At 34.7% G+C, this 576,716-nt stretch overlaps 3 protein-coding genes and 1 pseudogene across 4 annotated transcripts; 3 read left to right on the forward strand and 1 right to left on the reverse strand.

Moving 5' to 3' along the window:
* The first annotated feature begins 57,641 nt into the window (after positions 1-57,641).
* MGAT4C (MGAT4 family member C) lies at positions 57,642-331,581 on the forward strand. Of its 2 annotated transcripts, XM_057742029.1 has the most exons (6): positions 57,642-57,708; positions 287,613-287,663; positions 319,417-319,569; positions 325,039-325,186; positions 329,630-329,919; positions 330,265-331,581. In XM_057742029.1, the coding sequence occupies exons 3-6, from the start codon at positions 319,423-319,425 to the stop codon at positions 330,769-330,771; spliced, it is 1,092 nt and encodes a 363-aa protein (XP_057598012.1). In that variant the 5' UTR covers positions 57,642-57,708; positions 287,613-287,663; positions 319,417-319,422; the 3' UTR covers positions 330,772-331,581. The 2 variants fall into 2 exon arrangements, with proteins under 2 accessions (XP_057598012.1, XP_057598011.1); XM_057742028.1 differs by having other exon boundaries at positions 329,630-331,581.
* A 77,005-nt stretch (positions 331,582-408,586) lies between these two features.
* On the reverse strand, positions 408,587-419,617 carry NTS (neurotensin). Its single transcript, XM_057743054.1, has 4 exons — positions 419,438-419,617; positions 417,653-417,714; positions 411,604-411,828; positions 408,587-409,352 (listed from the first exon to the last, which is right to left on the reverse strand). The coding sequence occupies exons 1-4, from the start codon at positions 419,508-419,510 to the stop codon at positions 409,200-409,202; spliced, it is 513 nt and encodes a 170-aa protein (XP_057599037.1). The 5' UTR covers positions 419,511-419,617; the 3' UTR covers positions 408,587-409,199.
* Positions 419,618-448,872: 29,255 nt separating this feature from the next.
* On the forward strand, positions 448,873-480,055 carry RASSF9 (Ras association domain family member 9). The gene is made up of 2 exons (XM_057743516.1): positions 448,873-449,202; positions 475,276-480,055. Exons 1-2 carry the CDS (start codon positions 449,156-449,158, stop codon positions 476,534-476,536), a joined length of 1,308 nt encoding a protein of 435 aa, XP_057599499.1. The 5' UTR covers positions 448,873-449,155; the 3' UTR covers positions 476,537-480,055.
* A 95,636-nt stretch (positions 480,056-575,691) lies between these two features.
* LOC130857247 (E3 ubiquitin-protein ligase RNF114-like) lies at positions 575,692-576,414 on the forward strand (annotated as a pseudogene).
* Positions 576,415-576,716: the final 302 nt, after the last annotated feature.

The following is a 576,716-nucleotide window of genomic DNA, read 5'->3' on the forward strand; positions in this document are numbered from 1 at the left end:
GCCTCTTTCTGAGTGCTACAATTCTATAACTGGATGGGTAGAATATCTGAAAGAAAAGTGTCTTGAATGTAAAAATATTAAACTTGAGAAGTCTGAGAGTTAAATTTTAAACCTGCAGTTGGTTTTCTTCCTTAACTGTGAATGAAGGAAAGGGCAATCAGTAAACAGTGAAGCCCTTTACCAAATATGGCATTAATGACCGCAGGCAATACCCAGCATCCCACTGGGAAGCACATTGGTAGTCACTGGAGACTGCTGTGCCTTGGTGAGATATTCTCTGAGGCTAAAACCAATCCGCTGCCAGGCTATTCTATACCCCGTGAAGCCCAAGTGTGGTTTCCAGGGGTAACCTCTTTGAGAGCACATTTGAATAATCTAATTTGGAGTTTTAGAAGTGGGGGAAATGGTGAAAAAATCACAGGCTAACTGTCACCATTCCTTAAATTGCACTAGAAGGATTCTCACATCTGAAATAGTTTATGATGCATGTTTTAAACAAAATCAATATTGCATAAACTGGTATTGTACACATACAAAATTCATTTTCAGTGCTCTGCTCTTTTCACTGAAGGTGAGGTTACTTCTTTCCTGAGGACTTGAAAGGTCATCCTCTCTTTTTGAAAATAATTAAGGGGGTGGCTATGTTATCCTTAGCATTCAAGAGATTTCAGAAATTAAATGACTGAAAATTTACAAATTCTCATACATTTATTATGTTAGGAGCTGGCTGTTTCTATTTGTGTAAAAAATATTTATCAAACACATATTAGGTGCTACATATTGTGCCTAATAAGTGTTGGTCTTATGCCTCATAGAGCACATACAATTTTCTTCAAAAGGATTGATAAAGTAGTCATGCTGAAACCTTTAACAGAGCGAAGGAGGATTCATCCTTGAAAGGGGAAAAGTGAGCAAAATGTGTATGCTATGTGAACCTGTTCAAGCTATTGAATTGCCTATTGAAAGATGAGTGCTTTTTTGAACTAATACATGCTCAAATAAATGCTTTGAAATGAAGTACTACAGCATAAATACTTAACCTTCTAGAAAAGTAGAATTCAGGAAACTAAAGGGTACAACAAATAAGGTATTATTTAGCTCACTGAGCTTCCTGAAAGAGTCAGAGCTCTTTCTAAAAGCATACTATTTATCCATAGGCAACGTATTTATTTCTAAGAAACACATAGTATATCTTTGATTTATCATTAATGATATAAGAACTTGAACAGGGGCACATCTACTGGAAAAGAGGTGGGACAGAAACAAGAGACTATGCAGGTCCTGAGGCTTACAAGAGACTATCAAAAATAGGACAGAATAGAAAAATAATCTAGATTATTAGGTAAAAATGAGAGTTTGTTGCTAATACCAGGGATTAAAAGGGTTTAGGTTTCAGGACAGATATCTAGAGTTAAAAAAACAATGGAGATAGAACACCAATAATCAGTTCTAAAGAAAAGGCTCTATTTCAGTAGACAGCTATGTAGCTCAACACATATTCCAAAAATAATGCTAGGCGTTGTGTGCAAAGAGAAAAACTAAAATAAATATACATGATCTTTAAGTGGAAGAGTCTGCCATAGAAGCATACCAAAAGAACCAAGTTACTGGACCTAAAAGGCAGGGTGGTGGAATGATAACAGATAACACAATCAATGATGGGCTTTAGGACTGAGGTACCATTTAAGAGAAGGTTGACAGTACAACTGACTTTGATACTGAGGTAATTAGTGATTTTCTCATCGTCCTTAAATCTTCTTCTAAAGGAAGATGATTTTTACCTGATATCGGAGGAAGTCTGATGTCTGGCAATATGCATTAAATAGGCAAGAGACTCATTGCCAAAGTGTGTATTACCTTACCTATCACGTCCTCAGGGGAAAGGAGAAGGTGGACTGGCCGCACTAGTGCTCGTGCATCTCACTAATAATAGTATGATCTTCAGGTACAGAAAATTGCTATCTGTCCAAATAGAACAATGGCATTTATCCTCAAAGTAGATGTTATTCAACTGCACACAAACTTCATGAGGGGAGGCATTCCTCACTAAACACATACTCTAGAATTGAAAATGGCACTTTATGGAGCCAAGTGCAAGTTGGTGTATCTAATGCACTTGTCCCTTTGGATCATGATCAAGCCTAGCAAACCAAAGAAGGAGAAGCAAAACAATTTGTTTCCTATTCTAACACTGGTCTGCTTGTCTCTGTCAAACTGGAAGAGAGTCTTGTCTTTTACTTTGAACTTGCTTTTAGTATTAATTAATGTTGCTCACATTGCTTTGATGTAATAGCTTCAATTATTAACCGTCAAAAGCAGAATCACAAGTTAGTAAAGACTTAGGTGGGTAGTAAAAAAGGAAAATAAATATATGAATAAAAAGCCTGAAGGATGGACCAAAGTCTTAAATCTCTGAGAGTATCTTAGAGATGAGGGATGGATGATTTATGACTGTATTTCTCTAAGAATTATGAACATACTTCCCACAGTAATACTTATGTTTTGTTTAATTTTTGTATAAGTTTAAGTTATTGATGAAATTAATTTCCTACCAGTCATCAGCAAAATGAAGAACAGTTTAATACCAACAGGATGCAGAATAATTGTATTTTCAACAAACTTTCTAAGCTAAAGAGAAGTTACATTTTAATACTGTGTATTCTTATTTGGCATAAATACCTAGAAAGAAACAGAAGATAATGTTTAAATCTGTCTTTGAGCATTTATATTTCCTAGAAAGGCAAATATTATATATAATAGGATTATTAAATACTTAAAGATATAAGATTTCCTGTTTCTGAGAAATGGCATGAATTGTACTATCAGTACAATGAAGTCACCTCTGTTATAAATTAATGATTATTTTATTGGCCATGCATTCTTCAGGCTGACACTATAATTACATCATTCACAATAGTAATCTTGCTTTATTTATTTATTTATTTATTTATTTATTTATTTATTTAGCTACCATAATAGATAGAGCACTACATGTATATGTAGTCTTACTGTTGTCTTAGATTATAGATGTGATTGTTTCTTGTGCTACCAGTACATCTTTGTCACACTTTTGGGGGTGGCTCTGCTGTATACTTCTTTGCAAGAAACATCCTTATATAATACATTGGGATGGAATTTCCAAAAGCACAGAGTTCTTAATATTTTGCTTCTTAACACTTAGGATTTTCTCCAGTATCACTTAGAGACAAAAAGCCGAAATCATCTTTTTTTTTTTTTTTTTTTTTTTTTTTTTTTTTTTATTATTTTATTTTATTTTTTTTGGGGGGTACACCAGGTTCAATCAATTGTTTTTTTTACACATATCCCCATATTCCCTCCCTTCCTTGACGCCCCCCCCTCGATTCCCCCCCACCCTCCCTGCCCCAGTCCTCTAAGGCATCTTCCATCCTCGAGTTGGACTCCCTTTGTTATACAACAACTTCCCACTGACTATTTTACAGGTGGTAGTATATATATGTCTGTACTACTCTCCTGCTTCTTCTCAGTTTCCCCTTCACCCCCCGCCCCCTCCCATACCTCGAGTTCTCCAGTCCATTCTCTGTATCTGCTTCCCTGTTCTTGTCACTGAGTTCATCAGTACCATTTTTATATTCCGTATATGTGAGTTAGCATACAATATTTGTCTTTCTCTTTCTGACTTACTTCACTCTGTATGACAGATTGTAGTTCTATCCACCTCATTACATATAGCTCCATCTCATCCCTTTTTATAGCTGAGTAATATTCCATTGTATATATATGCCACATCTTCTGTATCCATTCATTTGTTGATGGGCATTTAGGTTGCTTCCATGTCCTGGCTATTGTAAAGAGTGCTGCAATAAACATGATGGTACAAGTTTCTTTTGGGATTATGGTTTTCTTTGGGTATATGCCCAGGAGTGGGATGACTGGATCATATGGTAGTTCTATTTGTAGTTTTTTAAGGAACCTCCAAATTGTTTTCCATAGTGGCTGTACCAACTTACAGTCCCACCAACAGTGCAGGAGAGTTCCCTTTTCTCCACACCCTCTCCAACATTTGTTGTTTCCAGACTTTGTGATGATGGCCATTCTGATTGGTGTGAGGTGATACCTCATTGTGGCTTTGACTTGCATTTCTCTGATGATGAGTGATGTGGAGCATCTTTTCATGTGTTTGTTGGCCATCTGTATGTCTTCTTTGGAGAAATGTCTATTTAGGTCTTCTGCCCATTTGTGGATTGGGTTATTTGCTTTTTTGGTATGAAGCTGCATGAGCTGCTTGTATATTTTGGAGGTTAATCCTTTGTCCGTTGTTTCATAGGCAATTATTTTTTCCCATTCTGAGGGTTGCCTTTTAGTCTTGTTTATGGTTTCTTTTGCTGTGCAAAAGCTTTTAAGTTTCATGAGGTCCCATTCGTTTATTCTTGATTTTATTTCCATGATTCTAGGAGGTGGGTCAAAAAGGATGGCGCTTTGATGTATGTCAAAGAGTGTTCTGCCTATGTTTTCCTCTAGGAGTTTGATAGTGTCTGGCCTTACATGTAGGTCTTTAATCCATTTGGAGTTTATTTTTGTGTATGGTGTTAGGAAGTGTTCTAATTTCATTCTTTTACATGTTGCTGTCCAATTTTCCCAGCACCACTTATTGAAGAGGCTGTCTTTTTTCCATTGTATACTCGTGCCTCCTTTGTCAAAGATAAGGTGCCCATATGTGTTTGGGCTTACTTCTGAGTTCTCTATTCTGTTCCATTGATCTTCCTTTCTATTTTTGTGCCAGTACCATACTGTCTTGATCACTATGGCCTTGTAGTATAGTTTGAAGTCAGGAAGCCTGATTCCACCAACTCCATTTTTCCTTCTCAAGATTGCTTTGGCTATTCGGGGTCTTTTGCGTTTCCATACAAATCGTAAGATTTCTTGCTCTAGTTCTGTGAAAAATGCCATTGGTAATCTGATCGGGATTGCATTAAATCTGTAAATTGCTTTGGGTAGTACAGTCATTTTCACGATGTTGATTCTTCCAATCCAGGAACATGGTATATCCCTCCATCTGTTTATGTCATCTTTGATTTCTTTCATCAATGTCTTAAAGTTTTCTGCATACAGATCTTTTGCCTCCTTAGGCAGGTTTATTCCTAGGTATTTTATTCTTTTGGTTGCAATGGTGAATGGGAGAGTTTCCTTAATTTCTCTTTCTGCTCTTCCGTTGTTCGTGTATAGGAATGCAAGAGATTTCTGTGCATTAATTTTGTATCCTGCTACTTTACTAAACTCATCAATGAGTGCTAGCAGTTTTCTGGTAGAGTCTTTAGGGTTTTCTATATATAGTATCATGTCATCTGCAAAGAGTGATAATTTTACTTCTTCTTTTCCAATTTGGATTCCTTTAATTTCTTTTTCTTCTCTGATTGCTGTGGCTAACACTTCCAAAACTATGTTGAATAACAGTGGTGAGAGTGGACACCCTTGTCTTGTTCCTGTTCTTAGAGGGAATTCTTCCAGTTTTTCTCCATTGAGAACAATGTTGGCTTTTGGTTTGTCATATATGGCTTTTATGATGTTGAGGTAATTTCCTTCTATGCCCATTTTCTGGAGAGCTTTTATCATAAATGGATGTTGAACTTTGTCAAAAGCTTTTTCTGCATCTATTGAAATGATCATATGGTTTTTATCCTTCAATTTGTTGATATGATGTATCACGTTGATTGATTTGCGTATATTGAAGAATCCTTGCATCCCAGGGATAAACCCCACTTGATCGTGGTGTATGATTTTTTTAATGTGCTGTTGCAGTCTGTTAGCTAGTATTTTGTTGAGGATTTTTGCATCTATATTCATCAGTGATATTGGTCTGTAGTTTTCTTTTTTTGTGACATCTTTGCCTGGTTTTGGTATCAGGGTGATGGTAGCCTCATAGAATGAGTTTGGGAGTGCTCCGCCTTCTGCAATATTTTGGAAGAGTTTGAGAAGGATAGGTGTTAACTCTTCTCGAAATGTTTGATAGAATTCGCCCGTGAATCCATCTGGTCCTGGGCTTTTGTGTGTTGGGAGATTTTTAATCACTGCCTCAATTTCTGTACTTGTGATTGGTCTGTTCATGGTTTCTATTTCTTCCTGGTTCAGTCTTGGAAGATTGTATTTTTCTAAGAATGTATCCATTTCTTCCAGGTTATCCAATTGATTGGCATATAGTTGCTTGTAGTAGTCTCTCATGATGTTTTGTATTTCTGAGGTGTCCGTTGTGACTTCTCCTTTTTCATTTCTAATTCTGTTGATTTGCATCTTCTCCCTTTTTTTCTTGATGAGTCTGGCTAATGGTTTATCAATTTTGTTAATCTTCTCAAAGAACCAGCTTTTAGTTTTATTGATTTTTCTTATGGTTTCTTTCCTTTCTTTTTCATTTATTTCTGCTCTGATCTTTATGATTTCTTTCCTTCTGCTCATTTTGGGGTTTCTTTGTTCTTCTTTCTCTAGTTGTTTGAGGTGTAAGGTTAGGTTGTTTATTCGATCATTTTCTTGTTTCTTAAGGTAGGACTGTATTGCTATAAACTTCCCTCTTAGAACTGCTTTTGCTGCGTCCCATAGGTTTTGGGTTGTTGTGTTTTCGTTGTCATTTGTTTCTAGATACTTTTTGATTTCCTCTTTGATTTCTGTAGTGATTCCTTGGTTGTTTAATAGTGAATTGTTTAGCCTCCATGTGTTTGTATTTTTTGCAGTTTTTTTCCTGTAATTGATATCTAGTCTCATGGCATTGTGGTCTGAGAAGATGCTTGATATGATTTCAATTTTCTTGAATTTGCTGAGGTTTGATTTGTGACCCAGGATGTGATCTATCCTGGAAAATGTTCCGTGTGCACTTGAGAAGAAAGTGTAGTCTGTCGTTTTTGGATGGAATGTCCTATAAATATCAATTAAGTCGAGATGGTGTAATGTGTCATTTAAAGCTTGTGTGTCTTTATTTATTTTCTGTTTGGATGATCTGTCCATTGATGTAAGTGGGGTGTTCAAGTCTCCCACTATAATTGTGTTACTGTCGATGTCCCCTTTTATAGCTGTTAGCATTTGCCTTATGTATTGAGGTGCTCCTATATTGGGGGCATAGATATTTACCATTGTGATATGTTCTTCTTGGATGGATCCCTTGATCATTATGTAGTGTCCTTCCTTGTCTCTTTTAATAGTCTTTACTTTCAAGTCTAATTTGTCTGATATGAGTATTGCTACTCCAGCTTTCTTTTGACTTCCATTTGCATGGAATATCTTTTTCCATCCCTTCACTTTCAGTCTATATGTATCCCTTGGTCTGAAGTGGGTTTCTTGTAGGCAGCATATAGAAGGGTCTTGTTTTTGTATCCATTCAGCCACTCTGTGTCTTTTGGTTGGAGCATTTAATCCATTTACATTTAAAGTGATTATTGACATGTGTGTTCCAATTACCATTTTCTTAATTGTTTTGGGTTTGTATTTGTAGGTGTTTTCCTTTTCTTGTGTTTCCTACTTAGAGAAGTTCCTTTAGCACTTGTTGTAAGGCTGGTTTGGTGGTGCTGAATTCTCTTAACTTTTGCTTGTCTGGAAAGCTTTTGATTTCTCCCTCAAATCTGAATGAGATTCTTGCTGGGTAAAGTATTCTTGGCTGTAGGTTTCTCTCTTTCAGGACTTTCAGGATATCCTGCCATTCCCTTCTGGCCTGCAGAGTTTCTGTAGAAAGGTCAGCTGTTATCCTGATGGGTTTTCCCTTATATGTTGTTTGTTGCTTTTCTCTTGCTGCTTTTAATATTTTTTCTTTGTGTTGAATTGTCGTTAGTTTGATTAATATGTGTCTTGGTGTATTTCTCCTTGGGTTTATTCTGTATGGGACTCTCTGTGCTTCTTGGACTTGGTTCATTATTTCCTTTCCCATGTTGGGGAAGTTTTCCACTAGAACCTCTTCAAATATTTTCACAGACCCTTTCTTGTTTTCTTCTTCTTCTGGGATGCCTATAATTCGAATGTTGGTACGTTTAAGGTTATCACTGAGGTCTCTGAGGCTGTCTTCTAGTCTTTTTATTTTTTTATCTTTTTCCTGCTCTGTGGCGTTTATTTCTTCCATTCTATCTTCCAACTCACTTATTCGTTCTTCTGCCTCAGTCATTCTGCTGGTTAGAGCATCTAGAGTATTTTTAATTTCGGTTATTTTGTTATCCATTGCTGTTTGTTTTTCTGAGTTCTTATGAACTGTTTCTTGTACTTTCTCTAATTTGTTATCGAGATTTTGTATCATTTTTACTATCATTACTCTAAATTCTTTTTCAGGCATTTTTCCTATTTCCTCCTCATTTATTTGGTCTTGTGGGTTTTTTTCCTGCTCCTTTGCCTGCATGGTGTTTCTTTGTTTCCTCATGGTTGTCCAAGCTTTTGGGGTTGCTTGTCCTGGTGATAGAGGTGTTTATAGAAGACTGTCCAAGCCTCAGACTAATGTCCAAGTATTGGATTAGACGAATATTCAGTAGAGAAATGAGTCACGCCACTTTTCTCTCCAGGTCATATGTCTAGTTTTTAAAGTAATTGCCAAACTGACTTCCAGACAGCCTGTACCGTTTTACATTCCCACCACCAACGTATGAACGACTAGTTTTGCTCTATATTCACCAGCATTTGATTCTGTCACTGTTTTTCATTTTAGCCATTCTAAATAGGAGTGTATAATATAATTTGCATTTCTCATTGCTAATGACGTTGAGTATCTTTTTATGTGCTTATTTGCCATTTGTGTATAAACTTCAGTGAAATGTCTCAATGTCTTTGGCTCATGTTTTAATTGGATTGCTTGCTTTTTTAGTGCTGAGTTTTGAGAGTTCTTTTAACATATTTTAGATACTACCCCTTTGTCAGGTAAGTGGTTTGCACATATTTTCTTTCACTTTCAAACTTCTCTTCCTCTTAATAGGTAATTTCACAGAGCAAAAGTTTTAAATTTGGGTTAAGTCCAGTTTATCAATATTTTATTTAATGGACCATCCTTTTAGTGTCAAATCTAAGAACTTTTTGACTAGTCCTAGATTCCAAATATGTTCACCTGTATTTTATTTTTTCTAAAAGTTTTATATAGTATCATGTTTTACCTTTAAGTCTATGATCCATTTAGAGTTAATTTTTGTTTAAGATATAAGACTTAAGTCAGAGTTAATCTTTTTTTTGGGCGGGGGGGGGACACTGGTATGTCCAATTGTTCAACCATTTGTTGAAAAGCAGTCTTTCCTCCATTGAATTGTTTTTGCAACTTTGTAAAAAATTGGTAGAATATATCTATGTGGATTATTTCTGGGCTCTCTATACTGTTCCATTGATCTATTGTCTGTCCCTCAGCCAGTACACCACAGCTTTGATTACTGTACATATATATTAAATCTTGGAATCAGTGAACCGGTTTTTTCCACCTAACTGTTCTTTTTCAAAATTGTTTTAGGCATTCTTGCTCTTTTGCCTTTCCTAATCAATTTTAAAATAGTATTATATTATAGTACATCTTTCTACTTTTTTACATCTTTTTTCATTTCTTTCAACAGTCTTGTATACTTTTTACTATATAAATTCTGTGCACATCTTGTTGCACTTATACCTAAATATTTTTGAACAAGTATAAGTGGGTTTTTTTTCTTGTAATTAAAGACTTTTTTTTAGAAAAATTTAAGGCTCAACTAAATTGACTGGACGGTATAAAGATTTCCCATATATCTATTGTTCCCACACATGCATAACCTCCCCTATTATCAATTGTGTTATATTTTTAACTTTAGTGTCCACATGCTAGTATATAGAAATACAATTTATTTCTTTATGTTTATCTTGCATCATCTGAACTCATTTTTTATTTCTATGCGAATTTTGTAGATTTCTTGGTATTTTCTACATAAACAATCATATCATCTACAAATATAATTTTATTTCATCCTTTATCTGCTTGCTAGTAGAAATAAAATAGGCACTAGATATAGGGATTAGTTTGACTTGGTCCACGGGCTGCTTTATGAACTTTTAATCTGTGAGTCATTATCCAGGGGGGAAATCCAAGAGAGAAGTGGGTATGAGGCAAAAGCATATAAACTGGGGAAAATAGCGAATATAAAGATAGTTTAAAACAGAATTCTGGATGCGAACATATTGAGTTATTTTTTGAGCTTAAATGAGCACAAAGGTGATTGTTTTATTGAGTCATTCCTTTGTTTGGTACATGTATATTAATATGAACAAAGTACCGTGCTAGTTACTGGGGATATAGAGGAAAGAGCCCATATCCTGCTCCCCATGAAATTCTTCCGTATTTTGAATAAGTTGAGTAGAATATGGAAAGTGCTATAATGAGTAAAGTAGGAGTGACAGTAGGCAATTTGATACTGCTAAGGTAAATAGTGTATTAAAAGATTAATAAGTATAATAATCAATATAATAATAATAATTTTAAAACAGCCATCAATCCTTGGGGATTTTTATTCATTATGTCTAACTGAATCTTTGAAATACATAGGTTTTGGTAGTTTGGGTACAAGTGGTCTTCAAACTGCACTTTGAAAAATGCTTCGTTAGAGCAAGTTAATGAGTACATGCCAATGAACATCTGTGCGTAAAAAAAAAAAAAAGAGAGAGAGAGAGGAAAGACTAGCCAGAAATGACACAAAGAAGTAGGCAAAGATACTGCTGGAAAAACCACAGAATACAGTGTCACAGTGATATTTTTATTATAATAGTGAAGGCTGGTATAAATTGCTAAAGATATACCTTAATCTTTCATGAGTGGAGCCAATTAATTCTAGTTTCTTTTACACTAAAGGGATAATTACATAGTAGCAAAGTATGTAGCATGGTATTGTAGCTTTGTCTCTCCCTGCCCCATCTGCCACTTCTTGCTTTTGTGCATGCTACCTACCTCCTCTAATGAAACAAACTGCTATGGTGTTTTCTTTTGAGAAAAAGATGCTTGAAATATGGATAACCTTCTTCCACAGAAATGTGAGTGTGAGCTAAATAATGGGTGGACATCTAGATAATTGCCAATAGAGCTAATTTCCTGCTGGTGGTCAAATGCAACAGTGTCCTTTCACCAAAGTATGCAATGGAAAATCAGTCTTTTAAGATGTGTGAACCTTGATAATCTTCAAGTCTTTTATGATACAAATTCTTTGAATCTAAGCATTTATTTGTATAAGTGAATGATTATAAATGAATAGGTTTTTGGTCAAAGGTTCTCAATTTGGCAATGCATAAGAATCAACTGGAATGCTTTTAAAAAGTAATAATAGAAATGCTTCATTCTGGAACAATTAATTAGAATTTTTTGGAATGGGAGCTAGGCATCAATATTCCCAAATGAGTCTAAAATGTATCCATTTTTTAGATCCAAGAATTGAAAATAAAGATTTACATTTTACTGTTTTATTCTTTTACTCATTTTACATTTACTCTTCATTTTACTATATCATCTTCATAGAATCTAAAACATTGTTTAATACTAGTTCTTATCTGCAGAAATTATTCTATAGAAAAATATAGCAAAATAAACAAATAAACACAACCCAATAATTTACTTTACATTTAAATCTGGGCTGAGAAAATTAGTAAAGAGGAAATTATACTAACTAAATAAGAGTCCAGCTTAGACTATTTAAAGTTACAATTAGACTACATTTCTACATAATATTTTTCTGTAGCATTTTTGGTTAACTATTTACTCATGATACCAATTTATTTTTGTGAAACTTTGGGACATATTGTTAGCACACTCCACAATCATATATCAGTACCAACAAGCACACAGATGGGTCTGTGTTGTGAAGGCATTCACTTTAAAACTATGTTGTACATTTCAAGAGAAAGAAAATCCAGGACTTATTATGGAATTACAGTTACTGTGCACTGAATTGTAAATCCAAAAGGCCCCTGCACTTTTAAAATACAAGAGCTCAGTGCTACTTTGGTTGACTATGCATAACAAGGCACAAATTTTACTGGAGGAATTTTCCTTGAATGTAGTTTTGGAGTATGTAACCTAAGCTTAATAATTCAGCTCAGTGCTCTCTTATTGTTGGGCAATATACGGTTCTTAGGTGCATAGAGCAATTTCCATTTTTCTGTGTTTACTTTAAAGTATGATTTTAAAATGTGTTGAATGTGCATTGGTTTAACTGTTAAGACATTTTTCCTTATGAATGCTTAAATTGATTGGGAAAGATAAGTAAACCATGAACTATATGATAGTAATAAAAATATTGTTAAAATAAGCCAAAATGATTTTTTTTCAGCTCTAAAATTTAGCAAGATATTCTTATATGTGAGAAAGAAACTGGTTAGGACTCAAATTATAAATCTTTATTATCTAGATTAGTTGGATTCTCTGTTTTCTGGAAGCCATTTATTATGTTCTATTTTTTTTAATCTTACATCACTTTACTAAATTCCTTAATGTCCCTATTTATCATACAAAGAGTATATTTTTTATTTCTTTTTTGAAGCTCTTAGATGTATTGTTTCTTGGCAAGAGAACATTGATAAAAGCAAGGAGGGGGACTCATGAATACTCCCACATTATCCTTTAAATAGTGATATAATATTTTCTCTTGTCACATATAATATTCCTTAAAAAATAAAATAATACAATCGATATCTAATAACATTTAAGAGCCAGGAAAATATTCAGTGGTCTGATCTCAATGAAGTACACAGCTTCTTTAAAACAAACAATAACATTATAATGGCTTAATAATAGCTTTCCAAACACCAGATTTATCCAAGATATCTATTGTATCAGCACACCTTGAAGAGCAAATGACAGATACCATGACCAACAGTATATAACCAAATGGCTATGTATTGTTTGTTAATTGAGAAGTATGAAGGTATGCATTCCCTGCATTGATTCAGTGACTTTTTTTCCTTTTCTGCCATCCTGTTACTTTCATTATTACGTTAGTGACCTCATCATCAGATGGTGGCTGCTCAGCTCCACCTGCTGAATCCTGTAAGGAGAGTGCACACAGCAGTGAGGAAGAGTCCAAGAGCAAAGACGAGTTCTCTTTACAGGACTATCTCTTTCTTTATTCAGGGAGAAAAATCACTAAAATCTACAACAGACCTCATTTTATGTTTCATTTGGCCTGAACTGGGTAACATGACACCCATCCCTACGCTCATTCCTGGCACAGAGGGACAAGATCACCATGATTAGTTTAGCCATTGTTTCCAACTGGCAACACTGGCATTTTGGATGAGGCAATTCTTTATAGTGTAAGACCGTCCCAGGATCCCTAAGCACTAAATGCTTGTAACTAATCATGACAGCCAACATCATTTTTCATACTTCCTGGAAGAACATTACTGCCATCTGTTGTGAACCAGTAATTAGAACATCCATGATTTATTCTCTTGTTGCCAAGAGAATAAATTCATTTATTGTTCATCATGAGAAAGGGAAATTTGGTCTTGGGTAGGTGACCAACAGTGTCTGCCATAACCTGGAAGGAAATAAGTTAATGATTAAATCATATTTATTCATGTATTTCCCCTTTAACATATAACACAGGAGAAGAAAATACATTAGTTCCAACTTCTTTTCGCTAATTGTGTTTTATTGTTTCATCTCTCCGAACTTTAATTTTCTCATCTCTGAAATGATGATTTTGGACTGCATGATCTCCAGCATTGCTTCCAATCCTAAAGAACCTCAGGTGCTAGATATATTGTAATTGAGAGGTGATGCATATAATAATTAAGAGTTTTTCTATGAGTTTCTGTAGCTTTCCACAAAAGGACACTTGGCAAAGCAATCTTTGAAGAGTAAATAAGAACATATATTTATCCATTTGTACCAAACAAATTTAGAAAATACTTACTACATAATTGTAATTACATGAAAAACAAAATTAAATAAATGCTTTTTGGTTAATTTTCCAAAAAGCTGGAAAGATAATAATGCTTTACCTGGGAAATTTGACCTTATAAGTTTTGTTAAATTCAGTGTTTGTGTATATATGTGAATACTTTAAATAAGCTAATATATTTCTCAGTTAATTGTAGATTGAAATACTTCACAATAGCAGTGAAACTTTACAAACAAATCAGCTATGTTTCAAATTTATTTAGATTTCTAGTATTAAAATTATTTATACTATACAGGTTGTTTTCCCAACAATGATAATTTTCTTCCAACAATTATCATAGGAAAAAGAAATTTTGTCAACAGGTAAAATGTTCATTCAATCATTCATTCACATATTTATCATATATTTATTATAGTTATTTATTTTTTAAGAACTTTTATTGAGATATAATTGACATAAACTGCATATATTTAAAGTGTACAATGTACAATTTGAGATTTTTTTCTTATTAATAATGTGTATATGGCAATCCCAATCTCCCAATTCATCCCACCCAAACCCCCCTGCCCCCTGCCCCACTTTTCCCCCCTTGGTGTCCATATATTTGTTCTCTACATCTGTGTTTCTATTTCTGCCTTGCAAACCAGTTGATCTGTACCATTTTTCCAAATTCCGCATACATGCATTAATATACAATATTTGTTTTTCTCTTTCTGACTCACTTCATTCTGTATGACAGTCTTTAGGTTTATCCATGTCTCTACAAATGTCCCAATTTTATTCCTTTTTATGGCTGAGTAATATTCCATTGTATATATGTACCACATCTTCTTTATCCATTCATCTGTTGATGGACATTTAGGTTGCTTCCATGACCTGCCTATTGTAAATTATACTGCAGTGAACATTGGGGTGCATGTGTCTTTTTGAATTATGGAGTTCTCTGGGTATATGCCCAGTAGTGGGGTTGCTGGGTCACGTGGTAATTCCATTTTTAGTTTTTTAAGGAACCTCCATACTGTTCTCCATAGTGGCTGTATCAATTTACATTCCCACCAACAGTGCAAGAGCGTTCCCTTTTCTCCACACCCTCTCCAGCATTTACTGTTTGTAGATTTTCTGATGATACCCATTCCAGCTGGTGTGAGGTGATACCTCATTGTAGTTTTGATTTGCATTTCTCTAGTAACTAGATGTTGAGCAGCTTTTCATGTGCCTCCTGGCCATCTGTATGTCTTCTTTGGAGAAATGCCTATTTAGGTCTTCTACCCATTTTTTGATTAGGTTGTTTGTTTTTTTATATATATTTATTATATTTAAATTCATAATATATTTATCAATCAAACATTTACTGAATACTTAGTGCATATGCCAGACTGTGAGCCATTTGACGTCCCAATATCAACAATTTTGCTTGTCTAGCTACTATATACATTCTTTAAGATTCAGGCAAAGTATCATTTGCTCCAAAAGCCTTCCCTCAATAACTTACCTTTATTAAATATTCTCCATTATGGTTTTTGTTGCACTCTCTGCTGCTTAGGCTGTTAGGGTATTTACCATTTACTGAAATTACCTAATTACTTGCTTTTCCTGCATAAGACCACAACTTTTGTCATGGTATCTCCAGTACCAAACCCTGTGCTTACCTTTTAGATATATCTTATTTAATAATCACCACACTCCTATTATCCTCACTTTATTGGTAAGAAAACCAGGATATAAAGAGAATAGATAACTTATTCATTATACACTGCTAATATGTAGCAGAACCTAGACTAGAATCCAAATCAGCTTTGTTCCACAGCTACTTTATAAATGCCAACTTTTTGATTGGATAAACTAAGCTACCAACTTGCTCAGTGAATATTATTACTAGACCTTATCAGCCACAATCACAACTTTCTTTCCTACAGAAATCAATAGTATTTCTTCTCTCTAAAGAGATTAGCATATTTATATACGCATTTGCCCATTATTGCTGTGTGCATTCACTACCTTTTCACACTTTGGTTAAACACTTACTGTTAAACAGCAAGAAAACCTTGGCATGATTATTGTCTTGAGTTTCATGCTCAGTACCAATAAGATAAGCAGCAAATTTTTACTCTACAAATAAAAGACTATTGGTGGTTTCTCATATGTTGAGATTTCTTTCTTTGGATTGAAATATTTTCAGACTGTAGTTATTTCACCCTCTTCAGCTGTCTTTTGTGTCATCCAAAAAGGCTCTTAAATAAAGCTCCTGAAAACTCAAGATCATCTTTGCTGACAGTTGCCCAATTATAAGAAATTTTACAGAGAAAACAAATTTTGAACATCCTGTCTCATAAAATGAGAAAGAAGAAAAAAATTGTGACTTAGCAACCCCACATTCTGTAACTTCTAAATTATTTCTTGAAAAGAGATATGCTTATTTATAAAAAAAAAATAATTCCATGTGGTTAGTGCATGGGTAGTACCTCTTTGTTTTACCATGTGAAAGTTCTACATCTTTGTGTCTGATGTCAGTCTTTATAAGCTTCATTTTCTTATATGAAGTTGTAATCTCTTGTTCTATAACTAATTTCTGTTACTTATAACTAAACTTTTAATACAGAACTGGGTTCATTTAGCTCTTTATCAATTAAGAAATGCATATTGAGCAGTGATTTAAAGTTTGGGTTGAAACTGGCATTCCAAAACTTTTGTTATTTCTGTATTGAAGCAATCTTAAGTGTGTCCTCAAATGCATTATTCTTTGCAGACTGAATTGATAAAATGCACATATATGGTTATCTTATTTAGAAATGTGAAATGAATTTTATACATCACCTTATGAAGCATTTCTGCAATTGTTATTTATATCCCGTAAATATTTGCCTAAATTAGACTATAATTACTAGCCCACTACCCACAATAAAATATAAAATACTAGACCTTAGACATATGAATTTAATTAACTTAAAAATAACTCTGTTTCTTGACTATAGTACTTAAGGAAATGTAAAAGTTTCTTAACAATAATATCCCAGAAACTCATATATGTATTTCTAAACTATACAACAATAATGCTGTATTTAAAAAACCAAAAAACAAAACAAAAAAATTCTGGCTTACAATAAAACTCACAAATCTATGAGTCAACTGTGGCTCTGCTGGATTCTGCTGGTATTAATTCAGTGATTCTACATCAGTCTGTGGTTCAGCTGAGCATGGTTCTGGGATCTCAATTGTTGCCCAAGTCTGTTTCATTGAGTCTACTTCATGAGTCTGGAGCTAGGTGGAATGTCCAAATGTAAATGGAGTGAAAGCTCTATCACAGAGGATCTCAGGAGGACAGAAGCCAAATCAGATTGCAAAAGCACATTGAAGACTTCTGTACTCTTGTGTTCTTCCACGTGGCCAAAGCAAGTCATGGCCATTGTTATGGGGAGGTATACTGTACCTTAAGAGAGAAGAGAGAGGGCTTCCCTGGTGGTGCAGTGGTTAAGAATCCGCCTGCCAATGCAGGGAACACGGGTTCGAGCCCTTGTCTGGGAAGATCCCACATGCCACGGAGCTACTAAGCCCCGTGTGTCACAACTATAGAGCCCATGTGCTGCAACTACTGAAGCCCGTGTGCCTAGAGCCCATGCTCTGCAACAAGAGAAGCCACCGCAATGAGAAGCCTGTGCACCACAATGAAGAGTAGCCCCTGCTCTCCGGAACTAGAGAAAGTCCTCACGCAGCAATGAGGACCCAAAATAGCCAATAAATAAATTAATTTAAAAAAAAAACCTTTAAAATAAAAAGAGAGAGAAGAGAAAAAGTGAACATTTACTGAATAATAATCCAATCTCATACAACATTCATTTGGAAATAATATAGAATTTTGACAACCATAAAAAACTCTCAGCAATAAACATAAGTTGTGAAATATAATCATTTTATATTTAGATTCAGTAGCTTCAGTGAGATTCACCTTATAAGTTTCATGTTCTTTGTACATACTAGAGGGAAAAAATAAATAAATCTTATGTTTAGAAATGAAGCCAAGGAGGTTATTAGTCATCACATTTCAGTGATGGACAGTGTGTTTCAATGGAAAGATCTCTTAATTGGGAAGCAGTTCTTATTTAATTTCTATTACTCTTCTCCGATAAATCTAGGAGGCCCGTATGTAAAGTAAGTTTCATGATTTGATGTCTAGGAACTGCTTTAAAAAATTATACCCATGCTTTAAAATATTGCTTCATTGCCACCAATATTGCTTTTCATATGAAAAGGAAGAATCTAATGAGCTAACTTCTCATTCCAAATCTTTAAAAAATATATGCAAAATTAAGTAATTGTTCTCATGTTGGAAATCATAGTACATTTCCTTTCCTAGAAGGATGATAAAATTAAAAATTATGCAGCAGGTATTGGTTTCTTTAACACATTTATATTTTCTCCCCCCAAAATATATTCAAATCTAATTAAATATAAACTCATAAATAACATGGTGAAAGCTCGTGATTTTTTCACATTTTTCTGATAGAATAAGAACTCTAATATTTTAATAATATATTATTATTACAGTCTTCCTGCTGCATTTATAAAAATGCTTTGCAGAAATCATTTAAGATAGATGTCTTGAATATTTATATTACTGAAGGAGAAAGAAATTTCAGCAGCTGTGTCTGAATTATAAGCATCTATTCTGTCTTGCATATAAGTGCCTTAGCATTAATATCTTGAAACTAAACTCTTACTGAATTTGATAATACTAGTTCATGTTCTTGCTTCATCAAACAATAGGGCATTTTGTTATAGTGCATTTACAATATATACATTCATCAAATTATGATTAGCTAAGGTCAAGCTTGCAGCTACAAATAACATCCACAGTATTTGATAAATAATGCAACAAAATATCATTATCTGCTCAATGTAATGGATGATCTACCTCTTTCCCCTTCTCTTGCTCAGCTATAATCTTTTGGGCTGCAGAAGTCACACTACAGCTGCAGTAATAATTGGCTTTTATTGAATCCATTAACTTAATATTTTCCCATTTTATTGCACATTTTAGATAAAATAACCAATTTACAAATTTATAAATAATGTCATTGAACTTTTGTTAAATAGATTTTACTATGCTTCCTCAGTTGCTCTTTGTATGTAGCTCATGGATTTATTTGTAAATATAAATAATTATAAATGCCTAATATAAATATATAAATACATAACTTAAACATATTTTCACAATTCCTTGAACTGAAAAAATCAACATGTGTTTATAAATATTATATATTCCATTCTAAATTGATAATAATAGTATAGATATTACACATATGTGAACTATATGTATATTTCTAACTACTATTGCAATCCATATGTGAGCATGCATATATATATATATATACACACACACACATATATGTATATAGTAATATATATCTGTACACATTCACACATGGATTGCAATATTAACTTTTGTGAAACCTGAATTCAAAAGATGCACAATCATTAACTTTGTGGAGTTTAGGACTAGTAAGTAAGTAGGCAGTAAAATTTTTATTGCTATGGACTCACAATCATTTGGAAATTCATCAAGACACAAAAGAATTAATTCAGACAACTATTTATATGTTGTTTTTGGAAAGAGTCTGTTAGAAGGGAGAGAAGTTCATTATAGTGCCTGAAATATTGACATTAGATATGTAATATTAATAAAATTGTACCAATATTTAAGCCAATTTATACAAAATGAGGAACAAATGTGACAAATTATATCCATGCAACTTGCTTAAAATTTTAATAATTTGGTAGTTTAGACTTCTGAACGGAAAGTTATGTAAAATGATATGTTTAATTAGCCAGCAATGAAGACACAATACCTAAATTGAGCATTGCATAAATATATTTGTACTACGTATTTAAAAATTCAAGTAGAGAAAGAGAGAATTCCTATCAACACTGATATACAATGATGAAATCCAAGTTTTAGTCATATTTTACTGAGGTCCACTGAGATCTTTTAACAATTATCAACTTTATTCCATAGCGATTTTTTCCTTTGAGAATGGTAGTCCAAAATGTTAAGTTGTTTGAATTTAAGCAATTTCTTGATAATTTTTTGCCTTTAGTCACCACATGAAACAAACTGAAATAAGCAGAAATAATGTAATTGCAAAGGAGAAAAATAAGCTATGTATATAATTCTGTTTCACAATGTGCACCTGAGGTAATCTTTCAAAATAAAATATGTTTCACTGTGATGGTGAAGTCCTGAGACTGAACAGAGACTTTCCCACACCGGGCCAGGAATTTCCTTGATCAGTGAGCACTATCTCTGTATGCAAGTCACTAGGAACATAGGGATCAAAGGCAGGTCCCATATCTTCAGGATTTCACTGCATAGTGGAAGAAATAGGCAAATACAATACACTTCCCAGCAACAGTCTGTTCTGTGAGGACAGGCCATGCAGCTATCTGTTTTGTTTTCCACTGTATCCCTTGCATTTCCTGGAACTAGCACAATACTTTGTAAATAGATGATTCTCCAAAATAAGTATTGATGGATAAGAGTGATGATGTTGTTAGTACACGATTGAGAGAGAGCACATAGGATGCACACCTAGGCCATAGTGGAAGATAGAAAAAGATACTGTGGGGAAGTGCCATCTAGATTTAATTTTCAGCCACGTGGAGGAACTAGCCAAGTGAACGAAAGGACCCAGGCAAGACAAGTGGAGTAGAGAGGACAGGCAGGAGGAGCAGTACATGAACAGGTCCAACCCCACAAAGTTCATGGTGCAGTTACAAAAATGTCCTGTGGCTGGAGTGGACTGTGCCTAGTGGTGAGTGGCAAGATGTGAGACGTGCAATACGTGATGGCTCTGATCACGAAAGGTCATACATGGCATGCATGAACCATTTGATTTTAACTTAGAGATGATGAGGAACCCATGGAAGACTTTAAGGAAGAGAGCTTCAAAATAATATCCTCTTTTTATAAAATCACCCTGGTATCCAGTTGGAGGGGAGGAACTGAGAGAAGCAAGTAGTTAGGAGTCTATTGTACTAATTGTGACATGAACATGACGTGACAAGAACAAGGTTCACAATAAAGGACAGATAATAAGAGAGGAGTAAATAGATTTGAAAGTTATAATTTAAGAGGTGGAAGGAATAAGGTTTACTCTCAAGTAAAACATTTCAGTATGAAAAAGGCCCAAATGAACTGAAATGCATATATTACTTTGTTGTTTATTATTAATTATTTCATTTCATTCTTGTTTTAATGTTTTAGATCATCATGCCAGTCACCAGTTAAAAATTATGTAACTTTCTGCCAGATCCATTGGTTCAGCACCTACTGTGTAAGAGAGATTAGCATGGGCGTGCTTGGGGAAAAGGACAGGAGGTTAGGAGAAATTAAGTGGATAAAAAACTGATAAAAATTGACAGTACAAATCAACCATCTAAAAGAGAGCAGATTACTGAATAGAGCCATTGACAGGTATCCCCATACCTGCAGGGAAGCAGGGGAGCCCGTTGTGAGAAGCAGCAAGGAAGAAGCCATAGAAAAAGGACGTAGTGGCTATACATTTACACAGAGGCTGAAATTCTGTCCTACCCAGAATGCTGGTCATTAAACAGGAAGCTAGTTCTATGTTAATCTGATTAAGGTGGCCAACCTTTTGATTATGCTGATATAGAAAGGAAATGAGAATTCGTAAATATTTTGTTGCACATCAGTGTAAATTGGATAAAGGAGAGCAATTAAGTAAATCTTATTCTCTTAAAGGTAGAATATTTTCGCAATTTATATTTGATTTCTTGCCCCTTCACATATTGGTTTGTAAATTTGGGCAAGATCTTTGATCTCCTTTAAGCTTCATCATAACATAATAATGATAGGGCAGACCTTATTTTGCTTTCTTGAGGATTAAATGAAATAATACATAAAAGTGGCTTATCACTTAGTATTTGATATAATGTTTAGGTTTAGTCTCATCATGATTTTTCATCCACTTATCATTTTAGGTGCTGAAGAGACAGTCCTGATTAAGACAAAAATCTATGCCCTCACAGAACTTACATTCTGCTGAATACAATCATCATAATCATTACCTTAGGTTAGCATTCATAATGTTTTTCATCTCTGAAATTCTATATGCAGTATTACAAAGTATATAGAATTATTGGCAATAATTCCACAAAGCAGCACAGTTCTGTTCTTTCTGTTAAAAACTATTAAGAGATTAAGTCTTTTTAGCTAAGAGAAAGGAAAGCTAGATAAAACAGCATTTCAGAAAATTGGTGAATTTCTTCAATTTTTACAATGCATCCAGTATCAGTGAACCCTTCTGTAGTGGCTCTATTTCTTAGAATTTTGTACTTTACAGGAAGAATGTGAATTGTGATGTAGATCAAGAATTATTAAGAGGAACAGACAAACATATTCTAGTGTTACAGCAGATTAGTCAGTGTTATCACAAAAAAGGAAGAAAAATGACTCATGTAAGAAATAATTGTACTAGGTCTATTCATTTCTAGTCTTTGGCACACTCAACGATATCTAGGAAACCAGCACATTTAGAAGTCACTGAGTAAAAGATTAGAATAATACTTAACTGTACTATTCCCTTCTACAAAATGCCCACTATAAGTCCCCACATATATTTCCATGCAATGAATCAGTCATTTGTTTATGAATTTACCTTGGGATGTTAAAGGAGTATATTTAATAAGAACCCCTTATGCTAAGTCAGGGAAAATGAAGTCACTGGAAATTATAGTAGGAATGAGCAAGCTTCATGCTGGTTGAAAGTATAATTTTAATTAATTTTATCTATTCTAAACAAAAGAAAGTCCATTATTTCATATAGATTATATAGGTTACCCCTAGAATGCTTAAAGCAAACAATTTTTTCATCCCTTTATTCAGCAAATCTTTATTTAATGCTAACTATGTGCTATGCACCATTCTAAGCAATCTTGCTTTTGAGTCATGAGACACATGCTGATATTATTTATTACCATTTATGTTAAAATAATGGGAGGATACACCCAGTAAGCATATAGATATCTAAAAACAGTAAATTATGTTTATTGTTTCTTTTAACAAAAAGAATTACACATTCATTGTAGAAAAATCTGAAAATAAAGGCTAAGAGCAGAGGGAAATATAGAAATTCTACCAGTGAGAGTACATTAAGGTTATATCCCTCCCTCCAGTGTCTCTCTAAGTAGATAGATAGATGATAGATTGAAACACACAATTATCTATCTGTATATGCACACAATTATACATATATACACACACACACAATTATGTATAGGTATAATGAGATCATATGGAAGTTGTATGTAATTTGCTTTTTCACTTAAAGGTAGATATTACAGCTAATCCATGCTGAATGCAAATATTCATGCAACTCTATTTAGGCAAATGCACCAAAACATGTTAATTCTCTAATTTAAGCAACATCTGCATTTTAAGGTCATAAGGTTTTTCCAGGTTTTCTGAAATTTTAACAGCACAACGATGAATATTCTTCTAGATAAAGCTTTGCTCAAATTCTTAGCCTCTCAGGATGTTCACTTAGAAATAGAATGAATGAGTCAAATGGTATACACACATTTAAGAAATTGGTTCATATTGTTAATTTATATCCAAAAGATAAAATATAAATAAAAAAGAGTATCTATTTCTCAGAAATTTTTCAATATTGTAAAGTACCATTGTCAATCTGAGGGTGAAAATGATCTTGGTCATGTGTACTAATTTGCAAATTTTGAATCACTCTCAATATAGATCATTCTTTCATATTTTATTGGATTAGTATCTCTCACTGTCTGAAATACCTGTATGTGTGAGCAGCAGATAGATAATCACATTAACTATTCATGTCCTATTTATCCTTTTCCTAGTGGGTTAGTAATGAGTTTCTTAGAGACTCATAACCTATCTTATAATTCTAAATTTGTGGTTATTTCCCCCAATTTTATGACTCATTTTTGTTTCTATTTACTATAGTACAGCCTCTCCCATTTCATCATTCTACAAATATTTATTTAGACCTTCGTATATTTTGCAAATTTTTCTAGGCACAGGGAAATATGGCAGTGTACAGAAATGTCTTTTTTCTAACTCAAAAATTACATTAATATGCAATACAATTTTGATTTATTTTTTAATTATGCAAATTTAGGGGTAGGGGAATAGTGTAATATGGAGATATAATTTTACTTTTTGAAATAATTACATAGTCATCTCAAAAAAATTTCCTTTAACTTTAAATTTATTTGCAGTCAGTCATTTAATGAAAACTTTAAAATAAATGAGGGTGTTCATTTACTTTTCATATTTTCCATTGATCTGCATTTATATCTCTCACTTCAAAATATCATACATTTTGTCTTTTTTTTAAGTAATGCTGTTAGAAGTATATTTATTGTTCTATCAGTAGAACATATTCCAGAAATTTTAACATGCAAGGTTATTGTCGTTAATGTCAATTGTGATTTTCTTTTTATTTCAAGGTTTATGTGAGATTGTTGCTCTTTTCTCCAGTTGTATTATTTAGCTAAAATTTTAAAAAATAAAATTTGAGAATAGAAATGTAAATAACTATATAAAGTTATACAAATATTCTGATTCTGTAGAGTGCGAAAATGATAGATTTGCAGAAATCTGTCAAATGTTAACATATGTTTGTGCAAATTTCTCTTCCTTCTCTGAAATTCTAAAACTTAGGAAACAGATTTACCAAGTTAACTATAAAGAAAAAAGAAAAACCAAGTTGGACTATTAAGACCAATTATAGTCAACCTAATACCAGTAGGCACCACACCTATTCAAATCTTGTTTTTCTGTCATGTTTTTATATTATTGAGGTGGTATAAAAAAGGAGTTTCCCTGCAGCTCAGTAAATGACAAAACTGAGCATTTTTAGCATAGAATCTCCATGAAATTTCCCCATTCTGTCTCTATTATTAACTCTAGTAGTGAATCAAACACACTGGGCACACTAGTCTTTTGTATTTCCTATTTTTGTGTCTCCATATGCAAGGCACTTGAAAAGGGGCTTAGAATTATTAGTTTATTCTCTGAAATAAGACAGCACTCACTCTATTCCTTATAATACTCATGAGAAATCATAATTGAATGACCAAAACAACACTTTAAAGAATTTATTTTAGCTGTAAGGGAAATATTTTTCAGTAGGGAATTCTAAACATAGGAAAGTATTGTCAAGATAAGTGGATTATAATTCCTAGCACCAAAAAATAAAATTGTTTTCCCCTTAGTTATCATGTCCTAGAGATAGTTGCTCACAAGGTAGAGTGCATCCTTCTGAAAGTCTTAGTTCAAGGTGTTACTACACATAATAGCAACAATGTCTTTGAATATCTATGCTTATGCAAATATCTTATGTATATATCTTTTGTGTGTCTTTATTTATGAATGCTTTTATATAAGTGAAAAGAATGACAGTAATGATACAAGAGGTGAGATGGAGGAACTGGGATTATTTTGTTATTATAAGATACTCATACTACCCATGAATGGAATAGTTTAGAAATGGTTATTTAAAAGTGAACTTGGATGAGCTATAAATGTATATTGCAAACTCTAAGGCAACTACTTAAAAAAAAAGTAAGAAATAGATGCATAGCCAATTAGCTAAGAAAGGAATAGAATCATACAAAATGCTTAGCTAGAATCACAAAAGGCAGAAAGAAAGTGGAAGACAAAAATAGGAACAAAGACAAGGGCAAAATTTGTAACGAATATCGTAGATGCTAATCCAAGTATATCACTAATCACTTCAGTCAATAGTCTAAATTCACCAATTAAAAGACCAAGATTGTCAGAATGAATCAAAAATAAGACCCAACCATATGTTGTCAATAAGAAATTCACTTTAAATATAAAGGCAAATATAATTTAAAAGTAAAAGTGAGCAGAAGAAAAGAAATCAAAAAGATCAGATCAGAAATAAATGAAAAAGAAATGAGGGAAACAATAGAAAAGATCAATGAAACTAAAAGCTGGTTCTTTGAGAAGATTAACAAAATTGATAAACCATTAGCCAGACTCATCAGGAAAAAAAGGGAGAAGAGGCAAATCAATAGAATGAATGAAAAAGGAGAAGTAACAGTGGACACCACAGAAATACAAAAGATCATGAGAGACTACTACAAGCAACTATATGCCAATAAATTACATAACCTGGAAGAATGATAAATTCTTAAAAAAGCACAGTCTTCCAAGACTGAACCAGGAAGAAATAGAAAATGTGAACAGACCAATCACAAGTACGGAAATTGAGACTGTGATTAAAAATCTCCCAACAAACAAAAGTCCAGGGCCAGATGGCTTCACAGGCAAATTCTATCAAACATTTAGAAAAGAGCTAACACCTGTCCTTCCCAAACTCTTCCAAAATATAGCAGAAGGAAGAACACTCCCAAACTCATTCTACGAGGCCACCATCACCCTGATACCAAAACCAGGCAAAGATGTCACAAAAAAAAGAAAATTACAGGCCAATATCACTGATGAATATACATGCAAAAATCCTCAACAAAATACTAATTAACAGAATCCAACAGCACATTAGAAAGATCATACACCATTATCAAGTGGGGTTTATCCCTGGAATGCAAGGATTCTTCAACATACACAAATCAAACAATGTGATATACCATATCAACAAATTGAAGGATAAAAACCATATGATCATCTCAATAGATGCAGAAAAAGCTTTTGACAAAATTCAACATCCATTTATGATAAAAACTCTCCAGAAAATGGGCATAGAAGTAAGTTAGCTCAACATAGTAAAAGCCATATATGAGAAACCAACAGCCAACATCGTTCTAAATGGTGAAAAACTGAAAGAATTCCCTCTAAGAACAGGAACAAGACAAGGGTGCCCACTCTCACCATTATTATTCCACAGAGTTTTGTAAGTTTTAGCCACAGCAATCAGAGAAGAAAAAGAAATTAAAGGAATCCAAATTGGAAAAGAAGTAAAATTGTCACTCTTTGCAGATGACATGATATTATATATAGAAAACCCTAAAGATTCTACCAGAAAACTGTTAGCACTAATCGATTAATTTAGTAAAGTAGCAGGATACATAATTAATGTACACAAATCTCTTGCATTCCTATACACTAACAAGGACAAAGCAGAAAGAGAAATTAAGGAAACTCTCCCATTTACCATTGCAACAAAAAGAATAAAATACCTAGAAATAAACCTGCCTAAGGGGGCAAAAGATCTGTATGCAGAAATCTATAACACCCTGATGAAAGAAATCAAAGATGACACAAACAGATGGAGGGACATACCATGTTCTGGGATTGAAAGAATCAACATTGTGAAAATGACTGTACTACCTAAAGCAATTTACAGATTCAACACAATCCCTATCAAATTACCAATGGCATTTTTCACAGAGCTAGCTCAAGAAATCTTATGATTTGTATGGAAATGCAGAAGACCCTGAATAGCCAAAGCAGTCTTGAGAAGGAAAGATGGAGTTGGTGGAATTAGGCTTCCTGGCTTCAAATTATACTACAAGGCCACAGTGATCAAGGCAGTATGGTACTGGCACAGAATTAGAAAGGAAGATTGACAGAACAGAATAGAGAACCCAGAGGTAAACCCAAGCACATATGGGCACCTTATCTTTGATAAAGGAGGCAAGAATATACAATGGAAAAAAGACAACCTATTCAATACGTGGTGCTGGGAAAATTGGACAGCTACATGTAAAAAAATGAAATTAGAACACGTCCTAACACCATACACAAAATTAAACTCAGAATGAATTAAAGACCTAAATGTAAGGCCAAACACTATAAAAATCCTAGAGGAAAACATAGGCAGAACACTCTATGACATCCATCAAAGCAAGATCCTTTTTGTCCCAGCACCTAGAATAATGGAAATAAAATCAAGAATAACCAAATGGGACCTAATGAAACTTAAAAGCTTTTGCACAGCAAAAGAAACCATAAACAAGACAAGGAGACAAGCCTCAGAATGGGAGAAAATACTTGCCAATGAAGCAAGGGACAAAGGATTAATCTCCAAAATATACAAGCAGCTCATGCAGCTTCATACCAAAAAAGCAAATAACCCAATCCACAAATGGGCAGAAGACCTAAATAGACATTTCTCCAGAGAAGACATGCAGATGGCCAACAAACACATGAAAAGATGCTCAACATCACTAATCATTAGAGAAATGTAAGTCAAAGCCACAATGAGGTATCACCTCACACCGGTCAATATGGCCATCATCATAAAATCTAGAAACAATACATGTTGGAGAGGGTGCGGAGGAAAGGGAACTCTCCTGCACTGTTGGTGGGAATGTAAGTTGGTACAGCCACTATGGAAAACAGTTTGGAGGTTCCTTAAAAAACTACAAATAGAACTACCATATGATCCAGTAATCCCACTACTGGGCATATACCCAGAGACCACCATAATCCAAACAGAAACATGTGCCACACTGTTCATTACACCAGTATTTACAATAACCAGGACATGGAAGCAACCTAAATGCCCATCAACAGATGAATGGATAAAGAAGATGTGGCACATATATACAATGGAATATTACTCAGCCATAAAAAGGAATGAAATGGAGCTATATGTAATGAGGTGGATAGACCTAGAGTCTGTCATACAAATTGAAGTAAGCCAGAAAGAGAAAAACAAATACTGTATGCTAACACATATATATGGATTCTAAAAAAAAAGAAAAAAAAAAAGGTACTTATGAACCCAGTGATAGGGCAAGAATAAGGATGCAGGCACAGAGAATGGGCTGTAGTACACAGGTTTGGGGGGCGGGCAGCAAAGGGGAAGCTGGGATGAAGTGAAGAGAGTCGCATAGACATATATACACTAACTACTGTAAAATAGAGAGCTAATAGGAAGTTGCTGTATAACAAAGGGAGATCAACTCAATGATGGGTGATGCCTTAGAGGGCCAGGACAGGGAGGGTGGGTGGGAGTCATGGGAAAGAGGGGATATGGGGATATATGTATAAATACAGCTGATTCACTTTGGTGTACCTCAAAAGCTGGTACAGGAGTGTAAAGCAATTATATTCCAATAAAGAGCTTAAAAAAGAAAAGAACAAAACAAAGCAAAAAAGGAAATGCTAAAGCTTGCTTCTGGGAAAAAAAAAAAGTAAGTGAGTAGAGAAATTATACTATCACTAAAAAACTAATCAAAGGAAAATAGAAGTAGCTAAATTAATTTCAGACATAACAGACTTCAAAGAAAATAAAGTTATTAGGGAAGAAAGGGTACTATGTTATGAATAAAGGTCTCAATTCTCCAGAAAGGCATAAAAATCCTTAATATGTGGGCCTAACAACACGGCACCAAACTCTGTAAGAAAAACACTACTAGAATTGCAAAGAGAAATAGATGACTTGGATCTCAAGAGTTGAAGATTCAATACTCCTGTATCAGAAATGGACAAATGCAGCAGTCAGAAAATCAGTAAGGACATTTATTGATGGTGTTGTTGGGTTGTTGTAAACCCAAAAACACCATCAATAAATTAGATATATTTACCATCTATAGACAACTTCATCCAAAAACAGAAGGATACACATCCTTCTCAAGCTCACGTGGAGCATTCACCAAGATAGACCATATTCTAGGCCATGATATACACTTTAACAAATTTAAAGGACTAGAAGTCATACAATGTCTGCTCTCAGACCACAGTGGAATTAAACTAGAAATCAGTAACAGAAAGAGAACTGGAAAAATCCCCAAAAACAAGGAGATTAAATAACACACTTTTAACATATGGGTCAAAGAAGAAATCTTAAGATAAATTTTAAAATATTTTGAACTAAATGAAAATGAAAACACAGCATCAAAATTTCTGTGATACAGTGCTTAGACAAAAGCAGTGCTTAGAAAAAAATGTTAGCATTGATTGAACATTAGAAAAAAATATCTAAACTCAATAATCTAAGTTTCCACTTTAGGAAACTAGAAAAAGAAGACCAAAGAAAATCCAAAGTAAGCAGAAGGAAAGAAATAATAACAATTAGAGCAGAAATCAATAAAATTGAAAACAGAAAATCAATAGAGAAAAATCAATGAAACCAAAAGCTGATTCTTTGAAAAGATCAGTAAAAGTGATAAGCTTCCAGCCAGGCTAACTAAAAAATAAAGAGAAAACATAAATTACTAATATCAAAAATGAGATAGGGAATATCACTACAGATCCCATGGAAATTAAAAGGATAGCAAAGAAATTCTATCAACAACTCTATGGCCACAAATTTTATAACCTAAATGAAATGGTTCAATTTTTTGAAAGGTGCAATCCACCAAAATTCACACAAGAAGAAATAGACAGTTGGAATAGGCCTATACCTAATAAAGACACTGAATCAATAATTGATAACCTTCCAAAACAGAAAGCACCAGGCATAGATGGGTTATCTAGTGAATTCTGCTGAACATTTAAGGAAGAAATTATATCAATTCTCTATGCTCTCTTTTAGAGGTCAGAAGCAGAAGGAGGTAAGCTCAAGACAAAGACATTACCAAAAAAATAGCAAAACATGTCAAAGACATAACTAAGAAATAAAAATAAAACAATTAAATGCCAATATCTCTCATAAATGTAGATGAAAAATATTCAGCAAAATATTAGCAAGTTAAGTCCAGCAATATATAAAAGGAATTATGCAGTGCAACTAAGTGGGATTTAACCCAGGTATATGGTTGGTTCAACATTTAAAACTTAAATAATGTAATCTATCACATCAACAGACTAAAAAAAGAAAATCACCTGACAATATCAATAGATGCATAAAAAGCATTTGACTAGTTCCAACACCAATTCATAAGAAAAATATTTAGTAAACTAGGAATAGAAGAGAACATTCTCAAAATTGATAAAGAATAGCCACAAAAAATCCACAGCTAACATCATACTTTTTGGTAAGAAACTCAAACCTTTCCCACTAAGATCAGGTACAAGGCAAAGATACTCCCTCGCACCATTCCCTTTCAACATAATAGTGGGAGTTCTAGTGAGAAAGGAAAAGAGGAGAAGAGAGGAGAGGAAGGGAAGGGAGGAGAGAAGAGAAGAGGAGAGGAGAGGAGAAAAGAGAAGAGAAGAGAAGAGAAGAAAAAGGAGAGGGGAGAAAAGAATACAGGAAGAAATAAAACTGATTTGTTCAGAGATGACATGATTATCTATGTAGAATATCTAAAAAAAAAGTCAATTAAAAAAAAACTCCTGGAACTAATAAATGATTTTAGCAAAGTTATAATATACAAGGTCAATCAGCACCACCAAACCAGCCCTACAACAAATGCTAAAGGAACTTCTCTGAGTGGGAAACACAAGAGAAGAAAAGGACATACAAAAACAAACCCAAAACAATTAAGAAAATGGTAATAGGAACATACATATTGGTAATTACCTTAAATGTAAATGGACTAAATGCACCAACCAAAAGACGCAGATTGGCCAAATGGATACAAAAACAAGACCCATATATATGCTGTCTCCAAGAGACCCACTTCAGACCTAGAGACACATACAGACTGAAAGTGAAGGGATGGAAAAAGATACTCCATGCAAATGGAAATCAAAAGAAAGCTGGAGTAGTGATGCTCATATCAGATAAAATAGAGTTTAAAATAAAAAATGTTACAAGAGACAAGACAGGACACTACATAATGATCAAGGGATCAATCCAAGAAGAGTAGATAATGATTATACATATATATGCACCCAATATAGGAGCACCTCAATACATAAGGCAAATACTAACAACTATAAAACAGGGAATCAACAGTAACACAATAATAGTGGGGGAATGTAACACTCCACTTACACCAATGGACAGATCATCCACACAGAAAATTAATAAGGAAACACAAGCTTTAAATGACACAATAAACTAGCTTGATTTAATAGATATTGATAGGACATTACATCCAAAAACAACAGATTACACTTTCTGCTCAAGTGCACACAGATCATTCTCCAGCATAGATCACCTTTTGGGTCACAAATCAAGCCTTGGCAAATTTAAGAAACTTGAAATCATATCAAGCATATTTTCTAACCACAATGCTATGAGATTAGAAATCAATTACAGGAAGAAAATGGTAAAAAAAACACAAACACATGGAGGACAAACAATACACTACTAAATAACCAAGAGATCACTGAAGAAATCAAAGAGGAAATCAAAAAATACCTAGAGACAAATGACAATGAAAACACAACAATCCAAAACTTATGGGATGCAGCAAAGGCAGTTCTAAGAGGGAAGTTTATAGCAATACAATATTACCTCAAGAAACAAGAAAAATCCCAAATACACAATCTAACCTTACACCTAAAGAAACTAGAGAAAGAAGAGCAAACAAAACCCAAAGTTAGTAGAAGGAGAGAAAGCATAAAGATCAGAGCAGAAATAAATGAAATAGAAACAAAGAAAACAATAGCAAAAAATCAATAAAACTAAAAGCTGGTTCTTTGAGGAGATAAATAAAAGTGAAAAACCTCTAGGAAGACTTATCAAGAAAAAGAGGGAGAGGACTCAAATCAATAAAATCAGAAAGGAAACAGGAGAAGTTACAATGGACACCACAGAAATAAAAAGCACCGTAAGAGACTACTACAAGCAACTATATGCCAATAAAATGGACAACCTGGATGAAACGGACATATTCTTAGAAAGGTATAACCTTGCAAGACTGAATCAGGAAGAAATTAGAAAATATAAACAGACCAATCACAAGTAATGAAATTGAAACTATGATTAAAAATCTCCCAACAAACCAAAGTCCAGGACCAGATGGCTTCACAGGTGAATTTTATCAAACATTTAGAGAAGAGCTAACACCCATCCTTCTCAAACTCTTCCAAAACATTGCAGAGGAAGGAACACTCCCAAACTCAATCTATGAGACCACCATCACCCTGATACCAAAACCAGGCAAAGATACTACAAAGAAAGACAATTACAGAACAGTATCACTGATGAATTTACATGCAAAAACTCCTCAACAAAATACTAGCCAACAGAATCCAACAACACATTAAAAGGATCATACACCATGATCAAGTGGAGTTTATTCCTGGAATGCAAGGATCTTCAATATATGCAAATCAATCAATGTGATACACCGTATTAACAAATTGAAAGATAAAAACCACATGATCTTCTCAATAGATGCAGAAAAAGCTATTGACAAAATTCAACACCCATTTATGATAAAAACTCTCCAGAAGGTGGGCATAGAGGGAACCTACCTCAACATAATAAAGGCCATATATGACAAACCCACAGCCAACATCATTCTCAATGGTGAAAAACTCCAAGCATTCCCTCTAAGATCAGGAACAAGAGAAGGATGTCCACTCTCCCCAAAATACTGTTCAACATAGTTTTGGAAGTCTTTGCCACAGCAATCAGAGAAGAAAAAGAAATAAAAGGAATCCAAATTGGAAAAGAAGAGGTAAAACTGTCATTGTTTGCAGATGACATGATACTATACATAGGAAATCCTAAAGATGCCACCAGAAAACTATTTGAACTAATCAATGAATTTCATAAAGTTGCAGGATACAAAATTAATACACAGAAATCTCTTGCTTTTCTATACACTAACAAATGAAAGATCATAAAGAGAAATTAAGGAAACAATCCCATTCACCATTGCAACAAAAAGAATAAAATACCTAGGAATATACCTAATTAAGAAGGTAAAAGACCTGTACTCAGAAAACTATAAGACACTAATGAAAGAAATTAAATACAACACAAACAGATAGAGAGATATACCATGTTCTTGGATTGGAAGAATCAACATATTGAAAATGATTATACTACCCAAAGCAATCTACAGATTCAATGCAATCCCTATCAAATTACCAATGGCATTTTTCACAGAGTTAGAACAAAACATCCTAATATTTGTATGGAGACACAAAAGACCCCAAATAGCCAAAGCAATCTTGAGGGAAAAAAAAGGAGCTGGAGGAATCAGACCCCCTGACTTCAAACTATACTACAAAGCTACAGTAATCAGGACAATATGGTACTGGCACAAAAACAGAAATGTAGATCAATGGAACAGGATAGAAATCCCAGAGATAAACTATGGTCAACCAATCTATGACAGAGGAGCCAAGGATATACAATAGAGAAATTCAATAAGTGGTGCTGGGAAAACTGGACAGCTACATGTAAAAGAATTAAATTAGAACTCTCCCTAACACAAAACAAATTCAAAGTGGATTAAAGACCTACATGTAAGGCCAAACACTATAAAACTCCTAGAGGAAAACATAGGAAAATCACTCTTTTATATAAATCACAGCAAGATCTTTTTTGACCCACCTCCCAGAGTAATGGCAGTAAAAAATAAATAAGTGGGACCTAATGAACCTTAAAAGCTTCTGCACAGCAAAGGAAACGATAAGCAAGATGAAAAGAAAACCCTCAGAATGGGAGAAAATATTTGCAAATGAATCAACAGACAAAGGATTAATATCCAAAATATATAAACATTTCATACACCTCAATATCAAAAAAACAAACAACCCATTCAAAACATGGGTAGAAGACCTAAATAGGCATTTCTCCAAAGAAGACATACAGATGGCCAAGAGGCATATGAAAAGCTGCTCAGCATCACTAATTATTAGAGAAATGCAAATCAAAACTACAATGAGGTATCACCTCACACTGGTTAAAACTGGCATCATAAGAAAATCTACAAACAGTAAATGCTGGAGAGGGTGTGGAGAAAAAGGAACCCTCTGGCACTGTTGGTGGGAATGTAAATTGATACAGCCACTATGGAGAACAGTATGGAGGTTCCTTGCAAAACTAAAAATAGAGTTGCCATGTGACCCAGCAATCCCACTGCTGGGCATATACCCAGAGAAAACCATAATTAAAAAAGACAGATGCACCCCAATGTTCATTGCAGCACATTTATAATAGCCAGGACATGGAAGCAACCTAAATGTCCATCAACAGAGGATTGGATAAAGATGTGGTACATATATACAGCGGAATATTACTCAGCCATAAAAAGGAAGGAAACTGGGACATTTGTAGAGACATGGATGGACCTAGAGACTGTCATACAGAGTGAAGTGAGTCAGAAAGAGAAAAACAAATATCGCATATTAACACATATATGAGGAATATAGAAAAATGGTACAAATCAAGTGGTTTACAGGGCAGAAATAGAGGCACAGATGTATAAAACAAACATATGGACACCAAGTGGGGAAAGTGGTGATGGGGGGGGAGGTGAGAGGGATGAATTGGGGGATTGGGATTGCCATATATACCTTACTAATAAGAAAAAAAATTCAAATTGTACACTTTAAATATATGCAGTTTATTGTATGTCAATTTTATCTCAATAAAAAGGTCTTAAACAAAAAAGATACAAGGTCAATAAAAAGAAAAAGTCAACCACTTTTGTATATACCAGCAATTAACAGGTGAGATTTGAGATTAAAAACAGTATCATTTATATTAGTACCAAAAATAAAAATAAGTAAATATGTACATACTCAGGTGTAAATCTAACAAAATATGTACAACATCTATATGAGGAAAACTATAAAACTCAGGTAAAACAAAATCGAAGGAGTAAGTAAGTGGAGAGATATTTTATGTTCACAGCTAGGAAGACAATATTTTTAAGATTTCAGTTCTGTCCAACTTGATCTATAGATTCAATGTAACCTCAGTCAAAATCCTAGCAAATTATTAAGTGGATATTGATAAACTTATTTTAAAGTTTATATGGAGAGGTAAAAGACCCGGAATAGACAACACAGTATTGTTGGAGAAGAACAAAGTTGGAGAATTGACACTGCCTGACTTCAAGACTCAGTGAAAATAACATTAAACAATACACGGTAGTGTTGGCAAAAGAATAGACAAATAGATCAATGGAACAGAATAGGGAACCCAGAAAATAGATCTACCTAAATGTAGATCTATTTTCAACTGATCTTTGACAAAGGAAAAAAGATAATACAATGGAGCAAAGATAGCCTTTTCATAAATGGTGCTGGAACTGGACATCTATTCAGGAGAAAAATCTAGATATACTTGAGTATGGTGATGACTTTTTAGACACAACACCAATGACGCCATCCATAAAATTATTAATTGATAATTTGGAATTATTAAAAGCAAAATTTCTGCTCTACAAAAGACAATATCAAGACAATAAGAAAAGCCACAGACTGGGAGAAAATATTTGTAAAAGACACATCTAATAAAGGACTGAAGTATAAAGAACTCTTAAAACTCAAATAAGAAAATAAGCAAGCTGATTAAGGGATGGGCCAAAGACCTTAACAAACACCTCATCAAAGAAGATATGCCTAGACAGATAAAAATAGGAAAAGATACTCCACATCATATCTCCCCAAGAAAATGCAAATTAAAATGAGATAGCTTATGGATATATAGGCATGCCATGGTTTTTGCACTTTGAAGATATTGGGGGGGTTTTATTGTTTTGTTTTGTTTTCAAATTGAAGGTTCATGGCAACTCTGTGTTGAGCAAGTCTATCAATACCATTTTGCCAACAGCACGTGTTCACTTTGTGTCTCTATGTCACATTTTGGTAATTCTCGCAATATTTCAAACTTTTTCATTACTGTTATATTTGTTATGGTGATTTGTGATCAGTGATCTTTGATGTTACTATTATAATTGTCCTGTCATATATTAGCAATAAAATATTTTTAAAGTACATACATTCATTGTTTGTTATACTTAATTCTATTGGGCATTTAATAGGCTACATTATAGTATAAACATAACATTTCTATGCACTGGAAAACCCCAAAATTCGTATCACTCACTTTATTGCAATATTTGCTTTATTGTGGTGGTCTGCAATTGAACCCATAATATCCCTGAGGTATAATTGTACACAATTATTGGAATGGCCAAAATCTAGAACACTGACAACACCAAATGCTAACAAGGATGTGAAGGAATAGGAGCACTCATTCATTGCTGGTGGGGATGTAAAATGGTAGAGTCACTTTGGAAGACTGTCTGGTGGCTGTTTACAAAAATAAGCATACTCTTGCCATGCAATCTAGCAAATACCCAGTAAATACTCCTTGGTATTTACTCAAACGAGCTGAAAATTTATGTTCACACAAAAGCATGCACGTGAATGTTTATAGCAGCTTTATGCACACTTGTCAAAAACTTTGAAGCAACCCAGTTGTCCTTCAGTAGATGAATGATAAATAAACTGTAGTACATCCAGACAATAGAATACTATTCAGCACTAAAAAGAAATGAGATATCAAGCCATGAAAAGACATAGAGGAATCTTAAATGCATATTACTAAGTGAAAGAACATAATCTGAAAGAATTACATACTGTATGATTTCAACCATTGACACTGTGGAAAAGGCAAAATTATGGAGACAGTAAAAGATTAGTGGTTGTCAGGAACTGGGATGATGAGGAATTAATAGGCAAAGTACAGAGGATTTGGGGGGCAATGAAAATACTCTGTACGATACCATAACGATAGATATGTATCTACAATATACCTATCAACAGCAAGAGTGAATCCCAATAAACTATGGACTTGGATGATGAAATGTGTCAGTATAAGTTCATCAATTGTAGCAAACATATCACTCTGGTCAAGGATCTTGATAATAGGGGAGGCTATAAATGTATGGGGGCAGGAGGCATATGGGAAATCTCTGTACCTCCCCCTCAGTTTTGCTATGAACCCCCAAATGCCTTAAAACAATAGTCTTAACTTTTAAAATGTTATCACATCTACAATGCAGGCTTTATTAATTCATGCCTATAATACTAAATTAGTTTTATTTTTAATATCCTTAATAATTATAGTTTCTACTGTTATGAGTAGTAACTTCACTAGTGTACCATAAAACAGAAAACTCCACAAAATCTGTAGGTGTGCTCCATTCCTTTCTTGAAGGGCATGTGTATGGTGAAAAAGGAGCTGTAGAGCCAGTAATGCCTTATATCTAATCTCAGCTTGGTAACTTGCTTAACTGGGGTTAATTTCCTGATTTATAAAAATGGAATAAATAGTAAGATATCTGTAAAGAATGTTATCCATATAAAGCCAACCAAATATCTTCTTGCCAATAGTAAGTATTTAATAAATGGCAACTGCTGTTGTTGCTGCTCATTTAAAAATCATCAAAGAATATAATCCCCTTGAAGTGACTGTAGAGTCTCTGTTCTCTTTATAGCGCTGTGGCTGGCACCTATTGGATATACAATAAAGTCATCTGAGTGTTAGATATTGTATATTATGTGTGGTTATAAAATTATTCTTACCACATCATCATTTTCAGCACACTTTTCCAGATATCAAGTTCCTTCATCTGTGAGTTAAATTCAAATTCTTTGCATGAAATTCAAACACTCTGTAATCTGGCTTCAACACACTGTTTATTCATACTTCACACAACTGAAACCTGCACTAGATCTGAATGCATCTGTCATTTTTTTTAATATGTATTCTTTGCTGTATCTTTTCCACCTATTCCACAAAAAGCAGAATAATCTTGACATAGTTCCTCAATGGTAGGGTGATAGAGTTTTTTATTTTTATGTCATCACAACCTAACACAACATTTGGAACCTACTAAAAACTCAAACTATATTTGTTGAATGCATGAATAAAATTTACAGCTATATAAACCAGTAGTTGTCAATGTGAAGACTTCACTGAGTAAATTAATAACAAGATGTTAAAAAGAAGATCAGTGGAAGTGGGGCAGAAGGGATGCAGAATAAGTAACTTTTGTAGCTTTGATGTTGTTCAATAGTTATTATCCATAAAAGAAGCTTAGTTCATGCCTCATTTATTGACTCCCTCACTGTGATTTTTCTCAGCTATTCAAATCTACTCTACTATAGTTCATTAACTCCACGTACGATAGAGAACTCTGACTTCCAAAAATACTATTTTCTTTTGATAGCATTTCAACATATAATCAATATTTTGTTTGAAAATACACAGAAATATTATACACTTGTTCTTTGATCTATATGCAGGGAAGAAATAAAACAGAAAAAACTCAACATGGAGTATATATAATAAGAATGGTATAGATTTAGTCTGGTCTGTTACACTTTTATGGTCTCTCGCACTTTGTAATCATGATAAATGTTCACAATAGGATCAGTCCCAGACTGATGTTCGAATCCTTAAAGGTAAGTCAGTTTTGTTAAACAAAGTTTAAAGAGTTGAACACATTTAGCTTAGAAATGTTACAGTGAAAATAAGAATGGTTGTAATCACACACATTCCAGATCTGCTTCCCCGTCAATCTTAGCACTATTAGTTACTAATGCGAACAATGTTCTTAATATCTCTTGGCCTCAGATTTCTCATCATTTATAAAGGTATAATAAGGCTCAGTGTTTAGTTTTACTTTGAAAATTAAATGAGATAACATATGAAAATACTGTTGACACGAAGTTATATAAATGATCATTGCCTTCTCTTGCCTTTTATGGTAATTTTATTATGATAATTGGTTACTCATATTACATATGTGTGTGTATTTATGTGCATTTAATTTCATTTATAATTCAATAACTTCCAAAATGGCATATGAGGTTGTTTAGTAACATTGCTGTTCCATCATTTAAACTGCATGTTTGTTGAACATCTACAATATGCAAATTAATGTGTTGAGTGTGATAAATCTAGTAACAGAAGAAATATTTGGTACTAGACACAAGGCAGAGGAAAAGCGATAAGAAGAAATTTCAGTTAATACAAGCTATTGTAATTGAATGTAAAATTCTCTGAAATACATGGCAACTCACAGTTTATCAGATATATGTAATTGAAGGCAACACACCATTGTCTAATTCCTTTGTTTTGGATTGCCGCTATGTAAGGAATTACCATGTATAAATACAAAATACTTCACGTAGACTTGGACTGTCTATCCATAGAAACTTTTAGAGCAGAAATATGTCCTATTCTTTCAGTAGATGGACTGCATAATTCATCATTTCTCTAACAATATCCTAATAAGAAACTGCCATTGTTTTTTATTTATACCCTGTATATAATAGGTGAGAATACAATATGTGATTTTAAAGTATTAGTTTTGTTAGAGATTAATTGCCTTTTTTCCTTTAAGAAGAAGTAGGAGACATATTATAGGATTAAGATACTCCAGGGTGTGTTTTATTGATCCATTAATACATGATTTGGGTGGTTAAAGCACTTAGCCTTTAGGTTTGTAGCTCATAATGTACCCTATGCATGAATAAATGGAATAACAAAATGTACCCTGGAGTGTCTTGATGTCATATTAAAAATAATAAAACACATGAACTGATATATTCTGAATTCAAATAAAGAAAAGGTTAGCTGTGCAAACATTCAGTACTCTGAACTGAATTAAATTGACACTGTGCAAAAGCCTAATAATATGTTATTGTTCATAAAATTTTATTTTACTCATTATATTTTTGTTAAATTTGTTTTCTAAAAATCATTTAATGGACTTGAAAAAAAAACCCAACACATTTAACTTTGAAAAGCCCAAAGACAAATGTTGAATACTTAAGTGCAGAGGTATTCTACAGAAACATTCTTAACATCTCTGCTTTCCAAAAGAATGTTTCTTTCATGATTTATTATATTATTTAACTTCTAGGTCTTGTTCTCTACTCTGGGTTAATTTATTTTTATTTAATTCACTTTAAACTGTATTGCATACTTTCAACATGACAAACTAGGCCAGGAACCATGCCAAGTACCTAGGACGCAAAGATGAATAAAATACATCCCCCACCTTTAATTATTCACAGTCAAGTAGAGAAAAACAACATGTAAGTAATTTCATACAAAGAGAAAAGTGCTATAATTCAGAGTCCTGTCTAATTCTACCTTCAGAATAGAGAGGTGGGCTTTATGAGCAACACATTTTTAAAAAAACAGATTTAAAGGATTTAAAAGTAGGGGAAAGGCAGCAGCAGTGCTGACAGGTGAGTCACCACCACCGAGTGCGAAATGTTCTGTGACCTGCTCAGAGTTTTGGACTTCTCCCTAAAGGCAACAGAAGACTACCAAATGCTTCTGTTGTTGTTTTATTTATTTTTTTTACCAAGGGAATCATAAGAGCAAATTTATCTTTTGGAAAGCTCCTTCTAGTAGCAGTATGGAAGATTGATTGTCCTGGAGTGAGGTAATTACTAAAGTTTAAGTGAGAGATGGTGAGGGACCAGAGAGAGTGGGAAGGAAATGAAAAGCAGAATTTGAGAGAAACATCTGAGTTAAAGCTTTCCCCCTTCATAATGACACGAGTGGACAGCAAGTCTTAGTGACTATAAAGATTTAGGATGTGGAGGTAAAGGGCAGGAAGGAAACGAAGAAGATTTTTGGAATATTTACTCCTCTTTAACTGGAGCAGTAACTAATACTAGCCCAAGGGGAGTAAGCACCTTTCGAAATTTTATTAATCTTGCAAGTCTCAGTGTAAGTTTTATTTCCTACAAGAAATATTTCCTAAGGCAGCTGCTCTAAGATTCTAGCCTCTCTCTCTCTCTCTCTCTCTCTCTCTCTCTGTGTGTCACACACACACACAACTCTGCATGATTTTGTGAAGGCAGTTTGACACCCTATTGAAAGGAACTGTCCTCTCCCAATAAAGTAGTAAACTTTGAGAAAACAAAAAACCTGTCTTGTTTAACTTAGTATTTCTAGGACTTACATAGGATATATAGTCAATCAATACTAGTGAAATAAATGTACCTGGGGAATTATACATGCATATTGACTGAGAGAACTTTTGGAGATTAAACAGAAACAAACAAACAAACAAGCAGAGATAGGATTAAGATGGCGGAGTAGGAGGACTTGCGCTCACTCCCTCTTGCAAGAGCATCAGAATTACAACTAACTACTGAACAATCATTGACAGAAAGACACTGGAACTCACCAAAAAAGACACCCCACATCCAGAGACAAAGGAGAAGCTGCAATGAGACGGTAGGAGGGGCGCAATCGCGTTAAAATCAAATCCCATAAATGCTGGGTGGGTGACTCACAAACAGGAGAACAGTTATACTGCAGAAGTCCACCTGTTAAAGTGAGGGTTCTGAGCCCCACATCAGGCTTCCCAACCTGGGAGTCCAGCAACAGGAGGAGGAATCCCCAGAAAATCAGATGCTGAAAGCCAGCGGGATTTGATTGCAGGACAGGACTGGGGGAAACAGAGACTCCACTCTTGGAGGGCACACAAAAAAATGTGCTCACCAGGACCCAGGGGGAAGGAGCAGTGACCCCATAGGAGACTGAATCAGACCTACCTGCTGGTGTTGGAGGGTTGCCTGCAGAGGTGGGGGGGCAGCTGTGGCTCACCAAGGAGGCAGGGGCACTGGCAGCAGGGGTTTTGGGAAGTGCTTATTGCCGTGAGCCCTCCCAGAGTCCACCATTAGCCCCACCAAAGAGCCTGTGGGCTCCAGTGCTAGGTGGCCTCAGGCCAAACAACCAACAAGGTGTGAACACAGCCCCACCCATTAGCAGACAAGCAGATTAAAGTTTTACTGAGCTCTGTCCACCAAATTGGATTAAAGCTTTACTAAGCTCCACCCACCCAGCCCTACCCACCATCAGTCCCTCCCATCAGGAAGCACACAGGAGGCTCCTAGATAGCTTCCTCCACAAGAGGGCAGACAGCAGTATCAAGCAGTATCAGCAGTATTTCATCTTGTGGAACTGAAAACCACAGCCACAGAAAGATAGAGAAAATGAAAAAGCAGAGGACTTTGTACCAGGTGAAGGGACAGGATAAAGCCCCAGAAAAACAGCTAAATGAAGAGGAGATAGGCACACTTCCAGAAAAAGAATTCAGAATAATGATAGTGAAGATGATCCAGGACTTTGAAAAAAGACTGGATGCAAAGATCAAAAAGTTTACCAAAAACCTAGAAGAATTAAAGAGCAAACAAACAGAGATATGCAACACAATAACGGAGATGAAGAATACACTAGAAGGAACCAATAGCAGATTAACTGAGGCAGAAGGGCGAATAAGTGACCTGGAAGACAGAATGGTGATCATCACTGATGCAGAAAAGAATAAAGAAAAAAGAATGGAAAGAACTGAAGACAGCCTTAGAGACCTCTGGGACAATGTTAAATGTGCCAACATTTGCATTATAGGGGTCCCAGAAGGAGACGAGAGAGAGAAAGGACCTGAGGAAATACTGGAAGAGATTATAGTTGAAAACTTCCCTAACATGGGAAAGGAAATAGCTACCCAAGTCCAGGAAGTGTAGAGAGTCCCAGGCAGGATAAATCCAAGGAGAACCATGCCAAGATATATATTAGTCAAGTTGACAAAAATTAAAGACAGAGAAATGTTATTAAAAGCAACAAGGGAAAAACAACAAATAACATAGAAGGGAACTTCCATAAGGTTAACAGCTGATTTCTCAGCAGAAACTCTGCAGGACAGAAGGGAGTGGCATGATATCTTTCAAGTGATGAAAGGGAAGAACCTACAACCAAGAATACTCTACCCAGCAAGGATCTCATTCAGATTCAATGGAGAAATCAAAAGCTTTACAGACAAGCAACAGCTAAGATAATTCAGCACCACCAAACCAGCCCTACAACAAATGCTAAAGGAACTTCTCTAAGCAGGAAACATAAGAGAAGAAAAGGACCTACAAAAACAACAACAAAACAATTAAGAAAATGGTAATAGGAACATACATATCGACAATTATCTTGAATGTAAATGGACTAAATGCACCAAGCAGAAGACACAGACTGGCTGAATGGATACAAAAACAAGACCCATATATATGCTGTCTACAAGAGACCCACTTCAGCCCTAGGGACACATACAGACTGAAAGTGAGGGGATGGAAAAAGATATTCCATGCAAATGAAAATCAAAAGAAAGCTGGAGTAGCAATACTAAATAGAGTTTAAAATAAAAAATGTTACAAGAGACAAGACAGGACACTACATAAAGATCAAGGGATCCATCCAAGAAGAGGAGATAACAATTATAAATATATATGCACCCAGTATAGGAGCACCTCAATACATAAGGCAAATGCTAACAACTATGAAAGAGGAAATGCAAGGCAGAAATAGAGACACAGATGTAGAGAACAAACACATGGACACCAAGTGGGGAAAGCAGGGAGGGTTGGAGGGGAATGAATTGGGAGATTGGGACACCAAATTGTACACTCTAAATATATGCTGTTTATTGTCTGTTAACTGTATCTCAATAAAAGTTCTTTAAAAAAATAAAAAATAAACAAGCAGAAAAACAAATACTGAAGAGCAACAGAGTTCCTTTACTGAGTGATGAGAAGCATTTATAGACATTTTGCACTCACAGTGATCTTTCAACTCTGTATATCTAGTCAGTTCCTTTGTAGCACCCATCTATTCATTTCCATTACTTTCTAAAGGAGATTCAACTCCCTTAGTAGAAACAGTCATTCAAGACTTGGTAACTGCTTACATCTGGAAGCTCATTGAAACTCATTGCTAGGCAAGTTTTCACATATAACATATGGTTTAATTATACTGAATGCTTGCATTTTTCTTACCCATCATGTTTACTCAGTCCTTGATATTTTGCACATGTTGCTTTCTCAAGCTGAAAATTTCTATTTATCTTTCAAGTCTGAGTTCAAGTATCACCCCCTGGTGGAAGACTTCCCTGTCACTACCTGTCTGAATGAGATGTCCTGATTTTTGTTCCTATAATGTGTCATTATTCTAAATCTAATACACTGTATCATTACCACTTAACTTTTGACTGTAAAGTGCACCTCACTTTTAGCTCAGTAAATGTTACAAAGTTGACACTCACTAATCACTTTTGAATAAATGGGAAACAGTTTCTTATTGATGCCCTGATTCAACAAATTTCTAATAAAGCAGTAATTTATGTAATTTATGCTACTCCTGTTTTCTAAAAAAGAAAGAGTAAATACAAAAGAATAGTGCACTAAAAAATTTGAGTTAGGACACAAAACTTAGAAAAGGAAGAAGCAGCTATTAAGAATCCAGAATAATACCAATTAGCAATCTAGTCCAGTCAAGAGCAGAGAAAATAGTACTAAATCTGTGTTCACAAAGTGAATTAAATACCATAAAAGAATCTAAAAGATGAATAGTCCATTGAAGTTTAGAAAGAGATAGCTTTTTAAATTCAACAGCAGGCATTTTGTATTTATTTTTCAAATCAGCAAGAAAAAATGCATTACATAAGATACGACTACAGAAATGCATTAAACATTCTGTTTTATATTTTATCAATGTTTCTGGAAATGGGTAATATGTAACATAATTTTATATAAGGTGAATTCCAAAGGAACATGGAAATCATCAACTTATAATCATAGCAGAAAGGAGAAAGGAAAGGTATGTTCTTAGAACCGTACATAATTCTTGTCCTGTCAACAAGATGCTCTGGCCCAATATGTATTGTACCTCCTGCTGTTACCACAAACACTTGACAATATTGGACAAACTACCTTAAACTAAATAGTAAATAGTTGAATGCAAAAGGAGAAATGAAAGGGAAATTCCCAGGTGTCACAAACAGAGAAGGAACTTGTGGCTAGAGCAGTAACCTTTTGAACAGATACAGTTGAAGCTGGCAGCCAGGTATGAAACCAGAGACAGACATACTTTCTGAATGAGCTGGACTTTTAAAGTCCAGAATAGAATGGGGAAATGAGCTTGTGATGGAGAGGACCTTGCATGTGTACTGAAGGAAAGAAGCAAGACAGATATGCTGTGAAAACCTGACAACAAAAGTTTACAATATTTTATGGGCACAGAGTTCTAATTTATATTATATACACTTATATGTAAATTACACACATATATATATATAGTAGCCAACAGATTGACAGTAAAAATAACAACAACAAAATGAATAACAGCAATGACAAACTGGTCTTCATTTAGTGAAACCCCTGAAATTCAGGAGAGAAACAAATGCAAAATGAATCTGAAGAGGACCACTCCTGTATCCCTCAGGTTCATGCAACTATATAATGCCATGAAAGATTCACAACAAAAATGTCCAAATCAAAAGACAGAATGACCTTAAAGTATAAATGAAGAAGGACTATACCCTCTAAAATCATAGACCAGTTTGGAAGAGAATATGAAATCAGGAAACATAAAGTGGTTAAAAGAATAAAAGGAAAACTAAAACCCACATATAATGACAGAACAATTTGGTTTGGAGAGAAAAGAACACAGCTGAAAAACAATCAAGTAGAACTTTTAGCAACATATATAGTCAATAAAATAAAACCTTAATTGATAGGTTGAACAGCAGATTAGACACATCTAAATAGAAAGATTGTTTAAGTGTAATTCAGATTTTAGAGAACTTAAAAGAGTCAGCATAGAGGACTGAATATATGGGGGGAAATATAGAAAATGGATTTACAAGTGCCAACATATAAGTAAAGGAATTTCCAGAAAGAGATAATGTGTGAGAAGCAATATTTAAAGTTGTAATTGCCAAGAGTTGGATGGATAGAAGTCATAAACTCTCAGGCTGAAGAATTAAATATTGCCCTGACCAGAAAATAAGAACAATAGAGCCACTTCTAAACATATTATAATAAAATGGAAAAACATATAAAATAAGAGAAAATTAAAGAGAAATTGTATATTATTTTAAAAGGTATTAGAATTTTAACAACTGCTGACTTCTCATGAAATAAAATTCTTAAAATCCAGTATCTCCAAATGTCTGAAGGACTATCAATGACTATCAATCAATGACTATCAATCTGGAATTCTGTATGAAGGAGGCAATGGAGAGGAGAGAAGTTTGCTTCCCTTTGGTAGTTTACTGACTAGTGAGAGGGTGTTAAGAGCACAAAACATTCTTCCCGGCCAAAGCTAAGCTCAGTGAAGAGAAGGCATATATTTGTCTATTTTTGTGCCCTTGTATCCACTGCAAGCCCTGGAACTAACACGTGCCTTATTGGTAGTCGATTCTCAGAAATAAGTATTTAAGAGAAGAAGAAGGGCAGAAGAGGAAAAAAGAAGAGAGTGAGGGCAAAATAAAGATATTTTCAAAAAAGGTCTAAAACATATAACAAGATTCTTATTCAAAAGCCATATAAATTTGTAGTTTAGTTGGAAATAATTCACCCAGAAAGACAAAGATGAACACAAAGCAATGGTAAGCACATAAATTAATAAACACTTTGCCTACAAAATAAGAAAAAAAGCAACAACCAAAACAACCATACTAATTAGTAGCAGGACATTTATAAGCAAGGTATCACTTTAATATCAACCTATATGAAAGATGTGGTTCTTTTGGTTCTTTGGTTCTTGGAATGTGCTAAAGCAGGGAGTGAGACTGAAGTAACTTTAGATTTAGTTGAATATAATTTGCAAATTGCAATTTACTAATCACTAAAGTAATAGAGAATGTATAATTCCCAAGTTAATAGAAGGAAAACAAAATGTGGAGGTGCAGGATGGTGACTATATGCTGACTACACCTAAGAAGACCCCAGACTGGCTGGGACCAGAAGGTTGAGATTCTGGAGATATCACCCTGATACCTCACCACCAACCAATCGGAAGAATGTCACAAATCCTGCAGCCCACAAGCCCTCACCCCAGATTTTGCTTTTAAAACCCTTCCCTGGAAACCATCAAGGAGCTTGGGTCTTTTGAGCATGAGCTGCCCTTTTTCCTTGCTTAATGTCCTGCAATAAACCTTTCTTTGCCCCAAACTCTGATGTTTCAGTTTGTTTGTCCTCACTGTGTGTCAGGCACACAAACTTGGGTTTGACAAAAAGATGGTTATTATCAAAAAGTCAAAAGATAATAAGCATTGGCAAGATAAGGAAAAAAGGAAACCTTTGTACACTGTTAAAGAAAATGTAAATCGGTATAGCCATTATGAAAAACAGCATGAAAATTCCTTAAGAAATTAAAAATAGAACTAGCATATGACTCAGAAATTCTACTTCTGAGTATATATCCCAAAGGTACAAAATCATTATCTTGAAAAGATACCTATACTTCCATGTTGACTGTAGTGCTATTCACAATAGCCAGTACATGGAAACAATCTGTGTCCATCAACAAATGAATAAAGAAAATGTGATGTGTGTGCATGTGTGCATGTCTGCACGTACACACACGATGAAATGGGACATAATATATAATAAAATATTATTCAGCCTTAAAAAGTAAGAAATCCTGTCATTTGCAATAACATATGTAAACCTGGAGAATATTTTGACAAGTGAAATAGGCTAGGCACAAAAAGACAAATACTGTATAATTTCACTTATATATGGAAGATAAAAATATCAAACTCATACAAGTAGAGAGTAGAATGGTAGTTACCAGGAAATGGGGACCACAGGGAGATATTAGTGAAATGGTACAAATTTTCCATAAAGCAGCATTAATAAGTTCTGGAGATCTAATGTACCAAGTTGTAACCACAGTTAACAATACTGTTTTTGTTTACCTAAAATTTGCTAAGAGAGTAGGTCTTAAATGTTCTCATCACAAAAAGAAAAAATAACTATGTGAGTTTTTGGATACATTAGTTAGCTTGATTTTGGTAGTCATTTAACATGTGTATGTGTATCAAAATACACATTGTAAACCTTAAATATATGCTATTTTTCTCAATTATACCTCAGTAGGGCTGGGGGGGGGGGAACTTAAGGTCAGTCACAATTCTATGAAAGATGTTCTTACATTTTTTAAAATGAGTATATTACATTACCTTGAATGTATATGTGAGAATTATATTAGTATGTCTGAAATATTTTGTGTTAAAATTTTCAAAAGAAAAAATGAATGCCTAAGATTATGATGCATAAGTAATGGAATATTTCTTCAATGATTTCATTAGTATTCTCCTTAGGAATTTTTATAGGACATAGACAAGCTGAAAGAGATGTATGCACCTGTAAATGGTTATGCCAACAGTCACAAACTAAATAGAAGCAAGCTGTTATTTGATAGCCAAAGATGTCACATAATTAATCTAATGGGCAGCAGCCTTCTCTTGGGAAATCTTATGTTTTGTACTTTAGAAGTCATCCCACCATCACCCTACACAGATACACACACAGAGGAAAGAGACATCTTTATTGCTGGCTATTTAACACTTAAAAGAGGTGACATTTTTCTCAATCAAGTCTTCTGTATTTTAGGGATTTTTAAACACACCTGTATAGAGTCTAGTCAAGGTGTATAAAGTATAATCAACTGGAACTTGTCTGGTACTTCTAAAGTGCTAACAAGAAATAGTAGAGAAAAAGAATTCAATTTTATTTAACTCTGTATCTTAACATTTGTCAAAAATTTTTAAAGTGCTATTTTCAGAAGTCAGTTCATTTTGGGGGAGTGGGGACAGGCACAGGTAAGCTTTATTTCTTTGGAATAGCAGAACTGTCAAGGAGTAAAAAAAAAAAACAAAAAAAAACAAAAAAAACTAATCTTTTAGTTCTTCAGGGCCTTACCTAATCAATTCCCTTAAGAAAATAAAAATAAGTTTAAAATAAAACTCTAAAATAACTTTACAAGTAGAGTACACATATAATTTCATTTCAAATTACGGTCACTTCTATTCTTTGAACAGAACAACTTCTCAAGCCTAGTGAGAGAACCCACAGCCATCTTAAATGGTTGTTTCTTTCACTTTTTTACCCTATTTATTTGATTTTCATGAAGAGATTATCTTTGATATTCAGGCTGTCTTTGGGGAAAAGAGGCAATAGAGCATAAATTAGAGAACCTGAAATCCTCATTTTATTCTGGCAGATAATTCAGTTTTCAGTGTAGAGCAAGTAACAGGAAAGTTTAGCAAAGAAGCAGAATAAAGAAACAGTAGAGATGCCAAACTCCTCCCAATTCAGGTCGTCACTGTATGGGTTCAATGTTTGATGTAAAAAGAATAGGACATATGGAAGGTGGGGGGGAGGAGGGGAAGGTGGGACGAATTGGGAGATTAGGACTGACATATATACACTACCGCGTGTAAAATAGATAGCTAGTGGGAACCTGCTCTATAGCACAGGGAGTTCAGCTCAGTGCTCTATGATGACTAGATGGGTGGGATGGTGGGGGGGGAGTGGGAGGGAGACCCAAGAGGGAGGGGATATATGTATATACATAGCTGATTCACTTCATTGTACAGCAGAAACTAACCCAACATTCTAAAGCAACTATACTCCAATTAAAAAAAGAAAAAGAAAGAAAGAATAGCCAAAACAGCAAGCATTCAACTCAAATGTAAGTACACAGACACATAAAAAATGCATTCAAAAGAAAAAGAAGAATGCCTTTCTTCAGCTATGGTTTAGCTTCAGTAGCTTTAGTATTAAGAAATTAACATTAAGAAATAGAGACAGAGATGTAGAGAACAAACCTATGGATACCAAGGGGGGAAAGTGGGGCATGGGGGAAAAATTGGGAGATTGGGATTGATATATATATGCTAATATGTATAAAATATACAACTACTAAGAACCTGTTGTATAGCACAGGGAACTCCACTTCACTATACAGCAGAAAGTAACACAGTATTGTAAAACAACTCTACCTCAATAAAAACTAAAAAAAATTTAATTAGAAAAAAGAAATGATGGAATGAAGCTTCATTAGAGTTGAAAAGAAGGTAGTCAGGGACTGGAGATAGAGAAGGTGTTGAAGTTTCATTAGGTTGCTGGTGGAGATGTATTTGAAAATAGATACTTTAAGAGATAATCTTGCATCTTCATGTATATATCTGGAAGGCACTTGAAGTTTGTCTTTGTGCTTGCCATTATAAATTCACAGTTCTGATATTTCAAATCATGAGTTCAGTTTTAATCCGGAGGTTCCCTTGTTTAGTGTTTTGGCACGGAAAGCTTAAAAGGAAAATATCTAATAAAAATGATTTTGCCAAGACTTATTTCCTTCAGTAAAAACAAACCAGGTGGAGAAAAGGGAACTCTCCTGCACTGTTGGTGGGCATGTAAGTTGGTACAGCCACTATGGAAAACAGTTTGGAGGTTCCTTACAAAACTAAGAATAGAACTACCATATGATCCAGTAATCCCGCTACTGGGCATACACCCAGAGAAAACCATAATCCCAAAAGAAACATGTACTGTAATGTTTATTGCAGCACTATTTACAATAGCCAGGACATGGAAGCACCCTAAATGCCCATCAACAAATGAATGGATAAAGAAGATGTGACATATAAATACAATGGAATATTACTCAGCTATAAAAAGGAATGAGATGGAGCTATATGTAATGAGGTGGATAGACCTAGAGTCTGTCATACAGAGTGAAGTAAGTCAGAAAGAGAAAGACAAATATTGTATGCTAACTCATATATATGGAATCTAAAAATGGTACTGATGAACTCAGTGACAAGACATGAATAAGGATGCAGATGTAGAGAATGGACTGGAGATCTCGAGGTTTGGGGGGGGCAGGGGGTGAAGGGGAAGCTGAGATGAAGTGAGAGAGTAGCATAGACATATATATACTACCAACTGTAAAATAGATAGCCAGTGGGAAGTTGCTGTATAACAAAGGGAGTTCAACTCGAGGATGAATGATGCCTTAGAGGACTGGGATGGGGAGGGTGGGGGGGAGTCGAGGGAGGGAGGGGATATGGAGATATGTGTATAAATACAGATGATTGACCTTGGTGTACCTCAAAAACTGGTACAAGAGTGTAAAGCAATTATATTCCAATAAAAAATTAAATTAAATTAAAGAAATAAAATAAAATAAATGTATATATAGGCCTTAGTTTCCCATAAAAAAAAAAACACAGTTTTATGATGCAAAAATGCTTAAAAAGTTAAAAATGGATATTTTTCATAAGAGAAAAGAAAAATTATTTGTATTTCTTCCATTTACCTTGCTGATGGATCATTTCATTGTTTAAGGTGGCAATAGCATTATCTAAATATCCACATTTCAGTTTCAGTTCTGAAAGGTGTTTACAATAAGATATAAGCTGAAGTTACAGATCAGTTTCTAGAATAACTCTTTTTAAGAGTCCTGCTAAAGTTAGCATATATGTCTTTTTGCATTCTTCCCTTCCTATTTTCTGCTTCCTAAAACCTGTAAAGGCTGAAATTGAAGTAACAATATTCCAAATGCCTTAAAGATGGAAGCCATTTACTTAGAGTGGAAAATCAGAAGGTCTCCTGGGTCTTTGATGACCACAAATCTGCCAAAGCAGCCCTGGACTTCTTATCTCAATCTCATTTGATCCAGCTATCTACCTATCTATCATCTATCTATCTATCATCTATCTATCTATCTATCATCTATCTATCTATCATCTATCTATATCTATCATCTATCTATCTACATATCTATCTATTATCTACAATCTGTCTGTCTATATCTGTTGTTATTATTATTTGTGTTGTTTGCATTTGGACCTCATGCAACTTCTGGAAGCAGTCATGATGATGAGGACAGCACTGAACATAGTACGCTCTGTTTGCATCAACCTTTCTTTGGTAATTTTAATTGATAGTTTTCATTTGCTGATTCCTATGAATCACTCCAAGTGCATGGTTTCCTGCCAATTCCACATCATTTATTCACCAAATATTTATTGAGTCTGGCATTGCTTTAGGTGCTGGGGATAGTAGCAGAAGGAAAAACTTTCCCTCTACCCTCTAAGGTGTAGTACTGGGACTTTTGAATTAAACTGACAAAAAACAGATTAAAAGGATAAAAGGCATGTGTTCATTTATTTTATTTTTACATGCATGAAGACTCTATAGAAAAGGAGGCCCTCCCAAAAAAGGCTCCCAAGAAGTGGTTAGACTTGGAAGCCTATATACATATATATATATATATATATATATAAAATCTTTCACATGTATTTTATTTTTCTTTAGATCTTTACTGGAGTATAATTGCTTTACAATGTTGTGCCAGTTTCTGCTGTACAACAAAGTGAATCAGCTGTATTTATACATATATCCCCATATCCCCTCCCCCTTGAGCCTCCCTCCCACCCTCCCTATCTCCTCCCGCCCCCTTCTAGGTCATCCCCAATCATCGAGTTGATCTCCCTGTGCTATGTAACAGCTTCCCACTAGCCCGTCTATTTTACATTTGGTAGTATATATATGTCAATGCTACTCTCTCACTTCGTCCCAGCTTCCCCTTCACCCCATATGCTGAAGTTTGTTCTCTACATCAGCATCTTTATTCTTGCCCTGCCACTGGGTTCATCAGTACCATTTTTTTAGATTCCATATATATATATGTTAGCATACGGTATTTGTTTTTCTCTTTCTGACTTACTTCACTCTGTATGACAGACTTTAGGTCCATCCAACTCACTACAAATAACTCAATTTCATTCTTTTTTTATGGCTGAGTAATACTCCATTTTATATATGTGCCACATCTTTATCCATTCATCTGTTGATGGACATATAGGTTGGGAAGATTATATTTTTAACAAAGAACAATACACTGTGGACTAGACAAAGAAAGGGGAATTTGGGCTTCTGGGAGGGTGAATATATGGGGAAACCAATGGAAAATAAAGGCTGTTTTAGTAGGTTTTCTTGTTTGTTTTATGGATTTTGTCATTTTGTTTTGTTTTTTGTTTTTGGTGAGGACTTAGTGTTGATTCTCCATCTTCTTCATGGCCATAAAAATCTACCAGAGAAAGGATTTAGGGAAGTCCTCATTTCTCTGAAGTTTCTGCTTTTAGTCACATAAAGGAAGTTCTGAGAAGGCTTCTTTCTGAATCTGTTGATTCTCAGTTACCTTCAGATCAAAGTAATCCACATTCAAAAGTGGCATATGTTGGGGTGGTGTTCTGATTTCCTGCAGGATATATTATAATATAAAAATGAATAGGGCCTCTATCCCTTGTGGGACCTAAAACTGGTAATAATTTTGTCAATAATAATAGAAACACATGTAAAATGAAATCTGTGACACTTGCTAGAAAAGAGAGATACTCATTACTACCAGATAGTATTAAAGGTGGTGGGCAGTGCAGCAGGGCCAGGAGTGAGACAGCAGGTACAGTTCTCTCAACCAGAAAAGAAATGTCTTTAACAAAGAATAATTATCATCCCTAAAAATAGGCACCTTATATCTCTTAAAGTATATTCTAAAATGAGGTAGAAAGTAGACAAAGAAACATGTGAGATAGATCTGGTAATGTAAGATTTGGGTGAAGACTATACCAGCAAAGAAAGAGTGGAAGCCTTGTGTGTTTGAGGAAAACAAAAACTATTATGCCAGGAGTATCTTGGATATTGACATGTACTATGCATGCGGATGTGTCTGTGTATATATGTGTGCGTGTACTCAACAGGAAAGAATATAATCAGAAAGGCCATGGGAAGCAGTCTGAATTTTAGATTTTTATTTAAGTATAATAAAAATCCACCAGAATGTTGCTGATTGCAGGTTTATTTGAGATGGATAAGCATATTTTTATATATGTTTAGCAAATACAAGGGTATTTAGGAAATGGAGTAATCATATCTAGTTAATCATATCTAGTTGGGAGGATAGTGAAAAATAAATACCATTACATAGTAAGGTAGACTATGAGACTATGTTTGGTTTTCAAGGAGACAAATATCCTGCTCATTCTTTAATATCTACCTGAAATATCCTTCCCTTTTTAAAGTTACTGTAAGTTTATCTTCTTTGTGCTTTCTATGATGTTAAAATAGTTTTGTTCTCCTATTGCCCCAAAGTCCTTTGATTCCTTAACATCCTCTTAGATTATACTAGCCCTCTCTAAGCTCCAGATACTCTAAAAACTACTCTCTTATAGCACTTTTCACACAGGTGCTAAGGGTACAACTTTTGGATCCAGACTATCTGGTTTGAACCTGTGCCCCTCCATGTGCTGTGTGAGTTGGGCAAATTACTGAACTCCTATATGCTCCAATTTTTTCATGTGGAAAATGAGAATAACAATGCTATCTATAAGGCTGTTGTTAGGATTAAATGAGTTATACATGTAAGTAGCAAAAAGCAGTGTCTGACAAATAAATATGCTAAAATACACATTACCTTTTTCTCTTATGATTACTGTTGTCATTCAACTGATTTGTGTGATTAAACAAAACTCCCCTTATAAAACATACCAACTGATGATCGCAAAGACATCTACCATGTAGTGTATTATCCAAACAGCGATTACAGTATTCACTTTTCAACCTTAAAAACATTCTCTGAACTAATCATAATGCTACTTCAAAACATAAACTCAATAATAGTTCTCCATTTAAAAATGCTTCAACAGTTTCTCTTTTCTTCAAAAAGTTCACTGTGACCCTTATGTGGCCCTCATCATCAATTACTTTCTATCATTGTCTCCATCATCATCATCACCACCACCATCAATCATTTTCATGTCCTAAGGCATGTGCTGAATATTTTACGTGGAATTTTCATTTTAATCCTCACAAAACCTCATGAAGTGAGTATTTTTATCATCCTCATTTATGAGATGGGGAAACTGAGGCTAAGAGAGTTTAGACTACTTGCCTAAAATCATACAACTTGTGAGAGATAGAGCCAGATTTCAAAGCCTGAGAGTCTGATACCAGAGCCCTTGGCACTGAATTTAAGTTGTATCACCTCCCCTATAAACTTGTTGATTAAAAGAAAAGTGAACAACTATATGATTGAGTAAGTACCTCTTCTGATCCCCTTTCTATTACATCTCAGCCTCATTTCCTGCCAGTACCCACATCGCTATGTACAATCCAGCCATTTCGATCTTATTTTCTTTGCACTGAAATGTTTATTTTGTCTCTGAGCTTTCACACATGCTGGAGCCTCTTCCTGGTACAGTTTCCCTTGTCCAGTTTCCCTGGATAATACTTCATCATGTGAAGTGATAGATTCAGTGACACTTATTCTATTATACTTTTATCATCTATTCCACTTTTATTTGCTGCCCCATTCTGTTCTTACAGTCATAGTAGCGATCACATTCTATTTTAAATGTCAATTTACATGTCTCAGTCTCCCAACTAGATTGTAGGTTCTATTAAGGCAAGTACAGTTTGTAATTGAGAGCTCATTTCAGAAGCAGAAGACAAAAAATATTAAAGCAAGGAAAAATGTTACTGAAAAAAAAAAAGGCAAGTACCAAGTCTACCTTCTCTACCACTGAATTACTAGTGTGTTGGCACATAAATAATGCTTGAGAACATAAAGGAAAACTTGCATCAGATGGAGTTAAACAGGAGGAAGACTTTATTCAAGACTATTGCAAAAGGGGGGAGATATTGAATTTAACTCTGCTGAAATACACAGTGGGAAATTTTTAAGAGCTAAGAGGAACTGGTCAAAAAATACTAGAAGATGTTAGGGGGAGGTTAGTCACCGTGATGAGGTCATTTGTGCTTGTTAATAGTGCTTATTATTAGGCTTGTATCCTCACATAGAGACTAGGAGGTAGAGACACTATCTGTCTTGATGATTTCATCTCAAAAGGGTGGCTCCCAAGTCCTTGAGGAAGACATTCCTGGGCTGTAAAACTGGCAAGAGTTTGGGAAAAGATTTATATTTCAAAAGGCCAGAAAAATAATTCACAATTGCAGGTTTCAAGTAAATGCTCTGAGAAAAGGGAGGTCAGGGGCCTAAAATCAGGAAGAAACCTATGTAAAGTTCAGTCAAGCCTAGGGAAATTGTAAGGCCATCTTAGTCAAGATCTATTTGTTAAATAAATGGATAATTAACCAGAAAATTTGAGCAGTCCATTATACAGTAAAAAAAAGTTTGACATGTAGTAATTAAGGACTTTTACATGACTTTGCATTTATAGAATTTAAATACACACATGACATTTGGCTTCTTAAATGTTCAAACTAATTGTTCCGATTCCATTTTCATATTTTTCTAATTCATAAAAATAAACTAACATTATTATGGTGTGGTACTTCACAAGTAGATTAATGTTTTAATTGAACACTTTAGTTCTCAAATACTGATGCTTCTAAGAAATTATTGATGATGTTAAATTGCATTCTAAATAAATAACTCAATATAAACATAGTGACTGGATAGAGTAAAAATAATTTTATTGTATGCTAACTGAATTTCTTGCATATTTTAAATGGTGCTTAATATTGCTTACATTATTGTGGCTGTAAAGGACACACATCTCATCTAATTAAACCTGTGCAATTTCAAAGAAGGTAAACTTCTTTGGTAGCTGCATTAATATTACATTAATATTCCCCAAAGTGTCATTGAATATGATATTGGTAATGTTTTCAAAGTATTTTTGCTTTCATTTTTTGTACATTAAGAATTTTTGAATCACCTCAAATATAGGACAGCAGTTAATTTAGCTAAATCTATCATAAGAATTTATCATTCTTTAAACTATATGGTTTCCTTTTCTTCCTTTCCAGCATCACCCTTGTCTCCCCCAGTTCCAGAAGCCCAACCATGTGCATGATTTTGGAGGATAATCCCAGACCTGAATTTCATTAACTGACCATAGCCATAGTTGAGTTTCTACAGTAATGAGTTCATTGGGCAGAAATTTTGCACAGATATGGGGGAAGGGGAGGGGTACACATTATCTGCATTTGAAAGGACCAAATTTACAAATCAGTACTCTTTAATGCAATTTTTTTCTCCTTGACTAACTGGGAATTTATTTGCATGCATTCTAAGTGGCTGTGCATGGGAAACTAAGATTTTTTGTCATTTTGGTTTAACACAGACTCACCCAGAAAGCACAGCCCTGATTTTGCATGAGAAGGACCATCAGCAGAACCTAAAATGTGAGTCCTATTGATTTTGTGCTATTGAATTCTACTATGCTGTATAACTGACCTTGTGATAAGACATGGCCTTTATTAAGATATATAATAAAAGTCTTGATTAAGTGTAAGTCTAGACTCTAAGAAGTGCAGAAAGTAAGAATCAATGTCTGTTTTATTGTTCAGGTTAAAGAATTCTAATAATTAGTAGACACAACTTTGAAGAAGATAATATGTATGTGGTATTCCTTGATACCTAGTTTAAAGCAGATAGCTTTATATAGCTTTGATATTCCAATTTATTTATGGTTGATAAAATATATAAAAATAATCCCTTACAGATAAACATTTTTCATGCTATTTTGTGCATAATTTATATTTTATTTTCTATGATATTGATCATATATTTATTGTCAGTTTTTCCTCTGAGTTTTTTTCAAATGGAATAAGTGGTCGGTTAAAGATAAAAGATTGGTGCACCTTTCTGCCTTGTTCTGTCACAGATCTGTCTTTCTGTTACTTACTAATTGTTGGCCTCTCTTCTCCCTGTTTGGCTTCTGATAAGCTGTCTTTGATAACCTGCTGTTTTGTTCTTGAATTTTGCCATGACTACGACTCTGGGGTATCAGAACTGTCAAAAATAAGAGTAAAAGAGCAAGAGGACAGAGCTTATGAAAGTTAGAGAAGACATAAGGCCTGGTATCGGCTGATGAATTTTCCACTGGCAGGTAGTTTTCACTTTATCCTATTCGCTGTCACACAGTAGCTGAAATAATAAGGGAATTTTTTCCCCTAATAATGGACGATGGGGGCTGTTTGCTTTGTGAGAATCTGCCAAAGCAACATGCCATGTGGCTTTATCTTTGAAAGTGAGGGTGAAACAAGCTTACCTGGCTGCAGATAAGCGACTTAGAAGGAATCCTATTCAGATGTACCTGTCACTAATTTATCTGAAGGTTTTGTGATTCATACACACTGCTTTGTGTGCGATGAAGCATTAAATTGGTTTCCTCTGGGAGCAGGTCACATTCAGGGGTCGTCAGACCTATGCTATAGGATGGTGCATGCTTGATTCATATAGCCTCTCACTGCTGAATTTTTATCTATTAGAGGGCTGGTAATGTAAACATATGTTAGGTGATCTCTTGGAACATTTCAACAGCAAAGGGATTGACAAAAACTTATCTAACATGCAGGTGTTTGTAACAAAAAGTTAATCAATCTTTGTGCTGTTAGTACAGTCATTTATTCCAATAATTAAGTAGTTATAGATATGTTTCCCAGTAACGGCCTAGCTCTTGATAAATGCATTTCCATGGCTCCTTCATTTATTGAAACCAAGGGATATGTGTTTAAATGAAGTATTTAATAGTGGAAAAAATGCAGAGTTGATTTGAAACGGGTCTCATGGAAAACAAAAAAACTTTAGAAAACGAAGAGTTTTCCCATTTATAATATGGTTTTCTACTGTGGCAATTCTACTTTATTACTCTATATATTTTGAAATAAAATGGCATACCTTGGAAAATGAGACAGATACTGGTTCAAATTTGAAAGGAACATAAAAGAAAGATGCTTATTTATGTGTTAACATTGTGCTGAGAGACTTTTTTACAGATTTTTTTTTGATGTGGGATATTTAACAAACGCAAAAATAAAAATAAAAAACACCCATTCTTCATTTTATTATTTCCATGATGGGGTATATAAAACTAAAACCTAATATATTCCCTTGGGTTTTTAACTGTGCTCCATTTTGTGTAAAATTAAGCCAATAAATGGCAAAGAGGTAATTAAATGAAAGCAATCAGTGAAATCTTTCCAACGTGTTTTTAGCATGCATGACAGCAGTCTTAACTGCGGGTAAATTAGCAGTATAAACGGATAGGCTTTGCCTATTTTTTTAATTTAAAATTGTTTCTTATATTCCGTATTGCAATGCAAAACAAACTTAATCATTTCATGAAGTAGCCAAATGAAAACTCTTACAACTGGAAGAAAATGACGACTTTATGCTGCGTTTCTATATGGTATTAATCTTTAAATTTTGTTGTAGGTGTGAAAATGTGGAACATTTAACATAAACTGGAATTTTCCTATTAATGAGTTAAAGCATACTTAGGGCACTACTGTAGGAACCTACTAGGTTATTTATGCATGATTCACAATATTTAAGTAAGATATTCTTCACATTTCACAATCTTTAAAATAAACTGCGATCTTAAAACCTTGCAAGGCATCCTAATAGACAGGAGTGTGAAATAAATATATTTAATAATGTTATTTTAAGATTTAAAAATATTCCAGTAAGCATTTTTCTGGGGGGAAAAAAAAGAAAAGAAAGAAAAGCATTTCATGAAAATAGGAAAAAAATTCTATTATACCATATGCGAAGTACACATGATTAGGCATATTTCTGCCCTCTTCTCTCCATACCAAATTTTGGGTTGTTTCTATAGACAATAAAAATAGTGTAAACTTTGAATTTTCCATATCTTTTAAAAAACCTATTATATACCTCACTATGAGTTATTTTCTTAATTTCTTTTTTTAACAAAAATCTTTTAAAAATACAGACTAAATTCATATTATTTTCAGAGTAATTAGAATGAACCATTTTGTAAGAGACATTTAAAGGATTTAACAAGTATTTTGTTGCTTAGATGATAATGGTATTTTATATCTATCATGAGTTTTTTATATCTATCATGAGTTTTTCCTGTGTTCTTTTATAAGTTTCAGGTGTACAGCATTATAATTTAACATCTGTATACACTACAGAGAGATCACCACCACAAGCCAAATTACCATCCAACTCCCTACGGTTGACACCCTTCACTTATTTTGCCCACTTCTGAATCCCTTCTCCTTAGGTAATCACTATTCTTATCTCTGTAGCTATAAGTTTATTTTTATTTGTTTGTTTTGTTATTTTAGATTTTACATATGAATGAAATCATAAGGTGTTTGTATTTTTCCATCTGACTTATTTCACTTAGCATTATTCCTTTAAGGTCCATCCATGTTGCACAAATGGCAGCATTTCATTCTTTATGGCTGAGTAGCATTCCATTGCACTTGTATACCACATATTTATCCATTCTTTTGTTGATGGACACTTAGGTTGTTTCCACATCTTGGCTATTGTAAATAATGCTGCAGTGAACATATATCTTTTTGTATTAGTATTTTCATGTTCTTCAGATAAATACCCAGAAGTAGAATAGCTGGATCATATTGTAGTTCTATTCATAATTTTTTTGAGGAATCTCCATAACTATTTTCCATAGTGGCTACACCATTTCACAGTCCTAACAATAGTGTATGAGGGTTCCCTTTTTGCACATCCTCTCCAATATTTGTTTCTTGTCTTTTCAGTAACAGCCATTCTTTTTCTCTGTTCATTACATGGTGAGTAACTCCCCACATTTCAGACTCTGCTTAATAGCTTAAATATCACCTCTTCAAAAAAGTATTTTCTAATTGCCTCATCTAGTCTTGATCTCTTACTTGAGACCTCTTTGATCTCATAGCATTTGCCATAATATATAAGTATTTTACCTATATCTTATAAATATAAATGATATAAATAATATATATATAGAAAATATTATTTACCTGTTTATATTTTGTCTCTTCTACAAAACTTAAGCACAATTTCAGTGCCTACCATAGTGCCTAGAATATAATAAATAATCACTAAAATTTGTTGAGTGAATGAAAATCAGATAATGAAAACCAAATAATTCCATAAATAAGAATATAAGAAATATAATGTATAAATTAAATACATAGTACAAAAAGGTATATAATTACTGGTTTATTTAACAAAATAATTACAAATGCATATTATATACAAACAGAGAAGTCAGCAAGCTTCCCACAGTACCTTCTCCACAACACAACTGAAGCCTACTGAACAGAATCCATAACTAGTATTGTCTTAGAGTAATTATGAAATTTTCCATGGATATCTTTAGTTTAAAGAAAGACAAAACTATCTATGATTTTTTTAAAAATCCATTTATTTTACAAGTGTTTATTAAGAGTTGACTATGTAGAAAACCATGTGCAAAAGTCCATAGGAGCTTTATTATTGTAAATTGTTAACTCTCACCACATGAGATCAAATATAGTAAGAAAATTCAATATATACTTTTAAAAATACAGTAGAGCTTTAACTAGGGAGCAGAAGTTGAAAATGTTAATGGCAGTTAGCAGAAGTAGAGTTCAGTTTCTCTGAGGGAAATAGCAACAGCATATTGCAGAGGTTAATTTGACACTAATCTTTGAAGAAAGCTGAAGGAATTCTTGGCACAGGAAATAGCATAAGAAAAGGCATGAAGAAGGTTTTTAGTAAGAATTAGTTGCTCATTTCAACAGGTATATCAAATAAATGTAGGAGGATATATTATGTTATGGTTGACAGCTGCTTTGGATGGAAGTTATATTTGAAAATAGATTAGGACAAGACTGTGGAAGATTTAATTCTAGTTTAATAAATTAGGATTTTGTTGGCATGTAGCTACGTCCCTAGAGTGTGTTCAATCTCTTATTATTTTAGAAGCATAAAAAAGAATGTGGTTATTTTGAATGATAGTTTACACAGAAAAATCTGGCGTTAGGTATTATAAGATCTCCCTTTTGTATGTGCTAATTGCATACATGCATACATGCCTGTGCACACACATCTCACACACACACACACACACACACACACGTGTGTGTCAGGGTGTGTGTGTCAGGGTGTGTGTGTGTGTGTGCATGTGTGCATAGATAAATGTGTATCACTTAATCTGGCTTTATTTTACAAAATAGTTTAGAGGAGGAGTCACTGTCATTATGTGTAGAAACAACTAATGACTTCAGCAAATACTCAATAAACTGATAAAGCAAGGAGGCATGAAATAAAATATCAGTAATGAAGGGCATATCTTTCAGAGATGCACAGTAGGTCCTTAGTAGTTATCTATTTTATATATAGTAGTGTGTATATGTCAATCCCAATCTCTCAATTTATCCCTCTGGCTCCCTTACCCCCTGGTAACCACAAGTTTATTTTCCACATTTGTGACTCTACTTCTGTTTTGTAAATAAGTTCATTTGTACAAAAAAAAGTTTAATTAGACCTTGATGACCAAAAAAACCAAGATCTGTAACCTATTCCCCAAACATATTCCTTATAGCACATACAATGCAAGATGTGAATAGGAATTTTGTGATAATTTATTTTGTAATTGATAATTTCAAAGATATTTGGGAAATATTATATCAAATACCTGTTTTAGAAATGAAAAAACACAATAACTATTAAAAGTATGAAGAATTCTTACACTAATAAATTTGTTGCTGTTTAACCCAGTATTTACCAAACTAATTTAAGTAGGTAACCCTTATTTCAAGGCCATGATCTTTCCATGATTCTTTGTTGCCTCGATCCAGATTTACAGTATCATTTTCTGAAAGCATTTATACTAAGAAAAATAAATGCAAACTTTAATGTTTGGTATTTTATGAACTGTTTAAGAATCTTGGCATATTTCAAGATCGCAAAGTTATTCTCCTATATTTTCTTCTAGAATCATTTTACCTCTAGCTTTACACTTTGTTCTATGAACCAGCTAAATAATTTTTGTGTATTGACAAAGTAGGGATCAACAATAATTTTTCAATACAAATGTCCATTTAATTCCAGCATCATTTTGTAAATACTTTTCTTCCCATTGAGTTAACTCATGCCTAATGGTTCCAAAATTAATTGAAAATATCTGTATGAGATTTTTATTTTTCTACTGATCTTTTCATGTATTATTAAGTTCTTAAAGTATGCTATTGAGATATCTGTCTATTGCTGCAGATTCAGAGCAAGTTTTGAAATAAGTTAGTGTAACTCTACCAAATGTTTTCATTTTCAAGATTATTTTGACTATTCCAGATCCTTTTCTGTTTCATCTTAGAATTAGATAATATTCTTATGATATTTTGACTGAAGTTGTATTAAAGCTAACAAATCAGGAAAAATTGGCATCTTAAAAATATTGTCTTCTCATTTATAAAGTATAGCTCTCCTTTTTCTTAGGTCTTATTTTATTTCTCTCTGAAGCAATTCATAGTTTTCATAATAGAGATTCCACACATATTTTGTTAGATTTATTCCTGTTTAATGTTTGTTGATGCTGTCATCAATGGAAACATTTTAAAATGTTCATTTCTCATTGTTAGTATATAGAAATACAGTTTTTATACTGATCTTTTATCCTGTGAGCTTGCTAAATTTATTGTACTTATTACTCTAAATAGATTCCATAGGCTTTTCTATATATAGAGGCATATTATCTGATATTAAGGTTTTCATGCCAACATTTGTATTTCATTTCTCTTTGTCCAGTTTCATTAGCTTGGACTTCCATTACAATGTTGAGTAGAAATGGTGAGAACTGATCCTCTTGTAATATTCTCAATGGTAGGCGAGAAACACTGAAAGTGTAATTTTAGTTTTCACATATATTCTTAATGGGATTGAGAGAGTTCAACTCTATTCCTAGGATTTTAAAAGTCTTTATCATGAATGAGTGCTGGATTTCAATTTTTTTTTCTACATTTTTTAGGATGATCTTGTTATTCTTCTGTATAATATCCATACGGCAATAGCATTAATTTCTGAATGCTAAACCAACCACGCATTCCTGGAATATATTTCAATTGATTATCATGTAGCATCTTTCATATATGTGATTGGATATGGTTTGCTAATATTGTCTTAAAAATTTTTGTGTTTATGTTTATGAGAAATATTGGACCATAATTTTCTTTCATTACAGGTCTTTACGTCATTTGGTGTCAAGACATAAAATAAGCTTTGAAAGGATTTCTTTCCTCTGTTTTCTAAGTTTGTGTCTTATTTCTTCTTCGAGTAATTGATAAGATTCACTAGAATGGCTACTTAAAGAGCTATCTTAATAGCTCTCTAAATAGGCTGGAATTTTATGAAAAAGTTTTGAATTGTAAATATAATTTCCTCAATATATAAAGGGATATTTAGTTTAACTTTATTACCTTATGTCAGTTATGGCAATGTATGTTGTTCAGAAGATTTGTCCATTGTTTCTAAATTATTTTATCTACTAACATAAAATTATTCGTAAAATACTATTATGAAATATCATGAAATTTTATTGTTGGTTGGATTTGTAGTATAGTTCACTTCATTCTTGATGTTGGTATTTTGAATTTACCTTTTTTGTTTTCCACAGATGTGGCTAAGGATATAATAATTTTATTAATCTTTTCAATTTTTAAAAGATTTTGTTGATTTTTAGAATTTTTTATTTTCAAATATATTGATATTATTAATTTTCCTTTCTTCTAATCCTTTTCAATTTTAAATAGATTTTTATTTTCCATCTTCTAAGGGTAGGAAATTAGATTATTATTTTGTACTTCACTTCTTCAACAATGGAATAATTTAAACTTGTCAGATTTTTTCCATGTGCTGCTTAAACTGCTGCACAATTTTTGGCCTAGTCTGCTTTCATTATTGCATGGTTTGAAATAACATCCAAATTCCTTTGTGTTTTCTTCTTTAAACTGTGGATTATTTACAAGTTTAATATTTAATTTCTAATTACTTGGAGATTTCTACCTATTTTTCAAATGGTTCCTAATTAATAGCTTTCTGGTAAAATAGTACACTGTACATTATTTAATTAATTAAAATTTATTGGGAGTTTTTTATAGCACATTATATGGTGAATGCTCTATGTACTGAAAAGAATATGTATCCCACAGTTTTGGAAATAGTACTCTGTGTCAATTAGTTAATGTAAATTGATAATTTTGTTCATTGATTTTTTTGGGGGGGGGGCTTCTTGCTTTCAATTACCAAAGCAGTGTTAAAATCTCCATGCAAAAGTGTAGCTTCTTTTCTTCAATTCTGCCAATTCTTGTCTTATGTATTTCAAAATTCTGCTCTTAGTTACATATATAATTAGGTTTGTTGTGTCTTCTCAATGGATTGACCCCTTTCATCACTGGGAAATATTTCTTTGATGCCTGATAATACTCTTTGTCTTGATATCTACTTTGTCTACATTTTTTATCTTATTAAGTAAATATTAAATAATCATGCCATTAACAAACTGAATTAGTATTATAACAAATAATAAATATAAATTAATATATTTATTAAAATGTTTCTCAAGTAATTGAATAAAAAATACTGCTCATACATTTATTTTATGTAGAAAGGAGTCTGAAAGCTTACAAGATAAAAATTAAATCAGGATATGCATATAATACTGAAATGAGAGACATTAAGGCCTGAGCAAATAATTAAAAGCCAAATGTAAAAATTTGTGGCTAATAGGGACATTAGTGGTCAATGTTCCATTTTACATATCGAAAAATTAATACTGTAGGAAGCCAAAAACTAGGCCCAAAACACAAATATTGTTAAGGTCTCGAATATCAATGCTCTTTGCTCCTCAAACTTGTAGAGATATCCAAAACTGAAAGAAAGAAATAAAGGTTTCAAAAATTTACTGCTAGTAGGAAAATGGAAAATATCAATGCAATAGTATCCTTAACCACCTTCCTAAATCTTCAAACCCATCATCTTTTCAGTTATAAAAATGATCATAATACATAATGGAAAAATACGTATCTTTGTGTTTTCTTCTACCTTGGGGGAAAAAAAAGATTAGTTTCAATTTGGGTGTCACACTGCCTCATGAATAAAATATTCTCAAGAGTAAATGAATGTTTACTTGTATAATGGAAAAGTGGGAAGAGAATAGCCTGAATAAATGCCATTCATGGTAAAGTAAACACCAAAATATTCTTATGGGAGAATAGACTTATTTCTATGATTATATACAGAGAAAGAGAAATAACTACTTAGACAATGTCCTTGTTCTTGCTTGTGTACTCCCAATGCAATTATACTTACCTTGAGTACCTTAGACTATGACTCCCATGACCTTTAATTTAAAAAGTGCATCTCAAAAACTTCATCATATTAATTGTTTTAATAGGACAGGGAAGGGTTAATTAATCACCAATACACAAATGAAGACAGGCAAGGGACAGTTTCTTAGCAGAAAACAATTAGGTTGAAATGCCATTTTTAGCAGTGCCATTAGGATTGTAGCAATTAAGGTACAGTTAAGCCCTTTAGAAATATGAGTTCTTACTCATTTTGTTTTCTAACAATAAGTAACAGAGACAAAGTATTAGTACCTGAGCATAAATATGCTTTTTTAATTTTCTGAAACACCATGACTTTTTAAAAAATTAAATTTGCTGCTAATTCCTTTTGTTGACTGTATTTTCCATGATGATAAATTAGAAGTTCTGAGAGATGCTCTCATGGAATGAAAGGTAACATCAGTTTGTGAAAAAGCTTTGTCAAGATTCTAACCTTAGTTTCTTAATGGAAGGTCAAGAATCAACTGACGCGCCCAGTATTTTTTTCTAACACAATTATGTATCTTACTATCAGTTCCACAAAAAAAGTAAAATAGAGTTTCCTTTGGCATATGTTTGCTTGTCATGTTTTCTTCATGAGTTGCATAATTTTAAGTTTCTTACATCTAGAGTGTATATTATAAATATTATTCTCTCCCCAAATAAACCTAAAAGCCAAACATACTGCTTGGCAGATCAAGTAGTAAATTTATCCATTTAAATCTTGTTTACACTACTGTTGTCAAAATATAGTGTTCTAGTTCCATAAGGACATTGTTAATAAAGTTAAAAATAGATGACATCCTTTTGAGGCAGTGACAGTTCTCAGGCCTTGTTGCCTTTCATATCTTGCTCTAAATATGCTGAGTGAACTATTTGAGGCTTCCCTCATTGCCATGTTCTCTTATCTTTCCACAATTTCACATACATTACTGTTATATTTAGCTGAAGCTATCCCTCTCCTATTCCTTGTCATCTTTCATTACTTTGTTTTTATTTTTTTTTAATGATACAACTTAGATGTCATCTTTTCTGGAGTTTCCATGAGCTAACAAGCTATGGTCAAACTTCCTTCTGGTTGTACCATAGTACCTTGAGATTTTTCTCCAATACTACACATTTCAGACATAAACAATGTCTGTTGATATGTCTATATTCCCCAAAATATTGTGTACTCAATAAAGAGTATAGCCCCTGGTACATAGAAGATGCTGAAGACTCTCTGCTAAAAAGTGAATATGTTTTGCACATTTTAAGTCTCATTGCACAAATTTTGACTCATTTCATTCTATTTTTGTGTTGGTAATGGTTATAGTAGCCTATAAACTCAATAAACGTTTAAGGAGCCAAATTTTATTTTATTTTATTTTATTATTTTATTTATTTTAGATATAGAATTTATTTTAATTAACTTTTAGAAAATACAAATATGTCATTTTTTGACATAAACTCCTTGCTTTAAGGAGCCAAATTTTAGATAAAGATGGTACCTGAACACTTACCTCTGCTTTCTCTCCATCCGCAAACTCCAATGAAGTGATGGTAAAAGGTAATTTGTTTTCAATTTCAAGACACAAACTTTCAAGTTGGGGAGATTGGGAGTTGAGAGCAATGCAACAATGTTTTGCAAGCTGGGAAGTCTCTGGGTAAGAAGTAAGTAACAAACACATGAGAAAAATAAACCCTAAGCTATCAGTGGGGAAAGACAAGAAAAAATATAATTGACTTCACACTGCAAAATTCCCCAAAGTCTTAGTTATTTGCAGCACAAGATACCTCTGATTCTGGGGATAAATCATGGGGTAGGATAGAAGCAAAAAAATAGATTATTAAAAATGAAAAACTGTTAGTTCTCTGGATAGTCTGTGTTTTGAAAATAGCACCCAGTTCTTGGTGGCAATATCTTCATATATTTCTAATTAAGTCAGAATTTTTGTTTATTTTGAAATCTTATTTTACTAAGTATATCAATTTCCTCCAATTTTTGTTTTCATATTTTTTAAAGTCTGATTTTTTAATTGCAATTCTGCTATACAAGCCATAGTGTCCTTGGTTTGGATTAACAACTCAATGCATGAAACACAAAAGGCTTCAACCAGCACCAGGTTTAATTTGCTCTGAGAAAGAATACACATCAGCTAACATTAAGCAGGGTTGAGACTAGGGTGAATCAAATGAGGCTCTGAGTGTAAAATGTAAGGATACAACAAGTCAGTAATCCAAATAAATTGTATTCTAATAAAATATTTTTAAATTAATGCATAAATCTCAAATGAACAAAATAATTTTAAAAATAGACAATATCAGTATTAGTGACTTTTTCTTTTGCTTCAGCTGTGCTGTGACTCAGCATAGGACTACCATACAGTGTTGGAAGGTAAATGAGAACAGTTCCCAGGAAGCAAAGCAAAGAGACAAAAAGATGAAAAAGAGGAGAGAAAAAACTAAGCAAATTAGTGTATTCATCTAGGAGTCCCAATATCTGAATTATAGACTTTCAAAAAAAAAAAAGAGAGAGAAATAAAATGGGAAAAAGCATCAATGAAATAATTCAGTACAGGTTTCAAAAACTGAAAAACAATTTTCCACATTGCAAGTGTCCACTAAGTATTCAGTACAGTGGATAAAAATAAAAGTGAGTCTAGTCATGGTAAACTTTTAGGAGTATGGAAGTTTATGCAAACATTTAGGAATGAGGCAAGACAATAAATATATCAGATGCAAAACACCAAAAACCAGGAGGGATTGGAATTTTTGAACAGCACTTGTTTTCTACCAAATTCACATGTTTTCACAAACCACAGCCTTTAAAGGCAAAGATATCAACAGATACCTACAGAAATTTATCTACAGGTGGTAAATGTTAATGAAGGAAAGAACAGAATAGTTAATGAATAAGACCTAGGGAGGGCCCAGCTGTGCAAGTATCAAGATGTTGTATGAAACCAAAGATTAATTTGGTTAAAGCCAAGTATTATGGGTGCAGGTTGCCCAGCCTGGGAAGCCCAATGTTGGGTTCAGAGGCTTTGCTCCTCAAGGAGGACCTCTAAGACTGTGGTATCTTACCCACACACACTGGGAGTGTGAGTCCTGTCCAGATTGTGTCTTTGCCCATCCTATCCATCTCAGTGTGGCTTTTCTTTTTATCTTTAGTTGTGGAATATTTTTTCTGCTAGTTATCAGGTCATTCTCAGAGATAGTTTCTCTATGTGAAGTTGTCATTTTGGTATGTGCATGGGAGCAGGCAAGCCTGAGATCTTTCTACTCCACCAAGTTGTTCTACCTTCCTACCCAGTCTAGAATTCTATGTCCAAAGTATCAGTCAAATGTGGCCATAGATTAAATACCTTATTAGACATTCAAGGTGTCAAAGCATTAGTTTTCATGCATCATTTCTCAGAAATCTACTAAAGGATGTCTTCCACAAAAACAGGAGAGCAGACCAAGAAAGAAATACACACACACACACACACACACACACACACACAAGAAATGAGAGGTTTAAATAATAAGAAAGGCAACAGACACCTCCAGGATAATAACGTAGGGGAAACAAAGAAAACAGCTGTGTGCTAGACACAGGACAGCCGAATTTGAGCATAGCAGAAGTCTCTGTGAAAAATTTCTCCAAAAAGAGAAAACTTATAAAATACCTACTGTGTCTGATCATTTTGAGAGGAGATTTAGATAGTTGGGGGAGCATTTCAGATGAATAAGTAATAATAACAACAAAAATAGTAGATAGAAGTCTAAGCAAACTTGCTGTCAGGAAAAACTGAAAGGGTTATGTAAAATATGAAACAAACCATCATTCATTATGTAACTGTCATGTGACTAGCATTCACATGGTCAAATTGGGATTATTTAGCCTATATTAAAATTAAATTAAATTAGGAGGAAGAAGTTGTAGGAAGGTTGCGTGTGGTTGTCAGGGTAATCAAGGAAAGAGTGCTAGGTTCTTCATTGTCCTGGTGAGGTGTTGATCAATGGTGCCTAAAATTGAAAACAAAACAAGAAGTAGCATGAAGAGAGCAGCTACAAAAGTTAAAAGCGGTTTCAGGGGGAAAATGAGGAAAGAGGGTGACTGGTATTTCTATTAGTAAAACAAAAAGTACAAACTAATTCAAAGCCAATACTTAAAAAACTATTTTGATTACTGCTGTAATCAGAACATGTTGGACTAATTATTAACATGTCATTTCAATATGCTTTACAGAGTCATGGAAAAAATGAACACAAACCCAAATGCATAAACACTTATACATACAATTGAGCCTAATTGAAATGTTTTCTAACTGTTCTTCTTTAACCAATAATGTTTATGTATTCTTTAGCTGATTTTTATGTACATGTATGTAGATAGATAATCGATAGATATATTGATTTAGTAATAATGATAAACATGGAGAATGACATATAAATAAATATGATATGACTAGTATTAAAGGCAATACTAAAATATTTTACTCAAACACCAACAAGTTTAGACACTATAGGATAAAATAATAGTAATGGTAATAATAATAATAGTAATAATAATAATAATAAGGCTAGTTTCATTGAGCTTTTTTATGTGCCAGTCATCTTCCAGTTCTTTTGTATAGGTTATCTCTTTTAATCCTCAGAGTAATTTTGAGTATACGTGGTATTTTTCCTTATGTTGAAGATAATGAAACATAAGTACTTTCAAGGTGGTAACCTCTCTGCAGATATAAGCATTTCTGATAAATATTATCTGCTTAGTCCCTATCTTATCTCACAAAGTTTCTAATGACAGTATAAAAGATATGAAATCTGTCTTAGGAAAAATACAGTGTCTATGGAAGTGGCTGGCATGACAATATTTTAGAGAGTGGTTAAATAGAAACTGACTTAGAAAGGCTTTCAAATAAATAAGTCTTTTCTAATGTAGAATTCATTGTATGCAATATGTTATATGTAATACTGTAGACTGTCTTTTTAGGCCCTCTTATAGTACAGTTAACTTTATCATCTGGGGGTATTTTAAAAGTGCATCATTTAGAGTATTAGAATATACTGCTCATTTAAAATAAATGTAGGGGGGTGAAGGGGAAGCTGAGACGAAGCGAGAGAGTAGCACAGACATATATATACGACCAACTGTAAAATAGTCAGTGGGAAGCTGTTGTATAATAAAGGGAGTCCAACTCAAGGATGGAAGATGCCTTAGAGGACTGGGGCGGGGAGGGTGAGGGGGACTCGAGGGAGGGTGGGGGGGAGTCAAGGGAGGGAGGGAATATGGGGATATGTGTATAAAAACAGATGATTGAACTTGGTGTACCCCCCAAAAAATAATAAATAAATAAATAAAATTAAAAAAATAAAAAATAAAATAAAATAAAATAAATGTAAATGTTCACACACAGTTTCATACACACACACTTTCTCCTAAGTTCCAGAGAAATGTCAGTAACCCTGTTACGACATAAAATTGTACCTAGAAGTTTCTCAGTAAAAATCTCCAGAAATATCTCCAGAGAAAGTGAAGACTTTTTAGAACTTTTCTGTTGATAAAGACTCCAAATTCAATCTGATTTTTCTGAATCCTGGCACTTACAGCTCGTTCCAAATGTGTTCTTTGAAGTGGTGAGCATTACTGTCTTATGGGATTTTCGTAGATTTTCTTGATCTTTAAGTTTCAAAAGAGCAGCATGGAGATCAAGAATTTTAAAAGAAGTTGAGGGGAATTTCCTAGTGATCCAGTGGTTAGGACTCTGTGCTCTCACTGCCCAGAGCCCAGGTTCAATCCCTGGTCAAGGAACTAGGATCCCACAAGTCTTGTGGTGTGGCAATGAATAAATAAATAAATAAAAAGTTGAGGCACTGGCTAGAATAGCCTCAGCACAAATATAAGCAGGGTTCAAGAAAGATCTTGCTATTACAGCCCTCATTAAATGAATGTAGGAAATAATATAAATAAACAAATACTTCCAAACATTATCCACAACTCCCACCTGCAGGACCTCCCATAGACATTAGAATCTTGGGGAAAATTCCCTGTTCTCACCTTCCCACCTGTCCCTACCATAGCACCGTGCCCTAATTTGTAGATGACCAAAAGCAGAAATATCTTTAATTTCAACATGCTGATGGAAGCAGGTAGAAAATAGAGAACTTACAGAAAAAGAACCTTGTCCTTCTAATCCTTTCATTTCCATGATGACAACATTTTGTTGACATTTTACAATGTGGTGCGTCCCTCAAGGTGATGGTGAAATGATACTGTTTTATTGTGAAAAGGATAGTAAAGTATTAGAAGATATTTGGTCCTGTTTAAAAGGTCCATGAGACATTTGGTCCATAGGACATCTGGTCCATGCCAAAATGTCCTTGAAATTTGGTCCTATCTAAAACATCTGTGAGCACATTTAGTCTATGCCAAATCGTTTTGGACAGGACCAAATATAAAGGACCTTTTGGTGTGGACCTAATGTCTTATGGATCAAATGTCTCATGGATGTTTCAGACAGGACAAAATATCCTGCAAGGATCTTAGTGTACTTACATGACCGATTATGATCATTTTAATGATATGGTCCTATTTATTTTAAGGAAATTTTTAAGAAAAGGAATCTAACCCATCCAAGCAGTGTTCTGATATTTGAGGCAGTCATATAAAAACCTTCCTGACATTAAAATACAGCTTGTCTAAATTATCTTCCTCAACTACCTTACTACCTTATTTTTGCTGTTGTTATTTAAGGAGGAGTAAGACAAGGCACTTTTAGAGTGACTGTTGTTAGCTAAAATGTTTTGGCTTTAATTTTTAACTGCTTTAATTTCTCATTGTTCATATTCTCTTAAATATGTTTTTGTTTAGAGAAAGAAAACTGATAATATATTTGCACACTTCCAGAAATGTGAAAGTTCAAGTGGTTTTCTTAATTTTTTTAAATGATTAGATAAATTGGTTCAACAAACATTAACAATTTCTGTCTATGACATAAAATATTACACATGTGTAATTACAAATTTAAAAAGTTACTTATTCTTTAGTAATTTAATCTACTTTTTTGGAAAACAAATTTACCATTTTATTAGAAAGTCTAACGAACTTAAGGCTTTATAATTCTTCTGTTGAATGATTGGGTAGGGAATAAAACTAACTTACTTACTATGAAAAAAATATGGTTTATCTCATTTATTCCTCCAGAAATATTATGTAAAAGAAAATATGATCCTCATTTTTATAAATAATGAACAGACTTATATTGGTAATATAATTTGCTCAAAGGCACACAACCAAGTAGCAGATTTTTGTAAAGCCTACATCACAAAGCTACAGTAATTTTGCAATAAATACTAACTGTTTTGTATCTAAGTATGTAATTATTAATGAGAATTTCATATGGAAACACTTGAAAAAGATCAATATATGACTACATGAAGGGAGAACAACTTTTTATAATTCTCACTATTAGCAGTCACTATGAACTAACATATTAAAGATAATCAGATCTATAGTATCAAAAAATAAATGTCTCTGTATATTCATCTACCTACTGCAAATAAATATGCATGGTATTGATCTGGTAGCTTCAAATTGTTGTTCATACTTGTGTGAGGCATTAGTGAAGTAGGCAACTTTTATATCAAAATAATTGATCTGCTTCTAAACATCTACTATAGGTCAGAGAAATTGACATTTATCCTATAACACATATTGGAATAGCTGAAATAATTAAAAAACTCTCATCTGGGACTGAACATGTCATTTTAATACTGCAGAGCTGAATAAAAATCATCAGGAAGTGGTTCTTTTGGAAAAACAAACAATTGTCATTAGATTTCTAAGACTTCCATGCAAGTGGCTCTAATAACCCACATCTCTTGAGAATGATACAGACCAAGTAAACATCTAGACATAAATCTGGGGCAGAGAGCAAATGTTACTGGAAAAGAAATATTGACTGTTTTCCTAATTTGTTTTGCACACGCAGGAAAAAAACTCATTTCTTTATGCACACATTACCAAAGTATTTGTATTCTTACCACATTACCTCCTAATACAACATTTGAATTTCTAAATGGTACAATTACTATGTTGTTCAAATAATTTTCCCTTTAGAATTCACATTTAATAAAGTGGCATATTGGAAACATGCTCTAATTACTCCTGGGTTCAAATCACGTGTTTAGCTACAAGTAATTAAAAGCAAAAATGAAATAAACATATCAAAATCTAACAAAAAATAAAATGAATATAAAATAAATTTTAATCAATAAGTAACTAAAATGCACAGAAAGGATGAAAGAGATGTAAAAATATAGAAATATGTATCAGAAACCATTTCATGATGACACCAGGCACACTTACATTTCCTAATATAATAAGTGTTTTCATAATATGCAGTTTAATCACATAGAAATATCAACTATTATTTTACCACCCATGAGAATCTGCAGAAATTTGAGAGATAGATAGCTAAAATAAAGTAGCAACATGTAAGCAACCTTAGAAGAGAAATCTGTATTTTGTTGTTAACAGTGGAGATTAAACTTACTAGTTAAGAGGAGATCATTGAGTTTGTGACGATATGCTTAATTTGCATTATTGTATTAAGTTGAAAGGAAAGAAATTCTGCTTCTAGTGATAAATCAACTAAAGAATAAAATTAATTGAAGTCTATTTTCATTCCTAGTTTTTTTTGTTAGTAAAGGCTTACATAAGAAATTTTAACATAGTCTGCATTCAACTACAATATTTTGTCTTCTCCTAATTTCTACATTTTATAACCTTGAATGATTCCTGGGATTTAAAGCTCATTGATTCATTTAGACTAATGGGTAAGATTTAATATTCTTTTGTAGTCTTTGATTTTAAATATCATATTGATATGAAAGGGATTATGGAAAGCATCAACAATTTTTTGTAATATTTTTCAGTCAGAAAGCAAAAAGCATGAATATTTATTTTAAATGATTTTAATGAGTAATACAGAAAAAAAAGATATACTGTGAATTTACTAGTATAATTATTTCCTTAATTTCTGTAAAATTCCTTTAAGTAATGACTTGAAATACAACACCTATAGGACAATATTATGCTTTTCTTAAACTACATTAATTGTATTATCATTTTTTTTATTAACTTATTTTTGGCTGCATTGGGTCTTTGTTGCGTGGGCTTTCTCTAGGTGCAGTGAGCAGGGGCTCTTGGTTGTGGTACTTCTCATTGTGGTGGCTTTTCTTTTTGTGGAGAATGGGCTCTAGGCCTGTGGGCTTCAGTAGTTGTGGCACACGGGCTCAATAGTTGTGGCTTGTGGGCTGCAGAGCACAGGCTCAGTAGTTGTGACACATGGGCTTAGTTGCTCCATGGCATGTAGGATCTTCCTGGACCAGGGCTCAAACCAGTGTCCCCTACATTGGCAGGTAGATTCTTAACCACTGTGCCACCAGAGAAGCCCCATTATTTTACATACTTAAATTTTTCTTTGCCTACAGCATATTGACAACTACCTAAATTATTTTATGATCCTAAAAAACTATTGGTTCATTTCATATTGCCATTCCTTTAATCTTATTTTAGAAAATAAAGATTAAATATACTAAAACTATACCAAATTTACCATTAATAGATTAATAAAAATTAAAAGTAAAACAAAGTAAAACATTGAAATATAAATTATGATAATTTACTCTAAATTCTGTAACTTTAGGCAAGTTATCATATGGCCTGTATACATTTTATTCTTATGCTTTATCATTCTCTGATACAAACTAAAAAAACAATATGACAATAAGATATATTTCCTTATTTTACATGATTCTTCATCCACCATACCTAGGAACAAAATGTTTAGACCTAAAGAAACGTTTGATATTTTAAAATGTGCTTCATATTTATGTTTCATGCAATTAAAATAAAAAGTGTAGTCTTGTTTCAAATGTATTCACAATGATGATATTCACAAATAGTATCTATAATTAATTAACTTTTCAAATCTTTCATGCTCTTAAATTATGGTGGTCTTAGAATGAAAATCTTTCTTATTTAAAAGGAATAAATTAACTCAAACAAAATTATTATAAAAAGCCATATTTCTTTAGCTGATAAGAAGTTAAATTACTTAAAATCTAGAAAATTATGACTGTGATTAATATGCATGTAAACGTAAGCATATTTATTTATCTGCTCATAAATAATAATTAACATATAAGTATACATAATTAATTAGGATTTGATTACAAGATACTCAAGCAATTTATCTCAATGACATAAATATTACATAATATAATTTTTCATATAGATAATTATTTCATATACATACATATATAATATATGTATAATGCATATATACAATACAGAATCTTTCTGAAGTAGATTTGAATTTTTTGCCTAGGAACTTTGGTATAAAAGAGATGTCACAAATATTACTTAGGATCATGGAATAAATTTTTTTCACACTCACCTTTGCCTGATTTTAATCATCATTTTTCATTTGCATTCCTGATCTGCATGACTGCTGTGGTGGGTTGAATAATGACCCTCAACGATATCCAAGTCATAACCTTGGTACTTGATTACTTTACATGACACAAATGAACTGTATGGATGAAACTTAATCATCTTGAAAGGTTATCCTGGATTACTTGAGTGGGCCCTAATTTAATCACACATGTCCCTAAAAAAGGCAGATTTGACTGAAGGGGAAGATGATGTAAAGAGTGAAGCAAGATGTTGACCTGGGAGGGGCCAGAAGCCAAGGAATGTAAAAAATGCAGCTCTTGGAGCTGAAAAAGGCAAGGAAAAAGATTCTCGCTGAGAACTATCAGAGGGAAGACCCTGCTGACCATTGATTTCAACCCAGTGAAACTTATCTTAAACTTCCAGCCTCCAAAATTGTAAGATAATATATCTGTTATTTGTTACATTTGTGATAATTTGTTACAGCAGCAATAGGAAACTAATACTTATGCCATATACAGGTTTCCATCTATCTTAAAGCTGTCACAAGGCTGTTCCCTCTGTCCAGATGCAGTTTACTTAGCTATTTGCATGGCTAAGTTCCTTGCATCATCAAAGTTTTTGCTTAAATGATGAAGACCTTCCTGACCACCAATGAAAATAAAAATTTCATATCATTCCACTTTTGATTCCCTTAGTTTGTTCTACTTTTCCATACTATTAAATATTTTCTACTAATGTATTATATATTTACTTATTCTTGGTTTTAACTTGTTTCTTCCATTAGAATATAAATCCTATGAAAATAAGAATTTTTATTTGATTTGACTTTTGACAGATATTACAAACACTTGGAGTTATGTTTGAAAAAATATACATTTGCTGAATGAATTAGTTAATAATCTGACATTAAAAACAGATTACTAAGGATTGAAATGCATGTACTAGGGATTAGAATGAATGTACTACGGATTTAAGTAAGTGATGAATCTGGGTGAGGAAAGAACTGAATACTGTATATTTTTTGTAAGTCTTTTTGTTCTAATCCTAAGGAAAAAGGAATGAGAGATACTGAGAATAGGAGGAACAAAGGGAATAGAAGGGGGGTGTATATTTAAAACTTTGTCAGACACTTTTTGTTGAATAATTTTGTTTAATAAGAACATTTTGTAAACTACCATCTTTCCTTAAATGCTATCACTGTCTACTTATCTATCTATAATTGAACTTTCTAAGAAAAAACACATACTATTTTTGAAGATTTAATAATTTATAAAATGAGGAGGGTTAAAAGTCCCATCAGTTTTATTATTTTTTTAAATTTTTACTTTAATTTTTTATAAACAATTTTAATATTATATCCATTTTATTTAGGGTTTCATTGAGATATTTTAAAATTTCACACATTATTTCCTTTCTTTTTTGTTTCCTGTCAATGTGTATGCATACGACTAAATGGTATTATGTAGTAGTTAAAAGACAACTTCCATGCGAATATTTCTATGGGCTTTATTGTCTTTCAAATTCCTCTAAAATTATACTACCTATGGAACCTCATGTGTTGCTGAATTTTACAATAGCATTTTAAACTCTGAGGCACGGCCAATAAAAATGAACAATGTTTGTGAAGAGCTTGTAATATTTTAAATAATAACTTTAATAATAAATAAAATTTGGAATTAACTTCCCTCCCCCTTTTCAGCAATAAACTTGACTATGCACACAGAGACTGAAGCAGGCATTATTATAAATTTGATATAGTTACAATCTAAATCTAAAGTACCTTATCTCATGCAACAGCAATTTTGCAGTCTTAAAAATGGATGCTCAATGACTCATAAATAAGCACATTCCTGAGCTACCAAAAATGACAGGAGGTAGTGTCTGGGGAATATGCTTTGTGATTTCAAGTCAAAGCAACTGAACTGTCCTTCTTACTGATCACATCCACTGAATTTCAACAAAGCAGCAATACTGACAGCTCTAACAGCAGGAGCTTTAATAAAAATAAATTAAAAAGAACCTCTAACTTCCTTTTTTCTAAACAAATTCAATATAATACTGATCTTGCTTCCATCTCTTAAAAAAAACAAGAAAAAGATAAAAGCTGTTGGTAAGATTATGACTCTAAAAAAGGAATAGTAACCATGTTAGTTCAATGTTTAAAACAGTGATTTAGAATAGAGAAACATGTAAAGAGCTATCTGATCTCAAAAGTACAAATTAATAATATTTTTCAAAAGTACATAATGGTACTTGAATAAATATAATTTATAAAAGCCATTTCCAGCATTTCATTAAAATATTCATCTAGTATTGTTTCAGTGATGTCTCCCAATTTTCTCCTTAACTTTCATAATTAAAAAAAATTTCCAAACTGTCAAGCTACTTCTTAAAACTTTATAAAAGACAAAAAGTTTCATTTAGTCTGGAAAATAAAATTTAAAAAAATCTTATATATGTACTCAAGAGTAAATTATGTATTTTATGGCATACCAAATTCCAAATTAAATCAAAATGAGGAGCTGGAAGAGCAAGAATATGAATGTTGTATTTTAGATACAAGATATTAAAGTCTTTAGAAAGTACACTTTAGATAACTAGGTATTCAAATAGTTTGATTGATTTGATATTAGCTATTTGTTAGGTATTTAATTGCAAAATGATGAATGACTGAGCTCCATCCCCTAGAAAAGCATATTTGAACTCTTGATATTAACCATAATCAGAGTTAAATCATATTGTAAGCAATTGAAATAACCCATGCAAGTAGAAACTACACCTTAGATCAAAATGTTTGCTGATTAAACTGAAATGACCTTGTATTTTAAAAACTATCACATTATTTTATTTATTCTCTTAATTGTCAAACTTTTAAAACAATTTTTTTGCACAAAGGTATTAGAGAATGTTGAAAAGCAAAACATAAAGATAGATACCTTAAGACCCTTTTATGCTAAAAAAAAATATATACTACATTTGCGGAAATTTAAAAGCATATAGACCTAATATTAAAATTTATCTAGATTTTTGAAATTTCTATCAAAAATCTTGACTTAAAACAAACTTCCAGATATTTTTCCAGCAAAGATGGGTTTATTCGAGATCAGCAGAGGATTATAATTTGGGGTCTGCGACCATGGTGAGCCCCGTGCAAGTCCCCTGAACATCAAGGGAAAGAGAACACTTTACTGTAGAGAGGAAAGGGAAGCTGAGAGGGCTGTAGTAAACAAGTTGTGCATGACTTTTCATTGGCTGAGTCCTTGTCAGGAAAGAAGAGGACTCCTTCTTCTTCCAGTTGGGCTCTGCTGTCATAGCGGGGCATGAGAACTTCTTCTTCTTGTCTCCTGACTCTTTTTAGTTGTTGTCTCTGTTTATTATTATTATTTTTTACATTTTCCCCTTATGATTAAGATCATTCTCAGAAAGCATCATTGATCAAAAGTCAGGTTTTCCAGTTTTAGTGCCTTTTTTCCCCTCAATGCCAGGAGGGACCTTTCCTGGGTGTAGTGTTTCATGTCAAAGGAAAACTGCACAGATTGGAAACTTACTGGGTCACATGTAAGTAACCGTGAAGGGTAGGAGAAAGAGCTTTCAGCACTTTTTATCTAAACTCATTCTGTTAGACATTGAAGATCATGTGAAGTGTTGTCATCATCAAAATTTTGAGGGCAAATATCCAACAGGCCTGCACTGGACAACTTGGGAAAGCTGTCTCCTCCGACGTTATCTGCTCCAGTTCTGAGAAATCTTTACTTTCAGGTCACCAGGTGGTGTATGGGTCTAGTCAGTGTTCACACTTTTTTCAGGTGTGTCACATAAATCCAAGAGTCTGTTTCCTGGCCTTTGGTGGCACAAGGGTTGCTTAGCAATTTACTTGATAGGGGCCTTTCTAGTGAGGTTGAAAAGAGTTCTTCTGGAGGTGTCTTTTCCAATAGGTAACATCTCCAGGTTGCAAGGTGTGATGCTTAAAGTCTTCACCTCCCAAGAGTGTACTTTGAAAAGATTTCTCTACCAGAACCTAGTTATTTTTAATAATAATAATTTTTAACACAAGCAATTATGCCTTTGCAATACTGAAGTATCTCTCCTTTTATCAATTTTGGATAAAAAGAAGCAGGATCCAAGTGCACTTAGTATCTTGTGACTATCTCAAAGGGTGAGAGTTTGTGAGTTCTGAAAGGGTTGGATGTGAGATTTAGAAGGATCAACAGTGATGCTTTTAACCAAAGTATCTAAAGGACCTCTACAAATTTTTCCAACTGAGTCTTAATAATGCCATTACTGTGTTTGACTTAAACCAGAGGATAGTGAGTGCAGTGAAAGTATTGTCAACAGCCAAACAGTGCAGATTTCTCAGATGCAGTCCCCAGATAGGGGTAATATTTTCCAAAAGGGCTTTAACAACAGAAGAGGGAGTAGCCTGTCTGCAATGGAAGGCTTCAGTCTAGTGTGAAAACATAAAGACCATGACTAAAATATATTTTATCTACGAGATGAAGTAAGTTGTATGAAATCCATTTACCAGAACTCCAGTGGTCTATTAGGCAGTTTAATGTCCAGGAGAGGTGCAAATAGGCTTCTTTGTGTTGTATTTCTGACAAATGGGACAAGTAAAGTAGGCACTTTTTACAGTCTTGTAAATGTTTTCCCACCAATATTGATTTGTGAATGTTATCATTTTGTTAGTAGACCAATGATTTAGTGCATCTACAATAGAGAGGAGTGGGGATTTTAGAGTCTCCATTAGAACTAAGTGGTTAGTTGGTCCAAACCAGAGCTTTCTCTTTTTATTAGACCAACACTTATTGCATTTCCAATCTTGTTTTTCTTTTCTGAGGCCAATTGTTGAGTTTTTAGTTATCATTTGGGAAAATATACCTTTGGACCATAAGGGAGGTTTGGCTGTTGTTAGTTTCTTTAAGGGCAGCATTTCTTGCAGAAATACAGCAACATGGTCCCTTAACTTCCACATAGTCAAGTTTATAATGCCCCAGAATCTTAAAAATAGCTAAAGTGGCAGGTAAAAGTGTTGCATCCAATAATTACTGAATATAGGGGCCATATTTAATTTATTTATTACTGATAGTAAGGAAGCCATGTTTCTTCCACAACATTCCAAAATCATGAGCCACTCCAAAAGCATATCTACTATCGGTATAAATACTGACAGTTTTGTGCTTGGCTAAAGTACAAGCCTATGTAAGAGTGTATAATTCAGCTTCTTGGGCTGAAGTAGACATAGGTAAAGATGCAGCCTCAATAACATCATAGAAGGCAGCATTACCCAAAGGAATTTCCTACAGATCATCACAAGGAGTCAAGAGGTAGTCTGTCGGCATTAAACAGTCATGAGAGACTTCATTGGTGAGAGAGAGGAGAAGAGTAGCAGGATTAAGGTCATTACAATGTGAAAGAGTTATGTGAGGGGCAGTTAAGAAAAGGACCTCATAGGAGATAAGGTAGTTGACTGAGAAATATTGAGTGTAATGAGGATTCAGGATAGCTTCTACTGTATGAGATACCAAAAGGGTTAAAGGGGATCCCACAATGATTTTCTTAGCAGTCTTAACCAAAAAGGCAGTGGCCATAATGGCTCTAAGGCAAAGGGAATATCCCCATGCCACAGTTGCTGGCTATAATACCCTGTGGGTTCATGGTGGTCCCTGTGTTCTTGGGTGAGTACCCTAAGGGAATACTCTTTCTTCTCATATGCAAGAAGGAAAAAGGGAATCTGATAATTGGGATGCCCAAGGGCAGGTGAGTTCATCAAACTCTCCTTAAGCCTTGAAATCTATATCATCTAGTTCTTCCCATAAAATTATCTTGGGGTTATTATTATTTAGTAAAACATAGATTTGGCCATAAGAGAAAATTTGGAATCTAATTTCAGCAATAATCGACTAGGCTAAGAAAACATCATAGTCAGTGCTTTGTTTGGGGTTTTGGGAAATTTAGGACACTATGAAATCTATCTGGACCTAGGTGTAGCCTTCGTTTTAATATCAGATGCCCTAAGTATCACACCTGAGTTTGGGAAAATTGTAATTTTTCTTTGGGGATCTTCTGTCCCTTCAAAGCTAAAAGCAAGTGGATGCTGTCAGATCATCCACATATTGCAACAAAGTAGAACCTCTAGGGAACTTTATGTCACCCAGATCAGCTTTCAGGATTTGTAGGAAGTGAGAAGAACTCTCAAAAAAAACTCTGAAGCATTAAGGTCCAGGTGAACTGTGTTTCCTCCCAAGTGAAGGCAAAAGGCATTGGTTAGCTTTATCAACTGGAATACTAAAGAATGCACTGCATAAATTAATTACAGTAAAGAATTTATTTCCTGTGGTAATGAATGTTAGTAAGGTTTCAGGGTTAGGAACAATAAGGTGTCAAGGGACAGCAATGTTTTTTATTGTTCGGAGGTCCTGGGCAAACTTCCACCCTCAGCCCTTAGGTTTTCTCACTGGTAAAATGCGGGTGTTACAGGGACAAGTACAAAGGATAATGAGCCTTTGACATTTATAATCTTTTATTATGGGCTTTATGCCTTGAAAGTCTTCTTATACAAGAATGAGTAATTCTGGGAAGAGGTTTCAAGGGGTCTATTTAAATCTTGGTGGGAGATATGCAATGAATTTTGCCAATATGAGAGATTTTGCCCATAAGGAAAGTGGTTGCTGATTCAATAGAAGTAAGGCCAAAGGCTTTTTCAGCCAGTTTCCAGAGAACAGTCCTTTTTCCAAAGGCTGAACTGGCACCGTTTCAGTGAAGCAGCCCCTGTTTTTGAAGGAATTAGACAAAGGCGAGTCTTGAAGGAATTAGACAAAGGCTACTTCAATTAAAACAGTCATATCTCAAAATTAGACCAAAGTGCCAAACAAGTACTTGCATACAGAACAAAGCATTAACCAGGAAGAACAAAACCTTAAAATAGATCCTGAATAAAGCCTGGAGAACTTCAAATGCAAAGAAAGTGTAAGGAGAAAGGTGTACCTTCAAACCCCAGGTTCAACAAGAAAAGCAGTGAGGGGAAATGGGCTCAGTTATCAGTACTGCATCTGTTTGCTGACCAGCCCTGGAACCTTTGGGGGTCTTTTCTGGTCCTCACATAGACCACCAAAATGTTGATCTAAAACAGGTTTCCAGATATTTCTCCAGCAAAGATGGGTTTATTCAGGATCATCAGAGAATTGCAGTTTGAGGTCTGCAAACTTAGTGAACCATGTGCAAGTCCCCACCATGGCAAGGGAAGGAGAACACTTTTAGAGAGGGGAAAAGGAAGTTGGGAGGGCTATAGTAAACAAAGGTTCATGGCTTTTCATTGGGTGAGTCCCTGCCAGGAAAGAAGAGAAGTCTTCCTTCTTCCTGTTGGGTTCTGCTATCATCACATGACATGGGAGCTCCCCCTTCTGGTCTCTCAATTCTATTTACCTGAGATTTCTGTTTATCATTTTTTGACAGAATATTTACACAAACTTTTAGAATTGCAAATAGAAGCGGGTTTTTTGGTTTTTTTGTTTGTTTTGTTTTGTTTTAGTCTTTGGGATTCTTATTTGATTTTACTTATCTTAGTTGAGTAACAAAAATACAATTATATGATGCATATTATTTATGTGATAGATTTTGATCCAGTAAGGAAAATTATGTGGTAATACTTAGAACTAAATAAAAATATAAATTGCACTTTATGATGTCATGACTTTTCTATTATTCACATAGAAGGGACTTTACCACCTTTTAGGGCTGTAAGTAGGGGATTTATGCATAAGTTTTAATGAAAGATTAGACATAACCCAATTCTAAACTTTTTTTGTGTGTGTGAGGGGCTATAGAACATTAAAGTTTTGGAATCATACTGAAAAAAAAAAAGTAAGTCTTAGCACCACCACCGACCAACAGTGAGACATTAGGTATGCTACTTAACTTCTTTAAGCTTACTTTTCTACCTGTAAATTTGGGATAAAAAATGATTTCCTATAGTATCAATACTATTATGCAGGCAAAAAGAGTGCGTGAAAAGCATAGTGTTTGGTACATGCTAAGTTTTTTCAATAAGGTTTACTTATCATCATTATTTTTGTTACCATGAAAACACTGACTATTAAGAAACTAATAATATTCAAAGGAAGTGTGTTTTAGTAAATTTTTTTCCTTAGATTGGTTAATCTAGATCATCTTTATGCAGAGTCTTTTTATACAGTATACTTTGAGGAAGGAAGATAACATCTCTCCTTACTAGAATTCAGACCAAATTCTTGAGTTATTTACTCATTCCTTTGAGTTAATAGTTGTTGTTTAAAACAAATACAAACCTCTGAAAAAGACATTAACATTTCTGTTCAAGTAGAATCATCAGATTAGTTTCCTTCACCAAGATGGGAGTAAGGGAAAGAGACACAAGAGTAAGTGGATTTAGAGGAAGATGTGATGAAGGACAGCTTGTAGTGACAGAAAGGAGAGCTGGGTGAGAGGTTTCCAGTGTAGAGCTGCACATGTTGGTCTGTGTTTCCTGAGGTTTACAGTATTCCATGGCCAAAAGAGAAGCATTACGGACCATGAAGCAGGCTTTCCGTAAATCTAAATTCATGCAACATTTTGTGAAGTTATGTCCTTACTACTTTATGGGAATTGAAATTGCATTTCTTTTTTGAAATTATAGTGGATAATTTTGTTTTAAAATTTATGACTCATTGAATCCTAAAATATTGGGCACTTTTGGAGAGAAGACCATTGAGTCTCTTCCAGTTTTCAGATACTTGATGTGAAGAAGGGGAAGTACAAGTTGTTGACTCAGTAATGATTTTCCTAGATAAATAACAAACATATTCATTCATTCATGAAATAAACATTCACTCATTCGCTCATTTAAAAAACAGATACTGTTTTATGTGTTAGGAAGAGAGCAGGAAATAAGAAAAAATTCCTACTATCATTAAATTTGGAAGATGTGCCATTATGATGTGATGGATGTTAAGAAGAAATGTATTGCATGTTACATATAATATAATTTACTATGCTATACTACAATATAATATAGTCAATAATGTTTTGTTGCTGCCTTAGATCTAGAAGCTCTCACTTAATCCAATTATATAGTAAACTCATGGTACTAAAGTACATCATAATAGTAGAAAGAAAAACCATATGCTTAATTTATACAGTCTAGAAATTGGGCTCAGTAGGAGGAAATATGTTTCAACAATTCCAGTGGTCCAAGAGTGAAGTGGGCTGGCTGGTCCAGAGAGCCAGCTTGCATACTAGATGCTATGAGATAACAGGGGCAGTGATGGTTCATCCAGCTGTGTCATGGCTGCTCCCTTAAGCACAGATTAGTACCAATATTTCATTCTGTGACAAGTATTGGGAAAAAAAGTTCAGGCTAACAAGGAAGAATCAACATTGTCTTTTTCTCTGAGGGGTGAATTTGAACTGAGTCTGGACAATAAGAAAATTCTCATAAAATACATTATATATTTCATATTACCTAGAGAAAGCTAAACCAAATAAATCTATCCTCACAGAACCAATTTCTCCTTCGTAACTTGTTTATGTAGTTCTAGCTTCTTTTTCCTGTGATTCCTATAAGAGATTTTCAGCAAAAGTATCTTCAATGGAAATTTAATATAAGGCTTTATTTTGCCTTCAGTTAAGTTAAATTTGCTGTTTTATTTCTAAAAGCTGAACATAAGATGTGCATGGAGAAGGAAAAGGAGAATTATGAGACTTCTTATTGCAAAAATGCAGTTAAATATTATATTTCTAAAAAATAATTTGGTTTTGGCATTTAGTAGGAGTTATTTGAAAATATTTCTGTTAAAAGGCACATTAAGCCATAAAATGTCAGATGGAAATGACTCTTACATGCATGAAACATCCCTCAGTTTTAGAAAACTCACTCCTTTACAAGGTGGTTTGTTCCAATGTTATTCATAAGAGAAGAGTTCCAGTTTTCAGCCAAGAATGATTCATATCCCACCCACAATCCAAATTCTCATATCCTAATTCCTCAGGAAAAAAAAAGTTTGTACTGTTATCAACATAATATATGCCTAACATCAAAACTAGCATCCCCAAACACTTCCCTCCCATTCTCAATCCCATTGCCCAGAAGAAAACACTCTGCCTAACACTCGTGCTTTTTTTTTTTTCTGACATATTCAAGTCCTTTAATAAAATGCTTATATTATATCTTTATTTATCATCTTTTAGACAACACCTGCCAGAAATGTAAGAAAATAAATTTCTGTTCTTTAAACCACTTAGTCTATGGGATATTATTATGGCATTCTGAGCTAATGCAGTAATGGTATCTTATTGTGGTTTTAATTTGCATTTCTCTATTTTTTAATCAAATTTTCATGTATGTTTGTGTTTAATTGGAAATGCATTGAATCTATAGATCCACTTCAGATGACTAGACATCTTTATAATATTGTGCCTTCCTAATCTCATGAACATGGGATTTTTAAAATTTTTATATAGATCTTCTATAATTTGTTTCAGTAATATTTTATATTTATCTGAGCACGTTTTATACCTCTTTGTTAACTAATTATGGATACCTTATAATTTTTTGGTTGCTATTTTAAATGGAGTTTGCTAAATGGGTTTAATATTTTTAAAAAAATGTTTTGAGGTCAACTCAGAAATTTTTTCTTGAGAGTTTTCCAGTCATCTTTCCTTATCATTTCTTTTAAAGTATTATTCAGTGGTATCAATGAAATGCTTATATTTTATTGGAATGTTTGAAAACTGCCTTCTTAAATATTGAAGTCTGATGCTATTTAAGCTGCCTTCTTGACTATCATGGATTCTAGAAGTCAAAGCTTATCTTTCTCAAACTTTTTCAAACATTTAAATCTCATCATTTCTCTGTTGAATATTTACCTTATAATTCCCAAGGATATCACATCATTATTGGATAGCACATGTTGCTGGTGGGAGAAGTGAGAGTAAGGAGAGAAGAAATTTTAAGGTATTAGGTAATATTCTTTATAAACCAAAGCCCTGAAAACAAAGTAAGATAACTATATGTTTTCTTATTTTTTAAATCAGGCAGATTTTAGAAGATTTTGTGAATTCAAACACAATGGTTTTCGCATAATAGAGGTAAAATGACTTTAGATTCAGTATTTTGCTTTGATTTCACCTGCAGTTTTCAGTGATATTTCTTACTCTATTTCTTATCTGTCTCTCCTCTCTATTTTCTATTTTTATCACCTGTGCTCTGTGTTGTTAAAACATCCTACAAACTTCATTCTATCATGCTAAGCTTTTAATGATCTCTACAAGAAAGTGGAGAGTAAATGGAGTCAAAAGATAGAAAAAGATATGTGAGAAGTCTGAGCAGGTGAGAGCTTATTGCTTCCTGAAATAATAAATATAGGAAATATTTGTCCATTTCCAGTGAGTACAGAGCAAGAAAACATAGTCCTAAATTAGAGCAAATATGGTTTGGTTTAATTCATTGAAGTAGAAGTGATTTATTTAGTTTCTTCAACTGGAATTAATTCCAACTACTACTTTGGTCCCTATAATTTCAACGATGATTTAAACTTGTTTCACATTTGTGCATCCCATTTCACGGTGCTAGCTCTCCTTCCATAGATATTGTGGATCATTTGGAAAATGTTTTGAGAAATGCATAAGCTTTCACCATTTGTTTCTAGTATTTATCAACAACCAAATTATTATTTCTAATAATCTTGGTAATTAGAGCCTAGTTATCTGTATCATATTAGTTTCCTTGCAAAGGTATAATTTAGTTAACCTAGTCACATGCAAATATTGAGTAAATTATATTAAAAAAACCATTTTGTCCCATCTTTCTAAATAAGCTCTGTTCTTTATTGATTGCATAGTTTTTTATAAGCTCATGAGAGAGTAATTAAAAATTTTTCTCCTGGCTTTTCTCATTTGTAAGAATGTGATTTGTTCTGCTTTTAGTTAACTGCCTTAGAGGTCTTTTGCTGCCTTCTATTAATCATTACTTGTCTATACTTGAGTGAGAGTATATACTGCACCTATTATAAACTGATTTACACAATATCTTTTAGTAAGCAGGTTGCATTACTTAAGGCTAAAGGCACAGATTTCATGATCTTGAAAAGAGGACAATAAAATTCTAGTAGCAGTAAATTTGTCTCTGCACAACATGTTTTTCCCCAGCTCTGACCTAAGTTGTCCATTGTAAGACTAAAGGAATTAGATGCTACATCTGTCAATACCCTCCATAATTTATCAGAGACTATTTAAAGCAACCCAGTAAGAAATTAAAACTTATTTGGAACCTAATTTTATTATATTTCAAGCTGCTGTAATTTCACAAATATTGTTTACTGTATAATAAAACTGAAGAAACTATCCAGCTTTATGTTTTTATTAACTGTGGATTATCATAGACATTAGCCATTACTCTAACTCTATTAAAGCATGCCGATTGACTTAACATAGAACCACACTCTCACATATCAAAACAACAAGGAAATTCTCAATATCTAAAAAAATATATATATATATTTTGGCATGTGAAAGACTCCGAACACTTTGCTTAGGGCCAAGGGATTCTAAAGCCCTTGAATTATCTTTAAGCTTGCCACTGAAGGACACTCTTTGCCATCTCAACTCTTCCACATAATGACTGAACCTGGCTTATCCAGTTTCAGTGGACACAGCTTTAGAAACCCTGTATAATGACTTGTGATTGTTTCACCTAAAATTACAGGTTCTTTGTATTTCACACAAAATGTGTTTACCATGTATGAGTTGAAATAGTAAAATATAAAATATTCTTTAAATTGTATATGTATATTTTTTAGAAGAATGTGCCTGTACCACAAAAACAACAATGTATTTGTTTCACGTTACACCATTCAACCAGAACCATACCGTAAGGCCATTATTGTAGTCATTTTAAAGAAGAGTTTATAACTTGCCCAAGTGGCAGAATTGGAATTTGAATGCGTACATTACAGCTCTGCTTTATACACTCTATTTGCGTGAGAAAACTAAAATGAACAAGCAAGTATGTTAAAAAAAAAAAAAAGTGATAGAATTAAACAGGCACTTGCTTTTCACACTCTCCAGATTTAGGATGTAGATTCATGCCTTTTTCTAAAAGGAGTTGCCTCCCGCTTCTCTTCACTCAACTTTTTTAAATGCTCAGGTTTTGCTGGACTTTTCTGTTTGATATTACATGTTTTCGGAAGAGGGGGAGAGGTTTGTAAGGTGCAAGAGAAAGAGTAGGGAAGCAGCAATAAAATATCTTTGTAATAAAATATGCAGAACTGGCTACATAATTTGTAGGGCCAAGTATAAAATGGAAATGTGGAACTTGTTCAAAAGGCAGAAAAAAGTCTTTTTTTTTTTTCCTTTGGTGATTTCTCTTGAATTGTCATAGAGCTTTTTACTTTCTACTTAATGCCATGTCCCTCAAGCAAGGGGATACTTTCAGGGTGATCATAGTGCCTGACAGGTACTTGGAGTCAGCCTCCTGATGAGGCCCTAGGATTCACATGACTAACCCTAACTCTCACCGTGTCTGTGTCCAGGCCCCTGCTGGCATGGGGGGTGGTGGAGATAACTGGACAGGAGTAGAGGCATTGCCAGCCAAGAGCCAATTCTGGGAGGGAGGGCCATGAGGGGAGGCAGAGAAAGACAGGATGGCATGTGAGCAGAGGCTCAAAGCCCCTGACTCATGATCCAGTGTCCCATTAAACTTCACTTACAAAGCACATGTCCAAACAAAAAATTATTAATAATTTCAAGACTGCAGCCAAAGAGCATGCACTAAACCCTACATCACCTTCTGAGTGGAGAACCCTCTGCAACTCTTGTGACTGCAGAGCCATGAAAGTAGCTGCTTGTGGGACATATTCCTTGAACTAGACTACAGCTGCCCTGGTTCTTTCAGCTCACTTTGCTTCGTCTTAGATAATAGATGACAACAAATAAGCCAGAATTGGATGCTGTGAGGCTCCAGTTAAAAAAAGAAAAAAAAAAAAAAAACGAATTTAGACTAAAGCAAAAGGCTAAACCTCTTTTGGAAACCAAATAATTGATGAAAGAAGAAAACGGGTGATACCATGAGCTACCCCTTATAAACTGTGCATAGAGAACTCTGCATTAATCTCACAAATAGGACAGTGATCTAAAGAAGAGCACAGTGAACAGCAGAGTCCATCAGGCTTTAAGAATACCTGGAGGCAAATCCTCCCCTGCCCCTTATCTTTTTACTAGTAAGCATACAATCAGGTATACCTGGGCCAAATCTCCCAACCGGTAGAGGTGGAGTTGGTAAGGAGTGATGAGAGTGTCCACATAGGTTTAAACATTTTTTGGATGAGTTGCCGATATTTCAGATTCTTCATACAAATTGCATTTCAGCTTATCCTTGAAAATCAGGAGTTTTGTCAATATTGGCCACAGTCAGAGTACCTATCGCCACACTATTCCCTATTCTGAGAGCTGAGTGTGACGTTGTTCTTAATCACCGCATTCCACTGCTTTTTTAAAAAGAGAAATATTTATTTTTATTCCTCCATCAAATGTGGGGAGAAAAAAAAGTCATAAAAAAAGGAACATGATTTTCTTACAACCCCTCCAATTTGCTTATTTACATTACCTCTCTGGCCTCAGAACAGAAAATTGAGTTTGAGACATTGGCTTTGCCCTTCATCTGCCTCATTTTACCCCTTGCTCATATGTTCTCTTCTTCATACTGTCCTTTATCCTTTTTCTGCTCTTTTCCTGTTATATTTATTCTTCTAACTGAGCCTTCTTCTTCCTCTCTCTGTTCCTATACCCTTTCTTCCTGTTCTCTTCCCATTTTCTCACCCATTCCTCTTCCTTGAAGACCTTATACTACCTCATTTATATATATATAGATAGAGAAGATAGATATAGCTATCGATATTATATATATTTATATATGTGCATATTTATGTGTATATATATATATATACGTGTGTGTTATATATATATATATATTAAATCAAGCTGTGTAGCTGTGTGAGAGAAAGTGTGAGAAAGGTAAAACTACTCTTAAAATTTTGGCATCTTCTGGAGTCGATTGGAATCTGGGCAGTTTACTGAAGAACAATAAAATCATCAATAAAAAAGATAAACAACATAGTCATTTCTTAATATTTTTGTCCCTAGGTTTTATTGCTTCCAAGAAAGTTTCAAGTACTGTAGCCACTGATTTAGAAAACTCTCTTTTTTCATTTACTAACTTGTACCTAGAGGTTGAGTTACTGAGTACCAGTCAGCTAGCTGAGTATGCTTCACTGATGCAGGTTGTTTTTCAATCCTGCACACATTAGCAGATCCACACCATAAATAAAGGTCAAAATACTTATTTGATTCTATTTTAGATCAGCAGGCAATTTAAAGATTAGAGGATTGGGATAATGTGGTAGTTGTCTGATTACTATGCTAAGAGCTGACTAATGAGAACTTTTTAATAGTATTGGATCTAATAGTATTATAGAAGCACAATGGGTATTAATATATAATAGATTTCACTTTTTTATTAAGTCAAATACTAACACTAAAGAGTCTCTTCAAAAGAATATAGCATTCTAGTTACAGATAATCAGTTCAAAATTCCTCTATGACTTTAGGTAAGTTCTTTCTCCTTGAAGGCCTCTTTAAAAACAAAAATTATAAAATGAGGATAAGAATCCAGTATCACAAAGTTATTATGAACAGCAAATAAAATAATGACTATAAAAACACTTAGCACAGTGTATCAACAGTAATAGGTTCATACTAAACATTAATACAAAATAAAATAGAGTGTCATTATCCCCCAAAGACATCTGCATTTGATTGAGGCAGGAAAAATAAATGCCTCTGTGTTTACTTCTCAGATTTTTTGTATATTGCCATCTTTTTTTTCTTTTTTAAATGGTTTGTTTATTGAAATCACTACCATCATCGTTAGGCTGTTACATGACCAAGCAAGCAATCAAGCTTTTCTTAAAACAGCAAGCAAATACTTGCATAAGTCCTTATGTGATTTTTCTTTTTGGCCCAAAAAAAAAAAAAATTCCTTTTTATTCCTCTTCCCCAGATCTGTAAGTAAAAGTGAAGTTGCTCTTAGTCTCATAAGCTTTTAGAAATTGCTATAGGTTCAAAGTTTTCAGCAATTATGTTTAGAGAGAAATTAGATATGAAAACTCTGAACACAATAAGGGTAAATTTGCTATTTTATTTATATTTTTCTAATATGTGTCTGGCACTAAAATAGGAATTCAGACATTTTTTGAATCAATAAAATAAACGATTAAGAAAATGTATATTAAAAAGTAAGTTATCTGAGTAAAAAAGTGTCCAAAGGCCCTGTGTATGCATTACCTGTGTGTGTGTGTGTGTGTGTGTGTGTGTGTGTGTACACATACACATATCTTTCAAATGCCTTTTTAAGTATCACTTATTAAAAAAAATACCCAAGCAAGTAGCTGAAAATATTGCCTTTAAAATATCTCAAAACAAAATAAGTGTGGGCAAAATTTCCCTACAGGGGGAAAACAAACAAAAAACCTGTGTGCTCCCTTTATTTCATGTAAAATTATTACTGAAAAGCAGCTGTCTAGCATCATTCCCCAACACCATCTGCATCTAGATGGAAATTTTTCACTAATTCTAGCTGACAGCTAAATGTCAATGGTTCTTATTATCATTTTGGTGGGTTTTGGTTTTGTTTTTGGGTTTTTTTTGGCCACACAGCATGTGGGATTGGATCTTAGTTCCCCAACCAGGGATTGAACCCATGCCCCCTGCAGTGGAAGCTTGGAGTCCTAACCGCTAGACGGCTGGGAAATTCTCTCTTATTATCATTTTGAATGGAATGCATTTATCCATTCTTTCCTTCCACAAACATTTATTTAAAATCCACTGTGTGGATTATTATTATTATTATTATTATTATTATTATTATTATTACCTCCTAGGATATTAAATAAGATTATGCAGCACAGAAATATGTAATTTGTCTTATGCAATATACCCCACTGCCTCCAGTTAATAACTGCAAATGTACTACAATAATGTATTAATTTCTTATGATCATTATGAGACAACTGTAAATGTAAAGCATTGTATCAATAGTATGTAACATACAGTTCTTGTGATAAATACAGACATCTTAGGAAAATCTGTTAGTGACAATATTTTGTCTCAGGTGATAGTTTTCTGTTTCCTAAAAACTTTAACATGTATATAATCACCTAAAGGTCAATATTTCTTTACAATTTATTTTAAAATAAAATGTCCATATAATAAACTGCACAAATCTTAAGTGTATTACTTCATGAATTTTTACAACTGTATACACTTGTGCAATCCAAACACCTATCAAGGTTAAGGACATTACCATCACACAAGAAAAGCCCTCATGCCTTTTTATAGTCAATCTTCTCCCCTATCAAACCGCAGATGCAATCACAATCCTGATTAATTTCACCTCTTTTAGAACTCCATATAAATGAAACCACACTACAGGTACTCTTTTGTGTAACCTTCTTTTATTTAGCATGATTTCTTGAGATTTATACATGCTATTGTGTTTATTGATAATATCTTCATTTTTATTGCTGAACAGTTTTCCATCATATAAATATGCCTTACTTTATTAATCCATCTATTGATGGCAACTTGGGAAGGTTTCAGTTTTTACCAATTTTGCTTAAATCTGCTATGACCTTTCTTGACAGTTGGTGCAGACATATGTTTTTACTGCTCTTGGGTAAATACCTAGAATTGCAATCGTGATGTCATATGACAGAGTTTATCTTTAGGATCATAAGACACTGCCAGATCTTTTTCTCAAAATAGTTGTAATTTCTAGTTTTATTTTCTTGTTAGGTTCTAATTTAGCAATTAGAGTTTCCTACTCATTCACTGGTAAAGGAAAGGTCCACAGTAAAAGTAAGACATTACACAGCAGGATGACTCTGGCAGTAAAGCCGGTCCTTTTAAAGATGCACAAAGACTGAAAGCAAACACCTGATACAAAAGTAAGTACATGTTATTTTTAAGAGGCACTTAATTTCAAATCACTAGAATCTTATTCCTATAAAGACAAATAATCAAAGCATAACAGTATTTCTTTAATTACATTTACTTAAGTGTTGGACACCATTATGTACTCTTTTAAACCAAACCTAATTTAAATGATAATTAAAATGAAATTTATTTTTAACATAGACCCAATGGCATGTTATCAGTTTCCTAAGGTTGCTGTACCAAACTTCTAGATACTGTGTAACTTAAAGCAATAGAAATGTATCATCTCACGGTTCTGAAGGCTTAGAAATCCGAAATCAACATGATGGCAAGACCATGATGTTTCCAAAACCTGTAGGGGATAATTCTTCCCAGCCTCTCTCCTACTTTCTGATGGTTTGCCAACAATCCTCAGCATCCCTTGGCTTGCAGCTTTAGCACTTCCATCTCTGTCCTCATTTCACGACAGTCTCTCCTAACATGTCCACGTCTCTTCTCCTCTTAAGAACACCAGTCCTGTAGTATTATGGCTCACCCTAATGACTTCTTCTTAACTTGATTACATCTGCAAAAACTTTATTTCAAAATAAGGTCACTTTCATGGGTGCTAGTGGTTAGCAAACTTCGTATCTGTTTAGCAGTTACAGTTCACCTCATAACATAGATCATATGATATTTGATTTATTTACCATTGTGAATAGGTATGATATGGTGACATTTAAATTTTAGGCATTTCTTTATTAAATATCTCAGGATGTTTGATGATGCAGAAATGATTTGACTGTTGGAATAAGTATATGTTTTCGACTTTGCTAGAAGATTTTTTATCTTCTTTGTCTAATAGCTTTAGAAACAATCATATAGAAAGTAGATTATAGAAATGATTGTTTCCTTCAAATTCTTACATAAAAACTCCAAAACCAATAACAACTCATTTCACAAAATCAGCAAAACATTATTCACTGTAAAATATCAGCTTAAAGAGTGAACTTGTACAACTCTGCATCAAGAAAACCTATTTGCTAACAAAAAACTTTTGGGATAGCTGAAAAATGACTTCTATTTTTTTTTTTAATGTGATACACTCAAAGATTGTGCTTATTAGCTATAGTTCTAGCAAAGCCATTCATTTTCTCTCTCACTTTAGACTAATGGAAGTTTCACATCAAGAAGATGTGAAAGCTGCTAAAAGTACTTAAATTCCATAAGGAAAAAGAACTTCCTCACCTTGTGTCATTTTGAGACATTAACCTATTATCAACTCAAGTTTTATTTGCAATGCTCACCGTCTATTCTAGTAGATAGAAAAAACATCACAGACATATAGAAATCAAGAGAGAAAGGGAAAGAAAGAAGATATTGGTTTCAAGCAATGTAACAAAGTATAAACTACAAAATCCTTAGGTAATTTATTCTTTGAATGTAAATGTATTCTAGTAAAAGTCAAAAAAATGTGCTAATTACCTATGAATTTTGGGCAACATTGTAAGTTCCAGACAGAATATATATTTTATGTCTGTGTACAGAAGGTAAAAATGTATTAGCCTGCATTACAATATGCAGAAACTGAGGGTTAGAGCTATCTAAGGTGACATAGCCAGTAAGGCCAGAGACATGAATTGGATTGATTTATTTTAAAACTCTGAAGGTTAGTAATTTTACTTAAAAAAAAATCTTACTTTAACCATTCTCCAGAGTTTATCTACAAAGTTTGGTTTTAAAGTCCCAGCTGTATAAAAGACTGAGTCAAGGTAGAAAGAAATATTAATAATATCTTTAAATGCAATTATATCATAAGATTCTAATTTTATCTCTTCCTATGGGCACAATGCAGCTAATGGTATCCTTTAAAGAATTAACGGTTTATAAGTGTGTGTAAGTAATTTCATTAGATTCTAAGTCTTTTATTTCAATTAGGAAATTCAGAGAAGCTAGCATGGTTTGGGGGCTGAAAGGTCAGAATACAGACATAGTCAATAAATAATAATGTTAGAACATTTACCTTAAAAGACATGTATGTATGTTTAAATTAAACCATAAATTCTCCTGCCTTCATTTCTTATTAGAACAATATAACTGAAATTGGTTCCACAAAGCAAGAGAATTAAAATGTTAGGAGTTACAATGAGCATACTGGAAAATGATGTGAGCAAAAAAAAAAGGAAGTAAAATTATTACCAGAAAACTAAGGGAATAAAAGTTTGAAGCTCTGCTCTATGAGCTGATGGCAAAAGCTTGCACCTTCACAAAGTGAGAGGAGTTAAGCCCTCAACTCCTTTCCTCAGAGTAGAACTTGTCATTGCTTCTCGGAATCTTGATCTCTTAGCTTTCATTCTCCATACCACCATCCCTCAATCCAAACACAGGTAGCAAAACTGTGTCAGTTTCTGAGATCACTGCTTGATTTGGAGTCTCCGGATTTCCTAATCTTCTTAAGGCAGAGAATAGATCAAGTTAGAAAAATAGGTAGCTAAACAAACAAACAAACAAAAAAGACTGCAGCTGTTGCCTCCATCTCATTGGCAGCTTCCTACAAAACATAGATACAGCAGAGGCAATCAAATTCTCCTAAAGTTTATTTACAACTTGACTTTTTTAAAAAACATTCAACTGTTTATTTAATCATATGTGTCAAAGCTTATATTTATTTGAAGCATTTTAGAAAACCTGTATTTATTAACTTATTTCTATCACCAGAAAGTTTGAATCCATGTGTATTTACACATTGGAACAAAATATTGATTCAAGAAAGAATAATTACAATGAATATTAATGGTACATTGGGATTGAGACAAGCCACAGTTTTTATTCAGATATGGATTAACGGTAAAGTTTCACAAGTGAATAAAAAACGTTAATTATAATAATACAGAGCATAAATCATTTTCTCTTTGGAAGTTGACAGGAGTTCATGTAGCTTATTCACCTATTGGTAAATAGGTATATATTCTTATAAATACTGTATTTTTAATCAATTCTAAGATTCCATCAATCCTAAGGTATACTATAAACCCTTGATAGTACATTTTGTTTGGAAAGTTGCACCAATGCACACAGCAAGTTAGAATGAGGCTTGATTGGAGAAATATTAAAATGAGAAAACTTATTTTGACAAGAAAAGATATATGATGTGACATTTTAGAATACATTTCTTTATTTTTTCTTTATTAAAGTAGAAACACTTTGCAGCAGGATGGTACAGTCATCCTGTGGTATAGAAATTCATCCATCAATATAGAAAAAGCAGATGAAATTTGAGAAGATTATATATTTCAAAAAATTGAAAGAAACAGCAATGCAAATCCTATGCCATACATTTAGTGAGAGAGTACACAAATGTAAAACAAAAAAACTTCTGTACGGAGAAACACATCACTCATTAAGTACAATGTATCCTAAAGTGGTATTAATTTGTAATTCATAATAATCACAGTGTGCTGACTGGAACTTACTTTCTACACTCCAAAAGATTAAAAAAGGGTTTTCCAAGCAAGTTGCTAATGTAAGCAAGGAAATCATTTATTCTACTTAAGAGTGAGGGTCAGCAAACTTTTCAAGTTTTGGCAACAGTATTGTTAAAAAATAAATGAGCTCATGATAAATGATTCCTATCTTAAAAAGTACTGACACGACTTCCTGAGATACAAAGGACAGCTTAACATGACCTGTTTCCTTCGTTAATGCTTTGAGATGGTCAGACTTCTCACTGTTAGTGAGGCCCTGAGTGTGGATGAGTTAATGAGGACCCAACATTGAGCTACTGCTTGATAAAATGTAAAGGGCTGAGGAGTAGAATTAAAAAGAGTTACTGTCTCTCAATGACCTCATCGGATTAGATCTGGTGTCTTTCTCTGAGTCCCAGTATCACACAGCACATATTTCATTTAAAGCAATTGGCCCACTGTTTTGAATTGATTTAATTGTTCTCAGTGCGCTCTTTTTAGCTGTAAACGTCTCTATTTTAAGATCATGTTTAATACAATTATTATATCTCAGTGGCTAGTGACTGCCTAGAATATTGTGGGTGCTTAAAAAGTGTTAAAATGACGTGTTATTTTGGATTATTTATGAAAATATGCTTCACGGGGAGTTTTGGGTGGATTTTGGCAAAAAAAAAAAAACAGGTGCCTTTCATTTGAGGTTCATGCTAGTATTACTAGCATTAAAGTAATTTCAAATTATGAAATAAAATGAACAGAGAATAGTAATACTTTTAAATATCAGGTCTTTTTCTTGATTTGGAAGAATACATTAAATTTTATATTATTAAAACAATATATGTGATTTAAAATAACACAAAATTTTTATCTACTTCTGTCTTTCTCATATAGAAACAGATAATAGTTCTGTTCTCCATGTCCAGTCCTGGGCATGGAGGGGAGGTAAATTCTTCTGCATGCTGCATCTATATTCCTCTGCTTGAAATTTCCAACTTTGCCTAGAAGGACCTCAAATATCATTTGTTTTGGGGTTTTACTGAGATCTCAGTATTATGGATGCAGGTAGTATAATCTTCCACTTGATTTGATAGTGTTATGCAGTGCAACTTTATTTTATACTCAATCCATGAAATGCAAGTACAACTGAGTTTTCACAGGAATTCAGAGAGGGAGAGATAGAGGGCAAGTGCTCCATGGCAGGTAATACTAAATAAAACCATAAAATGCAAGCTAATGGTTTTCAATAACAAGATGTTGACAAGCTGACTATATATGAAATTTGAGGATGCTCCGTAGTTCTATCACTCCTTGTGTAAAACAATCGCTTCAAATCTGTTCTTACCATAAAAGAACAACTCTTTTCTGTCTTTCACACCTCATTTCTAAATTCACACGTTGTATATTTAGGCAGGTTTTGATCAATTTCTGGTCAATTTGTTTAAATAGCCATGTTCAATTTCATTATTTTAATTTAAGAGATGATGGAGTTTCTAAAATATATGTGTTTTAAAATCTCAGGACCATGTCTTGATGGCCAGAAGCAGACAACTTGTTTCTGCTATAATTTACTTTCTAATAGAATACAGTATGTTTTCCTTCCATGATAGGTATTCTTGATGACTTTCATCTCAGTGTGAAGCTCCTGTCAATTCTTAACTAACAACAAAAGAAAAGAATAGGAAAAAAAAAAAAAGAATGCACAGGAAGTAAAATGCCATTTCACACTGGGTGCTTTGTAAATGTGAGCCAACTCACACAAATCCTTTAGGCATCAGTAGAAATGGAGCAGAGCCAGAATAGAAGAAAACATGTCCAAATAGAGAAAGTTTGCTCAGCAAATTGAAATTCAAGCCTGAAATTGAAAAGTTTGAATTAAACCTACTGCAAAGGGCACATTTCATCCTTTACTCATTTTTTCCCTAAAATGCAAAGTTTATTAAATATTGATTTTTGTTACAGAGTCTTTGCATATTTTCAGTCTCTCCTTCCACTTAATCTTCTGACATAGTAATTATCACTCAGGTAAATGGGAATAAAAACAATGCTAAATATTTGAACAATTTCATCTATTTGCACACAGAAGTAGTAAAATATACTCTTCTGTGTAATCACAGCTCAATATGGGAAAATATAATTTGGCCTTATTGTCCCAAGCAAAAACCTTTTATATTATTGCATAATATGTTTAATGAAAAACAGTTTAGGTATAATTTGGAAAACTTTTACATTAACTACTGTGTGATTTCATCATTTGAGCTATGAGTATCAAGCTCATGAATGTGAAAGTATTTTGCAGTCTGAAAGTTAGATTTGATATAGGAGGAAAGATTAAATTTTATCAAAAAGGAGAAGTAGAGTTAGTAATACATTAAAAATTATTTGTCTCTTCTTACCCAACTTGAAGCCTAAATACAGCTCTCTTCATTTTTAAATTTTGACTGACATTGTCATCTACTAACATTGGGGAGATACTTTTTCAGGAAGAACTTTACTGGCAAAACTCAGCATACTCTGTGTAGGCGTATGTTTTTATCTCTCTATTATATTTCTGTTCTTCATGGCTAATTAAGTGGAATATTTTATGGTTAGTAACCATTTGGATTTTCACTCTTGTCTCACCGAAAGTCAGCTATAGTGATTTTTAGACTTTGCACTTTGAAACCAAACCTCATCAGGCTACACACTAACTAGTAATGTATGAAAATCCCATTTCTTCACACCCTCACAATATTTGATTCTATTGAACTTTCTAATACCAGTGAGTTTGCCTTCAAACTTACTTCTTTGGATTTCTTTTTTATAGCCTTTGTCTATTTTCATCAGTTTCTTCCTCTTTTTCTGCCTCATTTACTAGAGGTAATCTAATGTTCTAGATATTAAGTTCTTATCAGCTTTTGTGTTGCAAATGTGTCTTTACATAATTTTGTCCCTCAGTGAATAGAAATCATTGTTTTGAAATAGTTACCCTCATCTGTTTGTCTTGAATATTTCTCACTCTTTGGGGCTCTGTAAAGCTTTTCTCCAAACCAAGACCATAAACACGCTGCCCTGCATTCTCTTCTATTAGTTGTATTATGTATTTATATATTTATGCATGCATATATCTATTTATCTATAACTTACATCATTTATCTATCTTTACCTTTATATTTTTCTCCACATAGTGAACCATTGTTTCCTAACATCATTTACTTTATTTTTTTTAATTTATTTATTATTTTTTTGGGGGGGTACACCAAGTTCAATCATCTGTATTTATACACATATCCCCGTATTCCCTCCCACCCTCCCTCGAGTCCCCCCCCACCCTCCCCGCCCCAGTCCTCTGAGGCATCTTCCATCCTCCAGTTGATCTCCCTTTGTTATACAACAACTTCCCACTGACTATCTATTTTACAGTTGGTAGTATATATATGTCTGTGCTACTCTCTCGCTTCATCTCAGCTTCCCCTTCACCCCCCGCCCCCTCCCAAACCTCGAGTTCTCCAGTCCATTCTCTGTTGAATTTTGGTGCTACATTTATCATATATCAAGTGCTTATATTTACATGATCTCCCTCTCTATTCTGTTTCATTTATCTGCATTAGTAACAATGTTTGTATTAATATGGCTATATAGTAGGTCTAAAAATATAGGTTGAGCAATCTCAACTCTTTATTCTTCTTTTCTCAAAGTTGAGTTAGATTTTCCAAATCTCCTAAGTTGAAAAACATAATCGAAGGAAAAGCACACTCGCAAATCTCTTCAGGATCAATTCTGTCTTTTAAAAATAGACCCTTTTTCTGGTTTCTGAGTGATTTTCTATAGAAATCTCATCAGTCCCACACAAATAGGTAGCATTATCGGCCAGAGATTTGGAAGAAGTTTACACTCAGGCTTTCGTTTTTAACCCTTCTGCAGCTAACTTGATTCCACAATTTTCCCCTGAGTAATATTCACAGATTCAAATGTAGTTTAAATAAAACATCAGTAGGTAGATGGAATAAAATTCTAAATAAAATTCATTTTAAAAAATTTCTTTTGATAAAGTTTTGTATATATATGTATGTATGTAGATATATATGTATACACATATTTCCTATCAACTGAAAAATTGCAATATTACTGTGCTTCAGAGATTGAGCTATATATACCCCTACTTACTCTTTTTTACAGGAATAAACTGCAGGACACAATCATCACAATTATTAAATATTCAGAAGGTAATGTCATCACTCTTATGTATTGATAACTCAGAGATTTTGTGAAGTATTCAAAAGCCCAGGTCACCTTGTCAATGGTGAAAAGAGAGTATTACTTTGCATCCCTGTGGATATCTTTTCTATTCATTTCACTGGGGTTATACCTTCTGTCAAGTTTTTCACTGTAGATTTAACCTTTCTTTTTTTCACTTGGGAAATATTTTCTTTTTCGCAGAAAACAGAAATCTACGATTTCAATTCGTCTTCATCTGGCTTCTTTACAAGAAAATATTTTAATCCTTGACTTATACTTTCATAAAATTGTACAAAATAAAAGTTTGAAATATCTTTATAATTTTAGAAATTGAGTTTTAAAAGACTATTCAGGTTAGGAAAAAAAGGTCCATGTATCATAGTGAAATTTATATATATAGATATAAATTATAAATTATAATTATTCTTCAGGGAACTGTAGTACCTTGAGGATGGCTAGATCTTTGAAATTAAGGAAGAGAGATAAGCAGAATGAAAGCATGGATAGCAAGTAGCTAAAGAATTTTGTATAAGGTTGGTATTATAGGATCCTATCATGTTTTCAAAGGGTCCTTCTAACAATGTGGTGAGTTGGTTAGAAATAAGCAAGGCCAACTGAGCAATTTTGAAATGCTGTAGGAAGAAATTTTGTGACAAATGTTGTAGGGGGAATGAGATTGATAAGTGAACAAAGATATCTAGGAAGTGTCAATGATAGCACTCATGGTTGATTTAGTGTTGGGAGGGATGGGTGAGAAAGAAGTAGGAATAAGTGATGGAAGACTCACAAGTTTGGGGCTTAGGCAGCAAAGTGCTTTGGGCTTCCATGTTCTAAGATAGGGAAGATAGAAAGCAGCACGTTTAGGTGTTAAGATGGTAAATTCAGTTTCTGACTCTTTGACTTCATCTGAATACTATTCAAATGAGATAGCCACTAAGGAGTTGGAAATGTGAGTCAGAAAGTAAGTCTGGCATAAAGCTAGAAATATTTGGGAAGTAAAATCACCATTGCTCCTTACTTAGAGTTCTGTAAAAACCTCCATGATCTAACATCTGTCTAGATCTCTTACATCATCTCATGTTGTTCTTACTTTCTGTCTCTAGAATCAAACTACTCCAGGTTTTTTTGTTTTGGTTTTTTTTGGTTTTGGATTTTTGTTTTTTTGCCTAAGAATATATCACGCTTTTATCTGTCTCAGAGTTTTTGCCCAAGCTGCTCCTTCAGTATAGACCTTCCTTATAGAAGATAATTTCTGCCTCTCTTCCTAGGCATTTCACCGCTTATATTTACTATAGTTTGTTTACGTCGTATCACTAGTGATTAGAGAAGTAACCTGGACCCAATACATATTTGTTAAATGAAAGAATCTACATCTGGATGTAGAATGGACAAGATTAACTAGGGAATGTTGTCAGAGGAAAGAAGTGGGCTCCAGGTAGAACCATGAATAAACTTTCTATTGGTAGATAGGCAGAAGAAAAGCTTCGGAAAAATTGAAAAGAAGAACCCTAAAGGAAGGAGAAAACCCACAAATAGGAAAAAAATCTAAGTTGAAATATGGATATATATTAATCTTATAAAAATTTATCATATGAGAGGAAATGAGAGAAACTTCCCTGGCAGTCCATTGGTTAAGACTCCATGCTTCGGGGCTTCCTAGGTGGCGCAGTGGTTAAGAATCCACCTGCCAATGCAGGGGACACGGGTTCAAGCCCTGCTCCAGGAAGATCCCACATGCCGCGGAGCAACTAAGCCCGGGCACCAAGAAAAAAAAAAAAAAAGACTCCAAGAAAAAAAAAAAAGACTCCGTGCTTCCAGTGCAGGGGAAGACAGTTCTATCCCTGGCTGGAGAACTAAGATCCCACATGCCACATGGTGCGGCCCCCAAAATTAAATAAATAAATAAATAACAATAAAAATAAAATAAAATGATGTTTGAAACAACCACAAAAAAAGAAAGGAAATATGAGGTAAAAATGTGATCTCTGGGGAGAGGTTTCTCTTTGTTTGCTTGCTTGTTTTACTTATTTTTTGTTTGTTTTAAATACAGCACAGGCTAGAGTTGATTAAAATTCTGCCCGGTATGAATTGGTAGACTAGGGAGAGATAAGGAGTCTAAGTCCATGTGTAAAAATTTACTTTAGTCTTGAGAAAATATAGTTGTATCTTCCATTGTAATAGAAAAGGAGGAGAAAAGAGTGGGAGAAGATACAGGTAAATTTGCAATCCTGGGGGTAATAAGTCAAGGGAGGTCTTATAAATATTATTTATCTGTATTTTTTTATCTGTAAAATAGCAATCAAAATGTTCTGCTCAGAATGATACAAAAGGTGAAAGAGTCATAACCTTTAGAAAAGTGGATAATAGAAAGTATTAACCAGTGTTTTCCCAACATGTGGTTAACTGTAAACCAGAGATAGTGAAACTTTACTAAAATATTTCCCATTTCCTTACAAAGACTAATGCATTCAGATCATCCCAGGGTCCCCTGAAGCCACTTTTTACACTCAAGATATTATATATATCTTTTGGGGTTGGGGAGGGTCTTTAGGTTCTTCTTTCAGTCCCATACTGGGCCTGTTCCTTAGCTACCCTAACGCAACAGAAATATTTTAAGTAAAAATTTGAGAATTTGTCCTAGTGTAGTAAAGAAAGGAATGAGTTAAAACACTTTTGAGCCTAGGAAATGATTAGCATGGTGATGTAAACAGATGTGAGGGGAAAGTTATATCTATATTTTGGAAATATGTCATCTATGGAAAGGACAATTGAATTAGAAATTGGTAACATGTCCCAAATGTTCTGATCAGAGAACAGAAATGATATATGTTTTGAAGTATACTTACTTGAATCCCAAATAATCCACGAGTTCTTGGCAACAGGAATATAAAATTAGAAGTGTAATAGCAAAAGACCAAAACAGTGTTTTCTGAGATCAAAGTGAAATGCAGGAAAGAAGAGCCACCAAGGAGGACATAGGGGAGAAAAAAAAAATTAGGACAAAAAAAAGGGTAATGAATCAAGATAGGACATGCCTATAAAGTGAGAGTGGGTTTCAATAAGTACATTAAAAAAAGAAAACGATCTCTCAAATCCAGTAGGATGTCTTACAAAGTGAGAATACAGAAATGACCATGGGATTTTATAATTAGAAAATCACTTAATCACAAGGGCAATTTCATCACAGTGATGGGTTTGAAAGTCAGTATACATAGTTGAGCAAAGAAGCAGTAGAAATAATATGGTGGACCTGGTTGCTAAGTATTCCACATAAAGATTTTGTATCATTGCACAAAGGAGAAAAACAGATTGGGAGGAAATACAGTAGGATAAATTTAAATTAAATACCTTTTGCTCCTTTGGTTTTGTTTTTCAGAATATTCAAGCCCTGTGAATATTTGCAGGCAAAGTAGAATGAGTTCAGTTGAAGAGGTAGGTTGTGCTAGACAGGAAGAGAATAATTTGGAAGCAAAATCCTGGAATGGGAAAATGATAAAAACAAGATTTAGGAAGAAAAAGCAGTTTTAATGAGTGAGAACAACAGGTTTTTTTCACTTATGATAAAGGGAAGAAGATAGGAAAGTACAAACCAAACTTCATTAGATTTGAATTAGAGAAAGCCAGGGGAGGGGTGGGACAGGATGCCCAAGGAAAATATCACTTATAGTAGGGATTTGACTTGCTATTGGTTAGCAAAGTAAAAGAGCTTCCAGAAGAGTCTCAGATACAGTTTGGCTGCATAGTAATTTGTTTTTATTTATTTTTATTTTTTAGTTTCTGAAGAACTACATGCCAGGTACACTCCTGGTCCTAGAGTATTTGTCTTGGCTTCTGTTTACCACTACCTGGTGGGAGATGCTATTACCAGGAATTAGAGCCAAAGAATTAAAGAAGAAAAGTGAGACAATCCTGGGGTGTAGATTGCTTACCCTTTTTTGCACTGAACTACAAATAGTGGAACGTGACCCAACTGTTAAAATTTTGGTTTAGACAGTAAGACTGTTTCCCAAATAAATAAAGTAATAAAAACCAAAGAAACAAGGAATAGGAAATGCCACAGAATCCAGAATTCAAAATTCCTCAGTGGAAAGACAAAGTAAACATTCCTCAACTCCCAAAGAAAGTAAAAATCCTGAGTTCTAGAGTTTCTATAATTGCAATGAACATGGCAAAGAATGGTAATAAAGGTGAAAGGCACAGTGCTTTTTTAGACTAACCAGCTTATTATCTCACAATAATGAAATATTAAATACTAAGTTAGTGATATCTATTTTCTTTTCAGCATCCATCTTCCCGTGTCCCCCACTCACATACACTTGAACAACCCATTCAAATCCATGAGAATTGAAGTAGTCACATTTATAACCAAGATCATTTTCAGTCTTTACCTCAAACTAAACATTCAAATAATACGAATTCAACAGTTTTTCATAAAAATCTTGTTTACTAGGGGTTGCACTAATGTTTAGAATGTTTTCAAAGATCCTCTTCTTCTTGGATCATTTGTGTGTATCTCTAACCTGTACCCAGCTAATTTTCTCATCTTTTTCTTTATGTTAAATTTCACACCAATTAGCTTTCATTGATTGTTTGGAAATTAGCCCAAATTCTTTAAAACCATTGATAAATTGCCAGTTATGATCTAGAAGTCCTGAAGTCCCAGGTTAAAATAGCAAACGGTCATTTATTTTACCTTTCTGTCTCCCCAGTAATAACAGATAACTCACAGCAGCTATTTTATTTTCTTCTGTCAGGAAAGCTGTACCTACATGATTAAAATTGCACTCCAAGCTCTAACTGTTATCAATTATACCAATTAAGGTCAAATAGAATGGAACAGCAGTCTTTGGGGAAAACTACGCACAATATAAACCTGTTAATTTAAAGACATCATATGTACCAATGACAGCTTCTTCCAAAGTCATCATTAATTATTTCTAGACAGTCACCTATAATCACATGTCCAAAATCCACATGTTATTATTGTGTGTTCCTTGAATTGTGGGGAAAATTAGGCCCCAGTGAAAATCAGTGTTTGCCAAGTGGACTCTCTCATGATGTCTTTGCTGAAACAGGAGCAGTAGTAGTTGTTGTTGTTTAAGTAATAGACAGTTAATAATTATGAATGTTGATATCTTGCCAAAAAAATTATCAAGGTTTAATCTCTTTGTACAGTAAGTTAAAATAATTGTTATATTTATATGTCCTATATAAATATTTAATATTTATATTGTTATATTTGTATATCTAAAATGTACTATATATTTTTCTTTAAAATAATATTGGAATTTTGTCATAAGATGAAATTCTTTTTGCTAAAAAGTGCCTCTGTAGTCAGGTTCATTAATGCTAACTTATGCAACAACAACAAAACGACAACAGTAATCGAGAAGTCCCAGTGGCTTAATGCAGTTAAAGTTTATCTATTGCTCATCCCTTCTCGAGTCGTTTGCCTATAAACAGTCTCCTATCATCTTTTAATGTCTCCATCTTCATTTCATCTTAAAGAAGTGAGTAAGTGTGAAGGATCAGGCAGGAGATTTTATGGACCAAAGTGAGTCATAAGATCCCAAACTAATTGAAATGCAGACTGAAAACGTCGCTTTAGCTATGCATCCAGGATAAAACGGAAACAGTTTGATAATTATATAGCAGTATCTTTTTCAACAATCTACCCTCCTGATCACCAAATATTCCTTTTACACTATCTTGCATATTCTAAACTTCCCCAAATGAATAACCTCAAATCTCATCCAGTCACAGCATCTGGTTTATGTTCTCGGATCTCTGAATGATGACACTTGTTTTCATCAGGTCCATGTATAGCACCACGAATGTGGTTCTGAAATCTGAAAATTAAAAGCTCATGCTTTCTGCCCCCTGATCCTCCAGGTATGCCTACTAGCAGACAGAGACAAAATTATCTCAACAATACTTATTTGGAAAATGGGAGAATAGAAGGTACAGAGAAGTTATTGATCTATGGCATTTGTGGAATACAACTAGGCAGATATTATAAAGTCCCACTTCCTGGAGAAAAAAGAAAGATCCTTAGTTAGGCCCGATTATCTTCCCTGGGAAGAACTCCTGTGTTAAGAAAACCAAATTCAGTGCAAGTTTTTATGCCTTACCTTCGTGGCCATATCTGAAGTGGGTATGGAAGAATATGTCTTTCTTGACTGCCCAACATACAGAACCCACTTCATGCTCATGGAAATATGGGTGTCTAAAAGTTGTTTTAAGGATTGCAGAGTCAAAGACTTTTTAATATGGACTTGTGGCTATTTGGCAATATAATTATTTTAAAAACTTGCAAACTAGTTGCTTCCAGTTAGTACAAGAAGCCAAAATGGCCAGACTTTGTTCTCAAATATATTTCATTTCTTTGCTGCCTTGCTGTCATCCCTCTCTCTGTCTCAACTTAAAGCCAGATAATCTTGAGGCTGTCAAGCTTGAGTTGGCAGAACATGTCCTTCATTTGATCTTTGGCACAAATCTGAGACACTCTGTGTAGCTGAGAAATCTCACTGAATCTTGGTTCTTCAAAGTCTTTCAAATACCATCTCTTACTTCTTTTTCTAAACTTTTCTGTTCCCTTTCAATTCTACTTTAAACCTGCCAATTATTTTCTCACTTTTTATCTTTCTTGTAATACTTTGCTGAAACCATCAATAATAATAATAAATACTAGTAAGTCTCTATTTTCCAAGCATCTCTAAAACTACAAACTCAGTAAACTTTGGACTGCCTTCCAAGCTACCATAGGTGACAGTTTTTAAATGCCTTTTCATTGTAGTCACTAATTAAACAGCCTGCTTTGTTCTAGTACTGAATAGAGCTGCCCACTCCTAAGCTAATGTTACATTTCTAATTTTTGTTATATCAGCATCTCACTTCAAGGTACTGGTTTTGTCCTAGCTGGTGTAATTAATGCTAGCTGCTGCAGTTAAGTAATCTCAGTCCCTTTGTGTTCTTCTCACTCATGCAAAGTCCAGTGTGAATGTTCCTGAATGCACAGTTTTTCTGAAAAGTTCTTATACAAAGTGATTTAGAGATTCATCATCCTTGAATTTAGTAATCCCATCATATTTAAACATGTCCTACAATGATTCCTTTTAAAGAGGAAAAAAAAAATAATAGAGAAATTGCTACAGAATGTTTATAAGTGGGCCTGGAAGCTACCTGTCATTTTCCAGTCATATGTTCTCAGTATAAATGCAGAGAAGGCTATAAAATATGGGTTAGGTATGAACCCAGGAAAACAAATACCTTAACAGTTAATACCTTAAATAAAAAACAGTACAGCAAAGAAAACTTTAATAATCCAGTGGAAAACATTCTTATTTTATTTCTCTGTAATTTAACTTCCTTTGGGAAAATTTGCTTTCCAGTTGGACGCTATTGTCAAACTGTCACTACTAGTTAGTTTGTGAGGTATTCATGCCTAATAAATATTCAGTTTACTGCCTCATTTTCAAAACGCACATGCTTGTTACAGTACAGAATTTTGACCCATTAGTTGTATTATTTTCCACATTCCAGTTCTTGTTTCCCAAACAAGAACAACTACGTGCCAATTTTGAAAAACACTTTCATGGAAAGCTTAATGTGGAAATAGTACATGGCCACGTACTGCTAAAGATGGAGGTTTAATTAGGGCATCTCTAATGTTCTTTTTACTGCTACCGTCTTATCCAATGTGACACCCTTGAATTTAAGCAAAAGTCACGCTAGGCTAGCATTTTGATGTGTACGGAACTTCACAGCCTCTCTCCAACTCAGGGATGATATTTTGAAAGAACAAAAAAACTGATACAGGAATTAAACTGAAAAGGCTTTTAGGTTAATCTTTGTCCTGATTTGTAAACCATATGCTTATTACAGAAAAAGATAAGAAATAAAAGTAAGAATAAAAAAGAAAACAAAAATTTCCAAAGACCTTATCACCCCCCAAATAGATTATGTTCTTTTACTTTGTTGTTTCTTCTCTGTGTGTGTATGTTTTATAATAAACATGATTTTCTAAATATAGTTTTCCATTTCTATTAAGTAATTCCATTACATTAAATAGTTAAAAATACATGATTTAACTGCTTGCATAATATTTCATCATATATATGTCACATTATTTACTTAATCTTCCATTAGATATTTAGGCAATTTGTAATTTTTTGTGGACATGACTACATCTGTAAAAAATATCTCAATACATAAATCTTCATCTACATCAAGCGTCCCCAACCCCCAGGCCGTGGACCGGTACCAGTCCATGGCCTGTTAGGAACAAGGCCAGACAGCTGGAGGTGAGTAGTGGGCGAGCTAGCGAAGCTTCATCTGGCACTCCCCATCACTCCCCATTGCTCACATTACTGCCTGAAACAACGCCCCACCCCCACCTCCGCCACATCCATGAACAAATTGACTTACACAAAACCAGTCCCTGGTACCAAAAAGGTTGGGGACTGCTGATATATGTCTTTGACGAATTTAGGATACATTAATGTTTTTGAGGCTTTTAAGAACAAATTATAAAATTGTGTCCTCTGAATCAATGTATCAATCTATATTTCTTCCGACAATGTACAAGAGTTCTTATTCCATCATTCTTGTTTCAATTATTACTATCATTTTCTATATTGTCAATTTAATAGTTGGATAATTTTTAAAATGGTTATTTGATTTCCTGTGATGTTGGGTATTTTGTGTGTTGTCTGCATTCTGTGTGTAGATGTGTTGTATAAATGGCTTGTTTGATCATGGCTTTTCTTCATGAAACCTAGGCTGATTTTTTTGCTAGTTACAAGGCACAGTACTACATACTGGAGGTGCAATGGTGAACAGACAGACAAGGTTCCTACCCTCGTAAAGCTTACAATTAACAGGATAAATGACATTAAATATGTTTCCAAAAAACTATCTCAACACACCTCCACGTAAATGACTCTCCAACTTAATCAACACCTACATCCCTTCAGCAAAAGATAGAAACATATATATATAGGAGACTGAACACTTGTGGTTAGGAGGCTAGTGTCTGGCAACAATGTACATTTCTGCTCTCTTCACTTGAGTTATATGCCTACCAAGACGCAAGTGAGTGTGATCACAAATTTGTTTTACCAAGATGTTCTGGTTATTGTAATTTTGTATTTTCATGAGTATATTTAGACTAATAAAATATAAAATATGAGTACAAAAAATATGGTTTTGCTTCTATGAAATTTTGGTCCAATATTTAGAAAAACTTAAAACAATTGCTAAAATTATTAATATTACATTATGTGAAAATGATTTTAAAATAGTGAATGTTTAGAAAGCATATACACTTGTGATTTTCTGATTAAATTTTCTTTCACTTAAAATGAAAACTGGAAGTTATAGTATGTTCACAATGTATGTTTTTAGTTGGTAGAGACTGTATAGAACTCTAATCAGCAAAGTGTTGCCAAAAGAAAAAGCCTTAGCTATAAACTGAAGAAAAAGAAAAAACTATAATGTACATTTATATGGTTTATTTGGAAATAAATGCCTAATACATACATATATGATTATTTATACTTTTGTCTTTTTCTACTGTTTACTTGTAACTAATCAAAGTGTTCGATAATAGGAAGATTTCTATTGTAATTCAGCAATGATAAGCATGAGAGAATAGAGAGAATTATGAAATATTTTCACCTGGGAAATACGATTTGTTTTCTGGTATGATTTTGGCAGTTTTCCTCAGACAAGTTTAAACTTCAGCCTCTAATAAATAGGAGATTCTGGACTAGATTTTAGAAATAGGTGAAATCCCTACTACTTAAGCAAGCACCTCTAGAGAAGCTTGGCAAGGACCACATTAATTCTTTTTAACTTCTCTAAGCTAAGAGAAATATATATATATGTGTGTATATATTGTGTATGTTTCCAAATCAGGAAACTAACAGGCATTTTTATGTTTAATTATTATTTATCTCTCTCCTATATTTTTAAAAGAGTTTTTATAAAGAACAATCTATTGTATAATTATTGGTTTGTTTCCCAATCCTTGATAATGTATTTGTATATATTTATGTTGTATTTTCTCTATTCATATAAACATTTTTTGGCCCTTAGTCACAACACTTTGCTTAGATGATACAAATGCATTAATATTTAAGCCCACTTAAGAAAACTTTGTGTTTACCTTTAATTCAACAATACAGTTCAGTGCAACATGTAATGTTTGTTATAGTAGAGTCAGTAGGTACAGAGAAGATCAAATTGTAAACATTTTGAAGCAGCAATGCCTTAGCACAAAGTGTTGAACATGCTTTGAATTCCATACACTGATATAGTGTATCTCTATAGAATTGTCAGGATGAAGAAAAGGAGTATTGCAACAGTTATAAACATATCACATACAGGCATTTATTCAGACAAATAGAGATGTAGCTAGGTGTCATTTTAAAGCTCAACTATTTATGTTTTTGGCAGATAGTTGAAAACAGAATGCATTTGTAGCTTGGAAATGTAAAAACAACCAACTGTACATTGCTAATGGTCAGTGTATCAGTATTAGCATAAGCATGTGAAGTACTAATAGTTCTCATTTTTTAATTTTGTATTTAATAATTATTCATAAAAGCTAGAGCAGCTAAGAAGAAACTAAGCTTGTTTCATTGTGAAGGGTTTTTTTTAAATCTTTTTTTTATTCTCTCATTTTCTCTCTTATTCTTGTAGGAAATATAACCATCTTTTTAACTGCCAAATTTGCACAGTGTGTTTCAGAGAAGGAAGAATAATAATTTCCAAAGAGGATAACAGAAATTGACTACATATATTTATATTTATGTATACAATCAATATATCATAAATATATATATATATGTGAGAACTGTGAGAAACACAGTGATGAACTTCACAGTAGTGTCAGTTTTGTGCCTGGAGTAACTTTCCTGATTCTGGAACAGAATAGGCAGGCAAAGTCCAAGTAAAGTATGATGACATCTCCTTGCTGAAGAGGCAGAGACAAGAGTTTGACACTGATAAGTTGGTTGGAATTGGTCTTGCAGGCTACAGAAACAAAAAATTCCAGGACTTTGCCTGAGGGTTCTAATTATGTCTTTTGCCAAAGACCGGGCTGTTCTGCACCTGCCCCGGGTAATATTCTGCAAAGTTCTGCCTAGAAAAAAAGAAAAGAAAAGAAAAAGAACAGCTGGAGAACACACCAGGTATAATAAACCAGATTTCATCTGAACACCCCAATCATTTCTTTGAGAATCCAGAAAAAACACACAATCCAGAATAGCTTTTGCAAAAAGGTTCCTATTATCCAGAATAAAGGTTACTCATTCTAGAATAAAGGTTACTTATTTTAGAACCACATTTTTAAAAGCTGAAATACAAGAATGGAGATAATCACAGTCATGTATCAATAGGTTAACTGCTTGCCAGAGCAACACTCAATACATTAAAGGAACACAAAAAAATCAGATTTTCAACAATACAGTATTCACAATATGCAATGCAAAATAAATACTAGAAATCTGAAAACACAGGAAAATGTGATTCAAAACTAAACAAGAAAAAGAAGGCGAAGCTGGGACGAAGTGAGAGAGTAGCATAGACATATTTACACTACCAACTGTAAAATAGATAGCTAGTGGGAAGTTACTCTATAACAAAAGGAGATCAACTTGATGGGAGATGCCTTAGAGGGCCAGGACAGGAAGGGGGAGAGGGAGTTGCGGGAGGGAGGGGATATGGGGATATATATATAAATACAGCTGATTCACTTTGGTGTACCTCAAAAACTGGTACAAGAGTGTAAAGCAAATATATTCCAATAAAGAGCTTTAAAAAAAACAAAAACAAAACACAGAGATGACAGGTCAGAATTAGCTGCTTCAGTATCTTAGATTGCTATTATAAAGGAAGATGTAGAGAAAATTTTAAATATAATTATAGAATAGAAGAAAAGTCTCAGCAGAGAAATGATAACTATGGGAAAAAAAAAGAGCTAAATAAAAATCCTAAAACTGAAAACTATGATATATCCAAAAGGGGGCAAAAAAACCAAAAAAAAGTAAGCACTGGATGTACTGAACAAAAGACAAGATATTGTAAAATATGAGTCATCTAGAAGAGAGGAAAATAGAAATCATTGAAACCAATACACATAGAAAATAATTTTTTTTAAATTTAGGAGAGAGTCAGCGACGTGTGGGGCAATATCAAGCTGTCTAATATAGGTGTCATTGGAATCCCAGAAAGGGAAGGAAAGTATATGGGGCAAATAAATAAATAGTGGCTGAGCATTTTTTTGAGTTGAAAAAGAACATCAATCTGTACATTAAAGAATTTCAACAAACCCCAAGCAAGTTAAAGTTACAAAAAAGAAAAAAAAGAAGCCACACGTAAGTACAATAGAGTCAAACTGCTGAAAGCCAAATATAAAGAATATTTTAAAAGCAGACAGAAGGGAAAAACATACTGCCTACTTGGGGAACAATGATAACTAGGCCTCATACCTTTCATTTAAAAAAAAGAAGAAGAAAGAAAAGAAAACCCAACAATGAAATAAAATCATCAAGGCTAAAGAATAAAAATAAATAAATAAAATATAATTCAAATTCCAGAAATGTGTCCTTCAAATATTATCCAAAAACAAAGGCAACATAAAGATATTTTCTCATGAACAAAAGCTGAGAGAATTTATCCCTAGCAGATGTGCACTATATGAATGTTGGAGCAGGTTAGCTAGGCTAAATGATAATGATACCAGATAGAAATTAGAATCTTATATAAAAAAAGGAGGGAGAGGGCTGAATATGGTAGACATGTGGCAAGTATAAAAATCTTTTTTAAGTCAACATTTGAATTTCCCCAAAAGATAATTGATTGGGTAAAATAACGATAATCTGTGAGGCATTATCAATAGATGATAGGTAGATAGGTAGGTAGGTAGATAGATAGATAAATAATAGATAGATAGATAGATAGATAGATAGATAGATAGATAGATAGATAGAGGGATAGATAGAGGGACTGGCAGGAGGAGGGAATGAAATGTATAACAACAATTGCATAAAGGACTAGAAGGAAAATTGAAGTGCACCAATGTAAATTCCTTAAATTGTGCATAAAATAGCCTTCAAGATAGACTACATTTTAAATAGAAGATGCACACTGTAATTCATATAAAAACAACAAAAAGCATGGAAGGACAGAATGAAAAAAACAGAGGACAAGATAAAATGGAATAAAAACATGTACTCAACCCAAATGAAGACATGAAAGGAAGAAAAAAAAAGAAACAAAGATAAATAGTGAGGTAGTGGACATAAAACAATATCAATGGTTATGTTAAATGTAATGAACAAAATAATCTAATTAAAAGACAAAGATTTCCATAGTGGTTAAACAAAAGATGACCCAACCATATGCTGTTTATAAGAGACACACATTAAATACAAAGGCATAGAAAAGTTAAAAGTAATGATATGGAAAAAGATGTATTTTGTAAACACAAACCATAACAAAGCTTGAGTGGCTTTAATAATTTAAGACAAAGTTAACTCCACAATTACTTTATTGTAACTCTAAAATAAACAGTATTAACAAAGATTTATTAAAAGTCTTTTCACAATGATAAAGGGTCAATGTATCAGAAAGGCTTAGAAATCCCAAGCGTGTGAACTAATAGCAGAGGCTTAAAACATAAGTAGCAGTAGTAGACAAAATAACAAGAGAGAAATAGACAAATGTATATAACAAAGTCTAAAAGCTATATGATATCACATATGTGGAATCTAAAATATGGCATAAATGAACCTATCTATCGGGTTGGCCGAAAAGTTCATTGGGGTTTTTCTGTAAGATGTTCAGAAAAACCCCAATGAACTTTTCGGCCAACCCATATAAAACAGAAACAAACTCAGACATAGAGATCAGACTTGTGGTTGCCAGTGGGGAGGTAGGGAGGGAGAGGCATGGACTGAGAATTTGGGGTTCGTAGACGCAAACTATTACATTTAGAATGGATAAACAACAAGGCCCTACTGTATAGCACAGGGAACTATATCCAACCTTCTGGGATAAACCATAATGGAAAAGAATATTTTAAAAAAGAAAGTATATATGTGTAAAACTGAGTCACTTTGCTATACAGCAGAGAGTGGCATAATACTGTGAATCAACTACACTGCCATAAAAAGATTAAATTTTTTTAATTTAAAAAATAAAAAAATAAAAGCCATAAATTGGGAAAAATGGCTCTAAATATTTTTATATAAAAACATTTTTGAAGAGACATATAGGAATCTGTTAATAAACCTTTATTTCTGGAATGGAGGCCATGGGTCCTGAATGGAAAGAACAGTTTTAATTTTCATTATATATAATTTTATATTTTTCAAATATTTTATAATATACAGGGTTTTTTTTGTAATATATAGTTAAAAATAAAAATAATTTCTTCCCCTAAAAAAAATAGATCCCTTATCTAATATAGCACTGGCCATGTTTTTCTTTCTTTTTTTTTATTTTTTAATAATAGTATCAGCTGATATTTATTATAGAATAATTAAGTACTGCTGTATTTGTTTCCTATTGCTGTCTGAGTTGAAAGATCTCCTCTTCAACCTTTCAAGTTTTTAAGTTTCCTCACAAATTTAATGGCTTAAAACAACACATATTTATTATTCTATGGTTCTTTACGTCAGAAGTTTAAAATAGGTCAGTACAGCTATTTTTCTTCTGGAGATCCTAGGGGAGAACCCCTGCCTTTCCTAGCTTCCAGAGGTTGCCTCATTGCTAACCGCCCTACATTACTTCAACCTCTGCTTCCGTCCTGACGGTGACCCTTGTCCATTCCTCTTCTCAGCACTTTTGTCATTACCTTGGGCCAATCAAGAGAATCCAGGATAATCTCTCCATTTCAAGAACCTTGATTTAATCACATTTTCAAAGTTCCTTTTTCCACGTAAGGTAACATTCACAGGTTCCAGCAATTAGGACATAGAAGTCTTTAGGGGCCATGATCTGACCCGTGCTGCTAAACATTGTATTAATTGCTTTGCATTCTTTATTTCATTTAATCCTTATACAGTTTTACCAGCTGGGCTGTATTCAATCAAGGACACAATTTTAGGGAGATGAAACAGCTCTCATGGGGTTGCACAGAGATTGAGTCGAGAAACTGGAAAATGGAAACTTTACCTGAATGGCTCCAGAATCTTTACTCTTAACCATTATACAATATTCTCTCATTAATATCATCATATTGCTTTTAGGCATATATAATTTTTATAGTAGCTGTTGACTATCATTTTAATTTCCAAGTGACACATTACTTGTTCTGAATAATACATGTGACATTATATTAAGCTAAGCCGAGATGGATGAATTGTTGACCATAGGTTAGCTTTGTCTTCCTTGAACAATCTTATCAACTCCTTGAAACAGCTTCAATTCCCCAAGATCCAAGTGGCCATATCAGAATGTCTGTGAGCCCCTTGCCATGTTAAGCTACACTTCAGCCAGTCTTTGCTATCTGATGACCCAAGAATTTTCTGTTAAGAGGAATTCTTATAATTCTGTAACAGTTCACTCTTCTCACGTTTTTCTTTCCAGAGAATGGTGTTAACTCTTAGGCAGAGATTGATTTTCAAGCCCACTTATATATTCTGCCCTGGCATGTTTGGAGGCAAACAGCTGACTCCAATGTTATTTCTCACCTTAATGTAATAAGATGACTCCAGCATGGCTGGCTGTATAATATGGACAAGATGGCTAAGCATTCTTATGTAAATATAGGTTTTGCTTCTCATTCAGTCCCTGAAAACTCACTTTTGGAATACGCCATTTGTAAATCTGCCAGGGAACTCTTACTTATAATTGGGTAGACTTTTTAATCATTAATTTTTGTAAAACCTCAGTAGCCAGAAAGCTTTCAAGAATTAATCTACGGCATTGATGTGGGCTCGAGGGAGAAGGATATGGAGAAATATTGTTAATGGGTACAGAGTTTGGGAAGATGAACAAATTCTGGAGAGAGATTATGGTGATGGTTTTATAACAATGGGAGTGTCCTTAATGCAACTGAACTGTTTAATAAAAAATGGTTAAAATAATAAATTTCATGTTATGTGTATTTTACCACAGTAAAAACAACACAATTCTTATGGAACTATAAGAATAGTTGAATAACACTTTCAAGAAGGATGGAAACAAAAGAGCTTCAAAAACATGAACAGCAGAACTTTATTGACTTTCAGTGCAGTCCTTTTCCCATCAATATAATCTAGATCCCATCATCTCTTATTTCAAATATTCAAATATTCACCTGGAGGCAATGAGTTTTCCAGAAGGTGAGGTCATTTAGTATGAAGGAGGTAGAGCCATGTGCAAAACAGTTTCTCTGAGAAATGAGAGGGATAAGCAAAACTTAATGGAGAGCTCTAATACAATTGGCAATCAGGCCAGAAAAAAAAATGAATGGAGAGTTTATAACTGACTTAATACTGAGAAACTGCCTTTGTCCTAAGTAGCACTGACTAAAATGCCCTAACAGTTACATTTTATGATTGTACTTAATAGGGACTTTTTTGACTACTGGCAAGAAACGTCACTTGACCTCAGGGAGCAGAGCTAAACATAAGTGACCATCAGGAAAAAATTAAGAGTAAATCTTATTTAAATATTTTTTTGGAAGTAAATGTAAATAAATCCTATATCTCAATATTAAAATAAAGACAAATATGCAGATTAGATAAGATATATTCAAAGATATTTTAAGTTACTTAATGATATAAAAATATTATTAATGTTCTTTCCAGATAAAGTATAAGAACTTTGTTCTCTTCTTTACAATTCTTTTAAGTAATCTTTTTAAGAGCTCATGATTATCTGCTAAAGGCTCACAACAATTAAATAAAATCGCATGGAGTGAATAAAAACAGCATCGTGTGAAAATGAAAAAACATGTATATATACATATATGACAGAATATATTCCCAAGGCAAGTGTGGTGTGTATGTGTGTGCGAAGTTGTGGTTAAGTGGGGGCCATAGTGTTTCCTCCACTTGTATAGGCAGAACAAACACACACACTTACAAAACTTGCTTTTTGTTTTCACTGTGTAGGTGTATATACATATAGTGTATATATATATTTATATATATATTTGAAATACAATAAGTAAGGCATTTTAGCAAATGTTATAAATATATTAATATGGTTTATCTTTCTTTTAATTCTGACGTAAGGTGGAAATTACTTCCCCAGAAAATTACAGAATGGAAATTATATAGAAAATTAGGAAATTAAATATAAATAGATACATCATGCCAAGGACTTTAATCTTATATGTATATTCGTTTAGTATACTGAAATGGCTAGATGTTTGTTTACAAAATCATATTGAATATCTAACCTAGTAAGCAAAAGCAGACAGATGGTCTTTTTTCAAGGACCTTATATTCCAGTGGAAGATACACACATTTAAAAAGTCAGAGAAATAAATCTATTTATTGCAATGATAAATGCAGTGAAAGAAAAGTGCTTGGAATCAGAGCATATAATAAGGATTTGACTTAAGGAGGTCAGGGAAGATGTCTTTAAACAGGGGATGGCTGACTGGGATGCATAGAGACAGCTAGATAAAGAGGGAGTTAGGGTGGATAGAGAGTATTTAGACAGAATACAAAGGATGTGTAAAGACCTAAAGTCAAGATATGTAACATGATTATGAGTGAATAACAGAAGGTTCAAATTGCATTTAGCATGATAACAAGGAGTAATATTTAAAGAAGAATGCGTAAAGGGCATTTCAGTCAGAAGAAACTGTCTGGGTTTACAAGCAGGTCCTGTAGCATAAGGGATTATGGCAAGAAATTGGACTAAAATCTATCATTTGACATGGTGAAGAAAGAGAACAAGAGTGAGGTCAAGAAGGCTGGTAGCAGGTAAGGCTAGAGAGATTGGGGCCAGATCAGACAGGACATTGTAAATCATCCTAGGAATAGTCCCCTTACTTTTTATTTTAAGAATAGCAAGAATGCCTGAAGGGTTTTAAACAAGGCATGTTGGTTGTAGGAGTGGGAAGTTAAGGGTTTGATGCATTGACACTACACGTCCCACTCACCGTCGTTCTTACTTCCCTCCAGCGCAGATCCAACACTAAAATACAACACACTTTTAGTATGCCTCTCAGTTAATCATAAACTCTATTACATCTAATCAATCCAAAATGATTCAGAAGGTGCTTGAGTGTCTTGATAAGCTTCTTGGTCTTGGTTGTACGTATTGAAAATCAATACAGTACTGTAGATACAGATTGCAAAATATAGCTCTTAATCAGTCATAACATTGTTATATGTCTTAAAAGTTGCTCTTCTCAAGAAATTGCTTCTAATAGCTTACTAATTTTTTTGTTTTTTGTTTTGTATCTGCTGTTGTTTTTCGTTTTTTCTTTAATACAAGTACAAAACAGTTGTTGACAGTTCAGACTTCTAGGCAAACATGCTTATCTTAACTGAGCAATAAGAAAATTAGTGTGCTATATTTTATTTAATCTTTCAAACTCTCACTTGACCGAGAGTTCCTTGAGACCAAAGTATGGATCATATTCATGTTTGTATCATAGCAATTCACACAATGTCAGGCCATCAGTATTTGTTGATTGAATGAATGGAAAGGAAGTTGATACGATGTTTTCTATACATAATCTCCTACAATATTTCACTAATTCCTAAAATGTCAAATCAATTCAACAAATATTTAATGCGTGTGTACTCTACCCAAGAAAGTGTTAGGCAAGTTTTAACAAGGTCCTTACAAACTGTTTTCAGCTATTTCTTCTGTAGATAGTTTTGTTGAGAACTATCATTGTATTAACACATGCCCCACTGACCCTCCTGGTTCTGTTGAATATTCATGAGTATTTATAAATGCTGTTTAATGAATAAGCTTTCCTCTTTAATAAAAACAGAAAAATATATAGTTTTCTCTTGAAAAGCATGGGTTTGAATTGCATGGGTCCATTTATACATGGAATTTTTTCAATACTGAATACTACAAACTATAAGATCTGAGGTTGGTTAAATCCAAAGATAGAGAGGAATCACATATATGGAGTGCTGATTATAAATTATATGCAGATTTTTAATTGTGCCAAGTGTTACAACACCGAGCAGTTCGAAGGTCAACTGTGTATACGTATGAGGTCTATAATTTTTTTCTGTTTGAAGGATAATTTATTATATGAAAATATAATGTGATCTGGAGTAAAAAACTATCTCTTCCTTGAACAATAGCAAGTTCTAAGTAATGGCCTGAATAATTTACAAAACCTATTTCTCCTTTTAATAAGTTTAAAAATCTTTTGAGATAAATTACAATTATGACTTCATCTTAGAGTAAGTTAGAAAATACTGTTCAGAGAAGGTAAATAACTTGCTGCTTTCCAAGATGATATAATTATTAAGTATAAAACCAGTAATTGAACCCAAGAATCTCTGATTTACACTCTGTACTCTAATATGATTCTATAATTGGATGAGAACCAGGGAAAGTAAGTAGATCATAGCTAAGTCTACTTTGTCATTTCCTACGGAAACACACACTACTATAAAAATCATTTGTGAGTCAGATATTTCCATCAGGAAATTGGCACTTTGTGGATTATTGAATGCTAGGTTTTATACTATTTTTTAAAGTAGTGGGTGTCATGCTATTCGGGTATGGTCATTCCTGTTTTAAATTGCAGTTTAAAAGGCCCTAATCAGCCACACAGCAGTTGGAGAGGAATAAGTTGAGAGACTAGCTAGAATTAAGGCAGGATTTTAAGAGATGCGTACATTCTTAGCCTCAGTGGAAGGCTTAGGACCTGGGGTAATGGCAGCAAGAGGGTGAACCAATAAAGGATGAAATGGGAGTAAGCTGCCAGGAATGGGCCTCTTCTCACAAACATATTTTCTCTCTTTCTCTTTCTATGTTTTCAATTGTGTTACTGCTGCCTCCCTCAAACATAAATTTATGAGGTTTTCAACATAAATTTTAATTTTAAATTCAACTCATCCTTCCACTACTTTAATGAAGACATTTTTTAAGGCAGTTTTAGGTTTACAACAAAACTAAGAAGATGCAGAGTTCCCATATACAGTCCTCCCCATTGTCAACATCACTCACCAAAATGGTACATTTTTTTTGCCAAGGATGAACCTGCATTGACACATCATAATCATCCAAATTTCATAGTTTATCTTACAGGCCATTCTTGGTGTTACATATTCTATGGGTTTAGACAAATGTATAATGACATACATCCATCAGTATAGTATCATATTGAGTATTTTCACTGCCTTAAAAATCCTCTGTGTTCTATTCGTCTCTCCCTCCCTGCACTCAATATGAAAAAAAACCGGGAAAACACTATAAATTTCTCTCTAAGCACTGCTTTCACTGCATTCCACAAATTTTGATAAGTTGTGTTTTCATTTTTATTTGGTTCAAAATATTATTTTATTTTTCTTGAGATTTCTTCTTTAACCCGTGTGTTTTTCAGCAGTGTGTTGTTTACTCTCTGTGTATTTGGGGATTTTTCAGCTATCTTTCTGCTTTTGATTTCTAGTTTAATTTTACTGTGTTCTGAGAGCAAACATTAAATGATTTCTATGATTTTGAATTTGTAAGGTGTGCTTTATGGACCAGAATGTGGTCTGTCTTGGTGAATGTTCCATGTGAGCTTGAGAAGAAATGTGTTCTGCTGTTGTTGGATGAAGTAGTCTGTAGATGCCAATTATATCCAGTTGATTGATGATGTTTTTTGAGTTCAACTATGTCCTTGCTGATTTTCTGCCTGTTGGATTCATTTCTGAGAGGGGGGGTGTTGATTTCTCCAACTATGATAGTGGATTCATCTATTTGTCCACGAAGATCTTTTAGTTTTTCCTCACACATTTGGATGCTCTGATATTAGGCACATATCATCAAAGACTGTTACATCTTCCTGGTGAATTCTCCCCTTTATTATTATGCAATGCCTTTGTTTATCCCTGATAACTTTTTTTGCTTTAAAGTCTGCCCTGTCGGAAATAATATAACGAATCTCACTTCTTTCATTTCTTGTTAGTGTGGTATATCTTTCTCTGTCCCTTTACTTTAAATTTATATGTGTCTTTATTTTTAAAGTGCATTTCCTGTAGACAACATATAGTATGCTCTTGTTTTTTAATGCACTCTGATAATCTCTGTCTTTTAATTGGTACATTTTGACCATTAACATTCAAAGTGATTATTGACATATTTGGATTAATCTACCGTATTTGTTGTTGTTTTACCTGTGTTGTCCTTTTTCTTTGTTTCTATTTTTGTCTGCTACTTTTTTTCCTGTGTTTTGTGGTTAACTGAGCACTTTATAGTTCACTTTTTCTCCTTTCTTAGCATATCAGTTACTTTTTTATTCTTTTTAGTCATTGCCCTCGAGTTTACAATATACATGTACAATTAATCCAAGCCCACTTTCAGATAACATTATACAACTTCATAGATAGTGTAAGTGCTTTATAATAACAAAAATTATAATCCTAAAACCTTCCTCTCATCCTTTGTATTGTTGCTGTCATTCATTTCACTTATACATAAGTATACATATTCTACATGTACATCTATCACATATATATGAGCGTACATAATCAGATACATTATTATTTTGAACTACTATCTGTTAGATCAGTTAAGAATAAGACAAGTAAAAGTTTTTACCTTCATTTATTCCTTCTCCAGTGCTTTTCTTTCTTAATGTAGATTTGAGTTTCTGAACTATATTATTTTCCTTCTCTCCAAAGAATTAGCTTTAACATTTCTTGCAAGGAAGGTCTACTGGCAACAAATTCCCTTAATTTTTGTTTGTCTGAGCATGTCTTTATTTCTCCTTCACTTTTGAAGGATAATTGCACAGGGCATAGAATTCTAGGTGGTTTTTTTGTTTTTTCCCTAGCACCTCACAATTCTTATCTTTGTTCCTTTATAGTTAAGTTTCCCTCTAGCTTCTTATAGGACTTTTTCTTTATTTTTGATTTTCTGTAGTTTGAAAATGATACCTAGATGTTGGCGGGGGGATGGGGGGGGCGGGGGCGGGGGGTGGCATTCATCTTGCTTGGTGTTCTCTGACATTCCTGGACCTGTGATTTGGTATGTGACATTAATTTGGGGGAAATTCTCAGTTATTATTGCTTCAAATGTTTTTTTCTGTCTCTCTCTTTCTTCTCCTTCTGGCATTCCCATCATGCATATGCTTATGTAATTGCCCCACAGTTCTTAGATATTCTATGCCTTCTTTTTTTTTTTTTTATTCCTTTTTTTCTGTTTGCTTTTCCCTCTTGGAGATTTCTATTGAAAGAGCCTCAAGTTCAGAGGGTCTTTCCTCAGCCACATCCAGTCTAATACTAAGTCCATCAAAGACATTTTTTTATTTCTGTTGCAGTGTTTTTTATTTCTTTTTGGTTCTTTCTTAGAATTATCAATTCTTTGCTAGTATTATCATCTGTTCTTGCATGCTGTCTACTTATCCATTAGAGCCTTTAGTGTATTAATCATAGTTAATTTAAATTCCTGGTCTGATAATTCCAACATCCCTGCTATATCTGAGTCTGGTTTTGATGCTTGCTCTGCCTTTTCAAAATGTGGAGTTTTTAAAATTTTTATTTATTTATTTATTTACTTACCTTTTAGTATACCTTATAATTTTTCTTGAAAGCCAGACATAATATATTAGGTAAAAAGAACTGCTATAAATAATCCTTTAGTAATGTGACTGTATGGTATGTAGGCAAGGGAACCACTCTATAATCTTATAATTTAAGTCTCAGACTTTTAGTGAGCCTATGCCTCTTGACCGTGACCTTCGCATGTGTGTCTCAGTCCTGACCCACCCCGACCCCCACTCCCTGTCAGTGGGATGGCTAGAGGGCGCTGGAGCTGAGTATTTCCCTTCCCCCAGATCAGTTAGGCTCTGATAAAATCACTGCAGGCTGGGTTCTGGTGTAACTGTTTTCTCCAGAAGGCTGACCTTGTTAAGAAGAACAGAACGTTCTGATTTTTTTCAGGATGGTTACTTTTCCCTTCCCCCTGCCAGAAATACAAGCAAAAAACTTTTTCTGATATTCACTGTGAGAACCTGGCAGAACTCCAGGAAGTTAAAAGTCACAAAAGTGTATCATCCCCCCCCCCCACCATCAGTGACAGCGTCCTACTGTGGTTTTTGTCCCTCAGACTTGTCCATGCTGAGCCTCTGGCAATTCCTCAGTTACAGTTCAGGCTTTCCTACCCTGGCACTGATTCCCGTGGTTGTGTCAGTTTGTGGATTTCTGCTCTGGTAAGTTGTGAGTCTCTGTACCCGCCTATCAGTCTCTCCAATTTTGGAGGCAGCAGTTGGTCTTAAGACCTCACTTTTCTGATGGATCTAAGAAGGGTTGATTTTTCAGTTTGTTTGGCTTTTCACTTGTTGAGATAGAGGGACTACTTCCAAGGTTCTTATAGGCTGGACAGGAAACCAGATGTTCTGTTAGTTATTTTTCAAACCTGTACGCAGTATTTTTGCCTTTGGTGTTTGCTACCATTCCAGTATAGTTGTATTACACTTAAAACTTAAGATTTGTATTATATATTAGTAGAAGAGGAGGAGGGGTAAATTCCCTTCCTTTAAATAACTTTTAGTTTTCCTTGCCTTTTTTTTTTCAAGCTCTATATTGGAAAATAATTGCTTTACACTCTTGTACCAGCTTTTGAGGTACACCAAAATGAATCAGCTATATTTATACGTATATCCCCATATCGCCTCCCTCCAGCGACTCCCTTCCACACTCCCTGTCCTGGCCTTCTAAGGCATCACCCATCATCGAGTTGATCTCCCTTTGTTATACAGCAGATTCCTTTTAAGTGCCTCATTTCCCGTTGATGTCCTTAGTTTTCTATTACTTTTCTTTAATTTGGACTTAAGCTCTCTCAGAAAAATACACCTCTTTCGATATATTAAAACAAATTAAATACTCTTTTAGTTTTCTTTCTTTGTAGTTGCTTTTTATTAAAATATCCTTCCTGGAGATTGCTGTCTTTCTTTTCTAATTTGTAAATAGTTAGTCTATGCCTGCTATCTAGCTGTCATCCTAAGATTACTTTTCATCATCATCAACTGGAAAATTCTCATGACCTCAAGTGTCAGATCACCTATTTCCTGAACTCAGATTTTTCTCTTTCTTGCTTTACCCATTGCTTTGATGGAGCACATCCTGCAGTAGCTTCCTGAGAAAGGGTGTGGAAGGTAACATTTTTGTAAGTTTGTGTATCTGAAGATGTCCTGACTTACTGCCTCAGACTTAATTGGTTATGTTGAAGTGTATAAATTTGTGTTGAAAATCACTTAGCAACATCTACTGTTCCATTGTTTCCTTTCTCAGTTTGATTGTAGAGAAGTCTGGTGCTTGTCTGATTCCTGAATTTTTTGATGTGACTAGTTTTTTTCTCACTTTAGACTTGGAAGATCTCTTTAGCTGCAGTGGTTTTAAATTTCATGACAATGTGTTTGATGTGGGTCTTTTTCATTCATTTTGTCGGGGCCCCCATAAGTCCTTTCAATATAGAAATATGTGTTCTTCCAGGACATTCACTCCATTAATGACATAAGGCAGAAAGAATGACTCTGTCACCATTTTGGAAGAATCATTGTGGAGGGACCTGGACTACCAAGGTGGGGTTTTTTTGCAAGTTTTTTGCCAAAACTCCCCAAATAGGTAGTTTGGTCTTCTGCTAGTCACAGCCAAAAACAAATGTACTAGGAGCAGGTAGACTCTGGCAGAAAAAAAAAACAATTTCTTGTTATCTTCTATAATTTCACACTGTCCACTTAGTGATTTTTTTTCTTTCTGATTTAATGTGAAAAGAGTTAATATGGAATTTCGCTGGTGGTCCAGTGGTTAGGACTCTGTAGTCCCAGTGCAGAGGGCATGGGCTCGATCACTGGTCAGAGAACTTGGATCCCGCATACCACATGGTATGGCCAAAGGTAAAAAGAAGAGTTAATATGTTTTCCAGGTCTACAATTTCAAAGGTGGACTGACCGACATGATAGATAAATATTGCAGTTATATCACAGATGCTGAAGTCACAACAAGGTGTCATTTATCTTGACAAAGCTTAAGATTCCTATAGCCTTTATAGAGATCATTTACCTTTGGTGAGTTCATGGATTAAGTTGAATAATGAGCTCCTGGACAATGATCAACCAAGATTTGGTCGAAGGTCATTAATTCACATTGCTTCTGTACAATGTACTGAAACAATGGCTGTAATTTAACCACTTGAAAAAAAATGGCTAGAAAGAACACCCTGGCATTTCCTATTGTGTTGACTACAGTTGTATGAGTACACTGTTACTGAATCACTTCAGGTAAAGTGTAGTGGACAATACATTTGCTAATAGTAGCTAATAGCAAGAACAGTAAAAAGTACATGAATACAAAGGAGTTATTTAACAAAGCTTGAGAAAATAACAAATCTAAAGGAAGTTATTTTAGTCCTGCACTGCTGAAGACAAGAAAGCTCTGAAAAAAGCCTGAAGTAATGTCACATTTATATGAATAGTTGAAAAATAACTGCTGCTTACAGATCATTATGAAACAAAGAGAATTGATTTTAAAATGTGTGTATTGTAATAACTGCAAATGTAAGGAGAAAGAAACTCATTATATTACATATATGTATATATGTATATATATACACATAGTACTCAATTAGACTTAAAATAATCTTTAAAATTCTTTAGAGTGTCTATAAGTAGTTACCTACTAACTGTCAAAGAATTATTTAAAACTTTTTATTACATTTACTTAATTGTATACACAGGGAGAGAAATATATGCACTTCATTATAGAGACTATAATAAAGGATACTATTCTCACTTGTATTTTTAGAAATATATTATAATCCAGCTTTATTACAGATGGCACTTAATGATTAATTCTGAAAATGTGAGTTCTGCTGTACATTTGAGCATGAATAATTAAAATAATGCATATCTCAGACACAAAGCTTGGTTTATGAATATAATTCAATGAAATCATAGAGAGCTATAGAAAAATTAGTCAATTTTTGCATCATAGGTTTGGTTTTCACAGAATCTGTTCCTTCCTAAACACAGATACTGCGATTTTCCCATTCCACACAACCACTATCCATTTAGGTACCATCTTGAATCAGTGGGCTTGTATGCCTCCTGGATCTTTGAAAAAGAAAGTATCAATATAGGACATTTAGTGTGAGGCTCAGTATTGTCTTGTGTCAAGAGAGGACATCACTTATGCCAAATTATATACCGAAGAAATCCTATCTCAGCAGAGCACTGGTCTGTAGGTGTCCTGGCAGATCAGGGCACTTTAGGACTAGTTTCCAATGTTGCTGGGCAGTCTCTGAAGGCTGAATCCACTCCTCTTCCCATCACTCCCCTACTTCTTATCCTTTTATCTTCCTCAGCTATCACTGATCATGCTCTATGTCAGTTTCTTCCTCAGACTTACCAGACAGGTGTTCATCTCTTTAGCTTGGTAATGCAGAGTAATCTGGATTTTTCCCTATTCATTGTCCAAAGTATTGCTTGACATGTAAGCTATGCCCTGTTTCCTTCAAGACTTCACTTTGAATTTTTAGAACACTTTTTACTTATTTCAGTTAAATCTGATATTATATATTAAAACCTTTGAGTCATATATGCAAAGGTTTTGACAATGATGTTTAAGCCTGGTGACAGAGACAGTCATTTAGGGAGGAACATACACTAGTGCTTCCTACCCCCTGTACTTAGAGATTGTCATGCAAGTAGTTTAGTTGGGGCTTGTCTTAGTCTGTTTGGGCTGCTATAATGAAATACCATAAACTAGGCATCTTATAAACAGCACAAATGTATGTTTCACAGTTCTGGAGTCAAGGAAGACCAAGATCAAGACACCAGCAGATTCAGCATCTTATGAGAACAAGCTTCCTGGTTCATAGATGACCTCACATGGCAGAAAGAACTAGGTAGCTCTTTGGGGGTCTTTCTTACTTTTAGGACACTAATCCCACTCATGAGGCTCTACCCTCATAACCTAATTACCTCCCAAAGCCCCTGCCTCCAAATACCATCGCATTGGGCATTAGGTTTCAACATACCAGTTGGGGGAGGCACAAATATTCACTTCATAGTAGGGCCCTATATTTTGGCATTTCCCAGTTGAGATTGAAACAAGCAGCTTTGATGAAAAGTACTGGCTTATGGTGTACATTTAAGAGCCGTTTTGAAAGTTTTTACATAATCCTTTCTTGGGGACCTGTTTCAGAAAACAAAACGAAAGAACAAATTAGATAATCAATGTAAGATGTTTAGTACAGTGTCTAGCACAAACCAAGCACTCAAATCAGTGATGATGATGATATTTTTCTATCTTTTACTATTACAATAATCCTAATCCTCCTTGTAGTAATGTGGATTCCTCTGCATGATTTGAAGAGTCTCTACCACAAAGTTACAGCATGATAAAATACTGTACAATGATTAGTAATCTGTTTCCCATTATCTTTCATATGTAAACATCCATATGTGTGAACCAGTGTTTTGAGCACAATGGGTTCTACATAAAAAACCCCTTTCTCAAACATAAGGTGGTTGTATTCAAATGCTTCTCATCAAGACCTAAATTCAGTTCTCAGTTTCTATGAGATTAATGTTGTTCTATATTTGTCAAGATAGAGGTAAAAGGCCTTGATTTGACCTAATTTGGGTAACATAGACAAAAGGCAAGGAAGTTGAGATGAGAGGAAGAAAATCACGAGTGAAATTGTGAGATTTTAAATCAGGAACAAAGCAAAATATGTTTATAAGAAAGCAAGTGAAGTATCCTTAATTGAGTAGAATGAAAAAAGAGAAAATATGGTTATTCAGAGAACATGATAAAAAACAAATCCTTTTGCCCACTGATTTTTAGGTCTCTTATAGAAATTAATTATGATGTTCAAAGGAAATTTGGAAAAATAAATTAGAGTATGTATTCAATCTAGGTATCTTCCATAAGTTAATGTTTTCAGTTTGCATTTAAAAAGTGTTCTGAATCACTAAATCAGCATGGGCTTCTCATCTTCATGTCTAAGAATTCACATTTCTTTAACATACAAGAGCGGAGACCTTTCTTTATTTTTATTTAGTCATTTTCTTCTCTAGAGACAAAATTTACTGACACATAAACATAGTTAGACATCTTGGGTATATTTATTCTCAGAAGAGAATGTGAGATGGCCTAATAATTCTAAATATTTTCAAAATTGTATCTACTCAGGAAACAGAAATAAAGATAATGCACTAAAGCTGCCACATAATAGATTTATGGCAGACATAAAGAAAAAAAATGACAGTTAAGATGACAAAGTATAAAAAAGGAATACAATCAAGGTCAATAAATAGGTATTCTTATCAGATTTGGTTATGCCTAGAATTTAGTAGATGGAAAAATATAATTCTCAGATATCTCTTACTGTACCGCTAAGTTATCATCGATTCACAATGTTATTTTGAACATTGTTTGCATTTTTTAAAAGTGATATAGAAGTCTTTGTGAAACAAAATAAAACTATTTTTTTATAATTAGATTAACCTCTGAGATATGTTTGGGATGGAGCATTTGGGCATTGTGTTAGCACAAAGTTGTGTTTTGAAGTGACACATTTTAAGATGATTTAAATAATTCCTGCTTTTTAGTTGGTTTTAACAAATACCCTTAACCACTCATTCCTCTTAGACTGAAAAGTTATCTAATATAAGCATTCACACATGTTTTTTATGTACTTTACATATTATATTTCTCTGAATAATAACAACAACAATAAGATGAACTAGTGTATTGAGTGTTAGTGGCCACATAAACAGAGCTGCCATCTTGTGGATAACTCAGCAATGGGCCTTTCATTGATGCTGTAAGATATAGTAAAATGCTATACGCTAATATTCCTAACTGCTTAGAGTAAGTAATGATGTTCACAAGAGTTTAAAACCTGTTTAAATTTCTAAGTCCTGCGAGTAAAATGATCACCTGAAGGACATGTTCATTTCTTCTAATGTCAGCATTAACCTAAACCTTATTAATGCGTAGGTTGGGAAACATTGGAGGATGGTTTCTCCAGTTTAATTAGCCTCTAGTGCTGATTTGTTTTGATAATGTAAATAATTAGTTTAACCACAAAATTGATGTAGCAGAAATAATTGTCAGGCAATTAAATACTGAAATGATTTCAACTCCTGGGAAATATATACTAGTATGTAAGTATAGTAATAAAATTGAAATATACTTGGGCTGAAGTATAAAACATAATTTACTTGATTGATCACAACTATTTTTATAGATTCCATGTTCTGGATGGTGTATATATTAGAAAACATTCACTAATATAAATTTAATCAAAATAAAGCCTAGATTAGTTCTTGTGTGTGTGTTTTTTTCCCCCTTATGTTAAGGTTTTACATGGTTGTTAATGATAAAATAACTGTTTTCTGAAACTCAAATGTGTTAGCAGGCCACTTTAGTGGGAGGAAACTAATAAATAATGAAACAATGTTGGTAAATGCAATATAAAAGGTAGTGTTCGTTATTTTCTCTTTTTATGAAATTGGAGATTTTTTTTTAATTCTGGAAAAGGTGTATTTTACTTTTCTACATGTGTATAATAAATAGTATGTTCAAAAAATGACACCATTGTTTTTTCCTTTTCTTTCTTTTTTTTTTTGCAGGCCCTTAGTGTATTAACATTTTTATGTTTAGAATTTTTGTTTTATTCTGTTTTTAATTTTATTTATTTATTTATTTATTTAATTTCTTGGCTTTTTGGATCTTCATTGCTGCGTGCGGGCTTTCTGTAGTTGCAGGGAGCGGGGGCTACTCTTCATTGCAGTGTGCAGGCTTCTTACTGCGGTGGCTTATCTTGTTGCAGTGCACGGGCTCTAGGTGTGCGGGCTTCAGTAGTTGCAGTGCATGGGCTCAGTAGTTGTTGCTCACAGGCTCTAGAGCACAGGTTCAGTAGTTGTGGTGCACGGGCTTAGTTGCTCCGTGGCATAGGGGATCTTCCCGGACCAGGGCTCGAACTCGTGTCCCCTGCATTGGCTGGTGGATTCTTAACCACTGTGCCACCAGGGAAGCCCTAGGGTGTTTTTAAATTATGTAATCAGATTATATTTTTTATTAATACTATTTTATGATAGTAGTAAGAAGTTTTATGTCTTATCAATGTTCACATTACATATTCACTATCTTATTTTTGTCTTTAACCCAGATGTATGTGCAGAATGATGTTCAAGTATTTTAGAATTTCTAAAAGGACATAATGCAAATAAATCACTGAAAGGCCCTGATCTTTAATATCTCTGCTTTTCCTAAAGAAACACTATCAGAGAATTACTAAAAACTTCATAATTTCCACTCATCATTAATTTCAGATGATTACTGCCTACCATGAGGAAATATACTCTTTCTGTTCTTATGTGTAAAATACTATACTAGAGTAATGTCACTGATTTCCATATATGATATATCATATTCTATATTTATCTGAAACTTCTTTGAGCGTAGATATAATTATTTGAAACTAAAATATAAATTCTGTCCTAATGAATGGCAATAAAATTTAAAATTGACTTAATGTATGGGGTAAAGATTCATTCATTATTGTAAGCCAGCATTATTTTAAAATATTTCTGCTACATTTTATCTCCTATTCATTCTCCAAGGGATTAAATTATATCCCATTCATTTTTCTATTTTGTACAAGATTCAGACATTTATGCTTTCACATTTAATAAGTGAACTCCCTTAAAATTTCACTGATGCATCAGTCTTGATCTTTTGTAATATGTAAGCACAGAAATCTATATTCTTATAAATCTTATTTTAATAACGCAAAACTAGGGCCCTTTACCAAGGAGTTAACTTATCAATGAGTCATGTGAAGGATGTGGGTATTTGATACAAAGTGTTTTCAAAGCACTAGGAGTACGTCTATGTCTCTGTCTTCATCGTGTCCTATGTCTATGTGACATGGCAGCACTCTAAAAAATGCAAAACAAAATAAGAAACATTATAATCTGAGTTTATTCAAATCACTAGAATATACATTTATATTAAAAATTAACTGGATGGTGTATATATCAGCATGCTTTCTATGTGCAACAAGATATAATCTAATTTTGCTAGTTATTCATCTCTGCCATTAAATATTTATACCATTAAAATTTTATATAATGTATAAAATAGAGGAGCATATTTTATTTCATAAATAATTATTTTCTCCATGACATGTCTTCCTAGCAGTTACAGTGTCTTAGTGTTATCATTTGTCTACCAGAAATACAGTTGACATTCCCATTGTCCAAATTCATCTTTCTGATCTGTAATTCAATTTTATGTCACTTTGCATGGCAATGAATCTTTTTTTATACACATTTCTATCTAAACGCCCATGTTTTGGGGCAGAAATAAATGAACAGTGTCTTTCACATTGGCCCAAAGTACAGTTTGACAAATCATCTTCTTGAATCTAGGTTCTTGCACTTGACTAATATGATTAAATTCTGAAAAATACCAGGAGGGGCAACAAGTTCAAAAAGAGACCACTGAGTGAATCAGTGTTATAAATCAAGTTAATTTGCAACATTATTTTCTAGTTGAAATTTTAAGAGTTTAGGATAATCATATTTCCTCCTTAATTATTTTGAAAGTACTGACGTATCTTCATTTTAAATTATGCAAATACTTTTAAAATGAACACATTTGACCTTTTGCATAACAACAATAATATTAATTGCATCTTTTAAAAAATATTTAATTTTATTAATTTGTTCATTATTTATTATTTATTTATTTACTTTTTGGCTGCATCGGGTCTTAGTTACAGCACACAGGATCTTTGTTGAGACGTGAGATCTCTTGTGGAGGCTTTTGGGCTCCTCTCTAGTTGTGGCATGTGGGTTTTCTCTTTTCTAGTTGTGGTACACAGGCTCCATGGCGCATGGGCTCTGCAGTTGTGGCGAGCAGATTCCAGAGCACGTGGGCTCTGTAGTTTGCAGCATACAGGCTCTTAGTTGAGGTGTGCGAGCTCAGTAGTTGTGGCACATGGGCTTAGTTGTCCCCTGGCATGTGGGATCTTAGGTCCCTGACCAGGGATCGAATCTATGTCCCCTGCATTGGAAGGTGGATTCTTTACCACTGGACCACCAGGGAAATCCTTAATTGTATCTTATATTTATGTAATAGTTTTTAGTTTACGTAATATGTTTCATACATTACCTCATTTAAACCTACATCAACTTTTTTTGGTATAATTAGCATTGTCATTCTCATACTATACATGAAATTTATTACTTTTCCGATAGTAGGTGATAGAGCAAGGATTGGAGACTGGGTCTTTTGAACCCAAATCTAAAACTCTTACTCATGTATCACATACTAACTTGCTACTAAGAGTAATTAAATAATCAAGCCAATGGTCATGAAAATCAGGACTTGGAAGGCAATTTTGAATGTGTGGCCTATGAAAATGTCTTTTCACATATTTTCAACTTTTAGAGCTCTCATTGTGCCATACAATAAAAATAATTTTCTGTCATTGGAAATGTGGAGGGATTATAACAACTATTTGCCCTGAATCCATTATTCAGAAGGACATGAACCAGCATAATGGCACACAAGGGCACCGTTGGTGACCTTCCTTTCCCTAAACACAGGGGTGGATGTAGAGAATTTCTCTCACTCTCTCTCCAGGTGGGTGTACTGTTTGCATGCTGAGCTGCACAGCTTTCAAAGGGCTTGCCCTGGGATATGACTGGGCTAGATTTAGAAGGAGCTGGTCATTGAATAGCTCTGGTAATTCTTGCATCTCACAGTTATGCGGCTGACAGCTCCTTTTGGTGGGGAAAGCTTGGATATATTTCAAGGTGATTGTAGTTTTGTCCCTCTGGCAGCAAGCTGCTGCAACCAGCTTAGCCCATTATCCTCCTCTCCCACTGGATTTAAGCCTGGGGAGAATTCTGGGGCTTTTGTCAGGATAGAGGGTAAGAGATAGATAATTATTCCCCATTTGTGCTCAAAGAGAACAGCACTATATTATAAAGTAGCCTTCAATTACTAAAATGGGCTTGTCTACAGTTCCAATGACTTATAAATTACTCTTTGTAAAAACCCAAATTTCACGTTATTATTTTAGTGATGTTATGCTTTTACTATATTATACTTTAACCTTTATTACACAAAACTTTGGGGATACTATTCAACATTCAGAGAGTAAAATGCATTTTCATTTTTTAATTTTTATTAGACTTTACAATACATGTGGCTTCTGTGACCAAGCTGATTAAAGGCTCCACTGAACATTGTAATTTTTCTCAACTCCACTTTCTTAATCTCTGGGGTAGTTATATAAAATCAATGCAAAGTAATTAGAAAATTTTAAATTCCAGATGTTGTATTTATATTAATCTTTTCCTTTAATATCCATTCTGTGGAATACCTTTTATAAATACTATTATTTAATAAACGTATCTGGAAAATAAAATTCCCATAAATGCTGATTAATTAATTACATAAATTTGTCTTTGCATATTTGGGGGAACGAACTTTCAGTTTTCTATCCTCCGGTAGCTCAGCATCACTTTCACTCCACTTCTCAGCAAAAATTATAGTCAGAGATGAGCACTTCAATTTGCAGCTGACAGTTTAGGGTTAAGATATGATTCCAGGTAACAGAAGCCAATGAGAGTACACCCAGTTGATGTTTGTGACATCATCTTCCAGTCGGAGTACATAGAGGAGCTGAGGTAGCGTTCAGTTTCAGCCCCAGTGCCATTATGATGGATGTTTACATCTCTTCATTGAGAGCCAATTATCTCGCTTTTGTGTGAGGCCCAAGGATCACTCATGCTGCCAGGCTGCACAGAGCACTGTTGGATGTAGCTGAACGAATTGTTTTCCCTGTCTCTGGTAAGAGCCTCTTCTGTTTTACCTTCTCTTTCAAAATAAAGATAGATGTGTCTAACAGGGGAAACAGTATAAGAAACTGGTGTCAGGGTTGAACAGGATTACTACTTGGTAAGCTTTTAATCAGAGCAGTGTTTAGCAGTATTGAAAGGAAGTGTGGCTTTAGCAAAATGAATTTAAAAAGAGCACGCTAACGTGTACCTAGCAAACTAATTTGCAGTAGAAAATGAATGGCAGGTGAATTCAGCTTTTATTTAGGAAAAAGAAAGTAACTTCTATTATGAGATCATTATTTTGAATGTGTCTTTAAATATGTATACACTCTGCTCCATTTCTTTACAATTTACTGTTAGTAGCAAAGAGTAGAAGTAGAAATGGTCAAGCAGGTAGTGTTGCTATAAATTTAAAATGAGTCAAAGTTTCTAATTGTTAAATGATAGTTCTTTGGGACAGTTTTCCAAAGTTGTATCTATATGGGAAAACAGAATTTACCAAGTAAGCAAAGGCTTTAGCTTCTGAAATGAAGTTGTAGTACTTTGTATTCATACTTATTATTTTTAACAAAAGGAAATAATAATAGCAAATAGTTTTAAAGAATAGTGTGGTTTTTTTTCTGCAATTGAGAGATGTTAGAATCATTTATCGCATTAAGTGCTTTTGAGTGCATAACAAAATTCTGTGTTTTATGTATCTGCAGAATATTTAAGCCCTGATATTAAAGCTTTCAGTTATTTAATCATGTATTAGTAGTGATACTTACACCTGAGGATCCTTACAGTATTGTAGCAAAACAAATGTATTTATAGCTGTTGAATTACTGTGGACATAGGTGATTAAATCTGACAGGAATCCTGAAAAATCAGATACAATAAAAGCTTTTAATTGAGAATGTTCACATGCTACAAATGAAGAATTCAAAAACACTTTTAACTCCTCAAATATTGTTTATTGTCACAGTAAAAAGCAGCAGACTATTGTTATCTCAAAGTTGAATGCAGATATTTTTGAAATGAAGAGAGAAAAGTGTAAATAGCTGTTATTTAATGGGACATGTTTTCTTAATTTAATAGCATCTCCACCTCTTCTAGGCTAATAAAACTTTTGAATAATGACTTGTCCATCGGGCTGTGATGTGCTCATACTTTTCAGATTTATTTTCACTCTGCTTTAACATAGACTATTTCTGCCTGTGCAAACCAGTAATTTGGATAATTAGAAATCAGGGTTTGGAGGCACTCAAGTTGTCTTCAGAGACAGCAGAGGCTTCTCAGCTATGTCACACTTCTCTGTCTTCTACCAGCCCAGTCCTGTTTGGCAGTGCTTGTCATTACTGTTGTTCGATTTGCCTCCTTTGGTCAATTCAGGTCTGAACAAAACTGAGTTTATAGAAAGTGTCAGATGTGTATTAATGGAATCTAAAGAACAGAGCTTGTTGTCTCAGCCAAGATAATATATAATCAACCGAACCTCAAAAGCTTACAAACATGTTTCTGGGGTTAATTTTTTACTGAGAGATTTATGTTGGCGTATTCTGTAAATTTTAAAAATCTAAAAGTGGGAATCCAAAAGTTCTGATAATGTGAACTTGAAAGTATATGATCCATGGCTTTGAAATGATTTTTCTTCCATTACGTACTTCAAAGTGGAGTTGAAGAACCTAAAGGTATTGACTTTCATTTTCACAGGTGATCCATCTTGACCAAGAGAAAGCATTTGTTTCCTAACAATTAATTCTCTAAAAATCTATTTATATCATTCTGTCAACAATGAAGAAAATCTTACCCAGCCAATTAAGAGTCTAAACATTTAAAATTGTATTTTCTGCTGTGTATACATGCTTTTCTCAGTATTACAGTCTCTAATCACAAATGCACTGCTTTGGTAGTGATTACAGTGTTAAAATTGTTTATCTCCTGTTTTCCTTTGAACAACTTTGTACAACATAAATGTATGTGATATGATAGTGGACTTCATTGAGAGAATGTTTTTGCTTTTAATTTTATTTTTTTAAAAGAGAGGACATTAATGGCATCGTAGCAATTTTCCATGCCACAAAGTCCCTAGGAAGAATGCTTAGTGCAGGGCACCATAGGTGAAAGATGCATGATGCTACAGGTATTGCTATGTTACTTGCCTCCTTTCTAATACATATGTCCTTTGTCTGAGTTGTCATCACCATCTTTTTTTTTTTTTTTTTTTTTGGCATTTTCCTTCTCTATATTATCTAACTAACTCTTTGTAACTAGGGTACCAAGTTAATGTTACTAAGTGACAGATTTTACCGGTCTTAAGAAGAGATGGAAAAAATACACAGAGATAAAAAGATTCCTGTTATTTCTTCTGAAGTCCTTTGCATTTCCCACAGGCTGAGGGTGATAAATTGTTTTCTTTTGAAAATTGTTTTTCATATTAGGTTATTACTTATTCCAAAATAACACTCTTTTTTCCCTCTTAGGTGTCTTAATCTTCTCCTAGAACTTAGTTTCTGTGAGCACCTTCATTAGCATAATTACTGTATTGAATGCATGATGCCATTTAGTTTTCTACTTTCTCAGCTGAAGTATTTGGATGTGTGATGAATTCAAGGCTTGCCTTAACAATGTGAAATTCTGGACTTGCATGGCCAACTTTTCAGTTAAGCCCGTAGTATAGTAACCACACCATCTTCGCATAGGCTTATATCAGGATATGAACGCGTGGATATTCAGGTGTATATATTATGTGCATAAACATAATGCTTATAAGTACTTTAAAATTTTAACAGTTGTTTTCATAGACATAATACCATTCATTCTTAACATCTGATATGTGTTAAGGTAATGGATATTATGCTGCTAAGAAAACAGAGACTAACATGCTTTGTTGCCAAAGATCACCCAGTCAGTAAATCAGTAAGTGGAGAAGACTCAGAAATAGGTTTTCAGTTTGTAATGCCCCCAATCAATCAACATCTTTCCCTCCCCTTCTCTCTCCCCCTCCTCTGTATATCTGGCTATCTAACCAGTCTACTACTAGTTTTATTTTATTGTCTACTCTGTGTCATGTGCTCACTCTTTAGGTGCTTGGGATTTATTTATAACTGAACAATATAAAAGATCCTTGCTCTTGTGCATGTTATATGTTTTTCTATCTGAAAAGCTTTCCTCTTTTAAATTACTAAAAATATAGAGTGTATTTCAAGGTGTGGCTGAATAAGACAGAGAACTTGCTAGGAAACAGGAAACATGAATTAAGGGATAGACTTATCTGCATTTCTTGTGTTTCTGTGTATCTTTAAGTTCTCAGGTATGTTCTACTCTAATATAGATTTGTAAAACTTTACATTTGGGTATTGTGAAAATATCTATGAGTTATTTCATAACATATTTTATTCCGAATGTGATCAATGCAACTTTACAAAACTAAAATACTTAAATTACAATAGATTTTAAAAAAAGGCATTTTTGGACAAAGTTACCTTGTATCATAGAGTACATTCACGCAATCTAGCTTTATATTTATCCTCTATAATAAAGTTCCTGATGGTCATAATGCATTGAGTCTTACAGTTGTTTGGCTTGATAGAGTTTAGATCATATAAATAGGAGAGTGAGAAATTGATGAATTTTGTCTTTCTTTTAATTAAAAAAAAGTTAATATCTTCCAAATGATAGTAGTCTGTGTTTGAAGAGAGTAAAGTAGAGATAATCTGAAATTTAACACCCATTTTTCAGTAGTTTGGCATATATTAATACTAGTTCCTAGGACAGTTGAACTGAAAGTGAGTTTTACAACCCATTGAATTTTTCAGATGCCCAGTGATTTAAAAGAAAAAAAAAGAAGCCTGAAATCTAACCTCCTCAGAGAAAATCAATCTGTACACAGAACCTATCAGTTGAAGATAAACCATTTTTAGATGGTATCATTTAATTAGCCACTGGATAGTCTATCCAGTGACACACACATAAGTTGTACCATGGCTCAAAGGTGCCTGCACGAACTTGATTTAGCACAAAGTATTTTACTCTTGTTAATATTGGATTATAATAAAATGTATTATATATAATAAAATATATAATAAAATTATATCCCTTTTGTTAATGTGCATTTGAAATGGGCAGATTGAGGGAGTAAAATTAGAATGTAATAATTAAGAATACAAATTAGTTAAATTCAATAGAGATTAACCTGTGGATGTTTTTCCAAAAAGTTTTACAAGACACTACCATTACTAGGCCTTGAATTTAGCTAATTTTGCCTACTAATATTCCAGAATTAATTTTGATAATGTTTATGATAAAAAAATATAAACTGACATCAAAGTGGGTATTTTAAGCGTAAGGTTCTACTAAAAGCAGAAGATTGTTTTGTAATACTGATTTTAGCGGCAAGGAACTGAGTATAAGGAAGTCTTGGTCACAGTCTTCATTCAGAAGTGACCCTCTGCCCTTATGCTGTGGCATGCTGTAACTCTCAGAGGTGTACCTTAGCATTTGAAAAATGTATTTTTGCTAAAACAGAGTATACATATTGGTACTGCCAAGTCAGAATTGGGTGAAATTTATAATGTAAGGCATGATAAAATCTACTCTGATTGATCAAGAGGCATGATGGAAGGTTCAGTTTCAGCAACTGTTCTCAATTTTAAGTGCGTGAGAGACTATGAGTGAGCAAATAGCTCTGCTCAGCAGAGCAACAAATAGCAGGTGCTTTCAAAGACAACTTTTGTTTGCCTCTTTATTGGTTTTGTATGCACTGTGGTGAGAGTATGGTTTCTGGGACCAGACTACCTGAGTACAATGTCTTGCTTCACCCCTTTCAGGCCTTGATTTCTTCATATAAAAACTGGGAGAAATAAAAGGACGTACCTCATAGGATTTTTGAGAAAATTCTGTGAGCAAATCTTATGAACACTGGAACAGTATCTGGCATATAGTTTGTGTTCAATAGATGTTGCCTCCTTTTAGGATTTTTATTGTTACTGACTTGCTAAGTATTGTCTGTGTGTGTGTGTATGTGTCTGTGTTTTAATTAATTCAGGAGTTTCATTAGAAACCAATTTTACAAATGCTAAAATTCTGGATTAGCACAAACACAAAAACTTTGGGAACTGATCATACTAATGATTCTTTAAAACTTGATACTGGGGCTTCCCTGGTGGCACAGTGGTTAAGTATCCGCCTGCCAATGCAGCATACATGGGTGAGACCCCTGGGCCGGAAAGATCCCACATGCTGCGGAGCAACTAAGCCCTTGCGCCATGACTACTGAGCCTGCACTCCAGAGCCCGTGAGCCACAACTACTGAAGCCCGCGCACCTAGAGCCCCTGCTGCAAAACAGGAGAAACCACGGCAATGAGAATCCTGTGCACTGCAACGATGAGTAGCCCCCGCTCGTTGCAACTAGAGAAAGCCAGTGCGCAGCAACAAAGACCCAACACAGCCAAAAAATAAATAAATAAATCTTAAAAAATAAAAAATACAGATTTCAGGAGGTTTTAGTACTAGATATAGCCTTATCACCTACTGTAATACATATAAGATTTCTAATATGTCTTAGATTTCACATTTTTAATGTAAAAATGAATTAAATAAAAATGCATTAAATAACTTTTAGGAGCTTTTTCTAGCTTTAAAATTACATAATATAGGACATTGTGTGTGCGTGTGAGTGTGTACACACACATATATATCTATAAACATACCTATATGTGTATAACACAAATGGAAAATCCTATAGATTTACCTTTTACATTTTACTCTATTTTACTCTATTTACCTTTGTTATTCCATTATTTGCTGTGAGTTGATTAGAGTTCAAAACTTGTAGTTATAAAAGGTTTTATTTATTCTGATAATAAATAAATTTATTTCCTACTTTACAACAGCTCATCCTCTCACATAGGTGATTAAGTGGTGATAGAATTAGGCTAACATCCTTTTCTAACTCATGCTATTCTGAATCCCTAACACACCCTGAAAGGCAAAATAAGTGTGTTTTGATTTTTAAAATCTGTGTGTGTGTTTTATGTGTGTGTAGTTTGTTTTGCTTTGTTTTAGTGGAGTGTGTACCGTGTGCCTAAACTTACATTGAGAGATACAAATAGAAAAGGATAAAAATAATAATTTCCCCACAGTTTACAATCTTGTAGAATCAAGGTGTTAATATATGTGTCAAACATTTAAAAATCCAGTCATTTTTCTAAGGTATTATTTTTCCTTTACTTCTAAATGCTCTGACTCATTTCACAAGTTCTTTAAAGCATAGGCACACAGTGATTGAGCACCTATGACATGCCAACAATGACCCAATCACTACCACTGCTCTCAAAGTCATGGGCGAAAGGTCAACACACAGTTGAATCTAAATAATTATAGTATATTGTGATAAGTGTTATATTAGAGGTATGCACAGAGTGCTGAGGGAACATAGACGAGAAGTGACTTATTCTACCTGGAAAAATCAGAAAAGTTTTCCTAAAGAAGCTATCATTTACCTGACTTTTTAAAAATGAGTAAAGAATTTTCAAGGTGGAGATCATCAAAGGCTACTTCAGACAGAGGGGCCTCCAGTAAGGGCAGCAGCACAGTGGGAGGAAAAAGCACAGCGTGTTCAGATAAGGACCAGTGCTTAGCATGACTGGAGGCAGGGGCAAGAGGAAGCTAATTAGCAACTAATTATCGGAACAAATGCTGGTTGTAAAAAAACCCGTAAGGACAACCTGGTCATAATTGCATAAATATAAGCCTTGGCTGGAAGGTTAAATTGAGTTTTTCTAAATTTAAATACTACAGAAAATCTGTGATGAGATAGATGGCTGTGGTTTTGAGTCAATGTGGAATGCTTTCTTTTTTTTTTTTAACTTTTCTTTCTCTTTTTAACATTTATTTTATGTATTTATTTATCTTTGGCTGTGTTAGGTCTTCGTTTCTGTACACAGGCTTTCTCTAGTTGCAGAGAGCAGGGGGCTACTCTTCGTTGTGGTACACAGGCTTCTCAGTGTGGTGGCTTCTCTTGTTGCAGAGCACAGGCTCCAGGCTCATGGGCTTCAGTAGTTGCAGCACGTGGGCTCAATAGTTGTGCCTCTCGGGCTCTAGAGCACAGACAGTTGTTGTGGCACACGGGCTTAGTTGCTCAGCGGCATGTGGGATCTTCCCAGACCAGGGATAGAACCTGTGTCTCCTGCATTGGCAGGCAGATTCTTAACCACTGTGCCACCAGGGAAGTCCCTAGAATGCTTTCTAAAAAAGACTGGAATTAAGATTACCTTGGGATTATTTACAGCAGTCTGACCCTTCAAAGAAGGCCAAGACAATCTACTTCATTAAGTTTCAGGTAGCGTTATGATTCCCCATTCTATTAATTTATTTTAAAGTATGGGTGATATCCAGTAGGTTGACTAATTATTCAGGAATACTAAGGAGGGTCACACATAACACTGAGGAGAGAGTATCAGAGTTTGGGAAATTCCCTGAGTTACTATTGATGACCTTTATCAGACATCAGTTAAAGATGGGAAATGTCTGATCTTCAAAGACCCAATGTTTCCATAATTGGCTAGGGTCAGCCTGAAGATCCAGGGGAATGGGCTCCCCTCTTACAACTCAATTCACTGTAGTTATTTTTTAAATTACTTAAACAACATTACATAAAAGCTATTTACTTTTTAATTATTTTAAAAGAAAAATGAAGCACTACTTCATTCCCTTCTTGCTACAATTTAGGTGGCATGTAATTTATGGTAAACACAAATTAGTACTGCGAGACGAGGGAGAGAAAGAGGTACTAAGCATTAGAGAAGTCCGTATACTAGTTTCATAGTTGTCTCATAAGACTGTTCCCAAAACTGTTATTCTAAGTTTATTCACTTATACAGTAATGGTGACTTTCCAATATGGAGAAAGAGACAGCATCCAATGGGAGCATGATCAATTAGGCTTTGTCTGTAGCCTTCCATACCTACAATGGTATAAGCATTCTGCTCTGTGGTGGAGATACAGAGATAAGTGCGGTGTTGACATTGCATCAAGAATCTGGGAGTTGGGACTTTCCTGACAGTCCAGTGGTTAAGACTCCACGCTTCCAGTGCAGGGGGCATGGGTTCAATCCCTAGTCCGGCAACTAAGATCCCACATACCACGTGGCCAAAAAATTAAAAATTAAAAAAAAAAGAATGTGGGTGTCATGGTGAGACACAAGAGACAATAAGACAGGTCACTTCAGGAAATGCAAGGCAATTGCCTGCCTGTTTCTTCAGAGCTCCTCAAGTAATGACTTTAGATTAGGAAAGAGAAATAGTCTTGAGGGTAGGAAATGAAGGGGAACTATGAAGCATTGGAGAGGTCGTGATCCAGGAAAGAAAATACTTTAGGGAAAGTGAAAAAAGAAAATGTATAACAGAAACATCCACTAGCATACAGAATTGTGATAGTTAATCACAGGGAATAGGATAACTGAATACAGAGAATATTTTGTTCCCTTAAAGTCAAGGATTCCACCTAATTCTTCTTTGAATACCCATGGCCTGGAGAAGGGTTTAGTAGATTTTTGTTAAATGAATGCTTGACCACCTGAGCGGACGATAGAAACTGGTTTTCTTTCTCTTTGTGTACTTTGGATTTGCTATGTTTGAGTTGCCTGTTCAAAATATACAAATATACCTTTGTAGCTATTGGATGTACACAACTGGAGTTGAGATATTTAATAACCGTCTTCAAATTATTGACATGGAAAACCAATGTGACAAAAGGTATCAACTAGAGAGGAACCTTTAGGGAATTCTACTGTTTAGAGGTTGTGAAGAGGAGGCCAAACAAACTAAGGAGACTCAGAATGAAAGGCCTTTGATTCAGAGAAAGAAATAAATCTAAACTATTAGAACAGCCTCCTAACTTTAGATCAGGAAGGAGAAGATGGTACTTAGGGTAGGGAATCCACACAAACCTCTAGGCAGGAAAAATAAATCTGAACATGATATTGCTTTATCCCCGCTCTTCCCAGAGCCTCTCTTCAGCCCCTTGTCACCTAAAATGCTTTGATTGCTTTTCATTACTTGCAGGATAATGACAAAACTAATATAGTTTACAAGGTCTAGTATGGTTGCTCCACCACCATTTGCCTTCTTTTTGCTTCTCGTATAATCTCCTCTCTGCCCCACCACTGAGACTTAGCTCACGCCAGTCCTTCTGGTTAGCAGGTTCCTCTTCACATACTGAGTTCCTACTGTCATTCAAATCTAAGTTCAAGAAGTGCACCCTTAAGGTAGTCCTCCTTGAGTTCCTTGATCAGGTCAAATTTTCCTATTATAGGCTTTTAGAACAATATTTAACACTTGCAAGAGTTGCAGTGGCAGGACTTTTTGGTTAATAAAAACATTTAATTCCAATCTTCCCAACTAGACTTTAATTTTCATGAAAATAACGGCCGAGTCTATATTGAGTCATCACTGAATCTCCAGCATCTGGCATAATGTCTAGGGTAAGGATAGCAGCTAAATAAACAGTATAGGCACTTAGAAGCTGGCCAGAAAAAATGTATTTTCCCCAGAGAAAAACAAAGGCACTGGGATGTTAGTGAATCTTAATTATAAAAAGGAAGTTTGAATGGAGTTTCCTAGAGGATTCAAATACTTGCCCATCTAAGTCGCCTCCTTGTCACTAATATGTGGATGACTCATAGGAGTTACATGCCAAGCAACAAAAAATGCTATCAATATCTGCTTGTAAATTTTGATATAAATATAGCGAAGGTCCTCTGGAATACACAGATATTTGACAGATATGAAGGAGTGTAGACCCTGCAAAGGGTATAGAAAGTGAGTAACCATATGTACAACTTGTACCAGGTATAACTGGTGTTAGTGAAACTGGAAAAAATTGTCATTGAGGATGTGATGGTCAACCATATGAAAGGCAGCAGAAAGGCTCGAAATATAGAAAAAAAAGGGAAACTGTACTTTAAATTGAAGAGAAGGTCACTGGTGGCCTTAAAGAAAGTAGTTTGAGATGCTAGACATCAAGGAATCCAGCAAGAAATTGATTGTTAGGAGTTGAAGTCATGTTTAGGCAATTTAGAACTGAAGAGGAACTGAACAGAACTGTCAAATAATGACTCCTTCATAAATGGAAAGACTTTATTCCATGGATGGATGTGTGAAATATTAAGTAACATTTACTCTTTTAAATTGGTCTTCATAACTTGTACCAGACATATCCAAAATAAGTAACTAGATATTGTACATCTAGTTATTATGTTTAAAACATCATCATGGTTAAAAAAAGGACACATTGCAAAAGTTGCACTGGCAGGACTTTTTGGATAATAAAAACCTTTAATTCCAATCTTCCCAACTATATATCCAAAAATATGGAAAATTGTGGGGATTATTTACTCAGCAGTTAATTTATTCTCATAAAAAGTATTGTCTCGAAGCTTTTTATAAGCATCTTTATAGGCAATAAGCAGCTCTTGCTTTGTAAGCAAATAGACAAATAAACCCCCTGACATTAAGACTTGGGCCCTCCAGAAGGTCAAAAAATATTCAAAAAGAAGCAATGCTGTACCAGGAAATATCCACAGCCTGCTACATAGACGATTGCCCATACCTTAAGAGGTTGGAGAAATTAGCTGAAACCTAAAGAGAGAAAATATGCAGTGGATATGGGTTAAAAATCTGTATGATTAGAGAGAATACTATACTACAATATGCAAATATGAGTGTAAAATAAATGTATATACATATAAAATTATGTATCTTTACATAGGCACAAATATACATTTAGTGTTAGAAAATTTCAAAGTTGGCTACACATTGAGCTATTTATTCTGGTAGCTCTACAATAATTATAGAATTCTTCTTAAGAGATTTCTGATTTGCCTAGAAAAAAAACTGCTTTGCTTAATTTACTTGGTCTTATGGTTTTGGGAAAGGGCAGGGTGTCTTTAAATATTCTAGTTAAGAAAGATAAATGATATCTTTCCTCTTTCTAAAACAGTCTAAAAAACAAACCAACAGAATTTGACTGCCAACTCTAGCAACCTACAGGGAAAGAGGAGTATGATACACCATAGATTCAGAGAACAGTGAGGTCAAAAGGGGGTTTTGCAATTAGAAAAGTTGTCCACAGTACTGTGCCTAGGGAAATCCTTGGCCACCTCAATGAAATAAAGATGTTCTTTCAGTGATGTTTTGTAGTCAGACTATACTGAGGAAGACTAGACTCCAAAGAACCTAAAAGCAATCTGAGGATACTCATGAAATCAAAAATAGGAAAAGCACCCAAAAAAAGAGGTAAAGCATGGTGTCTGAGGTCTAAGAAGTGGGAATCTATGCAAAGGTGACTGAATGCAGAGACAAGATTCTAATTTTCAAAATGTCTAAGGAAGCTGGGCCTCAGTATGGAAACCTGGCTTGCTAAGAAGGGACCTGATAGCTGGGAGAGGGCTGACTTGTCCCCACTTATGAGCAAGAACTCATGGACCGGACAAGATTCTGAGGTCAGAGAAGTTCCAGAATCTGAGGTGGATTTGGACCTATAGGTTGGGTTGGTGGCTCCATTAGTGAAGAATAGAGGCCTGACCTGAAACCCCATCATTTGTTTTATTCGTTTGAGCTGCAAGCTGAGATATGAGAGTTGGGGGTTAAGGCTGTGGACTATGAAGCCAGTCAGCTGCACATTAATTCCTGGTGAACATTTACCAGTGTACCATCATGGGAAAAGCACGTAACCTCTCTTCATCTCAGTTATCTCATCTGGGGGATGCTATGAAGATCAAATGAGATGATATATACAGTTCGTCTAGCACAACAGTGGTATCCACTACATGCTGGAAAACTGCTGTACCTTATTATCATGACTCACCTGCAAACTCTGTGCTTCAGTTCCACTGCTCCGCAAACTCACCTCTGGGTTAGTTACACATTCCCTTTTCTGGGAGCACCCTGTGTTGTCAGTTCCTCTTCATCCTTCACGTCTCGGTTCAGATGTCATTGCTAGTGGAGTGTAGGGATTTCTTACGACCATTTTGCAGCGGGGAGGTGTTCCTCTTTTGTGCTCAGATAGCACCTGTACTTTTCCTATCATATATTTTAATTGTCTTTTCCTTCTCTATATCTCCCATTAGTCTCAAAACTCCATATGTTTTGGGAGTTCATATGTTTTATCCACTGCTATATCAGCAGTGCTGGCATAGAGTAGAAGATCATTAAATGGTGATTAAATGAATAGATGGTGAGAGACCCCAGACTTAGACCCCTTTGGAGAGCCATAATCTGAAAGGATTTTTCTGTTACAGCTTAATTTGGGGGCTGATAATTGGAGAGCAGAACTAGAAGACTTGAGGTCCTTCAGAGGGTGGCAGTGGGACTCACTCCTCTGTGAATCCCTGTCCCTCTTCTGTCACCACAACACTGGTAGGAACAGCTTTCATTTTGAGGTACTGTGCACAGCCCGAAAGCTGCTGTGTCAGTCACCATCTTTCCCTTTTTCGTTGATGTAAACATGCCTGAAGACCGCTCAGTGAAGGACAGCCCAGCATCAGGCAAAGCAAAGCATTCTGGGAGGTAGCGTATGGGCACTTCTGCTTGTGGGCGTGTGGGCACGCCTTATGCAACCCACTGCTCTTCTGAATATTCAGAAGTTCTTCTCTTACATTTCTTTTATTTTTATTGACTTACTTGTCTTTGTGAAAAAAAAAAAAAAAAACAACACACGATAAATAAACTCCACTAGCAGTGCTACCTGCTGGAAACAGTTTGGGAACCTGAAGAATGCAGGGGCCTGAAGAGCTGCAAATAGAAGTCACAAAGGCTAATCTAGACTATGGTCCCTCTTTTCCTCCTTGGGAGATATTCTTACTGCCCTGCAGAACGTATTAGTTTTCTATTGCTGTGTGACAAATTACCACAAACTTAGATACCTAAAACAATAGACATTACTGCACCGTTCCAATGGGTCAGTGATACAGGCACTGCTTAGATAGATCTTTTCCTCAGAGTCTCAGGAGGCTGCAGTAAAGGTGTAGCCATATGCCTTTCTGAAGTTTGGGGTCTCTTTCAGGCCCAGGTGGTTGTTGGCAGAATTCTGTTCCTTGTAGCTGTAGAACTGAGGTCCCTGTTTTCTTGTTGGATGTCCGTTGGGGGCTGCTCTCAGCTCTAGAGCTGCCTCAGTTCCTTGCCAGGGGGCTCTCTCAACGTGGCCGCTTACTTTTCCAAAGCTGACAGGGGAGTCTTTGCTCGAGTCTGCTAAGATGGAGTCTTAGGTAACAATATAATCGTGGGAATAACTTCCCATCACTTTTGCCATATTCTATTGGCTATGAGTCGGCCACAGGTAATGCCCACACTCAAGGGGAGGGAAATTATACAAGGGTGTACCTCACTGAGGGCTGTGTCTTCCACAGGGAGCAATCACAGAATATTCTGAGAACTCTATGGGACTGTCAGCTGCCACTGCCTAACCATTTGTAGAGACTTTCTACAAAACTCTAAACTTGCAAGTGGCAAAGCTCACAGGGAAGAGCTAATTTTGAGTGAAGACGGTGGATCAGTAACCAAGAGAAAGTGATCATTGGAGCTAGAAATATGTCCAGTTGCCTCTTCCCAACCTCTCAACAAGGAAAAGTTGTAGCTACATGTACTTATTGTGGGTCTGGGGAGCTGGGGCAAGGGCTGTGGTGTTTGACTATCATGAGACATTTTGGATTAGGGACTGCTATTTTCAACCTATGATCAAGAAGAAGGCAATTGAAAGTCACATTGCAGATATCATCACTTGGGGCCACCACTGTTGTTCTGCTTAATAAGGCAAAATACCTGAGAGTCTTACTGCTCCTGGGCTCCTTTAGCAGCTAGAGTCATTACCCTCCAACCTTGCATCGCTGAAAGCTCTGAGGGGCCAGCAAAACCCCTAAGGAGCTGGGAAGTGTGTGTGTGTGTGTGTGTGTGGCAGTGGTGAATGGGGGTTACTGCCTTTCACAAGCCATTGCTAAGGAGCTGTATACAGATGGGGTTTGTTGCCATGGCTAGACTTTCAGCAGCCCCCTCCCCCACTTTTCCTCCTCGTCAATCCTTTCTATAGACCTCGAAATACCCAAATATTTTTTTCTAAAGTACTTTCCCTACCAGCCAAACCAAATCAGTAAAGGCTCTTGAAACTTCTAATCCAAAGTCAAGTGTCCTGATATACAGAAACTACAGGATTAAAAGAGAAGTCAGTACATGTGGAACATGCAGGAGGAGAAACAGTGAAAAAGATACCAACATTTGAGAATCTGAGAGGACCATGAGGGCTTCATGGAATCGTTTAGATAAAAGAAGTGTTGCAAATTTAAGTTAAAGAGAGATTGAGCCTGAAGCAGCATCCGTGGTCGGCAAAGATAGCTTTTGGGCCAGTGAGCTGAAAGGCAGTGCTGTGCTTCTTTGCATTTGTCTTTCAGGCTCCTGCAACTAGGCGGTTTTTGCCACATGTTCTCTGAAATTCAACTGAATGGGTGAATTGCTGTGACCACCTTGGACTGTTCACAGCATAAGAGGGAACAGGCCTAATTGCAGCTTAGGCCCTGGGGAAAACTCAAGTGTCACTCAGTGGCCCTTAAATGCTCTTTCTAGGGTCTCAGGAAGCTGTAAAAGACTCAGTCAAAAAGAGACCTGAGCTATTTGATGGGCGAGTAAAAAAGAAGAGGGTGGGTAGTAGAGTGGGGATAACTTCTGAGACATTGGGAGGCCACCATCAGTTTCCTCCTGTCCCTCAATCTCAGATGATATGGGAAATGGGTGGACCAAGCAGGTTCAGGTAGGACCAAGCCAGACAATTAGTCAGAAGCAAAAGGCTTTTCAGCACTGTCAGAACAGGCCGGTTGGCCATGTGATGAGCCACCTGCAGTTAGGATTGGAGAAGGTTCACTAGGCACGTGGGTGACACTTTGTGGAGCACTTTCTCACATACAGCAATTAAGCAGGCCTAGGATCTGAGGCTAGCCCTGGCTCAGCTGCCACTGAAGCTTCGTTGGCTGATTTTGGCTGCCTTTTCCTCTTGGGAAGGACATCTCTGCCCTTGAGGGGGTGGAGGGGGGGTGGTCTTCCTAGGCTTTCAAGAGTAAAATCTTGACTCAATCTGGGAAAATGTGAGGACCAAGATTCTAAGCACTGTAATGAATTACAAGCTATTGAACAAAGTAAGAATTCATGAGACCGTATCAATAATAGAGAATAAATAAATAAATGGGGGAGAAGGTATAGCCCTTATTTACATTGGAATGCAGAGGACCAACTAGTAAATGGAGAGAGAAAGTGGAAGTTTTTAAAATTGTCATTTTGCTTCCAAAATAGTAAAGATTGGATCAGGTAAATCACAAATAGATGCTACATCTGGGGGGAATTTTTGATGTGGAGCAGGATATCTGTATAATTGTAAATGGCTCCTAGAGACTGCTTATTATTTGCAAGGGAGAACAAAAAGAATCATTACCGTGGAAAATCTGGCAACACCTTGACTGTTGTTTTAATTTTCAAAATTAACATCGCCAGTGAAAGACAGATGGCTATTAGGCATCCCCAGATTTGATTCCTAAAGAAGAACAAATTTACCTATGTATTATTTTTGCCTGGGATCATTAATCTAAAACTAATCAGGAAAAAACAGACAAATCCAAAATGAGGAACATTTAATTAAAGAAGGGACAAGGAGGTTTTTATTCCTCAAAATTACTAATGTCACTGAAGTCAAAGAAAGGCTCTGATATGACTCAGATTAAGAGAGGCTGAAGAGATATAATAACTAGATGCAATACCTCATCCTAGACTTGGTGCTATGTTACAGAAGTAAAAATTCTCTAAAGAATATTTTTTGGTCAAGGGACAAAGTTGGAATGTGTACACGTACTATTTTAAAGCATTATATCAGTATTAAATTTCCTTAATTTGAGAATTTTACTGTGGTTATGTGAGAGAATATCATTATTCTTAGGAATTAAAAGATCAACATATTTAGCAGTAAAAGGCCATGGTATGTGCAACCTCCTTCAAATGATAAGAGGGAGAGAGGGAGAGAGAGAGAAAGAGTGAGAGAAAGACAGATTAAATGATTGATAATCAGGGTAGAATGTTAATAATATTTGAATTTAGGTTAGGAGTGTATCGATGTTCTTTATACTATTTTAATTCTTGCTACTTTTTAAAAATATAAATTTGAAGTGATTTCCAAATGAAAAGTTTACAGAAAGAGTTATCCAGGATATATTAAGTTAAAGAAAAATCTAGTATGGTGTATTTATTTGCTGTCTCACTTGTACAAAAATGAATACAAACACTAAGACACACACACATTCATTAACATGCATGAAAGTGTCTGGAAAGATACATACGACAAGAAATTGTTATTGGCATTTGCCTCTGGATCAGGGACTGTGTATCTGGATGGGAGAGATCTACTTTTTACTGTATAGCCCTTTAGTAATGTTTGAATTAAAAAAATGCATGTACCTTTAAAATGAAAAACAATGATAGTTTAATTCAGTGTAATAATACTAATCGCTATGTACATGAGTCTGGACCCTAGAAAAATAATGGAAAAGCTGTATTCTGAATCTCATGCCCTCAAGTAACTCATGTTCTACTCGGAGAGAGAGGGACAAGGTCTTTTAATCAATGAAGAAAGGCGAGAGAACTAAGATGCTATTATTAAAATGAAATAAGGGGGAAAGTAGGAAAGCTTAGTTGTACATCTGGATCTCCCACTGTTTTAATTGCACCTCACCTGAAGCATTTATACTTTATTTTTCTCACTTTGTAAGAGATTAAGTAACATTTTCCCCACTGCTTTCCACATAAGGGTGTTCTACAGATTAATGAGATCATTTCTGTGGAAATCCCTGAACTTCAATTGGAGAGGGTATGAAATAAATACAAACAGATAGTATTACTAACATCAGTTGTAAAACACTTCTTTGAAACATGCTCAAGTGCGGAAGGAAAGAAGGAAGGAAGGAAAGAAAAAGGAAAGAAAAGACATATAAGCCTTCTTATATTAACTTCTTAAGACTTTCACCTGTTCTCTGAAGTTTCTGTGTAATTTGGCATTTTACAGCAAAAATAGTCATGTTCCTTCCTCCACAGGCTCCCAAGAAGCCAAATTTTCATGTTATCACGGCTAGATTTATTGAGACATCCAGAAAGTGATGACTTTGGGACAATTACCTTGCACTTATTCCACTGAGAGTGAATCAAAGTTTGCCATGGTCTCTCACAACTCTTTTGGAACATGTCCAGTTTTAATAACACAGTTACTGTGGAATATTTCCTAAAGGAAAAAGACAAGCACATCAGCAGAATAGCACTATATAAAGACAAAGTTAAAAGATTGTGTTTAGAAAGGATGTTAAGGGTCAACCTTTAAGATCACAAAAGCAATAAATTCCAAGTTTGAAGTTGAAATCTGGGACTTAGTTTCCCATGGTACCATATATTACTGCCTGTATTGAACAATTTTTAATGTTATCCTGATAGCCCCAGAATGCATGAGGTCTGCTAGAAATGAACATTTTAGATTTTTAATATTAATACTATGTTTGCATAATATTTTATCTTTTTTCAAAGGCTTTCACATTTATTATCTTATTTGAGAGCCTTTGCTGATTGTTCAATGGCCTTTTCATTAAATCACCTCACCTCTCCGGTAACCTTTTCATTCCTTTTATAACTGAAAAGTACACCTTAATTGTAACCATAAATAATTCTATGATTTATTATTGTGCTGGATGGAATATTGATTATTGAGTATAAAGCCTTAACAATTTGAGGATGGCATACAATACAAATTTAGATCTGCTACAAAGCTATGCCTATGCTGCCGAGGTTTTCTGGCACAATTAGAACTGTCCCTTCAGCAACAGCTTTGTAACTACTGACCCTGAAACTATGTAAGCTGAATTCATGTAAACTCAATAACAGTGTAGAAAGCATGTGCCCACATTTGCATGGGAATGCCTTTTTTTATGTTTTGGTAAAATTGAAGATTATAATAGAAAACATCAAATATTGTAACAAAATAAACAAAGAAATTTTGAAAATGTATAAAACAGAGCAAGGCAACACTCAAAACAATGAAAATACTTTCAATCGTGGGTTATTCTTCAAATTGCTCAAATCATCTCCTATGTGTTCTGACTTTTGTGTTACTTAACTATACAAGGCATTGGCAGAAGACCATCTCAAATTCAGCTTGAAAGAATGTGAACGTTGATTGCCAGAAGGAACAGAAGTGGGCAGTTTAGTAAGAGCAAATCCATTCTGTAACCATGAGTCTAAGAACCTCTGATTATCCTGATAAACAATTGCTAGAGATGGTTTCCCAACTAAGGAGTTTGCTTGTCTTCTGCCAGTATATTGTATAGTTCAGTGACAGAGGCTGGGAGCAAGGGGTCAGGAGAAAAGTGAGGCTGGAGAAGTTGGCAAGGAGGAGAGGAACTATTACGAAAATGAATCTTGTAAAGCCTTGTGTGAACTTTGTGTTCTTACCCGTATGAAGAAGGAAGTCACTGGAGAGTTTCAGTTTTATTAAAGGAGTGATAGACAAAAAAATCATGGTTGATTTTCTGTTGATGAAATGGAAGTAGACAACTTTAGAACAGAGATGTCAGTCTAGTGTATGTTGAGGAAATAGATGATATGGCCTGAACCTCTGTGGCATGTGGCTTGTGGCGTGGGGAAGAAGAAAAGTAGATGAATTTGAGCAAGGAGGGTCGAAAGAATATGCGTTATTCAAGTGAACTGAAGTTCATGAGAAAGAGCTGTCCTGGGAATCACAAGGATATAAATAAACCTATGGAAATGGATGAAATACCACAGCAATGTGGGAAGAGGCTTTTCTTTTAAGGAGAAAAGAACTAAGGACTGGTCTTTGAAAAATATCGACACAGAAAAGGCAGAAGGAAATAGCCCAAATAAGAAGACAAAAAGCTAAGAGAAAAGTAATATAAAAGGAGTTAAGAGAAAGAAAAATATTTCATGAAGGTGGGGGGAGGCAATAGTGTCAATATAGTACCAGTTCATGTGAGGGAAAAAATAACAAATAAACTGGGAAGTGTCCATCCGTTTTAGCAAAAAGCAGGTCATTGGTGACCTTGGGAATAGCAGACTCAGGGGAGCAGTGTGGGAAGAATACAAACTAGCATGGGTTTAGGAATGAATTGGAAGTAAATTAGGGGAGACAAAACTCGAGCAACTAATGTGAAGGGAGAAAGAGAGGGCATTAAGTAAAGGGGACAACTGGTGTCGGCTCTGGGCTGATGTATGTGTTGTCAAGAATTCTGACTTATGTACCCAAGAACTGTCAGTGCAAACTGGGACTCATGCTTACATACACTGTTTACCAGACACAGACTGGTACCTATTTTGCATTTAGAATGATACTTAAACCATAACAGCATGCTGACTCAGCAGAGTGATTCATACTTGATGGAACGTTGCCCTCAAGTATGCATGCAAAGTGCAGTGTTAGGCATGCAGTCATTCTTCAATAAACATCCACGTGACGCAGTTAGAGGACTGGGTCTATTCATCTTGGGTTGCCTATCACTTTGTGAAAATCAATTCACATCCTTTATTTTCTTTGCTTGTAATTTTTTTCCCCAAAATGATGTTTCTGTATCCGTGTAAGTATTGGCTTGTAAATTGGCCCTCGTACACAGAGGGCAAGGAGAGAATGAAGAAAGAGGCAGACCCCTCCAGATTGCAGGTGGCAGCTTGAATAAGCGAGGGAATTTACTTACAAGGCAGGTCTTGGGCAGCCATCAGACGAGTAGATCTCCGCACCCATCTGTTAATATCTTAAAAGTTTATATAGAAGGCTTAACTGGGTTCAGTCACGTGTACCGTCCAAATGGTCTCAGCACCACAGTACTCTCAAGGCTGTGTCTTGGGCAGCTTCTAGTGTGGGGAAGGAAAGTGCACACTCCAAGGCCATGGGTGAGGACGAGGAGCCTCTGATTGCCTGGGTCCAGTTTGAGAGTCGACTGGCAGTCACGTCCTCTTGATTACTTCCTCCAACACTTTACCCCTCGTGACCAGCTTTGACAATTTTATATGGCCCCCTTGTCTATAATGTGCCCTGAGCTGTCAGCCAGGGGTCTGCTAGCATAGAGGTGGCTCATCTGGGGCAGCTATCTGGCTGTATTGGAGGCAGATGCCACAGCAACAGTGTAGACACATGTAAGAGAAAAGACATTAAGATAATGATTTTCAAAATAAGTAACAATTTTATTTTACTTTTTTACCAAGAGCCCCATGACCCAAACCACTGATTTATGAAGTCCCTTAGGTGGCAGTCAGATCACTCAGGGCATGTACTCGTGTATTTATGTGATTTAATAAAGATGGCACATTGGGCGACTTATTAGGTATGAACACACAGCGTTCTCTTAGGATAATGGCACGGGTGCCTTCTTGTGGGGTGGTAATAATGTCCAAGACCATTTTATTTTGGAGGAAAGCTTTTTTCATTAAAGACATTTTAGTATTCAGTGTGGACAGGCTCTGTTGGCTATCACTTGAGGCTTGTTGGTAGAATTTAGTAAAGGCTCCCATGTGTGCTGTAATGTCTTCCAGGCCAATGGAGGGAACAAAGATAATGGCCAAATGATTGCACCAGTGGAAAACAGAACGTGTCCACCTGGCCTTGAAGAAAAGGAGGTTGGCAGCTTTAGGAATAACTGGTTACAGGTTATTCATGTTGGCCGGTAGAGGCAGTGCTGTTGCTGGGAGATGATGGACTAGGGGTGGGATATGCCACACCAGCACCCCCATTTTCTCCCCTCCTTCAATAGCACATGTTCCATGTCAAGTATAATGCACTGTAACAGGTCTGACTTGCAACAATGGATATTGAGTAGTTTCCTCTCACCCAGGGGTGCGAAGTAACTCACCTATCTGGGTGGGACATCTCATAGTCAATTTCAGTGGATAACATCTCTCTCAGGCATGATGGGGCTTGGTGTTGTCAATAACATAACATGTTGATCCATGATAAGAGTCAGGGCAGTGGCTGTTTTTTTGTGATTTCTATACCTTTATGACATTGGATGTTTCAGCTGGGGTCCCCAGTCTAGTATATGGGACAATAGGTCCACTGGTTGATCATTCAAATGTATTAAGCCTGGGGCAGTACTTTAGTCCACCCAGCCAAGGTGGTTTTACCTGTTAGTAATTGAATCTGCTGCTTTAAAATTTCATTTTTCTTTCCATTAAGCCTGCTGCTTGTGAATTATAGGGGAGATGGAACCTCCATGTCATGTTCTCCTGCCCAGTTTTGCATATTATGACCTTTGAAATGTGACCCCAGATTACTGTCTATTTGATGAAGCTTTCTGTACATGGTGCTCAGCTCTTCTAGTCTCCTAATGGTGGTAGCCTGGTTTGTGTGGCAATGAGGGTAAGTTTGGGTTAGGCTAGATACAGTGTCCACACAAACCAGGTCATATTTAGAACACCCAGAGGAAAGAGGCCAATATATTCAACTTGCCAATCTCTCATCAGTTGGGAACTCCAGTGGATGGCACCAGACTCCTTTGGCAGTTATCTTGGGTGGTATTTAGAACACACAGGACATGATGTTACTACATTAACCAAGATACTGCATCTTAAGGGCACTCTGGCATTCTTGGCAATACACCATCTTATGGAGGCACTACAGTGAGTGCTCCTCCTATGCTCTCAATCTGCTGTAACTGCTGACGTGTCAGTTGCTAGAGTTCATACCCAAGCTAGGACATCAGCTTCCTGCTTGCCAGGGGATGTCAGTGCTTTATGAGCCAGAGTATGGAAGACAGTGAGGACTGCCTCAGGCTCTTACAGGTGAACCCAAATGTCTTTCCGCATATCTCGACCCCACAAGAGCTTATTCATGATCATCCAGCCCTCAGCTTTCCATTATCTAAGTCATAGGGTTAACCCTTTTAGAACAGCTCAACTGTCAGTACAAAGGGTTAACGGCCAGGGCTCATGAGTGATTACCAGCCAAACTGCTCTGAGTTCAGCCCATTGGCTGTGGTGGTTCCTTTTTTCCCAGGCATCGATATATCAGGCATCAGTGGGAATTTCCCTCACTCCCTCTCTGGAGGCCGCAGGGGCTGGAATAGGAGTGAGAGCATTTGGAGGATCTACGTACTCTTCAGGGCCTAGTAGCACCTGAAGTTTTAGAGACAGTGAGCTGGTAGACAAAGTGCTCCTGTGCTGCAAGTAGGCCCCTTGGTCAATGTGGTAGTTTGAGCCACAGCAGAGGTGAGTCAGTAGAACATATTCTTAACCCACCCCTTGATAGGAAGGAAAGTTCTTACCATGCTAGGCTGTTCCTTTGTGAGAGACTCTATGGGAGGAATTGCTGTTCCAATGCTAGAAGCTGTTGCTCTACAGGAGTATTTTGGAGTTTTCTCCCCTACCAGAGCTGAGACCAAAATCTTAGGGGTACTTACTTCTTTTGTTGTCTCTGCTGCAGTGTCCAACCCATACCATCTGGAGTCACAGACACATCTAATTCAAATGGTAGTCCTGCATGGGGGATGCTCAGAGCTTCACTAGGATTTTTGCCTTCTCAGAGGCCCCCAGTTCCTTATGTGCCCTTTCTTTACAAGGTGGTATAAGGAATGGAGGCACTGTGCCAAGTCAGAAATAAAATTCTCTCAAAACCCCCAAATCTCTACAAAGTCTTGTTACCTCTTTCACATTTTTAGGGGCTGGATAGATTTGTATCTTATCAATTACAGATTCTGGGACATAGTGTGTCTTATCCAACTAAACAACTCCCAAAACATTTTTGGCTATGCCTGGGCCTTGAATTTTCTGTGGGTTCATTACCCATCCTCTCCCTCACAGATGTTTTAGCGAAGTCTACAAAGTGACCTGCAGCAGAGGCAAGTCTTCACTTGTTAGCATTATATCATCAACGTAATGGGCCTATTTTATTGATGTGGGGAGGGGAACAGGGACAGAGCTTGGGTTACCACCCCACCACATATTGTAGGTAGCCTTGGGGAAGCCATTGAAAGGTCCATTGTTGCCCCTTTCACATGATCTTAGTTTTTAGAAACTTATCAGTGTTTTGCGTGAATATTCTCAAAGACGAAGCACATTTGTAGCAACATATTATCAGAGTATAACAATAACTGTCTGTAAATGATAAAAGACTTGAAAATGGCCATGGTTAAAGAGCTCATGAGAGTTCATTATAATGCAATTGACAAGGAAATTTGGTTATTTCTATGGCCTACACTTTAAAATTATGACTGATAACATTATGCCAGAACATACCAGATATTTTGAATTTCCTATAAATATATTCTAAAAGTTTAGCATTATTCTTATTTGACAATGTTCACCATGTAATTTAACATATTAAATAAGCCTACTTAGTTTGATAGCTCTCTTTTATAAGGAGAGAGAACACATCTTCTGAGTTGCTCCAGGGGCCTGCTACAAAGTCCCAAAGTTAATTCAAGGTCAATACGACTTCATTTAGAATTTGATTTTGGAGAAGTTTGTTAAAAATATCAAAAGGTTTAAAACACTTGATTAAATAGGATTATAGATTATTAGGAAACAATATTTAGTTATCCATTTAACCAAAAAGACAATCAAAGACTTTAAAGGCAAATGTAGACTTACATAGTTGTAAAAAATACTTAGCTCTTTTACTAGAGAAGACTCTGTTTTCTTAAGTAATCAAAGACCTGATAAAGACAACACGAAACATAGGAAATTATTTTGATAAAACACAGAATCTTATAACAGTCTGTGTTTTAAAAAACCCATCCCCCCCATTTTTTTCAGTCTCCAGCAATTGCAGGCAGTGTTTACAATTCACAGATTGATGAGATTTACAAATTCAAAGGACAGAGAAAGAATGCAACTCTTCTCATAGGAGTTTTGGGGTACATTTTTTTCTATTATCAGAAATCTAGGATAATCACTGTTTTAAATTTTCCTTTGTATTAAGGGTTGGATGCAATGGGCCATTCTGTTTATTTCATTATCAATCACCTCAAGCTCTTCCCCTTCACTCTCCTCACTTCCCCAGGGATTCTACATCTTAATATCCTAGTTTGTTCATAAATTCTTAAATCTTAATCTTCAGCAGTATGTAAATTTCTAAGTCTCCAGCTTGTTATTCTCTCCTATCTCATCCGCCATCCCTGAAGCTAACAGAGTAGAAGACACCAGCACATCCTTCTATAACTGTAGCTCTTATTCCAACTTTCCAGTTCTAGCTTCATTCTCTAGTTACGCATTGATGGCTGGCCAGACTGCCCTCAGTAGAGGAGGCCAGCCCCCTGCAACAGTTATTTGTTTTCCTTTTTGCCACAGTGCACAATGAGCAGTTGCTCAAGCAAGCACATTAAAGCAGCAAGAGTTTTGGGGGCATCCTGTACTTATGCAGTGGTCCACAAGCATCTAATATATGGGCCACCCCCCACCACATAGAGGTCAATAGTCAAGATTTCCCCCATGGCTGCCTCTTCCCCAAGATGTATTTCTTTGTTCTCCTTGGTGGCTTGTTAATTGCTGATACACAAATTGCCCCTGTACAGAGAGGACAGGGAGACACTGAAGAAAGAGGAAAACAATTCTAGATTGGTAGGTGGCAGTTTTAGTAAGCAAGGGAATTTACTTTCAAGGTTTGTCTTGGGCAGCCCCGAGATGAATAGATCTCCACACCCACCCACAAGAATGTGAGAAGTTTATATAGAGGCCCTGACTGGGTTCAGTCATGTATACCATCCAGGTGGTCTCAGAACCACATTACAATCTCAAGGCTGTGTCCTTGGGCAGCATCTAGTATAGGGAATGTAAGAAGAACACACATTCCGGGGACAGGGATTGGGGTGAGGAACCTCTGATTGTCTGGGTCCCGCTCATGGGTGACCCAGCAGAAACGTCCTCTTCATTACCTACTCTAACAGTAGGATGAGGTTATATCACTTTCTATTTGAAATAATTCTATTTAAATATATTATTTTCAGATGCTCTTTGGAATTCATATTATACATATATGTACATATTTCATAGGTAAATAATTCATAAATGTAAATCTTTTTTATAACAAAATAAAGTAGATGACTTTCCAAAGTGAATTGTATGCACTAAATAAGAAATTTTTGTCTTAGTTGACTTTCATGCCTTTTTATTGCTTTTGCTATTCCTACCCTAATGACATACTATTTTTAATACAGCAAATAAATGATTAAGTATCAAGTGACTGTAGCATATCCAGCTTCAGATAAGAACACTTAATCAATTACAAAATACTTCTGATAAACCTATATATATTAGAAAATAAATTATAAACTCTTGAAGCCATAATGGAATAGAAAGAACATAGCTGAATTGTCTTTAGCTAATTTTGGTAGTTAAAAAATGCTAAAAATATAATTTACTAGAATTTCATTTCACAGAAAAAACTTGTTATGAAAGACTATATATAGTTCCAAAGGAAAAAAAATCAGTTCTTTTCTTGAGTTATTTAAACAAAATTTAAGAATATTGTTAGATGCTCATACCATACAAGCTTAGAAAGGGAATTCCTAATCATAATAAAAAGAAAAAGCTATAAAATAAATGAAATTGTAATTCTTCCTCTTTGCCATTATCAAGGATGCTTAATTCACCCTTCGCTCTAGTCATAGCAGAAAGAAATTGTCCCAGAATTCACCAACAAACCTTCAAGGCCGTGGTGATACAACTGTGAAACCTAACAACTCAGAGGGAGATTAAAGGTTCCACTCCTTGAAACACAGCAAGACTGTCACCTATCAAAGGCTGCACCTTTGGAGTCCTTGTAATAAAAGTCTGAGGAGTAATCTAATGTGCCATTAACATCAAAGTGTCTGCCAGCCTACAATATTGGTTTCGCTTTAAACATGTTGAGTACTAACCGCCTGGCTTGCTTCCAGATTCCTAGTTGCTTACGGGCTAAGCACTGAAACTTTATCAGAGAAACTTAGCTTTTTGAAAACAGACTTGCATATGAGCAGCTTACGGAGGAAACTGTTTTCTGCAACATATTGCTTTCTTTCTAAAACATGTTTAATTCACATTGAGCATCGAAGGCATTCATTTGCGAAATTCCCAAGATTACACCACATATGATACAACAGAATAAATCTAGATCTAAAAATCTAAAAGAGAATAACTGAGATGCCTCAGTTGTATCACTGAGTCCCTACTCCACTGCTGGCAGATTGCATCTGTTTTTCTGGAGTTTATTAGATTCTTATCCAGCATTATAGGTAATGCCACATATTGATTGCTGTGTAGCATCAGGGAGTGTTTCTCTACAAAACATCAAAGAACATCTCACAGGGGTCAGTTATAGGTGTTCTGTATTAGTGAATGGTGACATTCCAAAAAGAATTCTCACCTTCTCACATTGAAATACATTGTCTCCTCTTATCCAGCTGCCAATTATTTATTTTGTTTTCCTCCTTGATAGACATACATATGTACACACATGTTCACTGACTGAATACCATAAGTAGGGGACTACTCTTTATTTGGCGTTTCTTTTCACAAGATTAAAATATCAAAGGGATAGGCACTCTTCTAAAATTTGTACCTGTTTTACTACATTCATTCCATCACAGCCCCCAGAAGTAGGTGTAATTTTTATCATCTGAAAAAAAAACTGAAGAGCAGAGAAAATAAATAGTCCAAGAACATACGATCAGTAGCCTAGTCAGAGTTCAAACCAAGACACAGACTCTGTGCACTCAAATACTCTGCCTTACTGCCTTTCTTTCCAGATCTGACCATGGGTAAGGCATTTGGTGATACATCTTATATTGTCTTATGTTTAATGTATCTGAGAAGAAATTTCTTGAACCTATTTGTGAATTTTCTCTTAGTCAAGCACCAAAAAAGAATGAATATTGAACTAATACTAATTTGTTAAATAAACATGTAGAATTCTTAACTTTAAGTTTTTCCTCAAAGAGAAATGATCAGAGAAGTGGGACCATCTTGTTGAAATTGGAAAACTTTAGCAAGTCACTTACTCCCTTTAAGCTTTAATTTCCTAACTTCTTATAACTTTTGTCTTTGTTAGAAGGTTTTTGTTTGGGATTAAATAATATATCTGATGTGCATATTCACTGTCAACTAAAAATTCCCACAAATGCAAAATAGTACTATTACAATGTTACTAGTATGAAAATGAGAAATTCTACAGTTTATGTGAGTTGGGAAAATCTAATAGAATTTTAAATAAGAAATACATAAATACTCTTTTAATCATGTATCACATGTTCAGAAGTCAAATATATAGATTCTGAGGTTTTTCAGTCAGTAACTTAGTAACATAAAGGCATTATTTATTAGCATTTAGATTATTATGATTCTACTACACATGTGATTTCCAGAACTAGATTCTTCTTTAATTAAAAGTCTGCTTCACAACAACCTAGTTCCCTTCTAAGTATTACATAGGTAATTAGGCAGATGATTAGAAAGGCAAACTGTAACCCACCAGTTAGGTACACATATATAATAACAAAGCAAAAGTTTTGCATATACTCCAACTATTTGAGAATTCACACACACACACACACACACACACACACATCAAAATATTTTAATGGCTCTTGCCTAAGGTTAACTCTTTTAGCTTAAAAATTGCTTAGAGCCACAAACATTCTCTTTTCAACTATGTGGAAAATATCATTTGTCATTTATTATGCAAATAATTTGCTTAAAGGGGATTTTTAGAAAATTTCTATTAGAAAATTTCCATTAGTGGGAAAAATCTGATTTATATCTCTTTAGATTTCTAACACATCATATCTGATCACCAGAACCATCAATGATACTACATTTCAGGCATAAATTTTTAGATGGAGTTTTCTTTCTATTTGAGCAGGTCCTTCTACCCCCTCAACTACAGTAGGCATCCATTACTGCTCAGGATTGTGTTGACCCTGAGAAAATGCAATAAGGGAGGAGATGACCACTTCCTCATGTAGTGGAAATTACTTTTCCTGTTTGGCACATAAATTAGGAAGAAAGTAAGAAAAGGAGAGGTCTGTTAAAGTTCAAATTTCCAGAGGCATCTTGCTACAAATCTGGGGAAAAAAATTCTTCAAAATCCTTTGCTGCATCCTGTAGATGGCAAAGGTGAAATTCCTCTGTGTTGCTCAGATTTTTTTTCTTTTGGAGTGTTCACAAATAAACACATGAAAGAGCAACTTTTGTTTTCAAGTCTTTTCCTGATGAAACTAGCAATATGCTGGCATCATCAGCTTCTCCTTTGTGACAAATTCTTATTTTCTACTGAGTAATTAGATCAGTTACACTGGATACATTTTGTTTTCTCCCAAAGATAACTAGTTCAACTGAAATTCATTTATACAATCATTGTAGTTTAAGTCTAATAATGCCTTTGTGTTAAAGGATGGATGAAATTGAAAAGGTCAAAACCTATTTGACTTCCTTTAAATGTTTGATAGCTTGTTTACTTAAATTTATTCTATTTGAAATGCCAAGACATTTGCCCTTTTCATGTAGCTTGTGGGGCTCTTCATTAATATTTTTTTCTGACATCCAATCATTCCAAAACATTAAACATTTCTCAGCATATCTATATGTTTATAAAAGTCAATTCAGAAGTATTTCCCACCTTCAAAGAGCACACAGTCTGATAGATGTAAGCACCCATTTAAAAATGCATCATAGCCACCATTGTTAGTGCCTTTTCATTCATTCAATACATACTTATAAGCACCTGTTATATACCAGGCACTGTTCTAGGGTTTAAACACATATCAATAAATACAACCTACAAAAATCCCTACCCTCACAAGGAGCTTTCATTCTAATGGGAAGCAATTAAAATGTTTTACATTCTGCTCAATAAGATTAACATCTCTCCCCATGGGAACTTGCCAGTGCGTGGATAGGCAGAGATGGAGGTAAAAGAGTGGAAATATTCTCTCCTCTCTTTGATAAGGACAATATTTTGTATCGCTTATCTTGAAAATACTTCTATACAGCCATATTATGCTTTTTTAATACTATGCTTTCTTACAAATTATATTTAAGTTGATAATTTGCTTATAGAAATTGTCTAATACTATTTACTCCGCTCTACCCTGAAAAACTCAACTCTTTTTAAAAATCTCTTTTATGATGCTCATTTGGTTTTACTTTTGCAGTCAGCCTTCCTATCCTCAGTTTCAATATCCTCTGCAGATGCAATGAACTACAGATCAAAAATATTTGGAAAAAAATTACAGAAAGTTCCAAAAAACAAAATTTGGATTTGCCATTCACCAGCAAATATTTACATAGCATTTATATTGTATTAGGTATTCTTAGTGATCTAGAGATGATTTAAAGTATACAGGAGGATGCGTGCAACTCATACAAATACTACACCATTTTATATCATTTTATATAAAGGATTTTTGGCAGGTTTTGGTATCTCTGGGGGTGGGATGGGGGGGGTTGTACCTGTAAACAGTCCCCTCAGATACTGGACGCCCAGAGATGACCATGTATGATTATATGCTTCCTTGTACCATTACTAGATTGCAAGCTACTCACAGGCAAAAACTATGTGGTAGTCATTCCATTATCTCTGAGACCTAACCCAGGTCATGGCTCCTACTGAAAAACATTTGCTGTATTAATTTGAAATATAACCAACCTAAATTAAGAATTAGAACAAAGAACACACACATGCACACATGGTAGTAACCACTCTTAGCTTCTAATTCCCAATTTGAATTTTGATGTAATTTTGAATTACATATGTTTGCTCCCACCTAAACATCTCCATTCTCCCCATATCTTCCCAATATGTTAGGCACAAAACTATAATTTCTGATTTCTATAACTGAGCTATTTTCCCTAAGAAGAAAAAGTACCTAATTAAAATACATTATTTTTTATATTAACATAAATAATATTTGTTCTTACTCATTATTCTAATTCGTTTTCAGACATATGCATTTCTAGTGTCATCTAGATTGTGTTTTGTGAACACATGTACTTATATCATTATGTGAGAAGTTACAACTATAATATAATTAATTATTCAATATTTATAACTTTACTTTTCAATTGCTTTCTAATATATTTGAACATCTATGGTCATTAATATTCAGGTTACTCATTGGTTTATAGATAATACTAGTTATACTGTATGAAGCAAAATTAGGGAAAGCATCAACTAATTATTTTCTCTTTCCAAACCTTTATACATCTCATGATCCCTCTGGACATAAGAAAGCACAAGTTCACATTGTCTTGACAATGGTTTTGATAATCCCTGATAACATTCACTAGCTAGTGGGGATTGCTTCCCTGAGGAGTTAGTCAGTTGACAGGCTCTGTTTGTTTAGTTTGACTTTACTGATCTTAACAAGAATTAATTCTCCAGGCTGTGGTGAATATATGTATTTTAATGACATATATCTAACTGCTTCTTGCTGAGTAAATTTTTTTTGTCGTTTTAAATGGAGTCTTACATACATAAACAGAAAACATTAGGATTTATTGGCATGAGGAATCAGCGTCAAAAATGCAAATTCTTATTCCTTCTGTTTCAAAGGGGAAATTCAGTATTTCCTCTATTAGAGTGCAGAAATATCCCATGAATGTGAGCTTACTCTTGTCTCCCCCCCACCCAGCCTTCACCAATATTAACTTTAAATGCTTCCCCTCATTAATACAAAGCTCTAGAAATTCTCTTTGGGAGTTCAAAGTGCTCTTCTTACATCAGGCCAAAGATATGTATTCCATTGGTCTATTGGTCTAAATAAATATTTTTACAAAAAGCATTTATTGCATGCATTTTATATTTTGTATAAAATAGATGGAAAAAGGTATCATAAATTAAAATCATCTATTGATAAATAGTGGTGCACTCAGGTAAAATTTTAAGCTATTGATCTTTTTTGATCTTCCTGTTTTTTCTATTCAAATGAGTTTCCCTGAGGAATATTTAATTGATTCCCTCTGGTTTTATTCTCTTTTTCTATTAGATTTTTTTCCTTCTCTGCACAAAAGTCGATAGATACAAGTGATGGATGTGGATATCCAGTTTCCAGAGAAAACAAGCCATGTCGCTCAGAGCAGGGACCCTACCTTATTGTTCCCGCAACATCTAACACAGTGCTTGACACATAATGTAGTTCAATAAATATTTGCTGAAGTGAACAAACTGTACAACGAGGTCATGCGTAAGATCTACTGAAACAACATGTTATTGTACTTGAAGAGCGAGGTACATGGAGAACATTAAAGTCATGAGTCAGAAACTTAGAACAGAACTTAGAACATAATCTAGTCTAATATTAAGGAAAGGGAAGAGTCTGGCTCATGTTTCTACCTATACCACTACATCATTTAACTCCATTATGGACTAGAAATGCCAAAACATTTATTACTTTATTTCTTTTCCTCTACCATACACACAAAATAATGTTAACATGCTAGGAGAAAGGATTATTTGAATCAGATAGCCTTTTCTTTTGCACTGAATTCTCTCAAACACATATAGGAGATACTAAACTATAAAAATTACGAACACTACGTTAAAATACAGACTCATGAAAGATGCTAATTCAGTAATGCTAAGTAAAAACAATCAGGATAATACACTATGATCATAACCATGTTTAACAAGGACCTAAATTTGAAAATTTATTCTACATACACATTAAAATATTGAAATCTGATGCATGATAACAGAACTGCCATATTGGAACTATCAAGAGCTCATTTACATGAGGGGCTAAGTACAATAATTATTTTATCCTGAGGAAACTTGTGCCTGAGTCCAAATGGATCGATGCTATTTTAAAGCAGAAATATTTATGAAAACTTCTAATGAGGCCTTGGGAGCATAGGACACGCTAACATTTAGAAAAGTGTGGCAGCAGTGGTGATGACAAGGACATTACATCTCTACCTAGAGTTACTATTGGTGCTCATGGGAATATGAAATAGACACTGTCTGAGCTGTGAGAAGGAATTGTTCCTGTGGGGTGTGTATTTAGAGGACATCACAGCAGCATCTCAGCTTTATTAGTGCCTAAGGCAGGCTTCAGAAGCCATGGAATGAAAAGAACAGTGGCATAGGCAGTCTTAGAAGGTATCAAAGTTATGAGCCAATATTGATGAGGAAGAAAATGATAGAAGCAAAATGGAAGCAAGAAGACTATTTCATACACACACTTGATACACTTCCTGGGGAAAGCAGAACAAGATGGGAAGGGATTTAGGGAGACTAGAGGTCCTAAATAACGAGGCAGAAGTGTTCCATAGAAAAGCATTTTGATATATTATTCTGACATTAGCATGATAAGAAGAAACATAAATGATACATACTTTTAAAATGCATGGGAAATAAAGAAAATTTAGAATTACCCTAAAACAATAACAATATTTACATCATGATGCTAAATTTATACTTGTATTTTTTTCTATTTTGCAAACTTTCTGTATAGTAGTTGATTGGTTTTGTCATTAAAAAAATGCATGTACTTGCTTTATTATATTTTTTAAAGAAACCAATGAAGGTAGTCAAAACTACCCTGGTCCAAATAATTTATGTTCTGACTACTTCCGCATCTCGTTTCTATTTATTTGGGTCCCTATCCCATTATCCAAAGTCTTAAAGGATGTTTCCTGAGCATATGATGGCTTTGAAATTCTAAGTGTGAACTTTGGAACAGATTCAAGATATGAAGTATAATTTCATTTTCTTGATTGATGGTAGGGAAATGATCACTGTCAGGTATCAAGTTTCTATCCAAAAACTAAATATGTGGTGGGCTGCAGTCAGAACATAGACATCTCCCTTCTTTGAACTCTCCCTTGCCCCCTCTGCATGTTAGTGGCAACCCTGTTTGGGCCTAAAAAAGAATGGATTTAGTTTTTAATATTTGTACTGAGTTTGCTCACTCCAACTTTAATTTTAAAATGTAAGGTCTGAAATAATTTGACTTGTTTTAAAGCACATGAAGTTATGCAACTGACCCTTTCTTGTAATACAAAGGAAGCAGTGCTTGTCTGGCGAAGGTAAAGATTCAGGAGATTTAACATGAGTGCATAAATCTTGTAATCAACTTATTCAGAACATTTTTAAACAACTATCTGTGTGTATATCAGAAGGGTGAGATGTGTATTTGGGAGAGGGGAAATGATGTGGATTTAGGCAAACAGGTATTGAAGATGTTACACTGTATGTCTAAAACACTTTATCATCAGGAATGTATTTTCAAAAATAGAAAAGTCCCATCTGCCATCCCTACCAAAGCTGAAGACAAACTCAGTTTGCCAAAAGAAAAATAAGTAAATTCAAAATAGTTTTTAAAGACTATGAAATTTTAAATACATTATTAGACTCTCAACATATTAAACTCAACTGCATGCAAAAGGCTGTTTCATTCTCAGTTTTATTTTCTGTTTTCCCCCACCTCTTTCAGAGTACCAAATTATCTTCCCCTCCCCTAGGTCACATTTTGTGAGACTTAGATGATAATTTAATAAGACATTTTCAGTGGCAACTCTATTCTAGGCAGAATTCTAATCGCCAGGGATGTAGCATAAAACCAATACCAAGACTGTTCTTTTGGTGCTTTGCAATCTAGTGAATATAGTTGGAAAATAACAAACAAATAATTACATCAAGTCATAACAACTGCTAGAAAGAAAATAAAGCAGGATAAGGGGAGGGGAGGGAAATTGTCATTTTAGGTAATATATTATATTATAATCTCTCTAGTATGGTGACTTTTGATCAGAGATGTGAAAGAAGTTATATCCAAGCACCAAGGTAAGAATATTCTAGGCACAGAGAGCTAATGCCTGGAAGTAGGCACATGATGAAACACAAGAAGGCCATTGTGGATATAGTGAAAAGAGCAAGGGCAAAAGTGAGAGGTGATGGTGGCTTGGACTAAGACTGTAGAAATGGAAGTGATGTGAAGGACTTGAATTCCAGGTGTAGTTTGTAGGTACAGATTCTAGCTGAAGACTCCATACTGGGCCACTCCATAATTTGGAGGTTGGAAAAATGAGGAAGAACCAGGTAAAGAGCCTAAACGGTAGTATTCATTGAGAAAGCAAGAAAATGAAGAAAATAATATCTTTGATGCTCAGTAAAGAAAACAAAAAGAAGATAGTGATCAGATGTATCAAAAGCTGAAGAGCTTATTAAGGACTGGAAAAAGAAGACCATTGGATTTGGCTACATGGAATTCATTAATGGCTTTGACAAAAGAATTTTCACAGAGTAATGACAGCAAAGCTTATGTTGGGAGAACTATTAAAAAGAGTGGGAGAAGATGAAGCGAAGTAATGAATATAGACCACCCTTGACGTGATGTATGTGTGTGTGTGTCTATGGTGTGTGTCTGTAAATGGGATCACACAAATGGAGCACTACCAGTTAGAGTGGATTGTGGAGTCAGAGAGGTTCTTTTTTGAGGTGGGAGACATTACATAATATTTATAATCTGATGTGAACAGTACAGTAGAGAAGAAAAATAAAAGTCACCACGACAGAGAGAGAGTGAAGCCAACTGCAGAATGGATGTCCAGGAGTATGCATAAGGGGCTGAAACCCAGCCCATTAAGTAGAAGAATTGGTCTTAGGCTCTCGATCCTTCCATTTTAACAGGAGGAAGGACAGATACATGGTTGACTATATAGGCAGCTTAGTTGACTTGGTGATCTGTGTTGCAGTGGGAGGGCAGTAATCTAAAAAGTTCTCATCTGGTTTCTCCTATTTTCTCAATGAAATAAAGGACAAGGATATCAGGTGAGTGTGAGAGGAAAGAGGAAATGTTGGAGGCTTAAGTAGATAAGAGAGAAAACTTTTATACCAGAATTGAGTTATTTCCAGGTATTAGGAAGTATTGGAAATGAGCAAAGGAGTTGATAGAGTTCCTTACCAATAAATACAGATCCCCAGAAAGCCCTCGTCATACACTGTATTCTAGCCATACAGAATTTCTTTTTAACTGTTCAAATATATCTTACATCTGAGGCCTTTGAAAGTTCGGTTATTCTGATATGAGAACTATGTAACTTTTAATCATTCTTTTTTAAACCTCAATTTAAATTCCAGGAAGTCCTCCTTGTACAAACCCTAAACTTGCTCCTACCATAGCACTTATCATATATTGCACACATTTCTTTCCTTTCTGCCAACAGACTGTGTATTCCTCATATGATGGTATTACATCTCCAGTAGCTATGGGGAAAATATTGCACATTATAAAATTACATAGATCTGTTATTACATGCAGGTGATTTTGTTTCATTTTGTTTTGTTTTCTCCCTCCTACCAAAATTTAATTCAGTGATTACCTATAAATTTGCATAGTAAATTTGTATTTCGAATTATATGTTGTATTTAAAATTGGAAACTATTAGGAGCACTTTTATTTCGACTTCATGGTAACATCTGCACAAAGGAGAGTGCAAGCTGAAATAGCTATTTCAAGAATGCAGATCTCCACTGTGGTCTGCATAAACTTTAGAAACCAATAACAACAATAATAACAACAGAAACTAGCAACTGAGAAAGGAATAATAATGATAATATAATTCCAAAATCTTAAAAGTTTATTTTGGGTTTAATTATTTCTGAAGAGATTAAAATTAAGTACAATTCATCTTCTAGCTAGCTGAGATTTTTTTTATAGTGTTCCATGATTAACTCAAACATGTTATTCAAAATTTGACTTCCATACAAACATAAAGGTATAATTTAGATGGATAGAAACAGGCTTTGCAATAAAACAATGTGACAATAAAAGCCTTTTTTTTTCTTATTTTATTCAATGTCAGGAAAATATAATAGAAAAATCTGTCACTTTTGATGAAGAACAGTGTAATTAAATTTAGTCCTACTTGAGAACTTTGTTTCAATTTGATTTGCAGTTAACCAAAGCTCATTGTTTAGTTTAAAAGCTTATAAATTTGGTTGTCTTATCTGCACAAAAGGATACATTTGAAGTACCACATCTGATTTTTAAATATATTTTTAGTTCTCTAGGATCTGCATTGCAGTTTTACTAAAATTAAAGCTGATTCTCTTTTAAAAAGGAGAAATGTGTTTCAGATTTCTTATTTTCCTTTCTCAGACAGCTTGTATTTTTGGTTTTTATACTATGGATTATACCTGGGTGATGTGTACAAAAGCAGAGTTTCTTTGAAAATTCCTGTTTCTAACTTACATGTGTGTATGTGTATGTTGTTGAACAAGATGGAGGATGCAAATATATTCCATTTATTGTTGAAGGATCTTGCTTTTTTCATTATGATACAACCATAGAAAGTGCCAGAGGTTAATTTAAAAAAAAAACCCAGAAATTAAGTCATACAAACTTAAACATACAAAATGCACAGCTTGTGGGAAAAGGAATGCCAGGAATGGCACCTTATATCTACCCTTAATTTGAAATATACTTATACCCTAACTTACTCCCAAATGCATTGTAGGGTGGGAGCTTATAAATAATAGCATTCTCATAGAAAACAATCCCTACGTCCTAATAAAATCTAGTGTGGAGTTCTTCCAGGCTTAGGAAATAAAGGTAAATCATGAAGACCCTTTGAGGTCACAGAATCTGAGAACAGAAACCACAAGAAACTGATATTGAAACCCCTCAGTGGTGTTTCAGGGGCTTCAAGGAGCTCCAGTTTTTTAATGTCTCAGCACTGAAAAGAATTCAGCGACAAGCAAAGTGATAGATAAGAAATGATTTATTAGATTAGGACGCTTATGAAGCTTACAAGTGGGCAGGCGAGTGTTGTGCTGCCCCAGGTACTTAGTGGGTTACATTTTTATAATCAAAGGAAAAGAGGGAAGAGGGAGAACTCCACCTTCTTCCTCATTTTTCCAGTCTTGCATCATTAACTCCTCCTACATGTCAGGCAGGGGAGTTTTTGACCCTATGTGGTGCATCCGGGACTGTCATGGCACTATGAAAAAAATTATTTCAGGTCTCAGTATAATGAAGATCTTTCACTTTGAAACGTCACCTTTCCCTAAATTATTGTTTCTGTGTGTGCCGAGAGCATGTCCCAGGGGTCATTAATTTGTTGACATCACTGGGCAGGATGTAGGCCTTATTTTTCCACTTATTGTTTTATTGTCTTGAGGCATGACTTGTGGTTCCATTGCATGGTTTTGTTGCTAAGCAAGGTAGCTTGGTTTTGTTATTAGGCAAGCCTGTCTGGCTTTCATGCTAAGTGACTTGCCCTGCTTTATGAGTCAAGCAAGCTTCGACTTGCCCTGCTTTATGAGTCAAGCAAGCTTTTCTCCACATTGTTTCAGGATTTTCCCATTGCTTTCTTGAGTGATCATTAACTTACTGCAGTTTCCCAAAGTCCCTTAAACTTCCCTCTCTATCTACAATCCCCTAGTGGAATTTCTGAGCTAACTTTTTGATTATCCTACTCTACCCCTATCAATATGGTGCAATTTGACCTAACTTTAGAATCAGACTATTGGGTCCAAATGAAAGAAACTTACATTTATCATTCAGCAAATATTTATTGTGCATATACTATGTTTCAAATATTGCTCTAGACACTGGGAATAAAGCAATGAATAAGACAGACAAGGTTTCTACCCTCATGAAACATTCAAAAGGTGGGTGGAGATGGACCAGAAATAAAAATCAGAGAGTGACAAGTATCCCGAAGAAGATAAAAGGGGTAATATGACAATATGATAAGAACTGATTAACCTAGGGGACTTAAATGAGGGTTGCTGGCAGAAGGCCTCTGTGATTTCATTTTAACAGAGAATGACAGAATCCAGAAGGGAAAGGGTCTATGGCAAAGAATACAGGAAATGCAAAGACACATAAATGAGAGAGAGCTTGAACAGTTGCAGAAACAGACAGAAATTCAGTATATCTGAACTACAAAGAGTAATTGGAAGAGTAGTCAGAAATGTCATCACGGAGGTGGGGCCAATAGAAGATGATGTAGAGCTGGGAGACCATGAAGAGTGGGATACTCTGCAGAATGCCACTGGAACTTAAGAAGGGATGCAACATAGCCTGATTAATTTTTGCAGAGATCACTCAGACCTCCAGGAGGGGAATGGATTACATGGGCACATAATGAAAGCAGAAAAAATACTTAGAGTAGTTCCGTAAAGGCGTGATGGAGATTTGATTTTAGGCAGTCACATAGAGATGAAGCAACTTGAAACTTGCTCTTAAAATTTTCTTTATTGTCACATAATCTTATTTCTCTCATTTTCAAATTGCTTCTGTAGGTCTATCACCTTCACTTTTAACTATGGTTTAGATGGGCAAAAGCCCTTGTTAAGCACATACTATGCAGTCTAATTCCATATATGGAATATATGAATATTGGATGCATATAATTTTTGAATAAAAAATGGTTAGTGTCTCGGTGCATTTTAAGATTGATATGCTAATTTCTTTTAATTAATCTGTGCTGGAGAGCCATTAAACATACACTCTTATGATGGTTGTTCTTTTGAGTTTGGAGAAGATGACATAACTATTACAAATAATAGTGAAATAACACAGTGTGGGATTATTCACTATTTCTACTCACTGTGAGATTTAAAACTATTTTATTAAATGACAAAAGAGGTATTTATTTCCTTGACTTGCCATATGGTAGTGGCATGACTTTACCACTAAGCAGTCATCTTGCCCCATGTCTGAACCCATCAGTCTATTGCAATTTCCAGTGGGGGTGGCCCTGAATACACAGAGCGGTGGCAGCTCTTGGGAAGCAGCATTAGGTCTCAGACTTACTTTTGGAAAGAACCCGACAAGTGCATGTTTCTGCCCTCAACTGATCTGTCAATTTATATCACTGATGCCAAAAACCAGAAGGGCAAAGTTATCAGAAAATCTCAAGTAAATTAGAAAGATATCCTCCAGCCACAAATTCTCTTATCCTTCAGCACACAAAGCTAATGTTCCCGGAGTTTAGCTATTGAGCTGGTAAAGGAGATGTCACACCCTGAAGTCCATGGGGAGCCATGTCAAGCTGAATCCATGCAACACATTATTTAGTGCTTACTTTTCAAGACACAGTCCATGAGAGGAACTTTTGTTGAAATTTATAAAAACAATAATCTCACTAACAAGCAATAAGTGCCTTTCTTTTTCTTTATTTGTAACTATTTAAAGCTTTCATATAACTATCTGCGATATGTTGATAATAAATACAAAATATCAATTAAGTGATGAAATTAAAAGCCAACAAGCAAATACAATCATTCAAATTTCTACTGTCCCCGTTTTTTAAAATCTCTGGTTCTGATATAATGTCATGGTGATTTTTCTCTCCTGTCAGAGAATGGCTATATTTGCTTTTCGATGTTTCTGTTTTGTTCAAACATATTCATTCTCTGTATTAAAAAACTGTGATAACAAAAGAACTATTTTATAAGAAAATTAATATAATATCCTCTACCCTTGGGTAGAGTACATTAGAATGTTTGTACAGTTGTTTCATAGGCAGTTTGATGAAACAGTATTTCTTTAGAGGAAAATCTATACTTATCAGAAAAGGATGATTCAGTGGGTATGCAAATGAGATGGCTCTTCTTCCTTTCATTTTTCTCACCTCCACACTAGGCATAAAGGAATGAGAATTCTAGGGCTACAATCTTTAAATTTATAAAGGCAGTTAACATCTTTCTTTGATGGAAATGTTAGAAGGTAGCATAAGATTTTTTCCTCTTTCGAGGAGACCAAACCTCTGAAAAGGTACCTGGATTATTAGCACCTAAGTCACACTGCAGCTCAAAAGTTCAAGGACTAAATATGGATCTGGAGATAATCCCTGAAAGAATTTCACCTTGGTAGACAAAGAAAATGGCTGAGATCACATCAACAGGACTCCCTTTAACAGATGCAAAAACAGAGACATGCAAGAGGAGAAGAAACTCTTGTCTTGTCTGGGTCAGCTCCTCTGGAGGGAGGATATGAATAGCAAAAGAAACTAGTAGAAGGAGTGGGAAAAACACTGAAGAGACAAGCAGTTAAAGACCAAGTTAAGATCAGCCATAGCTACCAAACTTTTTCTTATAAAGACAATGGAAGCAAAGCGGCATATTGCCACATGTTAATCTCAGTCTCTCGGCTCATTGAGCTGTGTCTGTTCTCTGTGTTCTATTAAAGCTATGTTGATATACTTATCACTACACATCGTATTATTGGCTTACCTCCCTCTCCAGTCACATTAGGAGCAAACTGAAAGCAACAGGAAATCTCTTATTTCTTTATCCTCAGTGCCTAGCACGAGATCTAGAATGTATTGTTGATCAACCATCTGCCAGATGAATGAGCCAGGTTCAACACTATATGATCTTGAGAGAGACAAAGTAATCAAATAAACATCCAAAACCAAAATAAGTATTACTCTAGAGTAAAATCTGAGACAATATGAAAGTACACACAATTGATGTAATTCCAATTAAACGCAAAGACATTTGACACTGTTTAGCCTATATGTAAATGATGCTTTACAGAGCAGTGATAATTTTACATTAGGTATTTTGAAATATTGGAAATAGTTCATTAATGCTTCTAGGTAACTTTATTGATTCCTAGTTGGATGCTAGTGAGCTAGAACTCAAGAAATATATGAGATCCAAGGTCTGGAGTGTTCCTGGATCTGAACTAAAGCTGAATTTACAAGTGAGTGTCAGAGGATACCACTCTCAGGATAGGAAAGCTGCCAATATTGGGCAACAAGACAGAGCCTGACTTCTCACATTACAGTTCTTTATAGTTAACTGATTTATTACCGACAGTTCTGTTTACTGTGGTTCTGCACTGTGTTGCCAGGGAAAGCACTGAGAGTTGCGGAACATTGCACCTGCAAATCAGTGTTTGCCTCAAGATGAATCCAGACGTTTAAAAGAGACTTACATTGAAGGTAAAGATTAACATCACAGCTTTAATAGGAAATATTCATTGAAGAATAAGTAGAGACACCTAAGTTAAGCCAACTACGATACTTATCTGAATGTATTTCTCTGTGTATAAAATCCTTGATTCAGATAGAATATTCCAAAATGTATAGGACATGGTGATTAATGGGCAGGTAAGTGGAGAGCAAAAAGAGTTTCAAGAAAAAGGAAAGGGAGAAAATTGAACCTAAGTTTTCAGGCTTCACCTTTGAGAGAATAACATATCATGATCTGTTTTACTATTAAAAGGAAAGATAGAAGGCAGATGAGTGAGAGTATTAGAATTTTCATCTTAGCACAGAAATGATATCCTAAAACTGTTACCCAAGAGGATTTTTGTGTTGTTTATAAAATAATAAAGCTGTTTCTCACCGTCATCTTTGGTGACTGTGGGATAGAGAGCTGAGAAGTGATGGGAGCTATGGAACATGAAAAAGAAAATTCATCTTCTTATTTGCGTCAAGCTAGATTCCTGATTCTCATGCCTCTCTCCCTGCTGCTATCTAGTCTTTTGAGCCATCTGTCAATAGGCAAATGAAAAATATAGACCGTTTTTATTACAATCAAATTAAGAAATAAAGATTGATTTGCTTAAGATCAATTAAATTAAACATGAGGTTGGGAAGAATTTCACGTGTCCTAAAACCTGATGCTGATGCTAAGTATATTAAGAATGTAGAAAGTTGCTAAAATTATTGCAATTCAGAATTAAGTATAACAGTCATGTGAAAAATAAACTGTCAGAAGTTATAATATCTTTTAATCAATATTTTCCTTAGCAGAAAATAATTTCAAAGGATAAGGAATATGATAAGATTATGGCTTTGACAGAATTACTAATAATAAATAACGATGTAGATTGCTCTTCATTAAGCTTCACAGGTTTGCTTTTTTCTGAAGGATACCTGACCTTAACACACTATAATTTTTAACTATATAATTCTTGCAACTTCCATTAAATGTTATCTATATTCAGAGAAAAAATAATATATATGCTGTTAATATTGTACAATGTTGGGGGATATGAAATATTAACTCATCTAAGAATTACATGCACAGAATGTCATCAGCTTTTGTTAAGCTATATTTTCTTTAATTATACATAGAGCCTACTAAAAAATCTATTCATGCAAAGTTTTTATGCATACTGATAGTAATATTCTCATTGGAATAATGTAATGTCATTTTAATGCACGATTTAGATAAAAAGGTATCTACAAATGAAAAATGGAAAGTAATTTTTGAGGTTAATATCTCAAGTTGTTAAAGAAGCAAGTAGTGCATTTATAGGTTCTTACCAAGTTTATCTTCTATTTGCATAGCATCTTATTAGCCACTTGAATAGACCTTGTTTGGTGATAATCAATCTACTACTTAAGAGCATTAACTACATAGTTGAAATTTGGATTTTGGATTAAATTGAATATACAGGTTTACTCTCCAAAATACTGTCTTCAGAGTTTGAGGGATTATAATTATGCCAAAGCAAAAATTGCACTGGGTAAAGTTAAATAGGTAAGGAAGACTTTATTCCAGGCTATTACAATGGGGGATAGAATTCAGAATGCAGTCTGAATTCAACTCTGCTGAAATAAAAGGCTAGAAAGATGTAAAGGATAAAGGCCAACTGTGTTTTGTAATTGACCCTTCCCTAATGAAAAGTAAACTTTTTCCTGTCTTAATGACAGAAGGTAGTTTTACATTTTGGCATGAGGCTCTGGCCTACTGAAGTGCATTCAGCTCTTACCTTCCCAGAGACTGGGGATTTGGTTAAGAGCCCATCTTGTTGATGATTCCATATCAAAGGGAGGCCTCTCAGGTCCTTGAGAAATCAATCGTAGGGTATAAACTTGACAAGAGCCTTTGAGATGTAAAAAAAGATTTTCATCTCCAAAGGGTGGAGAATGACTTTTTAACTAGAAGATCTCTGTTTAGGTCACCTGATTCTGTTAGGGTGGGAGAGAGGGAGAGAGAAAGACAGACAGAGAGAGAGAGAGAGAGAGAGAGAGAGGCAAAAAGAAGGCTTTTGAAAACTTCAATCAAACTGAAAGAAACATTATGGTCATCTTGGTCAATTTGTAGGAAAAACTCAGAATGAATTACATCATTGATTTGATTCTAGGTACTTCAATTTTTTTAAAGTATCAATTGAGAATATACATCATCAACCTGAATACTATGATTCTTACCATGCACAGGTTTTTTTGTAATTCCATATAAATATTGTATCATCAATATTTATTTAAATTTATTCACATATCACTCCCTTTAGTCATTCTTCATTCAGTTTTTCTTCTCTCTCAGCCATTCCAGTAAAATTTTCCATCTGACTAAATATCTCATATCAAAATTTCCTGTAGTGAGGGTCTGCTGGTGGAAAAATCTCTCAATTTTTGTTTGTTTGGACATTTTTTATTTGAATCTATTTCTTGAAATATATTTTCGTTTAGAAGTATGCTACTATGTCTTGGTCTTTTCAATTGTTTGTCTCTCTGTCTTTTTGATTCTAAGATCTTTATCTCTGTTAGTCTGGAGGTTAACTATAATGCATTAAGGAATTTGTTTATATGTATTCCTTCTATTTTGAACAATAATCTTGAAAGAAGTAAACTAAAGGCAAATTCCTCATTCAACCCAGCATTCTCCCTGACAACTGGTTTGCAAACATGTTGAGGCAGAAATCAGGGTTTGGAACTGCTGAAGCAGCTAGAATTTGATAGTAGAGGGGACATAACTCTTCAAAGAAAGGACACCAAAATTCTGCCTAGAGGTGTTTGATAGTCTTCAACTGAGAACTGGGCTTCATATGTTCATGGTGATTCTCTGCTAGACCTAGAAAAGAATAGCTGCTGATCAGCTCAGATCTGAAAGGAAATACTAGAGGTCATACAGTACTGATGTCACTTGAGTTCCAGCTTAGTCTTAGGAACTCGCTGGAGAACCCAGAATGTTCTGTTGGAATGAGGACATCACTTTTAATCAAAACATAACCCTTGAATTAAAGAGACAACAGAAATAGATCCATCCTAACTAAGCATAGATTGTGGTGATGGTTTCATAGATGTGTATTTATCTCCAAACTCATCAAGTTGTATACATTAAACATGTATAGCTTTTTGTATGTCAATCATACCTCAATAAAGTGGTTTTTAAAAAAAAACAAAAAAACCTAACAGTGTCAGGAAGATCTGCCAAAAATCTGCCTATCAGAGAAGAAAAATCAGTGCCATTAAAAGAAAAAAAAATACAATCTCTCCATTCAAAGTAACATTCACAATATACAGCACTAAAGAAAAATTCTAGCTGTGTAAGAAAACAGAAACTTGAGTTACATAGTCAGCACCAAAAGCAGTGAGTAAACAGGTTACTAGATGAGCTAGGTTTTGAATTAGTAAAAGTGATTTTAATACAACTATTAAAATATGTTTAAGGAATTAAAATATAGATATATTAAGGAACAATTGATGCAACTGCAAAGAAATAGATATTTAAAAAACAAACAAATACTAAAACAGAATATGAAGAAAATTCATTAGATGGCTAAATGTCATTTTAGACATGGGAGAAGAAAGAATCAGTAAAATTAATGACAGATCAACAGAAATTATCTAAATTGAAGATTTAAAAAATTTAAAAAGTTAAATGGAGATTCAGTGATATGTGGGAAAATATCAGGAAAGATAACTGAGTGATTGCAGTTCTTGAAGGAGAGGAGAGAAAAAAACAGGGCAAAAAATATTCAAAGCAAAAAATGGATCAGAATTCGCCAACTTTTGTGAAATATATTAACCTATATATCTAGAAATTAAGTGAAACAGGCAAATATTTTTAAAACTTTAAAAAGTTGTTAGCAAATTGAATCCAGTAATAAATAAAAAGCATAATTAACCATGACTAATTGGACCTTATCCATGGAATGCAGGATTGGTTTAACATTTAAAGAGCAATTAATCTAAGTTGCAACATTAATATAGGAAAAAATCATATGAATACAATCTTTATGAATATATCACTTGGCAATCTTTAATATCTATGTAATAAATATTAATAACTCACAATAAAATAAGAAGAGATGAAAAACTCCTCAATCTGAGAAGTATATTTCTGGAAATCCTATAGCTAACATCATACTTAATGACAAAATATTGATGCTTTTCCTCTAAGATTTGAAACACAACATTGATTGAGCTCTCATCATTTTATTTAACATTGTACTAGAGGTCTTGCCAGTGTGATCAGGCAAGAATATGAAGGGGAAATTCAATACAATAACTGAAAAGAAAGGAGTAAAACATTCTTTATTCACACAGGCAGGATTGGATATGTGAAAAATCCTGATTTATAAAAAATATGATAAATATTTAAAATTCACAGGATACACAGTCAGTATATTCCAAAGCAATTGTATGTAATAGTAAACAGCAATTGGAATATTAAAATAAAACAAAATACCATCTTCAATAACATTAAAATCATGAAGGCTTATGAATAAACTTAGTGGGAAACATACAATATCTCTGCACTGAAAATTAAACTATTTCTGGGAGAAATTAAGGAAAATCTATGGCAAAATAAATCACATTCATGGTTTGGAAGATCATTAAATGTTAAAATGTTTGTTTTTCTGAAATTATTCTATAGATTCAAAGTAACCCCTATAAAAATCCCAACAGCCACTTTGATACAAATTGACTGACCGATTCTCAAATTACTCCAGAATTGGAAAGGACCTAGAATAGTTAGAACAATACTAAAAGCAATCATAAATTTGGATGACATACACTATCTGATTTCAAGATTTTTATATGCCTTCATTAATCAAGATAGCATGTTACTGACATAAGCACTAGCAAATAAAACAATGGAACAGAGTACAGTCTACACATAGTAGACTATACTAGATACATACATATATAGTCAATTTTTTTCAACAAAGATTCCAAGACAGTTCAATGGGACACATAAATTCTTACTTCAAATACAAAAATTATTTTAAGATGAATTATATGTAAATTTAAAGCTTTTAAAATTATAAAGTTTTTAGGGGAAAAAACATAGAAAAAAATAACTTTACCTCCTTGAATATACAAGCCACAGCCTAGGAGAAAATATTTGATATGCATCTCTCTGACAAATAGGATCATGTCTAAAATTCATAAAGAAATGTCAAATGCAGTGAACATGGGTAAATTATACAGAAATATTGAATAAGAACATGGAAAGATGCTTAACTTTATCAGTCAGCAGAAAATACAAATTGAAATTACAATGAGATATGACTTTATGTCTACCAGAATATCTAAAATTAAAATGACTGACAACAGGCAAAATTGTGGGTAGAAACTCTCATAATTTATTGGTGGCATATAAAATTTTCAAGCATTTCAGAAAATTATTTAGTAGTTTCTTATGAAGTAAACCATACACCTGCATCATGATGTAGCTAGATTTTCACCAAGGAGAAATGAAAAAGATGTCTATAAATTTACTTGTGTGAGGATGAGTCAAAAATTATCCACACTCTGACTGTAGAATTTATTTTAATTAACTTTTAGAAAAGATAAATACATCATTTTTCAACATATCTCCTTGCTTTTCAATACACTTTGTCCATCAACAAGCTTTTATAATCCCTCATTAAAAATGTTTTAGGCTGAGCTGCGAGCAACAAATGCACCACTGTCTTCACTTCTTCAACAGAAGTGAATCTTCATCCTCATAGGGCTGCTTTCAGGGAACCAAACAGGTGAAAGTCTGATGGAGCAAGACAGGACTATAGGGAGGATGCTTTAATACCTCAAATCAAAGTTTTTGCAGAGTGTCCAGAGTGTGGGCAGAAGTGTGTGGATGTGCATTGTCATGCAAGATCACAACACCCTTAGATAGCAGTCCTCTGCTTTTAATCCAAAGTTTAGGCTTCAACTCTTCAATATGCATCTCACTGTAATGAGCACTGTAAATTGTTGAACATTTTCCTGATAATGTTCCAATACTTGCCCTTGAGAATCCCAGAAAACTGTAAGCATCAATTTTCCAGCTAATGGTTGACTTTTGAACTTTTTCTTGGTTGGAGATTGAGGAGGTTTCCATTCCATACTGTGCCATGTACTCGCAGGCTTGTAGTGATGAATCCATGTCTCATCACCAGTAATGATTCTTTTTAAGAAACTTTCACCTTCCTTAGAGTATTCGTCCAAATTGTGTTTGTAGACATCCAAATGCTTCTGTTTATGCTCCTCCGTGAGTTGTTTTGGTACCAATCTCACACAAACTTTTTGAAGCCTAAATCTGTTGTGGATTACTTCATTTTGAGGTGTTAAAACATCCTCCCTATAGTCTTTTTTTTTGGGGGGGGGCACACCAAGTTCAATCATCTGTTTTTATGCACATATCCCTGTATTCCCTCCCTTCCTTGACTCCCCCCTCCTCAAGTCCCCCCCCGCCCCAGTCCTCTATGGCATCTTCCATCCTCGAGTTGGACTCCCTTTGTTATACAACAACTTCCCACTGACTATCTATTTTACAGTTGGTAGTATATATATGTCTGTGCTACTCTCTCACTTCATCTCAGCTTCCCCTTCACCCCCTGCCCCCTCCCAAACCTCGAGTTCTCCAGTCCATTCTCGGTGATGTGGCATATATATACAATGGAATATTACTCAGCTATAGAAAGGGATGAGATGGAGCTATATGTAATGAGGTGGATAGAACTCCCTATAGTCTTAATCTTGCTCCATCGGACTTTCACCTGTTTGGTTCCCTGAAAGCAGCCCTACAAGGACAAAGTTTCACTTCTGTTGAAGTGAAGACAACAGTTGCATTCATGGCTTGCAGCTCAGCCTAAAACATTTTTTAATGAGGGAATATGAAAGCTTGTTGACAGATGGACAAAGTATATTGAAAAGCAAGGAGATTATGTCAAAAAATGATGTTTGTCTTTTCTGAAAGTTAATTAAAATAAATTCTACAGTCAGAATGTGGATAATTTTTGACTCATATTCATGCAAGGATGTTTAGAGAGCTTTATATTTAATAACCAAAGACTGGAAACTACCAAATGCCCATCAATAGAATAATTGATAAATTGTAATATATTCATGAAATTTAACACCGTAGTACATGTAGCAATGACCTAATGGATACGTTGAGAGCATGAGTGGATCTCAATAATATTGCAGTGAGCATAGGAAGCCAGACACAAAAAAGTATATGTTATATAATACCATTTTTATGAGGCTAAGAAACAGGCCAGATTGATTTATGAGATAGAAATAAAAACATAGATTGCCTATGCAGAGAAGAGTTTGATAGGAAGGGGTCATAAGGAAACTCTCTGGTGATGGAAATTTTCTACATCCTGATTTGGTGATTAGTTGCGTGGTGTATACATGGGCCAAAATGCATCTTAATAAACATTTAAGAGCTATGCATTTTATTGTAAATAAAATTTTTACTGAATGATTCTTTAAATTCTATAGTGCTTTATGATTTTCAAAAGTTTCACACACACATGAATTCATATAATCCCATAATATCTCTTTTTTCCCCCTACCCCTATACTGTGCCTCCCCCTTCCCTCTCCCCACTGGTAACCACTAGTTTGTCCTCTATATATGTAACTCTGCCTCTTTTTTTGTTTTATTTACTAATTTGCTGTAATTTTTAGATTCTACATGTAAGTGATATCATACAGTATTTGTCTTTCTCTGACTTCTTTCACCGAGCATAGTGCTCTCCAAGTTCATCCATATTGCTATAATGGCAAAATTTCATTCTTTCTTATGGCTGAGTAGTATACCATTGTGTGTGTGGAGGGGGGGGGCTGTATACATACAGTGTCATTGGTTGATGGACACTTAGGTTGCCTCCATACTTTGGCAATTGTAAATAATGCTGCTATGAACACTGGGATACATGTATCTTTTCAAGAGTGTCTTGAGGGTTTTCTTGGATATATGCCCAGGAGTGGAATTGCTGGGTCATTTAGTAGTTCTATTTTTAGTTTTTTGAGAAACCTTCCTACTGTTTTCCACAGTGTCTGCACCAATTTATATTCCTACCAACAGTGGATGAGGGTTCCCTTTTCTCTATATCTGCTATTGTATGTAAATTTTTACTTCAGTTTTAAAACATTTCTTAAAATATTAAGTGGAAAGTTTTATCAGGTGGTTTTGTGTTTGTTTGTTGCTTTATGATGTAGTACTAATGGTATCTATTCTCCAAAAAATAATGTTACATGTATTTAGATATTAACAATTGCATGTTTTGCACTTTACTTAGTATTTTGCATGCATCATATTAGTAATTATGACAAATCTGATACCTACTCTATCACATGCCAATTTTACAGACCAGAAATGCAAACTCCATAAAGATATTTTTAAAAAATACATTTTGTTTTTACCAATGTATCTCCAATGTCTACAACAGACCCAGGTGATATAATATTTAAGTACACATTAACTATATACTGAATGAATGACAATGAGTGATGAAATGAAATACAACTTGGAAAATTGTTTTAAAAGAACCTTTTTACAAAATTATAGTGGCTTCTACACTGAATTCAGAGTATGCAGCTTATTCAGAGTAAAATTCCACCTTCCTCTCCTATATTGTCTCTTAACACCATCATCTCTACGACTGATCCTTCCTTTTTGTCTGCTTCCACTGCCTGCTGCCTCTGTCATAAGCCTTGATGCTCTAACTGGTACTCACTGCTCCTTTATCCTTGAGGTTCTCATGAGCGTTCAAGGATAAACGTATGTTAATGATACAGTTTGTATTGGCATATCAAAAGTAATAGCCACATGAAGAAAAATCTGGAAATGTAGCAACAGCAGTAGTCTATCAGGATGTTTTAAGCCTGAGTAAATTTTGGAACAGATCAATTTGGAATGATCATTAAGATATAACCATTACGAATTATGCTATTAAATCCTTCAATAGTGCTTTATTTCACACAGATGGCATTTATTCTTAAGTCCCAGTGAAGTAAAATGAGCAGATTCTGGTACAGAATTGAGAATTTGCTACATGTTTGTGATAGCCAAGCTTACAAAAGTCCAACATTCTTTGTGGCATACTCTGTAGTATACCCTTGATACCCTGGAAACAGGAAATTTCAACCTGAGAATGGAGATGTGCTGGAGCTTGAGCATTACAGAGGGACAAATGGGTGGAGTTAAAGCTAATATTCACAGAAATGCTCTCAAATCATAACTATAAGTGCATCATGAAAGCATCAGTCCATTATGAACCACCATTCATAGTCAAAGAATAAATTCTACCCACAAGTGTCACAATTGATAGAAAGAAAAGTTTATAAACTACTACTCAAACTGACTGTAAAATATCACAGTAAAATGAGAAAAATTGATAGAATAGGAAGAAACATCTGTGCACATGAACAATGAAAATGTGAGAAAACTACATCACACAAATTCATCAAAATAATTTTCATAATAAACTCATCGAAAAAGATGTAATGCTTTACAGCTGTAGAGAAGGTTATAGAACAATAACAACAACAAAAAAGACAAGTCAGAAAGTCAAGCACCATAATCATTGTAAACATAATTAGATCATGGAAATATTCATTTGGGGTTTTGTAATAAAAGATATCCCAATGGCCTTGAGACCCTACTGCCAAAAGGAAATAATTTTGGTTGCAGAATTTTGTGATTAGTTAAGTATTTATATATACCCACTTAGACTGTATAATCCAATTAAATGTTTGCTGATTGGTTTTGAATGTATCACAATGATAACATGTTGGAAACTTCTTGTTTAAAAATATTTTACTAACCCTAATTGTTTTAGCTAGTGTTTTGAATATGAGTCATTTGAAACATAGTTTCCCATAAATTTCTGATTCTATTTGAATGAAACATGGATCCATGCTCTGAGCCTCACAATTCCCATTTACTGAGCTGCTTATTCTAACAATATTTAAATTTACATATTTTTGGCCTTTGTTTCTGGTCAACTGTCAAGCAATAAAAAGTGTATATTTCTCAATAAATTATGTTTAATGTTCATCAGATTTCACTCTTACACTTAGACATTTCAATGGATACAGCAAGGAGTCCTGTCTACACTTAACAGTAATTCTAAGACTACATCATCTTTTGTTAGTCAAAATAGATTATAGTATTGCCACTTAAAAATGTAGTATCATCTATTTTTCTGTCTGTCATCTCTACTTTAAAAAAACAGAAGGACCAAAAATCCCATCCAAAATATATTTTATATTTACATAGCTATTGTGAAAATATACACATTAAATATTCTTGGGAAAGAAAACCACGATTGCCCTTTGCAAAGAAAAGAGTTGTAAATTAGTAACAGTACAACTACTGTATACAAGTACAGTATAATTATCCCTGTGTAGTATACACATATTTGAGCAATCAATTAAAAATATGGGTTGCTTTTTATGAGTGTGTGTCTGTGCGTATATTTGTGTGTGATACATAGAATACTGTATTTCAGAATAATTTGGCTGACTTCACATAAAACTTTGTTACCAAAAAAAAAAAGATTATTGTCATTATTGGTGAAAGGTACAAGTCACAACTTTAAAATTTAGAAAAAAAACCCACAAAACTTTGTCTCATTCTTTAGGTCCTAGATCGTGTTAATAACTGAATTAAACACACTGGATTTTCAGTGTAATAGATTTTGTTTCAAGTTATATCAGTTTACAGTGGTTTAAATGATGACAGCATTAATAATTGACAATTTTCTTAATTTAAACAGCATTTTGTGTTAGCAAAACTCTTTAGAGCTGCTTTATTGAAGGTTTTGATAGGATAGCGTATTCAAATCATCATTTATTATTTTGCTTTTTACTAAACATTCATGTGTACAAAAGTGCTAAAGTTTGGACATTTTGAATCATTATGCTAAAAATCAACTGAAAGTTCAAGAAATTGAAATAATTAGAAACAATTACATGGATAGAACAACTAATTTATCAGAAACTGTCCATAATCTGTCAGACAATTTGCCTAATAAAATAATTGGTAGACTTTGTCACTGCACTTTTCACTGAATTGTGTATAACTTAGTCAAAATGTTAACTTCAGATTTCTTCCAATTCTTATGTTAGACAAGATCATGGTCAGTAAAGATATATGATCAGATTTGCATTCCAAAACTATTTATTTAAACACCTAAAACTATTTTGGTATCTTCCTGAAAGCTCATATATTTGATAATGTTATGTATTTCCAAATATATTTTTAGAATTTCATTTTTATCTTTTGAATTCCCTGAGCTTATACAATATTTTAGGTCATAGAAGTAGAGTTAACAATAAAATCATTTAAATAATATGAAATTAGGGTGCTTGATGATACAGGTAAAATCAACATACAATATCAAAAAACAGAATATAAGAACCTGGCACTAGGGACTTCCCTCGTGGCACAGTGGTTGAGAATCTGCCTGCCAATGCAGGGGACGTGGGTTTGAGCCCTGGTCCAGGAAGATCCCACATGCCACCGAGCAGCACCACAGCTACTGAGCCTGCACTCTAGAGCCCATGAGCCACAACTACTGAGCCTGTGTGCCACAACTACTGAAGCCCATGTGCCTAGAGCCTGTGCTCCACAACAAGAGAAGCCACCACAATGAGAAGCCCGTGCTCCACAACAATGAGTAGCCCTTGCTCACCACAACTAGAGAAAGCCCGCACACAGCAACGAAGACCCAATGCAGCCAGAAGTAAAATTAATTAGTTAATTAATTAAAAAAAAGAACTTGGCATTAGGCCCTCAAAGAAAAATTCCTCAAATTAAGCAGGAAAAAACAGGCAATATTGGCTCGAGGGGCCATTTCAAAAATGTTCTTTATTGAGATGAAAAAGCTTGTGGCTAGCTACTGCATTTTATCCTTTATATGCTTCTTGTTGGTATGTGTATGTGTGTATTTGTGTGTGTGTGTGTAGTTAGTATACACATACACATGCCATTGTTATATGGGTGTTTGCATGTGTGTATGTGTATATACATAGACAGAGATACAGAGATGAGTGAGAGATAGGAGACAGGTGAAACAGAAAAAGAGTTGCACCTAGTTATAGTAAAATAGCTTTCCAATTCCTGTAAGCATTAGACAAAAATCACAGCATTTTCAGATATTTTTCTGTTATTTTTGTCAACTCATATATCAATGAAGACAGATACCTGTATCTATATATGATAGAATAGATATCCTTCCAGAAGATAGAACCAATAAATCTTAAATATTTTAGTATTTTCACTTTTTTATTCTCATATTGCAAGATGATTATTGAGCTAAGAACTGAAATATATTAACTCCTAAGAAATTACTCAAAAGTTTCATTTATAATTTATAGTGTCCAATATTACCTTATAAAACACTTTGCTTTATAAATATCCTAATACAATCATTATTATATAATAAAGAAAAATTATCTTATAGGAGAATAGATTCTGAAGAACAACTATGAAAGGTAATTTTTTAAAAATGCTTAAATCTATTTTAAAAGTTTGGAGAACTAGCACTTAAACTAAGATCCTGCAGAGAAGGGAACTGTTACGAGCAGAGACCAAATTCTTGTGCCACTTTTTCATTACTGATTTGTACAAAAATCAAGATGCTGAGAAACTGATCAAAGCTTTGGACAGTCTCTTGAGACTAGTAAAGTGAAAATCAGGGTTGATGTCTCTCAGGATTGATCTTGAACTTAAGGTACCAAGATCACAGGAAGAAAGAGGAGTACAGAGAGGGGAGCCTAATACTTGGCACCTTGCTAAGCATTTGCTGATTTTTAAAACTTTAGCCAAAATGTGAGGAAGCTCAAGAGAGCTTTTGCTAATTTCACAAGCAGGGGACACAAGCATTTAGCTCAGGATCTGCCAAAAAAGATGGGCTCTGGTAAAACTTCAGCTTCAACTGGGAGTCAGAGCAAACCCAAATAAATCCTCTCCTAAAGGTGGAAAACCAGCTTTGAATCAGTTCTATCCCAGACTGATTAAACTGATCTGCCCCTACCATACTGCCAGTCAGAAATTTTAAAAAATTAAAAAAAAAAATTCTGTCTGACTGAAAATAACCACATGCAGAGCTTCAAACTACCTGCATAATTTTGTGTACACAGTGTTCAACATTCTATCAAAAATTAGCAGATCTATAGGAAGCAGAACTAAATATTGAAAACCAAGAGATTAAATGGCAATCATCACTGAAATTATTACATGTGGGTATTTAAATAAAAATGATTAATATGCACAAGAATATATTACAAAGTAGATAATGTCAGCAGAAAATTGGAATTTATAAAATGAATCTTTTTCTAAAACTAACATTAAGAACACAGTTTAAGATACAGCTAGAGTAGGGGTTAATGAATAGGAAGACAGGTCATTAGGAAATCAACTGAACCACAGAGAGAAAGATATATTGAAAATATAGTAAAGAACATATAAGATGCATATATAATGAAAAATTTTAGCATATCTTCTAGATTCTCAGAATGAAAGGAGAGAGAGGGAGAAAAAGGAGGTAAGAAAATGTAAGGTCAGGTGAGGTGAAATGAGGCAATATGAGGGAAGAGAAGAGAAGAAAAGAAACAAACAAACAAAAGCTACAATGACTGAGAATTTCCCCCAAATAAATGAGAGAAAAGAAACTCCAGAGTTAAGAAAAGCTATGTACCGCAAGTAGAATATATACAAATAAAACCTCAAATTGCTGAAAACCAAAGAATGTCTCAATTTTAAAAAGATGTAGGATTTACATGTTTGCATATGAAGGTGTTTTGAGGCATGAAGAGTTTTCAAGAAATAAAAAATTATTCATTTGGCAGGAGCACTTAGGAAAGACTTCTTTTTAATAAGAAATCAGTGACTTTAATTTCTACTTAAGCTAAGAAGTGCTAAAAGAGGAAAATCTTTAAATAAAAAAAAAACATAATATTTTTGAGCGTCTTTTGATTTCTTGTTTTTCCTAATATTCCTTGTTCAATAATACAAACTTCTCTTTGTCCTTTTTGTACACCTTATTGTGATTTTTTTTTCAGGTGGGTGGCTACTGTAATATGTTATTACTGCATATGAAAATCTGCAGGTTGGAAATAAATATATTACACTCCTGGAAATCTCCAGTTTAACTTAATAAACTATTTACATTTAAAATACATTTAATGAGATTCCAACAGTAACAAAATATAAAAAATAATTTTATGAGACATAAACAATTTTGCCATACCTATTCTCCTCGCTAAAATGGGTTGAAAAGTTGAAAATTCTCTTTGGAGTGATATTTTCTAAATAGAAAAGACAGCTAAAATCACCCCTAATTCTAGAAATAGAAGGATATCATTCTTAATCAAAAAGGGAAAAAACTGGAATCATTATTGGACTCAAGTTTAAAGAGTAAATTACTGTTTTATAAAATATGTTCCTCTAGCTCCACATAAAACCTATCAAATCCAGTCCAGTCATCCTAACTTAACTTCTTTTAAGTCATATTCTTTAAAATTTACTTAAAAGCTACTATTTATGTATAAATTTACTTATTTATGTTATTTAAAATTTAGAATATAATAACTATTATGACATTCAACATTCATTAAATAATTTCATTATAATGAAGCCTTAGAGACTTTTTTTTTCATTCAGTAAATTCAAGTGAATGTAAAGTCTCAGTGTCCCTTGCTCTTTTACACTGGCAGTGGGATTTTAAAATTACATTAGTTAATTAATTCCCCATAGGACATAACTATAAACTACAATGCACAAACCAATTCTTTCAAACTTCCCAAATGCAGTATCTACAACAAATTGTGGAGAGAATTAGTTTTCCTTCTGTGTAGAACTAGAGGTTACATAGTTTCTTATTTCTTTTGAACTTTCAGATTCTTCTGGGGATATTCCTCTAAACCATGTATGTTTGTGCCTCCTAAATCTATCTCCAGCTTGTCTAGAGTGGGAATAGTGCCTAAGAATCTACAGACTAAATTGGGATCAAAAAGAGGAAATAAGCAAGTTTCTCCTGTTTGGCAGTTTTTCCTCATATTGTGTGTATGTTCCATATGCTATGTCCTGGTGCCCATAGACAAGGAAGATACAATGTTTATACTCCGGAGGGAATTTTAAATGCTGTTGTAAAGAATTTCTTTTGTATTTTGCCAGCAAAATATCACAACCTATGCAATTTCCAGTCCTCTTTTTCCCACTAGAAAATCATCACTATGCTTGAGAGGCCAACATAAACTCCATTCCCCGAAAATCACTGGAATTTTCAATCATTTCTCATCATCATTCTGTTCAGCTGTTTCATGCTCCTCTTTGAAAAATACGTTTCCAGCATAATTTGAACAGAAAAGTTGCAGCAGAAGAGAGAAATCCAATCTCTGTTCACTGGAAGAAATGTACTTTAAGACAGGCAAAGGCCCAACAGGTCCTTATCTCAGCAGGGCATAGGCCTCATCTTCAATTGCAGTGCACTTTGGATGTGAATACATTGGTTATCTCATTTGAGAACCATCGAATAAAATTGCCATTTGATTTGTCAGGGTACTTTTTCTCCTAATTCAAGAATATCTTTGGATTTCTGGAGATCCTCCATTCTCAAGTTGTGTAAGATATTCTTACTGAGGTGCAACTTAGATAAATAACTCCACTTTTAATATCTTCAAGCCTGGAGCCCTGAGAAATAACATTTTCTTTTCAGTTGGAAGGCAGGAAGACACAATGTCTAGGGTCAAAGTAGACTGTGGTTCAGCATGGGTAACTGAAACCGAGAAAATGGAAACCATGGGTAAGGGGGGACTACTGTAGTCTAATGTGCTAATTGATTGCTTATCTGTTGAATTTTGTCCACGCATTGTCATTCCTCATCACAAAGTATTACCATAACTCTATGTCTCCTTCAAATCTTATATTGATATCAGTATCAATGCCAGAATTGGGTAGCTACTGCTGCTGACGTAGGATAAGTTTTAAGTGACTGTCAATACAGCCTTCAGTTTAGAAGCAAGTGTAATCCTAGGATGTGAAAAATACTGGATGAGAAAAGACAAGTAACAAGGAAACAGGTGGGACTAAGGGTTCAGGAGAAAAATCAGAAAGCAAGATCATAACAGAGGTTGGATCACAAAAGCCAGAGCAGAATTCAGTGGTATTGGTCAGGAATAAATAGGTATCTATGTATGAGTCAAGATTAATTTAGGCATTGTTGAGAGATAATCTGGCTGTTTAAAAAAAAAAAAAGAGCTCAGAACATGACTAACAATGAAATGACAAGCTAGTCTCAATATTAATGTAAGCATCTTATTACATTAATGATTTTGAGACAAGAGCTTTACATGTGTTTCTCTCTGGGTCCAGATCTAGTGAAAGGTAGCAATTGTCTAAACTAATCACCACAATGAAAATGAATAAGCATTTCTGATTAAGGGAGAGCAGTCTGGGATGGAAATTTCTGCCCAAATTGTTTAACTATAAACAAAAACAGTAACAATAAAAATGTGATGAATAAACAAGACATGGTAGGGCAAGAAATATCATTTTAATCTTCTGAGAATAGTAAAAGCAAGAAGGAGAAAAAAGTCAATATTCTGCTTTTAATTAAATTCTCAGTATAACTGTGACCATCCATGCAACTCCTCAAAGGAATACTGAGATTGCAAATGCTCTACCCAGCCAGTATGCTCTGTGCAAATTGTCAAGTTATTCTTCTTTCCATCAACATATTTATTATATTTACATTTTATTTTCATATTCTCAAATCATCTTAAATATTCAATGATGAATATAAGCAAACTGCCTTCTACATTATTAGTGGCAACTGAGTATATTTTAAATATGACTGCTCCTATTAGGCTAAAATTCTTTATTCAATATTATAAAAATTATAAATCTCTAGTGGATTCATCACAATGTAATAAAACTCTGTTCTTATAAGCATAAAAATGGAAGGTTAAGAATCAGATAAAAATGATTAGTAGAACAAGACATATTCCAAATTATTAATGTATTGTATTAGACAGTATAATCACAGGATCTTTTCTGTAAATCATTTTGCAGTATATTCATTGTTTTATAAATAATACTTTCCTTTTTCTCAAAGAAGTCCTTTTTACATATGTATTTGTTAAATATTAGGGTGTTGGTGACATAATGGAGAAATTATTTTTTGAATTTTGAATATATAGTTTATGCCCCGCCTATATTTATTAGATATTTGAGAAAATCTAATAATCATTAAGATAATTTGGTTCTAGTCTGCAAGTGTACTTGAAAGAATTTCTCTGCATGTTTTTAAATGGGTCCTTTTTCAACTTTTTATAACACACACATTGAAAAATTTTCTCATTCTTTTATTAAAAGTTTTATGTATCAATTCTGTTTAAATGAAAAACCTATTAATTTTTAGAAATATCAAAAGCTTGTACACTGTTTTGAGGAATATAAATTGGAAAACAGTATGGATTTTCCTCAAAAAATTAAAAATAAAACCACCATGTGATCCAGCAATCCCACTTCTGACTATATATCTGTAAGGGAATGAAATAACGTGTTGAAGTGATAGCTGCACTCCCGTGTTCATTGCAGCATTATTCACAATAGCCAAGATATGAAACAACCTAAGTGTCATCAATGGATGAGTGGACCAAAAAATGTGATGTGCATATATTATTAAAAATTATTCAGCCTTAAAAAATAAATTCTGCCATTTACAAAAACATGGATGATACTGAGGGGCATTAACCTGTATGAAATAAGCCAAACAAAAACAAATGCTGTATGATCTCATTTATATGTGGAATATAAAAAAGTTGAACTCATGGTAACAAACAGTAGAATGGTGGTTACTAGGAGCTACGGTTGGGGGAAATAGGGAAATGTCAGTCAAAGGGTACAAACTTTCAGTTATAAGATGAATAAGTTCCAGGGATCTAATGCACAGCATGGTGACTATGGTTAACAATACTGTACTGTATACTTGAAATTCACTAAGACAATAGATCTTAGGTGTTATCACTACACACAGAGAAAAAGGTAAATACGTAAGCTGATGGGTGTTATAATTAAGTTGATTATACTAATCATTCCACAATGTGTATATTATATCAAATCATCACATTACACACTTTAAATACACACAATTTTTATTTGGCAATTATACATCAATAAAACTGGGGAATAAAAAGAAAACTCATATATGAGTCTCAGAGAATATCCCAAGGAAGGTAATTCTGCCATAATATCTATCATTATTCTGAATATGATGGTTACTTTTCTAATTAGGCTGCCCAATTGTATCTTCCATTCTACCTCCAACTTCTGCTCCATTGATGAGAATTCTTCAGTAGCTTCATCCCCTGGCTAGAACCTACACTTGACACAAATATATCTTGGAAGAGCTGCAGGTCAGTTTTATTGAATAGTAAGCTGATATTTTCACACAATTTTAAACAACCATGTTACATGGACTGAAGAAGAAATGACGGAATAGTAGATGGGTCAGACAAACTGAACTGCTGCTTAGCTGTTTACTGTTATCTCTGAGTTTTGGGAAATTTCATAAATTAGAACAGTGTTTGCTACATAGTAGGCTCTCAATACATGTTCCTTAATTTAATGAAATAGTGAACAATCAATATATTATAAACATCTCACCTTACCACTTGAATACATTCTAGATAAAGAAAATAAAAAATGTGATTCATTCTTTCGAAAGGATTATATAGAATACAATATATAATTTTACCAATATTTTATGTAATTGTTAAAATTCACAGTACACAGTAAATTATTTTTACTTATAAAATAATAACCTTAAAGGAACTTTAAAAGAGAAAGCCAAGAATACTATTAACCTAATAGACATACTTTTTATTTGTTGTTTTTCATATTCTTTGCCAAAGATTGGCATGTGCATTTTTCACATTATGGAAAACACTGATGGAGCTAAAATGTCGGACATGTTTCTGTATGTATAGAGAAATAGGATGAGGAGCTCACAAGAATAGTATGCAAAAGAGAAAAAACAATTGCTAATTACATGTTGGTGAGTTTATTGGAAAGGAATGCAAAGGTACTACCTGACATATGGGTTCCATCTGACTTATGCAAGAAAAGAGCTTGGGGATGCTTCCCACCCAAAATTATACTTGAGCTGAATCTTGAATGTGATCATCAGGAAGCCAAATAAATAAGGTTTCAGAAAAATGGATTAGTGACATAAAGAATGTTCCAGAAAGAATGGGCATATGATCCTGTACGGAAATGTAGGAGAGCCCACAGTATTTAGGTCTATATGGAATATAAGTGTTTGAGAATATGGTGAGAGACCTGGTTTAAGAATGAAGTAAATGACGTTATGGAGAACATTTTAGGTCATATTAAGATTCCCAAAGTATGGTCCCAAGGTCCGCTATATCAGCATCATCTAAAAATTTGTTAGTGTTGTGAATCATCAAGGCCCACTCAAAACTGCTAAATCAGAAACTCTGAGGTCCTGGGAAACTTATTTTGAACAAGCTCTTCAGGTAATCCCGATGTACTTTAGAGTTTGAGAACCACTGCACTGAACTGTTTGCTAATAGTCTGGCATTACAAAGCCATGCACTTACAAAAGTGAGAGGGAAGTCTGGATAAGTACTTTAGAATAATCCCCTGGTAGAGTCATTGGAAGGAGACATGAATGAAAACAAGAAGATGAGTTCAATAACATTTTGGCATGTCAGGTAACAACTGAGGAGATTCTGAAATAAATACTAAATATGGTGAAATAGAAGATGAAGCAGATTTAAGAGAAATTTGAGGTGTGAAACAGATTTGATGAACAAGAGCATATAGATGCATAAGGTAAAGGGATGAGTTTTGATTGATTTCTAGTTTTCTAGCTCTGTAAACTAAGTAAACCGATCATATTATTTATCCAGTTATTTAATAAGCTGCCAAGTATTGTTTGTATGTTATCAGTTCACAAGATCTTTCTTTAAAAGCTTGATTATACTCTATCTAAATTTTTGTACGTTCTTTGTTTTAAGTCAAATGCATCTACAAAAATTTAAGTGACAACTGAGTTTTCTCTTTATAGGAACTTATACTATATATAGTAAATTCTACTTAGCCTATATACCTTGGAATCATTTTTTGTGGAAATGTGAAAGTAGTTATTAATATGTTACTAATTCCAAATACCGAGTAGCCTACTATTAATATGTATTTAAAGTAACTGTACTAATGTGGATTCCAAGCTTATTACAGAAAATGTAAATAAGGGTTAGAACCAGGCAATGTACTTTCCTTTCCTTCATTTTTTATCTCTATAATAATAAATTCATTGGTGCTTCTCAACCTTTTAAAATCAATAATATCATTTTTATCCTAAAATGGAGCTTTATAAACCTTATTTTTATATCACTTCATCAGGAATACTTAGGTTGTAAGAATTGCTCAATAAGTGGAGCCATGTACTTGAGCCATAGAAATGGAAGAGAGTAATGAAGGAAAAAATCTTAAGGAAATCTTGGTTTTCAACAGCAGAAGGAGAGTCACAAGTCAATGATAATATGAGGGTGAGTCAAAAAACATCTGCACTCCAGGTATATTAAAACTTCTGTTGGCCGCACTGTCTTATCAGTGCTTTCTTTCAAGGCTACTGTCTCCCTAGTCACTGCTGTGCAGGTGTGAACATATTACATCAGTTCATTTGTAACTGCGGTGTGAGCAAAAATGGATGCCCCGCTTGTGATTTGCATGAAAGAAGAACAGCATGCAGTGATTCGTTTCTTGTAGTCTGAGGGTGTGCACATCTGCACACTTCTGCCCACACTGTGGATACTCTGCAGAAACTTCATTTTGAAGTGTTAAAATAGGCTCCATATAGACCTGATCTTGCTCCATAGGACTTTCACCTGTTTGGTCCCCTGAAAGCAGCCCTATGAGGACAAAAATTCACTTCTGATGAAGAAATGAAGATAGCAGTGCATTTGTGGCTTGCAGCTCAGCCTAAAACATTTTTTAATGATGGAATATGAAATCTTGCTGACACATGGACAAAGTGTATTGAAAAGCAAGGAGATTATGTTGAAAAAAGATGTATTTATCTTTTCTAAAAGTTAATTAAATTCTACAGCCAGAGTGCAGATAATTTTTGACTCACCCTCGTACATATATCTAGTGATATCTTCTGCCAAGTATGATACAAATGTCATATGCATTACCTCATTTAACCTTCCAGTGAACTACCAATTAGGAGACAATATCTAAATTTTGCAGATAAAAATTAAAATTTAAGTAACTTAATTCATAGAACTGGTAAAATAAAAATGACAGAATTTATATCCAGCTGTGTCTTCTTCTGAGTCCTTAACAACTATGCTTCACCTCCATGTAAAAAAGAAGATGGAAAAGAATTGACAAAGAAAGTACATAAAGACCAAGGTAATTATGAAAACAAAGAAACAGAAATATCCAAAATGAAGATGAGCTTATTCAGTTTGTGTGTGTGTGTGTGTGTGTGTGTGTTATTTGGTGAGAATAACCAACTTCTAATTTTATTGTAAAAAACATAGATCATGGCATTGGAATGTCTATTAAATACTGTACTACTGGCTATTTTTCTTTCCATATTTGAATGTGACAGTATTTCTCTAGCTGAACATGCAATGACAACATTGTTTGTTGGAGGCCAAAAAAAATTAAATCACAATACAAGCAAGCATAAACACAAAAAGGGAGGAAGGGGAAAGACTAATTCAATATTGTAGATCATAAAACACAATGCAACCTTCAAAAATAAAATGTAAAGAAGTCATAAATAGGAAAAAGACACAAATAAGAAATATCAAAGAAATCCCACTCCCCCCCTTTTTGCTTTTTCTCAGGCTGACTATATTTGAGCAAGACGTATCCTAGTATACATATCTTCCCTTTCACCTTTATGTAAAATATCATTAAATTATATATTAATTTTTCTTTACCAAATGACACTGTTTAGAAATAACACTATGGAAGATCAAACTAAGTATTGGATTACTATTTTGAGTAAAAATGTGTTGAGAGATGCAAATAAATGTAATATGCTCATAATTGTGTAAAATACTGTACCTCATTGTGACCAATTTCTGCTGATCTGATGCATATTGTTTTTAAAAAGAACAATAACATTTTGAACAAAAAATAAGGTAGCTAATTAAAATATCCTTAAATAATTGTTCTATTGTGGACATTACTGCTTGAGGTATGATAATAATTACAAAACTCACATCAGCATTTCTAAAAATATATCCTTCTAGTGTAGTAAATTGTTGAGAAAGTTATATTGTTTTAGTGATCTGCAGAATATATAAATGTTCACCTATAATAAATTTAGTTGCCCAATGTGAAAGTTGCTGATACAGAATTAAGCTAAATGTTCCTAGTAATAAAAATCACTATTAAGTGAGGGGTAACAGGAAGCTCTTCTAAGAAATATGTGGAATCCTGTTTAGGTTATTCTCTCCCTTATACTAAGCAACCACCATGATCACAATTTATCCCAGCCTAAACTGGAAGTCTCCCGCAGAACATTAATGCTTGCATTAATGTAGATTTTGCTAGCTAACATTTTTCTCTGTGGCAGTTTCATATTCAAAATTGTATATGCATGGCCTTCTATGCATATAATTTTATGATTATGTTTTAAAATGTAATGACTCTATAATTTTATACCTGGAAAAGTCATCAATGATGCTAATAACTTTAATAAATTGAATCATTAATATTAATTATTAAAAGATAGTAGGATACATTGAGTCAGAACACCTGGGTTTAGAATTCTGTCAGCTTCATTAGAGATGATCTCATTTTCATTTGCTTTATCACCACTAATCTAAGAAAAAAATCAAATAAACCCTAATCATTAAAAAAATATGATCTGTAGGATATACAGAGGGTGATCTTTTTTGCCCAGAGCTAAAAATCTAAGGCATGCCCTTAGCAAACTTAAAAGATGTACAGACAACTGACAAGCTCCATAAATCAAAACTTAAGTGAATAGTAAATTATGAGTTGTAGATATTAGCTCTAACTGGGTGGTCTAGCTGAATTTGGGTTCGCTATAGGTAATTACACATTTGTAAAATAATTTATTATGTCTCTATCCACTATTAAAATATCAGAAAACAATAATTTTACCTGTTATAAAAACTATTCCATCCTCAGAGACTAGCAAAGGGCCTGATACACTATAGTTACTCAATATTTATTAAGTAAAATGAAATTTTAAAATATATAAATTTTATTGGGCAATTATATTGTGTTAAATACTGTTTTCAAGATGTTAATTTGAAAATATGATCCAATATTACAGATGAAAAAAATTGAGCTTAGTGATATAAAACAAAATTTCCAAGGTCAAATAAGTGGCTGAGCCTGTATTCAATCAAAATTTTCTGAGTAAAATAACAATAATAAGCAATACTGTGAAAATAATAGTAGTGAAAACATACAATGCTTACTGAGTACCAGACCCTTTTCTAAGCCCTTACTCATATCAACTCATTTAATCCATATAACACCTTCTGAGATAGGTAGGCTATAACTATTTTACCAGAGGGGAAAACAAGGCATGGAGAGCAGTTATGATAAGTAACCTCCACATAGAGACTCAGTTAGGGAGTTGAAAACATTTTGGTTTATTCAGAGCAAGTGGTTCAAAACATAGAATAGGATAAGGGGAAAGGTAAGACTTAACCAGAAATTAAGCTAGAAATTAGGCAGGAACAAGACTATGAAGACTAAGGACATGGACAGCATTACTCTCTTCTCTGTCTTCATCTTTATTATGTTTATCTGTTTATCCATTTGTGGTCTTCAGGTTTAAAATTTGAGTGGAAATAACAGAAGAAAGTGATACGTTGTTTTTTCTATCGTCACTAAAAATCAATAAGTATGACACTCACATAGTAAAAAATAGTGAAAACTGCTGGCAGCTGTATTTACCTTTGACTAGTGTATTTCTTAATCTTTTCATATCTTTTCACAATCTGACCTACATCATATGTATAATCTAAGCAGCATCTAGAATGCCTCAACTCAGGGTCTTTGGAAAGACTTTTTTCTATTTTGCTTTATTTTTGTTAATTTTATGATGTATGATAAATATAATTTTAATTCAAAATGGGAAAAAGTTAAATCAATTATTTAATAATTATATATGTTTGCCAAAGATGTTTGATATTTCAAATTACCTGACTTTTATTTTGCGCTCTTAATTAATATGAGAATTGGTTATCTTTTCTTGAATTATTCTTTTAAATGTTTGATTTATTTATTGAGTAGTTCTTCTTGTATATTATATAATACATGCTGCTACACTATGAAAGAGGGGAAGGTAAGGGTTACTTAGATTTCCAAATATTGTTACAGCATGTTAACTAAGGACATAACAGTAGTTTAAGGCTCCTTAATAGTCAAATTTTATTCCAAATACAGAGTTGTTTTTTTTCCCTTCAAAAATAAAATTCATCCTTGAAAGTGCTATCTCATGTTTGTATTTAATTTGCATTTTATTACTTTAATAATTTTGAAAATGGTTTGCAGCCTGTCAAATGATATACTTATCCTCAGCTGAGTACCTAATCCATTATCGTTGACTGTAATTCTATGTCTATGTGCCCTTGCTTCTCAACCTACAATACATTTAGACAATTTTGGCTGTGGTACAAAGGTAATAAAAATAAGGATGTTGCAGACAGCAAAGCAGCATACAGGTTCTTTAAGCATATTATTTTCCCTTGTGCGTACAGTGCATCTTCAAATTTAAGTGTATAACTTTGATAATACTTAATTTTAAAAATTACTAATTTTGACATATGAAATAATCTGTAAGCACCTAGCTTAGTTGTTTCAAACCCTGATATTGATGAGGCCAGAATCAACTCTATGATGACCAATATCAGACAGTTAGAAAAATAGATGAAGCAATGTATATGAGTTATCATTACTTTTTGTAATTAATAGTATTTTTGGTATCAAAATGAGTTTATAAAATGAAATATTAAAAAGGTGCAAATGTCCTGGATTTGTATCACAATCTCAATTTGATTTGAATCAAAATCCCAGAGGGAATTTTATAGTACTTGATGATATGATTCTAAAATTTTAAAGGTGATTAAGCAGCTTAAGAAAACAAAATATTTTCAGGAGAAATAATGAAAAAAGAATTGCCCCACCACATAAATACAAACATTGTGAAGCTTCAATTAAACAGTTCACTTAGTGAAATAATATACAATAAGAAATATTTTTAAAGGAGCAAAATGTTTGGTCTTTTGGTACAGATAGTCTTTGGTTTTTAGTCCATTTCATATTCATTTACTATAGGCTAATAGGTCAACAAAAAATACATGAAAAAAATTGTTCTAAAATTATTCTTAGATTATATGTAATAAAAAACACATAACTCAATCTATGAATCCGCAGCATTGTTAATTTTTTAAAGTATATTTAACTATGTGTAATTTGTGATACTGTCAATAAATGTATTCTTTATATTTATATTTAAATCTTTAATATATAGAGACATTAAGATATATAATTATACACATAAAATTGAGATATGTATGTATTAAGTATATCGTATATAGCTGTTATAATGAATGAAGCTGTCATTCACCTAGTTTGTCTAAAAATCTCGTCATAATTAAAATCTTTTTTGTCTCTCACTTTCAATAGCCAGGCTGGCTAAATTTTATTCTAAATATCCCTTAAATCTACCCTTTTTCTCCTATCTACCAAGTTATCATAATCCCAAATTTAATATTTCTGCCTACTCATGTTAGTGGCCACATGTTCCAGCCATCCAATGTGCTCTTCCCATATACTAGCCTAATTGAACTGTTTTAAGTTCAATGTCAATCTTCTATTAACATTCTTCAATGACTCACTACCATTGCTCTTTTTAAATACAATGCCATTAAAAGGTTCTAAACAGCCCTGCTTCATCTAGTACCTGCCTCTCTAACTGCGTGGCTTACTTATTTTATTCCCTCCCTCTCTGCTACACTAGCATTCTTTCAAATCTTCAAATGTACCCTGCTCCCTGGCACATCAGGACCAACGCACATGTTCTTTCTTTTGCCCATAATGCTCTCTCCCCAATCCCATAGTCCCACTTACTCAGCCAAATCATCTTTGTGCTCATAAAATACCATGCACTTTTCCACAGAAGTCATCACAGTTTTAAGTTATAAATATGGTTGTGTGATTACTTGATTACTGTCTGTCTCTCCTATTTGAATTTAAACTGCCTTATACATGCGCTTTTGCTCAACGTTGTATTCTCATTACCCAGCAGAGTGCCTGGCATAGAATTAAGTACTCATTGATTGAATATATGATTAAATAGCGAGATACATGCATCTCAGTTTTCCAAAGTATTTTCTTTTCAATTTGAAAACATTGGATATCATCTAATTCATATCACTCAGGGGGTCACTTACCTTCACCAGAATCATCAAGTTAACACAGATAAACCACAAATGCTTTGGCCTGGCAGACATAAGTCTTGTAAAACACAGCTTCCCTTTAAATGCTACCCTTTAAAACGTATTTCATGCTTTAACTCTCTAAACCCTCTGTTTTTGACAAATTGATTTACTCTTTATCTCCCAAAGGCATCCTTCATTCTTTTATTTCTTCATGTCTATAAAACCCTGCTTGATTCTTTGCTTATCTAATACCTAACTATCCATTAAAACCTACTCAGGGCACTTCATCTCTACTAAGCCTTACCTAAGCAGAATCCTAATTGTCTTCTACTGTGTATATATATTTGCTGTTTACTGTCATGCATACTTTCATATTTTATGTGTGTATATGTCTTTCAAAATTAATTTTTAAGGTGACATATGAGCAAGAGTAATATTTTATATAAAATCATATTCCTAGTAAGAATTTGCAAAAAACTTACTGATTAATTAATTGATGGATTGAAATTAAGGAAGTAAGGACTGAAATTAAGGAATTATGAAAATACAGTCTTGGTACAAAAGCAAGTCCAATGGTTTCATGTGATGTCTTAGTCTATCTAATTCAGCAGCATTTCATATTGTCAAGTTAGGATATCAGGAAGTTTTAATTTTTCTGACTGGCAGCCATTAAGCATTCTTATGCAGAGGGTGATTAAAACAGTGATTTTATGGGGTTGATCTAGTGATAATATGAATTATTTAACAATTCAATAAATAAATCTGTTACATTCCAGGCAAAGGATCAATACCAAGGATGTGAAAGTTTATGAAATGGAGTGTCTGGGTCTTTAAGAATTTTCAGTCTTAAAGGTGAATAATAATAATTTTCAGTCAGGAATGTCATGGGGAAAAGCTGCAGAAATTCTCTTGAGTTGATAATTGTTTCATTAAAATGGAGTTATACTGTGAAGATATTGACTATGGGCTAGAGATAAAAATGTATTGGAAAGCGAGATTGGCAGAATTTAGGTATTAATTGTAGAGAGTTTACTCAGAGAGGGCTCCACATAGATTCTGAATCAAATTTGCTTGAGATGCTTGTTAAAATGCATATTGCTAAGGCCTATCTCAATCAGGACCTACCTACTGAATCAGAATCTCAGGGTGAATGGCAGACATGAAACCTTTTTAGAGAGCTGTAACACCTTTAATTTTAGGATTAAGAACATGATACTTAAGGTCAAGATAGGAAGTGTGATATCTACATTTGTAGGAAATCTGAGTAGACTATCCCACAAATTATGAAGATGTAGGACAATTATTTTTAGTTTGAAAAAAGCCATTTTGACAAATAATTCATTTAGCCTTTACACAATCTAAATTTATTTTTTACAAATTATACTTTCCTAGTTCATAACATTAATCTAACACATGATTGGCTGCCCATAATAGTCATTGCTCTAGCATCTTACTTAAAGGCTTAATAATCTTTAATTATATTTTTGTGAATGATTTAATAAATTTTAAATATTTAATATCTTTAATGACAGTTTACATAGTGCAGTCAGTTTTCATAAAATTTTCTAATTTTTATTTTTTATATTTTGTGTAGTTGTTTACAGTTCTCTTAAATGGGCATAAAGGATTGCAGACCCTCAGCATCTGGTTCTTTGTTGTTGATTCTTTTTAAATAAAGAATTGTACCAAAAGATATGTTATATAATTTTTTCCATTTTCTTTGTTTTAAACATTTACTTTTTCAGTACTTTAAATGACTGCATTTTAATATTTTATTCCTAGTTTAGAGCAGACAAATTCCAGCATTAACTTGCTTTATTTTTCTATTAAAGAATTGTTTCAAATATCAATTAGTAGACATCTCTAGCAGGTAAAAAATGGCCAAAATTCTAATTTTATCCTGTTATGAATTTTATATTTTTAGAATTGTAATAAGTTTTAGAAGATAGCCATCATGATGTATAAGACACAGACACTAAGTAAATAACATATTAATGTAGGTATGAGGGGCTCACCATGTGCTCTGAAAATGCTCAGTTGAGTAATATCATGATGTCTGCCTTCAAGCAGTTGTAGTTTACCAAAACGAGATTATTTAAGTAAAGTCAATGATCCAGCACCTATTGTCAGTAAAATTTGTACTATTTTTCAAATTTTCATCTAATTAATAGGATGAGTTCATTATCATTTTCAATCACCTTTACTCCTGCCTCTTCAAGAAACAAATATTTTTCTAGGTGTTTAATAGTCTTTATCACTGAATTTTTGAAGTCAAAGTGGATTTATCTTTTTCCTAAGCTCCTTAAATCTATTTTTGTCTCCCTGAATAACAAGAACATGCATATTAAAAAGTGTGATGAATAAGAAGGCATTAATGACATTTGTGTAATTTGCATCACATAATATATTTTTTAGGCATTGCCTTTAATCTCATTGTGAACTGATTTTTTTCATTTGGAGAAGTAACACTTTAAAATCATCATATTTTTAATTCTGTATGGATATAATTTATTATAATTTTAGATTCAGTTTTAACCAATGATTATTATGCACATTCTTATAATTATATAATGAAAAATCATAAATTAAAAAGAGGGAAATGCAATCAACTACTTAGTTCATGAATACTATTTCAGTTAAAAAATTTACAATTATACATGTTAAAAATCTTGCAGTATATGTAAGCTTGTTTTTCATATTTTGCCTGTACTAAAATGCCTCATGCCATGATAGTATTTGCAATTTCTACTTGATCTGTACTTAAACCAATTTTGAAGTAACTCCCTTTGGGTAAGATAATATATGTTAAGAGGTAGTTTTGCAGTATACAGCGCCTAAATTACATCAATCCTACACACTAGAAGGGGGATGGGAATAAAGAGCAGGAAGGTTGACTGAATTGCCCATCAGCTCTATAACAAATTAAGCTATTTTCATCTGGTGAATTATACTGTTTCTGTGTGGAAAAATTTTAAAAAACCATGAAATTTTTGAGTTAGGCTGACCAGGGCTACATTTGCTTTCTAACATTTTTTATCTGTAAGACACTGGGAGAATTATTCAAGCTTTCTGATCCATAATTTACTTAATAGAAAAATTAAGATATCAAAATCTCATAGAGTTTTTTGAGCATACAATAAAATTTATATATTTTTTTCTGTCCTCTGGAATCAGAACCATCCTCATGTATTTTTCTGTATTACCTCTTTATATAATCTTTCCCATTTCATAGCTATCTACTACATGCCAAAGGCTTCCAATATATAACTTTAACCATTACATCTATTACATTATAATTTTCAAAAAGATAAATTCAATAATCTCAAGCAAATGTAAAATGAACACATACCAAAGATTCCATTTAACTTATTAATTAATGACAGGATATTAAAATTGGTCCAAAGGATATATGCAAAAATAGCTAAATGCATGTGTTTAAATGTGTACATTTATGTATATATAATATGCAACTTAATAAAAGGTATATTAGGATAATAGTTCTGAGTCAAAACTGGTAAATGTCTCATAAGGCAAAAAACTAATTTTTTTTCTATTCCACTAGACAGAAATTATATTCGTATATACTCAACAACAACAACAAAAACAAATCTACAGGTTAACCTCTGCTCCTACAGAGTTGGAAACAGCCTAAGTCAAGGCCAGCACCACAGTAAGAGAACACACAGTAATCTCTTCTGTTTCTAAGTTTAGGATAATTTTCCTGGCACACAGACACACACACACACACATATAAGCTATATATAATTTTCTATTATCTGAAGTAATAATATTTAATTTTATATAAATTATATAAATATTATACATATATACACATATATGTATATATAATTATATAATTTTTATACATATATGTACACTTTTTTTTTTTACCAAGTTGGCATTTCCATTTGGATCTACTAGTGTCATTAGACTTAACCTATCTGAAAAACACACACGCACTCAACCTGTTCCTTCCTGGCTTTCTACATCAGTAAATAATGCTCCCATCTCTTCATATACTCAAGCCCCAAATCTAGGCATTTTCAATCCTTTGATTATTCCTTTTCTTTTGTATCCATATACTGCCACCATCATATTCTGTTTACATAGTACTTAATCCATATTATAAATGACTCCATTTTGCACTGTTTCCATTACTACCTCCTCTATTCAGTGGTATGATCATCTCTCACCTATATTACTGCTGTGGCCTAACTAGTCATCATTGCTTTCAATCTTAACTCCTTACCATCCATTTTCCATACATAAGCCAATAAACCATCCGATTGCTACCCATTACCCTTAGATACAAAATCCATACTCCTGTCTACAAGCTTCTGTGATCTGGCTCTGGACTAACTTGCCAAATTCATTTCACACTGTTCTCTGCTACAGACTCACTGCCCCTCCATCACATTGATTTTTCTGTTTCCTGAATTGCCTAAGATCTTCCATACCTTGACAACTGTTCCTCCTTCTTCCCATAATGTTCATTACAGAATCATTATTTATTTGGGTCTTTGCTTAACTATCACCTCGTACTAGAGGCCTTCCCACTAGACCACTTCATTTAAATTAGCACTCTCCTGCTACTCTCCATCACACCATCCCACTTTATTTTCTTCAAAATGCAACACAACTTTTTTACCAATTTGTTCTGTCTTCACTGGAATATAAGCTCCATCAAGACAGTTGTTTTATCTGTCTGATTCATCAGTGTCCTTAATGTCCAGAAAAGGACCAGGCAGATGGTAAAGACTCAATACATATTTACAGAACGAGTGAATGTGTGACCCAGATGAAGTGCTAGATAAGCTAAGCATTTGCAGAAAATGGTTGAGTCCACTAAAAAACTAAATTCACTTATTTGTTTTTTATAGTTATCTGACTACAGCTAAGATTCTAATTAGGTTTAAATATATTGTCAGAACTAATGGGTCACTCTCTCAATTAGCATTTGTAATAATGAAGCTTGGAATTTATTCAAGAAATAGTCAACATCAAATAAATACTGTTCCATGGTAGTAAATGTAATGAATTTTATATTATGTATGTATAGAAATCCCTATTACTTGCCTTTTTCTTTTCAGCATGGTTTGATTGATGTTATTCTATATCACTAACATGTTTTTGTCTACAACATCAAATTTATTCTTTACCATAATACTGATGCTCAGAGAAAGGAAGAATGCTCACCATGAGAACAGAGCTTATTGAGCATTTTGACTCTTCAGCAACAGTTTTAGAGATATTGTGATTTTTTATATATATTTTTATTGAAGTACAGTTGATTTACAATGTTGTATTAGTTTCAGGGGTACAGCTAAGTGATTCAATTATACATATATATATTCTTTTTCAGGTTATTTTCCAATATAAGTAAGTTATTACAGGATATTGAATATGGTTCCCAGTGCTATGCAGGAGGTCCTTGATGTTTATTTACTGTGTACCTGTTAATCCCAAACTCCTAATTGATCCCTGCCCCCCCTTCCCTTTTGGTAACTGTAAGTTTGTTTTGTATGTCTGTAAGTCTGTTTCTGATTTGTAAATAAGTTCATTTGTATTTTTTTAAGATTTCACATATAAGTAATATTATGTGATATTTGTCTTTCTCTGACTTACTTCACTTAGTATAACAATCTCTAGGTTCATCCATGTGGCTGCAAATGGCATTATTTCATTCTTTTTTATGGCTGGGTAATATTCCATTGTATATATGTACCGCATCTTCTGTATCCATCCATCCATTGACGGAAATTTTAGGTTGCTTCCATGTATCTGTGTGACTTTTAACTGAACACATGAGATAGAATGTAAACTGAGTCTGCAGAGGATACAATACTGTGTCTGTTTTGTGGTTTTTAGGGTTATACTTCCATGATTTATTTCATGGACAATTTATTAAATGCTTTTTTTGCTATATTTATCTAATGTGTGCTGATACATTAATTTTAGGTAGAGTGTTTCTTTTATCTAGTGGTTTCACTATCAGTGAATTCAAGAGATCCCATCTAAGAGTAGGAAAACTAGAGTTCATATACTTGTTGGATTTAAAGCTATTTGTATTAAGAGAAGGCAATTCTCTTCTTTTTTATTCTTTGTTTTTAATGTCAGAGAGACTGTAACCCTATGGCATTCTCCACCACATTTAGGGGCATGCAGGGGTAAAGGATATTTGTTCTACATTAGTGGTGCAGATAAGAATTTGTAGAGTGGAAAACATAACAATTTGTACTATCAGGAATCGGGGAATAGTATCTTTAGCGGGATTGAAAAGTGATGTGAGCTTGATTGGACACATTAGCAAAGCACTAAAAGACCCATGGGAGACTGAAAGAAAGAAGAGTGATAACAAGGGGCTAATTGGAAAGTCAGTTCTACGTACTGATCATTTTGTTGTTTATTAATAATATGACTGCTACCTTATGTGTGTTAACATAAATGCGTATGTCAACATAGACTTTCAATTGCTGAAACTACATACTCACATATTTCCTGGCACTGGAACAGGGCCTAGTATTTAACAGCCACTCACTAAATCCCTAAATACTTGTTGAATGCATGTTATGTGAATAAGAGATGAATTTCTTTCTAAACAGTGTAGCCCTGTGAGATCGACCATGACAGAAGAGGAAGCCATGTAAAGACCAGGAAACAGAATAAGCTTACTTATCACTGTAGGGTATATCCTTCAGGGAAAGCTACAAGGAACTGAAAAAAAGCCCATCCGATCTGGCAGGAGATGGAGAGGCTGAAGGTAGAGAGGCAGTTCAGTCAGGCTCTCAGGGAGGTCAAGTGGGAGGTCAGTGTTTGCAGGATTGCTGAACCTGACAGGTGTGAACATGGTGGTAGGTGTGAGCCTAGGAAAATGAGCTGGACCATTTTAGTCAAGGCACAGAGCTGGGAGGTCTGGCCGTGGCACCTGGAATTTTCATGCAAGAATTTGGGGAAAACAAGATTATAGAATGGCCTTAGGGGTGAGAACAAAGTGGGCCTCCATGTAAGGAGTCAGAGCATGAAGGCATGAGCAGGGCATCATCTACAACTATCAGTTATGCCGACGGTTGAATGAGGTGCCTGAATTATGGAAATTGGTCAATTAATCAGAAAGTAGCTTGAAACAGGATATTATTTAAAAAGTTATAATTAGGTAACACGATTTCCTTTTAATAAAACACATAGATGTATTCATTCATCAATCTTTTCATATAGTGCCAAGATTTTTTTTTTTCTCTGTGTGCTGGTCCACTGATTTGAATTCCATTTTATGTTTCAGGGCAGAAAAGGGTTAACTCAGCAAGCCTGGATGGCTCAAAACCCATACATTCCAAAGAAAGTTTTATCTTCAGTGTTGGCCTTTGGCTGACTCTTGAGAGATAACCCTGAACACTTGGAATATTCTACATGATAAGAGTATTTTTTATATGCCTGAGGCTTCGTGCCAGTCTGTTTTAGTCCTGTAGGTACTACATTCCTGTGTTACTGACCCCCAATAAAACTGGATAGCAACACTCGGCTGAGCTTCCCACATTGGTAGCATTTTGTATGTGTTGTCACACATCACTAACAGGAGAATTAAGTGGGTCCCCATGTGACTGCACTGAGAGGGGACACCTGGGGGTACAATCTAGTTTCTCCTAGGCTTTGCCCCATATACCTTTGCCCTTTGTTGATTTTAAACTGTTTCTTTTCTCTGTAGTAAGTCGTAACCATGAGAATAACAGCTTTTAAAAGGCTTGTAAGTCCTGGAGAATTATTGAGACTTCAGGTGGTCCGGGGAACGTCCAACATAACCTATATTAGCCACACCCATAAGCATTATTTGTGATTTCTGGGGGTTATGTTTTCGAAGAAGAAAGGGAAATTAATAGCACTTGAAATCTAGGGGCATGTTGTTTCCAAATTTTATGACTTTTTAATTAAAGGAAAAATTTATCTTGCAAAAACATGTATGAGAAATAACACATTGACTCTTGATGGGCAAAAGGGAGTTGAAGTGCAGGGATACTTCTTGAGTAACAACTAGCACTCACTGAACATGTGTTATTTGCCAGGCCTTATTGTATACACTTTACATTTTAACTTAATGCTCAATTTTGTCATTTAGGAGGTGTCTACATAGATAAGAGAGGAATATCTGTTAGTAAGTAGGGTGATTCAAGAAAGAAAGTTCAAGTTTTTAACATAGCTTACTAACTAAATATTTCTCCTAAATACTCTCCTAATTTATGGATGGCTTAAATCTCCATTTTATTGAGAAGTGTGGTAGTTCTTTATAATTTTACGTTGGGAGATAAAATTTGATACTGATGTTGCAAATAACCACAACTCATTTATTGACAGAATGTAATATAATTTGAGGCCTCCGTGCAAGAATTATAGTCTAAAATATCATCCCACAAAGAGTTTCTACTTTAGTTTCTTTGTAGTTTTCTTTCCCAGTACAGGTTTGAAATGGAAATTGAGATTTTGTGCTTTTTAATCTTTCATAGCTATGGAATGCTAAACATCACTAGACTTTGTATGAAATGTTCAGGGAAGAGGGCACTGTCTTACTTTGAGATGCTTGCAATTTGTTTCATGTAAAACCTATAACAGTTAATTCACTTCAAAAAGAGTATAAGGAAATGACTTACTTTGGAATTTAAAATTTTGAATGTAAGCTTTAGTCAGTAAATGAAAATCAAGTGTTTCTATTTTGACTGATCTTGAAAGGACATATCCATGGTACATTTGTGTCCTTTAATATTATAATTTTCAAACTGGAATTTGAGGGAATATCGCTTTTCAGAAAAAATCCAATTAAATCTATGAATGTCAATAATTTAACATTAAATATTAGCATGCTATTATTATTACTTTGGAATACATGTGCAAACATGCTTTAAAATATAAGCATTTTTATATTAATTTAAAAGCTTGAAAAGATCGCTCATATTGTGTTTAGCATCAAGAATTCATTCTTTATTTTTCTAATATACCAGAGCTCTTATATTGAGTACCAGAAATAAGAACTTAAAATATCATGTATTATAGACCCTCCCACTGATAAATCATATCATGGCTAAACTTTTATTTTCCTTTCTATAATTGTTCATAAAATAAAAAGGGGGGCTCAGCAGTACTTGAGGAGAGATAAAAATTGAACGTTAATTTTATTCAGATGAGATGATTTATATGCAAGCTGATCAGGCTACAAGCTTATCTCATTACAAGCTCAAGACTGTGAGCATTTGATCATTTCTCAGATGCCATTAAGTTTAATAATATGACTGCCTGCATTGTGTATTAAAAATGTGTGGCTGTTCTGCGATTTTGTATAATGATGAAGTGTTTGTGAATATTTATTACTTCAGTCTTTAGCGTTCTCAACTTTATACTAAATAGCAAAGTTAATTGCCTATACTGCTCTAATTGCATTGTTTAGAGAGTACGATCCTTCTCCTCTTCAGCTGCAGAGATATTAGTAAGATGAAGATTTTTTTGAAGTGCAATAATTGGCAAGTGAAAACTTGTGCAGATATATAATTGCACCCCAAATTGAAACACAGTAGGTCTACTTAGTCTTTGGCAGGGTCAGTTAGCTCCATGCCCTTCTCTCTGGAAATGTAAGTGCTCAGTCCTGCTGATTTGAAGCAGTTACCGAGACACTGATTTGCATATACAATTTGTTTCAAGAAATTTTGATAAGAGCACAATTTTTTTTTAGTTCCAAAAAAAGAGTGTTTGTGAGAAGCCTTTAAAAAACTTAATGTTTAATGTCATTCATTTTATTATTCTCTTCAAAATTGGTAGTTCCATATGAAATGCTTCAACATGCATTTTGTTGTCATTGTTTACTGTTTTGTGTTTTTCTTTTTTTTTTTGCCTTGTTTCTTCAAATATTTCTCTTTCCTTTGTTTTGCTCTCAGTGGAACCCAGTAACTATTCTGTTTGGAAATAAAGCTCTGAAATCCAAAGACTTGAGATGTAGCCTTAGTTTTCTTTCTCAAATTTTGTCATATAGAGACCATTTTAGTTTTCAATTTATTTTATTTTGTTGTTTTGGCTGTGTTGGGTCTTTGTTGCTGCGTGTGAGCTTTCTCTAGTTGTGGTGAGCAGGGGCTACTCTTTGTTGCAGTGCACAGGCTTCTCATTGCAGTGGCTTCTCTTGCTGTGGAGCACGGGCTTTAGGCGTGCGGGTTTCAGTAGTTGTGGTACACAGGCTTAGTTGCTCTGTGGTGTGTGGGATATTCCTGGACCAGGGATCAAACCGTGTCCCCTGCATTGGCAGGCAGATTCTTAAGCACTGGGCCACCAGGGAAGTCCTATTTTAGTTTTCTGTATGTGCTTCTACACTGTCCAAATAATGGGTACCCCACCTATATGTTACAATCCACACTGCTTTCTCCCTAAATCACTAATTTTGGTGTAGTCATATGGAGTTGTACTAGTGGTTTAAGCTCTTAAATATGAACAATTTCACTCAATATGATCTGCATCTTTGCCCCTTCTCTGGTGACTCCCTGTGGTTTAGCAATTGCTCTAAGTTTGAAGGAGTTTCCTTACGTAAATATCTTTGATGCCGCAATCAAAAGAGACATTCTTAACCCAGGTATATGCTACTTAGGAGGAAAACACTATCCTAAACAATAGGAAAAATTGTAATACTTAAAAATTTTGTGTACTTCTATCTTGCTTCTCTTCACCTTCACCTCACCCAGCCTCGAACACCTCTGGGTATTTAGACTCACCTTTCTCTGGATCCAAGACACCTATGCACTTCAAGTTGAAAACAAATAAATAAAAATTACACAAGCACACACACATTTCATAATTTCCAATATGCCAAACCTTTTTTGCTAGGCACTATAAAGACAAAAAATCCATCCCCTGTTGTTTAGATGGGCCATTGGCTTTGTCTGCTAAGGGCTGTGCAGTAGGTGTGTAGCAGACTTTACAGAGTAGATTAAGTTTAAGATAAGTAAGATATCACCAGGTGTAGAAACAGCAGGGATAAAGGCAAATGGATAGAAAAGTGATGCTACAATCTGGAAAAAATAAGGTTAGAACGTTCAAAGACAGTATCAAATAAGGTAGATGGTTGCCAAATTTAAAGGCTCTGAATCTCAATGATAATGACCTTTAAGTTATGCTGATCACTATTGATAAGCCATCCAATTTTTATCCAATCAATAAAATAGTGTTGTGGAATTCATGGGAAGGGAAGCTTTCAAGGAATAGAAAGTGTTCACAAACATCCAATACTACATTGTCTAGGATGAGAACTCACAAGGGGACATTAGGTTGTATAACCTGCAAGTTCTATGAGAGATTTAAACAGAGTAAGAGAACATGGAGCAGAAGTCAGAAAATAATATACTACTGAAGATACTTTAAAAATAGCTTCAATAAATAAATAGATGATAGATAGATATAGATAGAACTTCTAATTATCAATACAGAAGAGTGAGTGTGAGGTGAGGTGCAGAAATCAGGAGGGCTCATGTAAAAACAACAACAAAAAATTGTATCTTATTTCCCTCAGAGAATAGAGTCCACATTCCCTAGATAACTGAACAAATTAGTATGCATTAAAGTGAAAAATAAGATAGAACAGGTGGGTTCCTTCAGGCAAGTAGGGATGTTCACTTTACCATATGTGGTCTTCTGCACAGAATAACCTGTAGTCACAAGTAGTTAGAATACACACCAATATAACAGGTGGATTGTACCATGACTGGCTGGTAGAACTCATAGATCACTGTCTCAGGTCTTCAGGTCATAGGAATAGGTTAAGCAAATGTTTATTCAGATCTGCTAAGCTGTTGAAATTTGAATATATTCTTCAGCTATGTTTCTTATCAGAAGCAACATCTGTCACATATTCTCATGTCTCAAAGGGATGCTGTTGACTTTTTTCATTAATAATTATAATGAAATATTTTATGTGCTAAAAATATTTTTCATATGAATACTTTTTCATGCCCCACCTGATAGTACAAACCTATTATCAAGGCTGTGGCTGGCAGTGTGCTGAAGCAGTTCTCCCCTGCGGTCTAATATTAAGTGGGGTTTCTTTGTTACAGTTGAAGGTACTTATTGAACTTTACTTTTCTCCTGTTTCTTGATGTTCCTCTCTCTTTAACATATTCGTCAAAGAGACTTTGTTTTATATATATTTCTTTGTGTACCAGTGTTTTAATATGATCGAATAAAAATGGATAATGAAGATAAATTATTACTAAATTAACATGAATCCCACCTCACTATTTTTCTGTAATTATTAGATCATTGCCAAATATAAACATATTTAATTTCCTGACATGCTAATCTATTATGAAATACAAAGTCTAGAGGAAGCACCTCTGAACACCTGATTATCTCAGGAACACGGATGTTTCCACAACTTCAAAATATAATTAGGTTAGCTTTGGCCAAATTCAGAAGGCTTTGGGAATCTGCTACCTCATAATTAATGTCTAATTGTTGGTAATTATGTTGTTTAGTTTTGTGCACAACCCAATTTATTTATTTTTTTGCGCCAGGGCCCATGCCAATTATACTTTGGCCATAACTGTCAAGGCTACCAACAAATGAAACACCGATTGCCAGGGCTGCTTGATAATGGTCTCCTGCCAATTTGCATAAAGTAACTAGGCTCTTAAACCAGAAAAATCAAGTCTGTGTTGAATGTTGGATCTCTCTTGTCACTTCTAATTAACTATTAATATCTAGCCAGGCCAGAATTTAACTCGGAAGCTAGAGGTGGCTATCCATATAAGTTATAGGTAGCTATTTCTTATTATGTTTAAAATATTTAGACATCATTTAAATGTTGTAGGGCCTGACAGAGAATTTAGCAAGATTTTTGCGTTTAAACAGCTTTCTGTTTCTGCGGTTGCTTATGATAATTTACTTTAATGTAGCAAAAATGGAATCTTTAAGATTTTTCTTTTGTTTGTTTTCCTGTTAAACAGCCACTTGTCACAAGCCGAAGCAACATAAAATGAAGAGCATGCTTTGAAAATCTTTCTGTTTTATTGATGATTTTTTTTTCCTTATAAAAGTTCTCTTAAAAATTGAAAATAATTTAAAATCCCTAAGGACTGATTTTACAATATAACCTAAGAGCATTTTTAACATTCTTGTTACAGAGACAACTTAGACAACTTTGAACATAGGAATTAAAACATAAAATCTCTTGTAAAAACTTTCCTATAATGAAAATTACTCTACTTTAGCCTATAGCATCCCATAAAGATATGTCACTGAAAATATGTTACACATTACAGTGGTGATGTATAATATCAAGATCCCTGATAAAATGAATCTTCAGAGTGAAGGTATTTGGGGTTATAAATCATGGGAACAATAGCTTTTAGTGCTCTACAGTATATCACGAGAGTGACAACTCCGTGATGAAATGTAATACATAATCTTCTTGGTCACACACACCAATTTTTTTCTGACCTAAAGAATATTTTGTCTCTATTTTAATAATAGTGTCATGATTCTTAGCATCGTAGAAAAAGTAGATATAAGACTTGTACTTGAGGATATATAACCAGCAATGTAGTTTCAATTAGAGGAAGTTATCAACATTTTCATTGCATAAGGCTTTCCTGATAAAAGAAATATTTCACCTCCTGAAATAAAAGAACATTCATTAGCATGGCCTACAACAACTGTATATTAAACCTGAGATGAAAAATTTGAATTCTAAGCATAATATGGATGAGGTCATCAATACTACATAGAAAGTCTAAAGTATACACAGCATCATTCCTATTTACATTCTCCTAATGGTCTCACCTGGATGCCCAAGTGTACCCTAGTGACTCCCTCTTCAACTAACCCCATAGTTGGACTTTATTATGTTCACTATTCTTGTCACTGGAATTTATTGACACATATCATGTGCCAGTCACAAAAAAGAAGTCAACATGATTTCCATCCTGGAAAAGGCTACCATGGGAACAAGCCACTATACATTACTTACTATCACAAGAGATCCTTGATCTATGATTTTTTTCTTTTAATTTCTCCTCCCTCCTCCCACTAGTTCCTTCTGCTTTCATGTGCTGGGATCATCAATACCTACAATATGCCGTAATAGTATGTATAGTGATTAAAATTTCTGCTAAAATACTTTGTTTCTTCCTTTTATTCCTACTTCTGTTTTCTTCTATTCAGGTTTTCAGATGTGTTTTTTATTGGATTATCTTGATTTGCTCTTTGGTTCTTTTCTCTAGCAAATTAATGCTGATATAATAAAATAAAATAAAAATCTCAATAGCAAAGGACTTTAGGTGCCATGAAGTCCTAGTTTTCAGGTACAAGAGATTAAATTTAAAAAAAAACTCTAAATATAAATTTTCCCTTTATTTCTAATCAATTGTTCTTTTGTCCTCCCGTAGCAAGCTGTCCATACCTCTATTAGAACACTCATTACATTGTAAAAATCCCACCCTGTGAAAAGGAAACGCTGACTCTCATCATAAAAAAGGCAATTTCTGGCATACATCTTATATTGTGGTATAGAAGAAAGACTTTTCCTAGTTTCACTACCCTTGGCCTAGGAGTTTGGAGATAACTTCCAGACTGCAGAAGCTACTGCATGAATTTAACCAGGAATAATCTTAGCATATATACCTTGCATTTGAATTGTATTATCTGCATGAGAAATTATATGCTTTTAGTTATGATATACTCACTACCTCTGAAACTTAAATGGCTTTTTTTTCTTTATGACTAAAAAGCTAAACTTGGACATTAGGAATAGCTGGTAATTGGTTTATTTTATTTCAGCTTCAAAAAGAAGGGGTCATCACAAAAAAAAAGGATTATAAAACCTTTTCTGTACATCTAATGGAAAATGTTCACTTTAAAGCTGGCACTTAAAAATGTTAGGAGAAATTGTCATTTATAGATCATAATGGCCATGGTCCTTATTGTTTTATGCTCAGACACATGAAAGGATTTATGAGGTAAAAGCTTCTAATCAGAGCCTAAAATTAAATTTATATTTTATTCTCACCTAAGTTATTTTGAAAAAGGATCTGAGCAGCTATTTATATTTGAAACTAAATTAGATTCATTTTATGTTATTGATAATTATTTGAGAAAACTTAACTCTGTTAATTTTGTGTCTGTTGGGCTGCACCTCACAAGCCTATAAGGCCCCTGCTTGCTCAGCTTTAAGACCAAAGAAGGAACCAGCAGTCAGCAACAGACATCAATGGTTTAATGGATAGGGGGAGCTTACTTGTCTGCAGCAAGGTCCTGGAGCGGCACCTCACCATGTGTGGCTGACTAAAGGGAAGGATAGGGTGGTAGTTTTCACTCCAGGGGAGGAGAGGTTATCAGTTATAGGGGGAATCGACTTCAGGTTGTCTCATCAGTTACCAGGGAAACCAACAGAGGGGCACACACCTCACTGCCCCTTTGATAAGCTATCTAGGTGGCTAAAGTTAGACCAATCATTAGCTGGGTCCTGGTACAAGTATGTAGGAAGGTCAGTCAGGTGAGTTGAGTGTAGGTGAAGCAGGCACTGGTCAAACAGGGGATGTACTGAGAACAATAACACTACCATCTTGGGTGGCCTCACCGTACCGTGTCTTTCCAAGAGTTTCATCTCTTTTAAGAATTTAGTGTGCCTGTTAACTTTTGCTGCCTGCAATTAACCATCAGATCTCAAAAAGCTTATAAAAAGCATCACATATCTCAGTCTATGGATTAGACAGTATTTGCCTGATCTATACTTGCCTCAGCTCTGCTTCATGTGACTCCCATATTCTTAAGGGACTAGCAAGCTAGCTAAAGCATATCCCTCTCATGGTAATGGTAGAAAGCAAGACGGCATGCCTAAAAGGGCAAGCACATTCCATGTTTCAGCTTTCATCATACCTTCCACAGGCCATTGGTCAAAGTGGTTCACGGCTAAGATCAATATCAATTGCAAAGAAGAACATCCTCCTCATTTTGAAGTTGGGGGAATTGGGAATGTAGGGAGGACATAAAATTTGCTAAATAATAATCTACCACTTCTGGAATGAAAATTAGCATAAAGTATAATGCATGTATGTGTGTGTGTATATAGGGATTAGCCATTCCCATTCAACATATATAATGAGTGTTGACTACTGAAAATATTTGCTAGTTGCTCCAAATAATTTTGTGAACAACACAGAACCAGAGACTGTAATTGACCTCATTTGAAAGTGAAGGTTATCAGAAGGCACATTAAAAAATATATGTAGGGCTTCCTAGGTGGCACAGTGGTTGAGACTCCACCTGCCAACTCAGGGGACACAGTTCGATCCCTGCTCCAGGAAGATCCCACATGCCACGGAGCAACTAAGCCCGGGTGCCACAACTGTTGAGCCTGCACTTTAGAGCCTGTGAGCCACAACTATTGAGCCCATGTGCTGCAACTACTGAAGCCCACCTGCCTAGAGCCCCTGCTCTGCAACAAGAGAAGCCACGGCAATGAGGAGCTTGCGCACCACAATGAACAGTAGCCCCACTCACTGCAACTAAAAGAAAGCCCACGCACAGCAAAAAAGACCCAACACAGCCAGTAAAATAAAAAAAAAAAAAGGAACATTTCTTAATTATTTTTGTGACAAATGCTGTATTTAGAAAAAACATTGTATATTAATAGCAGTTAATGAGAGTGCCTAATAAACTCTAAGGTGTAAAAAAAAAGCTTTCTTGAGGAAGTGACATTTAATATGAGACTAAAGGAGCAAAGCTAATCAGGAAAAGAGGTAGAAAAAAAGAGTTCCAGGAAAAAGTATCATATGTGAAGGTCTTAGGGCAGAAAAAAGAAACTTAAGGCCAGCGTGGAGATAGAAGGCATGGCAAGCGTTATAAAATATTAAATGATGAAGAAGTCAGAGCAAAAAGAATCCTTTGACAATGTTAAACTTTTAGAATTTATTCTAGAATCAATGAGAAACCATTAAAGGATTTTAGGCAGGGTTTGTGTGACTTAGATTTGTATTTGTAAAAGGTCATAGTAGCTGCTGGATGAGAAATGGATTAGATCACACTATCAAATCTTGAAGAAAATGAGAGCAACTGAATTTCTCATACTCTACTGCTAGGATTATAAATATGATATTGGTACAAATGCTTTGGAAAATTATTTGGCATTCTTTAGTAAAGCTGAAGACATATTTCCAAAGACCTACTGTTTCTACTCAAGTGTTTGAAGAAATCCTTATAATGTGTACATCAGAAGACGTATATAGAAATAGTCATTGAAATGACATTTATAAATATTAATTCATTAATTTATTAGTTAAATTTTAAGAAACAACTTCCAACAGTCTGCCAACATTACAATGTATAAATAAGTTGTGTTATATTTATATATAATGGAATATTATACAACAGTTTTACATAACATATGTGCATATCAAGAATATAATGTTGATTGAGAAAGGCAAGTCCTAGAATAATACTTATAGTATTATTTTATAGTTAAGCATAGGAAAAATAGACAATATATTTTAGAGATACAGACAGAAATGATGACTTTTAAGGGCGGCACAGGAATAAATGTTAAAACTGAAATTCAAGATAATGGTCATGGCTGAGTGAAGACAAAATTGAATAGGGGTGGGGAGAAACATAGAGGTTTTCTTAAACTAGCTGATGGAGAAATGAGTAATTTAGTACTTTAGCTTTATACACTTTATAGCCTTTTATAATATCTTATAATTACTAAATATTTAATAAAACATTATAAAAATAGATTATAGAAAGTTTAGAGTATATAGAGCCTATTTTGAGAATTATTAGAATAATCCAGAAGAAATATAGTGAATTGCTCTAGGGTGGGGCAAATGAGATGGAGGAAAGTCATGAAGACTGAGGAGAAGGATGCTGTGAGAGATGGAAAAACTGAGAATTTTCCATTGTGACCTTTGCACCTTTGCATATACTTGATCTTTCAGCTCTTCCTCCCATGTCCTCTTGTACCCAAATTACCTGCTATCTGTTCCTCTTCACCCCTCTTGATACGAACTTGATTGTACAATGACTGCTAGTCCATAGGAAAAGTTTATCTATTCCTTAAGCTAGCCCAATAGAACTTTCAACCCTGCTCCCCCAAGTTTGAATACCCCTTCGAAGCCTTCTCATAACTATCATTTTTGTTAATAGATTCTTATGCTAACAATTCTCTGTTGATTTTCTTCCACAATGTGATCACCTAACATGTGGAATGGGAGTTGAGATTAGATTATTTTTTCATTATGAGATATATTGAGTTTGAGTTGCCTGTGAGACATCCAAGGGGGAATATTGAGGAGAGTATTAGATATATTGTCTAAAGCTCAGAGGAAAGTCTATGTTGAAAGGGAAAAAATTGCTTCTGGCATTAGCCATCAGAATAGATGAAATTGCCCAGGAAGGGGACAGTGAGAAAAGCATCTGAGATTAAGGGTTAATGAACTCAGCATTTAAATGTTGGAGGGAGAAGGAAAAGCTGGCACTAGAGAGCAATGAAGAGGAGCCAGAAGGTATGAGGGAAAATAGAGGAGCATGGTGTCTTAGGTTATGTTTTCAGAAGCTGACCTTAAGATGTTCTAGTCATTTATTAGAAAAGTGCTTTTGGAGAAACTAGAGAGAAAGTAGGAGCAAGTGTGCAATTTCAGGCAGTCTCAGTATAGCCTGAATCTTTAGAAAAGATCTGAAGGTGAATTACTCCTCAGAATTTTTCCCTACTCAATGCAAATAAGTTGGACTTTTATACTTCCACAGGGTATTTGACAAACTCTGCTCCATGAGGTTATTGACTCCCAGGTACTTCCTGTTCTTTGCAAAGGAGCTGCAACTGCCTGCAACCAACCTCAAAATATAATTGCATGTGAAGGAAGTTAGAAGCAAGGATAATAGGAAGGGAGGGATGGTATACAGAAATGATAAAAGCCATCAAAAGGAATCTGGGTATAGCACTTACATGTGTTTGCTAAATATGAAATCATAGAATCCAAAAGGAGTTTCAAGACATGGTAGATCTTGCTAAAAGCTCTTGCGAGTTTAAGGTGAACTCTGAAAAACAAGTTATTTATTAGATTTAGTCACAAGAGCATGCTTAAAGTTAGGCTTCATTATATGAAAATGTCATATAAGGAGCTTAGACTTTATCCTTTAGGCAATGAGAATCCACTGACGGTTTTGAGAAGGAGCATAAAAAAGTCCTATAGATAATTATCTCAATAAGGGCAATGTAAGAACATACTTGAGAATGTTCAATTGAAGCCTAGGTAACCATTTTAAAAGCTGTTGCAAAAGTTCAAGTAAGAAATTATAGACATTTAGGGAAAGCAGTAATGGACAGAAGTTGCTTTTTTATTCAAGAAATATTTAAAAGCAAATAAATAGAGACTTATAGCTCCATGACGAAAAACATTCAAGGATGGCTACAGGTTTCTCTATTTGGTTACTGAGTTAATAGAGGGATATGAGGATGCTAAAAATAGTCCCTTTCAGCATTAATAGGATGTATAACAGGTGCCTCTGAAACATTCCTGCTCAGCTATCTATCAGGCAGTTGAATATAAAAGTCTGAAATTTGGAAGGAAGATCAGGATACCAGATAGGAATTTGTACATCGTTATCTTATCATATGTATCATAGTTAATATGAGTGGATAAGAAATTCCGGGAAAGTTTGTAGGGTAAGACAATAAATAAGGCAGTGGAATTATGGGTAATGGAATACTTAAAGAATAAGGAAGCCATATGAGATGACCAACTCTTTCAGGCTAGAAAATATCCTTGTGATTTAACTGCTTGTCTGGTCTCTTTATTGTCATCTCTATTCAAATGATAATTAGATGGCTTTCCTAATCACTCCATCTAAAACATCTGTCCTCCACATTACCTCCAACCATATTTTTTTCTATCACCGTACCTACTTTTTATTTCATAGTACATACATAGTACATAGTACATAGTACATAGTACATACATAGTACATAGTACATTTTCATAGTACATAGTACTAGCTGGCATTATATTATATATTCATGGGGATATTTATTTTGTATCTTCTCCAGTAGAATTAAAGTTCCATGAAGACAGAGTCCCCTTCAACCACCACCACCAAATATACCCCCTGTTTTTAGAATACTACTTGGAACATGAAAAAGACTCATTTATTCTTAAATGAATAGATGAATGACTGATACATACAACAGGTTTAAGGAGTGATTGTTTTATCTCTCTATTTTCTTTTTCTTTTTTAATATTTTCTTTATTTTTATTTATTTTCAATTTTTTTTTGACCACATCCTGTGGCTTGCAGGATCTTAGTTCTGCAACCAGGGATCAAACTCAAACCCTCGGCAGTGAAAGTACAGAGTCCTAACCACTGGACCACCAGGGAATTCCCTATTTTCATTTTAAGCAATACTGTTTGCAGAATCTAATTCTCTTTGTATATTACAAATCTATAAAAAATTAAACCAAAATTGATTCTCCAGTCATAATACAAATTCTTGAATTATCCTAAAGAAACCAGAACTACTATTTTAGTCCCAGTGAACAAAAATTGCTTTCTTCTATAATCTTTCTCTAGTTAGACTGCATCCCTAAGCCAAGCTAGTCACAGCAATGATTCCTCAAGCATTTACTTGGTAATTAATTTGTGTCCAGATTCCATGCTTGTCTTAGCTTAGCAATGATACACTTGGGATTAATTTATTGATAGATCACCTCAATCTGAAAATCATTCATTCTATCCTGATAAATTAGTATATTTCTACATGATATTAAGACACTGCTAGATCAAAGACAGTACAGACATTCTATAAGGGCCAAATTCTAATCAGTCTCACTTTGAGGCATGTAGTTTAGGGACAATATGTAAATAGTCAGTGTGCTTTTGTAATTATTATGCACACACTCAACTAGATCTGAAGGATGTTAAGAGTCCAGGTATAATTCATAACTTTCTTTTATCTTCTCGGCATTCATTTCCCTTTTTAAAAAATAATGCTATCTCAACATCCCCCCTTGGGTAATTATACCTGTCAACCTTTTCATGCAACCTTACAAATAAGGTCATGCACACACTCACCTCTGATGATCATGTGGCTGTCTCTCTCCAGAAATTGAATTGTGAAATGAAAAACATTTAAACAAAAATATTGGGAACCAATTCTTATTAATGGGGTTATCCTGATGACATGGCCCATTAGTTCCTCCTATCATGATACCAGAAATTTCTTTGGATTTTGTCCTTCTTGATCTTCAGTCTTTCCTCGGATTCTGGAAGCTACTCCATGTCCTTGTAAATAAACTCATGTTTTATTAACCCAGAGCTTTAAATCGAATCTTTTTAGTTTGCTTATAGTCAGAGAACAGCAAATGCAGAGGCCCTATTTATGATTCTTTTAGTGCCCACAACTTGAGTAACGTGTATGTGGCTTAGTAGGAGAAAGGAAATAAAAATGTAGTTTCATGGCATTACCTGAGTCCTATTTTTTGGGGGGGGGGGGTAAGACCTGCACCAGGTCTTACTTGTGGCACGTGGGATCTTTGTTGTGGTATGTGAGATCTTTTTAGCTGTGGCATGAGGACTTCTTGGTTGTAACATGCATGTGGCTCTAGTTCCCAGACCAGGGATCAAAACCAGGCCTCCTGCTTTGGGAGCTTGGAGTCTTACCCACTGGACCACCAGGGAAGTCCCCCTAAGTCCTATTTATTGCTTTCTGGAGTTGATATTGTTAATGGGCTTTAAAAATATTCAGTTATCCAAAGGTATCCAGCAGATTTGTCCTTAGTGATTTGAGATGTCATGAATGATAATCTCACATGTAATAAAAGTTTCTTTTTCTAAGTTCAGCTGAAATACCTCATTGTAGGCAAGCCCGTTATTAGAGCCTCACATATGACAAATGGCTTTCTCTTCGCCTCTTTCCCTCTCCACTGTCCATCATCCTAGCCTTGGAGATCAGCGCTCTACTCCTTTGAATGCGTTAGTCATTCATGAATAATGACATAAAAGCTCTCAAAAGAGAGCCTTTTATTATACTTTTCTAACAACCATTAATATCTATAACACTCAGCAGTTTTCTAATTTTCTTTTATAAAAAGATGAGCTGTAACTACATGACAAAATGGCATGGGGTACAAAACTATTACCAGTTTCATTAGTGAGGGTAAGAAAGGAAAACATAGAAAAGTGAGCTATACTATTATCAGACATAAGAATCCTTTGATAAAATAAAATATAAAAGAACTTTCAGAGGTGAGGAAGTCATTGAATTTATAAACATTAATTACAACAAAAAACACACCATATCAAAAAAGGATTTATATTTCCATCTAAATCTTTTGGGGATTCTGCAAGAAATTAAAAACTTTAAATTATCTTAGCTAAAATTTTGAAGTTAGTGTAAGTATTAACAAAGTTATATATCTTCATAATATTTGTGATAAAGTATTGTCCAAGAAAAAATATGGACTAAAAATTACTAGTAAATTAAAAAATATTTTTGGGGAATTATATTTGTGAATAATTTCAGCAAAAATATTAAGAAACAAAATATTATTTGAATTTTAATGAGGGGCTATTATAATTGAAAACAAAAATGGTTACAATTGTGAGAGTTATATAGTGTCATATATAACATAAATAGGACTATTTTATCTGTTTATATGTTGCATTCTTTTCTTGAATTTAAGAAAAATAGAAAATTCAAACATAGCACAAACTTTTTTGTGTTTCTCTTAGATATTTTATAATAAAGTTAAATTGGGTATAAAATCTTTTTAGCTTGGAATTAAATCTACATTTAAGAGCTAAATTGCATGCCATTAAGTTCTAAACCATATAAGATGTTTCTGGTTTTTTGTTTTTTTGTTTTTTTTCCTAATTGAATATGTATCTTCCAAAAGAGCCAGGGCAATACCATTAATAAACTTCTATCAGGTTTTTTCTACTCAGGTAGACTTCATATCCTTTACTTACCTGAGTGTTTACTAAAGAAAATTTATTAAACTCAAACTTTGTTTTTCATTGTGAATTCCAGCTTCTTTTTGGATCTTCACATGAAAGAACTATAAATCCATTTACAAGAGGAGAAGGCAACATAGGTAGATACAAAATGACCTGCATTATAATAACTGTAATAACTCAGTGTAATAAGCACTGACTTAATTCTATTTATAACTCCATTAGAGTAGCCCTGAGTATGCTTAGAGAATGCAAAAGCTTATAGGGAAAATGATTTGACCATCTAGACTACTGCACTTTTCCAATGAAGGAAAGATCGTCAAATGTTTTATCACATAAACTCATTTATTTCCAAATGCCTCCAAAATTCAGAAGTCAGGACAGATAGGAATGTCCTCATTTACAAATAAGAAATCCAGAGGTTTAAAAAGTGACTTGATATTGATGGGTGACAGACTACTATAATACCCAATATGTATCTCCAATCTCTGTGCTCTAAACTCTCTCAGATACAATTAAAGAGCAATCTAATCACATAAAAATGAACAAATCAATCTGTACTTTCTAAGTATGTATTATCTGCTATTTTTTTTCCAATAAGTGAACATTGTAAAAGAGATTTTGCATTGTGTTTGTATCAGAATCTATTGGAAATATATTTTGTTATTAGCAGAATTACATGGGGGAAGAAAAGAAGGAAGAGGATATATGCAGTGTATGGAGTAATAGGTTAATGATTGAAATATTTGAATCTCCTTTAAAGAGTGTAGAATAAGTATCATAACATCCATGAATGTATATACAGATAATGTAAACAAATTTAATATTTACACCAAACACATTCTTGTCTCCTTTGTCATAGATTAGGTGACAACAGGTGTGTGGGTTTATCTCTGGAATTTCTATCCTGTTCCACTGATCTATATTTCTGTTTTTGTGTAAGTACCATACTGTTTAGATTACTGTAGCTTTGTAGTATACTCTGAAGTCAGGAAGCCTGACTCCTCCAGCTCCATTTTTCCTGCTTTGGCTATTCATGGTCTTTTGTGTTTCCATACAAATTGTAAAAATTTTTTGTTCTAATTCTGTGAAAAATTCCATTGGTAATTTGATAGGGATTGCATTGAATCTGTAGATTGCTTTGGGGAGTATAGTCATTTTCACAATATTGATTCTTCCAATCCAAGAACATGATATATCTCCCCATCTGTTTGTGTCATCTTTAATTTCTTTTAATATGCCCAATAACCTAAGGTTTAAAATAAATTTCCTATCATAACATATTTTTAAGAAGCAGTGGTCATTATGAGCTTCATGATTAAAGGCTATTTTCTGAGAGATTTAGAAAAGAAAGACGTCATTTAAATCATGGTAAACATCCAAGTCCTCCTGGTTTTTGATAACTATGAAAGAACACGTAAGTATGATAACAGCAATGAAGAATGTGTAGTTTTCATATAAAAGACTTGTCTGCCCCACCTACTTAGCTCATTGTTTGTTCTAATCTCCAGTCTATATACAATCATTACCTTCTATTCCAAACCTTTCTGGGAATTGCAATAACCAGCACAGCACTTTGAATTCTCAAAACCTTATGCTAAAAAAATTTTATCCTCTCCTGGGTTTTCATCTAATACTGTATTTGCTTTATGTATTTAATTTTTTTCCAGGGACAAGAGTTGGGTTAATCTTTGTCAGTTTAAGGCTCTTCATCATTTGTGCATGCAAGTCTTCCTTATTCTTTACTGTGTCATACATGCACTGTCTCATTGGGCTTACCCCAATTCTCTATTTTCCTTCTCTTTCTAAGAATCCACTTAAAGTAGTTGCTAATATGTTAGATATGTTGGAATCTTGTATATATGTACATATTCACCTTTGTATATATATTTGCAAAGATAAATAGTATTGTGTTTTAATTTGTCTTTTTAAAATTCCATAATTTACCAGCCTGTTACATACTATAAAATTCGCCTATTCTCATTGTGCAATTCAATGAATTTTAGTGTATTAATAGAATTGTGCACTCATTACCACAATTTAATTTTAGAACATTTCCATCAAGCCTCAAAGAAATGGTGTGCTCACTTACAGTCACTCCTTATTTCTACCTCCAGCCCTCAGCAACCACTGAGTTAATTTTTGTCTCTATGTGTTTGCATAGTGGGGGTTTTTTATAGAAATAAATTCTGTGATATGATTTTAAGGAGCAATTTTGCTACACAGCAGGCATGCATTTATAACATTTATTAATTGTCTTATATGTGGACACCTAGGCTACCTCTAATCCAGTGCCTTCTACCCCAAACAATGCTACATAAACACTTCTTCAGGAGCCTAAGCTCAAGTATTTTGGAAGAACACTCAGAAGGTTTCTTAGTCATGAGGTGTCCAGATACACAATTTTACTGAAGATCAGCAAATTTTGTCCAAAAAAATTACATCAATATGCATATCTGCCAGCAGTTTATGAAGCAAACTGGTTTGAAACATTACCAAAATTTGGTGGTATTGGATTTTTTTTAATTATCGCTGATTTGATCAGTATAATATTATTGTTTTATTTTAATTCTCAGTTGTTTCATTATCAGTGAACTGAATATCCCAATGGCTAAACATTAGCCATTCATGTTTCTCCTTCAGTGAATTTCATAATAACACTCTTCTTCCATTTTGCTATTACATTTTCTATCCCTAAATGCTATTGCATTTCTGTTATGTTACAAAAGTACCTTGTATATTCTAGTATTAATTCGTGCTTTGTCGAATAGCTTCTCCCAGCTTATCACTATTAATATTATCTACCACAACTATAATTGAAAAAAAATTGATTAGTATTCATGTCTTTCTATATCTGTTTTATACAAAATTGTACAAGCATGGCTATGAGCAAACAGTTAACACAGGCACTTTTTCATACACTTAGAAAAAATACTTAAATCTCAAATAGTCAGCAGATAATTCTCCCAAGTAGAGAATTGTAAAGAACAGGTCACTTTGTTACAGAACTAAGAAAATATGTAGACCGAGTAAAGAAATTGAGTCTATCAAGATAATAAAAAACGGGAATGGTGCTATAAGTAGAGATAAATGCATAATTTGAGTTAATTTGACATAGCAATTTGCAATTCTTTTAAAAGTGGAAATAATAGCAGTTAACGCTGTCAATTTTTCATTTGTGTTTTAGTTACAATTTCTGCAAATAGTATATTGTTTCATGTATTTCCTTGGATTATGGAAGAACTGGTAAGAAGAGTGATTCTAGGACAAAAGTTGAATAGAAAACTTCTGGGAAAAAAAAGCCCAAACATCATTGAACTTTAGAATCAATTTATATTGACAAAAGGAAAGTTCATATTCTACTTAGCATGAAGCTGCTCATTCCATCCAATTAAAAGCTACCTATTATATTTACCTCCAAATAAAGCAACTATTTCAGATGTTCCAGACAATCTGAAAGTGTTTAGTGAGTATTCATTAAATACATTATATTAGTTTCAGGATAAAAAAGATTTTTTTCAAACTTCAGCATTTCAGTAAAGATTCACGAACCTACACAAACTGGCAATTCCTGAAAGAGTTTGGTGTTGAAAGTTATCAAGAGGGAGATCAACTTCTTATAACAAAATAAATTATGGAATTATTCCTTTTAATTGTTTGTGCCACATACAATTTCACTGCCTTTAGTATTATCCTGATTTAAAATTATACTAGATGGTTTGATTCTTATAATTGAATTAAACAGGCTACATGATAGTGGATGTTTGAAAAATACTATTAATTATTGCTACTCTATTAATGTATCCAAAATTTTATGTATATAACATACAGCTCACATTGTTTATTTTTTTCAAATTAAATTGAATGTTTTCTTAATAGTTGTGTTGTACAGACTGAAAAAACATCTTTTATACATATCACCTCTTTAGTACCACTGTCTTGCTTATCAGTAAATTATCATTAAAAAATTAGGAGTCTAGGAAGATGAACCTCAAAATCTGACTAGTGACGTGAAGCCAATAAAAATTCACTAATATACTGTTTAGCACATTTTTTTTCTGGATATTTAAAGGGGTTTCTATTGAAAAGGATTTATATATAAAAAAAGAATAAATGCTAAATTCATTATAACTTTGAATTGTTACAAAATGTCCTACCATTGATGAATATATATCATATCAGCTATTTTCAGATTCTTTGCTTCAAGAAGATAAATGGATCCAGAGAACACCCAGATGAGGGTATACAAAATTATGAAAGAAGTGGAAAACTCACCATATCAAGAACATCTTAAAACAGGGACAGAAAGATAAGAATCAACTGCCTGGATAACAAAAAAATAAATTGGTATTTATTGATCTTCAAGCATAATATATACATTATTGATTCCTAGATTGAAATATTCTACATACATTATTTTTCACCAAACCAAAAGATAAATATAATTATTACATTTTAAATATGTAGGAACAAATGGACGCTGAGAAAAAATTTATTACTAAAACAAAGCTAAATATGTGGTAACTGGCCAAAATCTGTATGTTTCTAACACTGCTTTTTCCTCTACACCCATATTTCATATAAAAGGATGAGTGGTGCGATCTGGAAAGCTTGAGAGAAATTGCTGCAATACTAATGAGAAGTAGAAATTATTTAGTGAATAACCACAGTTTTAATACTTGCAGCAAGAGTAGTAAATATTATAGCAGTAGTAGTACTATTAAAAATAATAATAGTAAAGATGTGACAGTTGTGGTGGTAGTTGTGGTAAAAATAATCATAATAGGTGGTACTGATTGCATCAACATGTATTCAAATTAAATAAAATGCAGTTTTACTCAGTGGTAAGTTTAATTCAGGTGGGGAATATTTTGACCAATTTTACTGGAGTTTTGTAAATTTAAAATGAACATTATATCCAGATATTAATATAATTTTTAATATTAGATAATGCATGTATTATTATAAATTCAATAACTATTTCAAAGAAAAAATAATGAGCATTACTTCTGCTGGAGTCTAAACTAAGATGATAGTCTTGTATTTACTTTTTTAAATAGATGAATTTCTATCAGCTTTCTTAATAAAGAAGGCAACCGTTAATTTCCTTATATCAGGATACTATGTTCAAGTAAGCAATTTGTAGTAAATGAGGAATGCATTGTCTTATATTTCCTATTTTTTTAATATAAGGTTTTTCTTAATATAGTTAACCTGAGAAACATTGAGTTCCAAAACAAATCTGTGAATATAAAATATAGTTTTGTCCTTGTAAAATTTCATTGTAAGCATTTTATTATATTTGGCTTGGAAACTGTCATTCTTAATATTTGTATGTTTCATATTCAGTATATATTTATGTCGGGATTTTTTCCTTTATTTTTGTTATAACAATATCTAATATTTATTCACCAGAACTAAGTCAAGGAAATCAATTTAATCGAAGACTAATTTTAAGTATTTGACATTTTTGATGATAAGTATTCATTAAGGAAACATACAAGCTAGGAGATCAGCTATTCCCTGTGCTGTAGGAATAAAATTCAATGATCTCTCTACTTTGGGGAAACTATAATTTTGTCATTAAAGGTAATTGATTAAAGTCACTTAGTGGCATACATCACTGATTTTCATTAACCTCTCAGTTTAACATCCCCTTTCTTATATATATTAAAAAAAAGTACTCTGATTCCAGAGCACTCAACCCTTTTTCAACAGAGCACATGTGCTTTCAGTTCTACCAGCAGACTCCATCTTATTTAAACCACTCAGCACATTCTATCCCATCTGATACAAGAATTTGTCCAGAAACCCTCTCATGACCCACTGCATGCCAATAAAGCAATATTTGTAGAAAACTTCTGGAATCCTTTTGGAGAGATGCCTTCTCTCTCTTAGATGGTGGAAATGTAGTTGTGAGGTCTGAAATCACTACAGCTATTTAACTGGAATTGTGGGTGTCATTGGTGACCCTGACGAGCAGTTTAAGTAATTACGGTGACAAAATCTTGATCGGCAGAAAAGAGGAAGAAAGAAAGTAGAAATATTTCCAACTGCCTTCCGAAGTATCTAATATATTTTCAGTTAATTCTTTTGGATTTTCCCAGTTTAACGTATCATGTAAAAATAGTGGGTTGTGTTTCTCTCATTTATGTTTCTTGATCCATACTACATTGGTGGTTGTAACTTTTAGACAAATGTTAAATTTAGTGATAAATGGGACACTTTTAGCTTGTTTCTGAAATTCAAGTGGATGCCTCTTCTGTGTCAGTATTTCTTAATATGTTAGTTTTTATTTTGAGATTGGTGTTCTTCATTATATTAAGGTAGAATTCTAATATTCTAGCTTATTAAGTCTTTATTGGAAATACTGAATTTAATTCTAATATCTTTTCAGTTTTTAAACGTCTCATAAGGTTTTTCTCCTTTGATCTATCCATGCATTGTTGTGATGTTATGTTAATAGATTTCCTAATATTAAGCTATCTTTTTACTTATTCATTTATTCAAGTGAACAAACTAAAGCACTTGGCCTCATAGAGCTTACAATATAGTGGTGAAGAGGCCATATAAGTAAGTAATAAATATGCCAGGTGATAATTGCTATGGAGAAAAACAAGGCCTAATAAGAGAAACATAAAGAAAATTGTAGCTATTTCATGCAGGGTGACTAGAGATATGGATGAAGAGAAGGAGTAAGAAATGTGGATGCATGGTGCAAGAAAACTCAAGGCAGAGAGAGAAGCGAGTTGAATTGTCCTAACAAAGGCACATATGTGGCTTGTTAGTGAAACCAGAGTGAGAGCAGAGTTATTGTAGCCTGCCTAGCAAGGAAGTGGGGCAGGAGGAGAGGTCTGGGAGATGGAATGGAATGGTGCAGGTCACACAGGTCCATGTGGGCCATTGGAGAATTTCTATTTTTATTCTAAATGAGTTAGAAACCATTGAACTGATAAATGACAATCTAACCTATATTTAGATTCTTCTGACTGTTGTACATGCTCTAGAGGCAAGGGATGAAGCATGAGGGCCAGTTAATAAAAAATAATATAGGTGAGATATGGGAGTATCTTGAAACAGAACGGTGATTGAGGAGTTATGAGAAATGGTCAGAATTCAGATGCATTTTGCAAGTAAACTAGACATGACCTTTTGATAAATATGAGATGTGAGAGAACTAGAAGAGTCAAAGATAATACCATCATTTTTGCATGAACAATTGATGGAATGGAGATTAACCAACAAAGAAGGGGAAAACTTGAAGGAGGAGCAGATATTTGGGGAAAAATAAGAGTTTTGTTATGGACATTATTTGTTTAAGATGACTCAGAAATATGAGAGGAGTTGTCAGTTAAATATTTACATATATGATACAAAAATAACCCTGGAATAAACTCCACTTGCTGATTGCACAAAATTGTTTCACTTAGTGCCTTATTAAATGTAGTGGTATTTAACTTAGAATTTCAAATTATATATTCCTGAATCTGTATTCATATTATTTTATATGCATTTTATTACAGGCAAAATATTATTGTGTTTCTTTTTACCTCATTTGTTATTTAGGGTATACCAAGGGCCTGTAATGATTATAGATCCAAATATGTACTAGTCCAACATTACAGAAGGTTTGGAGTTTAACTGGTTATTAAAATCAGCAGAGTGGCTGTCCTTTGAGTTTTATTTAGAGGCCTAAGCTCTTTCTATCTTGTGGCTGCATGAGTCATTATTTCAGTCCTTATTAAACTTCACAAACTAGGTGAGGAAGGGAAAAGCAAATAGAAGAAGCCCATAGATACTTCCATGGGCCAAGCTTAGAATCAGCACATATAACTTCTACTCTCAATGTAATAGGTAGTACTCAATCACATGGCCACACGTAACACCAAGTGAGAAAATGAGTTTATCATTTTCATGTTCAGAAATGAAAGAAATTTTAGGTCATTCTCCTGGTTCCTTTAACAATAAGAAGTCCTCACAGATCAGTAGACTTCTGATCTACTTGCTTTTGATGAGTTTTATATGCAGTAGACTACATTCAAAGTTCTTTGCATTCTTTTCTTACAATCTAGCACAGGTGGTAAACTCTGGCTCATATTTTAAATAAAATATTGTGTTGATTTGGTTTTCTGTGGTTTATTGAGTTTTCATTTTTTCTTAATCTTTGAATATAGCTCCATATGTTTTGATGCATTTGTCTCTGTCATTATTTTTATGTAGTTTGCAATTTTAGCTTTGAGCTTCTCTGACCTGAGTTATTCGAGATAGTGACTCTCTCTATATATCTATATCTATAGGTATACTGGTATCAACATAGGTATAGATATATATACATCAGTATTTGCCATTTTGATAGTTTAAAATTGTGTTCTCTCCAGTCATGTTTTCAAAAACAATTGGTTGTTTTTCTAAAATGTCCTTCTGTTTTCTGCAGTAATTCAGTTTCATAGGAAAAATTTGATTCTCCTTCCACAGGTAGCCCTTGTGTTATATACCTGGTAATTTTACCCTGTTTGCTTATCCTTCTTTGTTGCATATCCTTATTCTTGCTTATTACATAATCAATGTACTGAGCTGTTCTTTAACACATTACATAGGTCAAGAAAGAGAGTATAGATGTGACCAGCATGTGGGAATGGTTCCTTTATCAGTTGAACTTCATTACTTCAAGGATGCAGCAACATGAGAATGAATGAGACCCAAAGGCACTGTGAATAGGGAGATTTTACTTTTGTTATAAAAATTTTCCCTGAGTATGATGTGACAGCCTAGACCCACCACATGCAAAATGCTATTTATTTTTTGATAGATACAGTTGTCTATGTCTAATGTACATAAGGGTGATCCTGCTTCTTATGAAATCCAGTATCTGATGTATGATCCAGAGGTGCCAATGAGATTCAGATTTGTCATTCAACCTTCTCTTACATACACAAAGAACACTGCCATACCCAGCCTTCATCCTTCCAAATAAGGTAGTTAATGAGTTTTAATTAGAATCCAGCGCACATTCCCAGTAAGAATGTTTGGCATACAAATAGGGAATTGTGGGTTGTGTAAGTCATTCTGGTCACATCTATACTCTCTTTTGTAGAAATTTCTTCAAGTATATAGGATATCGATATCATCTTTTCCCAGTTCTTAGAGATAATAAATTTTTTTTCCAAAAACTAAAAGAGAATAAAAATGGTCCCAAAGATGGCCCATAAAAATGGTCCCTCACTCCCAAAGGGAAATTTGTTTCAGCATTATGTCTTCTCCATGTCTGGTGAAGATATTGCACTAAAGGGAATATATGAGATTTACTGTGTGGCCCTGTCTCTATACCAGGTAGAAACTGTAAGTTTTCCAAAATTTCATCCTAATGCCTAGTAACTTCTTTCAGCTTTCTGAATAGTGTATCTGTTATAAGACCACAGAGGCTACTATTTTCAGTAAATAACAAAGTGATCTGCAGCCCGAATTTTATGAGCCACATCTGTTCCACTAGCCATTAGCACTTCCCCTACAAATTAAGATTGTTCTGTGAGCTTTGCCAGAATAGGACTTATTTCTTAGCCATGCTGTTGCTTTTTGAGATAGAAAATTTTTTAAAAACATCCTTTACACTTCACACTTCTTTCATTATTTTTACTTTCATCAATAGTTCTCAAATTTTCTAGAATGTGAAATATATCTTTCATTAATTTACAACGCTTTTACGGCTTTTCCACTTAATAAGTTTAGGTAGTGACTCAAAGTGGAATTTAAGGGTAATAATGGGACTTTTATTTCACTTTATCTCAGTTATCATTGGATTAAATAAGTAAAATCTGCCTATGAATGGACTATCTAGTAATTTTGTAATAGGTAGTATGACTATTCTTTCTCTGCAGTTTTTAAAACCAAACTGATTGAAGTATTTCAAAAATTTCTTAAATGCCTCACAGGCTTCACAAGATAATTTAACAAAGAATTACTGTGAGGGCACATGCTTTGCCTTTTTTCACTCCATATAACTGAGCCTAGCGTAGAGTAGCTGTCATCATTAAATACTTGTACAATAGAATCAATGGCCTAATCACACCAGAATACTGACTTACCTAAATATAGCTAATAGTGAGATCTTACTGGGTACTTTTTCCTGAAATATATTTTAATGCAACTATCAAGTCATTATGAATCTCACTTTTTTTTTGCAATTAGATTGAAATATTTAAAAATAAAAATATATTTGTGTTGACACAAATTATACAAGTTTTGGTGCTATATTTTGTCTGAATACTTCACCTTGGGCTGATTCTATCTAAAAGTTTCAAAGAAAGCCACTATGTTTTCCTCCTGACAAAGTGAAAATATAAGATTATTTTGCCAGGGTATTTTGCCATCACTTTGGTACTTTAAGACATCAGTGCTAAAAAATCAGGGTTTTCTCATTATTAAATATTACCAAAATTCATTGAAACAAAATAGTGTTTAGAGGATTCTAAAGACAATATATACTTTTGGGTATATATTATTGTGTGAGAGATATAAGTTGAAGACTGACTTTTCAGTATATAATTAGCTATGCTGTGCTCAGGACTGACATATTGTGTGACTTACTTTTTCAGTAACTGAACACATATAACTGTTTTACTGCTACAATTATGATAAAGGAATTACTTCAAAATAAGACTCCTATCATTTTGTGCAGATTTACACACAAACATGCACACACACACTCTAAAAGAACTTTCAACTAATTTTGTTTATTCCTGTTTATTGTTCTGTTTATTCCTCTGTTTATACACTTTATAACATCTCCTGGCAGATTAATTGGAAGCTTAATGGAACCACTTCCATCTGACTAGATCAGCTTGCAGTGCTTATATTTCTGTAGTGTAATGTTTACTTTCTTAATTTATGTAATTAACTTAGATGAAATGCTTGCATACTACTTTAGAGATGTTATAGATTAATTACTTATTTAATTAGTTATAACTCAGATAAGATGAAAAGTGCCATAAAAATTTTAAACACTTCGATTATAACAACTTCTTGTGTAGCTGTAATTTTTAAAAAAGGGTATAAGAAAATATGTTGTCACATAAAAACTATAGAAAACAGAGGACAATAATAGCAATGACAAAAGTATATTAAATTTTACATCATAGGATATTGAAAGAAAAATGGCAGGAAAAAAAGTGATTGTGTTTCTATAGTGCCTGATTAAATTCCTAAGTTTTTCTTTATTTTTACATGAAAAAGGCAGTAAAATGTGTAATTTGGCTAATAAAAAGCATTCATTTAAAAAATTAATGGATTTAATTAACTCTTCATGATTCATAACTTATAAACTTGAGTTTCCAAATTATTACAACAATTATTTTGCCTTTTGGGAAGCATGGTATTGATTTTCTAATAGCTATGAACAATGACATGGTACCTCAACACTTTATAATTATAACACCAACTGTAGTTTGAAGATTGTAGCTATTTTGCCAAATTTTTAATTATTTCTGAGCAGTTTCAATGAAATCCGCCAACAAAGAATTAAAAAAATAATATATTCACGTTAGTGTCTTACATGCCTCAATGCATTATTCATTTGTTTTTAAACATGAAGTTTACAATCACAATTGTAAAATATTGTTAAAATTAATAATTTGCATAACTCTTGAGGGAAAATTCTGTTCCAAAGATACAGGTGGCTTCATTAATTAAGGTGGATCAATTGTTTATAGATACAAGAAGGTTAAAATCTGACCTATTTTAACAAATAATTTTTTCTTGTTACAAACATGTAGTCTATTGTCTCTTTTTTTATGTAAAAAAAACAATTGGGTGTTTTTCTTAAATGCCCTCCTGTTCACTACAATAGTTCTATTTCATATTACAGAATATTCCAGGGTATACGTGGTAATTTTACCCTGGTGAAGGACTGCAACTTTCCATTCTGGTGGCTGTAGTTTTCCTTCTGCTTGCCAGTTTGTAATTTTTAGTTATAGACGTCAAAGTCACTCCAGACAGCTGTTCATCTCTCTCCTCACTAGGAACATTATAATCGATTAGCCATCACCATAGATTCCTGTAGTTCAAGACACTTTGCTGTTCTGCGCATGAGGCCCATTAGAGTAATTAAGTCCACATTATATCTGATAGATAAGTAGCACCACATGATCACTAGGGAGACAAAAACAATGGCTTCTCTTGTTGCAGAACACGGGCTCTTGGCATGTGGGCTTCAGTAGTTGTGGCACATGGGCTCAGTAGTTGTGACTCATGGGCTTAGTTGCTCCGAGGCATGTGGGATCTTCCCAGACCAGAAATCAAACCCATGTCCCCTGCATTGGCAGGCAGATTCTTAACTGCTGCACCACCAGGGAAGTCCCAAGCCCCATCTGGTCTTGAACTTCCAGTACTAATGAAACTAGGACTATTCCACTCTGCGCCTCAGTGAAGCTGCAGTCTCTCAGCCAACTTCATTAATTAATGGCACAAGCACCACAGAATATGACTGCATTTGAAGATAGAGCCTTTAGAATGGTAATTGAGGTTAATGAGGTAGGCCTTATCCAATATGACTGGTGTCATTTTAAAGGGGAAATTTGGACACAGACACAGAGAAAAAGACCACGTGAGGACACAAGGAGAAGATAGCCATCTACAAGTCAAGGATAGAGGCCTCAAAAGAAGTCAACCACACTGACATCTTACTCTTGAACTTCTAGCCTCCAGAGCTGTGAAGAAATAGAATTTTGTGGTTTAAGCCACCCAGTCTTTTCTTTGCTATGGCAGCCCTAGAAAACTAATAGTTACCTTCTCATAATTTTAGTATCATGCCAAATAGCACCTCCTCAGAAAGACTTTAAGTACAATAGCCAGTGTAGCCATATTGAGCCTAGTCACTTGTTTTCTCATTACCCTGTTTCTTTGATAACATGCTAAATCCTCTCACTCAGGTGCTCAATAAATAATTGCTGAATAAATACCATGTTAGAAACCATTGCTCTGTCCTTCTGCCGTGTCACTTATAGTGTCTTCTTCACCATAGTAAACATCTTCAATTTAATCTTCCTTCTAATGTCATTCTATCCAGAAGTTTTGGCATCTTGTTTGCATTCCCATTTGAAATAATAGGCTTAAAGTGAATTATTCTAAGTTGATTTTGACTATCACTGAGAATATAAGAGCTATTTTTATAGCGACTAATTAATTAACACTATTCAGAGTTTTGTTTACCTTTTTTTAAAACAACTGTTAGTGCTCTTTATAGTCAATTGAAACCCTAGCATTTTATTTTCACACAAACTTAAAAATAAACATTCTTCTAGCCTATTTTACTATTTTTTTAAATATCTAGAGGCAAGACATATTTGTATTATAAAACTAAACTTAGTTTTATCCCATATCTGAAACCCATGATGTAACTGATTAGCAATTCTTCTTGGAATTTGCTTTTCCCACTTTTCCCCATTCATGAATCACATTATTCTTAATCTCATGGTACCTCTTCATTATCCATTAAAAACAGTTATCTCTAAGTTGCCATTCTCAACCTTCTCTGTTTTATTTATATTATATTTGGGGGTAAATTCCTTAACTCCTTGTCTTTAACTAAGAAATTTGGTAGACACATGCTAAATTTATAGCTCACCCTTCCATTGAATACTGGTATACTGAAAATTTTACTGAAATGTCATTTATTCCCCAAATCTTTAAGATTGCTACCATGGTCATATCATTTTCTTCATAAAACAGGAGTGTTAGTAAACCATAAAGTGGATGAATTCTGTGAGGTTATCTACTGTCATCTGGAGTGGGCTCAAGGAGATTTATATTGTCTCGTTATCCTCAACTACCCTCATAAATTTCAGCAGCTTTCTTGTCAGCAAACATCACAATATTTCCTTAGGATAGATAATAGACTTCATAACTTCTACTAGTGTCTTTAAAACCATGATAAAGGAAGAGGAAGAAGGACGTGGGGTGGGAAGGAGAGAGAAATTGAAAAGTCGGCTTTTAAGGTCAGAAAGATAGGGGTTCAAATCTTAGCTCTGTCTAATAACAGCTCTTTTGCTTTGGGCACATAAGAGAACTATTATAAACTTATTTCTATATTTCTAATATGTGAAAATTAAAATAAACAGGATAGGAATTACTATGAAAATTATAGATAATATATTTGAAGCATTTAACACTGTCTGAAAAAATTATAGATGCAAGAAAGGGGAAGGCATAGTAAGAAGTATTAGTAAAAAATTAAAAAATAAATCATGAGGAAACTGAACCCATAAAGAGGTTTGAAGACATAATTAGGCAGAGCTCCCCACCTTGGAAAAAAGACTTGGAGAAAAACAGGTAGACACAGAGCAGAAAGGAAAATCCAACTCAGGAGCTTAGCAACCTGTGGGCATGTTTGAGTCAGGCACAGGCTTTGGACTACTAAAACTCCTGTTGTATTTTGAATAGTGAAGGAATGCTATTTCATTTTCTCTTGAGATTCAGCTGTGAGTTTGTTGAGACTGTACATCTGACTCATACTTCCATGGGCATTTTTTTAAATCCCTTATCTGATCTAACATGGTTGCATTTGTGTTTCTCCAAGTGTGATAAATAGATCTTAATAAAAACAGGACAATTCGAAATCAACTAGTCTAGGTTTCTTAGCTTACTGATGAGCAGTTACTTTTATCTCTGGATGCAGACAAGATGAAACCTGAAACCTGGTTTCAGTTCTAGTTCAGTGTTCTTTCTGCTCTATCTTCTTGCCTCCTTTATCTTTTCACAATGCCTAGAGCCTCCAAACTTAAATGAAAACTACAATGCTCTCTTGGCTTTCATGCTCTACTTCTCATTGTTTTAGTTTTGAGTTCCGTTTTTCACCTTTATCCTTTTTTTCCATAATGTTTCTTCCATCTTATCTAAAGAGTTCCCATCTTCAAATGTAAATTTTAGCATGAAAAAACAAACAAAAAACCTATAAGCCCATAAGTCTCCTCTAGTCAAAAGAACAACTTTCTCTTAAGTACTTGTGATTAATAATCAACTCAGTAAAGAAAATATTGCACAATACCTAGAGTTTATGACAATATTACCTCTACATCAACATTACTTGTCACTCTAGAATAATGATAATCCTTAAGAGTTCTTTCTTTAAATTTCTTCTGAAAACTCTCAAAAAGTTATTTTACCATGCTTCTGAATTTAAATTAAAAATTTTTTAAATAGTTTATTTTACTGAATAATAAGTAGGTAAAGAATTTTCTTAGCAGCTAATCAAGGGTGTATATTTACCACACTTTGGCAATTACCATTAATTTCACCCGAGGCCAGGATCTCACTGTATCACATCCAGATTATTACAATGGTCTTGATTTTCTTGTTTCCAACCTCATCCTACTCAATTCTATTTGTTCTTATACTTCTGGGTGTAATGTGTTTCCACTGGCTCCTAAATTCCTCCCCAAAATACCTCTGCATTTCAAACCCCTTCATAATCATTTCTACCTTTACCTTTCTCTTTATATATCACCATACGATGTTCCATAATAAATGCTTTGTTTCAAAAAGATTCATCTCGCTGTCACTCATACATGCCATGCTCATTCCTTTCTCACACCATTACTCTTTTTCCTCCTATTTCGGGAGACCCAACTAATTCATGAATTATTTAATGGCTACTACAGCCCACAGTCATCTCCCTAATTGTTAAACTTTTGTTGCTTTTATCATCTTTATGACTCAGCTTTAATCCTTAATTGGTCTTTATTTCATGTATGTTTATTTGCTACAAATAAATAGTATATAGCAGAAACCATGTAATAAAAGCTATCTTTTTATGTGTATTGCCTTCAGTGGTTAGCACAGTAGAAGGCATCAATAGATCTTTAATAAATAACTTTTGGCTAACTAATCAATTTCATTCTTCCCGGCAAATGTGAGCAAGGACAGGGATAGCACTGTCACTACTGATCTTTCTCAAGATGGTCATGGTATTTTTTAACTATTTCTGTAGAGGAAAATGGATTCTGCAAGGACATTAAGTACATCCACAGCATTAAATGTAACAATGACAATAAAATGCTGGAAATTAGGAAGAACAAGGAAAGAGGAAAGATTACATAGCACCACTTAGGGAATATTGAAATGTCATCTACCCTTTCAAGGTGATAGAGATTTTAGCTAGAGAACTAAATGTTGCTATAAACCTGAAGCTCACTGTACTTTCAGCCCTAATTACAAGATTTTCCATGCATGAATAACGTGTAGATGATATACACTGCAGTCTTCATCTATTCTTTTGTATTTAGACAATATGCTTGCAAGTGTGGATTCTACTTATATCCATATGTATACTTGTACAGTATGTGCATGTGCATATATATTTGGTATTTTGTGTCTACGGTATTTTCTGGTACTTATATTTTTCAAATAATTGTATTACTAAAATGACTGATAATACACTTTCAGCCCCAGGTGGCTCTGTTTCCCATTTAGAAGTGATTACAGAAAGATGGAAAAGATATTTTGCATTCCATTTGTGGTTGTCTTTTATTGAACTTGGTTAATGTAACATGCTTCTGTGATTTTAGGTTTTAAAGTAAGCGCAGTCCCCTTGCAAGTGTTTGCGCATAGGTGTGGGTGAAAAATACGTAGCCACTCTAGTAAAGCTTTCAAAAAGTGTTTTTAGGAAATGTTGGAAATTGAGGCTTAGGTTATAATCTTTTCTTAATGTGCACACATAACTCCCACTAATCTTAAAGGGAATTAGACACACATATACAAGGAAGAGTAATCTTTAGTTATTTTGGCTCAAAGATTTTCTAAAATCCCTCTTTCTAAAATAATTAAATAGAAGAGTGTTAAAAAGTATTTGTCATCTCTGTGGAAAATCTAGAGATTAAATCTGACTTTATATATTTTCAAATGTAAAGGGCCAAATTCTTGTTCTAGAGTCTTGTGCTACGTATACAGATTAACACTGGTATTATTTTGCAAATACACAAAAAGAGTGAGATTTGATTTCAATTGCAGAGCCACAAATTGCAGTCTTTCTTATATGATTACAGAATCCTGACAAATGTTTGATAGACTATCTAAAAATTTCTGTCCTCAATTTTTTCAGTCCTAATACCATTAACTTCTAGGTTAGTATACTGATACATTATATTTTTATACATGCATAATAGTTTCCTGTGAAATGCAGGAACATTACTGCTTTTCACACATACAGACGATCAGTCTCCCTAAAATGACAGAAACTTTCTATAGTTTAAAAATTATAACAGTTACTTTGACATTTTATCAAATTTATAGAATAAATTTGTATTTCTTAAAGCAAAGCGTTATGATGCTTATATTTTTAGATGAAATAAAAATATTGCATTTCAAATACATGAAAAATTATGTTTAATATCTTTAAACTTTAAAGAGGATGTGGATTAAAAAAACGTAGTCTTACCACAGAAAGCTTGTATGTCTCAAGTTCATAGTATACCAATAGAACCACGACCATTATCTTTAACTGAGTCCTATAAATCCTATAAAAGATTTCAAGGTTTCTTTAAACTTTTTCAATCTTTCATGAGCATACTTTTATTAATCAGTTATAAAATATATATTTTTAGATAAAAGTTTTACTAAAACTGAGGAAATAAACTATAAGATTTAGGGATTATGTTGCAGAAAGTGTTATTTGTTGGAATTTCCTTTAATGCTTAATGTCCTAAAAATAGAGTTAGCAAATTTAAAAAATTACTCTTCTGTGTTCAGAAGACTGGGTTTTCTAAATCAAATTTAAATATAATTGAAAAGTTGACGTGGTGTCATACTATCCTTTAGTTTTATCTTATTTTCATTTATTTTTTAATTGAAGTATAGATGATTTACAATATTATAATAGTTTCAGGCATACAACATAGTATTTTGATATTTTATAGATTACACACCATATAAACTTGTAATAAAATATTGGTTATAGTCTCAGTGCTGTACATTACATTCTTGGATTTTATCTGTTTTATACTAAGTAGTTTGTACATCATAATTCCTCTCACCCATTTGACCCCTCACCCAACCCTCTCCCTTCTGACAACCACCAGTCTTTTCTCTGTAGTTTCCTCTTTTAAAAGATTACCCAAAATTCCACCTTAAGAGTCATTGTTAATTTCATCTTCAATTCCTTTACTATATATATTTTGCACTATATTTTTATGCAGGTCATAATCATATATGCATTATGATTATATATAATATTCATCATCATAATGCTTATACTTATGTCAGATATTTTAATTGTTTCCCATTACTTAGATATCAAAATCCTTATATCAAAGGATTTGTAGATATCAAAACTACATTTTGTCTGGACGATCTTACTTGATTTAACCCCAGCCTCAGGTAGCAGCACTGTTGACTTGCTGTCATGCCATCACTCTGAACTTCTTCCTGCTCTCAAAATTCCTGAAATTATCACTGTGACTGGGTCTTTGCCCATGAGTTTTCTTTTATCTGCAACACTCTTTCCATACTTCCTCATCTAGCTAACTCCTATTTATTCTCCAGTTTAACACTTCTCCTGTAAAAGCCCTGCTTGATTTCTAGTCTCAAATCCTCCTTTTACACTGCTCAGAGCACCCTGTCACTTTCCCCAGGACTGCTCAGCACTGCTGTAATTAATTAACTTTTAGTATGATCACTTATTTTTCACATGCATCCTCCACTAGCCTAAAAGCTCCATAAAGTCAAAGATTTTATAATTTTGCCCACTGATTTTTTTCCTTTTTCCCAATGACTGATATCACATTAAATAATAAATAGTTGTGAAAATAAAAGAATAAGTAACTATAATTTGTATTCTGCTTTGTTCTAGTTATAAGTATGCTATAAACATTTTTCCATATTTCTAAACAATTTTCACCACTTTAAAATAGATGAATAACAGTAGTAATAATTATGATAATGATGATGATGGTAATAATAATACTGATAGATCATTTTTTACAAAGCCAATCTACCATACAGTAGATAATTTAGGTTAATTAAGCCTATTGAACTTGTAGATGACATTAATATGAATATCTTTATTTATATTGCTATTTTGTTCTGTTCAATTGTTTAAGAAAACTTCCCAGATTACAAAACAGAAACAGACACAAACATAGAAAACAAATTTATAGTTACAAAAGGGGAAAGGTATAAATTAAGAGTTTGAGATTAACATATACATGCTAATATATATATAAAATAATCAACAAAGATCTATTGTATAGCACAGGGAACTCTATTCAATGTTTTTTAATAACCTATATGGGAAAAGAATCTGAAAAAGAATGGGTATATGTACATGTATAACTGATTCACTTTGCTGTACACCTGTAACTAACACAACATTGTAAACCAACTATATTCCAACATAAAATAAAAATTACAAAGGAAAAAGAGTTAAGGTGATGGAGAAATAAACAGAGCTCAATGTTTTAGTCTTAAAAAAAAAAAAGCTTCCCAGAAATAATAGCTAGTATAAACGTATGACCTTTTTATTTTGCCACAAATTGCTTTGTAAAAAAAATTGCATTCATTTACAATACCGTATACCAATGCTTCTGTAAACACCACAAGTGGGTTAAATTTTTTCCTGGTAAAAAATTGTCTTGGAAGAAAAGGTAGAAGACACAACTAAGAAAATGTTGGTGTTGGTGTCTAATGACTAGTGTATTTTTAAGGATATTTGATAGAATATTTGACTAGCTTAAGGCTGTAGACGATCTACAGTTCATTGACCGTGGTGCTCTGAGTCCCATGATGTGGATTTGCACAGTCCCATGTTGCGGATTTACAGGCTCTCTGTTCCTCTTTAGGAGTCAGGAAACCCTGTACAGTCATCTGTGTGGTTCCAGACTCTTCACTAAGATGTGTGAGCAACTACAGAGGGTTAAGCTCTTAAAATTTTGCACAAAGAGAAAAACTATCAGCAGATGATTTTCTTCACTTTTACCCAATTTTATATCTGGCTTGGTCTAGAATAAATTTATTGAATATAATCCAATCATAACAACATTTCCTCAATTACATCTGAGACAATTCCAAAATGCAAAGGTATATAAGGCAATTTTAACAATGCATACATTTTTAGTCATTTACAATAAGTAGTTTCTCTATTAAATTTATTGGAAAACCCCTAGAATGCAATTTGCATTAATAACATCATTAAAAAATATCTGTCATCACCTTCAAATGATTTTGACAGGAACCAGAAATTATGACTTACGAAGACCAATTTTAGGTAAAATTCAGGTAATTTAGTAATATCAGTAATAATAATAACTACCAAACCAAAAATATGTGAGATGTCATTCAATACTTTGTTCTCTAAGTAGAAGAGAGGCAGGTTACAAAGTCTAAGAAAGAAAAATTTTTATATTGACATCTTTTGTGTCATCTGTACTAAACATACAAATACTAAAAAACTAAGAATGTAAATTTTATGTTTTGTTCTGTTGTATTTGGTTTACTCAAAATAACATAGCTGATTTACACTTGTCCTATAGTAATAATTGTATACCAGCATTATATTTGGATTACTATCTTGTTCCTTAAAAAAAAAATTCACAGAATGATGTTCAGGAATTCTCCTTCAGAAAATAATTCTGGATTGAATACTTAAGACTCCTATTATTCAGTCTTTTTCCTCATTCATCAATGCTTGTGATTTTTAAATATGCTTGAAACTAGAATTTTTAAATACAGTGAGAACTTTAAATTTGCTTTTAATGTGAATATGAACTAGATTATCAAGTCCTGTAAAATTCTAAATTTCAAGCTACACTTATTTACTGAAGTAAAATCTTTTAATCTAAAGCACTTTAAAATATTTTTTCATTTTTCAAAGCAAAACACCTATGCTTCAGGTTAAACTTCCACAAATCAGTCAAAAGCTGAAAACTAAACCTATGACTAGCATCATCCAGAGTTTCATAAATATGAGAAAATTAAATATCATCCATGAAATTTAAAACAATTTGAAATGTGTGATGTATGTGGTAAGGCAGCATGCACACAGTAAGTCCATGCTCTATAGAGGAATGTGTAAAGTTTTGGATTAAAACTAGAAAGAATGGAATACCAAAAAAAGTTTTCTGAAAATGATGTTAGAGACTATGGCTATCATTTCCCACTTAGATTTGGTATTAGCATACTTTTTCTGTTTGTCACTTCCCGAACCCACTGCAATATAGGCACTCATTAATAAAATACTTTAAAATTAGTGAGAAAATATATTTGCAAGTTAAGTACACCATTAACTATTTTGGTGAGCTGTTTGGGCAGGATTCTTATGTTGAAAAAATATTCTACCATATTTTACATTATCTGCCAACCATTCTCCTGGCACAATAGAAATATAGTATTACTATATATAGTAAATATTCAATAAAGTCTGCTTATTGAATTAAATAATAAATAATCACTAATATTGAGGATAAAAACATGAGTTGTATGTGGCTAACAATTTTTCCTTTCTTTTTATTTGTATTAATAGGAAATAAAGTTAGGACTGTGTTTGTTTTCTAATGTATCTCTAACTGGTATCTCTCTTGATTCTCTTTTCCTCCCTCCTTAATAGCAAATGTCACATAGATGCTTCATAATATATGTGACTCAGACAACGTATATTTGGAGCAGAAAATGTTACTCATTGATTTATTGTTTCCAGTAATATGTATGCTAATGAGGTCTATGTGAAAGTTGAAAAATCATGCATATAATGCTTTTCCTATATGATCACATACTGAATATGATTTTGGAAGCTCTTTGTTGTTTTTGGTTTTGTTATTGGGATGCTTTGTTCTTTGAGACATTCTCTGCTTATCAGTAAAACTCTACTAGAGTTTATAAAGTTAAATCTTATTGGAGAAAGAAAAAATTTTCCCAAATCCAAGATATCACTCATCTAATATATAAAACAATCTACTTTAGGTCAAATATGGAATTCTTGGGAAAAACACAGATTTAGAAATAAAATTATCCAGTCAGTGCAAACCATCATCCTTTAGGATTGATGTTACTTAACCATTCACCTTACTGTGATTTTTTCAGTACAGCACATTTTGTCTGCATTTACAAAGGAATTTTTCATGAGGAGGGAATGTAAATTATAATAACATGTCAAGACTTTGGTGATGGAGTCCATCTCTATTGTCCTATTTCTGTTAATGATATATAAGTAGCAATGATAGATGAGATGAGGGAGTATATCACTGTTTGAGTCTGGTTAGAATAATTTCTAATAAATTGGGGTCAACCCAGAAACACTTAAGATCTGTAAGAAATATCAGGTTGTCCAGGTAATTTTGAATTTAGCACATTATCTGTGTATTTTTGTAACCAATGCCCATATTTTTAAAACAAAAAATCTGCCTTAATGGCAAGATTGTTTTCAGTGAAGGAAACATACTTCTTTATCACATGAACTCCCATTCAACAAACACTTATGGCTCATTTCAATTTTCTATAAAATTACAATTTAGTATTGCAAAAGGGTAAACATGGATATCTAAGTGTGAGGGTATTAGAGAACTAAACACTGGGGGTTCTAAGATTGAAAACAAAAGTTACCTTTGTCTTCTAGCTTGTTATATCTTACTTTTCTTAATTTATCTCCAGCTCCTCACAAATCAACTTACTTGAGACTTTTAGGAAAATAATATTAAAAATTATATGAAATAATTTTTTTCAAAATGTGTCCTATCCGAACTTCCAAATTTAGATTAGTGGCTCCTGCTTTATCCAAAAAAACTGATAAAAAATAGTTCCCAGAATAAAAAATCTGACCTCTGCACTTGGGATTGCCCTAAATATCTGTCTACTATTAGAATTTTTAAGTCCTTTTAAAGGCTTTCCAATAATTAGGCAAAAGTAGCATTCACATCAAAGAAAAACTGATTTAAACAGACAGTTTGCTCACCAAATATTTTTTAAATACCTACTATATGATTGACATGACTAAGTTCTCAAGATGGAAAGATGAATCAAAGATGAATAACACAAGAATCTTGTACGGAGGCTCTCTGATTCAGGCACTGCAGCTATCCACTATTGTACTCTATCCAGCTGGCCTCATCCATGAATTATGTCTAAAAATATGGTCACCAGAAGCTCCCAGATTCACATATACCACATTTGCCACTAGGAGAGGATGACATCAAATGATTCTAAATTAGGAAGGGTAAAAGAAGCTGCTCAGAGAAATATTCTAATTATTTCAGCTTTTGGCAGGTTTATAGCTTGACTAAGCAACTAAAGCTACATGGGTGAGGAAGGAAAGGATATTAATGGCACAGCCTGGATCAAGTGTTGCCTCCTTGCGCCATCTTCTTTAAGAAGATGTGGCAACTCACATTCAAAATAGGGCACAATGGGGAGTTAGTTTAGATAGACCCCCTCCTTCAAAAAAAAAAAGGATCTAGATTAGTTTCTGTGGCTGCTATAACAAATTACTACAAACCTGGTGGCTTAAAACAATAGAAATTTATAGAAATTTATTCTCTCACAGTTCTGGAGGCCAGAAGTTCAAAATTAAGGCACCAGCAAGGTCACATTCCCTGCAGAAGCTCTCAGGGAGAATCTGTTCTTTGCCTCTTCCAGCTTTTTACGGCATTTCTTGTTGGCATTCCTTGACTGCAGTCATATTACTCCAGTCTCTGCCTCTGTGGTTACAGTGCCTTTTCCTTTTCTGTGTGTGCTGTGTTCTCATCTGTGTGCTTGCTTTAAAACTCACTCAACCTCTGTCTTACAAGAATACATGTGATTTCATGTAAGGCCCACCTGGTAATTCATGACAAACTTCCCTTTTCAAGATCCTTAACTTAATCAGTCTTTTACCATATAATGTTCCCGGGTTCCAGAGATTATAGACTGTGGACATCTCTTTGGCACCACCATTCTGCCCACTACAGGACTCATCCTTTTAGCTGACATATATTATCCAGGCTAGTCAAAATACCAACTGTAACTTGTACTCCTTAAATACAATACAATGCTTCAAAGTATTAAATACACTTGAAATGCAGCTCTTCTTCTGAAAATAAATATAGATTATATTAAGAAATTAAAAATTGACATTTACTTTTTACCAACATATTAATTCCAATATAGAGATTTACCTTTCTTAGCCAGGATAGGCAAATGCAAAAATCTCATGCATTTGCACAAACTTTCCTGTTTGTCCATTGCATGTTTTGGAAAAAATACAGAGTATTATTAAATTTAAAGGGCTAATCTAGAGACTTAAATGGTAAACAAATAGTAAACAATAAATATAAAAATGGTAACGGTAATTTTTTTTTCAAAGTGAAAAAAATACCATTTTGCTTTAAAATAGGTTAGTGTTGAGTAAGACTACTAAGAGTACCTGTATTATGATCTGTCACTTCTTTCTCCATTATGAAGATCATTTCTTTTTTAAGTTAGATGATGCTGTCTTAAAGACCTCTCTTTTCAGCTACTCAAATATTTGTCAAATAAATGGATTCAGGAAAACTGAAAATACTACTTCATTTCCAAGCCACTTTGAAGGCCTGATACGAACTCATTAGCTTTTTTGCAATATTTCATATATTAATTTTTAATTTTAATAGGCATTGCTTCTGAAATTACTCATAAAAGTAAATCAATTTTTCTGTGGTTTTATTTGTAACCAGGTTAATGATTTGGCTTTACATAACATCTGTTACAGCAGGTTAACATGTTTGTTAGGTAAATAGACGTACTTAACACGACTAGGAAGTAGCAAATGCCACCTTTGCTGCATATCTGACTCCTTCATCTCCCTTAAACTTTAAAGAAGTTTTAATTTGTTGTTACAACAAAAGCATACACTCTATTCCATTTCTACACCAATAAGCATGGTCCTTTATTTCCTATATTTAGTATTCAAGCTTTCATCAGTATCTGTCTCCTCTTCCACTAATTGTTTTTATTCCAATGGTGTGTGATGGTTAAATTTTTTAAATGAGATATAAATGGCATTAAATAGTCATAATTCTTTTGTTTCTTTTCTCTGCCACTTTGTTATTAATTAGGCTGCTTGATGGTACATATTTTAAGTAAGAAACATTATTTTTTCCAAAGATGTTTTTATCAGGAAAAGGCTTTTAGAAAGTATTGTTTGATACATGAAATTCAGTAGGAGGTTTTCAACTTGGGGATTTAAGATGTTGATTCCATGAAATTTAGTGTGAAAAGAAAGACTAAAACTTATAATGTACATGGAACTTTTGAAATTCATGGTCAGTTGCTAGAGTAACAGGGGTCCATTTATTTTCCTACCATTTAGTCTCAAGCACAACTCTGCTACACCTCTCTCACAACAGCATCACCCTAAACTAAATGCAACTTTGCTGTACTGCAATTTTGGCTACCTATTAATAGATGGTTTTGAAGAACCCACTGTGATTTAGCCTGACTGGAGCAGTCAGGTTGACACTATGCGTCTCAAAGGAGAGCTGTGCATAATTAGCTATCTCTAAATTTAGAAAGGTATCACTTTAAAGGATAATTTTACACTGGAAATTATGGAGGGTGACTTTCTGTCTCTGAACTATTTTCTATCTCTTTACTTTTGATACGTCAGTTCATCCCCACAGAGAGATTCTGTCCTCTGTTTATTGTATTTCAATGTACAGTTAAATTTTCCTTTTAACAATCTTTATTCTCTGGGAGGTAATGGTCTTTCCCTCTTTTGGACTCCACTAATGGTCATGTTCTGTGTAACTAACCATGTGACAGTAAGTTATCTGTGTTCACATGGATTTTTTTCATTGACATTCTACACTATTACTTAAGCACTATTAATTAACTTTTCAGTCTTTTACCTTACCAACTATATTTATTCTAAGCATTTTAAAGGTTGCAACTATGTCTTACAGAGTAATAATGAATGTTGCAGATACTCAGTATTTATTTATTTATTCATTTATTTATTTATTTTAAGCACTTTATTGGAATATAATTGCTTTACACTCTTGTACCAGCTTTTGAAGTACACCAAAATGAATCAGCTGTATTTATACATATATCCCTGTATCCCCTCCCTCCTGCGACTCCCTCCTGCTCTCCCTGTCCTGGCCCTCCAAGGCATCACCCATCATCGAGTTGATCTGCTTTTGTTATATAGCAACTTCCCACTAGCTATCTATTTTACAGTTGTTAATGTAAATATGTCTATGCTGCTCTCTCACTTCTTCCCAGCTTCCCCTTCGTCCTCAGCATTTATTTTTAATGAATTGCTGAAGAAAAAAAATGGGTGTCTTAAAGAATAAAAATCAATATCAAATACATTTCTACTTCACAGTTAACAAGTGAATGGAAAAAAATAGAAGTAATATACCTCCATGTTATTACTTTAGAAGTTATTATTTTAGCAACAATAACAATTTTTATTCAGTAGTTTACAGTTTGATGCAGAAATCTTGGGCACAATCTTACAATTCAGTTTGCCAAAAATATTTTAAAGAATATAGTCTACCTTCCCCACCCCTCTTCTCCACTAACACTCAACTATTCTGCTAGCCCAGTTATTAATATTTAAGTCAGAAAAGAAAAGAAGCAGAAAAAAATTGCAAAATTTTATTCGATGAAGTTTGCCTGGAAGTGACTAAATTATTTCTTACCTTGCTTAGAATGGATGCCTTAAAATTAAAAAATGAATCTAGTTATAAGAAAACTTTATATTTATGCACATTTGAGTTTATCAATTATAAATAATATATACTCCACACAAGGAATAGTGGGGAGCAATGAAAGTAACAAATTATGGGTATATGTCAAAGTAATTGCTGTGACATTATATTTTAAAAATTAACCAAGTTACAGATGATCTCAGCATGGCAATGGGTGGCAGGCCTTAGGGAGCAGGGAGCAGGGGATGTTTTTGTCTTCTTTGGAAATAGTCTATAGATACCGATTAACTTTGAACATTCATGAGAAATCTATTTTTTAAAACATTTTATGTTTGACTCTCAGAAAAATAGAAATTATTTGTTTAAATTCTAAATTATTCAAGTAAGAGGAAATATTACCTCAAAATCCTCAATCAAGCCAACAAAATTAGGAAAGAAAAAAATGGCAAAGGAGAGCAAATAAATTATAGAAAATAAGATACCATTGCTAAGTCCATCAGCTCATAATAGTAATAAATGTGAATATGGATAAATTTCCCTTAATGAGAAATCTAATACTATGATTTTTAAAATTGTGGTTTACACTATTTTTCTGGAGGAATGAATGAAATAAACTGGCCCAAAGATTGAAAATAAAGGGAGAGAAAAAGATGTAACAATAAAATATGACAGAATAAGAGCTAAAAGAAGCTAAAATAACTTTTATGCACTTAAAAATGAGTTTCAAAAAGGAGAGCAATAGTAGAAATGAAAGGAGAATTGGTAAATAATAAACCATATTTAATAGAAAAACAACACACCTCACAAAACAGTGGAGCAAGAAGACAAAAAAGAGAAAAATTTAAGTGACAGAAAACATACATTTTAAAATATGTTGTGAAGTATTCATGAAAATTAATGGTGTATCAGGCCACAAGATTATTGCAACACATCTGAAGTACAGAAAACACACCTTTTTTTTTTTTTTTGGCAAAAACCCAATAAAAAAATTAGAAGTTGATGGTTGAAAAAAATAACCAAAAAAATACACTGAAAAAGTTTAAAGTGAAATTATCTGCTAAATAAAATCTCAGTTTGAAAGAATGGAAAAACAAAGACAAAAAATTCTTTAGAAATGAATGATGAAAAGCTTCAAATAGAAGGACTCATGGGATTCATCCAAACCATAAAATAATTAACAATTAGCTTCAAAAGAAAGATGCAAGTCCTATATGAAAAAAATAAAATAAAAATGTTGATCTTTATTGACAGACATGAAACGATCTTAAAATGGTGGTGCATCACTCTTGTGGAATGTGGCAAATTGTATGAGTTTTCTCTAAGCACAAACTGCAAGATATGCTTAAATGATAAAATTAATGAATATGTTATTGGCACAAGCATAGAAAAATTTCTTACGTAATTAGAGAATTCAGATATAAACTGTCATATAAAATACAATATAATTTATTTTAAAAGGGTAGAATTCCAATAAATGCTGGACTAGTCTATGAATAGTTTTAAGTGAGAAGGAAAGTTTTCTGTCATTGAACAATATTTTGCCATTTGAGTTTTCAAAGCATAGGTATGCATGGTTTTTTCTGTAAAAAATAATTTATGGAAAATTGTAAAGTAAGTAGACTTGCAAAAAATAAAATTAGTCCCCTAGTATATATATTGCAATTCAGACAAACATTATGTAAAATAATTTGCAGCCATTTCAGAGTAAATGAAATATATAAAGTTAAAAATAGCAAAAAAAGTTATGGAAATATATTTACGTAAATACGTGTGTGTAAAAATATACATACATATCCCATTTTTATGTTATAAGACCTATGTTTGCATATATTAGATGTGTATAGGAAAAGAATTACAAGGATTAGCTGTAGAGAGATTAGTGATCAAGGAGTAGAAGGGAAGGAGGCTTGTGTACTTTATATGTCACCTAGAACTGTGGTAGAAACTGTGGAATTACATAAAGCATCTAATATATAGTCTCTGCCTTCTGGCCATTCACACACTGTGGGGGCAAGGCAAACCTAAATAAAACAATACATGCAATGAAGACAATCGATGACTGTGCCGGAAAGTGTACCACTGGTACTCAATCACACATGCCTCAGTGGTTCCAATTTAATGTAAACTTTCAGGCAGTCGCATCAAAACTTTTCTCATAACATGGGGTCAAATCATTTTGGGCAGTTTTTTAACTGAAGGCAAGGAAGGAACAAAATAACAAATCACCTTGAAAATACAATACCATGATAGTCACGTCCCAGGACTGAAATTTAGAAAAGCAAGAAAAAGATGAAGGGCCATGTGAAAGAGGAATGGAGGGTTAAAAGTGAAATACTTTTAACTCTTTTATAAGAATAGTTTCATCCCTTAGTAGATGTAGTAAATTATATTATATAATATATAGAATATGACTTAAGTACAGAAAATGCTTCTCCTAGGAAATGGTTTTCTAAACACAGAGCCATTTGAAAAGTGTAGAAAAAGAGTCAGTTAACCGATACTAAATGTAATTCAAGCAGGTGTGTCAAATGACAGATTGCTGTCCTCTATTTTACTAAAATTCTAATTAGAATTAGCTTGGAAATGAAACATTCGATAGTTGAAAAGCAAAAAGATCTTTTCAGGGGAAGATGCAGTAATAGCATATAGTATAGGCAGTTCGAGGTAGATAATATTTCTTACTTAATAGGTACCTGGGGTGTTCCATTGTTGTGGAAACTAGTTTGAATAAAACTTCTCATGAAATTACTCCTAATAATGAAAATAATAGGCTAATTTTAAGTGAATTAAAGGTATTTAACCACACCTATCAAGTTTCTTTCCTTATTAAATACTATCTCTGATAAGTTAAATACAGAAGTACAATGAAATTTCTGGATCCAGGGCAAGTAAAATGTCAAAGATATACACGCTTTATTCCAATTGTAACTTGCAGTTATGCATTTCTGTAAATATCTTCCTCCACATTTGCAAATGCAATATCTCCATGTCGTAGCTATTTCCATTAAACAAACTAAAAAAATGTAACAAAATTCTGTGCACTATATTATTGAAAAGAGAAAGATCTAGAAGGGATGTGGGAAATAGTAGACAATTCACATATTATGTTAGTACCCAATATTGCAGTATGATGTCAATTGCATTGTTATTCTAAAGTCGATACAAAGATTTTCTGGCAATGACCAACTCAAGCCAAATTGTTTTCTATAAAATTTACATATGCCTACTTCTCCTCACCACTTTCCTCCTACCTATTACTTTTTAAATACAATGTTTAAATTAAATAGCCACATAATAATAAAGTGCAACACTATGTGTGTGTATGCAGAGGTGGTATAACAAAAATAGAATAACCTTAATGTTTGACTTACAGGAATTAACTAGAAGTAGGACATTACTTAAAATTCAATAGTATGAGATGGAGAGAAGGGGGCAAAGACATTACTAGCTAATTTCAATATTGCTCATAGGTAGGAAGAAATTGGAAATGGTCTTTCCTTCCCCTCCCCCCAGAAAAACAAAGAAGAAACTAGAAGTTTTCATAAAAGCATTAGTGTATAGGTAATATCTAGAACAAAACATAACCATTCCTAAATAATACATTTGCTTATATATAAAATTCTAAAACTAGTTGTGAATAAGAGGAGATAGTTTTAAAGGACTAGAACAGTCAGCTAAGGCTTTGAAACCAGGTAGATATTGTAAATTATTATAAAAAGTAACTTAAAAACATTCTTTCCAAATCAAAAATAAGATGACAAAAATTAAATATGTATTCAGAAACACACCAGAGGAAATTATTTCCTTGTGATTTTAAGTATCCCTAGAAGTACATACAAAAAGGAATTATCCAGTTGAGATATATTGTAGGATGTCTTAATAGAGTTGAAAATATGTCCTGTGTGAAATGATGATAGAGATATCTGTAGATGATAGAAATAGAGCTAGAGAAATCGTCTACAGCTAGATGCTAGATGATGCAACATATAGTGATACAGCATAAGTAGAGCCCCGGAAAAGCACAAGCTCTAGAATCATTTACCAGCCAAAATGAAGGGTCAGAGAATAGAGAGAAGTTACTAAAATAAAGAGCTAAACTAAAATAAAATAATAGGAGTATCAAGAAGAGAGTAGTGCTTTGGAAATTGTGGGAGGAGTAAATTTAGGAGGTAGTTAGTATTCAAGAGCTCAGTACAGTCTCTTATACCAAGAATTATTTGCACTATAATATGAGCAATGCCCTTTATTTGGTATTAACCACACACTCTAATTTCCTTGTTATTAAGGGCTGTGTATAACGTATAGGACATAGCAAAGTGATTTCATATATTAAAGTCCAAAGAAATAATGAGAAACAATAAGAATTCTAAACAGATTTTTGTGTTTTCTGTGTGGTCAATTCTACCAAACAGATATTGAGAAAGTATTGTCTATTAGAAATTTCAGGAGCCAGTTGCAGAGGAAAGAGAATTGTGGAAACATACTGTCAAATAATTTAGGAGAATGCTGGGTGGAGAGACAAAGTGCTGCTTATGCAAAATTAAGAAAGCCAAAAGAAGGTTTGAAAAATAGGAGAACGTTAGTTTTGCTATTAGAGTGTAAAGAGTCGATAGAAAGGGACAGACTAGTAAGAGGTAAAACAAGAGATTTAATAATAGACAAAGTGAGGTTATGAAGGAGAGGACACAAGAGTTCAGGGTTAGCTTTGAAAGAAAGATATCTACAGTTTCTTCTGACATTATGTGGTAGACAAGAGCATGCAGACAAAGGTTTGATGGGAGCATAGAGCGGGACAGGAGGGACAGCTTTACATGTTGAATTCAAGGAGCAATAACACGTCTCTTAGATGACATGGTCCTGTTATAATTCTATGGGGATCTACACGCTGCAGACACTAAAGATTCAGTTAAGCTAAATATAATGACAAAGAGAAGATGGAACTAATCTTGAGAGGAATGGTTATGGTGAAGGTTAAGATGGAAAGTCCACTTGAAACTCAGAAAACAGAATTAACTGATAATTTAGTTAAAATGAAATCTATATTAATTAGTGCTAAATTTTTCCTAGGGCACCCATGGTCTACATATACAAATCCCCAATGTTAATAATATAATATTTTCACATCCCTTTTTAGTGTTTTTGATCACTAATTATAATGATGATCTTGGGAAATTAAATTACATAAACTCTCTGGGCCTTGGTTTTAATATAAATAAAAGAGTAGGGTATGATTACTTATTTCCATCTTACTTCCAAGTTGTATGAGAAATATTACCTAATCAAACATGTTGATAGTGGGATGTCCAATAACAATATTTGCTTTTGCACACCAAAGGACAAGTGTTAAATTCTGTTTCATAGCCTGTGATCACTGAATTTTTATGTGAGCCAGAGGTGGCTGTGTGGTTATTTGAGAGAAATATGATCTGAAATGAGAAAAAAGCCAAAGGTCCCTTTTCATTTTGGTAAATATTTTCATCCTGTCATATCTCAGAGAAGACTAGAGAGCCAAGGGTTATTGTAGGGCAACAAGAAAAAACTATACTTACTTCTTGCTACAGAGGATGGAGTTTAAAAAGGAAAAACACTTTCTATTTCTTCCTATGAAACTCGTGAGCATGGTTTAGTGCCTTTGGGACCCTCTCTGGGGAGCTGTTACTCGATAAAGAAAAGGCTAGCTTCCTTCTCTTAATGTCTTTGCGTATCCGGTGAATGCCAGAGGTAGGCACTTGCAGTTGAGGTGAAACTTCTGTGGCAGCATCAAGATAGGATACACTTCAATCAGGTATGTGTGTACCGGGTAGCCAGAAACATACCTTGTGTCAAGGAACATCTCTTTATTTTTTTCTGAAATTCTATATTTAAGTCACTTTTCAGTGGAATCACATAATATGAGAGGCATTGTAAACCTTTGAGTTTCAAGCTCTCATTATTTTTGTGTTTGCTGTTTATTATTTGCCTAAGACTTCCAGCCATTTCAGGACAAGGTCTACTAATCTCTAGATACTGGCATTCATATTTAAATTCCTCCTGCCTGATTAGCCATTTTATGCTCTGCCTTCTTTTCCTTTTGGCTAGTGATATCGAAATGTGTTAATACTTCATATAAAACAAAATATCCTGAGGATTCTCATAGTAATGTTAATATCCAGAGCCAGTGGGGGGAAAATGGTTAACTACCCATCACTGTTTTCACATTAAGAAATGTTGACAATTATACATCAAGGTTTTGTGTTTCTGCCTCATTCACTCAACTCTTATGAAATAGCTGTTATTCAAGGCTACTGCTTTTGTTCTTTCCTTCCTGATAAATCTCCTTTTTTAAAAACATCTGAGGCAACTTTTTTTTCTTATTAAATATTCCTGCTTAAACATCAAGAATTAAAATAGCCCCTGATCTCTGCACTTCAACTTATTTTAGATCCTTTCCTTTTGTTTTGTTTTTTTTTATATATATATATATTTATTGTTTGCTTGTTTGGTTTGGTACTTTATGTGACATTTTAAAGGAAGGAGGAAAGTGGAGGATATGTGTTTAACTTTTTAGATAAATCACTGCAACAAGGAAACAAAATGAATTTGTTTTCCTCTGAAGTTTTGTTCTTCAATAGTATATTAAACAATCCTTTGAGGCTATGGGATTAGGAAAATATAGTTTAGAATGACTCTAGGAAGGCAGCTCAAACACGTGCTAATTTTTTCTCCTGCCCACCTTTCTCAAAAAGTAAGGTTAAACATGATCTAGCTAATGGAACTGCAAGAAGAGTCCAAAGACATTGATGGCTTTGGATTTTTAAGAGAGTCTTGCTGTCGTTATTTAAAAGTGTAGAAGATTACCAAGGACTTATTAGCCTTGAAATAAACCTTTTCCTCTGGAGGAGAATAAAAAAGACTGGTGTTAGAATTCTCATCACAACATTAGAATTTAGAAAAGAGTGAAGAATATTTACAGACATTTGAGAAGAAAGTACTAGAAAACTAGACTCTACACTCAACCAATACATCATCTATATTTGTGGGCTACAAGTGAGCATAATATAACATTCAAGGATTCAGAAAGTACATGATTCGTGAATCTTCTATGTGATAATTACTTGAAGATCTGCTCTACTCAAATGAAAATTAAATAAGAAAAAATATTTCAAGGTGGAAGATAATGTGTATGAGAAATAGTGATGATCAGTGAATATATTCAAAATGTTGGTTAATCCCAAATAGATGATAATATTGTGGTTGTGAGCAGTAATATTTTTAAAGATAAATAAAACTTTAGAAGACTTGATAAACTGTAAAATATTTTCCTAAGAAAGAAGAAAACAGTAAATTCCTAGTACATTTTAAATATGGGATAAAATGTATGTTATCAAAGAAGTGAGATCAAATATATCACTTATGAAAAGGAATAGTTGGAATAATATGATATTCAATGATAAAGACTTCCAGTTTTGAATAAATAAATAAAAACAGTAAAATTTGCTAAGGAGAAACATATCTAAAGTGAAATAGCAAAAAGTAATTTAAAATTGATAGGCAAATAAGTGGTAACCAGTTTTAATTAGATATGATGGCATTTAAAGACCACAACTTGTAAATCAACGTCAAAAAACCCCCACAACTTAAACAGTAAAAAGATGGATAATTTTAATGATAAATGGTGCAACCCACCAAGATGATTTGTAGGACAAGAAATGTGTAAAACAAAGTACTTTGGAAATACACAGAAAAAATTGTGAAATCAACAAACATCTTCCTTAGAAACTGGATTTTAAAAACATTTTTCTGAGAATTGATCATCTAATGACTGGGTGGGGGATGGGAGGGAGGAAGGACATCAAAGATTTTAATTTAAAGAAAAAACAAGTTCAACCTAATACAGACAAATGCACATGCCATGTTTGATTGATCCCACATGCAGCTTAAGTCCACAACCATGTCTCTATGTTATTGTATTATGCCTATAGAACATACACAAGAAGTTGTCTACAAATAAAACAACACATTACAAATATAGAGATGCTAGAGGATACTTCTTTGGATGAAAATCCAATAAAACAACAAAAAGTATTTCAGGAATTTTTTTGACAATCCCTCAGAATATAAATAAAAGAGGAAGAGTCTAAGTATATTTCACATCATTTTAAATAATCTGATACTTATGTTAGGCTCTCTGAGAATTGTGTACTGAATCTTACGATTTAATATTTATAAACTTCTTTTTTCTCTTTTCCCTAAAGGTGCCTAAGCTGTGGTTTATATATGTCAATACTAAATTTCTTTTAACACGATCAAGATTATTCATTAGAAATCATCAGCAAATACTACGTGAAATGGCAAAAATCTAAACAGTCCCTCAATAAAGTTAGGAATAAGACAAAGTTACCATACTAGCTACTAATATTTTGTATTAATTTTAAGGCTTTAAGTCAGAGAAGACCAAAAATATAAGTGATATAAATTCATATGAAGAGACTAATTTATTATTAGGTACAGATGATATACTGGGACCCATAAAGTCTAGAAGAAGTGATTGCAAAGGCCATGGGGTCTTCAGTTGTACTTCTAGGTTCAGTGGTAAGGGCTCAGGGTGGGTGGTATTGGTGCTGGAGCTGATGGTATGCACATGCTTGGCTGCAGGTGCCTGCATGGTGGCAGGGTTGGTTACTGGGGCCAGCATGTGTACATGAACAGTTGCACGTGCCTGGGCTGTCTACCAGGCATGCACTTGTGTGGCTGCAGGGGTTATCTGCAGGCTCAAGTACAGTAGTGCAGGCTGGTGGCAGGAGTCAGGGCCAGCAGGATATAGGTGCATAGCCATTGAGGAACCTCCTCCCCCCGCCCCCCAACAGCTCTCACCACCAAGGATCATGCAGTTGTGATGTCATGGACTCCAACTGCTTGAGCCAAGAAAGTATCATATCCACCCCACCCCTCCCCCCCGACAGCTTGAGAGCTGCCACACACCCCTGCACTTGGCACATCATGCCACTAGACCCAAGTTCACAGCACACTCCAGTGTGCCCCCATCCACAAGTGAAGTCTTTTCTTACCAAAGTCAGTCCAGAAAGTCTGGAAAAAGAGACTGCTTCTTCCAATGCACAGACACATACACGTGGCTGCAGAGATCACCAAATCAGAGAAACATGACACCACCAAAGGAACACAATAGAAGTCCTCTGACACTGAAGAAATGGAGTTCTGTGAATCTGCCAAATCTAAATTCTGCTTCCTTTTTGATCAACAATTCAATCTTTAAGTCATTTCTTTCTCCTCACAATTTACTGCAAATAGTCAGGGGGAACCATGCTACTCCTTCAACATTTTGCTTAGAAATTTTCTCAGCCAGATATCCAATTTTATCGCTCACGAGTTTGACCCTCCACAAAACATTAGGAAACAAACACAATTCAGCCAAGTTCTTTGCCACTTTATAACAACAATTGCCTTTCCTCCAGTGTCCAATATGTTTCTCATTTCCATCTGAGACCTCATCAGAATGGCTTTTACTGTCCACATTTCCATCACCATTCTGTTCACAAGTACTTTGCTAGTCTCTAAGAAGATTGAGGCTTTCTCTTCAGCTCCCCACTTTTCTTTTTGAGGTCTCACCAGAATCACCTATTCTGTAAAGGTCTATTCACAGCAATGTAGGTTTTTTTTTATTATATTATGCACCTCAAAACTCTTTCAGGCTGCCTATTACACAGTTCCAGTCACTTCCATATTTTTAGGTCTTTGTTACAGCAACATCCTACTCCTAGGTACCAATTTCTGTCTCAGTCCCTTTAGACTGCTATAACAGGATACTATAGACTAAGTGGCTTAAGCAACAAACATTTATTACTCACAGTTCTGGAGGCTGGGAATTCATGATCAAGGTGCCAGCATATTTGGTGACCCATGAAACTCTGCTTCCTTGTTCTCAGAAGTTCGTCTTCTCACTGTTTTCACATGATAGAAGGGGCCAGGGAGCTCCCTGGCAGTATCTTTTTAAGGGCACTAATCCCATCCATGAGGGCTCCATCCTCAGTACCCAATCTTCTCCCAAAGGCCCCACCTCCAAATATTTTCACATTGGGAGTTAGGTGTCAACATATGAATTCTAAGGGGACGCATTCAGTCTGTGAAAGATTCGAATGCAAAACAAAACAAAACAAAACAAAAAACAGGAGAGTAAAGTCAATAAAACATATTAGAATTATTTTGCTATTGAAAGATGCAAATTAACTCTGCATTTGTAAACACCCTCCTATTTTTTCCCACACCATTGATTTTTTATAATGAATAACCCCCACCCCCAAAAGGTAGTTTATGGAAGGAGAAGAGTTTTAAATATATTTCATATCATTTGTAATAGTTTGATCCTCATATTAAATCTTTTGATAATTCTGTAGTAAAACTTACCGTTTACTGTTTACCATTTACAACAGTGCTGGGTTTATTTTTTTCTTTTTCCAAAAGATGCCTAAACTGTGGTTGATGTATGTTAGTACTAAATCTCTCTTAAGAAAACCTCATATTTGACAGAAAGATATGTTCCAGAATGTCTCTGAAGAAATATAGTAAGACAAATGAGTTGTTGCCTACCAATTCCCTTTTTCAGTATAAGCTTTTACTTTATTTCCAGTTAGTCATAGGAATCATCCCACTGGGAAAATAAAGACACATAATAATGCTGAAAGGAATCATAGGATTTCAGAGGTGAAAAGACCTTAGGGATGGTTTAGTCCAAAGTCCTCATTTTGCAGATAAGGAAATTGAGGCCAGCCTAAGGTTGCACAGCTGGTTTAATGGCATTGCCAGAATTAGAAATACTGTTTTCTGGTTCTCAGTCTAGTGCTCTTTTTATTTTAGTGTGCTGTGGCCCACTTCGTGACACCTCTGAAAGAGGGTTCTCATAAAGCGTCAATGCATGACTCACAGCATCTCTAAACAGAAATACTTTCTCTGCCGAAAAGTGCCTGCCAAGGATTTTGCTACTAAGAGCTCCTGCTGGGCAAGGGGTCCCTAGACAGCATGCTGCACAAACTGTAATGAGCTATATAATGTCTCCATTCTCTAGTGACATGGAGCCTTCAGAATGTAGAATTTTCTTTTTTTTAATGAAGATTTTAAGCAAACATCGCAGTTGTCTAACCTTCTGTACCACGTCCCATGAGATAGAACCTATAGCCTCTCACACTCAGTGATGTTTTAGGGCAACAGGAGGTATTTCAAGATAGTTGGCTTTGTCTGTGTAGATCCCTTTTTTTTTTTCTTTTTCCTTTTAGAAATCAGCATGATCTCTCTGGACATTTCTGTAACTGAGCAATTGAGCAAGGCCTCAACGTAAAAGCTACATTCATAGCAATAGTGCAAAATGTCACTGAGATGCCACCCCAGATTTCATTCAATTCCTGAAAGAGATTCCACATTCTATGCTCCAGGAGCTGTAACAGGCATTGTTCCCTAGTGTTAGCAGTTGTGTTAGATGAACACTATTCTCTTTAATATTACAGAAAGCTGGATTCATGGTGAATTTGTAAATTTATGTGGACAAAAAACAGAGCTATCAAAATAAATGCAATGCTATGATAAATAGAATGTTTGTAAGATTAAAATGAGGCCCCTGATTTCTGTCCAATGACCACTTATCTCTGGTTTGAATCACACATTCTCATATTTAAATCACTTTGACTAGGCTGCATTCCCATCATCCCGAAAAGTCACCATGGCAACAAATCAATGGCAATGAAAATCATTTCATCACATATTTTTCTTCAACATCTGTAGGTTACTGGGGTGTTTTTTTTTGGAACATAATCGATTATCTAGGAACTTTTCAAAAATTTTTATTCATATTCCACCATTATTGCTTTCCTATCAACAGTAACTACATAGATTTTTCCCAATGTGAAGTACTAAAACTATCTTACATTACACAACACGCTCCCTCTGTCCACATTCCCTTGAATAACAGAGAAACAATAGTGATTTCTATTTACATCAACTAAATGTCATTTACTTTTAATTTTTTCTTTAAGTTGAATGCCTATACTCTATCTACATAATTTACAGCCTTGATTTCATATATAATTTATTTTAAAAATACACAGATATTTCCATGCTGAGAGTATAAGCCTATTCTAAAAATTAAACACTTTAATTTTGTTACCCCAAAATATTTACAATAATGGAAAACCATAATTATGTTTTAAATCATACTTGCACTGGGACACTTTATGGGGCAACATATTTATTTGAATATGTGATCCCTCCGGTTAATAAAGATCTCTTTCTTTTTCTCTACACCTACTAATTTTGAGTAGAATATACAACCACAACCATCTGCCATTATTACAGCAGTAACATGAAACACTGGTTGCAATGTCTTGATTCCAATTGAATGCATGGTACATTTGAAGTGTGTGTGCATGCATGTGTTCACTGACTAGTTTTTATAACCAGATTGAGGCATAGTCAGATGGGATAATCCTTTAAGCTCTTCCTGCTGCTGCTTTAATTGCACTTCATATATTTCCAAACATTTTTACATGTTCTATTTGATCAGGCAAATATATGTTGCCTATTTTCCCTGGTAATCAAAATAGAATAAAAAGCCAAAAATTTATAATTTTCCTCCTAGACTTAAGAGCCCAGGTTTTGTTTTTTGTTTTTAATTAATTTATTTATTTATTGGCTGCGTTGGGTCTTCATTGCTGCTCACGGGCTTTTTCTAGTTGTTGTTAGCGGGGGCTACTCTTCATTGTGGTGTGCAGGCTTCTCATTGTAGCGGCTTCTTGTTGTGGAGCACCGGTGCTAGGCTCGTGGGCTTCAGTAGTTGCGGCACATGGGCTTAATAGTTGTGGCTCATGGGCTCTAGAGCACAGGCTCAATAGTTGTGTCACAGGGGCTTAGTTGCTCTGCGGAGTGTGGAATCCTCCCAGAGCAGGGCTTTAACCCATGTCCCCTGCATTGGCAGGTGGATTCTTAACCACTGCGCCACCTAGGAAGTCCCAAAAGCCAAAAATTTAAAGGAAACTTTAAAAAATAAACAAACAAAACATATAAATGTGTGATAAAACCTGAGTCAGTTACTAGGGGGTAGAGTAACCCAAATGAATTACCCATAACAGTGAGTAAAATTGCTTTCCCAGCCAAAGGAAAATAATAGGATTGGGCAAGACAAAGCAGTCACTTTAGTTAAAACCAGAATACTTAAATGTAGCAGGTGTCATAAGGCCAAAAAAACAAATGCAGATAAAAAGATTAGAGAGTGGAGAGACGAGAAATGCAGGTCACACTCTGATAAAGAAGAGTTGCCTTGTCAGCAACATCTGACTAAACGGGACTCAAACAGTGGGTCGGTATTGGCTCTGCGAGCCACTCCTGGTAAAGATGTATCTGGAAGTTTAGAGGAGAAGCCTTCTCCAAGGCTCAAGGCACGGAGAGCCTTAGCTATGCCCATCCCATGTAACAGAACTGACAGCACAGCAGGAAGAACTTCTGGGTGGGAATGGGGTAGATCAACTAGAAATGTAAAAAGGAAAATGGAAAGAAAGAAAGGGGGAGGAGAGAGCAAGAGAGAGAGAGCGGGCGCGCGCACATGCACGCAGAAATGAGCTTCCAACTTAGCCATTTAATTCAATGAACACACGCCCAAAGGGAGAGCCTGCCCTCAATAATCCCTATTTCACATTATTCTCAATGTTTAAACATTTTTAGTATTTAAAGATTTAAAAATATGATTGTAATTATAACACATATTTTATATCTCTCTCTATAAATATATCTTTACATGTTTTGCATATGTACATTGTCCATTTCCCATGCATGTTATTGTATTTGTGTGTGTTTGTGTGTGCGTGTAACATACAATAATTTTTGAGTACATAGGAATATTTTCAAGGTAATTTTTCAGGGGAAATTTTCTTTTTCTTGCTGCCTTTGTATTCTAACCCTCATTTCAATCCCCATCCTCTCATCAGACAAGACCATGCTATATAGTGATATCTAATGATGACCATTGGGTATCCTTAGATATTTTCAAGAGGAGACTGCTGAATGTACCACTCTTTAGACAGTTTGACTTTTTTCTTTTGCTTTTGTAGTTTAGCATTTGAAACTGCTACCTGACCTCTCAGCAAGTTAACTATGATTTCCTCACCTTTGCCTTGTTGTTGGTTATACTTAAGCAAAGTTCTTAAGTGGAATAATAGGAGAGACAGTCTTTTAGGTCCTTTACAATTATAAGAGATACTAAGATTGTTTTCTGTGCTCTTTTATTTCCTTGAGTGAATCCCTCCCAATCCCATTCATTTGAGAAAACATTTATCAAGTACCATCTCCATGCCAGGATTTAACTAGATATCAATATACAATTGCTATTCTTGTCAGTCAGAGGACTGCACCTACTCACATTGCTAGTATCACATGAATCTCCTCTTCTCAGAAAAAAACCAGTGCTTCTCCACCCTATATTTTTCTGAGTAAACCTCTTCTATCTTGTGAGGTCTTCCTTCTGAGCCCTGGTTTCCTGTAGGACTAATTTTTTAAATGAATAAGTTCCTTAAAATATTAATTGGTTAAAGTGCTCATTTGTATTTCAAAAATAGCTCCTATACTTTAAAGTGGTTATAAACTAAGGGTAATATGCATGTCAGATTTTCCTTGGGGTTTTACAAATCTCACCCTTCAGTGTTTGCGCTTCTCATGCTTTAGAAAATCCTTGCTTTGCCACTATTACTGAGAGAATTATGAACTGTCTCTCAGAAAGCTAATCTCCTTAGTTCAGTGTGAAGTTTACGTGTCAGTTGGGAAGTCATTTTCAAGAAGACTGCCTTTGGGAAAACTGTTAAAATCATATCTTGCAATTTTTCCATAAGCAAGATTGGTAGAATCTTGTTGAAGAAGAACAATAAGACCATTGGGTTAAGTCTTAGTGAACCGGAAATACCCTATTTGACTTCCTGTGGGTGTTGTCTGCAGAAGAAAAATAAAAGACTACTGATATTTAATCTAAAGTCCTTTGTCATTAAGTTAATAGATAAGAAGATTTATGTTTAAAAAATAATTACCAAATTAAATATTAAAATCAAAAGAGCTGATGTTCATTACCAAAAAGTTTGCCTTTTGTCTTTTATTGAATTATATAATCATTTCTAAAAGGAAGATATAGATCTACATTGACCTCCACTATGTGATATGAGATGGAAGTTTGAACTGAATAGACATACGTAGTCTCATCTCATTTTCAAAACTGCAATATCAAAAGTAACTCTTCCCTTCATGATTTTAGATGAAAATGGTAACAGAAATAAGAGCTCTGAAATACCTGTTAAATTTTTATTTGAGCAAGTGTTTTATTCTGATGCTGGAAGGCACACTTCTCAATGCACTAAAAAAATTTTCTTAAAAATACTTTCTAATCAACTAGAAACACTTACATAAATCTTAAGAACTTCATTTGCAAAAGTACCTATTGAAAACACTTGTTTTTTTATCTCTATTACTGAATAGTATGTCATAATCAATAAACACTTGTAGTCTATACTTTGTGGAATAATTCATATTCTTATAGAAAAAGTCAGCATTGCAGTTTGAGTGCATAGGTACTCTATGTGGGCCTCTTAAGATTCTTCAAAGCCCCCAAAAACTGAAATATTTACCAATTAAAAAATTTTTTTTCATATGGACTTGTCTTGAAGTATGCTTTGCATATGAGAATGAAAATGTAACTCCTAGTTTTCTCAGATGTTCCTATACTGTAATACTATTAACAAAATGAACTTTAGGTAAAGCTTAAAAAGTCTTAGATATTTTTCCTCCCCAAAGAAGAAAACTATTTGGATAAAGACATAAGAAACTAGCTAATTTTCCTGTATTTGTTATCATGAGAAAAAAGGGGATAGGTATGTTAACACAGTATTCCCTCTTTCAAATTCAATTTCAATTCTCAGTTATATATTTCTTTTATTCAACTTACTGATATATTATAATTCTTTCTCTCTACCTACCTACCAACCTACCTATTTACCCATCTAACTAATTCATCTCTGTACCCATTTATTCAAACATCCTTTTGTTCACCTTTTGCTTTTGTTACTCAAAATATATGGGGGAGGGAAAGAATGCATGTGTGTAAATATGTAGCTGTGTATATCTACCTATTTATCTCATCTATTATGAGATTCACAGATATAAATATTTGTATAGACACAGTTTTTATACTCACAAATACATTTTACTTTTATTTTTTATTACTTACTTGTAATTATATCGTTTTCTGCGTTTTCAATGTGGACAAGAGCAAAAACAAGCATTGGTCTGACACGGGATTTTTAAAAAATAATGAGAGAAATTCCAGAATTTCAAGAAAGTTCTTTTTTCTTTGCTACAGAAAGTTTTTTTCTGAATCATTAGTTTAGTGATATGAGTGTGCTTGGGTTGTTGCAACAGATCTAAGAGAGTGTAGCAAAGTATTTAAGAGTAGGGGAAATGCCATTAACTAGCTCCATAACCTTGGTCAAGTCGCTTAATCCTTTTGTTCTCAACTCTATTGTCTGTAAAAAAAGGATAATAATGGTAATTACTTCACAGGGCTGTTTTGAAGTTTGAATGTGTTAATATTTGAAAAAAGCTTTGAACAGTAGTTGGCAAACAATAAACACACTATGTTTTATCTGTTACTTGTCTGAATGCTCTTACAGAAATGGAAGTTCATGATAGCAGGAGACTTGCTTTTATGTTCATTGCTGTTTCCTAGAACTAAGAATTGAAAGTATTCTATAAGTCTCCTTTTGAAGAGGCAATATAGTGTCCTACTTAAGAACAGTGATCATGAAGAGAGACTCTCTGCATTAAAATCCAGGCTCCATAAATATTCACTGTTTTACTTTTGCAAGTTAGTTAACTCTGCTCTTTAGTTCTTGATACTGTAAAATGGGAATGTGATGGTTAATTTTATGTGTCAGCGTGACAGAATGTCAGGGTGACCAGATGTTTGGCTATACATTATTTCTGGATATGTCTGTGAAGGTATTTCAAGATGAGATTAGCATTTGAATTGGTAGAATAAGTAAAGCAGATTGCTCTCTCCAACATAAGTGGGCCTCATCCAATCTGTTGAGGATATGAACAGAACAAAAAGGCAGAGAAAGGGAGAATTTATTCACTGTGCCTGACTGTTGAACTGGAACATCAATCAGTCTTTTCCTGCACGCAGAGCAGGACTTACACCACTGGATCTCCTATTCTTGCACCTTTGCACTCAGAGTGAAACTACACCACTGGCTTTCCTAGTCTTCTAATTTGCAGATAGCAGATCATTGGATTTCTCAAATGTCATAATTCCATGAGCCATGTCGATCTATAAATAGAGAGAGAAAGGGAGAGAGAAAGAGAGGGAAAGAGAGAGATAAAGATCTTCTCTTGGTTGTATTTCTCTGGAGAAAAATTAATACTGAGTTAAAAATAAAAATCTCCAACTCATACAATTACTGAGAAGATAAAATTAGTTAACATATGTAAAACTGTGACATATAGTGCCATGTCTACCCCATCACCGGATGCTAAGGAAAATCATTCACGTAGTGCTGTGTGTGAATAGAAAGTACTTTCTGGAGCTGCACAACCCAGCAACCCTCATGAGAGTTATATAAATGTTAACTATTTTTGCTACTGCTGGTAACGGGAAGTAAAGTTAATAAATATTTTATGGCCTAAGTGATACCGTTATAAGCCAGCTGCAAAGCATGTTCAAAAAACAGTTGGGGCTATCTCTATAAATTTTTTCTGCCTAGTTTGATCCTCTTTTGTGTTATAGTGCTTATTTGATTGGTTTTCCTCTAAAAGAAATTGCCTTTTTGAGTTTTGACTTTCTTTTGGATCTATATTTTTCCCATATCCGCATATTCTCATGATGCCTTGGTACTTTCCTAACCTCCAAAAGTCAAATCGGTTTTACTTTGGTACTTTCACAACGCATTTATTGTAATCAGTGCACTTCCCTCCTGTCTTTGTGCTTTGCCATGTCATATTCTCCATTGCCTACCTCTGCATTTAAAAGCAATATTACTTTGGAATTTTACTTTGGGACCATATGTATTATTTCCTAAGCTCTGAATTTCTTTAGCTACAATTTAGAGTAAAAGGTAATAATATGCATGATAATCTAGACTTCATCTTCGTTAAGAAACACCAGCATACTCTTGAATAAACAAATCGGGTACATGCTTTCCCATGGATTTTTGCAAAATAAAGAGTTTGCGTCTTGGTTGGTCAATTTATTGGTTATTAACTGCATTACTAGAACTCAGTACAAAAATATAATTCCAAATATGATTGCTTATGGAGCTGGTAGAAGGTTACCACTCTAGATGTGCGTGTCCTGACAAATATACCTCTGTACATGTTCTAGTAATATTTTATTACTTTTCTAAAAATTTCTTCAGGGATAGATATAGCTTTGAATTTCCAGCTTATTAACATATAGAGAGAGCACTATAACCTTTAAAAACTGTATTGTTATCTATACAAATAGATATTATTAAGGGAATTTTAACTAAAAACCATCAACTTAAACTTGAAATTTGGAGAAAAATATGTTAGTAAATATTTTGATTGAATCTATGCACAAGAAATAAACTGGTTGACTAGCTTTTTCTCTTATGTGGATTCATTCTTTCAACACATATTTACTATATCTCGTATTTGTCAATTTCTTGCAAACTATCAGAGAAAAAATTCTGTTCTTATAAAGTTTGCAATCTAGTCTGAGAAGACAGATTAGAAAAAATTTAAAAAAACAAGTAAATTATATAGTATATCAAAAGGTTATAAATGCTATAGAACATTAAAAAATATAGGACAAGAGGAGGGGTTTTAGAATGCCTGTTTGGAGGAAGAAACTTGGAGTTTAATGGTTAGGCTAGACCTCATTGAAGGTTGTGTCTGAACAGTGACTTGAAAGAGGGTAAGTGTTAGACCTATGGGAATATTTAGGAGGAGAGATTTCAAAAGGAAAATTGGAACATCCAGTGCAAAGTCCCCCTACGTCAGGAGGCTCACGGCATGTGCAAAGAGCAAGGAAGGCAGCGTGGCTATTGCTGAAAGAGGGCAGGAATAGGATACCAATGAGGACCTTTTTAGATCATTGTAACAGGCATTCATTTCACAAGAAATGAGGAAATAATATAAGGTTTGTGTACATAAATGAGGTTATCTGATTTTTATTTTAAAGTTTCCTCTAATTAATCTATGTAGAATAGGTTGCAGGTAGGCAAGGAGGCAAGGTGGCAAGAGTGAAAGAATGGAGATGAGTTAAATAATCATGTAACTTGAACCAAGGTGATAGCAGTAGTTTTAGTGAGTCATGGTTATATTATGGATATATATTAAAGATGGGGGCCAACAGGATTTCCTAATAAATTGGATATTGATTGTAAGATAGAATTGAACTCTAAGGGGCCTTGAGAACTGGAAAAATAGACACCAATTGGGAATGAGAATATTATACAGATTCATCTGTTTACTCAACCTCCCATAGCTTACACTGTTCGTTTTCCCCTCAGTGCCATATTATGTGTGGAATATTAAGATTGGAGACTTTTCCACTTTACAGGTATTAGGTTTTAGATAAATAGCCTAAGTAAAATCTAAAACTCATACATATACTCTAATTATTTTCTAATTTGGAAAGCTGTTATTAACCCAGTCACTCGTGGAAGAATCACTTGTATATTATCTCAACTTTGACTTGAATCAATATTTTTGTAGGTAGAGTTGTCCTAATTGAGAAAATGAGAAGAGTTTTATGGGGAAATGCTTATTAAAAGAATACTTGAGGATAAGCCAGATAAGCTTAACAAGTCATATATTTTTAATTCCTCAGAGAACAGAAGATACAAAATTAAATGACCAAATTCCAGAGAAGGAAGAGCCTTTCCCAGAGCAAAAGAATCTCATGATTTTTTTCATCCCTAAAGGTACTGCAGCAGAAGGAGACTGTCTGCCTTGGACAGGAATGGGGGGAACTAGCACAATTTTTAACAAGCTATTAATGGTCAGAGGTGGGTTGGAGCAATGAATTAGAATTCCAAAGAGTCTCCATTGCAAACCACCTCTGTAGCATTGACCACAGAGGAGCTTCACCAAGTGCAACGCCATGGCCTGACAAAGACTGGGGCAAGGTAGGAGAGCTAAAAAAGCACACCCAAGGCCTACAGGCCTTTCATCTACTGCACTGCTATAGCTGGCTAGGGGCAGGGTAGCAGCCTGGAAAGAGATCTTCAGAGGCATGGAAAGCTGGGATAGTAAAAAGAATACCTCAATAACCCACAAATCGCCACATACGTTGCTCACCTACAGATTAGTTTGGCCCAGGCCCTCACACAGCCAAACAGAAGGAGCAGGCTTTTCCTGGGAATATGTGTGAGTATATGAATTTATTTTATACACACACACACACACACACACACACACACACACACACACATATATATACTGGAGGAGATAAAAAATAATTATGGTTTATGTCACAACTCTACAAAACAAGAATGAATCCTTGGAATCAGAAAATGCAGAGATTTAAAACGAGGTTCAAAAGCTTCATCAGAAATTTACATTAATGACTGAACTATATCAATAAAAAAACTAATTAACTAACAACACAGCAACAACAGAAATGACTTCCCCAGTAAACTAACTGTAGTGGGAAAGAATGGCTTAGAGAGGGGAATTATAATGTTGCAAAGCAGACAGAAACAGGAACCACAACCCTGAAGAGCAGAATACCTACCAAAAAATCAAACTAAAACTTAAAGAAGAGAACAAAGAATAATTTGTTTCTTAAAAATCTGCATTGTAATAAAACAAATAATGACCGTAACACACAAAAACAGACTCATAGATACAGAAAACAACCTAGTGGTTGCCACTGGGGAGAGGGAAGGGGAGAGGGATGAAATAGGGGTAAGAAATTAAGAGATACAAACTCCTAGCCATTAAACAAATAAGCTACAAGGATACATTGTTCAGCAGAGCGAATATAGCCAATATTTTATAACTTTAAATGGAGTATTATTCATAAAAACATTGATTCCCTAGGTTGTACACCTGAAACTGATATAATATTGTAATTCAACTATACTTCAATAAAAGGACAATTAAAAAATAAAAAAATCTTCATTGTTGCCCCTTATAAGAAAATATATATTATGTGGTCAATAGCACAGGCTGGTCCAAGAAATGCCAATATCTTAAAAGAATACACAGAGTAGACCAAATGAACTGAAGTGGATGTTAAATTTGAAATTTCAGAGAGGTAATCCAATTTTGGTATTTGGCAGAGGCCCAAGAGGACCAGGGAATCCTCTGAGTTATTTGTAAGGGACATGTCCAGCTGAGAGGACTTGTGGCTCTAGGATCTATGTCCAGTGTTGACCAGCTAGCACTTCCACTTCTCTCCTGCTCTTACTCTGTAGGGCAAGAAAGTTCACTCCTGCTTTTGTCTCTGATCATCAACCTGGACTAGCAGGACTCATAATCTATTACATGCCTTGTGCCCACGGAACAGACGATCCAGTATCCTTAAAAATGAAGTCCAGTGGAACAGATACTAAAGATGCTTTTGGCAATTTGCATTTTCGCTGTGTATCCCTTTACTTAAAAGCAAAGCACCTGGCCCAAGCTTTCTTGCTCTACGCCATCACAAAGTTGGACGCCCATAGCAGGAATGAACAATGGAGGACATTGATGAGAGGAGGTCCTCCTTCCTCCCCACATCTTCCACCGGGAAGCATATGAAGACAGACCTCCACCTCCCATTACTTTCTACAGGGGGATTTTGCTGACCAACTCCATCCCCCATCAGCTCTGGTAAATGTCTGTCCACTAAGACAATTCCTCGTCAGCCTTGTTCAAACCCAGAATTCACTACCTACAGTCATTTCCTCAAAGGAGTTCCCTATTGGACTGAATTCATCACATGAATTTTCTGAAGATCTAGAATCTAGGAAGAAATGTTTCTATCATTTTGCATTTTCTTTCTTTTGGATTAATGGCTATGAATTAAGTGTTTCTAGATAACAGCTCAATTTGAGACTTGATAAAATTATAATTCTTAGAATAGAATTTCATAGTTAAAAGTGATGTCAATCAAAATTATTTGAACAAATTATTTCCAATTTAATGGACTCTCTAGATTGTTGTATTCTGATGTGATTAAATAGCCAATCATAACAAAAGCTATAATAGGTATTTTACATGAGGAGTTAAACAACTATTATAGATTGATTTGAAACTTTATTTTTTGAGTTTTTTAAAAATAAATTTATTTATTTATTTAATTTATTTATTTTTGGCTGTGTTGGGTCTCTGTTGCTGCACGCAGGCTTTCTCTAGTTGCAGCAAGCAGGGGCTACTCTTTGTTGTGGTGCATGGGCTTCTCATTTTAGTGTCTTTTGTTGAGGAGTACGGGCTCTAGGAGTGCAGACTTCGGTAGTTGTGGCATGTGGGCTCAGTAGTTGTGGCTTGCAGGCTCTAGAGTGCAGGATTATTAACTGTGACACATGGGCTTAGATGCTCCACAGTATGTGGGGCCAGGGATCAAATCCATGTCCCCTGCACTGGCAGGCAGATTCTTAACCATTGCACCACCAGGGAAGTCCCTATTTGAAACTTTAATAAGCCACGTATGTTTTCTAAAAATTTATAAGACAATTGTGAAAGTTGCCTGAACTTTACCTACATGATTTTTATTCATTAAAAAAAAAAAAAAAAAAAACCCAAAGAATAAAAAAAAAAAAAGACATGGAGCCTCTAGGAAAATGCTATTAGGGAAAAACAATTCTTTATTCTTTGAGTGACATGACAACTTTGAAGATGGCAATCTGTCTAGAGGCCTCCCTCACTGTATCAAAAAGAAGATTAGAGGCCTTGAGCCTCAAATGGGTCTGTCATCCCCAGAGATCTCTAGTTCCTTTGGAGAAACTGAAGCTGTAGGTCTCATTTTAGTTGCTAGCCATATTTTCATGTTTCCCTCTCCACCTCTAGGAAATTGAGAACAAAAAAGTTTTCAAAAGACAATGCTTTGTGTCCATTCTCTTGCTTCCTGCTTTATTTCTGTTTCCATTCTGAGTAAGACTGCTGTCTCCCATTTCTCTCAGTTTCAGTATGCTGATATGCATCAGAAGGTAGATCGTGTGCAGGTGATGGCTTACTCCACAAGTGTTAGACTTGTGCTAGACTCCTATTCAGAGGCTGATGCTCTGGTACTCTTAGCGCATAGAACTGGTCAAGTAAGAGGAGCAAGAACCAAAAAGACAGAATCTTTGTCATTTTAGTTCATGGTAATCAGCTCAAATTGAGGTTTCACATTGGTCTTGTGTCAAAAAATAAATGTATCTGGCTACCATAGTCTAGGTAGAATAGCCTTTATCAACTATGCAGGCCACATCGCATTGAGGCTTGAACTATCGTATGTCTGCCCTGCCAGCATGGATGTATCCCCAGGAGGAGGGTTGGGGTGGGCAGGGATTGCCTGCATCCACAAGAGAACAGAGGAGACAACTATGTCCAACCAGCAAAGTGGAAACTAGAAACACTTGTTTTAGCCCAGCTGGTCAATAGAACTATGGTTCCTTCTCAAGGCAAAAGAAATCAGCAAAGCGGTGAAGGAAGGGATGAATAGAACGTAAAGGAGGAGCTAGTGTGAACATTAAAGGGAGATGTTCAATCTTCCAGGAAAGGGAAAGTTGTGGCATATGAACTGAATGAAATATTTGTGTAAAATGTTATATTCTTTAAATTCAATGCTTTTCTTAGAAAACAGTGTGGATATCTCTCTAAATGCCTATTATAAACTTAAGGCTGTCCAATAATGAAATTGGAACTGGGAAGAATTTGAGGGCAAAACTTGAAAAGTGTATATGATTTTTATATCTAAAAGATAAATAAAATATTAAATTAGATGTTTAGATATGTTTATTAGAGTTGAATGAACTCTCACCTTTTTATTAAAATCATGGAGAGACCATGTAAAAATTGTCAGGGAGACACTTTCCCACATAATACATCATGGATTAATTTTAATTCAAAACTTGAAGACATGTTGCCTTGGGGAAGTTACCAAATCTCCCATGGTCTCACTTTTCTGATATAAAAGATAAAGATAATATCAAAGGTTGTTGAGCTTACTTTATAAGACTGTTTTAAGAATCTGTGACAGTAGTATATTTAAAGCATTTTCAGATTGAAAACACTGTAAATTTTAGAGTATAATTTAATTATAAGCCTTCAAATAAACCACCGGGGAAAATATTTATCACTATTAGTGAATTATTAGGTTTCTTTTTCTTGCTAAAAGAGGTTATGAGAATAATTTGAATATTTTAGTTGGCATGATACAAAATATTTTTATAGATTTTGGGAAGATTTATGCTCTTTACACAAACTACTGAAAGGAAAGATCAGAAAGAAAGAGGTCATCTTTGCAATGTGGCTTTTTATTTTGCACTATCTTTCTAGCAGATTTATTATAGCATTTATCTGTGTTAGTTAATTTGAAGGAATAGTACTTTCTAGATAATTTAGACCCCAACATCGTATTAATAACTACAATGTATAGATATAAAAAATACCCATTGTTAATGAGGTGTAGATTTTCATTTATAACCTTTTTTCTCTTATAAAAATGTCTAAAGAAAAGTTTAGTTAATGACTAAGTAAAGAAGTAAGGCAATGAAGGTTAAAATCAGATTTTAAACCCCTTAAATTTAAGTAAATCTATGATAATCTATTATTTATGAGGTCCAGAAAGAACTACCAAATCAAAAATACTTCCTCAAATAGCAGTGCATAGAATTCAAAATTCTGTCTGCTAGAGAAATCTTGTGTTATTTTCCCTGAAAAGCTCCAATTATTGGGAAAATGTCATATAAATTCATTATATTAGTCATTTAGCCATTATTGAACATCTATTATATTCCAAACCAAAAATGACATGGTATAATTTCTGTCCTTGACTTTACAACAGTGGGAAGATACAGACATTCACAGAAAGACTGCAGTAAGATGTAGTTCATCCTCTAAATACAGTCTCATGAAGAGGATCACCAACATTGCTGCAGAAATTACAAACCTTCTAAAAGAAGTGACATTTGATCAGGGTTTGTCTAGGAAAATGGAATATATGTTCAAAAACACTGAAGCTTGAAAGTTCCTACGAAATGTGTTTGAAAAATGGCAGGTAGGCTACTGTGGTTGAGGCATAAGATGCTTGGTGGGAATACAATATATGGTTAAGAAATTTATTTAACCAGACAATGAGAAAACAATAAAGGGATCAAAGTCTAGAGTGGTCTGACCAGATTTGCATTTTAGGACATCATTTTGGCAGCAGAGTTATCTGATTCACTAATCTAATTGGCTGGAAGAGATAATAGACACCATTTATATAGGGATATGTTGAAAAGCCAAAAGGGTAGCTGCTGTGCAAACAGGCACATTACTTGGAGTCTGAATGCTTGGGAGAAGAGAGTTCCCAAAAGTCTCAGTCCACAACTTTTCCCCAATGTCATTGTTATGTGTTGTTGTGTCACAAAAGAGTAAACAGACGTTATTCCCCAGTCCTCCAACCCAGATTCACCAATGAACTCACTGCCCTTCTCCTGAGCTTCACTATATGATTATTCTTTGGAATTTGTGAATTTAACATTCCTATTTTTTCAGTAGTAATTGAAAGACTGTGAAAGTCCACATCAAGTAGTGACTTTTTATGCACATTTTAAAGGCCTTAAGGCTGATACACAAAAAGGCGTCACTAGGAAAATATACCCAGCCAAACCACCAGTTTTTATACTTCAACTTAACTTTTAAAAAAGTTCCACTAGTCTTTGAAGAAGATGTAGTTATTGTGAAATGATTAAAAAAACAATAAAAAGGAATCAGTAAGCAAACAACAAAAAAATTCTGTTATGTAAAATGTAACCCTAAAAAAAGCCATGTGTTAGTGTAAATGATAGAGATGATAAAGGAAAAAAGGTGAAGAAGTTTAAAAACTAAATCCAGATAATTGATGTTTTGAATAAAAGAAGAGAAGAATGTGGGAATTAGCAGTGGGTTATAGCTTTACAAAGGCCATCAAATAATATTCATAGATATGAGCAAAGAGTTTACATAGTTTCAGAAATACGTTATGAAATTAGCAAATTTAGAGAATTTTCAAGGTTTAGGGAATATAAAGGACATTCTATTTTTTTTAAATTAATTTTTATTTTATATTGGAGTCTAGTTGATTTACAATGTTGTGTTAGTTTCAGGTGTATAGCAAGTGATTCAGTTATACATACACATATATCCATTCTTGTTCAGATTCTTTTCCCATATAGGTTATTACAGAATATTGAGTAGAGTTCCCTGTGCTATACAGTAGGTCCTTGTTGATTATCTACTTTATAAATATATAGTAGCAGGTAAGTGTTAATCCCAAATTCCTAATTTATCCCTCCCCCCCATGTTTCCCTTCTAGTAACCATAAGTTTGGTTTTTTTTCTGTTTTTTGTTTTGTTTTGTTTTTTAAGCTCTTTATTGGAATACAATTGCTTTACAGTGTTGTGCCAGTTTTTGCTGTACACCAAAGTAATCAGCTGTATTCATACATATATCCTCATATCCCCTCCCTCCCATGACTCCCGCCCACCCTCCCTATCCCATCCCTCTAAGTCATCACCCATCATTGAGCTGATCTCCCTGTGTTATGCAGCAACTTCCCACTAGGTATCTTTTTTACATTTGGTAGTATATATATGTCAGTGCTATTCTCTTACTTCGTCCCAGCTTCCCCTTCGCACCTCCCCACCCCATGTCCTCAAGTCCGTTCTCTACATCTGCATCTTTATTCCTGCCCTGTCACTGGGTTTATCACTAACATTTTTTTAGGTTCCATATATGTGAGTTAGCATAGTATTTGTTTTTCTCTTTCTGGCTTACTTCGCTCTGTATGACAGTCTCTAGATCCATCCACCTGACTACAAATAACTCAATTTCATTCCTTTTTCTGGCTGAGTAATATTCCATTGTATATATGTGCCATGTCTTCTTTATCCATTCATCTGTTGATGGGCATTTAGGTTGCTTCCATGTCCTGGCTATTGTTAAATAGTGCTGCAATGAACATTGTGGTACATGTTTCTTTTTGGATTATGGTTTTCACTGGGTATATGCCCAGTAGTGGGGTTGCTGGGTTATAAGTTTGTTTTTCATGTCTGTGGTCTGCTTTTGTTTTGTAAATAAGTTCATTTGTATCATTTTTTTTTTTTAGATTCCACATACAAGGGATATCATAGGATATTTGTCTTTGCCTGATTTATTTCACTTAGTATGATAATTTCTAGGTCCATCCATGTTGATGTGAATGGCATTATTCCATTCTCTTTTATGACTGAGTAATATTCCATTGTATATATGTACCACATCGTCTTTATAGGACATTCTATTTTTTAATGAAATGATATAAATTTATTTTGATATCAGCTTTAAAGAAAACTACTTCAATTTTAAAATCAAGGAAATCTGAAAATTTTCCCCCATCTTAGCATGTTGTATTTTCTTATTTAACTTTTAATTTTTATATTATTGTTTTAAATAGATTACTCATTTCACATACTGTATACTTTTTTGGCTAAAATAATGGTTTTCACAAATTGACATCAAATTTAAGAATAGATATAGAATAATTTAGCTAGTGAGTTATTGCCAAAACAAAGGCTTAAATGAGTTCTGAATTAATTAAAATTATCCAGAAGTATGTCTGAGATAATTTTAAAGAAAAAGAAAATATTTGTTGAAACTAATTATTAGTGACTAGTATAGAAAACCCATGGATGGGCAACAGCTAGCAACTGTTTTGCTTAGTAGGAAATATCCACAAATGGCTACTTTTCTCTAAAAATAACTGTCTACTTCACTCCACTTGTCTAGCCTGGGTGATGATGCCCAGGAGTTAGGCAAACAAATTGGAGAAGGAGGAATGAGAAAAGGACTGACATTTAAAGAAGAAAGAACAAAGATATGAAAAGATAGATAAATCCCAAGTAAAGATCAAATGAAAACAAGGCCACTCCCTCTCTACCCCCACACATTTTAGATTGGCAAATTTTTAAAAAGTTTGAAAGCATTCAGCAGCCAGCTGGAGTGTGAGAAAAGAAACACTCATATATGAGGGTGAGTCAAAAATTATCTTCACTCTGGCTGTAGAATTTATTTTAATTAACTTTTGGAAAAGACAAATACATCATTTTTTGACATAATCTCCTTGCTTTTCAATAAACTTTGTTCATCTGTCAACAAGCTTTCATAGTCCCTCATTAAAAATTGTTTTAGGCTGAGCTGTGAGCCATTAATGCTCCACTGTCTTCACTTCTTCATCAGAAGTGAATCTTCATCCTCGTAGGGCTGCTTTCAGGGGACCAAACAGGTGAAAGTCCAATGGAGCAAGATCAGGACTATAGCTAGGATGCTTTAACACCTCAAAACAAAGTTTTTGCAGAGTGTCAACACTGTGTGCAGACGTGTGTGGACGTACATACCCTCAGACCACAAAAAAAGAATCACTGCACGCTGCTCTTCTTTCATGCAAATCACAAGTGGGGCATCCATTTTTGCTCACACTGCAGTTGCAAATGAACTGATATAACATGTTCACAGCTGCACAGCAGTAACTGGGGAGACAGTAGCCTTGAACAAAATGAGCTGATAAGACAGTGTGGCCAACAGAAGTTTTAATATAATCTGAGTGCAGATAATTTTTGACTCACTTTTGTAGTTCTGGTAATGTTATATTAGTGAGTGTCACACGTGGATCCTTTCAGTTCATGGGAATTGTGTGTGTTTCTACTACAAAAATTAAATAGACAAATCAATGAAAGAACTGGGTTTAGATGGTTCTTATAAACAAGGGTAGTGTTCTCTTGTCAGTCATTCTAAGCTATATCATTCTTAGCAACATAATATATGATTTGTGATTTACATTCCTTTGGCTCCAATGTATTTACTCCTGTAGTTCTCTTTATCAAGATGCTCTTTCATTTGTTTGTCTAATACTTATGTACGATTACAACTAATATGTTCTCTTGTCACTTAATATTTCATATTTTGTACAATCTCTACACATATGCTTATTCTCTCAATTAGATGGTCAACTCTTTGAGGCCCAGAAATTAAGTTTAGACATTCTAGTATCACCCCATTTCTAACACAGTGCTTTATGTAAATTTATGATCAGTAGCCGTAGTTTGAATAAATCATCACTCTTACCACAAACATTATTATTATATAGAACATGCTAGTAGACACTAATGAACATTTTTAAATATGCACATTTTTTACCAAAAACTGGTTGAGCACCCCTACTGTTAGCCAATGGTGTATAAGACTCTGGGGATGCAATTCTGCACCAAAATAAACAGGTCTGATTTAGGTTCTAAGAGATTAGAAAGATGTTAAATAATTAAACCAGTTAATATACAATTAAAAATTGAGATAGCTCTGAAGAAAAGAAAAAATTTTTTCATACAGTTTTGAATTCTATATTCTTTAGCAAAGGAAAATACTCATTTGAAACCAGATTTTTTTTTTTCTGATTTTACACTGAATACATTTATCTTTTCAATCATATGTGGGAATCACACTGTACTTCCTGTGCATCTAGATGCATGTGTGGTCTAGGTGTGACACCAACCTGGGTTTCCCCAATCAACAGAAATTGACTAGAGGCCAGACAAGAAATTTAGGCAAGGCTTTGTCAAGGCCCCTGCTGCATCAGGGGGCAGTGAGAACAGTAATAGGTTACCTTGCTGGCTCACTCCCTGAGGGAGGTCGAGCTGGTTCCATATATGGGTGAAGGTAGGGGTGTGTCCAGGGGTCAAGCTGGAGGGCAGCTTAGTAGTTTGCTCACCCTTCTGGTGGTGTTGAGTGCAGGGGGCATGCTCAGTACACTGTTTTTGCTACTAGCTCTTCAGAAGTAGAAGTTGGGTTTTGGGGGTGGGGGGGGTTGGTCTCTTTGTATCTTTTGTGCAGAATTTGCCCCAGGTGCTGGCATGCACCAAGTTATTTTTAGTCCCATATAGTTTCTTTGTATTTTGTTGCTCAAGGAGAGGTATGTCTAGATGCAAGGACTGCAGCACTGCAGCAAAGGGTCCCAGGTCCCAGCCTGTCTCAAGTGGACCTAATAAATGGACACTCAATGTCTTTTTGACTGTGAAGGGGGGTCCTTGACCCTCTTCCTCTATTTCATTTTTCTGTGGATGAATACTGCCCAGGAAATACTCAGCTCCAGTGTCACAGATGAGTCTACTTAGCTGGCATCTTAGCCTACTTAAACAGCCTCCTTAGCTCCTCTAAGGCAAGCCATGCTCAACCAAGGGGCCAAACATCCTACCTTTTCAGTTTGCAGTGCTTGAAGATTATTAATTTGCCTTTTCATCATGTCATCTACAATGAAGAACATTTTTAAGGTTGGGTTAGTGATTTTCCAACATTGTAGGCACCAAACTTACTTGTAAATATTTAAGTTAAAAAAAGTCACTGTAGCTAATCATCTCATTTACAAATCAGCTTAAACATGTGAGCAGTAACATGTGTAAGCCAAAGTATGTTAGAACGGAACTGACACTTCCTAGTTCCCCAAGGATATTTCACTTTGCTTGGCTGACTCTGCAACTCCAGTAAAGTGCAGCCAAGCTCCAGTAAAAGAACAATTTGCCTCTTCTTGCCTTTGCTGCCGTTTGCATTTCACCACTCAACTTACAGAGATGAAATCTATTACTCAGCAGGTAGTGTTTGCACAAATGAAAGATAAACTTTTCTTCTAGATAAGACAGATCAGTGAGACTCATAAAATATTAATGATGAAAGCTTTGGGAATTAGATATATCCCTGACCATAGGTTTCTCTTGGCAGTGAAGTACAGTCAGTTTAACTCATTTTTTTTCTCTATAAGATTTCCATCAAGAATGATATGAAGGGAAAAGAATACATGATTTAAGATTCAGATGAGCATAGATTTTTTTGAGAAAGGTAATTTTTCTGTCTTCCATTTTCTCTCATGTTTGTGTTGCTTATCTGCTGTAAATTTCACTGAGTGATGCAGTGTGGTCGATTTGATTCTTGAAGCTGCTCATGGGCTCATGAAGGAAATTGCTTGAGAATAATACAGAAAGTACACATTTCTTATTATTTAATTTAACATACGATATAATAATAGCTGATATTTATGTGATTGAAGCAATTCATTTATCAAAAAATTAGGGATCTATTGAATGTGTATTCAAATATATATCTGTATTCTTCAGAAAGTAATTGTTACAGATATTTTTCACTTGCTGAGATTTATTATCTTGACAATCCTTCCATAACCATGAAAAATGTATAATTATTTTTAGGTTTACTATTTCTTTGTAGAATACTTATCAATTACCATTACTCTGAGATCTTTTTCAACATATATTTTCATTTTATACAGAAACAATGTTTACATTTATAAAATCTAAGGATCATAGAAATTTATCATTCTCTTTTTATAGCAATCTGAGTAGTATGTATTTATAAATATATATATTTATAAATTTATATAGTATAAATTTAGGTATATATAATATTAAATATTTGAATATTTAAAGCTTAAATATTGGCAATTTTTTTAAATAATAAAATAATTTTAACCAGTTATTTTTTAAATTCCTTAATTTTTTATGCTACCATAATTATCTGTAGCATGATTCACATTTGTGTAATCATGTCAAAGAACAGAAGTATATTAAAGTAACCATCATTCATAGTAATGCCTCAAAAGGAAGATAATCACCAAAAATGAGAGTAAATACAACTAAATCATATCTATTAGAATTTGACATGTTGAAAATGCTATTTAACATGTGAAATATTAATATCTTGAAAAATAAAACATCCTTTTTCATTCATACACTTTATTTCGCTAAACAGAATAAATTCTTATAATAAATTTGTTTTTATATCAAAAAATGTTTGTTGAAAGTATACAATCAGAGAAATTTATTTTTGCTTAATTGCCTTTACTTAATTGAATATCTTGTTTCATGCATCTCTTCTCAGGTACAGCCCTATGATACTTTTCTTCAGTATATATGCACAATTATACAAAATCCAAGTGCAGTCCATATAAACCTGTGTTTACAATGTGTGTTTAAGTGTCCAGTTGGTAATATGCATACAAGAACAAATCAGCAGATCCCACTTTGTTAATCAGCCTTTGAGAAAAGTCACCAACACACTGTAAAAAATCAGATCTTTTGTTAAAACATATCTTGAAGTATGTTTAAGGTCATATCACTAGTAAGTGAAAAGACTGAAGACTTTGGTCCATTACAAGACATCTGGTCTTGAAGGATATTATTATAGCCTTGAAACCAATAGCTTATTCATGGTTGCCTGAGCATCTGAACACCACTTCTAGTGTCTGGAACCCCTTTATCAATACACTCCGTTCATAAGTTTCAAAACAAATTCCATAGCCCAAATGCCCTGCTGTAGCCAAGTAGCAAAGCTTGCATAGAATTAACTCGTTGTTAGTACAGCATTCTGCATACCAAATTTTTTGGAATCTACAGCTAGCCCTACTTAAATCCTACCTCCTTTCTGCCTCACTCTAAAAATTGTAGGTGCCACCCTCTCCATGATGAGATATAACCCACTAGCTGTAATAATAATAGCTCCATATTGAGAAATGAACTTATTTGAAATGAAAATTCTAAAATGACTACTACCTTTTCAAAATATCAATCTCCTATTGCAACTGTTCTTGCTATTTCTGGAAGCTGCAAAAGAAAAAAAAGAGAGAAAGAAAGAAAAAGAAAAATACAGAAATCCTAGTGAAGGTTTTTAACCACAGCAGCTAACCACAATGCATTTAAGCAGAGATTTAAAAAAAAAAGCTGATGGAGAGGTCTGGAGAGGTAGAGATATCTGTGCCTCAAGAGCATATGAATTTTTGCAATTAACCATTGTGTAAAACAATAGATCTTTATATAACATCAAACTTCAGAAAATAACATTATTGATTTCTCAGAGATAGCCAAATAGCCCAGAGAAACACTAAATATTTAAAAATATAAATAGTACTTTTAAGCTTAGAGTAGAAAAATAATGCAAAATAACAATGTATTTATTCCTCAAACTGTCTAAGCTTAAAGAATAAGCGCATGACTTTAAATACATTATTAGAGACTTTTCTTCATGTATTCATTGTGTTATAGCTGCACAGTTTTCTTCTGAATACCCTTGTTAACAAAATTTGGCAGACATTCAGTAGCAAACTGTGTTCCAGCAATGAATTTATAATGTAATAGAAACAATCTCTTGAATGTTTTAAGCCTTTATATATGGTGGAAAAATCAATAACAGGGATAAACATGGAACAAACTAGGCCATGTACTTTTTAGGTGATGTGAAGCTAGGTAACACGGACTGCAGTTACTTTCTCAGGGCAAATAATTCTGTGCTTATGTGAAATATTATACAATATGCCTAATTTATTTATTAGCACAAATAAAACCAATGATAATGTTAAAAAAATATGTGTATATCTTTATATTACATAATATATACTTCAAACATTTAATTTGACTACTTTTACTGAATAACAATATAAATAAATGTTCTGTGAGATATATATTAAATAAATTTATATTTAAATTGTTTATTCTATATTTTCTATCTAGAAAACTAGTAAATATAAATATAATTGCATGGGAATAAGAAATTATCTAGAATATTTTTTATTTTACTTTTATAAATAATAAACAAGAGTATTGTATTAATAATATTAGACTTTCTTTTTTCCAGTGTATCAACATTTTCTGCACAGGACAGATTGTGGACAACTTCTTTCTTAAGGTGAGATTGGGTGTCATTCACAGGGGAATTTTGAGGGGCTATACATTTTTTGATATATTATCAAAGATATTCTATATGTCAAATTGTCTTAGGGTAGTTATGCATGCCTAATTTGAGGGTATTTGCTCATTAGTTTTATATACATACATTCTATTTGTTCAACAGTACTACTTTCACTGTAAGCTCTAGAGGATGTTTATTGGAAACTTCTGAGTTTATCAAAGCATGTAACCATATTTTTATTAAAACTTGGAAATTTTATTGATGCTAAAAGAAAAAAACAAATCATAAAACAAAAATAAAATATGCTATTACAACTAATACAATTAAGATATCTCCTAGAGCAAATGAATACACGCACGCACACACACACACACACACACACATACAGGCATGATAATACCTTTAACTTCCTCCTAAAATACAAGTATATTAGATTATTTTAATTACCATGAGCCATCAGATTTTTTTTTATCAATGCTGTGGGTATTTTTGCTCTATTATTCCAAGAATTAGATATTGTTATTATTGTATTATAAATTAATATTATATTAGATTTACTCACATATTTACCACTATTTTTTCACTATTACTTCTTCTTAGACCTTCCACCTTATCTATTTACTTGAAGTATATTTTTTAGACTTTCCTTTAGTGAAGATTTCTCAGTTTTCTTTGTCTAAAAGTATTTGTATTTTGCTCTTGTCCTTGAAAAATAATTTCTCTGAACTGTCAGTCTATATCATCAAGGATTTTTCTGACACCACTGAAGATTTTATTTTGTTGTTTTCTGGATTCCATTTATTAATGCGAAGTCAACTGTCTGTCTCGTTGCTGTACCTGCATAGGTAATTTGCTGTGGTAAAATGCTATTTTAAAAATCTTCTTTTGCTCTTTGGTGTTCTGAAGTTGGTTATGACATGTATAATTTTTACATATCCCACCTTAGATTTGTTGGCCTTCCTGAATCCAAGGATAGATGTCTTTCAGCAGTTCTGGAACTGCTTGGTCATTATCTCCTTTAGTGTGACTTCTTCCATTTTTCTTTATCTTTTAAATAAAAAATAAACTTTATTTCAATTTTCTTAATATATTCTTTGAGTCTATATCTCATTCACTGATTTGATCTGTATTTATGATTTCTTTTAAATAAATCTCTTTATTCTTTTACTTTTTATTATTTTTGATACAAAATTCCACTTGAGTGTTTTACAAATTTAATACTCTCTTTTTCTTGTTCTTATTTTCAGTTGAGCTTCTATGTTAATTATCATGATTCTCATTGCACTTCCACTTCTTTCTTGTTCTTACTTGTGAAATTCTATTTTCCTTGTGTATTTTGGTTTTGACTATAATCTCACACATTTGGAATGTTATTGATGAAAATTCTTCAAGGACAGACTTGGAGTTCCATTTTTAAAGTATTTGCCTCTACCAATCACTCAGGGGCACTATTAACCCAGGATCGTTTTTAAACTAACTGCTTTGTTTTTAAACTAAATGCTTTCAAACAGCATGGATGTAGATTTCAGGTCTGTGATGAGGACCAACTTGTTAATATGAATTCTTTTTTTTTTTTTTCCTCTAACCAGCACTAAGGACAAGACTGTATATTGCCTTTTAGATCCTTTTTCCCCATGAAATTTCTTTTTCACTTTATGGAAGAAATCTTCTGTTATAGTTTTCACTTTATCTTCATGAAGCAGTTAAAAGGGAAGCTCAAGCTTTCCAAGGATCTGTAGAAGTACTCATGTTGAAAGCTGGCTTTGGTGATACTTCCTGCTTTTACTTTGATATTAGTCTTTGCAGATTTCCTTCTTTCATGTCAGATCTAAGATTGTTAAAAAGTACACACATATTTGTATACAAAATTTTATTGAATTGTTTTCATCTTTTCATCAGGAATTTACTCAGGCTATATAGAACCAACATACTGGCTTGAAACAGAAAATGAAGTGTTTAGAGTCTATTAAAAATGCTAATACTTAATTCTTTATATTTTGCAGATGGTGCAAACAGTAATATTCTTCTCTTTTGACTCAACTTAAATAGCTGATCTCTGCTAAAACTTTAATTCAAACTAATTTTCTACCTCTACAAGTCTCCAACCTTTTCCTTCATAATTCTGACATGGTTCCATTACTTCTTTCTCTTCCCTGAAGCAAGGACTTTATTGCATTAATATTATTACTAAACTACAATAGTAAGCCCTGTCAACAGTGAAAAGGAGTATAGTCTTTGTCTGATTCTGCTTTTGAAGAAAACAAAAACACATAATTTGGGTTCCTCTTCTAACCTTTTAGACTCCCAAAACACATGATATTAATTTTATAGCTTTTGAGATTCTTGTAATTACAATTAATGCTTACTATTTAACTAAGAGGGCAATTCATAAAATGCCCATGCAGGCTCTCTAATGAAGTTACCCATACTGTAGTTGTAAAAGGTGGCTAAAATTGGAGAGGACACGTACACACGTTTTTTCTTCTCTTAACTCATGTGAAAGATGTGTATATAAAGCAGCTATTGACATTTTCCAGCGTAAACATTTAAAAAATTTCTGTTTACTTCCTTTGGAGGCTGGCACTTTCACACTGGTTTAAATCAGCCAGATTTATCTGTAGAAAATAGTATTAAAATGTCCATGTGCTGTGTTTTTTAATATAAAATCCATTATTATTTTTTACTTTAAAGTAAAACACATGCTATTTTTCTGGAGTTTTTAAAAATAATATGAAAATACCAGTACAAAAACATTCAGCTTGTAACAAGCTGTTTTTGAGAGAGAGGAGAGATTTTCAAACATAAATTTCAGTCCATCAGTACAGAGTTCATTTTCATAAGCTGTTTTATTTTTTATTTTTCCAGTGTCTAGTAGCAATTAAAATTCACAGTAATTTGTGTCATCTCAAATATTTGTTCTGTATGTGGTTCATTTTTCCTTCCAATGTGTTGATGGGTAGGGCTCTTTAATTACAATTTCTACTTCCTGCATTTCCACTACTCCAACTACCTACAGCTAAATCAAAGAGTTAATAACAAAGTACTAAGCAAAAGAAGTTATTTTATTTAAATACAGTTGTATTGTCTGGCTTCACATGAGATATTTTAGTGAGCTGTTGTGCATTGCAGTATGCAGTATTAGCCCACAGAAACTTTTAGCTCTGTAATTTTTTCATCACAGCAGATATGTGATCCCATATTACCCATCTGTCATTTTTGATAAGTATGGACTTCTCAGGAATTGAGTAGTCATCTCTCACTTTTTATTTCATTTCTTCACATAACGTTAGTGTAGTGAAGCATTTCCAGTTCAAAATCCTTAGTTTTGATCTCCGTAGAATAAAATTTATAAGCAACTTAAACCTCCCCAAGTGGATCATTATCTCCATTGGGATTCTTCAACCTTCAACCTCAAGCTACATTTGAGAAAACCTTGAACGGTTGCTCTCTTAGTTAAAATTCTCAGCCTCTGTATTTCTATATTCCATGGAAATTATTGCTTTGTATAAAATCAGCAAGTAAATATTTGCTTACAAATTAGATAGATTGATATTGATCTGCATGTGTTTTAGAAAGGGAATAAGACCCATTTTTAAAATATGAAACGATAAGACTGAAAATGACTCAACATTACTCTAGAAATGAAAATACATGGTCTATGGATCCTAAGGCTTTAGGATCGCACAGTGTGCTAGGGGAATTATGTCATGAGGGATGAAGCATAGTGATTTTTACTTGAGGAACCAACTGCTATTCTCATAATGTAGAAATGCTAAATAAATAAGAAAAGTGTAGTGGTTTTCAGACTTTTTGTTCTCAGAACCCTTTCTTAAAAATTATTGAGGACTCCAAAGAGGTTTGTTTATGTGCATTCTACATTGATATTTACTGTATTAGAAACTAAAATATAAATTTTAAGATATTTGTGATTTCCTTTAACATTAACAATAAACCTACTTCTTATAAATAACATATTTTAATGAAAAATAGCTGCATTTTCTAAGCAAAGCAAAATTTAGTGAGAAGGGTAGCACTGGGTTTAATTTTGCTGATCTCTTTAATGTGTGGCTCAATAGGAGACTATTGGGTTCTCATTTCTGCTACTGTATTCACTCTGTTTTGATAGCAAACATTGTGAAGACTTTGGAAAACCACTTATACTCTTGACAGAATGAGGATTAAAAGACAAATAAAGTCAATATAATTAGCAAAGTAGTTTTGACTTTGCAGTTCCCCAGAAAAAGGTGGTGGAGATCCCAGGTAACCTTAGATGACACTTTGAAAATTGCTGACTTAGTGGCTTCAAACAGCACTGTACTTTCCTTCTGAGTCTAGAGATCACCTGGACAATTCTGCCACTCTGGGCTGGGCTTGACTGAGCTCCGTTGGCTTACTCAGCTGTTGGCACTCAGCTACTGGGTTGTCTGGAAGCTGGCTGCTCTAAGATGGCCTTGGTTGGGATGATGGCCTTTGTACCTCTAGCAAGCTAGCCTAGCCTGTTCCCATGGCAGTGAGTGTTCCAGGAAGGAGAGTTGAAGCATGAAAGGCCTCTTGAGTTCTAGGCTTTGAATTGCACACTATTAATTCTACAGCATTCTTTTGGCTGAATGTATAGAAGAGTCAACCTACATTCATGTGTGGAAAACAGGCTCCACCTCTCAATGAGAGAAGTTACAGTCATATTGAAAAGGGGTACATACAAGGAAGAATTTGGGGCATTTTGTCAATTAGCCGTAGCATCCTAGATACCACCCCCCCAAAAAAAAGGTAAATAATTCTTTGCCTCATTTTCAATAGATTTGACTCTGTCATATGTGCTGTAGGAATTTGTAAGGACATATTTAGAAGGAATAGTGCTATCGTTTAAAATTCATTTGTTTGATCCTACATTGTAAATGCTTACCCACAAGCAGGGCTTCAGATATAACCAGGTCCTGATAGATGGTATCACACTAAATAAAATACATAAGACATTGAAATGGATAAATCTTTGACAATTTTTGAATTTACAATAAGAAATATAAATATTATTTGAGTTGGAAATACATGTATGCATAATCAGCAAAATATCTTATTATATTCAAATGATACTGTGTAATACTATGGATATATCATCAAAATTCACTTTCACAGAGACCAGAAGTAGCCAAAAAATATCATTTGAATACATTTTTTCCTTATAAGCAAATATAATAAAGACCAGGATGTTCTTCTCTAATTATCAAAATATAAAATATAAAGTCAGATGAGTAAGGACCTAATGAAATCAAGCTAAGAGAGTCACATCTAATGACAAGATTTTTGGGTTTTTGTTTTTTCCTTTTCTAACAGGGTGGAAAATGCTTAAAGTGTGTACGTTGCATATATCTCCACCTCAAGAATAACCATACCATTAGGAACAAAAGTACCAAAACCTTTTACAGCTTGGGTTCTCTTTCCTCTGGATCAGATGTTACATACTCAACTGTCTAGAATCATATAGGTAATATAAGTGAGTAATGCACTTCAGCAGTAAAATAATAAGTAATTGGAGGTGGGGAGATTGTATGAAACTGGAAAAAGTCTTCTCCATCTAAATAACATTAGCCAATACTTAGGCCCAGCCAGTCATTGCAATATGGGAAAGAAACCCCATTATTATTATACACTCAAATTTTAAAAGAAATCTAGGTATTTATTTGAAATTTTTCCTTCTTCACACATTGCATTGACCAAGACAATTCTGTTAGAACCTTGAATCTCTCTCACCTGGCTATTTTTGTGACACCTACATCATTGGAACGTTGCAGATGTTGTCATGAAATTCCCATTTTTTAGGCCTAGTTCCAATTGATATATTGCTTTGTTATTGATGTTAATTCATATTGATATTTATGCATGGATATTAATATCATACACATTCATAATCTAGTCTTGCTCTCTCTTTTAAAATTTATTGAATTTTTTGCTCTCATGCATTAAAGTGTAGGAACATGCTAAACAAATTTAACTCAAATAAATAAAACTGTAAAAGGCAAGCAAAACCAGAGAGAATGGGAGAGGAACAGATATAACAATTTATATAAATTTGCATTAGGCAGTTTTACCTACCATTTCACTTGGTATACCCCACTGTGAACCTGAGATGAAATGGGGGATGTAAATCTGTTATTCACACAGTTATTAGTTCCCATGTGTCAACATCTTACTCAGCAAACGGAATTTGATTCCAGGGCTTAAGATGCGTGTATTATTTCATACATGATGCCTAAACCCAAATAGATTACATTTTGTTCTCAATAGAAAAAGCACAGTCCTTTACAATGTGGGGAGATCCACTAAAATTGGTGAATCCAATTTCAAACAGAATATCAATCTTAAACGTGGCATGAAAGCTCTACTTCTCCCATATTTGATTATACATGTTTTATGTTCTTTGGGGACTTTGAATTCAGGGCGCCACAAGACACTATGATTTTAGACTCTAAAGGCATTTTTGAATCTTTTCAAATGTATTGCATTGAGAGTCTAGAAACCTCAGCCGAGCCTTTGTCCTATCGATAAGTTACATCAGTCACTTGGACTCTCTAGCATTGACTTTTTTTTTCCTTCTTTATAAATTTGTGGTTGGACTAATGATTTTCACATTTCTTTTTAGCTTGAATATCCTATGATTAACAGTTTGACTTTTAGGTCATTTTAACACTATTTTAATATAAAATAAAGTATAGTTTGAACCACTGAGTAAATTATAAATATTTTCTTCCAGATTACTATATATCTAATATTCTATTAGAAAGCAGTGCATAAATATGTATTGCAGCTATGCAGTTTTTAGTCTTTCCTCTTTAACCTTCTTAAAAAAAACTCAATGCTTTGTGCATAATAGATTTCTCAACAGGTGTTTTTTGATCATTGATATAGGGGAGTGAACTTATACATTTAATGTGCTTCTTCCTATGTATACTATGTACAGGTAGTCAAATTCACCAATATCAAGACACATTACAAGCCTCCTCTCATAAATGCATAGTCAAGTGAGGATCTCTAGCTTAGACTATATTCTTTTCTATTCCACAGTCATACTAATTTCAACTTCAGTATCAGTCTGTAGACACAGTATCTAAGCCTGTGCAAGCTGCTGTAACAAACTACCACAGGGATCGCTTATCAGCAGCAGACATTTCTTTCTCACAGTTCTGGAGGCTGAAGTCCAAGATCAGCATGCCAGCATGAGTGGGTGAGGGTCCTTTTTAGAGCTGCAAACTTCTGGTCTGGTCATATCCTCACATGGAGGAGGGAACAAGCTAGCTCTCAGGAAGCCTCATTTATAAGGGCTCTAATCCTATTCATAAGGGTTCCACTCTCATCACCTAATCACCTCCCAAAGGTCCCACCTTGGGCCCCACCTAATACCATCCTTGGTTATTAGGTTTTTCAGCATATGAATCTGAAGAGGACACAAACATCAGACCATACATAGCTCACAGATTTCATACAAAGTATTTGCAAGCAATTTTTATTTTCACAGTTAGCATGGGATTTCAAAATGTACAAAACTAAGTATGGATTTTTATTCTGTAATTTAATAGTTGTGTGAATGCAGCAAGTTATTTAATCTCTGAACCTCCTTTGCCTGTTCTATAAAACATTGTATGACTTACACCATCCTGTCCTTTCTTTACAAGTCGTTGTCAGGAAAAAATGATATTTATTTCCAATGCAGGAGAAAAAAAAAACTTGGATTTCCAAAGTGCTCCTTTTAATAAGATTACAGGCACAACAAATGTCTGTCCAAGTCAATTGCTACTTGTAATTAAGAAATTTGATTATTATCATTAAATGTTTTTTTCTCTAAGCTGTCCATCCAAATACAGTTATATGCAATGAAAATTAACCACTAGACACATTCTATTCTGTTCTATTCTGTAACCATTACAGTTTCACAGTTCTTTTTAGTGTTAATGAGTTGCACACATTCATCAATGAAAAAAAGGAAAACTCTAAGCCAGGATCTAATTGCAATACAGCTATCTTGTAAAGTTTCTTATTAGATGTAAATATAAAGTGTCATCACTAATATCGTAGGCAATAGTTTTAAATTAGGTAAGTGGGCCCCTCCTCTCTGAAGAAAATGAATCCAAAGAAAACAATAAGTTAATTACTAATCCCCAAGAAATAGTTTAGCAAGTCCTCCCCTCCCCCTTTTCTTTTGGGACCCACCTTCCTGACATTTTGCAAAGCAGGAGATGATGACTGCCACAGGAAGCAGAAGGGAAATTTTGTGTTATCACACGGAGAGAAGACTTTACTAGTTTCAACCAGGCTGGATCTCTGCCCAGGTAGTTGAAAAGCTGTTTGTATGTGTTTAAATACGCCATTTACAAAGTGTACTAAAATCTACCCTGGATCAGCAATGTTTCCATTATAGCTTTTCTCATATGTGATAACAGATCCAGTCCCACCCTCCAACTTGCTATGCACTGCTTTTCTTTCCCATGACTCACCCTGTTTTTCAACTCTATATTTCTGACCTGACATTGACATTTACATTTGCCTTAAACTATGACAAGGCCTGGTAGGGCTGGAGACCTTTTCTAATCTGAGTCATTCTATTTAATTCATTGTTTGATTCTAATGTTGAACAAATAAAACTGTGTGGGACTATTGATGTAAAAAGTGTAAAAAGCTTATGTAAGCACAGAATCAGTCACCCCTTTATTACTAGCAGTAAAAAATAACAAAAACAACCCTCACAAATTATATTTGGCTTAAGAAAGTATAGTATAGTTTGGTTACATATGATTATATCTCAGAGTTGTCAATAAATTCAACATTTATTTATCTACAATCTACTTGGTGACTGGCAGATGGTTAGATTTTGAAATTCAAACAGGTACAATTGCTAAAAGTTTTGAAATAGAAATGTGAACTGAATGGGAGCAGTTTATTCAACTGATGATGCTGGAATACAGAACTGATCTGATAGCCATTTTGGGGTGTGTGTACCAAGTTCTAGTTTATTATCTCCTGGAGTCAAAGAAATAGCTCTTCAAGTCAGGTGTTAATGTGCCAATTTTAAGATGAACCCACACCACCACCACCACTTCAGATGCCAGTCACAAGCCTAGGTTGTTACCTGTGTTTCTAATGGATTGGCTATAAATCAAAGGCTCCCAAGACCCCTTCCCAGGATTGATTAATTTGCTAAAGTGGCTCACAGTACTCAGAAAAACATCTTACTTAGTCGATCACCAGTTTATTAAAAAAGGATCTAACTCAGGAGCAGCCAGATGGAAGAGATACATAGAGCAAGGTGTGGGGAGAAGACACGGAGTTTCCATGCCCTCTCCAGGTGTGCTACTCTCCTAGCATATTCACCAGCCTGGAAGCTTTCTGAACTGCATCCTTTTGGGTTACTATGAAGGCTTCATTACAGAGGCTTGATTGATTAAATCACTGACCACTGGCAAGTGATTCAACCTCCAGCTCCTCTCATCTTCCAGGAGGTCTGGGGGTGGCACTGAAATTTCCACCCTTCTAATCACATGGCTGGTTCTTCTGGCAACCAGCCCCCATCCTTAGCGCATTTCTAAAGTCACCTTATTAGCATAAATAACAGACATATTTAAGCTTTCAGCACTTAGAAAATGCCAAAGGTTTGGGGAGCTTTGAGCCTAGAACTGTGAACAAAGATCAAATGTATATTTCTTATAAATCATAATACAATTGTAGGGCAATTAAGTAAAACCCTGTAATTACCAACATGGGGCTCTGAGTCCAATCAACCTTGTCTTGTCAATCTATTCGAGAGTAACTGTGCCTGGCAGATAGTCATCCACCAAAAATATTAATTGTTGTTATGATTTTGGAATTAGGAATTAGCTTGATCATTTAACAAATGTTTGTTAAGGGCTTACTGCATGCCAGGAACTCTTCTAGGAACTAAGGATGCTGCAGTGAATAAAACAGATAAAGTCCTTGCTCTCAAGGGATTTACATTCTAGAGGGGACAGGAGAGTTAGGGGAAAAATGGTAAAAATTAGCAAAAAAATGTCAGAGACATTTCTGAGATAGAATTGACAGAACTTGATTACTTACTACATGTGGGATAGTGTGTGTCCTGAGTGAGGGCAACGGAGGAAAAATTAGGAAGGATGCTGAGACTTTTCCCTCTGGCGGCAGTGCCCAGGCATTGTGCTGCCCTTACCCAAAATAAGACAGCCGGCCCAAGAACATGTGGAAGCAGAGTCGAGGAGAGGGGCAGAAAATGATTTTTTTAGAACATGCCAGTTACAAATGTCTATACATCTAGGTAGACATGGTGGACTCTGGAAATTGGCTTCTGTAGATAGTATGCTATAGTAGGATAGAAACAATTTTGTTGTGTCTTTTGTTTGCAACTATCTGCCTGCAACCCCCAGCAGAACGCTGACACATATTGAACGTGCGCATGACAATTTTGTTGGCGAAAATAATATATATTTTGAAGAAAATACTCTCTGTAACTCCATGACTAACAGTAAGATTAAGACCAGGAAATCCCCTTCTGCTTTCCATCTTTACTGTTATTTGACTATATCACCTCTCAGATGCAAGTAGCAAACCTTGAGTGGTTTGACTAACCAGTGGTATTTACAGGTTCCCTTGGGTAGGAGCAGTGTTCTGCCTTTCTAGCTCTGCTGAACAGAGATACGTATTAAGCCAAGCATAATTTGATATTTAATTAGAATTTAAAAGATTCTTTATTAAGACTCTCTAAACTTTTTGAGGGGAAATATTATATTCATGTTTGCATCCTCTTGGTTTATCCATGTGACAAATAAATTAATAAATGAAAAATTAGAAAAGAATGTGATGCAACACACAAGGGAATGGATACACAGAAAAACAGATCATTGTAGTTCTTCACTTAACCTTATCCAAATAAAAATATTCAACTGTATGATTCCTAAGATTGCTTTCTAGAAATATACTTCTGATATTAAAATTTGACTGTATTGAAAATGAGTGTATCATGTAAAGATGCCTTACATTTAGAGACATTTTATGTGTATAACAATGAGCATTTTCAAATTAAATTACAAAAAAAAGCCTAATGATTTTAAAGAAATACCATATAGCAGAGACTACTTCATAAAAAAAAATCTATGGACATAGGAAAAATAATACACTGAAGCTTTAGATTGTTCAAACTGCTTTTAAAATGCTTTAAAATTCTCTGAAAATGAAAAAAAATCAATTAGTACTGGAACTTTGATTTTTTTAAATCCAATTGATCGGTCCCCCTGTATATTTACAAACTTACTATAGCGACATCTAGTTATTCCAATAAAAATAATCTTCCAGAACTAATAGATCTTATTTTCCCATTCACATAATTTGATTTCAAAAGGCATATCCTTATGTAAAATGGTTGCCACATTAATAATCCATTGTCAAGATTCCATTTAGAGTGAGTGATTTCCCTGTGTCTCTGCATTTAGGGACTAATTTATTAAACCTATTTTCTGATTTTAACTTATTTGCCCTTTCCTAAATCAATCTTCAATCTCAAAAATGTACAAAATAAAACTTTTACTATATGGCATTCTATGCTGGAATAACCAGAAAACTACTCTCATCCCAAGTTCCAAATAGACAGAATGCATGTGGCTATGACTGTGGGCTCTGAAATCAACTTCCTCTGAGTTGAGTCCTTACCTTTATCACTTCCAGGTGATATATCTTTAAGTCATTTAATCTCAATAAACTAGTTTCCACATGTGTAAAATGACAAAGATAATAATGGTGCCTATCTCACAAGTTTGTTGTGAAGAGTAGATGAATTTCAGCACATAAAATCCTTAGCACAGAGCCTGGCCCTTACTGAAAGCTCAATATGCTGGTTATATATAATTTTGGATATTATCTGCCTCTAGTGTTTACACCACTCTCCATTAAAAAGCATCAGGCATTTTACTACTTCTTGCCTTTAATTAGTTCAGTCTTTCAGAGGTCTTTTGTAAGCGCCAGTCATATGACTATCACTAGTTAAATGCTACAGACAATAATTAGAAAATTGAAAATATAGTGTTTGGTACACCAGTGTGAATGATCAAAGGTATAACAATAGTCAAACCACAATAATTACATGTAAAGTGAAAATATAGATAAATGAGGGTGTGTGCAATGAGAAATCTTTGGTCATTTTTTAGCTATAATATGGATTTTTCCTTCTTATTTCCTTCACCACAGCTTTTGTTTTAATGTAGTGATCTTAACTCCCAACCCCTAGAATCTCCCAGCAGGATCAAACTCCCACCCACACATTTGCATACAACATAGCAAACAGAATAGTAAAGTAGTGTCTTGTAGTTAGAACATACTCCTTGAAGTTCTACTAAGAGTTTCTTAAATTTTAATTGAGATGTTTTTGTCTGCATTCTTGAATGGTAAATTCATCCATTAATAATCCATCAGAAATGCTGGGGAACATTACTGAAGTACACATTTTTCTAAATACTAAAGTACATATAAAGACAGTTTCCTTGACTTGAAGGAGCCCACAGTTAGAAAAAAAAATTCACGTAAAGAAATCTTTGCAATGAACTGTTAAAGGTGATATGATGGATGTTACATCAGTTGCACAGACGATCCAAAGATAGTACTGACTACTTCTACGTAAAGGAGGGAAAAATCAAGTAATGTTTCATAGGGGAGAATCACTTGAGCTGCTGAGGTGGGAAGTGGAGAATGTTTGAACAGACATAGTACATGATGTTAAGATGGAATGCTGTCAACTACTAGTGCCAGAGAAGGTGACAGGAACTTTCAAATACTTGCAAAAGAATTTGAATTCTGTGCCATCGGTAAATGGAATCATGGGATGTCTCATGCTTGGGAGTGACATGGTCGTATATGTTTTAAGAAAGACTCTAAAAAGGAGTGTGGAAAAGAGAGATGAAAATTGCAAGACATTCTTTAGAGATGGCTGTTGATGGAACAATTTTAACAGCATGTGTTTAATGCTTTCTGGACCAGATACACTAGCTTTCAAAGGCTGGAAAATTTAAATATCCTAGGTCAATGGATAATGCATAAAATCAAATATTACATTTATAAGCCATTAGTAGCTACAATATTTTATATTGAGTTATTACTGCACATGTATATTTTTCTAGGAAAAATGAATAAGCGCATTAAAGACTAAACTATTATTTCAAAGATGAGTTTAGCAAAGTGAGGTGAATTTTAGAATTAGTCAAACCTCTGAAAAATTATAGTAAAAGCTATAATGATGGCCATGGCACTGAAAGATTCTGAATTGCTTTATGAATCATGAAATACTGTTATACTTAACATAGTTTCAGTGTTACATGTATTCACATAAATTCCAAATTTTTCACTAATAGTTGAAATAGATAATTTTACACTAACCAGAATATTTTAATATAATATCAGTTTTTTAATTTTAAGTTTTTTTTTCAATTTGACATTGCTGTAATTGACGTACATCACTATGTAAGTTTACAGTGTACAGCATAATGGTTTGACTTACATATACTGTGAAGTGACTACAGCTATAAGTTTAGTTAGCATCCATCATATTATATATATATACAATAAAAAAAGAAAACAAAATAAGAAAACTTTTTCCTTGTTTTGAGAACTTTTAGGATTACTCTTAACAGCTTTCCTGTATATGATACAGCAGTGTTAACTATAGTTAACATGCTGTATGTTACTTCCCTAGTACTTATTAATCCCGTAAGTGGAAGTTTGTACCTTTTAACCACTTTTATCTTATTCTCCATCTCCCACCCCCTGCCTCTGGTAACCATAAATCTGATCCCTTTTTCTATGAGCTAGTGCTTTTTGTCTTGTTTTTGTTTTTATTTGTTTGTGTTTTTAGATACAATATTTGTCTTTCTCTGTTTGATTTCTTTTACTCAGCACAATGCCCTCAATACCCATCTCTGTTGTCACAAATGACCAAAGTTCCTCATATTTTATGACTAAATAGTATTCCCTTGTATATATATTCCACAACTTCTTTATCCATTCATCTGTTGATGGACACTAAGCTTGCTTCCATTGAACCAGAATTCTTAACCAGAGAGAAAACAGCTAAAATGTGTAGTCTAATGACATATATTCTCAGTTAATGTTTTTCATCATATGAATTTCATGGAAACCTATACACTATAAAATTTGAATTAAGTAATTAATTAAATATTAAATATTAGAATAACAAATGAAAACTAGTGATTTTCAACACAAAAATGTAGTAAAAAGAAAATTTTTGAAAAATGCAAACATTTCTAATGATCTTTAATGCTTCTTGCTAGGATATTTCAACTTGTTCACTGGACATTGTTTTTGAGGATACAAGGAAGACAGAAAAAGTATTCTTTTAATACTTAGCTGTCAAAGGAACCATAAGCCAGAAAAATACCCATGAATATGCTTCTGCGGGATTTCCTCGCAGCCCCTTTCACCTTCTGTTGTGATATTAGATGGTCCAGTTGCTTGCGAGGTGTAGCATTAAAGTTAAAATCCTCTATTTCCTGAAGATTTCCTAAAAATGTTTCATTATGTCTTTATTTGTGCCATATTTCTTTTAAGAGTGTGGACATATTTTTTCATAATGATGATTTTAGAAACCAAATCCAACGCAGATTGAAGCATGCACATTTTCTGTGGAAATCACTGTCTACTTAGGAAACGATAGCACACACAAATGCATTGTTGTTGCTACCTTAATTAAAAAGGACCCGTTTCAGTAATCTCTCTGGCTCTGGAGGAATTATAATCACACAGATTGGAAGAGCTAACAAAGCTATTTAACTAAGCTGTCAACAGCAATCTCTCAGGTCTGCTTAAATTTATTGGGAGGAGGGGAGATCTATTTGAAATGCTAACAATAAACACAGAACCAGTTCTAAATGTGTTACATTTAATACACAGGAACATGTTACAAGGTTAAAGGAAGTTGGCAGTATCTATCATAAATTCACCTACCCTTTGACCCCATAATTTCACTTATAAGATTTTTACCAAAAATTATGCACAAAAGTATATTACAAAAATTTTTATTGTAGCATTTTTTGTAATAGAAAATATTTGGAAACAACTAGTATATATATTTATAAGGCAGGGGTCAAATAATTAAGTGTTGCAACTAGACTGTTCAGCTTTTTAAAAGAATAAAGTACCCTATTGGTACTGACATGGAAAAATTTCCAACGTATATGAAGAGAAAAAAAAGACATAAATCAATACATATAATGTGACTCAATGTATGTGTGTTATTTTAAGAAGGTGCGTGTGTGTGTGTGTAGAAAAAGCCCTGGAAAATTACAATATGGGGGAACTAGTTATCTCTAGTAGGAACTTAGCGGGGTGGTGGAGGAGGACATTCACTGCTTCTAATTGTTTGTATCCTTTCATTACTTGTGTCATTTAAAAATGGAAGTACTATAAGTCCCCTTTCTGTCCCCACTCCTTATGAATAGGACTTGGATACTTCCTTTGTTTATTACAGCATTTGTTTTTATTTTTATATTAGCAAAAACATGAGATATCAGGACTGGTGACATGAACATGCCATCATAACTGCAGAACAGTATTCCTCCTAATTAATCATTGCCATGGGCCAGTTTGGCAGGTGAAATATATATATGGATATATGCTTTTTCATATGAACATATACTTTTTTGCACAGGAAGGCTAAGCATTAGAATCGAGTTGGTAATGAATTACTTTCACTATATGAAGAGAGACAAGATAGTATAATGTTTAAGAGCGTAGAATATAAAGTCAGATAGGACTTTGGCTTGAATCTCAACAACCATGTGACCCTGGACAAATTTATTAAACATTCCCTAAAGCCTCATTTTTTTTTCTTGATTGAAAAATGAATATCATTACCATATGACCCAGCAATCCCACTGCTGGGCATATACCCAGAGAAAACCATAATTCAGAAAGACACATGCACTCCAATGTTCATTGCAGCACTATTTACAATAGCCAGGACATGGAAGCAACCAAAATGTCCATCAACGGATGAATGGATAAAAAAGATGTGGTACATATATACTCAGCTGTGAAAAGGAATGAAACTGAGACTTTTGTAGAGACATGGTTGGACCTACAGACTGTCATACAGAGTGAAGTGAGTCAGAAAGAGAGAAACAAATATCGTATATTAACACATATATGTGGAATATAGAAAAATGGTACAAATCAACCAGTTTGCAAGGCCGAAATAGAGACACAGATGTAGAGAACAAACATATGGACACCAAGTGGGGAAAGCAGGGAGGGTTGGGGGCGAATTAATTGGGAGATTGGCATTGCCATATATACATTACTAATAAGAAAAAAATATATCAAATTGTACACTCTAAATATATTCAGTTTATTGTATGTTAACTGTATCTCAATAAAAGTTCTTAAAAAAATGAGTATAATGGTATCCACTTATTGGAGTCTTAGGAGGATTAAAATAGAAAATGCATGTTGAAAACCCTGTAGTACAGCAGCTATCATATAATAAGTTCCCCTGAAATTTAGAATTATTTTTAGTGCTTTTTCATAGGTTTATATTACTAGCCTGTTTTCCTCAATAAATTACATAATTCCTGAAACAACATATGAAAATATTATTGTATGAATTTTCCAACAATGAATACATTTTCAAAACTGTAATTCCCTAATAATATCTTTAGCTTCTGAATTTAGAAATATAACTATTTTAGTATGAGAGAGCTAGAGATTAGCCTTGAAGAAACATATTTTATGTAAACTTTTCATTTTATTTGATTATCTGCACGGTTCCATGAATTGGTGATCTTCGTGGTGCACGTGGGAAATAAGGCAAAATAGATGACAAGATTGAACCAGGAAAATTGGTTTTCACTGTTGAAATTATTAATTTCTTTCTAAAATGAGTTTTTCATCGTGGATTTTCATTATGCATTCAGGCCATAGCGTCCTAATCAATAAAGTAATTCATACCATGGGAGAATGAAAAAGAGGAGAGACTGAAAGATTAGTATAAAAATTATGCTTAAGGAACTGATCATGAATCTAGGTTAATATGTCTATTTTTAAATTCATTTACTTCTTTAAAAGAAAATCACTTAATCTACTTTAAGAAATCAGTAACCAAGGGGAAAAGACAAAGTCTTGATTCTGTTTCCACGTGAGGATAAACCAAATGAACCAAGATTGTCATACAACTGTTAATGTTATTAGGCTTAATCCTAACCTTAAGAGCCTGGGAATTGAAAAAAAAAATTGATATATTAGAAATTTTTAAGACTTCTGACAACAAGGTGAATAAAGGGAATTAAGACTTTAAAATACATGTTTTAAAATGTCAATTATACCATGGCTAGAAATATCCTTAGGCCATAGATACTTACAGGCTTCCCATTAGAGCATTTAACTGTGGAAATGACTGTTTACTGTGGAAATGACTGTTTCAATTCCACCAAGAGCAGGTTGTAGGATAGTTAATGATATTTGTCTTCTTATATCTAAATTAGCACCTTTAATCAAGCAGAAATTACTTATCAACCTGTAGGATACAGAAACTTATGGCCTAAGTTGTCCATTTAGGTATTGGACTATAGTTATGAGTCTTTTTAAAAATGAAAATTATACTGTCCATAAAATTCATATATGAGCAGTAATGTTACAACTTATGAAAAGAGAAAGAAGAGCTAAAACACTCCTAGGCTCAGAACACATACAATCTTTACCTTTAGAACTAATTCTTTCTAGTATTTTTGCTTCACACTTTTTTGCAAAATTTTTTAAATATATGTAGAATTTTAGGTGCTTTTTTTTAACAAACATATTGTTTAAAATATATTATATGCCTACTAACAAAACTGGGAAATACAGAAGAATATAAAGAAGAAAGTAACAGCCATCCGTACTTGTATGAAGTTCATGCAACTAATATTAATATTTCATTGTAGTTCTTTAATCTTTTTCTCTATGCATTTTTACATAATTAAAATTTTATGTGTTGAAGACTAGTAAATATATAAGAATATTTATATATCTTAGATGCAAGATAATATTATACAAGATAATAGGTGATTTATTGACACATGATATAGGACATTTTCATTCAGGAAGAGTTTTTAAGAAAAAAACAATTAATTCCTCAAGTTTCTTGACATGGAAGTGACTTTTAAGTTACCCAGTTCAACCACCTTTCTTCTGGGAATAAACAAAACCAAAATTTGTTGGCAATTACCCTTGTAAACTCCAAACTATGTTAATGTTATAGCCATCGTAAGCAAGTTCATGAACTGAAAAAATCCACTTACTGCTTCAAGTGGCTATAAACAATGGGTAATGTATTCTATTTGAACATTGGGTACAGTTTTATAAACATATTTCTTGATTCTAGAAAATTCAAAGGTACAAAAGAGGAACTGAGCCTTGTAGTACTTAATATAAAGTCCAACTTCACTGCTCAGATTCAAAATCAGCATGAGTATACCTAAGTCCTATTGGTTTCTTGAATTTGGAATCAAAATTAAAAGAAACTGCAGTCTTTTTTCACCATGTCTCTCCATTCTTGGTTCTTAATTTAACTCTAAAATGACTTAGCAGATATCTTTATTTTTTAGAAGAAAAATACTTAAGTGTTTTATTTGCCAAGACCTTATGTATTAGGAAAAAAATAGTGTATTTTGCCCCTGGAAAATAAAGATAAGTTTTGTGAACTGCAGTTATGGGATAATAGCATTTTTCTTCAAAAGTCCCAAGATATTTTCTCGGTATCTTTCTTTTTTAATAAAATTACTGTGGAATAAAAGTCTGAAACCAGTCCTCTCATTTTATTTGTCAAGATCTTTGTAGTGTATTAGTTTGTACTATTTCTGCTTAGATGGTAGTAAGATTTTAAGAAAAAAAGAAAACAACTTCATAAAACAGAAATGTTACCAATGTTACACTCTACAAGCTGCTTTCTGCTACACCCCTTTTTGGAATATTCTCCACCCTTATCCTGCTCCTGTCCCTATCACCTCTTCTATGGGATATTTCCTGAAGACATCCACTGCTAAGTAAACAGCACAACTCCCTTCTTTCCCTATTTTGTGTTTCTGCTGTAATTTGTGCACATTTCTAGAGTCATACGTGTAACACTTTATGGATTGAATTTTGGCACATCTACCTTCCATTTACCTTGCATTAAACAGCGGGGCAAAAATATCGGCATATTAATCTTTTCTTTCTAGCACAACGTCATGTGCATAGTGAAGCTTCAATAAATGCTGAAAGAACAAAAGCAGTATTTAACATCTAGGGCAACAGAGACTACACCATCACTTACGGATGTTTCTAAAAATTCCTGAGAACAACTATCAGGAATGTACTTCTAACCACACCATAAGATTTTACTGTACTTCCCTCTGTAAGGTTTTATTTTGTTTTGTTTTTTTCTGTTCCAGTTAAGCTGGATATGAAATTGCAGTCATTGTGCCCAGCATGGATCCCTGGTACTTAGTGTGAATTCTATCTATGATTGAAAGAAAGAATAAATAAATTGATAATGGATTATGTATAATAAACTGATTCATTCTGATCTTAGAATTTAATAACAAGCTTAACAAAAACAATTCTTACTTAAAGAGAAAAGCAATTACTATTCTAATACAGCGTACTATTTAAATAAAATATGTATGTATATATTATATGTATCTACTCAAACTGGTATTTCATATAACTGAATTCAAGTTAAAGTTTACCCGATCCATCAGCATACAAAAATGTGTGGCAATTTTATTGCAACAGCATCTTATAGTCTTTTATACTATACCAGTAATTGTGCATTAATGTTTGCACAGTTCCTTTGGGGAAAAATAATCATCTTATGTATTAGTGACAGAAATATGATCATTAATGTCTTTCAATAGTATTGCTTTAACCAAATTTTAACTTGATTTGGAAGCACCTACTTCTTATATCTTTCAGATAAACTCTTTGAGTAGACTGGAATGCATAAAAAGTTAAAGACTTAGAAAGAAAACCTAACTGCTCTTTAGCATGCCTATATAGCATAATTGCTCGATACTGTACCTGGGCCCATCACTTTATCTAATCTTCAGTTCTCTTATTTGTAATGTGAGCATAATCATAAATATATTCTTATCTACCTAATGAGTTTTGTGGAAGGTTAAATAAAATATATTTCACAGCCCTCTGAAGGAGTTAGTCATCACCCTCGTTATCATTCTTTCTTTCTTAACTGCAACTTAAAACAGCTTTTATGACGAGATGTGGATGGACCTAGAGACGGTCATACAGAGTCAGAAAGAGAAAAATAAATATCGTATACTAACGCATATATATGGAGTCTAGAAAAATGGTGCAGATGAACCTGTTTGCAAGGCAGAAATAGAGACATGTAGAGAACAAACATATGGACACCAAGTGGGGAAAGGGGCGGGATGAATTGGGAGATTGGGATTGACATATATACACTAATATGTATAAAATATTTAACTAATGAGAAGCTGCTGCATAGCACAAGGAACTGCACTTCACTGCACAGAAACACAACATTGTAAAACAACTATACCTGATTTAAAAAAAAAAAAAGACTATTTCTTTCCTTAGCACTAACTCTTGCATTCTCAATGTTTGCTCTTATTGGTTCTACTCTAGCCAGGCCTTTTTCAGCTCATTGGAAAGAAATTAGAAATCTATAAAAGAGTGACATTCTAAAAGATAAGTTGGTAAATAAAGTCCGTCTTGTCTTAGCTTCAATGTTGAAAAACACTGCTCTTTCTTCCCAATCCTCATCTCAAGTTTTCCTGTTTTTATAGTCAGTGGCAGAAAACCTTCAGCCTATCAATGCTACACATTTTCTATCTGCATTGAAGCTTCAAGGAACCAGAAAATAAATCTCACTGGTCATCACTGTGAACCCTGTGGAATAGTCTAGCCTCTATAATTTTCCACTTCACTACCACCTATAGCTGCAAATGGACAGTACAACTTGGGACTGTTAAAAAAAAAATCTTAAATGGAAAAAACAATTACATTTGTTCCTGTCAGTTTCTGACTGTCTGAGCCTTTTGTACAAAATGTAATAATAATCATGTTTTGCAAGACCCTTTTCATTTTTGTGGCATCCTGAAGCTTTTGCTATGTCAGCAACATTCTTTCTGTTCATTGGAAAATATTGAATACTGCCCCGAGGGCATGTGCAGCCTTCCACAAAGCAATGTAGAAAAACAAATTGGGCGCACATTAAAAAAGGCAAGCCAAGCAAGTCAGAGGCACACAGTGGCACATGTCAGACAGATAAACAGTTGACAGCAAGACTTCTTTCATGTTTTCCCTGATGTGAGGTTAAGTACTGGATACAAGTCCATGTGATGTGGAGAATGTAATTGATTTTTGCATTCTGACTGTTGATTTAAAAATAGACTATTAAATATAATATAAATTACAGCTTAGTGCCTTGGGGGAGATTAATGAAACCACATTTATTCAGGTAGGTAGGAATATGGTTTTCCTTTCTTCCATCCTTTTATATGGGCCATGGAATAGTTTGCACTGGGAAGTGTGATTTTACCCAAAGAGCTGGAGGGAGAGAACTGAGCTCATTAACATTTGGTGGTTTGTTGCATATATCCCAAGTAACATTCCAGAAACATGATGACATGCATAAGCATATGTACTCTAAGCAAATGGCTCTACTGTGTAATAATCCACTTGTCATTTTATATCAGCATCAATTCTTTAATAAATAGGCATTTTTCTTGAGTTGATGAAACTAGCATACAGATTCCCCCACAGTGTCTTCCCTAGAAAAAAATGTAAAGAAGTTTGTACAACCAACAATTTATCTGCTTCCATGAGCAATGATTTGAGGTCAATAATAGATATTCACAGTGTTACAAAGACAGAATCTTTATTCCTATACATATATATGCAGATATGTGAGGTAGTAAAGGTAAATAGATAGTCCCATAGGTCCGAAGAATATATGTCCCCAAATTGCATGGCTTCTAAAACTTTGCACCATATCTGAATTCTGATATTAAACAAATCAGATTACATGTGTTGGAGGCTCCCCAACACAAACCAGTTATTTTGATACTGGTCTTCTAATTGTTTCCAGAGTCAGCATTAATTTTTTCTGCTACATTTCTTAAATGTCCCCAAAGACTTTGATTTATCTTGGGTATAAAATATTTCAATCCATTAAATAATAAAACTAACAAGTGACATTATCCTCACTTCTCACTTAAATAAATTATAAAACAAACAAACATAGAAGAGTCCATGGTGCTTTGATAATGTACAAAGTTAAGTTTGATATGCTTATTTGCATTTTTGCAACCAAAGAGCCCAGAGATTACACTGTAGGTCTGGGTCATGGCAGGGAAGCTCTTAGGCAAGCTTTTAAGAGTGCTGTGCTGTGGAAAAGAGATGCAAATATTCACAGGTTGGTAGTTTTTTCCATAGCTTCAAGTGCAAGATTTCTAAAATGCAAAAGTGCACAGCCAAAATGAAACCCCAGGGTAGTGGTTATTTGCTATCTTTTTCAAAAAAAATCCAAGTATTCAAGTAATATGATAAGAAGTTTTCAAAAAATGTTTTACATATAAGAAGCTCAGAATCCAAAGGGAAATAAGGCATATAAATACAATATCAAGAAGCAGAAAGTATTAAGTGAACTAAGAGACATATAGAGGGACTTCCCTGGTGGCACAGTGGTTAAGAATCCGCCTGCAAATGCAGGGGATATGAGTTCATCCCTGGTCCAGGAAGATCCCACATGCCGCAGAACGAATAAGCCCATGCGCCACAACTACTGAGCCTGCCCTCTAGATCTCATGAGCCACAACTATTGAAGCCTATAAGCCTAGAGCTCCTCCTCCACAACAGAAGAACCCACCACAATGACAAGCTCACGCACCTCAACAAAGAATAGCCCCCTGCTCACCGCAACTAGAGAAAGCCCGCACACCGCAACAAAGACCCAACACAGCCAATAAATAAATAAATAAATAAATAAATAAATAAATGTGTTTTTTTAAAGAGACATATAACTAAAATGATAAGAATTCATAAAAGTGAAGAATGATTTTTGACTGAAAATGAGGTTCAGAGAAATCTTTGTTAAGGAAGTAACATTTTGGTGACCTAAAAATTAAATTCCAAAATGTGAGCCTTGGTAAGAGAAGACAGCAAATCCATAAAGATTAAATGTGAGGCAAATGTGGAAAACAGTACTTTTCTTAAGCTGATGCCAAGAATATACTGAGCTTAAGAAGGAAAAAGGAATTATGTACAAAAACATACCCACATACATAACAATTTATAGTTAGGTCTTTGAGAAATAAACTGTGTTGCACCAAACAATATCCTTCTTGGCCTTATGTACTTCTAAATAGTTTGATTCTCAAATTTCTCTAACCAGGAGTAGGATTCCAGACCTAACACACAGATTAGTTTTCACTATGTGCCTCAGATTTACCTGTGATACAGGACTGATGCCACTCAATGCCAAATTCCAAAGGAGAGTATCTGACAGACCCTTCAGGAAGATCTGCTGTATTTCCCCAGGAGCTATCTTCAGGCACAGGAATGTTGCTGTTGGTGTTGGGAAATTGTGTACTTCCCCTGGAACTATCCCATCTGCACACCATGTTATTTTCAGTAGCTTGGGTCTGCTCTCAACTAGAGTTTTGCCAAGGAAGTCCAAGTCCTGGTATAACCAGTCCATCTTCCTATTATTCAACCAGGACTTTCAAAAATCCTCCTGGCTTTGAAATTGTTCAGAGGTAGGTGATCTCAAACCTGTGACAAAACTTGAAGACACAGGAGCATCAGACTAGTAGGATAGAAAGTTCTAATGTATGAACTTTTTCTTTTTTTTTGTAAAAAAGGTATTGTCCACTGACTGTTCAGCGTTTCACTGATTTGTGCATGGCAGTTCATCAAAGATTTTGGACCCCAATCCAGAACCTTTCTGGATTACTATCCCTAAGTGTAACCTGATCCTTTCTTTTCACCTGTCCATCCTCCAAGCCAAATTCCTTGGCTATTTTTTCTGGACTATCTGGACCACCAGCAACCATTCCACTGGTACTCAATGTAAGGTTACAGTAGTTTAAGGCTTGTATGAGAAAGAGATGTAGCCCATTTCTGTGGAGTTGTTTTCCCACAACCACTCACACACTGATACGTCCAAATCATCACCCATTTTGGTCAACCTTGTAGAATTTCAAAGCGATAAAGTTAGTTGGACAAGAGACTTTGTGATCACCTGCAATGCATTTTTAAAAGATGTGAACTGTGATATGGCAGTGGTATTCTTGTCTTCATTATATGAGTAAAGATGATTAAAACTTTTAAAAAATAAATAAAAAATGCGAACTGTATACAAGTGAAACATTAGGAGAAAACACTTTAACATCATTAAAGGTCAGAGGGAGGACACTGGTGTTGGCAGCTTAGATGCCCTGAATTACCATCTTGAAACTTTCTGGATAAAGCTATTAAGGTTTCATAGTATTTCTTCCTCCAGTTATTGCAGCAATTGCTGAAGCTCCAGTTTCAAGCAATCTAAACTCCATTGTGGTGGCAACTTTGCAATGTGCTTCCTCCAGTTAGGTGACTTTGGACAAAGTCACAACCTGTATAAATTTCAATGTCCTCAAGCAAAAGATGCCAGATCTCTGCCTTCCATACAGTCCAGAAAGTGATGCTGTCCTGCAATGTATTCTCTGCTGGTCCTTTGGATCTTCTTCAGACTCTAGGTGATCGACATGGCCCCAGCATACACAGCTTGTAGGGAGCCAGCAAAGGGAGAGAGTGCCTGAGCACTGAGGCTCCCACCACGGTGGACCCCAGTTCTTTTATTATTTCCCGTAGGAAAGGAATTTTTTTCAATTTAATATAAAATTACTCTTATTACAAAATAGAGCAAGCTTTGGTTATTTTACCTCAGGAGTTGGAAGTAGAAGTAGGACAGGATGGATGTAGAAACTGTAGTTTTGATTCAAAAGAACTGTCCAGGTCCTCTGCCTCCTCTACCTGCCCGAGCTCTCCTCTGCTCTCTTCCTAGAGTCACTTTCTCATAAAATGCGGAGTAAAAAAAAATGCAGCTAATTCGAGAATTTGAAAACTAAATACATAAAATAGTTTTGAAGAGGCGTGAGGTTCCTCTTCCCTCATTTTTCCAAAGAGCAATACTGAAACGGATCAACGGAATTTGTCTTCTGTTACAGTTTTCACTACATAAACCTCTGGGTTCGAGTAGCAGGAGAAGTCCGGATCTGAGTGCACAGGCTGGTTGAGCTTCGTGCAGGGCTGGCTGTGCCTCTTTGCTAACGCGAGGTTTATCATGGGGCATTGTTTTATCATTGTGATGACTGAGGTGATTTGCAGGTAGCTCTCTTGATTTCTGCCTGGGAGCACAGCAGGACACTGTTGTTACGTTTTCCCTCATCTTACCAAGCAGGCATCTTCTGAACATGCCTGGGCTGGAAACGGTTCCGGAGGTCTCCTCTAGTGCCGTTCTTCCCATTTCCAGTTTGGGAGTCGGAATTTACCAACTCGCTTCTGGTATAGGTTCTGATAACTTTAGAAATACGATAAACAGCGGACAGGTAGGAAAAACCGTCAGGAATCTATTGCTGTTGCCGTTGAAGGAAGTACTAAACTGAGCTCCGATAATGACAGTGCTAACTGGATGGGAGAAATTGTGGCAGTGAGAGAGAAATTGAGGATCCAAGACAAGGCTCTCTGACTGTGGGAGAGTAGGAGGCTTTTTTTTTAAACCCAGATCATTTGACTAACAGATTAGAAAGCTAGGTTTACCAATAGTGAGACTCTGAAAGGAGGAGCAGAATGGAAGGGAAAAATCAGCCTATAGTTTTAGATTCTTAGTGTTTTGAGTAGCCAAAGGGAAATCTACATAGAGATGATAGGCATTATTCAAAAATTGGAACTAGGCTCAGGAAGAAGTCCTACCTAAATATCTCAATTTTGAATTTTGCTCAAAAAAGTGTTTGTAGGAGAGGTCATGTAATGCCAAAAGGTTGCAAAGAGAGAAAAGAAGAGAAGGTTGGATGGGGTAGGGGGAATGAACAATATTACAGGAGGGAAGAAGGTTACTAAAAGGGCCTTGTATCCTCTTGGTGATGGTTTGTAACTTGAGAAGACAAAATTCAGTATTGAATAGTGAGAAAGAATAGTACCTTTTTGCTGATTTACCTGTTTACTTGTCAGTGAATACAGATTTACTTATATATGTATAATTATGTGTTTGTAAATATATAGGAACATATGCTACAGGATTTATAATTTCAAAGTTGTATGTGAGATATATGAAAGTATAATATACATTTTATATGTGCGTATATATATCCATATATTCATATATAATAATTTTTGTGATGGAAATTATAGAGTGAAAATGATTGCTTTCCATTTAAAAATGAATTATTTTATATGGTGTTACATCAAAATAATTTTAAATAGCTGTGTATTTGAAGTTTGGTTATAGTAGTTTAATATGCATGAACATTTAGCACATGGGTCTTCTGAAGAGAATGTGATTTTTCCTTAAACAAAAACAGATTGTCTTATTGAACTAGATGTGCCAACTTTGCATACATTTAGGGTGGGGGGTAGGGTTGTTATATATTCTTATTTCCATAGCTGTATTCAAAATCAGGTGTTGTATTATAAACTTGTAACAAAGGAGCTGTTTTTGAAAACACTTGCAGTAAAACTGCTAAACAAAATGTGTTCGATACTTCCCATCATGTGTGCAAGAGATAAAGCATATTGTAGAATTTGTTGTTAACAGATGAATCTCTGATGATATTTAGGGTATATAAAGACAATGTATCAACTTGAGAAAGTAATTTACTCAAACCATGATAATAAAAGTTATCATTTTTTCTAAATAAAGCAAATCTGTAATAATTGATCCATTACCTTTGAATAACACTTTTAGCCCTTTCTGAAATTATTTAAAACTAAGTGGAAAATTTCTAACAAATAGGACTTTGTCTGAACATGGAACCAAATATTATTCAAGTAACTTGTCCTCATTTGTGAGGAGCATTCTATACGAAGTTTATATTATCAGGATATGCTCATTTGTTTAAAAATTTGAAACCAAATTTTTACTTTCTTTTAATAATTGCAGTTTAAAGGATGGTGAGTTTTTGCATGCCTTGTTTGATTTAGTGGTTTTCTATAGATAATGAGTATTATTAGTAGCTTTTATCAATATGCTCTCTTCTACACTGGGACCTGAGAAACTAATGTTTTTCCAGTGTCTGTGGGTTAAAATCTAAGTTTAGATGGCTACCCAGTAACTCTATCTTGCTATCTAGGTGTTACCTTGCTTTTAAATCTCTCGACTTGCCATTCTATTTCCACCTTACTATTCTAGGCCACCATATCTCTTTCAAGGAATATGGCTCTATCCTCCTTTGTTGGATTATTTTGAATTATATTGGCTTATGATCAGGCAGGAAACATTCTTTAAACTCCTTCCTATCATATGTACTTTGTTGACCAAAACACACCAAAAGTTTTTAAATATTAAGAGAACTTTGGGTTACTCAGATCCTTTCCTTGCTGATATTTTGACTATTTAAACTGTCAAATTCTCAGAGAAAAATATTAATATTCCATACTGTATTTGCAGATCCATAAATGTTTGCTTATGTTTCTAAGAGTTCTTGATTTCTTCATTTTTCTGCTGTGATACTAGATAAGTTTTGGCCTCTTGACCTATCTTGGACTGTGTTAAGGTTCCTAGCATTAAGAGTTTTGTCTTGAATCTTCTGTTGTTTCAGATTTAGGAAGTCGCTCATTGTGTTATTTGGTCATATTTTGTTGAAACTGTGGCATTTAGCATTTATAAAGTAACCTTAATTATGTAATTTTATGCTTTTATGGCCTATTCACCCACATTTTGTATCAGGATTGCAAACTATGGTATCTCATTGTATTTGCTAGAAATACTTTGCTCATTCCTTTATCATTAACCTTTATGAATTACTTTGTTTTATGTATGTTTCTTTTACACATTTTAGAGTTTGGGTGTGTGTGTGTGTGTGTGTGTGTGCCTGTGCTCACATATACACACAAACACTAATTTGAAAATCTTTTCCTTTTAAAAAATGAGTTAAGCCCATTTACATTTATTGATATTACTAATGTGTTTTGTTTAAACTCTATTGTCCTATGGTATTTTTATGCTATGTACTATGGGATACTTAATAAATTTCTCCATGTAGTAGATTTTTACAGATTTTTGTCTATAATTTCTTTTAGTGTTTTTAGGAATTTTTGTATTTTTGTTTTGAGTAGCTACCTCTTACTAATACCTTTATTTATGCCACTTGTTCCATTTCCTTACTTTTGCTTCTGATATTTCTTTTGCCTGCTTTAAACCATAGTCTTTGACTCACCCCTGTTATCTATACAGTGTAGATACAGGTGAACTTATTCTATTCCCCTCTTCCTCTCTCTCTCTTCTCATATTTTTAGTTAATTTTTGCACTTCAGAACACATAACTTTTACACACTATTTCTCCATCATATTCTCTACCTCTGTTTAAAAATTAGATCTATGAGTAAATATATTACATAATCAAGAGTGGCCTTTTACTGAAGTTTCCCCAATAATTCCTAAGTAATTGACCAAGACATATCTGATTCAATCTTGATAAAAATCTTAATTCTTTTCTGTCAAAATTGATAATTATAAAATTTCCATAGTACTACAAAAGACCTGAAATAGCCAAAACAATTTTGAAAAATAAAAGTGAAGTTAGAGGATGCACATTATCTTGTTTTAAGATAAAATAAAGAGACAATAATTCAGATAGTGTGGTATTGGCATTAGGATAGTTGTATGAGTTCCTTATATATTTTTGATATTAACCTCTTAACATATATACAGTTTGCAAATATTTTCTCCCATTCTATAGGTTGCCTTTTAATTTTGTTGATTGTTTCTTTTGTTGTGCAGAAGATTTTTAGTTGGATATAGCCCACTTGTTTATTTTTGCTTTTATTCCTTATATTTTCGGTGTCATATGTGAAAAATTACTTCCAAGACCAATATCAAGGAGATTTTCTCCTATGTTTTCTTTTAGGAAATTTATGGTTTTAGGTCCTATGTTTAAGTCTTTAAACTATTTTGAATTAATTTTTGTGAGTGTGTAAGATAGGGGTTTAACTTACTTTTGTGTGTGTGTGTGTGTGTGCATGTGAATATCCAGTTTTCCCAACACCCTTTATTGAACAGATTATCCTTTCTTCATTAAGTATTCTTGGCTGTCCTGTCAAATATTAGTTGGGTGTATATGCATGGGTTTATATCTGACTTCTTGATTCTGGTCAAAGTATCAGTTTTTGTGACAGTATTGTACTGTTTTAACTACTATATCTTTATTATATAGTTTGAAATTAGGATGTGTGATGCCTCTAGCTTTGTTCTTCTTTCTTAGGATTGCTTTGGGGTTTCAGAGTCTTTGTAGTCTATACAGATTTTAGGGGCTCTTTTTTTCCTATTTCTGCGAAAACTGCCATTGGAATTTTAATAGGGATTGTATTTGATAGCTTTGGGTAACATGGGCATTTTAACAAAATTAATTCTTCTGATCTATTAACAAAGGATATCTTTCTATTTGTTTGTGTCTTCTTCAATTTCTTTCATCAATACCCTGCATTGCCTTTTAAAAACTGCCTTCTGGCAGCAAACTGGAGAAATTATGGGGCTTACCATTTTTGTTTCCTTTTTCTGAAGGATAATTGCCCTGTGCTGCCAGTTGTCCAGTGTCTGAAAATAACCATCATCAACTGTGGATGAAATACAGTTCCTCTTGGAAATGCAGAGGGAAAACTTTAATACTTTTCTTTCAATTACTGATTTTGGGATCAGAAGATGGTGCAGTGATCTCCAGTTGTGGCAGATAGGTTTCTTACTTTCTTTTTCTCTCCTTTTCATTATCAAAATATAATCATGAATTTATATTAATTCAGTATTTTACTATCAATCATAGTCATTTTTGATCATTGTTGTTTTTTCCCAAATTTTCTCAATATAAACCTCCTCAAATTGTTTTCTGTGTACTTTAGATGTGACCCCAATAACCTCTGAGAGCTTCTTGCTTCATGGCACAACAAATATCCTAATATCAGAGTTCCTTCAGCTATTTCAGTTTCCTTCTCAGTAAATTTGTTTAGCATTGCTCTGGATTTTTTAATTTGTTTTGCTTTTTTCTGAATATTTATTTGTGTTTTTCCTGGATCCATGTAATTCTATGTTTGAGGCGAGAGAGGAGTTTAGATAGATCATTATTAGCATTCTTTATTTTTCTTTTACTGTGGTGTAGTCTGGCATAATTTGTTTAATAAATGACACATATTTTGGTCTGTCTTTTGACCTCCGATATGGCCTCCTCAGCCAGTTCTGCTTGTCCTGGGTGTTATTGTTTTTACTTACATGTAAATTGAACTTTGTGCTATTATATTTCTCCTGGTTATGCTGAGGGTACATACTATGGAAGGAAGGTTTATTTATGCTCTGATTGCTTTGAATGAATTTTGGAGGATTGTAAGTTGGAAGATTGGATGTTAGAACTTGGGTGACTACCACTATTCTCTAAGGACTTAATTTCTGTTTTTGTCAACTCTTTGGAATTATATTTAAAGATTTTGTTGTTGTTGTTTTGCTCTATTTTGCATTAATGCAGAATGCACAACAGTATTGTCATCAAAACATTATTTTTACCACTTCTTATACTAGTTGAAATATCATATATCACCCATCTCCTCATACTTTATATTTGTGTTTTAGGTTAAATAGATTTAATCAAAATTTTACCTTCTGCCAAGACAATTAAATTTATATTTACTATACTATTTTTATTTTATTCAACAGATCAATATCACAAGTTATTATCACATATGTGATAGTCTGTTGGCAACAATATATTTAAAATATCATATGAAATCTACTTAATAAACTATATACCAGTAGTGGTTAATAGAGCAGACTCTGTGATAATTCTAAGATTTAAAAGCTAGAATCATCTCTTATGGAGACACCTTGAGAAAGCCTTGTTTTTCTTAAGTTGTAAAATTGGTCTAATTGTAGTGTTAAAGTTTTTGCATTGGTATGAAGATTCAATGAGCTATCCATGCAAAGTGTATTGCCCAGCAGTTAGAAATATATAATAAATGTTAATAGATATTCTCATTATCTTTATATATAATTATATACATTTGAACTTTGCAAATGCAGTTTGTATCACATCATTTACATTTTCTCTTTGTCTCAAAAGAATAGAATTAGGATGCAATTCTTCATGACTTAGTATTTATATTGAACTTAGAACATCCAACTTTTCATTACATTATAGTATGGAGAGGCAGAATGGTACCTTCAATGTTTGCTTTTCTTTTCTTTTTATTCTTTCTCATCAAAGGACTATTATTTTCTTTCATTATTGTTACCAATGTTTATTTGTTCAGAAATAACTGTGCTTTTCATTTTTACTTACTCTACATAAATATAAACCTCTTCATTATCCTTATATTAATGTATTAATAACCTGTGCCAACTCTATTGTGAAATTGGAAACAATTTTGGTTCAAACATTTGAAGAGTGAGATTTTATAAAGGCCTGGATTTCATTGATATGATGAAGAAATATTTGCATACAAAATTAATTGTTAGTAATTCTGTGCCTCTTTTCCACAGGAGAGAATGTTTAAATTTCACCAAGTGAAACATATTTTTGATATACTAGATAAAATGCGATGCCTGCGAAAACGTTCTATGGTCTCATTCTTGGGAGTTCTTGTCATTTTCCTTCTGTTTATGAACATGTACATTGAAGATAGCTATGTTATGGTAAGTCTTGGAGGTTGATTATTTTTTGTTCAAAATAAGGCCCAAGTCAAACCAGAGTCCACTTGTAACCTAACTTCCGTCCCAGGCTGTTGAAATAGCCTTAGTTTAAACAAAATTATAACATGTATATTTCCTATCTAGCTACTTAGTTTAAACAAAATTATAACATGTATATTTCCTATCTAGCTACTTAGTTTAAACAAAATTATAACATGTATATTTCCTATCTAGCTACTCTTTATATTAATTATATATTACCAACATTACAATTTTTTTGGTTTGTGTTGCAATGTTTTCTTTAATGCTATATATATTTATGTATATGTGTGTGTGTATAGATATAGTGGTTCAAATATGTACATTTAATTACAAATAAGTTAGCTATCATCCCTATATGAATTTCTATTGTGTAAAATCATTGTAATTTTTGAACTTTAATTTGAAATACAGTTGACTGTTTAACAATGTGGGGTTTAAGGGCACTGACCCTCCAGGCAGTCAAAAAATTGAGTATAACTTTACAGTCAGCTGTCCATATCCACGTTTCTGCATCAGCAGATTCAGCCAACCTCAGGTCATATAATGTAGTAGTGTATTACATACTTATTGGAAAAAAATCCACTTATAAGTGGAACTGAGCAGTTCAAACCTATGTTGTTCAAGGGTCAGTGGTAGATAGAATAAACAAAATTTGCTTAAAGACATTACTCCTTACTTTCTCTACTTTTCTACATTATCAAAAAATTTAAAATCTCATTGTCTAATCAGTAATACTAATTGTGCTGTTTTGTTAAGAAGGAATATTTTATTACAATGTGTGACATCTCATTTGAATTTTGAATAACCCTAAATGGCCACCATTTGTACTTTTATGGTCACTGAAAAGTAACAGAGAAGCTCAAGAACTAAAGATAATAATGTGAAATCTATTCAGTAGTTTAAAAAAGGTAAAATTAGTAGATAATTTATGAATGAACTTTAAGTGAATTATGAAAGTATGCAAAAGGACACATTCTGACTAATTGTGAGAACTCAATTTGTTTCTATTATTTATTTTTGTTATAATTATCATATAATTTCATGTCTGGTGAGAGTAATATGGACACTATTGCCTATTCACTTTTCCTATCTGAATTGAGCTTAAGATATCTGGGAAAATTCTAATCTTTATGCAGTTATTCCTGTTCACATATTTCAGGTAATCAAAGCCTTTGGACATACAGAGGACTGGAAAATACTTTTTATCACACAAGCATGCTGAACGTTTCCATTAACATCTTAGCTAGAGAGAATCTGACAGTAACTACAAAGAGCATTTCCTAGTAAAATACTTTATTTTATTAATTGAACATGATTTAGTAACTACCTACTATTTGCCAGATACTAGTCTATATCCTGTGAGCCAACCACATAATCTAAGTTGGTGCACATCCTCTTAGGAGGTCTTCCATAAAGCATCTTCCTTCCTTTAGCGTTGTTCTTTGATGCTGAAATTCTGTCAGATTCCTCGATCTGGACTCTGCCTAAGCTTTTTACTTTCAAGTATAGGTCTTAATCTTGTGGACTTTTCTGCCATCCTTAGTCAATTCACAATGCTGAAGTTACCACAGTTAACAGAATTTGACTAGGCATAATTTAGGTAAGCATAACAAACTGGAGAAACTTACTAATGATACGCATTTTAGATTTTTTTAACCTGATTATTAGGTTTATGAAATTTAAGGGTGACAGAGCAAGGCCCAAGTGATCCAACTGTTTCTTAATTAATAAAATTAAAGATCATAAATTAACTAGAGGAGCTCTTGATTAATGATTTAAGTTTGTGATAAAAATTTATTTCTTGCATCTGTATGTACTGGTAGAAGTATATCACATCTTGTAAATCAAAAACATGGTATTGGCAGGATACTTGTATTCAATGATGATGCATTTATAAGACTTTCAAGTGCAATTTCAGTATTTAACCTTATGTAGACAAAAGATTATTGCATGCATCAAACATCCTTATGTCTTTTTGGAACAGAACAACTTCAAATTCACTGTAAAATGTATAAGAAGTAGTAGAGTATATACATCCATAAGAAGATCAAATACTATTGCTCTGTTTACACATTTATATCTAAATGTCGGTCCTAGCCACCTAATTAAAAAAGTGTGATTTAATGAAGTAGCTCTTACTAAAGAGTACTTTCTCAATGAAAATTTTCTTGCTACATAACCATGTATCTAGTCAAATTTGTAAATCATCACAGGTGCAGAGGAGAGATTGCTTATTAGTTTTAAAAAATTGAAATTATTTTTAAATACTTATATTGTTAGAAAAAGTGAATTAAAATGGTTATTAAATACAAGCATATCCCCATAATGACAATTCAATGACAATATTTTTATTAGTTTAATTTTTCACTATTTACTAGATAATGTTTTCTACCTAAATTGCATTTTGAGCTAAATTTTATCCCAAGGCTTAATATGTATAAATATTTGAAATATTTGTTAAATCATTCATGTAAAATTAAATTAAAATTGTTTTTCTAAAACTGTCTAATATCCATGGAAAACTGGCCTCCTACTAGAGTATAATGCAGTTTCTTTCTAATACGTCTCCCTTTTCCACCATTTTATCTGCGTTTATTTCATTTTGCATAAAATTATCTGACTTGATTTTCTTTCTTGACTCCAAAATATCACAACACATGCAATTTTCTAAGTAGAGACATTAGCAGGTTGTTCTTTTTCTGTTTTTCTTAAATCGGGGGGAAAGAATAGTTATAATTCAGAGAAATCAGATAAACAATTACAGTAGTAAGGTCTCTGGAATTATTCAGCACATCCATTCTACTCTTTTTGTTAGAAAGTCTATCAGTGGCCCCCAAATCCTGGGCATATAACAGTTTAAAGTATTGCTTACATGTTAGAAGCATATGTGCCTTTCAATGGGAAAGAAAGTCAAGTTCAGTGTAAGAGACAAATCGCATTACAAGGCAGACTAAGTAGAAGAGACACTGCATGCCCAATCAACTTAGCCTCTCGGCTGTGAGCATCTTCAAAGTAGCCACTAGGGTATATATTTAGTCTGTAGCTAGTCCATTGAATTGCATTCCCATCCAGAAAATGATTGTCATAAAGCTTTGTCTTATTACTGAGAAATACACTACAGCATAGTAGCTACAGAAAGAAGGTATCCAGGGAGAGCCTAGCTGTTCAGGTAAGATGCTTCTGGAAAGCAGCCAACAAGACTGACTCAGGTGAAAGTTGCATTATTTATTTATGCTGAAAGTGTAAAGAAATCTGTTCTTGAGAATTTAATAAAGTGCTTTCATATGTTTCATTTCATTTTATATTCTGTTATGTCCTTCAATCAGGATGAATGTACTCTATCTTATCACATAAAAAGTCTGGAATTTTACATGTTCAAGATAGAATTCTTAAAGACATATTCAGTATCCTGCATCTCCTTTAGAATGTGATATCACATAAGAGCAGAATGGTAAAGTGAATTCAGTGTTGTTGATTTTTACAGATATTTCTTATAGACCTTATTGACTGTGGACACCATTACATTGTTATTAAAGTAGCTGATGCAGAACTGAGTCTCTGGTTAACTTTTGGAAATCCTAAATTTGTTCATTTTAAAACTTTTGTGATATTTTTTAGGTTTTCAGAAATATAAAGATGAAAATATTTATGTGTACTGAATTTAAAATAATCAGAGTTCAATGGATATTCAATTAGTACATTTATAAGAAAACTAGCCTCCAAAGTTTAATTTCATGTATTTTAAAACTCTGTAACTTTACAGATGGCAAATACATTATAAATCAGACTAAAGCATCTTTTCTTGGTCTAAATTATTGAGGCAATATAAAATATAAAAATACAGTATTAAAGAGCAAATAATAGGTTCATAAACATAATTGAATATACAGAAAAGATGTTCAGAATGAATCTTCATTTATCAAGGACGAGATTGAAAGCTCTTCCCAGTCAGGGTTCACTACTCTCAATTTTTATTCTAACAATTTCAGCCTGGCCATAGATTTAAAAGTTTGTGGTAGTCACATTTTCCATTGATATTTGAATTTGACACAAAGTAGTGCATGTTCCAATTGAGGTAAAATTTGTATTTGAATCCTTTCTAATATTTTAGAAAAATGTTTAATCGATTAAGGTTTTATTGACCACAGCCAAATAATATGAGGACAAAATTTATTTAATGCATTCACATTCTCTGTAGTCTTAATGGCATGCCCCTGCCTGACCTGCCATTCCTATACTGAATAGTAGAAATATCCACATAACTCACACAGTACCATAGACACTTTGCCAAAAAAGAAACATTTCTTTCTAATTAGATTGCCCTCAAACATATTCTACCAGTGGTAGTAAACCATATACAAAAGCCAAGCAAGTCATCATTTTGCTAGTAATATATAACCAATGGAGGCTTGATCAAATGGTGATTATATAATTAAAATCTACATCTGAACTTATGTCATAGGGAGATAAAAGGAAGCAATTAATGGTCAACAGGATATTTTTTAAGCTGAATATGAATGTTTTCTTGAATATAAACCATCCTGAAATTGAATGACATATTTCCATTATTGGATTGATAACAAGCGTCTCAAATAAAAAAGGACCAAACTTCACCTCCATCAAAATACTCCCCTCCCCCTCTACACCCATAAGCAACAAGCAAACATTATGGAAATGACTAGTACAAGGTCTGAAGGCACTTCCTTAAGGACTTGGTACAAATGTATCCTAACTGAGATATCTTGAAGACATTTGAAAAAAAAAATACTACCGTGTTACAAGGACCATGGCTGTCCATTCTCAACAGCTTTCAATTATAGTGGCCATATCAGTGACTAACTAAAAACTTCTTGATTAATAAGTTATCCAAACCCCAACTATTATGTTTACCGCTGCATCCTCCTAATCATTACTAATATTTCAAAATCATAGAAATAATGTGTAGTCTTTTATTTGACAGGGCTTGAAGAAGAGTAAATAGCTTAATATGACTCAAATATGGGGAATCTGGTGAGAATTAACTTTACATGAAACTGTAAAAAAGATTATTGTCAAGTTTTAAGATCTTTGAATTATTGTAAAGAATTCAAATTTTAGCATGAAAGCAGTGGGAGTTTTCAAATAGAGATTTTTTTTTTTTTTTTGTCAAGAGAATGCCACTATTAATGTATGCTGTAGGAAAACAATTGTAAGCATAGTAAGAAATGCTTACATGGTATGGGATGTGGTGAACAGAAACTGGAACAGAGACTCTAGGTAGGAATTCAGGTGAAAGATAATTATCTGCAGCTTGTGGTGCCAGTAATTGAGATTTATATAATATCCATATTATATATCAGACCCATATATTTATTGTGAAAGGAGAAAGTTTGTTTAATTCATGACCATCTATTATTTATTTGTTTTTTCTGCCTTCTTCTTGGCATTCAGGAAGGAGACAAACAACTTGTAAGGGAAACATCTACACATCAGCTGAATCCAGAGCGCTATGTGCATACTTTCAAAGATTTATCTAATTTCTCAGGAGCCATCAATGTCACCTATCGCTACCTAGCTGTCATGCCTTTACAAAGGAAACGTAAGTATCCTTATACTTTTAAAATCACAAATAATAAAATATTTTGTTTAAAAAAATGATAACTTGTTTCATTTGTATAACAATAAAAGTTTATGGGCTTTCCTAACATAAATACTCTTTGGGAAATATTTCAATGTTTCTTCACAAATTGCAGTTATTCACCTATCCAATTCCATTAATAACAAAAAAAATTTAATGCCTAATTGTGACATGAACTTTTTAACAATTTGCTATAGTACCATGTAGAGAGACTAGGAAAAATCAATTGACTTTAAATTTTTAAAGGTAGCTTTTAAAAATAATTATCCCCATAGTGGTACATTTTCTTTTTTTTCTTATAAAAGTATTTTTTAATAAATTGATGTGTTTCAATGTTGTTAACATGATAGCCCAATGCTATATCAAGGTAGAAAAAGTGAAGATTCCTGGTATTTTTTTTAAATATGTAAACACTGTGAATGACAGTACATTTGCATTCAATTTCACAAATTATCTTCAGGTTCATGAAGATTCCTGAACAGCAATAACAACTTTTGAACAGTGAAAATGTATATTGAGTGACTGGACAATGAAAGTCTAATGACTGAGCTACACTCTAAACCATACTGAAGGAGGGGTACAATGGCAGTATGGCCAGCTTGCCGACCAAAACCCAGGCCTATTAAACTTAGTCACTGAAAGAAAATACAGCATGTATCAAAATTACAGAATATTTTATAGACATGGAGCCGTAAGAAGACACAGGTTAGAATGGATATAGAGTCCCACAGCTGTCTCTAGGGTTGAAGCTCCTTATACACACAATGCTATCAGTTGGTGAAAACCTGAATTCCCTGCTGTGTGCAAGTGCTGGTGAGGGTGACTTGCACTATTGCTGTGGTTGGAGCAATTGTGGGCTGGATTTCAGGCGTCAAGTGGAGGCTCTCTTTACCGCTGCATCGCTGCCTTCCACCGTTTCACAGGCCACACTTTCCAAAGCTGATGCCCCTTTCTTAGGGTTGCAAAAAAGAAAAAACAAAACCCAAGGGCACTGAAAACAAAGAGTAGAAACCAGCAGCTTCTGACCCTCTTAACACTATATTACTGTCCAACCTACCACGAGAAATGTGTTTCACTGGGTTACAATTTCAAAGAGACTGTGTGATGCCATCATATCATGTGTATCTTAACGACCAAATTTTTTAATGTGGGATTTTTCTTAACAGAGATCAGGTTGAGAACAACTTTTTTCCTCCAAGGGCAAGGGAAAGCTGGTGAAATGCTAGTTAGTTAACTTCATCCTCAATTTTGAACCATAGTGAACAAACTAACTTACATGAGATTTTCTACAGTAAAGACATTACTTCTCAACCTCAAGCACAATTAGATTGCAAGCAATCTCATGTCCAGAATTTTATCTGGACATTATCTATGATAATTGGTCTTAGGCCATTATTTATTTTTACTACACCCCTTAACACTGGTTCTAAACTCCAAACGCTGCAGGTGAAAGTAAAGACAACAAAATAATAATAAAATCATTTGTGTGCTGAGGTGCTGCATTCTGGATAAGCAAAGGGGGAAGGTTCCTAGCTACCCACCAGGAAGTGCCTAAACAATGGCTACTCCTTCACATGTGTCAGTAGCACAGATTTAAGCTCATGTATATTTGAATGGATTAGAAAAAACTGGAATCCACCACATCATTAAAAACGAAAATCCCAAGCAAACTGCATCAAACACTTTTCACTAACTTGGGTTTTCGCGATAGGACTCTGCTTTGAGTGAATGGATTCACTGTCAGAGTCTTCGCGTTTTATTCCAAATCTCATTTTTAGATCTGAACCAGGTCAACTTTTCCTAGAGATCATATATTTTTTTCTGTCACATCTCTTAAAACAAGTGCTCTGCACCCCTCAAGAACTGAGAATAATTCGTAAAGGCTTTCCTCTCCAGAAACAGAACAGTCAAAAGCATAAGTTAGGTTAAGTGGCTTCATTTTTCTCAGGTCACCCATAGCGATCCATTTTCAAAGACTGGTTTGGTTTTTATGACGTGCCACCAGTTTGAAGTAGTGAAAGTCATTGTGTTCGTTTCCTAAGATACCATAATAAATATCACAAACTAGATGGTTTAAAACAACAGAAGTTTATTCTCTCATGTTTCTGGAAGCCAGAAGTCTGAAACCAGTGTGCTGGCAGCACCACACTTGATCTAGGGGAGAATCTTTCCTTGCCTCTTCCAGTTTCTGGTCACCCTTGGGATTCCTTGGTTTGTGGCAGCAAAACTGCAGTCACTGCCACTGTCCTCACGTGGCCTTCTTCCCTTTGTCTCTCTGTCTCTCTGTGTTCTCTCCTGTCCTTATAAGGACACTAGTCATTGAATTTAGGGCCCAATCTAAATCTAATATGATTTCATCTTGAGATCCTTAAATAATTATATCTTCAAAGACTATTTCCAAATAAGGTCACAGTCTGAAGTTCCAGGTAGACATGAAGTTTTGGAGGAAACTATTCAATCTACTACAGGCACTTTGGATCCAAGAAGTAGCACACTACATTTCATGGATTTCAAGATATTATAGATTATAGAAAGTATCATGATCTAATTGATGCACCACTAAGGAAGTACAAGCATCATCAGTTTTAAGTGGTAAGATGCCATCAGTTGTGATATACAACCTGATTTTAAAATATTTCTGTGTGAAAAATATATTTTAGGATCAGTGATACACAGTGATATCACTAACTTCTTAGTAGATTGTGGGGAGACCACAAAAATTGAATTCCCTATTAAAAACTGTTTATGCAGGTGAGTTTGTGGTCACCAGGTTGAGGAAATTATAACAATTCAGCTTTCTTTAGATCTTTCTTTCTTCCATTTCAAATGTCTACTGCTCTTAAACTTCCTAACTGCAAAGACTGCCACTATTTTTTAAAATGTCCATCTGTTGCACCACCTTTGTTCACACATTACTAATTTCTTTCTGTGCTAAGTTCACAAATGTTTATTGACACATATACCAACTGCTTTATACCAAAGAGGTAATGTAAAACGGAGGGTAAGAGCAGGACAGTTCCAATATTGGCACCACACTACTTTCTAGGTATTACACCTTGAGATAAGTTTCCTCATCTCACTGTGACTTAGTTTATCTATAAAACAGGAATGTTGATAAGCGCAAAGCTATCTCAAAAGACTGTTTGGAATATTCAGGATGCATATCACAGGTAGAATACTCAGACTCCTGCCTTTTACATAGAAAGTGTTCTGCAAGTATTGGCTGGTATTGAGTATTAATGATGGCTGGTGGCTTGAGTTTAATGGTAACAGATAACATTAGTTTATCAATGGAAGTCAGGATTGTAAGCCCAGGTTTGTCAACAAAACATGTAAATTTCTACCTCTCTAATAGACTAGTAAAAAAGATTTTTCTTAGGAGGTGCTTTTTCAGTATTGCACAAATAAAATCATGTTAGGTGTCTGTCTTGAAACAGTGATCTCAGTGAATATAAACATTTCCCTATTTTCCAAATGGTGTTTTGAAATTTTATTTTGTTCTGAATCATGGTGAGAATGAGAGCTTTAAAAAGTGAAAATATTTTAATTAGAAGACGTCTGACACTTCTCAGAGGTGAACTGCCATTTCACAGAGTTTTATCTTATTCTCTAAAAATATCTAATTTCTAATTTTAGGTTTTAAACATATGAATAAAAATTGTACCAGACAAAATTACTATAAAATGTGTTTTACAGTAAAGAAATCAGTAATAATCATGTCTTAGAACAATATATCATATGTTTAAGCAATAATGTAGTTTCCCCAAAATAGCTTATGATATTGTTTTCATTCTAATTAGCATACTAGATACATTTCAAAATAAAATTGTAAAGTCCAGTAATGAATTATTCTGGTACAAGTTAATGACAGTGATTAAAGAAAGATGAAAATATATAGCATGTTTTCTATGAAAAACTTAAGGATAATTAAAAGTATGAGTGACCCTTAATTTTCTTTTTCATCATTTGAAACTAGTTTGTCATTCTTAACTGGACGAATTCCCTTCTCCTCTTGTAGGTTTTTTGTTTTGTTTTTTTAAACAGTTTGAATGTTATTTAAATATCTATCTTGTCTAATGGGCATATAAGAGAACATTAAGCTGCAGAACACTTTAAACCATATATTTTATTTCATAAACAAATATTTACAGCAATAGACCTCATACATCATTGTTCTCAAGAGGTAGTTTTTCCGTAGGAAATATCAATTATATACAAAGTACTGTAGCCTTTATATGTTTAGCATAATTCTTTAATCTCAAAATGTTCTATATATAATCATTCACTTAGATTTACTTAATAGAGTAGCAGCCCTAAGGGGAAAAGAACTTTTCTGCTTTTTTTCTTTTATTCAAAACCCAATTTCACATTTAATTTGTCTTCCTTCTGAATTCTTTTGTTCAGGGTTTCTTACAATTGGACTCTCATCAGTGAGACGAAAAAAAGGAAACTATTTACTTGAGACAATCAAGTCAATTTTTGAGCAATCCAGCTACGAAGAGTTGAAGGAAATTTCAGTGGTGGTTCATCTAGCTGACTTTAATTCATCCTGGCGTGAGGTCATGTTACAGGATATTACACAGAAATTTGCCCACCATATTATTGCAGGAAGATTAATGGTTATACATGCTCCAGAGGAATATTACCCAATCCTGAGCGGCCTTAAAAGAAATTACAATGATCCAGAAGACAGAGTGAGATTTCGTTCCAAGCAAAATGTAGATTATGCTTTTCTGCTTAATTTTTGTGCCAATATTTCAGACTATTATGTAATGCTTGAAGATGATGTTCGCTGTTCAAAAAATTTCTTTACTGCCATCAAGAAAGTCATTGTATCCTTAGAAGGAACTTACTGGGTAACCCTTGAGTTCTCTAAGCTTGGCTATATTGGAAAAGTTTATCATTCTCATGATCTCCCACGTTTGGCACGTTTTTTATTAATGTTTTATCAAGAAATGCCTTGTGATTGGCTATTGACTCATTTCCGGGGTCTGTTGGCTCAGAAAAATGTGATTCGTTTTAAACCATCTCTCTTTCAGCACATGGGTTATTATTCATCATATAAAGGAACTGAAAATAAGCTGAAGGATGATGATTTTGAAGAGGAGCCATTTGACATCCCAGATAACCCTCCTGCAAGTCTATACACCAACATGAGTGTTTTTGAAAATTATGATGCAAGCAAGGCTTATAGTAGTGTTGATGAATACTTTTGGGGGAAATCACCTTCAACAGGAGATGTCTTTGTGATTATATTTGAAAATCCAATTGTAATCAAAAGACTTAAAGTGAATACTGGAACAGAAGATCGACAAAATGACATTTTGCATCATGGAGCCCTAGATGTTGGGGGAGATATTAGATATTTTAAACAGAATAGACAATGTATTACATACATAAGACTAGGGGAATTCAAAAATGGAAACTTTGAAGTATCTGATGTAAATCAAAAAATTCCATTTGATATACATTGTATGAGGATATACGTTACCAAAACACAAAAGGAATGGCTAATTATTAGGAGTATCAGCATTTGGACTTCTTAGCCAATTAAACCAATATGTCCAGTTACTGAAGCAGGTCTTCCTGTTTCCTTTTTTGCTACTTTCCTTTTTTGCTCCCTTTTTCCTTTGGAGGGAAAGCAATGGATTGGATATTTAAAATGTCATTTTGGCAGTTTTGATTTACACATTGTCAGCATACTTTTACTCTAACACACATTTATTTTAACTTTTGAAGTTCAGTATCAGTTCATAGTTAATGCTACTTTTGTTTATATTTTAATGTATCATGTTATTTTCAAAATTTCATCTGAATGTCAAAAAGGTGACACAAAGGATTTAAAGTGAGAAAATGTAGTTTGTTGGATGGCGAATCCTGAAAAATAGTTGCCACTTTACGCACTTAGTCAAGAAGTGATTTCATTATATCATCCTAGAACTTTTATTAAGCATCTCTGAGACTATGCAGTTGATTAGAGTGATAATCTGTTGTTGTTTTTTTTTCTTGTAAACTTAGGTTTACACAGACTTCTGTACATCTGCAATGAATACCTCCTCATAGAAGTGATGTCTTTACAACAGAATTTTGTGTGTAGGTGGGGTGATTGGAAGTAAAAAAAAAAAAAACAGACTTAAAAAATTCTTCCCCTGATTATTTATATAAAGGGGACATTGTTCAACGTATAAAAACTTAAAACACCTATTGTCAATAAATATTCTGTGGGAAACAGTCTTTTTCCAGTTTCCCTTTTGCAAAAAAGAGTAGTTATGCTCAATATTTTCAGGTTCCATTGGGTACCTGCATTTAATAGAAGAAATTAGAGAAGGCTTGTAGTTAGTCCCTTCTTAATGAACATTTTCAGTATATGCAGAAAATTTTTGAAATTGGTTTTATATGTTTGTATTAAAATTCATATGATTGAAATCATCATGATTTATCATATACTTTTTTGGAGTTCAATTGGACATCTTATGAAGGAGAAAAGTAAGAAACAGAAAGCAGTCACTTTTTCTACACTCAGAGCTAGTTCATAGCAAAGCCAGAATGAGAGATCAGATGTTCTGATATCCAGACAATGTTCCTTCTCTTATGTAGAGGTTGGTTTTCACATAATTAACACTTTCAGTTCTCTGGTACATGAGTCTCAGATAATGTTATTCTATCTGGAAATAACTTGTATAATTCTTCTGTTGTCATGTTATCATTCTATAAAAAAAAATCCTCAGTGTGCTAAATGATGCTCTTGTGGTATATGCACCCAAATGGTAAGCAAACTTGTCTAAATTTTACTGTGAGGGACTTGGCAATAGTGTCTACACCATGGGTCCATTAAAGCAATTCAGGACACCATTGCTTTTTCAGAATGTCCTGAGCTTGACTCATCCTTTTATTTTGTGACAAACATCAAAGATGAAGGGCTTTATTACAAAGAGAAATAAAGAGTACTTCATGGATGTTTATGGAGAGACTCAAATATAATATTATATAGATGAATATGTATATATATACATATATATATGGAGAGAGAACATGCGCATGTGAGAGAGATTCTAGGCTTGGGATAATGAGAAGTAATAAGGAATTCCTCTTGTTCTTGCTTTCATCCTGAAAGAAAATCCTTAAGACTCACTGGTATGATACGGTCCAAAAAAGACTGGAAAGTATTTTATTGAGTCTATTCAAATCAATTAAATTAGAAACAGATTTAAAAATTGGGAAATATTTTCTTTTATTGATATAATAACTACTGCGTATTTTCTTTGCACCCAGTTGCTATAGTGTTAGATAGAGAAAACAATGAACCTATAAGTATTAATATTCTGTGGCATGTCTAAGTCTAAAAGTCATAAGAAAAGGTGAATACTGCCACTAAACTATTACCTTTGCTTTGATTTGGAGGATGCTTACCAGACACTTAAAGATATTCTGTTTTCGTGGCTTTTCTCACCGTCTTTTATTAACTGGCTAAGTCATATAGTATTCTACACATATCTCAGAAATTAGAAATAACTTTTTCCTGTATTTTCAATGATAAAAGGTACACAACAAAGATATATAATACCAAGACCTAGGTAGACTCCATGAGGTGAGTTGTAAACTTTTACATATTCTTCTGGGAGTGTTCCCAAAGCCCAGCCATTGACATCAACTTCTGGAAGATGCTTCAAGAAAGATTACTTAAGGTAACCGTGAAATTGGATGTTTGCTGGAGAATTACAAATGCAAATGTGAACCAAAGAGGTCACATTTCATCTTAAATTTGATCCTCTCATTACTAAAACTGGGTTTGACTAAGCTGATCAATCACCTGAGAATATTTCTATGTTTTCTTTACAGGTTGACTGTAGGTCAGCTTTCTAAAGAAAACACTTTGACAAAGAAAGCTTCTCCATTATGGATCAGGGGGACACATAACCTTTCTCTTTTAAAAAGGAAATCTGACCAAACATTCATTATCTTTACGTGGTTCAATGCTGTATATCCTATATTTTAAAATTCTGAATAAGGCTCTAGTTAATCTTGTCTTAGAAACACAAAGCAAAAAAGACCAATTTAATTATATTCTGTTATTAAGCATTATGTGATCTCTCTCTTTGCAGTAATTTAAAAAATACATACATTAAGTTCTTTGTTACAAATTCCCATTGAAAAAGATTGGAATGTGACCCGAATAGCTGAGTTATTTAATTGCTATGAAAATCAGATCCCGTCAGGTTTCAAGCACAAAATATGGTATAACCATAACTAACGTCTCGATTTGTATACTTTAAACTGAAAAATTACTTACACTTAAAATTCTTCTTAAGGGAGCCTTTTTAGCATTTATGAACATCAGGAAAAAAGACATCTTGGAAAAGCACAATACAAATTCGCAAAATAAACATTTTCAGAAAATACACATTTTAGTGGCAATAACAAGTGTGGATATAAAAAATACATAAAACTTAATGCAAGCACTTTTACATTCTCATTGAAAAACTATAACTTTGAGCAATTTATAAAGTAGATATTTTCCAGTTATAAAAATATAATTTGGAAACCAATGTGTCATTTAGAACTATTTCTCTAATACAGCTACACTCATGACACCATAACATTCTATTTCTTACTGAGCCAGTATTCTTGGAGAATTTTTATAAAGTTATCATAGAAAAAAATGGCTGTACAATAATGGTGTATAAATGAAACAAACATTTATGAAATATAAGATATGGCAGGGAAAGCACTTGCTTTTCTAGATATCTGTGTGGCACATTTCACTCAATACTTGCCAGTTTGCAACTTGTCCTTTAGAACATGGCACCCAGGATGAACATTGAAAACACTACTTTCAATCTCCTTTAACAGTTGCAGATAATAATGTAATTCTCTTCTTTTGCTTCATCAATATATCCATTAATGCAACACATTTTTTCTTATCACCATACTATGGACTAACAGAGCCCATACTCAGACTTTATGATATTATATGATCTACTGATAAAACATGATTTGCCATTTTGTACATGTTCAATTGATTCTTGGAAGATTTCTTTTAGTATTTAATATTAATTTCAAAAGAATTTCATTGTGTTTCTTCTGGCCCATGATCCCACACTTTCCAGCTCTTGATTCTGTCATTCGGGTGTTCTAACGTAGCCTCCCAAATTTATGTTACCGCAAATTTAATATGTATGTCTTTCGTCCTCATAGGAGATACAATGGAAGAGTCATGCAGACCTGAGTTTGAAATCCAGTTCTACAATAACTAGCCTCTAGTTGTGGAAAAGTTATTTAATCTCTTTGAAACTCAATTCCCTCATCTGTGAAATTGGAATAATTTTACCTTGTAGGATGTTAGAGCTGGAAATCGGTAACATAAACTCATCAAGAAACTCATGTTTTCTTTTTAGCCATGTTATATATGTAAAAAGATATGGTCCTTCAGAGACTACCAGAGGCCTTCATCCTGATCATAAGAATCATAAACTTCACTACCCATTAGAAATGTTATCCACTCTCCTTTTTTATATTATGTCCTAAAGAATGTCATGTAGAATTATTGTAAATGCCTTCCTAAAATCTAAATATATTATATTTCTGTCATTCTAATCTATTACTTTAGAAGTCTTATTCAAAATTTGTAACATTTGTTCTTAATGTTCCCATTGTAAATATTAATGACCATTTCTTTTTTAAGAAATCTAAATTCATTTACTTTGAAAAATAAAGAAGAAAGGTTTTTTTTTGTAATTTCTAAAATTTTGCTTAGAATCTTTATTAAGCTTATAAAGCTGTGATTTTCAAAAAAAGTTTTTAATGTTGACTTCCTGTTCTCTGGTATATTTTCCATTACAGGCAAAAGTGACCAGTGCACTGACATAAATTACCCAGGCCATGATGTCCAGACTTGGAAATAGGCAGCTTATCTCCTTGACTACCTTGAGTTTCAGTGTTTCATATTTCTACTGCTTTGATTCTCTTTTCTATTCATTTCAGAATTACTCTTGTTAGGAGGAAAAAGGCTGTAATGAAATGTGATTTGATTAGTTCTTTTCATTTTTCCTTTGCTTTTAACTGTAGATTTTATCCACTCCCCAAGAAAACATCTTTTTAATTACATTTTTATACATTCCAAGATTATTTCATATGTGTGTATTCACATATCTCTCGTGTGCTCTCTCTATGTATATATCTATGTGTGTGTGTATACACAAACATATAAATGTACATATTTATATATGTATATATCCATGTGTCTATATATGTATATATCTGTGTGTGTATATATATATATTTGTATACATGTGTACTTATGTAGCTGAAAGAGAGAGAGATGTGTATCCCTAGCATTATTTTTAGCTTCCACACTTCCACTTATTCTTGGCTTTAGCTTTTGTGACACACTGTCTTCCTGGTTATGTTCCCATTCTGAACTGGCTTTTGGTTACATGTCCTTACCACATATTTTATACATGACATCCTCTGAAAATTATAGCTTGTTAGAGATTTTGTGCAATTGTTTAGATCCTTTAAATTTCTTATTCTTTTATTTAAATTCTTTAACATTTGAAGGTTAAAATATGAGTTTCAAGGTGTTGTATTTCCAAACTATAAAGGTATTCAGATAACAAGGTCTCATGGCCCCACAAATTCTAGTCCCTTCCACCTCGTTAATCTGCTCACCATTGATTGGTTGGCTGCTCCAATTTAGGTCTGGAGTAGAAATCACTTCATTAATCCCTGAATCTTCTGAGATACTTTACTGTTCTATTTTTAACATTGAGATTGAAATGTAGATTTGAGGCCATATTCTGAATAATTGGATATGAACATCTGTTCTGAAAAGCATACATTTTTGAGACAAAAGTAGTTTTTTATTTGAACAATTGCTTCAGCTTCTCATCTCACTCTGTCTAGATATTCTCTTCGAAGAATTACTCAAAAGTTAAATTCCCTATGTGAGAAAATATATGTTGTATATGCTTATAGAAAAATAGAATCACATTAAGAATATAGAATGTCCAAATTTCATGTCTTATAGGAGGAAAAAGCAATACCCTAAATAGCCAGCTCTTTACCATGCCTGAATCAATGGTACAGTGAAAAAATCCTCAGTACTTTTTCTATTAAATAAGAATTTTCATGAGGTATATGCTCATTAAATTTAATATGCATGAAATTATCACTTTAATTGTTGTTCAAGGGTAAACAATGACAATGCATAAAAAATAGTTAGAAACTGAGTCTATACTTTCAAAGTACTACATGTTTGTTAATGCAACTTAAACCACAATAGCCAATGTAACTTACAATCATTCTGCCTAATGCAGGTAAATATAATTTTAATCTATAAAAATCATCAATCAATGCTTAAATAAAGCAATGGAAGCTGTTAGCACTCATAATTGAAAGCTAATTATATATAGCAAATATATTTAAAACATTTAATTTATGGTATGCTCAAAGGTCTCGAAGAGATGTAGGGAATTTTTCTCTCCTATCTACCCCCTCCCTCACTTCATCTTGTGTCACCAAGAAAATAGAATACTTGAAGTACCACACAGAGATAGATGGCAATCCCATTTTCAGTCTCCATGGTTTTAAACTGTTACGAATCAGACATTTAAAAAACACTTTTATTATAATTTCATCTGAGACAATTTTCTTATTGAATAATCTATCACTTTATCTGTGGTATTTCCCCAACTATTTGAAAAAATAACTCTTAAAATATTACATGTATCTTTTTTCCCCATGAAATACCCCACATTCACTTAACTGTTTGACATTTCCTATATTCCCATTTTAAAATAATCTATATGGTTCACTCCAACTTTTAAATATATTTATATTCTGCTACACACTGTTATTTCACATTTTTTATTTTATCAATGAGTGAGTATATTTCTAAAAAGTTAAAATAATGATTTCAATTCTTTTACCAACTTTTTATCTTTTAAAGTAGCCTGGTTCTGACTACAAATTACATCTGTAATCTTACAATCATGTGTTATTGGTCGTTATGGCACCAATGGTATCAATAGTTGTCAGAGTTATTCATTCATATTAGAAAGTAAACTCATTAACAAACCACAGCTTACATTTTAACAATGAGTACTATTGAAAGTATTGAGGGTTTACACATTTCTCTCTCCTTATAATGCATTGGATTTATAATTCCTTACTTACAAATAATTGTACTATTAATAAAGGGATACATTTAAGAAGAATAATGTATAAAACTAATTTCTTTGACTCATAAATCAACCTAAGTCAGTTATTTTCAAAAGGGCAAACTATCTCTGCTATGGAAAGAATGATGGCTTTTACCTAAATGAAAATATTTATAACCTTAGCTTTTTATAGAATTACAATAAAGAGGCTTTCCCATTTGAGTAAATATCCAAATTAAAATTTTGAAAATTATGTTAGTGCAATATGTACTTTTATTATCAAAATTTCTCAAACTCTAAATCATATGTAACTGATCACAAAAATTTTGTTTATTACATGTGGTATCTTTATCCACCATAATTTTATAATCAATCATGACCTCACTTATGTCCTTAAAAATCACTTAGAATAACCAATTATTTTGGAGAAACATTTGGAAAATGTGTCACTAACAGTCAAAAACATTTCTAAGATTTAAGTGTGTGTTCGAAGTATCTGTAATTTAATGGTTGGAGATTTGTTCAGTTAAATCGGCGAACCAAAGTACATATTTCTACTCTCTAACTTTCTGCTGATTCATTTTAACTATTCTCAAACACAGAATGGTCAAAAAACATCCTCTCAAAATATTCTCTATCATATCAAATTGCTATCAAGTGAGTGATAATAATAACCGATTGCTAATTTAACTTTGACTGTTGATGAGATAATTCTTTCAAATGCTGTGGTAAGGAGAGTTTACCCAGCAACCAAAGAATGTAAAAATCACAACAGGAAATATCGCATACAAGAGCTGGAAGGATTCAGACTGAACAGCTTTACTTCATGATTTTGCCTAAAGTAAGTTCTTATCTTTCCCCTCAGCATTACAAATTCCCATGCCTCAACTTTTTAAACTACAATACTACTCAAAGTTTTGCTCAGGCAAGTCAAATTTTGATGCTCGAAACTGTCAAAAGACAAAGTGAATATCTAGTGTTTTTGCTTACTTGGCCAAATAGATCAAGCTCATTCTTAATGAAATCAAAATTCCAGATTAGACTCAAAGCTGTATTTACATGTTTGACATTTTATAAAATGGATAAACTCTTTTCTGCTATGGGATGCTACAATAGGATGTCTGAATTAATTTGGTCAATGTTGAATCTGAATTATGTGTTTCCTAAAAAGTCGATAAAAAAAATAAGTGCCCTTCTGATTAAAGCAAACTAAACTGATCATCTTTGAAAAGTAAAAAGATAGTTTGTAATATTTCTTTCTGACAAATCTTTCAACTGGACAAATTAATTTAATGTATGTATAGCTACACATTATCAATCAACACATCACCAAAGAAGTAGCTACTTAATAAGTAGTGATCTGATGCATTACTAAAAATAGTTGCCATAAATACCATTCATATGGTGTCACCCTAACATTTAGTATTTTGTAAGAATAAAATGACATTTGTTAAATTCTTTTGATACCTTTTATTCTTTCAAATATATTTATATTACTATTAATATAAATTGTATTACTATGAATAATTAAATTTATTATAAATACATTAATTTTCATCATTTTTCTGATTTTAATCAGTAAATTTAATAATTGCTTCAATAAAATTTATACATCACTCATGATACATAAAAGATTTTACAAGGCACACTTTTAGTTAACGCAATAACAATTCGCATGCCACTGCTTCACTTTATTTTAATCTCATAATTTGTGTGATTAATTTTGCTTTTTTAGCCACTCATGTTTTAGGAGTCACAGAGATTGTATAGGTACAAAAACACCGTTTTGGTAAATTGGGGAACTAGCTTTACACACTATGTCAACATTCTTGATAAGTCAATTTATTGGTCTTACCATATAAAATATAATGTAAAACATTAATCATTTTAATTTAAATTGCTTACAATTTCTCCATTTGGTTTCAAAGCAAAATAGTATCTGTATTGTAAAAGTACTAAGAATTTGGAATAGTCTAAGAATAGCAAATGTAATTTGTTAAATCAATAATTTTTTTCATAGTATATTCAAGACAAACAATTTATTAAAATGAGTGCACACAGGAAGTCAGTTATGTCCAAATAAACTTGGAAATAATAAGAAACATATGGTCGTGTTAGAGCTGGACGTTACTGACAAAGCAGTCACAGGTTTTAAAGTAATCTAGGCGAATTTTTAAGTGGTTTGTCTACATTCATATCACTTTAACAGCTTTCACTGACTTGACCCAACAATTTAGGTTTATTTCCAAGAAATACAGGAAAAAACTAATTTTTGCAATTTTGTGAAAAATTCAGATTTGGTTTTTGATAGAATTGATTATGTTAATGTATCTATACCATAGAATTCAAAATGTACCAGTTGATTCATCCCTTAATGAAATTGCCTATCAATGTATTGGGAAAAAATGGAAATATTAAAAAATCATATGTTGGTCATTATGTAAGCCAAGCAACTAGAGGAATTATTGAAATTTATCCCAATTAATCATTTTGAGCTATGTAGGAAAGGCATTGTTTCATCTATTGACACTTAATTTTAATAAATTGAATATTTCCTTACAAACTGAGTGATTAAATCATGATGTTAATAATTCATATTTAATGGAGGGTGAAAGAGGAGGACAGAGAGTGAGACTAAGTTATCTAGGTTCCAAAGAAAAAGCACCTGCACTGATAAGAAAACAAAACAAGTCTCTAATTTATAGATTATTTATGTAGTCTCAGCATCTAAAACAGTGCTTACACATGAATAACATGTTCTGAGCAACTGAGAGGATGGTGCAATGACTTCATGTACATTTCATTATCTTATTTACTAAATGAAACAATTATATAAGAACTATTATTAAACCTAACAGCATATGAGGAAATAGGAGTTCAGTAACTTGTCCACTGTCACATAACTAACATGGGATGGAAAGGAGATCTCAGGTCTGTGTAATTCAAAAGTTCATGCACTTAACCACTAGTGTATATCACCTCCAATTATAATGAGTTCACTGACAACACATATGGCTATAAAGTGATTATCTGGAAGATACAACTATGTTAAATAATATAAAAGTCTAAAAATGAATTTAGATAGAAGTTCTTTCATATGAAACATTTCTTCTCATTTTCAAAAAATTTGAACATCTAAGATGTTTCTACAATTTATTTTACTGTACTCAGCCACAGCCTGGAAGTCTAAGGTTTTTTTTTGTTTGTTTTTTGTTTTTTGTTTTTCTCTAATTCCAGTTATTTGAGAAAGAAACAAAACTTATGGACTCTGGGTATATTAAAGGACTCCCAACGTTGTGAGTTAGAATTACTGCATTATATGATAGTCTTTCATAACTCCAACCCCAAATTTGCCTAACTGGTAGTTTAGCAATATGTGTGGAATATTTTGGGTTGATTAACTGAATTTTTAAATTTTCAGCAAATGTTTTGGAAAGGTTGGAAGACACTAACAAACTTTAAAGTTGCATTTATCAACATAGGGCTTACACGTACTGGGTGGTTAATATGTATGGGATATTCTCCTAAAAGGTGCTTCTGTTACTCATTAAAGTAAATGTTTTTACAAGTCATTATGCAAAGGAATTACCTGGATGGTTCATTGAAAATGCATATACCAGACTTCTGGATTCTTACGGTAGAAATGGTATGGAGCTAGGAATTGGTATTTTTCATATATTCCAGTTAACACTGATGCAGATGGTGCATGAATTCCTTTCAGAAATATTGCATTAAATCCTTCCAGCTGTATCAAGTAGGAATGACTGTTATTCCCACTTCACAGATGAGGTATCTCAGGTTAGAGTTATGCAATTTGCTGAAGGTCACACACTCAAGATGGATCAACACTCTGACCTTGATAGTGAAACCCTAAGCCCAGTTTTTCTGAACACTATTATTCTTTACTTATATTTATCTGAATTAGTAGCTTGTAAGTCTGGCTGCTTGTTAACAGCACCAGGGAAGTGTTTTGCTCATTCCTGAACACCTCTCTCGGAGAGTCTATCATAAGTGTTCTGTGGTTTCTAGGACTCAGTATTTTTTTTTTAATTCCTAAGCAATTCTAAAGTGCAACCAGAACGGGGAACAACTGAAAATCACTGTACCTCAGTAAAACTCCAAGTTTTTCAGTTATCCAAGTTGGGAAGGCCATAGATTAGGAAATGAGATAGTAGGTGTAGATTTTCCTTTGTTGTTCCCTGCCCTTGTATTGTTTATTTCAATACTATTATAGTTGGATTGAAAAATACAAGTTCCAGCCAACCTCCTGTTGCCTTGTTGGGTCATCATACATGCTTTTCTATTGAATCTGGGATTATTGTTTTTTAAAACTGCATAAGTAATTTTTATATGGGTCTTGACATATACATCTTCTTAATTAAAAACTAAGAGTCTTCACTTTAGTACATAAAATATAATGGTGCCATTTTTTTAGCTTCTTAAAATACAAGAATGTATTCTTTTTAAAGTGTAAGCTGAATTACCTTCTTTTTTCCATAAACATAAGTAAACTTATTCAAAAAAGGGAGAAAAACTAACACTTTGTTAAACTTTTTTCATCTTTTCCAGAGTGGACTTTTTTCCATAAATCCTCCAAATGTCAACATGTATGTCTTTCCTCATGCAGTCATAGCCCATATTATCCAAATATCTAATTTATTTGTTTTTCTTTCTCTAGGAATTGGGTACTTAGAAATGTATTTGTTAAGTTTTCAAATTTTAGGTAACTTATAGAGAACACACTGGTTTGCTCTGAGTGTTTAGAGAGTTTGAGGTTATTGATGTAAGCCTTGATATATATTCCAACAGAGAAATTAAAAGTGTTTACTCAAATACCTATAGAGTGTGTCAGAAAACTTGGTGATGGCTGACTGAGCCAAAAAAAAAGCAAAGGCAAAGAATAGAATAAATTGTGCACACATACATTTTTACGCACACATTCACATATAGTTCCAAGGAGTCCCATACATCAATTCCAACTCCCGCAAATTTTCAATATTATCTGGCTGAAAAGAAACATGTCTAATTAAATTAACTTGTAGAAAAAAAAATCTGATCATTTAATCTTTTTGAGACCAATCACTGCATTCATATGTTGATGTTTTGTCTTATTCAAAAATGTAATTTTTTCCTCCACAGGATCTCTAGCTAAAATGAAGTATTTTTTTATGAATGGAGAGATCTCATGAATAATATTCTGAGGTCAATTTTTGCATTGGACTCACAGGATTTTCAGATTTGATCTACATAAAATTAGAATTTCAGGAACACTCATTTGTATTGCTTGTTTGCTCTTTGCAAACATTACTGGAAATGTCAGATATTAAGTTTGAATTTATGGACTTTATATACTTAAAAAATAATGTATAGAGATTTCTCATGGTTATCTGATAGTCTCAAGATAACCAATTTTATCTTTAAACTTTCCATTGATTAGAATAAAAGGAATAACATTTTCCTCTAAGATGAAACTTGTTGTTTGTCAAACACCATTTAAATCAAAGGATTTCTGGTTGAATACCTTTGATTGATTATGAATTTGAAATGCCAGAAAGTTTAACAAATTTGTTCGAAGTTTTATTGCTAATTAATATCAAAGACAAAAACACAAATCAATGTTGTTTCTTCAGGATCTAATGCTGTGTCTGCGATTTATCAAGTTTGCAAATTGAAAAAACTGTAGATGCATTCAAAGAACTAAGATTAAAGAAGATTACCTTTGGTTATGTATTTAGGGTGAACAGTAGAATGAAACAGTTGGGTTTAATAGTTTCACTAACATGATAAAATGACTACTTTAAGTACCCTTATGTTCTTATGCAACCTTAGATGTTTCAAACTAGGTAGATGACGGTAATAGGTTAGGTAGATAAACAGATAGATAGAGATAGTTATGTCAGTTTTAGAAAAAGAAACCTACAGCTCCACCCATAAGCTTAGCAAAAATAAAAGAAATTGAGAGAATGTGGGCAAATCAGATAGGGGTAAATATGAATGAGTAAAGAAAGGCCTTCAAATTAATAATTAACTTGCAGGACATCAATTTTTTCTATCTTGGTATTATTGTTATTTAGATTTTTGATAATATAGAAATGAAAGTTTCATAAATTATTGTGGATACAATCACACAAAATATAAGCATAATACAAAAATTTCTGGATAATAGAAAAAAAACACTGATAATTTAAATTGTTCAGCGCAGCTAAATGTCATTTATTTATTAACTATTTAGTGATATTGCATGCCTACATTCCAGGCATATCTCTTTCTTAACATAGCCTTACAAGTTAGTTTTGTGCAACTTTATTAAATAGAGATAGTCTATGAAAATCTTTCTATTTTTAAATGTTGAAACAATTCAGATAATTGAAAAGGTGATTAATTTAATAATCTTAGGTCTGTAGATTTGGCATGAACCATGTCACACACTTGGACAAAATAAGTCAATTTTAAGGAAATTTTAATTAGTACATAGATGAAAGCTCTAATCATTCAGAGTATAGGACAAATTCTGCTTCAAATTCAAGTTTCCACTTCATGAAAGTCATATTTGTTCATTCCTTCTCTGGCTCTCAGTGTGGTTTTTGTCCACTTGTTGAGCGTGTCCTTTTTCCCAAGTTCACAGTTTTCATAATAGTAAAGAGGTAACAAGAAATGTTAAAAGCAATAGATTTTATAAAGAATCTTCATTCAACATTCAACAACTCTAATGGAAAGGAAACATGTCTACAGAGGTTAATGCAGATTTCATGAGCTTTCAGCCAAGGTACCAGGAAGGATTCATGAATGACCTCCATATGTGACAGGAAATAAAAGGCTCCCAGCTCTACATAAAAATCCAAAGGAGATCAGTGATAGTACATTTGCATTTCTCAAGGGCCTTCTGGAGCCTCACTAGCTAACCTGAAATGTGAGTATAATAATGGGAATTTCAGGCATCAGTCCACAGATGGGGTATCTATTTTGGGATGGAGGACTTTTAACAAATCACATTACCTAGGTGGCAACTAATTCTACTTATCCATATGGCTGACTCTGTAGGAAAAAGAAATATTGCTGCTGATAATAATCTCTCCTTTACCATTGAAGTGTCAGAAGAAACAGTAGGTGAAAGCTTAAAACTAAGCTGCAATATTGGGGAAAAAATAATTGTAGTTTTCAGAGGAGTTGCAGTTTTCTGGCCTATATGTCAGATAAGGATATGTTACCTTCCATAAATAGTTACTGTTCTCTGTGTCAGTAAATATAATTACCCTCATCTAGTCAATGTACTTCACTTGGATTCCCCCTTATGGTTAAAAGCATAGTTTAATTAAGATAACTTTGTAGCGTAATGGATGTTGCTTAAGGTCCTGAAATAGAATGATACTATTAGTTCATCCAGGTATTAAAAAATCTCTAAATTCTCTCCATAACTAGCATTCCATGATTCGATGCCCAATGTGACCATAAAATCCTTGTGAAACCACAAAGCATATAAAGCTCATTGACACAGAAACTTATTCTTTCCTAAACAACTCTTTTATAGTCTTCAGATAACTTTTATAATTACAGCTTTAATAGTTGCTAAGGGGACTGTATGTATATTTTATGGTTATATTTTCCACATGTCTCATTGAAGTAAACAAAAAGAGTGAAAAAAACTGTGCATAGTTCATAGTCTTACTATTCTGTTTTGACAATAGGGAGCAGTTTTTGACCATGGGTAGTCAATTCTTACTGCTTGAGCTCCATCATCATAGAATAACCTTAAAGTCCTAATGAATTCCCAGTGCTTTAAATTGTATGTGATGCTGCCAATCCGAAACTCCCCATTATTTTAGGGTCAATGAAAAGTGTATATCAATTTGTCTATATATAATATGAAGCAAGTACGAATTCTTACATAAGTCAAAGTCAAGTTAAAAAGGGAAATTCAAGAAAATAGGAGACTATGTTTTGCTGTTTTTGTCAATTGTTCATATTGTATCTAGCATGGAAATTTCCTTGGGGTGAAGTTTGTATAAAGACAAACAAATAAAATATTCCTGAGGTAGTAAGACATAGAAAAAGAGAATATAGGAGGAAATTTTTTGTGAGGATGACTGTAAATTAGAAAATAAACGATATATATGTTACATATGACATATATAGTTCTTCTGATTATAATCTAAATCATATAATTTCATTGTTCACTAGTACCATTCCCAGACATATCCCCTTTATTTCTTAACTTTTCTCACTCTATGAAATGGAAATAACAAAAAAGGAGATGTCTAAATATTCATGTTATGCATTTTTTCTGAGTTCATAAAAGTTTATTTTTATCATTTAATTGGCTTTTCTCTGTAATAAGACAGTAAAAATCTCAGTGTTTTGAGGCTGCTAAACAATGCCCATACAGTTGAAAGTCTCAAGAATTATTATAAAATGATGGAGTTAGGTGCTATGGGTTACACTTTGTAATCTGACTACAGCAAGACTAGAATATTAATGAAAGTCAACAAGCCATTTTCTTACCTGCTCGCAATTTGTAATTCTTGCCCTGGTGGCCATATATTACAGAAAGAATAATGTTTCCTAATTTATAGTCAGAAAGCCATTGGAGTGACTAAGACTGTTCTTGAAATAGGTATTAAGTTCATTGTCTTATTTAAAAATGCATACAGCACTATGAATTTGTGTGAATAAAATGATTCTTTTAAGCGAGATGTAGTTTTATAAAGTGTCATACCTTATATAAATAAATACTTACAGGTTCAGTAAAAATCAAGCTGGTGGTAGGAGGAAATTGTTTCAACTTACGCTTTTCATATCAAATTATTTTTTTTTTTGGAAATTTAGTTTAATAAAATATACGGTATGGGCCCATTCGTGTCATATGCAAAAACAGCAACTATAAAAAGCTGGCCATTTAATTCATTCAAGGCAGTCTTCAGAGTAGTTTCCATATTCACTTTGCAAAGTATTTCTAAATATAGAACAGTATAGCTCATTTTGCCTAGGAATTGTGGGCTGCACACAAAACAGTAATGATCACCCAAATTACTTTGTAGGTTAGAGAAGAAGGGAGAGGGCAAGGGAGTGCAAGATTGATTTTGCTGAGAGTTTGCCTTCTCCTTACCCTTGTTCTAGATTTTTCATCTATTTCTCTCACCTGATTCAAACCACAAATTCATGTGGTTGATTATCTTTATTCTAACCAATGAGGACACAATACTTAGTAATAGAGTGAGATTCAGACCTAAGGATTCTGCATCCTCCCTCTGTCAATTTCTCCCCCAAACTGAGATGTCCTGCATGCTGGTTCTAATTTTGTTACTCAATGAGAAAGTCACTTGTGTTTTGGTTGTATCTTTTTCTGTGTAATAAGAGAGAACAAAGATGTTTGCTGAAAATATCTTCCAGTTGAATCATGTTTTTGTTCTGAATAGGTAGTCCTTTGTAAGTCTGCCTGGGGCTAGCTAGCCATGTACTATGACCACCAGAGGCAGCAAAATAAAATAATTGAAATAGCAAGCTATATCTCACTAACATCAGATCCCAATCAATGCAGTCAATGCAACAATTTCCTTTGAAACTTAATTGCAGCTTATAAGGCAATTTTGCACTAATTATCACAATAAAACTGCAAGATACGAAGAGCATGATTCTTTTTTTACAATTTTACAGAAGAGTAAAATATAGGCCCTGACCTAAAGGGATTTCGCAGTGATTTTTTTTTTTTTTCCTTTAATAAGATGACTAGATGTCCTTTTTTTAAAAAAATACGTTTATTTATTTATTATATATTAGCTGTGTTGGGTCTTCGTTGCTGTTGCACAGGGCTTTCTCTAGCTGCGGCAAGTGGGGGGCTACTCTTCGTTGCAGTGTGTGGGCTTCTCATTGCAGTGGCAGAGCATGAGCTCTAGGCACTCAAGTTTCAATAGTTGTGGCGCACAGACTCAATAGCTGTGGCTTGGAGGCTCTAGAGAGCAGGCATCAGTAGTTGTGGCACAAGGACTTAGTTGCTCCGAGGCATGTAGGATCTTCCCAGACCAGGGATCAACCCATGTCCCCTGCATTGGCAGGCAGATTCTTAACCACTGTGCCACCAGGGAAGTCCATAGATGTCCTTTTTTTAAAAATTGAAGTATATTTGATGTAGAGGTAAAGTTTAATACTTTTATAAGCACAAGACATAATAAATTTAATAAATCAATATAAACACTTTAATTTTGTTGTTTCAGTTAACTTTAAGGAGTGTTAGAAGAAAATAAATATTGATCTCAAATTCAGCAAGCAAAAAATAGAAAAATGCAGAAACCATGAGAAATGGTTAAGGTGAGTGATGGACAGGCAAAGGTTGCTCTGTAAAACTACAGCACAACAAAGTATTTAAATAATAAGTATTAAACTTATAATGATATGAAATACCCCAAAAATCTGAACACTTACTTCAGTCTCCTATTTGGAGGAAAGTTGAGTTGTGGATTCTACTATAGGTTAATGACAAGTTCCTCACTTAATCCAAGTGAAAGGATTTGGGCCAAGTAAATAATTCCAAAAGCACATGGAAAAAAAGCAAAGGAAGCCAATACACAATGGTAGTTCCCGTTACCCAGGACCTACCTTAATATCTTAAACTTGAAAGTTATCGTACCATCTGCACTCCCCTGAACAGATGAAATCTTTAGCAAAAGGATTTCAGTGTGTATTTTTACCGTGTGATCTGTCTGGACTCACTGTTTTCATGACTGATAGATTTTTTACTTTCTCATTCAATACTGCAATAGAAGGAAAATCTATAGTTTTCTTTGATACAACAGAGCTATCTTCAGCTATATTCAGAGGAAGGACCCTAGGCTAAAGGTCCATTTTCTTCTTCCTTCATAGCTCGCTGATATTTGCAGGATACTTAAAAGCATCTCTTAAGGACTATAGCTCAACCTCCAAAACTGTTCATTTCTTTCTAGCTGCTACTGGAATTCATGTGTATGGTGACAGGAAGGCTGGAAGGACAATTTCTGTACTTATACTTCTGTCCCATGGCCATCCAAAAAGACCTAAGTATGACTAACTTTTGAAAGTTTTGTAATCAATGAAGTGATATGACCTCATTACAGAAATACCTGCAAGATCCCTGATCTGGGTCCTTCACAAATAATGTGCTTTTGTGAACGGATGAAAGCAAAAATTTAAAATAAATATTAATCATAAACATAGTTCAGAAAAAAAATTAAGCATAGACATAACTCATCTCCTTGCCTAGAGCCACATAGGATGTTATCACTATTTCTCTGATAAATAACTGAAGTTTGAATAACAGTTTGTAAGTGGACTGCTTTGAGGAAATATAGATAACAACAAAATAACAGCTTATACTTTTTAAGCTTTAACACTGGCAAAGTGCTTTCACCTACATTCTGTCATCATTTTGTCTGACAGACCAATGATTCCACACCTGTTTGAAAGACCTGTAACCATGAAATCAGCTTTCACAATAGGAAGGGCTCCACTGAGCAGTTTGTAACTTATTTCAAAATTGACTTTGGTATTTGCTTAAGGGTATATTTCTATGCTCTTTTGCATCAACTCGACAAAGCTTCCTAAGCAAGCTTATTCCAAAAGTAATTTGGGCAAATGGGAAAAGAAAAATAAAATTCTCTGGATTTAGATTCCCTTTCAATTTCATGTCATAAACTGTGTGTTTCCCTCGTCTTTGACTCTGTTTCCTATTTGCGTGATTAGCATTCGCTGAAGATACAGCTCACCCTCATGATCCATTATCTGTGTAATTTGTCACCCTGGGGTTTGGGTTAAATCTTACACAACAAGCTGAAAACTAAAAATTTTAATGGCACTTGTTTTTTCAAACAAAATATTTATTGCTCTTGAATTAAATCTTTTCTAAAGACTAAGTGTAACTATCTCAAGTCCTGAAATCATATTTTAGAAAGTTTATCAAATTGCTTCAACAATTTTAAAATTTTAACTTAAGGTTGAGGTATCTGAAACGCAGACATAATGTATATATTATTTCTGTTATCTAAGCACAAACAAAATACCAAAGCTATAAAGAAGGGATTCTTTATGAATAGTGTCTTCAACAAAACTGTCTAATAGAGCAGTCCACAGTTCCCTTTCTCTGTTGGTGTCACAGATGGCCGCCAAGTGGTTTGATTGAAAATATGATGCTTGTATATTTGCACAGCCAAAGAGAGTTTTTAAAAAATTAAACAGTGCGATTCCCACTATTTTCTCCACACAAAGTTGAAGATTATCTCCAAATTAATTTTAAATCCAATTCATCCAAACTACCTACCACTTAGATCTATCATTTGTCATCTGGAAGAGAGATTTTAGTTGTGGTTTGCCTTTTTTTCATAAATCTGGTTTTGTAAAAATCACACTTCTGTTAAGCTAGTTGAAAAACTCCACTTTTCAACAAATGTGTTCGTGGACTTAATGTCATCCAAGATAGTAATATTTATTGTGCCCTAACAAGTGTCATACCAATCTCATGATAAACATTACTGATTGAAATGTATGCATATATAAACCATGTAAAACTAATGATCTAGATATTTTATTAGGTAGTGCAAATAATTGTTAATCTGTGGCGTGTATTTTTTTAAAGTCTGTAACATGGTGAAGTAATATGCTTGCTGTTTTTATACCTGTGTTTGTGATTTATTATTCATTTGAAGCAGAACATTGAGAATTGTTCAAAATTGTGAAGACTGAACAACATAAAAACATTGTGTATACTTTCTATAATTATTCATTTCATCAACTGAATCTTGTACTTGTCCCGAAAAGAAAGAAAAGCTGTCATTTGTCTTAAGCATAACTTTAAAGGTGTTCAGTAAGAGAATTTTGTGAACTGAAATGGGAAGAAAATATCTATTCTGTTATTTCTATTCTTTCATTCTACATCATGTGGGTATATAAATCAAAACATTCCTATTTGAGAGTAAAACTGATGGAAAGTATAACCATAAGTGGCTAATATGCTGAATTAAGTGTTTTATGCAATTAAAAGGAAAAGTTGACTTAAAATTTAAAAATGACTCAATTTCCAAAAGTTATGGGAAAATCTTGCCAGGTTTATTCAATTAAATACTTGGATTAGGTGCACCACCTAGTGGTCAAATTTCACATTCCCACTATGAATGCCCAAAGACCCCTCTTCCTGGTGTTTTACTTTGAATGTATTTTTTGTTTATCATTTCAGAAGTTCTGATTTTTTGTGTGAAAGTATCTTAAAAGTATTCTAATCCTGTAACCACGTATTTACTTAATTTGGTATTAATTTAAAAAAATAGATGAAAAAAAGTATGACATGAAAAAGTTACATACTAAAATGTAAAAGCATACAACACTCAGTCAATGTTATTCAAAGTTTGTAAATGAAAGCATTAATGGAGTTTGATATTAATAGCACTGTTTCATCAAACATCATAAAGGTAATTGTGGTTAATAAAGAGTAAGCTGACTCAAAAAGCATTTTTCTGAAGAAAATAATATTAGGTAATTCTACTTAAAGTACATAGTGGCTTTCTTGCAAGTCATGGACTAACTTTTTGTGAAACTGTGGATGTTTTTGTAGAAATTGAAATAGCCCTGAGTAGACATAGGGGGCAGACGAGATTGAAACTGAACTTTTAGCAACATTTTAAATTTTAAATTAGAGGATAAATTGAATTTCTAATATTTCAGAAGAAAAGTGAATATCCATATGGATTTTAACCAAGAAATTTTCATTAAGAAATTCCAATTATTTATTCTGATATGAAATAACAGAAAAATCAGCTTAACTGTCTCTTAATGACTAAAATTTTCTTCTACTTTCTTTCTTAACATGTTCCAAAAAGAAATGGCCCAATGATTCAGATTCTACCTAACTTGAATGCTAGGCGTATCTAGTCCCATCCTCCTCATATTGTCTTCAGAGTCCAGCTCATTAAATATAGACCAGGAGGACTTCCTGCTCCAACAAATGAGACCAATCAGAAAAATTAGGAAAGGATTTAGGGACTCCTGCTCTTCTAAGCCACTGAGAGGCTACAATTGCTTCCTGGAATTAGCAAACGGGGTCAAAGCCATCTGGTTCTGAGAGACAAAAGGACACACAGACACATAAACACATACAAAAACACACCCTTAAAGCCTCTCACCTTGGCAATAACATCTCTCATCACTTACACTCAGATTTTATGTTTTGTTGCTATTCTAGACCACAAGTGACATTTAACTACACTGGTTTAAACCAAAACGAAACAAGTAAACAACAACAAAACATAAAATGTGAAAGACTGACTATCCCAAGGGCTATACACCATATTCAAGTATACGTCTCATTAGTGATGGTCTAAATGTGTTGGTAGATGCTAAAAATACCAGCCTTAATATTCCAGAGTAAAATTATCTCCTCTCAATAATTTTACAGGGCTGAAAATGATTACAAACAAATGAACCATCAATCAACAAAGCCAAAAATACATTTAGACTAAGGGAAATTATACTACTATGCAGAAAGCTATAAACCAGACTGTTTAGTTCAATATAACACAAAATAACAGTTTCAAAGAACTAACTTGTGTATAAGGTCAAAAAGATGTTCAGAGAAGTGTTAACATGAGCCATTGCTAAGATAACCACATAGCCAGGTTTTTGCAAAATAGTACTGAATTTCTTTCTTCCTTCCTTCCTTTCTTTCTTCCTTTCTTTCTTTCCTTTAGGTTGTGTTGGATCTTCGTTGCTATGTGTGGGCTTTCTCTAGTTGTGGTGAGCAGGGGCTACTCTTCACTGCAGTGCATGGGCTTCTCATTGTGGTGGTTTCTCTTGTTGCAGAGCATGGGCTCTAGGCACGCGGGCTCAGTATTGTGGCACACAGGTTTGGTTGCTCCACAGTATGTTGGATCTTCCTGGACCAGGGCTTGAACCTGTGTCCCCTGCATTGGCAGGTGGATTCTTAACCACTGCACCACCAGGGAAGTCCTGAATTTCTCAATTTGTGATACATACTGGCCTTTCTTCCTCTGAGTCCTCACTTTTTTTTTTTTTTTTTCCACAAATCAGGAGATATGATAGAGTGAAGTTATCATTAGTAATGGAATAAATATTAATCAAATTTAAACTTTCACATTTCAAATTATTAGAAAGAAAATACAAAAGTAAGAATTTTCTTTATAAATTCAACTTGCTTTTTGGTTGGTGCACACCCATTCGAAATTTGACAAATTACCCTGCCCACAGTGTTTTTGAGTTCTTGCATATTTGATATAAAATTTTATTTTTTAAAACAAGGTTTAATGCCTCAAAATAAATTTAATATGTAATTAAGACAAATTTTGATAACTAGAATATCTTATTTTATCATAATTTCCCCTAGAAAGGAGATTTTTCAAATTTTAATTTGAATACCTCTTACTAACATATCCAGCCAGGTTTCTGTTATTATGTATAATTGCACAATAACTAGGAAAAGTCCATTGTAAAGGACTGTTTATTGTTTTGTTGGTTTTGATTTAATTTGTTTTGTTTTGCCGGAAATAAGGCTTTCACAGGGTTAACAAAACTATGAAGCCCTAAAGTGGAATCACCATGTTTAAAAGTTCTCCTATTCAGTCTAAGCAGGCTCGGCCTGGATCTGACCACATTTCCAAGCAAGGGAAGCTGCTTGTGAATAAACACTAAGCACTGAGCACCAGTAGAGACTCAGGAAATAGGAAATCCTTGATAGACTGATCAGGGACCTTGCTTGCAGCTTTATTGTGCTTGTGCCTAAGGGTTTCTTCCTCTTTCCAATCTTAAAATATGATTTCAGGATCCTGGGCTTAAACTAACACCTTACGTTATATTCCTATCTCTTGCAGTAAGTCTATGTATTTGACTGTATACAGGCCCTGCAGTACAGAGGTGTTTTGACACCTCTATTTTTAATACTTGTATTAACCACTAGATGGCAATGTAATGCAAATCATAAACCAGGCAAAAATGCAGGAGCTAATTTTACTTGGTGAATTATTTCTCTAGTTTTCGTTTTCTCACAATGTTTTCTTTATATCTATGTGTTTGACTCATAAATGGGACCCTGTTATTCATATTTATAATCCCCCATCAAGTTCTTTAAATTATTCTGTTCAGTTATAGAAAATATTGTCTTTATACATAAAATTATTTTCTAACTGCTTGATCACAACAGGAATATTTGTAATTATTAATTTCAATGCCATATGTAACCCAAAGAATAGTAGAAATGTGTTAGCGTTATAAAAAATTTATATGTGACTCTCTTCTGGAATAAGAAGGTGCATTTTTTATTTGAGTTGCCATGTATAGTCTATTTTTCAAAGTAATTAATACGGATTAGGAATATCCTTTCCTTAAAGCCAACTAAATATAATCTCATTTTTGCTAATTCCAAAGGCACTTTGTATAATACAGAGGCTCTGAGAATTGTGGGTCTGGAGCTCAGGCTGGACAGTGAGCCCGGCTGTAACCAACAGGAGAAGGTCTCCAGAGTCAGTGAGCTTCTCAGCCCCTACATCCTGCCCCCACCCTGCCCCCACCCTGCCCCATGCAACCACGTTTGGACAACCTAATTGGTTTCCCCACACAGTCTTTCACTTTTTTTTTTTAAGATTTATTTATTATTTATTTCTTGGCTGCTTTGGGTCTTTGTTGCTGCACACAGGCTTTCTCTAGTTGTGGTGAGTGGGGGCTACTCTTTGTTGCTGTGCACGGGCTTCTTGTTGTGGTGGCTTCTCTTGCTGTGGAGCACGGGCTTTAGGCCCACGGGCTTCAGTAATTGCGGCACATGGGCTCAATAGCTGTGGCACGCAGGCTCTACAGTGCAGGCTTAGTAGTTGTAACACAGGACTTAGTTGCTACTTGGCATGTGGGATCTTCCCAGACCAGGTCTCGAACACATGTCCCCTGCATTGGCAGGCGGATTCTTAACCACTGTGCCACCAGAGAAGTATCCCCACACAGTCTTAAAAATATATCTATGTTATTTACTTTTCTCTTCAAAATACTCCCTGAATGTTCATTTTAACTTTATTTCACTGGTTTAAGAGTACTCAGGAAAATCGAGGGGACTCATTCAGGGTGAATTACCAGCAGCTCCACACATTTTAATGGTCTTAGAAATCATGCTGGTAAATATAACTGATTTTAGACAGTGAAAGCAGATAAAGCATAAGCAGAAATAGAGACTCACATTTGGAAGAATAAATTGCACATTCATATTTATTGTGGGTCCTGTATATCCTTACAATTCTGTCCCATTTATTGACTTTAGATTAATAGCTTATCCACTATGGAAAGAATGGTTTGTCAATAACATCCACAATGTGCACATAACATTTTCCAACATTTACACAAATTAAATTTTATTTTTGCAAATGACTTTAAGTTGTTTATTCATAGGGAAAAAATACCAATGTATTATAAATTTAATCAAATACATACTATCTGGATAATTTGACAGAACTGTTGTTCTCTTTTGGTAACTTTCTTTCACTCAAATTAAAACATACTGGACACAAGACTTGGGGCAAGTTTCTTATTCTTAAGATTAAAGAACTCTATTTTGCCCATCGGTAAAACTTGAAATAATAATATTTAAATTACGCAATTGTGAAGAGTCAATGAATTTGTACATGGGTTAGTTCTTAAAAATTTGGATTTTACTTGCCCTGTGTCTTTCTTCTATTCTCCCCAACTGTACATTTACTTATTCCTATAATATGTTTTAAAACAAACTTTCATTGTCGGTTTCCTCAGAATACACTGTTTTAGGGTAGAGGCTCTAGCTTATCTATATTTCTATCCACGGTACATGGCACATAGTATTCAATAGCTATTAAATATGTTGATGGAACAAAAGTATATGATCAATAAACATTGCTTCCACTTTGTGCTCAAAATAAAACGTTAATATATGCTCCACTTCACATCTCAGTATAACATTACCTAATTTACAATGTTATTCAGGCAATGAATTTAATACACAAAAGACAATCTATTTTATTCTATATTTACATTTCCATTATCTGTTTAGGCTTGAATGACACGTCCCTTGGAACAACAATAAATACTCAAAATATTTTTTTAAATCAAGTTCTGTATTAAGTTGTTTGGAAATAGTTTTATTTATATTGGAACTTACTTGTATATACCTTGGAAAAGTGAGGCATAATTGGAAATCTTCTAGCCACTTTTTCTGATCACTCAGATGAAAGTTTTAATATATAGGTACTCACTTTATAAGTATTATAAAATGTTTCCACTTAGAGTGTAGAAAACCACAAAACTATGTTGCACCCGCCTTTTTTGTTTTAATTTCAGAGTTGTATTGCACTAAAGGAACAGCAGGATGGTTATACAATTTTTTCTCATTCAATCTGGAAAATCTAAAGTACTTGCAAATTCTTAAGAATACATTTACCACCAGATTAGAACAGTAAGAATAATAACTAGTTTCTTAACAAGCAACACCTTATACATAAAAGCACATTTAAAGTAGCTTTAAACACATTATTCACAAATAATTCAGCATAAATTTTTGTATCATGTTCATTTATGCTTAAGAATTAAAGCAAGTATATTACTGATGGAAATATGGAAAATATTTCATTCATGCAACATACAGGGATAAAATTCAAGTCAAAGAGAAAAAAACCTCACTCTTCTTATTTTTGCAAATGTATCTGAGAGAGGCTGGAACTTGGGACCTGGGATCATTTACTACAGTGTTTGCAAGTGGACAAACATCTCCCTGAGCAACAAAATACAAAATACCTATAAGGGACTAAAGAGAACCGCATGCATGTACAGTTGGAGCAAATTATGAAATTATGAACAACACGATACCAAAAGTCTAAAACTCAACTGCTACTTCTGAGGTATCAGGAGCAAAAGCAAGGTACTGTGCATGCACCCTGCACACAGCACTACCAAGGGATGAGAGGACCACCTAAGCCACCCCTCCAGCCCAACCCACCAATCCACCTCCACCTTCACCTCATTTAAGGGACCAGCTCGCTGCCCCTCAGAGACCAAGCAATGGAATCTGTTAACCTGTTTTCACTGCCTCGTGCTGCTGCATGAGTCCCAGGAAAGCCTTGCCTGAATTTCTTATCTGGCCTCTTATCAATTCCTATTGATTAAAGAGTCCAAGAATCCAGGCCAGGTCAGTAACATATCCATATATAATCATCTACTGATAGATGAGGAAACTCATAAAGTTTCCCACGCATCAGACACAAATTTTCAGTTCATCAGAAACACCTGATATCTATAACTAATACATAATTAGATGGCATTTCAATAAAAACAAAGTAAGCCCTATGAATTCCTATAAACAAATGCTCCCAATGGATTAAGGATAGTTGATAATTGATGCAATAATACAGAGAATTATGGCTGTTCTTTAAGATATGCAAGTTCAAACCTGTCAACACAAGAGGTAATAATTTTATATTAATTGATATGTAATTCCATTTAAATCCTTTATCCCAGGATACTATATAAAACTAGTCTTTCCATAATGAAAAAATGTAGAAATATATTTTTTAAATGGGGTCATTTCCTAAAGTGATTGATTGGATTCCATAGGCTGCTATTGGAAACAGGATCTTGACCAAATATATCACAAAAAAAAAAAGAAAGTAAGAAAATTATAGGCCAATATCACTGACGAACACAGATGAAAAAATTCTCAACAAAATACTAGCAAACAGAAGGATCATACACCATGATCAAGTGGGACTTATCCCAGGGATGCAAGGATCCTTCAATACACACAAATCAATCAATGTGATACACCATATTAACAAATTGAAGGATAAAAACCATATGATCATCTCAATAGATGCAGAAAAAGCTTTTGACAAAATTCAACTCTCATTTATGATAAAAACTTTCCAGAAAGTGGGCATAGAGGGAAACTACCTCAACATAATAAAGGCCATATATGATAAACCCACAGCAAATATTATTCTCAATGGTGAAAAACTGAAATCATTTCCTCTAGAATCAGGAACAAGACAAGGGTAACCACTCTCACCACTATTATTCAACATAGTTTTGGAAGTCCTAGCCATGGCAATCAGAGAAGAAAAAGAAATTAAAGGAATCCAAATTGGCAAAGAAGAAGTAAAACTGTAACTCTTTGCAGATGACATGATACCATACATAGAAAATCCTAAAGATGCCACCAGAAAACTACTAGAGCTAATTAATGAATTTAGTAAAATTGCAGGATACAAAATTAATACACAGAAATCTCTTGCATTCCTGTACACTGACAATGAAAGATCTAAAAGAGAAATTAAGGAAACAATCTTATTTACCTTTGCAACAAAAAGAATAAAATACCTAGGGATAAGCATACCGAAGGAGGAAAAGACCTGGACACAGAAAACTATAAGATACTGATAAAAGAAATCAAAGATGAAACAAACAGATGTAGAGATATGTTATGTTCTTGGATTGGAAGAATCAATATTTGAAAATGACTATACTACCCAAAGCAATCTACAGATTCAATGCAATCCCTATCAAATTACCAATGGCATTTTTCACAGAACTAGAACAAAAAATTTCACAACTTGTATGGAGACACAAAAGACCTTGAATAGCAAAAGCAATCTTGAGGGGGAAAAAAAAAACAGAGCTGGAGGAATCAGGCTCTCTGACTTCAGACTATACTACAGGGCTACAGTAATCAAGACAGTATGGTACTGGCCCCAAAACTGAAATGTAGATCAATGGAACAGGATAGAGAGCCCAGAGATAAACCCATGCAACTATGGTCACCTAATCTATGACAAAGGAGGCAAGAATATACAATGGAGCAAAGACAGTCTCTTCAATAAGTGGTGCTGGGAAAACTGGACAGCTACATATAAAAGAGTGAAATTAGAACCCTTCCTATCACCATACACGAAAATAAACTCAAAATGGATTAAAGACATAAATGTAAGTCCAGACACTATAAAACACTTAAAGGAAAACATAGGCAGAACACTCTGACATAAATTGCAGCAAGATCTTTTTTGACCTACCTCCTAGTGTAATGAGACTAAAAACAAAAATAAGCAAGTGATACCTAACTAAACTTAAGAGCTTTTGCACAGCAAAGGAAACCATAAACAATATGAAAAGACCGCACTTAAAATGGGAGAAAATATTTGCAAATGAAGCAACTGACAAGATTAATCTCCAGAATATACAAACAGCTCATGTAGCTCAATATCAAAAAAACAACCCAATGAAAAAAATGGGTGGAAGACCCAACAGTGGCCCCCAACTTTTTGGCATCAGGGAGCAGTTTCATGGAAGACAACTTTTCAACGGACCATGGTGGGGTGGGGGGTGGTTCAGGTGGTAATGTAAGCAATGGGGAGCAGCAGATGAAGCTTTGCTGGCTTGCCTGCCACTCATCTCCTGCTGTGCAGCCCTGTTCTAATGGGCTGCAGACCATTACCAGTCCGTGGCCGGGGGTTCGGGACCCCTGCCTAAATAGACATTTCTCCAAAGACATACAGATTACCAACAAACACATGAAAAGACACTCAACATCACTAATCATTAGAGAAATGCAAATCAATACCACAATGAGGTATCAACTCACACCAGTCAGAATGGCCATCGTCAAAAAATCTAGAAACAATAAATGCTGGAGGGGGTGTGAAGAAAAGGGAACCTTCCTGTGGTGTTGGTGGGAATGTAAACTGATATACACACTATGGAAAACACTATGGAGGTTCCTTTAAAAACTAATAATAGAACTATCATATGACCCAGCAATCCCACTACTAGGCATATACTCTGAGAAAACCATAATTCAAAAAGATACATGTACCACACTGTTCATTGCAGCACTATTTACAATAGCCAGAACATGGAAGCAACCTAAATGTCCACTGACAGATAAATGGATAAAGAAGATATGGCACATATATACAATGGAATATCACTCAGCCAAAAAAAGGAATGAAATTGAATTATTTGTAGTGAGGTGGATAGACCTAGAGTTGGTCATTCAGAGTGAAGTAAGTCAGAAGGAGAAATACAAATACCATATGCTAATACATATATATGGAATCTAAAAAAACAAACAAACAAACAAACAGTACTGATGAACCTAGTAGCAGGGCAGAAATAAAGATGGAGATGTAGATAACGGACTTGAGGACACGGGGTGGGGGTGGGGCGAAGGAGAAGCTGGGTGAAGTGAGAGAGTAGCATTGACATATATACACTACCAAATGTAAAATAGATAGCTAGTGGGAAGCTGCTGCACAGCGCAGGGAGATCAACTCAATGCTTTGTGATGACCTGGAGGAGAGGGATAGGGAGTGTAGGAGGGAGGCTCAAGAGGGAGGGGTTATGGGAATATATGTATACATATAGCTGATACACTTTATTGTACAGCAGAAACTAACACAAAATTGTAAAGCAGTAAAGCAATAATCCAATAAAGATGCTAAAAAGAAAAAAGAATTAGCCTGCTCAAAAGGTGTTCAGTGGACCCAGTTCACTGCAAGTATACCAAGAAAACATGAAGAGATTCATTTCAAGTCAACCAGACAATGGTGTTCCAGGCATAGCTCTTCTTTGTGTCTTGCTGACAGATCCAAACAAAGCTGTGTACTTATTTCAAAGACTGTTTGAGATTACTTTGAAGAGGCAAAAAAAAAGAAAGAAAAAAAAAAGACTTAGAAGACCTTTATTTGCATCAAATCTCATAGGCTTTTTTGAAGTTGTCATGGTTCTTTGTAGATCATTAGAAATATTCAGAAAATTTGTCAATTCTTTGTCTATAAAAAAAAAGCTTTTGCCTCTAATCTCAGCATGTTTACTTATTAAATTGTTCAATAAACTAAGGCTGAGGAGACAGTTAAAACAGGAATGCATCACGTGACTAATGAAAAATAGAAACAGAAACAAAAATATACAGTTTGTACCAGCTTAACAATGTCCACTTTAAAAGCATTTTATGTTTTATACAGTGAAAAAGTTATGGGCTTATGCATTGAATAATGATCATTTCATAAATTCATGTGAATTTTTTAATACTTATTAAGAGTATAAATTATGGAATAAAAAGTATCTACATCATAAGTGTACCATTGGATGAATATTCCTAAAGTGAACACAGTCATGTAAATGCCACTCTTCCCAATCAAGAACAAAAGCCATACCTATGAACCCTCTGTTGAGAGTGTAGCTAAACTACTTCATGGTATTGCTGCCTCAGCACCTGTTTTATTTGTCCAAGCAGCCTACAGTGGCCTTAAACTTACACTAGCACATCATGAAAGCAAATGCCCTAAGCAGCAGTTCACAGTGTCATAAGTAAATGTAAGTTCCAGATATGACTTCCCCACATGCCCTGTGACCAACAGTCCCCTCTGCATCCCAATGCCTTTCCCTTATGTGCCACTTAGATAAGACCCCCATGGGACTTACCAAAACCTTGCTCTTTTGGTTTGAATTGAGCAATCTAGCCTTAGGCAGGGAACCCCACAGCATCTACCCATGAACTTTAATAAAGGCATGCGCCCCAGGTCCTGACCCTCTGTATGCACTCCGCTTTAACCTCCCCATGTGGCCGGGTACTTCCTCCAGGATCTGTGGAAAGTTAACTTTTCTAGTTCAGTTTCTTTTGTGGTCACTTACTGAACCATGGCTCACCATTCAGCACCCTATGCTTCACTTAATAAGTATTAATATGAAAAATTCACAGCACCTTCTAAGCACCTTCTTTCTTAAAGATGGTAGATCACCATTGTCCTAATGTTTAACACCAATAGATTAATTTTGCCATGTTTTAAACTTTATCAAATGGAATGATTCAGTTCATAATTTTATGTGTATGGTTTCTTTCACTCAGTGTTATTTTTGAGATTCTTCCATCTTGGTGTGTGTAGCATTGGCATATTATTATCATTGCTATATGGCATTTCCTTGTAGAAATATACCAAAAACCATTTATCCCTTCTACTCTTGATTAACATTTTGATTGTTTCTGGTTTGTGGCTACAGTACTTTGTATAATGCCGATATTAACATCCTTGTAGACGTCTTTCAGTACACATTTGTACATATTTCTATTAATCATACACTTACGACTGAAATTCCTACAACTTAGTACAATCACATTTTTCAAAATTTATACCACCACCAGCAGTGTAAGAAAGTTCAAATTACTTCCCAACCTTGCTAACAGTTGGTGTGGTTATTTTTGTTAACTTTAGTCATTCTGGTGAGTGTATATTGGAATCCTATTATAGTTTTGATTCATTTCCCCTGGTGATTAATGAACCTGCAGATAGAGATAGATAGATGATAGATAGATAGATAGATAGATAGATAAATAGATGAATAGATAGATGATAGACACATAGATGATAGATAATAGATTGAGATAGAGAGAGATACTCAACATTTAAGTATTTTTTAATTGAAATATAATTGATGTACAATATTATGTTAGTTTCAGGTGTATTACATAGTGATTTGACATTTGCATACGTTATGAAATGATCATCATAAGTCTAGTAACCATCTGTCCTCATACGAAGTTATTGCAATATTATTGACCATATTCCTTATGCTGTATATTACATCCTCATGGTTTATTTATTTTATAATTGGAGATGTGTACCTCTTAGTCCCCTTCACCTATTTTACTCAACACTCCCTCCCCTCTGGCAATCACCAGTTTGTTCTCTGTGTCTATGTGTCTGTTTTCATTCTACACGCCACATTTAAGTGAGATCGTTTGGCATTTGTCTTTCCCTGTCTGACTTATTTCACATAGCATAATACACTCCAGATCCATCCATGTTGTCCCAAATGGCAAGATTTCTTTCTTTTTTAATGGGTAATATTCCAGTGTGTGTGTGTGTGCGTGTGTGTGTGTGTGTGTACTATATCTTTTCTATTCATTATCTGCTGATGTATACTTACTTAGGTTGCATCCATAACTTAACTATTGTAAATAATTCTGCAGTGAACAGAGGGGTGCATATATCTTTTCCAATTAGTGTGTTTGGTTTTGGGGGCTAAATTCCCAGGATTGAAATCACTGGAATATATGGCAGTTTGATTTTTAATTTTTTGAAGAAGCTACTTGTTATCTTTTCAGGTGTGAGGTGGTATCTCCTTGTGTTTTTGATTTGCATTTCTCGGATGATTAGTATTGTCAAGCTTCTTTTCATAGGTCTGCTGATCATCTATATGTCCACTTTGTTCTTTTTCTAAGGTTTTGTTTTGTTCCTTCCTTTGGAACATATTCTTCTATCTCCTCATTTTGCCTAGTTCTCTTATTTTATGTATTAGGTAGGTTGGTTACATTTCCTGATCTTGGAGAAGTGGCCTTATGTAGGAGACGTTCTATGGCCTCCAGCAGCGTGCTCCCTTCTGGTCACCAGAGTTACATACCCTAGGGTGGCCCCTAAGTAGGCTGCATACCCGCTCCTGCTGTGGCGGTGCTGACTACTATGGGGGTTCTAGTAGACATGGCTGACTCCTGGCCTGACTGGTTGCAAGGCCATGCCTCTGCAGTTGCTGCAGGTCCACTGGAGGGCAGGGCTGGGTTTGCACGTGGCTGGCCATACAAGCCGGGGTGCTTCAGGACTGGTGTCAGCCCACTGGTGGGTGGGTAAGCCCCATCATTTATGGGCTAGAGGGAGGATTCCAAAATGGCACTTGCCAGCACCACTGTCTCTATGGCAAAATGAGTTCTCCAAAATGACTGTTGCCAACTTTTTCCTCCCCAACAACTCCATCTCTACGGGGAGTCCCAAGTTGCCTTCTGCTTGCCTGGGAGGCTCTCCAAGATCAACAAGAGGATCTAACCCAGACTCCCTTCAAACTACTGACTCTGCATTGGGACTTGGAGCATCTGAGATTTTCTGCATGCCCTTTCAGAGATGAGTCTCTGTTTCCCACAATGCTCTGGTTTCCCTGAGTGTAAGCCCCTCTGGTTTTCAAAGCCAGACATTCTGAGGCTTGTCTTCTTGGTGCAGGACTCCTGGGCTGGGGAGCCTACTATGGGTTCCTTGGGGAGGACCTCTTCAGTTGTGAAATTCTTTTCATTTGTGGGTCACCCATCTGGGAGAATGGGTGCTGACTATATCATGTCTCTGCCCCTCCTACCCATCTCTTTGTGGTTCCTTCTTTATGTCTTTAGTTGTGGAATATCTATTCTGCTAGTCTTCACGTTGTTCTCAGAGATAGCTGCTCTGTGAGTAGCTGTAATTTTGGTGTGCCCATGAAAAGAGGTGAGTTCAGGGTCTTCCTACTATGCTATCTTCACCCCTCAACATGTAGCTTCTGTTTTGATGTGGCTAAGTCCTCAGTCCATTTTTATACGGTGTTGCCTATTTTTTCTCACAGAGTGTTTAATATATTTTCTGCATACCAGCATTTTGTCTTTTTCATTTGATAAATATTTATTTACCCTCCTTGAGCTTGCCTCTTGACTCTTACTGGTGAGTTCATGAGAGTTGGATAATTCTTGGTTGGAAAGTCATGTATAAGTATAAAGCTAAAAAAAAAAACAACCCATGATTTCTTCTCCTCCCTTACCAAATAATCCCTCAGGTAAGAGTTTGAAGACAATACAACATTAAAAGAGACATTCTTTAGATTATAATTATGATCCCTTGCATTAAGGAGTAGGAAAGCCAAAGAAAGGATATTTTTTTCCTGCTTTCCTTGACTACTCATAAGAGCAGGACTTCTTCAGAGCTCTGATTTCACCAAAGGTGTTGGAGTAGTCAGTTTTTTCCAAAGCAATAGACATTGGAGGCGGTGGTGGTAGAGCAATGGTAAGCAGGTCATGTTGTGATTTTTCCTAATGTAATATTTTACTTATTGAGTTAAGCATATTTATCAGGTGTCTATTATGTGCCACCCATAATTTTATATTTCTTTGGAAAGGCTGAGTTTAACCATGGGTCAACCATATAGACCTGTATTGGTCTTCTTGCTCTGACTGCTATAAAACTCCTGCTAGTGGAGGTACTAGCTGAAAGGTTGCTTGAAACTATGCACTTTGTTAGTATAAGTTCTAAGATTCCTGAATCTTGAAATCTAGGCCTTTCTACTGAGTAATGCTTGTACAGTATCTATAATTCCCACGCATTGGTACTGATCTTAGGACCCCTACATGTGATTACTAAAAGTCATTTAATTCATGGCCACTGAAATTAACACATGTTGAAAGAATTTTACTAGCCATGATTTATGGACACTGATAGCACATTAGAGCAACTGATCAAAGATGATTTTCATTTCTATTTTTTTTCCAATCCAGGTAAGTACTATGAAAAGCCCACTAGGTAAATAAGCAAGATCAGTATGGTCAATCAGTGTCCTCTGTCTTTTCCTAATAGATATAAAGCATGATATATGATGTAGAGGCAATCTGGACTTTTTTTTAAATTTACTTTTGAAAAAAAATTATTGCATGTTATATATAGAGGTAAAAATGACATTCACATCTGGCATACAAATTGAACGAAAGTTCATGAGACAAGTATGAGCCTTACAAACTTCACTTTCAAGTCACAAAGAACCTTTAGTTACAGAAAAATCTCTACATTGATTTCTTTCTGGAATATTTATGCCTTCAAAGCCTCTATGAGCTTACTACATAAAAATAGTGGAAAATCTATCCATAAGAAAAGTAAATGCTATTATCCTTTATTTCAAAGTTTCATACAATCACGCATAAGCATCAGCCTGCATCTTAATATAAGGTAACTTTTAATGGTGCAGCTCTTATTCTGATGGAATTTCTTCTGAGAGATAAATCCCTGACTGTAGTGGGCATACATCCCTAAATTGGCAAATAAAGCAACCTACTCAAACACAAAGAAAAGTTTACTTCTGTTCTTTAAAAAATGAATTCAATTTTGTATACTTCTACTAAGCTGAAAAATAAAATAAAATAATTAGATTTTTAAAAGAGTGTCAACTTATTCTGAATTAATTGAAAAATTATTCTTTTAGTTTGTATTAAATATAACAATATTTTCTGAGCATTTTATTTGGAATTAAATTCTTGTCTCAGTAATTAATGTATAACATTTAATAAATGGTTCTTAAATATTTTAATAACGTTTAAGAATTACTTTAAATAACAATATACTAAAAATATTTACTTTTCATTCTAAAAATGCCTGCCTTATATAATCTAAGGCAATTTTTTAATATACTCCTTTCCTTCAACTCTTTTCTGTAATCACTTAGTTTTATATTTTTAACTAAATCCTGTCTGCAATCAGAATGCTACTAACCATGCCATATTTTAAGCTCTGAAAAAAGAAACACCTTTTTCTGTCTTTCTATTATCTGTCAAATTATGCTTAATATTCATAGAAATCATTTAAACATCACTTAAGACTTCCATTTGCAACCTTATTCCATGCTGCAGGATTATGATTAGCTAAATCAACTATCAAAAATAACCTGGAGTTACTAGGCAGGTATAAAATCTCTGCGAAGCTGCAATCATAGGCACACTAATAAACTCCATGAACTTGCTTACGTATTAGTCACATATGAGCCTCTTTGGGAAAAGAAAATAAGCCACCAAAAGAGATAAGCAACATTTCATGATAAAGTAAGTAGTCCAGATACTGAACGCCTTATCAACTTAGCTTCCAGTTCAAAGTACCCTCTAAGGCTATATATAGTCCATTGAAATACTTCCCATTCAGAAAAGGGTGGTCATAAAGTTTTGCTATATTGCTGAGACACACACAACAAATAGTAGCTATAGAGGGAAAGTATCCAGGGAGATTCTGATTGTTTTTTAAAAAAGTAATAACTCCCACTCATTAGCATGTGAAATTACCCAGCCCATAAAAATGAACCACCCCATATTTCAGGGTCTCTCGTCTTCTGAGATGACCCACACTCTGTCTGTGGAGTATGTTTCTCTCATAGCTGCTCTCACTTTCCGAGAGGATCCCCATGCCCTAGGGCTGCTGTCGCCTTTTGAGGCAGACCTCATTCTGTCTATGGAATGTGTATCTCTCTAAATAAATGCACTTCTTACCTATCAAAAATAAATAAAAATAAAAAGGTGATAACATTATTTTTTCTGAAAATTATAAAGAAGTTTAGATTTGGGGATTTTACAAAATAGTTTTATGTTGCCCAGGGCTGAGATTTGGTTTTATCTTTTTTATACTAAACAAGTTAGCTAATTTTAGCTAACTAGTGCTTCGTGGAGGCTGAGATTCCTGGTTCAGAGATAAAGGGCCTTATTACTCAAGGTACGGAACATAGCATGAACCTCAATATGTGAACATCAGTTTCTCTTGCTTCCCAAGTCTCATGAGGATGAAATAGGGGGACCCAGATAGAAGCTGTGCATTATAGTAGGTCTGTATAGTAGTTGAGAAATTGTAAGCTTGGAGAATCACTGCTTTTATGGAAAGCAGTCAGCAAACTTACTTTTTTTGTCCCAGAAAAAGACATTATTTCATCTCTCATGGCTACTAACTACAAATGCAACAAAAATGCATCTACCCTATAAAACACTGTCTATTCCTAGCTATATAACCAGTAAAATTAATTCATTTAACAAGACTAGTATTATCCTGATAACAATATGAGACACATACAGAGCACATAAAAAGGAAATTACAAACCAATGTTCTTAGTGAACACGGATGCAGAAATATTTTTAAAATATTATCAAATTAAATCCAGTGTATTTAAAAAAGAACAATTCACTATGACCAACTGATGTTTATTCCAGAAATGCAAAGCTGGTTCAATATCCAAAAATTAGTCAATGTAGTCATCTCATTAAGAGAAGAAAAAAACACAAAACAAAACAAGATCATATCGTTTCAGAAAAGATATTTAATAAAATAAAACAAATATTCTTTCATGCTGAAAAAAATCTCAAGCCAGGAATAGATGAGAACTTAACCTGATTAAGAAAATCTATAAAAAACTTATAGGTAATGACATAAGTCATAGTGAAAAACTGAAATCTTCTCTCCTAAAATGAAGAGCAAGACAAGGATCTCTCCTACAACTTTCATTTAACTTTTACTGGAGATTTTAACTGGCACAATAATTCAAGAAAAGGAGATAAAATATATACAGATTTAAATGAACTGTTCATGTTCATGAATGACATAACTATGTAGAATTTTCAAGGATTTTCAAATATGAAAAACAAAAGAAACCTCCTAAAATCAATAAGTGAATTTATCAAGTTCATAAAGACTAGCACACAAAATCAACTGTTTGTGTGTACTAGCAACATACAATTGGAAACAGAAAAAAAAATTAATATACCATTTAAAATAGCTCCAAAAATAGACTACTTAGATATAAATCTAACTAAATTACTGTAGGGTTTTATTTTTGATATGGACAAATTGATTCCAAAATTGATATGGAATGGCAAAGAGACTAAAATAGCTAAAACAATTTTGTAAAAGAATAACACAGTTGGAGAAATCACATTACCTACCTTTTCAAGTAAACATGTAAAGAAAGAGAAGGGTAAATAAAAAGAATAATTTTGAAATACAATTCTGCCCTCATTATGTATACAGGTATACATCAGAGACACAGTGGGTTCAGTTTCAGACAAATGCAATAAAGCAAATATTGCAGTAAAATTAGTCACACATATTGTTTGGTTTTCCAGTGCATATAAAATTTATACTTATACTATACTATAGTCTATTGTGTGCAATAGCTTTATGTCTAAAAACAAAACAATATACATACGTTAGTTTAAAAATACTTACTGCTAAAAATGCTAACCATCATCTGACAATGCAGTGTTGCCACAAACCTTCAAGGTGTAAAAAAAAAAAAACAAGTTATCTGCCAAGCACAATAAAGCAAAGCAGAATAAAATGAGTTATGCCTGTATAAAAATGGATATTGTGTGTAGTTTTAAAAACACTTAAATGATCCCCACTTTATCAGTTTAGCTTTTGTTAAAAATGTAAATAAGTAGTTAAATTGGCCACATGCACTAGATAAAGAAAAGTTGTTAACAGTTATGCATACTTAATTATTTCAGAAAATGTTTACACTTTTCATTAAGACCATCATCAATTTTTGGAATTGATTTTAAAAATTTGTATTCATATTAATATGATTATAGGACTGAAATTATCTTAAGATAATTTATATTTTATTGGAGGTAAAATGGGCATTAATTCAATGCCTATGCTCCACACCCCCTAGAAAAAGTAAAAAAATAAGGACAGGAAGTTTGCAATTGTGTAGACTCAAAGAGATTTCTTTTAGGGCAGAGCCTGAAGGATATTTCTGATTCCCAGGCCCGTGGTCTTTTCCTATTTTGATGGCTCCCCATAGACATGAATGATTTCTGTTCTTTGTTCACTGCATTAGTCTCCGGCAATAAGAGTTTCAGGGAGCAGGAATATAAATCTTCAGTGAATCATGGTATTGTTTATTATATTAATTCTAAAATGCTCTAAATGATGCACTGTGACATCGATAAGTCAGATAAGAAGCAAGCCTACTAAATTAATTTTGAGGTTAAAGTTTTATCAACCATATATTTCCCAGAATATGTTTTAGAAAACTTAGTACATCACAAAGCCATAGTTCCTAATTGTGTCACATCCGTCCTAATTGTTGATTGAGGAGGCAAAGTTGAAGTTAAGTGTGATGAATAGAAATTCTCCTCAGAAACTTAAACATATGTTTTGTTGCATGAATAAATGTGGATGCAATATTTATGGACAGAGACTAGACCATAATGTAATGTTACAGAGGTCTAGTCTGCTTCTCCTCCATACTCTCAGTAATTTCTTATATCCATAGGTTTTTCACAATCCAAAAAAGATTTTAAAATAGTAATACTCAAAATACCACAAAGCAAACCAGTGAAATGTTTATGGGGCATCTCTAATGAGAAAATACTCAAGTGTCTTAGTGTTTTATTTTCATAGCAAATATATGAATACCACCTTGGAACCAGCTGCTTTGTTGTTAGGGAGACACCGTGGGGGATTGTTTTGAGAGACTAAATATTAATATTTAGCATATGTTGCTATCAAAGTTACAATTGACTGGCAACATTCATTTTTATTTGGAGAATATTTCCCATTATATCTGGACTTTCAGATCTTTACACCTCTAAAAACATTGTCTTTTGTTTAAATTCTTACCTCAATTATTTTTGTTATATGGAGTTCTCTACATGTAGAAGAAATTGTACAAGGCAGTTTTACTGTGCTATCAATAAATTTTCATATACAACTGACCACCTATAAACATGAATTCTTGTCATACTGCAGACTTTATGGTATGACCCACGATTTTATGGTTGTTTTTGTTTATACGTTGAGATAACTGCTATTGCATCTAGTAAATCCTAGATAATTGCTGCAAAATGACTGCCACAAGAAAATTTGTATTCTGAATGCATCAACAGAAACTGAATACTTAAAATACAACACTCAATTTCCATATAGAATATGCTTCCTCATAAATTTGATTCCTTCATTACAATGAAATATATTTTTGACAGTTGAATTAAAAACAAAATACCTAAGGGTATTTCTATGCGTGTTTTTCTTTCAAGTTGATTCTCAACTCAAAAAATAAAAAACCCTGAATAATTAAGCCTTTTCCTTTATGCGACAAGCAAAATCAAATTAAACATTGTGAATCGACAGAAGCTTATGTTTTCTCTGTGTGAGATGCCTGAATTTCAAACCCAGATATCTGACGTCCCACCTATGCAACAAATGAATTTTCTTTGGCTTAGGGATCTTCATGTTAGTAAAGAAAACCGCAATCTCTATTGTTTTCTTGTTTTCTTACATAATATTTTAAAATTTTAATACTAATTAAAAATGCTTCAAAATGATACTGTACACATGAAGAGTTCTCATCTATTTTAATGAAATATATGATAGATTTTAATTATAAAATAATCTCAGCTTTTTATAATTTGAAATTGACAAAACTTGTGTTTAAAATTATTCCTTTAAAAATGTCTTCAGCAAACATGTATACATTAAAGAAAAATTTAAAATATAGTAGAGTATACATTTTTAGTCACAATGACTAGGTAAATATTAATTTGAAAAAAGTGGTAATGCAAATCTTGGAATTTATAATCTGTAATTTCTGAAGTATAGGTTTTTTCAGAAGGTAAAAATGTATCTACACGTATAACACTGTGTCACTCTGCTATTAAGCCAATGTTGTTTGTGAAATCCTCAAAGATCTATACAATTACATCACTCAAAATGTAAAGGACAATAAAGGAATCATATAAGTGAAATAGACATTTAAGTGTCATGATATATATGTAGGAGAGAAAATACATGGTTTTGCAGAGCCTCGTACCATCCTTTACCACATAGTTTCTAACTTAATTCTTATCTTGAAATATAGACAAAGACACATAATGTTGCTCCTTATATCATTTTATAGGATTATAACACTTTACATCAATGGCTAGAAAAATCTCATTTTGTTTCTTTTGATCCATGATTAAATGAATAAAGCTGTCCACCATCAAATGTAGAACAAACATTCCTTCTCAAACACCCATGTCACATCCAGCCTTGCAGTTGCAACTGAGGCTACTCCTTGTTTGAGTTCCTGATAGTTCACTGTTATGTGCCACAAGCCATACAGTTTTTACATGGACCTAACTGGTGAATTAAATGAAAGTTACAGTGAGAGCCACCACCTTTGCATCCTTTATGATTTTGAGGGTGGCACTATAATCTGTGTCCTTCCTGTTGGGATGCAATATTGGTTTTGGTTTGCCATCTTGGCTTGGGGTTGCAGATTCAGGAGTTTGCTCTTGGCCTTCACTGCTATTATAGTTCTTACTCTATAGAGGAAGAAACCAATGTGAGAATTATACCAACTATAAGGTATGCTCATTACAATTATTTAGCTATTGCAGAAATGACCACTGGGTAGTTCTATGGAATTATTGGATCCATTGTGACACAGTATTGGGCCAGGACTCCAATTATACCTGACCTCTACACATTCCTTATCTAACAAGGGAGAATAGAATAGTTCTTTGTATTCTCTCAGGACATAATCACATCAGAACTTCTGCCAAATCATCCTCAGAAGATAGGTGTGCTCTTTCCCCAGTATATGGCTATATCAGTAAATGGCTGGAAGCCCTTTGGGGAGAGAGAGGAAGGACTGTGTACATTTTCCATTTGCTGCAGGGTTCTTATTCAGTTGACAGATTCTGATAACTGGGTCTGATAACTGACCCAGCTCTGGAAACTAGGCACGGGAACATGATTCTCTATTGTGATATCCTACCTCAGGCCTCTACTCATCTATTCTTGAATCTCTTTTGATTGGATATTTTAAGTAACACCTTTTTGGGCTGCTCATTTATCTTGTCCCTAGGAACAAAGTACATATTCCATACGTAACCCACATATAGACACCATATGTGCCCCTCTAACCACCACTCCAAACCTGCTGACTATTATGAGAAATTCACCCAGTGTTTTTGCTGATATTTAAGTGGTGCCACCTGGCCTCTGTCATTCCTGGATCCTCTCATCCTCATTTCTATTTATAAGCCCAGTTATGGTAACGGCACCTTCTACCATCAGCTCCAGGTTACAGAGGACAACTGACACAGCTTCTCGGTGATTCTGCTAGAATGTTCTGCCACCATCATCACAATATTCCTTACCTCCTTGATAAACATATGTCTCCTCTGCACCATCTCAAAGGATATAGCAGCTGGTGGGTTTTCTAGGCATAGAGAGTAGACTCATTCCAGGATGCTGCCTTCTCTGAGCCTTTTCATCCCTTCCTCCTTAACACGTCGTGGCAGTTCTGGCGTCTGTACTTCATTTACGTGAGCCATCACTTTTTCCATGCTTCTAAGAACCATCCCAGCAGCAAATTAGAAGCAAGTCCTGGGGCCCTCGCCAGGATGTTAATTCTGTCATGGGAGAGTCTTACATGAGTAAGCTCTCTCATCAGCCTTAAATTATGTCCCCCGCTTGGAATTGTACCCCTGGGGGCCACTTCTAGGCATATTCTTTAGCTCCTGCCTGTACACTATGAGCCAGATCGTGCAGCCCCTTAAGCATAACATCCCTGTCCTCCTCTAGCAGACTCGGCATTTTCCCAGTTAGACCTGCTGAGTTTTCAGCTTAGTTATGGACCTTATGGTCAGAAGATGTGGGAAGACATTCTGGAACCTTTTTGAAACATTGAAAATGTTGAAGTATGTGGGCCCAGCGATGGGATTCAGAATGTCCTGCTTGAGCAGTGGAGGAGCTGAGGGTGCGGGGCGTGGAGACTAATATCACCCTGTTTGGTCCTGAGGGATGGCTGGTTAGCCAAAGACGGGTAAGATTCCTCAGAGGAGGAACAACCTAAGACAGGCACAGCCGCAGAGGGGCCAACACGGGTGGGGCACAGACCCTTAATCCTTTTGAGAGAGGTCTCCTGCCCCCAGGGCTGCTTTGCTCTCCACGCCCAGCTCAAATCAGGACCCAGGAGGCAAACAAAGATCATTGCCCCCAGTCATGTGAGGCCTTTGATTGTTTATGGGATTAACCTGGGAGTGTTAGACCCTTAGGCTATGCCGAGAACTCAATAAAAGCAACATGGGATCAATCAGCGAGGCTCTTGATCCTAGAGGTCTTGAGTCCCCCGGTCCCATCTTTCTCTTCAGTCTGTGTCTGTGTGTTCCTCAAGCTTGCGGCACCCGTCACTCACCTAGAGTCGCCGAGTTGATCCCGGCAAGAAGAGAGATTAGAACAGATCCTGAAGGTAAGCATTGACTTTTAAATCACATGGCACTTTTGAGGTCTCTGCATATACTAAAAGCAATATATTTCCAGTGGAAGATTGAATGCTTCTGCAAGCAGGAAGATTCAGAAGAATTTGGGAGATCTCAAGTACATCTACCAAACTTGATCTCAGGGTTCAAACCAGGTTTCAATGTTCAAATCCTTTCCTATTGGATCTCTGATTGTGGCGTAGGAGAATTCTTGCCAAGAGTGAGAATGCATTCTTCACTGAAGTTCTACAGGCTTAACCAGGTCTTCACTCTTTCTGCCCTTGGATTTTAGGAGAAGATTTTCCTCAACACATTGAAGGAGGTTCTCTGATTCTCAAAAATTTGCTTAAATTGTTAATAAATCTGAATCTCTCATTTTATGTCCATTTAGCAACACCCACGCAATAACGTAGTCAGTATAGTTACTATTTCCTTCATACCTATTAAATATCAAAGATATTGCATTGGTTAGTGCATCCCTTTCTACTTTGTATCTCGTCCAATTTCACCACAAATGAAAGTCTTATCAATTACATTGCTATAGCATGCTTGGGATTATTGATACTCCACCTACCACCAGTGAAGGGGTTCTCGTTACCATCTGGCCAGCCCATGATTCCTCTCCAGAATACCATCTTTACACTCCGCTTCTTAGAACAATTCCTGGTACTCACTATCTTAGGTCAGGTTTCCTAGAAGCAGAGATGGGGATTCTTGAGCCAGTAATTTATTGAGGAAGTGATCTCAAGAAAAAATGAGGAAAGTAGGGAAAAAGACAGGGAAAGAAAACTAAGAAAAGGATATGATTTCAAGTGAAAATGAGCTTCAGCTTGATCCCATTGGGCGATCTGGAGCAAGAATCACACCCAGGAGTTGGTCCCACCTTGAGGCAAACGCTGTCACCTGGATTCTGCTTTTCTGCATCCCTTTAGATCCCCGATGCTAAACAGATGCAGGCTTCTGGGTGTAATGGTGCTCCCAGGCAAGGAAGCTCTCATTTTACCAAAAGCAGTTCTCTCTGGCAGGTGGCAGTTATGAGTCAATACCTGCCAGTACTCCAGTAGCTGGGAGATGAGATATCTGGTCAAGCCCCCAAAGTGACCACACCCAGTATCCACCAGCAGCATCCCCAGTCTTGAACTCTTAGTTCTTTAATTCGTCAACAGTCCTGATAAATGGAAGTAACAAAAGAAACAGATGCCCAAATATTCATGTCAGGCCTTACACTCAAAAATGAGAATTTTCTCATTTACTATTATTTCTTCCTAAAATAAGACGGATCAAAAAAGTAAAAGGGATATGAGGCTGCTATATATGTTGTCCATACTGTTCTTGGCCTCAAAAATGACTGCAAAATAATGGAGTTTTATACCACACATCACAGTTTTTTAAAATATAGCTTTAAAAGGACTAAAATGCTAATGAAAGTCAACAATAAGGCATGTATTTGTGGGACTTCCCTGGTGGCACAGTGGGTAAGACTCCTTAGTCCCAGTGCAGGAGGCCTGGGTTTGATCCTTGGTCAGGGAACTAGATCCCACATGCATGCCTCACCTAAGATTTTGCATGCCACAACTAAGGAGCCCTAGAGCCGCAACTAAGGAGCCCATCTGCCACAACTAAGACCTGATGCAACTAAATAAATAAATAAATAAATGGACACGTATCTGCTCACAGTTTTTCATTCTAAGCCTTGCGGAATATAGGAAACTGTAAAAATACTCCTTTCCAATTTATAATAAGAAACTCCTTGGAGTTATTAGATTAAATTTATTTCTGTATGAATAGATACTATGTATATGTATTTCACAAATGCATATATCTCTGGAAATATCCACACATTTTGCTGTTAAGTAAAATATAGCATTGCAAAAAGGACTACCAAGACTTCCTATAATATAAAATTGAAAGTTTCGCCACCAATCAACCAGTGAGAGAATTACTTCACCACATGATTTTGCTTCGAATTGTTATTTTGCTACCTTAGCTTGAAAGGACTTAGGATTTGGTCATGTTTTCATCGCAATGAAAGGAAACTCACCAAAGTCAGAAATATTTGGTCTAACTTCTTCCATGACAGTCTTCAGAATGAACTCCTTATCACCGTGGAAAGTGTTTCAGCATAGAAAATTAAGACATTCTGCCTTGAAAGTGGCGGGCTAAACAGGAGACTAAGAGTATGCAAGACAAGTTAAATAGCAAAGAAGAAGGAGGGAGAGAAAGGTGAAAGGGAGGAGAGGCAGAGAGAACTGATTTACTGAAAGCCACTCTAGGGTGATTATATTTTAGTGTCCTGTATGTTTATTTTTCTGTTTTTGAACCTTCATCTATTCTTTAATCCTCAACCTGAGAGTGCAAAATATTGTTATTCAAATTTTACAAATGAGAAAAGTGGTTTAGAGTGTCACAACTATTAAATAGTGATCAAGAATTCTTACTAGGAATTCTGAACTATTCAAAATTACTGCCCCTCCCCATTCCAGGGTTTAATGATCTGAGTCCAATTCTGTCTTTGCCATTTATGGGGAAGTCATATTATCTCCTTGGGCCTCACTTTCCATCTGGAAAATAACATCTGTGCCAGTTGTATCATGCTGTGATCTTATTTGGGACTAGCTAGGGAGAGTATAGAGTTTTCAAAGAAGATAAAACATACTTACTCAATCAAAAAGTTTTTTATTAACTCCAGTCTCAAGTCAACTTACAGAGTAACAGAACTTTCATAATTACCATAATTATAGAAATTTTATAATTTTATAGAATCAACAAAGCCCTTATACACCATTTTGTAATCACCTTGTAAATAAAGCTGAACATCATTTATCTCCACGTTACAGAAAACTGAGACGTCTTTGTTTCCTTAGCCATATTTAGAAATTAATTTCAATTTTCACATAGCCATAAATCCATAAATCATATTATTCAATGAGGACAGTGACCACACTTTCTGTAAAAAAAGTATCATAAAATTACAAAATTTATTTTGCTTATATTTAAGCAGAATAAGAAGAAAATAGTAAACTTTTACTCCAAAATTTAGTGTGTTAAAAATAGAAAAATCCTGAAAACCATGAAAATTTAAAAGTAAACTAAAAATCTAGAGATGACTCTAGGAAACTAGACTGTGACTGAGAAGTTCCAACTAAAAGAATCAGTTACATATGAACCGTGAGCGATCTGGAGGAAGGAAGGCAGTGGGCAGAACATGGACTCTTATGTGGAGAAGTGGCGCCAGAAATGTCTCTGGTTAAAGAGCCATCAGGGAAGGAGAAACCCTGGACCATCATTAGTGCCCTTTCCAGTTGTCAGTGAGTGACTACAGTGGAGCTGGACATTAAATAGTGTCAGCACATCAAGAAATGACTTATGAAGTAGGTCTGCTGGCAAGAGATATCGGTTAACCTATGCCAAATAATTCTGTTGTTGAAGGGCAGTCCAGTTTTGGCCACTGGCATCTTTCTGATAATCCTTTGATGCCCATAACTCTGAAACTCATAATGCCAGGCAAAAGCAGCACCTAGAATATTATAACTTATTCAAGATGGTGAGTGGTGAACTTGGAGGATAGTACCAGACACCACTGAAGAATGACTTTGTTATTCACGGAACCTCCTGATTATTAGGACCTCCCACCCAAACCAAAAGATAAATCTGTGTGATGAAAGGGTCTGAAGGTTCCTACTTTGCTGCTAAAATAACAATTGAAATATCTCTTTAGGATGTATTATGAATTATTATAATTAGGGTGGTACACATGCAAGTTATTGCAAGTGGTACACATGCAGCTATTACTAGGGGCAACACATTTTATTCCATTTCAAATATACAGGATATTCAAATAGCCTTCTTGATGTTATAACCCATTTCCACATGTTCAAGGAATTTTAGGTCCACTGAGAAATGCCTCCTGCATGATTGCTGCCAAGAGGAATGAAAACTTAATATCTTTGGAAAAGATCTAGGCTCTGCTATTATGAATGACATAAACTAACATAGCAGTTTTCAGTTTTGTTTTGTTTTGTCTTTAAATAACATCCGGAATACCATACATTGTCTCAATTTAGTGAATAAATAGCAGACACATAAAGCAGAAACAAAAGTTTCCTGAAACAATATTGAGCATTACTACTTGTGTTGCTCTCTGCTATTTTTCCCTTTCCTCTGCTCTCTTCCTGTGACCCCTAGTTTATAGACACACATCCACGGTATTCTCTGTATCTTTTCTATACGAGATCTTATTTCTCTGTACTTCATTTTGGATATTGTTTCTGACCTATCTTTAATTTTATTATCACCCTCTAAATTTCTTTCTAATCTACTTTACAAAACATCCATTGTGTTTTTATTTTACTTATTGTACTTTGAGTTCTATTTTTTGGGGGGAGAGGGGAGGGTTTTTTTGTGTACAGACTTCTGCTGAAATTCTCAATCCTATTGATTTTTTTTTTAACATATACAACACGTTTATTTCAAACTCTCTATGATCGTTCTATTATCAGTATCTGCTGTGGTTCTGTTCCTTTTGTCTCTGCTTCTCTTAGTTATTATTCAGGTCTCTTCTTTCTGTATTTTCTTAATTTGTGTTACATGCCAGGCATTGAATATGGAAAATTTCAGAGCTATTTTGAGGCTTAGAATGATATCATGTTTCCGTAAAGAGGATTTATATTTGTTTTTAGCATGCAAATAAATCCTGGATCTCAGACCTGCAAGACACAAAGATATTTCAAAATTGAGCTTCAGTCCCTATGAGAGCCCATTTCGAGTTCACCCATTCTTCCCATGTCTCCATCACGGTGAATAACAAATGTCTAGGGTATTTGCCAGGAATTGGGTAACACCTAAGGGGAAAAAAAATCCAGAATAAAATAATTCCAAAACCTAACTCATCTTTTTGAGTTTCTTTCTTCTCCTGGATCTTTGCTCTGTAAGTCTTCACTGAAACTGTAGCTCTTCTACACTTTTGGTTTTCATATTCCAGTGTTTCTAACCATCTTCAGTGGTGTGTCAGTCACAGTCGCCTCGTTTGTCTCCCACTTGAGCTAGAAACATCTCAATGTATTTAAAAGACCAAACTGAGTCAGAAAACTGCACAATTTTTTTTAATACCTTTGAATTGTGTGTCCCTACATCACTGAAATTCAGTTTATTAACATATCAAAAATCTTCAAAACTCTTTCTTTAAACTTATTCTGAAATAGAAACACAGGGCGGATCTTAGGTTTTTCCTTCACATGCCGCGCCAAAGAGAGGTTCCAGCATCGGTTTGAACATTTCCTCTGCAATTTTTCCAAATGTGTAGTGGGGAAATCTCTTTTTTCAGTTCTCTTTCAGTTCCTCAGATGATAGTTCAGTAGTTTGATTGAAAATTTTATTCTCACATATAGCGGCAAGCAGAAATACCGTTCCACGGACTTGAGGACACGGAGTTGGGGGGGGGGGGGGGGGCGAAGGGGAAGCTGGGAGGAAGTAAGAGAGTAGCATTGACATATATACACTGACAAATGTAAAATAGATAGCTAATGGGAAGTTGCTGCATAACATAGGGAGATCAGCTCAATGATGGGTGATGACTTAGCCAGGATAGGGAGTGTGGGGGGGAGTCGCGGGAGGGAGGGGTTATGGGGATATAGGTATAAATACAGCTGATTCACTCGGTGTACCTCAAAAACTGGCACAAGAGTATAAAGCAACTATATTCCAAGAAAGAGTTAAAAAAAATACCGTTTCAATAGAAAAACCACTACAATCTTCATTGATAATCTTCTCACAGATTTAAAGGCTTTGACCAAATTAAAAAAAAAATGCAATCCTTCAGAGCTAGAAACCAGTTGGACTCATCCTAGTTTCATTAAGGATGTTCCATCTGATTACATTTTCATGAATCAGAGTTTGTAAGGAATAGATTTTATTTAAAAGTAGGAAAATAGCATCTGTAATTGTATTTGCACAAGTATTTACTTCTGGCAAAGATGTTAACCCTCATTATGGCCAAAAGAATGTGGTGCTGCTGACATTGCTGCCAAAATTTACACTTTGGATATTTATGTAGATAAATATGTGATATTTAGTGCTCTAACAGTAACACAAAGATCTATTATAAACAACAGTCCTGTATTATATTGGAGCTGTGAAAACGTTGGAGAAATATGCTATATATTTTATCAAGTTTAACATATTATTTATTTGGAACACCAAAGTAGGTAGCTGTTCAATGATTTCACAGTATTGAAATCTGAGCATACACATATCATTCTCTTAAAACTGTTAATCAGTATTGATGCTTGTTTATATCTTCGAAGGAAAGAGTTTGGATAACGATCCTTTGCTTTGCGCTAACTTTATGACACTTCAATATAGAAGTTGTAATAATTTTAAAAACGGAGGAGCTATCAGCTATAAACTGTTCTATTCCTGCATTTTAAAAACGTGATTGCATAAAGTAAAATACGTGCATGTGATATTGAAATTTAATGGCAAGGTATTTATGTCAGAAACTGCTGATTGATTAATCTAAATCTTGCATTAAAAATTAGGACACAAATAATAAAATGACTAAACTTCTAAAGGAAATGAGATCGTTAGAGAGCTGTTTTATTATAGTTCTGTGGATTAGGAGTACCACCTAGTGGTATGCTTCCTTAATTGTTCTTTCATATAGATGCCTCATATCTGTCTAATACTTGTTAATTTTATTTCCCTTGACCATATTCTTTCTATCTTTATAATTTTGAATTTTGAATTTTCAATAGAAGTAAAGGTATTCTAAATCCATGAGAGCTTATTTACTTAAAAGAAAATCTCAGAAATATATGAGAATATATGAAAATAATATACAGTTGACTTTGAATAACATGGGGGGTTAGGGGCACGGACACCCTGCACAGTGAAAATCCAAGTATAATTTATAGTTGACCCTCATATACAGTACTCAGTTCCTCTGTATCCAGGCTTCTGCATCCATGGATTCAACTAACTACAGACCATCTAGTACTGTCATACTTATTATCGAAAAAAGTCTATCAGTGGACCCACGTAATTCAAATCTGTGTTGTTCAAGGGTCAACTGAGTATTTTTGATTTGCACTCTGGTTTAGATAAATTAATTTTGATAGACTAAAAAATGAAATGGAGGAGAGAGTAAGAATTAAACAAAAATGTACTAAAAATGTAAGTACTCACAGTCTATTGTTCAGTATACTTTTATAAATAGGAGGTTTGTCGCAATGCTGTGTCCAGCATCATGGGCACTATTGTTCAGACAACATTGGCTCACTCTGTGTCTCTATGTCACATTTTGGTAACTCTCACAATATTTCAAATGTTTTCCTTACTATTATATTTGTTGTGGTGATCTGTGATCAGTGATCTTTGATGTTACTACAATGACTCACTAAAGGCTCAGATGATGGTTAGCATTTTAGCAATAGAGTATTTTTTTAAATAAAGACTATATAGTGTTTTGTTTTGTTTTATAAATTTATTTATTTATTTATTTATTTATTTATTTATTGTCTGTGTTGGGTCTTCATTGCTGCACATAGGCTTTCTCTAGTTGCGGCAAGTGGGGGCTCCTCTTCTTTGTGGTGCACGGGCTCCTCATTGCCATGGCTTCTCTTATTGTGGAGCATGGGCTCTAGGCATGTGGGCTTCAGTAGTTGTGGCACACAAGCTCAATAGTTGTGGCACACAGGCTTAGTTGCTCCGTGGCATGTGGGATCTTCCTGGAGCAGGGATCGAACCCGTGTCCCCTGCATTGGCAGGAGGATTCTTAACCACTGTGCCACCTAGGAAAACTAAGGGAACAAGAGAATATCCATATATATGAACCCCTTCAGTTCATCAGTACCACACCCCACTTCTCCCTCCTCTTACCCTCTCCCACACATACTTATGTAGCACAAGGATATATGTTATCTCAATCAGATAACAGCTTCCACTTTGGGCAGTCCTTGAATACTCACGTTAACCCTTCATTGAAGGACTTCTTATATCTCTAACAGAGTTCATTGTGTGCATGAGCTTGAGGCCAGCAGGGCAGAGTCAGTGCTCACCCTCATCAGCTGGTGGACCACTGGGGCAGGCCTCCCCTAGTGGAGCCTGGGGAGCTCCCTCATGGAGACCCCAATGGAGAAGGACAGAATCTCTTGTCTGGGAAACTAAGCCTCATTCTCTGATGTTTCCTGTTGTCTCCTCTTGAGGGTAACTAGGAAAACTTCTGGGTGGCACAAAAAGATGTGTCTTAAAACCTTGGATTAAAGTCAATTCAACTTAAAAATACCAAATTCAATTATACATAAATGACAAGTTTTTAAAAAACTGCTGGGATGAAAGGAGATTAAAGTAAGCAAAAAGATACAATTAGTTAACAGACTACTGATTAGTCAAGCTTTAGTTCAAATCATAAGCTCTTCAACCAAAATGCTCGAGTTTTTCTGAAAATGCATTTTATTCTCCACCAAACTATGGAAGAGTTTGCAGCAATTCACTGATCTTTCAGTAAAGTGACTTTTTTCAGAAGGATTAAGAAAGCCTTAAAGCTCAAATGTGACATCACCATGTTTTCAGCCTCCATCCCTTTCCTGGATCTGGCCATGATTCCAAGGACCCAGTTTTATGATAAAAAGTTAAGAATGGAGTGCACGGTAACATACTCATAAATATGTGTGTGTTCTAAAATTGAATAATTCTCCAACCAATCTGCAAATATATAACCACTGTTTGATTAGTTTAAGGATAATCTACCAAAGGATATGGATATCATATTTATCTTCTGTCAATTTTCACTATTTAATGACTATGATAAGGTTTCCGGACACCTAGGTGTGATAAATGCTCTGCTCATCATACCACTTGTCACCATTAGGTGACACTATAAGGCAAAAAAATAAAAAAAGTCTAAAAAGGAATTTCTAGATTCACTTTTCCTCGTAAATAATCTTATGAATATGTTCTGTAGTTCCCTGAAATTTATCTTTAATTCAATAACAAGATCCTATAATCTATGCACCCATCTTTGTATCTTTTTTTACCTCTTGTCACAGTCTTAAAATTATGAAATGTGCAAGAAAAACCATCTGCCTTACATACCTGAATACAAAATAATTTCTAGATATACAATCACAACAGAAAGTTGTACTAATGATGCTTTCAAAATAGAACATATGGTGATGTAACATGGAATACTAGAATGTGCAAATATAAGTTACAGGTCCTTATTTCTAGGAAGATCAAGAAATGGAGCTTGTATTTTGAGTTCTTAAGAGAGTAATCACATATGACTAATTTCCAAGATAATTAAAAAGCTATAAGAATATTCTCTCCTTTAGCTCATCTTGATTATTCTAAAAGAGAATCTTGGAGACCCTCCAGGATACATGTGAATTAGGTCCCAAGATTCACTATGACTCAGAACAGCAGTTCAACTGAGGAGCACAGATGAATTCCATAGTCAGGAAGCTCAAAGCTTTTCAATACATTAAGTCTCTTAACCCACAAGGTAGATGTGTTTAGATAACCTGTCACACATCTACCCACATTCCTTTAATTATTTATTAACCCTTTAAAATTGTCCATGAATATTCATCTCAGCTCAGTTTCACTACTAGAAAAGTATTGGAAAAAATGGAAAAACATTTAGAACTAATAAATGAATTTAGCAAAGAGGCAGAGTACAAAATCAACACACAAAAATAAGTTGCATTTCTACAAACTAACAATGAACAATCCAACAAGGAAATTAAGAAAACTGTTCCATTTTAAGGAGGTGAAAAACTTGTATAATGAAAAATACAAAACATTACAGAAAGAAATTAAAGAAGACATAAATAAATGGAAAGATATCCATGTTTATGGACTGGAAGACTTAACATTATTAAGATATCAATACTACCCAAAATGATCTACATATTCAATGCAATCTTTACCAAAATCTCAAAAAGGATTTTTGCAGAAATAAAAAAAATCCATCCTAAAACTCGTGTGAAATTTCAAGGGACCCTGAATAGCCAAAACAATCCTGATAAAGAGGGTGCACATGTCTTGATTTCAAAACTTACCCCAAAGCTACAGTAATCAAAAGAGTGTGGCACTGGCATAAAGAAAGACATATGGGCCAATGGAAAAGTATAGAGAGTCCAAAATTAAGTGCTCACATAGATGATCAAGAGGGGTACCAAGAGCATTAAATGGGAAAAAGACCGTCTCTTCAACAAATAGTGCAGGCAAAACAGAATTCCTACACACAAAAGAATGAAGTTAGACCCTTATCTAACACCATTTACAAAAATTAAGATAGATCAAAGACATATGCATAAAAACTAAAACCATAAAACTTTTAAAAGAAAAGAGGGGAAAAGCTTCATGACATTGGATTTGGTAATGATTTCTTGGATATGACACCAAAGGCACAAGCTACAAAAGAAAAAAAATAGACAAATTTGACTTCATCAAGCTAAAAAATTTGTGCATCAAAGGACACAATTAACAGAGTAAAAAGGCAACCCACAGAATGGAAGAAAATCTTTGCACATCACATATATGATAATGGACTAACATTCAGAACATAGGGAGAACATGTAAACTCACAAAAACCAAACAATTCAATCCAAAATGGACAGAGGAATTATATAGGTGAATATATTTTTAAAAACCAATTGTATTTCTTATAACAATAAAAAATAATTATTTCTATGAAGCAGTGAAGCAATTAAAAGTTATTCTTTATAAGAGCAATAATAATATGAAATATTTAGGACTAAATTTAATAAAACTTTGCAAGACCTCTATGTAAATGTTCTGTTAAATATATTATTAACAGAGATTAAAGGAGAATTAGATAAAAGGATTGGAAGATTCAATCCTGTAGATGGGTTTGAAGACTTAGTATCATAAAGTTGACAATTTTTCCCAAATTGATCTGAAGATTTGATGTAATCTCTATAAAAATAGTTACAAGTTTTGGGTGTTTGTGTGTGTGTGTGTGTGTGTGTGTGGCTCTTGACAAGCTAATTTTAAATTTGCAATGGGATGCAAAGGTCCAGGAATAACTAACACTCTTGAGGAAGAAAAAAAAAAGGACTTGCTTAATGAGCTAATACAAAGTTACAGTAGTTATGACAGTGCGATATTTGCTTCAAAGACAAAAAATTGACCTATGGAACTGATTAGAGATTCCAGACTATAAGGGAACACTAAATTCTTGAAAAATTTGGCACTTTAGAGTAGTGGGGGAAGTAAAAACTCTTAATAAATGGTTGGAAAAATGAATAGCCATATAAAAAAAAATAGAAAATTTATCCTTCCCCTACATGTATACAAAAATTACTTCAAGGTGGAGTTTGGCTCTATATAAGAAAGATAAAATACTAAAGCCTTTAGAAAATTACCAAAATATTTACAAGACAGTGAATGATTTCTTAAACATAAGCAGGATTAATAGTAAAGAGAATATTTTCATGTGTGGCTACAATAGAATTAAAAATAATTATTTCTTTCAAAACAGCATGATGAGAATGAAAGGCACCAGAAATTCTACTAAAAAGATATTTACAGTACAAGGCTATTATATATATATATATATACACACACAATTTCTAGGTGATAAATGTCAAAATGATTTTTTAATGGCCAGTAAATATATAAAAAAGGCTTCGATTTCATTAGTCATCAAAGAAATGCAAACTAAAAATAAAATTCAGTATCACTGTGTATACATGAGAATGGTTAAGATTAAAAAGACTGAGACTAATAAATATTGCCAAGGATGTAGATTTTTCATACATTACTGTTGAGATTTTAAATCAGTATGACATCTTTAGGAAGCAGTCTGGTTTCCATAGAAAACTGAAGAAATTCTTTAATCTAAGAGCCAATAACTCCACTCCTATGCTCTAGTCTAGATAAATATGTAATTGCGTGCACCACGAAACATTTAAAAATATTTATAGCAGCATTATTTATAGTAACGAAAGATTATTAAAAGTCCAAATGTCCACCAAGGGAGAGTGGATGATATTTGTTGTGATTTATATTTGGCAATAAAAATAAATGAACTAAAGTCCCACACAATATGGATGAATCTTACAAATTAATATCAAGCAAAGGAAGTGAAACACAATTGAATATGTTGTGCATGATTCCATGTATAAGATCAGCACAGCTGAGATGAGATAGTGTTTAGAGAAACATATTTTGGTGATAAAAATATATTTTAAAAAGATGAAAGTTAATACAAGAATTAGGATAGTGATTACGCTTCAAGATAGGTCAAGGCTAGGGATTCTGGGGCTCTGGCAGTGTTCTATTTCTTCAACTAGATAGTCCTTACAAGAGTTTTTACTTTATAATAATTCATAAAGCTGTACTTTTAGATTTTCTACATGGTTATGTGTTATATTTCTCAGTAAAAATTTTAAACATAAAAAAATACATTTGTTCTCATTTTGCTCTTGTATTCCATTTACCAAGGAAGATAGAAATTTGTCAGATTTTCTACCACAGATTTACAAAGACTTATAAAATTAACTCGAGTCTATGGGGTATCTAAAGTTGAAATTTTAACCCAGGAAGTAGCCATTTCATATCTTTCTGTGGATCTGATCACCCATTCTAAAGCTGCCCACATAATTTTCCATGTAATTTTGTTTTATTTTTTTTCATAGACCTCACTAGGTCAAATTTTACTGTTAGTTCATTTGTTTTGTTTTTTTTAATTTAAAAAAAATTTTTTAAGCTCTGTATTGAAATATAATTGCTTTACATTCTTGTACCAGCTTTTGAGGTACACCAAAGTGAATCAGCTGATTTGATACATATATCCCCATATCCCCTCCTTCCTGCGATTCCCTCCTACTCTCCCTGTCCTGGTCCTCTAAGGCATCACCCATCATCGAGTTGATCTCCCTTTGTTATACATCAACTTCCCACTGGCTATTTTACAGTTGGTAGTGTATATATCTCTATGCTACTCTCTCACTTCATCCCAGCTTCCCCTTCGCCCCCCGACCCCCCAACCCCGTGTCCTCCAGTCCATTCTCTGCATCTGCATCCTTATTCTTGCCCTGTCACTGGGTTCATCAGTACCATTTTTATTTTTTTTAGATTCTGTATATTTGAGTTAGCATACAGTATTTGTTTTTCTTTCTGGCTTACTTCGTTCTGTATGACAGACTCTAGGTCTATCCACCTGATTACATATAGCTCCATTTCATTCCTTTTTATGGCTGAGTAATATTTCATTGTATATATATGCCACATCTTCTTTATCCATTCATCTGTTGATGGGCATTTAGGTTGCTTCCAGGTCCTGGCTATTGTAAACAGAGCTGTAATGAACATAGAAGGAAATTACTTCAACATAATAAAAGCCATATGTTTCTTTATTTATTGTTGTCTCTGTTCCCAGGTCTAGAAAAGAGGCTCCACAGAGCAGTGACCTTGGATAACTATTCTTCTTGGATTCTTAGTACCTATGACCTTGTCTGGCATGTACTAGGAGTACAGGAAATAAGTTCGTGTTGGTGCAGGCGAAATTTTTCAAAATGTGTACTTGGACATTGTCAAGAAACATTCCATTAAAGGGGGTTCTCTAGTTCAATAACTTCAGGAAATCCTATATGTTATATTTTCCTCATGGTGATACTCAATATACATCAGCATACTAAGGGTTGTACAGAAGCCTAAAGTAAAATGAATTGTTTACTATTGCTTAGCAAAGCATTTTTCAAATTTTGTCTGAATTACTTTTTTCTGAGAAGCCGGCTAGAGGCTTGCCAAAAATGAGCAGTCTGACAAATAAATCCTAAAGAAGTTGTGGCAGACGCAGCAAAACATGTAGGAGTTAGCAGATTGTGGAAATCTTTAATGGAAGTGACTTCTCAGGTTCTCAATTCCTCCTAGAACACACAGTGGAATAGCTGGTGGTGCTAGTCAGCTTGCCCTAGGAGAGGTCCTTCGGGTCATTGAAAACTCCAAGTGGATGTTTTCGAATCTCTTACACGTCACCACGAAGCCTCAGCATAATTACCTTATACTGCTGCAAAAGCTATTTTTTGCAAGCTGTATCTCCTGGATTTCACATCTGGCTTTGGGTATAATTCTTCCTATGGCTTCAGCCATAGAAAGCTACTTATAAGTATAACCAGGCATCAAAATTGTGGACTTCCATTGAACCTACAATATAATGAGCAGTCTCCGGACATGTACAATTGTTTATGTGCAATGTCTTGAAGGGAGTGACCACACTACCACACTAGGTCTGGAAACCATTTTTTTTTTGAAACAAACATTAATATCTCTGGGGACTAGTGTTATATGTAAATATTTTGGAAACACTTGGCTAGGCGATACAATGAATGTGTATACATTAACTGAATATTTTTTACTGAAAATATATTCTGTTTAAACTTTGGGTGAAAATACATTGAAAGCATCTCAATTTTTACTTACATATTTTTCTATCATGTAAATGTAGGCAATGCAATTAACTTGATATTTGTCAGGCCATCCCAACCTAGAGGTAAAAATTAGATCACTCTTTATTATTTGAGAAAAAAAAATCTTCAAAATATAGTGAATTTTGTATTTCATTCACTTTTCCTATTGATGCTGTAACACTGAGCAATTTCATCACTTCCTGTCACCGAACTGTAGAAAGGATAAAAGCTTTTTTCCTTTACTTCCAAATGGGCATAAATTTCCCTACTCTCTTGCAAAATCACAGAGGCTATTTTCCTTTACATATTTATGGCAGCCTTTCTAACCCATAGGCCAGAGCGCTTGGTTAAATATATAATTCTACCCCTTAGTTAATGAGTACGACCTTGCTGCAGAGGCAGAACGCTTCTAGGAGCTGTTTTCTCTGGCTGTTAGTCACAAATAATGGAGGCAACAGAAGGTTTTGCATCATTACCGATAACTCCTCCGGATTGATGCAACATGCTGATTGCTTCAATAAGAGCTACAGTGAGAATGGTTCTCAGAAATCATCCATTGCCGAAAGCATAGGGATGACCCAGGTTGAAGTATAGCCCACCACAAAGAGATGAGAGGTTCCTTTCAAAGAGCTAGGCAGCCATGTACTGGGTACTTTTCATCTTTGCATCTTGCTGAAGGATACAAATAGAACTGTGTACTTATTTCAGACTGGGTTCCTGGGAAGAGGGCAAAATAAGATTCACAATAGTCTCTTTGCATCAAATCACAGATTTTTTGAAGTTGTCAAGCTCCTTTGTGGTTCACATAAATGTCCAAAATACATGTTGGTTCTTTGTCCATAAATACATAGAGATTCTGGCTCTGGTCTCAGCACGTTTACTTATTACATTATTTCCCAAACTAGGATTGAAAAAACGAACTAAAAATGAAAAGATCATCAGTGGCTGGCGGAAAATAAAATTAGTTTGAAATAACTCTAGCAGTTCTCCAACCTAAAGTTTTTTTTAAAGTTTCCATTCAAAATACCCTTATTCCAAATCCTCCCCTCTAGAACTCCAGTAAATCTGACACAGAAATATGCACACAGTGTTATGTAGGAAATGGATTTTTAAACTGATTGTTATTGGAATGACAGAAAATGAGAGAGAGCATGACAGTATAATAGGGTGAAGGTCAGCATATATTATCTTCATATTTTGTCTGAAATGTAGAGCTGTTTTAGTGTTTCCTTTAATTAATGAGTTTCATGTCTCTGTCTTCCATACAGTACTTCTCCTATACCCTTACAGATAGCTGAATAATGATATTATAAATGAATGTGATTTTTTCTCATTTCCCTTCAACAAAGTTCAATGTACAGTCCCAAGTTCTCTTCTCTTTATTATCATTTCCTAATTAATATCAGCAATGCATATGCCATCAAATACTATCTATATAATTATGATTTTTAGTTTTATAATTTGTACCTCCAGCTTGACTTTTCCTTTAAGTGCTCTCTCCTATATTCAACCACTTACCAGACAATTTACATTTGAGAATATCGAAGGATGTCTCAAACATACATGAAACCCAATATGAGCCAACATCAGCTCCTGACCTGTGACTTCCCTATTGTTATGGGTTGAATTGTGTCCCTTCAAAAATCATATGTTGAAGTTCTAACCCAAATACCTCAGAATGTGAACTTATTTTGAAATAGGGCAATTGCCATGAGACTTAATTGTAATAAGTTGAGATGAGGTCATACTGGAGTAGCGTGGGCCCCTCATCCAGTGTGAGAGTGTCCTTATGAAAAGGGGAGAATGCCAGTGAACATAGAGGCAGGGCTCAGGCTGATGTTTCTGTGAGCCAAGGAGTGCCAATGATGGCTAGCAAACACCTAGAAGCTAGAGGAGAGGCAGATTCTTCCTCACAGCCCTCGGAAGGTGCCTATCCTGCAGGTACCTTAAGCTAGAACTTCAAGCCTCCAGACTGTGAGACTATAAATGTCTGCTCTTTAAGCTGTTTAATTTGTGCTACTTTGTTTCAGCAACCCTAGGAAATTAGTTCATCTACCTACCCACCCCAAAGAATCAACAGTAACCACTGAACAGAACATGAATAAAACAATATTGCTGTCTTTTATTGTCCCTAATTCCTCAGGCTGGAATCCTAGGAGCCATCTGATTCTGTGCACTGGGGAAACAAGACAATTCAACCTTCTTCTGCATGAAATCCTCTCACATATTTAAAGTCCCTTATGCCCTACTTAAAATTTCTTTTCTCAAAGCTGTGCAGCCCCAAGTCCTTATGGCTCATTTTAAAAGCACAATTATTGGAGGAAAAAAGATGGCGGCGAAGTAGAGAGACGTGGAGTGCATCCCTCTCCACAGATGCGTTGGGAATGCACGGAAGGACGCAGTCATTCCCACAGAGAACCAGCTGAACACCAGCAGACGGCCTCGGACACCAGAAAGGACTGCGGGGAACCTGACATAGCCGGTAGGGAGGCATCTACGAGGGCTCAAAGAGGGTGAAGCAGCGGAGCTGTGGCAGACGGGAGGGAGTGAGAAACATACAGAGGGTCCGCAGCGCAGCTCAGCGTTCCCGGACCGAGACATCGACCCGCGGCTGAACGGAGGGTCCAGGAGCGGGAGCGTGGGAACCGGAGAGCTGGTTCAGGGGGAGAAACATTGTTGCCGGTAGGGTGACGGACCGAGAGGACAGGAGGGAGGAGGTCCGCGGAGAGCAGTGCCGGTCCCTGAGAGCTGCCCGGCCATGATGGCGGCTGGAGGCTGCAGGCTCCCGGGCGGGGGGGAGGAGCCGCGCGCATAGCCTCTCCCTCTCTTTCGGTGCCTCTGCAACAGGCAGCGGAGAGACGCCCTGCGGGGCCACCTAAGGCACTCAGGGATAACAAGCACCCTCAGGCGCTCGGGTGGGGCTAGATTAAAACTCCTTGCAACGCCAGCAGCAGGGAGGCTGCCAAGAGAAAAAAAAAAAAAAAAACCAGCATCAAAAAGAAAAAACCCCGAGAGAGGCCCAACTCTAAGACTTTCTGTTTACGCCTGAGCCACCAGCGCCCTCTGCAACAGGCACCTCCAAGCCTGACTGAAGCAACAGTGCGCCACTGCTCACTCACTCCCAGGAGAAGGAGCCACTATTGCACCCTCTCCCTCCCCACACACCGAGGCTTACAGACGAACAATAAAGGAACCTCTGCTGGTCACAGAATAATGCAAAAAAAAACCCAAGGCAAGGAGAAGGACACTTACAGCTGAGACGCTAAGGAAACAGAAATAGTAGTATCAATACCTATTGAACTGGTCCATTCGGGGATCAGTTCTGGATTTTTTTTTTTTTTTGATTTATTAAATACGATCTTAGCCCTAAGGGATCTACAAGTTTTACAACATAATTTTTTAAGGATATTTTTTACTCTTTTCTTTTTTTTTTTTTTTTTTTTTTTTGCCTTTTTAAATACTTCTATATCTAGCTAAGTTTTTGGTAGTACGGACAAAATATCTTTCATACTTTCCTTTCATCCCTTTCTTTAATACACTTCTATTCCTTTCTTTTTCTTTGCATATTTCCAACCACATTACGCTCTTCTGTTCCCCTTTCTTCCAGCCATTTTAAGTGTATTTTATCTTAACATACTTATAAGCAACACTATCGGTCTGCTCAGACTCCTTGCTCTATTCTCCAGATGATGCACTGCCTTGGTATTAATATTAGGCTTTTGTCTTTATCTTAGTTCTTAGTACAGTTGTCTAATTACATTCTGAGAATCTCCATTCTCTCTGGTGGTACTCCAGCTCATTTCTATATTTCATCCTAGCTTACAAAATCTCCCTGGATTGATGTTTGTATGTGTAGGGTGTTATTTGTTGTTTGTTTGCTTTTGCTTTTGTCTCTGATTTGTTCTGTTTCAGTTGTCAATTTCTGCTGGGTTTCTCTCTGAATATCTGATAGCACACTGGGGTTCTGTCAGGTCTTTCTAGAGCCTTATGTCCTAACGGATTCAATAATTGTGTGTCTTATACATGTATGTGTTTCCTAGACTGAATATTCGTCTAATCCAATACTTGGACATTAGTCTGAGGCTTGGACAGTCTTCTATAAACACCTCTATCACCAGGACAAGCAACCCCAAAAGCTTGGACAACCATGAGGAAACAAAGAAACACCATGCAGGCAAAGGAGCAGGAAAAAAACCCACAAGACCAAATAAATGAGGAGGAAATAGGAAAAATGCCTGAAAAAGAATTTAGAGTAATGATAGTAAAAATGATACAAAATCTCGATAACAAAATAGAGAAAGTACAAGAAACAGTTCATAAGAACTCAGAAAAACAAACAGCAATGGATAACAAAATAACTGAAATTAAAAATACTCTAGATGCTCTAACCAGCAGAATGACTGAGGCAGAAGAACGAATAAGTGAGTTGGAAGATAGAATGGGAGAAATAAACGCCACAGAGCAGGAAAAAGAAAAAAAAATAAAAAGACTAGAAGACAGCCTCAGAGACCTCAGTGATAACCTTAAACGTACCAACATTCGAATTATAGGCATCCCAGAAGAAGAAGAAAACAAGAAAGGGTCTGAGAAAATATTTGAAGAGGTTCTAGTGGAAAACTTCCCCAACATGGGAAAGGAAATAATTCACCAAGGCCAAGAAGCACAGACAGTCCCATACAGAATAAACCCAAGGAGAAATACACCAAGACACATAGTAATCAAACTAACGACAATTCAACACAAAGAAAAAATATTAAAAGCAGCAAGAGAAAAGCAACAAACAACATATAAGGGAAAACCCATCAGGATAACAGCTGACCTTTCTACAGAAACTCTGCAGGCCAGAAGGGAATGGCAGGATATACTGAAAGTCCTGAAAGAGAGACACCTACAGCCAAGAATACTCTACCCAGCAAGAATCTCATTCAGATTTGAGGGAGAAATCAAAAGCTTTCCAGACAAGCAAAAGTTAAGAGAATTCAGCACCACCAAACCAGCCTTACAACAAGTGCTAAAGGAACTTCTCTAAGTAGGACACACAAGAAAAGGAAAACACCTACAAATACAAACCCAAAACAATTAAGAAAATGGTAATTGGAACACACATGTCAATAATCACTTTAAATGTAAATGGATTAAATGCTCCAACCAAAAGACACAGACTGGCTGAATGGATACAAAAACAAGACCCTTCTATATGCTGCCTACAAGAAACCCACTTCAGACCAAGGGATACATATAGACTGAAAGTCAAGGGATGGAAAAAGATATTCCATGCAAATGGAAGTCAAAAGAAAGCTGGAGTAGCAATACTCATATCAGACAAATTAGACTTGAAAGTAAAGACTATTAAAAGAGACAAGGAAGGACACTACATAATGATCAAGGGATCCATCCAAGAAGAACATATCACAATGGTAAATATCTATGCCCCCAATATAGGAGCACCTCAATACAGAAGGCAAATGCTAACAGCTATAAAAGGGGACATCGACAGTAACACAATTATAGTGGGAGACTTGAACACCCCACTTACATCAATGGACAGATCATCGAAACAGAAAATAAATAAAGACACACAAGCTTTAAATGACACATTAGACCATCTCGACTTAATTGATATTTATAGGACATTCCATCCAAAAACGACAGACTACACTTTCTTCTCAAGTGCACACGGAACATTTTCCAGGATAGATCACATCTTGGGTCACAAATCAAACCTCAGCAAATTCAAGAAAATTGAAATCATATCAAGCATCTTCTCAGACCACAACGCCATGAGACTAGATATCAATTACAGGAAAAAAACTGCAAAAAATACAAACACATGGAGGCTAAACAATTCACTCTTAAACAACCAAGGAATCACTAAAGAAATCAAAGAGGAAATCAAAAAGTATCTAGAAATAAATGACAACGAAAACACAACAACCCAAAACCTATGGGACACAGCAAAAGCAGTTCTAAGAGGGAAGTTTATAGCAATACAGTCCTACCTTAAGAAACAAGAAAATGATCGAATAAACAACCTAACCTTACACCTAAAACAACTAGAGAAAGAAGAACAAAGAAACCCCAAAGTGAGCAGAAGGAAAGAAATCGTAAAGATCAGAGCAGAAATAAATGAAAAAGAAAGGAAAGAAACCATAAGAAAAATAAATAAAACTAAAAGCTGGTTCTTTGAGAAGATTAACAAAATTGATAAACCATTAGCCAGACTCATCAAGAAAAAAAGGGAGAAGATGCAAATCAACAGAATTAGAAATGAAAAAGGAGAAGTCACAACGGACACCTCAGAAATACAAAACATCATGAGAGACTACTACAAGCAACTATATGCCAATCAATTGGATAACCTGGAAGAAATGGATACATTCTTAGAAAAATACAATCTTCCAAGACTGAACCAGGAAGAAATAGAAACCATGAACAGACCAATCACAAGTACAGAAATTGAGGCAGTGATTAAAAATCTCCCAACACACAAAAGCCCAGGACCAGATGGATTCACAGGCGAATTCTATCAAACATTTCGAGAAGAGTTAACACCTATCCTTCTCAAACTCTTCCAAAATATTGCAGAAGGCGGAGCACTCCCAAACTCATTCTATGAGGCTACCATCACCCTGATACCAAAACCAGGCAAAGATGTCACAAAAAAAGAAAACTACAGACCAATATCACTGATGAATATAGATGCAAAAATCCTCAACAAAATACTAGCTACCAGACTGCAACAGCACATTAAAAAAATCATACACCACGATCAAGTGGGGTTTATCCCTGGGATGCAAGGATTCTTCAATATACGCAAATCAATCAACGTGATACATCATATCAACAAATTGAAGGATAAAAACCATATGATCATTTCAATAGATGCAGAAAAAGCTTTTGACAAAGTTCAACATCCATTTATGATAAAAACTCTCCAGAAAATGGGCATAGAAGGAAATTACTTCAACATCATAAAAGCCATATATGACAAACCAAAAGCCAACATTGTTCTCAATGGAGAAAAACTGGAAGAATTCCCTCTAAGAACAGGAACAAGACAAGGGTGTCCACTCTCACCACTGTTATTCAACATAGTTTTGGAAGTGTTAGCCACAGCAATCAGAGAAGAAAAAGAAATTAAAGGAATCCAAATTGGAAAAGAAGAAGTAAAATTATCACTCTTTGCAGATGACATGATACTATATATAGAAAACCCTAAAGACTCTACCAGAAAACTGCTAGCACTAATTGATGAGTTTAGTAAAGTAGCAGGATACAAAATTAATGCACAGAAATCTCTTGCATTCCTATACACTAACAACGGAAGAGCAGAAAGAGAAATTAAGGAAACTCTCCCATTCACCATTGCAACCAAAAGAATAAAATACCTAGGAATAAACCTGCCTAAGGAGGCAAAAGATCTGTATGCAGAAAACTTTAAGACATTGATGAAAGAAATCAAAGATGACACAAACAGATGGAGGGACATACCATGTTCCTGGATTGGAAGAATCAACATCGTGAAAATGACTGTACTACCCAAAGCAATTTACAGATTTAATGCAATCCCGATCAGATTACCAATGGCATTTTTCACAGAACTAGAGCAAGAAATCTTACGATTTGTATGGAAACGCAAAAGACCCCGAATAGCCAAAGCAATCTTGAGAAGGAAAAATGGAGTTGGTGGAATCAGGCTTCCTGACTTCAAACTATACTACAAGGCCATAGTGATCAAGACAGTATGGTACTGGCACAAAAGTAGAAAGGACGATCAATGGAACAGAATAGAGAACTCAGAAGTAAGCCCAAACACATATGGGCACCTTATCTTTGACAAAGGAGGCACGAGTATACAATGGAAAAAAGACAGCCTCTTCAATAAGTGGTGCTGGGAAAATTGGACAGCAACATGTAAAAGAATGAAATTAGAACACTTCCTAACACCATACACAAAAATAAACTCCAAATGGATTAAAGACCTACATGTAAGGCCAGACACTATAAAACTCCTAGAGGAAAACATAGGCAGAACACTCTTTGACATCCATCAAAGCAACATCCTTTTTGACCCACCTCCTAGAATCATGGAAATCAAATCAAGAATAAACGAATGGGACCTCATGAAACTTAAAAGCTTTTGCACAGCAAAAGAAACCATAAACAAGACTAAAAGGCAACCCTCAGAATGGGAAAAAATAATTGCCTATGAAACAACGGACAAAGGATTAACCTCCAAAATATACAAGCAGCTCATGAAGCTTAATACCAAAAAAGAAAATAACCCAATCCACAAATGGGCAGAAGACCTAAATAGACATTTCTCCAAAGAAGACATACAGATGGCCAACAAACACATGAAAAGATGCTCAACATCACTCATCATCAGAGAAATGCAAGTCAAAGCCACAATGAGGTATCACCTCACACCAATCAGAATGGCCATCATCACAAAGTCTGGAAACAACAAATGTTGGAGAGGGTGTGGAGAAAAGGGAACTCTCCTGCACTGTTGGTGGGACTGTAAGTTGGTACAGCCACTATGGAAGACAATTTGGAGGTTCCTTAAAAAACTACAAATAGAACTACCATATGATCCAGTAATCCCACTCCTGGGCATATACCCAAAGAAAACCATAATCCCAAAAGAAACTTGTACCATAATGTTTATTGCAGCACTCTTTACAATAGCCAGGACATGGAAGCAACCTAAATGCCCATCAACAAATGAATGGATACAGAAGATGTGGCATAGATATACAATGGAATATTACTCAGCTATAAAAAGGGATGAGATGGAGCTATATGTCATGAGGTGGATAGAACTACAATCTGTCATACAGAGTGAAGTAAGTCAGAAAGAGAAGGACAAATATTGTATGCTAACTCACATATACGGAATCTAAAAATGGTACTGATGAACTCAGTGACAAGAACAGGGAAGCAGATACAGAGAATGGACTGGAGAACTCGAGGTATGGGAGGGGGCGGGGGGTGAAGGGGAAACTGAGAAGAAGCGAGAGAGTAGCACAGACATATATATACTACCAACTGTAAGATAGTCAGTGGGAAGTTGTTGTATAACAAAGGGAGTCCAACTCGAGGATGGAAGATGCCTTAGAGGACTGGGGCAGGGAGGGTGGGGGGGAATCGAGGGGGGGGGCGTCAAGGAAGGGAGGGAATATGGGGATATGTGTATAAAAACAGTTGATTGAACCTGGTGTACCCCCAAAAAAATAAAATAAAATAATAAAAAAATAAATAAATAAATAAATAAATAAATTTTATTACTTATTAATTTAAAAAAAAAAGCACAATTATTATTCTTATTTTCACTCTCTATATATTCTCTAGTTTGTTAAATTTCTTCTTTTTTTTTAGGTTGTTAAAATTCTTAATTGGAACCATTGACAAAACAAAAAAGACAATCTACTTAATGGGAGAAAATATTTGCATCATTTTACCAATAAGTGGTTAATATCCAAACTATATAAACAGCTCATACAGCTCAATATTAAAAAAGAAAACCCACCCAACTAAAAAATAGACAGAAGACCTGAATAGACATTCTTCCAAAGAAAATATACAGATGGCCATCATGCACATGAATAGATGCTCAACATCACTAATCATCAGAGAAACACAAATCAAAACCACAATTAGGTATCACCTCACACCTGTCAGAATGGCCATCATCAAAAAGATGATGATATTGACAAGGATGTGGAGAAAAGGGAACCCTCCTACACTGTTTTTGATGTAAATTGGTGCAGCCACTATGGAAAACCGTATGGAGGTTTCTCAAAAAACTAAAAATACCATTACCATATGATCCAGCAATACCACTCCTGGGATAAATCTGAAGAAAATGAAAGCATACTTGTGCCCCAATGTTCACAGCAGCATTGTTTACAACAGCCAAGATACGGAAGCAACCTAAGTGTCTATCAATGGATTAATGGATAAAGAAGATTTGGCATATCTCTATCTATCTATCTATCTATCTATCTATCTATCTATCTATCTATCATCTATCTATCTATCATCTATCTATCATCTATCTATACATATACATATATACACACACAAAATGGAATATCACTCAGCTATCAAAAAGAATGAAGTGGCAACAATATGGGTGGACCTGGAAGGTATTATCCTTAGTGAAATGAGTCAAACAGAGAAAGACAAATACTCTATGTTATTACTTATATGTGGAATCTAAAAAATTAAAATGAATGAATATAACAAAACAGAAACAGACTCATAGACATAGAGAAAAAACTAGTGGTTACCAGTGGGGAGACAAAGAGGGAGGGGCTAGATAGGGGTAAGGTACGAAGAGATACAAACTACTATGTATAAAATAAATAAGCTTCAAGAATATATTGTATAGCACAGGGAATATAGCCAACATTTTATAATAACTTTAGAGTATAATCTATAAAAATATCAAATCACTGTGTTGTACACCTGTTGAACAATATTATTTCATATAATTGCAATCATTCAATATGTACTTATTGATAATTTTCACTGGCTTCTTTCATATAGCATAATATTTTTGAGATGTACCACATTTTGTTTACCTGTTCATCAATTGATGGAGATGTGTCCCATGGTGCCCATGTTTACCAGCTGCTGAGTCCATCCAGAAGCTGGAGAAAGAGGGAACTGGCACTCTGTAGTCCAGCCATGCAGAACAGCTCTCCCACAATACTGAGCTGTGGAGAGAGGGGTGCAGCCCTTAAAGGTTTGAGTGTTATGGCAGCCTCCTGTTCTTACTAAGTTTTGTAGATTTTGTTGAATAAATGCATCTCCATTTATTATAATCTCTTTGATCAATTTGTACAGATTTTGAATGACTGTTTTTGATATTTTTTACCAATTTTATAAAATGTGTCTCTGAGAAAGAGATTTCACAGAGCACCTCACACCAACATTCCAGAAAGGTCTACCTCTGACTACTCATTTATTTTATATTTCCTATTAATTTTTGCTCTTTTTTTTCTTTTGAAGCTATCCTCAGGGTTTACAAAGCTTATTTTTCCCTTTATTTACGTATCCCTCCACCCCCTCCTTTTTTTTTTTACCAGCTTTGAAGCTATTCTCTCTATACCTCTTATCTTGGTATTTAACCCTTTAATAAGTCATATGTTGATCAGAATATTAAGGTCTTCTCAAATAGTTCAAGAACTTTAAATGCTTTAGCCCCAAGCCCTTTTATTCTAGCATGATATTTCTGACCAGTATTTTTTATTCTGTTAAGATTTTTAAAAAAATTCTTCAAAGTACATATTTATTACTCTCATTAAAATAGTCCATTGGTGCTTTGATTTACCTCCATATTTACCATTATCTCTACTCACTACTCTTTCTTGCATCTCAGACTTTTTTGATGGGATTATTGTCTTTTGGAAATCATTTTCTATGGTGTCAAATCTCTAAGTTAAATAAATTGTCTTTATTTCACACCTGCTCTTGGAAGATTTTATTACTGGGCATAGAAATTTAAGCAGAGATTATTTCTCTTGGTTCACTGAAGACATCATTCAAGGTCTTTTAACTTCTATTGTTGCTATTGAGAACTGAGTTCAGTCTACTAGCTAATTTTTGTGTAGGTGATTTGGTCTTGTGCAGATAGGAGTTGCTTGCTATCTTGAAGATCTTTGTGCTTTGAAGTCTCACTAATAATTGTCTAGATATAAATATCTTTTTCTTTATCCTGCATAAAAATTATTAAACTTTCTGTAAGTTTTTGGAAATCCTTTCAAATAGTTCAATGCTTGCCTATTTTTTCAGTCCTCTATGTTCTTAACTTTCTATCACATATTCTGTTTATGCTGCATGATTGAGCATTTATTTTACTTTACATTTTAGTTGATTTTGTTGGTCCTGGTCCGGGAATGCTTTCTGGAGCAATGATTTCTGGTCTACATCATGAAGGATTTATAAAGCAAAAAGAGATTAGAAGCTGATTTGAAAATTGTTGATTTTTAGCTGTAGGAACAGAAAACCTTAAAATTACCAGCAGCTAAACAAAACATAGACATTTGGGTTTTTTTCCCATGTGAAAATTCGCAAGTACACTATCCAATGCTGGTAAATTAGCTCCGCTTCTCATGGACTTAATTTTTTTGCCACACTTAGACTTAGTGTGTTTCTCTAGACACTAAAGTCCAAGATGGTATTTGTGTCCCAGGAGGCAAGATGGAGGAAAGATCAAACAATGTATAAAGACTTTTGTCAGTTGTGTGTTCAAGGAGATTCTAGGAATTGTCATGTTAACACTTTCTCTTGTAACCCAGTGGCCAATTTAGTCACATGGATATAGCATGTGATTTCGAAAGATATTATTTGTACACAGGAAGTTTGTCCTCAATTTGGTGTTCCAATGCTTTGCACAGTGCCTCAGAGAGTAGGTTCTGAGGAAATATTTGTTAATTTAAAGAGTAAACAAATTAATTTAATAACTGTACTCTGACTTCCATCTTGATGAAATGAGAATCAAAATTCTTGGGAAAAATTCTAAAAATAAGACAAAATCTCAAGATTTTAAATCTGAAAGAATGATGTTCTCAGAAAGCTAATATGGACTTGGAACTCACTCTAATATCTTTGTTTCCCAGAGATTTCATGAAAATATTTTGGCAGTCCTTTGTCAGTTTCATGTTGGCACATTTTGGATCTCAGGAAGACATTTCAGGAAGACATAAATGGAACATCTCTAAACTGCTCTTTCTGTAGGCAGCTTTCTCTTGATTAAAAATTGGTTAGGAACAGCAAGTGACTCAGATTGCTTCCTTCTAGACAGTTAAACAGCAGGCTTCTATCTACTAAAGAAGTGAGAAATTCTTAAGTGAACAGAAATTAAGCTTTACAAGCACGACACAGAGGATATTTTAACACTTACTGAATTTAAGTCCAGAAACATGAGGGTTTCTCTCGTAAACGCCAGATGCCTTGTCTTTCATGAGGCGGTACCATGGAAAATGCAGCCACACACTGTGCTGCTTTATACCTCCTTTTAAAAGTTACAAATAAGATCACAAGAATTGGCTTAAATTCCCTCACTTTATCTTTCCCCAGGACCCTGTTGAAAAGACACAAAAACTCTTACTTAGATTCATTTGCACATATTTCCAGCTGCTCGTGTTTCAGTATTCATCTGAATTCTTCCCCTAAAGTGAAAGTCCATATATTGAATGCCCTATAAAAGTCTGAAGCAATTTAAATTGGGACAAGGTAAAATCAGATGCAATCTAACAGAGCTTTGCAAAAATCTTCAAAACACTGAAAGATTTTCCATCACAGAAATCCTAACTGTATTGGGCTCTTGTTCTTAATTAGAGAAAAACTGGTTTGTGTTGATCTTGTCGGGTAGCAATGCCTGGTGGAAGGAAACAATTTGTTGTCCAGGGTAGCTGGGCTCTATAATAAAATAGTAAGCTTCTAATGCTTCCTGGATGGACATCAGGGGTACTTCCTGGATGGATATCAGACAGGTAGGATTGCTTTCTCTCAAGCACTTAATTTTGTATGCTACTTATCGCACACTGAGCTGGATAACTGAATCCCTGAAGCCGCTGGATCTTTAAGATGCTGACAGCACTCCAAATTTGGGGAGAGCTCCTCACTGCCCTTGTGAAATAAGAACATGATAACTGCTATAAGTAGATTCCCTGTATCCATAACCTTATTGTTGAGTCTACAAAGTGGTAGATTTGGTTCTGGGGCCATCTTTTTAGAGGGTTATCTTTAAAGGAGTGGGATGAGATTAAGAGATTGCAATCACTGCCCATCTCAGTAAGCAATGCTTTATTCATTCAACAGACATCTTCCTGGCTGTGTCAGGATACAGAAATGAACAAGGCATAATAACTTAAAGAAGTTTGACCTATTTTCAAAGAAGTATGCCATCTACTATCACACCATTCAGGAAATGTGCTGACAGGGACCTACACAAGGGACTACAGAAGCGTAGAGGACAAATACAGAGGAGACCTAACTAAGCTTTGGATGGTGAGCTGGCAGGTTAGAAAATGTTTCCAAGAAAAGCGATGTCACCTCCATCTCAAAAAGAATGGGACGTGATCAATTGAACAAGGGTAGAAGTAAGTCCTAAGTAGAAGAAATGGCAAGAGAAAAGGTGTGGAGCAAAAAGCACAAGAGGAAATCACAGAGTGATTTGGAGCAAACACACAGAGTGGGAACATGAGGGAAGGTGAAGCCAAGGAGATAAGTCATGCACCAGGCATTACTGTGTGCCATGCTGGACGCTGTGTGGCTTATTTAGATGTATTTTTACACTTAAATGAATTCAGAGCAGAAGGCAAGTTCAGGCTCATTTTCACTGTAGTTTTACATTTTATCAATGACACAACTTTAAAGCTTTGCATTATTCTAATCCTGTGAAATGGCTGATTCATTCTATACTATACAGTATACATACACTGTTCACTTCTATATCAACAATTATCCAGATGAAAACTGAAAAATCAGTTACCAGAATGAAATTTTACCCCAGATGTGGCACCCTATCAGATCACCTGTCTTAGTGTGAGATGGAGGGTTTGTGGTGTAAGAAATCAGGGCAGATAAGTTAAAATAAAGTGGTTTCCCCCATTTCTTCCTCAACTTATATTAAGTTAATAATAAATATTTATGAGTGGTAATGCAGGGTAACATAGTAAAGTTTTATTTAGTGATTTTAGAGTTTCTAGTACTTTTGCATATAACCCTGTAAGAAAGACTAGGACATTTTAAAACAACTTTAGTTCTTGTCATCTGTTTCCTTATCTGAGTTAATACTAAATTTCTTATTTAGCCTGGAACTTGATACAAAGAAAACTATTTAAATCAAACAGATTACCAGGTGGTAAATGTCTCTAAAATGACTAATAGCAAATTGTTCCCTAAATTTGACTTTGTATCCAAATCACCTGGGTAGCTTATTAAAATACAAATATCAAGCTTCCCCCTCAGAGATTCTGAGTTACTAAATATGCAGTAGAGTCATAGAATCTGTATTTTCCACTTGGATGAAGGAACCAATCCTCATTTGAGAAATACTGGTCTAGAGGTCTGTGATCCACAGTGATAGGAAGTTCCTCTCAAGCTCCCTGGCCCCAATTTGGAACTTTCACTCTCCATTTCTAGGTAAGGGCAACCTAGCAAAGTAGTTTGATACTTTGTAATGGACTAGCTTTATTTGCCTGGGGAAGTCTTTCTTGATGAAGAGTTTACATAAGGAATAAATAAAACCTTGTTTCTAATCCCATTTCTGTAATAAATTAGCTCTGTGGCCCTAAAACATGTTACTTCAATCCTCTGTACCTCAATAAAGAATGAGAAGTTAAACATATCGTATAGGAAAACTCACAGATCTCCTTCCTCCCCAACCAACCAAAGACAACACGGTAATTACCAGCACACATATCCTCTCTTCAACAGGAGGAGAAGCTGTTTCAGAGGAAATTGTTCATCCACCACTTTATGTTGCAGGATCAGCAAAAGGGCAGAGAAAGCAGAACCTGAAAGGTAGGAGAAGAGAGGCTTTGCAGAAGAGCTTGAAGTTTACAATGGAGAGAACCTAGTCTGTCCTGTTCACAGCTTTATCCACAGTGCTGACCCCAACACCTGGAAAAAGCTTGGGAAGTATTTGTTGAGTAAATGAATAAATGAGACTAATTTGCTTTAATATTTCTGTAGCTGCTATGAATGATTTCCAAACATGAGATTCTTTCCTGCAGGTGAAGGTTTGATTCCAAGAAAAATAATTAAAATCATGTTAATAAATTTACTAAGGGGGAATGAAACGGTCTGAGAGCCACATTATAAAGTTGTCATCCAGAGAAGGAAAAAATGACGAAAGATAGGTGTCAGAAGATAAGCAGGGGAAAATTGCTTATTTGTAATTTTGTCCAATATTAATTCTGACTTACAAAAATAATTAAAGCATAGAGATAGGCTTGGAAGTGGTCTTGGGAATTCATCCCTCAGGCAGCTGCTACAAAGGCTGTGGCACCAGACGTGTGGGAAAGCTACACAGGGAGATTCTGGCAACTTCATTTTATTGTTGTAGTGAGCCAGAAGGAGAGGTGGGGAAAATGTCCACAAGTTTCCCTGTTCTCTGGGGAGGATCACAACCAGCCCCTAAATGTGTGCTAAAATTAGAAGCCAGGGAATTCCCTGGTGGTCCAGCGGTTAGGACTCCGTGCTTCCACTGCAAGAGGCACAGATTTGATCGCTGGTTGGGGAATTAACATCCCACAAGCCGCGCAGTGCAGCAGGGAGAGAGAGAGAGAGAGAGAATTAGTATTCAGATAGACCCCTTGTAGGGAAAGGTAAGAGATGGGCAGTTTTGCTCACTCTTTGTATACTGAGCCCTGGGGAGATAGTCACATGATTTGTCTGGTGGCAAATTATATTCAGACAATGAGATTACTTTGCCAATATTTTATCTAGCACAGGTTCACTGCGGGAATTATAATTTCACAAGCCAATAGTATAGAGGATAATGTCTCTTAATAAGCCAATAAAGAAATAACCTACTGCAAACTAACAATGGATTAATCATATTGTTTCAGGCAAGGGGGAGAGAAAAGGAATAAAGTCCAAATTAGTTGAGGTGTACCTTTGAGTTCTTCTTGGGAGAGTCGGCTTAGCCAACCATGAGTTGATGTCCAGCTGCTGGTGCAAAAGCAGAAGTCCTTTGTTGCTAGCGCCGTTGCTAGGGAATAAAGATGCCAGAGTTGATGGGAAAGATGATCTCCTTTTCATGGCCTCTACATGGGTTTCACCACTGCTTGGCAAAGAGTCGCCTTGCCCAGCCAGGAGATCTTTGGAAAGATGTTTTGATTAGCAAAGAGTAGGCTTACCAAGACTGAACACTTTCAAATTGCTGGTCAAATCTCTAAGTATTTAAAGCTTAAAATTCCCCAGCCAAAGTCACTCTTTCACCAAAGTTCTTATCAATAAGCCTCCAGCTGTTCCTGTCAATAGCTGAGTTACTGAGTGTTCACGCTAATGTTGATATCCTGACACAGCTTTCTCAATGTAAACAACTTCATTCTTAGAACAAAAAACAAGTGGATTTTAAATCATGTCAAACCAGTACACAACCCCCCGCAAGTGGGAGCACGCCTATGAAGAACTGCTCCATTGTTCCCCATAGTCTGATGGGTCTCATGGACATAAGCCATTCTGGCCTTCAGGAATGAGTTCTTGAGGGTCCTCAGGGGGAGGCCCTCAAATGGGAGTCTTAAAAGTAGGAGTACCAGATGTGCAGTCCAAATCCTTTGCTCCTGAAGGTGACACTGGGAGTTGGGCGTTCCTTCCTAATGGTGTGGCACGGTGCCAAGGGTGGGTTGTATGGCGAGGGTGTGTCTCGGCCTTTCCTGTTTCCATGTGGGTTGTTCTCATTTGCCCAATGTGTAGGAGTCGCTCAGCTAGTTTCTGGGTTTCTTTCAGAGGAAATGGCTCCATGGGGGCTTGTACAATTGGAGTGCCTATGGGAGAAGGGATTCAGGAGCCTTCCGTGTTGTCATCTTGGTGGACGCCTAGGCAGGGGCTGGATTTAAATTTAAGTCTCACATAGCTCAAACTAACCCAGCAGTGACTGGGAAATCTCAAAAAGTGCAAATATAGAACAAAGTTCCTGACTTGAAATCTCAAAATAATCTAAAATATTCCTTTCTTCTTTCCTCCTACATTCAAGCACCAATTTAGGTTAGTTCATTCTCTTCATGTTTCACAAAACCATTCCTTCCCCTTTTAACTACAGTTGACCCTGAACAACATGAGACTGAACTGCATCGATCCACTGACATGTGGATTTTTTTCCCATGAATATATACTGCAGTACTACACAATCCCTGTTGGTTGAGTCCGCAGACATGCAACCACAGGTAAGGAAGGCTGAATGTGAAGTTATATATGAGTTTCCAGCTGCACAGGGAGTCAGCGCCCCTAAACCCCATGTTTTTCAAGGGTCAACTGTACACGACCAGTTTCACTTTGGCATTTTTGTTTGTTTTCTTCTCAGAAGGGAATCTAAGAGACAAAAAATGACTCCAGGCTGCCACTGTTAGTGAAGGTGAGGTTTAACCTCCTACATTCTGTGTTGCTTCACATAAGACCGGGGACCTTGTATAGATACTTGAGCTCATAACCAATCGTTCTGAAGTGTAATCACTAAGTTGGGGCTTAAAAATGTGTAGAAGCTATGTCTAAAACCTCTTATTATAAGAGAAAAAGCCCTTTTGCTGCTAATGTATTCATTCATTAAGCAAATCCTTACTAACACTTACCAGGCCTGGTGCTCAAATTTGGGAATACAATTTTGAATAAGAAAGACAAAAATCCCTGTCCTCACAAAGTTTACACATTCTATCGGGGGTGAAAAATTATAAACAAGTAAACAAATAAATGACTATATAATTTCAAGTTATGATATGTGCTGTGCTGATATCTACCAGCCAAAGACCACAGAAAGCACACTCCCACAAAGTTGTGTTTGCCGGTACTGGAGATCTCATTCCATGGAAAATCATGGGACCTCCCAATAAGAAGGTATATGTAGGGGCCTTAAACAGGATTTAGACTTGTGATTTGAGGAATATTCTGAAAGTGTGGTTTTGCTCTGGTTTGGGTGTTTTCAGAAAGTGAGGGTACTTCTTTGATTGGGTATTATAGTGGTTTTTATGCTAGAGGTGGAAAAATAGAGCTTAGTTAAAGCAGCAGTCACTCAAATTATGTAGGAAAGGAGGATGTTTGATCATTTCTGTGGTTTGTGGTGTTCTTGTTTTTTTTTAATTAATTAATTATTTATTTTATTGTCTGTGTTGGGTCTTCATTGCTGCCCACTGACTTTCTCTAGCTGCGGCAAGTGGGGGACACTCTTCGTTGTGGTGCGTGGACGTCTCATTGCGGTGGCCTCTCTTGTTGCAGAGCATGGGCTCTAGTTGCATAGGCTTCAGTAGTTGTGGCACATGGGCTCAATAGTTGTGGCACACAGGCTTAGTTGCTCCGTGGCATGTGGTATCTTCCTGGGGCAGGGATCGAACCCGAGTCCCCTGCATTGGCAGGTGAATTCTTACCCACTGTGCCACCTAGGAAGTCCCCGGTGTTCTTGTTTTTGACTTTGCCCAGACATGACTATAGAGTGGCCTTGTTTATTGTCTTTTGCCATCATGGTTACAATGACCCTGTCTGAAGTTTTATTCTATGAAATTTTTTGTGTTTAACAGGAGGGCACCATAGCCTAGCTGTTGATGCCAGGCCAGCTGATTGCTGTCAGTGGCTGCTTTTCTTTTCCTTTTTTAACTTTTTTCAAACATGAACACAAATAAAGCAATTTGATGTGACAAGATTGGATGCACTCAGGGTGGTATGGCCATAGACAAATAAAGCAAGTTAGATGGATATCTACTCAGGGATGAAGTTATTTAAGAAAAATCCTCACTGTACGTATATCGTACGTGCAGAGATCTAAATTGCATGAAAAAATAAAACATGAGACAATCTGGAGGAGACTATAACAATTAAGATAATGGTGAGGCACTGTAGCAATGAGGCTGAAAAATGCAGTGCCTTATATAAGCTAGAAATGCATTTCTCTTCCAAGTAATAGCCTGGTTGGTCCAGGATGGTGAGGCAGCTCTTCTCCGCAATGTTGTTAAAGGACTTAAGCTCTATCAAACAATGTCATGCTCAAGAGAATGGTATTCATTTGTGTGGTGAAGATAAATTCACATTTAAGGCCAAAAAATACAAAACGAGGAAAAAATCCAAAGTTCAGGGAATGAAGTTTCTCTTTAAGTTATCATAGAGCCACAAGTTATACACATTTTCCCCCACTCGTCCCATTGGCTCCAACTTAGTCATTCCCATGACGAGAGGCTAAAGATGTAGTCTTTAAGTGGATGTCCTGTGTACCTAGGAAAAAGGATTTTCAACCAGAAGAGCTTCGCAGAAAAGAGGTCTCAGCAAATATAAAGCCTCTGGAGCAGAAACAAGCTGGATATGTTAAAAGAATAACAAGAAGGCCAGCGTGACTGGAGGATAATGAGTGAAATTAAATAGAGAAATTAACAAATGCCACAGCATCTCAGGCCTTTTAAGACAGAATTTGGATTCTATTCAAAATGCAATGGAAAGACACTGTGGAATTTTGAGGAGAGACTCATGGCATAATCTAATTAATATTTTAAAAAATTTTTTTCTGCTATGTGGACATAGACGAATCAGATGATAACAGGAAAGCCTCTGGGAAGAAACTGTCACAGTCCCAGGGGAGGAAAACTTGCGAATTAGGCAGTAGTGGTGGATGTGGCAAGAAGCAGACCCATCTGAGCTGTCCGTTGAATGCAAAGTCAACAAAAGTTCTTTTTAATGTTGAACAGGAAAAATGACACGTTTTAATGTTGAACCTGATAGAGTTGTAAAAGATGGTGGAGAAGTGGTTGTGAGAAGTCATGGTTTTACCAGAAAAACTCAGAGATCCGTGAGCTACACTTAGATCCTACTGAGTGGGGTTTAGCCTAAGTGAGGGAGCGATCTTATCCAAAGGACACAGAGTTCTCAAAACTCCTAAATTCCAGAATAACTCAAATCCTGATATCTTCCTTCATAGATGACTATGGGACTAGGATGCAACAGTGTAAAGGGAGGTCCTCCTAGGCCCCCTGTCAGAGCGGGAGTCTAAGAAGCCACTACTTCTGGTGGGGTGCCAGGGCTGGGAGGGCTTATGAGACCGTAAGTACAGTCTTTAAGGGAATTTACGAGGAGTTATTTCAAGTATACCTTTTGCCTCAAAAATGTTCTCCTAAGTGGGAAAAAAATTAGTCACACAAATTCCTCAGTGAGGTTAAAAATAAAACTATCATTTACTGGATGTGAGGGGAAAAAAGTCAATAAAGGGTAACTCTTCTAATGAAAGTAAATCTGCAAAGAAACAAGGTTTTGATGGTTTGTTTCTTTTTATTAGCTATTAAGTTGATTTAACAGAAAAACAAATTCAGTTGAAGATCATTCATTAAGATAAGCAGAATTAACAATAATTCATTAAACATTCTTTGAAGATGGTCCTATTTTACTACTATTACCTTCCCCATATGTGAGAGTCATGAGTAAGTCTTGGAAAAGAGCGCATATTTCTTTTAATTCAATAAAACATTCAGTCAAATAATAACCCAGGTGCTATTACTTTGTTTTGGGTTAATGACATGTAGCCTAGACTTTGCTGTAAGACTCTGTCCTAATCTTTTATAATTTGATTTAGAATGTCAAACAATCTGACTGTTTCAACAACCCATTAAGTGCTTTGCAAAATGACAAAACATTCTATATGTCACTTAATATCTACTCCAATTATACACAACACATCATGCTCAAGATCTAGATTTATTTGAAAACATTTAGTCCAATTTATATTAATGCAGAAAAATCACATGATAAACCACAGTTGTAGCAGAGACAGAATAATTGTGTTCTGCAACATTTCCACACAAATATAATTTGATATTTAAGTAAAGGATGATAAATCACAATCACATGTAAATAACATATTTATCTTCTCAGTAGTAGTAAGAGCCTCTTTTGAGTATGTAAGGTCTTCTGGGTTTATTTTCATACAGCTGCCGCTTCAGAATGTAAGGAATTTTTCTCTTTATAACTTCTTCCTTTTCATTTTTGTCATTTCCAGTATCAAGAATATCTTCTTGAATCAACTGCAAGATAGACATAATATGAATGAAACTTACATGCATAAAGTCTTCCATTTCAGAGTATCTGTCTACCTTTTATCTCATTTGCTATTCAGACAGTAAGACATATGTGGATGAGATGTATGAGGTTTAAAGCAATTAAGTGTTTTGCCTGAGGACACTTGGCTATCAAGTGGCTGAGAGAGGATGAGAATATAATTTTTCTGATTCTCTGTTCAGTGCTCATCAGGCTAGCATTTAAATTTTTTTTTCTTTATTTGTCAAGGCCATATATTAGTATCTCCAAATGAAGGAACACAATATAACTTTAGTATTTTTCTTCAATTTATGATAGACCAAAAGATAGAAATATAAATCACAGCAAATATAGAGTTTTGAATCTATTGAACCAGATTTGGCCTCAGAGGTCAATGGAATTTTATATTCAATTAAGTTAATTACTGATGTGACTTGAAAGCCATTCTAAAGATCTATTTCTTAGTCATAGAGAACTGCTTGTTCTGCCTACTTGCTCAGCTGTTGTAGAAATTATCATATGTGAAATCTCTGTTTAATTGGTAAAGATATTTAATTGTGCTTCTTAATAATTAATCATTAAAAGCAAGTTCACATTAAAAAAGCTCAAGGGAGTTAATCTCCATGTAGAATCTTGTCTCATATTTTATTGAATATGTTGCATTCTAAAATTGGTTCCAAATACTTTTTCTGATGGTACTCTTCTGATTCAGAATGTTCAACTGGCATAAAATATTTAGGAACTCTTTTCAGAGTTTTGTACATGATTTACATGAATTTTTGTTAAAAAAAATCAATGCTCAAGATAAGAACTGTATTCATATTTGTGACTGTATTCTAAACTTTGGGGTGACTATAACTCATACTGACAGGAGACTAAGTTTTTAATCCTAATCTGTATGCATTGAATCGTATCACAAGTACTTTATTTCAACCCACAGCTATTCAATTTCAGAGAAAGAAAAACAACTACTGTCAGACAATCTAGTTTCTTAATCTTGTGTTTCTCTGTGCACATAGTCTGTAATTACTTGCACTACACTCTGAGTAATACTATCATTTTATTTTAAATCACTCAGTAACATTTAATATAGCAAAAGTTTTAATCTTATGTGCACCTGATTTGTCTGTATTATAGTTTATTGAGGGTTTATTTTTTTCCTGGAGAAATAGCACATAATTGATATTTCCCTATGTTAAAATTAGTACTTTTCAAGTTTTATTGACCTAATATTTTAAAGAGAAAATTATTTAGCTGGAATTGGAATTAAGGGATATACAGTCCAGCAAGAAAAATTAAAACTAGCTTTTTTTTTTATTCTGGAAAATACCATTTTGTTTACAAGTTAGAATAAACACTAGAAGTTCTACATTGCATTTCCTCTTTTCCACAGGGTATCTCTGTGATAGTGTGTTACAGATGTTGTTATATTAGCAGGAAAGGCACCCTCAGACCCTCAGATCCCCAATGTTGGTGTAAGCCCAGAATATGAAACATGAAGCAAATTTCTCTTAGGGGTTAATCTGAAAGAAATGTTTCCCCTGTTGGGAAAATTTTTAAATTTTCTTCTTATTTTTTCTTAAAGATTTTTGTTTCTCTTTTCTCCTCCAAACATTTCCAAACCAAAGGTGGTGAGTCACCAGTGTAATGTTTAATAGAACTGATTCATCCAGTCCTTCGTGGTAGTTCTGGATAATGAAATTTGGCTATATTAGCCATAGTGGACCTAATTTAGCTTCTAAGGATGATTGAAATCCACAATCCACATGCTCAATTAAAATAGACATATTTTAATTGAATATCCTTACCATTCTGGCTTTATTTGCCTGATATAGTCAAATACAAATGGAGCCTTTTGTGTTCTGTTTGTTTATAAATAAAACACAAGACTTAGTGTTTCTAAGAAAACATTTTGAGTTTCCTAAGTTTCTTAGGCATGCCACCACCACTACCACCAAAAATTGCCTAAGCATGCCATCCACAATAAAAGCATGTGGATCAAATCTGCCGTAAGATAGATCCCCCTTTTAAGACCAAAGAGAAGATATTTTGCTAAATTCCAAATATTTGCAGGACACTTTGAAGATCTGAAGGAATGTTAACCTCAACACATGGTTTATTCTTCCTTAATATTTGTAAGTCTTCCTGTTACCATGATGATCAGGATTAAATAAATCACCACAAATAAGAGTGAACTAGCACAACCATAATCATATTCATACTTGGTTTTTGTTTTACCTCCCAGTGTTGAAAGGCCCTGCTGCGACAGATTTTTCGGAGCTGGTATATTGTCAACATTGCTTCCAAGCTAAAGCCATCTAAGGCAGTGGGAAATTTCCTTCTTGTAATAAGCTCCTCCTCATGAAACTCTCCTGTTTCCTCAGCTTGGCTGTTCAGGTTATTTATAAGACTGCAAACATTCAGCAGGCTCATTTTCCAAGAGGGAACACTTGCTTTACTGATCTGAAATTAGAAAGAAATAGTTATTGCAATTAAAATTTGTGTTGTGAGAGTTAGAAATAAATTTCTATTGTGCTAAGCCATTACCTTTTAGGATCTGTCACTCTAGCCTAACAAAAACACTGTTATTAATTTAGTAACTTCATATCACAAAGTTGAATAGTGCCAATACTTCATATCCTCTATTTAAGAAATGCAATAAAGTTAATACACATAAACACATACATACATGAGCAAAGCATGAAAGAAAATAGAAATTATAGTAAGTAGAAATACATAAATATATATGTCTACATCACAGGTGAATATATTAAAAATACCACACTCTATTACACTCCAGTTTAGTGTCCAATGGAACAGCAACCAAGATGATACTAATAGATTTGGGCAATTACAGTATTGTGAGACCACGAATCTATTCCACACATTAATAGTTGTCTCAGGTAGCATCACAACTGACCAATTTATTTATTTGAAAATTATAATAGTTTCTAAAATAACCATCCTTTTCTAATAAGATCTTGTCTGAAACCATTATTAGCATAATTAACAATTTTCTCATTTGCCAATTTTCGGAGAAACTAAATGTGAAATAATTCACAAAAACTAACAAACATCTCAAAGGGCACAGATGAAGAAAAGCATAGATTTTTTTCTGAAGAACATAAAAGAATTTTTTTTGAATGACCACAAAACTTATGAGAAGACTCAAAAATATTAATGTCCGTTCTATTGGTGTCAATTCTCTCTGAATTATTCTCGAAATGTGATGCAATTGCAAATCAAAGCTCTAATATGGAAAATATGGGAAGGCTGGAAGTTAGAGGAGGGAATGTAGCAAAATAATTACAAAGTTAATTAGGAAATATGAATGTGTGAGAACTAAGAAGGTTTAGAAAAATAAAAAGGTAATGAGGAAGGACTTATTCTACCAGATATTAAAAAGTATCTTAAAGCTGCAGTAATCAAAGGGTGAATTTTTTTTTTAATTTTTTATTTTTTGGGGGTACACCAGGTTCAATCATCTGTTTTTATACACATATCCCCGTATTCCCTCCCTTCCTTGACTCCCCCCCCTCAAGTCCCCCCCACCCTCCCCGCTCCAGTCCTCTAAGGCATCTTCCATCCTCAGTAATCAAAGGGTGAATTAATAGAGCAAGAATAAACATAAAACTTAACAAAAGAGAATATAATGTCCAAAATTTGATCCAAGTACATGTGATTGAAGAGCATACGGCAAAGTTTGCATTTGAAATCCTTGGGACAGTTGGCTATGGGGAAGTCTGGATTTAGATCTAGTTATAACTTTTATTGACATATTATAGTCCAGCAATATCCAGATGGGTTAAATATGAGTGAAAATAAAAGTATGTAAATATATGTAGTTTATTTTATGAATTTGGAAAAATATTATTAAGCAAATATCCAAACCAGAATCCATTAAAAAATTATTTTAAATACAGAAATGTGTAAATTATCTCTCAAAACTTAACAGTCTGAACTAAAATAAAAAGCAAGATATATTGTAAAAGCTGCCACAAAATGTTAATATACTTAACATAGGTAGAGTTCTTCAAAAAGAAGTTGGTGAATGTCCCAATGAAAAATATAAAATTATTTAACCTCAGATAAATACTGTGAGCAGACTAGTCACAGAATCTCTCATTAAAGAAGAAATGAAACAGAAATATGTGGAATGATGTTCATCTTGGCTACTATCAGATCAGAAGACCCTAAAATGTGTAAGTACACTTGATATACTTATGAGGATAAGGAGAAACAGACACTGTCTCTTCTAAATATTTGTTGGTCTGAGTACACATTGGCATAACTTCTTGAAAGGTGTTTGGGCAATATGTATTGAAAGTGTAAATGTGCATACCCTTTGATTAAGATTTTATCCTGGGGACATGCAAATCTGTGAGTACAAAGACATTCACTATAATGTTTTCAACCAGTTTGGAAATGCTTCCAACTATGCCCCTTGAATCAGCCCGTTGCTTGAATTTTTCTAGGGGAAACTTAGAGGCAACATGCTCCACTGCGTGGCAGCAACACCACATGTCTTACCATTTAATGGGATACTACAATTTTACATTCAGAAAGCTCTTTAGAGATCATCTGATTGTTTTCCTTAGAACACCAGCTCTGTACTCAGTTTTTGTTTGTTTGTTTGTTTGTTTTTAAAAGAGTTCCACTGTCAAGAAAATTGGAAAACTTACATTTAAAGGAAATTTAAAGGCTTTTTGAATTTAGGTATCCCCAGAGCTTTTTACTTTCAAATATGCATTGTAACTTTTCAATGGTGCCAACATAATATCCAGTGCTCCCCAAACTAATTAACCACAGAATGCTTTATTCATAAAGTATCTGTCAGGACTTATGTTGTCTGATTATTTTTTGGGATGAGTAAACTGAGTAAAGCATCTTGTTCTCTTCTGCCAGTTAAAACAGTCACTAAATCATTCAGTAGTACTATTTAATAGCACCTTACTGTCATACTTCAGAAGCACAGCAGACAGAGCACTTTTGACTATAGGATGTCTAAATAGATATGTATTTGAGAACATTTCTTATAAGGTTTAAATAGTTCACTCAAGACAATGACAAAGACCCTCCCTTTGATGAAATCTGAGTCAGGCTCCTCTGAGTCCTCTTCTTGACCAGGTCCCCCCCTTGGGCGCTGTCCTTGGTCCACTTAGTCCAATTTTAGCATGAATCCTTCTGAGTCAAGTTAATATAAATGTCTCACCATTGGTATCTGATCATCCTAGCATTCTGCTGAGTTAGCAAGACTCCTCCTAGATTTAGTGTTTCCTCTTAGTAATTTTCCATACACTGACACCCCCCCCCCCCAACCCTGCTCCTTGGCTGTAAATCCACAGTTGTCCTTGTTGTATTTGGAGTTGAGCCTGATCTCTGCAAAACCCTCATTGTAGTAGTTCCTCTTGGATAAAGTCTTCCTTGCTATCTTTAATAAGTGTCATGAATAATTTGCTTTAACAATAAACATTCTTATTAAATTATTTTATATAAATGTTTATAATAGACCTAAGCCTATAGATAAGAAATTTAGAATATTGTCTTCTCTTGTTTTCAAAATGAGGAAAACAAAAATATTTGTGGTTCTTACCATGATTTGATTAAACCCCTAATACTGAATAAGATCCTGGTCAAATTTTGGTTTCCCTAATTAAATGGGACCTAATTTATATTACTAATGGTCACTATCTATAATACACTTAAGTGTATTACGAGCATATGAATTGGTGAATTTGTGGTGAATTCAAGCATTTCACCTGAGTAAAAATAAAGTCATCTGTGGTGGAGCCCTGAAGTTCTTATAGCTGAATACAAAAGGTGAGGGCTAGTAATAAATCCTAGATTCTTATTGTTAGGGCACAAATATTTATTAAACTCTTACTATATTCAAGGCATTGAATTAGATCATAGAAAATTACAACATTCCAGCAGCTTTTTTGACAGCCTAAAGAAAACATACTGTACAAAGTTCTCTTTCTTAATAAAACTATACCAAAGCACTAGCATTGGTAATAAAGAGAATTGTATTGTGAAAACAAATTTCTTTATCTTCCACTTTTCTTCAAGCTTTGGAATCTCTCTTGACCTTCTGTTGCTTAAGTGTATTTCTATGTTACTATTTAAATGTCAAAATATTTTTACTTTAAAATTGAAATTGCTCACATATTTTACCTTTAGAATGAAAAGAAGAAAGCTGAAGCTTTCAATAATGGAGTTAAACCAATAGCAAATACTTTTCTTTAAAAATTTTAATATAGCATTTTTTAAATGGTCAAAAGTTTCGAGTTTTCATTTGCATAGAACGCTACACACACCAAAAACTAATTGAATCACAGAGAAAAAAGTGACAGTAGTTTTATAAAAAATAAGAAATGAGATTTTGTCCCCATCCTAGCAGCAAAATTGGGATAATTATGCTTCTGGGTGCTTCTCCATCATAGTCTGTATTTTACTTATTTCAAGTAACAAAGAAGCAATGGGATTAAATTTTTCTTCCATGATCTGTTTTACAAATATATCCCATGATTGAATGAAAGAGAAATATGTTATTCTGTCTGCACTTTTGCTATGTATTTTTCTTAAGAATAAAACTAAACCACTCCACGTACAGAAATTGCTTTTCCCTTACAGCATCTTGGCCAGGGAAGGAATCATAACCTCTACTCCCACATTTTTTGCAAAGTAGCTACCAATCCCCACACGATAACCCTTTTTGGAGATGATTTAGCACCTTTATTTGTCAACATAAACTTGAAATCATAGAAGTAAAATCTCTACCAAGACACTAAGACAGACTAATCTGCTCCATTCTTCGAAACAGACTATTGACTTCACTTGTCTTCCTGTTTGAGTTGAAGTGATTAAAGCCATTGCTATTCTGATTGAGTATTAAACAAAGGATCTGTTATTGTAAGGTTAAATATATTTGTTCACTGCATTTTAATAGCTAAATGAAATTTGATCATTCTTGATAGGAAACCTACCAAATTATGGTAGAATTTGGTTTCAATGTGTTCCACTTTTGCAGATTTGGGCAATTGTGGGAAATATATAGGTGCTTAAATTTTCCCCAAACACCTTTTAAGGACAGTAGTAGGAAACATATTTGTTAGTTTTCAGATAATAGTGCCCCACACTCTTAAACACACACAAAAATGGGTATTTCCCCTTCACACCCACTATCGAACATAATTCTACTTATATACTAGGGGCTGTTGCACCTGGAACATGCTCATCCTATTAGCCAAGAGAAACCCGAGCCGGCAGGAGGAGTTCTGAGCACTTATTTTCTTCCCACAGCATCTGTGGAGTCCTGAGCATTGGTACTAGTGTTACAACAGTGATTGCACCAGGTGATTGCCTCACCTCGAGACATGTTTTTCTTTGAGAAACATCTTTTGGTTGAGAACCCTGTTCTCTAACTCTACATTTAGATACACACTGATTAACTCACTCTGGGTAAATCAATATTGCGTGGTACATGGTAATCGGGTATATTCTAATTGTTTTATTCTTAGGCACAGGTTGGAATCTAAAAATCTTGCTTTCAAGACCCCAAGAGAGGAATAATAAGTCCCAGTACAAAGTTTTACCTGATTTAATAAAAATAATAAGCAGGTACCAATAACACTTCTGTTATGAGGAGAATCTAAATCTAGGTGTGGACTTAATGTAAATGTCTAGGAGATCATAAACTCCAGCCCTGGCATTTAAAAGTAAGGAAGCAAAGGCAAGCAATGTTAACTAACCCCCTTGCTTAAGATCAAATATTTCCTAAGTCACAGTTGCAGGATTAGATCTCAAGGCTTCTGTTTGCCAGTCTGTTGCTCTTACTGTGTACCACATTTCTTTCATGGGTTTCATGAACTTTCATTCTTAATTTAGAAACTCCATTTCACTCTCCCCAATATTACAAAAAAGGCAAAAATGTCACTTTATTTTCATTTAGGTATTTAACTTTAGGCCAATATACCTTTCATCATGTACATGTGATTGGAATGGAAAGAGGAGTTTTAAAAATACATTTGCATGTCCACATAACATACATGTGACTACTTAATTAAATTTGCAATATAGTGATTGATAGTCACTACAACTTCTTTCCCTGTCACATCAACACCCTTAAGTACTTTGAACTTAAGGAAAAGTTACCCCTAAAAGGAAATGCCTCCCAATGAACTTTTCAGTCTCAATGGGAAGTTATTAATATAGGAAAAGGACACCATATTTATAGTGAGAGTTCATATGTTTTTCAGTCCTTGGTTTAAGAAAAAGAAAAAGTTACCTTTGATGTATGCATATTGGTCAATAAATCTGCTTCTAACGCTTTCATTTCCTCTTCTGAATCTGAGTAAAATCAAAGCCACATGTTTACTATATAATCACATATCATGTAATTATAACATATCATAGAGATTTAAGATTAGTCTCAAAAAAACTTTGTCTTAGAAGTTCACTGTCTTTGCTATGTATTTATTCTCCTTAAAATAGTATTTTAAAAAATTATAGTTTTGTTTAGGCTAACAGAATAGAATAATGGGAGCACTTTTAAGAAAATAAGCACATGATTTTATGCCAAGAGAGCTATTGATGATTTGGACTTGTTTAATCTCTGAATCTCAGTATTAAAAAAACCTGATTATTTGATATATGCTGGATAATTTTTACTGGAAATAAAAATTTACATATACAGACTATATACATATTGATATTTTAAAAACAACATAATGAAAAAGTATGTACAAGATATTTTTCAAGACAAAGCCAAAGGAAATTGCTTATTGATAATTTTAGAATAAGAAAGACACTGAGATTAATTTGAGAGGCTATTTTACAAAATACACTTTGAAGGATTTGTTTCTCTACTTTAAACAACGCTTCAATATCACGTGTACCTAGCAATTTTATCTCAAGCTATTAAGGAATTTGTTTAAGTAGAAGTGGAGCTGTCCATCAATACCTGTACAAGAGTATTGAAAATGAATTTCTGACTTTTTTTAGAATATCCTTTCCAGTTTCCAATAATGAATATTTCACAGAGAAGAAAAATTTAGGAAAAACTGTAAGGTAGTAGAAATAAAGTTATAGAATACTATACTGAGTTAATTCATAAAATCATATCAGGAGTTTGAATTAAACATTTCAGTATCATATTTATGCTGTAACAGTATAAAACAGGTTAAATATTTTTTTGCTGCATTCATCCCTTGCTTTTTTTCACCTTGATGTGATCATTCAATTATTCTTCAAACCTTAATTGGAGCATATCATAATCACTATAATATTTCATATTACACTTTTAAGTTTAAATCTTATTTTAAAGGTGAGCTATTGATAGATATTTGACAATGTATGGTTTCTTCTTAATTATCACATGCAAAATACAGGGAAATAATTTTTATCAATATAGGAATGACACTTTTCCAGTTACATTCTGTATCAACATAAATGACATGCAAAAAAATAGTTAAATTAATAATATGTCTATTTGTCAGGCAGAAAAGTTACATAAAGTGTTTCTTAAGAGATGTGGTATTTTGTGTATTTTTCTAGAGATAATTTTCTACAAATAATGTTTTATTCATTTACTCATTAAACATCCATTTTGACTTTGTTATCTTAATATATACACAACGAAGAAAATAATTTTTGAGAGGGAGAAGCCATCATGTCCTAAGAGAATGAATGAGGATGAGATAAAATATTTTGAATGGAATCAGTTTTATTTATGGGTTTGCACTTTGACAAGCACCACATCTGTACTTCTAATTAGACAATGATCAGTTTAAGTTTTACATTTTTTTTCCTAGTGGTTGCATTGTAAAGGGGAAAATGAAGTATTTCATTGAAATCCCTTTTACAACCTTGCAGATTTGAAAAGGAAAAAGAAATCTTTCAGTTCTTGTAATCAGAAAGACAGAGAAAAAAATATCCAGTTTCTACCACTGAAAAGCAAATCCAGAATAAGGGAGAAACTCTTCTCCCTGGATACATTAACGTAAGTGGCAACACACTGTAAAAACGGAAAAAGAAATCACTTCAGGGAGTTGTGAAATGCATCTGAGCTTACCTGAGCACAGACCCCAGGAGCTGAAAGCCAGGAGGATCATGCACACCAGCTGGATTTTCATTCCTGCCATCATCTTCCTGAGCCTTCTAGCAAGCCAAGTCCATTAACGTCAGAGACAGGCTGAAGGGGGCTCTCTCGTGCTTCCTCCTGCCTCTAGCAGACTTTGGAAGTGACTGAACTATGAGAGATGCTTTGACCATTCCCTATATATATATGCAGGGGATGATGTCATGAGTACACGGGGATTATCTCTTCAGGATGTGCCCTTCATCTCCATCCCTCCCCTCCACTCCCCACTTCCTCCTCCCCTTTTCCTTTGTCCCCACACACCTCTTCTCCACTTCTGAACCTCCAGTAACAGTGACACCTTCCCTAATTGCCACTGCTGCTCCAGATTTCTGACGCACAAAAGGAGTCATTCAAAAGCAATTCCATACAGAGCATCCTGGAAAAGAACTTCTAGTACTATTCTTTCCCCATTTCCTCGCACTCTGTGACTCTAAGAAGTTGTCATTTTGATTTTGTGAGGCATGAGATCTGTTATTTCTAATATAATCAAAATCTCCAGGATGAATGCCTAAAATCAGTAATTCTTTAGATTTGGAAGTTCTTAAAGAGTTAGGATTCTTTTCTGATAACCCACACTTTTGAACAAGTGTTTTGTGGTTTGGGGACTGATACAGGTCTTAGACAATATATGCTAGAAGAAGAAAGCAAGCAGAAGATAAGTAGAGAATCAGTTGTAATAGTGGGTTAAACAAAAGAATTTAGAGAGAGGAGACAAAATCAATTTTAAGAAAAGAGAGACTAGTAGCTTTAAGGAATAGGGTATTATTTCCTAACAAATTGAAAAGTCTATTTTAAGTAACTGAAAGGATGTCTGAATTATATATGCTGATTTATGGTTGAATGTTTTAGAAAAACAATGTCATGTTTACAAAATCCAGCTCTAATTTATTTATGTGTTAGCAGCCAGAAATATGTATTATTGTATCACTGATTGCTGTTTTCTGATATTTTCCTCTTTTTTTTCTGTCGGCATTGCTCTGCTCCTTTTAGATTCGCTCTTGCTGCCACATCCTATTTAGTCTATAATCCCCTCTTCAGTGGTTTTTACCATTGTACCAGATTTCTCTCCCTGTGATAGTGATAAAGATGAGACTGTACTTCTGGAAAGGAGACAGTCCCAAATAACCGCCGTCCACCAGTCACATGCCTAAGTGAGTTACAACAACACTCATTCCCACTCCAGGTTCTCAGTAGAAAATTGCTCAAAATGTCTTTTGGCATGAAGTTTTCTTCTTGCATTAAGTATTTCAGGATACGTAGCGTGATCGGAAAAGATGGTGCTGTAAGAAATGTGAATATTTGAAGGTAAAGGTGTCTGAGACTTGTTCACTTCTGAAACATATCAATCGGATAGTAACAATTGAGAAAAGAAGTCTGGATTGATTTCTAAAGAGGGTTGCTTTATATTATATGGTATATGTTTATGGAATTGACTTCTCCATTTTACCCTACACCTAAGAAGAAGGACTAATTCCGGACGTCTAATAATAATTTTAAATAGCAAGAAGTCATTCATGTAACTTAATGTTTAGGAATTTAACAATGGCTGTTTTTTTTTTTACTACTTTTAGTTTGTTTTACATCCCACACAGCACTGAACACAACTCACTTGAGGAAAGTTTTATATATAAAGGGTAATTAATTGGCAAAGAAAAGTGAAATATGTACTCTTAATTTTTACTTTCTTGCCACTAGGGGGAGCAATAGATGTTTAAAAGGTTTTCTATTTTCACTTAACTGATCACAGAATTCTGAGCATTACGCTTACTTTCTTCTCACTATCAGAGCATCATTGTGACAGAATCCTTTTACAGCCACTTTAACGAAGAAATCAAGAAATTATATATTCTTTCATGATATTTAAATTAGTTGTTTTATGAGCTTTTGACGTGCAAATATAAAGAATAATCTTTTTAAATGTGTGATAACAGCCTAATGGTAAAAAGAAAATGTGATTCCTATTTTTCTCAACTGATTTCTTTAATTCATGAAGCTCAGGGAAATGCTGGCAAAATTTATTCCTAATTAATTAGAAAAAAACGGGGAGAATGAATATTGGGAATTCATTTTGTTTTAAATATATCACTTTATAGGCTGTCAATGTAGAAATTGTTTTTAATATGATAAATCTGAAAGAATTGGGGGAAATGTGTTAACATATGTCAAATGATTGAAAATCAGATAGATGCTATACACTATTTTTTCTTTGGGGAGAAAAACAAGATGTGTAACTTGTGGTAAAATTATGATATGATATATAATTTAAAGTTTATGATATATAAACTTTACCTGACCTCTAAAAGGTATTTTTGAAAACATCTGTTACACCTTTGCTTTTCAGCTCCAATGCGTTCAAACTATAGAAAAGCCAATTAAACAATTTGTTTTAAGAGACCGTAAGTTATGTGTGGATATTTGCCTTTAAAAGCTTTTAGGAAGTACCTTAGTGATGCCTTTTATGCAGGATTTCAGGCACCTTTCTATGGAGATGGGTGAAATATCTTTATTCTGAAGCCTCTATGCCTAAAATCCTTCTAATTTTTATTTAGCTCTTAAAATACTAACGAAGAGTGTGAACATTACTCTTGGACAGTCTTTATGTGTTGGCCTTCCAGTTTGCAGTCACCACGGAGCAGCTAACTCTGAATAGGTTTTATCTTTTTAATCTATCTACATAGGTTTATCTGGGTACCTGTAATGTAATGTAATCCATTTCTACTGTAGGTAGATTTCTGAGCTTCTACTGTGACTTAAATCAGACCTTTATTAATTACTTTAAAAATCAACAGAGATGCCTGAAAGATTGGCAATTGGAAAAGAGTGGTCTGTAAATGTATTTAATTTGGAGATGGGAAAGTTCAAAAACCATTTGATAAATAGTGTTTCTTCAGTTTCAGACGATTTCTTCCTGTACCTTTGGAGGCGTCATCGTCCCATTTATATACAGCTTCCTGGACACTGCAATCTTTTTACTGCAATAACAAAAACTTTCCCTGTGGTATTTCCACCATCTGGCATCTGCCCACCTTCTCCCTTTGACGGTCTTATCTCTTACTTTTGGATGTTATCTTTCATTTTTATTTATTTTTATTATTATTTTTTAAAATTTAAATTTATTTATTTATTTATTTGGCTGTGTTGGGTCTTTGTTGCTGTGTGCGGGCTTTCTCTAGTTGCGGCCAGTGGGGTCTACTCCTCATTGCGGTGCACGGGCTTCTCATTGTGGTGGCTTCTCTTGTCATGGAGCACAGGCTCGAGGTGTGTGGACTTCAGTAGTTGTGGCACATGGGCTTAGTAATTGTGGCACATGGGCTTAGTGGCTCTGTGGTATGTAGGATCTTCCCGGACCAGAGATTGAACCCATGTCTCCTGCATTGGCAAGAGGATTCTTAACCACTGAGCCACCAGGGGAGTCCCATCTTTCATTTTTAAAAGACTATATTTTATGGCCTTATCAAAGCAAACCCTTCCAAGTTTGAATCCTAAAAGTTTCATCCACTTCCACTCTTCCCAGTTTTTGCTAGCCATTTGTGGTAAACTGTGAAGGGGAGCAGAATTTGCCACCCGAAAATATGCCTTTTGGCATATTGATTATCTTGAGCTGGTTATTTTTTAAGACACAGCCAAGGCAAGAGAAGCTTTGAAAACTGAGTAGAAGTTACCCTTTTGTAAGAGACTTTTACATTAATAAGGGGAATCTCTATTTATAAGGGTATCTCCCTCTCTATACTATGACTGGAAGAGAAGGATGACTAAATCTCTGAAAACTTTCCTCAATGGAGAAGGCATGGATGGTGCAACAATCATACCCTGGTTTACTATGCTTTGCCTGATAATCTCCCATTAACAGGCATTCCCCAACTGCCTCCCCAAAATCTTTCTTTTGTCTTTAGCTAAAGATGGTGTTCAAGGTGGTGGCTTGGACCATTTTGGGGAGCTACTCAGTTTTCCTGGGTCTCTCCCATGGATACAGGAAGTGTACCTGGTATTAAACTTCTGTTTTTAACTGTTAATTAGTTACTTCTATGGGGGGGTCTCAACTAAGAACCTAGAAGGGTGGAGGGAAAATTATTTTTCCTCCCCTACAACTGTAAACTTATAGAAGGAAAGGATGCTCACACAACATTGTATATCCTCTTCTTCCAAGGCTTACAGTTTTAAGTGCTCAATATATATTCACTAGCTTGAATTGAAGTTGCTGATTATTTTAAAATTCTGGCTTGTTTTTCCATGTTTCCATTTGTAATATTCCTTTCAGCCACATCCCTAATTTCGATTACTAAAAACTCTTTTGTTATCACTAATCTTAATATTTGACATGAGCCTTTAACTAAGTCAGTTTTCTCGGACTTTGCTCTAGTTATTCTTTTCCTCCCTGACTGAGGAAGTCAACTTTAAAAACATATTTGAGAAGAGCACCCTGCGATCATGTGCATTCACCACTTGAGTGCTTAGGATAAATTGCGGGTTTACTCCATTCCTCTAAATGAGTCTCTGCTTTGGAACTGTAACTGTGATTCATCTCAACAAACAGCAATGCCAATCTCTTTGTAAACTCAATTGATTTTTCTGTTCAATTAAGGCCCATTTTCTAGACATACAGACAGTCATATGCAGGCACAGACTCACACCCACATATGCTATCATACACACAAAATGTGTATAATCCAGTCCTTGGAGAGTTAGGTAAATGTAATCCAAATGACCACTTTTCCAATCTATGTGTAATCATGCTTTGCCCATAATCTCTATAAATTCCCAGCTCATTTCCCTTCGGCTCTTCCTGTCTCTGCTCTTGCATCTGTATAGGTAATTAACTCAGAAAAACTGATGATGGATTTCTGTAGTCAAAGCATATTTTGCAACTTAAACTCCAATTACAACACAAGCTTTGCCTGGGATTCACATGTTAATGAGTTGCCCTATTTAACTAAGGATATTCCATATTGCAGTTACTGCCGATCTCACTTATAAGCTTGTTTCTTATATCAAAGAAAATATTGTTATGTCCACAAAATCACTCCCTGCTATGTAATGCTCAAGTAATTGTCCTTATAAGCCTCCTTTTTGAGTAAGACCAAAATGGAAGCATTACAGGAAAATTTCTTAACATTTTTTCTTTTATTTTTCTTAGTTTTACAAATTAGAGTGTAATTATTTACAGTAAAATATGAGATGAGTTTTTCTTTTAAAGAAAAGCTTCCCCTCATTTTTTTTTGTTATGAAATCTAAGAAAATTTCTGTACCACCTGTAACACACAAAATGAACAAATGTACTTGAGTTACCATTTACCAAAAGCAGATTCAGTGAAATACTGGTTTATTTTTCTTTATCTGAAGAAGATATTAGATGCTGAATGTGCAACATAATGGTTTATATTATTAGTACTCCTCGGTCTTATTATTTTTTCAATTTAGATTCTTTCCCTGCTGATCTTGTTAAATCTCATGGCTGTGAATCCTATCTATTCCCTAATAGCCCCTCAATTTGCATCTCTGACTACCCAAACTGCATATCCAATCACATCCTCAGCGGCTTTACTTGGAGGATCATCAGATAACTTACTCTCCAAAATAAAACTTTTTTTCTTTTGAGGTAAGGAGAAACTTTATTCAAAACAATTATTGCAATGAAGGGAGAAGGACTATTGCATTGGGGAGTTTGCTCTGATCATAGGTCATAAGATCTGCAAGTATCTCCAAAACCAATAATTTTCATACAGTGTGAGATGTACTATAACAGCACACACAGAAGAAAGAAGCCTAGGACAGAGATCACGGGCGGTTAATTCTGCTGCTAGAGAAAGGTACAGAGTGATGGGAACAAGTGAATGGTCTTGAAAAGCAAGAAGTCATCCTTAGAATTAATAGTGGCTTACATTTATTGATACTTATTGAGGGCTTCCCACAGCCCCATTATGCTAAATTGCTTTCTGCTTGATCTCATTTATTCCTCACCAAACTGTAAGCTGGATATCAATACATTTCTGCTGAATTTTGACTAAAGGGTCTTCCCAATAAAGCAGAAAGACACTGCGGCAGGAGTATGGCAGCTTTGCGAGCAGGCAGAGGAGCAGGGAAGGGGAAATGCTGAGGCTACAGCGGTTTTGTCCTCAAGTGCTTCTTTAGCCAAGGCTCCCTGAGCCGCTGACTCCAGAGGAAACATGGGCGCACTGTTCACTCATTCGCGTATCTGCTCAAGGGTCTTCTGTGTGCCAGGCATTGTGCTAAGTGCCGAGGCTACAACCGGTGGGTGAGACAACATGGTTCCTACCAATCATCGTGGAGTTTATATTCTGGCAGGGGAGACGGACAGGTCAGTTCTATCCCAGGGTGATAAAAAGAAATGAGAGGGTGATGGGAGAATTCCTGGTCTTGCAGGATGAGGGGGGCTTACCGAAGGACCTCAAGCTCCGGGTAGCTGAGCACCACCAGGGACTCGTAGATGTTGACACTGTCCCCCTTCAGAAAGCTTGCGTCCGTGCCCCTGACCCTCTGCTGGCCTGAGAAGGTGGGTCCCGCTGCCACGGCTCTGTGTTGGGTCCATGTCAAGGGCCTTCTCGGGGATGGCTCGTGTTTCCAGAGCGACAGCGTTTCCTCCTGCGGTCATGGGGCGGGTACGAGCAACCAGAATAAAACCTTTGAGTCCTTCAAACACATTTTAAACAACATCCTCCTCCCCTAGTATTCCCCTTTTCTGTTACTAGAACCATCATTCACTGAGTTGCACAGATCAAAAAGCTGCAAGCCATTTCCAGGTTTTTTTCCCTCTTCCTCTACCACTTACAAGCTATCAAAACCCCCTAGGGTGCAGGTTGGCCATCAAAATATATTCCAAGTCCAAGTCCTTTTCCTTACTCCATTATCACCATCCAGGGCTGAGCCATCATCGCTGCCCTGAGCTGCAGCAAGAGTCACTTGAATAGTATACCTACCTGCAGTCTTGGTCCAGTTCAATGCAGTCACCACACAGAAGTTTTGCTGGTTTTGTTTTCTTGTTTGTTTGTTACTTGTTATTTAATGTAAACCTAGTCTAATTATTCTCTGTTTAAAACCCTCTAAAGGTTTCCTGTTATACTTAGAACAGATTACTAACTGTGGCCTATATTACCCTGAGTGGGCCTCTGCCTCCCTCTCGGCTGTCATATCCTCCTGTCTGTGTATTTCAAGCACACTGGTCTTCTGGCTTTTCCTTAAGCAGGCTAAACTTTTTCCTCAGAGATCTTTAATAAATATTGTAATTAGCTTATTGTTCAGCAAATACTCATCCCCCGCATCCTCCCAGAGTGGGTAGAATATACTTTGGCCATGAGGCCTGCTTTAACCAGTGAGATGTTAGTAGACATAAGGAATATAAAGACTTGCTGTGCGTTTACAGCGTGGGGCTTGCCTGCTTGCTTTTCTGCCATTGCCACAAGAAGAACTTTTCCTGGGTTGTCCCAAAATGAGAAGAAACATGAAGCAAAGTCGAACAAGCCAACTTGCAAAACTGCAGTGTGAAGCAGAGCTTCCTAAGCTTAAGGCAGGGTCACACTGGCTAACTTGGAGCTATATGAAGAGCATTACATTATTTAAGTAACTGAGTTTTAGGGTAGTTTGTTATGCAGCATTTTTGTGGCAATGGTTGACTGATACAACTCTCTATTTTAAAACCTGTCCCACTGCTACTTCATTCAATCTCTATAGCCTTTATTTGTCCACTTATTTTTGTCTTTTGTGATTAAAAGCAGGACTTTTTTTTATTATTATCTCTTCTATTCTCAGAACACGAAATAATGCTTCTTCATAGTAGGGACTCAGTAAACATTATTAATGGGATGAATTAATGAACTAATGCAATTCCAAGCACCCCTCCCTCATGGTTTTAGGGTGGCTATTTCTCCTTCACCTTTCACAAAGACATTTTCATTCTCCAATCTGTGAACAATGAAACCCAGCAAGCAAATCTCTTTTGGAGAGACTTTTAGCCAAATGGTATAAGAGAATGTTTCCCTTCAAGGGAGTCTCGAATATTATTTTTAATTGCAATTAAAATTTTGTAAATTATCATTAAGGAAAAATGGGAGTACGGTGGTCCTAATGGCACATGTTGATGTTTCCAATTTAGTGAGCTAATTTGTACAGAAAGAATAAGGAGGAGCAAGTTGTTAGAGCCAGAAGACTAGCGTCAACAACATAGCATTCTGAGTCTAGAAACAGCCACCGCAACCAATACAACAGGTCTCAGAGTAATCTAAAGATTAAACTTGAAATTTATTTATTGAAAACCTACTCTATGACAGGCACTGTGCCAGATTAATTAATTTGATTTCATGTAACATAGCATACTATGAAGCAGGGTTCACAGAATGGCGTTATTCCCATTGTGTTGCTTAAAAAAAATAATAAAGCCATACAGAGTTTAAATAAGGTTAAGGGGACTTATGAAGTAGAGCTTGAATAGGACTGAATAAGGCTTTCATTTGTGAAGCAACAGCTAATCTTTGTAATATTAATACTGGATCCAAGTACAAGTCAAAGAAAATCTTGTATTAACATGATGTAGAAAATACTATGCCAAATAAAGGACAGGTTTATACTTTTAATCTAAAAGTACGTTTAGTAAAAAGTCAGATTGGATTCTATTTTCAAATTGATTCTAATTCATCAAATTATCCTTGTTTTTCTCCTTTTCCAGGTTTAGGTGTGTTACATATATTAAACAAATGAGTAAACTAAAAAAAAAAAAAAATCTGAGAATCCTCCTTCTTATTATAAGGACCATGTAGAACCTAAATGGCTCTACATGCATTGAATTGTTTTAACTGGGGTAGTAATTTAGAAACTACAGAAGAATCAGGAAGTTAAGTGAGGTTGCAGCCTTAGGAGAGGTGGAGTGAGCGACCTGAAAAGAGCACTTCCCACTTTGTACTCTTGGTGGAGGCACTAGTATGTATAGAATGAAAATACCAGACAAGCACTCCTGGAATACTAGGCTATATTTTAATGTCATCCTAATTCATGAAGCCAAAGGATGTGAGAACTGAAAAGGGCCGTTATGGAACAACCAGTCTTATATGCAATACTTTAATCTTACAGAGAAGGGAACACAGACCTAGTGGGTTACACATTTTCTCTACTTTCCAACTCTTAATCACACTGGTCCTGACTGCTCAGAGTCTAACCTCACTTCTTAACCAGAGGAAGGTTATTCTTCAATATTAGTCAAGCAATTTTGAGAAATTAATTTATTTTCTGAGTCTATTATAATACAGCATCCCCACAACAAGTTGGAAAGCATCCAGTGGGTATTAATCACTATAAAATGGACTTGCCTTTTGGACAGGTCTCTGTTTTTTGGTATTTTTCTCTTATATAATATCTTGCTTTGGGCATTATCAGGTTTTGTTGCTATCTTTCAGTAAACACAAATCCCTTAGCTCCTAAATCATAGATTCCTTACTCATGATCTTTTGTCCCTTCTTCACTGTACAATATCACCTTTTTTCCTATGTCCTCCCTGGCCCTGAATTCAGATATACATGGTCATAAATCAGGTATCCATATTCAAATGCCTATAGGGCCAAGCAGGTAACATGTCCTACTTAAGGGGGTCATCTGCTTGATACTGAGATTCAGATGATTTTTCTCCATGTGGGAACATAGATCCCAAATGGCAAATCTTCCAAGTTTTTAGTATTTTCCAGAAATTCAGATTTTTATGGAAATGTCACAATCTTTAAATGCAAATATTTTCTTCAATTTTCTCTTTTGCAATACAAAGAAAACAAACTGAAAACAAACTGAAATGTCTATGTACGGAATTTAGCCTCAAGATCCACCATTCTGCTCTTCCCTGATTTAAGTCCTATTCTGATAACTTTCTACCTGTGGCTTTAGACTTTAATTCTCTGGGCCTCTATCATCATCTTTAAAATAAAAATAATAATTAGTATCTAAAAGATGGTATGCATATATCACAAAATGTGTAGGTAACGGGTACTCAATAAATCTTAGCTTGTGTATCTGATTATAAGCTACACACACTCTTTCCATTTATTCTTATTTCCTGTCTTTCTACTTTGTATTCACATACATTAATCTTTTAAAAATTATTCCACTTCTTTGCCTCTTTTGTTTTAATGGTAGTCCACTATATAACTTTTGTCCTCCTGTGGCTTGATTTAAATTGAGGTACAATTTACATACAGTGAAAGGCATAGATCCTAAGTGTAAAGGTTGTTGAGTTTTGACAAATTTGAATTTGTGTAGTTCAACACCCAATAAAGAGGAACATCATTGCCTTCATACCAGAAATTTTTCTCATAAACATTCCCAGTAAATCTCTCTGACAACACAGGCAAACACTTAATTTTGCCTATTCCTGATCTTCACATGAATGTCATCAAATATTATGTACTTTTTGGTGAGTGTCTACTGTTCCTAGTTTGCTGTGAGTTTTCATCATGAATGGGTGCTCAATTTTGTCAAGTATTTTTCCACATTTATTAAAATATCATACGAATTTTGCCATTTCTTTGTATTAATGTGACAAATTATTTGTACTGATTTTTTAAAATAATAAACCAACATTTTGTTACTGGGGTAAACCTTGCTATGTCTTGTCTCCTTATCCTCTTTGTATACTGTTGGATGTGTTTTGCTAGTACTTTGTTAAGGATTTTTGCATATCTTTTCATGAGAGATAGCATTCTGTAGGTTTCTTTTTTTGGAATGTATTTGACTGATTTTGGTATCAAGATTATGCTGCTCCCATAAAATGAGGTGGGAAGTGATATTTCCTCTTATGTCTTCTGAAAAGTTTATATAAGACTGGCACTATTGTTTTAACTTTGGTTAGAATCTATCTGTGAAAACACTTTGGCCTGGTGGGAAAGTTTAAATTTTGAAATTTCTTTTTAACCAAATCTACTTCTATTTATATGTTCTATTTTTCTTTTCTTTCTTTAAAAACTTATTTATTTATTTTTTTGGCTGCATTTTGGGTCTTTGTTGCTGTGTGCAGGCTTTCTCTAGCTGTAGCAAACAGGGGCTCCTCTTTGTTGCGGTGCCTTGAGCTTCTCATTGAGGTGGCTTCTCTTGTTGCAAAGCGTGGGCTCTAGGTTTGCGGGCTTCAGTAGTTACAGCTCGTGGACTCAGTAGTTGTGGCTCACGGGCTCTAGAGCACAGGCTCAGCAGTTGTGGCACATGGGCTTAGTTGCTCTGTGGCATGTGGGATCTTCCCGGACCAGGGACTGAACCTGTGTCCCCTGCATTGGCAGGCGGATTCTTAACCACTGTGCCACCAGGGAAATCCCTCTTTTTTTTTTTCACCAATCTAATTTTATCTAAACTAATCATGGAAAATGACAGAAGAGTCATGTGCTTATTTGTCTTTTAATGTGGGTCTGCAAGAAGCTGAGAGGGTATCACAAATTATTTAAGGCATAGATAACCAACAGTTTAAATGAACATTAAATGCTAAACCAACACTTCTCAATAATTGTTTTTCATCATGATCATTTTAGGAAGGGGTCTACTAATTTTGACAATTCGACCCCTATACCAGTTTGAGATGCTGCCTCGGTATTTCACTGTTTTTATTTTTTATTTTTTGACAAGGAAGGACATTATATATTAATAAAAGGTTCAATAGAGCAAAAAAATATAACAATTGTAAACATTATAAACATTAACTCGCCTAATGACAGATCTTCAAAGTAGTCCTAAATTCACCAAATAATATTTTGTTATCAAGGTTTAATTCACATATCAAAAATGTACCCATTTTATGTATATGATGGGGCTTGACAAGTGGGCTAAGTCTTGGCAGACACGTGAGGCACCTCACTGCTTTTAAATGCGTATATGTAACCCGATTGAATTATCCTTGTTTTAGTGACTAATGCCCTTCAATGAATTTTACTAAATCATTTAAGCTATCAAACTTATTTGTATACCTTTATTAGTATCATTAATATTTCTTTATTATCATTTTATTGTTTGGAGGCTCTATAGCAACATTCCCTTACTCATTGCTAATCTTCGTGTTTTTCTTTTTCCTTTGTTCTTGATCAATTTTGTTAGAAATTTTTCAGTTTTATTCATCTTTTCAAAAAAAGCAACTTTTTGGCCTTATTAATTTTTTCCATCATTTGTTCTTTACTTTATTGATTTTCAGTCTTACCACTATTGTTAGTTCCTTTTACTTACTTTTGGTTTAAATTATTCTTCCTTCTCTATCTTTTTAAAGTTAGGCTTAGAACATTAATTTCAAACCTCTTCTTTTTCTCCAATATAAACATTTAAATATATACATTTTATCAGATCATGGTTTTAGCTGTTTTTCACTAATTCTGATTAAGGTGTATTTTCATTACCATTCATTTAAAAACATTTTCTAATTTCCTTGTGGATTTTTCTTTGATTCACAGAGTGCTGGATGCCACCTGGTGAATTCTTGATTTTGTAGACTAGGTTGGGGTCAGAGAATCAGCATTTCCAGCAAGTTCCCAGGTGATGTTAAGGCTGCTGTTCTGAGGACCAGATTGGAGGGACCACTGCTCTCAGGCATAGTTCTTATTCTAAAAGGGTGGCCTTTCTGAAAATTCTTCACTCTAGCAGTTTGGAAATCCAATTTCTTCCAGCACCTGGCTACCTCCAAACTCTCTTCTCTGCTCTCATTCTCCCAACAATTATTCTGTGCCTGGTATGTGGAGTCAGACCTTGCACAGCACTGCCATGTGTTTTTGAGTCAGATATCCAGAGGGGCCACTATGCAGATTTCTGAGGTTCCTTCTCTGTGCAACTCCCTCATCTCTGCTAGCCTATGCCATGGAATACGGCAGCCTCAGCAGCAACAAAATAGAATTGCTGTTTTCTCTGGCCAACAGGTTTGCGGCCTTCTTTGCGGGCTCTTCATCCCTATGCAGCAGTTTGAGACGTGCCCAGACAGAAAAGCAGAGTGAATGCAGGACTCAGCTCAGGAGTTATCCTTCTTTCAGGAATTATATGCTGTGTTTTTTCCAAAGCCTGAAAAGAGTTGTTTCATATATTTTATCCTATTTTGCTGATTGTTATGGCAGGAAAATACCCTGATATTCATTACTCTGCTGTGGACAGAATTGATTGTGTATATAAATCATTATTGTAACCGCTTACCCTCAAATGAATGAAAAGTTCTCTCAAATAGCTCGTTGCTTTCCCTTTCTTCCACTTTTCATTTTCCACTCTCAAATTCCTGCTCCAATTGTAAAAGACACAGCACAATGTTCAATAAAAGGGACCATCAATGAACCAGAAATAATTCTCTAAGTAACACGTCGATTGAAACGAGGTAAATGGCAACAAACAACCTGATACAAAGAAATCTGTTTTTCGATTGTTGATTCATTTTAAATTCATTCGTTCTATTTATATTTATTGAACATTGACTTTTTGTCAAGCACTGTGCTAAAGATTGGGAATTAAACAATAAGTAAGAGAGACAACTTTTTTTTATTACAGTTTTAAGAGAGAAGGTCTTAAAGAGAAGTCTCATGGTGAAAAAAAAGAACATTCCAGTTTCCTAGATGCTAAGAGTTCTCTTTGGTTGGTGTCCGTCTTGGTGAATTCACCATGGTTTAGGATCCAGAAAAATGATCATGTCTTAGTTCTAGATATAATCAAATCCTAGGCAACTTAATTCATGATAACTGAACTCACCAGAGAGTAAAGTACTTTAATCAGAATAGCAATCTTTTAATTTATACTCAGGTCTCTAACTACCCCAGTGTCTGCTCTTACACCCTCAGACCAAGGCATTCTTTCATTTTCACAGGTCTATTATAATCAGGAATTGTTTTGTGAGCATGAAATCAGCACAAAGATTAAATGATAAAAATGGTTTCTGGCACCAGGCTCTGGTAATGTAATACTTCACTTCCACGATAATAATAGCTAATATTTATTCAGCCATTACTTTCTCACAGCACTTCGATGTGGTATATGCAATTATAATCCGTTTTACAAATAGAGATACTGTATCACAGAAAGATTGCATACCTAGTTAAGTGGTAGAGCTGGGATTCAAACACAGGAAGTCTGGCTCAAGGGCCCAAGTTCTCAACTGCGCTGCTTCAAGGCAATACAGAGTCCAACATATCAAGATCTGATATATTGTTTCTTGGGGTGGGCAGTACTTGTATCGAGATTGCTTGGACACATTTCCTTCTATTTTTCTATGTTTCAGTGGCTGGCTACTGTCTCTTTGACTAAGATATTATTTTTTTAGATATGATAATGAACTCAATCAATTTTCAGTGAAGTTTATCAGGTGGTTTTGATCTCCTTAATCATTATTATGGATCTCCTCAATCCATCACTGTTAATTTATAGGATGATCTCAATCTGGAACACTGTGGGTTGTGTCTGAAAATAGAATATTCAGAAGTATTATACTTGGCTTTAGCATCTTAAAAATTTAATTTGTGTTTAATATGGCAAGATTTCACATTTAAAGAAATCAAATTTTCATGGATTCTCTTGAAAAAATCAGGAAATTCAGAATTCATGGACCTATGTTCCACATAGTTCCAATCTGCTCGAGCTGTCCAGGCCATGGTATTTATTAGCATCATCTGTTAACAACTTCAGGCATTTTTCTTAGCAATCCTTGCTACGTAACTTAACTTGAAGGAAAATAATTTCTGATATCATTTCATCAAATTGTATATAGACCTACCTTATTACTTTTAATAGAGTTGTCTATAAATAGAGTGCTTTATTTATATTTCTTCTTTTTTTAAATTTAATTTTTATTTTATATTGGAGTATAGTTGATTTACAATGTTGTGTTAGTTTTGTTAGCAGAGGGGAATCCAGAGACCCCCTCCTCCCATGGGCCTCAGTTCTTGGTAAGGAGGCAAAGAAGAATCTGAGGTCTTACCGGTTGCAAAAGAGATTATTGAAGATAAAGAGAAAACAGAGAGAACACCTCAAGAGAGAGGTAGGCCTGGCCAAGGGAGGCAATGGCGCGGGAGGGCTGGGGTGTAGAGTGTTTAAGGCAAGGTCCTTGATTGACAGCTGCAGGTTATATACCAAGAGGCTCTGCTGCGCATGTCCTTCCCATAATTCGGTCTGTTGTAATCAGAGGTATGTATTTGTAGACTATTTATGAACATTTAATAAGCCTAATGGCTGCCAAAGGTTATCTTTGGACATGATAGCGTGATGTGTGCACATGTGCCAGAGTGGGGAAAGTCCCTCCAGTTGGCCAGCGGGGATTTTTCTGCTCCCCTGATAATGCTGGAGTACTAATGGGGCATATTTGGGGAGGGGTTGGCAAAAACAGCTTGGTGGGATTAGGCAGCTATTGGATATTCAGCGGGTGGGGCCGCCTCTCCTTGCTTATAACTAACTTCCTGCCTAACAGTTTCAGGTGTACAGCAAAGTGATTCAGTTAAACATGTACACATATCCATTCTTTTTCAGATTTTTTTTCCCATATAGGTTATTATAGAATATTTAGTAGAGTTCCCTGTGCTATACAGTGAGTCCTTATTGATTATCTATCTTATATATTAGTAGTGTGTATATGTTAATCTCAAACTCCTAAAATATTCCCTTATTAAAATGTATCCAAAATATTTCTTTCTATAAGAGGCAGTCTATTGTAACTGACAAGAGCATAGCTTTGAATCTCTGCTCTGCTGCTTAGTAGCTTTGTGGCCTTAAGGAAGTTATTTCACTTCTGCACATTCCAGTTTCCCTTATATGTATAATAATGATTTAAAAATGAGCTTATCTCGCAGGCTCTTAAAAGTTATTAAGGAAAGTGCTAACATATAATGTGATTGTTACACAATTTGTTTTTCACTATTGCACGCAATGATGCAAAAGTGTACCCTTCTGGACATCTGCAAATACTCTTTTAGGTTGGATTTTTAGAAGCAGAACCACTGAATCAAAGGTACAAGTGATTTAAATTTTTATAGAAAGTATATTGGAAAATTATTCCCCAAACAGAGCGTTTTGATTAATTACACACAAAAAGTATGTGCCTTGGAAAGTACTGGGAATTATTATTTTTAAAATTTGGCCAATCTAATGTTTAAGAAGTTATTTTACTTTTTTTGTTTCATTTGGTATTTCTCTGATATCTAGTGTCTGGTTATAATAATTATTTAACTCTGTGTAATATTGTGAATTTATTTTTTATCTTTATTTTTATTGAATTTATTTAATTTATTTATTTTTGGCCGTGGGATCTTAGTTCCCCAGTCAGAGACTGAAGGTGTGCCCTCTGCAATGGAAGCGCAGAGTCCTAACCACTGGACCACCAGGGAATGCCTTGTAATATTGTGATTTATAATAAGAAATATGTATTTGGTCTTCGTCCCCATTTCTGGCACAGAGATCCTAAAACGCTTGAATTTACTAAGTGAGAATGGTAAAGATGTCTGTCTTCTTTTTATAAAAATGAAGTGAATTTTGGACCGCACTTAAGGATGGGGGGCTGACTGCCAGGAGAATCAACCATTTGTTTTAAAGATTGGACCTTTCATCTCCTGGCCCTCACCACCTCCAGGGAGGAGAAAGGGGCTGATTGAGTTCAATCAGCAATGGCTAATGATTAAATCAATCATGCTTATATAATAAAGCCTCCAGAAAATTTGAAAAGGACGGCGTTCAGAGAGCATCTGTCTTGGTGGACACTGGGAGATATGGGGAGAGTGGATCACTCTGAGACGGCATGGAAGCTGCGCCCTTTCCCCATACTTTTCCCTACACTCTCTTCTATCTGGCTGAGTTATTTAAAAAGGATATCCTGTGTTATAGCCTTTTATAATAAACCAGTCAGCTAGTAAGTAAAATGTTTCTCTGAGCACTCTAGCAAATTAATCAAACCCGAGGAGGGGGTCGTGGGAACCTCTAATTTATAGCCAGTTGGTCAGAAAGACAGGTGGCACCTGGGGTTGCAACTGGAGGCTGAAGTTAGGGGGCAGAGGAGTCTTGTAGAACTAAACACTTAACCTGTGGAATCCAATGCTATCTCTGGGTAAATATGTCAGAATTGAGTTGCTGTGTTAGGACACCCAGCTGGTGTCTGCCCAGAGCATTGCTTGCTAGTATAACTCCCCCTCCCCCATATGTTGGAATTGTGATCAGTAGACAAATACTCTGTGTAAGAATTTATCCCAAAATTTAGCAGCTAAGAGCGTTTATTAACTCAGACAGTTGTGAGAGTCAAGAAAACCTGAAAGCAGCACTGCTGGGTGGTTCTGTCTCAAGGTCTCTCATGAGATTTCAGTCCGGCTATGGGCCAGGGCTGCAATCTCTGACGGGGTTGGGGTGTCATCTGCTTCTGAACTCACTTATGTGGCCACTGGTTGAAGGCTTCTATTTCTCATCATGTGGGACTGTCTAGAGAGCTACTCACAACATGACTCACTCTAGAGGAAGGTAGAAGATACTGCCTTTTTATAACTTAATGTTGCCAATGACACACCATCGCTTCTGCCGTTATTTGTTAGAAGGAAGTAACTAAGTCGAACCTACTGCTGTTCATTAAAAGTGTGTCACTAAGACCTGCCTATACACAAGGGGGAGGTGGGATTAAGCTTCACTTATTGAAGCGGGGAGCATTAAAGAATCTGTGGACATATTTTTAATACTCCAACACTGAGCTTCTTTAATCTTTCTGTGAATTGCCTGTTTATAAGCATGACCATTTTGTTTTGAATTGTAGTTTTTAAGGCTCTGCTATGTGTGAAAATCTGCAAGTTCTAAGCCACTAGATCGGGGTAGCAAGTGTCACATTTTCAAATATATTTCTCCCATCAATCACTTGAGTAAATGCCTATATTTACCAGGAAATTTAATATCACCTCTTTCTCTCTCTCCTTTCCTTCCTTCCTTCTTTGTAAAAAAAAAAAAAAAAAAGCAGTCCTGTTTACAGAGAATACTGAGAAGGAAATTTTACACATGGGAATTTTGCAGTTCTAGCTTTTTAGCTGCCCTTGCTTCTATTGCTCTCACAAGGTTTCAATCTCAAAAACTAGAACCACAAAGTTAGATCTGTGCCCACTGCCCTAACAAGCAAGTGCAGAAAAGGCAACTTGGAAGGTCACACATTTCTTCCTAACCTGCGCTAACAGACATAGCTAGAATTTGAAAATCTATGGTGGCTGTGTCTTGAAAATTTTCCAGAATAAGTCCTCCCTCACAGGCTACAGGTTTTTCTATAGAACACTAGTGAGAAAGATGAAACCTGCAGAATTCCTTCCAGTTGGACTTGAATCACCCTTGGCAACCCTGGTGTCCTTTCAATCCAGGATGGCAATTTTATTCATTGAAAAATTCTTTAACATTAAATCTCAAAGGGAAGATATGGACGGAGACCCCTGAGCTTCCCAGGAGGCTCCCAGATCCAGATGCAAACTCACCCACCTCTTCTCCCAGAACACAGTCGGTATTAAAGGAGGTGGCTTTTTTTCCTTTCTTTCTTTCCTTTTTTTTTTTTTTTTGAGATGAAAGGTACTGGTTTGTTCTTCCCCACGGAAAATTAGTCCAAGTTCATCTGCTTCACATTGTTGATGTCTGAGTCTGATTGGGCTGTCATAACAAAATACCATAGACTGGGTCACTTAAGCAACAGAAATTCATTTTCTCAGAGTTCTGGAAGCTAGAAGTTCAAAATCAAAGTGTTGGCAAATTCTGTTTCTGGTGAGGATACTCATCCTGGTTCGTAAACAGCTGCCTTCTCTCTGTGTCCTCATGAATTTCCTCTCTGTGCCTGCAGAGAGAGAGCTTGCTGGTGTCTCTCTTCCTCTTCTTATAAGGACACCAGCCCTACAGGATTAGGGCCCTACTCTTATTACCTCATTTACCCTCATTTAGATGATTCCCTAAATGTCCTATGTTTGAATACAGTCACACTGGGGGTTAGAACTTCCATTTATTACTTTGGGGAGGACACAATTCAGTACGCAACAATTGGTATTAGTGCTTCGATACATATGAGGCTAATATGTTCTCCACATCATAAAGAATGATGGCCAATAGTGTGGTGAATTGAAATTACATTCACAAAGTCTTTACTGAGTTTAAAAGGAAACAGTTGAGTGTCAATTAAGGAAAATTTTCCAAAGATTATGTAAGTGCTTGCATTCTAATTCTAACCATTATCATTGCTAACATTCATAAAATGGCAATAATAATACCTAGTTCTCAGAGTTGTTATGATTTTTCCTCAGCTTGCCTGAATAGCTTTAATTGCTTCTCCCCCATATCGCCACTGTGCTTTATGCATGGTTCAATTCAAGGAACGACGCTTCACATTACAGTTGTTTTTCACATTCAGCTCAAGCTCTTTGAAAAGCAGAACTGTGCCTTCTCATCTTTGAAGAGTAGACTTTTAATTCATTGCCTTGCATACTCTTGGTGTCCAATAAATATTTATTATATCAAAGAATGAATCAGCCTCAAGCTGATGTGCTTGTTAAACATGAATCAAACAAAAATGGTAAGAAATACTGATTAGCAAATGGATTAAGATTATATTTGTGTCTTTTTTAACATTAATAATTTAATTATTTTTAACCTTTGTTAAAATTCATCAACATTTGTCATTCTGTATTATTCTCTGCAAGTTAACACAGGTTAATTTGAATCACTCACATAATGCATTTCAAAGTACAAAACCGGATTTAAAGTTTTTATACTGGGTATTAATAATATTTGAGGCAAACCCCAGAGTCTTAAACTAATAAATGATTGCCCTTTGTAACATTTTTTAAATGCTCTGAATTGAAGAATATTCTAATTACTTCCTGTATGCAGCATACAAATGTAAACTCCTTTTTAATATTTACTAATAATATCTATAATGTAGTCAGACCTGAAGATTGACAACCACCTTAAATTTTTCACAAGTAATAATTCTAGCAATTTCATGTGTGAGTAGTTGAGGAAGTGAGAAAAGAAGAGGTAATTCCAATTCTGTCTAGAAACAATCCATCCAACAAGATAATTTTAGCCTGAATCTTACACACTGCAAGTTTAGGGCCTGTAGGGTGATGGAGCTGACTTTTATTGACCGTGTGTAATGGACTTGGAATGTTATCTCTGTTACTACATTAATTTTCATAATAATCACATTAGGTATGGATTCTATCCGCTTAGGTTAGTTAGGAAATTATATTACATGACAGGAGTTCTCTCTCTTAGAGCTTTCGATCCTTTCCTAAAGAAAGGAAATATCAGCTGGGAGATTTTATTATCAATATCAACCAAGTCTTGAGCAAGCACTGTTACAGGCTTTTGTTTTTTTGCACTTTATTCTTTTTATAAATTTATTTTATTTATTTATTTATGCATGTATGTATTTATTTATTTATTTTATTGGCTGTGTTCGGTCTTCGTTGCTGCATATGGGCTTTCTCTAGTTGCATCGAGCGGGGGCTACTCTTCATTGTGGTGCGTGGGCTTCTCATTGTGGAGGCCTCTTGTTGCAGAGCATGGGCTCTAGGCACATGGGCTTCAGTAGTTGCAGCACATGGGCTCAACAGCTGTGGCTCACAGGTTCTAGAGCGCAGGCTTAATAGTTGTGGCGCATGGGCTTAGTTGCTCCACAGCATGTGGTATCTTCCTGGGGCAGGGATCGAACCCATGTCCCCTGCATTGGCAGGCGGATTTGTACCCACTGTGCCACCTAGGAAGTCCCTGTTACAGTTTTCTGTGTACATCAGTCATAAGATTGGACATACCAACAGTTTGAGTCTTTATTCAGCCTCTCTCCTCTAGGCATATGTACCATGTTCCTGAATTTTTTTTCTCCCCCATTTAGTTCATACACAGAAAGCATGTCTTTATAATATTCCAGGTAACTCTACACTGAAAAACGGCTTACCAAATGTCAAACTGTGTATGATTTAATTGTTCTTGACTCCATATCATTCTCTATTTCCCCGTGCTGCCAGGGTTAGAAGTCTACAAACTGTATTTCTGAGACGCTTTGCCAAGCTAGTGGCTTCAGTGCCCACTTTCTCTTAAGTTTTCACATTGATAACTATGGGCAGAAGTTTGGAAAGTAGGAGGAGCTGAGAGATTTGCAAATATTGACCCAGCACTGTTGGAGTGCACACTTCAGTGTTTTCACCAAGAATAGTTCTAACAGTAGTGGAAGGCTGAAGAAGTTTCTCCAGCAGCTGAGAAGCTGTCACTGGCTCATGGGTTTCAGCACAAGCATGGTAGAAGCTTCCTGGTATTCTGCTTATGTTTCTCCATTCTTTTCAACACTTTTGTAAACAACTCTGTGTCAGATCTTGCTTGGTTTGAACTACCTAATGTGGTGTTTAATATCCTGACTGGAAACATATGGTATCACCTTTTTTTTTTTTTTTTTTTTGGCTTTTTTTTTTTTTTTTAATTTTTTTTTGGGGGGTACACCAGGTTCAATCAACTGTTTTTATACACATATCCCCATATTCCCTCCCTTCCTTGACGCCCCCCCCTCGAGTCCCCCCCACCCTCCCTGCCCCAGTCCTCTAAGGCATCTTCCATCCTCGAGTTGGACTCCCTTTGTTATACAACAACTTCCCACTGACTATTTTACAGTTGGTAGTATATATATGTCTATGCTACTCTCTCTCTTCTTCTCAGTTTCCCCTTCACCCCCCGCCCCCTCCCATAACTCGAGTTCTCCAGTCCATTCTCTGTATCTGTTTCCTTGTTCTTGTCACTGAGTTCATCAGTACCATTTTTAGATTCCGTATATGTGAGTTAGCATACAATATTTGTCCTTCTCTTTCTGACTTACTTCACTCTGTATGACAGATTGTAGTTTTATCCACCTCATTACATATAGCTCCATCTCATCCCTTTTTATAGCTGAGTAATATTCCATTGTGTATATATGCCACATCTTCTGTATCCATTCATTTGTTGATGGGCATTTCGGTTGCTTCCATGTCCTGGCCATTGTAAAGAGTGCTGCAATAAACATTATGGTACAAGTTTCTTTTGGGATTATGGTTTTCTTTGGGTATATGCCCAGGAGTGGGATTACTGGATCATATGGTAGTTCTATTTGTAGTTTTTTAAGGAACCTCCAAATGGTTTTCCATAGTGGCTGTACCAACTTACAGTCCCACCAACAGTGCAGGAGAGTTCCCTTTTCTCCACACCCTCTCCAACATTTGTTGTTTCCAGACTTTGTGATGATGGCCATTCTGACTGGTGTGAGGTGATACCTCATTGTGGCTTTGACTTGCATTTCTCTGTTGATGAGTGATGCTGAGCATCTTTTCATGTGTTTGTTGGCCATCTGTATGTCTTCTTTGGAGAAATGTCTATTTAGGTCTTCTGCCCATTTGTGGATTGGGTTATTTGCTTTTTTGGTATGAAGCTGCATGAGCTGCTTGTATATTTTGGAGGTTAATCCTTTGTCCGTTGTTTCATAGGCAATTATTTTTTCCCATTCTGAGGGGTGCCTTTTAGTCTTGTTTATGGTTTCTTTCACTGTGCAAAAGCTTTTAAGTTTCATGAGGTCCCATTTGTTTATTCTTGATTTGATTTCCATGATTCTAGGAGGTGGGTCAAAAAGGATGTTGCTTTGTTGGATGTCAAAGAGTGTTCTGCCTATGTTTTCCTCTAGGAGTTTTATCGTGTCTGGCCTTACATGTAGGTCTTTAATCCATTTGGAGTTTCTTTTTGTGTATGGTGTTAGGAAGTGTTCTAATTTCATTCTTTTACATGTTGCTGTCCAATTTTCCCAGCACCACTTATTGAAGAGGCTGTCTTTTTTCCATTGTATATTCTTGCCTCCTTTGTCAAAGATAAGGTGCCCATATGTCTTTGGGCTTACTTCTGAGTTCTCTATTCTATTCCATTGATCTTCCTTTCTATTTTTGTGCCAGTACCATACTGTCTTGATCACTATGGCCTTGTAGTATAGTTGGAAGTCAGGAAGGCTGATTCCACCAACTCCATTTTTCCTTCTCAAGATTGCTTTGGCTATTCAGGGTCTTTTGCGTTTCCATACAAATCGTAAGATTTCTTGCTCTAGTTCTGTGAAAAATGCCATTGGTAATTTGATCGGGATTGCATTGTATCTGTAAATTGCTTTGGGTAGTACAGTCATTTTCACGATGTTGATTCTTCCAATCCAGGAACATGGTATGTCCCTCCATCTGTTTGTGTCGTCTTTGATTTCTTTCATCAATGTCTTAAAGTTTTCTGCATACAGATCTTTTGCCTCCTTAGGCAGGTTTATTCCTAGGTATTTTATTCTTTTTGTTGCAATGGTGAATGGGAGAGTTTCCTTAATTTCTCTTTCTGCTCTTCCATTGTTAGTGTATAGGAATGCAAGAGATTTCTGTGCATTCATTTTGTATCCTGCTACTTTACTAAACTCATCAATTAGTGCTAGCAGTTTTCTGGTAGAGTCTTTAGGGTTTTCTATATATAATATCATGTCATCTGCAAAGAGTGACACTTTTACTTCTTCTTTTCCAATTTGGATTCCTTTAATTTCTTTTTCTTCTCTGATTGCTGTGGCTAACACTTCCAAAACTATGTTGAATAACAGTGGTGAGAGTGGACACCCTTGTCTTGTTCCTGTTCTTAGAGGGAATTCTTCCAGTTTTTCTCCATTGAGAACAATGTTGGCTTTTGGTTTGTCATATATGGCTTTTATTATGTTGAGGTAATTTCCTTCTATGCCCATTTTCTGGAGAGCTTTTATCATAAATGGATGTTGAACTTTGTCAAAAGCTTTTTCTGCATCTATTGAAATGATCATATGGTTTTTATCCTTCAATTTGTTGATATGATGTATCACATTGATTGATTTGCGTATATTGAAGAATCCTTGCATCCCAGGGATAAACCCCACTTGATCGTGGTGTATGATTTTTTTGGTTTTAAGGCGAGGAGTGAGGAGGACCGTCACAATTCTGCTTTTTCAGGGATTTCCTGGAGGCTAAGTAAAATAATTTGTGTAAGACACCAAGCCTGCTGTATCGAGTTGTTCAAAAAAGACTGAATATTCGTTTAATCCAATACTTGGACGTTAGTCTGAGGCTTGGACAGTCTTCTATAAACACCTCTATCGCCAGGACAAGCAACCCCAAAAGCTTGGACAACCATGAGGAAACAAAGAAACACCATGCAGGCAAAGGAGCAGGAAAAAAACCCACAAGACCAAATAAATGAGGAGGAAATAGGAAAAATGCCTGAAAAAGAATTTAGAGTAATGATAGTAAAAATGATACAAAATCTCGATAACAAAATAGAGAAAGTACAAGAAACAGTTCACAAGAACTCAGAAAAACAAACAGCAATGGATAACAAAATAACTGAAATTAAAAATACTCTAGATGCTATAACCAGCAGAATGACTGAGGCAGAAGAACGAATAAGTGAGTTGGAAGATAGAATGGGAGAAATAAACGCCACAGAGCAGGAAAAAGAAAAAAAAATAAAAAGACTAGAAGACAGCCTCAGAGACCTCAGTGATAACCTTAAACGTACCAACATTCGAATTATAGGCATCCCAGAAGAAGAAGAAAACAAGAAAGGGTCTGAGAAAATATTTGAAGAGGCTCTAGTGGAAAACTTCCCCAACATGGGAAAGGAAATAATTCACCAAGTCCAAGAAGCACAGAGAGTCCCATACAGAATAAACCCAAGGAGAAATACACCAAGACACATATTAATCAAACTAATGACAATTAAACACAAAGAAAAACTATTAAAAGCAGCAAGAGAAAAGCAACAAACAACATATAAGGGAAAACCCATCAGGATAACAGCTGACCTTTCTACAGAAACTCTGCAGGCCAGAAGGGAATGGCAGGATATACTGAAAGTCCTGAAAGAGAGACACCTACAGCCAAGAATACTCTACCCAGCAAGAATCTCATTCAGATTTGAGGGAGAAATCAAAAGCTTTCCAGACAAGCAAAAGTTAAGAGAATTCAGCACCACCAAACCAGCCTTACAACAAGTGCTAAAGGTATCACCTTTTCTTATCCATTCCATTTCATATTTACTAAAAGAGAGTTCCCAATTTCAAAATTGGTGTCTTAGACACATTAAAACTTGAAGAGTAAATTTCTAGTAATAAACACATCCCATATCTTTATAAGACATTTTTTCAAGAAAAACTCTGCTAGTGCTTCATGAGTTCATGAAAATTCTTGTCACAGGATTTAAACTATTTTATTTCTTTATAAACTCTGAAATAGAGGTCATCTAGGCCTGTGAGATTTGAAGTCATTTAAATGCTTGCAAATAGGTTAAGCACATACAGTTATATAATTTTAAAAGAATATCGAATTGGGAGAACTGTGTTTCAAGCCTACTACTGCATTAAGTTTGGAAATTAATTTATCCTCTTCTGCACTTAAGAGTCCTTCGGAGTAAAATGAGTCCTTGCATGGTCCCTGTTAGGCTCTCTATTTTTTATTTTGTTCTATTTCAACGTTACTAGAAAAGGTGTATGAGTTATTAACATAGTCAACAAGGTCTGTTCTTGGTTCTACTTTATGCTAAACACATGTTTTTGAGCAAGTGCATTTGTATCTGAGTCTCATCTTCCTCATTTACACAATGAGAGATTTGAAATAGAAGGTATCTATGCTTCTTATCTAAAGTCATCTTTGATTCCAGTTTGTTCTTTGTTTTGAGTAACAGTTAAATCATCGCATAGCTCTACACCTCAGTTTTCTTATTCTTAAAACTAAAATAATATTTTCTCTTCTGCTGACCACACTGGGATCAAATGAGATATCAGACATAAAAATGCTTTGAGTAAAGCACTAAACATATTATGATTCTATTATTTCATATAGTAGGTGAATGTATATCTGAGGATATTTATATATTCATATGCACACATTTTATTTTATTAAAGTATCTGTGTTTCACAACACTTTCTTTGAAGTTGAGCAATTTCTAATAGCAGCTTTCTTTATATGGGTTTATCACTTTATCTCATTTAGAATTAATAACAGCCATGGCTACTAAGTGAAGAAATTTGGCCTTTTATTTAGGACACAGTTATCTGGCCAGCACCCAACCAGTCGTCTATAATACTGTTTAGTTAATTAAAAGCTTGGAGCTACCTATTGAAGCTGGATGACTAATTAGACGTGATAATATAAATCCTACAAAAGCTTAGAGTGCCATTCTAAACTATTTTTTTGCAGAATCAAAAGAACATTGACACTAGTAGCATCCTAGAACTGAAATGGAATCTCTGCTTCTCGGCTTTTCCTAAACCATTCATGATTGTTATTTCTCACTTGGTCAGAAATTTTAGAGAGGTTATTTCATAACCCATGACACCTACATTCATCATTTAAAAGATTCTGTGAGAAAAAATACATTTGTTCTGCTTTTTAGACATGTTTTCTGTTTCCATGAGCAACCTTAAAATAGGAAAGAACATTAGAAGATAGACACTCATTGGTATTATAATAGTAGTAACACTAATAGCTCTGGAATTCAGTTTAGCCATATCCTCCTTTAACTTTTTTGAGATTTTCTACCTTTTGCTATAAACAGCTCTGTTTTACATGGTGCCCTTTTGCCACATCTTGATTGTCCAAAGATTCTCATTCAAATTTGGATTCCACTCTTCTGGACAGTTTTAATTAATTTTGAGTTCTTTGTTGTCCAAAGGAAACATGTTCTCTATCTTACTATTTTCCTCTTAATTTAAAATGGGGTTTTCAGTAAATCAGATAAACTGATTGATTATGACAAGCTGTGTAGTATGTTATTTCCTCATAGATCACCTATAAGTGGTGACAAACTGGCTCAGAGTCAAGTATCTGTGTGTCATTTAAAATCTAGAACCTCAGCTCTGCTATTTTTTTCATGCAGGCCGTGGGGAAAACTGGCTCTTACCAGCACAGATATGTATGGTAATTACACCAGTAAGCCAATTTAATCATTAAAATATGAAGAGTATATTTCTAGTAATAAGAATACAACACATCTGTACAAGACAGTATTTTTTTTAAAGTTAAAATCCTCCTAAATTTACATTTAATGAAAAATGAGAATGCATTATCATTTAGCAGAAATCTGAGGCTCAGACACGTTAAGTAATTTATCCAAGATCTTTGCTATAAAGTGGCTAGGATCTTAACTATGATGTAGATCTCTGTGGTTATAAAACTCATGCTCTTAACCCCTATACTTATACCTGCTACCCTTTTAGTGAAGTCATATATGCTAAAGCTAAAAGGCAGAAAAGTTCATATAATAAAAAGCCTTGAGTATGGTCACCAGAAGTGGGGATGGGCTTGGGGGAAGGAGAAATTGGAGGTAGGCGTACAAACTTCTAGTTACAATAAAAATAAGTACTAGGGATGTAATGAACAGCATGCTAACTATAGTTAACACTGGTATATAATGTATATTAACATTAAGAGAGTAAATCCTGAGTTCTCATCACAAGAAAAAAATTTTCTCTTTTTTGCTTTCTCTTTTTATTGTATCTATTAAAAATTGCTTTATATGAAAACTATATATACAAATATTGTTAATAGGGATGGAGAACCGAAAGGACAGGAAGAGATATTCGTAAATGCAACATTCTTTGCAAATTAGCTGCAGCCATTATATTAATAAGTGAGCAGTATAGCTTTAGGGGATTCTATTTTGAACAACTTAGAATAACTGGGCAAGTTTCCATGATAGTTTAATCATTTTTTGTGATGTGCTTGTAAAATAAAGTCCAGAACTGAAACTGAAATATACCCAAGACTGTTTTATTTATATTGCATGTAAAGTGTGTATATATGTGTATGTGATAAACATATAAAACAAAATATGTCATTACTACTTACTACTCTCAGTATTTTAAAGGTTTTCTCTGGTATCATTACCATAGATGCATTTAAAAGATGACTGTATTTTAAAAAAATTATCCTATCTTCCAGGAGTAGAAAAAAGGTAACTGAATTAAAGCATTGGCTATTGTAATAAATTAGGGTTATATATATGACATATAATATTTATGTACAGTTATAAACATAAACAATTTTTAAATAATAATGTTATATAAAATACATATATATGTATACAGTATAGAGGACTGGAGCAGAGTTTTGAAAGTAAATTTTTGAAAAATGATTTTTTTGAGCTCTACAGAATTCTGCATAAATAAGTACACATAAAAATCATAGAAACCTTTGAGATCACTTTTTTTTTTGCTTGCTTTTGTTGCGGGCGGGGGTTGTGCTCCCAAAGTCTGAGACTTTCATGTTCTTTGCTGAGGTTCAGAGATCCACTAGCCTGAAGTGTTATTCAGAGTGAAGCCACAGTCCTTTGATTTCTTTTCACTCCCTCCCTCTGCCACGGAAGCCAAAGATTAGAAGCGCGGCGGGGCTGGGGGCGGGCAGGAGAGCGGGCGGCAGAGGAGAGGGGAGTCGGGAGGAGGGGTGTGGAAACGAGATCCTAGAAAAAAACGTCTTGGGAAAATTCTGCAGGGTCTCGCCCCTGGACAGCACTTTCCCACGGCGTTGCGGCGCAGGGGAGCCCCGCCCGCCCTGCTCCTGGCCACCCGCACCCGCGTCCTCTCGCCCAGCTCTGCCCGGGCTGCCCTGGTCCAGGGTTCGAGCTCTCGTGGGACTAGGTGATGTCAGCCCGTCCCTCGACCTGCACTGCACACTTCAGTTCCCTGATGTCCTCCTGGTGGGTCCTCTCTCGATTTAGCAGTCGAGGGGCTAGAGCACACAGTGGGCTCTTCGTTCAAACTCCCGTGGTCCAAAAGGGCCAGTAAGTGCCAAAGTTGGGGCGGGGGCGGGACCCCAAACCCTGGCTGGTTCCTGTGCCAGTGCTGTGATCATTCAGCCCTGGAGCCCTTTGGTCCTTCAGGTCCTCCAACTTTTGGAAGATGACCTTGAACAGTGGAGGAATGGAATTGGGGAAAACTTCTTAGTATCATGAACTCAGGGGCTCAGATTCCGAAGTAGTCTGTGAGTCCACCTTGATCCGGCCTCCAGGTTCACTCCTCGACGTATGTTACAGCATTGACATCCCGGGCAGGGGATTTGTGTGTCAAATCGGTAGGCAAAGAATTCTTGGCCCTCACTCCTGCTCGCCTCGGTCAGATTACTTTTCACAGACCTTGCTGGATGGGAGGTGGGGGTATTTACTTTTAAATCTTTTATGTGTGTTCACTTCACCCTATGGGGTTGGGTGTGGAAAGCGCGGGAGGGGGAATTTCCAAATCGAGTGACATTCCCGTTTCGTGGGTATTACCATGCCTGTGGGGTTGGCAGTTCTTAAAGTTTAGAAAGTCTGCAAATAACTATAGAACACAATAGAGTCCCCCTCCCTTCCTCTCTTGCTCGCGCTCTCTCTCTCTCTCTCTTTTTTTTTTTTTTTTCCTTTTCCTGCCTCCAAATGCCTTCTTGGAGGCTGAAGCTGGGCAGGTCTCCAAAGGTGCAGCAGCCACAACAATCCCGCAGTTCAAAGTTAAGCAGCAGTTTCACAACTTCCAGCAACTCTCTTTAGGCAGCTACTAATGAGCTGAAAGCCAGGAGCATCTGAGGAGGTGAAGAGGAAGCTTCCAGTTCTCCACCCTTCACCCTAGAAATCCAGATATTCCCCCCTCCCCTCCCCCAGAGAACTTTGAGATAAGGTCCTTGCTGTTCTCTGTCCTGGTGGACCATGGCTCCCTTTGGAAGAAACTTGCTAAAGACTCGGCATAAAAACAGGTAATGTCCAGCGTGTGTGTATTCGGGAGCTTCTGTGTGAAAGTATGTGTTTTGCTGCAGTTGGATTCCGATGAAAATTACTCCCGGAGAACAAAGCCCTAGGGAGTTGGGTCTTATATTTATACCCCTCTGGTGAGGGTATTGTTCCAGTGACAATGATTGCAGTGACCAGTTCAAGGATCTCTGAAAATAAAGGATGATTACTCTGACTCCTTTTTTCTCCCTTTGGCCAGTTCTCCTTCCACCACCAGCATCACCTTCTTTGTGTTTGTTGCCCTGCCTATTGAGAGTAGGGGGATGGCAAGTTTTATTTTGCTTCAGACAGAATTTTAATATACTATAGGAAGAGTTCAAGTTTTGATGAAGATTTAACTAGAATTTATTAGCCACTAATTAGAAGGGAAAAACAGAGCCGCTGATACAATCCGGAAACAATGCTTTGGCTCCCCTTTGAGTGGGGCATTCCTGAAATCTGGAAAGTTCCTAAAGTGAAAATGCTCTGTAGAGAAGCTTTCTGTGAATTCATTCTTTCCAAACTCTTTGAGAACTTTCGGTGATTTTAGGCCCTGAAAAAAGGATTCAAACAGCTGTCCTCCTTAATCCTTATTATTACTATTTGATTTGATTTGATTTGCTGTTTCAAGCTGGCAATGCCCATAGTGTAAATAAATGTATTTCACACACACGCAGAGTGAGTAAGTGCGTTTCAGTCCCATTAACTATTTTATTAACTTCAATGCTACATTTTTATGCCTAAAAAATGTGAGGATAATTGTAGACATGGGCTTTACTTTTTAAATATATTTATTTTGGCATAAGAGCGTTTCCACAACCCTTCTCTCAATCACGCTTGTTTGTACTTGTCATCATTTATTTAGTGTAAACTTAAAAGCATACAATTACCTGGTAGGACGTGATACAATTATTTTAGAATGTCTGAATGACAATATGGTGGTACAACTTTGAAGTAACTCTCCAGACTTTATTTTGGGCATGAATGTCTACTTGAAAAGTTCTGTTATTACTTCATTCCAAATGTCCTTATGATTTAGTTGGCTAAATTAGCTTAAAAAAGGAAAGCAGCAATTATCAATGCTATCAAACTTTCGAAATCTGTTTTATTACCTAATAATTTGATAATATGTCACAAATATGGTATTTCTGGTAATTAAGGAAACTATGTGTATGTTAAAATAAAGAAATATGTCTTGGCAGTCTTAAAAAATATGGTAGTGATAGTTAGCAAAAATGGGTTTGTATTTTAGTAGTGTCAATGCATTAAAAAATATTTCGGACAACCCCCCATGCCAAAAGAAAACGCTTACCACTTTTTAAAGGATTTTTCAGTAGCATTATTTGGGAAGTGTGTTTGTTTCAATGCTGTAAAAATATATAAAACATTACGGAGGAAAGTTCATGGTATTATAAAACCAGTCATGTTTTTGGCATAGTGATCTTTCTGAATACTATCCCTGTAGTTCAGAGTTGCTGTGTAGTTGTGTGTGTGTGTGTTTTAACTAATTCAGGAATTCTGTCATTGGTATACCAAATAACAGTGCAATGAAACTGCATGCATCCCTTGTGAGTTGCCCTCACATGTCCACTTTTGTTGCCTCAATTTGCCACTGCAACATCTACCCTACCCATAAAACTAGCTTTCATTCAGGGAGGTGAGTATACAAACATTTTTTAATATGACATTTTCTATGCAAAATTTTGAAAAAGTGGAAGGAAACAATAAAAGATGGGGAGCTTAATAGTATTTTAAGTTGCTCTGAGAAAATGGAACGGTGCTCCCTGAAGGTGATACTTTATTATGAACGTGTGTTTTGGTGAAAGTGGTAATAGTGAGGCTGTGCATAAGGTGCTGTAATAACTGAGTGCTTCCCTTTAAAGATCTGTATTTTTCCAGTCCTTAAGAAACACTTAAACCACAGAGGTGGCTAGGGACATAAAACTATGGGTATTTCAAACTGAGTAGTAAATAAGCCACATGGTGTGTTGAAATAGAGTTAATATACTCGTATATTTGTTTTTTTCAAGGTTTAGTTTTGCTCTAGATATTTTTGTTTTGTTTGTTTTGTTTTTCCACCTTCTCAAAGGTGAAACTACAGATGAAATTTAGTTATAGGATTAAGTTTATCAGTTTCATTTCCTGGGCTCTATAATGATTTAAATAATTCTACTCCAAAATATAGAAACCAAATAACTTTCCCTAAGTGACAAGTGATTCATCCTTTGATGGATTCATTCTTTGATTGATGATAAAACAGTTATCTGGTAACAGCCAAAGCATTCTTCAAATATATAGTTAAAATTCCTTGTAGAATGTAAAGGAAGAATTTGAGCATTATATTTGTATACATTGTGATATAAAATGTATACAGTTAAAAGAACAACTTGAACATAATTGTGTTTTTGTCAGCAGGAAAAAAATAGTAATTCTGGAGGGAGTATTAGGATTTTGAGATCATAACATTTTGCGAAAGTTTGTTTATTGAACTTTTCTACATCCTGTTCTCTGTCTTATCAGTTTTGTTCACTCTTAGCATGATATTTAATGACCCACGATTGAACCTACGAAGGCAGTTCTATAAATAGTCTCATAATACATGGATATTGGAGAGTTTTAAAGACAGATGGTAAAGAAATGAAACTTCAAAGTATGAGGTATAAAACACTTTTAGAAAACATACACTGTAAAGGTTGAAGACAGCAGGGTCATATCTGCCTAGTCCCCACTGTGTTCTAATTCCCAGGACAGTGCCTGGCATGTGATGGACCCATATAATGCAGTTGTTTATATAGTTTTATAAACTAAAAGTATAATTTGTTCTCAAACAAAAAACACAGTAATCATTTTATTCTGTAGTCATCATCTGATATCAGCTGGTGTTATAGAAAAGTGAATACTTTATAAAGGATTGGTTGACATTTGATATAATCCAGAAAACCAGGGAGATGGACAAATAATTATATGGATTTGGACACCAAGCTAATCCTACCCTACCAGAAAATATTTTCTAAATGTTAAGAATTATTCAGTTCAAAAATCTGGAAAACAGTCTTCAGGAAATCTGAGAATAGTACTTGGTGACAAAATGATTCTTTTATGCTTTTCATTTCTAACTTTCATGTAAATAAAAGAAAGGGAGCCAATCTAAAATCTTTATGCTTACAATCAGAATAATTTTTTTAAAGTTTTCTCATTGTCATAACATTTAATAGGAAGAATACAATTTTCCGAAGACCTTTTGGTCTCAGGAGATGGATTGTTTATGTTGGTTCCATAATGACAGAATGGTTTGTGACTGAATCCCAAAGATTGATAACTACCTTTGTATTTAACTTTTTGTTTACATGAAGAATAAAAATGTTGGAGAGTCTAGATATTTTCTTTTCAATAAACTATTCAAGTTTCTGAAAATGTTTTCTAAAAGTCACTAGGTGGCTTCTGTTTCTCACGGAAAATCTAAGGAAGCAAATAATGAAGCGTGAATTCATTTGATACTCATATGAACATTCAATAATTGCATTTAATAACACATTCAGCTATTCACCTAAGTTCCATCTGTGAATGTGCTTATCTTCATATTAGGTTCTGTTTTCAAGACGATTATTTTAAAAGCTAATGCTTCTAAATAGCAATCAGCAGCTTTTTTTTGTAAGTTCAGAAAAGTAGAATGTCACTATAAAGCTTTTGGGGATATTTGGTTGTGAGTTATGATTCCTTGGTGTTTTAATTAATAAAATTTGGGGGCAGAGGGTTGGCTGGACTTTCTGCCAAACCTTGCTAGAACCAAAAAATTGCTATAGTAAAGCAATATTTCATATGTTTGTTGGAAATATAAAATTAGAATAATTCTTTAAGGTGATTCATTGAAAATTAAAAACGAATATGAAAGGATCTAATTTAGCGAATGAGGCCTTATAATTATTGTTAGGTACTATTCAGTCAGTTCTTGGCTTTCTTTTGGCTTTTCTTATATCACAGGTGATAACAAACATTGTCCTAATATCAACTTGAAATCAAGTCTCCAAAAAATATATTAGTAATAAAATTATTAGAAGTAAATAACACAGCTCTATTGTTTTATAACTGACACATAAATTTGCATTAAAATTTGCTTTTGAATGAATTAGAACATATCTAACAAAGGTTTTTCAAACCAGGTGGCTCTCTTAAGAGCCACAGATACTTCATCAGAAGGAAGAAGTGAGTTTTGCGGTCATGGTAGAAGTTGCTGGCAAGCCAGATGTTTTCTCTTTGTAATTAGAAGCATGGTAATTTATGAATTCTGCAGAACAGGAAATTATCGTGTACAATTTTGTCTAACCTCTAATAAATATTTGAAATGTCCCTGAAATTGGCTTTAGAAATGCCAGATATTTTACTATGTACATCTTGTTAGTTCCCAGGTGTTGCTGAAAGAGATTTCCCCTAATGATACCTGGTAACTTAAGTAGTTATTACTTGGCAGCAGACAGCACATTAGGAACAATGATTGGTATGCTCTATCCCTGGTAAAAATATCCTGAGAGCAGTGGCAGCAGTGAAATCGAGCTCTAGGCTAAATCTTGAATTGTTACTTAAAAAACTATAAGCCAATTTAAAATCCACTACATAAGATCTTTTATTATATAACATATCAATTCGTGAAGCAAGTCAAGGTGAAAATCTTAAGGATTTTTGTAAAGTTTTTAAAAGTTTGTAGCTGGCTAACAATTTTATCTGCATAGCCTCTTTATTAGCTGGACTGTGTAACTCAGAAAGTTTCGGTGTTATTTAATTGGTATGTAGTTCGAGAGATCTGATAATGGCTCTAAGTAATTCCCAAAAGTATGGCTCTCTTCTTTTGATTTTAGTTGTAAAAATGGAAGAGTTGAAGTAGGAGTATGAGTTTGCTTACCTCTTCCAAGTGAATGTGTATTCCAGTTCTTGACAAGAAATTTCTTTGTCCCTAGCACACTGGCTTTCTAAAATAAGGCAACATGCCATCTACACCATGTATATGTAAAAGGAAGACGTTCAGCATATTTCTGTGTGCTAATGTTCTTTAGTGTATACTTGCTTAGGAGTTTTAAAAGATGGGGAGGGTGGGGGGGTCGCAGGAGGGAGAGAATATGGGGATATGTGTATAAACACAGCTGATTGACTTTGGTGTACCTCAAAAACTGGTACAAGAGTGTAAAGCAATTATATTCCAATAAAGAGCTAAAAAAAAAAAAAGACATAGTGAATCTGGCCACATAAAAAAATAAATAAAAATAAAAGACATCTCTTTGGCAAGACACACATAACACATACATTGATTTCTTAAGAATCAATTGTTTGGTTTTGTAAAATAGATTGTGATTCAATTATCGTGGAGAGTGTTGTAAAGCTGCACCTTCTAGAGAAAGTTTGCATATCTGTTGAATGTAACTTAAAGCAATTACTAATGCAAATGGTCACCCAATGGCAAAGTAATTACTTATATGAACGGAATAGAGTCTTGGGGAGATGTTTAGCATTGGCAGTGCTAAATAAAATATTTCAAGAATAAAAATGAACAATGGGTATTAAGTATGCTGACAAACAAGGCAAATTATTCTCAAAGGTTTATATCTGCAGGCTAGAATGCCCTCTGTTTTTATAAATAAAGTGACAAGATATCTATAAAAAATTCTCATTGGGTATATACTCAGTGAGATCAGAGACCTCATCTATCTTGTTTCTTTCTAGATAAACAATGAGTAGGTGCTCAGTAAATATTTGTTGATTGAATAAATGAGTTCAACATATACTCTCCAAATACAGCTGGTCCCCATAAAGCACTTGCATCAGAGTAGTAAATCAGTACATTTGCGGTGAATGGATTCATGGGTGAGTTAAAGAACGAATCCATAAATTCAAGGTTGACCTCTCATCATCCCTGCTTCTAGGCTCAACTCCTTGCTTCCCAATGGTTAAGGGCCGTATTTGAGAAATAGATGCTGTAAGAGACAAGTGGATTTCTGGTAGAAAACAAACCAAGAAGCAAGGTGACTCATTCTTCTCCAGGGATGTTCTCACTTCTTTTCATGCTCCTTGAATGCAACCATGTATGTATGTGAGTGAGGTTTGGTGGATGATGGTAGCTGGTTACTATAGACCCCACTGTTGAATGTAGAACATTTCTTCCTTCTTTGGAGATAAAAGCGAAATACAATTGGGGAAATATTTATTTCCTCACATGAAGAGAGGATTTATGCTCTTTGCATAAGATAATTACAGTTATGAGACAAAGAAAAATGCTAGAAACAGGTAGAAAGTTATCTTAGTTAAGAACTCTAGTTCTTTAGTCACCTAAAGAACATAGGGCTCCAATAGTTGTGGTGCCTGGGCTCAGTAGTTGCGGTGTGCAGGCTTTAGGGTGTGTGGGCTTCAGTAGTTGTGGCACACAGGCTTAGTTGCTCTGCAGCATGTGGGATCTTCCGGGAGCAGGGATCAAACTCGTGTCCCCTGCATTGGCAGGTGGATTCTTAACCACTGGGCCATGTAGGAAATCGCTGGATCCATGTTCTTAACCATTGCTCTCTATTGCCTATTTAGTATTTAGTTTTCTCATCCCTAAACTAGAGTTAATCCTAAACCATAAAGAATTTGGATTAAATCTGATTGTATATAAAAATTTTGCACAGTGCTAAGACATAATAAAAGCTCAGTAAATATTCACTCCTTGTTCAGGCCTCTAGGATTAAATATGTTATGAAGTATATCTAAGTTTTTAATACCTAAACATGATATTTGGGGTTTCAAAATCTCAACCTTGACTCACGGGAACTTCTGTTCTCTTTTCCTAATCATCACTGACCTCTTTTCCTCCCTCGATACAAAGAGATACGTCATAAATTACTGAATATAAATAGAAATGAGTTTATAAATGTTGTGCAGTACTATCTTTGGATCTTGAAATATTTCAGTTCTGACAGCTTTTATGTTTAATCCTCACACCTCATCTAAGCAAAATTATGAGACTATTAATGATTTTGCAGTGCACAGCATAGTTTGAGACATTCCTTATGTGCTTTGTGGACTTTTGATAAAAACAAAGGATACATAATTTGAATATTTTAGTGTTATCTTTATCTAATAATATGAGAGATGAAATTGGATACTTAAGGTCCTTCTCATGTCTAAGCTTCTGTGATTTTAAAATTCCCTCTGCGGAGTAGAATTTAATTCTCTTGACCTGCTTTTTATGCCTTCTCAAGAAAACTTTTAAAAACAGAATTGAAAGAAGGATTTTTTTTTTTTGTAATTTTATTTTACTTAAACATGATGCATTGCCACATAACTTCCACCATGAAAGGCAGCACTACGGTCAAAGTCAAATGCATTTATTTCCAATTATAAAGACATATGATTAGTTTATAAATTATAATATCTAAAAATTATTGAGTGTTTGCTAAGCACAATTTTAAGTTTAATAATGCAATATAAGAATGTTAGGAGTAGCTCTCTTTTTATTTTATTTCTTTACGACTAGTAAACTCTGTGTTTTGTATTGTACCAAACATGCAAAGACACAACCTCATTCCTAAGGGATTAAACCCCTAATTGAGAAAACAGCACTATAGTTTAGCATCTCATGCATGAACTTTAAAAAAAAAAATCACTCTTCCGTGGCAAACTATCATTGACAGGGTAAATAAAGTCATAATCTTTATAATACAATTAAGAAAATGAAAGAATAATCAGAGTTGAAGAAGGCTGTTCCCTCTATAGAGCAGGTGCTCACTAAATGTTTTTGATTGACTCTAAGTAGAAGTATATAAGAGAGGAGTAAATGGAGATAAAGAAAAATAAAAGGAGCATCATCGTATCAGATAGTGTTTATTACATTCCCACAGTTAGGTGACAGGCTTGGACAAGAGAATGGAACACAACACGGTGTACGAAAAGATGTAGGAGTGGCTGAATCCACAAAGCTAAGAATGACTCAGGATAATCAAGAGAGAAAAAAATCAGGAAGCAGGCAGAAATATGGTCAGTTTGGTGAGAATCCAGAATCTTGTTTGGGTTGGCGAAAACAGTATTTTACAATTGAGACAAATGTTAAGGATGTGTTTATACAACAATAATAGACTTATAGTCAACTATAATTGACTGCTATTTGTTCTAATAATCATATTAAACTAGTCAGTGTATCAGCTTATAGAATTGTTATTCTACTATTTTGTGGATCTTTTAAATTTTAATTCCACTAATGCAGATAGTGCTGCAATTTCAACAAATTTTTATTCTCACTAATTATGATGTATAATTGGTAGGAATTTTGTGTCTGGGTTTATTGATGTACTGTACAGTGTATGCTTGTTGTTCTCAACTAATGACTAAGACATTTTAGAGCCATCTCAAATATCTTTGGTTACTCTCATGCTCCTCATTTACTCTGACATTTTTCAATCCTTCTGGAATTCCCTGCAGTTATGGTTAACTGGGTACTTAAGATCTAGCAGCAGTGCATCAGTTTGGGGGAGACCACAGTCCTCAATAGTAGAACCTGAAGATACCTATTTTTAGCTCTGCACATAATTACATTTGTCTGGAACCTGTGAGAGATGCTATTGGAAAACCATGGCTGTCTCCACAGAGTAGACATATAATAACTACAATCTCATATGAAGAAAAGAGTTATACACAATTAGAAAAAGCACTTACGAAGCTATAGTGGACCTTTGAGATTCCATCTTTTTAACACACAGGAAGTTAGGCACTTTACAGCAGTGAACCACCAAGTATTAGCATTAATTTCTTGACTGCTTGTTCTTTTACTTTAGTAGTGAAAGTCAAAGAACTTTTTCATGGAATTACTAATAATTGACATGAAACTTAGATTAAAGTATATTTTTTTGGATGGTCATTTTTAGTGGTTCTGCTTTTAGTGAGGAGAACTTGCTGTAATCTCAGTTTAGAGCATTAAGCAAAATGGCAGCTTGTGCTATATAATTCTTTACATAGTCTGAGCATATTATAGTATTGCTTTCTTATCTACCTTAGCATCTAAAAATAAAACATTCTAAACTATCCCACTCTATCAGATTTGGCACCTACTTGTATATATTTCCCTTGTTGGAACTCAAGGTAATGGTTATTTGATGATTTTTAAAAATTCCGAAATATCAAATGAACCTCAGGAGTATTGTTAAGATTAAATGTGAATCAGGTATGGACCATACTTTAAGGAACTTGTTGATTAGCAGACACAGACATATACAAATAATCAGAATACAAGGCAGGCATTTAAAAGTATCATCATAAAGTCCATGTATTCAACAAAAAATATTTATTTACCTTATAATGTGTGCCACATGTTATTCTAGGTGCTGGGGATAAAACAATGAGAAAGACAGTCAAGGTCTCTATTCTCATTGAACTTAGAGTACAGTGCTGGACAGGCAGACAGTAAGCAAACAATAAATGAACAAGAAATTTCAGATAGAGGTTACGTTTATAAGAGTCACTATAGAGGCAGAATGTATAGGAATTCAAAATTGAGTGGATGGGGGCAATAGAAAGTATTGGATGGAAAAAAAGATTCAGTGGTAACTACAATTTGGGGTCTGAGTAAACAGGAATATGATTGCATCATCATAAAGAACAGAAAAAAATGGCAAGGGTAATCTGGGGGAGGGAAGAACATCAGGGTGAAGAGTAAAAAATTCAAGGTGTCATTTGAATGTTTCCAAATATTCCACCTCCAAACACCTGGTGTTTGGACACACTGCGCTGTGAAAGCAGCCTTTCATCCAGCCTACTCCCATTCCTCCTGACATCCATATGGGACTGATTAATATGGAGCATACTGCACCTGGAATGGGACTTTAAAGGCAAAACACACTGGTTTCCCAGCCAAGGCCCTCACGCTGACTAATCCTATGTTAAACCCACTCATTCTCCATGAGGCATTTCACAGCCATCCTCTTAGTGAGCCTTCAGTCATTGCCTTTGGTTGAAATTACTTCCAAACGTGGCCATGACTCCCATGAGATTATACATTCTTCTGCTTAAAGAACACATTATTTTTACATTCTTACCTCTTAAAGAATAATACACAGAACCATTGTATAGATATTGGAGTTCAAATAATATTTTAGCATTTAAATAAACAAAATGCAGATTTTTGGCGCAGGTAAATCATCTGGGTCAGGAGTTGGCAAACTTTTTGTGTAAAAGGCCTCATAATAGATATTTAGGTTATTCCAGCCATAAAGTCATTGTCTCAACCACTCAACTCTGTCAATGGGGCATGAAAACAGACATAGACAATACATAATTAAATGAGCATGACATGTAGCTAAACAAAATTTTATTTACAAAAATATCTGGTGGGATAGTTGTAACCACCAGGCCCTAGTTGACTGAAAAATTCCCTTTGTTTCGCTCTCCCCTCTAACCCGCTTCCACCTCTCACGCTCCAAAAAATAAAAGAATATTTAACATCTACTATCTTAGGCTCTTAGGTTTCAAAGATGAAAGAGTCCGTCTAGGACCTCACTGGCAAACTAGCAAAAAAGAAAGGTGGAAAATGCTATCACTTGCGTACAATGGACTCTGTAAAAGTATCAAGAATGGGCATGTATTTCCATCTGCAGTGGTGGGATGGCATTATTCAGAGACGATACAGGGATTTTCCTAGAGGAAGCAACATTTGAAACAGAGTAAGAATTAGTCAGATGAAGAGAAGGGAGAAAGTGTTTCAAGCCAAGGAAACAGGTTATGGAAGAGCTCAGAGTGAAAAATTAAAGCATGGCAGATACAGTTCAATCCAGTCTAGGAATTCACAAGGTGATAGACATGACAGCGACAGCCAGTTGCCCTCACATTAGATCTGTCAGAGATGAGCAAGATATTAGGAATAGCTAGTTCAAGGTGCCTATTACAGAGTGCTTGACTACGAGTTGGAGGAATCAGATCATGGAAGGAATTCTAGGACAGGCAGGAGAGAAACAGAGAACAGAAGAGAGAGTAAGAGAGAGACAGAGACAGAAAGAGAGGGGAGGGGGTAACAAGGGAGAGGAAGAAAGGTAAACAAATTGAAAATGCAGGACTTGGAAACCATTTAAAGATTTTAATCAAGGAAGGTACACAACTAGATCTGCAGTTTAAGAACGGAAGCCTGACAATATTATGGAGCACAAATGTGAAATGGGCAGGAGTTTATAACAATATAATATGTCCTAACTTACTATAGTAATTTATTGTAAAACTGGAAGTAGTCCAAATTGTAGTGTGGTGACAGATATGAGGGTGCATATTTGAGACAGGTGAGGAAAAGAGTAAAACAGACATGGTGACTGGTTGTTCAAGGGGAATGAGATAGAGAAAAGAATCTAGGAAGACTCTCAGTTTTCAAGCTTGAAAGAAAGGGTGGGGAGATAGTGATTACATTCAGTAGGATGGGAAATCAAGAGGTGGAATAGCTTGAGATACGAGAGGAGGGGATCGTGAATTAGTTTTGATGGGCCACATCTGAGGTAGCTGTGAGTAATGTAAAGATCAAGTAAACATGTAAAAACAAAGTTTGGAATATTGGTCTATAGCTCAAGGGAAAAATTAAATTTGGGAATTATCATCATAGAATTGGTTGATAGAGTTGTGATTGATATTACAGTCACCCATAAAATGCATGTAATGAGATAAGAAATGAGTCATAGAAACCTGGGGGATGCCTGTTGTATCAGTTATCACTTACTGATTAATAAGACATAAAAATTAGTGGCTGAAAACAACAATGTATTATTTGCTATGATTTTCTGGGTAAACTGACGTGGTTCTTCTGGTTTTTACTTGGGCTATCTCGTGCAGTGGCTTAGTCAAGGGTTACATTCCGATGGGACGACTGAGATGGTTGGGTCTCTCTATATATGGTCTTTCATCTCAAGCTTTGTCAGCAAACAGCAGTCTTAGGACAGCATTCAAGGAGGAAGACGGCAGAAGCTGCAACATTTCTTGAAACCTACACTCTAGAACTTGCACATGTGGTTTTTACCACATTTTATTGGCCATAATTAGTCCCAAGGTCTATTCAAGGAAAAAGAAATAGACTCCATTTCTCAATGGAAGGAGCTGCAAAAAACTTGTGGCCACCCCTGCATGACACCTACATTTATTGAACATGCAAAAGAAGCAAGGCCCATGTCGGAACTGAGAAGAAGCTGGAAAGGGAATGTAAGAACCATGGAGAGTGAAATCAAGAAATCAATGAATGGATTTCTGCAAGAATGGGAGGAAAAGGTCACAATGCCTAATGTTACAAAGAGGTCAAGTCAGAGCAGTGGCAGTTCCAAAAATGGCAGTTGGGTTTGGAGCTTAGATCTCTAATAAACCTAAGAAGAAATGTGTCTGTTGTGAGTGGGTGGGGGTAGAAGTCACTTTATGGTGGTTGTTACTAGAAAGAGGTGAACTAGAGAAAGTGACTGGGTTATTATTTGAGTTTGGGAAGGAAAGATAGTTGAGGTGTGTATGTGGTCAAAGGATGGTTGTTATAATGTGACCTGATAGTAGGAAGGTCCAGAAGTAAAGGTAGAAGCCAAAAAGAGTTTAAGAAGGGATAAATTATGAAGCAAAGTCCTAGAGGAGGTAGAGGCAGTGAAATTCAGAGGATATTAAAGAGTTAAAAACTTTGGGAAGGTAAATGGATGTAAGATACTTTTGATATAGATGACCAGTGTTTTTCTCTTATCAATGATATTTTCAAGTAGCTCCTTTTCCTCAACAAAATGGCACAATAGGCCCTCGTATGTTATTTCTGCAAGTTATTAATTTACTGTTGCTCTTTAGGTAATTGATTTGTGACTAGTGTGAAGAGCTGATTATCTTAGATGAAACTTCCAATTGGAAATCACAGTTTATTACTGTTTTGTAGAGTATGTTCAGAACGTGGAAATCAAGGATAAAGCAGCTCATCTTGTGTATTCAGCAATTCTACTGGATAATTCAAATTCTTACATATTTCTAGTGCCATTCAAATCTGTCAACATATCTCAGAACACATTTAGAGGGGGAAGAGTAGGTGGCTGCAGGCAGATACAAGCTGAAAATCACCCATCTTTAGGAAATAGCTTCCACTAAGAAAGCAAAACCAATTATGGGCTTAGCTGCCAAAGGGAAAACAAATGTTAGTAGTTGACATAACTACAGCTATTATTAAACTAAATATTCAGGCTAGGTAACTTTCCTTTGATAAATATGCTTTGTTATGAAATATTTCTTTACAAAGCACAAATCAGTAAGGAAACTTTAGGTATTTGGCAGGCACAGGTAACACCTGGAAGTAAGCCCGAGAATTTCCAGTGAGATTAGATATTTTCTCAGCATTTCATTTGGTAAATACTACATGTCAAATATTTACATTTTGAGTATAATCAATTTCCAGAATCTGAACTATGAGCTTAGTTTACTTAACCCCCAATAGTCTCCAATACACATTCCCTTCCCTTTTCTCTGTTTATTGGAATTATGTACAGTAGTATAGCTACCCTGCAGTTATGGAGAGTCTAGGGTTTTCCTTATCCTACATGACTGACTTATATTATTACTCCCTAGAAAATTAAACTGGAGTTAGTAGAGAATAAAACTAGTGATTTTTTCTATGCATGTATGTATGTGTACAATTTTACTTTTCGAGATAGTTTTAATTTTTGACTGCCCCAATTTTTCATAGAATGATTAATTTTATGAAGGACTGTGGTTTTAAAACAATTTTAATCAAATGTTAATAGCTTGTGTTTAGTGAAAACTATTTGATAGCACTATATTCATGCTTCATCTATCAAAACAGTGATCCAGTTTTCATGGCAACCTGAGGAAAGACTTGTGTTATTTGTGGCTGACATGCTCTGTGATTATCTCTTCCTGAGACTGCAGTACTGTGATCTGAAAAATGGTACTTCAGAGGGTATGTGCTATACTCTGGGTAGAATAACCAGAGTTAGCTTGTGGGCCAGAGAGTTTCCTCACCATTGCCTTGCTTCATTAATTTTAATTTTGTTTAAACTATAGTTTGTGTGTGTCTATGTGTGTGTACTTTATAGAATCAAATTTGTCACTTAATATTGGGGTTTTTTTTTAAATTTTATATATACTGTAGCAGAATAAAAAGTTTTCCTTGCCCCTCTTAAGGTCCCTGCCTGGATCTGAAAATTAAACTGACCAAAACAGATTAACAGGAGAAAAGCTTTCAAATTGATTTAATGTAAGTTTTACATGACCAGGAACCTTCCTAAGGAAATGAAGACCTAAAGAAATGGTTAAACCTGAAGAGTGGACAATCCTGGAGAAGTATGGTAGACAGGTCAAAGAATACGAAGTAAGCATAGTAAACTGGGAGAAATTTAGCAGGGCCTGTTTGTTTGGATTCTTCTCATCCCTTTGTCTTCTTCTCATCCCTATGTCTTCAGAGATAAGAATGCTCCTTTCCTTCAGGTATATGAAGAGCATCTCTCACATGAAGGTGTTAGGAACTGTTTCAGGGGACAGGCTTGGGTGGAAAATCCAAGTGGGTAAGATGTTTTGCGAATAGACTGCCTAAGAAGCGTTTTTATATTTCACAGAAATCTATGTTTTCCATGAAAAATCTGGCTATTATGAGGCATTAAAATCTGTTCCTTGCTGGATCAGAATCTCTGTGCAGGATGTATTTTAATCTGTATTGTTATTTTTTATTACATCTATCAGAAGCCAGGATACATAAATGAATAACATATGTTGTATTAATTCTGGTTGTGCTCCTTGCTATGGCTTTGAATTACATGGTAATATCAGGGTAAAATAGATGTCTATCTTTTGAGGAATATAAACATGTTTTGAGGTTTAATCAAAATGTCAAAGGGAGTTAATTGTATTATGTGTTAAGAAAATATTAAAGAGACAATTCTCATTTCCCTGTGGAATAAGTTAGATTGAAAAAGATTAATTTCAATTGCATGGAAAAAACATACTAAGACAATATCTTAGTTTGGCCAAAAGTCTGATAAAATATAGAATAACAGCAACTCTTGTTTTGTATTCAGCAATCAGAAAGCACAAATAACCAGATTTCTTAAATATAGTGTTGCATGCCAATTCATTTAATAATGGTGACTTCAAGACAGTATTATATTCCAGAGTGTCTTCTGAATAACCAAAGCAAGAAAATGTTACATTCAATGTAGTTTTATTGCTAAGGTATTTTTAAAGGCTGTTTCTTACTTATCTAGGCATATCTTACAGGCCTGCACCACCCCCAGCCTCAACTAAGTGATAGAGGTTTTTTTTTCTCATTCCCTAGATTATCCGGGAATTTCCCTTTGGTCCTATAAAGACCACAGGTATTGTCTTGACCTCCTCTTCCCCTACGCTCAAGGTGTCTCAAAACCTTCATTCCTAATTCTGGTCTTTGTTTGTCCCCTTTGTCCAGGGCAGAATAGACCGGCAAAGAAGGAGTAAGGGAGAAATAACAATGAAACCCTTTCTGCTGACTTCCAACCCTCACCGTGCCTGGCACTGCACTGGTGTCCTTGGCCATTTCTATCATGTCATTTCTTTCACATATCTTTTCACCCCACTGTCCATTCCCCATATCTGGCAGCCAGACTCTCAAATACTACTTCTTAATGAAGAAGGAAGATTTACTGTTTCTTAATGACGTCTGCGAATGCAAGTTTTTTCCTGAACTGAAATTAACCCTATTCTGAATATTTGCTTCTAAAGCATCTTAATGCAAATATCAGTATTCCTTAGGACCAGCTTTGGGATTAACAGAGGGAAGTCCAGTTGGGCAGGATTAATAATAATAAGCGGCTGCAGTCACTGAGACTTGACTGGGGCTGGAGGTTCCTCTTTCAGGCTCATTCACGAGGCTGTTGGCCAGGAACTGCCATGGCATCCTCTCCATCAGGATGTGGGTAACATGGCTTCGCTCACTAATCTAATCTCCTAGGTGGCAGCCATCACTTCTTCTGTTTTCTCTTTGTGAGAAGCCAGTCACTAACTCCAGCCCATACTCAGGAGGAAGGAAGACCGCCAGAGTAACGTGAGGTGAGAATTCCACCAGCCCTAAAAGGTCTCTCCACTAGAATCTCCAGAAAGGAACACAGCTCCGCCAGTACCTTGGATTTAGCCCAAGAAAACATCCAAACTACAGAAAGGACAAGCAATGCCAAAAGTTTGGACAACCATGAGGAAACAAAGAAACACCATGCAGGCAAAGGAGCAGGAAAAAAACCCACAACACCAAATAAATGAGGAGGAAATAGGAAAAATGCCTGAAAAAGAATTCAGAGTAATGATAGTAAAAATGATACAAAATCTCGATAACAAAATAGAGACAGTACAAGAAACAGTTCATAAGAACTCAGAAAAACAAACAGCAATGGATAACAAAATAAATGAAATTAAAAATACTCTAGATGCTATAACCAGCAGAATGACTGAGGCAGAAGAACGAATAAGTGAGTTGGAAGATAGAATGGGGGAAATAAATGCCACAGAGCAGGAAAAAGAAAAAAGAATAAAAAGAATAGAAGACAGTCTCAGAGACCTCAGTGATAACATCAAGTGTACCAACATTCGAATTATAGGCATCCCAGAAGAAGAAAACAAGAAAGGGTCTGAGAAAATATTTGAAGAGGTTATAGTGGAAAACTTCCCCAACATGGGAAAGGAAATAATGAACCAAGTCCAAGAAGCACAGAGAGTCCCATACAGAATAAACCCAAGGAGAAATACACCAAGACACATATTAATCAAACTAATGACAATTAAACACAAAGAAAAACTATTAAAAGCAGCAAGAGAAAAGCAACAAACAACATATAAGGGAAAACCCATAAGGATAACAGCTGACCTTTCTACAGAAACTCTGCAGGCCAGAAGGGAATGGCAGGATATACTGAAAGTCCTGAAAGAGAGACACCTACAGCCAAGAATACTCTACCCAGCAAGAATCTCATTCAGATTTGAGGGAGAAACCAAAAGCTTTCCAGACAAGCAAAAGTTAAGAGAATTCAGCACCACCAAACCAGCCTTACAACAAGTGCTAAAGGAACTTCTCTAAGTAGGACACACAAGAAAAGGAAAACACCTACAAATACAAACCCAAAACAATTAAGAAAATGGTAATTGGAACACACATGTCAATAATCACCTTAAATGTAAATGGATTAAATGCTCCAACCAAAAGACACAGACTGGCTGAATGGATACAAAAACAAGACCCTTCTATATGCTACCTACAAGAAACCCATTTCAGACCAAGGGATACATATAGACTGAAAGTCAAGGGATGGAAAAAGATATTCCATGCAAATGGAAGTCAAAAGAAAGCTGGAGTAGCAATACTCATATCAGACAAATTAGACTTGAAAGTAAAGACTATTAAAAGAGACAAGGAAGGACACTACATAGTGATCAAGGGATCCATTCAAGAAGAACATATCACAATGATAAATATCTATGCCCCCAATATAGGAGCACCTCAATACATAAGGCAAATGCTAACAGCCTTAAAAGGGTACATCGACAGTAACACAATAATAGTGGGAGACTTGAACACCCCACTTACATCAATGGACAGATCATCCAAACAGAAAATAAATAAAGACACACATTAGAGCATCTCAACTTAATGGATATTTATAGGACATTCCATCCAAAAATGACAGACTACACTTTCTTCTCAAGTGCACACGGAACATTTTCCAGGATAGATCACATCTTGGGTCACAAATCAAACCTCGGCAAATTCAAGAAAATTGAAATCATATCAAGCATCTTCTCAGACCACAACGCCATGAGACTAGATATCAATTATAGGAAGAAAAACTGCAAAAAATACAAACACATGGAGGCTAAACAATTCACTCTTAAACAACCAAGGAATCACTAAAGAAATCAAAGAGGAAATCAAAAAATATCTAGAAACAAATGACAACGAAAACACAACAACCCAAAACCTATGGGATGCAGCAAAAGCAGTTCTAAGAGGGAAGTTTATAGCAATACAGTCCTACCTTAAGAAACAAGAAATGATCGAATAAACAACCTAACCTTACACCTCAAACAACTAGAGAAAGAAGAACAAAGAAACCCCAAAGTGAGCAGAAGGAAAGAAATCATAAAGATCAGAGCAGAAATAAATGAAAAAGAAAGGAAGGAAACCATAGCAAAAATAAATAAAACTAAAAGCTCGTTCTTTGAGAAGATTAACAAAATTGATAAACCATTAGCCAGACTCATCAAGACAAAAAGGGAGAAGATGCAAATCAACAGAATTAGAAATGAAAAAGGAGAAGTCACAACGGACACCTCAGAAATACAAAACATCATGAGAGACTACTACAAGCAACTATATGCCAATCAATTGGATAACCTGGAAAAAATGGATACATTCTTAGAAAAATACAATCTTCCAAGACTGAACCAGGAAGAAATAGAAACCATGAACAGACCAATCACAAGTACGGAAATTGAGGCAGTGATTAAAAATCTCCCAACTCACAAAAGCCCAGGACCAGATGGGTTCACGGGTGAATTCTATCAAACATTTCGAGAAGAGTTAACACCTATCCTTCTCAAACTCTTCCAAAATATAGCAGAAGGAGGAACACTCTGAAACTCATTCTACAAGGCCATCATCACCCTGATACCAAAACCAGGCAAAGATGTCACAAAAAAAGAAAACTGCAGACCAATATCACTGATGAATATAGATGCAAAAATCCTCAACAAAATACTAGCTACCAGACTCCAACAGCACATTAAAAAAATCATACATCATGATCAAGTGGGGTTTATCCCTGAGATGCAAGGATTCTTCAATATACGCAAATCAATCAACGTGACACATCATATCAGCAACTTGAAGGATAAAAACCATATGATCATCTCAATAGATGCAGAAAAAGCTTTTGACAAAGTTCAACATCCATTTATGATAAAAGCTCTCCAGAAAATGGGCATAGAAGGAAATTACCTCAACATAATAAAAGCCATATATGAAAAACCAAAAGCCAACATCGTTCTCAATGGCGAAAAACTGGAAGAATTCCCTCTAAGAACAGGAACAAGACAAGGGTGTCCACTCTCACCACTATTATTCAACATAGTTTTGGAAGTTTTAGCCTCAGCAATCAGAGAAGAAAAAGAAATCAAAGGAATCCAAATTGGAAAAGAAGAAGTAAAATTGTCACTCTTTGCAGATGACATGATAGTATATATAGAAAACCCTAAAGACTCTACCAGAAAACTGCTAGCACTAATTGAAGAGTTCAGTAAAGTAGCAGAATACAAAATTAATGCACAGAAATCTCTTGCATTCCTATACACCAACAACAGAAGAGCAGAAAGAGAAATTAAGGAAACTCTCCCATTCACCATGGCAACCAAAAGAATCAAATACCTAGGAATAAACCTGCCTAAGGAGGCAAAAGATCTGTATGCAGAAAACTTTAAGACATTGATGAAAGAAATCAAAGACGACACAAACAGATGGAGGGACATACCATGTTCCTGGATTGGAAGAATCAACATCGTGAAAATGATTGTACTACCCAAAGCAATTTACAGATTCAATGCAATCCCGATCAAATTCCCAATGGCATTTTTCACAGAACTAGAGCAAGAAATCTTACGATTTATATGGAAACGCAAAAGACCCTGAATAGCCAAAGCAATCTTGAGAAGGAAAAATGGAGTTGGTGGAATCAGTCTTCCTGACTTCAAACTATACTACAAGGCCATAGTGATCAAGACAGTATGGTACTGGCATAAAAATAGAAAGGAAGATCAATGGAATAGAATAGAGAACTCAGAAGTAAGCCCAAACACACATGGGCACCTTATCTTTGACAAAGGAGGCACGAGTATACAATGGAAAAAAGACAGCCTCTTCAATAAGTGGTGCTGGGAAAATTGGACAGCAACATGTCAAAGAATGAAATTAGAACACTTCCTAACACCATCCACAAAAATAAACTCCAAATGGATTAAAGACCTACATGTAAGGCCAGACACTATAAAACTCCTAGAGGAAAACATAGGCAGAACACTCTATGACATCCATCGAAGCAAGATCCTTTTTGACCCACCTCCTAGAATCATGGAAGTAAAATCAAGAATAAACAAATGGGACCTCATGAAACTTAAAAGCTTTTGCACAGCAAAAGAAACCATAAACAAGACTAAAAGGCAACCCTCAGAATGGGAGAAAATAATTGCCTATGAAACAATGGATAAAGGATTAACCTCCAAAATATACAAGCAGCTCATGAAGCTTAATACCGAAAAAGCAAATAACCCCATCCACAAATGGGCAGAAGACCTAAATAGCCATTTCTCCAAAGAAGACATACAGATGGCCAACACACACATGAAAAGATGCTCAACATCACTCATCATCAGAGAAATGCAAGTCAAAGCCACAATGAGGTATCACCTCACACCAGTCAGAATGGCCATCATCACAAAATCTGGAAACAACAAATGTTGGAGAGGGTGTGGAGAAAAGGGAACTCTCCTGCACTGTTGGTGGGACTGTAAGTTGGTACAGCCACTATGGAAAACAATTTGGAGGTTCCTTAAAAAACTACAAATAGAACTTCCATATGATCCAGTAATCCCTCTACTGGGCATATACCCAAAGAAAACCATAATCCCAAAAGAAACTTGTACCATAATGTTTATTGCAGCACTATTTACAATAGCCAGGACATGGAAGCAACCTAAATGCCCATCAACAAATGAATGGATACAGAAGATGTGGCATATATACACAATGGAATATTACTCAGCTATAAAAAGGGATGAGATGGAGCTATATGTAATGAGGTGGGTAGAACTACAATCTGTCATACAGAGTGAAGTAAGTCAGAAAGAGAAGGACAAATATTGTATGCTAACTCACATATATGGAATCTAAAAATGGTACTGATGAACTCAGTGACAAGAACAAGGATGTAGATACAGAGAATGGACTGGAGAACTTGAGGTATGGGAGGGGGTGGGGGGTGAAGGGGAAACTGAGACAAAGCGAGAGAGTAGCACAGACATATATATACTACCAACTGTAAAATAGATAGTCAGTGGGAAGTTGTTGTATAACAAAGGGAGTCCAACGCGAGGATGGAAGATGCCTTAGAGGACTGGGGTGGGGAGGGTGGGGGGGACTCGAGGGGGGAAGTCAAGGAAGGGAGGGAATACGGGGATATGTGTATAAAAACAGATGATTGAACCTGGTGTACCCCCAAAAAATAAAAAATAAAAAATAAATAAAAATAAAATATTAAAAAAAAAAAATTTCAAGAATTGTTCCCACCATATCTTTTTTGCAAATCTTCACAAATAAAACTTGTTAATGTTTCAGAGGGAAAAAAAGAATTTAAAGCATTAGATAAAAATGGGTACAGTAGCGGACTTCCCTACAGTGGGAAGAAAGGTTAAGAATCTGCTTGCCAATGCAGGGGACACAAGTTCGAGCCCTGGTCTGGGAAGATCCCAAATACTATGGAGCAACTAAGTCCGTGTGTCACACTACTGAGCCCGAGTGCCACAACTGCTGAAGCCCGCACGCCTAGAGCTCATGCTCCCCAGTAAGAGAAGCCACTGCAATGAGAAGCCCTCGCACCGCAACAAAGAGTAGCCCCCTCTCACCACAACTAGAGAAAGCCCGTGCACAGCAATGAAGACCAATGCAGCCAAAAATAAATAAATAAATTATTTATTTATTTATTTTAAAAAATGGGTACTCTAGCAATTATGAATTTTTTCTTCTGTATATGTAAGTAATTTTCAAACATATTTTGTGATTATAAATTATTTTAAAATAAACAGAGCATCCTAAGCAGCAAAACAATACTTCCATGAGAATCTTAGGATATATTCAATATTATTAAATTTAATAAAGTGTTAAAATACATAAACAATTTTTAAAAGTATGTGCATAAGAAATGTCATGATATATACTATATAACCATAGATGTATTATAATATATATTTAGAATGTGTAGTGAAATCTGTTGACTGGTATTTCAAAAATTACTTTTAATCCAGTTTCCAATGAGTAAAACATAGTTAAAGATGATTGTGTAAAACAGTTATGTGTTGGTAGGAGTCATAGTTTAGATATCAAGAGCATTTTCTCTTTTCTTATGAGCCATTCTTCAAATAAACAAACTAGTTCAAATCAAGTCAAAACACAGCCCTCATCTTATTCAATTTTTTAATACTACTTCAGTGTAAAATTTCTTAAGCTTTATTGATTTTTGTATGTTTTAATCATAAGCAAAATTTGAGAAATCCTACATAACATTATGCAAGGCATTTAAAAACATTTTATGTATTCTTTGTTTCTGCCTCCCTAAAGTGGACACCTTAAAGTAAATAACCTTGCTGTATGAAGCCATGACCTGATTGAATTCTGGCTTATAAAATTTCATATCTATTTTCTAATTGTATACATGAATATTCATCAAATTAACCTAAAATTCCAAATTTAAACTGGAGTGAATTAAATGTGAGTGTGATACTTTATTTTTATTAATGTAGTATTTTTAGGTAAATGCTTTTAACCCTATAATGTAACATAGAAGTTATAAATTTTGAATCCTCTAATCCAACAGTTCCCAATTTATAGCCAGTTGAACTATAAATAACCTATACTTGCGAACAGCTATGGTATTCCTATGTAGCCTCCTATCTCAATGTCCACCTGTTGTTACTTTCTCCCATAGTGTCTATAGAGAACCACTCCTGCACCTCCATCCATGTTAACCTTACATCTGCTGAGAATCTCTTTGTCTCTACTCCTTTAATCTTACAGAATCAGATGCATGGGACTCTCTAAATAATTGCCTTTATGCTGCATGTTCAAAGGAAAGAATGATAGAGTTGAAGGAACCAAATTTCTACTTTACCTAAAAGCATTCCAAAAAGGAATCTGATTGATTATGTGAGGTGGAACATTAATTTTAAAGGGAAAAATGCACTGAGTTTCAAGTAATTAAAAAATCATGTTTGAAATGTAATCAGTTCATAAATTGGGACATATTTGTGAGTGGGTAGTCATAATGGCTGCTGTAATTTATTTTCAGGGATTAGTTGTAGGTTAACATCTAAAGCCAATGTTGAAAGGAACATTTCTACTATCTAGCTTTGTGACTTTAGGCAAATGACTTACCCTCTCTTTATCTCAGTTCCATTATCTGTAAAATGGGGATATTAGTAACTACCTTATACACAAGTAAAATCAGGAATGCTGCAAGCCAAGAAACTTCTAAAATAAAAGTGACTTTATTGGATTGGAAATAGTAATTACCAACAAACATATTTCCAATATACAGAAAAAAATTTTAATTTGCACTATTAAGTAACATTGAGTGAGCAAAGGTAAAACATGAATAGAAAAGTAAAAATAAAAATAATATTAATCAGATCAACAATGCAGTTGTTTATAAACAGAACTAAAACACTGGGATAAAAAATAGAAGTAAATTATTGGAATATGTGATTATAGAAATTAAAGTTTTATGATTTTTCAGTTTTTATGTGGTTATAGTATGTTCTCTGGGAAGCTTAAGATCCAGCAAAAATTTTTATCCCTTCCTTTCAATAAACATACACAGAAGCAAAGCAGAGCAAAACAAAACACTGTCATGCAATGGATGTGTTTATTTTATTTAGTTGCATTAGACTTGGAGGTTATCTGTCTCAACTGCTAAATTTGAACCATTAGGTAAGAAATGTGTTACATTATAACAAATTATTACAAATCAAATTATCTAGTGTAAGTTTGTATTTTTAACCTGTGTTAAATATGTGTTTGTAGATGTCATTACTTATACTAGATAGGAAATCTCCAAAGGTTGGGAAGGGAGCATTTTATTTAGTCCCAGTTCTAGTATGAGATTCCTTATTTATATCAGATGACTATGTTTACATGGAACTGTGATCAAAGGAAAACAATTCTTTTGAAAAAGTAGTGATTCTATAAGATTCCTAAATTGGTTTAATTTTGATATTTATTTTGCATCTTTTATATATTTCTAATTGTTTTAAATGAAATGATATCTGTGGTCATCAGTCTAACATTTGGGAACTGCTGATATAAGAAACTTAGCACTGGAACTGACATGAAAGTGTTTCCTTCCAGCCCTAGCAGTGTTTCCCACAATAAGCCAGGGATATTGTCTTATAGATCATACAAGTCCTTTTATCATCCACATTTCTATGACATTGTCAACCACAGAGGAGGTGCTCAGCAAATATTTGTCGTGTGAATGAATGAATAGAAACTCAATTGGAGCTATACTATAAAATAAACATAGTTTTCAAAATCCTAAGCCTGCTACAAAGTAGAATTAAGCATGATGAAGCTTATACTAGGTATGGAAGATTTACTGCCTACATTTAATAAAGAATGGTCATTACTTTTAAACATGCTCAGTCAAGTGGGAGTTTTTGAAAATTATCTGGTTTGAATGATGGTTGTAAAAATTCCTCAAAATACTTAGAAAATAACTGACTAGAGAAAATACAAGGACGTGTAGAGCAGACTTTAAAAACAAGGGGGGAGGGTTGGAACCAGTTGGACTGTGAGGCTATTAATAAAGGCACTAATTTTCTTACATGTAACATGGAAATAATATCTTTCTTGATTGTGCATAATGACTGTCAGTGTTACATCATCCAGATGAGCTGAAAACTAGCAGATCTCTAGTGGAAGCCGTGATATATGAGAACTTGCTGCTCCCAAAACAAGAGAATCCCAGGGCTGATGGAAGTATTGGGGAATTGTTATCTACGTCATTATTATTATTCTAGTATACGTAAGGACTCCCTGATCCCCGCTTTCCAGTCTTCTTCACAGCTGCAATGTAGAGCTGACGAGCTTGTAAGTCATGTATCATCCTTAGCTACAGACCCAGAACTGATGTTTCCCAGCCAGAAAGTGGAACAGGACATAAGGATTACTCTAAGGAGATAGCAGTAGGGCTTTTATATACATGAAAGTTTTGTCAGCTAAGGGAGGCATCCAGTCCAGTCAAAATCCTTTATTGCTGCATCAAAGCAGGAACAAGATTAGTAAGAAAAAGACACAGAAGGTAACACATTTCCACATACTTTTCTCCATTATGGCCATTGGGAAAATTTCTTGACAAGTTGAGTGCTCTAATGGGGCACTACGGTTCCACTGCTATCAAAGGCTAATTTATGTGATAAAAAGTTCCTCTTTAAAAAGTAGTTTATGATTTTTTTCCCAATTGGATCCGCATGTCTAAATCATCAGACTTGTAAGCTTGTTATTATAGTGTATTGGTTAGAAGTATACTCTGCAGCCAGCTTTCTTGCTTGGGTTGAATCCTCACTGTCACTACTAACTGTGTAACTTTTTGTCCCTATTCAAATGTCACCTTCTTAGGGAAGTCTTGCCTAAGCTCCTTAAATAAAGTAGACCTTTCCTTCTTCCATGCCATTCTCTACCCCTTTATCCAGTTTAGCTTCCTTCCTAGCATTTACCGCTATCTGATATTATATTAATTACACATTTATGTCTGTGTCCTTGTCTCCTTTGTGTATCGCTGTATCTTTAGCATCTTCAGACATGTCTGGCACATGGTTGGCATACAATAAGTACTTGTAGAATGAAAAAATCACTAATTTCAATGATGGACTATTTTCAACTCTATAACTTTAATAACGTCCTGCTTATGCTTCCATGGTTATTCCCCAGTCCTAAGGCTCATCTCCACTTTGATTATTGTCTTAAGTCTGGCAGTTCTAACTCTAGTTATATTGCGGCTGACTTCTAAAGATAGATTAAAATAGCCTCCATTGTCTTTGATGACAATTTGCTCTTTCCAGAGTCCATTAGGAATTAAAAAGGAAATTAAGATATTTTTCCTGGTTTTAATTTTTTTTCTTGCCATAAAACTTCTGATTCTTACGTAGTCTCAACCTCAAAATGCATCTCTCATTAAGGGTAAAATCTAGAAAGGGTATTAACGTTAAACCATCTTTCTGAGTTTACACAGGTAATGACAGTAATATAAAGTACTTTGTTTTTCTTTCAGATCTCCAACTAAAGACATGGATTCAGAAGAGAAGGAAATTGTGGTTTGGGTTTGCCAAGAAGAGAAAATCGTCTGTGGGCTAACCAAACGCACGACCTCTGCTGATGTCATCCAGGCTTTGCTTGAGGAACACGAGACTACATTTGGAGAGAAGAGATTTCTTCTGGGGAAGCCCAGTGATTACTGCATCATAGAAAAGTGGAGAGGCTCTGAGCGGGTTCTTCCCCCACTAACTAGAATCCTGAAGCTTTGGAAAGCATGGGGAGACGAGCAGCCTAATATGCAGTTTGTTTTGGTTAAAGCAGATGCTTTTCTTCCAGTTCCCTTGTGGCGGACAGCTGAAGCCAAGTTAGTACCGAATACAGAAAAACTGTGGGAGCTCAGCCCAGCAAATTACATGAAGACGTTACCACCAGATAAGCAAAAGAGAATAGTCAGAAAAACTTTCCGTAAACTGGCTAAAATTAAGCAGGACACAGTTTCCCAAGAGCGAGATAGTATGGAGACATTAGTTCATCTGATTATTTCCCAGGATCATACTATTCATCAACAAGTCAAGAGGATGAAAGAGCTGGATCTGGAAATTGAAAAGTGTGAAGCTAAATTCCACCTCGACCGGGTAGAAAATGATGGAGAAAATTATGTTCAGGATGCATATTTGATGCCCAGTTTCAGTGAAGTTGAGCAAAAGCTAGGCTTGGAGTATGATGAAAACCAGATTCTGGAGGACTTGAGAGAAAGTGATGGAATCATACAGCTGGAGGAACGACTGACATATTACAGAAAGCTCATTGATAAGCTCTCTGCCGAAATAGAAAAAGAGGTAAAAAGTGTTTGCACGGAGATAAACGAAGATGCAGAAGGGGCAGCTGCAAGTGAACTTGAAAGCTCTAATTTAGAAAGTGTTAAGTGTGATTTGGAGAAAAGCATGAAAGCTGGTTTGAAAATCCATTCTCACTTGAGTGGCATCCAGAAAGAGATTAAATACAGTGACTCATTGCTTCAGATGAAAGCTAAAGAATATGAGCTCCTGGCCAAGGAGTTCAATTCCCTTCATATTAGCAACAAAGATGAATGCCAGCTAAAGGAAAACAGAGGAAAGGAACCTGAGGTCCCCACCAGCAGTGGGGAGGTTCCCCCTTTTACTCAAAGAGTCTTTAACATGTATACAAATGACACAGACTCGGACACTGGTATCAGCTCTAATCACAGTCAGGACTCAGAAACAGCTGTAGGAGATGTGGTGCTGTTGTCAACATAATTTGAATGGCTTCTTTCTGACCTACTTTAATGTTTGTGTTTGTTTAATAGAAAACTTTAACTGTTCCATTCTGGAAAAAAAACGTGAATCATGTTAAAGGGTTCAGTGTTTAATAAAAACTAGAGAATTTTGTAAATTTGTTTTTGATTTGAGTTCCATTGTGACCTAATTATTACAAATTCAAATAATGAACTGTTTATTAGGAATGCAGCACAAGTAGCTTGCAGGTATATAACAGAGAAATAATTTGATGGGAATTATAATTTCATAGCTTCTATGAGAAATAACTTATTCCAACTTCAAATTAATTCTTAATATTAGACAGCTAATATGTTGAAACTATACACATCAACAAGTAAAATTAAAATGTTCTGTTATATATTTTTCAACAATGTATCATTGGAATTTTATAATCTGTAAAGTACATGACAGCTACTATATTGTAACTGTATTAATTAAAATCCTGGTTCTTTTCACTGATATTTAGAATGTATATCATCTCTGTTACTTCCTGAACCCCTCTACCTGTTTAGGCCTAGATGACAGGAAGTGGGAAGGGTTGCTATTGGGACATGTACAAATACCAGCAGTGGATCAGATAGGGGTATAGATGAGGAAGGCCAAGTGCTGCAAACAACAGCAACTTTTCTAAAGAAGCCTAAAATTATTAAGAGATATGTATGTGCTTTCTTTCTCCCATATGCAAAACTTTGGATCAGACCAATGGTCTGTTCAGGTTCATTCTCTGAGTGAGATATGGTGTGTGTTACAGAGAAAATCATAGGGTCACAGTCCTGTTTGATTATACCCTATGTACAAAAGTTGAAGGGTTGCAACTTGGGGTCCTTCGTGTCAGTAAAATAGAGTTTTATGTGCCATAAGTATTAATATTAGCATTTTGTCTCTGAACATATAGATAGGAACTCATATGGACAAAAACCTTTTATTCTGCTACACTATAATCCAGATTGTCTTTGTAGTACTTCATCTAAAGTGCAAACTGGAAAAAAAAAAAGTGCTAGCTCTACTCTCTACCCCACCCTCAAGCGTGATAGTAAATATCCGAAAATTGAGTAGATTATTTAGATCCTATCGTGACTGACCTTCATTATAGTGCCAGACAAGGCTTGGGTTTGCTTCATTTTTACTTAGGAAGTTCCTTTCTTTCTCCTTCTTTCTCTTTTCTCCTTCCCTTTCCTTATTTCTTGCTATTGAACACATGATATAATCGTATTGAAAACAGTTTAACTGTTTTATTGTACTGTTAAATGAATACAGCTGCTTTAGCTAACACCTTCCCCTTACGTCAGTGCCCATGAAAGTAGAAATATTATTTTACTTAGTTTTAGTACATGGATATTGGTTAAGATTCCCAGTATTTCTCCTTTCTTTCCCTTTATCCTTATGTTTACTGTAGTGTATGTTTTAACTCAGTTTCCTAATCTGTTTTTAAATTTCTCCATCCCCCAGACTTTTCACCAGTCCTTGGGAAGATATTTAGAACTTTCTTAATATTTCACTTTTGGAGAGCATCTAATGTTATCATTTTTCATGCCAAGATATTGGTGGAGGCCTTATTTGAAGTTGGATGGTAAGAGAGGTAGCAATTTCCATTCTAGAGAAAGTATGGTGATAAACAGTAAGTAATAACACTAATATGGGTTTAATTTAAAAGAAATAAGAAAGGAATTGAATAGTCATCTGAGAAAGGGAAGTTTATTTGCCTAAAGTCCTATTAAATCATTCAGCACTATGGTAAGCTATTGAGATATTTATTGTTCACTACTGGGGATTAAATTCAGAAGATCATCATCAAAGATAAATCAATCATAATGTTGTTTTTCTAAAGTGAAAGTAATCTCTTTGGATTACTCTTTAGTGAGAAAATGAAAAGAACATTGTTATCTGCTATATAATTTGATTAATTATCTGAATTCAAAAGAGGTTCTGATAAGAAACAAGACTAGACAGATAATTTCATTTGAGAAACTGCATTAATGTCTGCTTTTATACAGTTAAGCACAGTTTCTCCTATATTTTTTACAGTACATGTTAAAAACTCTTGTCAGAAAGCAAGACCATTGAGTTTTAAATTCACATTAGAATTTCTATTTGTTCTTTAGTTATACAAATGTATTTGTGCTTTTGATTTATTACAATATTAAATCATCAGTTACCATGGTGACTCTCTAATTTAGAGTAATACATTAATACAAAAAAAGATACTAAAATACAATGCCCTCATCTCTGGATACTGAGCTATTCTTTATCAAATTAAGTGAGAATTTATATTATGAATTTAGAACTTGATAGAAACCTTAATGTTTTAATTATTTATAGAGGCTTTAAAATAAAATGTTTATAAATTCTGGAATAACCTGACAGGTTGACCATGAAATTCCTACATGCAGCTAGAAGTAGCAAACCAAAGCTGACTACTCTTTCCTATAATAAGACAGATTTTTACCAACTGGTTTTTTCATCCTCCCACTTGGAATGTCTTTTTCCTCTATCTGCTATATACTGAAATCCCACCCATTTCAGGCTTTTTAACATGTTATCTCTTCTATAAAACATATATGGTTCCATTCAACCAGTTGTAATATCTTATCTCTGAACCCAGAAATAGTTTAGGTGTATTTTTCATAAAGGAGCATTTATATTCTGGCTTAGCTTATATCTATTTATGTACTTATCTAACTTCCCTCCCCCAATGTATTTTCAATTTTCTTGTTAGTCTTCTGTCTTGTTGACCTTATTCCCTACAATCAACCTCTTCGCCCCTGCTCAGTTTTGGAACTGAATTGCTAAATTTTAGAAGATTGTAACCTTTAAAAAAAATTATTTCCATACATGGTAAACGATGTTTGTGCATTTTATACATAAATATGCATTTTAGCAGACTTAAAACATTAACAGTAATTCTACTTACCTATTCTTTGGGGAAAGCACTAAACCTTAGTTTTGTAATGAAAAACTTTAATATAGTATCAATTTTCTATTTTACTTTTAATTCACAGAGTTACTGATTTAAAACAATGGAAATATTGTCTTTTTTAAAGCCCCTCGATGGTTAAATTATGGTATTTTCCTCTGCATCCCTTGCATGTAAGAAAAAGTTATATTTTATAGAGCTAGATGTTGTGCTAGACACATAAAATAAATTCAAAATATCTTTAAAAATATTTTATTTCTCTTTTTAAATAAAAATATAAATAAACGACCCCTCATTAGTGTGTAGAAGCTATTCTAACCCATTAAAATTTTATTTTTATATTTATTTAAACATCTACTGTACATGACAAAATATATTTCTGTGGCTACATTTTATAATTTTTCAAAGTAGGATTATTGTTTTATTTAAAATGTATTTTTCTAGTGACAAAAGGAATATCTTTTAATGTAGATTTCTTTTAAATATTAGGCTATTTCTTTTCATAGTACCTGACTGGTTTAATAACCTGATGTGACAAATATAAAGTACAAATAATTTCTTCAAGTGTAACTGATCCAGAATAATAAAAGGAATGATTGTGTACTTTCATGTGATATTATTTGTCTTTCTGCGTGTGTTACTTGGCTATATTAAAAATAAATTTTGTATCAGTTGAAATTATATAATTGCTGAGCTAACTCACACAAGTTAGATAAGGTATTGTTTCATGACAGTAGATACAGCAAAAAAAAGATATAACAAAACTTTTTATTAGGTTTCATACATATTTGTTTCCATTTGTCATGAAAGAATGTCCTCACTTTTATACTGGACAGCTCTGGTTTTATGGCCTGGTATCTTGCTTTCTAGAATGAAATCCATCTTAATGTAAAAATACTCAAGTGTAAATCTTCCCTGCTATTATTCAGTTTGTTACTACCCTTATTTCTCAAAATAGGCCTTTAATTTGAGTCTTTAATAACTACATCATTTGAAAAATAAGGAAACTCATTTGCTCATTCTATGAATGACCATGAAATTACTCTATTAAAACATTGTATATAATGTTCAGTAATGACACATAGAAATAAGTGAACACTATTTTCTCAGCCAGTGTATCTTAATAGTGAGAGAAAACATACAATAGTCATTTTGTTAATCTAGAATTAATTTGTGTTTTCAACAACTGTTGGAATTGAGAATCACAATTTGTAAGTTCCATAATTAATAGTTTCATATCAGGAAGTGAAAAACTAAGTGATTACCTTCATATTTTAAAAAAAGCAACTTCAATATTATATTTTTCCTAAATAAAAATAGACACATTTTTGCAGAAGACTACTAAGTCTCTCCCTACATTTCATATGTATATATAATGTATGTGTAATACCATTGAATTTATTTTCAAGTAAAATAGACACATGATATTCAAATTATTATTATCATTATTACTATAACAAACTACTCAAAAAATATGCACCATGAAAAGTAAGTCTCCCTTCTATCCCATGGCCTAATTACCCAGATATCATCTTCAGAAACATCACTGTTATTTGTTTTATGTTTTACTTTTAAACATTTGAAATATCTGAAATTCAGTTTGTTACAATGTTTAAAAGTAGAAAGACTTTTTTTTTTTTGATAGTTACCAGTTATCCCACATCACTTACTAAATAAATTTGTCCCACCTTTTTTTTGGTGAACCAATCTCTGGTAAGTATTTGGGTTCTATTTCTGGACTTTCTATACCATTCCATTGATTTGGCTGTGTATTTTATTAGAATTTGTGCTGTTACCATGTACTGGCCCCACCATTCAGATTACTGAAGAATTTCTCACTTTGAAAATAAAATGCAGTTGACTCTTATACAGCACTGGTTTGAACCACACAGGTCCACTAGACTCATATGCAGATTTTTTTCAATAAACATGTACTGCAGTACTACATGATCTGTGGTTGGTTGAATCTGAGGATGTGTGGAATCGTGGATAGCAGAGAGAAGACCGTGAAGTTATACATAGATCTTCAACTTTTGGGGGTCCGTGCCCCTGACCCATGTGTTGTTCAAGGGTCCACTGTAAATGAAATGGCCTGATAGTCACCTAGATTTACTTAAGGCAATTGCTATAACTCACATTGGAAAGTAACTTGGAAATACAGGTATTTATCAATAACTCTCAATTATTCACAACTTTCAGTCAGTACTCCTATTGTTCATAATAAATGGCAAGAAAATATTCCAAAAGTTGTGAAAACACACATGCATTTAAGTATTTATCATAGTGTTATGGATAATATCAAATTAAAAGCCCAATAACAGCAGAATTGTTAGGAAAATTCTGAGGTATTATTTGTGTGAGAAATTTATAAATATCAACTCTGATGTTTTATAAGACCATACAACAGTGAAATCTAGTTTAAAAGAAAGGAATTAAACATGTATATAAACCAACTCTGTTTAAAAAACCCCATGCCTACCAAAAAGCAAATCATATAAAAATGGAGATGCATAATTTTTGCTGAGTTTTTACATTAAAGTGATAATTTGGGGCACAATATACTTCATATATATACATATATATGTATGTGTAACACATATATATAATCTTTATAATTTAAACACATGAAAAATGTTTTTTGTATGAAGTAGGCTATCCCTCTGACTTTATTTCTTTGCTGAGGCTTTCCAGAGACCTTCATGAACACCAAACTGCTAGAGAGTGATGAGTAATGACAAGGTCAGCCAACTGGGAACAGAAAGCCTGAATGCTGCAAGCAAACCATCTGAATCCCAGAATGTCAGATTCCTACCTATAAAATAATTTTAAAAATACATATTCCAAAGTTTGTGAAAACACATATGCGTGTAGATATTTACCATAGTTTTATGGATAATAGCAAATTAAAAGCTAAAAGAAAAAGAAAAGTTAAAAAATAACTTCGATAATCCTTAAGGTTCTTTTTAGCTTGGTTAAATTATGTAAGGTAATGTATTCAATGGTACATGCACAACACATTAGATATGTATTTATTGTTCTTGGCTCTATTCTGTTTATTTCATCTCTACCAGAGTCTACATAAGGTTAAAGTAGCCCACTAATTGACAAAAGAGGGAGTTCAAACTCAAAACTCTACCTCTCCCGACATTTTCATTCTTATCGCATTTCTTTCCAAATTAGTTAGGGCAGGGCTGTAGGGTTGTGAGTACCAGTCTTGATAGACAAAAGAGCCATGGTTACATTAGCTAAACAATAATGGCCAGGAAAAAAGAGCATCATTTGTGTTTCCAGAACAGAAAAATCTATGCTGGAAATAGAGGTGGAGAGGAAAATAGCCTGTGTTATTTATTTTTATATTGCTCTAGTGTCTAACAGAGATTAACACCCAGTATTCACAAAAAAAATTAGTAAAATCAGATTTATAGCTAAAAGGGCTAGCACAGTTCCTTGAACAAAAAAGTTGTTCTATAAACGTTAATTATTATTGTAAGTAATGGAAAAAAGTGAAACTTCTATCCTTGAGTAAAATATGCTTACATACTGTATTCAAAATGAACACTACCTCTTTCCCTTTCTATAAATTATTTCCTTTAAGGAAGTTATTATTTAAATAATTTAAGACTCTTGGAAAGATTGTATCGTAACTATGTATCACTCAGCACACCTACACTGACACTTATACAGATGCACATCCAAGGTAAGGTTTTTCCATCCTGAATCCTATTTTTAAAGTTTACTTTTCACTCTAAGTAGCATTTGTCATACCCCACACAAGAGAGTTGAAGAAAGTTTTAGACCATTTCAGAACTGAATCTGAGATTTTGAAACGCTTCTTAGCATTACTTTTTTACGGAAGTGAGTTTCATGAAACTCTCCCTAGTAAGTGCAGGTGTTTGACATAGTGATTACCAACAACTTTTCTGCTTTTCACGTATTAACAGAAAAGCTAAATTACCTTAAGCGGAAAGAGCCCAAAGATGGGGGACAGCCATATACCCCCTTTTCAGCATTCACCCACACCACCCACTCCTGAGGTCATCTTCCAAAGGATTATAACATGACAAATGTCAAATATTGAGAGGAAGAGCAATTTCCCTGGGGATGAAGGGTGGGGATGCTAACTGGTTTTTGTAATTCAAAAGTAGGTCAGCTGAGGGAGGAACATGCCCTGGGTTGGAAATTTAACTTTTTAGGCCATTCTGAGCCATGAAGCTTTCTGCAATAATTTCCAAACCTGTCTCCATAACAGAAACAAAAAGTGCTTGTTATAGAGATTCCTAAACTTCACCCTGGAGAATTTGACTGAGGAGGTCTAGGTTGTAGCCCCAACTTTTGTGTTGTTAAACAGGTACTCGAATGTTTCTAAAGCAATGGCATTCAATTGTGGTTTATCAATTCTAGCAGAGGTGGCGAGTATCTGAAGGCTTTACCAAGCAAAAATGAAAGGATGTGAAGACCAAGAATTCTCAAGATGACCAAGAGAGGTCATTGGCTTGGGAAGACATAAACAGTTCTAGGGTAGGAAGCCAAAGGCAATCTGGAAACAGAAACTTGTTAAAAGGCAGCTCCAGAGACTGTAGGTGCCCAAGGACAGGAGCTTTATTGTTGATTTCAAAATAGTGCTTAATCTGAGGTGAAAATGATAGAAGAAATTAAGATTATTGTGCGGGCCATATAAGTACTGCAGATACTTTGGATGTGTCTTATACTCTTTTCCTCAAATAGGCCAGTAACTAGGCTTGCATATTAAGAATAATAAACATTCCAGAACTGTTGTGTTTTATTGGCTCAAATTAAACATGATTTCCTCTACCAAATAGCTGACAGTTCTCATTCAAGAAGCCAGATAGATTCATTTTTCCTATATGATTTTAGTCAAATTATTCAAGCATTTCATGCCTGAATTTCCTCAACTAGAAAATTGAGATAATAATATCTGACATTTTGGAATGCTTTAAGGATATGCGATGTAGCGTGAAAAATACCTAGCATGGCACCTGGCATAGGTAAGCTTTTATTATTTTAGCAACTATTATCACAACAATATGTTCTTGATCTTTTCAATGCATTAAAAGATCATTATTTTTAATGCATTAATGATAATAAAAGAAGCATGCATCATTTTATTTACGTCAAAAAATTGAAATGCCCAACAGGTTGAAGGGTAGGTTATGCCGTATTTTTTACTGTCACTATTTGGGGATTATTTACAGAGCATCCATCTATTCATCCCATTGCCATTTTAGCCATGTATTTATACAGTTCGCACTAAGTCACAAAAATTCACTTAACATACTTGACTACAATCCAGCAGTAAAGTGAAAAATTTGTGTGTGGAAAAAAGACAACAGAAATACAGCTATGAAATGAAATATCATACAAGTTTTACCAGCAATACATTCATCCTTTCCTAGAGAATGACTACATGTTTATACTTAACTTGAAGCAATAGCCAAAACTTTAATAAAACAATAAGATAGAGTTGTACTACATTTTGTCATTGACACAAATTACGAAGGGATTTTTCTATTCACAGAACAATTAAAAGCAATAAAAATTGCCAAGCACCTCAGAGTAGACCACAGAATTTTCAAAGTTAAGCGATGTTGGTGTGAGTAAATTATGTGTCATGAAGGCTAACTCTCAGACACTAAATGATAATTTGTCAAAAACATTGATTTTCAAAAAAAATTAATTTTCAGTAACATTTAATTATGTTAAGGAATCAGGTTATTGCAAAAGAGAGGTGCAGGAAAGTTTACATTCTCTGTTTTTTCTTGAGATAAAGAGATCAAGTTCGTAGGTATTTGTTCTGAAAATTAGCATTTTATATACATATGAAGTAGTCATAATTTCTAATGCTTTGTAATTTAGAATAATTTAGGAATTCTTAACAGGAAGACAGACCTACACTCCTGTTATAACAGAAAAAGAAACTGATATAATTGTTGGCTAGAAATGCTATAGCATGCAGGGTTTCTTTTATTCCTCAAAAATCATTATTGAGCAAATATGCATTATTATACATAAAGTACATTTTCTTTTACAACCAATATTTTAAAATAGATAACATCAAGAAAGACATAATCAAGATCCCAATTTCCAAAGGAGGCAAAGGATTGCGGACCATCTTTTTCTATTGTAACTTCACTTCGGATGAGCTGGAGGGGAAGCAATTTGTGACTTTGGCACGTGAGGAGTTAGATGATAGTGATACTACAACTGGAAAGAGACCAGATCTGACCTTTATTTTGATGTTCCAAATTCAAAAAGATTATTTTAGTAAATAATATTTTGAAGAAACAAGTGATAAAAAATACTATAGGAAAATATTACATGGCTATTACATTATAACCAAAATATCAATGATAATGATTAAGGATGAAGAATCCCAAATTACTCTAAAAAGATAAAATCATTTACTTATTTTGAACTAAAATCTTTCAGCTTTTCATATATATACAAATAAATACGTAAGAAACTTTCAATATATAATGGAACTGGAGGATGTGATGTGAGTTAAATACTTTAAAGTCTTGATGTGTTGATGTGTCATTCCAAATAGACTTTTATAAGCACTTTGTGTAGGCCTCAGTCACCATGGAAGCTCGGCTGAAACTGGCTCTGTAAGTCTCTGTCTCCACCTATTGTACTTAATACCACCATTAGCTGGGATCATGGGTGGTCACTGCTTTACGCTTTACACCACTCTCTTAAAATCATAATTAGAGCCCAAGCTTAGCATTCATTATTCCTTGTAGACACAAATTAAATGAGGCTTGAAGAGTGTATGCTTACTCCATGCTAAGTGAGTAATGAGTTTTTATGTATATGCCAGGGGAATTTTTCTAGATGGGTATAACAAGAACACACAAGTCCGGGAAAGGAAAAAAAGAAAGATTGATTACAGTTTTCTTAGGCATCAAATACATGAATCACCCTGGCTGCTGCCTTCTCCTCATTTTGTCTGTATTTTGAAGGGGGTAACAGTTAACTAATCTGTCTGAAACTTCTGCCCAGTCATAGGTTATCCAAATTGGAATCGTCAGAATCTCCTTAGACTCTTCACTCTACTAAATGCTCATATTCAATGTCCCATTGCTTTTTGTCATCCATGTAGTTCTCCAAAATCTCATCTACTTTTATTGTGGTCTTATTGTAGTTAGAGTCTGAGACAAATTTAAGAGTTCATGTAGTCCAAATCTCTCATATTACAAACAGAGTTCCAGACAGCTGACGTTTTACAGATAGTTAAGGGTGGAATTATAATTGAGACTCAGACCTTTGAATTCACAATAGAGTTCTCTTTTCTCTCTTTCCACATGTTACCTTTTGGAAACTGGATTACTCACAGTCTCTGTGTTAATGTAACACTCACTATCCCAATTCTAATATTCTAAGAATATTTACCTTAGTGCCATTTCCTTCTTTGGAAAAAAAAATAAAACAGAACTGATAGAAAAGTGTCATGTGGCCCTGGAAAAGTTAGAGCCTGTGATAAAATCCCTCTGTAACTCATATCACATACCCACAGAAGTGACAAATGGACAAGCGCAGTATCTTGTTTACCATTTCATCATTAATCACTAGAAAATGCCTAGAACTGACAAGTATTTCATGAGTATTGGTTGAATTCAAATGAATCAGTCATTTGACAACTGGTTGTACAATTAGAAGGCATGTACCTTCTCCCTTATCCCAATAAACAGTTTACATTTTTTGGTGTATCTATAACAGGAAAATCAGCAGCAGTTTCCAAAGGAGCAGAAGAAATATTGTTTCTGAATGTCATCAACATTGGGCAATTTTTAAAGAAGTACTATTCCATGTTTAGCACTGATTTAAAAATATTTTATTACTATTTGTTGCCTTGTTGCAGTGAATGTATTTTACAGATCATCTGACAGAAATGTCTCTCATGGAAGTCTAGCATCCTGAGATAAGAATTCGCACTACCACAGTCTTTCTTCAGTGAATACATTCATTTACTGCAAATCTGTGTTGGAAGTAGAAGAGAACTCTCCCCTGCTGGAGCCACACCAGGTAAATCCTCTCACTCATTCATTTACTCAACAAATGTTTGTTGCTAGAGGCTCTCAGTTTTGTTAGTCCTTTCATCCTTGAGGAGGAATGACACAGGGACATTCTAGAAGTTATCTCTTAAGCCACCTTCTGGAGCTCCAGTCATTTTAAGGAGTCAGCCTACCTGTTCCTCTCACACTACCCTTTTTGCCACTCCCAGGGGACACCCTGGGAGAGTTTACTCAAAGTGACAAATCTCCAAAGCAATCTGTTTATATAGGCTCTCCCAGTAACCTATTACCATAGATAATTGAGAACTTATTGTACTCTAATTATAATAAAAACATCTTGAGCTTTAGTCTGAAACATAATACACACAACTTTTAGGGATGGGTGAAGAGTTGAACTTGGAGAGACTTGAACTTCAGAGAGCATATTCAGCAAGAGAGGCAGAGAAGGAAGAGTAGATCATATCAGGTATAATGAATGCTATGTAAACATGAAATCATGACTAAGAAGAAGAAATTACAAGAATAAATTAATATTATAAGTCTGGAAGAAACGCATCTACACAATATTTACAGTATGCACAATGATTATCTCACTTTATATATAGCAGTTCTTTGAAACTTTCTAAAAACCTCAAAATATTTCCATATATGATATTATCCTTCCATCATAATTTACATGGAAGAGAGTTGAGTGAAGTTATGTGCATTTTAGAGATGCTGAAACTAAGGCACATCAAAGTATTTTCCCCAAAGCATTACCATTTCGTTAATGTTGTAGGCAGAGAATAAAACTCATTTTCTAGCTCTCTCACATCAGTTTCTCATCTTAAACTGTACGTACATTTTGCTTTTCAAAAACCAGATTTTAATTGTTCTCCTCTTTCCTTCCTCCTTCCTTCCTTCCTACCTTCCTTCCTTCCTTCTTTCCTCTTGTGTTTTCTTTTTAAATACTAAGTGTTAGATGGCTTTTTTTAATCTATAGATTATGAGCTCACATGAAATCCTTCACAATTTAAATTTTCAAGATTTGTTTCCAGTTCAATAGAAGATTTTATAACTTATTTAGCAAAACCCATTCAACTAATATTTGATGGTCCTAACAATGAATATAATACATGTTAAGCACTGCGGCAGAGACAAAAGAAGTGTGATTTAAGATGGGTGCAGTCTCTAAGAGCTTACTGAGGAAGCAAGACATACGATCATAAAAGAGTGGAAGTGGTGATTATAATAAAAAGTAACGTGACAGAATTTTAAAGAAAGCCTATATGGAAAGGAAAATCAGTTAGGAAAGGAACCTAACATTTTTGAGGATCTATGTTTAACTAGGCACTTTGCAATCATTATGTCATTTCAGTTGCACAAGCCTCATATAGATATTATCATCTCAACCATACAGATTTAAAAAAAAACCCCGAAAACAAAAAAATGAAAGAAAACAAAACTGAGGCTAAAATAGCAAATTTCTCATGATAATACAGTCAGATTTGAAACTAAGTGCATGATGTCAAAGATCTTATTTTGGGCCCTGAAGAACTTGGAAAGTAGTAGGTAGGGAGAAAAAGCATAAGCAAAAGAATACGAAGACTACTGCATGAGCAAGGAATCTGAGTAGTCTAGCCTGGCTAAAGGAAATAGACTTGGGAAAAGTGATATATAAATGTTGCATTTGCTTATACTTAATTTAAATGGTCAATAAATTGGCAAAAATGATCAAAACCTTTTTGAGACTATTATTCTAGAAGGACACACTGAATAAATGCTACTGCAAAAGTATGGTTAGGAGGGAATGAGGTACTAAAGTGTGGCTGCTATTGGAATTATAGAGGGAAAGATAGAGGAGAGATACTCAGCAATATTAGTTGCAGGAAAGTGTTCAAAATTTTGAGTTATGGCTGAGGAAGGAGACAAAAAAATATATAAAATTGTAAGTTGCTTGGGACTTAGTAGAGCCAAGAGTAGATAAAAAATTAAAGATTCTGCTTTGCTGATTTTGAGGTATTGTTAGAATTGAAAAATTAGTTGCTAGAACTAAGAGAAAATTCACAGAGCAGTGGCCTTAAGCCTTGGCTGTTCCTTATAATGAATTTAAGAATATCTTTGACTGGTTGTATTGATAAAACCAAAAAGGGAGAAAGAAGGAAGTAGTGCATTGAGATACTGACTGTGATGTCTAGTAATTGGGAATTTGTTCAGTCAATTAAAGAAGTGAAGTGATAGAAGAAGAGAGGAGGTGATAAAAGAAAAATATTTCAGAGTTTAAGATTAAGCTGTGGAAATTAACATCCAAATACCTTGGGGACTAAAGAGTCAGAAGAGTAAAGATCACTGAATTTAAAGAGTTTAAAGGCCTGTGAGGCTATCCTGTTAGAAAATTTGCATGAGGCTTCTAATCTAGTTTACATAGACCAGTAAATAGAAGCTACTAAAAGAAACAACATGCTAAACATTCGAGGAAAATCATTTCTGATATTTTCGCACAAGCATTTGTCAGGAATTGTTAATTGAAACACTTGTCAGTTCTTTTAAATAAAAGAAGTGGAGGAGTTCCATGGCCTCAAATTTTGGGAAATATTGTATCCTACTTTCTATTATTGGATATTTTCAATGTATATTATTAGCATATTAAAAGATCTGAGTTAAGAACAAAAAAAAAACACAATAACAAACAGCAACAAATAACCTTCTTCACTTAAGATAACTGAATATGTCCAAAATTATTTGGTTTCTGAACTCCGTTTTTTCGATTACACCTAAAAAGATCCACTAAAGTAGCATTTTATGAAGCATTTTGGGAAACACTGGCTTGCCTAGTCCCAGTTAAATTGTAGTCTTAGCAATTGTTTTTTTTTGGATTCATTGGAAGTAATTAAATTATTCTGGAATCTTCTATGTTTTCTAATTTTACTTTATTTATTGAATTAAGTAGCCAGCTAATTTCTAGTGTGTCTTTAACTCAGTAGACAAAGCTTCATTTCTACTATGTTTGATTTTACATGAGTTGAGGCACACATTTGTTTACTGGCATTATAGGAATCTACAAATCCTCATATTTCTAAAACAATATGGGAGAATAGGTTAGTGTTTGCCTCAAAATGTTCATAGATACAGAGGAGTAGAGGATACTACAGTAACAAGAATTCGTAAAGAGAACATGTTAACAGGTCCACCAGCCGTTTATTTTTTTCTATGCAATGGTAGATACACACATGCATGTACACAAAATATATGATGCAGGTCATATACTGACTTATATAAATATAATATAGGGGAAGAAAAACTAAAAGAACATACACCAGATTAGTAACTTAGGTATTCTATGTAGAAATTGGCTTTCATTTTTTCCATTAGGTCCAATTACATATACTAAGTTTTTTACAGTAAGCATATTCTATATCTGCAATTAAAAAAATAAATCAGATTGACCAAATGTTCCGCTGATCAGTCCTAGCTTTAAAAGGCTGATTCATGTTCTCATAGAAAATTACAGACAAGTGAAACACAAATGTAAGCTTGCACCACCACAGGTCCACACTTGGGTCAAGAGGTAATCTAGTTGGTGTTATACATAACATTGAGTTGTCTCAAGTCTCGACATATGCTGAAAAATATGATTATAAATGAGTTTGGAAAAGATTAAATCTCATATGCAAAGGTGTTCAGTGGATTTTAAAACAATGTGGGAAACAAAGAGCTCCTTTCAAGTGAACAATAACCCAAATATAGTGTTAACATTTCTTAAAAGAATAATTGAAACTCAGGTATCTCGCTAGGTTAAGCACTATAAAGTTACTGCTATTAAACCATTTTTCACTTAAGAAATAAATCTGCAATTTCATTTGGCTCAAACTAACACTTGAACATGTATGTCATCAGGATGTTAATCATTTACAATAGAATGCATCTACTGAATTGAGGGCTAGTTCCTGTGCAGAAAATAACTCGAAAAAAGAAAGTACTTTTGCCATTTAGGATTGAAACATCATTCTGTTGTTTTCCTTTTCTTATTTCCTTATATCTGATGGTAAGGACTTCCAAGGACAAATAATTAATGGTTTGATTTGCATTATATTTGACACATAATTAAGCTCCAGATTGTAGTTATATATAGAAACACATACTACTAAGTGATGGGTGGAGGGTGGGAGGGATACAGCAGTTTTCTTTCAGGAATCCAATGAGATGAAGGGTTTAGGCCAAATTACAGTAAACACTATTATGCAGAGATATATTATAACACCAATAGGAGAAAAGGGCACAGTAATTGCTTTCTTTCTAGGATGAAACTGTCTTAAAATAATGAGATTCTCTCTGTTTTCAGTGCTCACCTGTTAAAAACTGAGTACATTTTATTTGATCCCATGATTCTCCTCCTAGTCAAGATATTGACCACCTACTTCTCTCATGAAGGTTTAGAGACAGAAATTCTAGGTTAATAATGCTAGTTTTGTGACTTCTAAATTCTATTAACTTTAGCTACATTCAATTATTTTTCCTTTAAAAAAGCTGTTCTTGAGTTTCTTGTTTTTACCAATGATCTTCTACTATGTTGTAACACAAATATGCTGAGGTGATTTTGTTGAAGTATAATAGTAACCCCTAAAGCCTTAGTGGTGTTTGTGGAGTTTTTGTTAGTTTGTTTGTTTTAGTTGTTATTTGTTTTGTTTTGTCTTGTTTGAATACAAGTTCTTAATTACAGAAAGCAAAAGAACAAATGTTAATATATCACTGTGAGGGGGAAAAAAATCCAGTAAATCAAAAGAAAACAGTAGTGAGGCACAAAGAAAAAAAGTGGTCATAAAATTAGGTGAGAGATTATGTAGGCAAAGAATAATCTCAGAGATGTGCCAAAAACAAAAATAGAATAAACAATCAAAAAGGCTCTACAAGAGATAGGAAATGGAAAGTTCCACAGATAAGCAACTTCTCTTAGAAACAATAGAATAGAATATGTGGGAAACAAACTGAGCACAGTACATAAATCATAGTGTATTTAACATTTATATATAATATATGATGGAATAATTTCTTTAACATCTTTTTACTAAAAGAAATGAAAAAGTTTTCAAGAAATTTTGATTATTCTTAGATCTGGGTGATGATGCCTGGGTGATGAAGAAAATATACTTTGCTAAAGATAAATATCTGCACTGCCCAAAGAAGAAAAGAAGTCTTTAGAAAACACCAGAAAAACATATTTCAAGTTCTATGCACAGATAAATTCATGCAAAATTACCTAATCTGATTATTTATCTCTTGGTATATAACAAATTATCTCAAAGCTTAGCAGCCTAAAAACAATACAAAGTTATTATTTCACAGCTTCTGTGCGTTGGCAATCTAGAAACAGCTGAGCTGGGTCCTCTCCTCCAAAAGTTCTCACAAGATTGTAATCAAGGTGGTCTCACCTTAACATTCAAATTAGGATGGATACCCTCTCAAGCCCTAACCTGGAAGAAATACATCATATTTACCTTAAAGTCACACATCTAACTCCAACTGTAGAATTTGTCCAAATCATTTGGAATAAAAACGACAAACTTTGAAATGAAAATGATTGAAGTAATGAAAATAGTTAGAAACAATTAAAACATTCTTAAATGCCTCAGTATAGATTTTAGAGGCTGTTATTCCATTCATTCATTCATTCTTTATTTATTTATCTATTCTTTCATCCTGTAAATAGTTTTGAACCCTCACTTGTTTCTGAGGATATGTCAATGAACAAAACAATGTCCCTGCCCTCAACATATTAGCTGGTATAACTTGATATGAGAAAGCAAAGCATGATAAAGAAGTGTGGCTAACATTACATACAATGGTTAATCTAGGTCTCCCTGAGCAGGTGATATTTGTGCAGATGCTTGAAGGAAGGAAATAAGCAAGATGTATAAATAACAGGGTGCAGAGCACATGAAAGGGAAGGGAAAGTGCATAACCTGAATTGTGGGCATGTCTGATGTGTTCACAGAACAGAAAGGAAGAAAGGATGGTTGGAAGCACGGCGAGGAGGAAACCTGGGAGGAAACTGCTAGATTGTGCAGGCCTGGAAGGTCATCATACAGGTTACCATTTCTCTGGATAAACTGGGAACACAGAGGAGACAAAATCAAAGCTATGTTTTAATAGGATCCCTTTGGATATTGTATGTAGAGCAGAAAGATGGAGATGGGGTATACAGGACAGTAAAAGTCCACTGAAACAATTTATGTGGGAAAACTTGAATGCAGGTGAGGGCAATAGAGGTGGTGAGAAGTGACCAAATTTGGGGTATTTGATGTGTGGTGAACTTTTTACTGAAGAATTAGATGTGGTGTACATATGTAAAACCAAGGAGGTTTTTTGTTGTTGTTGTGTTTTCCAGATACTAAATTAAACAGATAAAATTAATCCTTAATTTTACTAGTAGAATTTTCACCTAAACAGCTTAAACTAGGTTTCTTAAAGGAAATATTTTTTACTGAAAAAAAGAATTTTGCCTTTTTAAAATTTCACATTCTCTTTGATTTAGGATTTTTTATAACTTTAACACTAAAACAGTTATGAATATTTCTGAAATATTTCATTTCTCATTAAGTACTCTGTGAGAAGCCTATCTCAGAGAACAAGTTTTAAGACTGATTCACATCAACTTCCACTGTTTATTTGTTTTTTCTTTTCTTCCTTTCTTTTTTTGTTTTTCTTTAATGTCTAGCCATACCACGTGGCATGCAGAACTTCCCTGACCAGGGATGGAACCAGTACCCCCTACAGTGGAAGTAGAGAGTCTCAACCACTGGACTGCCAGGGAAATCCTCACTGTTTATTTCTAATAATGAAAAAAACTCTTTAAAAAGTCTTGATGGATGATGCTCAGTACATACTTAGAGCAATTGTCAAAAGCTTAAGAATCAATTATGTATCCTGGAGTCTCATATTGACAGACTCACTCTCTTCTTTACTATTGATTTACTCTCTGTTGGACAAACATAAACACATAAAAAAAGAAAGAAATCTATTTTTTTATAGTGACTAGAATTTTAATTCTTGGGAAATTTGTTGTTAAAAACAGAAACAATAAATATAAACAAAGGAAGCTTTAAGTAAATGAAACCAATGACACTGATGACTAAGTAATTTTATCTAGTTTAACTCATTGAATTACTTTTGCTTGAATATTCCAAACAAATGCTATACAACTATTTATTTATTTATTTTTGCCTCTTGTCTGTGTAAGATTGAGAAGATTGCCACATACCAACACTGTGATCTTGGTCAAGTTTCATCACTTTGGGGCCTATATCTTTCACCTGCAATATGGTAATATTGACTATTGTGGTCAAATATTAAAATTTATCATTTCATTATGAGAAAAAGATTTTAAATTGACATAAAAATTCATTATTTCAAAATCCATAACTGTATGTAATAGGTTTAAATGTGCTTTATCTTCAAAGCTTTGCTAAATTAATAATCTGTTAACATATTTATTCAACAATTATGCATTATTTATTGTGTTAATATTTGCAGAGTCATATATGAAGCACCACCCTCTCCCCTCCTCCCTTAAATTTGCAGTCTTATTTGGGAAATAAAGTACACAAACATAAATCAATAGAAAATGAGACTGCTCGGATAGCACGTGGCCCAGTTTGGGTATTTTTACAGTTAGGACTCTGTGATTGTGAGTGACATATACCCAATTAAGTTGCTTATACAAAAAAGGAGATATATTGTAAAGATAACATAGTTTCTCTCATAATTAAAGGAAGTTCTATAGCAACCCTGGCATCTCTGGAAACTTCAGGGTTTAGAAGAGGAATTCAACTCTACCAGTACTATTTTCCTGCATATCTTTCCTCTACTTGGCATCATTCTTGATCCTACAGACAGGCTTTTTCATGTGATGGGGAACATGGCCATTAGCTGATCCATGATCCCACATTTCCTGTTGTATGTTCCAGGAAGAATAGAGTGAGGTTATTGTGACTAGCCAAGCTGGGGCCATCTGTCCTCCTACTTTTGTGAGAGGTAAAGAAAAGAGTCTGAGCAGAAAACAACAATGACAAAACAATAATTTCCCCAGTGGTAATCTAGAATATGGAAATTCAGAGCAGGAAATACTTGATTCTCATCTTAAGGAGTGAAGAGGAGTAGGAAGAAAAGGGCATGAAAGGCATGGAAACATTGAGAACCTGTTAGCACTTTGGGAGTACAGCAAACAGTTGTGCAGAGCTGCAGAGAAGGATGTGAGGTGCTGGTGGGGGACAGTGAGAAATAGGCTTCAAAATGTGGGTTGGGGCTTGCTACATAGGACCTTTATATTTAATGCGAAGGTATTCAAATTCTCCAACTTCAATGGAAGATTATTGAGAAAGCAAATCCACACAAAACTGGTAAGAGCTGGAAGTGAGGTAGAGATATGGAAGGAAAGGAGCTGGAGAGGAGACGAAGAGGGATTTCGAAGTATAATAATTGGGCTTTCTGCAAAGTAGGGGACAGAGTAATTAAGTCTAGGATGAAGCACCAGATTGTCATTCACATGGACAGAATGCTACCATTAACACGGAACAGAGAATATCAGAGGAGCAAACAAAACTGACATAGGAAGACACACTTTTGATGACTTCAGAATATGAATTTTTCTTAGGCATTGGGCTTATAAGCCTTGCCTTGTGATTTCAGCTTGGATAATATGGTCTGTTCTAATGCTAAAATCTTTCATTTTTCTATAGCTCACCCATTTCCTTTTCTTAAACTGAATTTACCCTTGATTGGTTTGATATAGTGAGGTTCCAAATGGAAGTATTTCAATCTCTGAGTTTTACTGGAAGTCTGACTAGTTGATTGCAATATGGGATTAACTATTATGACTACTTGTGTGACCCAAGAAAGATCAAGTAATCATTTTTAAATTGAATTATTTTACCTGTAAAATGATAACTAGAATTTCTTTCAAAATTTGAACACTTTCTGAGTATTTTCTTGGAGACAGATTGAGAACTAATACTGTAAATCAAAACTACATTGAACGTGGACCAAAATATCCTACTCTAAGAATAGCCTGGGAAAGAGAGAAAAAGAGCATGAATATAAGTCTGACCCTTCATTGCTGTCTCTGTCCATGATCCAGAGGGTTGAATTTTGATGGGAATTATCATGCTGCTTATTGAATCCACTTCCCTGGGATCTTCAAATTAGTCATTAGTCACCCAAATTCTATGTCTCTGCCCAGGGCTATGCCTTAAACTTTCCTTCATAGAAAGACAGCCTGGGCGTCCAGAACGGGGATGGCAATAAACAAAAAGAACTCACGTTTACACTGTTCACACTACGACCCAGTGTTTTAAAGTTCTCTGCACTTATCCAACCATTTAACTATCACATCAGTGCTGTGAAGTAGCTTTTTATTTCTTATTTCTATTATTTGAAAAGGTAGCATACTAAGGGAGATATTTTAAGTGATGTGTTCAAAGTCCTAAAGGCAGTGAGTGAAAGAATCAAGATCTGAACCCGAGTAGCTATCTCGAGAAGCTCTAAGTTTAACCACTATGGAATTCTACCTCTCAGGCAGGCAAGACAGTTTAATGTCGCTGGGTTTCTGGAGGAGGTGGAAGGCAGTGGGCTAAGGTGTACGGTAGCTTTAATATACTTTAAACTTTATTTTGGGGTGAGGCAGTTAATGTCACTCTACTGTGGCATTTATTTTTGGGAGGATCTCAGTCAGGAGAGAAGTTATGTTTAAATTTACTCTTACAAGAAATTGACTATTTGGTTTCAAGCATCTTCAGATAATTTTGGCTATATATTTTCAATTTAATCCAGTGGTAGGCGGTTGTGTTTGAGTAGGCTTAATTATTAGAACTATGAAAATGGCTTCCTATGCATGACAGATACAATGACACTGTATTATATCAATATTTGTTTAAAATATGTATTGACAATGAAATTTTGACAAGATGAAACATTTGTGCTTCCCAGATTACTGCAATGTTGTGGGAGAAATGAAGCAACTGATATATTTTAATTTTTTGTTATTCTCAAAACAGAGAGATTCTCTGCTGTGGTGACTGTATTTATTATTTATACAAACACTGTTTTTAAAACCAGTCTGATCCAAAGATACAGTGAGTCCAGTGAACACACTGTACATAGACAGGTACCTCTTGGTTTCTTTGTTTTTCCCACCATGTTGTTTTGTGGTGATAACTGGGAACCTTTAGATGTTGGTTAAACTTGTTTTGTCACTGTGTTAATATGTTTAAATATCCAACAGACTTGACATATTTTAATTATAATGTTCAATAAAGCAAGCAGTCATTTCAAATTAGGTTGATATATTGAATTGTTAACTATGTATGACCCTGATAACTATTACACAAGAAGGTCCATTGTAAATCAGGTGGGCATATTATATATTGGACAGGGCTGCACTGATATGTTATTAGAAAATGAATTTCCATAATGAATGTTATTCAGCTCTCACACATTTTCCAGGCCCCTATTATATGGTTTCCAGTGAACAGAATTATTGATGCTATTTTCCAAGTAATATATTTCAGGTAACAGAGATTTAAAATGATTTAGCTTACATTAAGATATATTAATTCATTCTTTTAACTATTGTATTAAATTATATATAATATTATATTTATGTATTAAGCAAGCCCTACATACTTCTTATTGTACAATTACAGATGATATTAGAATGCAGATCAAAGCTATCAGAATATTTTAAAAAACATTTAGTGATAATGAGTGAAAGAGGGTTTTTTATGTTTATTTTGCTTTGGTTAAATTTGGGGGTTTGATTAGGTTAAATACAAGTAACTTATTTTAAAAAGGAATTCAGTTAAGAATTTGCCTGCCAATGCAGGGGACACGGGTTTGATCCCTGCTCCAGGAGGATCCCACATACCGCGGAGCGACTAAGCTTGAGCCTGCGCTCTGGAGCCCGTGAGCCACAGCTATTGAGCCCATGTGCGGCAACTACTGAAGCCCACATGCCTAGAGCCCCAGCTCCGCAACAAGAGAAGCCATAGCAATGAGGAACCCACGCACCACAAAGAAGAGTAGCCCCTGCTCACCTTAACTAAAGAAAGCCCTCACGCAGAAACAAAGACCCAACACAGCCAAATAAATAAATAAATATTTAAAAAAAAGGGAATTCAAAAAGCTAAATCTTCTTGTAAATAAATAATAAGATGCATTAATAGAGTTCTATTTATATGCAGTCCACAATGTTACCCAAACAAATGGAGATGAGTCTATACTCCATAAACTAGAATAGAATTGTAAGAGAGGCTGAAAGACTGACAGTTTCCACTGAGGCAGGTCCTTGTCTCCCACAGCTGTTTCTTCCCACCCTACTGACACATGACCTTAGTCCCGAACTCCTCCTCCTCATACTTGAGAAATTCAATTGACTAACAAATAACTACTAATCTGCGGAACAATTTCTCCATCTTCCCAGAACTGATTTTGACCAACTATTTCCAAAATTAGCTCAATTTTGTATAACCTATCTTGCTAAAACTCAGTTAAAATTCTCCTTCTTTGTGGCAATGCTGATTGTGAACATTCTTGTTCCAAGCATTTTTGAATAAAGTGAATAAAGTGCTCTGATCGAATAATGTGCTAATGGTGCTCCGATTTTCTTCCACAAAATGAACAGAAAATTGAGCAATGTATTCACCGAAGAATCAAGAACCAAGGTGACTTCCTATTCTTATTGATAGAAACTAGCAATTTAATCAAGGACAAGGAAGTCTTATAGTACAAATGGGGTCATTGTTTCTCATTCAGCAAAAAGTAATTTATAAATGTTCATTGAAATGAAAGCAACCCTTGAATTCTTACTGGCTTTGGGATATAGTTGTCCTCAAAAGTCAGGCTAACGATAGTACAGAAATTTAAATTAAAAAATAAATAAGATGATAAAATGCATCAATAGCTGGATCTGTCTTGTTTTAAATTTCATTCAAAATTTAAAAACAAAAACAAAAAAAGAGAAACATGAATTGGGATCTGAAATTCCGAAATAGAATCCTTATTCACCCTAGGTACTTGAAAAACTTCTCTAAATCTCAGTTTTCTCATTTAGAATAATTACAATTGTAATGAACTGAACTGAATGTGGAAAACCAAGTCCACTACACCTTTTGAATTAGGCTTCTCAGCAACAAAGGAAAAAAACCTACTCAGACTACCTGAAGAAATATGATGATATCTGTGAAGAAATACTTTGTAAGGTGGAATTCTTATATATGTCCCTCAGCCATTCCTGTGTGAAATGGCAACAACAACAACAAACCTTTTAAAATTCTGCTTACTTTTTGTGAGGAAGCTAAAAAAGTGCTGGAAATAAATCATATCAATCTCAGCTACTCCCAGATTCAGGAGAAGGGGTACGATTTTGGTTCTCATTTAGGCCTTCTGACCGACTCACTGTCCTCCACAGTGACTGGTTTCAAAGATAAGCACATAATTTAGACTAAACTGGGACATTCTTTCTTTGTTAGGAGGCTTGAAAGTTACTCTCTTGCTTCTGGATTCACAGTGCAGCAAGTATAATTAAGTGCTGGTGTTGCATGTTTTCCCCACCACATGGAGGAAACCTGATGGTATTAATAGAGAGTGTGGCCAAAACTCAGAGAGAAGCAGGGTGAGTAGGTAGGAAGAGTTCTAAGGACAATGTGTGAGCCCTAGATCCACTCTTATGCCTCTGTCACCTCCACACCTGTCCTTCTCAGTTATTGTGAAATTAGCTTATTTAAAATATTTCTCTTCTTTGGGTTAGGTTTCTGCCACGTAAGATTGGATGGACTTAACCACTTTTAGTTCAATAGTGTGGAATACAATTCTTTAGAAGAACATTTGATAATATTAATAATATTAATACCAATAAGAAAAATATCTTTCATGGTGTGTATAGGTGAAAGTGAATGGAACCAGACAGATACTGACACATTTAAACAAAAATGGGAATCAAAATAAGATCATTTAATATGGATGTATACACAACTAATAGGGTCTTATGACTGCCTTGTCTGTTCATAAAATATCTATTTCAGAATTTCTGTTATTTTAAACCGACTAACTGCAATTAATCCATTTGGACATTCTAAGGAGAATAACCTTTGATGATCAATAATGTTGGATTATTCTGGGAGGGATGGTGACTGCATTCTTTACAATGTCTCTTTGGTATATCTGTCTTCCCAAAGTTCATATCCTTCGCTGAGATATTTTATTAAGTCTATCACATGGTGTGCCCGACTTATTTAGATTAACTTGCAAAATACAAACTTTTAACCAGAGTGCATGTCAATTTATCAATGACCTATGTGGGACTGTTGTTTCTGGAGTACTAACTTAATAGCTCATCCCATTTCAAAGTATGCAATTTGTCTTGAAGATTCTGTAGAACTGCCACAAACAAAAGCAATTACAAAATTATTTCTTCACTATTAACATACTGTGCTGATTTAAGGATAACTGACTCTATGCATCAGTCAAGGGCATCTTGCAAAACCAGGTTGTGTGTAGGCCGCCTAACAATGCAGCTTGTCTTTGTAGAACTTTATAGGGCAGCATCCTGTAGTGTTCTCTGAGGGCTGACTCAGTTCTGACTTTCTACTTTCTTATAAGCAAATCAATATTTTCCATTGCGATGATCTCAGCAACCCATGGTCTGTATGCTACAGAACACAATAAATCATTTCTATGATGCACTTTGTTCTAGAGCTGTTCCACACCTTTCTTTCTATCTCATCCTTCAAAAATGCCTAGATTCTTCATTTGGAGATGGACGAGTAAAGCAATTTTAATGTAACCAAGAATTTCTTAGTAGAAACTAGTTACGGTATTGAAAAAAGTTTTTAATTGTATTTTATTAAGAAGGATTCTATTTCAGATCCTCAGACTCCAATTCGTTTTTTTTTTTAATTTTGAATGAAATTGAGAACACAGCAGGCCCAGATTTTGATTGATTTCACCAAGACTCTCTCTGTCTCTTTCTTCCATCCTTCCTTTGTCCCACTTTCCTCCCTTCCTTTTTCTTTTTTTTCTTCCTTCAGCCCTACCTCAGCTATGCAAAACAAGACTCAAATTTCTAGGGGGTTGAAGCTGAGGAAAGTTGGATAAATTTATAAGCAGTAATGCTTTAGTAAAAACAAAGCAAAAACCTAATTTGCAGCATTTGCAGATTTCTGTAGTGTAAAGCAGACCCACAAAGGCCAATTTCAAACTATCCACTTGACATCATTAAACATGGAGTTGGGAATAGATGTTGAAACTTGGCTCTAATTAGCTGGCACAAGCCTGCTCTAGCTCATCACTAAATGTTAGCAAGGAGGGTGGAACTGCTTAGTAATTTACAACTAGTAAGCTCTTTTGCTTCATTTTAGATAGACCACATTCTTGTCAATGGAAGGCCAAGAAAGATACTTGCTAAAATCAGTACCAGAATCAAAGGGAAGAAATAGAAAAGGAGTCTTCTTTCACCAGCAGTTCTGAGAATGTGAAGCTTGCATACTCTCAAACTCGAAAAATTCTCAATATGTTGCCATTTTTAAATATGTCTCAAAATTTACCTTAAGTAATGAATCTAGAGTTTATTCCCAAAAGTATATAACAGCTTCCAGACTGGTTATGTTTCAAGAATTAATGAAGATAGAAATATAATTATTAAGTTCACTTAATCACTATTATTATTAGCAATGACAAGGTTTGCAATAAGAGATAGTCTCACATATAAAAATAATGAAAAAGATGGAAAATATTAGAAGGAAGCAAAGAATAAAAACTACAAGAAGATGAAGCATAAAGTTCACAGAAATTAAAACACCAATTATCTTTGAACTCCACTAATCGTAATGGAGAGGATCTTCAATGGACTTTGCTAGAATTTACTAGTATTTCTCCAAGAATGGTCTGTGAACCATCTGCATCAGAATTAACTGAGATGACTCTCCCCTACTGAATGAGTCTTTCCTTTTGAAGACTTGAAATCTACCTCTGATAAACTTTCTAGATGAATCTTAAGCATGCTAATTTTGAAAACTTCTGCAATCACTATAGCATTGTAATCTATTTCTGTCAAAAAACAATACGATGGCAAATATATCATCTTCTTACTAAAACAGCCCTGCTGTTAGCCTGTAATTTTCTTTTTTTGGTGGTGTCTTTGTCTTGTTTTGGTATCAGGGTGATGGTCGCTTCGTAGAATATCCTTGGAAGTGTTCCCTCCTCTTCAATTTCGGAAGAGTTTGAGAAGGACTGGTATAAGTTCTTCTTTGTATATTTGGTAGAATTCTCCTGTGAAGCCACCTGGTCCCAGACTTTTGTCTGTAGGGAGTTTTTTAATTACAGGTTCTATTTCAGTTTTAGTGATTGGTCTGTTCAAATTACCTATTTCTCCTTGATTCAGTTTTGGTGAGCTGTATGTTTCTAGAAACTTGTCCATTTCTTCTAGGTTGTCGAATTTGTTGGCATATAATTGGCTTTTTTGTTTTTCTGCGGTATCAGTTGCTATGTCTCCTTTTTCATTTCTTATTTTGTTTATTTGGGTTCCCTCTCTTTTCTTCTTGATGAGCCTGGCCAGAGGTTTGTCAATCTTGTTTATCCTTTCAAAGAACCAGCTCGTGGTTTTACTGACTTTTTCTATTGTTTTTTTTAAAAACTCTATTTTATTTATTTCCTCTTTTATCTTTATTATTTCCTTCCTTCTGCTGACTTTAGGTTTTGTTTGTTCATCTTTTCCTATTTCTTTTAAGTGGTAGGTTAGGCTGCTTATTTGAGATTTTTTCTTGTTTTCTGAGGAAAGCCTAAGAGAGCTCTGCTTTTATTTGGTAAAAACACACAGCTAAAAATAATTGCAAGGGGGTTTGCTGTATTCTTGCCAAGATTATAAGCAGAGGTCCCTTGGTAGGACAGACTGAGTTGCCCTGACTTTTGCCCTTCTTTTCTGCCTGAAATAAGATCAAATTCCTTGGAAGTGGAGCAGTGTCCAAAATTATATGCTAAGGATGGTAGATCAGGAAGCTAGTATGAGTCCTGGTCCTTGATGATTTCCTTAAGCAGCTGCACTGACCTCAATTACCTGTTTCCTGACTCTTGTTACTTGAAAAAGATAACTCCCATTTATTTTAGCCACTGTGGATAGGTTTCATACATAAATAAACAAAATCCCAAATACCATAGACACTAATGCAATATCAAAACAATAGAGGCAATCATTGCAAAGCACTGAGTTTGATGAAAAATAAAGGATTTACTATCAACATATGTATGTGGAATAAGAGTAGATAATCTAACGTAACATAGTTTTCTTTTGGTTCATTTATTTCTTTATAATTTAATCGCTGTTTATTTTATTTTCATTATCTCCTTTGCAGAACTTACATTTCATAGTGCAAAAACGGTAAGTGTCTGATCATCATTTCCATGTGTCTATGAACCTATTCAATGACTTACAATAAAATATAATTTTTATCTCTTTTGCTTAATAAGATACTTTTGGTTGGTATGAAGTCATTCCAAAACACAAAAAGCAAATTATATTATTAAAAATAAAGAGAAGTTTACAAAGAAGGAAATCAACTTTCTAAAGGAAAAATTTAAAAGACTGTGTAAAAAAAATAGTCATAAATTATGAGGCTGATAAAGGACTAATTGTAGCACAATGTGGAAGGAGAAAATGCTCAGGCTTCTGACATAATCTCTTGAATTATTAACAGCCTAGGTAATTTAATTTATTAGAGACTTCTGAATAAAATGCTATATATGGAAACTAAAGAAATAATCAGCATAGAACACTGGGTTTAAATCTAATAAATTTATTTTCAAAATCTTTTCACAATTTTTTTTGTATTGAAAGGTTATTCTCTTTAATTTTTTTTGACAAAAAAAATAGGATAAATACCTCCAATACAGTGGAATGGACCAACTAAAAGATCTAGGTAAGAAGAGATCTGTGCCAGCAAAATGCTATATGGGGGTCTCAATCAAAAATTCAGAACCAAAACCCATAATTGTAGGGTAGGGAGTGGACTTAACCTTTTTTTCTGGTGAGAGGAGATTTTTGCAGATGTAAATACAAACAACCTAACTATACCTCAGAAGTTTGGAAGGACAGGAAATCCCCAGCCCAATTCCCCTCCAAGGTAGGATCTCAGTCATCTACTTTTAGCCTACTTCCCCCTCTATTGAGTTAAGGAAAAATTATCAGATTTTTTTTTCTCCAGATTTTATATTTGGAAAATAATGATGAAGAATATGGAAAAATCCTGTTCTACTATAAGAATGAAACAACTATAAGATGAACAATTCTCTTGCTAAATACTAACCTTTTCTTTGGCATACTCTAGTGGAGTGTTAGGACAGGGTAGCAAGATTTAGCCTCTTACTCCTCAAAATTGTAACTGCCTTGGCCTGTCCTTAGCCTAATGTGGAAGACAGTAAGCACCCTACTCTGGAACAGAGCCAAAAAAGGAAGGAATCTTTCTTATATTACAGAGAGAGAGAGGGAGAATGAGAGAGAGAGAGAGGGAGAGAGGGAGAGGGAGGGGGAGAGGGGGACAGAGAGGGGCATAGAGAGAGGGAGAGAGGGAGAGAGAGAGAGGGCAGGAGGGGGAGGGGGAGAGAGGGAGAGAGAGGGAGAGGGAGACTTTTAAAAAGGACCTGGACACTATTTACAATAGCCAGGACATGGAAGCAACATAAATGCCCATCAACAGATGAATGGATAAAGAAGATGTGGCACATATATACAATGGAATATTACTCACCCATAAAAAGGAATGAAATTGAGTTATTTGTAGTGAGGTGGATGGACCTAGAGACTGTCATACAGAGTGAAGTAAGCCAGAAAGAGAAAAACAAATACAAATGCTAACTCATATATATGGAATCTAAAAAATGGTACTGATGAACCCAGTGACAGGGCAAGAATAAAGATGCAGATGTAGAGAATGGACTTGAGGACACAGGGTGGGGGTGGGGGACAAAGGGCAAGCTGGGATGAAGTGAGAGAGTAGCATTGACATATATACACTACCAAATGTAAAATAGCTAGTGGGAAGTTGCTGCGTAACATAGGGAAATCAACTTGATAATGGGTGATGGGTGATGACTTAGAGGGCTGGGACAAGGAAAGTGGGAGGGAGGCTCAAGAAGGAGGGGATATGTGGATATATGTATAAATGCAGCTGATTCACTTTGGTGTACAGCAAAAACTGGAACAACAGTGTAAAGCAATTATATTCCAATAAAGAGCTTAAAAAAAAAAAAAAGGACCTGGAGAAATGGTAGCACTTTCTCAATATCTTTAGCAGTAACTCCTGGAAGAAGGGGCAGAGAGACTACAAACCTTAAGTGCTCTCTTAGGGGAGCTTGCTTTATCCTCAGTTCTCATGTTTCCACATGGAGGGACTTCTGTGGTGTTGTACTCTTTGCCTTTCAATCCTATTCCATGGAAGAAGAGTGACTGATCTGATTGAAGACCCTAAAAGGAACTGAGCCTGAGACTCTACACCTGATCTTTGGGTTGGCCTGCCTGGCCTGCTCTTTTCCTTTTGGGGAGGCCTATGTTTGAGTGAATAAAACCTGGTTTCCCACTTCCATAGATGTCAGCTGAAACAACTTAACTTGATTCGCCTCTGCTTTAAAAAGCCCCAACCTTGACACAAGGGAAAATATTGAGAACATACAGTCGTTTTATAGGCATTCCTGCTGGGTTCTTACTTTGCATTTACACTAGAATTTCTTATTAACTAATCATGTACGTGAGCCTGAGTTTCTCTGATAACTATTTTAATAGTTAGTCCTCACTGTCTAAGCTTATTTTTGACTGAATTTACTATCTCCTACCCAAGGGCATTCATTAGCTGGAATTCTTGAATCCTGAATTCAAAAATTTTCATAGCTAGGCTGTTAGCAATTGTGGAAGATAAGCTTGATGGTTCCAGAAGTCCATCAAAATGCTTATGAATCGCTTCTCCTACATTCCTGGATAGAAACCTTGAGTGTCAGATCTGTTCACAAACTATAAATCATGCTTATATGCTGTTTTTTATTTTTTTCATGGATTACATGTCTTATTTTGTGCCTCCTTTAGGCTTATGCTTACTAACCTGGCCTTAAAATAACTGACCCTTAGTTTTACAGTCAATTTCCTGAACTATTCATTGTTTTCCTTTCCTTCCTTTCTCTGTCTGTCTCTCTCTCTCCTTTCTTCTCTCTCTCTCCCTTCCTTCTTTCCTTCCTTTCTCTTTCTTCCTTTCTTCATTTTTAGCATTCTCCCAATGGATTTCATCAATCTAGTAGCTTTAAATAATGAGGTCTTACCAAACCTATTTCATCACTCTGTTGCTACACTTATATTTCCTACTACCTATTAATCATTACCACCTGAAAGTAATGCATGCACCTGACGCTTAACAAGCCAAATCTACTCTCATTACTTGCACCTGCACAACTATTATTCCCCCATGTGTGTTTTTCCCAAATCACCTACTTTTGCCCCTTCCCAGTCTCCAAACATAAGGGATTCAATTACCAAAGCTGTAAACCACAGTCATGCTTGACTCATCTTTCTCTTCTTATCTCTAATTCCATGTTCTTGGTCCGGGGTCTTATCAAATATGAAAATCATATTAAATACATTTCTTTTAGTACTAATTTATAAGTATATTGTTACTGAAGGAGACTGGGGCAGATCTCCAACAAGTATCAATATTGGACCTAGATTTACATGAAAAAGAAATATAAGATGATGTCAAATTACTTAATCTAGTTTGAGAAACAGTACGTGAAATTATAAAAAATACTTAAAGGAATATTAAGCATTATGCAATAAAGGCACATGGAGAGCGAAACATTTAAACAGTAGAGGGTGATTGGAGAGAAGTTAATATTATTACCCTGTGAATAAAGATAAAAAGCTCTATTAAGATGCCCATAAGTGAAATTTTCTAGACAAAGGTTGCTTCCTCAAAAACTAGTACATTTTTTCTATGATAAAAATCATTATAATGTACTATTATTTCTGGTATACAGAGTACTTATATATTTTTGGATAAAAGGATACTTTGCTTATTTTTGCCTCCTTTCTATAAATGTTGGGTATCAATTTGATTCACTCTATTCACTGAAAAACTTCCATAAATTTTAATTTTTAATGAATTTCTGCTATATGTGGTTTTTATTTTCATTTTTTACAAAAGAGCCACTTTTCATTAAGGGTATGGCAACTACGACACAAAGCATCTGATACACGTTACTATAGCTTTACAAAGCATTGTACATTCAAAAAAATGTCCTCTTCCAAGCGGGCACAAAATGAAGTTTTAATTTCATAATAATTTCCACTGATTTGGCAACAGGACTAACAAAAATCATTAGAAAAAACAATTTACCTGATTTGAAAAATAAAATGGTTAATATGAAAAAGAGATAATGTTCTGGGTATTAAATTAATGTGGCAGAGAACACAGCTATAAAAGGGATAGCTGGGCAACATGTTGAAACAAAGCAATGATAACATGAGGAGTGGGTGGTGATGACAGCAGAAATGGAGGGCAGAGTGAAGTAATAGGGGATAAGGCATCCTTCAACTCTTTGAACAAATGTGAGTGGCATGTAGGTCATATTAGGATACAATTCTTATTTTACCAATAGGGTAAATTAAACAGAGGGCACAGCATGTTCCTTCATTTTGTCTGAAATAGCTTGTAAATTTAATCATAAATAACAAAGTTAAAAAAAAACCTGGAGCATTTAACAAGAGAATTTTAAAATTAAACTTAAGAAAATAATAAAAATAAGTGAAAGAGTAGGTAGAAATGGAAGTGATTCAGAATAAAAAATTTGTTAGATTTTAATCAAATCAAAGAAATTAAATCTCTATTATGAATGACTTGTATATATTACATATTAAATGTCACAAGGTTGAAGATACCTTAAATATTGGTATTTAAAGTTTTAAATTGTAGAGAAAGTATTGTGTCCAAGTTGTTCTTTAGTGTTAGAATATCAAATAATCTAAGGGTTTTTTTTTTGAAGGTAAAGCAACAAGTGGAAAGCAGAAGAGAGATAAGAACATTTATGAAGTCATACCAAAAATAATTACTTATCAACTCTTGATTGTAAAAATATAACAAAGAAGGGTTTTTTTCCCCTCTTCCTTTAAAACATATAAGAAAATAAAAGATGTATAAATGATGATGTAATCAGCAAAGTCCATTCTTTTACGCCATGACATAGTAAACTACACTAGTCTTGGATGATAAGTAAAATTCCATCCCTGGAATGTGTGAACCTAATCCAATAATTTAATACCTCTTCATTGTTTCTAAGCATTCTTGAAATTCTTAGTGTACTCTAAGTCTATAATGATGAAAATTTCAGTCTCTAGGCACAGAAGAAAGATGAGTCTCTACTATTTCTCTCCTTGATTATCCAAGACAGGGGAATCACCTAGACACAGTTAGTGCATCTACGAATTCTACAAATACATGTAGCATGAAAAATGTATTTTACACATCTCCAATATGTATGTTGTAAAAGTTTTACCAAGGCAAGCTGCATGGCTTCTTTCACCTTTGTATCATCAGCATGTAGCATAGCACCTAATGTTAAACATAATTGTGGAATGAATGAATACGTTAAAATGGTTTACAAGATTCTACCTCTCTTTTTGTTTGCCCTTATCCTATGATTAACAAGTTTCCATCAATTTCACTTCTGAATTCCATTCTTTTCCTGTCTTAAATGAGAAATATTATCCATCTGATACTTCAGTGTAAGTAATGCAGAAAGAAAAAGCTGAAAATTATTTGATGAGAAAGAAAATATTTTGGTACTATCATAATAAATAGGAATATTAAACACTGACAAAAAGTGACTTACTGATTGTTTTTGTATAGTAGGAGTTTTAGTGAAATCGATATATTAAAGGTTTCAATAATGATTTATTGCCTTTTTAAAATATCTCCAAGAGCAAACGAGGATTTTTAAAAATTTAACTTTCTACTCTAATTAAGATGCTTTTACTAAATCATTCTTAGTCATAATTACCTACCGAAAGATTCATGATACACTTAATAAAATGATCAAACAAAAAAAGTGTTCTAACTTAGTAAACATGGGTATTATGAGCTATAACTTTCTGAGATGGAGTGTAAAATTTTTGGATTTTATTTAAATTTTGCAAAGAATGAAAGCACCACTTTAAATCTGTCAAGCATTTCAGACAGCATCGTTAGCATAACACGTAACAGTGATCAATGATAGCTCTTTTATCATCTTGGTAATGAGAAAGTGATTCACTTTCATCAAGAAAGTAATTTATGTAATTTAGCAATTTAGAATTTTAAGTGCTCTTGAAAATAAACAATAGGATATGATTAATTTCATTCACCATGAGATAAATGTACTTTACTAATTTAATACATTTAAAAATCTCTTATAAAATACTTCATAATACAATTGTCTTTCCTAAATTAGCATTTTGTGAATCCTTCAGAAAGAAATATAATGAATAAATGTGTTACTACCATTTCCTGTAATTACTGGCAAGAAAAAATTTTAAATGAAGTATATTTCTTCGTTATGGCTTTCTTAATATCCAGGAATATAAAAAAGGCTCTATAAACAATAAGTAAAATATTTCAAACCAATAACTTGTTTTATTCCAATAGAATTTTTTATTGTTTGAATGAAAAACCAAATGATTTTTCCATTATACCTTTTAAATATACAGTGATTATTTTTATTGCACCATGATTCATCTAAAAATACAAAAAATAAGGAAAGCTGAGATTTTTTTGTTTGTTTTTTTACAACTTTAAATACACATATCTATCTTGCTCAAGAGCTTGCATTTTGCTATGAGGTAAAGAGAGAAATTTGCTACACACTTATGACTTTCTCACCTCTCCTTCCTTTACATCAACACCTATCAGCTGAAGAGTGATATTAAAATATTTAAATTGACATGTGCCAATACTGATGTAGAGAAAGAAAAAGAAAGTTGCTGGTACACAGTAACAGTATATATCATAATAAACAAAACAGTTCCACTTTTTCATACTAATAATTTTGTTAAAAAGACAAAAATAAATGGGAAGAATGTGGCAAATCTGACATGCTCCTTGATCATAAATCAAAAGAAATGTAGGTCTAAAAAGATTTTTTTCTCCCTAAGCTAGCAAGAAGAGACTTTTTAAAAATACGTCTTTTTTGGTATGAGGTAAGCAGAATGGAGGATATTAAGACATAAGGAAGAAAAATCTTGAAAGAAAAATGCAGGATATCAGTCAATTTGCTTATGAGACATGAATTGATTGATTAGAGAAAAATTGATGAAAAAAATCATAAGATTCCAGAAGGTAAAAGCAATAATGTGATGTGGATGGCTTGGCATCAGTTATTCAGCACAAATATTTGATTATTAAATAGGCAACTATTTGCTTCTCAGTAGCTCTGGATAATTCTTTCTGCACTCAAATGGAAATGTAAGAGTTGAAATTGCTTGGCAGAATTTTGTTATACATTGTCATTCTGATGAAACGTAATACAAGAGCACTCATTTTTAAGTCATTATCAGAATGAAAACAAAAAATTAAAAAATTCTTCTCAAGAACTTGAAGCATCTAAAAGGAATTTTTAAAACATTATTTTACATCCCAATTAAGTAACAAAACCACAATTATTTAAGCAGAAAATGCATCAAAGAAGACAAAGAACTTTAAAAAATAACCATATGAGAAAATGCCCAACATTATTAATCATTAGGAAAATGCAAATTAAAATCACACTGAGATACCATTACACACTCGTGAGAATAGCTAAACTTACAAACACATACAATTGACCATACCGTGTATTGTCAAGGATGCAAGGGAATTAAAACTCCCATAAACTGCTGGTAGGATACAAAGTGGAAAATGGTTAAACATTCGCCTGCCATATGATCCAGACTTTCCACTCCTAGATATTTACTCAAAAGAGGTGAAAGTATGTGACTCTACAAAGACTTATGAATGTTCATAGCAGCTTTATTTGTAAAGGCCCTAAATAGGAAATAAGCTAAATGTTGATCAACAGGTGAATGGATAAATGTTTGTATATCCATACAAAGAAGCAGTACTCAGCAATAAAAAGGAATGAACTACTGATACATATCGTATTCCTTACAAGTATTACAATCCTTATGCTTAGTGAAAGAAACCAGGCCAAAGAAAGAGTATATTCTGAATAATGCCATTTATGTAAAATTCTAACAAATACAACCTAAACTATAGTGACAGAAAGCAGGTCAGTGAAGGACTTCCCTGGTGGTGCAGTGGTTAAGAATCCACCTGCCAATGCAAGGGACACGGATTTGAGCTCTGGTCCAGGAAGATCCCACATGTCGTGAAGCAACTAAGCCCGTGTGCCACAACTACTGAGCCTGCACTCTAGAGCCTGTGAGCCACAGCTATTGAGCCAGTGTAACACAACTACCGAAGCCCACGAGCCTAGAGCCTGTGCTCTACAATAAGAGAAACCACTGCAATGAGAAGCCTGCACACTGCAATGAAGACAATAAATAAGTAAATAAAAATTAATAAAAAAAAATTAAAAAAAAAAATTGAAACCCAAAGAAGTTTGCTCAGCTTGGGCATACTCATAACAAATTATTAAAAGCAAGCAAGCAAGCATGCAGGTCTGTGATTGCCTGGTGACTACAGTAGGAGAGTAGATCCCCTACTTTATATCTATGAGGTATTTGTTTATTTATTTGTTTAACATTCCACATATAAGGACTTCCCTGGTGGCACAGTGGTTAAGAATCTGCCTGCCAAAGCAGGGGACGTGGGTTCAAGCCCTGGTCCAGGAATATCCCATATGCCGCAGAGCAACTAAGCCCATGAGCCACAACTACTGAGCCTGAGCTCTAGAGCCAGCGTGCCACAACTACCGAGCCCATGTGCTGCAAATACTGAAGCCTGTGCACCCTAGGGCCCATGCTCCGCAATAAGAGAAGCCACCGGAATGAGAAGCCCACACACTGCAATGAAGAGTAGCCCCTGCTTGCCACAACTAGAGAAAACCCACGTGCAGCAATGAAGACCCAACACAGCTAAAAATAAATTAAAAATAAAAAAGTATTCCACATATAAGTGAGATTATACAGTATTTGTATGTCTTTGTCTAGCTTAGTTCACTTAGCATAGTGTCCTCAAGGTCTACCCATGTTGTCACAAATGGCAAGATTTCCTTCTTTATATGGCTTTTATGTAATGAAATTATATGATATGCACTCTTTTGATTTGGTTTCTTTCAATTAGCCTAAATATTTTGGGATACAGCAATATTTTTGGTGTATCAATAGTTTCTTTTTTGCCAAGCAGTATTCACTGTATGAATACAGCGCAATGGATCCATTGCTTCATCCGCTGAAGGACATTTGGTGGTTTCCAGTTTTGACTACTACAGACAAAGCTGCTATGAGCATTTGCATATAAGTTTTGCACAGATATATGTTTTCATCTGGGTGTGGTTAGATGAATATTTAGTTTCTTTAAAAAGAGCTTCCACTTTACATGTAGTATAAAAAATTAATAGCGTATATACTTCTATTTCTCCAACTCTGGGCTTTGTCTACTGTTTCACATGTGGTATAAAAACCCACACTACATTGTAGTATAAATCAAGCAGCTGAGTTAAAAAATCACTTTATTGATTTTGCCATATAACAGAACTCTGGCTGAATGTATTTCTGTTGAATTTGCTATGGCTATACTCTTTAAACTGAGTCATGGGAAAGTTATAATTCAAAAGGCAGGTGTGCATGCATGCCTGTATTGATGGTGGTAGGCCTCCCTGCAAACCCAAAAGAAACAACTACTGCATTTAGATCTCATCATTTTAGCCATGCTTGATCAACCAAGGTAATTGATAAGATCCTTGGAAGCATTTTAAATTTTACTGATTTTGTTTATTTTTCTAAAATCTGAAGTATAAAACAGTAGGTGCACCTAGCACTATATCATAGCTTCTGTTTTTAGCAATTTATAAATCTCCTTTTCAGAATTAAAACAACAGAATAAAAGCCTTTTGATAAATACTTATTAGTCAATGGTTTTCAAAATCCCTAAAGGAAACTGCTCTACATCAGACCTTGTGCTAGGAGTTTTAATATGTGTTGATTTTATTTAATCCTTAAAATAAACTATAAAAGTAAGCACTATGATTCCCATTTTTGAAGATGTGGAAACTGAAGTACTGAGAGAGAAAATGTAACTTGTCATATCTTTTAAACCAGATTGCTCGTGGAGATGTAGTCCATATATACTGAGCAGAAAGAGTACAAAGGCTTTAATCACTCTAGCGGGGGTTCAAAGGCTTGACAACGTCTTAGTTCTGTAAGCCAATGCTTTATAGGGAGGAAACCAGGAAGCATCATTAGGAGGATGTTTATGTTCTGCTCTGGGATGGCAGTGGGATCTTGTGAACATCTGCTGATTGGGTAGCCCGTTACATCCAGGGTTTCCCACGCAAAGTAAATAAAACCTCCCAAGAATATAGAGTTAGGAGCCAGAAATAAAATTTTAAAAGCAGATTTGAAGTGATCATCTAGCCCTAGGAAATTATAGTAGCACAAGTATGACTGAACAGAAAAACAGAAAGCTATTTGCAGGGAAAAAAAGAGCTACAGTAATAAAAATAACAGATCAGGGAGGGCTCAGTCCACATGAAATTGTACAAAACAGGAGAAGAAAAATGTATAGTAACGCATTTAAAGAGTAAGTTTGAGGAAGTGAGCAGAAAATTCGAATTATAGGATAAATGGATATTAAGTTGAAAAGGAAATCTATAAGATTTCTGCAATTTACCTAGGAAAACTGCAGATTAAAAAAACATACTTGATGAATGCAAGCTTTATGAACTATTATCCCTGAGATATAATCAATCAGCCTAAGTAAATTCACTTCTATCATTATGTGTATTATTAGTTCCATTTTAATTTATTTATAAATTAACTTTTTTCAGGCACACTAATCTAGGAAACAAAGATTCATTTGTAGAAGAGCAACTTCTGAATCCAAGTGAGACCATCCTCATAAACTTGTATTGGAATGAGTTTCCTTGTACATCGTATCTGCCCATGAGAGCTCACAAAGCAGGTGCCCACATAAGCAGGGCAAATTTCACAAAGACAAGTTCAAGTATGAATGGGAACACGTGTTTTCAAAGTACTTTCCAACCTTATTCCCCTAAATTTCTCATATTTTAGTCATGACAGTTAGTGCTTTAGCTACTCTGATAAAGATGTATCCTACATCAAAATTAATCAAGTTCTCAGTAGTTTTTGAAGATCTCATATTCATTACCTCACTGTACCACACTGATGACCCTTAATTTAATCTCACACTGTGTAACTTTCCTAAAAATACAATTTTAAGACGTTCATAAAATTCTTAAAAAGCTCTTTAAATGCAAAGAAACAGATTATAAAAGAGAAATAATTCAAGAATTGATAGCATTATACTACATAATATTGTATGAATAACTCTATAATCCAAACAAAATGTGTGAATGTTAGAACAGAATTGAAAAGAATGAATTTCTAATAAATTTTATTGTCCCAACATATTTGAAAAAGTAGGTCAAATATCCATCTGTAAACTTGAAATAGGTAGGTATTAATTTGGCAATAAGTTAACAGCTGTATAATGTATAATAGGTATAAAATGTACTGCATATATAGTGTAACTGAATTAAAAAAACACACAGGGCTATGTCTTTTATTTTTAAATATGTGTATTTTATAAGGCATAATAATAAAATATTATGATGTTTGTCTGGATTGTCTGTTGTTATAGATAATGGTGCTTTCTTTTGTAGTTTACAGGATGTTTTAAATTCAGCATTTAATTTATAAAAGTGATGTATGCAAAAAATTCATAAAAGGACATAAGAATATTGAACAAAAAAAATAATCTCTCTGATCACACAACTCCATAGAGACTATTACTTTTAACAAGAAAACAGTTTCTGCTTTTATTTTGACCTTTGCCCATATAACTTTAAATGTTATATCTCCATTTATTGTTTCCACTTTTCATGTTTATTGGCTGCCCACTATGAAAGCTGAGCAATTGGTATGTGATCTTTCACCATCCTTCCTACCACAACTTCAGGTTATGGTTATTTTTATATTTTGTTTTCTTATGGCAGTATTTATCATATCAAATACTGTACTTATATCCATAGTCTATGATATATCCATTTTAATCAGTATATGTTAACTCCCTACTATAAACTATGGAGCTATGATTATGTTTATCTTTTCTAATACCTCCATTCTCTCCTTTTAAATTCCACTTTTTCTTACTTTAAAAATTTTAAGGCTATTGTTCCAAAATCAACAACTAATCCTCTGATTCACCTGATACCAACTGGGTGTTTAACAATTCAATTCAATTATGGCTCAGCTTAAGGGCTCAGTACCACATATGGCTCCCCACTTCAGATGCTAGTCAAAAGTCCTGGCCCTCATACTCCTGACTGAAGTACTGCTATAATTCCACTGTAGATGAGGGTCCCCACAACTCCATCCTAAGGCTCAATAATTTACTGGAACAGCTCACAGAACTCAGAAAAGCACTTTTGTACATTTCCTGGTTTATTTTAAAGGATACAGATAAACAGCCTGATGAAGAGGTACATAGGGTAGGGTCTGGAAGGGTTCCCAGCACAGGAGCAAGCATGTGAAAATGTTCACCAGTTTGGAAGCTCATCAAATGCTGTTGTTCAAGAGCTTTTATACAGCTTAATCTCCAGTCCCTCTTACTTCATTTCCTGGAGGCTGGTGGGTGGAGCTGAAAGTTCCAGCCCTCTGATTACTTTTTCTGGTGAACAGCACCATCCAGAGGCTATCTAGGGACCCCCACCCCCTTAGTCACCTCATTAGCATAAACTCAAGTGTGATCAAATGGGGTTCCTTAAGAATAACAAAAGACATTCTCATCACTCAGGGAATCTCGAGGGTTTTAGCAGTTGCTGTGACAGGAACTAGGGACAAAGATCCAATATATTTCACACCACAGCTATTAACAGTCATATTTTATTTGGTAATTTTACTAAATATTTATGCTTGATTTGATTAAAGAACTCAAATATAATAAACAGCATTTGAAATTTATTTATAAAATTATTCACTAAAAAACCAATAGTGTGATTGGAGAAAAGTGATCTTAATGAAATATTCTGCAGTAATGAGAATCTTCCAAGTGGCAAAGTTTACTGGGTTCTCTTTTAATTATTTCAGATTTTATTTACTCCATCTGTTTTGTACTCAAATGCTACTTATAACCTGTGCTCTACTTCTTGGATTTCTTTTTTATTTGCTTATAGTATGACCTTGAGTCATGCTTTTATATAGTTTGCTTTAGTAATAAATTGTGTATGCATATTTCAAAACATGCTTTTTTTTTTTTTCTTACATTGATCATTCAATTGTGTGTAAAATTCTAGGATCACTTGTTTTTTTCTTTAGAACTGTGGCTTTATCTTTCAATTATGTACAACTATCTAGTTATTAATATTTTTCCTAAAGGCAATCTGATTCTCATTCATTTATCCATTCACTCTTCAAACATTTATTACATTCCTACTACATGTTAGGACTGTCCTAGATGCTGGGGATTCACCAGTGATCAAAATGTAAAAAAAGTCTACCTGGGAAATTTTATCAAATACTGACTTCTGGGTCCTGTGAAAACCAATTGAATCAGACTATCTGTCGAGGGTAGTCTGAGAATTAGTACTTTGTAAAGGCTCCCATCTAATCCTAATAATGCCACTGTGGTTGAGAAGCACTGTTAGAAGGAGATGGAGCCACACTGCTCTATCATCTATCCCTCAACAATAGCTCTATTTTCACGGCAGTAAGGAGGACAGCAACTGTTCAGAACGGAGTTTAAAGAGCACTTGAATGATTGCTGTTTCTGCAGTTGGTACTAGTTGATACTGAACTTGGAGCTTCCCTGGAACTGCACTGGGTGAAACCACTCACTCACTCTTGGTGCCTTCAGCTGCAGATTCCTCTGTTCTGATTTAAGCATTTATTCAATCTCATTAGCTATCTTTTTGGAATTTTTCAAAATTTTTATTCTGTTGATGGCACCCTTTCTTGTTGAATAAAACTTTTCCATTGATTATTCTGCAGCAACTAGTTCACTATCATAACATACTCAATAAATACGTGATGAGTCAAGTTAATTAGTAATCCTTTACCCCAGAGTTAAAAGAAAATTTTGAAATGTATACAAAGAATTTTAATCAAAGCTCCTCAAAATAAATCTTCCATGCGATCCTCTTGACTCTTAAGAGATTCATATGAGGCAAATCTTCAAAAAATAACTTACTTATACTCAGGAGAAAACCAGAGTTATCTAACTAACTCTTCTAGGGTCTTTATTTTATAAAAATTCTCTGTGAGGATGATTAAGAACTGTTAAGTCACCAAAATCCCTGTGTATCCTGAGATTTAGCAAGGGATGAAAAGAATAAAGTATCTTGAGTGCTTCATTGTTACAGTAATAGTTCATTGCACCCAAGTTAAGTGCTTCCTTTTTCCCCTGTCTTGTGAATATGCATTTCTATTGTCGGATCTTCCGCATCTACAGCAAAAACTACGTTCATCCTTTTCATTTGACTTTAATATAACAGAGACTCAAATGGTCTGTCGGAGTGACTGATCTGCTGGTTATTTCTACTAGCTGCCTTTCAATTTGTTACGCTCATTCAAAAATTTGAATCTGTTTTTCATCCATTTCAATGTTAATACGCACTCCTGTGGCTCCTACTTTGAAGTCAACGGGAAAAGCTTTGTGAGGAAGAGATGGCTTTGGGGCATAAAATAATTCAAGTCTTCTCAACTGAACATAAAAAATTGGGCACAGCCCAGAAATTTGTGATATAGTCTGTCCTCTCGCCTCTTTCATAAGGAGAAAACAACTTCAAATACATCTTTTAACATTTTAACATTTTAAAACATGGTATGGATGTCTTGGTATTATACTTTAAAATGAAAATCAGTATTGTTTCGCTGCACAAAATGCTAACTTGAAACCATTATCTATCTAATTTTCCCCCCATTTCCTCCCTCAATTATCATCACTAGTATTTTGGTTAAGTAGTAAAACACATTTCAACAGGAAACATTAATAGGAGAAAGTAGACACTATTTTATTCTGCTGCAGTTTAATTCACTGCAATTATCAGAAATACTAAGCTGTCGCCACAGCAAGTTTAAGCTTAATTTACTCAATGACTAATACAAATGAATGTAATAGTCATATTACTATAATAAAAATTGGAAATAAAAGATGTAAAAGATATAAATGTAATTTATACATAACACATGTTAATTACCATTTACACTTAAGCTGTGTATCATTCTTTTGAGGTTGATTTGGAATAACACTGACTTTCATATCTGTAAGTAATATTTAGTATATTATCATTTTCCTACTGGCTCAGAACACTCTCTTTGCAAAGAGGCATTAAGTGAGAAAGAAATCTGGAATATTTAAAGCCAAATGAATCCTAACTGAAAAGAAAATCTGTGCTTTCTACTAAGTGCTTCCCTTTAAGCGTTTTTAGTATGCCAAGCACACCATCTGTGCTCAATTACTTGTTATTTTCTAATGTCAACATCTGCTTATAAGAAAATATATGCTTGCATATATTAAAGACTTGCTATCCATACAAGAATTTGGAAGTTCTTTATGTCAATCCACATGTAATTCATTCTTCTTTTCATTCTCTCCTGAACAATGCAAGCTAAAATATTTGAACATCAGAAAAGCAGACACTGACAAATCTATGAAGCAAGATACAAGGAATCAAATTTATGTAATTTTTATGCATTTAATTATATATAGATATAAATTTTATGTAAGTAGTCTAGAAATATCAGAGATAACTGAATATAGAATTATATTCACAACTCAGTTATATCCATAACTCAATAAACTTATTTGAATGGTAGAGACCAGCTCACATAATATTTTCTATACTGAAAAACCTTTACTTCTCTTTTTCCATCAAGAAAATGCTGAATCTCAAAAGGTACCAAATCAACTTAGCTACCTCAACTAAGCCACTAAGTAAGGTAACTAAGTTTCCCAACTACAGCCACTTATATTAATCTTGCTTCTACCACACACACACACACACATACACACTGTGCAGTTACACTTTTGTTCATTTATTTGAAATTATTTTGTATTTTTGTCAATATTATAAATACACATAGTTGAAACCAAAAGACTTTTTTTAATGAAAACTAACAGCACATTCTTCAACTCTCACTTAACCTAGATCTTCTTCCCCCAAGACAAATTTTCAAAAGTTTTGTTCATTTTTTTATAGACATTTAAAAAAAAGTAATGTTCTTAAGGTTTTATTTCCTAGTCTATCATATTTTGACATCATTGACTAACTTCCTATTATAGGATGGTTTTAACCCTCTTATTTCAAAATGTTTCCCCAGCATCCAACAGCCCAGTATAACTACATCATAAGCATGCATTAAGTCAATCAAATAAGTCATTATTTTATTATGATATATAAATATGCCTTATTATCAATTCAAGCATTGTATTGCATTTAGTTTTATCTTCTTTTAAAATAGTGTCTTTTTCCCCTGGCATTAATAATTGCATTTTTTCATTTGTTTAGTTTTCTGGGTATCTACTGGTTTTTGTTTTGTTTTGTTCTTTTCTAAATACAGTAACATATCTATCAAAGTATGGAAATAATTTCCTCCAGAGATCCCATATATACATAATACATAGTTGCACTTAATTTTTTTCACATTGTTCTTAATGATTGTTATCCTGCTGTGACTGACGCTCTGCTATCATCTTGGAGCTTTTCTGGATTCCCTACAGCAATCGAGCAATGGAACTGGAAGAATCACCTATCCTCCAGAAACTTCATATTATTTTTTCTTGGATTATTCCCTGTTTTGTTGAAGATTATCTTTTCATTGGATTCCTAAATGCTTAAGAATTTAAAATTGAGAGTTCTCTTTCATGTCAGGAAAAAATGTCACAAAATTGGAAATGGACAAAAAGATTACTGAATGTCCTTTCAGTGGAGCTCTGGGCATAGTCTAGCAAACCCTTCAGGAATTGCCTGATTTATACACGTGTATTTCTTTGATAACCTTCCCATTGACTGAACTGTTTTACAATTGTGTAGGTGTGTAAGTCAAGGTGTAGAAAACTGATAGTCATTCAAATCACCTTTTCCATAATAATTCAGATGAGTTTTGTATAGCATACAGAGATACGATTAGTTTTGCCTTAAAGAAAAGATAATTTCAAACATTACTTCATATTGCTCTATAGGTAGTAATGATTTTTAAAACTGCAAATTAATTTTAGCATTTCTATTAAATATATACTCAAATTCTCCTTTGAATTGTTTTTAACATCAATTAACGGGTGAAATAAAATCTGATTTATTTTATATATTCATAAAAGTAATTTTTTAATCTTTTAAAAAATTTAACACATATTGCAAATCTATTATTGTCTCCTACTCAATTGTTAGCCTGGTTAGAGAATTTTAGGTTGCAAATTGTTTTCTTTTAGTATTTTGAAAGGCATCATTTCACTGACCTGGTAGATCAGAAACCTTATTTCTTTCCCATTCATTCACCTTGATATATCAACTTTTTAATTCTCTTTCTCTCTCTTTAGCTTTTAGAGCCTCCCCTTTCCCCCAGGATAAAATTTCAGAATTTACTGAGTACTTGATAGTTCCTTTTAGTCTGGAAATTCAGGTTTTTTTGGACAATGTTCCTTTGTTTCCTTGATGCACCATAAAGTAGCGGTTATAAGTATAAGCATTAACATCAGACTGTTATTTTTAATTCTGTGAGTAAATTATTAATTTACAAAAATGCTTTCCTTTAATCTGATTTTCCCTATTCATGGCATAGCTCTTTTATGATAGGAATAACGATCTACAATTATGACTAGGATGATACTCAATACAAAAGAACAAGTAAAAAGACTTGGCGTCTAGAGAGTTTGTAATTTGCAAGATGTGGGAAAATGCTCATTTTGACTAGAGTATCTGGGAAGAGAAGTGGTAATAAATACGGATGAGGAGATAAGATGTGGCAAGATATTGAATGAGCTATCTTCCCTCCTATGTTACTATTTCCTATGGTTTCTCATTTGACTTACCCTATATCACGTTTTGTTTTTTCACACTAAATTTCTACTCATGGTCCATTTTTCCTTTCTTAAATTTTAATATGAAACATTCATTTTCTGCTTCTTCTAACTCAGATTTATTCCTAGGATATTTATTCTGCTTTCCAAAAAAATGTTTTCTATTTGATAACAACCTTTCAGCCCTCCCTGCCTCAGGCTACCCCATCATTCTATTCTCTGACATTTACTGAGCACTCCTGGAACTTATGCCATTTTGTGTAACACTAATGGTGTGATCAGGCAAATTGCTCTAACTTACTGGATTCATTTTCAACAATTTTGAAGTAAGGATAGTAATTCCCACCTTACAGGATTGTAGGTAGTATTACATGTGATAATGGGCATTGCATTATCACGTGATCAGAATCACGATAGATTCTATACACTGCACAGCAAATGATGGGGACAATCAATTGGATTTCCATAAACATTACTTTAATGAAAGTATCATAGAAAGAAGTTTCACTTTGAAACAGATTCAGAAAATTATGGCTTCATTAACATGGGACACTCAAACTACATAAGTCATTTCTGTCCCTTAAAATACCTGTACACCAATGACAGAAGCCCAACAGTTAAGGACTGTCAAGCCCCTTAGAAATTATCCTGCCTACCTTCTCCTTTTATTACAATTACATTCTATACTATGCAATTTAACAACTAATTATATATTGTTTGCATTTTTCTCTAGGTGTAATTATATGTTAATCTCATCCTTTCAATTCTTTAAAGACAGGACTCTAACTTTTAATTTTTCTAGCTCTCAAAGCTCTTTGCAGAATATTAGCCGAGCACATTCAGGTAAAATAGTATTTATTAATTAGTAGGCTATAAATACTCACTAGAAGTTAATAAAAAGCCACTATCCTTCTCTCTTTAAGGGCAGGTAAAAGTTTATTCTGGACTCTACAATATGGAGACTTGGAATATTGTGGTTGGTAAAAGAACACCAGCTTGACTTTAGGATGAGAAGCAGTTGTAAGTTACTAAGTTGATATCAAGGTTGGGTTTTCTTCTTGGAACAGAATAAAAAAGGTGATTATTATCTCTTTGGAGGGCAGAATGGTGGTAGTGGTGGCAGTCACCAGCTGAGTTAAGTTGTGTCCCACAGAGAAATGACTATATAAGCTTTATTTACAATACAGTCAGTGTGAGGGTACCAAGGAGACCTGGGAGGAAGAAAGTGAGAGATCTCTTCTAAGCATTCCTCACCCAGAGACACTCTCAGAAAATGTTGGAAATCACTTGGGGAGGATGAGTAATTTTTTTTATTTATAAACATTCAATTCATTGAAGAATCATTTTGCCAAGTTTGCTTCATATTAGACAAACTGTGATTTATGTAGAATTGATGTTAGTTTTTAAATATTGTCTTCCTATCAAGAAATGGAATATATAACAATGTATTTGTCTTGTTTCGTATATATTAGTAATGTATGAAATTGCCTATTCTTTAGTTGTGAAAGTTATTTTTGACTTATTTTCTAAATGTTTTCTGTGGTATACATGAACATATTCAATTTGTGTATATTTATCTTATGTCCAAGATCCATTCAACATTATTATGAATTCAAATAGTTCTTTAGTTAATTGTTTTAACAATCTAATAGAATATATTTTTTGCAAATATCAATATCCCTTCATTCTTAGATTTTAAGAGTTGCTCTATGCCCTTTGGTTTGGTTTTGTTTTTATAATCAGGAATGGATCTTAAATTTGATCAAATAATTTTTAGGTCTATTGAGATAGTCATTTTAAAATGTGGCCTATCAATGTTTTAGGATATTTCTGAATGTAAAAGGAAGCATTCTTAATTGATCATTTTTATGGGTTGAAATAGGCCCCCTGAAAAGGTATGTTAAAGTCCTAACCCCTAGTACCTCAGAATGTGACTTTATTTGAAAATAAGTTCTTGGCGGATGTAATTAGTTAAGATGAGGTCATAATGGAGTAGGCTGAGACCTTAATCAGATATTACTGGTGTCATTATAAGAAGACGATGAGACTATCAGAACAGCTTTCTGTAAAAAATGTGTTTAAATATTGATAAAAATCCATCTGTGATATTATATAGAATGACTTAATTGCTTATTACCTCATACTCTAATGTAAGCATATATAGTTGTGTAATTTTAAACATTTCACACATCATGGTATAGGCGCACTATACATTTGATTCTTCACCAACTCTTTCTTTCTTACAATCCCTCTAATTATGAAGTAGAAGAGCTGAACCTCAGTTGCACCTCAGTGTCTCTGTGCTGGCAACATGAGGAAATAGGAAGTAGTAAGAATTATGAGTAGATATGAAACAGTGAAAGATATTGCTTCTGAGACACTCCAGAAATAAACTTGATGAAAATGTAGCAACAAAATTTATATAAGCACACAAATAATATGTCTATTTATGATAAGAACTACAGGAATGCTACAAATTACTAGAGACTTTGAAACAGAAAGATATAGTAATCACTTCTGGGAATAATCAAAGGAACCCTTATGAAAGTGATGGCATTTGATTTGTATCTTCCCAAATGCATGGAATTTTTCTAAACAGAGGTAGGAAAATAATATATTCCAGGTGAGTACACATGGGGGAAGGATGTTTTGAAGTATGTCAAAGAAAAGAAGAAAGCAATTTGGGAGGAAACATGAGTGTGATGGTTAATTTAATCTGTCAACTTGAACACAGTGCCAGATATTTGCTCAAAAATTATTATGGATGTTTCTGTGAGAGCATATTTGGATGAAGCTAACTTTATATTAGTGGACTTTGAGTAAAGCAGATTCCCTCCATAATGTGGATGGACTCATCCAATCAGTTGAAGACCTGAATAGACCAAAAGACTTGCTTCCACTGAGCAAGAAGGAATTCCGCCAGCAGAAGTCTTCAAAGTTCAACTGCAACATCAGCCCTTCCCAGATTCAATGGCCTGAAATATATCCCTTCAAAATTTACATTTTGAAGCCCTAACCCCCAATGTGATTGTACTTGTAAATAGAGGTAACTAAGGTAATTGATGTATTTGGAGACAGGGCTATTAGGAGGTAATAAAGTCATAAGGGTGGGGTGATAACTTGATAGGATTGCTGGCCTTATAGAAGAAGAAGGAGAGAGAAAGAGAAGCAAGTGGGGGTGGGGTGGGGAGAGAAGAGAAGAAAAGAGAAATCTCCAGCTTATAAGGACATATCAAGAAGGTGGCCATCTGCCAACCAGGAAGAGAACTCTCACTAAAAAATGAACCCTGCCATACCTTAACCTTGGACTTTTAAGCCTCCAGAACTATGAGAAAATAAATTTCTGTTGTTTAAGATACTCAGTCTACAGTAATTTTTTACTGCAGCCAGAGCTGACTAACACATCAGGTCTCCAGCTTTATGGCCTTCATACTTGAACTACAAGTTCTTCCTTGGGTCTCCATCCTGCTGGCTGACCCTATAGATTTTAGATTTGCTACACTCCATAATAATGTAAACCAATCCCTTCGAATCTCTCTCTCTCCCCCCCACCCCACACACACATACACACACATCCTATTGATTCTATTTCTCTGGAAAACTCTGATTAATACAATGATTTATATAAAGAAGTAGAAAGAGATAACTAAAAGGTCACTGAGACCATCATAAATACCTTTGATTTCAACTTAAGAAGCTCAGCATTCACTCTAGAGCTTACTAGGAGCTCTGAAAATTATCCCCAATTACTCAGATTTGCACATAAGCAGGTCATTCATCATTCCCAAGATATATATTACCTTATACATGATATTTTTTTTATTTTTTATTAGTTATCTATTTTATACATATTAGTGTATATATATATATATATATATATATATATATATATATATATATATGTCAACCCCAATCTCCCAATTCATCCCACCACCACCACCCCTGCTTTCCTCACTTGGTGTCCATATGTTTGTTCTCTACATATGTGTCTCTATTTCTGCCTTACAAACCAGTTCATCCATACTGTTTTTCTAGATTCCACATATATGTGATAATATATGATATTTGTCTTTCTCTTTCTGAGTTACTTCACCCTGTATGACAGTTTCTAGGTCCATCCATGTCTCTACAAATGACCCAATTTCATTCCTTTTTATGGCTGTGTAATATTCTATTGCATATATGTAGCACATCTTTATCCATTCTTCTGTCAATGGACATTTAGGTTGCTTCCATGTCCTGGCTATTTTAAACAGTGCTGCAATGAACAATGGGGTGCATGTGTCTTTTTGCATTATGGTTTTCTCTGGATATATGCTCAGTAGTGCGATTGCTGGTTCATGTGGTAATTCTATTTTTAGTTTTTTATGGAACTTCCATAGTCTTCTCCATAGTGGCTGTATCAATTTACATTCCCACCAACAATGCAAGAGGACTGTCTTTTCTCCACACCCTCTCCAGCATTTATTGTTTGTAGATTTTCTGATGATGCCCATTTTAACTGGTGTGAGGTGATACCTCATTGTAGTTTTGATTTGCATTTCTCTAATAATTACTGATGTTGAGCACTTTTTCATGTGTTTTTTGGCCATCTGCATGTCTTCTTTGGAGAAATGTGTATTTAGGTTTTCTGCCCATTTTTTGATTGGGTTGCTTGTTTCTTTGATATTGAGCTGCATGAGCTGTTTATATATTTTGGAGATTAATCCTTTGTCCATTGATTTGTTTGCAAATATGTTCTCCCGTTCTGAGGGCTGTCTTTTTGTCTTAACACATATTTATATATATGTATGGTTGTGTGATGTTCCACAAGCTTTTGCCTCTGTCTGGATTTTATTTTCCTTATTTCATCTTTTTATTTATTTTTTATTCAAACATTGAATCCATTCAAATGGCTGCTCCTTTCTGTGACTTTCGCTGAACTCTCTGGGACAAACTTTCCCTTCTTATTTTGCTTCATGGTACAGTCCTCTGTTCTATATTCTTATCTATCTATCTGTCTATCTATCATCTATCTGTCTATTTATCTCTATCTAGCTATCTCTCTTCAGGTTGTATTACATTAGCAAGATATCAACTTTTATTTTTCTTGTTTCTTTTATTTTAAAGAATGACTCAAACATCCATTCTTGAATTGGAATAGTGGAAAGCTCTAATTCAAACTTTAAGAACAAATTCAGTTCATGTTTCTAACATAATTACAGTTATCTGACTTTGGTGTATAGGATGAGTTGGAATCAGAAAAGAGGAAATGCAGGAAGATCAGTTAAGAATCTAAGAGATAAATCCAGATAAGAGTTAATGAAAGTTCAAGTGGTAGCATAGGAAATGGAGAAAGTGAGAGGAATTTTCTGAAGTCAGAGTAGAAGACTCTGTGACAAATTGATTATGGAAGGAAAGGCAAGAGTAGGAGTTAGGTTAAGAATGTTTCATGCTCAAGTGACTTCATGTCTTTATAATTGCTATTCTTTCTGACAGGGAAGCTCTTTCTTTTCCCAAACCCTTTTTGCTGACAAACTAACAAAATTCAAAACAAAAGTGCTTTCCGTTCAAGGCTACTGTCTCCCCAGTCACTGCTGTGCAGGTGCGAACATGTTATATCAGTTCATTTGTAACTGCAGCATGAGCAAAAATGGATGCCCCAGTTGTGATTTGCACGAAAGAACAGCAGCATGCAGTGACTTGCTTTTTATGGCCTGAGGGTATTCCTGGCGCCACTATTTATCGAAGACTCTGTGTACAGTATGGAGAAAGTGTTTTGTCACGAAGAAGTGTATATGAATGGATAGAGAAGTTCAAGGAAGGTCGCACACGTGTTAGCCATCAAGAAGGAGCCACACACCTGTCCACGTGAAGACGTGAAGACAGCAGTGCATTTGCTGCTCACAGCTCAGCCTAAAACATTTTTTAATGAGGGAATATGGAAGCTTGTTGACAGGTGGACAAAGTGTATTGAAAAGCAAGGAGATTATGTCAAAAAATGATGTATTTGTCTCTTCTAAAAGTTAATTAAAATAAATTCGACAGCCAGAGTGCAGATAATTTTTGACTCACACTCGTGTGTGTGTGTGTGTGTGTGTGTGTGTGTGTGTGTGTGTGTGTGTGTGTGTGTATAGAACAACTCTTGCTGAGAATGACATGAAGACTAGCAGAATGGCTCCTCTAAAACCGAGGCTATAAAGAAAGAACAACAAAATGTCTGGTAGGAGGGGAGGAGAAGCAATCTAGTTGGGACCCATACTCCTAATGGGTGACCCAGAAAAAGGGAAGGATATCACAGGCTTGAGGAGTCTTCCCTGGGAGTGAGAGGCAGAAGCTCCATATTAGGCACCTACCCTTGGGGTCTACCACTGAGAAGTCAAACCCCCATAGCTGGTTTGAAAACAAGTGGGGCTTACCTAAGGGCAGTAAGAAACTGAGACTGCCCTTGAAGAGTGTGTGCACAGGACTGCATGCTCTCAGTCCCAGTACAGAGGCAGAAGACTGAAACTGCCTGGTACTCTGGTTGGCCTTCCAACACCACTCCAGTGCACCTCCATGCCTGCAGCGGGCTCCTGCTGCAGTCTCTTCTGCTCTAGCACTGCTCCCTGATAAGGTGAAGACTGCCTTTGTGTGCACTGGGGAAAAGCTGAGCCAGCTCAGAAGTGAGGTGGCAGTTCCTTGGGCCCCGCCCTTGTCTCATGACAGGAAAACCTCTGGCTCACACCTGGCATTGACTCTAGGCCCTCCAACTCTGGCACTACCTCCCATCAAGGTGGCACATGCCAGTGGACCCTAGGAGAAGACAGCCCATGCTTACTTCGGATCCGGCTCTTTCACCAGGGCCACTGGCGGCATGGAGATGCTCCCACATAAGGACACATCTTCAAGACCAGATATGTAACTGTTTTGCCTAATTTCAGAGACAAGCAAAGTCAAACAAAATGAGAAGACAGATGAATATATTCCAAATAAGAGAATAAAATAAAACTCCCCAAAAATTCAAGGGAAAGGAATGCTTCCAAAGTTATTCTATGAGATCAACATTACCCTGATACCAAAGCCAAAGACACTACAAAAAAAGAGAAAATTACAGACCAACAGCTCTGATAAACATAGATGTAAAAATCATCAACAAAAATATTAGCAAATATCAGACAAGAAAAATAAATAAAAGCCATACAAATTGGAAAGGAAGAAGTATAGCTGTCACTATTTGCAGATGGCATGATACTCTATATTAAAAACCCTAAAGACTCAATCAAAAAACTATTAGAACTAATAAATGAATTCAGTAAAGCTGTAAGACACAACATTGATGTACAGAAATCTGTTACTTTTTATACCCAATAATGAAGTAGCAGAAAGAGAAAATAAGAATAAGATCTGTAATACTACAGAATTAACTGAAAAAAAAAATACTGTGGATTTATAATTTAAGGGTCAGTGGCAAACTTTGAAAGGACTGCTTTTTTGGTAGAGTGACAATATTGTACTTTACCTTTTGGTAAACTTTTAAAATAAAATCATTTCTATTAGAAAAATAACATAATCCCATAACAGAAAATATTGAAAGCATGGAAACAGAAGAATATCCCTAATCCCCTATTCCCAAACACTGGTATATTTCATTTTTTTTCTGGCTCCACTCATTTGATTCCTTCATGTCTCATATTATTTTAATTATTCAAAACATATTGTGGCAACAGAACTTAATGCGATTGCCCCCAATGATTTCCACCTCCTGCTTATATCTTTGTTTAATCACCTCCCTAGCATATGGGCAAGACTAGCAACTTTCTTATAATAGAGTGTAGCAAAATATGGGAATGTCACTTTCATGATTCACTTATGTTACATAAAAAAGTAATGAGATGTCACTTTTGTGATTACATTATGGTATATAACATTCTAGCTTAGCAGACTGGAGCTAGAGATTCTACTTGCAGCCATGTTGGAGATACCCACTAAGCAAGGAACTATGAGTGGTCTCTAAGAACTGTGGGCAGCCTCTAGGATTTGAAAGCATTCTCTAACAAATAGCCAGCAAAAAAGTCAGGGCCTCAGTCATACAGAAGCAAAGAAATAAATTCTGCCATCACTCTGAATAAGTTTGGAAATAGGTTTTTCCCCAGCTGAGCAACCAGATGAGGATGCAGCCCAGCCAACATCTTGATTGCAGCCTGTGATGCCCAGAACAGAGGGTCTAGCTAAGCTATGCCTGAACTTCTGACCCATAGAAATAAGGTAATAAATGTGTATTTTTAAAGCACCATCAATTTTGCGGTACTTTGTTTACATAGTAGTAAATACTCATACAGATTTTGCTACTTGGAAGAGGGGGTTGCTGTAACAAATATTTTTTTTAAAAAGTGGCAGTCAGTCTGGAACTGAGCAGCACAGGGAGGCTGGAAGAATACTGAGGAAGCCTCAATTTCTTTGAACACACTATTAGTAGAAATCTGAATTTAAATGATATTGCCACTGACTGCTCAAATATTAATCAGTCTATATTTTTACTGCATGTTATATTTACTTGTGTCACATTTTTTTGAAAGCTATGACAAAAATCTTGACTATTCTTACAAAAGTACTCTGAATTTTCAACATCAACAGTTAATATTTTCTAAATCAGTTTAAAGCATTTTTACTTGCCTTATTTATTAAAATTTAACAATGTCATTTACTGTTTTTACAAACAATGGAGTCATTATATTTATTATAACAGAGGCAATACTATGTGTTTACTATTTTCTTCCTGGAAACATATTCACGTGACTGAGCTTTAGCTAATAGAACGTGGTTAGAATTGATGTACAACATCTGTAGACATAACTCCTTAAATATTTCACACTACCTTTACCCTCTCTCTTCTCTCCTCTGCCAACCAGATACAGAGCATCTCAATCTAATCCAATAGAGGATTTTATAATTATATAGAATGGTGGGATCATTAAAAGAAAGGAGCCTGGGTCCCTGAATAGTTATGTGTAGCAGAACCCCAATAATCATATGAGTGAGTTATAAACTATTTTTAATAAGGCATTGGGAATTGTAATTGTTATTATAGAAGGTAGGCTAAACTGCCCAATAAGTTCACTTTGGGAATTTTGGGAATATATATTAAAGATAGATATAGAGATGATAGATTGATACGATTATATATATTATAGCCTAGTGGGTATACATCTGGTGGATACCCTACAATAATCATCAATTTTTCCATACTTTTATTTAATATGAAATTTCCTAAATATAATGGAGTTGTCCATATTAGAAAGCATTTTACAAGAGAAGAAGTATTTTCTGAAAAAACTTTGTTTATAATCTCGTCTTTTGCTGGATCAGTACAGATTAGCCTTAGTGAAATTCACTGTGTCCACCATCTTTTTTACTGTTCTTTCTGCATTGTCACTCTCCTAAGAATGCCCTCATGCTGCAGGTTATCAATTCCAAATTTTTTAGAGGGATTTCCTACCTTATTACAGTGAGTGAGACATTTTACCAACTTTGAACATTTCATGATTTTCTTCCCTAAATCTAGGCTGTTCTGTTCTGGATTCTAACCTCTTTAACTAGTTTAACCATTTTTACCTATTGATGTTTTAATTATTAATGATTACTAAGCAAAATAAATCTAATGTAAGATCTTGTGTGTAATAATTACCTTTATATTATTACTTGCAGATAATTATGTTCATATTTTAACAGATGTTTTACTTCCTTAAATTAAAAGGATGATTAAATTACAACTATGATAGAAATTCAGAGGTTTTCTTAAGTTCAGGAGGTAAGGTATTTTGAGGAACATTTCCTCAGATCCTGCATAAATAATCTACATTGTAAGTTACATGTCTTGCCTTGGTGTCAATTAGCCATTGCTTCAGTGTCTAACATGTAGAACACGATGTTGAACTAGAACTACTGGGTGCACTAAGTTATAAGACATCCCATATATCAGATTACAAGTCAGAACACAAAGCACATTTCCAAAGGGAAGGTCAAGGATTTGCTTCACTAGTCGCGATCTTTCACCCACATCAAAGGTCCCAATCACAGGGCCAATACAATGGAAATTGAGAGAGGATCTGTGATGAGAAATTCTTTGGAGATATGTGTGCTTTGATGGCCATCTCCTTCTACTGATTGAAGGTGTAAGTGCTTCCCTCTTTACATCAGGTCAAGATAGCAGAGCTTCAGTGTTAAGAGTGCTTGACACATTTCTCTTACAATTAGGAAGACACAATGGACTCTTCTCTAGCTTGTGAACAGAAAAATCCAGACAGAAGAAATGGACTGAGGCATTTTGACAGGGCTTACTCACAGAGTGGTAGGAGAAAAAAATGCATGAGTGTTTTCTAAATATGAGCCATGTGAGAGAGCTGGCTCATAATCACTTTCAATTTGGCCCAAGAAGACCATTTGGAGGAGTGATGAGATTCCTGGCAGTACGACTCTTTGTGATATTGATATAGGGCATCCATTAGGAAGAAAATTCATCACTGCTCCACAGAAAATACACTAAAACGTTTCCAGTGACAGGAAAAACAAAGGATTCAAGAAAATGAATCATTACCTGGAACAACTGTTGAGTCACTTATTCAAAGTATTTATGGTTGATGAAGTAAAAGTTAAAACTTTTTTGTTGTCTAATTTACAGACACATTTTCAACGCATGGGAGGAAGGATGAAAAATAGGACTGAATTTCAAGCACTTCTATGTTAGTAAAAGATGAATGTCCTTGTACGAAAAGTAAGAGGTAAAAAAAGTACTAACGGTAAAGCAAGGGGTTACGGTTGGACTATATATTAAATAGTACATGTAATTACATTCATTTGCTATTTTAAATAAAGAATGAGTGAGGGGGAAAAAACCTTCTGTGGAATCTATCAGTTTAAAACATCTACCAGACACGGAGAACATTAAGCCATCTTACAAACACTGCAAGTGCTGTAAGAACTTTTATTCTCTTGCTTTTTAGCCGTCCTCTTGCTTTATATCCAGACAAATCAGAAACTGAAGTGCACCAGACAGGAGAGGAACAATGGAAACTTAAACTAATTAAAAAATAAAAGAAGTACCTTGTCTTTCTTCTCCTGTTTGCATTAGCAGAAGCCCCTTTTAGGTGAGAGAGAATTTTTAAGTTTAAAGCATGTTCAAAGTTTTCATTGTGACATGACACCGGGCAGTTTTAATTACTGAACTGCAGTTATATTAATAATTTAAAGTAACAGTAGGACTTTTTGTTATTTAAGATTAAACTGAATGTCATGGAAATGTCCTACTTTTCATCCAGGGAAAGGGAAAATGCTCCCTGATACGTAGACTCAAAGGGACTGTGAGATCTAAAAATAAACTGTTTTTTATAATTCATACAATGAGTAATGTGTTTATTATACACGTGTGTGTGTCTATGTTACAGATACATACATTACTTTTATTTTATATTAGTAGATTTTCCATAGTATTAATTCACAAACTGGATGATTATGTTATGTAAAGGCAAGGTATAAATATGGAATTAGCAAATCTCCTTTAATTTAACATAATGTTTCAAAATACCATATTCTTTGCTTCTGATTGGAAGTGAACTCATTTTCCTACTGATATTTGAAGTTTATTGTGTTAGATTACCAACACAGGTATTATTTTAAAACATTTGTGTCAGTGTTTTTCATAAACTCTTATCAAATTAGTGAAAGAGACCAATGGAAGGAAAAATATCTGAAGGATTAAACTGAACTTTTGTAGAAGAATCTGAGATTTCTATTAAATGATTAAAACTAAATTTTAAGATGTAAGAAATAAGAAGCAGTACGTTCTGGTCATAAATTCAGATCTGATTGGCTGTGTTAGTATAAAGGAGGTTAGAAATTCAGGTGAGAGAGGAAATACATGACAGCTCCTCCTACTGAAAAAAAAATTGAGAAGAAGGTATTTTTCAGTAGCAACTGTGTTATTATATAAAGTCTTTCAGTTCAAAGGCTGATCTTGAAGCACTTTTTTCCAACATTACAATGCTTTGTTCTACTTTGTAATTTTACTAAAATTACACAGCTGTCACAAAGTCATGGTCTGTGAACTGTAGTAATACGTATTGAGAACACTGTCATCTTCTTGCCATTTGCAATTATATGATGGTTGATTTTTTTTTTACAAGTAACATTCATTTATTTAAGACTTTAAAGATTGCTAGGGCTATCTGAGAGCACTTACATGATACTAATAATTCCAGTGCCTGAAGATTTGACTTTTTATGGTCCATCTTAATACCTTAACTACTATACATATATAAACACACATGTATATGCATACATACATATACATACATTATATTGGAGATATATGCGTGTGTGTATATATATGTATAAAATTGGTTATATATTTGTGCGTATATATGTGTGTTTATGTATATATATCCAAAGGTTTCGCTTTGGCTAAAAACTCTCTAAGTTTTACATATTATGCAGGTTTAATCTAACTCTCTACTAGATATTTGGGCCTAGATTGTCCATTTAATTCTCAAACTTAGCTTGTTCCAAACTGAACACCTAATCATTTTTTGGCTATTCTTTACTCTTATAATTCTTTAATCAAATGAGTTATAGATGACCCACAAACCTTCAATTACTTCAGATGCCACAATCTTGTTCATCAATGACATTCACTCAGATTTTATCTACATATTTCTTATATCCATCTGTTCTTCATTGTAGTCTCATTATTCTTACAGATGACTGAAATAGTGTCCCAATAGTTTTCCCGGCCTCCATTCTTTCCAGACCACCTGAGTCAGACCAGGCCACCAAACTTGGCTAATATTTAAGACTGGTAACAATAAGAATTTGACAAGTTTAAGTTATATTGATCAATAAGAGTTAAGATACACAACCAAACAGATACTATTCCCAGTATCTAACTAGTCCCCTGTTAAAGCAGAAACAAATTTTAGTTGCCAACACACGAAGAGAAATATACCGGGTAGAAAGTAATGACCAGTAGTTGGGATGGATAATAAAAGCATAAACTAACAGGCATAATTGAGTTTAATTACAGTTGGTGTGAGGTTTGACTCAAGAAATCTACTTAATTACATGAGGGAATTAAAACCAAGAAGGAGCCCAAATGTTTTGTGCCTCTACAAAGTACTAGATCTAAAGAAATGCATGAAAAGAACAAGAATTGGGAGAAAAAAATAGCTGATAATGACTTTATAAGATATACCAAATAATTTTCAAAATTATTATTAAATTCAGCTCACTAGCTGAAACAATAATAAACATATACATTTTAATATGACCTCTCTTCCTTTTGCCTTTAAATACTTTTAAATCTTCTTTGTAGTAAAAGGTGTGAATTGTTATTCTAAAACATATATTATTCCATCTAATTCTAATAATTCTATAAGAAATGTATTATCTATATTTCAGAGGCTATAAAAATGAGGCCCAAGATCACACAAACTATGAGTAATGGATAAACTTGGGTTTTGAATCATCATTCCATATGTCAACTTCAAGTCCTTAAGCATTACAATAGATCAGTTGATTCTCAGCCAGAGTGATTTTGCTCTCCAGACAACACTTGTTTGCAATGTTTGGAGATACTTTAGCTTGTCACAACCAGAAGAAGGGGAGTCTGCCACTGACATTTAGTGGGTAGAAGCCAGAGATGTTGCTAAATATCTTACAATGCACAGGACAACCCCCCCACAACAAAGAATTATCTGACATATAATGTCATTGGTGGTGAGGTTGAGAAGTCCTGGAAGAATTATAATGTTGCCCAGTTACTACAATAAGAAATACAGAGTATCACCCATCATCGAGTTGATCTCCCTTTGTTATACAGCAACTTCCCACTAGCTATCTATTTTTTTTTTTAGATTCTGTATATATGAGTTAGCATAACAGAGAATAACATAGGCCTTATAACTTGAAGGATGCATAGAAAGAAGCAGAAAAAGAAAATATATTACAGTAAGTCCCCAATATACAAACGAGTTCCATTCAGACAGTGTAAGTCCAATTTGCTCATAAGTCCAACGAAGTTAGCCTAGGTACTCAACTAAGACCATCAGCTATATAGTACTGTACTGTAATAGGTTTATAATACTTTTCACACAAATAATACATAAGAAACAAACACAAAAAATAAAGAAAACATTTTTAATATTACAGTACAGTATCTTGAAAAATACAGTTAAACAGTACAACAGCTGGCATACAGGAGCTGGCATCTAGTGAACAGGCAAGAAGAGTTACTGGCTGGGTTTACCAGGTGGTGCAGTGGTTAAGAACCCGCTTGCCAATGCAGGTGACACGGGTTCGATCCCTGGTCTGGGAAGATCCCATATGCCTCGGAATAAACTAAGCCTGTATGCCACAACTACTGAGCCTGCGCTCTAGAGCCCACAAGTCACAACTACTGAGTCCATGTGCCACAACTACTGAAGCCTGTGTGCCTAGAGCTTGTGCTCTGCAACAGGAGAAGCCACCTCAATGAGAAGCCCGCACACCACAACGAAGACATTAAAAAAAAAAAATTATTTTTTAAATACAAAAAAAAAAAGAAGAGTTACTGACTGGAGGAGGGAAAGAAGAGATGGTAGAGCTCAAGGATCATCAGCAATAGGAGATGGAGGGCAAAATGCAGTTTCACTCATACTTGACACTGATGGAGTTTGCATCTTTGAAAGTTTGCAACTTGAAGGTTCATACATGGGGGCTTACTGTACTGTAATAATAAGATAGAGTAAAGATGAAGTTCAATAAAAGTTTACTCGTGCCTCGTCTATGATAGAAGTTTTGCTACACAAATGAACAGACCACATGAGTCATATGAAAAATGTCTGCCTTTTCAAAATAGCAAATGTGATATCAATCATTTTAGAAAAAGTATTTACAAATAAAATGTAATTTGGGCTGGGGTTTTTCTTTGTGAAGTATAAGGACCATATTTCATCAATTCATAGAATCTATAATTGTAAGACATTATCCATTTTCTGGAAACTCAGTGAGAAGAACGAAATATTACCTTAAATATAAATATTTAAAAAGACAACTACAAGGAACTTCTCTAAGTAGGAAACACAAGAAAAGGAAAACACCTACAAATACAAACTCAAAACAATTAAGAAAATGGTAATTGGAACACACATGTCAATAATCACCTTAAATGTCAATGGATTAAATGCTCCAACCAAAAGACACAGACTGGCTGAATGGATACAAAAACAAGACCCTTCTATATGCTGCCTACAAGAAACCCATTTCAGACCAAGGGATACATATAGACTGCAAGTCAAGGGATGGAAAAAGATATTCCATGCAAATGGAAGTCAAAAGAAAGCTGGAGTAGCAATCCTCATATCAGACAAATTAGACTTGAAAGTAAAGACTATTAAAAGAGACAAGGAAGGACACTACATAATGATCAAGGGATCCATTCAAGAAGAACATATCACAATGGTAAATATCTATGCCCCCAATATAGGGGCACCTCAATACATAAGGCAAATGCTAACAGCTATAAAAGGGGACATCGACAGTAACACAATAATAGTGGGAGACTTGAACACCCCACTTACATCAATGGACAGATCATCCAAACAGAAAATAAATAAAGACACACAAGCTTTAAATAACACATTAGACCATCTCGACTTCATGGATATTTATAGGACATTCCATCCAAAAACGACAGACTACACTTTCTTCTCAAGTGCACACAGAACATTTTCCAGGATAGATCACATCTTGGGTCACAAATCAAACCTCGGCAAATTCAAGAAAATTGAAATCATATCAAGCATCTTCTCAGACCACAATGCCATGAGACTAGATATCAATTACAGGAAAAAAAAACTGCAAAAAATACAAACACATGGAGGCTAAACAATTCACTCTTAAACAACCAAGGAATCACTAAAGAAATCAAAGAGGAAATCAAAAAATATCTAGAAACAAATGACAACGAAAACACAACAACCCAAAACCTATGGGACGCAGCAAAAGCAGTTCTAAGAGGGAAGTTTATAGCAATACAGTCCTACCTCAAGAAACAAGAAAATTATCGAATAAGCAACCTAACCTTACACCTCAAACAACTAGAGAAAGAAGAACAAAGAAACCCCAAAGTGAGCAGAAGGAAAGAAATCATAAAGATCAGAGCAGAAATAAATGAAAAAGAAAGGAAGGAAACCATAGCAAAAATAAATAAAACTAAAAGCTCGTTCTTTGAGAAGATTAACAAAAGTGATAAACCATTAGCCAGACTCATCAAGAAAAAAAGGGAGAAGATGCAAATCAACAGAATTAGAAATGAAAAAGGAGAAGTCACAACGGACACCTCAGAAATACAAAACATCATGAGAGACTACTACAAGCAACTATATGCCAATCAATTGGATAACCTGGAAGAAATGGATACATTCTTAGACAAATACAATCTTCCAAGACTGAACCAGGAAGAAATAGAAACCATGAACAGACCAATCACAAGTACGGAAATTGAGGCAGTGATTAAAAATCTCCCAACACACAAAAGCCCAGGACCAGATGGGTTCACGGGTGAATTCTATCAAACATTTCGAGAAGAGTTAACACCTATCCTTCTCAAACTCTTCCAAAATATTGCAGAAGGTGGAACACTCCCAAACTCATTCTACGAGGCTACCATCACCCTGATACCAAAACCAGGCAAAGATGTCACAAAAAAAGAAAACTACAGACCAATATCCCTGATGAATATAGATGCAAAAATCCTCAACAAAATACTAGCTAACAGATTCCAACAGCACATTAAAAAAATCATCCACCATGATCAAGTGGGGTTTATCCCTGGGATGCAAGGATTCTTCAATATACGCAAATCAATCAACGTGATACATCATATCAACAACTTGAAGGATAAAAACCATATGATCATTTCAATAGATGCAGAAAAAGCTTTTGACAAAGTTCAACATCCATTTATGATAAAAGCTCTCCAGAAAATGGGCATAGAAGGAAATTACCTCAACATAATCAAAGCCATATATGAAAAACCAAAAGCCAACATTGTTCTCAATGGGGAAAAACTGGAAGAATTCCCTCTAAGAACAGGAACAAGACAAGGGTGTCCACTCCCACCACTATTATTCAACATAGTTTTGGAAGTGTTAGCCACAGCAATCAGAGAAGAAAAAGAAATCAAAGGAATCCAAATTGGAAAAGAAGTAAAATTGTCACTCTTTGCAGATGACATGATATTATATATAGAAAACCCTAAAGACTCTACCAGAAAACTGCTAGCACTAATTGATGAGTTTAGTAAAGTAGCAGGATACAAAATTAATGCACAGAAATCTCTTGCATTCCTATACACGAACAACGGAAGAGCAGAAAGAGAAATTAAGGAAACTCTGCCATTCACCATTGCAACCAAAAGAATAAAATACCTAGGAATAAACCTGCCTAAGGAGGCAAAAGATCTGTATGCAGAAAACTTTAAGACATTGTTGAAAGAAATCAAAGACGACACAAACAGATGGAGGGACATACCATGTTCCTGGATTGGAAGAATCAACATCGTGAAAATGACTGTACTACCCAAAGCAATTTACAGATTCAATGCAATCCCGATCAAATTACCAATGGCATTTTTCACAGAACTAGAGCAAGAAATCTTACGATTTGTATGGAAACGCAAAAGACCCCGAATAGCCAAAGCAATCTTGAGAAGGAAAAATGGAGTTGGTGGAATCAGGCTTCCTGACTTCCAACTATACTACAAGGCCATAGTGATCAAGACAGTATGGTACTGGCACAAAAATAGAAAGGAAGATCAATGGAATAGAATAGAGAACTCAGAAGTAAGCCCAAACACACATGGGCACCTTATCTTTGACAAAGGAGGCACGAGTATACAATGGAAAAAAGACAGCCTCTTCAATAAGTGGTGCTGGGACAATTGGACAGCAATATGTAAAGGAATGAAATTAGAACACTTCCTAACACCATCCACAAAAATAAACTCCAAATGGATTAAAGACCTACATGTAAGGCCAGACACTATAAAACTCCTAGAGGAAAGCATAGGCAGAACACTCTATGACATCCATCAAAGCAAGATCCTTTATGACCCACCTCCTAGAATCATGGAAGTAAAATCAAGAATAAACAAATGGGACCTCATGAAACTTAAAAGCTTTTGCACAGCGAAAGAAACCATAAACAAGACTAAAAGGCAACCCTCAGAATGGGAGAAAATAATTGCCTATGAAACAACGGACAAAGGATTAACCTCCAAAATAGACAAGCAGCTCATGAAGCTTAATACCGAAAAAGCAAATAACCCAATCCACAAATGGGCAGAAGACCTAAATAGACATTTCTCCAAAGAAGACATACAGATGGCCAACAAACACATGAAAAGATGCTCAACATCACTCATCATTAGAGAAATGCAAGTCAAAGCCACAATGAGGTATCACCTCACACCAGTCAGAATGGCCATCATCACAAAATCTGGAAACAACAAATGTTGGAGAGGGTGTGGAGAAAAGGGAACTCTCCTGCAATGTTGGTGGGACTGTAAGTTGGTACAGCCACTATGGAAAACAATTTGGAGGTTCCTTAAAAAACTACAAATAGAACTTCCATATGATCCAGTAATCCCACTACTGGGCATATACCCAAAGAAAACCATAATCCCAAAAGAAACTTGTACCCTAATGTTTATTGCAGCACTATTTACAATAGCCAGGACATGGAAGCAACCGAAATGCCCATCAACAAATGAATGGATACAGAAGATGTGGCATATACACACAATGGAATATTACTCAGCTATAAAAAGGGATGAGATGGAGCTATATGTAATGAGGTGGATAGAACTACAATCTGTCATACAGAGTGAAGTAAGTCAGAAAGAGAAGGACAAATATTGTATGCTAACTCACATATACAGAATCTAAAAATGGTACTGATGAACTCAGTGACAAGAACAAGGACACAGATACAGAGAATGGACTGGAGAACTTGAGGTATGGGAGGGGGTGGGGGGTGAAGGGGAAACTGAGACAAAGCGAGAGAGTAGCACAGACATATATATACTACCAACTGTAAAATAGATAGTCAGTGGGAAGTTGTTGTATAACAAAGGGAGTCCAACTCGAGGATGGAAGATGCCTTAGAGGACTGGGGTGGGGAGGGTGGGGGGGACTCGAGGAGGGAAGTCAAGGAAGGGAGGGAATACGGGGATATGTGTATAAAAACAGATGATTGAACTTGGTGTACCCCCAAAAAAATAATTAAAAAAAAAAAAAAGACAACTACAACAGAGCATGAATTTCCATATAACTACAGACCATTTTAATCTTTAACATCATAAAATTTAAATGTCTTCCTTATTTAGTCTAAATCGTCTTCTGAATCACTGCTACCAGTTTGCACATCAGGTGACTCCTGCTTTGATACTACATGCTCATGATCTTGAAATTATTTGCAGCTTGAAAAACCATCATCTTACAGTATACCAAAGAATTCTAGAATTTTATGTGTATTTTCTCTTTAGTAAACCCCACCACATCCTTTTCTTTTTCAATGCTAGATATTAATTTCTCTTGAAAATTCACGTGGAAGCTTTTGACAGATACCTATTCAATGCTTGACTGATTGCTTTTCGTGACACATTGATGAATTTTCAGTCTTTCCAAGTTCTGTAAATTCTCTGATAGTCTGAAGAGGCTAAGTTATTTCTACTTCCTAAACTGATTTGCTGGGCTTGTGACAGAATCATTGGTATACACAATTTTTGTTTTAAGAATGCACCATAGTATAATCTTTGAAACAAATTTTTAGGGACAATCAGGGATTCAAACATAATTTAAATTAAATTTTGCTGCCTTTTCAAATAATTCAGCTGAGGACAACTATATAAATCTATGCCTTCAGTACTCTTCTAATTCATCTGTACATACTCTCTCTCTCTCTCTTACACACACACACACACACACACACACACTGGCTATTACAACAACCAGAAAGCCATCATCGATTTCTTTTTTTTAATTTGATAAATTTGATATGTTATATTTTGAAAGTTTAAGGTATACAGCATATTACTATGATTCATTTATATATTGTAATATGATTGCCATTGAAGCAATATTTATCACATTACATCATCATAGTACAATATTATTGTCTATATTCATTATACTGTGCATCAGATCTCAATGGCTTATTTACTACTTGTTATAAGTTTGTACCCTTAAACACCATCACTCTTATACTCCCACCCCCCATTCCCTGGTAACCACCATTTTACTCTGTTTTCTTGCAGGTATAAGTTTTTCAGATTCCACATATAAATGATATCATACAGTACTTGTCTCTGCCTGATTTATCTCGCTTAGCATAATGTGCTCAAGGTCCTGATTTCATTATCAAAAATATTTAAAAATTTAAAAAACTTTAGTGGAACTAGAAATTGAATAAATAAGGATCCTTATCTTTTCATTAAATCAAAATTATTTTAAAAGCAAAATTTTAACTGAAATAACTTCTTACATGGTCTTCAAAGTAAACTATGTGGTTTAAATCAAACATATAATTAATATTCAACATTAATTTACTTGTTTTATTCCAAAATGACATGTATTTCTACTGTAAAAGAAGCACAAATCATTTAAAAAATAAAATAAACCATCAAAAGTTACACAATTTTGCTTCAAATGATGTAAGTAATGTAAAATAATGCATCAACAACTACATGTAGATAGAAATTAAAACCTATTAAAGTAATTCTGGCTGAAACAGTTTTCTCTGTGAAAATTAAACTAGTCTTAGAACCATGTTAACAAATTAATATGGCTTGCACATTTCCAAAATGTTCTCTCTGCTATTTTTCGTAATATTGTTAGAAGTAAATTGATAATTTTTTTCCATTTTTATTCTTATGAGTCTTTTTATTGCTGAACCTCAAGATTGCTTTTCTTGGTTGCCACTAGTAACACTGACAGTTACTATAGCATCAGCCTGATAATTAGATATTTTCAAGAAATACTGTTAGATGGAAGAGAGACTAATTATTTAAAGTTATTTAAATTATACTTTTATAAGGTTACTAATGTTTGTGCCTTTGGTGCATGTGCTAGTGACATAGTTAGCATATGGAAAGTGATTTAAAACTGTCAGATGAATCATAAATCTATATATACATGCTTTGAAGACAAAGATACACATACCTAGGAATACGTAAGTAATTGAATGATTTTAGTGTTATATGATCCTAAGAGTATAGTGTGAATAACTTTTGACCTTTTAGGAAACATAGCCTCTAATTCTAGGCCAAATAAATTTAGAAAATTAGATTCATATAAATATCTTAAAACGAAAAGCTTCTGCCTTACCTGTTTTATAAACACAATTATTTAAATTTTAAGTCAAATTATCACCACGAATTTTCTATTAGTCACAATTTACTATCTTGTCTTATTTTACTATCTTTTTGTAGTTCTTCATGGCCAGAATATACAGAAGTCAGAATTATGATATGTGGGGACAGAAAACACAGTTAGATAACACCTTTCATTCTGTTAAGGAAGTGCTTCTGCACTAACCTGAGTAATTTGATGACTATTTCAATTTTCTTTAGTTCGTCCATATGTTTTTAATGAATTAAGCACTCTTTACATCAGACCAACCCCCAAAAATGTGAACTTGGAGAGAGATGGCCTATGTATTTGTGTGGAAGCAAATAGAAGGCTATGTTAATTAGTTACCCCTATTTTCTTTCATCATTAATTATAGGGAAGAAGACCAAATTATCTGAACATTATCTCACTCTTAATTGATGAGGCTGATGGTAAATTGTGTAGTGATGCCTTTTCCTGAACCGTGATGAGGATGAATTGGCCCCAGAGTATATTTGTATGTCAGGTGTCATCCAGATATGAGAGATGTAATGCCAACTAAAGCAGTCTACATTTGGGTTCAAGACTCTGACCAGTTATGGTAATTTATGGAAATATATAATGCATTTCTGTCTGGTGGTAGATTAAATCTTGTCCAAAATTATCCTCCCCACTCCCCCCTACTTCCACAGGTACAGCTGTGAGCCTTGCTATGTGAAGGGGAGACTTTAAGTAAAAGTGATACAAGCAGAGATTTGAAAAGCTCTTGTATAGTTGAGGTCCTTTTCTTGCAAATATACTATTACAATGTGGAGAATATGCCCAGCAAGCAAATTTGCAGAAGGAAGAAAGATAAACAGAGCAAAGCCCAAAGCACATCAGGCTATCTCTAGATGCATGAATTCAAACAGATAGGATAACCACAGCCTCCTAGCTGAGTCTAGTCAAATCTGCTTACCTTCAGTTGACCCCCAGACTGTGAGAAAGTAAAACATTATTTAACCCATTGAGATTTTGGATAGTTTTTTCAGTAGCATTTTGTGTATGTATGTATGTGATGGGCATATATGTTTGTAAATGTGTGTGTGTGTGTATGTGTGTGAGAGTGTGACTGACCATACTGATTGACATAGGGTTGGAACTGATTTGAGAGTTTATGAAACAAAAAGCATGAGAGGTGAATATGGCATAATTTCTATGTAAATGACCATGAAATAATTAAATATATTTAACCTCAGATGCCGTCGCTAAGGGAATATGGTAGGAAGGATAAGACATGCTTAAGAGGAGGAAGCAAGAATCAATCAATAAGAATAGAGTTCTGACTAATACAGGACAATTTTATAGACAATATTTAATTTGAAAACTATTTATTTTTACATTTAAAAGGAACATATAATGTCACTTCAACATCAACAAAGAAAATCTTCATAACAGTCATGATTGCAAGGAAAATCTTTTTGGATGGAGTGGTTATGTGGTAAGATAGAAAGAACATGCATTTGGAAATAGAAAAATTCAAGTTAGAGCTGTTCAATTTTATTCCTGTGTAGCTTTCTGAATATCAGTATTCTCTCTCTTTTTTTTTTCAGTATTCTCATCTATAAAATAAGAATGATAATTCATTATTATATTTGTTGTAAATATTGAGATATACATATAACTTTTCTCAATAAACAGTAGACATTGGTAGTATTATTCCTGAGACTGTGTTTAGTTCATAGAGAATCTTCAACGAATAGTAGTGATGATGATGATTATTATTGCTATTATAGAAGAGAAAATGTAGTATTTAGTGAATCTATGAAATAGAAATTTAGAACAAAGCTATAGCAATAGCAATCCTGCAGATATAAATCATGCATTCGAGTTTGAGAGACAAATGATGCAGAAGTCAAGTTGAATGATAGCAAGATTTTTCTACAGTAATATACTTGATCTAATATCAAACAAAATCAAGCATGGTATAAAAAGAAGAAAAAATTATGCTGCGTTAAAAAACAATTCAGACTTATCATGGAGAAATGAAACAACAAGATAATGAACAAAATTATTCAGCCTCTCATTTTAAACAGCTCTGGATTATTTTCCCCAGTAACACAGGGGAGTATGAGTGATAGAATCATACTTTCTTAATGCTTACTTATTAATTGTGTTGTACACACTAGCTATTGATCAAGTTATATGTGGTTTACATTCACATGTGGACTACATCTTATTTAAAATTATGTTATTATGAAAAGTGCTGAATTAGGAGAACGCCTATTTATATGCACAGATATTTAATACAGACAATACACTAATCATAGCTGCTATTTATTTAGCACTCATTATAAGCTAGGAACTGAGCTAAGAACTTTACATACATTATCTAGTTTATTTCTCTTAAACTCTACATTTTACATAGGGAGAAAATGATGTTTCTAAATGGTAAGTAACTTTTTTAATATCACAGGACTATTAAGAAGATGGGGAGGGAATTGAAATTAGATTTGTATCTTTCTAAAGTCTGTGCTCTTAAGTACCTGCATTTGTAGTGTTTACCCAAGTAAAGAAATCTGAACATAAAAAGTACCTATACCATTTTTTATCCTCATACCTCCTGGATTTACTTATACTACAAATTCATTTAAAAAGCTCTAAATGAGAATAATGCATGTATGACTAGAGAAAGTTGAATAGGTAAAGGGTCTCATGTAACAATGTATCCCTGGACAATTAAGAACTCTAATTATGCCTCTCAGCAGTATCCTGATGCCATTTATTATGTGCTCTTTGTTGGAACACTTCGCCCTTTTTATTTTTTATTTATTTATTTATTTTTTGGCACACGGGCTTAGTTGCTCCACGGCATGTGGGATCTTCCTGGAGCTGGGATCGAACCCGTGACCTCTGCATTGTCAGGCGGATTCTTAACCACTGCGCCACCTAGGAAGCCCCGCCCTTTTTAAATTATACTTTTCTTTTTAAAATTTTCTTTCAATTAATATATGTTCTCTCTTTCACTGGGGTCAATTTATTCTGATTACAGAGACATAGTTCTCTTTTTTGGACCTTTTCATAGGCCTGATAATTTTTCTCTTTTTGCTCAAACATATTAATGATAGTTTAATGTGTCTCAGATGGACCATGTCAAAACTTTTATAAATTGTTTCACAGTTCTTTCTGTTCAAAACAAAAGGAGATAAAAAACTGAATGTATTGTAATTTCTTTGTGTTAAGATGGGACTCAAAATTAGCCTATTCTGGCAAAAACTGTCAAAATCAGCTCTTGGGGAATTCTGGAAGTTAGCCGAAAGCTTGCAGGATTCTGGGAGCACTTGTTCAAGATAAATGGCTAAATCTAAACAAGTGCAGTAAAAGTTTTTAACTTGCCCTATTCCCATTCCACTCTCCCCAGCTTTGTAGTAGCAAGCGTCAGACCTGCACAATCATAGTGAAAACAAGCAGCCTATCATCAATTAGAGGGGACAGAATAGGACTGGAGTTCCACTAACACTCCACTTCCAAGGAATTGTCATTATTTGACCTGTTTTCAGTTTCCTGAAAAATTGCATTTATGGGCCCTATTCAACTTGATTCAGACCTCACCCAGGGTGAATAGCCTTTCCCTTCGGGCATTCGTGGAAAACAGTTAGCAGCAATTGTTTAATGCTGCAGTTGCCTATGGCAGCAATAACAGATGGGGACAAACAAGCTGACCAAAAATCTTAAAAGGAAAATCTGCTGGATGAACTGTCCACAGGGGGTTTAAAAAGTGAAAATATATTCTCGGGAATCTAAAAGGCACATACATGCATGAGGCTGTGTAGATGCACAGGAAGGATCTGAGAAGGTGCTAAACTCTCACCCCTGGGTGACTATGAGGTGCTGGGAAAACAGGAAGTGAAGATTAAATTACAGTTGTAAACTGTCTGAACATTGAATGCATACCCCAACATACACTCAGCTCCTTGAGAAAGCCTAGGAGACATACTGGTAGGAGGCAATCAGGGAAAACTCTATCTAATCACTAGCTGATAACTAAACTAACCAAGCAAAGACTTCTGTGGCTATACATGAAAACGAATACTGACTTTATGAAATCAGTCCAGAAAAGTCACTAAGCAAATGGTAACAGCAACAACAATAAAAAGAAATACGAATAAAAATAAACCTTGGGAAAAGAAATCTGATTTCTAGAGGTACACACTATGTTATTCAAAATGTTCAGTTTTCTACAAAATGTGTGACATGCAAAGAAACATGAAAGTTAGGCACATATACATGAACAAAAAATCAATTAATAGAAACTGTCCCTAAGATCCCAAGAAAGCACATTTATTATACGCACTAGACAAAGACTTTAAATCAGCTATTTTAAATATAGTCAAAGAACTAAAAGAAATCCTGTGCAAAGAACTAAAAAAAAGTTGGAGAACAATATCTCACCAAATAGAGACTATCAATAAGGAGACAGAAATTATTCTAAAAAAAACAGAAATTCAGGGGTTGAAAAGTAAAATAACCAAATTAAAAGTGCACTATAGGGACTTAGCAGATATGAGTTGGAAGAAGAAAATATCAGTGAAGTTGAAAATGGGTCAATTGAGATTATCCAGCTTAAGGAACAGAAGAAAAAAAAATGGAGAAAATAAACAGGCTCAGAGATCTGTGGATAGCAACATATGCATATTGGGAGTCCCAGAAGGAGAGAAGAGAGAGAAAAGTGGAAAGAGTATATGAAGAATTAATGGCCAAAATATCTCACATTTGGTAAAAAAAAAATAATAATAATAATCTACATACCCAAGAAGCTTAAACAGCAATGAGGATAAATACAGATCTCAACACTTAGACATATCAAAATCCAATTGCTGAAAGACAAAGAGAAGGTCTTATAAGTAACAAGGGAGAAGTGACTCATCACATAAAAGAGATGCTCAATAAGATTAATAGATGGTTTCTCAACATAAACCTGGAGTGCAGGAGGCATTCAAAGGGCTGCAAGGATAAGACTGTCAACCAATAATTCCATATCCAGCAAAATTACCCTTCAGCAATGAAGCAGAAATTAAGATATTCCCAGATTAAGAAATAACAACTAATTTGTCACTAGTAGACCTGATCTGTAAGAAATGCTAAAAGAGTTCTTCAGGCTGAAATGAAAAGAACTGATACAGTACTTCAAAGTGACATGAAGAAATAAACAGCACCAGTGAAGAAATAGCTAGCTACATATGAAAATGTAAAAAAATAGTGTAAATATGTTTTTTGTGTGTAACTTTTTTCTCCTATGTTTAAAAAACAACTGCATAAAGTAATGATTATAAATCTATATTCATGGGCTTATAATATATAAAGATATCATTTGTATGACAATCAGATCACAAAGGAATGGGGAGGAATGATGCAAAGCTTTTGTATACTATTGAAATTTGCTGGTACTAATCCAAACTAGGTTGCTATAAATTGCAATTTTAATTGTATTATCCAGTTCAACCACTAAGAAAATAACTCAAAAAAAATCTAGTGCAAGAAACATCAAGGGAATTAAAGTTGTATACTTGAAAATATTTATTTAGCAAAAAAATTAAAAGCAGTAAGGAGAAACAGAGAACAACAGAGATATAACACAAATGGAAAACAAACAGCAAAATCGCAGATGTAAATCCTATCACTAGCAACTACATTAAATGAAAATGGATTACACATTCCAATCAAAAAGCAGAGATTGACACAATGGATTTCAAAAAATGATCCCACTTCAAAAACATGTATCAGATTGAAAGTAAAAGGATGGAAAAGGCATACCACACAAACAGTAACCAAAAGAGCTGGAGCAGCTATACTAACATTAGACAAAACAGTATCATAGAAAATAGACTTTAAGACAAAAGTTGTTACTAACAATTACTAAAAAAGAGCCCCAAAATATATAAAGCAAAAACTTACAGAATTAAAAGCATAAACATAAAATTTAAGAATAATAACTTGAGATTTCAATATCCCACTTTCAGTAGTGAATAAAACAACTATAAAGATGATTCATAAGGAAAAATAAGACTTGAACAACATTATAAACTAGTAGATTTAATAGACTCTATAGAACATTCCATCCTACAAAGTAGAATATACATTGTTTATAATTGTGGATGGAACATTCTCCGGTATACAAACAAGTCTCGATAAATGTAAAACATTTAAAATTATACAAAGTATGTTATATGACCATAAAATAATGATGTTAGAAATCAATAACAGAAGGAAATTTGGGAAAGTCACAACTATGTGGAAATTAGGCAACACACTTCTAAATAACTGAGTCAAAGAGAAAACTCACAAGGAAAATTAGAAACCATTTTGAGATGATTGGAAGTGAAAACAAAACATACCATAACTTATGGAATGCAGCTAAAGCAGTGCTTAGAGGAAAAAAATTATAGTTGAAAAGCCTATATTAAAAGAGAAGAGGGCTTCCTAGGCGGTGCAGTGGTTAAGAATCCGCCTGTCAATGCAGTGGACATGGGTTCGATCCCTGCACGAGAAAGATCCCACATGCTGCAGAGCAATTAAGCCCCTGCGCCACAACTATCGAGCCTGTGCTCTAGAGCCCATGAGCCACAACTATTGAGCCCATGTGCTGCAACTACTGAAGCCCATGTGCCTAGAGCCTGTGTTCTGCAATAAGAAAAGCCACGGCAATGAGGAGCCTGCGCACCACAACGAAGAGTAGCCCCCACTCACTGCAACTAAAAGAAAGCCTGCTCACAGCAAAAAAGACCTCACACAGCCAATAAAATAAATAAATAAATAATAAATAAATAAATGAGAAGAAAATCAAGGGCATTCTTAAGACAAGTAAGACCAGGGTGGCAGAGTGAACAAATGAAAGAGTGAAAGAAGACATTAAGAGATGGTTGAAGTCACAGGTCACAGATTGTGGGGTGTTGTAAGGAGTTTAAATGTTATTCTACTTGAGATAGAAGCCACTGGAGTATTTAAAGCAGGACTGGAGGTGGAGGAAGATATGACATATGATATAGGATCAAAATTTGTGGGATACGATTGGTTTACATAATTTAAAAGTTATCCTAGTGCCTGAGTGGACATAGGGGTGAGAGAGGAAACAAAGAGGTCAATTGTGAAGCTATCGTATTAGTCAAGGTGAGAAATGATAATGGCTGGAATAGGTAAATGGCAGAAATGATAAGTGGTTACAACTGGCATACTTGCTGATGTACTGGATTAGCGGTGTTAAGAAAGGGATAAATGATGATTTTTAGGTGCTGGGTCTAAGCACATTGTTGAACTGAATAGAAAAATCTTGAGTAGGAGAAGGTTTTGGAGAGAACATTAACTTTAAGATGTCTAGAATCATTCCAGTGGAGATTAGGAGGTTATTTTAGTACTCTGTGCTATATGTGTGGATGCCTAACTTCAGGGCTCAGATTGGTGCCAAAATTCTGGAAGCCACAGAATCAGAGGAAGATGAAAATATTTTTATGCTGGCTGAATTCCTGGTGAAGGAAATCCAATTTTTATAATTTATATTCATAAAAGGGAAGTGGACAGGTTAATAGTTTCCCTGGATGGTTAAATCCTTGAGGGAAGACACTATGAGTTTTTCATTTTTGTGACTTTTGTGTCTAGTAGAGAATATATGAAATAGTAAGCTTCAATAAGATAATACTGAATAATTTAAATGAACACAAGGGTATAAATCCACATTCTACTATAATTACAAAAAGAAGCTTTCTTTGCATAATTTTTATATAGTTTTAAGTACAATTCAATACAGTCAAAATGCTTTCTGATAACCTTTTAAATTTTTTTCTGCATTGAAATTTATTTTAATCTGGATTTATAAAGAGAAAAAGAACCTGCAACCTGCAAGCAGAAGACCAGAATGTTCATATGCAAAGGCCAGAAGCATCATAGGTGACACAAACATTTTGCTTCCTACTTGCTAGTGTCTAAGAAGAGTAATTGACCCCATAAACTTTGAAGTGTAATGATTATGTGAATATTTCCCTTCCATGCTCTTTAGGAGATATACCGTGCAAAAAATTCATATGACTGATTCACAGCTATAGAAATAACAGTAAAACAGTGTTTTCTACTGTAACACCATGTCTAATCAAGCCTAAGAATAAAAAGAATGTTGAAGCATATAAAATCTACTTTTAAAAGAGAAAAACTTAAAATAAAATAGAATATGTATTAAGAACAAGGAAGTTCATTTGAGATTATTGCTTCCTTTGGGGACATAACAATGTGTCTGAAAAACTCTTTTTAATTTGGTATTCAGTACATTGTTTTGATTTGTAAATAAAATCTGAGAAGGAAACCTCAAGTCAAGTCTGATATTCCCAGAGTAATCAGATACCATTCATTGCCTGAAAAATAATACCCCTGTAAAACAGCCATAAAGCTAAAGCTGAAGAACCATTATTTTTGTTACCTTTTTAAGTACATGCCAGACAAATGTAGTAGGTTATCAAAATAGGACCTGCGAGTCCCTGAGAACCCCTGGGAAAGGAAAACTTGGAACAAATAGGTATTTCTTATCTCAAGATTTAGGTAATAGTGATAAACATTTTGATTTTTTTTAAGGTACATAACACCAAGCTGAGTATTGCCACTCTGAACTCAAGCAATCACACTGCAACTGGATTCTTTTCATCCCTCAGATGGGGTAACAGCTCACATTTATTATTTAGTATGTGCCAGGCAATGCTATATGTTGTTGTATTTAATCCACAAATATTTGAATGATGAATCTTATCCCCATTGCACAGATAGAAAATGAGGCCAGAGAAGTTAAATGTCCTGCATGTGGTTACACATTCAATGAGGTAAAGCCAGAATCCCTATGCAGGTTTGTCTGACTGAAAAAAAAAAAAATGCTCTTTTCATTACTTAATGGTATCTTAAAATACTTTTAACTTTGATTGATGGCTTAAAATACTTTTAACTTTGATTGTCTGCAGCAGCTGTTCAATAATTCATCTACTCCTCTCAGAACCTCAACATCTCCCTTCACCTCGCCCTAGGCTGAGAAGCAAGGCTCAAGATCACTCTCAGCCCAGACCAAGATCAAATCCTCTCAACTTCCCTCTACATCACCTCAAATTACCTGGTATCTCCAAGCATTCTCTCATTCTCAGTTTTCTTACAGCCAATTTATCTGCCACTCATTTGTGAGGGCTGTCCCTGAAGCCAGCAATGACTTTTCTGTCCCTAAGACTAATATCCTTTATCACTTTTATGTTCTGTTTTCACTTGGGTTCGTCCAGAAGATCCTGAGGTAGATTTGGGAACACATTCTTAAATGAGTCCAGGAAACAGTACCAAGGAAATGATAAAAGAGAAGACAGTCAATAAAGTTTTGTTACCGGGTAACTTTCTCCTGAGAATAACTTAAAGTTAAACCTGCTGGGGAACTGGCATAGCCAGCGTGGAAGGTGTGCCTCAGAGTTACCCTCTCAAGGCCTAAGGGAGCTGGAGTACTTATACACTAAGTCACATCAGTTGGTTGAGGGCCCCTGGGGTTGGGAGGAAATTCTCTGACACTATTGGCCTGTGGTGTGAGCAAAGACAACAGGTTCTGGCGACCAGAGAAAGCTCTCAGACAAAGTGATGCAGGTGCTGGGCGTGGGAATTTCGGCAGCCATGCATTAATCCGGTCAGGGTGAGGGCCTATGGTCAAGGCACGGACAGTGCAGGTTACACGTCATCCAAAAATGTTTACATTGTTTGCAACAGATGATTATTCTCCTTTTATAAAAAACTCTGTTTCCCTTTCTACTTCTCTACACACTCCCTTATTTTTGTATCTACATTCTTGTCCTATTCCCACCACTTAAATACAGACATTTTCCAAACACCTGCCCATGATTCTCCTCATTTCAGCTCATAATCTTGGCAACCTCATGGTTTCTAGTGTATCAGTGCAGATGAGTTGCACATCTAGAATTCAATTTTAACCCTTTTTTCCTGTCCCAAGATGCAACCCCACAGTTTAAACCATCACATAGGACTTTCCCTCTTCATTTGGTGCCTCAGGTAACCAAAATTAACATTATAATCTTCCTCAGAAAAACTTCATATTTGAAAAATTATTCATATATTCTTTCAAGTTAAATTGTTGGAAAATTTCTAATCACCTTTAGCATATCTATGTTCTTTCCCCCACATTCAGTCAGTTATCTGGTCCTGTCAATTCTCTCTCCACAATGTCTCTTCTGTATTTCCTCCTCTGTAATTTCTAGCTACTATCTGCAATCAGACACAGGATTTCATTATCCTTGACTTGGTATACTTCAATAGCCTCCAAAATATCCTTTTCTAACAAAAATTCCCATTTCAGCTATTGTTAAAATGATTTTCTTGCAGCCCAGTTCTGACCTATGTCATTTTCCACTCAAAACTCCAAAAGCCTCCCTATTGCTTATAGAATATTGCTGTAATAGAAAGAACATGAGCTTTAGGTCAAACAGAACCACCTAAATTTATGCCTTACCACTTACTAACTGGGTGTCATTGATCAAACTATTACACTTTATGGGCTTCAATTTTTTTAATCTTCAATTTTTTAAGCATAATGATATCATGTTAATAGTGGCGTTACATTTATGACCAGTCTGTAAGCCAACCAGCACTGTGTCAGGCTTGTTATAGTTTAGACTGGTTTACTGACAATATAACAATTCAGTTATTTTTTAGTTTTTCCCTCTTTTACCAAGATTCATCCTCTAGAATTTATAGAGATAATATAAAGATTACTGCACAAATTAAAAACAGTCAAGAAATATACAGATGCGGAGAGAAGAATCAAGATGGCGGAGTAGGAGGACGTGCGCTCACTCCCTCTTGCAAGAGCACGGGAATTACAACTAACTGCTGAAGAACCATCGACAGAAAGACACTGGAACTCACCAAAAAAAAACCACCCCACATCCAGAGACAAAGGAGAAACCCAATGAGATGGTAGGAGGGGCACAATCGCATTAAAATCAAATCCCATAAATGCTGGGTGGGTGACTCACAAGCTGGAGAACAGTTATACTGCATAAGCCCTGAGGGTTCTGAGCCCCACGTCAGGCTTCCTAACCTGGGGGTCCAGCAACGGGAGGAGGAATCCCCAGGTAATCAGACTTTGAAAGCCAAAGGGATTTGATTGCAGGACCTCCACAGGACTAGGGGAAATGGAGCCTCCACTCTTGGAGGGCACACAAAAAAGTGTGCTCACCAGGACCCAGGGGGAAGGGGCAGTGACCCCATAGGAGACTGAACCAGACCTACCTGCTGGTGTTGGAGGGTTGCCTGCAGAGGTGGGGGGCAGCTGTGGCTCAAGGGGAGGCAGGGGCACTGGCAGCAGGGGTTCTGGGAAGTGCTCATTGGTGTGAGCCCTTCCAGAGTCCACCATTAGCTCCACCAAAGAGCCTGTAAGCTCCAGTGCTTGGTCGCCTCAGGCCAAACCACCACCAGGGTGGGAACACAGCCCCACCCATTGGCAGACAAGCAGATTAAAGTGTCACTGAGCTCCACCCACCAAATCAGATTAAGTTTTACTGAGCTCCACCCACCCAGCCCAACCCACCATCAGTCCCTCCCATCAGGAAGCACCCACGAGCCTCCTAGATAGCTTCCTTCACAAGAGGGCAGACGGCAGAATCAAGCAGTATCAGCAGTATTTCATCCTGTGGAACTGAAAATCACAGCCACAGAAAGACAGAGAAAATGAAAAGGCAAAAGACTATGTACCAGATGAAGGGACAAGATAAAACACCAGAAAAACAACTAAATGAAGAGGAGATAGGCACTCTTCCTAAAAAGAATTCAGAATAATGATGGTGAAGATGATTCAGGACTTTGAAAAAAGACTGGATGCAAAGGTCAAAAAGTTGCAAGAAAAGTTTACCAAAGACCTAGAAGAATTAAAGAACAAACAAACAGAGATATGCAACACAGTAACTGAAATGAAAAATACACTAGAAGGAAACAATAGCAGATTAACTGAAGCAGAAGGACGAATAAGTGACCTTGAAGACAGAATGGTGATAATCACTGATGCAGAAATGAATAAAGAAAAAAGAATGAAAAGAACTGAACACAGCCTAAGACACCTCTAGGACAATGTTAAATGCACCAACATTCACATTATAGGCGTCCCAGAAGGAGAAGAGAGAGAGAAAGGACCTGAGAAAATACTGGAAGAGATAATAGTTGAAAAGTTCCCTAACATGGGAAAGGAAATAGCTTCCCAAGTGCAGGAAGCACAGAGAGTCCCAGGCAGGATAAATCCAAGGAGAAACACACCAAGACATATAGTAGTCAGACTGATAAAAATTAAAGACAGAGAAAAGTTATTAAAAGCAACAAGGGAAAAATGACAAATAACATACGAGGGAACTCCCATAAGGTTAACAGCTGATTTCTCAGCAGAAACTGCAAGCCAGAAGGGAGTGGCATGATATATTTAAAGTGATGAAAGGGAAGAACCTACAACCTAGAATACTCTACCCAGCAAGGATCTCATTCAGATTCAATGGAGAAATCAAAAGCTTTACCAACAAGCAACAGCTAAGAGAATTCAGCACCACCAAACTTGCCTTACAACAAATGCTAAAGGAACTTCTCTAAGCGGGAAACATAAGAGAAGAAAAGGACCTACAGAAACAAAAGCAAAACTATCAAGAAAGTGGTAATAGAAACATACATATCGATAATTACCTTGAATGTAAATGGACTAAATGCACCAACCAAAAGACACAGACTGGCTGAATGGATACAAAAACAAGACCCATATATATGCTGTCTACAAGAAACCCATTTCAGACCAAGGGACACATACAGACTGAAGGCAAGGGGATGGAAGAAGATATTCCATGCAAATGGAAATCAAAAGAAAGCTGGAGTAGTGATACTCACATCAGATAAAATAGACTTTAAAATAAAAAATGTTACAAGAGACAAGAAAAGACACTACATAAAGATTGAGGGATCAATCCAAGAAGAAGAGATAACAATTATAAATATATATGCACCAAATATAGGAGTACCTCAATACATAAGGCAAATGCTAACAACTATGAAAGAGGACATCGACAGTAACACAATCATAGTGGGGGACTTTAACACCCCACTTACACCAATGGACAGATCATCCAGACAAAAAATTAATAAGGAAACACAAGCTTTAAATGACACAGTAAATCAGCTTGATTGAATAGATATCTATAGGACATTCCATCCAAAAACAGCAGATTACACATTCTTCTCAAGTGCACATGGAACATTCTCCAGGATAGATCATATTTTGGGTCATAAATCAAGCCTTGGTAAATTCAAGAAAATTGAAATCGTATCAAGCATCTTTTCTGACCACAACGCTATGAGATTAGAAATCAATTACTGGGAAAAAACTGTAAAATCACAAACACATGGAGGCTAAACAATACACTACTAAATAACCAAGATAACACTGAAGAAATCAAAGAGGAAATCAAAAAATACCTAGAGACAAATGACAATGAAAACACAACGATCCAAAACCTATGGGACGCAGCAAAGGCAGTTCTAAGAGGGAAGTTTATAGCGATACAATGCTACCTCAAGAAACCAAGAAAAATTCCAAATAAACAATCTAACCTTACACCTAAAGAAACTAGAGAAAGAAGAGCAAACAAAACCCAAAGTGAGTAGATGGAGAGAAATCATAAAGATCAGAGCAGAAATAAATGAAATAGAGACAAAGAAAACAATAGCAAAAATCAATAAAACTAAAAGCTGGTTCTTTGAGAAGATAAATAAAATTGATAAACCTCTAGCAAGACTCATCAAGAAAAACAGGAAGAGGACTCAAATCAATAAAATTAGAAATGAAACAGGAGAAATTACAATGGACACCGCAGAAATAAAAAGCACCATAAGAGATTACTACAAGCAACTATATGCCAATAAAATGGACAACCTGGATGAAATGGACAGATTCTTAGAAAAGTATAATCTTTCAAGACTGAATCGGGAAGACATAGAAAATATGAACAGACCAATCACGAGTAATGAAATTGAAACTGTGATTAAAAATCTCCCAACAAACCAAAGTCCAGCACCAGATGGATTCACAGGTGAATTTTATCAAACATTTAGAGAAGAGCTAACACCCATCCTTCTCAAACTCTTCCAAAATATTGCAGAGGAAGGAACACCCCCAAACTCATTTTATGAAGCCACCATCACCCTGATACCAAAACCAGACAAAGATACTACAAAAAAAGAAAACTACAGACCAATATCACTGATGAATTTAGGTGCAAAAATCCTCAACAAAATACTGGCCAACACAATCCAGCAACACATTAAAAGGATCATCCACCATGATCAAGCAGGGTTTATCCCTGGAATGCAAGGATTCTTCAATATACGCAAATCAACCATATTAACAAATTGAAGGATAAAAACCACATGATCATCTCAATAGATGCAGAAAAAGCTTTTGACAAAATTCAACACCCATTTATGATAAAAACTCTCCAGAAGGTGGGCATAGAGGGAACCTACCTCAACATAATAAAGGCCATGTATGACAAACCCACAGCAAACATCATTCTCAATGGTTAAAAACTCCAAGCATTCCCTCTAAGATCAGGAACAAGACAAGGATGTCCACTCTCGCTACTCCTATTCAACATAATTTTGGAAGTCCTTGCCACAGAAATCAGAGAAGAAAAAGAATCAAAGGAATCCAAATTGGAAAAGAAGTAAAACTGTCACTGTTTGCAGATGACATGATACTATACATAGAAAATCCTAAAGATGCCACCAGAAAACTGTGGGAAGACATTCAGGAGCCTTTCTGAAACCTTGAAAATGTTAAAGTATGTGGGCCGAGCGATGGGATTCAGAATGTCCTTCTTGAGCAGTGGAGGAGCTGAAGGTGTGGGGCGTGGAGACTAATATCACCCTGTTTGGCCCTGAAGGATGGCTGGTTAGCCAAAGACGGGTAAGATTCCTCAGAGGAAGAACAACCTAAGACAGGCACAGCTGCAGAGGGGCCAACAGGGGTGGTGCATAGAGCCTTCCTTATATCACCCTGTTTGGCCCTGGAGGATGACTGGTTAGCCATAGACGGGTAAGATTCCTCAAGGGAGGAACAACCTAAGACAGGCACAGTCACAGAGGGGCCAACAGGGGTGGGGCACAGACCCCTAATATCTGAGAGAGGTCTCCTGCCCCCAGGGCTGTTTTGCTCTCCACACCCAGCTCAAATCCACACCTGCTCAACTCAGACCCAGGAAGCAAACAAAGATAATTGCCTCAGTCATGTGAGGCCTTTGATTGTTTATGGGTGTAACCTGAGAATGTTAGCGAAGAACTCAATAAAAGCAACGTGGGATGAGTCAGCAGGGATCTTGATCCGAGAGGTCTTGAGCCCCCCGGTCCCACTTTTCTCTTCAGTCTGTGTCTGTGTTTTCTTCAAGCTTGCGGCACCCGTCACTCACCTCGAGTCGCGGAGCTGGTCTCGGCAGAAAACTACTCAAGCTAATCAATGAATTTGGTAAAGTTGCAGGATACAAAATTAACACACAGAAATCTCTTGCATTTCTATACACCAACAATGAAAGATCAGAAAGAGAAATTAAGGAAACAATCCCATTCACCATTGCAACAAAAAGAATAAAATACTTAGGAATAAACCTAACCAAGGAGGTAAAAGACCTGTACTCAGAAAACTATGAGACACTAATGAAAGAAATCAAAGAAGACACAAACAGATGGAGGGACATACCATGTTCTTGGATTGGAAGAATCAACATTGTGAAAATGACTATATTACCAAAAGCAATTTACAGATTCAATGCAATCCCGATCAAATTACCAATGGCATTTTTCACAGAACTACAACAAGAAATCTTACAATCTGTATGGATACACAGAAGACCCCGAATAGCCAAAGCAATCTTGAGAAGGAAAGACAGAGCTGGTGGAATCAGGCTTCCTGACTTCAGGCTATACTACAAGGCTACAGTGATCAAGACATTATGATACTGGCACAAAAACAGAAATATAGATCAATGGAACAGGATAGAAAGCCCAGAGATAAACTATGGTCAACTAATCTATGACAAAGGAGGCAAGGATATACAATGGAGAAAAGGCAGCCTCTTCAATAAGTGGTGCTGGGAAAACTGGACAGCTACATGTAAAAGAATGAAAGTACAACACTTCCTAACACCATATACAAAAATAAACTCCAAATGGATAAAAGACCTAAACGTAAGGCCAGACACTATAAAGCTCCTAGAGGAAAACATAGGAAGAACAGTCTTCGACGTAAATAACAGCAAGATCTTTTTTGATCCACCCCCTAGAATAATGGAAATAAAAATAAATAAGTGGGACCTAATGAAACGTCAAAGCTTCTCCACAGCAAAGGAAACTATAAGCAAGACGAAAAGACAACCCTCAGAATGGGAAAAAATATTTGCAAATGAATCAACAGACAAAGGACTAATCTCCAAAATATATAAACAGTTTATCCAGCTCAATATCAAAAACACAAACAACCCAATCAAAAAATGGGCAGAAGACCTAAATAGGCATTTCTCCAAAGAAGACATATGGCTGGCCAAGAGGCACATGAAAAGCTGCTCAACATCACTAATTATTAGAGAAATGCAAATCAAAACTACAATGAGGTATCACCTCACACCGGTTAGAACGGGCATCATCAGAAAATCTACAAACAGTAAATGCTGGAGAGGGTGTGGAGAAAAAGGAACGCTCTTGCATTGCTGGTGGGAATGTAAATTGATACAGCCACTATGTAAAACAGTATGGAGGTTCCTTGCAAAACTAAAAATAGAACTACCATATGACCCACCAATCCCACTACTGGGCATATACCCAGAGAACACCATAATTCAAAAAGACACATGCACCCCAATGTTCATTGCAGCACTATTTACAATAGTCAGGACATGGAAGCAACCTAAATGTCCATCAACAGATGAATGGATAAAGAAGATGTGGTACATACATATAATGGAATATTACTCAGCTGTAAAAAGCAATGAAAATGGGACATATTTGGAGACATGGATGGACCTAGAGACTGTCACACAGAGTGAAGTGAGTCAGAAAGAGAAAAACAAATATTGTATATTAACACATATATGTGGACTATGGAAAAATGGTACAAATCAACTGGTTTGCAAGGCAGAAATAGAGACACAGATGTAGAGAACAAACATATGGATACCAAGTGGGGAAAGCGGGGAGGGTTGGGGGGGAATGAATTGGGAGACTGGGATACCAAATTGTACACTCTAAATATATGCAGTTTATTGTAAAAAATAAAAAAAATAAAAAGTTCAAAAAAATGAAAGATACAGATGCATATTTATTTTTCTAATTATTGGAAAGAGCTTTACTAGACATAAAAGCAAATAAAAAACAGCAACAAATTAATAGTTTGGAGTACACAATTTCTTTTAGGAGAGCTCTACATCAAAAATCCAAAGATGAAATGAATGATTTTTAAAATATAGTAATAATATATGTGCTACATATAGCAGGCAAAAGTTAATGGCCTTCCTGTACAAAAGGCTCTTACAAACTAAAAAGAAAATACAAATCCACAAGAGTAAAATTTACAAAGAACATAAACCGGCAATTTACAATGTAAGATAATATGTGACCAATAGATATTTAAAATGTGTAGCTTCAGTAACAACCGAAATAAAAAAGTTAAAATACTATGTCAGCAAGCCACTATTTAAATTATTCTACTCAGTTACAATCTTCCTTCCTGTAACTTCCATTCATGTTCCTAATTCAGTCTCTGGATCTGCGTAGAAAAAACAAATCCTTACGTCAAGGGAGTCCTTTCTACTAATTGAAGAAATTATTTTTGTCCCTATAGACTTTCTAGCTAATAATGGCCAGTTCATTCATGACTACTTGCATTACTTCATTTGAAATCCATTTACTATTTCAGTGTCCAGAATGATGCAAACTTTTGGAAAGTGCTTGACTATAGTACCCAGGTTTGAAATGTGAGCAGAATAGGGCAGACATATATTTAAATCAGTGGTTCTCAACTGGCGGCAATTTTGTCTCCCAGGGGACATTTGGCAATGTCAGGAGATACTTCTGTCACTATTGAAGTAAGGGGGGGTTGTTACTAGTGTTTAGCAGGTAGAGACCAAGGATGCTAGTAGACATTTTGCAATGCACAGGAAAGACCTCTCCCTCTACCAGCAAAGGATAGTTGAAAAGGGCAATAATGCTATTTTTGAGAAACCCTGATTTAGATGATGACTTAAGTAATATTATGCCCAAAGAAAAGGAACACATTTTTATATTTTAAAGTCTTGGTAATTTTTTCTCAAGGAGTGGTATTCTATACTCATGGATATTATCAGGCTTTGAAAAAGACTATTTTCTGAATACCTAAATGGCCATTAAGAAAATTCCCACAGGAAAAGCACTGGCCTCAGGTTTGACTTCCTTGTGCAAATGTTACTCTCTTCACTAATAGATTTGCACTCAGTTAGAGAGCTATTTCATTTGTCTCATGATTGTGCCTATGGTATTATTTTATACTCGTTTGCAGAGTGATATGCAAACTTTAGAAGGAAATTGGTTTCATATCCTAGGGATTAACAAAGCAACAATTTGTAATTAACTAGATTTGAATGGCAGAGTTCTTGCCAAACATTCTTATAAAAATTATTCTACCTGAAAATTACCTTAATTATTTGACTGTGAGGGAAGGATACAATGTAAGATAAATGAAAATACACATGTACCCACCTTTGTGTGCAATCTATGCAAAGAATCAGAATCACAGCATTAATACTACATCACAAATACTATCTCCCTGACTTTGAGCAAGACCTCATAATAATACGGAGAAATATATGTATGTATTCTTTAAAAAAACAAAACAAAATATATGTATGTATTCTTTAAAAAAAAAACAAATTTGTTTTGTTGAGACCAAAACAAAACCTTTCTTTAATTCAACGGTCTTCTTGTTAATCTTTAGATGTAAGAAACATTGCCTGGTATGTTGATTCTAAAGGAACTGGAGGGCTTCCCTGGTGGCACAGTGGTTAAGAATCTGCCTGCCAGTGCAGGGACACGGGTTCCATCCCTGGTCCAGGAAGATCCCACATGCCGCAGGGCAACTAAGTCCATGCGCCACAACTACTGACCCTGTGCTCTAGAGCCTGCGTACCACAACTATTGAGCCCATGTACCACAACTACTGAAGCCTGCGTGCCTAGAGCCCTGCTCTGCAACAAGAGAAGCCACCACAGTAAGAAACCTGCGCACCACAACAGAGAGTAGCCCCGTGCCCCCCACCCCCCCACAACTAGAGAAAGCCCGTGCACCAACGAAGACCCAACACAGCCAATAAAGAAATTAATTTAAAAATAAATAAATAAATAAATAAAGGAATTGGACACTGTGGCTCACACAGGCAGTGCCTGTGGGCAGCAGGAAAAGAGTGGGTCAGAAAACCAAAACCAGAAGTGTTGCTGTTGTTATTGTTGTTTTGGCAGCACGCGTGCATCTTAGTTCCCCAACCAGGGATCAAACCTGGGCCCCCAATAGTGGAAGCACAGAGTCCTAACCACTGGACCTCCAGGGAATTCCCGCAAAACTGAAAGTAGAGTAGTGGTGCCCTTGCTTCCTTTTCCTAGTCATAGTGAATGGTTCACTCCCTCCTTTAACAGCACTAGCTCACCATATGACAAAGTGACAGTCAAACTAAAAGGTACCAGAAACAATGAATTTCAAGAAACTTGTGATAAAATATGAAATCCTTGGGTTCTCCCTGGAAGAGAGAAAAGTTTTGATGATGGGTAACCTGGAGTGCCAATAATGATGTTGTTAATGTTTAGCTGCATTGAGACTTACCTTCAAGTCCAGCAGAAAAGTAAAGTGACCTGGAAGGTACTTGTATGTGTTTACAAAACTATCATCAGATAAAGAATGCTAGTGACTTAAGTTAGCATTTGAATTGGGTATTTGAACATTAAAAATTAATAAATTAATATTTCACCTATTTAAGCTTCCATCATTAAAGTTGACCCTTGAACAACATGGGTTTGAACTGCACAGGCCCACTTATATGGGGATTTTTTTTCAGTAAGCTCATGCCACTGTACTACACGCTCCATGATCAGTTGAATCTGTGGGTGCGGAACTTCAGTACAGAGGGCTGACTGTAAAGTTACACATGAATTTTTAACGGTGCAGGGGTGTTTGACACCCCTAATCCCCTTGTTGTTCAAGGGTCAACCGTATTTAGTATTATTTTATGTAATACTCATAATACAGACAATTGAAAAAATGGTATTTGCTATGAGCTGAATTGTGCTCCTCCCAAAATTTGTTTGCTGAAGTCCTAACTCCCAGGTCTTCAGAATATGCCATATTTGCAGATAGCATCTTTAAAGAGGTAATTAGATTAAAATGAGGTCATTAAGGTGGGCTCTAATCCAATATGACCAGTGTCCTTATGAGAAGAGGAGATTTGGACACAAATATGTACAGAGGGACAACAATGTGAAGATACAGGGAGAAAGAACTATCTACAAGCCAAGGAGAGAGGACTCATAATACATAACGCAGCCAATAACTTGATCTCAGACTTCTAGCCTCCAGAATTGTGAAAAAATTAATTTCTGTTCTTAAGCTATCCAGTCTGTAATACTTTGTTATGGCAGCCCTAGCCTACTAGAACAATGTTCAAACAAGTTCTCCAAATGGTCACTTTTAAAATGAAAAAAAAAAAAAAAAAAAAAGATACAAATGAACTTATTTACAAAACAGAAGGAGGCTCACAGACATAGAAAACAAACTTATGGGTATCAAAGGGGAAAGAAGGGTGAGGGATAAATTAGGAGTTTGGGATTAACATATGCACACTACTATGTATAAAACAGATAACCAACAAGGACCTGCTGTATAGCACAGGGAACTATACTCAATATTTTGTAATAACCTATAAGGGAAAATAATCTGAAAAAGAATATATATTATATATATATATATAACTGAATCACTGTGCTGTACACCTGAAATTAACACAATATTGCAAATCAACTATACTTCAATAAAAAATGAAATGTAAGTTTTCAATTTACATAGTCCATTTATCCTCAATAACTTAAAAAATCTTTAGATTAATTGTTATTTTTAAATTCAGAGGTCCAGTTGAGTATTAAATTAAGGTGTAATTTACATGTAGTAAATTTTATTTTTTCAGTGTACAAATCTTTGATTTGTGATTGGTTCAAATCCAGAAACTTGGCAAGGGATTACAGCTTTTTATTGGGATGGTTGCCTTCTACCTTTTGAGCATCCATGATGATTTCTTTTAGTTTATAAATTAAGCTCCGCATTTGTTGGACTCCTGTATATCTTGTTCCTGGTACCACTGCATTCTATTAACTAGCTGTATAGTCTCTGTAGGTCAGACCTCTTTGATCTACTACTTGCCAATAACAATAATTGTACCCACTGTGCTTCTGGTAGCTAAAAGCTGTAACCTGACTGTATTTTAGGTTCCTATCATATTCATTACCATCAGCGAGCCTATTACTAACACTAGTCCTAGCCTCAAGAGGAGAACTCACCTCAGCGATGAAGGCAATTCTCTTGCCAGTACATTTCTTGTTGCTTTAGTTAAAGGAATCTCCTACCAGTTCTCTCACAGAACATAGGGGGCTCCTGTGTGTTCTGCCCTCCTACTATGCCCACTTTTATGAGCTTTCTAGTCTGTCTTCTATCATCTGCCATAGCAATTACGGTAAGTAGACTTCACTTGATGTGAGTCATTGACTTTTCATTTTTCCTAAGAGTCACATGAGGTATTGCAACAGCCAAGGACAATCCCTTCTATGTGTATCTCATCCCAGTTTGTCCTCAGTAAAATTTGTAGCCATTGCACCACTACAGCATGCTAGGAGCTGTCAGCTACCATCAGTGATAGAGTCTTTATTTCCAGCTGGTATCCCATCTACAAAATCCCATTTTTGTGCCTGCCTTTAGGAGCATTCCTGATGCAACCTGTCATATCAGGTTTCCCAAGAATCAGATCTAAGATGGATATTTGTGTGCAGGAAGTTTTTTGAGGAGTATTCCCAGAAACATACTACATAAGGATGAGGGAAGTAGGATTAGGCAGAAGAATAAGCTGAACCACAACGCAGTTGCATCAGAGGCCTTGTTTGATACCATGAGGAACTCTGAAACTGAGGGGACCCTTTGAATTAAGGACAGGGTGCCCAGTTATTCTATCTCAGCATCAATTATTGGATATAGGTTAGCTCCAAGAAGGGGCATAAGCTTGAGCAAGGCAGCTCCTTTGACTGAGGGTAGATCCTGAAGAGCATCACAGCTTTTGAGCCATCTGTAGCGAACACTTTTCACTACTGGGGATATCAGTGCCTCTGAAATGAACAATGATGTGGGCAGCTCATCCCAACATCTATTTGCTATATAGTTTAAATCTAAAATAATGTGATCCATCATCTCAGAATCCCTAAAGCTTTCAATGAAATAGAATACAGCTGTATATTTTAATATACTTGGTGTAAATGCGGCAATTCATTATTTGCTTACCAATTACAATGCCAGATGTTACAAATGTTTTTACTTTGATTTGATTTGATTTAAAGTATAGATTCATTTTTCACCAGAGTGAAAGCAATTAAGATGAATCATCTTTATTTTCTAAAAAAAGAAAAAAGAAAGTTAAAATTATTTCTAGAAACAGAAATTAATATTTTTAAATTGCTGTTTAAAAATGTCCAAAACCATTTTTTATTAACTATGAGTATAAGCATTACAAACCTTCTATTAACATTGCTATAAACATTAACAGTATAATACAAATCTGAGAATTCATAAGGCCTGAGGTTTGGCACCAGTTAAATCTGTGGTGATTCTAGCATTTATATCAATATAATCTTTGATCTATGATTAATTAGCTGTGCAAAAGTTATTTAACCATTCAGACACTGTGGCAAAGTCACCTTTTAAGATCAGAGAGGTTTGATTTTGAAGAGAAGGGTTGTTAGTTTCTATATTTTTGCTTGAAAAATGATTACTTTTGTTACATTTTGTAATTAGTATCAAAGTCATTTGGTTCCATTAACCTACCAATATTATAGACTAGGGACTAGATTATTGATCTCTTGTAAGCAAAATTAATGATCTGTCATCTATAAAGGTGAACACACATTCCTTTGGTTCAAAGACTTTTTATAACCCTCACTGTTTAATCACCTCTGACAGAAATGCCCTTCAAATGGTCTTATTTCTGTGTGCTTCTGTGTCTTATAGACCGTGAAGAACCATTCAAAGCACACTTTTTGCACTATTAACCCCACTACTAACAAAACAAAAATTACATGTTAAAATATTAAAGCCAAAATTTGGCTGATTATCATTTGCACATTAAAGATAATTTTGGGGGGCTTCCTAGGTGGCGCAGTGGTTAAGAATCCACCTGCCAATGCAGGGGATACGGGTTCGATCCCTGCTCCAGGAAGATACCACATGCCGTGGAGCAACTAAGCCCATGTGCCACAACTATTGAGCCTACGCTTTAGAGCCCGTGAGCCACAACTATTGAGCCCACGTGCTGCAACTACTGAAGCCCACGCGCCTAGAGCCCGTGCTCCGCAACAAGAGAAGCCACGGCAAGGAGGAGCCCATGCACCACAATGAAGAGTAGCCCCCCCCTCACCGTAACTAAAAAAGAAAGCCCGTGCACAGCAAAAAAGACCCAACACAGCTAATAAAAAAAAAAAAAGACTTTACTAGTTGACTTTGTAAATCTATTCAAAATAAAGGTTTCAAAAGCAAAGTTTAAAAAAAAAAAGATAATTTTTGTTTCTCAACTGTGGTTTAAATTATGGTCAGCAATTGAACATTTGATTAAAAACTTGCCTTCTTTGACTTCAGATGTGTTAGTTCCATTGCTAGCTAATTTGTAATAGCAAAACTATGTTCAAACCATAAACATTTCTTATGCTTATTCCACTTTGTAACTTGGAACTAACGGTAGTTATATTTAAGTATTTACATACTTTGCATATTTACTACGCGAATTGACATGGCATAGTATATATCATATTGTATAGTAACTATATAATAATAATTTCTAATATATGTATTTATATATGATTATATATATATTAAATTCAATAGTCACAAAGCTATAGCCAGTTATACCTGTTTTACAAAATTACAAACTAGTTCTCAGAGAGGCTTTTTTTCCCCCAGTGGTTCAAAACAACACGCACTTATTTTTTTATCTTGGAGTTTTTTTCTTTATACATCTTTATTGAAGTATAATTGCTTTACAATGCTGCATTTGTTTCTGCTGACAACAAAGTGAATCAGCTGTATTTATACATATATTCCCATATCCCCTCCCTTTTGAGTCTCCTCCCCGTCCCACCCCTCTAGGTCATCACACAGCACCAAACTGATCTCCTTGTGTTATGCAGCAGCGTCCCACTAGCTATTTTACATTTGGTAGTGTATATATGTCAGTGCTAGTCTCAGAGAGGCTTTTTAAATTGTCTAAATTATAAGTGACAGGAGAAGGATTTGAACCAACATGTGTCCAATTTGAAAGCTCTTGTTCCTTATGTTATATGATTCACAGCTAAGTTCTGCTTCCTTGAAATTTGAGCCCTGTCATCTTCCCTTGGACATTAATCTTTCTAGTCATCTACAGTGTGCTTAGGATTTCTGATGGATATGGTATAGTACTTATTATTAGGTAGAACTTTTGGGAAAACAGATTGTTGAAGAAAAAAGAGAAGCTTGACAACTTTGATCCTCCCATCAAATGCTCCGGGGCAGTGGTGATATGTAAAACTCCATTTTATCCAAAAAGGATAGCTAGGGAAGGATGATAAATAGCAAAATTATATCCATAGTGGCAGATTCTTATGTATATATACAAATTAAGAAAGTATGTGGAATGAGATATCAAGAATTTTTTTTCTGAAGCTAAGTAAAATAAATGCTAGTAACTGGATAGAAAGTAAGTCAAATGATCACTGACTGCATCAGAATAAAATTTCCAAAGCCTCTTCTCTGAAGTGTGAGCTATTAAGTTGATTATTTGACTGACAAGCATGCAGTTTAGTTTTGTGTGTACACCACCCAAGTCATAGTCAAGAGAAATACAGTGTATATTTCTGTTATTATAAACCTCATACGAAACTATTTCCACACTCAAGAAAGTAATGCATTATTTGCCCAGGAAAAACGATCTGAGAATTTTAAAGCAAAATGCAGTTTGCTTTCCATTTACTTTGTCTCAATATTTTGGCTATAAACATTTATTACTTTTTTATTTTTTTATATATTTTTAATTAATTTATTTATTGGCTGTGTTCGGTCTTCATTGCTGCACGTGGGCTTTCTCTAGTTGTGGAAAGTGGGGACTACTCTTTGTTGTGGTGTGCAGGCTTCTCATTGCGGTGGCTTCTCTTGTTTTAGAGCATGGGCTCTAGGCACATGGGCTTCAGTGGTTGTGGCACGCAGGCTCAATAGTTGTGGTACATGGGCTCTAGAGTGCAGGGTCAGTAGTTGTGGTGCACAGGCTTCGTTGCTCCATGGCATGTGGGAACTTCCCAGACTGGGGATCCAACCTGTGTCTCCTGCATTGGCAGGCAGATTCTTAACCACTGCGCCACCAGGGAAGCCCCTATAAACATTTATTAATATAGTGCTAACTTTCAAAGATGAAGCCTCCTTACTGTTTATAATTAGCAAATAAATATATTTGATGAGATAGAAAAAAATGAGTGAATATAAATATCCTCAGAGCATTTATATCAGTATAAACATTTCCCATTAAGTCATTTTCCCCTTGGTAAAATTTCATAATACTTTGAATTAAGAACAGAATTGAGATAATTTATAAGAAAGTTTGCTTTCCCATAATTCAGTAAATGAAACGAACATGTCTTTAAAGACCCACCAAAATGAGATTTATTCATACATGTTTTTAAAGACCCTCCAAGTAACTTTTATTCATTCAATTAACAGTTATTGATCATTATTACACATTTCATCATGGCCGTGAGAGTGGGCTCAACCTGAGCTTCACTGCTTATCAGCATTGGCAACTTGGCCAAATTACACATTGTCTTGGAGCATATTACATTTATTTTCATAAAATTTAGACAATATATTTACCTTATGGCATTGCTGTGAGGGTTAAATGAGAACACATGGAAAGACTTTAGAACAGTAAAGGCTATTACTTACTAAAGTAAGGACAAAGAGAAAAATTTTCAGAAATTTTAACTACCATACACCTGCTATTGTACTAAATGCTAGGTTGCACATGCATGGGGCACAGAAAAGAATAATATGCTGTTTTCCCCCAGGGAGTCTGTGGGAGAGTAGAGTGTTCAGAAAATGAATAGAGTGATAGGTACTCTGACAGAGATGCCCAGAAAGTAGTTGAAAGGCTACATAACCCTGGATTTGAGGAGAAATATCTGAGTTAGACAAACAGATTTAAGAATTGTGCAAGCCAGGGTCATTTCCAAAATAGCACAACGTACTGGGAAGAAGTCAATCTTAGCGTTGTCAATAACTAAATAAGTCATTTAAAGCTTCTAGATTTTCTAAACTTTGCCTCTATACTAACATTTTCCATGAACTGAGAAGTTCGGTGTTTGAAGTTCTGACACTGTTCCTCTTTACTCTCTGAGGTTTTGTGTTTAGGTAATGGCATTGCATCTGAAAATGTTTGCTATTTAATTGCATTTCTTCATGAATATTTGATTGTTCAGTATGTTGGTGATAGCAACCTAGTTATTACAGTTGTAAGCTTCTTATATTTATATTGCCTTACATTTATTCTGAGTTTCCAAAGCACTTTGGATATTAGTTCTCAAAATGTGGTTCTCGGAACCCTGCAGATTCCAGAGACATTTTCAGAGGATCCACAAAGTCAAAGCTATTTTTTAACACTATTAAGATACCATTTGTCATGTACCACAATGTTTGCTGCAGGACTATTTACAATAGCCAGGACATGGAAGCAACATAAATGCCCATCAACAGATGAATGGATAAAAAAGATGCTGCACATATATATAACGGAATATTATTCAGCCATAAAAAGGAATGAAATTAAGTTATTTGTAGTGAGGTGGATGGACCTAGAGTCTCTCACACAGAGTGAAGTAAGCCAGAAAGAGAAAAACAAATATTGTATGCTAACTCGTATATATGGAATCTAAAAAAATGGTACTGATGAACCATGAATGGTATTGATGACAGGGCAAGAAAAAAGATGCAGATGTAGAGAACAGACTTGAGAACATGGGGTGGTGGGCGAAGGGGAAGTTGGGACGAAGTGAGAGAGTAGCACTGACATACATACACTACCAAATGTAAAATAGATAGCTAGTGGGAAGCTGCTGCATAACACAGGGAGATCAACTCAATGACTGGTGATGACTTAGAGGGGTGGGATAGGGAGGGTGGGAAGGAGTCATGGGAGGGAGGGGATATGGGTAAATATATATAAATACAGCTGATTCACTTTGTTGTACAGCAGAAACTGGCACAACAGTGTAAAGCAATTATAGTCTAATAAAAAGCTTAAAAAAAAAAGACACCGTTTGTCTTTTTCATTATATTGACACTTGCACTGATATACAAAAGCAATGGTAGGCTGGTACCTTAGCAGAAATCAAGGCAGTGGCCCAAAACTGTACTAGTAGCCATTGTGCTCTTCACTGCCAGGCACCAATAGGGTAGCCAGTGTCACTTAAAAATATCCTTGATTGAAGCATAATGATTATTAATTTCATTAAAGCTTTACCTTTGATGTCTTTTTAACATTCTGTGTGATGATTTTTTAAAAATGTATAAAATATACAATATGTTCAATGTCAGCAAGCCGTAAGGAGAAAACAAAAGCAAGAAAAGAGCAGAGTGAGTGCCTGAATGTGACAGAGGATTGGACTGTTTGGCTGGGTGGCTAGAGGAGGTTCACTGAGAGTAAAGACCTGAAAGAGGCAAGAGAGTGAGCTGCACGTGTATAGTTGTTTCCTTTGAGAAAAAGCAGGTTTCTGCTGCGGGAGAATGTCTGAAATGTTCAAGGAACAGCAAAGAGAGTCAATACTGGGGAGAGGAGAGAGAACCAGATGGAGAGTCATAGGAGAAAAGGTCAAAGAAGTCAAGTAGGGCCCATCCACTTTATAGGAACTTAGACTTTTACTCTTAATGTGTTGGGATGACAATGGAAGAATTTCATCAGAGCATCTAACTGTGTTTTAAAAGATAACTCCAGTTTCTGTGTGGAAAAACAGACTGGTGTGGTCAGGGTAGAAGTATGGACACAATCAGGAAACTTGCACAATGCAGGTGGGTGGGGGTGGAAGAGGGAGGGTCCTAAAGAGAGGTGAATTTATGGCTCTATTTTGAGGCAAATGATACTCTGTGGAATGTGTGATAAAACCATCACACAAGGAATGGAACGGGACAACTGAAATGGGACAACTATGGGTAGAGCAGGTTGACAAGTCGGGGTGGTGAGGATGGGGGTTGGAATGGAGGGGGAATGTTTTGGGGGGAATGAGAATGGGAATATGTACAGGGAGAAAAAGACCAGGAACTACATTTTAAACATGTTAAGTTTGAAATTCAGGTGTAGAGTAAGCAACTGGAGGCATATGTTTGTAGTTCTGAGGAGAGGTATGCGTTGGAGATAAAATTTAGGAATAATCCATATATAGATGTTAGTAGGCTATGAGACTAGATGAGACCACACAAGGAGTAAATATGAATAGAAAAATATAAATATAAGGAGAAGAGGTCCAAGAACTGAGCCCTGGGACATTCCACTGCTTAAAGGTTGGAGAAGATGTGGAGGAACTAAGACAGAGCTGCCTGAAAGTGGGAAACTGAGGGTGGTGTCCTGAAAGAAAAAGTGAAAAGATAAAGTATTTTAAGTTTTAACAACTGCTGATGCATCAAAAAATATGATGACTAAGACATTAATCTCTGGAATGAACAATACAAACCAATGGTGATGCTGGTTATTGAGTTTTGATGGAGTACTGGGGTAAAGACCTGAAGTGGTCCAAGAAGAAATGGAAGAAGATAAATTGGTGATAATAAGTATAGAAAATTGTCTTATAGGAGTTTTAATGTAAAGACCATTAGAAAAATGGGGCAGCATTTGCAAACAGAAATGGGAGTAATATCAGTTCTTTTCTTTTTGAGAAGAGATATAATAACATATTTATAAGTTGATGTAAAAGATCAAGTAGGGAAAGAAAAACTGCTATGCAAGGGATTGGTTATAATTCACCATGGAATTTAGACCGAGTAAAAAGGAGACAGGGGCATGAGAATGTATGAAACTCTCTCCTTATCGCAGCATAAAATATCAGTTAGGGGTAGAGTACACAAGCCAAACCATCTGGTTTGGAATTCCAGTTTTGCCACTTCCCAGCTATGTGACTTAGGCAAGCTATCAACTTCTCTGTATCTCATTTTCCTCACCTCTAAAATGGTGATAATAGTTAATCCTTCCTCAGAAAGTTGGTATGAGAACTAAATTACATAATGTTTGTAAAGGGGTTAGAAGAAGTGCATATATATATATATATATGTGTGTGTGTGTGTGTGTGTGTGTGTATATATATGTGTGTGTATATATATATATATATGACATGGTATATATATATAAGATATATAAGATATATATATATATATATATCACATGCAAAAAATAAATCCCTAATGATATTCCTCTTAACTTGTTTTTTTTTTCTTTAGTCCAAATAACACTACTAACCATTTGCAAATTGTCTCCTACACCAGTAACACTTCTGTAACAAGAATGTAAACTAGGCTTCTGAACTAGAAAGGCAGAAGTTAGAACATGGCCATCGTACTGACCTCCTGCATGTTCAATTTTGTTGTAACTCAAACTCCTCAGCTATAAAACAAGTAAGAATAAATCTACTTCCTAGTGGTTCTCGAATAATAAATGAATAAGGCATATAAACCACTTTGTCCAGCACATGTAACCTGGTATACACTCAATTAAGAATGGCTATTAATATTGTTATGCTACCCTTACATTTTGGCACCTAGGCTGATATGGATACACCATGGGAAAGAGAGTGAAATCCACTGAGATTAAATTTCTTTGTTCTGCCAGCCTCTCCCATTCTTCTTATCTATATTTCATGTAGAAAGATAAAACTTAAAAAGCATGATATTCACCAGAGAATGAAAGGATTTGGATCCTAATGAGAGCAACAGACTTCTTAGTCCAAAAATGATCATTATCGGTGATGGATACTATAATATTTCTGGTTCTGGCAAGTGGATTGGAACGTAGCCTAAACCATTTATTGATAACAAAGCTGGATTAAATGTTTAGTGATTTTTGTTGTGTTTTGTTTGGTGCAGTTTATATTTGTTGAAGCCAAACATCTATAAATGACCTAATAACAAATGCATGTGTGGAGAGGATGAAATACAAAGGAAAATAAATGCAATGAACTGAATATTTATGTTGAATGTCCATATGCTGAAATCCTAATCCTCTATGTGATGGTATTAGGGGGTGGGAGGTGATTAGGTCATGAGATGAGCCCTCATGAATGATATTAATGCCCTTTATAAAAGAGACCCCAGAGAACTCCCTTCCGCCTTCTACCATGTGAGGACACAGGAGAAGAATACCACCTATGCACCAGGAAGCAGGCTCTCACCAGACAATGAATCTGCCAGCTCCTTGATCTTGGACTTTCCAGCCTCCAGAAATGTGAGAAACAAATGCTTGTTGTTTAGACCACCCAGTCTATGGTGTTTTTATTATAGTAGCCAAATAGATTAAGACAGTAAGGTATTTACAGAGACTACCAAGTAACAGAAAAATAAGTGGTCATCAAAGAGCCATTTAACAATATTCACACGACAAATATTGCTAGACCAAGAGACATCATAGCCCAAAATCCATGGGCCGATTGGGTGGTGTCTTCAAGATACTCTAGTTGTACAGCCAGCAAGCTTCCATACTGCGGCTTAATTTGACAGATTTGGGGCTAGGTTGCTGGTTTGGAGGAGAAATCCTGAGTTGGTAAGTTTATGTATAATTAGGACGTAAAAATGAACTCTCTTAGGAAAGACGAAACCTAAAATTGACATTTTTTATTCAGATGTCATGTGAAAAGCATCTTCAAGGATTTTTCAGAACTGAAATTCCTTCTTGTACACCTAACACTAAAACAGCCTAGACTTGAGTGACAGTAGAAGAATTCGGAATGAAAAAAATGGGCAATGTTCTTTGTTCACAGAACAGAGACATAAGTCAAAAACAATCCAGCAATAATTCACTACTGTAATCACCACGCAGAAGCATTCCCTCAATGAAAAAATTATAGTTCAATATAATTAAAAACCATTTGCACTCAGTAATGAACAAAAAGTAAAAGATAGTAACTTGAGGCGGGATTGTTATAAACTGGAGTTGAATTTCACCTGATATAAGATAGTGGACATCTGAATCAGACAAACTTGGTTTTTTACCTGTGAGGTGTTAGGCAAAATATGTAGTCTTAAAAACACCATTTTCTGTATCAGAGAATTCTAACAATATGTGCCTTAAAGTGTTGTAAAGATTATAAATCACTGTAAATGATCTAGCATAACATTTGGCAAATAGGAAATTCCATGGATATTTGTTGTTTCTATGGAGCAGTATTTTAACACAATTCATATATAACAGAAGAATCCAAGGTAAGTGGGAACCAAGTGTCTCCAACAAGGAAAATTAAATAGGAGGAATATCCATTTTCCTCTTAGCTCCTGGTAATTAGAGGTTGGTTGTGTGACCCAGGTATAACTAAGTGGATGTCCCTGTTCTACATTTGAATTTTGAAAGAAGGAAGCAAAGGTATAACTCAGAGATATTTGTAAAGCACATTGGTTCTCAACTGGGGCGCTTTTATAATGTGTGGAGAAATTTTTGATGTCAAAACTGAGGAAGTGCTCCTGGCATCTAATGGGCAGAAGCCAGAGATGCTGCTAAGATTCGTGCAATTTACCAGAAAGACGCACACATTAAATTCTCTTCCAAAATGCCAGTTGTGCTAAGGTTGAGCAGCCCTGAAATAGCACTAGAGGCAGAGTGGACAATGCAGTATCATAGCAGCTGGTGTCAGGAATTGGCAGAGAATGTCTAGCAGTCTAGCCAAGCTGCAGTGTCCTGAGCAGATGGCTTCTGTGACCACCTTCTGGCATCCTGACCATGCCTTGTCTCCTGGACCACCTGCTTGATCTCAGCACCTCTGTTTTTTATTTAATCTTGTATGGTACATGACACATTCTTCTAATAAACTCCCTTAGTGCTTAAGTTAATTAATTTTTGTGTTAGCCATCAAGAAAACCCGATTAGTAGAGACAGTCTGTCAGTAGAATTTAGCATTATAATTATCGTGAGTAATACCATGGTTAATAATAAAGTCATTAGAGGTTGCGCTGCGCTGCGCTTCGCGGCAGGAAGATGGCAGTGCAATCACAGGCCCGTGATGGTGGTACGCAGCTGGCCGGCCCGCGGCGGAGGCCGACCCCCTGGGCCGCTTCACGTGTCCCGTGTGTCTAGAGGTGTACGAGAAGCCGGTGCAGGTGCCCTGCGGACACGTCTTTTGCTCCGCATGCCTGCAGGAATGCCTGAAGCCGAAGAAGCCTGTCTGTGGGGTGTGTCGCAGCACTCTGGCACCTGGCGTCCGAGCCGTGGAGCTCGAGCGGCAGATTGAGAGCACAGAGACTTCTTGCCATGGCTGCCGTAAAAATTTCTTCCTATCCAAGATCCGGGCACATGTGAGTACCTGTTCCAAATACCAGAATTACATCATGGAAGGTGTGAAGGCCACCACCAAGGATGCGTCCCTTCAGCCAAGACATGTCCCAAACCGTTATACTTTTCCTTGTCCTTACTGTCCTGAGAAGAATTTTGATCAAGAAGGACTTGTGGAGCACTGCAAGTTATTCCATAGCACGGACACTAAATCTGTGGTTTGTCCAATATGTGCCTCGATGCCTTGGGGAGACCCCAACTACCGCAGCGCCAACTTCATAGAGCACATCCAGCACCGGCACCAGTTTTCTTATGCCGCTTTCGTGGATTACGACGTGGACGAGGAGGACATGATGAACCAGGTGCTACAGCGCTCCATCCTCGACCAGTGAGCGGGCTCTGCAGGGGCTCGCGTCCCAGCGCTTCCATTACGTGCTCAGCGTGGAACGGGTGACGCATCCACCTAGTGTACAATAGGCCTGAAAGTGAGCCTGGATGTTAGGACAGGGTCACTTCCGACAGGGAACAGGTCTCCCAGCCAGAGCCCTCCTTTCCTTTGGGCTCTTCCCTTACTGTTCACCCTGTTTGTCACATGTCTGGTCTTTTATCACTTCTCAGCCACTTCCTGCTGCCTCTTCTGACTCCTCTTTGGAAGGGAACCCAGCTTCTCCACCTGTCTTTGTTTCACGTTTGTGCCTCCTGTTTGGTGTTGATCTCTCAGGTCCTCTGAG

This window comes from Hippopotamus amphibius, chromosome 7 (assembly GCF_030028045.1).
Source record: "Hippopotamus amphibius kiboko isolate mHipAmp2 chromosome 7, mHipAmp2.hap2, whole genome shotgun sequence".
Lineage (NCBI taxonomy): Eukaryota > Metazoa > Chordata > Mammalia > Artiodactyla > Hippopotamidae > Hippopotamus > Hippopotamus amphibius.

What these genes read in the sequence shown, in the direction of transcription:
- RASSF9 (XM_057743516.1), top strand. Translation starts at nt 449,156, where the DNA reads ATGGCTCCCTTTGGAAGAAACTTGCTAAAGACTCGGCATAAAAACAG. An exon ending in AAGACTCGGCATAAAAACAG is followed by an intron (nt 449,203 to 475,275) that starts GTAATGTCCAGC and finishes TTTTTCTTTCAG; the next exon opens with ATCTCCAACTAAAGACATGG.
- MGAT4C (XM_057742028.1), top strand. Translation starts at nt 319,423, where the DNA reads ATGTTTAAATTTCACCAAGTGAAACATATTTTTGATATACTAGATAAA. An exon ending in TTGAAGATAGCTATGTTATG is followed by an intron (nt 319,570 to 325,038) that starts GTAAGTCTTGGA and finishes CTTGGCATTCAG; the next exon opens with GAAGGAGACAAACAACTTGT. An exon ending in CATGCCTTTACAAAGGAAAC is followed by an intron (nt 325,187 to 329,629) that starts GTAAGTATCCTT and finishes TCTTTTGTTCAG; the next exon opens with GGTTTCTTACAATTGGACTC.
- NTS (XM_057743054.1), bottom strand. Translation starts at nt 419,510, where the DNA reads ATGATGGCAGGAATGAAAATCCAGCTGGTGTGCATGATCCTCCTGGCT. An exon ending in CCAATATGCATACATCAAAG is followed by an intron (nt 411,829 to 417,652) that starts GTAACTTTTTCT and finishes TTCTAATTTCAG; the next exon opens with ATCAGTAAAGCAAGTGTTCC. An exon ending in GGGCCTTTCAACACTGGGAG is followed by an intron (nt 409,353 to 411,603) that starts GTAAAACAAAAA and finishes TCTATCTTGCAG; the next exon opens with TTGATTCAAGAAGATATTCT.